Here is a 576,716-nt window from a genome sequence, read left to right as displayed (position 1 = left end):
CATGGAGACCCAGTCTTATGTAGTTACATCTGTTCAAAATCTGTCCCATTTAGCATGGCGGTAATGTCACATATTACAATGGAGGATATTTTCGCTGTGAAGATGGTCTTTGTCTCTGCAAGGATGGTGCCATAACCACCCCTATCAACACAGCCCTGAATGGATATATTTCCACACAACAGGTAGATTAGTAAAGATGAAGTCAAATTTGTTTTCCCTCTTATTGGTTCCCTCACCACCCGCCACAGACCCAATCTAGCAGCTATGTTCTCTAGGACCTGACCAGCTCGATCAGTAATGCTGCTGCTGAGCCACTCTTGGTGGTGGGCAGTAACATCCCCCACCCAGAGTACCGTTTGTGCCCTTGCCCCCCTCAGTGCTTCCTCCAGGTGTTTGACATGGACAAGTACTGATTCATTAGCAAAGGGAGGATGGTATGTGGTAATCAGGTGGAAGTTGCCTTGCTCATGTTTAACCTGATGTCATGAGACTTCAAGGGGGCCAGAGTCAATGTTGAAGACTCCCAGAGCAATTTCCTTCTGACTGTATCCTACTGTGCCATTACTTCTGCTGGGTCTTTCTGCCAGTGGGACAGGACATATCCAGCGATGTTGGTGGTGTCTGGGACATTGTCTGTAAGGTTTGTTCTGTGAGTATGTCTATGTCAGGCTGTTACTTGACTAGTCTCTAAGACAGCTTTCCTAAATTTTACTTCCCAGTTGTAAGGAGGACTTTACACCGTGAACAAGGCTGGGTCTGCTATTGTCATTTCCGGTGCTTAGGTCAGTGCCAGGCTGTTCGTGTTTTAAATTCCACCTTTCCATCCCGGCTGAACAAGAATCTACCCACCTTTCCCTCAAAAGTATTTAATGACCCTGTTTTAAATGCCAAGAAAGTTGATGGAGATCAGCCCTTACTCCAGTGAGTTCCCCGGGAGAAAGTGAAGACTGCATTTGCTGGAGATCAGAGTCAAGAGTGTGACGCTGGAAAAGCACAGCAGGTCAGGCAGCATCCGAGCAGTGATTGACATTTCGGGCATAAGCCCTTCATCAGGATTCCCAGCCACATGCCAAGCAGCACTCTAGGAATGTAACATTCTGCCCTCTGTGCCCTTTGAGATTCTGCCTGACATTTCTCTCACTTCTGGAAGAAACAGCAGCATTTCCATGTCATCCATATTGGCCTGATTCATCTTCTCTCCTTTAAAACAGAACTCCACTACCACCAGTACCTTCATTTTCAGATAGTGTTCCTTACAGCTCCAAGTTTTAACTCATTATTCTTTCATGAGACTTATGTGATGTTGAGATCTAGACATTTATCCAAGAATGTAAAAGGTTCATCTTGCTGACGTGGGACTGCTTTCTGGTGTCTCACGTCTGTTTCTAGTTGGTAATTGGCAAAAGATGGCACAATTATTTTTTAAAATGAACCACAATTTGAACTACACTTAAGTCATTGCAAGTCAGAAGTTTTCACACATTCTAGATTTCCAAATTATACTGTTTTTATTTTGTTAAATGGACAGCCTATCAACTGATTTCTTTGCTGGAGTAATTATTGCAGACCTGGTCCCTGGGGGTCACTTTCACTAAAGTACAGTCAACAACAGAAATATTGGCATTTGGCACAGGCACACTTTGCCTGTTCAGTCAAAAGAAGACAGAGGGTATGGCCTTATATCAGATAATCACAATCACAGCTGTTAAAAACATCAGCTAAATGACAGTAGTGTCATGGATCCATCACCTGTTAGTTCTATCTATTTGGAGAAAGTGAGGACTGCAGATGCTGGAGATCAGAGCTGAAAAATGTGTTGCTGGAAAAGTGCAGCAGGTCAGGCAGCATCCAAGGAACAGGAGAATCAACGTTTCGGGCTTGAGCCTGAGCATGAGCATGACCTGCTGCGCTTTTCCAGCAACACATTTTCAGTTCTATCTATTTGCTCAATGTATTACCTATGGTCAGACTATGGTGTTTATTCAACAGTATGCTGTCATTGTCACCTGAGGATGTATATATAGTTCTCCTGTCTGTAGCAGTCATGCTGATGTCAAAGGGATTAGTCCTCTCTCGGTGTTTGATGACAGACTGTTACTTGATCATTGACAGAGTATGAAAACAGGAAGTAGCCAAGCCTCTGAAGAAAGCAATCACTTTTGCCATTGCTTATGAGATTCTCTCCACTGGCCTGTGTTGATTATGCTTCTTTGGAACTAACCAACTCTCAGAATCAAGTGAAGCCTACATTTTGCAGGTAGGAGGCTGTGCAGAAACCTCAACAAACAATAAATCTCATGGAATAAAATCTAAACTCAGAAAACTCTATTTCAACAAATGACAACAAGAAGGTCAAAACTAATTGTCTTTTCCAAAGTAACCATCATAATTATTACGTTATTGGTGATCACCTCGTAACTAACTTCAGTGAAAATAATCAGCGATATGTCTTCATAATTTGTAGCTGCAGGTTCAGTGCTGCTGACTGTTTAGATAATCTTTGTACGTATGATACATAATCAATTTCTCAGATCAGAATAAAAGATCCTACGGTATCATGGCATCTTTTGTAGAACTAACCCCTGCTGAACCATGTCACCAGTCTGTAAAGGAGATTGGTCAAGTATATGTAACATGACCATCTGGAGAAGCAGATTCGTGCCCATCTACTTTTGTGGATACTTTGTGAATGATCTTCATTCTGAAGGCTTGGTGGAGTTCCAACACTTAGGAATGGATTAGCAAAGCAGAGGTGGCATGGCAGCATTGATGTGACAGGAGGACATGGACACAGAATAGAGCTGGTCAGGTCAGGAGCACACAGTGTAACTGCACACAATATCCCATTCTGGTCAATGATGTTGCTAACAGGAACAAAGGCAGGAATTACATTACCAAGTCCTGTTTGCCATTTTTAAACCACCAACTTTACTAAAATCAAACCCTTTGCTCTTGCTTACAACTTACTTTCCAACTAACCTTCACTCTGGAGGTTAATAGTGTGACTTTAAATAATTGAGACCCGAACACTAAGCCCTGTAGCACATCCTCGCATGAAAATACGCCAAAATAAAAATGTCCCATTTAACTCGGCTCTATGTTTCCTATTTGTCAGTCTGTCCTCTCTCCACATTAATGTTATCCCCAATGTCTTTATCCCTTACCTTATGCAATATCCTTTCTATGCATTAATTTCTATCTTAACATTTTATTATAAAATCTGAATACTCTGCATCTGCCGATTCCATTCTATTCCTCCTGCCTGCTACATCTTCAAAGACTCCAATAATCTATCAAATACAATGTTTTCTAAAACTATGTTAAGTCTGTTTGATTCTACTATGATCCAGAAGTCCTGCTATTAATTCCTAAATAATGGATTTAACATTTTACCAATGATGGGTGTTTAATTAACTGGCCTATTGTTTCCCACGTTTTTCAAATAGAAGTGTTATTTTTGTGGTTTTCCAATCTTTTGCACTGGTTCTGGAATTTGGGGAATTCTGGAAGATGATAGTTAATGAATCCACTATTTCTACAATCACTTTATTTCAGGCCCTAGATAAAGGCCATTAGCCCAGAGGATGTGAGATCCTTTGCTCCCAAGTGGTTTCCTGGTACATCAATGCCTGTGCCTGTTTTAGGTACATCCCTCACTTTTGACCTTTGTTTTTTTTAGCATTCTTGGGAAGATTCTTGTATCTTTTGCTATGGATACAGATATAAAATACTTGTGTTTGAAATTACCAGGTGATAGTGGATTGAGTCCCAGCTGTTTATACTCTCTGAACTTCCTCCTGTTCCTCATTGGGAATTAGCATTGAGCTCCTGTGTTTGAAGGAGACACCATTTGCTCTTTGAAATTTAGCTGATGTGTGGTTAAGTTAAGAACTTGCTGCTACAAATTTGACAGGAGCCTTTGACCATGGTACCTGATGTGAACTGATAGGATATGCCAAGCAGTTGGTATGAAGTCATCAGGATCTGAGTGGATTAACAAGAAATGGGACTTGATGTAGAACTTTGGGAATGGATTGGAAATAATGTTGTTGGACAGATGTGCAGGCTTGAGTTTCATTGCAGTTGTGTTGATCACCAACCAATTTCTGAGCAGTCCATCAGGTTGTGGCCTGCCATATCCCAATTTCTGTCCTGAACAATGGTTATACCTTACTGCTCTGCTCTTCCAGCACCACTAATCCAGTAAATGGTTATACCTTATGCAGAAGCAAGCCCACTATCGAGGATATCAGCAAACTATTAATTGAAAAATTACAGAGAAACAGGTTCAAGTGTCTGGCAGGATGCTGACATGGCTTTTCTGTGAAAAGGCTTGAAACAAATTGAGCTACAATGTGTATTGGGATGGCAATGGCAGAGAAAAATGAAAACGTGTATATTTTCTGGCTTTCTCCAGATAGCTAATTAAGAACATGCACAGACTGCACCGTCAAGCAAATGCCTTTTTCATTTTTCTCATAATTATTAAAATATTTTCATCGCTAGCTATCACATTTAAAAGGAGGCAATAAAAACATCTGTAACACTTGGCATGTCCTACTCACTCAGGATGGAGCAGTGCCAGACTGATGTTCCGCAGACTGAGCTCAACATTCCTCTTTGAGGAGATCAGTCTTTGAATACCTATAATATGGTCACCAAGTGTCAAAGATAGGAAGCCACTGCTGCAAAGTAGACCACAAAAGTTTATATCTGTCAGAGAGACACTAAACCAAAGCAATGTCAGAAAAGTGTAAGGAACCCATGACAAAACGTGGACAACATTTATCCCTCGACTGCCATGACTTGGATAAAATACCTATTCATTATCACTGGTCGTACCATCTTGTTTTTCTAAATTCACCAACTGATTTCCTACTTTCCAGAGGTGGTTGTATTTTTTAATAAAGGAGTCATTGTAATTTCAGTTTATAAAAAGTGTTATATGAATGCAAATTATTGTTTTTGGTGTTGCATGTGATTTTATTAGCAGAGCAAAAGAATGTGGAAATGAGTACCATCATCTCAACATTACAGAGAATCACAGAATCCCTACAGTGTGGAAGCAGGCCGTTCGGCCTATCACGTTCACACCCACCTCTCCCTTTACAGTACATTTATGGATGCCACAGTGGCTCAGTGGTTAGAACTGCTGCCTCACAGCGCGAGGAACCCGAATTCGATTCCAGCCTCAGACGACTGTCTGTGTGGAGTTTGCACCTTCTCCCTGTATCTGCGTGGGTTTCCTCTGGGTGCTCTGGTTTCCTCTCACAATCCAAAGGGTGTGCAGGTCAGGGGTAAATATAGGGTAGGGGAATGGGTCACCCTGGACTTGTTGAGCCAAAGACCCTATTTTCATACCGTAGGGAATCTAATCAAATCATTTCCCCTCGACTAGTCCATCAAGCCGAAACATCCCTGAATACTATAGTTAATATAGCAGGGCTAATCCAACCAACCTGCACATCCTTGTGGATAGAACCTGGAGCACACCCACACAGACGGGGGGGAGAAAGTGCAAACTCTACACAGACAGTCACCCGAGGCTGGAATTGAACCTGGGTTTGTGGTGCTGTGAGGCAACAGGGCTAATCACTGAGCCACTGTGCCTTGATATTGGAACATGACAGTGATATTTGAGCTGACCTCTGAAAGAGCTATGTCTCTGAAGGGAAGGTCAAGAGTAACTTTTTTATTAAAAAATTATGCTTAATCATAAAAAAAACATTCCTTCTGTGCATACCCAAGGTACTAAAACCGTTCTGTTCAGTGTTTGTAATGGGAAAAAAACAACCATTCCAATTTGACATTCTTCCGGACTTCCCTGCAGTTTTAAACAATCCCATTCTCTTCTCACACAGGACACTGTTTAGGTTCATTTTTGAGGGAATGGGTAGGTCTGAATGGGATTTCAATACACTTTGGCAGAAAGACCTTAGATGGTGGTCTTTGCCCACTGCTCCTTGGCACAGCTGCCCTAAGGATAAGTGTGTACTTCAGCATGTAGTCCTGCACCTTGGAATGTGCCAGTCAGCAAAACTCAATCAGTGTCAATTAGTTTCGGGCAGTCCAAAGCGCACCTTTCACCGAGTTGATGGTCCTCCAGGCACAGTCAATGTCTGCTGTGGTGTGAGTCTTGGGGAACAGCCCGTAGAGCACAGAATCCTGCATCACGGAGCTGCTTGGAATGAACCTTGCCAAAACCCATTGCATCTCTCGCTGACCTTCTTTGTAAAGACACATTCCCGAAGGAGATGTGTGACAGGTCTCTCCCACCACCCCCCCCCGCAGCCACTTTGAGGGCAGTGTACGATGGTGCACAGAGATCAGGTACACCTGAAGAATCTCACAGGTAGTGCCCATCTCACCACCAGCCAAGTGACATCTTGGTGCTTGTTGGAAAGTTCTGATGATGAGGCGTTCTGCCAAATGACTTTGACAGTCTGCTCAGGGAGCAACCTGTCAGGATCCACTTTCTCCTTTTCCTGCAGGGTCCTAAGGCCACAGCATGTTGATCACTTCCTAATGGACTTGTAGTCAAAGGTGCTTTTCTTTTCAAATTTCTACGTGAAGAACAGATGATATAGGATGATCCAACTACTTGGAGCCTTCTATAGCAATGAGGCCAGTCTACCCTTTGCAACACCAGAGATAGGAGGAACCTCAGTACGTAATGACACTTGGTGTTTGTGTACCGAGGGTCTACACACAGCTTGATGCAGCCATACATATTGGTGGTCTTCACAATGAATGCAACATTGGGCCCATTCTAATCCCCTTATCCAGAGCTTTGTACATGCTATCCCTGCAGACACTGTCCACCTTTGACCTGCAGATCAAGTGGAAGATAGCTCAGGTGACTGCAGCAGTGCAGGTTTGGGGAATGGACCAGGCCTGCACCACATGCAACAACCCTGACCCGTACCTCACACATGATGACTCAAGTTTATCATGATTAGCACTGCTGCCTAGCAACGTCAGGCCCCTGGGTTTGATTCCAGCCTCAGGTGACTGTCTGTGTGGAGTTTGCACATTCTCCCCGTGTCTGTGTGGGTTTCCTTTGGGTGCTCCAGTTTCCTCCAACAGTTCAAAGATGTGCAGGTTAGGCTGGATTGACCTTGCTAAGTTGCCCATAGTATCCAAGGATGTATAGGTTAGGTAGATTAGCTATGGTAAATACAGGGTTACAGGGATAGGATTGGGTGGGGGGAGTTGGGTGTGGGTGGAATGCTCTTCGAAGGTTTGGTGTAGACCCAATGGGCTGAATGGCCTTTTCCTTTCACTGTAGTGATTCTATGATTCCATGGTTTTTCCACAACAGAGAGAGTGCTTCCATCTGCACTGTTTCTGCTTCACTTTGGCGATGCCCTTCACCCAGGTTTTTGTGCATGCACTTGCCCCTCCGAAACATATCCCCAGCACCTTCAGGTAATCTGTCCTGATGGTGAAGGGGATAAAGGGAACAAATGGCCCAGTTTCCAAAGAAAGTAGCCTTGCTCTTGCCTCAATTTACCTTGGTTCCAGAGGCCAGTTGGAATTGGTCACAGATGCTTCTGAGTCTGTGCCCTAACCGTGGATCCCAGCAGAAACCAGTGATGTCATCCATGTACAGGAAGGCTTTGATTTGCAAGCCCCCACTGCCTGCAATTGTCACCCCTCTCAGGCTCACATCCTTCCTGATGGACTCAGCAAAAGCTTCAAACAAGAGAGGAGAGAGTGGGCAGTCCAGCCTGACTCCGGATCTGATTGGGAAGTATTCTGAAGTTTAAAGTAACTTCCTTTTCTTTGAGACATTGAGAAATGACAGACCTCAAGTTAAAACCCTGGGTTTGATTCAGTGACCACTGCTATGTCACACCACTCGGGTTGGGGAATGGAGAATCTGACCATGTTTGGACACCAGCACACAGGAGTAGAATGGGAAGTGTCAATGTATCAGGCTGAATGGAAAGTACATTGGGTTTATTAAAATGTCCATCACTGAGTACAATCAAAATAATAGGAGCATGAGCTTGCTTGAGGAATTTAAGTTGACAACATATGAAAAATGTGATTACAAATAATGTTTAGCATTTTTTAACAGGATACCACTTGTCTGTATTATTTTGAAGGATTAAACATCAGATAAGTTGACAAAATTCTCCTGTATCCATGAGGCCTTCAGTGCTATCTCCACCATTGGAATGTTTATTCTGTTTAAACACCAGACTTTAATCTCAGTGAATGTGACTATTATAATATGTCTCAGAGAAGCTGATTTTGATCAACACGTAAACCTATTTTTTAAAAACCATTTTGTTTGTTGTATCATTAAAGTAGGAATATTGTTGGAAGCTTCTAGAAACTTGTAACATGAGAAAACTAAACACAAAACTATTAACAGTTATTGTCAATAATCCCTGTAGAGGAAGCATCTGGTCTCAGTCTTTAACACGAACAGAAATTGCTGGAGAAACTCAACAGGTCTGGCAGTATGTATGGACAGAGAGAAAGAGTTAACATTTTTGAGTTAAGTATGACTCTTCTACAGAACTGTCTCAGTCCCTTATGATCTAATATCATCATATCTGACCTCCTTGCATACATGCTCATAACCTTTTGCACTATACTTAGATATGATCTTTAGATCAGACGTTTAGATTAATTGTTACATTTTTAACAAGTGCACTGATGCTGATCTAAAGTGCAGCTACATAGTCAATTCTGTTAGTTGTTTTAATCGATCAGATTATTTTGAGTTTCATTGAGACAAACGGATCCTAACGAGTGACAAGGGTGATGATAAAATTATAACTGTAATGACCTGACCTTACACTTGCTCACTCATGCTTTTGGGTCCAAGCAGTAAGAACCTAAAGAAGTTGCAAGAATATAGAAATAACCTTGAAACAGATCTAATTTTCAACAACTTAGAATCAATGTCAAGTTAAAATAATGGCTTAACCACAAAGATTGCAGAATTTAACATTTGGATTTTCTTAATAAATGTGAGAAGCAAGTGGATAAAGAGGGTTAATTATAAATATGCAATCCAATGCAAAATAATAGAATTAACAAAGACCAAACATGTGACTATTTTCAGCGATGCATCAGTGCATCAGCCACCAATCCTTGATCACTCATCCTGCGTTTCCATTTCCTTTACATCTCACAGACCAGATCTCCTTTGAGAACAAAATCCAACTTTATTTATGTGCAAACCACTTGCCAGCAATATTCTCAACCTGGTTTTGAGTGGAACATCCCAGTGGCGATGATATTGTGGTTACCACAATGCAGAGTCTGTCAATTTATGCAGAAAGCAACATCAATAATAAAATGAGGTAATTTTCTTTCAAAGTCGATAAGAGTTGTGTTATTGTCGGAAGAGATTTCAGGCTGCTGTGTTCTCAATGTAACCATTACAAAATTCAGATTCTGCAGAATTCTCAGCTTTAAGTTCTTTCTTGATGAAAGGTCAGGTATCTGAAATGTTCATTCACTTTGTGGGTCCACATATACCACAGTTCTAACATTATTTGTTTTAGGTGTAACTTTTGGCCCTTGAGTGAAGTGATTGGTGATGGTTACCTGATGAAGGAGCAGCACTCCGAAAGCTAGTGCTTCCAAATAAACCTGTTGGACTATAACGTGGTGTCGTGTGATTTTTAACTTTGTCCACCCCAGTTCAACACCGGCGCCTTCACATTGTGATTGGGGATGCACCTCTGCTGGAGTATCTATTAAATATTAGGATGGATCATCCTTCTCTTTCACTTTGTTACATTTTTATGTTCTTTCTCTTTGAAGAAAATTGTTTGTATCAGAAATAAAACAGAAAATGCTGGAAATACTCAGCAGGTATGACAAGAAATAATGTGAACATTTCAGGATTATGACTTTTCTTCAGATTGAGAAAAGGATGATGGATTTTGATGAAATAAAATGGGTGGGGACGGGACAGGGAGATCAATGGAAAGGTTTGTGAGAAGGTTTTGAACAGGAGAAATTAAATGCCAAATGTTTTATGAAGCAAAAGGGAATAGTTATGGTCGAGTAAAGAAACACACCCTGTGTCGATAAGAGGTGAGAATGACAGGATCCTGAATTCCTTCTGTCCAAAAGCAAATAGAAGGAAGTAAGAAAGAAATAAGCGAAAAAAGGAATGAAAAATACAGAGAAAATAAAGGAAAAAATGAGGGCAGAGATATCAATGTAAAGTTGTTGAAAGCCATGTTGAAACTGAATGGTTGTGATGTGTCTCATCGAAAGATGTGGGGCAGCTTCTTTAGCCTATTGTGAGTTTTGGTGAAACAGAGCAGCAGGCCATGGACAGGAATGTGAGAATGGAGGAAAGGTGGGGAGGGAAAACTCCAGATAGCTGTAAACTGAAAGGAGGTGTTCCACAAAACCATCACCCTGGCTGTGATTGGACTTGCATTATTTAATCTGTGCTGGTCATTCCATCAGACCATAAGAAATAGGAACAGTTGTGGGATATTTTACCCTTCAAGCTGGAGAGAAGTAGAACAGTCTTGTCAGCCAAAATGTGAATCCAAAACAACAACAAATGGCTCGTTCTATCTCCTTGATTTGAGGGTACAACATTGTTGATATTTTAGCTCCTTTATTTTCTATCCTCAGATTATCCAATGGTTAGAATTCCAAATGATAACAGAAGATAACAGGTGGAGTCGAGGAACCAAAAAGGCAATAAAAACCCACAATGGGAGTTATGTACAGACCTCCCAGCAGTAGTCAGGACCAGGGCTGCAAGATGTACCAGGAAATAGATAGGGCATATCAGAAAGGCAAGGTCACAGTGATCATGGGGTCTTCAATATGCAGGTGGACTGGGTGAATAATGTTGCTGATGGATCCAAAGAAAGGGAATTCATGGAATGCTTACAGGATGGCTTTTTGGAACAGCTTGTGATGGAGCCCACAAGGGAGCAGGGTATTCTGGACTTAGTCAGGCTTTATAAAAGATCTTAAAGTAAGGGAACACTTAGGAGGCAGTGATCATAATATGGTAGAATTCAGTCTGCAGTTTGAAAGAGAGAAGGCAAAATCAGATGTAATGGTGTTACAGTTAAATAAAGGTAATTGCAGGGGCATGAGAGAGGAATTGGCGAAAATTGACTGGAAGCAGAGCCTAGTGGGGAAGACAGTAGAGCAACAATGGCAGGAGTTTCTGGGTGTAATTAAGGACACAGTACAGAGCTTCATCCCAAAGAAAAGAAAGATTATCCGGGGGTGGGGGTGGGATTAGATAGCCATAGCTGACAAAGCAAGTCAGGAAATGTATCAAAGAAAAAGAGAGAGTCTATAAAGTGGCCAAGAGCAGTGGGAAATCAGAAGATTGGGAAGGCTACAAAAACAAACAGGATAACAAAGAGAGTAATAAGGAAGGAGAGGATCAAATATGAAGGTGAGCTAGCCAGTAATATTAGAAATATAGCAAAAGTTTCTTTCAATACATAAGAAACAAATGAGAGGCAAAAGTAATCATTGGGCCGCTCCAAACTGATGCAGGAAAATTAGTGATAGGAGATAAGGAAATAGCTGAAGAACTTAATAAGTACTTTGTCTTCACAGTGGAAGACATGAGTAATATCCAAACAATTAAGGAGAGTTGGGGGACAGAGTTGAGTATGGTAGCTATCACAAAAGAAAAAGTGCTGGAAAAGCCAAACAGCCAAAAATTGATAAATCTCCTGGCCCTGATGGACGACATCCTGGAGTTCGGAGGGAGGTGGCTGAGGAAATAGTGGAGGCATTGGTTGTGATCTTTCAAAAGTCACTGGAGTCAGGGAAAGTCCCAAATGATTGGAAAATCGCTGTTGTAACCCCATTGTTCAAGAAAGGATCAAGACAAAAGATGGAAAACTATAGGCTGATTAGCATAACCTCGGTTGTTAGTAAAATTCTAGAATCCATCGTTAAGGATGTGATTTCTAAATTCTTGGAACTGTGGGGTCAGATTAGAACAAGTCAGCATGGATTTAATAAGGGGAGGTTGTGCCTGATAAACCTGCTAGAATTCTTTGAAGAGGTTAGACCAGGGAAACCCAATGGATGTTATCTACCTGGACTTCCAAAAGGCCTTTGATAAGGTGCCTCATGGGAGGGCCAGTGGTGTTCGAGGTGAGCTACTGGCATGGATTGGAGATTGGCTGTCTGACAGAAGACAGAGAGTTGGGATAAAAAGGTTCTTTTTCAGAGTGGCAGCAAGTGACAAGTGGGGTCCCGTAAGGTTCAGTGTTGGGGCCGCAGCTGTTCACTTTATATATTAATGATCTAGATGAAGGGATTGGGGACATTCTGGTGAAGTTTGCTGATGATATGAAGTTAGGTGGACAGGCAGGTAGTACTGAGGAGGTGGGGAGACTGCAGAAAGATTTAGACAATTTAGGAGTGTGGTCGAATAAATGGTTGATGAAATTCAACGTGAGCAAATGTGAGATTTTGCACTTTGGAAAAAAGAATACAGGCATAGACTATTTTCTAAATGGTGAGAAAATTCATAAAGCCAAAGTACAAAGAGATCTGGGAGTGCTAGTCCAGGATTCTCTAAAGGTTAACGTGCAGGTTCGAGTCCGTGATTAAGAAAGCAAATGTAATGTTGTCATTTATCTCAAGAGGGTTGGAATATAAAAGCAGTGAGGTGCTACTGAGACTTTATAAAGCTCTGGTTAGGCCCCATTTCGAATACTGTGTCCAATCTTGGGCCCCACACCTCAGGAAGGACATACTGGCACTGGAGCGTGTCCAGCGGAGATTCACACGGATGATCCCTGGAATGGTAGGCCTAACATATGATGAACAGCCGAGGATCGTGGGATTGTATCCATTTGAGATTTGAAGGTTGAGGGGAAATCTACTAGAAACTTACAAAATAATGCATGGCTTAGAAAGGGTGGACACTGGGAAGTTGTTTCCATCAGGCAGGGAGACTAAGACCCGTGGGCACAGCCTTAGAATTAGAGGGGGTCAATTTAGAACAGAAATGAAGAGACATTTCTTCAGCCAGAGAATGGTGGGATTGTTAAGTTCATTGCCACGGAGCGCAATGGAGGCCGGGACGTTAAATGTCTTCAAGGCAGAGATTGATAAATTCTTAATCTCACAAGGAATTAAGGGCTACGGGAGAGTGCGGGTAAGTGGAGTTGAAGTGCCCATCAGCCATGATTAAATAGTAGAGTGGACTCGATGGGCCAAATGGCCTTACTTCCACTCCTATGTCTTATGGTCTTATGGTAACATTCAGGAAACAATGCTGAACAATTCCACCAAGAACACGTTAAACTCAAAAAATGTGAATTCAGTGAAGCGTCTTCCAGATGATCTGTGGTCTCAATGTTTAAAAAATTTGGATTTTCTTCTAATGGGAGCCACAGGAACAATAAATGCAAGATTTTTGGCAATTGTATTATTTGCTTCCTGTTCAGTTATCAGAGGAGAACGTACCCAGAAAGTTGAAAGCTGGCACTCTGTATCTGACACAGATGGAAACCTCCATTTCCAACATTACACTCTGTAATTTAGAAACAGACCCACATTTCAAACTCACGATGAGCTGCAAGTACAGGACTTATGCTTGAATTCAACCAAATTGGTTTTAAAAAAGCCTATACACTTCAGTTGTTTATCGCATGTAGTACACGTCTTCAATCCAACCCGTGCCCCAGTTGTTGGATATTTGCTAATGCTGCTTTGGTGTTTATCTTAGTTAAAAGAAACACGTTCCTGGCCAGCAAAAACTATGAGTGCTGAACCTGCACCATGTAACTAAAACATGAAAATATACAATTCTGCACAGATTGGGAAAACATATTTCTGTTCGCAACTGTAAAAAACTAAAAACACTTGTCTTACATTCCCAAACTATATTGATAAGTAAAAAGAGGAAATTTGAAACAATACCACAAAATGTTGCACAGTAAAAACATGGATAGTTTTCCCTTGAACATTGTGGACAAAGAAAACTGATGAACTGTAAACTGTTTTGGAAACTTAATGGTCATTTTTTTCAAAAAGAGTAGCAAGATGTAAAGTGTGTCCTGAAGAATCATTTCATATTTCCCATCTTCTCATAAAACACAACAAATCATTCACAGACAGTGACGTAATTAAAAAAGCAATGACTGTGGTCACCGATACTTTATTCAAAGATTTTAAGGACAACTGAGAAATAATAATAGCAATCCAGAGCTTCCACAGGAACAAGACAAGGAGAAACTCTGTCTGAATGTATCTTTTAGCAACTACAGCAGGTCTTGAGGGTCTGTGAATGTCTCTTACTGCAGTTCGATGAATCTATCAAGATGACTGACGCTACTCAGCTGATTTTGTGTATGATTTTTAAGGACATAACAATTAAATAGGATGTTCTTACTCATTTGCCTTTTATCCTTTGACCCTTTTGCCTCTGAAAGTGAGAACAAGCTGTGAAGTGTGGTTGGCACGGTGGCTCACTGGCTAGCACTGCCATCTCACAGCACCAGGGACCCACGTTCGATTCTAGTCTTGACTGACTGTGTGGTGTTTGCACATTCTCCCCGTGTCTATGTGGGTTTTCTCTGGGTGCTCTGGTTTCCTGATAAAGCCCAAAGATGTGCAGATTAGGTTGATTGACCATGGGAAATACAGGGTTACAGGGATAGGGATGGGGTTGGTATTTTCAGGATGCCTTGCCTGCATTGTAAGGACTCTATGATATGAATTTAAAGCTACGTGCTTGAGGAAAAAGCATTCCCATCAAGGAACTGATTTCCACAAGAACAGATGGTGTACCAATCATGCTTCATGTAAATGTGAACTTTGTTGCAGTTTGTAGAAATGATCCTGATTTCTCCTCCTTTGTCAATTACCACTGCTTAATCCACCAGCAAGCAGTTGTGAGTAAACTGATGGTATAAGAAGCTAATGAGCTGAGGCAGGACTGTAAGTAAGAACAAAGAACAAAGAAAATGTACAGCCCCGGAACAGGCCCTTCGGCCCTCCAAGCCTGAGCTGATCCAAATCCACTGTCTAAACCTGTCGCCCAATCCCTAAGCATCTGTATACCTCTGCTCCCCACCTCCTCATGCATCTGTCCAGACGCACCTTAAATGAATCCACTGTACCTGCCTCTACCACCTCTGCTGGCAATGCACTTCAAAAGCCCACCACCCTCTGTGTGAAGTACTTGCCGCATGTATCCCCCTTAAACTTTCCACCTCTCACCTTGAAAACGTGACCTCTCGTTATTGAATCCTTCACCCTGGGAATAAGCTTGCCTCTATCCACCCTGTCTATACCTTCATGATTTTGTAAACCTCAATCAGGTTCCCCCTCAATCTCCTTTTTTCTAGTGAAAATAAACCTAACCTACTCAACCTCTCTTCATAGCTAGCACCTTCCATACCAGGCAACATCCTCGTAAACCTTCTCTGCACCCTCTCCAAAGCGTCCACATCCTTTTGGTAATGTGGCGACCAGAAGTTGCAATATGTCTTTCTGTTGGCATGACAATGTGTTCAAGAGTTCACTTCTCTGAAGGATCAAAGGTCATGCCAAGATACAAATGGTTTTGTTAAACTTTGGACAATGTGAGTTGTTAGGGAAAAGTGTTTGTGGATAGAAAGAAAATGGCTTCAGTCTTTCCAATATTTAACTGATGATAATTTCTGCTCATTCGATACTGGTTAGAATATAGAACATAGACTAGAGAATATTACAGCACAGTACAGGCCCTTCAGCCCTCAATTACTGGATTAGTGGTGCTGGAAGAGCACAGCAGTTCAGGCAGCATCCAACGTTTTTTCGCTGCTCGTTGGATGCTGCCTGAACTGCTGTGCTCTTCAAGCACCACTAATCCAGTATTTGATTTTCAGCATCTGCAGTCATTGTTTTTACCTTCAGCCCTCAATGTTGCATCGACTGGGGAAACCAATCTGAAAGTCTTGTAGAGAGAGGAGGAAAACTTCTTCAAGGCAGGCATCCTTGCAAGGAAACCAATCTGAAGCCTATCTATCTTACACCACTCCGTTATCATCCATATGCTTATCCAATCACCACTTAAATGCCCTTAATATTGGTGAGTTTACTACTGAATGTAGAAAACTCTGAGGGGCTGCATTTTGGTAATGCAAAACAGGGCTTATACTCAACAACCACACCACCCTGTGGCCAACCACTTCAACTCCCCTACCACTCATACAGTTCCAGAGTCAAACAGACGTACAGCATGGAAACAGACCCTTCAGTCCAACCTGTCCATGCCGATCAGATATCCCAACCCAATCTAGTCTCACCTGCCAACACTTGGCCCATATCCCACCAAACCCTTCCTATTCATATACCCATCCAAATGCCTTTTAAATTTTGTAATTATACCAGCCTCCTCCACTTCCTCTCTCAGCTCATTCCATACCCGTACCACCCTCTGAGTGAAACAGTTGCCCCTTAGGTCTCTTTTATGTCTTTCCCCTCTCAACCTAAACCTATGCCCTCTAGTTCTGGACTCCCCCACCCCAGGGAAAAGACTTTGTCTGTTTACCCTATCCGTGCCCCTCATGATTTTATACACCTCTATAAGGTCACCCCTCAGCCTCTGGCCCTCCAGGAAAAACAGCCCCAGCCTGTTCAGCCTCTCCCCATGGATCAAATCCTCCAACCCTGGAAACATCCTTGTAAATCTTCTCTAAACCCTTTCAAGTTTCCCAACATTCTTCCAATAGGAAGGTGACCAGAATTGCACGCAATATTCTAAAAGTGACCTAACCAATGTCCTGTACAGCTGCAACATGACCTCCCAACTCCTGTACTCAATACTCTGACCAATAAAGGAAAGCATACCAAATGCCTTCTTCACTATCCTATCTACCTGCGATTCCACTTTCAAGGAGCTATGAACCTGCACTCCAAGTTCTCTTTGTTTTAGCAACACTCCCTAGGACCTTACCATTAAGTGTATAAGTCCTGCTAAGATTTGCTTTTCCAAGATGCAGCACCTCGCATTTATCTAAATTAAACTCCATCTGCCACTTCTCAGCCCATTGCCCCATCTGGTCCAGATCCTGTTGTAATCTGAAGTAATCTTCTTCGCTGTCCACTACACCTCCAATTTTGGTGTCATCTGCAAACTTACTAACTGTACCTCTTATGCTCGCATCCAAATCATTTATATAAATGACAAAAAGTAGAGGACCCAGCACCGATCCTTGTAGCACTCCACTAGTCATAGGCCTCCAGTCTGAAAAACAACCCTCCACCACCACCACCCTCTGTCTTCTACCTTTGAGCCAGTTCTATATCCAAGTGGCTAGTTCTCCCTGTATTCCATGAGATCTAACCTTGCTAACCAGCCTTGTTGAACATCTTACTGAAATCTATATAGATCACATCTACCGCTTTGCCCTCATCAATCCTCAAAATCTTTCAAAAAATTCAATCACATTTGTGAAACATGATTTTCCACGCACAAAGCCAGGTTGACTATCCATAATCAGTCCCTGTCTTTCCAAATACATACAAATCCTGTCCCTCAGGATTCCATTTAAAAACTTTACCACCATCGATGTCAGGCTCACCGGTCTATAGTTCCCTGGCTTTTCCTTACCACCTTTCTTAAACAGTGGCACCACGTTAGCCAACCTCCAGTTTTTCAGCACCTCACCTGTGACTATCAGAGCAAGGAGCCCAGCAATCAGTTCCCTTGCTCCCCCCAGAGCTATGGAGTACACCTGATGAGGTCCCAGAGATTTATCCACCTTTATGTGTTTCAAGACATCCAGCACTTCCTCCTCTGTAATATGGACATTTTTCAAGATGTCATCATCTATTTCCCTACATTCTATATCTTCCATGTCCTTTTCCATGGTAAATACAATGCCAAATACTCATTTAGTATCTCCCCTATCTCCTACAGCTCCTGCTAATCTTTGAGGGGCCCTATTCTCTCCTGAGTTACCCTTTTGTCCTTAATGTATTTGTAAAAACTCTTTGGATTCTTCTTAACCCTACTTGCCAAAACTATCTAATGCCCCCTTTTTGCCCTCCTGATTTCCCTCCTAAGTATACTTCTACTGCCTTTATGCTCTTCTAAGGATTCACTCGATCTCTCCTGCCTATACCTGACATATGCTTCCTTCTTTTTCTTAACCAAACCCTCATTTTCTCTATTCATCCAGCATTCCCTACACCTACCAGCGTTTCCTTTCACCCTAATCGGCATATACTGTCTCTGGACTCTCGTTATCTCACTTCTGAAGGCTTCCCGTTTTCCAGCCATCCCTTTACCTGTGAACATCTACGCTCAATCAGTTTTTGAAAGCTCTTGCCTAATACAGTCAAAATTAGCCTTCCTCCAACCTGACTGCTTAGATTCAAACATGGACTTCTGGGAAAAATGGGTACAGATTGAGGTGGTGACGCCATGTTCTGGTCGAGAGGGGAAAGGACATTTAGAGAGGGGAAGATAGTTTGGAAAGGTGTTAGTTCAGAGAAGGGTTTTTGAGGACATGGGAAATGAAGGGAGATTTAATAGGGAGGCACAGAATACTGGGGGTTAAATTTGATGTCTGAAAAAGCAATATTAATTGACTCATGGCTATGTATTTTCAAATCAACCTGTTCAGAGATGCTATTATAATTTTCTGGAGCAGGTAGAAGTTGAAACTGGGCTCCTGATCCAGAAGTAGGGACACTGCCACTGTATCACATGAGCCCCATTTTGATTCATGGATAAAACTAAGAAATGAATGAATTGCACCTGGTTGGATGAATGTTTCTAGGAATTGTTGGGATGTTTAATCACTGAAGAGTTGGAGAAATACGAATCTGAGTTGAAACATTGAACCAAACATTGAAAAAAATGATGAGCAAACAGAAACAGCAAAACGAATTGTGTGGACTAGTTCACAGCACACAGAAGGTTTTCATTATGAACATAATATATTTCTAATTGAATGAAGAAAGTAAATGTACTGTCAGGAAGTTTGCAGATGACTCAAAAGTAGGAAGAAAGCAAGTGGTAGGGCTTACACAGAGTCTGCAGAGGGGTATGGACAGGGGAAGTAAGTGTACAAAAACTTGGCAGATGGAACTTGGAATATGTGAAGTGATGAATTTTGGCAGGAGGAAAAGAGGAATGAAATGTTATTTAAATGGACAGATAGAGCAGAAAGCTGTAGCACAGCAGGGTTTGGGAATCCTTGTTCATAATCATGAAATAGTCTGTGTCCCATTTCAGTGGGTAATAGGGAAGGCAAATGGAATGTTGGGCTTTGTTTCACAGGGATTGGAGTATGAGGATGGGGCAATCTTGCTGAAACGGTGTCAGGCACAACACAGGCGTGACATCAACCATGATCTCATTGGATGGCAGAATAGGCTTGACTGGTCAAATAGCCTGCTGCTGCTCCTACATCTGACAGTCTCATTGTAGGAACCATGCAAAAGCTGGTGTACTTGTGCACGAGTTGGTCACGTGCACACTGAGAACAAATGTGTAACTCATAAAATGTAAAGTCAACATTGTAGGGTCTTTCTCTATTCCTCTGAGATATGGTCCTGAATTTTCATGCAGGCACTGAGACTTGCTAACTTTAGTGAAAAAGGAGGTTCAGACATAACCCAGCAGGTTTGCTCATGAACTCAGCTCCAACTATTTTTGCAGGAGATGGTGGGAGTGGAATGGGGTTGTGGGATGCTGAAGAATGGTGGAGAGTGTTAAATTTACAAACAGGTTGTTCACAGCTTAGGCCTGCCATGTTAAAACGCAACCACAAAGTCAGATTTGATTTTCACTGCTGAGCTGTGCAAATTACAACTTGTACTCTCTTGGTCTAGTTTCAGAACATTAGAATTCTGTGTGGGGGGTGGATCCTTTTCTGGGTATTAGTTTCAGAACATTAGAATTCTGTGCGGGGGGAGGATCCTTTTCTGGGTGTCCTTCAGGTTTGTTCAAAGCAGAGAACATTTGTGTATAAAGGGCATAAGCTCATTGACCTTACCAGGAGGGCTGTCAAAGCACCCATCAAGGTCAGAAGGTTTTAAATTGTATTTGAAGCATAGAAGTTCCCAGAGATGTGACTGCACTGGGCAGACATCTCAATGCAGCTCCCTGGGGCTAACCTGCCACCCCAGGCTCTGTTCAGTTCTGCTCTGTACCTTTACCAGCATCGCTGCGTTTCATGGGGGGGTGTTGAGAACATAACAGCCAGCATCTTGTTCACTGCCTGCAGTCTTCTGAAATCCCACCCAAAAGTGATGGGTTTGATTTAAGCCAGTTTTTTTGGCACGGAGCAATGTTTATAATAGCCAACAGGAACAATGTTGTCTCGATATGGAATGAAAGCTGACAGCTCATGTGTTCATGAGACAGTTTAACACATTGTTTCCATCACAAAATCCACACTGGTTTGAGTACTTCAGTTGATGGATTACATTTACTTTCTAATGTCTTACTAACGCAATGACAATGTGTCGAGTTTTATGAAAGAAATTTATTTTATTAAACTGTCTTAGCTTATAAGTTTGTTTTGAACTTTACGCAGAAAGTAAAGTACTGTCTGAAATATAGAAATTTCATTTGAAATATCTTTTTAATATTTTAACTAGGAAATGTGAAGCTTCAAATTTGAGGCCAGGATTTGCTGTTATTGATGCCTGTCATTGCTGGTGGAGAAAAGGCTCAGATATTGTGAAATGTGACCATCTGTGAATTGCTCAGCCAGTTGTTCTGTAACACTGTCACCCTGCTCCAAATAACCCTCTCTTGTCTGGTTCACTGCTGAAACACATGGACTGGTGTGGTAGCCCTGTATTGGCCTGTAGGAATGAAACTCATATTGGGAAGCAATATCTCATCATTGTAAGCCTCAGTAATATTTTGCAGTAACAGCCTACATTTCTATAGTATTTTGAACTGGGCAAAACATTCCCAAATGGCTCCATTACTTTATCAGACAAAATTTGACAGATAAACAGACTTTATGGGCTTTGGGGCAACTGCAGGAAAGTGGGTCTAGTGCAGGTAGTAGTGCATCTTTACCAGTACAGACTGATGGGTCTCTGTGCACTGCATGATTCTATGATTCGATGATTAGGTTAGATGTCAAAATACTTGGTTAATTAGGTCTATTTTATGAAGTAATTTCTGCGCTCCTTGCTGAGATATTTGTATCATTGATAGCCACTGGTGAGGTGCCAGAAGACTGGAGGTTGGCAAACATGGTGCCAATATTTAAGAAATATGGTAAGGAAAAACCAGGGAGTTGTAGACCAGTCAGCCTGACATCGATAGTGGGTAAATTGTTGGAGGAAATCCTGAGGGACAGGATTTACATGTATCTGGAAAGATAAGGGCTGATTAGGTATAGTCAACATGGCTTTGTGCACAAAATGTTGTGTCTCATGACCTTCGTTGAGTTTTTTGAAGAAGTACCGAAGAAGATTGATGAGGCAGAGTAGTGGATATGATCTATATGGACTTCAGTAAGGCGTTCGACAAGTTCCTCCTGGTAGACTGGTTAACGTGATTAGATCACATAGAATGCAGGGAAAACTAGCCATTTGGATACAGGACTGGCTTGAAGCTAGAAGACAGAGGATGGTGGTGGAGGGTTGTTTTTCAGACTGGAGGCCTGTGACCACTGGAGTGCCTCAAAAATCGATGCTGGGCCCACTGCCCTTTGTCACTTATATAAATGATTTGGATGTGAACATGGAGATATGGCTACTAAGTTTGAAGATGACGCCAAAATTGGAGGTGTAGTAGACAGCGACAGAGTACAACAGGATCTTGATCAGATGGGCCAATGGGCTGAGGAATGGCAGATGGAGTTTAATTTAGATAAATGTGAGGTGCTGCATTTTGGAAAGGCAAATCAGGGCAGGACTTGGGCACTTAATTGTTAGGCCCTGGGAAGTTTTGCTGAACAGAGACCTTGGAGTACAGGTTAATATTTCCTGGAAAGTGGAGTTGTAGATTGTGAAGAAGGTGTTTTGTATGCTTACGTTTATTGGTCAGTGTATAGGAGTTGGGAGGTCATGTTGTGGCTGTACAGGACATTGGTTAGGCCACTTTTGGAATACTGTGTGCAAGTCTGGTCTCCATCCTATCAGAAGGAGGTTGTAAAACATGAAAAGGTTCGGAACAGATTTACAAGGATGTTGCCAGAGCTGGAGGTTTTGAGTTACAGAGAGAGGCTGAACAGGTCGGGGCTATTTTCCTTAGAGCATCGGAGGCTGAGGGGTGACCTTATGAGCTTTCTAAAATTATGAGGGACATGGGAAGCAATATCTCATCATTGTAAGCCTCAGTAATATTTTGCAGTAACAACCTACATTTCTATAGCATTTTAAACTGGGCAAAACATTCTCAAATGGCTCCATTACTTTATCAGACAAAATTTGACAGACAAACAAACTTTACGGGCTTTGAGCCTACTACAAGAAAGTGAGTCTAGTGCAGGTAGTAGTGCATTTTTGCCTGTACAGACTCAATGGGCCGATGGGCCTCTGTGCACTGCATGATTCTATGATTTGATGATTAGGTTAAATGTCAAAATACTTGGTTAATTAGGTCTATTTTATGAAGTGATTTCTGGGCTCCTTGCTGAGATATTTGTATCATTGATCACCACTGGTGAGGTGCCAGAAGACTGGAGGTTGGCAAACATGGTGCCAATATTTAAGAAATATGGTAAGGAAAAGCCAGGGTAAATAGGCAAAGTCTTTTCCCTGGGGTGGGGGAGTCCAGAACTAGAGGGCATGGGTTTAAGATGAGAAGGGAAAGATATAAAAGGGATCTAAGGGGCAACCTTTTCATGCAAAGGGCTGCCAGAGGAAGGGGTGGAGGTTGGTATAAATACAACATTTAAAAGGGATTTGGATGGGTATATGAATATGAAGGGTTTAAGTGGACATGGGCCAAATGCTGGCAAATGAGACTAGATTAATTTAGGATATCTGGTTGGCATTGATGAGTTGGACTGAAGGGTCTTTTTCTGTGATGTACATCTGTATGGCTTGATGACAGAAGAATGCAGAGAGGTGGACAGGTTTAGGAAGGGAGTTCTGAGATCAGGCTCGAGGGAACATGACCATCAACAGTGGAGCAAGTAAAATTCCAGATTTACAAATCGACAGAGTTTGAAGAGCTCAGAAATCTTGGATAGTTGTTGAGCTGGCAGCTGTTACTGAAATAAAGAACAATAAAAGGATTAGGAAAGCAGGATGTAAATTTTAAAATGGATGCATTGCTGGAATGGAAGTCAGTATAAATCAGCAAGGACAGGGAAGGTGGTTGGATGGGATTTGACACAAACCAGGATATGAGTAACAGACTTCCTTATGAACATATGGATTAGAAACAGCAATGGACCATTCAGCTCATTGAACCTGCTCTAGTATTCAATAAGATCATGGTTAATCAGTTTTTAACCTCCAACCGACTTTCCTGCCTACACCTGATGTCGTGCCCTCCCTTAACCAGCATCTGCCCACCTGTCTAAATAAAATTTAAAGACTTTGCTTCCTTCATCACTCAGAGAGAGACTTCCAAAGATTTACAACCATCTGAGGGAGAAAGGATTTCATCTCATTCCATGGGCAAATCTCTGGTTCTTAAACAGTGGCTCCAACAAATGGCAGAATCTGGGAGAGGGGTGTATGGTATCAATCAGGTTTACAGGCAACAATAAGCAAGCATGAGTATTTCAGCAGCGAATGAGCTGAAACTGTAATGGAGTTGATAAATGCTGAGGTCATTAAGTACACTGTTAGATGTTTATCTCTGGGTCAAACAAGAGCCAAAGAGGTACATGGAATGACTGCTAATTATTCCCATTCACCCTCTCTGGCAGTGAAAACTAAAATGTGGAGGTGCTGGTGTTGGACTGGGATGGACAAAGTCAGAAGTCACACAACACCAGGTTAGCCGAACAAGTTTATTTGGTTTATTTCATGTCGGAGCAGAGCTTCAAAAGCTTGTGATTTCAAATAAACTTATTGCACTGTAACCTGGTGTGGTGTGACTTCTGACAGTGAAACCTAACTACAACAAGTATGGAGTCTAACTTCTGCAGATGTAAATTGTCTTGGAAATTTTATGTAAGTCAATTTTTTCTACTTTCTGTATTTTTCTTAGTCCAACTTTTCTTTTCATCTCATTATTTCACAGACTTCACATTAAATTTACTCACTTTCATTCACACTTCCTTCCCAGTACCTGCATATTAATTTCACAATTTTCCTGATTATTTGGGGAGACAGATAGTTGCTTGCCATGTACCATTATCTTTGTGCTCAGTGGGCTATCACAGGCAGCTTGCCACAAGAGAAAGACTACATTGGCAATGTCAGTACTGTCATGTTTTATGCTTTGGAGATACACAGGGATGACACAACTGGTAATGCAGGCAGGAGGCATTTTATTTAAAAAGATCTGTTGATGTGTCCTTTTAGCTACTAATCATACGCAGTGAACAGAGAACAGATACCCACCACAAATAACTCTCTCCCCGTACTTGAAGCAGGATAATAGACAATAAACAATAGGTGCAGGAGTAGGCCATTCTGCCCTTTGAGCCTGCACCACCATTCAATGTGATCATGGCTGATCATCCTTAATCAGTATCCTGTTCCTGCCTTATCTCCATAACCCTTGATTCCACTATCCTTGAGAGCTCTATCCAACTCTTTCTTAAACGAATCCAGAGACTGGGCCTCCACTGCCCTCTGGGGCAGACCATTCCACACAGCCACCACTCTCTGGGTGAAGAAGTTTCTCCTCATCTCTGTCCTAAATGGCCTACTCCTTATTTTTTAACTGTGTCCTCTGGTTCGGGACTCACCCATCAGCGGAAACATGTTTCCTGCCTCCAGAGTGTCCAATCCTTTAATAATCTTATATATCTCAATCAGGTCCCCTCTCAGTCTTCTAAACTCAAGCGTATACAAGCCCAGTTGCTCCAATCTTTCAACATAAGATAGTCCCGCCATTCTAGGAATTGACCTCGTGAACCTACGCTGCACTTCCTCAATAGCCAGAATGTCTTTCCTCAAATTTGGAGACCAGAACTGCACACAATATTCCAGGTGCGGTCTGACCAGGGCCCTGTACAGCTGCAGAAGAACCTCTTTGCTTCTATACTCAATCCCTCTTGTTATGAAGGCCAGCATGCTATTAGCCTTCTTCACTACCTGCTGTACCTGCATGCTTGCGTTCATTGACTGGTGAACAAGAACACTCAGATTTGTTTGTACTGCCCCTTTACCTAACTTGACTCCATTTAGGTAGTAATCTGCCTTCCTGTTCTTGCCACCAAAGTGGATAACCATACATTTATTCACATTAAACTGCATCTGCCATGCATCTGTCCACTCACCTAACCTGTCCAGGTCACCCTGTAATCTCCTAACACCCTCCTTACATTTCACCCTGCCACCCAGCTTTGTATCATCAGCAAATTTGCTAATGTTACTATTAATACCATCTTCTATATCATTAATATATATTGTAAAAAGCTGTGGTCCCAGCACTGATCCCTGCAGTACCCTACTAGTCACCGCCTGCCATTTCGAAAGGGAGCCATTTATCACTACTCTTTGTTTCCTGTCAGCCAACCAATTTTCAATCCAAGTCAGTACTTTGCCCCCAATACAATGCGCCCTAATTTTGCTCACGAACCTCCTATGTGGGATTTTATCAAAGGCTTTCTGAAAGTCCAGGTATACTACATCCACTGGATCTCCCTAGTCCATCTTCAGAGTTACATCCTCAAAAAATTCCTTAAGATTAGTCAAGCATGATTTCCCTTTCATAAAGCTGTGTCCTCTGTACTGGAGGCAATTCAGAGCAGATTCACAAGATTGATTCCAGAGATGAGGGGTTTCTCTTATTAAGATTGAACAGTTTAGATTAGAACATAGAACATAGAACAATACAGCACAGAACAGGCCCTTCGGCCCAAGATATTTGGCCGAATATTTGTTCTCGCTTAAGCACCCACCCATGTACCTATCCAATTGCCGCTTAAAGGTCACCAATGATTCTGACTCTGCCACTCCCACAGGCAGTGCATTCCATGCCCCCAAACACTCTCTGGGTAAAGAACCTACCCCTGAAATCCCCCCTGTACCTTCCACCCTTCACCTTAAATTTATGTCCCCTTGTAACACTCTGGTGTACCCAGGGAAAAAGTCTCTGACTGTCTACTTTATCTATTCCCCTGATCATCTTATAAACCTCTATCAAGTCACCCCTCATCCTTTGCCGTTCCAATGAGATAAGGCCTAGCACTCTCAACCTATCCTCATATGACCTATTCTCCATTCCAGGCAACATCCTGGTAAATCTCCTCTGCACCCTCTCCAAAGCTTCCACATCTTTCCTAAAATGAGGTGACCAGAACTGCACACATTACTCCAAATGTGGCCTTACCAAGGTCCTGTACAGCTGCAACATCACCTCACGACTCTTGAATTCAATCCCTTTGCGAATGAATGCTAATACACCATAGGCCTTCTTACAAGCTCTATCCACCTGAGTTGCAACTTTCAAAGATCTATGAACATAGACCCCAAGATTCCTCTGCTCCTCCACCTTACTAAGAACCCTACCGTTACCCTGTATTCCGCATTCTTATTTGTCCTTCCAAAATGGACAACCTCACACTTGACAGGGTTGAACTCCATCTGCCACTCCTCAGCCCAGCTCTGCATCATATCTAAGTCCCTTTGCAGCCGACAACAGCCCTCCTCACCACCCACAACTCCACCAATCTTCGTATCGTCTGCAAATTTACTGACCCACCCTTAGACTCCTTCTTCCAAGTCATTAATAAAAATTACAATCAGCAGATAACCCAGAACTGATCCCTGTGGAACTCCACTTGTAACTGGGCTCCAGGCTGAATATTTACCACCTACCACCACTCTCTGACTTCGACCAGTGAGCCAGTTCTCTATCCAACTGGCCAAACTTCCCACTATCCCATGACTCCTGACTTTCCGCATAAGCCTACCATGGGGAACTTTATCAAATGCGTTACTAAAATCCATGTACACTACATCCACTGCTCTACCCTCATCCACATGCTTGGTTACCTCCTCAAAGACTTCAATAAAATTTGTAAGGCAAGACCTACCCCTCACAAATCCGTGCTGGCTGTCCCTAATCAAGCAGTGTCTTTCCAGATGCTCATAAATCCTATCCCTCAGTACCCTTTCCATTACTTTGCCTACCACAGAAGTAAGACTAACTGGCCTGTAATTCCCGGGCTTATCCCTATTCCCTTTTTTTGAACAGGGGCACAACATTCGCCACTCTCCAGACCCCTGGCACCACCCCCATTGACAGTGAAGACGAAAAGATCATTGTCAACGGTTCTGCAATTTCCTCTCTTGCTTCCCACATAATCCTAGGATATATCCCATCAGACCCGGGGAACTTGTCTATCCTCAAGTTTTTCAAAATGCCCAACACATCTTCCTTCCTAACAAGTATCTGCTCTAGTTTATCAGTCCGTTTCATACTCTCATCTTCAAGAATACGGTCCCTCTCATTTGTAAATACTGAAGAAAAGTACTCATTCAAGACCTCTCCTATCTCTTCCGAATCAATACACAGTCTCCCACTACTGTCCTTGATCAGAACTACCCTCGTTCTCGTCATTCTCATGTTTCTCACATACGCATAAAAGGCCTTGGGGTTATCGTTGATCCTACCCGCCAAAGATTTTTCATGCCCTCTCTTAGCTCTCCTCATCCCTTTCTTCAGCTCCCTCCCGGCTATCCTGTATCCCTCCACTGCTCTGTCTGAACCTTGTTTCCTCAACCTTATGTATGCATCCTTCTTCCTCCTTACAAGACATTCAACCTCCCTCGCCAACCAAGGTTCCCTCACACGACCATCTCTTTCCTGCCTGACAGGTACATACATATCAAGGACACGTCGTATCTGTTCCTTGAAAAAGTTCCACATTTCCACGACATCCTTCCCTGACAGCCTATGCTCCCAATTTATGCTCCTCAGATCCTGTCTTGCAGCATCGTATTTACCCTTCCCCCAATTGTAAAACCTGCCCTGTTGCATGCACCTATCTCTCTCCATGACCAAGGTGAAAGTCACAGAATTGTGGTCACCATCACCAAAATGCTCACCCACTAACAAGCCCATCACTTGTCCCAGTTCGTTACTGAGTACCAAATCCAATATGGCCTCCCCTCTGGACGGACAATCTACATACTGAGTTAGAAAAGCTTCCTGGATATACTGCACAAACACCACCCCATTCAATCTACTTGATCTAAAGAGCTTCCAATCAATATTTGGGAAGTTGAAGTCGCCCATGACTACGACCCTGTGGCTTCTGCACCTTTCCAAAATCTGTTTCCCAATCTGTTTCTCCACATCTCTGCTGCTATTGGGGGGCCTATAGTAAACACCCAACAGGGTGACTGCTCCTTTCCTATTTCTGACTTCAGCCCATACTACCTCCAAAGGCACATCCCCCTCGAACTGCCTTTCTGCAGCCATTATAACATTTCTAATTAGCAACGCCACCCCCCCTCCTTTTTTACCACCCCCCCAATCTTACTAAGCAAGAGAGGAAATTGCAGTACCGTTGGCAATGATCTTCTCGTCTTCACTGTCAACGGGGGTGGTACCAGGGGACTGGAGAGTAGCGAATGTTGTGCCCCTGTTCAAAAAAGGGAATAGGGATAACCCCGGGAATTGCAGGCCAGTTAGTCTTACTTCTGTGGTAGGCAAAGTAATGGAAAGGGTACTGAGGGATAGGATTTATGAGTATCTGGAAAGACACTGCTTGATTAGGGACAGCCAGCACGGATTTGTGAAGGGTAGGTCTTGCCTTACAAGTCTTATTGAATTCTTCGAGGAGGTGACCAAGCATGTGGATGAGGGTAGAGCAGTGGATGTAGTGTACATGGATTTTAGTAACGCATTTGATAAGGTTCCCCATGGTAGGCTTATGCGGAAAGTCAGGAGGCATGGGATAGAGGGAAATTTGGCCAATTGGATAGAAAACTGGCTAACCGGTCGAATTCAGAGAGTGGTGGTAGATGGTAAATATTCAGCCTGGAGCCCAGTTACAAGTGGAGTTCCGCAGGGATCAGTTCTGGGTCCTCTGCTGATTGTAATTTTTATTAATGACTTGGATGAGGGAGTCGAAGGGTGGGTCAGTAAATTTGCAGATGATACGAAGATTGGTGGAGTTGTGGGTAGTGAGGAGGGCTGTTGTCGGCTGCAAAGGGACTTAGATATGATGCAGAGCTGGGCTGAGGAGTGGCAGATGGAGTTCAACCCTGCCAAGTGTGAGATTGTCCATTTTGGAAGAACAAATAAGAATGCGGAATACAGGGCTAATGGTAGGGTTCTTAGTCAGGTGGAGGAACAGAGGGATCTTGGGGTCTATGTACATAGATCTTTGAAAGTTGCCACTCAGGTGGATAGAGTTTGTAAGAAGGCCTATGGTGTATTATCGTTCATTAGCAGAGGGATTGAATTCAAGAGTCGTGAAGTGATGTTGCAGCTGTACAGGACTTTGGTTAGGCCACAGTTGGAGTACTGTGTGCAGTTCTGGTCGCCTCACTTTAGGAAAGATGTGGAAGCTTTGGAGATGGTGCAGAGAAGATTTACCAGGATGTTGCCTGGAATGGAGAATAGGTCGTACGAGGATAGGTTGAGAGTTCTCGGCCTTTTCTCGTTGGAACTGCGAAGGATGAGGGGTGACTTGATCGAGGTTTATAAGATGATCAGAGGAATAGATAGAGTAGACAGTCAGAAACTTTTTCCCCGGGTACAACAGAGTGTTACAAGGGGACATAAATTTAAGGTGAAGGGTGGAAGGTATAGGGGAGATGTCAGGGGTGGGTTCTTTACCCAGAGAGTGGTGGGGGCATGGAATGCGCTGCCCGTGGGAGCGGTAGAGTCAGAATCATTGGCGACCTTTAAGCGGCATTTGGATAGGTACATGGATGGGTGCTTAATCTAGGATCGAAGTTCGGCACAACATCGTGGGCCGACGGGCCTGTTCTGTGCTGTATTGTTCTATGTTCTATGTTCTATGTTCTATCTGTAACCAGGAACCTCCAACAACCATTCCTGTCCCTCTTCTATCCACGTTTCCGTGATGGCCATATCATCGTTGTCCCAAGTACCGATCCACGCCTTAAGTTCACCCACCTTATTTCTGACACTCCTTGCGTTGAAGTATACACACTTGAGCCCATCTCTGTGTTGCAAGTATTCCCTGTCAGTGCTACCTTCTCCACAGCCTCCCTACATTCTTGGACATCCTGAAAAACAGCTAACCTACTTGCTGGACTACGAGTCTGTATCCCATCCCCCTGCCAAATTAGTTTAAACACCCCCGAAGAGAGCTAGCAAACCTACCTCCCAGGATATTGGTGCCCTTCTGGTTCAGGTGCAACCCTTCCTGCTTGTACAGGTCCCACCTTCTCCAGAATGCAGTCCAATTGTCCAAATACCTGAAGCCCTCCCTCCTACACCATCCTTGCAGCCACGTGTTCAACTGCACTCTCTCCCTATTCCTTGCCTCACTGTCACGTGGCACCGGCAACAACCCAGAGATGAAGACTCTGTCCGTCCTAGCTTTTAGCTTCCAGTCTAACTCCCTGAGCTCCTGAATGACCTCCCCACCTCTCTTCCTACCTATGTTGTTGGTGCCAATGTGCATCACGACTTCTGGCTGCACACCCTCCCCCTTAAGGATTCTGAAGACACGGTCCAAGACGTCTCGGACCCTGGGCACCCGGGAGGCAACAAACCATCCGAGAGTCTTGTCCATGTCTACAGAACTGCCTGTCTGTCCCTCTAACTATAGAGTCTCCTATAACTAGCGCTCTCCTTCTCTCCCCCTTTCCCTTCTGGGCATCAGAGCCGGACCTTGTGCCAGAGACCCGGTCACTGCAGCTTACCCCTGCTAGGCCGTCCCCCTCAACAGTATCCAAAGCGGTATACTTATTGTTGAGGGGAATGACCACAGGGGATCCCTGCACTGCCTGCTTCCTCCCCTTCCCACCTCTAACTGTTACCCAGCTCCCTCTGTTCTCCGGCGTAACTATGTCCCTGTAGCTTCTATCTATCACCCTCTCAGCCTCTCGAATAATCCTCAGTTCATCCAACTCCAGCTCCAGTTCCCTAACGTGGTCTGTGAGGCTGCTCTTCCTGCAGGTGAAGTCGGCAGGAGCATCGGTGGTCACCCCTACCTCAAACATCCTGCAGGAGGAACATTCCACTGCCTGCGTTGCCATAACTCTACACTTAGTCTCCAAAACAAGAACACTAAGTAGCTTACCTTTTCAGCCGACTGAGTCCTTTTTTTTAGGTTAGACGAGGAGGGAGGGTGGGAGACACTACATGTGTCATGTCTCGGGTTCCTTCTCCACTCAAACTTCTTACCTTCCCAGAAGCCTCTGTTGACGACTTCTGGGTTCCCGCTCCTAGTTGAAAAAAAACAGACTGCGAAAAGAAAAACTGGTCTCCGCTTACCTTCCGGCTCCCCTCTCTGTGCGCCTGCTGTAGCACTGAGGTCGAAACCTCAGAGGTACGCAATTTTAAATCAAACTTCAGGCTCACTGCCTTTATTCCTGATGAAGGGCTTTTGCCCGAAACATCGATTTTCCTGCTCCTCGGATGCTGCCTGAACTGCTGTTTTCTTCCAGCACCACTAATCCAGAATCTGGTTTCCAGCATCTGCAGTCATTATTTTTACCCTGCCAAATTTCAAAGCAATATATAGTTTCCACTGCGTAAGGAAAGGGTACTGACTGGTTGGCAAATCAAGAGTGTGTTGCTGGAAAAGCACAGCCAGTCAGGCAGCATCCAAAGAGCAGGAATATCGACATTTCGGGCTAAAACCCTTCATCAGGAATGAAGCTTATGGGCCAAGGGGGCTGAGAGAGAAATGGGAGGAGGTGTGAGATTTGGGGAAGGTAACTGAGAGTGTGATAGTTAGGGGGAGGTGGGGGTGATGGTGATAGGTTGGAAAGGAGGGTGGAGTGGATAGGTGGGAGGGAAGATGGACAGGTAGGACAGGTCAAGAGGAGATGACCTTCGGGGGAGGCAGTAATCTCACTGTGAAGCCTCTTCCAAGAATGCCTACCTTGAAGAAGTTCTCCTCCTTTCTCTACAAGGATCTCAGTGAGCCCCTCTTTCACTGCAACCCCCCACCCCACCCCCCAGATCATCTCCTCTGCCCTGAAGCTCTTCAGCCACGTCCTGAAGCAGACCCGACCAGTTTCCTCATTTCCTCTCCCCTCACCTTTTCCCAGTTCTAACCCTCCAACTTGGCACTGCCCTCTTAAACAGTCTACCTGCCCATCTTCCTTCCTACCTATTCGGTCCACCCTCCTCTCCCACCTATCACCAATAACCCAACTTCATCTACCTACCACACTTTCAGCCCCATCCCTCTCCCATTTATCTCTCAGCCCCCTTGGCCCACAAGCCTCATTTCTGATGAAGGGTTTTTGTCCGAAACATGACTTTCCTGCTCCTCGGATGCTGCCTGACCTGCTGTGCGTTTTCAGCAACACACTCTTCAACTCTGATCCTCAGCATCTGCAGCCCTCACTTTCTACAGTTAACAAGTGAAGTCTGATTGAGTGGATGCCATGAGGAATGCACAAGAATATTACTATCCTCCATTATTTTATTTAGTTCAAAAATGATGAGGTGCCTTGATATGTTCCTTTTCCCTGCAGAGGACGGGTCCCAGTAGATGAATATATATACATTCCCAGTAAGATGGCAAGTGAGCTACCTTGAAAGTTTTATTGAGAATCCAAAATCATTGTTTGCGAAACTCTCAGTACACTTGGGATTGTTCAGCTGTGTGATCAAATCTAACATTAGGTTCTACATTTTGCAGGAATGGTCTGGTTAAGTGAGTTCAGTCTTCTGTTTGTTGCAGACAGTGACGTGCAGTTTGATATGAAGAGCCGGTCAATGGAATGTATACCTGTGAAAATGACAGCAATTTGAAATCCGTAAAGCCAGATCTCCCAACACAATCACAAACAGATTTTTACATGAAGGAAAAGCTCTGTACTTTGAGTAGGAATTTCCAGTCAAGGCTGTTTCAGAATTATGGAGCTTCACTTTAAATCCCTCATGCAGGATAGTCAGCAATGGTAAACCACATTTTCTTTTCAAAGATGTTAGTTGCTGCACTCTGTCATTTAAATGTAAAGCATCCCAGTCACTTTGGCAGACTCTGTGAAAAGATAAGTATATATGATAAGTGTGAGGTTACGATGCCTGGTGGGTATGCTGTTAGGTTGGTATAGTTTGGAGTGCTATGGGATAGGGTAGCAGGTAGGTATGGATAGGGTGCTGGGCATGTATTGTGCGAAGGAACATGGAGCTAAAGAGGTCAAGTCAGTGATGGAGTTTGTTGGGCAGGCTGGGATGGGTGTAAGATATTAGAGCTGGCAGGGGAGAAGGTGGGAAAGGGTCTAGTTGTGGGACTAATGGGGTGTCAGGTGGGTGAATGTTATCAGGTCTTAGGTCTGGGTCTAGAAGCTGTACAAGATGTGGGTGTATGAAATTAAGAGTGTATGTATTAAGCTGAGGGTCTGTTTAATTGTTACTCAGGAGTTAAACTAGGTATTTAACAGTCTAGCTTTCCTTAGTAACTATTAACTTGCTTGGAGCAGAATTCTCCAAATTTTCTGAATTAACTAGATACTTTCCGAGGATTCCAGGTGTAAAGGGAGTACCTGTTGGGATTTTCAATTTTCTGGGCAATTCCTGGGAATCTTCTCCTTTGGGAATTTCAAAGGGTCCCTGTGCACAACTCCCATCAATGCTGCAGACATGATTATCTGACTATCAGAAACTCTGGGCTATATTCCACTTGAGTTACTCCCTCAGAGTGAGGGGCAAAGCCAATGGCTAGAACCTATCCATTGAACTTTTTTCTGCATTGAGAGAGGCTACAGGTAACATATGGTTCTGATTGACCAAGACATCTTCCTGCTCCATCATCCCCCAACTCCCCATCTCCCCACCTCCCCTCACTGCCAGAGGCAGATCAGACAGAGTTACCACTGAGAACCAATCTGTTTGGTCATTAGGTCCTGGAGTAAGATTTGAACCTGGTGGTGCTTCTGGTTCAGTGTTGAGACACTACCCTCTGCTATACAAACTGCCTTTAAAATTCATAGACACTGTCTTCATTTGTGTAAGATGTACAGAATGCCTTTCTGGATTGACAGCATCATGCTTTAGATGAGAATACCTCTCGAATCGATGCTGCATTAGCAATGTGAAACAGCAAGCTTTGTTTATTGTTCATATGTTCGATACTCTTCCAGGGTAATCTCAGGTAGATTGGACACTTTCAGGTCTGAAAGTGATGGCCTGAGTCCCATTAGTAAGAATGTGCAGTTCACTGTGAGGAGTGACCAGATTAAAGGAAAATTAGCCAGAGGCAAGACTTTGATGCACCTTATTTTGACACCACACTTTCATGGTGAACAAATGGCTTGACCTTATTTATGAGGTTGCTAACAGTAGAGTGTTAGCTCCTGATTATCACATTCAAACAGCTTTTCACCTGCATAGGGCATCTTCCCAGGATGTGTTAGCCGAGTGCAGAGAACAGCATCGAGACTGGTTGCAAGGAGGACCCCTGGATATTTCTGGTGGGTGGCCTTGCTGCCTCCTCAGGGGCTAAAATTGTGAAATGTAGGGCAGGAGAAAGACCTCTGTGGAAAACTCAAATATCAATTTTATTCCTTCCTTGTTTCCGGATGCTTTTGATGTCCATTAGGTAACAAGGTAATAAGTCTTCCCTAAACCAGAAAAAAAATCGTTAAGTGATTAACACTGCTGCCTCACAGTGCCAGAATCCAGATTTGATATCAGTCTCGGGGTGACTGTCTGTCTGTGGAATTTGCACATTCCCCCCGTGTCTGTATGGGTTTCCTCTGGGTGCTCCGGTTTCCTCCCACAGGGAAAGATGTGCAGGTTTGGCTATGCTAAATTGCCGAACATTTCCAGGGATGTGCGGGCTGGGTGGGTTAGCCATGGGAAATGCAGGGTTACTGGGAAGGGTGTGTCTGGGTAGGATGCTCTTCAGAAAGTTAGTGTGGACATGATAGGCTGAATGGCCTGCTTCCACACTTCAGGGATTCTTTGAATCTAAAGACCATTTGAGAAAAAGATATTAAAACATGAGGTAAAGTGAATATACCAGAGGATTTTCTCGAAAGATGAATATATTTGGAAGAACATTTTAAGCTGTTGCCAGCTGTACAGGTCTTCATGTCCTTAATAATTCACATCAATATCTAACTCAACCCAAACCTGTCCTCCCAAGACTCACCCGTCTATAGTGGGAATACTACAATCAGAGTCAGCAGTGTATTGTAAAGGAAAGTTAATGTTTAACATTTTATTGAATATTTGCCTTTGCTTCCTACTGAGCCCATTGTGAGGGAAGAAATTTCATCCCTTACTGCTTGAATCACCCTCTTCTTTTCCACAGAGTTGTTGGTATTGTTGTCACAGCTGGCTGTCACATGGGGACTGTTGTAATTGATCTTTCTCCATCTCACTCTTGGGAGCAATAATGTTTTCACATTTTGGACATTCTTTTAGAAAGGAAATTTAATTGGCAGGTAGAGGGCGCATGCTGAGCAATGCCAGAGGCAACAAACCTCATCTTTTTAACTATTTAAGAATTTTAAGAAATGCATGACCTCAATTAATTCACATCATTTCTGTTTTAAAACATGAACATAACCGATAGCTTGGAAAATCCATCTGGGAAATGTCATGTGAACATTTAATATACATCAACAATATTCTTTCATGTTTTACATTTTATACAGACATGCTTTTGTTTATACTATACCTGCAACACAATTGATATAATGCATCCAATTTAAACCTGTTGGGATTTTCAATTTCCTGGGAAATTCCTGGGAATCTTCTCCTTTGGGGATTTCAAAGGTTTATATGAACTTTGGGATTAGAATGGTTAGCTGGTTGGTTTTGATTAGTGTGGATACAATGACCCGAAGGATCTTTTTACTGTATTTGGGAACTCTGACTCTGGCCTGAACTTTTATTTTAGTTGTTACACCCTCAGAATGTCCCAAAAATGCCTACTAGCAATTGCTTGTGAAGTAGAGTCACTGCTGTTACAAAGGCAAGTCACAAACATCAACATGTGCACAGGAAGATTCCACAAACATTCATTGCATTTTGTGGACTGTTGTTTGTGGGTTCAGTGTTACCCAGGAGATCAGGAGAACAGTTCTTTGTCTTGAGGTGCATCTGAAGTATCCTCTGAAAAGCTATCACTCAAAGAATGCATCACATTCCTGATACATTCTCGAGTTATGAAAGTGGCATTTCAACCACAAGCTCTAGTACAAGCTGACTCAACAGAATGTGTACCACCCAGAACTGTTCATCTATCAGTCTAACACAACAATAACTGTTCATCTAGCCGTCTAACATGACAATAACTGTTCAGTTAATAGTCTAACATGACAATAACTGTTCAGTTAACAGTCTAACATGACAATAAATGCAGTTTTATCAGAAGTGGACTTGTTCCCATGATGATGAGGTCTGCTGATGGGTGGATAGGTGGCAGATGAAGTTCAATGCGATGAAATGCGGGATTGTTCATTTTGGAAGAACGAACATCGAGAGGCAAAATAAAGGGTACAAGTGTAAAGACTGGAGCAGAGGGACCTGAATTTTTCTGTGCAGAAGTCAAGAAAGGTAGTCTTACTGGTTAACACCTCAGAGCATTGTGCCTTAGGGAGGATTTCAAGGCTTTGGAAACAATATATTCATAAGAATGGTTTCCGGGATGAGGAATTTCAGTTATGATTAGAGAAGTTAAAGCTTTTCCCTTTGGAGGTGAGATTGTTCCTGAGAGGAGATTGTATTGAGATATACAAACTTGTGAGTGGCCCGGGCAGAGTAGACAGAAGGAACTGCGCCCACTCATGAGAGCAAAAGGTTTAAAGTAATTAGCAAAATAAGCTAATGTGATATGAGAAAAAAAAATCCATGCAGCAATTAGCTAGTGTCAGGAATGCATTCCTGATGAAGGGCTTATGCCCGAAATGTCAATGCTCCTGCTCCTTGGATGCTGCCTGACCTGCTGGGCTTTTCCAGCAACACAATTTTCAACTCAGGAATGCATTGTTTGACAATGTGATGGAGGCAGATTCAATTGCGACATTTGAAAGGGAATGAGACAGTTATTTGAAAAGACAACATGTGCAGGACTGCAGGAGGAACGTGCGAGAATTCATCTCAGTCAGATGTTCATTCAGAGAGGCAAAAATGAGGTCTGCAGATGCTGGAGATCAGAGTCTAGATTAGAGTGATGCTGGAAAAGCACAGCAGTTCAGGCAGCACCTGAGGAGCAGGAAAATCGACGTTTCAAGCAAAAGCCCTTCTTCAGGAATGAAGGGCTTTTGAACCAAAATGTCAATTTTCCTGCTCCTCAGATGCTGCCTGACCTGCTGTGCTTTTCCAGCACCACTCTAATCTAGACACTGTTCATTCAGAGAGCCTGTTCAGATAATATGAGCTGAATGACCTCCTTCAGTGCAATTCCCCTCTTACCCAACAGTCCACAAATGTTTATGATCATTAAATTCTCAAAGGTCTGGTATAGACACCATCAATACTGGCCAATTGAATAGGGTCAATCAATCTGGACGACTAGCTCAACTGTGACTGTTAACCAATAAACAAAGGCCTGTCTCATAGGCAGCCCCTAGTGACTTGTATTTGTGATAATGCTGGTGAAATCATTTGCTTTAGAAGTTGTTGCTGCTGTCACTTCTGTCGACAATTGTTAAAATAACACAAAGAGCCCCAGTTGTAGCTTGCACAGAAAGTGGCTGGACATAGGCACGGGCCAACGAGAGATGGACAGCTTTGTAGTCCAATTTCCATCTCCACCGTAGACATCTGGTCAAAAAACACCCCAGGCTGACAGCAAAGTGTAACAATTCCAATGTCTTCCGATGTTTGTTTGCCTCTTGACTCCACTTATTCGATTCTTCTACTTTTAGAATTCCGATAGTGACACAAGACATAGTGACCCCAACCTACTTAACCACATGAGACTCAGGTTTTGGTCACTCTGGAAAAGGATAGACTCTGGGCATTCAGAACTGAATTTCCCAGGATAGATTTTACCTTGTAGTGCACTCGCCCATACCAGAACAAATTACAGTGTGACCAGAGAGTCTCAAAATTAACTGGTCAACATAAGTTTCTTTCTTATCTCAGCCTGGTGGTGTTAAATAGGCTAAAATCTCCTAGAGAATAATGGACAAAGGAGATATTGTACACAAACTCATTATAAAATATCATCGGTATCACTTTCTCATTATTGTTTTAAATCAGTAAATTCAGGCTTTATCCTCAAGGGCATTTCTCCACAGGAGTCAAATAAATAATTTCTGCAGCTCAATATAAAACCAAAATGGTCCAAACAATTCAAAGTGATCCTTCTTTTGACTGACTACATTTCTCTTAAAGACAGTAAAGACAGTACAAAAGTGTCCTTTGTTCTGATGTTGCACGTAGTGGTGCTAACTCATGGCCTGTGCATGTGGGTCAGTGCACCCTCAATATTTATCTCTCATAACTTTGGAAAACAGCATGTTAGCTGCAGTGCAACATTCTGCAGTCAAAGCTGAATTGCAACTTAAAGTGTCAAGTCAGGAATAAGTATTGTAATGTTGTATATACATGTTCCCAATAGCCAGGGTATTTTCTGGTGTTTCCTTGTCACATTATTTTGTTTAAACTAAACCTAGAAAACAAATTGTAACATTTTTTACCACTTCAAGCCACCTAGAATCTTGGCAGTATATTTGGATTCAGAAGACAATGATTATTGGACTGCCATTTTATACAGAGTTCACTGTGGTTCTGTAAATTGCACTCACAGAGATTTACCTGAAAATATTGTTGTATGTGGTGCAGTGGCAGCAATGTACCTCTGAGATAGGAGGCTCAGATTCAACTCCCACCTGCTCCAGAGGTGAGTAATAACATGTTTGAACAGATTGATTGGAAAATATCGACTCCAGAAAGTCAGTGTCTTTTTATTTCTTCCCTTGGATGCAGACATTGCTGACATGTCCAGTGTCTGTGGTCTAATTGTCCGAATTGCCATTGATGATAAACAGTCATGTTGAATTGCTGCAGTCCATCAGGTGTATGAGTTGCTGGAAAAGGGAATACAGTGACAGGGAAGGAGCAGTGATTTGGTTTAAAGGTAGAACGGTGTGTGGTTTGAAGGAGAATTCTCAGTTAGCATTTCAAGTCCAGTGACCAGTTTTGAAGAAGGGCCACTGAACCTGAAACATTAATCTCATTTTTCTCTCCACAGATGCTGCCAGACCTATGGAGTTTCTTCAGCAATTTATGTTTTTGTTTTCAATCCTTTTACAAACAGGAACAGTTCCTCTGTATCTACTCTGTCCAGAGTCCTCACGATTTTGATGACCTCCACCAGGTCTTCCCTCAGGCTCTCCTCTCTAAGGAGAGATTCTCAATCTTGTTTACTAATTTTCAATTGATTCTATCTGCCAAATGAGCTTGTATCTTTATGCTTCATTTTCATTGCAATGGAAGTAGGATGTGCCAACAGTTAGATGTCTGAAAAATCTGGTTCCTATTGTGCTTTCATCTAATGTCTTTCCTTTAGGTTTCAGCATCTCTCCATGAGGGAACTTTGGCAAGAATATCTTCAAAACATTGGCCTAGAGCTTCTGCTTAATTGTGATGTTTTTATAAGTATTTACTTTATCATGCTCTGATATTGGCATAACCGGCACTGAAATCCTGGAATTCAAACAAAAGTTGAGTTCACTGCAACTCAAATTTCTGAGTTTCTTTTGAATTGGAAGCAGGCCATGTCAGCGGATGATTCATTCATGTCGATATGCCCCCACCCCACACAGACACTCGCACACACATATACTCTTAGACACACTCACACACACACAAACTCATACACTCTCATACACACACACAAACACATACACTCTCACACACACACAAAGACATACACTCTCACACACACACAAACACATACACTCTCACACACACACAAACACATACACTCTCACACACACACACAAACACATACACTCTCATACACAAACACATACACTCTCATACACACACAACACACACACCCACATGCACAGATACACACACACCCGTACAGACATGCACATTCACTGTTACACACAAACTCACACGTGTGTATACGCACACACACATGCACACACACAGAGACACACGCACACACATGCATACACACACATGCACAGACATAACATGTACAACAAACACACATAAAACATGCAGACAACATGCACACACAACACAAACACAGTACACATGCAACATGCACACAGTGTATATCATAGAATGGAATACAGTATGAAACCAGCATCTTCTAGTGCAATATTATAAAGTTGCATTTATCCCCACAAATGTTTCTCCAGACTGAGGCAGAATATCCTAATGTAGCATTAATGAGAATCCAAGCAGCTGATATATGCTTCAAAACATATAAGACTGTGTAAAAGCAGCAATTCCAGACTTTTTAAAGCTATCCAATTCTACCTTCCAGAGCACCATATTGCCAGGGATGGGGAGGAGAGGGGGGCTGGTGTGTATTATCAAAGTTGGTTCGTTGGCTAGGATGTGGTTTAGGATAAAAAGATAGTCCCAGATTTGATTTCTGTTCTGGCTGAAATGAATGGGGAACCTGCATCATCCTGAGCTTGGAAAGTAATAGCAAACCACCACTGACAAAAACTGGCAAACAAACAGCTCAGGGTGAAGCCTCAACAGACAATGAGCCAAGGAGCTGCCTTTAGTCAAAGCACACACAAAATGAACAGCACATGATGGCATCCCAATGTCCTGGCCAGTATTTATCGCTGAACATCATCATGGCTCCGTTTGTTGGAGTTTGACACAAGCAAATTGCTTCTCATATTCCCTAGATGTTAGCAGTGATTACAGTTTATTAACTGTGAAGTAATTTGGGGCATGCTGAGGCCATGCAAGGAGCTACATAAAAGCAAATTTTATTTTTTGCATTTTGCAACAGTTAGAACTTTTGTGCTCTGACTTGGTAGCTCTGTTAGAGAATGGACTGACCTGACCAAGTACACAAATTGTTGCCTTTGATCTTTGAAGCAATCATTCTCAAAGTGTAATTTACACCAAGCTCACAATCAGGCCCCATGATGGGATAATCAATTCACTCCTCCAGATTATTGCTTCCGTTACATAATCATTACACTGATGCAACCAATAAGATCCCATCTTCACAGAAAACTAATCAGTTGCTTAGTTCATTGCATTGGGAGATCCACTTACAAATCCTAGAGAGAATGCTGTGGTTTGCAGAAGCCTCTCAACATGATTTCTGAGCTGCTTGTCATGGGGTGATATTCAAATGACAGATTCTACTCCAAGACAAAAGGGAAGCTTCTGGGAGGCCAAACAATAATGGAGAATGTCTTGCTATAAATGTTCCTCCTGTTGCTTGGCTGGGAAACTGAGAGTGAAATCCAAACACTGTACAATTCAGCAGGGGTTTTACGCATTTCCAGAGTTTCCCAGTTTTGCAGCCTCTGACAGTCACCTACACTCACCCAGGATCAGTCTCTCAGCTTTACACAGGATTACAGAGCGTATCTGGCTCAGAAACAGGCCAGCAGAAACAAAGTAATGTTGGAGATTCAAAATAACAGACCAGGAGGTGCTGGCAAAACTCAGCAGGTCTGGCAGCGCTTGTGGAGAGTTAAAGATTCCAGTCCAGAATGGCTCCTTTTTGGAATTCCATTCACAGAAACAAACCATGAAGTCCCTCCAGCCCGAGTTAGCATTTATTGTCCAATTGAGCTTCCCCTTACCTTTCCACTTTTAATGCTGTCATCATACCCTCTAACCCCTTCTCCCCCATGTATGTAATCAGCTTCCCCTTTCACTGCCTCTATACTATTCACATCCAGCTGGTTCAATGGTACTGAGCTCCACGTTCTGAATAAATCTTGGCGAACATGCTGCTTCTGAATTCCTCATTGAATTTCTTGACCATTTCATATGGATGGCCTCCAGTAAGGTTTATTCCTCACAAGAGGAATACTCTCTCTCTATCCCTTCCTTCAAAACCTTTCATCATTGTAATAAACCTCTATTAGATCACCCCCTCTTCAATCATTTTAAAAGGTATGAGAGGCCCAATTGGTCAGTCCTTTCCTGATGTGTAAACTCACACATTTCTGTGATTTTTCTAGAGCACTATCCACTTTGTACCTCTCCAGTGTTTGGTCCTTTTCTATAATATGATGATCTAACACAATCTAAATGTGCTTTAACCACAACTCGACACAGGATTAGTATAACTTCCTTACTTTTCAATTCTCTCCCTTTAAAAATAAAATGTAGTGTTTGATTTGTTTTTTGGGAGGATGTTCAAAATAAATGTTACATAGGCAAAAATAATGTGGAGGAAATGCAGGAGATTAGCACAAGATAGTGCTGTTTCCATGATTCTGTGGTTTGTGTTTGGTCCCCTCTCTGTGATACTTTTGGTAATAGGGGATATACCATTGTTTGGGAGGATGGTAATGGGGGATATACCATTGTTTGGGAGGGTGGTAATGGGGGATATTTCATTGTTTGGGAGGTGGTAATAGGGGATATACCATTATTTGGGAGGATGGTAATGGGGGATATACCATTGTTTGGGAGGCTGATAATGGGGGATATTTCATTGTTTGGGAGGTTGGTAATGGGGGATATACCATTGTTTGGGAGGGTGGTAATGGGGGATATTTCATTGTTTGGGAGGTGGTAATAGGGGATATACCATTATTTGGGAGGATGGTAATGGGGGATATACCATTGTTTGGGAGGCTGGTAATGGGGGATATTTCATTGTTTGGGAGGCTGGTAATGGGGGATATTTCATTGTTTGGGAGGTTGGTAATGGGGGATATTCCATTGTTTGAAAAGATGGTAATAGAGAATATTCCATTGTTTGGGATGGTGGTAATGGGGGATATTCCATTGTTTGAAAAGATGGTAACAGGGGATATTCCATTGTTTGGGATGGTGGTAATGGGAGATATACCATTGTTTGAGGCGGTGGTAATGGGAGATATACCATTGTTTGGCAGGGTGGTAATAGGGGATATTCCATTGTTTGGGAGGGTGGTAATGGGGGATATTCCATTGTTTGGGAGGGTGGTAATGGGGGATATTCCATTGTTTGGGAGGTGGTAATAGGGGATATTCCATTGTTTGGAAGGGTGGTAATGGGGGATATTCCATTGTTTGGAAGGGTGGTAATGGGGGATATAACATTGTTTGTGAGGGCGGTAATGGGGGATATACCATTGTTTGGAAGGGTGGTAATGGTGGATATTCAATTGTTTGTGAGAGTGGGATGTGGTGAAGTTGCTGTTTTCCCTCCACATGCTGATTAAATCAGAGTGAGAAAGCTTAAAGACAGCCTCCCATCCTCTGCCATTTAATTCCTGTAAGGGGGCATTAACTGGCTGGTTACCAGGGCCATATTCAGCCACCATTGGGACCCACGTGTAGTTTCTTCAGTGTTTTCACAATTTGGGAGGGTTGGGGTGGTGGGGGTTGGAGATGTCAGTTATTCAATAGCACCCAGTGTCTGGTTGAGGCACTGCAAAGGAGTGATCCACTCCCTGACACTTGTTTGAGGCACTGCGATGAAGTCATCCACTGTCTGACACTAAAGTCAGTGGAGTAGTGGACAGTGTGGAAGAATGTTGCAGGTTGCAGGAAAACTTGGATAAACTGCAGAGTTGGGCTGAGAGATGGCAAATGAACTTCAATGCAGCTAAATATGAGGTGATTCATTTTGGGAAGAATAACAGGAAGGCAGAGTACTGGGTCAATGGAAAGATTCTTGATAGTGTGCATGTGCAGAGGGATCTTGGAGTCCATATACATAGATCTCTAAAAGTTGACATTCAAATTGATAGTGCTGTTAAGAAGGCATACAGTGTGTTGGGTTTTACTGGTAGAGGGATTGAGTTCTGGAGCCGCAATATCATGCTGCATCTGTACAAAACACTGGTGCAACCACACTTGGAATATTGTGTACAGTTCTGGTTGCCTCATTACAAGAAGGATGTGGAAGCATTGGAAAAGGTGCAGAGGAGATTTACCAGGATGTTGCCTGGTCTGGAGGGAAGTTCTTATGAGGAAAGACTAAGAGACTTGGGTCTGTTCTCATTGGAAAAGGAGGCTAAGAGGGGATTTGTTAGAGACATACAAGATGATCAGATGATTGGATAGGATAGACAGTAAGAGTCTTTTTCGAAGGATGATGACGTCAGCTTGTACGAGGGGGCATAGCTGCAAACTGAGGGGTGTTAGATATAAGACAGATGTCAGAGGCTGCTTCTTCAGTCAGAGAGTGGTAAGGGTGTGGAATGCCCTGCCTGCCAATGTAGTTAACTCAGTCACATTAGGGAGATTTAAACAGTCCTTGGATAAGCACATGGATGATGATGGGATTGTGCAGGGGGATGGGCTTAGATTAGTTCACAGGTTGGCGCAACATCGAGGGCCAAAGGGTCTGTTCTGTGCTGTATTGTTCTACTTACTATGTTTGAGGCACCGCAAAGGAGTGATCCTCTCACTGACACCTGTTTGAGGCGTTGCGAAGGAGTGATCCACTGGGTGACACCTTTGTTATTGCAGGTAACCACTTGCCCTTCAGGCCTCAGACAAAACCCACTGCCATCCTGAGCCTTTCAGGAAAAGGTGATTCAGGCTCTCACAGGATCTCCACAAAGTCGCAAAGGCACCATTACATAACTTTAATCTGCGGAGCGACTCCTTTCCTACAGATTCCGATATTTTCTTCTTACAACCAATATCAAGCTGTCTGGTCAATAATCCTATGTTCTTCTCCCCCTTTCTTAAATACAGAAACTACACAGAGCTGTATAGGCTGCCTGTGGCTAACACAGCATAAAATAGCTGAAAGAGGGTCTCAGTTTGACATAAAATGACTGGGGAGGCTTTTCAGCTGAAACAGCAGCTTGTCCAGTTTGGAATTTCAATTTAAGTTGTAAGCTGGAACAATTGCAGAATTTAGAGAAGGGAGTACAGCATGGTAATCAGATGTAAAAAAAAATCACACCAAGGTATTTGTGAAATGCACACAATGGACTGTTAGAAACAGAGGCAAGAGCAGCTGCTTGCCCAAAGATAGCTTGATAAGGAATATCCATTTGATCTGTTCATAGAAGACTCTGTGTTGGGCTGGGCCAAAGGCTGAGACTGATCATGGGAATAAGGATAAGGTCTAACCCATATCAGGTATTTGTCGACACAGGTTTTTTTTTAGATATAACTAGGCAGAAATTACTGCGAAGAAAGATGGGTTAGTAAGTTTGCGGATGACGCTATCTCGGTGGAGTTGTAGATAGTGGTGAAGGATGTTGTAGATTACAGAGGGATATAGATAAGCTGCAGAGCTGGGTGGAGAGGAGGCAAATGGAGTTTAATGTGGAAAAGTGTGAGGTGATTCACTTTGGAAGGAGTAACAGGAATGCAGAGTACTGGGCTAATGGTAAGATTCTTGGTGGTGTAGATGAACAGAGGGATCTTGGTGTCCATGTACATAAATCCCTGAAGGTTGCCATCCAGGTTGATAGGGTTGTTAAGAAGGCTTATGGTGTGTTAGCTTTTATTGGTAGAGGGATTGAGTTTCAGAACCATGAGGTCATGTTGCAGCTGTATAAAACACTGAGTTTTGCGTACAGTTCTGGTCACTGCATTATAGAAAGGGTGTGGAAGTGTTGGAAAGGGTTCAGAGGAGATTTACTGGGATGTTGACTGGTATGGATGAAAGGTCTTATGAAGAAAGGCTGAGGGACTTGGGGCTATTTTCATTGGAGTGAGGAAGGTTAAGAGGTGACTTAATTGAGACATATAAAACAATCAGAAGGTTAGATCGGGTGGACAATGAGAGCCTTTTTCCTTGGATAGTGATGGCTAGCACAAGGGGACATAGCTTTATATAGCACAGATGTCAGAGGTGGTTTCTTTACTCAGAGAGTAGTAGGGGTATGGAATGCACTGCCTGCAACAGTAGTAGACTCCCCAACTTTAAGGGCATTTAATTGGTCATTGGATAGGCATATGGATGAGAATGAAATAGTGTAGGATAAATAGACTTCAGATTGGTTCCACAGGTTGGTGCAACATCGAGGGGCGAAGGGCCTGTATTGAGTTGCAATGTTCTATGTCTTATGTCAACTGCATTCCCTGTGTACTCAATCTAAAACAGATAGTTCCCCTGCTGCTATTGCCAGGGAGGTACTGAACATTGGTGCAAGAATTAAATATAAAATGTAATTGAATAAGATGTATTGTGAAAGCCCAAGGATAAATGATAAGGGGGTCTGGTAAACATCATCAGATCATGGGATAACCTAGTGTTGTTGTCACTGATCATGCAGCAACATGATTAACCTGATTTTTAAAAAGTTCACTCATAGGACATGGGTCTCACTGGCTGGTAGCATTTATTGCCCCTCCCTAGTTGCACCTTGAGAAGGTGGGGGAGTGGGCTGCCTTCTTGAACTGCTGCAGTCCATGTGCTGTAGGTAGACCCACAATGCCCTGAGGGAGGGAATTCCCGGATTTTAACATAGAGCATAGAACATAGAAAATACAGCGCAGTACAGGCCCTTCGGCCCTCGATGTTGCACCGACCAAAGCCTACCTAACCTACACTAGCCCAATAACCTCCATATGCTTATCCAATGCCCGCTTGAATGACCATAAAGAGGGAGAATCCACCACTGATACTGGCAGGGCATTCCATGAACTCACAACCCGCTGAGTAAAGAATCTACCCCTAACATCTGTCCTATACCAACCTCCCCTTAATTTAAAGCTGTGTCCACTAGTAACAGCTGACTCCATATGCGGAAAAAGGTTCTCATTGTCAACCCTATCTAATCCCCTAATCATCTTGTACACCTCTATCAAATCACCCGTAAACCTTCTTTTCTCCAATGAGAACAGCCCCAAGTGCCTCAGCCTTTCCTCATACGATCTTCCTGCCATGCCAGGCAACATCCTGGTAAACCTCCTCTGCACCCGTTCCAGTGCCTCCACATCCTTCCTATAGTATGGCGACCAAAACTGCACACAATACTCCAGATGCGGCCGCACCAGAGTCTGATACAACTGCAACATGACCTCAGGACTCCATAACTCAATTCCTCTACCAATAAAGCCCAATACGCCATACGCCTTCTTCACTGCACTATTTACCTGGGTGGCAACTTTCAGAGATCTGTGTACATGGACACCAAGATCCCTCTGCTCATCCACACTACCAAGTAGCCTACCATTAGCCCAGTAATCCATCTTCTTGTTACTCCTACCAAAGTGAATGACTTCACACTTAGCTACATTGAACTCCATTTGCCACCTTTCTGCCCAGCTCTGCAACTTATCTATATCCCGCTGTAACCTGCCACATCCTTCTTCACTGTCCACCACTCCACCGACTTTAGTATCATCTGCAAACTTGCTCACCCAGCCTTCAAGCCCCTCCTCCAGGTCATTTATAAAAATGACAAACAGCAATGGTCCCAAAACAGATCCTTGAGGAACACTGCTAGTAACTGCGCTCCAAGATGAACCTTTACCATCAACTACTACCCTCTGTCTCCTTCCAGCCAGCCAATTCCTAATCCAAACCTCTAATGCACCCTCAATGCCATACCTCCGTAATTTTTGTAGTAGCCTACCATGGGGTACCTTATCGAACACCTTGCTAAAATCCATATACACCACATCTACTGCTTTACCCTCATCCACTTCCTTGGTCACCTTCTCAAAGAACTCAATAAGGTTTGTGAGGCTCGATCTGCCCTTCATAAAACCATGCTGACTATTCTTGACCACATTATTCCTATCCAGATGTTCATAAATCCTATCCCTTACAATTCTCTCTAAGACTTTGCCCACAACAGAAGTGAGACTCACCGGCCTATAGTTACTAGGGCTGTCCCTACTCCCCTTCTTGAACAAGGGGACCACATTTGCTATCCTCCAGTCTTCTAGCACTATTCTTGTAGACAACGACGACATAAAAATCAAGGCCAATGGCTCCGCTATCTCCTCCCTAGCTTCCCAGAGGATCCTAGGATAAATGCCATCAGGCCCAGGGGACTTATCTATTTTCACCCTTTCCAGTATTCCCCGGACCTCTTCGCTACATACCTCAAAGCCATCCATTCTAATCACTTGTGACTCAATATTCACATCAGCAACAATGTCCTGTTCCTGAGTGAATACTGATGAAAAGTATTGAATTAATGTCTCTCCAATCTCCTCTGCCTCCACGCACAACCTCCCACTACTATCTTTGACCGGACCGATACCTACCCTATTCATCCTTTTATTCCTGACATACCTATAGAAAGCCTTAGGGTTTTCCCTAATAGTACCAACCAAGGACTTTTCATGTCCCCTTCTCACTGCTCTTAGCTCTCTCTTTAGATCATTCCTGGCTACCTTATAACTCTCAATTGCCCCAACTGAACCTTCACGCCTCATCTTTACATAGGCCGCCCTCTTCCCTTTTACAAGGGATTCCAATTCCTTATTAAACCATGGCTCCCTCACAAGACCTTTTCCTCCCTGCCTGACTGGTACATACTTATCAAGGACACCCAATAGCTGCTCCTTGAACAAGCTCCACATATCATTTGTGTCCTTCCCTTGAAGCCTATTTTTCCAATCCACACATCCTAAGTCATGCCTCACCACATCATAATTTCCCTGCCCCCAGCTATAACTCCTGTCCTGCAGTGCACACTTATCCCTCTCCATCATGAGAGTAAAAGTCATCGAGTTGTGGTCACTGTTCCCGAAGTGCTCACCTACCTCCAATTCTAACACCTGGCCTGGTTCATTACCTAGAACCAAATCCAGTATGGCCTCACCTCTTGTTGGCTTGTCTACATATTGTGTTAGGAAACCCTCCTGCACACATTGGACAAACACCATTTAACAAACTCGAGCTATAGCTTTCCCAGTCAATATCTGGGCAGTTAAAGTCCCCCATAACAACCACACTACTACTTTCACTCTTCTCCTGAATCATCCTCGCAATACTTTCCTCTACTTCTCTCGGACTATTAGGAGGCCTGTAGAAAACTCCTAACAGGGCGACCTCACCTTTCCTATTTCTAACCTCAGCCCAAACTACCTCAGATGGCAAGTCTTCATCCATCGTCCTTTCCACCGCTGTAATACTATCCTTGACAAGCAATGCCACACCTCCCCCTCTTTTACCCCCACCTCTGACCCTACAAAAACATTTAAACCCTGGAACCTGCAATAGCCATTCCTGTCCCTGTTCTACCCACGTCTCTGTAATGGCTACAACATCGAAGTCCCAGGTACCAACCCACTCTGCAAGTTCACCTACCTTATTTCTTATACTTCTGGCATTGAAGTATACACACTTCAAGCCACCTTCCTGTTTACCGGCACCCTCCTTCGAGATCGATGCCTTGTCCCTAACCTCCCTACACTCAAGGTCCTGTACCCTAAAGCTACAGTCCAGGTTCCCATGCCCCTGCAGAGTTAGTTTCAACCCTCCCAAAGAGCACTAGCAAACCTCCCCCCAAGGATGCTGATGCCCCTCAGATTCAGGTGTAGACCATCCTGTTTATAGAGGTCCCACCTTCCCCAGAAAGAACCCCAGTTGTCCAGAAACCGGAATCCCTCCCTCCTGCACTACCCCTGTAGCCACGCATTTAACTGTTCTCTCTCCCTATTCCTCCACTCTCTATCACGTGGCGCGGGTAACAAACCAGAGACAACAACTCTGTTCGTTCTAGCTCTGAGCTTCCAACCTAGCTCCCTGAAAGCCTGCCTAACATCCTCACCCCTCTTCCTACCTATGTCGTTGGTGCCAACGTGGACCACGATCTGGGGCTGCTCCCCCTCCCCCTTGAGGACCCGGAAAACACGATCAGAGACATCACGTACCCTTGCACCTGGGAGGCAACATACCAAACGTGAGTCTCTGTCGACCCCGCAAAACCGCCTATCTGTGCCCCTCACTATTGAGTCCCCAATAACAATCGCTCTACCTTTCACCACCCTTCCCTTCTGAGCAACGGGGACAGGCTCTGTGCCAGAGGCCTGAACCTCGTTGCTTACGCCTGGTAAGTCCCCCCCCCCCCACAAGTATCCAAAAAGGTATATTTGATATTGAGGGGAATGACTGCAGGGGGTCCCTGCACTGGCTGCTTCCTCCCACTCCCCCTCACTGTCACCCATCTCTCTATAACTTTCGGAGTAACTACTTCCCTTTAGCTCTGATCTATGACCACCTCTGCCTCCCGAATGATCCGTAGTTCATCCAACTCCAGCTCCAGTTGCCTAACACGGTCTTGGAGGAGCTGGAGATGGGTGCACTTCCCGCAAGTGTAATCAGGAGGGTCGCTAATGGCTTCCCTCACCTCAAACATCTTGCAAGAGGAACATTCCACTGCCTTCGCTGCCATCCCTCTAAAAGGTAAACTTTAAAAAGAAAACTGATCTAAAGAAACAAACAAGCAAAATGCAGCACTTACCTGCTTACCACAACGGGTCTTATTATTAGGTTAGAGGAGGAGGGCAGGTGGGAGGCTCTACCCCTGTAGTGCCTCGGGTTCCTCGCCTGAGCGCTTTTATAGAGAAAAAAAACCCTTCCCAGGTCAGCTAGCGCGACACCAGCTTCCGGGTCTGCTAGGCTCTTAAAAAAAACTTTAAATTTTAAACGTTAAAAAAAAAATAACTGGATTATACTGTGACTTAAAATCAACACCATCAGACAGCCGTTACCTGCTCCGCCGAGAGAGGAGACCCAGAGGAACACTCATCCTCAATGTCCTCATCTCCATCCTCAGGATGCTGCTCCTACACTCCCAGCTCTTCAGCATCTGTCATAATCTCTCCTTACCTACTCCAGTTCTACAAACTACAATACGTTAGTGTTATGTGGGATATTCTTTCATTCTGTCCAGGTTGAACTGCAAGGACTCCACAGAGAGAAAAAAAGCATCCAAACCTTATGTTCAGGAGGTCTACTATTTGCTCCAGCCTGGTTAAAGAATGAACAGCATTGTATCTGCTCTGGGCATTAGTCAGGAGGCTTTGTAATAAAGTCATCAGCCATGTTCACTGAATGTTGCCCTCGTCTCCCAGTAATTATCCTTGGTAGGCCTTGGATCGAAGCAAGGACGTGTGAATTCTCAAAGATGTAAGCATCATGACAGCTCCCAGCATACTGTGTGTGGACTTCCACATTGTGGTACTGATAATTCAAGATGCTGATGGCACCCTTTCCTGCTGCTGAGATTACCCGCATTATATTATACCGCTCTCAATATGACTGTGTCGATTCTATAGTGTCCTGCCCCCTGGGGGATGTCAGTTGTAATGGCAATGCCTAGTGCCTGGTCTTCAAAATTGACCTCACTATGGGAAAACAAGATAGAGTGGTGTGAGCTGGTGGAAATTGTATCACTAACAGCTGTGATACATTGGTAGGTCAACGATTCAGAGATTCCACATGGATCCCCAGTGGATCCTTGGCAGCAAATGGGTCTTTCAAAGTTTAACACAGCTGTAACTGTGACAGCCCTGCATTGGGATGGCCACCCGCTCTGGTATGTGGAAGCTCCAGCAGCCAGCATCATTCAATGTCCCGGGACATCCTCAATGACACAGTGCCTCACTCATCAGGAGGAAACAGTATCACAGACAATCGAGGCTGGATCTTTGGACCCTCCTGCACATCCCGAGGGGCCCTTCAGCTGTGACCTTTCTCGTGGAGCCAGTTTGACAGCTGTGGGAAACAGCAAATGCTGGGGATCACACCAGGCCAGGCAACATCCATGGAGAGAGAGCAAGCTAACATTCCAAATCTAGTTTGGCGGTGCAGGCTCGAAGGGCAGAATGGCCTACTCCTGCATCTATTGTCTATAGTTGACAGCTGTTAGCCCTGGGCTTGCTGGAGCACCTGTTCTGGATCCATTTCTCTGGGTCTTTGTTGCTACGAGGTCACATTGATGATAACCCCTGCCACGGCTACAACCATTGGTCATGGCTCCAACGAACCTTTTTGTGAATATCAGAAACAAAGCCGGTCCTGAGCAATATTCACTGCAATTTGTTTTTGCTGCTGCTCCATTCTCTGGGGGTGTGGAAGCCATTCATTGGCATGGTGATTAATGTGCACAGAATTTCCCAGGAGCTCTGAAACTTGGAGGTAGCGTGCAATGTGAGCAGACAGCATTCACATTGCTCGGAAGGAACAGTCTATCAAACTCGTCCATACAGTGAGACATTGAGGACTGTGACAAAGATGATGACAGATTTGTTACACATGAATCATTGGTATAGGAGGTTACTCCAACAGATACAGCACAAGCATGCTACCAAATACTGAGGAAAGTTGTAGTTGATGTCTGATAACTGAGAGCTTCTCCTCTCACCGTACACATCGCCAAGAAAGACAGAATTGCAAATAAGAAAACTTGGTGAAACCTTACAGCACACAGTGAGAGGAAATCAACTCTGTCTCCATGTGCAGCCTCTGAGATCTTGGGTTGTCTTCGAGAATGATAGTCTGGGGCATACATGTCATTAGTCGCTTACAGAGATGGCTCTGTCCTATCAGCAGTGAGATGATAATCGCTTGTGAACAGAACTGTATTCCCACATATTAAAACCTGAGAAGAACTGCAGCTGCTGAAAATCAGAAACAAAGACAGAAATTGTTGGAAAAACTCAGCAGGTCTGGCAGTATCTGTGGAGAGAAATCAGAGTTAATGTTTTGGGTCCGGTGATATATCCTCAGGACAATGTCTTTCCCAACCCTGCCATCCTCACAACCCTGACTGTCATGAATGGCAAACTAACCATGTGCATGCCCCTGGACTGAGATCAGACACTTTCCCATTGATTTAAACAAGATCTATTCCCTTTAGACTTTCAGACATGGCACTTTCGTCAGAGCACATGCAGTGTGCTTGCCACAGTAGCTGCAGGCACGTGAAGCAGGTGTGGGATTGACGTAGGACAATGTGGTATAGCAAGATGCCCACCCTCTCGACTGATCCATACGGACCAACATGACAAGATGCCTGGTTTTGGGTCTGTGTGAAATGGCAAGCCAACACTGTGCATCTGTTAAGGTTCTGAATGAGGAAGCTAAGTGCAAAAATGTGAGACAAAGTAGGAATGGTGTGAACATCCAAGTAGGCACAAAGTTGATTAGTGATAAGAGAACAAACAGGAGGTCCTGAGGTGCACCCTGGTCCAGTCCATGAGGTGAGTGCATGTCCTTGGGTGCGTAGTATCACAGAAGCAGCAATCTTGTGAAAAATGCCAGAGCACTCCAAAAGGCAGTGTGGAAACTCAGCACTGCATTGTGAGTGGGCGGCAGGTGTGCCCTGAGGGTGTGTTGAGGCTGGTACATGACCAACGCCAACCTCCATGGACAGGAGGAGGGGTGGGGTTGTGTTTGCGGGAGGACTCTGTGCCAGGGGGCATTGGTGACAGCTGTCTAACATGGACTCCTGAGGAGCAAGCAGTGAGTTCAGGTACCCACTCCAACTTTCATGTCAGGAATTGTCACCGTCTGGTTTCTCTCAGGATCATGGGAATAAGGAAATGTATGGCACAAGGCGAGGTTAGGTACTAACAGTGTTAATGCAGGAAATCAGGCTTCTCACTGCCTATTATCAGGACTCTCATCTCACCCTTCAACAGGTGACTGCAAAATTGGAGTGTTTTCCTGAGCAGTGGAGAATCTATGTTCTGCCGATCTGACCAAAACTTTCCCTAATGACACACCACTGTCCGTGTCGATCAGGCAATGGGAAGATTCCATCCATTACCTCTGTTCCTCTCACTCCACTAACGTTGCCAGATCTGCATTTTCTGGTTTTATCGCAGATTTTCAGCATCAACGCTGTTTGTCCTTGTACTAACTTTGATCATCCCACTTCTGACAACCACATCCAAATAACTGGAGTAGTCTTGGCTGGTTTGCTGCCTTTTATTAGTTGCCATATTCTAATGATCTCAGCACTGGAGTCAGGCAGTATTTGCAGTAAAACAGCAGCATTTGTGTAAAACACTGACAGCAGTTATACAACAAACATATCCTGGGACCTTCACACAGTGAAACTAAACAGGTTTCATTTGAAAAGAATTTTACAAAAATGCGGAATAAAAGTCAAATCTCATATCTTAATATCAGTTTGCTATCTGGAAATTAATGCTAATTATAACAGCTGAAAAATCCTTCACAAGTTTTTATGACTTTCATAAAGATTTTAATGGTTGAGTTTGCATTAAATGATATCTCCATCTAAATCGTGGGCAACAAAATGCAAGACAAATGATTTAGGTGTTTGTTGTTTGTTGGCACTAAGTCATTTACAGACTCATAACAGGTCAAATCAATTACTGAGGTCTTTGTGGTGACCTTTCTATGCACAGTCCAGATACCAGGCAGGTCCTCTGAGACTGCAATCATGCTGAGCATCGTTCATTAATGCAGCTTAAACATTGATGTAATGGCCACAAAGGAAAAGCAATGGAGGAAAGATTTTAAACAGAAAAGAAAGTGCTACTTCCACACTCCTGACCCCATCCCACGTAAAACTTTCCAATGCTTTACAAATCAGTAGCTGAACTTACTGCTACAGAAACTGCTGCAAATGCTACTGCCAAAACCAATGAGGCTTGGCTGTTGATGGCAAAGGGTTTGTCATCTGTTTTATATAAAACAAAACTAAGCCAAGTATGTTCTTAACCATAACAGCATACTCTTGCAAGCATCCACTTAAGAAAATGTAACCCAAGGCTATTGAAGCAAGTAAAAACGTTATTCTTCTCTGGAAACTGTTACATGGGGAGTGAACAATAACATTGACTATGTGTTGATTGGCAGAGACACGATAATACAACTCAGCCTTTAGAATTGGTAAGGAACAAATACGTTTTTGTGCACTGTTTTTGCTGTTATTGGAAACTAATCCTGTCACACTCGTGCCAAAAACCTCTCAGTATGTTAATGAGATGCAGAGTCACCTGGCATTGTGCTGATTTGTTCACTGCACCCAAACATCATCTAAGTAGTGTAACATGCTACAAGAATGAGTTCCTTTCTATAATTTGAATGTCAAACTGTCAAAACAGGTTTACAAATGTGATGCATTTTGACTTCTTCATCTGCAATTATGAATTATTATTTTATTGTTCAATAATTAAACATATGCGAACACACGGAAGGGAGCAGCATTACAGACGTTACAGGAAGTGTACTTGTACCACACTCTCGCAGAGAATCTAGGCCTGACATGACACAGATTAGACTCACTTCAACAAACACAGAACACTTTATCATGTAGAATAAAACTGACTTGAAATGAATTGCTGTATTTAGGGTCAAATCTTTGGAGATGTGGGTTATAGTGAGAAATTTGGGAGAGTTGTGTAAGAATTGGCTTTTGTGATGTTGGGAGCAACATGTTGCACCTTACAACTAAATTCCAGACATGGAGATAAGATTGTCACTTGTGAGTGGTGAGTGATCTATTCACAGGAACTCTCACCCTTACTACTATCAGTCTCATTTCTTTACATGCACATTTCTCATCTGCCTCCTTCCAGGTAGAAACTAAATGCCAAGAATTCTTGATATGAAAGTGAGAACACGTATGTTTGGATTGAAATGGAATCATAAGCAAATGTGTGTTCTAGGCTGCCACTGTCATGTGACCTCCACACTAATGTCCACTCTTTGGAGACTCCCTTTATGCTTCACTTCACTAAAGTCCCCATGCTGAACCCACTTCAAACATGGCCTCACAAGAGATGAAAATCTAGAGCTGAAATAAAAAGAACATTAGTTGGGCTGTGAGCTGAAAATGAAAAAGAAAGCATAGAGCAAAAATATACTTTCAGTGAAAATGGCTGCAGCTTTTCCCTCACTGTTTAGCTTCTGCTCAATAAGACCATAAGACCATAAGAAATAGGAGTGAAAGTAAGGCCACTGGGACCATTGAGTCCATTCCACCATTCATTCCTGGCTGATGGGCATTTCAACTCCACTTACCCTCACTCATCCCGCATTCCTTAATTCCTTGCAAGATTCAGCATTTATCCATCTCGGCCTTGAAGACATTTAACTTCCCAGCCTCCACTAAGCTCTGTGGCAATGAATTCCACAGGCCCACACTCTCTGGCTGAAGGAATGTCTCCTCATTTTCATTCTAAATTGACCCTCTCTAATTCTAAGGCTGTGCCCACAAGTCCTAGTCTCCCCGCCTAACGGAAACAACTGCCCAGCATCCACCCTTTCTAAGTCATGCATTATCTTGTAAGTTTCTATTAGATCTCCCCTCAACCTTCTAAACGCTAACGAACACAATCCCAGGATCCTCAGCTATTCATCATATGTTAGGCCTACCATTCCCGGGATCATCCGTGTGAATCTCCACTGGACACGCTCCAGTGCCAGTAAGTCCTTCCTGAGGTGTGGGACCCAAAACAAGACACAGTATTCTAAATGGGGCCTAACCAGAGTCTCAGTAGCACATCACTGCTTTTACATTCCAACCCTCGAGATAAATGACAACATTATATTCGCTTTCTTAACTACGGACTCAACCTGCAAGTCAACCTTTACAGAATCCTGGACTAGCACTCCCAGATTCCATTGCACTTTGGCTTTATGAATTTTCTCACCATTTATAGAATAGTCCATGCCTGTATTCTTTTTTCCAAAGTGCAAAACCTCACATTTACTCACATTGAATTCCATCAGCCATTACTTGGACCACTCTCCTAAACTGTCTAAATCTTTCTGTAGCCTCCCCACCTCCTCAGTACTACCTGCCTGTCCACCTACTTTTGTATCATCGGCGAACTTCACCAGAATGCCCCCAGTCTCTTCATCCAGATCATTAATATACAAAGTGAACAGCTGTGGCCCCAACACTGAACTCTGTGGGACCCCACTTGTCTAGAGCTGCCATTCTGAAAAAGAACCTTTTATCCCAACTCTCTGCCTTCTGTCAGACAACCAATCTTCAATCCATGGCAATGACTGGTGATGAACTGTTGTAGAATTATGTAATAATTTCAGAATAGTTGAGCTGGAATAAATATAAGCTGTGACACATCACTATTGGGAAGGGACTGTTACAAAATGTATTTCATTCTAACTGTCTCATAAGAGCAAGCAGAAACATATGGCAGAATTTTAAAAAGCTTTGAAGGCACACATTAAACCTCAAGTGAATGTTATATATGAGCAGTGCATGTTCCATACGGGGGGGTGGGGGGAATAATTAAATAAAGTCCATTGTTCCTGAGGTACTATAATTAACTCAGCTCACAGAAACCTGTGAGTTATATCAGGAATATAAGATCCAAAGGTGAAAACATGTTTACTGAGGTATGATAAACACTGAGATATGATAAACATACATTCAGGAGAACAAAGAGATTTGCAACACCTTGCAGCACACAGAAGCTTTCACCACAAAACATATCTTAGATTAGCACTAAGATGTGTCTCAGGTTAGAGTGTCTTCCAGGAGAATATCGCCTCACAGTAAATGAGAATGCAAGACTGATTTGGCATCGACTGAGTTAAGATCCAGCTGCCTCAAGACCAGCCTGAAAGACAAGGTAGAACAGCTGAGAAAGAAAGCTGGAATTGATAAAATGACAACTCCTAAAGAGTGGATTATTGACAGGGTCACAGTGAAACAACCAGAACCACTCTGATTATGCATTAACTCCAAGAATCTAAATATAGCCAGATGCTGGGCTGGTGAGAGCTGAACCAGTGATGCAGTAACCAGTGGATGTAAAAGTGATGGAATGCTTTATTGGATTCAACTATTTGGCAAAGTTCTTGCCTATTTTATAGTCAAAATGTGAACTATTATACTCAGTCACAGACAAGAACCTGCAGTGGTATTGGAGCACAGAGCAAGAAACAGTTTTCACCGAAATCCAGAAACTAGTGATGGCATTGCCAGAGCTGAAATGTTATGACATTAATGATGAAATCAGCCTGCTGTCTGACCCCCAGTGAGATGGGCCTTGGAGCAACTCCAATGCAGTGAGGATGAGAGGTTGCATTGATGTCCAGAGTGTCAAAATGAACACAAGGACATGACACCCAGATCCAGAAAAGGTGCTAGTCATTGTCTTTGCTTGTGAACCTTTTCACCAATACCTTCCTGAAAGAGACAAAGGGATAATGAAGAATGACCACAACTCACTTCACAGAATTCTCCTCAAGTTGCTGCTACCATTTGCTCAAAAACATCTGCAAAGAATATAAAACAGAAATTGCTGGATAAACTTGGCAGGTTTGGCAGAATCTGTGGAGAGAAGGCAGAGTTAACACTTCGACTCTGGTAATCCATCTTCAGAAGAAGTAGAACACACTTCTGAAGAAGGATCGCTGGGACTCGAAGAGTTAACTCTACTTTCTGTCCATAGCTGCTGCCAGACCTGCTGAGTTTCTCCAGCAATTTCTATTTTCTGTTTCAGATTTTCAGAATCTGACTTGTTTCTTCACATCTGCAAAGAACGTTATTCCAATTGTAGAGATATCATCTAGATGTGATATACAAGCAAGAGAAGCAGATGCATAGTGTAGCTGTGCTGGTGAGAGCAGCACTCCCTATGAAGACAGTGAAGAATGAAACAAGATAGTATGAAATCTCCAGAGTCAATGTGAAGAAGCAGTTCAGTATGTTTGAAATCTTCAACTCAACAGAGACACTGAATTTACCAGACAAACACCTTGCTCTAATTAAGTAAACTAACCTTACAACTATCCAATTGTTGAAGAAATAGTGATATGAGGATGGCTATAGACATCTCTGACATACTTGTTGCTACAAAAGCAGATTGGACATAAAGAGGTGTACTGACAGTCAGCATGGCAGATAGTTTCCAATCAATCCAGTATGTTATTACACACCACTGCACCAGATGGAACTTGAACCCAAGCAGCCTGGCTCAGAGGTAGGGACACTACCGCTGCGTTGCAAGAGCCCTTCCAAAATGGCATGTTGTGCAAAAGGAATAGTAATTATCCCAAAGGAGTTAAGATGAGACATACCAAAGCTTGTACAAATATTGTGCCAAAGAATTGATTCAAATTTGCAGAAAGCAGGAGATGCATTCACAAACTGGCAAAAACAGCAACAAATAAAGAGAGGGTCATTCAGCCAGTGCAGAGCTTGTAATGGGTGCCACACAAAGCAAACTAGAGAGCTGCTGATGATCACAATATGTGGGCGGCACAGTGGTGCTGTGAGGCAGCAGTGCTAACCACTGAGCCAGAGACCTGGGTTCAATTCCCGCCTCAGGCGACTGACTGTGTGGAGTTTGCACATTCTCCCCGTGTCTGTGTGGGTTTCCTCTGGGTGATCCGGTTTCCTCCCACAGTCCCAAGATGTGCAGGTCAGGTGAATTGGCCATGCTAAATTGCCTGTAGTGTTAGGTAAGGGGTAAATGTAGGGGTGTGGTGGGTTGCGTTTCGGCGGGTCAGTATGGACTTGTTGGCCCGAAGGGCCTGTTTCACACTGTAAGTAACCTAATCTAATCTAATCCCAGAAGAGACTGTGAATGAAACTGACAGCAGATCTTGTCATGCTCATGGAAACCAATTACCTCGTCAGAGTCACCTACTGTCCTGACTATTGGGAGGTAGACCAGCTGACTTGTCAAATAGTAAAATCACCTCTCAGCCATTAGAGTATTCCTGACATTGTCATAAACAATAATGGCCCTAAATTCATGAATGAAGCAAACAGTTTATTGGGAAATTGAACAGCAACTGGACCGTTGAAACCACACTATCCTGAGTGGTGACTTCGGACCAGGTTAGGCAGGGTCTGGTGTCATGGCTTCCCCTATTGGTCCTGTGGGAGAGGACATCCTATGGCTGTACCACCCCATCCAGCAGGACCTCCAGGACATGTATTTCCACATCTTTCATGTCTGACGCCACTGTCAGGAACTGTATGAGGCAGTCTGGTCTGTGCACTCTGACTGGGTACACAGCAGCCTTTGAAAGATGGCACTAACACCAAGGATCCCAGGATAATCCAGTTCTGAATATGTCTAGTTATGGTGAGTGGGCACGTCAGGCTGGTATCAGATGCCAGGGCTGCCACAGGGCTGTGATTGGTAGTTAATATAGGAGTTTGGGACAATGATGTGTGAAAACTCACTTGACCTTGGGGAGGGAGGACCTTGCGGAGGGTATACCTTGGGAATTGAGGATGATACTTTGCTGAAATATGTTAAGATTCTGTTCCTAACTTTTCAATTAAAAACAAAATGATGTCACCATGTAGAGAGTATATTTTGAATTCCTAATGTAAATCAAGTTAGTCTCAGATTTTCTCTTTGTAAGTAACAGCCTTGCCTGATATCTGGAATCGTATGCTCCAGTCTATGTTCAGGATGAAGAATCTTGTTTGGAATAGTGATGTTTGTATTACTGGAGCGGAACTGCCCACAGTGGGCTGTTTGGCGAAATGGCTTCTGTTTGATGAAGTACTGAACTATGCTTCACAATTTCCCCTGTGTTCAGTTCCTAATCTTCAATGACATTTTATCTTGAACTGGTCAAGCTTGTACTTTCTAGCTCAATTGGTGTAGTAACTTTGCAGATGAAAAGCATAAGCAGTCAGCATTGGTTCTCCATGTGATACAATGGGAGGGTAGTGTGACATAGCTCACTGCCTCAAAATGTAGCTTTGATTTTGTTGGTTTTTGGAGAAAAGGACAGATAAAGATTGAATAGGACGAGATAAGTTCAGTCAATCAATGTCTAAGCTTAGCAATGTTATTGAGAACATAGAATATTACAGCACAGTACAGGCCCTTCGGCCCTCGATGTTGCTCCGACCTGTGCAACTAATCTGAAGCCTATCTAATCTATACTGTTCCATTTTCATCTGTATGTTTATTCAATGACCACTACTACTGTTACAGATAATGCGTTCCATGCCTCTACTACTCTCTGAGTAAAGAACCTACCTCTGATATCTGTCCAATATCTATTACCCCTCAATTTAAAGCTTTGCACCCTTGTGCCAGCCATCAGCATCCGAGGAAAAAGGCTCTCCCTGTCCACCCTATCTAATCCTCTAATAATCTTATATGTCTCAGTTAAGTCACCTCTGAACCTTCTTCTTGCTAACGAAAACAGCCTCAAATCCCTCAGCTTTTCCTTATAAGACCTTCCCCCTATACCAGGCAACATCTTGGTAAATCTCCTCTGTACCCTTTCCAAAGCTCCCACATCCTTCCAATAATGTGGTGACCAGAACTGTACGCAATACTCCAAGTGCAGCCGCACCAGAGTTTTGTGCAGTCGCAGCATGACCTCGTGGCTCTGAAACTCAATCCCTCTACTACACCATATGCCTCCTTAACAGCCCTATCAACCTGGGTGGCAACTTTCAGGGATCTATGCACATGGACACCAAGATCTCTCTGCTCATCTACACTACCAAGAATCTTACCATTAGCCTAGTATTCTGTATTCCTGTTACTCCTTTCAAAGTGAAGCACCTCACACTTTTCTGCATTTAGCTCAATTTGCCACCTCTCAGCCTAACTCTGCAGCTTATGAATGTCCCTTTGTAACCTACAACATCCTTCCGCACTATCCACAACTCCAAACATCCTCGTGTCATCCACAAATTTACTAACCCATCCTTCTACACCCTCACCCAGGTCATTTATGAAATTGACAAACAACAATGCCCCCAAAACATCTTCAGAAATAGTAATCAGCGCTTTAAACAATGTTCTGGGTAGACTGGTAAGGCGAAATACCCAAAATAATTGAAGAAGGTAGTTCACAGGAGGTTCAATAGATTAGTTCCAAAGATGTGGGCTGTGTCTAATAAAAACAGATTGAGTAGTTTCAGCCAATACTCTCAAGTTTAAAAGAATTTGAAGAAAACTAATTGAGGGATATAAGATGCTAAAGGGGATTGACAAAGTAATTGTAGAAAGAATGTTTCTTCATGTAGGGCAATCGAGAACGAGAGGTCATAGGTTAAGGATAAGGGGTAACAGATTTAAATAACATCTTCAAAGGATCGTGAATCTGCGGAATTCACTGCTCAAGAGTCTAGTGGATACTGGGACATTGAGCAAATTTAAGAAGGAGATAGATATTTAATCAGTAAATGGCTGAAGGCTTACAGAGAGAGAGCAGGAAAGCAGAGTTCCGGCTGAGATTAGATCACTCATGATCAGATTAAGTGGCGGAGCAGGCTTGAGGGGCCGAATGACCTACACCCACTTCGTGTATCCTGATATAAACCTTTCATTGTTTTAATGCGCTTCTCTCCATAGATGAGCTAAGATGATCAATATCTTGTGGCCTTGTGAATGATATACTTACAGCAAGAATTTAAGAATATAGAACAGTACTGCACAGTACAGGTCCTTTTGTCTTCACTGTTGTGCTGACCTTTTATCCTACTCAAAGATCAAGTGAACCTATATATCCTTCATTTTATTATCATTCATGTGCCTATCCAAGAGTCGGTTAAATGTCCTGAATGTATCTGACTCTACTACCACTGCAGGCAGCGCGTTCCATGCACCCACCACTCTCTGAGTAAAGAACCAACCTCTGACATCTCCCCACAACATCGTGGGCCAAAGGGCCTGTTCTGTGCTGTATTTTTCTATGTTCTAAACCTTCCAACAATCACCTTGAAATTATGTCCCCCTGTCATAGCCATTTTCTCCCTAGGAAAAAAGTCTCAGGCTATCCACTGTATCTATGCTTCTCATCATCTTGTACACCTCTAACAAGTCACCTCTCATCCTTCGTTGCTCCAATGAGAAAAGCCTTAGCTCCCTCAATCTTCCTTCATAAGACACACCCTCCAGTCCAGGCAGCATCCTGGTAAATCTCCTCTGCACTCTCTCTAAAGCTTCTACATCCTTCCTATAATTTATCCTTAACTCCATTTTCCTGCCCGCTCCCCATAACCCTTTAGCCCATTACTGATTTTACCTTTACATTTTCTTCTAATTAGAACCAATTGTTAGTTTTTTTAATACTTAAATGACATAAGGATAATTGGATAAATCAAAGTAATTGCGTATTTATTTCAATATGTCATTATTTGTTTGAAAGACAACTGCAGCTTCCAAATTTACACTGACTTGGTGACATATTGAAATCACAATTCTCATCTTGTTTGGCACCACATCCACAAATATCCACTCCCTCCACTACCAACACTCAGTCGCAGCAGTGTGTACTAAAAGTCCTCAGAAAGCATCATTCAGACCCATGACCACCTCCATCTAGAAGGACAAAGGCAGTAGATACAGGGGAATTCCACCCCTGCAAGTTCCTCCAAGCCACTCGTTATCCTGACTTGGAAATATGTCACTGTTCATCACAGTCACTGGATCAAAATCCTGGAACTCCCTCCTTAGCAGCATTGTGGGTCTACTGACAGCATGTGAACTAGAGGGGTCAAGAAGACAGCTCACTTCCATCTTGTTAAGGACAGCTTGGGGTGACCACTGAGTGCTGGCCCAGCCAACAATGCCCACGTCCCACAAGTGAATAAAAATAATTGTCCAAGACTCCATGACCATCACTACTCAGAAAATTAAGCCAACAATGACTGTCCAAGGAGGCAGTAAATAATCTGATCCACTGTTACTGAAACAGTCTGGGGAGATGTGTTGCTGTTACCTTAGTGTTAAGTAATTGTTGAATTAGGAAGAATTGCACAAAGTTGTACAACTCCTACATTGCTCCTTGCTTTTATACTCTATAACCATTACTGAAAACATGCAAGTGTCCCATATGCCTTTTTAACTATTTTATTCATGTGCTCTGCCAACTTCAGAGATCTGTGAATAATTATCCCCAGATCGTCAAGATAATGATAATATTAAACTGTCAATCTGTAATACAGAGAATTTTCAATTCATTTTCTTCTAACTGTGACCTCTAAAATTGGGAGACTGTGGAAATCAGTCTCAGAATCAATCAATATATGAACTAGAAGCAGAAACAGACCTTATAATCTTCTGAACCTGCTTCATATAATCATGCCTAATCTTCACTGACCAGCTGTACCAATCCTGCCCCTATCTTTCCTAGTTCCCAGAGTGATCAGTATCTGTCTATACCAGTCTTACATAAAGTCAGAAATCTGGGGTGGAGAATTGAAAAGATTTACAGAAATTGCAAGACAAATTCAGCAAGTCTGGCAGCATCAGTGGAGAGGGAAACAGAGTTAATGTTCCCAGCCCAATTCTGAAGAAGGATCATTGAATTCAAAACATCGATGCACTTTCTTTCCACAGATGCTGCCAGACCTGCTGCGTTTCTCTGTCAATTTCTGTTTTTGTTTCAGACTTGCAGCATCCAGAGTTCTTTGTTTTATGAAAGGATTTCCAGACTTTCAATTGAAGACAATTCTGTCTATCTGAGACTGAAATGATCAACCCCCTATTATCCTCATCTTATTGTCCTGACACTGCAGCCTATGTTTTAGATTCCAGGCGGAGGAAACAATCCATCAGTGTGTGAGCTCTGTCATGTCCCTCAGAAAATGAATATTCTGTTGCTATGACCTGAGGCTCGGCTTAAGATCTGTTTCTGTAGCAGGCTGTGGGCTTTGAGACTGTGGTCTGTGGCATTGCAACATGACAGAGTAGGGAGAGGCCAGCAGTTCTTCAGTCAGTGCCAGCTCTTTGAAAGAACAAACCAATTAATCCCACTCCCCTTGCACTTTCCCCAGACTCCTGAAAACATTCATCTTCAAAGATATATTCAATTCCTTCTTACGAGTTACACCTCAACATTTTCCAACCAACCTTTCGGGTAAAACACTGCCAATTGTAAGAGCTCACTGCATGTCCTCATAATTCTTGTGAGAGGTGATAATTTTTTTACAAAGTATTCTAAATAGGTTTGGAACATATTGACTAGTATTACACTATTTTCACATTATAGACCAGTCTACCAACAAAACGTATTGCCCACTGTCAGAGAAAGGCAGCTATGAGCATCTGAACTGCCTTCTACATTTTAAGTGACTGTATCTGCAACAAAAAACAATCTTAGAGAAACCCAAAAGAACTGCAGAGGCTTCCAGTTCTCAGCCAGGGTCACTCTCCCTGAAACATTTAGTCTGATTTCTCTCCACAGATATTGCCATATTGCTGAGCTTTTCCAGCAATATTTTGTCAATCATAGAGAAAACCTTAACTTGGAAATGACACTAAATTTAGATTGTTTCTAGTATTGGACAATGAGAGTTAAATCCCCTAATAACAACATTTGAACTTCAACAAAACAGGAGGTAAGATAAAAAGCGAGAACAGAAACTGCTAGTGTTGCACAAAAGCTGAGACAGTGTCTGTGCTGGGAGCAAACACATTGATGGGTTCACACCCTGAATATAAATATATCCCTCCCTGTACAGGATGACTGACCTGCTGAGGGTCTCCTGTATGTTGTGTTTTGTTTCAGATTTCATAGAACCCCTAGTGTGGAGACAGGCCATTAGGCCCAACAAATCCACACTGACCATGTAAAGAATAACCCACCCAGACCCATTCCCTTACCCTATTACTCTACATTTCCCCTTACTGATGCAACTAACCTATATATCTTTGAACTGTGGGAGGAAACTGGAGTAGCTGGAAGAAATCCACACGACATGTAAACTCCACACAGTCACCCGAGGCAGGAATCAAACCCAGGTCTCTGGCGTTGTGAGTGGGCAGTGCTAACCACTGAGCCACCATGCCACCCAACATATGTCATTTTCTAACTGCTAACTTGCAGGCAAACCCATCAGATTTATCAGATTCAGAAATATTCCCTTTAAATAGTTTTAATAGTTGGTATTGGGCTTGTTTTCATGCAGGTTATGAAGTGAGCTCAGGAATACCAATTCCACACCTTGTGTAATGCCATCTGGTCCATGTTCAAACAAAAAAGGGGACATAAATTATTTGTGATGGATTTTTCTGGTGAAAGCCATTGAGTAGGATTTCAAAAATGCTTTTATTACAGTTGTTATATGTACAGATGTGCCAAGCTCATTAATAATTGTGTTATTGTTGGAATTTTGATACCGCTCATACTTACATAGTTTAGAAAGGGTCACTGACTTTCTGCTGGGGTTTGACAGGGTGGGGATTAGCAGCTGGATCCTGCAAGGATTTATGTAAAACAGCACACATCATTTCTGACTAGGATCAGCTGCAATCCCTTAACTATTTCAATCACTGTTATATTGTACCAGTCAAAGTTTTAACAAGCTATAAAGCAATAACAGCATTAATTCCAGTGCACTAAATATTTTGGAAATTCCACCTTGTGCAACTTGAGAGAATTCCTTTAGCAATACATTGTCAAAATGAATTGAAATCCTGTTCTCATAGCCAGAGTCTATAGTCTGCAAAGACTTAGCCTCCCTATGTTTCCATTCCTCAGGATGTTCTCTTCTCTTTATTTTGTAGAGAATCTGGAACATATTAGAGAATTCCAGAATCTGGGACATATTGGGGTGAATACAGATATCAACAGAGTATAAGCAGGATACAATAAAAATACTCCTGCATACCAACTGTCATGGTCACTTTAGGGAGAGTGATAACTTTAAAAAAGAGCTTTGAAATTATCTGTACATAGTAAGGTTTTGTGTATTAAGGCTTTTACTGCAACAAACAAACTAAAATCAAATTGACTAAACACACTCAGGAGACAATTAGTCCATTGAACTACAGAAAAAAAGAGCATTCCTCATTAATCTCCAAGACTACTGGAAACCCCACACAATGTTTATATGTCTGGGTAGTAGCTAAAAATTAAAGGGAGAAAGTGAGGACCGCAGATGCTGGAGATCAGAGTTGAAGAGTGTGGTGCTGGAAAAGCACAGCCAGTCTGGCTGTATCTGAGGAGCAGGAGAATTGACGCTTTGAGCATACGCATTCTTGGTGAAGAGCTTAGACAATAGAACATAGAAAAGTACAGCACAGAACAGGACCTTTGGCCCACGATGTTGTGCGGTGGTTTAACCCAAATGTAAAATATAATAACTTAACCTACCCACCCCTCAACTCACTGTTATCCATGTGCATGTCCAGCAGTCGCTTAAATGTCCCTAATAACTCTGTTTCCATCACCACAGCTGGCAACGCAGTCCATTCATTCACAACGCTCTGTGTAAAAAACCCACCTCTGATGTCTCCTTTATACCTTTCTCCTAATATCTTCAAACTATGACCCATTGTACCAGTAAATCCTGACCTGGGGAAAAGTCTCTGGCTATTGACTCTATCTATTCCTCTCATTGCCTTGTACACCTCGATCAGGTCTCCTCTCTTCCTCCTCTCCAGAGAGAAAAGTCTGAGCTTATTCAACCTTTCTTCATAAGGCATGCCCTCCAGTCCAGGCAGCATCCTGGTAAACCTTCTTTGCACCCTCTTCAAAGCCTCTGCATCTTTCCTATAGTAGAGTAACAAGACCTGCACACAATATTCCAAGTGTGGTCTCACCAGGGACTTGTAGAGCTGCAACAAAACCTTGCAACTCTTAAATTCGATCCCCCTGTTAATGAAAGCCAAAACACCATATGCTTTCTTAACAACCCTATCCACTTGGGTGGCAACTTTGAGGGAACTATGTACTTGCACACCCAGATCACTCTGTTCCTCCACACTGCCAAGAATCCTGTCTTTAAACCTATTCAGCATTTGAGTTTGACCTTCCAAAATGCATCACTTCACATTTATCCAGGTTGAACACTATCTTCCATTTCTCAGCCCAGCTCTGTATCCTGTCTATGTTGCACTGCAGCCTGCAGTAGCCCTCGATACTATTGATGACACCTCCAACCTTTGTGTCATCTGCAAATTTACTAACTCACCTCTCAATCTCCTCATCCAAGTCATTTATAAAAACTACAAAGAACAGAGCCCTGCAGGACACCACTCAACACTGACCTCCAGGCAGAATACTTTCCATCTACAACCACTCTCTGCCTTCTGTCAGCCAGCCAATTCTGAATCCAGATAGCCAAATCTCCCTATATCCCATACTTCCTGACTTTATGAATGAGCCTACCATGGGAACCTTATCAAATGCCTTGTTGAAGTCCATTTTCACCACATCCACTGCTTGACCTTCATTAACCTGTCTTGTCACCTCCTCAAAGAACTCAATAAGATTTGTGATGCATGACCTGCCCCTCACAAAGCCATGCTGACTGCCTTTAATCACACTATGCTTTGCCAAATAGTCATAAATCCTATCCGTCAGAATTCTTTCCAAAATTTTGCTGACCACAGATGTAAGACTGACTGATCTGTAATTGCCAGGGATTTCCCTATTACCCTTCTTGAAAAGTGGAACACCATTCGGCTCCTTCCAATCCTATGGTACGACTCCCTTATGTTTGAAACATTTACTCTCCTGCTTCTCGGATGCTGCCTGACTGGCTGTGCTTTTCCAGCACCACACTGTTTGACTCTGAGAATTATATGGACATGCAGCTTTTCAGAGAGGGGGTAAGAAAGAAGGAAGTCACTGTTTTCTTAAGGGGTGCTCTTGGTGAGAAAAGAACATTCCTCCAGAATTACTAATCTACTTCTTCCAGCCAACTTAAATCCTTAACAAACACAGACTGTACACTCCTGCCTGCTTGCCCTGCAGTGTTATGGTCAGTGTAATATTGTGATCAACTGAGATTTTGGCAAGTTCAATTTATCCTGAATTATTTATTTTTGTATTCTGAGTATTGTTATTAGGTTTGTGTCTTCAAGCAGTGAATCCATCAGCAGCAACACTCCTCTGGGATAGTCATCCAAAAACAGTCCTTCTCCTCTGTGTAACACAGCAGTATCTGTTGAGGGGTTTCTTTGTTACACTCCTTTTGAGGGTCTGAAAGTTTGAATGTGGCATGGCAGCTGCCTCTTCCTTTGTGTTAAGATATTCAAAGTTGCACCTTACTTTGAATAAGCTTTCACGAAGGTCCTTGTACCCACAGCAACCCAGTCATGTTGGCTTCCCCCTGGGGGGGTCACCTCACCTCTTCATTTTCATATTTGATTTTGATTTTGATTTTTATTGTCAGATGTACTCAAGTGCAAAACTACAGGAATGCAGTGAAAAGAGTATAATGTCAACACCCAAGATGCCATCTTCGGTACATAATCTTATGAAGAAGATAGAAAAAGCAAAGTTAAAAGTTAAGCATTGTAGTAATTACAGTGCAGTGACACTTTCTTAGTTATAGATAGAAAATAAAAAAGCTGAAAGTTCACGCATTACTTTACTTTACTTTGAATTAAAGGAGATGGTTTAAAACATAAACACTTTATAAAATCCAGCATTAGTAATACGATGTCATGTGATAACACATAATGACAGGTGACAGTGGCCTTATTGTTAGCGTGCTAGCACAGTAACTCAGAGAGTGAGAGTTTGAGAACCAACAATGATAGGTTTTGAAATATTTCAATAGGTCTGTGCATTGATAGGTTAGAGTGAGGAAAATAGCCACAAGGACATTCATTAGGTTGAAGGAGGAGACGAAAGTGGAGCATTGGAGCAGTTCAGGAGGGAAGGCTTCAGGTATTTGGACAACTGGACTGCATTCTGGGGAAGGTGGGACCTGTATAAACAGGATGGATTGCACCTGAACCAGAAGGGCACCAATATCCTGGGAGGTAGATTTGCTAGCAATCTTCGGAGGGGTTTAAACGAATTTGGCAGGGGGATGGGATCCGGATTGTAATCCAGCAAGTAGGTTAGCTGTTTTTCAGGATGTCCAAGAATGTAGGGAGGCTGTGGAGAAGGTAGCACTGACAGGGAATACTTGCGGACACAGAGATGGGCTCAAGTGTGTATACTTCAACGCAAGGAAAATCTGAAATAAGGTGGGTGAACTTAAGGCGTGGATCGGTACTTGGGACCACGATGTTGTGGCCATCACGGAAACGTGGATAGAAGAGGGACAGGAATGGTTGTTGGAGGTTCCTGGTTACAGATGTTTCAGTAAGATTAGGGGGGGTGGTAAAAAAAAGGAGGGGGGTGGCGTTGTTAATTAGAAATGGTATAATGGCTGCAGAAAGGCAGTTCGAGGGGGATCTGCCTTTGGAGGTACTATGGGCTGAAGTCAGAAATAGGAAAGGTGCAGTCACCTTGTTGGGTGTTTATTATAGGCCCCCCAATAGCAGCAGAGATGTGGAGAAACAGATTGGGAAACAGATTTTGGAAAGGTGCAGAAGCCACAGGGTAGTAGTCATGGGCAATTTCAACTTCCCAAATATTGATTGGAAGCTCTTTAAATCAAGTAGATTGAATGGGGCGGTGTTTGTGCAGTGTGTCCAGGAAGCTTTTCTAACTCAGTATGTAGATTGTCCGACCAGAGGGGAGGCCATATTGGATTTGGTATTTGGTAACGAACCGGGACAAGTGATGGGCTTGTTAGTGGGTGAGCATTTTGGTGATGGTGACCACAATTCTGTGACTTTCATCTTGATTATGGAGAGAGATAGGTGCGTGCAACAGGGTAGGTTTTATAATTGGGGGAAGAGTAAATACGATGCTGCAAGACCGGATCTGAAGAGCATAAATCAAGAGCATAGGCTGTCAGGGAAGGATGTCATTGAAATGTGGAATTTTTTCAAGGAACAGATATGACGTGTCCTTGATATGTATGTACCTGTCAGGCAGGAAAGAGATGGTCGTGTGCGGGAACCTTGGTTGGCGAGGGAGGCTGAATGTCTTGTAAGGAGGAAGAAGGAGGCTTACATAAGGTTGAGGAAACAAGGTTCAGACAGAGCATTGGAGGGATACAGGATAGCCGGGAGGGAGCTGAAGAAAGGGATTAGGAGAGCTAAGAGAGTGCATGAAAAATCTTTGGCGGGTAGGATCAAGGATAACCCCAAGACATTTTATGCATATGTGAGAAACATGAGAATGACGAGAACGAGGGTAGGTCCGATCAAGGACAGTAATGGAAGACTTGAGTTGGAAGAGATAGGAGAGGTCGAGAATGAGTACTTTTCTTCAGTATTTACAAATGAGAGGGACCATATTGTTGAAGAGGAGAGTATGAAACAGACTGGTGAGCTAGAAGAGATACTTGTTAGGAAGGAAGATGTGTTGGGCATTTTGAAAAACTTGAGGATAGACAAGTTCCCGGGCCTGACGGGATATATCCTAGGATTATGGGGGAAGTAAGAGAGGAAATTGCAGAACCGTTGGCAATGATCTTTTTGTCTTCACTGTCAATGGGGATGGTGCCAGAGGACTGGAGAGTGGCGAATGTTGTGCCCCTGTTCAAAAAAGGGAATAGGGATAACCCCGGGAATTACAGGCCAGTTAGTCTTACTTCGGTGGTAGGCAAAGTAATGGAAAGGTTACTGAGGTATGGGATTTATGAGTATCTGGAAAGACACTGCTTGACTAGGGACAGCCAGCACGGATTTGTGAAGGGTAGGTCTTGCCTTACAAGTCTTATTGAACTCTTTGAGGAGGTGACCAAGCATATGGATGAGGGTAGAGCAGTGGATGTAGTGTACATGGATTTTAGTAAGGCATTTGATAAGGTTCCCCATGGTAGGCTTATGCGGAAAGTCAGGAGGCATGGGATAGTGGGAAGTTTGGCCAGTTGGATAGAGAACTGGCTAACTGGTTGAAGTCAGAGAGTGGTGGTAGATTGTAAATATTCAACCTGGAGCCCAGTTACAAGTGGAGTTCCGCAGGGATCAGTTCTGGGTCCTCTGCTGTTTGTAATTTCTATTAATGACCTGGAAGAAGGAGTCGAAGGGTGGGTCAGTAAATTTGCAGATGATACGAAGATTGGTGGAGTTGTGGACAGTGAGGAGGGCTGTTGTCGGCTGCAAAGGGACTTAGATATGATGCAGAGCTGGGCTGAGGAGTGGCAGATGGAGTTCAACCCTATCAAGTGTGTCATTTCCGCCACCTCCAAACAGACCCCACCACCAGGGATATATTTCCCTCCCCTCCCCTATCAGCGTTCCGAAAAGACTACTCCCTCCGTGACTCCCTCGTCAGGTCCACACCCCCCACCAACCCAACCTCCACTCTCGGCACCTTCCCCTGCAACATGCAAGAAATGCAAAACTTGCGCCCCACTCCTTCCCCCTTTCTTCCCTCCAAGGCCCCAAGGGATCCTTCCATATCCGCCACAAATTCACCTGCACCTCCACACACATCATTTATTGCATCTGCTGCACCCGATGTGGCCTCCTCTATTTTGGGGAGACAGGCCGCCTACTTGCGGAACGTTTCAGAGAACACCTCTGGGACACCCGGACCAACCAACCCAACCACCCCATGGCTTAACACTTCAACTCCCCCTCCCACTCCACCAAGGACATGCAGGTCCTTGGACTCCTCCATCACCAGACCATAGCAACACGACGGCTGGAGGGAGAGCGCCTCATCTTCTGCCTAGGAACCCTCCAACCACAAGGGATGAACTCAGATTTCTCCTGTTTCCTCATTTCTCCTCCCCCCACCTTGTCTCAGTCAAATCCCTCGAACTCAGCACCGCCTTCCTAACCTGCAATCTTCTTCCTGACCTCTCCGCCCCCACCCCCTCTCCTGCCTATCACCCTCACCTTAACCTCCTTCCACCTATCTCATCCCCAACGCCCCTCCCCCAAGTCCCTCCTCCCTATCTTAGCCTGCTGGACACACTTTCCTCATTCCTGAAGAAGGGCTCATGCCCGAAAGTTTGATTCTCCTGTTCCTTGGATGCTGCCTGACCTGCTGCGCTTTTCCAGCAACACATTTTCAGCTCTAATCCAGGTAGTTACAGACCTGAAGTGGTAGGAAATCTACTGGGAAGATAAGGGTAAGGATATATATCTATTTAGAAGAAAATGGGCTTATCAGTGACAGGTAGCATGGCTTTGTGAGGGGAATAGAATTCTTTGAAGAGCTGACAAAGTTGATTGATGAGGGAAGGGATGTCGATGTCATATATATATGGGCTTTAGTGAGGTGTTTGAGAAGGTTTCCCATGGTAGGCTGATGAAGAAGGTGAGGTTACATGTGGGTAAAAACAATGACTGCAGATGCTGAAAACCAAATACTGGATTACTCGTGCTGGAAGAGCACAGCAGTTCAGGCAGCATCCAACGAGCAGCTGTGGTCCAGGGTGTACTGGCTAGATGGATAGAGAAATGGCTGGGCAGCAGGAGACAGGGAATGGTAGTGGAAGGGAGTTTCTCAAAATGGAGACCTGTGACCAGTGGTGTCCCACAGGGATCCGTGTTGGGACCACTGTTGTTTGTGATATACATAAATGATTTGGGGGAAGGTGTAGGTTACCCCATTAGCAAGTTTTCAGATGGCACTAAGATTGGTGGAGTAGCAAATAGTGAAGGGGACAGTCAGAGAATACAGCAGAATATAGATAGTTTGGAGAGTTGGGCAGAGAAATGGCAGATGAAGTTTAATCTGGACAAATGCAAGGTGATGCATGTTGGAAGATGCAATTCAAGAGTGAAGTATACAATAAATGGAAAAGTCCTGGGGAAAATTGATGTACAGAGAGATCTGGGTGTTCAGGTCCATTGTTCCCTGAAGGTGGCAATGCAGGTCAGTCGAGTGGTCAAGAAGGCATACAGTATGCTTTCCTTTATCTGATGGGGTGTTGAGCATAAGAGTTGTCAGGTCATGTTAGAGTTGTATAGGACTTTGGTTCGGCCACATTTGGAATACTGTGTACAGTTCTGGTCGCCACATTACCAAAAGGATGTGGATGCTTTGGAGAGGATGCAGAGGAGGTTCACCAGGATGTTGTCTGGTATGGGGGTGGGGGGGCAGGCTTGGCTATGAGGAGAGTTTGAGTAGATTAGGATTATTTTCATTAGAAAGATGGAGGTTGAGGGGGGACCTGATTGAGGCCTACAAAATCATGAGAGATATAGACAGAGTGGATAGCAAGGAGCTTTTTCCCAGAGCACAGGACTCAATTACTAGGGGTTATGAGTTCAAGGGGAGAGGGGAAAAGTTTAGGAGAGATGTGTATGAAAAGTTCTTTACACAGAGGGTGATGAGTGCCTTGAATGCATTACCAGCGGAGTTGGTAGGGGTGGGCATGATAACGTCATTTAAGATACATGAATGGGCAGGGAACAGAGGAGTACAGATACTCAGAAAATAGATGACAGATTTAGATAGAGGATCTTGATTGGCACAGGCTTGGAGGGCTGAAGGGCCTGTTCTTGTGCTGTAAGGTTCTTTGTTCTTTTTTGTTCTTTGATGGGAGTGGTTCATTCCCAGGGGTCTGGCAGTGATGGGAGCAGTTCATTCCCGAGGGATTGGCAGTGATGGAGCTGGTCATACCTGGGAGATTGGCAGCTGTGGATTCTTTTATTCATATGACAGTCAGTCTCAGGAGGCAGCAACGTAATCCTGAATGAGGCCCCAGCTGGTTTGGTGTGGTTGGCCCAGCATTAGGATTGAGTCCACTTTGGACCTGGCAGACGCATGAAGCAATGGTGTTGATGGAGGCAAGACAATGCCCAAAGAATGGCAAGAAGGTTCCGGGACATGGCTGGGCCCTAGGTACCTGACAGCAGAGATGGTGGCTGTCCAGCATTGTGTGGGGACTGAGGGATGGACTTTAGGGCTTTGTCTTTCTGGCGCCAAGGAGTCAAGGGAGAGTGATCTCGATGTTCCCTTTTCTTTGGCTGTTTCTTTCTGCTTCTGTTTTTAATCCTGTATTTTAGACTGCATTCAGCTCTCTCACCTTGTTATATGAAAGGTAGATTAAATTGGAGAGGATTCTGAAAAGATATACCAGAATGTTGTCAGGAATGGAGGGATTGAGTGTTAAAAACAGGCTGGATAAGCTTGGACACTTTTCATTGAAGCTTAGGAGTTTGAGGGGCAGCCTTAGTAAGGTTTACAAAATCATGAGAGGCATGAATAAAGTGAATGACAGAGTCTTTTCCCTCGGGTGGGAGAGTTCCAAAACAGGGGCTATATTTTTAAAATGAGAGGAGAAAGATTTATATAAAATCATGAGGGGCATGGATAGGATAAATAGACAAAGTATTTTCCCTGAGGTGGGGGAGTTCATAACTAGAGGGCATATGTTTAGGGTGAGAGGGGAAAGATATAAAAGAGACCTAAGGGGCAACTTTTTTATTCAGAGGTTGGTGCGTGTATGGAATGAGCTGCCAGAGGAAGTGGTGGAGGCTGGTACAATTACAACATTTAAAAGAGATCTGGATGGGTACATAAATAGGAAGGATTTGGAGGGATCTGAGCCGGGTGTTGGCAGGGGGGAACCAGACGAGGTTGGGATATCTGGTCATCATGGACGAGTTGGATCAAAGTGTTTGTTTCTGTGCTGTACATCTCTATGACTCTATGACATGAGGGAAACCTTTTGTACACAGCGTTTGTGTATGGAATGAATTTCTAGAGGAAGAGGTGGATGCAGGTACTGTTAGAACATTTAAAAGCCATTTGGAAAAGTACTTCAATAGGAAAAGTTTGGAGGTCTATGGGCCAAGACCAGGCATGTGGGACTGGTTTATTTTGGGGTCATATTTGGCAGGAGCTGGTTGGACCAAAGGGTCTGTTTTCGTGCTACGACTCTATAAGGCTCCTGACCTATTTATTTTGAATGGATAAAATGGTTAAAAGAACAAAAGTAAGAGGTTGGCATGGTGGCTCACAGTGCCAGTATGCTAGGTTCAATTCCAGCCTTGGGCTACTGTCTGTGTGGAGTTTGCACATTCTCCCTGTGTCTGCGTGGGTTTCCTCCCACAGTCCAAAGATGTGAAGGTCAGGTGAACTGGCCATGCTAAATTGCCCATAGTGTTAGGTGCATTAGTCAGAGGGAAATGGGTCTGGGTGGGTTACTCTTCGGATGGTCGGTGTGGACTGGTTGGGCTGAAGGACCTGTTTCAACACTGTAGGGAATCTAATCTAATCAAACAAACATAAAAATATTGTTCAACTGTTATAACATAGACTTTGACCAATAACACTTACCACAATTTCAGACTGCAACTCAGTTCAACATCAATAATATATTAAACAAAATTGTACTTTTCTTTCATTATATTTTTATCTTTATTCATATACAATCTCTGTTTGGACAGGTGTTAATTTGAAATTCTCTCATGGATCTCTCCCAGTTTATCATTAAGTTCTACTGAAGAGTGAGTTAATCTAAGAACTGACATTCACTGACTGTCTCTCACAATATCAGGCTGACTCAAAGTGCTTCAAGGCCAAAGAAGATCATTGAAGTTAATATTTACTCCCTTCACTCAGCAACAAAAACACTGTTATGCCTTCAGATGGGGTTAATACAGTCAAAGAGGAGCCCTAGTGTCTGGTAATAGACTCCATAGAATATTTAAGTCAAAGCTTGACTTTCCTGTTGCACTGATCAGAATGATGAGTTGTAGAGGAAATAGTGTCAAAGGATCCAAAATGATATTGCTAACCTAGTTTTAATCATGATTTGGAGATGCTGGTGTTGGATTGGGGTGTACAAAATTAAAAATCACACAACACCAGATTATAGTCCAACAGGTTTAATTGGAGGCACATTAGCTTTCGGAGCGACGCTCCTTCATCAGGAAATAGTCACCTGATGAGGGAGCGTCGCTCCGAAAGCTAGTGTGCTTCCAATTAAACCTGTTGGACTATAACCGGGTGTTGTGTGATTTCTAGTTTTAATCAGTACTTTATGAGCCAGCACTCTTAGAGTCATAGAGATGTACAGCATGGAAACTCACCCTTCGGTCCAACCCGTCCATGCCGACCAGATATCCCAACCCAATCTAGTCCCACCTGCCAGCACCCGGCCCATATCCCTCCAAACCCTTCCTATTCATATACCCATCCAAATGCCTCTTAAATGTTGCAATTGGACCAGCCTCCATCACTTCCACTGGCAGCTCATTCCATACACGTACAACCCTCTGTGTGAAAAAGTAGCCCCTTAGGTCTCTTTTATATCGTTTCCCTCTCACCCTAAACCTATGCCCTCTAGTTCTGGACTCCCCGACCCCAGGGAAAAAACTTTGCCTATTTATCCTATCCAAGCTGCTCATAATTTTGTAAACCTCTACAAGGTCACCCCTCAGCCTCTGACCCTCCAGGGAAAACAGCCCCAGCCTGTTCAGCCTCTCCCTGTAGCTCAGATCCTCCAACCCTGGCAACATCCTTGTAAATCTTTTCTGAATCCTTTCAAGTTTCACAACATCTTTCCAATAGGAAGGAGACCAGAACTGCATGCAATATTCCAACAGTGGCCTAACCAATGTCCTGTACAGCTACAATATGACCTCCAAACTCCTGTACTCAGTACTCTGACCAATAAAATAAAACATACCAAACACCTTCTTATCCTATCTACCTACAACTCCACTTTCAAGGAGCTATGAACCTGCACTCCAAGGTCTCTTTGTCCAGAAACACTCCCTAGGACCTTACCATTAAGTGTATAAGTCCTGCTAAGATTTGCTTTCCCAAAATACAGCACCTCGCATTTATCTAAATTAAACTCCATCTGCCACTTTTCAGCCCATTGGCCCATCTGGTCCAGATCCTGTTGTAATCTGAGGTAACCCTCTTCGCTGTCCACTACACCTCCAATTTTGGTGTCATCTGAAAACTTATTAATTGTACCTCTTATGCTTGCATCCAAATCATTTATGTAAATGACAAAAAGTAGAGGACCCAGCACCGATCCTTGTGGCACTCCACTGGTCACAGCCCTCCAGTCTGAAAAACAACCCTCCACCACCACCCTCTGTTTTCTACCTTTGATCCAGTTCTGTATCCAAATGGCTAGTTCTCCCTGTATTCCATGAGATCTAACCTTGCAAACCAGTCTCCCAGGGGAGAGTTGTTGAACACCTTACTGAAGTCCATATAGATCACATCTACTGCTCTGCCCTCATCCATCCTCTTTGTTACTTCTTCAAAAAACTCAATCAAGTTTGTGAGACATGATTTCCCACGCACAAAGCCATGTTGACTATCCCTAATCAGTCCTTGCCTTTCCAAATACATGTACATCCTGTCCCTCAGGATTCCCTCCAACAACTTGCCCACCACCGACGTCAGGCTCACCAGTCTAAAGTTCCCTGGCTTGTCCATACCACTCTTCTTAAACAGTGGCACCATGTTAGCCAACCTCCAGTCTTCCGGCACCTCACCTCTTACTATCGATAATACAAATATCTCAGGAAGATGCCCAGCAATCACTTCTCTAGCTTCCCACAGAGTTCTCGGGTACACCTGATCAGGTCCTGGGGATTTATCCACCTTTACCCATTTCAAGACATCCAGTACTTCCTCCTCTGTAATCTGGACATTTTGCAAGATGTCACCATCTATTTCCCTACAGTCTATATCTTCCATATCCTTTTCCACAGTAAATACTGATGCAAAATAGTCATTTAGTATCTCCCCCATTTTCTGCGGCTCCCCACAAAAGCCACCTTGCTGATCTTTGAGTGGCCTTATTATCTCCTTGGTTACCCTTTTGTCCTTAATGTATTTGTAAAAACCCTTTGGATTCTCCTTAATTCTGTTTGTCAAAGCTATCTCATGCCCCTTTTTGCCCTCCTGATTTCCCTCTTAAGTATACTCCTACTTCCTTTATACTCTTCTAAGGATTCACTCAATCTATCCTGTCTATACCTTACATATGCTTCCTTCGTTTTCTTAACCAAACCCTCAATTTCTTTAGTCACCCAGCATTCCCTACACCTACCAGCCTTTCCTTTCAACCTGACAGGAATATACTTTCTCTGGATTCTTGTTAACTCATTTCTGAAGGCTTCCCATTTTCCAGCCGTCCCTTTACTTGCAAACATCTGCCTCCAATCAGCTTTTGAAAATTCTTGCCTAATACCGTCAAAATTGGCCTTTCTCCAATTTAGAACTTCAACTTTTAGATCTGGTCTATCCTTTTCCATCACTATTTTAAATCTAATAGAATTATGGTCGCTGGACCCAAAGTGCTCCCCCACTGATACCTCAGTCACCTGCCCTGCCTTATTTCCCAAGACTAGGTCAAGTTTTGCACCTTCTCTAGTAGGTACATCCACAACCTGAATCAGAAAATTGTCTTGTACGCACTTAACAAATTCCTCTCCATCTAAACCTTTAACACTATGGCACTCTTGATAAACCAGCAAAAATTATACATCTCAAACATAATTTTACTGCATTATTCTGTTCAATTATTATAGTTTTTGTAAAAATGTATTTACTTCAATGTAAATATACTTGTTGTTCAATCAAATGGCTACATAAAATATTAACAGTTGATTCAATTTTGAATTGATATCTCCTCGAAGTCCATGATGTCCGAGTAGTCAGTTGAGGGTGCAACTGAGAAGGCTTTTTGCTGTGAAGTTTTATTTTCGGTAAAGTTGCACTATTGTTTAGGTGATTGATGCTGTAAATAACAGTGATTACATTGTGTTTCTATGACTTTGTGTGTGTTTTCACATCGAATATAGACCTCTTGACTATCTGGAATATTTGATCAATCAGCACATTCCTGGTCCAATCGTAGCATAAGGATCGTTTCGGATCTTTTTCGCACCACTGCAAAATCAAGCTTGTGTTCTCTTGGCTTCAGCCCTATTCCCTCCCTGCATCACCGCTCTTCTGGATCCATCTACAGTATCTCAGCAGCTGAAACTCCTGTGAGTTTCAGAAGGTGAGATACCTCAATATTGTGCTGTGAATGAGATGCCTTCTGGGCCAACTAACAACAACTTGCATCTATCTAACACCGTTAAGATAGCAAGAATATTCCAAGGTTCTGAAAAAGAGTCATACTGGACTTGAAAAGTTAACTCTATTTCTCTCTCCACAGATGCTGCCAGACCTGTTGAATTTCTCCAGCATTCTCTGTGTTTGTTTCAGATTTCCAGCATCTGTTGTATTTTGCTTAGATTCCAAGATTGTTCACTGGAATATACTCTGACAAAATTTAAATGAACCTTTGGCTTTAATTACATTGAGAGTTGAAACGTGTTGCGCTGGAAAAGCACAGCAAGTCAGGCAGCATCTGAGGAGCAGGAGAATCAATGTTTCAGGCATAAGTCCTACATCAGGAATGTTCAGAGGGAGGGGGCTGAAAGATAAATAGGAGGGTGGTGATGGGGCTGGGCGTAAGGTAGCTGGGAAAACGATAGATGGATGCAATTGGGGGGTGATGGTGATAGATCGGAAGGGGAGGGGGAGGGGATTGAGGGGGGAAGGAAGATGGACAGGTGCCATGAGGGTGGTGCCAAGTTGGAAAATTGGATCTGGGATGAGGTGGGTGGAATGGAGATATGGAAACTAGTGAAGTCGACGTTGATGTCGTGTTGTTGGAGGGTCCGTAGGTGGAAGATGAGACATTCTACCTCCAGTCATCGGATGCTCTATTTTCTACCTTTATTGGGGACTGACTTCACTGGCCTTCCCAGCTTTTTAACTCTGACTCTCCTGCATCTGCAGTCATCACTTTCTTTCAGTTGCTTTAAATACATTGAGTCAGGTGTGGGATCTTTACCAAGGGTACGGGGCAATGAAATAGGCGGATATACAGGTCAACAGCATCAAAGTGGAAGGTGATTTATTGTCCTCTCGGTCCATTGAGGACCCGGAGAACTAGACTTAGGGAGAGTAAGATACAATGAGTTTTTATTTTAGCCTCTTATAAACACATTTGATTTATATCTGTGTGACGGGATGCGTAACCAATTTTCTAATTATAGACATCCCACACTGCACAACCTTCATCCCCTTACAGAATCTAAAGTAAACAATGAAGATTTTAATAATCTGTAGAGAAATTGATACAGCGGCATTTTTCAGATACTGTGAAGAGCTGCAGAAAGATTACATTTAAGGAGTTGACTGAAGATAGTGGCATATTTATTGTTCCCAGTCCCAATGCTCTGGTTCATATTGTTTTCATGCTTTTATCACTTTCTAACCTTTCACTACCAAGTTATTGTTATTAAAACGCTTTCATTTCTTTTTGGTATGTATGTCATTATCTCATTTTGTATCTGTGAAAGCACTAAAACTCAAGGGACTGCTGACTGGAGGAAAAAAATATTTCACCGAGGTTTAATGCAGTTTCTAATAAACATTCTACTTCCAAATGTTTATGCAGTGAGTAGCTGAACTACTCAGGTCGGTGAGGTTAGCTCTCTGGCTTGTCTTAAATTAGTTAAATCTTGGCTCGGACTGAGACTAAGCTCTGGCCATCTCGGCTGGAAGCGCACGTGTGTTAACATGAATAGATGGCAGCCTTAGTAATGACATTTCAAAGTCAAGGCTCTGCCAACATTTCCTGATAAGTTTGTGACAAGGATTCCCATTAGATTAAATGTTAGCTTGTCTCACATACCTGAAGCTAGAAGATTGAACATTTAAACACTACTCTGGTCGTGAGCAAAGAGACTAGGCAGAATTTGTCATCAAAGAGTGGGCAAGATTTTAAACTATGCGAACATTTATCAACTCCAATGAAAATCAAAGATGCCATTCACTTTTTTGGGAAAGCTAGCTTTGTTTGCATAGATTCACAGTTTAACAGGTCTGATTATGTTGTGTGAAAACTAACTTTTCGTGAGAGAGAAGGTTGAGAGATGACTTAATTGAGACATATAAGATAATCAGAGAGTTGGGGGTGGACAGTGAGAGCCTTTTTCTCTGATGGTGATGGCTAGCACAAGGGGACATAACTTTAAATTGAAGGGTGATAGATATAGGACAGATGTCAGAGAGTGGTAGGGGCGTGGAACTGCACTGCCTGGAACAGTAGTAGACTCGCCAACTTTAAATGATCTTTGGATAAACATATGGATGAAAACGCAATAATGTAGGATAGATAGGCTTCAGATTGGTTCCACGCATCGGCACAATATCGAGAGCCAAAGGGTCTGTACTGTGCCATAATGTTCTACGTTCTAGTGCAAGAGCAGTAGCTGTTGTTCATACTGAAGGTTAGCACTTACTGTCCAACTCTGATGAAGCCAAAGGTTTGCATTGCCATTTTAAACAACATTTTGGATCAGCTACATTAAGAATCAGTACCAATTCGTACTTGGCCGATCAAGTCCAAACCAACACTCCAAAGAGCATCGCACCCAGATCCAGCCCCTTACCTCATCCCATAACCCTGCATTTCCCATGGCCAACCCCGAGATGAGACCATTCACCGCCGCCGATTAGCCACTGCCCTTTCACCACCGGGGACGCTTCACCACCGCCCATTGGCTGCTGAGGACGCTTCACCACCGCCCATTGGCTGCTGAGGACGATTCGCCACTGCCCATTGGCTGCTGAGGAGAATTCGCCACCACCCATTGGCTGGTGAGGACGATTTGCCACCGCACGTGTTTGTAACTCATTTTTATGTATAAACCAATAAAATGATATTTATTTCACCTCATTTTTAATCAATATGTACTATGTTGTTGTATAAATAAAGGGGACTGAGAAGTATGAAAGAACAGGAAAACAAGGGAGGGAAAACAATCAGTACATATATATATTTCCGGTGGCGAATGGTCTCCAGAGGTCAAACGACCCCAGTGGAGAGACGCTGGTGGAGAACTGGCAGTGACAAATCATCACCAACCCGGCCAACCCACACATCCTGCACGTCCCAGGATGCTATGGGTAATTTAGCATTGCCAATCCACCTAACCTGCACATCTTTGGACTGTGGGAGGAAACCGGAGCACCCGAAGGAAACCCACACAGACACGGGGAGAATGTGAAAACTTCACACAGATAGTTGCCTGAGGGTGGAATTGAATTTGGGTCCCTGGTGCTATGAGGCAGCAGCGCTAATCATTCTGCCACTGTGTCATCCTGTAGACGGTCTCACATGTAATGTATCTCCAGTCCAGGAGGAAAGAACATCAAGAGAAAATTCTGGCAGCGAGAGGTATCAACTTCCACAGCCAACTTCAAAACCACAACAACTACTGAAAGCTAAACTGAAACCCTGTATCTGTGGGGGAGCTTGACTCCACCCATTCATGCTACTTCTATTAGAGTTATAAAGTCAGAGAGATGTACAGCATGGAAACAGACCTTTCGGTCCAATTCTTCCATGCTGACCAGATATCAACACTGTTCCCATGACTTGTCCAGACTTGTCCTACCTGCCTATCCCCTTTTCCACCTATCCACTCCACCCTCTCCTCCCTGACCCCACTCACCCATTGTACTCTATGTTACTCTCTCCCCATCCCCACTCTCCTCTAGCTTATCTCTCCACGCTTCAGGCTCACTGCCTTTATTCCTGATGAAGGGCTTTTGCCTGAAACGTCAATTTCGAAGCTCCTTGGATGCTGCCTGAACTGCTGTGCTCTTCCAGCACCACTAATCCAGAATCTGGTTTCCAGCATCTGCAGTCATTGTTTTTACCTCCCAGATATCCCAAACCAATCTAGTCCCACCTTCCAGCGCCCGGCCCATATCTCTCCAAACCCATTCTATTCATATACCCATCCAAATGCCTTTTAAATGTTGCTATTGTACCAGCCTCCACCACTTCCTCTGGCAGCTCATTCCCATATACGTACCACCCTCTGAGTGACAAAATTGCCCCTTAGATCCCTTTTAAATCTTTCCCGTCTCATCCTAAACCTATGCCCTCTAGTTCTGGACTCCTCCACCCCAGGGAAAAAACTTTGCCTATTTTCCCTATCCATGCTCCTCATGATTTTATAAACCCCTATAATGTCACTCCTCAGCCTCCGACCCTCCAGGGAAAACAGCCCCAGCCTATTCAACCACTCCCTATAGCTCAAATCCTCCAACCCAGGCAACATCCTTGTAAATCTTCTCTGAACCCTTTCAAGTTTCACAACATCTTCCCGATAGGAAGGAGACCAGAATTGCATGCAATATTCCAACAGTGGCTAACCAATGACCTGTACAGCCGTAACATGACCTCCCAACTCCTGTACTCAATACTCTGACCAATAAAGGAAAGCATACCAAACATCTTCTTCACTATCCTATCAACCTGCGACTCTACTTTCAAGGAGCTATGCACCTGCACTCCAAGGTCTCTTTGTTCAGCAACACCCTCTCGGACCTTACCATTAAGTGTATAAGTCCTGCTAAGATTTACTTTCCCAAACTGCAGCACCTCACATTTATCTAAATTAAACTCTATCTGCTACTTCTCAGCCTATTGGCCCATCTGATCAAGATCCTGTTGTAATCTGAGGTAATCTTCTCGCTGTCCACTGCACCTCCAATTTTGGTGTCATCTGCAAACTTACTAACTGTACCTCTTATGCTCGCATCCAAATCATTTATGTAAATGGCAAAAAGTAGAGGGCCCAGCACCATTCCTTGTGGCACTCCACTGGTCACAGGCCTCCAGTCTGAAAAACAACTCTCCACCACCACCATCTTCTAAATTTCAACCAGTTCTATAACCAAATGCAATTCTATCCTGTCCCTCAGGATTCCCTCCAACAACTCGCCCACCACTGACGTCAGTCAGGCTCACTGATCTATAGTTCCCTGACTTGTCCTTACCACCTTTCTTAAACAGTGGCACCACATTAGCCAACCTCCAGTCACCTGTGACTATTGATGATAAAAATATCTCAGCAAAAGGCCCAGCAATCACTTCCCTCACTTCCCACAGAGTTCTAGGGTATACCTGATCAGGTAGGAGAAAGTGAGGACTGCAGATGCTGGGGATCAGAGCTTAAAAATGTGTTGCTGGAAAAGCGAAGCAGGTCAGGCAGCATCAAAGGAGAAGGAGAATCGACGTTTCGGGCATAAGCCCTTCTTCAGGAAATCCTGAAGAAGGGCTCATGCCCGAGACGTCGATTTTCCTGTTCCTTTGATGCTGTCTGACCTGCTTCGCTTTTCCAGCAATACATTTTTAAGCTCTATACCTGATCAGGTCCTGGGGATTTATCCACTTTTATGCATTTCAAGACCTCCAGTCCTTCCTCCTCTGTAACATGGACATTTTGCAAGATGTCACCATCTATTTTCCTGCATTCTATATCTTCCATGTCTTTTTCCACAGTAAGTACTGATGCAAAATACTTATTTAGTATGTCCCCCATCTCCTGCGGCTCCACACAAAAGCCGCCTTGCTGATCTTTGAGGGGCTCTCTCCCTAGTTATCCTTTTGTCCTTAATGTATTTGTAAAAATATTTTTGATTCTCCCTAACTCTATTTGCCAAAGCTATCTCATGTCCCCTTTTTGACCTCCTGATTTTTCCAACTTTAATAGGACTATGACTATGAGGTGATCGCTTAGTGGCATTACCACAAGAGTATTCAGCCAGAGACCTGGATAAAATTGTGCAGACCCACATTTGAATCCCACCATGGGAGAATGTGAAATCTGAATTAATTGTTTTTAAAAATCTGAAATTAAAAAATTAACGATGACATGCAACTGTTGCTGATTGCCAGGCAATACTCACTTGGTCCATTAGGGAAGGAAATCTGCCATCCATATCTAGTCTGGCCTACATGTGGCTTCAGACCCACAGCAATGTTATTGACACTTAACTACTCTCTGAGCAGATAGGGATGGGCAATAAATGCTGGCCTAGCCAGAGATGTTTACATCCTACAAATGAACAAAAAATGACAAGTTAACCACATCAGTGCTATTACAGGTAAAGACTGCATGGTCCTTTCCTGCCAGGATGTTGTTAAGGTCCCAGCTGATGATTATCCTGGAGAAGTCTGGTCTCTGAAATGTTTAATTTTTACAATTTACATCATTATAGCTTGTCACTGTAACATTTTCACACAAGACTGCAAATGCACTTTAAGAACAGGACAAAAGTTTATTGCAGAGATTAAAAAATAAAGGAACTTCAAGAAAGGAACAGTCAGAAAATAAAAATCCAATGATTTGAATTGTGTTTTGAAGGGAAAGACGACATTAAGATCAGTTTAAAATCAATGCACGGCATGTGGAAGTTGCAGTGAACAACTTTAACAAGGTCAAAGTGTCAGAGTTAATAAAGTTCAGAGGATTAAATGTCATATTTTATTCATGATAAATAATATTATTTGAATAACAGTATTGTTTTACGCGATGTTTCTAAGTAACTTACTGTATGGAGCGATTACAGTATCATGAAACTATTGAAATTTTGGAGAGCATGTAAAGGAACAATAGGAAAAGTGAGAAGACCTTCTACCGAATAAAAACAATCTTGCAATATAATTTAGAAGAAAAGATTTCTGTGGTTTCATGCCAGTCATATATTAAGTAATGTTATCCACTGTTTTGGTGGGTCTGATTTATTTTAAAATTCACTGATCATCAAAACTTGTTTATTATTCTACCCTGTTTCTTGCGTTTTCTTTTTTGTGGACATTTGGAGTTTTTTTGTTACCTGAAATATTTTAACTATTTACAATGTCTTTAACAAAAATAATTTGCCCCTGTTAGACTGGACCTTTTCTCTGCAGTCAGTTGAAAGAAGAGGGAGTGAGCTTTCGTGTTTCCAACGAAAATGTTTGTCTGAACGTAGACCGGTCTTCATGAAATAGTGACCACTGACAGGCCTTGTGTAGTCTGGAATCTGTGGCTAAGGTCAACATGTCAGAGATTTATCCAGCTGTTCGCACCACTGTCAAAATAATATCAGGGTTCTTCCCCGAAAGCTGATTATATTCTCAGCAGGAATGTGCTTGCTGAACAAATGCAGAGAATCTCTGTGATTTAACAAGGCGTGTGTTGTAAGGTTTCTGATGACAGGTCCTCAGTTTCCAACAGAATATGGTGTGTATGCAGTAACTAGAAAAAAAATGACTCTCTGATCTCTTACCATTCAATATCAATCCTTTTGCGCCTCATACTTCAACAAAGTCCCTTTTAATTATCCAAATACTTTGGATCTGTTGTGGGATATTAGCCAGAGAGTGATGACTCAATGGAAGTAGAAACATGTTTGGAAGGAAGACTGGGTACTGAAACAACTCCGCAGAGGCCACTAACAAGTCACCAAATCACCCTTAGTTTACAGGCAGAGAGTCTATGACACTGATCCAGTTCCCTCAGAGCCAGCTCTCAGAGTGAGTAGAACCCCTGACACTCCTGTTTTTATCTGTCAGCCAGGGATCCCTGATTGAAGCAGATAAATAGTCCCAATCAGGGAACTCATATTCTATGATGTCCACCTGGCTGACCTCATTTAAATCACTACAGGCATCAGTGAAAATAGAATAACAACAAGAAAAGGGGGAGCGTTGGCATGTAGCCAAGCTATAGTAATCAATGCATTGACATCACTCAGCATTTCTCATGATGTCTTTCAGACTTGAATATTCACCTTTTGTTTTTAAGACAGAAAGGTCAGCCTTTTACATGGACAAACAAGTATTGTTATCAAGACTCTCACCAGATAAAGAGATGGTAGAGCTTGTTCATGGTTTGTAAGCTTGTAGGTTCATTGACAATCTCTGATCTTGGCCTCAGCTGTCACAGCTATGTTAAGATTTTAAGTAAGGTTTATTGCTGCAAGGAAGGAAGTAAAAACTGATTGGGAGTCTTGCAGGGGTGCTGATATTTATTGAGTCCTTACATTGTCATTTCTCACAGAGTTGAGAGAGTCTCAACCAAAGTCAGAGCAACTGCCTGGGCTTTGGTTTTGATTTTTTTCTCATTCAGATCTCCAAGTGCTGAAGGATAGATGTGCTCAGATGGTGGCTGGTTCTTGATGCACTAAGAAATTTTCATTTACTGAGGAACACACCCCGTTCTATGCACTTTGGGTGAATAGCAGTTTCAGTCTGCTCTGATGTAAATGGATGCAGGGAGTTCCCAGTTAGTGCCTATATAATAAATATATATCAAATACTTGATCGTTTTATATATATATCAAATACTCTATTGTTATTGATATATCATATTTCAAATACTCGATCATCGTATATATATATATATATAATATATATATAATATATGAAATACTCAATTGTTCCTGACTTGAACATTCGCCTTCTTTTGCAGAAAGGTAACCTTCTGTCTGCCCTCTTGACGTTCCATCCTTCCCGACTGAAACATGGTCAATGCATTTTCATCAATAACCATCTGCTCCCAGAGGTCTGTCTTCCTCCCCTCTTCCTCATCAATTTACTTCTCTGATGGAAACAATACTCATGAGAGCGTTACGTGCTTCCGATCACATCTGTAAAGGAGGCACACATTTGGAATTTTGTTTTCAGTTTGTAGGGGAGTGTTTTGGGATTATTGAGATTATATTTGTACTGCTTGTTTAAAAATCTTTGAGTCTGTGCTTTAAATAGATAGTGGTAAATTCTGATAGAGGGTCAGCTTAGTTGGCTTCATAGCTGTTATGTGATGCTGGGTTAGTGTGGGTCCAACTCCCACACCAGTTGACATGATCAAGGAAGACTCTGCTTCTCAACCTTTCCCCTCGACTGGCCCTCAGGTTAAACCTGACGAGACAGCAGCCTCCTGATCTAGTAGGACTCGGTAACTTTACCTTTAGTTCTAATGAAGGGTCCCTTGGCTTGAAACATTAACCCTGGTTCTCTCTCCAGATCGACTGAGTTTCTCTAGCAATTTTTGTTTTTGTTTCAGATCTCTATTATCTGCAGTTATTTATTTACTTAAATAAACAACTAGTTTGGTTTATTTATTTTAGTTTTGTGGAAATGTTCCATTTTATTGTTAAAGTAACTTCTACAATATTACATGTTTATGTTTCAGTGTGAGATCACTTTGTTAAAACGAAAACAAAGCAAATCATCAAAACCAGGTTCCTGTCTGAGATCAGGCATGTTTATTAATAACATAATAAGAACAATAAAAAAAGTAATAACACTTAATATTAGAGTTAAATATTAAACTAAATTAAATAGATTTAATGTTACACTTAGGTACCCGAGGAATATAATGATTATGTTTAATAGTCAGTTGGAAGAAATGGCTATTGAATTCTTCTATACCAGGAGTTTCACATTGAGTTCCTTGTGCTATCGGAGGTTAAAGTAATCACTGAAATAACAGGTAAAGCACCCTGTTGGAGGCAAACTCACATCACATACAAATGATAGTGCATGAGCAGGCATCTGATTGGCAGCCAGTCAGTAGTGAAGGACAACAAGATGGCGTTCAAAGTTTTTTTAAATCTAGAAGTTACATAGACAAAGGGGGCAAGAGAGGAGGGGGAGTGATGTTTTAGATAAGGGATAGCATTACAGCTGTACTTAGGGAGGATATTCCCCGAAATACATCCAGGGACGTTATTTGGGTGGAACTATGAAATAAGAAAGAGATGATCACCTTATTGGGATTGTATTATAGATCCCCTAATTGTCAGGAACTGAGGAAAAAAATTGTAAGGAGATTTCAGTTATTTAACTTTCCAAACACAGAGTTAAGGGTTTAGATGGAGAGGAATTTGTTAAGTGTGTACAAGAAATTTTTCTGATTCAGTATGTGGATGGACCTACCAGAGAAGGTGCAAAACTTGACCTACTCTTGGGAAATAAGGCAGGGCAGGTGACTGAGGTGTCAGTGGGGGAGCACTTTGGGGCCAGCAACCATAATTCTATTAAATTTAAAATAGTGATGGAAAAAGATAGTCCAGATCTAAAATTTGAAGTTCTAAATTGGAGAAAGACTAATTTTGACGGTATTAGGCAAGAGCTTTCAAAATATGTTTGCAAGTAAAGGGACGGCTGGAAAATGTGAAGCCTTCATAAATAAGATAATGAGAGTCCAGAGACAGTATATTCCTGTCAGGGTGAAAGGAAAGGCTGGTAGGTGCAGGGAATGCTGGATGACGAGAGAACTTGAGGGTTTGGTTAAGAAAAACAAGGAAGCATATGTCAGGTATAGGTCGGCGAGATCGAGAGAATCTTTAAAAGAGTATAAATGCAGTAGAAGTATAGTTAAGAAGAAAATCAGGAGGGCAAAACCGGAACATGAGATAGCTTTGGCAAATAGGGTTAAGGAGAATCCAAAGGATTTTTATAAATACATTAAGGACAAAAGGGTAATGAGGGGGAGTATAGAGCCCCTCAATGATCAGCAAAGCGGCCTTTGTGTGGAGCTGGAGGAGATACTAAATGAGTATTTTTCATCCGTATTTATTGTGGAAAAGAACATGAAAGATGTAGAATATAGGGAAATAGATGTGACATCTTGCAAAATGTCCATATTACAGAGGAGGAAGTGCTGGATGTCTTGAAACACATAAAAGTAAATAAATCCTCAAGACCTGATCAGGTGTATTCTAGAACACTGTGGGAAGCTAGAGAAGTGATTGCTGGGCACCTTGCTGAGTTATTTGTATCACAGTCTCAAGTGAGGTTGACTCTAACGTGGTGCCACTATTTAAGAAAGGTGGTAAGGACAAGCCAGGGAACTATAGACCAGTGAGCCTGTCGGTGGTAGGCAAGTTGTTGGAGGGAATCCTGAGGGACAGGATTTACATGCATTTGGAAAAGCAAGGACTGATTAGGGATAATCAGCATGGCTTTGTGCATGGAAAATCATGTCTCACAAACTTGATAGAGATTTTTTAGAATCATAGAATCCTTACAGTGTGGAAACAGGCCCTTTCGCCCAACAAGCCCACATCAGCCCTCCAAAGAGTAACCCGCCCAGACCCATTCCCCTACCCTATTATCATCCCTGACTAATGGACCTAATCTACACATCCCTGAACATTATGGGCAATTTAGCATGGCCAATTCACCCTAGACTCCACATCTTTGGATTGTGGGAGGAATCCCACACAGACACAGGGAGAATGTGCAAAATCAGTTGCCTGAGGTTGGAATCGAACTCGGGCCCCTGGCACTGTGAGGCAGCAGTGCTAACCACTGAGCCACCATGTCATGAAGAAGTAACAAAGAGGATTGATGAAAGCAGAGTGGTGGACGTGATCTATATGGACTTCAGTAAGGTGTTCGACAAGGTTCCCCATGGGACACTGGTTATCAAGATTAGATCTCATGGAATACAGGGAGAACTTGCCATTTAGATACAAAGCTGGCTCAAAGGTAGAAGACAGAGGGTGGTGGTGGAGGGTTGCTTTTCAGACTGGAGGCCCGTGACCAGTGGAGTGCCATAAGGATCAGTGCTAGGTGCACTACGTTTTGTCATTTATATAATGATTTGGATGTGAACATAAGATGTATAATTAGTAAGTTTGCAGGTGACACCAAAATTGGAGGTGTAGAGAATAGCAAAGTAGGGTTACCTCAGATTACAATGGGATCTTGATCAGATAGACCAATGAACTGAGCAGTGGCAGATGGAGTTTAATTTAGATAAATGCGAGGTGGGAAAGCAAATCAGAGCAGGACTTATACCACTTAATGGTAAGGCCCTCGGGAGTGTTGCTGAACAAAGAGACCTTGGAGTGCAGGTTCATAGTTCCTCGAAAGTAGAGTCGCAGGTAGATAAGATAGTGAATGAGGTGTTTGGTTTCCTTTATTAGTCAGAACATTAAATATAGAAGTTGGGAGGTCATGTTGCGGTTGTACAGGATATGGGTTAGGCCACTTTTGGAATATTGCATGCAATTCCTATCAAAAGGATTTTGTGAAACATGAAAGAGTTCACAGAAGATTTACAAGGATGTTGCCAGGGTTGGAAGTTAAAAATCACACAACACCAGGTTATAGTCTAACAGGTTTAATTGGAAGCGCTAGTTTTCAGAGCGCTGCTCCTTCATCAGTTGGTTGTAAGCAGTGCTTTCAATTAAACCTATTGGACAATAACCTGGTGTGTTGTGATTTTTAACTTTGTGCACCCCAGTCCAACACCAGCATGTCCAAATCATGGCCAGTGTTGGAGGATTTGAGCTATTGGGAGAGGTTGAATAGGCTGGGGCTGTTTTCCCTGGAACATCAGAGGCTGAGGGATGACCTTATAGTGGTTTATAAAATCATGAGGGGCATGGATAGAGTACGTGGACCAAATATTTTCCCTGGGGGAAAGTCCAGAACTAGAGGGCATAGGATTAGGGTGAGAGGACAAAGATATAAAAGGGACATAAGGGGCAACTTTTTCACACAGAGGGTGGTGCGTGTATGGAATGAGCTGCCAGAGGATGTGGTGGAGACTGGTACAATTACAACATTTAACAATCACCTGGATGGGTATATGAATAAGAAGGGTTTAAAGAGATATGGACCAAGTGCTGGCAAATGGGAGGAGATTAATGTAGGATGTCTGATCGGCATGGAGTTCGACTGAAGGGTCTGTTTCCATGCTGTACATCTCTATGACTGTATGACAATGACATGGAAGAAATGATGTCCAAAATATTCCCATTTTAAGACAGAGAGAAATCAGAAGCAGCGGCAAATAATTAATCTCAGTGTTCACAAAATCAAAGGGACATCGACAGTGGCAGTTATAGTTGACAGAGGGATGTGAGGAGAGAGGTGGATGTCGATATTGTGTTCATCGGAAATGGAGTTGAGGCATCAAAATAGCACTGACTTACTCTACTCCATCAGTGATCAATATGTGTAGTAGATTGTCAGGCAAGAAAGAGAAGCAAGAAGCATTAATAGACTTCAAGAAAGGTCTCAAAAGGTTCTTTAAGATGAAATGGGATTCAGGACTATTGGAAATCCTGTGGAAGGTGGATCCAATGATCCTCTTCTGCCTGGATCTGTTACTATGTTGATAAACTAACCATAGAATCGCATTTATTCAAAATGTCATCGACCATAATGATCACCTTCGAAAGATGTGATTCAGCAAGATTTAGGATGCATAGGATAGGGAAGGAAACTGTAGGGAATGGGCACAATTGAAACATGGAGCTTGTTCAAGGAACAGCTACTGCGGGTCCTTGATAAGTATAGACCTATCAAGGGAGGTAGTTGTCGAGAGAGGGAGCCATGGTTTATTAAAGAAACTGAAGCTCTTGTCAAGAGGAAGAAGAACGCTTATGTGAGGATGAGGCATGAAGGCTCAGTTAGGGGGTTTGAGAGTTGTACGTTAGCCAGAAAAGATCTAAAGAGAGAGCTAAGAAGAGCCAGGAGGGGACATGAAAAGTTGTTGGCAGATATGATCAAGGAAAACCCTAAGGCCTTCTATAGGTATATCAGGAACAAAAGAATGAGTAAGATTAGGGCCAATCAAAAATAGTAATGGAAAGTTGTCTGTGGGATCTGAGGACATAGGGGAAGTGCAATGAATACTTTTCATCAATTTTCATATTGGAAAAGGGCAATGTTAGTGAGAATATAGAGATAGAGGCTACAAGATTAGATGGGATTGCAGTTGACAAAGAGGAAGTTTGAAAACTTTTGGAAGATCTGAAAATAGATAAGACCCCTCGGTGAGATGGTATTTATCCTTGAATTCTCTGGGAAGCCAGGGAGGAGATTATATAGCCTTTGGCCTTGATCTTTATGTCATCATTGTTGACAGGAGTAGTGCCAGAAGACTGGAGGATAGCAAATGTTGTTCCCTTGTTTAAGGAGGGGAGTTGAGACAACCCTAGTAATTATAGGCCAGTGAGCCTTACTTCGGTTGTGGGTAAGGTGTTGGAAAAGATTTTAAGTGATAGGATTTATAATCTCTGGAAAGGAATAATTTGATTAAGGATAGTCAACACAGTTTTGTGAAGGGTAGGTTGTGCTTAACTAACCTTCTCGTTTTCTTTGCGAAGGTGACAAAACAGGTGGATTAAGGTAAAGTGGTTGATGTGGTGTGTATGAACTTCAGTAAGGTGTTCGGTAAGGTTCCACACAGTAAACTATTGTGCAAAATATGGAATTTCGGGATTGAAGGTGATTTAGCAAATTGGATCAGAAATTGGCTAGCTGAAAGGAGATGGTGGTTGATGGGAAATGTTCATCCTGGAGCTCAGTTACCAGTGGTGTGCCACAAGGATCTGTTTTAGGGCCACTGCTGTTTTGTCATTTTTGTAAATGATCTGGATGTGGGCGTAGAAGGATGGGTTAGTAAATTTACAGATAACCCCGAGGTAGCAGAGTTGTGGATAATGCCAAAGGATGTTGTGGGTTACAGAAGGACCCGTGTGTCTGCATGGGTTTCCTCCGGGTGCTCCGGCTTCCTCCCACACTCCAGAGATGCGCAGGTCAGGTGAATTGGCCATACTAAATTGCCCATAGTGTTAGGTACATTAGTCAGAGGGAAATGGATCTGGGTGGGTTTCTCTTCGGAGGGTCGATGTTGGACTGAAGGGCCTGTTTCCACACTGTAGGGAATCTAGATTAGACGCAGAGCTGGGCGATGAAGTGGCAAATGGAGTTTAATGTGGAAAAGTGTGAGGTAGTTCACTTCAGAAGAAATAACAGGAATGCAGTGTACTAGGCTAATGGTAAAATTCTTGGCAGTGTAGATGAACAGAGAGATCTCGGTGTCCAGGTGTATAAATCCCTGAAAGTTGCCACCTAGGTTGATAGGGTTGCTCAGAAGGAATATCGTGTGTTGGCATTTATTGGTAGTGGGATTGAGTTTCAGAGCCATGAGGTCATGCTTCAGCTATACAAAACACTGGTAAGGCCACACCTGGAGTGTTGCATACAGTTCTGGTCACCGCATTATAGGAAGGATGTGGGAGCTTTGGAAAGGGTTCAGAGGAGATTTAGTAGGATGTTGTCTGGAATGGAAAGAAGGTGTTATGAGGAAAGGCTGAGGGAACTGAGGCTGTGTTCATTGGAGGGAAGAAAGTTGAGAGGTGACTTAATTAAGTCATATAAGATAATCAGAAGGTTAGATTGGGTGGACAGGGAGAGCCTTTTTCCTCGGATGGTGAAGGCAAACCACAAGGGGACATAGCTTTAGGAGGAGCTATCATCGAGGAGCGATAGATTTAGGACAGATGTCAGGGGTAGTTTCTTCACTCAGAGAGTAGTAGGGGTGTGGAACGGCTTGCCTCCAAAGTGGTAGACTCACCAACGTTAAGGGCATTTAAGTGGGCATTGGGCATACGTATGGATAATAATGGCATTGTGTAGGATAGATGAGCGTCAGATTAATTTCACAAGTCAGCGCAACATCGAGGACTGAAGGGCCTGTACTGCGCTGTAATGTTCTATGTTCTCTGTTCTGTAACAGCAAGGCTTATGTTTTCATGTTATCTGTCCCAGAAGCAGAATCAGACTTATCGATTTTTTTTGAGTACTCGACATTTTGAAAGAAAGTGAACATATTTGTGTAGCTCAATAATGAGAGGGTTATCACAATGTTTAGATTCCAGAAGAAATGTTCATTCATTTCTTTTTCATTCTGTTCAACTAATTGTAAAGGATTTCACTAAAGAATGTTCTGCAAGCCCTTTGGGGAACCTTTGAGTATGCAGAAGTTAATTGGACAAAGTTTAAAATAACAATTAAAATAGTAAATTAGATTTTTTTTCCAAGAGAACTTTCTGAGAAACTAATTTGTTTACATGTCAGTTGAATCAATTCAGATTGGCATTTCTGAATGGACGGAAAAGATAAATGAACATTTTTCTTACCGACAGAAACAAAATTGCTTACGTCAGCTGTGGCATTTGAAGAAGATTAAGTTATTTTTCTTTCCAGTTAGAAGAGGAGTAAACTCACTGTTTTCAGCAGGTTCCTCTTTACTCAATCTAAAAGTATGCTTTCTCTTATTTCTGCTGATTTCACCCATTTTCTTATGTTGGTGGATTTCTTACTGGCTTTGCTGTTGTGTTGGTCTCTTTATCTACAGTTTGCTTCATGGAGATCAAGTTCGTACCAACCAGAAATCCTGCACTTGGCTTTAAAATAAATTTAGCTTTCTTAAACTTCTTTAGTTATCATTTCCATTGAATAGAGTCACAATGCAGAGATGGATCACGGCTGGCTCTCAGTGGTTTATTTTAAATTCATTCACAAGATGTGGACATTGCTGACGAGGCCAGCATTTGTTGTCCATCCCTAATTGCCCAGAGGGCAGTTAAAAATCAACCACATTGCTGTGGGTCTGGAGTCACATGTCAACTAAGCACTGTAGGATTGAATTTCTCCTGAGAATTAACAACAGTTTCATAGATATCATTGGACATTCAATGCCACATTTTTCCAAAAAAGTCGAATTCAGTTCCACATTTGGCACGGCACGATTCAAACACAGATCCTCGAACATTTGCTGAGCCTCTGTATTAATAATCCAGTGATAATACCATTAGACAATTGCCTCCCCTTCATAATCTGATCAGCTTCTGTCAGCTCCACTTTCCCTTTTTATTACATTTTCAATTATTGACTCAGATTTCCAAAAATTCCTGATTTCTTATTTTGAAGCATTTTCACATTAGCTCAGTTTCGTCATTCATTGGGCAGGGTGTCACAGTGGGTTTGGGGGTGTCAGGGGCATGGAGAGTTGCTTCCCACACCTACCACCTCCGTGATTCACACCACCCATCGACCCTGCAGACAGACAGCAGCCACGGAGTTACACAAGGTCAGACAGATTCTTGGTCAGGCATCAGTCAAGGATGTCCCTCGAAGTGATTCCAGGAGGTGGGCCACAGTCAGTTCTGTGGGTCTTTTTACTGAAAGACAAGAGGGAGGGTGATATGACAGCCCACTGGGAGGAAGGTGGGGAAGTCAGTTGTGGGGATTGAGGCAGGATGCTGGGATACAGAGAGAATAACAACTGTGAATGGGGGAAACTCAACATATACCTGGGAGCGTAGGGACAGAGTACAATACAGGAGGGACGGGGTAATGAGGGAAAGGTGCAACCGGCATTGGCACCAACCTGATTTTGATGGGGGAGGTAATGGACCTCTGCTTCTAATTGATTATGGTTTATAACGGGGGCTCAGAGGGTAACCTGAGGGCAGGGCAACATACAAAATCAGACTGAGTGGGTACATGAGATCAAAGGTATTGGTGTGACAGAATTGGCAAAACACCATTTTGTTTTGAGATTTTCTCCATAATTCATGCTTTGAAAGTTTATTACCAAAGAGGTAGACTTTATTAAGTTGTTTTTTTCAACTTCATGCCAGTTAGACTAATGGCGGGTGGTGAATTCCCAATGCACAGCATCCTGTGGGAAGGGTTTAGCTGCTGTGTGTAGCATGATGTCCAGTCTGCTGATGATTAATATAACACTGGAAACCCCAGGTGAAAGGCCTCTCTATTTTAATGTGTAGGAGGATTAATGGAATGAGACTGTTTTTATTGGTCCCAAATGCAGTCATCTCCCCGCTGAGATATATTCCTATTGTGATTTTCCACAGATCTTACAGTTTATGTTTTCCAGAAACTTGGCTTTCTTAAACTTTCTCAGTTATTATTTCCATTGAACAGTGTTACAATGCGGAGATAGGCCACTGCTGGCTGTCAGTGTTTTTAATAGAACATAGAACATAGAAAAGTACAGCACAGAACAGGCCCTTTGGCCCACGATGTTGTGCCGAGGTTTAATCCTAATGTAAAATATAGTAACTTAATCTACACACCCCTCAACTCACTGCTAGACATGTGCATTCCCAGCAGTCGCTTAAATGTTCCCAATGACTCTGCTTCCACCACCACAGTTGGCAACATATTCCATGTATTCACAACTCTCTGCATAAAGAACCTACCTCTGACATCTCCTTTATACCTTCCTCCTAATATCTTCAAACTGTGACTTCTTGTACCAGTCAATCCTGCCCTGGGGAAAAGTCTCTGGCTATTGACTCTATCTATTCCTCTCATTATTTTGTACACCTCCAAAAATTTATTCACAGGTGAGGGCATTGATGACCAGCCACCATTAATTGCCCCACCCTTCTTGCTCAGAGCGCAGTTAAGACTCAACTACATTGCTGGGCCTGGAGTCACCTGTAGACTAGACCAGGTAAGGACAGCGATTTCTTTCTCTGTTGGAGTGTTTTACATGTGATGGTGAGATGAACAAAAGCGATACAATTACATGACAAGAACAAGAGGAAAGTTCATTTGAGCAATTTCCAAGAAGATAATCATTAAACTGTATCTTAAAAACAGTATTAAAATTTCACTGGACAGTGCACAGAGAAAATTGGTTCTGCCATTAAACTAAGTTAAATTTTAAACACCTTTCTGGTTCAGGTTACTTATCACATGAATTTTGCAGATGCTTTTGGAATGTGTACAGAAAGCTGAATGGTTATAAATGATAAAGCTCAAAAGGACAGAGCAGAAAAATGTCTTTGAGAGTCCACTACCAGAAGTGGTAACGAAGCTGAACCAATCAAGCATTACAGAGGGGATAGCAAATAAAATAACGATTGGAAAAATGACTGAGGCATGAAACAGGAACCAAAGGAACATCTTACAGTTGCAATACGAAGATTTCATCAGCTCTGGGGTTATAGGGGTGTTTTTCAATAGAACAATAGAACAATAGAACAATACAGCACAGAACAGGCCCTTCGGCCCACGATGTTGTGCCGAACTTCTATCCTAGATTAAGTACCCATCCATGTACCTATCCAAATGCCGCTTAAAGGTCGCCAATGAATCTGACTCTACCACTCCCACGGGCAGCGCATTCCATGCCCCCACCACTCTCTGGGTGAAGAACCCACCCCTGACATCTCCCCTATACCTTCCACCCTTCACCTTAAATTTATGTCCCCTTGTAACACTCTGTTGTACCCGGGGAAAAAGTTTCTGACTGTCTACTCTATCTATTCCTCTGATCATCTTATAAACCTCTATCAAGTCACCCCTCATCCTTCGCCGTTCCAACGAGAAAAGGCCGAGAACTCTCAACCTATCCTCGTACGACCTACTCTCCATTCCAGGCAACATCCTGGTAAATCTTCTCTGCACCCTCTCCAAAGCTTCCACATCTTTCCTAAAGTGAGGCGACCAGAACTGTACACAGTACTCCAAATGTGGCCTAACCAAAGTCCTGTACAGCTGCAACATCACCTCACGACTCTTGAATTCAATCCCTCTGCTAATGAACGATAATACTCCATAGGCCTTCTTACAAACTCTATCCACCTGAGTGGCAACCTTCAAAGATCTATGTACATAGACCCCAAGATCCCTCTGTTCCTCCACCTGACCAAGAACCCTACCATTAACCCTGTATTCCGCATTCTTATTTGTTCTTCCAAAATGGACAACTTCACACTTGGCAGGGTTGAACTCCATCTGCCACTCCTCAGCCCAGCTCTGCATCCTATCTAAGTCCCTCTGCAGCCGACAACAGCCCTCCTCACTGTCCACAACTCCACCTATCTTTGTATCATCTGCAAATTTACTGACCCACCCTTCGACTCCCTCATCTAAGTCATTAATAAAAATTACAAACAGCAGAGGACCCAGAACTGATCCCTGCGGAACTCCACTTGTAACTGGACTCCATGCTGAATATTTACCATCTACTACCACTCTCTGACTTCGACCGGTTAGCCAGTTTTCTATCCAATTGGCCAAATTTCCCTCTATCCCATGCCTCCTGACTTTCCGCATAAGCCTACCATGGGGAACCTTATCAAATGCGTTACTAAAATCCATGCACACTACATCCACTGCTCTACCCTCATCCACATGCTTGGTCACCTCCTCGAAGAATTCAATAAGACTTGTAAGGCAAGACCTACCCTTCACAAATCCGTGCTGGCTGTCCCTAATCAAGCAGTGCCGTTCCAGATACTCGTAAATCCTATCCCTCAGTACCCTTTCCATTACTTTGCCTACCACAGAAGTAAGACTAACTGGCCTGTAATTCCCGGGGTTATCCCTATTCCCTTTTTTGAACAGGGGCACAACATTCGCTACTCTCCAGTCCCCTGGTACCACCCCCGTTGCCAGTGAAGACGAGAAGATCATTGCCAACGGTACTGCAATTTCCTCTCTTGCTTCCCACATAATCCTAGGATATATCCCGTCAGGCCCGGGGGACTTGTCTATCCTCAAGTTGTTCAAAATGTCCAACACATCTTCCTTCCTAACAGATATCTCTTCTAGCTTATCAGTCCGTTTCACACTCTCCTCTACAACAATACAGTCCCTCTCGTTCGTAAATACTGAAGAGAAGTACTTGTTCAAGACCTCTCCTATCTCTTCCGACTCAATACACAGTCTCCCACCACTGTCCTTGATCGGACCTACCCTCGTTCTCGTCATTCTCAGGTTTCTCACATACACATAGAATGCCTTGGGGTTATCCTTGATCCTATCCGCCAGGGATTTTTCATGCCCTCTCTTAGCTCTCCTAATCCCTTTCTTCAGGTCCCTTCTGGCTATCCTGTATCCCTCCACTGCTCTGTCTGAACCTTGTTTCCTCAACCTTATGTAAGCCTCCTTCTTCCTCTTTACTAGACATTCAACCTCCCTCGTCAACCAAGGCTCCCTCACACGACCATTTCTTTCCTGCCTGATCGGTACATACATATCAAGGACACGTCGTATCTGCTCCTTGAAAAAGTCCCACATTTCCACCACATCCTTCCCTGACAGCCTATGCTCCCAACGTATGCTCCTCAAATCCTGTCTTACAGCATCGTAATTTCCCTTCCCCCAATTGTAGAAACTTCCTTGTTGTGCGCACCTATCTCTCTCCATAACCAAGGTGAAAGTCACAGAATTGTGGTCGCCATCACCAAAATGTTCACCCACTAACAAGCCTACCACTTGTCCCGGTTCGTTACCGAGTACCAAATCCAATATGGCCTCCCCTCTGGTTGGACAATCTACATACTGCATTAGAAAAGCTTCCTGGACACACTGCACAAACACCGCCCCATCCAATCTACTTGATCTAAAGAGCTTCCAATCAATATTTGGGAAGTTGAAGTCGCCCATGACTACGACCCTGTGGCTTCTGCACCTTTCCAAAATCTGTTTCCCAATCTGTTTCTCCACATCTCTGCTGCTATTGGGGGGCCTATAATAAACACCCAACAAGGTGACTGCACCTTTCCTATTTCTGACTTCAGCCCATACTACCTCCAGAGGCAGATCCCCCTCAAACTTCCTTTCTGCAGCCGTTATACCATTTCTAATTAGCAATGCCACCCCCCCTCCTTTTTTACCACCCTCCCTAATCTTACTGAAACATCTGTACCCAGGAACCTCCAACAGCCATTCCTGTCCCTCATCTATCCATGTTTCCGTGACGGCTACAACATCGTAGTCCCAGGTACCGATCCATGCCTTAAGTTCACCCACCTTATTTCTGATACTCCTTGCATTGAAGTATACGCACTTGAGCCCATCTCTGTGTCTGTAAGTAGTCCCTGTCAGTGCTACCTTCTCCACAGCCTCCCTACAGTCTTGGACATCCTGACACACAGCTAGCTTACTTGCTGGACTACAAGTCCGGATCCCATCCCCCTGCCAAATTAGTTTAAACCCCCCCGAAGAGTGCTAGCAAACCTACCCCCCAGGATATTGGTGCCCTTCTGGTTCAGGTGCAACCCGTCCTGTTTATACAGGTCCCACCTTCCCCAGAATGCAGTCCAATTGTCCAAATATCTGAAGCCCTCCCTCCTACACCATCCTTGCAGCCACACCCACTCAAATACTAATCACTTGCCTTCCCGCCCAGCTATGCGCTCCAACCTCACTTCCGCTGCCCGCTACAGGTAAGTAATTTTGAAACAAACTGTCTTACCTTAGCTGTAGTCTCCCGGGTTCGTTTTTCCTCGGCCGCTGCTCCCACTCAAATGACCGTTGGTGAATTAAAGGGGGAGTATTTATACTCACCGTTCTCCTTCCCGGCTGCCCCTCTGTTTACCGTCACTTCCTCTGCTGCTCCCGCTCTTTTTGTGAAGAGAGAAAAAAAAACCGCTGCCCGCTACAGGTAAGTAATTTTGAAACAAACTGTCTTACCTTAGCTGTAGTCTCCCGGGTTCGTTTTTCCTCGGCCGCTGCTCCCACTCAGCCACTGGGTTCCTGATTTACAAGTTGTTAAACCTGATAGGGGTCTGAGTGACGTGGGCTTTGGTGATATTGAGACAAAATCAGATGAGAAGTCACGTGAGATCGACCAGGATCATCTCATTGCATCTTTCATGCTTTTCACAAGGGGACAAGGCAAGTTTCTTGTTTAGCAGCAGTGGTTTGTTATTTAAGCAGGATTATTGGTTGTCAATGGACCCACTCACCTCATTATTATTATAATAAGAACTGTTCTGAAGAAGAGTCACTGGATCTAGAATATTAACTCCGCTTTTTCTCCCCATATGCTGCCAGACCTGCTGAATTTCTCCAGTAATTTCTGTTTCTGTTTGTCTGCATCCACAGATATTTAGTCATTTTCAGTAAATAAGATACATTTGGTAAGACAGGGCAAAAAAAACTCATTAGAGCTCATGATGGATATCCTTCCAACATATTCCACATAACTCGGAATTAGCCAAAGAAGTAGATGCCTCCCAATAGACACCCAAAGGCCAGTGACCCCATCGTTTCCAGATGACTGATGGACGCTATTTATTTTTTAACTGCATACCCCAATTTCAAGTATCTACTCAGCAGCCTCCCTGTCAAATCCCCTTAAGATCTGACTTGATTCCATAAGATCACTTCCCAATCTTTTAATTTCCAAAGGATCCTGGATCAGTCTGTCCATCTTTTCCTCATAAGATAAGTAACTTCCCACCTCCATCCCAGGTCTCAGGGTAACCGTCCCTGTTTCTAGTGCATTTATATTATTTCTTAGATAAGAAGATAAAGACTGTGCACAGTGCTCCAGATGTGGTCTCAGCAATTCCCTGTACAACTACAGATACATGGAGACACCACCATCAGCAAGTTCCCCTCTGAGTCACACATGAAATCCACCTGGAGTTTCCCATTGGCTGTTTGAGTGTGCTGGTGAATGAAGGTCATAGTGCGCAGTCCAACATGGGGTTTGGGAGGGTTTGATCATCCAACCTTCCACTTTTCACTCCCTTAATTATGCAACTGTGCATTTCTTTGGGACCCACTTAACCAGAGAGGTACAAATGCTCACCACTTGGCAGTATGAGATGACAGCAAGATTGTGATTCCTCCTGGCAATCAGGATCAGTGGCAGTAGTGACTGTAAATTTTCACTCTGGGCTGTCCCACCAACGTGACTAACCCAGTCTCAGCCACATTTGCTGCAGAGGAAGACAAAGGTTTGGGAAGATAAAAGATCTCTTCCTGATTCCTGTGTTCTCCCAGCCCTTTGCTGAGCTTTCTCAATTTAATGAAATCCACTTGGTTATTTAAATCAGTAATGACTGAATTATTTACCCTGACTCCCTATTGTTGAAACATTTCCTGGCCACACCCGGTGAAGCTCTTGAAGTTAATAATGTGCACAGTCCAACAGATGGAGGAGTTGGTCTTCACATGTTTATTTCAGAGGCTTCATATTTCCCAGGATTTCATTCTAGACCGGATCATGAGCTCTTCAAATCTTAATTCCATAATATTCTCTCATAAATCAAGGTCTGTAAACATTAAATTCTTTGATTAACTATTGTACAAACAATTTATCTGTTAGGTCTACTGAGTCTATTTTTAATGTTCCTTGTTGGGACAGTGTTTTCAGACTATATTCTTCTTGCTGATTGGTTGTTAACTATATTCATTCCTCATCCATTTTGTTACAAAATCTTTCTCCACAATCACCTGTCACAACACACTGGCTCAAACCTATTCCTTCAAATCAAAATCTTCAAGGTACACCAAATCACAGTCCCTTACATCTCACAATGAAACTTCTCACAAACCCCAAAAAAGAGCTAATATCACACAATGAACTAAACAGCTGTCCCTTTTTATCCAGAAGAGACATGATGTGTTCCTCTCAGTTTTGAACATTTAAGATTCTGAGTATACTCCCTCCTGGAAAGTAGGTGAAAAATCATTTTTTACCTTTGTTTTATTCATTTGTTAAGCGTGGGTGTTGCTAGTTAGGCAAAAACTTATTGCCTATCTCTAGTTGGAATCGATAAAGTGGAGAGCTGGAAAAAGCACAATAGATCAGGCAGCATCTGAAGAACAAGAGAATCAATGTTTCAGGCTTGACCCTTCATCAGGACAGAGGAGAGGGTGTGGGGCTGAGAAATAAATAGGTGGGGTGTGGGGCTGGGGAAAAGGTAGTTGGGATGGCAATAGGTGGGCAAAAGTGGGAGGTGATGGTGATAGGTCAGTGGGAAGTGTGAAGCCAATAGGTAGAAAGGAAGATGGTCAGGTCAAGAGGGCGGAACTGAGTGGGAGAGTTGGATCTGGGATAGGGTGGGGGGAGGGGAGATTTGAAAAACTGGTGAATTCAATGTTCATGTCATGTGATTGTAGACTCCTGAGGTGAAAGATGAGGCGTTCATCCACCATTTTGTGGATGGCCTTGTTTAGATGGCGGAGGAGGCCCAGGATGGACATGTCATGTGGAGTGGGAGGGGAGTTGAAATGGATGGCCATAGAAAGGTGGGGTTGGTCAGTACGGACTGACCAGAGATGTTCCTTGAACCATCCTTAGTTGCCCTTGAGAGATGGGGGTGAACTGCCTTCTTGAACTGCTGCAGTCCATGTATTGTAGTTATACCTGCTGTTAGAGAGGGACTTCCATGACTTTGACTCAGTGACAGTGAACGAACGGCAAGATATTTCCAAGTCAGGATGGTGAGTGGCTCAGAGAGGAATGTGCAGGTGGTGATGTTTCCATCTATCTGCTATCCTTCTCTTTCTCAAATGGCAGTGGGTTTAATTTTGGAAGGTGCTATCTGAGGATCTCCTGTGATAAATTTGTGTGATAATTTTTTTTAATGGCATCCCCCAGGTTACCAGCAATAACATATCAGTAGCTCCAAGGATTTGCTGTGTGACTATTTCCCCAGAGGAAACCTGTCCACAGCCGTTTGTCTGTCTGCTTGGTGGATAAACACAAATCAAAAGCTTCCACTCATGGCATTGTGCCACCACACTTCAACTTTCCTGAGTTAGCTCAACTTGCCAAATGGATTATGTCATGAATGCACCCATTAAGAATGAGTTCAGTAAGAACTGAGAAGATAGTAAAAGGGGGTGGTGTGGCATTGTTATTCAAGAACAGTATTACAGTGGCAGAAAGGTGGGCAAAGGTAGGAGGTGATAGTGATAGGTCAGTGGGAAGTATGAAGCCAATAGGTAGAAAGGAAGATGGACAGGTAGGTCAGGTCAAGAGGGCAGAACTGAGTTGGGTTGGATCTAGGATAGGGTGGGGGGAGGGGAGATTTAGAAACTGGTGAATTTAAAGTTCCTTTGAGGACCTGTCTACTGAGATGGTATGGGCTGAGATTAGCAACAGGAAAGGAGAGTTCACCCTGTTGGGAGTTTTCTATAGGCCTCCGAATAGTTGCAGAGATGTAGAGGAAAAGAAAGTATGGGCAGCAGGATGGCTCAGTGGTTAGCACTGCTGCCTCACAGCACCAGGGTCCCAGGTTCAATTCCAGCCTTGGGCGACTGTCTGTGTGGAGTTTGCACATTCTCCCCGTGTCTGCGTGGGTTTCCTCCAGGTGCTCTGGTTTCCTCCCACAGTCCAAAGACGTGCAGTTCAGGTGAATTGGCCATGTTAAATTACCCATAGTGTTTGGTACATTAGTCAGGGGGAAATGGGTCTAAGTGGCTTATTCTTCAGAGGGTTGGTGTGGACTGGTTGGGCTGAAGGGCCTGTTTCCACACTCTAGGGAATCTAATCTAATGATTCTGGATAGGACCGAGAGTGACAGGGTAGTTGTTATGGGGTCTTTAACTTTCCAAACATTGACTGGAAATAATATAGTTCGAGTACTTTAGATGGGTCAGGTTTTATCCAATATGTGCAGGAGGGTTTCCTGACACAGTGTGTAGACAAGCCAACATGAGGCGAGGCCACAATGGATTTGGTACTGGGTAATGAACCTGGCCAGGTGTTAGACTTGGAGGTAGGTGAGTACTTTGGTGATGGTGACCACAATTTGGTTATGTTTACTTCAGTGATTGAAAGGAATAGGCATATACCGCAGGGCAACTGTTCTTGCTGGGGGAAAGACAATTATGATGTGATTAGGCAAGAATTAGGATGTATAGGATGGGGAAGGAAATAGCAGGGGATGGGCACAATTGAAATGTGGAGCTTATTCAAGGAACAGCTACTGCATGTCCTTGATAAATATGTGCCTGTCAGGCAGGGAGGAAGTGGTTGAACAAGGCAGGAGTGGTTTACGAAAAAAGCTGAAATTCTTGTCGAGAGGAAGAAGAAGGCTTATGTTAGGATGAGATGTGATGGCTCAATTAGGGTGCTTGAGAGCTACAAGTTAGCCAGGAAGGACATAAAGAGAGAGCTAAGAAGAACTAGGAAGGGCCACGAGAAGTTGTTGGCAGATAGGATCAAGGAAAATTCTAAAGCTTTCTATCGGTATATCAGGAATAAAAGAATGGCTAGAGTAAGATTAGGCCCAGTCAAGAACACTAATGGGAGGTTATGTGCAGAGTCTGAGGAGCTAGGAGAAATGCTAAATGAATATTTTTTGTCAGTATTCACACTAGAAAAAGACAATTTTGTTGAGGAGAATATGGAGATACAGGCAACAAGACTAGGTGGGATTGAGGGTAGGTAGGAGGAGGTGTTAGCAATTCTGAAAAGTGTGAAAATAGATAAGTCCCCTGTGCTGGATGGGATTTATCCTAGGATTCTCTGGGAAGCCAGGGAGGACATTGCCGAACCTTTAGCTTTGATATTCATGTCGTCATTGTCTATAGGAATATTGCCAGAAGACTGGAGGATAGCAAATGTTGTCCCCTTGTTCAAGAAGGGGAGTAGAGACAACCCTGGTAATTATAGACCAGTGAGCCTTACTTTGGTTGTGAGTAAAGTTTTAGAAAAGTTTATAAGAGATAGGATTTATAATCATTTAGAAAGGAATAAGTTGATTAAGGATAGTCAACACAGTTTTGTGAAGGGTAAGTCATGCCTCACAAACCTTATTGAGTTCTTTGAGAAGATGACAAAACAGGTGGATGAGGGTAAAGTGGTTGATGTGGTCTATATGGATTTCAGTAAGGTGTTTGAAAAGGTTCCCCATGGTAGGCTGTTGCTCAAAATATGAAGATATAGGATTGAGGGTAATTTAATGGTTTGGATCAGAAATTGGCTAGCTGAAAGAAGACAGTGAGTGGTGGTTGATGGAAAATGTTCACCCTGGAGTTCAGTTATTAGTGGGGTACCACAAGGATCCGTTACTGGTGGTATACTGCAAGGATCTGTTTTGGGGCCATTGTTGTTTGCCATTTTTATAAATGATGTAGATGAGGGCGTAGAAGGATAGGTTAGTAAATTTGTGGATGACACTAAGGTCAGTGGAGTTGTGGATCATGCGGAAGGATGTTGTAGGTTACAGAGGGACATGGATAAGAGCCAGAGCTGAGCTGAGAGGTGGCAAATGCAGTTTAATGTGGAAAAGTGTGAGGTGATTCACTTTGGAAGGAGCAACAGGAATAAATAAAACTGGGCTAATGATAGGATCCTTGGGAGGGTAGCTGAGCAGAGAGATCTCGGAGTCCATATACTTAGATCCCTGAAAGTTGCCACCCAGATTGATGGGATTGTTAAGAAGGCATATGGTGTGTTGAATTTTATTGGTAGGGGGATTGAGTTTCGGAGCCACGAGGTCATGTTGCAGCTGTACAAACCTCTGGTATGGCCGCACTTGGAGTATTGTGTACAGTTCTGGTCATTGCATTATAGGAAGGATGTGGAAGTGTTGGAAAAGGTTCAGAGGAGATTTTCTCGGATGTTGCCTGGTAAGGAGGGAAGGTCTTATGAGGCAAGGCTGAGGGACTTGAGGCTGATTTTGTCAATGAGAATAAGGTAGAGAGGTGACTTAAATGAGACATATCAGATAATCAGAGGGTTAGATAGAGTGGACAGGGAGAGCCTTTTTCTGAATTAGTGGTGCTGGAAGAGCACAGCAGTTCAGGCAGCATCCAAGGAGCATCGAAATCAACGTTTCGGGCAAAAGCCCCTCATCAGGAATAAAGACAGTGAGCCTGAAGCGTGGAGAGATAAGCTAGAGGAGGGTGGGGGTGGGGAGAAAGTAGCATTGAGTATAATGGGTGAGTGGGGGAGGGGATGAAGGTGATGGGTCAGGGAGGAGAGGGTGGAGTGGATAGGTGGAAAAGGAGATAGGCAGGTAGGACAAGTCCGGAAAAGTCATGGGGACAGTGCTGAGCTGGAAGTTTGGAACTAGGGTGAGGTGGGGGAAGGGGAAATGAGGAAACTGTTGAAGTCCACATTGATGCCCTGGGGTTGAAGTGTTCTGAGGCGGAAGATGAGGCATTCTTCCTCCAGGCGTCTGGTGGTGAGGGAGCGGCGGTGAAGGAGGCCCAGGACCTCCATGTCCTCGGCAGAGTGGGAGGGGGAATTGAAATGTTGGGCCACAGGGCGGTGTGGTTGATTGGTGTGGGTGTCCCGGAGATGTTCCCTAAAGCCCTCTGCTAGGAGGTGCCCAGTCTCCCCAATGTAGAGGAGACCACATCGGGAGCAACTGATACAATAAATGATATTAGTGGACGTGCAGGTAAAACTTTGATGGATGTGGAAGGCTCCTTTAGGGCCTTGGATAGAGGTGAGGGAGGAGGTGTAGGTGCAGGTTTTACAGTTCCTGCAGTGGCAGGGGAATGTGCCAGGATGGGAGGGTGGGTTGTAGGGGGGCGTGGACCTGACCAGGTAGTCATGGAGGGAATGGTCTTTGTGTAAGGCGGAAAGGGGTGGGGAGGGAAATATATTTCTGGTGGTGGGGTCTGTTTGGAGGTGGCGGAAATGTCGGTGGATGACTTGGTTTATGCGAAGGTTGGTAGCGTGGAAGGTGAGCACCAGGGGCGTTCTGTCCTTGTTACGGTTGGAGGGGTGGGTTCTGAGGGCGGAGGTGCGGGTTGTGGACGAGATGCATTGGAGGGCATCTTTAACCACGTGGGAAGGGAAATTGCGGTCTCTAAAGAAGGAGGCCATCTGGCGTGTTCTGTGGTGGAACTGGTCCTCCTGGGAGCAGATCCGGCGGAGGCGGAGGAATTGGGAATACGGGATGGCATTTTTGCAGGAGGTGGGGTGGGAAGAGGTGTAATCCAGGTAGCTGTGGGAGTCAGTGGGTTTGTAAAAAATGTCAGTGTCAAGTCGGTCATCATTAATGGAGATGGAGAGGTCCAGGAAGGAGAGGGAGGTGTCAGAAATGGTCCAGGTAAATTTGAGATCAGGGTGGAATGTGTTGGTGAAGTTGATGAATTGCTCAACCTCCTCGCGGGAGCACGAGGTGGCGCCAATGCAGTCATCAATGTAGCGGAGGAAGAGGTGGGGAGTGGTGCTGGTGTAATTACGGAAGATCAACTGCTGTACGTAGCCAACAAAGAGACAGGCATAGCTGGGGCCCATACGTGTGCCCATGGCTACCCTTTTGGTCTGGTGGAAGTGGGAGGATTCAAAAGAGAAATTGTTAAGGGTGAGGACCAGTTCGGCCAAACGAATGAGAGTGTCAATGGAAGGGTACTGTTGGGGACGTCTGGAGAGGAAAAAATGGAGGGCTTGGAGGCCCTGGTCATGGCGGATGGAGGAGTAGAGGGATTGGATATCCATGGTGAAGATGAGGCATTGGGGGCCAGGGAAACGGAAGTCTTGGAGGAGCTGGAGGGCGTGGGTGGTGTCTCGAACGTATGTGGGGAGTTCCTGGACTAGCGAGGATAGGACAATGTCGAGGTAGATAGAGATGAGTTCAGTGGGGCAGGAGCATGCTGAGACAATGGGTGGCCAGGGTGGTCAGGCTTGTGGATCTTGGGAAGGAGGTAGAACCAGGCAGTGCGGGGTTCCCAGACTATGAGGTTGGAAGCTGTGGGTGGGAGATCTCCTGAGGTGATGAGGTTCTGTATGATCTGGGAGATGATGGTTTGGTGATGGGGGTGGGGTCATGGTTGAGGGGGCAGTAGGAAGAGGTGTCCTCGAGTTGGCGTTTGGCTTCAGCGGTGTAGAGGTCAGTGCGCCAGACTACCACTGCGCTCCCTTTATCCGCTGGCTTGATGGTGAGGTTGGGATTGGAGCAGAGGGATTGGAGGGCTGTGAGTTGTGAGGGTGAGAGGTTGGAGTGGGGGAGGGAGGTAGACAGGTTGAGGTCGACAGGGAGAGCCTTTTTTCTTGGACGGTGATGGCTAGCATGAGGGGACATAGCTTTAAACTGAGGGGTGATAGATGTAGGACAGATGTCAGAGATAGGTTCTTTCCTCAGAGAGTAGTAGGGGCGTGCAACACCCTGCCTGCAACAGTAGTCGACTCGTCAACTTTAAGGACATTTAAATGGTCATTGGGTAAACACATGGATGAAAGTGGAATAATGTAGGATAGATGGGCTTCAGATTGGTTCCGTCGGTCGGTGCAACATCAAGGGCCGAAGGGCCTGTACTGCGCTGGAATGTTCTATGTTCTATGTTCAGAACAAGATGAAGACTGAACAGACTGACCCAGCGAGGAAGTAAACAATTAGTAATGAGTCTATACTGGTGTCAATGTGACTGTGGTACATCAGAACCTTTCATGATAACAACAGAACACAGCAGCTCCTCATGGCCTTCTCTCACATACTCAGCTCACTCTGACTGCAGCTTGGAATATGGGGGCTGATGGTCCTTCCACAGCTGTTAGAACATTATTACTTCAAATTCACCTCAAAGACCTCAGGATAAATCATAGAAACATAGGAAAAGGAGTAGGCCATGCATTCAATTGAGTCTGCTCTGCCATTCAATAAATTCATGGCTGATCTGTTGCCTAACTCTGTATGCCTTTCCTGAGCCCATATCCCTTGATACCCTTGCTTAATAAAAAATCGTTACCTGAGATTTAAATTTAACAATTGAATTAACAGCCACTGTTATTTGAGGAAGAGCGTTCCAAACCTCCACTACTCTTTGTGTGTCGAGGTACTTTCTAACATCTCTCCTGAATGGGCTGGCCCTAACTCTCAGACTATTCCCTGGAATCTAGAATCTTCAACCAGTGGAAATAGTTTATTATTGTCGATCCTGTCCTTCCTTCTTAAGATCCTGAAAACCTTGAATGGATCATCCCTTAATCTTTTAAATTTAGAAAAATAATTTGTCCAGTCCTCATAACCTAACCCTTGAAGTCCCAGTCTCATTCTTGTAAACCTGTGTTGATCTCCCTCCAGGGCCAAAAATATCCTTCCTAAGGTGCGGTGCCCTGATCTGCTCAGAGTACTCTAAGTGGGGTCCAACCAGGGTTTTGTATAACTGCAACATAATGTCTGCCCCCCTCTTTTCCAGTCCTTTCATTTTGAAGGCCACTATTCCATTCGCCTTCTTGATTGTTTTCTGCATTGATTTGTGGCATTTTAAAAAGCTCAGTACCTGAAATCCCAAATCCTGTTGGGCATCCACTGTATTTGACTTGGTGCCTTCTAAAACATACCCTGCTAGTTCCTTTTTCAGTCTGAAATAGATAACCTTGCACTTACTTTTATTAAAATCCACCTGCCTCAGCTTTGCCCATTCAGCTGATCTACAATATCCTGTTGTAATCGTATGCTGTTATTAGCAATGTTTACAATACTGTCTAATTTTGTGTTGTCAGCAAATTTGGATATTATAGAGGTCATAGGATAGAATCCCTATAGCGTAGAAGCAGGCCATTCAGCATATTGAGCTCACACTGACCTTCTGAAGAGCCCCCCACCCAGACTCACCACGCCCCCCCCCCCCCCACCCTATCCCCATTGTCACAAAGCCAGTCATTTTTTTCTTAAAAGCTGTTCCTTTTCTCAAGGATTCTGTGTCCTTGATATTTTTCAGAGGGGTCAGAAACAGTTTACTGCTCTGAGGTGGCTAGTTTGGTACAGAAATGAACAGGATTTTGAGAGGCCTTTTTTTTATTGGTAAACAGATGAGACTTCAGGGCCAAAGTAGTCATGGTTTAGAAGTGACCTGTACAATGAAAGGGGAGTGGTCAGCTCTCTAGCTGAGCAATTCAGTCCAGAACTAGTTTTGAAGTTCAGCAGTGGACTGTGTGGACAGGCTGCAAAAAACTCTCTCTCTCTCTCTCTCTCTCTCCTTCTGCCCTTCTAACTTCAACCTGTAAGCATTTGTTCCATTTTTTAGTTGGTTTTGTGAAGGGGGTTTGCTTATTGAGACTTTTACGTATATTTGGAACAGCATAATTAAGTCTAGTTTGGATAGGAGCACATTATTCTGTTCTTTATGTTTCATTGTATAATTTTTGTGAATAAATTTCTGTCTGTTTTAAAACCTGGTAGTCAACTTAGCTAACTTACTCTGGGTAATTTTTTTTGTACACTTACCAAAACAAATTGCAAAGTTATGGTCTAGGCTGCCTGTTTAAGAATGTTTTGAGTGGTCTGGCCTGGTCCATAGCACTGGCCTGGTCCTATAATTGCCATGGCTAATTCACCCAGCCCCTACATCCCTGAACATTATGGGCAACTTAGCATGGTCATTCCACCTTAATCTACACATCTTTGGCCTGTGGGAGGAAACCCATGTAGCCATGGGGAGAATGTGCAAAATCCACACAGACAGTCACCTCAGGGTGAGACCAAATGCAGGTCCCTGGTGCTGTGAGGTAGCAGTGCTAACCACTGAGCCACTGGCCACCCCATTAATAATTGATATTTTATGTCATTATCCAAGTCATTAATGACTATTGTGAATAATTGAGGCTCCTAAACAGATCCCTGGGGATACTATCAGTCACATCCTGCCAATTTAAATACTTAACTATTATTCTGTCTCTCTGCTTTCTGCCATTCAACCAATTTCCTATCTATGTCAGTGATTTGTCCTCAATTCTCTGGGCTTCCATCTCAGCTCACAGCCTCTTGTGTGGTACTTTCTAAAAAAGCTTCTGGAAGTCCATATATATATCATCCATTGGCTTATGTCTATCCACTATCTTTGTTACCCTTCAAAACCCCTCTATGGGGTTTCATGGGCATGACCTATCCTTCATGAATCCATGCTAACCTACTCTGATTAACTGGAATTGTTTGAAGTGATCAGTTGCTCTATCCTTGATAATAGAGTCCAAAAATGTTCCTCATCAAAGATGTGAGGCTAGCTGGTCTGTAATTCTTTCGTTTCCCTCTGTCACCTTTCTTAAAGAGTGGAGTGACATGATCAACTTTCCAATTCACAGATACAATTCCTGATTTGGAAATATTATGTTTAGGGCATCAGCAATGTGCTCTCTTACCTCCGTGAATATCTGCAGACGGAAACCATCAGGTCCTGAGGATTCATCACACTTCAGTTCTGTTAATATCCTCATTACTAAGAATTTGCTTAAGCTAATTTTATTTCAACCCTGTTCCTGATCCTCTGTTAACTCCTTTGGGACTTTGAACAAGCTATCTTCCTTTTCTGCTGTGACTAATGAAGCAAAATAATCATTTGTCATGCCTACCATTTCCCCAGGGTCATTGACAATATCCCCACTCTCAGCCTTTCCCTTTGTATAGCTATAGAATATAGAGGAAAACACAAAGTTGGTGGATGACATTTAGGAAGCATGAAAGACATTTACAAAAAAAAATCCAAACAAAAGGAAGAGAAGAAAGTGGAAAAGGGAAGGGCACAGAGAGAATGTAATCATTTGACCTAACTATCTGTTGAAATATCCACATGATTGTTAATGGTACCAAGTAGGAAAGAATTAAACACAACCATCTAATTATTTACAATATATATGAATAAGTATGCAGGTTAGCCCACTGAACTGTAAGGCTTGTTTTCAGACGTTTCGTCACCGTGATTAGGTAACATCATCAGAGAGAGTCTCCGGTGAAGCACTGGTGGTATGTCCCACCTCTATTTATAGGTCTTGGTTTCTTAAGGTGGGTGATGTCACTTCCGGTTTTGTTTTCAAGGGAAGGTAGGTGGGATCTAAGTCAATATGTTTGTTGATGGAGTTCTGGTTAGAATGCTATGCCTCTAAGAATTCTCGTGCATGTCTTTGTTTCCCTTGTTGTGTGCATTGCCCCAGTAAAAGTGGTGTTCTTCTTTGTATGTATAGAAACTAGTGAGAGTGGGTGGTGTCTTTTGGTGGCCACTTGGTGTTCATGTGTCCTGGTGGCAGGTTTCCTGTTTGTGTGTCTGGTGTAGTTTTTTTTTACAGTTCTTGTGTGGTATTTTGTAAATGACCTTAGTTTTGCTGGTGGTATCTAATGGATCACTATTAGTCACTATTTAAGTGTGTTGCTAGGTTTGTGACCTATAAGCAGAGAGGCGGGACATACCAGCAGCCCTTTACTGGAGACTCTCACTAATGATGTTACCCAGTCATGGTGACAAAACATCTGAAAACAAACCTTCCAGCATCTGCAGTCCTCACTTTCTTCCAGCTCAGTGAGTTAACTTACATACTTTTCATCAACCTGAGCGCAAATTTTCTCAAAAATCACTAATGAGATTTTTGAGGGAAGTGAAATTACTATTACTGAGTTTGCAGAAGACACAGAAATAGGTGGAAAGGCAAGTAGAGATGACAGAGAGATTACAAAGTGATCCAGAAAGGTTAAGAGAAAGTAGGGCATTTCTCAGATTGGAGATGAATTGAAAATGGTGTTTCCCAGGGATCAGTGTAGGGACCCTTGCTTTTTCTGATTTTTGTAAATGATTTGGAGATCAATGTTGAGAGCCAACTCTCTAAACTTGCTGATGATACTGAGCTAGAGAGTAGGGAATTGTGAGGATGATGCTGAGTAACTTCAGAGGGACATTGACAAGTTGGCCAAATGAGTGGACACCTGGCAGATGGATTTACATGCAGAGAAAAGTGAGGTAATGCATTTTAGAACTGAAAACGAAGAACAGAAAAGCACAGAAGCAGGCCCTTCAGCCCACGATGTTGTACCGAACATGATACCAAATAAAACTAATCCCTTCTGCCTGCCCTTGTTCCATATCTCTCCAATCCTTGGATATTCGTGTGCTTGTTGAAAAGTCTCTTAAATGCTCTTATATCTGCCTCCACCACCCCCATGGCAGCATGTTCCAGCCTCCTACCACTCTCTGTGTAAAACATGTGCCCCTCATATCGCTTTTATACTTTCCCCCTAGTTTTAAACATTTCAACTATGGGAAAAAGATTCTGACCGCCAACACTGTTAATGCATCTCATAATTTTTATGGACATCTATCAAGTTTCTTGTCAGTCTCTGCCGCTCCAGAGAAAACAACCCAAGTTTTACCAGCCTCTCCTGAGCTCATGCCCTCTAAGGCAGGCAGCATCCTGGTAAACCTCTTCTACACCCTCTCCAAAGCCTCCACATCCTTCCTGTAATGTGGCAGCCAGAATTGAATGGAGTACCCTCAGTGTGGCCTAACTAAAGTCTCATAAAGCTGCAACATGGCATCCTAACTCTTGTCCTCAATTCCCCAGACAATAAAAGCAAGTATGCCGTATGCCTTCTTTACCACCCTATCTACTAGCATAGCCACTTTCAGGGAGCTATGGACTTGAACCCCAAGATCCCCCTGAACATCAATGTGTTCAAGGTCCTGCCATTAGCTGTATACTTTCCCAAAGTGCACTTCACATTTACCCAGTTTAAACTCTATCTGCCACTTCTCCACCCTATCTGCAATTGATCCATAACTTGCTGTAGCCTTTGTCAACCTTTTACACTATCCACAACCACAATGATCATTGTATCATCTGCAAACTTACTAACCCACCCATCTATATTTTCATCCATGTCATTTACATATATCACAAAGAGCACAGGTCCTGGTATGGATCCCTGTGGAACATCACCTAGTCATGGACCTCCCCCTAGAAATACAACCTTCCACCAATACTCCCCTGAATCCATGCAGCCAAGTCACCCCATACATCTTAATCTTCTGGATGAGCCTCCCATTAGGGATCTTGTCAAAAGCCTCACTAAAGCCCATGTAAACAATATCCACTGCTCTACCCTTGTCACCTCTTTGAAAAGTTAAATCAAGTTAGTAAGACATAACCTGCCCTGTCTCTAAAATTCCTTCAATCCTCGTATCATTCTAGTAAACTCCTTTGAACTCTCTCCAGGGCTTTAACATCCTTCCTTCAATGAAGTGCCCAGAGCTGAACACAATTCTCCAAATATGACGTGACCAATGATTTATTGAGATGTAACATCACTTCCTTGCTGTTACACTCTATGCCTTTATTTATAAACCCAAGGACCCTATAAGCCTTCTTAACCACTCTCTAACTTGCCTGGCCACCTTCAGAGAATGATGCACAGGAACACCAAGGTTCCTCTGCTCCTGTCCGCCTCTCAAAGTTGTGCTTTTCCAAATGTGTGTAAATCCTCTCCTTAAGAATTCTCTCCAATAGCTTCCAAACTACAATGAGAGTTTCATCAGTCTATAGTTTCCTGGATTAACTCTAGTTCCCTTCTTGAACAGAGGAGCAGCATTAGCTGCTCGCCAGTCCTCTGGGACCTCCCCAGTGGATAGCAAGGATACAAAGATCATGGTCAAGGCCCCAGCAATTCACTCTCTTGCCTCTCTCAATAAGCTGGGGTAGATACCACTGGACCCTGGGGACTTATCCACCTTAATGCTCTTCAAGAGACCCAACCCAACTTTGGTCTTGATCTTAAAATGCGCTCGCATGTTAGCATGCTCCACACAAATTTCACTATTCTCCATATCCTTCTTCTAGTTGAATACTGATGCAAAGATCTCATTTCGGATCTCACCCATATCCTCTGCCTCCAAGCACAAGTTCCCTACTATATCCTTGAGTGGTCCTACCCTTCTCCTTAGTTATCCTCTTATTTTGGTAGAAGAAGCACAGAGAGGCAATACACGCTCAATGGTACAAATTTGAGAGGCGGACAGGAGCAGAGGAACCTTGGTGTTCCTGTGCATCATTCTCTGAAGGTGACCAGGCAAGTTAGAGAGTGGTTAAGAAGGCTTATAGGGTCCTTGGATTTATAAATAAAGGCATAGAGTGTAACAGCAAGGTAGTGATGTTACATCTCAATAAATCATTGGTCACATCATATTTGGAGAATTGTGTTCAGCTCTGGGCACTTCATTGAAAGAAGGATGTTAAAGCCCTGGAGAGAGTTCAATGGAGTTTATTAGAATGATACGAGGATTGAAGGAATTTTAGAGACGGGGGAGATTAGAGATGTTAGGCCTTTTTCTCCTTTTAGCAAATATGATTAAGAGGTGACTTTATTGAGGTATTCAAAATTGTGAACACCTTTAGCAAGGATATTTTGTTTCCACCACTAACTAGGGATGACAGATCTTGGAGTGCAGGTTCATAGCTCCTCGAAAGTGAAGTGGCAGGTAGATAGGATAGTGAAGAAGGCATTTGGTATGTTTTCCTTTATTGGTCAGAGTATTGAGTACAGGAGTTGGGAGGTCATGTTGTGGCTGTACAGGACATCATTTAGGCCACTTTTGGAATATTGCATGCAATTCTAGTCTCCCTACTTGTGGAAAAATGTTGGGAAAGTTGAAATGGTTCAGAAAAGATTTACAAGGATGTTTCCAAGGCTAGAGGATTTGAGCTATAGGGAGAAGTTGAATAGGATGGGGCTGTTTTCCCTGGAGCGTAGGAGACTGAGGAGTGACTTTACAGAGGTTTACATGAGGGGTGTGCATAGGATAAATAGACAAAGTCTCTTCCCTGGGGTGAGGGCGTCCAGAACTAGAGAACATAGGTTTAGGGTGAGAGGGGAAAGATATAAAAGAGACCTAAGGGGCAACTTTTTCACACAGAGGGTGGTACGTGTATGGAATGAGCTGCCAGAGGAAGTGGTGGAGGCTGGTACAATTGCAACATTGAAAAGACATCTGGGTGGCTATATGAATAGGAAGGATTTGGAGGGATATGGGCCGGGTGCTGGCAGGTGGGACTAGATTGTGTTGGGATATCTGGTTGGCATGGATGAGTTGGACCGAAGGGTCTGTTTCCATGCTGTACATCTCTATGACTCGATGACTCTATGAGAATTTCAAGATTGTCAGCAAGAGAGCCAGGAGTGAGATGAGGAGAACCTTCTTTACTCAGAGGGTTGCTGGATTTGGAATGTGTTGCCTGGGAGAGTGGTGGTGGCAGATTCCATATGAGGCTTCAAAAGAGAGCAGGCCATATATTCGAAATGGATGAAATTAGAGGGCTGTAAAGATAGGGCTGGAGAAAGTGATGAGTTGGGTAGCTCTTTTGTGAGCTAGTAAAGACACGATGGATTGAATGGTCTCTTTCTGTAAAATTCCATAATACTATCAATACTTTTTAAATTGGTATTGTTAAAATAGCAAGGACTATTGGAGAACAAATTGTAGGAACCTGCATGGTTCCAGTGTCATTAACAATGAAAACACCTGTTCACAGTTGTTATACACAAGACGATAATTAATATGAGAAATTTTGAGTTCTATTTGTGAAACATTCTTGGCCTTGTGAATAACATCAATTCCAATATTAAGAGCTTGGGTAATTAAGTATATATATATATAATTTCTTTTTGCAATTTTATCAAATTTTATCATATTGAAACATCTCAAAGGATTTCAAACAATGAAGTATGTTGTTGAAGCTGATGCCAAGTCTCCAGGGCAAAAATGCTACTGTATCAACAGGAAAGTCTGATTAAATTGCTGAAACATTCCATGGATCAAAGATTGGGGAATCTTTGACTTTCATTGCATATCAGATTGTAACATGGTTACAAAACAATACTTCAACTGAACAAAGTTCTCTTGTCTGTGTAACTGCCTCCAACTACTCTTTCTGCTAATTGTGACCATAGGCTAACAGTTCCAGAGGTAACAAGGGTACATCTGATCCATCCCGCTGCAATTGGAGTACATTGCTAGTTGTGAATTAAATAAAAATTCAGACAAATTTCACTTGTAACATTTTGCACACGTTCACTTTGGGAAGAATTTTAATCAAGACGTGTGTATAGGTTTAGATGCAGGGGATAATTTAAATTTTACCTGGAATATTTTGTGCAGTTTTGTTCTCCTTACCCATGGAAAGATGTTCTGGTTACGGTAAGGTTTGCAATGGAGAAATGTCAGGCTGATTCCTTTTTGACAGGATGCATTTATGGAGAGAGATTGGATCAGTTAGGACTATATTCACTGGAATTCAAAAGAATGAAGGGGGGATTTCATAGAAATCTGTAAAATACTAACAGGACTAAGCTGGGTAAAGGAAGGAAGGGTGTTCCTGATGACTGGGGAGTCAAGAACCAGGAGTTCCAGTTGAAGAATACAAGGGACTGAGATAAGGAGAAATTTCTTCACCAAGAGAGTGGGGAGCCTGTGGAATTCTTTGCCACAGAAAGCAATTGAGACCAAAACATTGAATGTTTTCAAAAGGGAGTTCGATATAGTCCTTAGTGCTAAAAGGATCAAAAGGGTATAGGGAGAAAGAGGGAACAGGGGAGTGATTTAGATGATCAGCCATAATCAGGTTGAATAGCTGAGCAAGTTCAAAGGGCCAAACGGTCTAATCCTGCTCCTATTTTCTATCTTTCTATGTTTCGATATGGGTGACATGATTGGAAAGCTAAATAAGAAGTGCAGGCTTGTGTGATTCACTGGGGTGAATGAGCTAGATGTATGTATGGCATCTGGCTTTCTTCTTAAACAATGGGTGTGAATAAATTTAACAATGTTTCAACAAAGTTTTAACTTCAATGTCATGTCCCCAGGTTTCCTTGACACTCGCTATTGAAAACACGAAAACACACAGCAACAAACACTCAGCACACACAGCTTCTTAATCACGTGGCACTGGGAAAAACAAGAGGAACTGTATTGTTGAGAGTACACCCCACACTCTGGGCAGGGGTTCCTAAATCACTTCAGTCTTTGGCAACATTGTTGACTTGGACTGACTTCAGAAGTCCAATAAGATGACTTATTTGGGAATGTTAGTAACTTTACATTGAATGACTGTGGATGACTTACATATTCCAGTCCCCACAACTGATTGCAAGAATGTGCTTAGCCCCCGAATATTTTGATAATCATATTAGAACACTTTCCATTTTCTCTTCACTCCACTCACTAACTTTTTTGTTCACTTGTGGAACATGGGTGTCGCTGGCTGGGCCCATCATTTATTGCCTGTCCCTCATTGCCCCTTGAGAAGGTGGGGGTGAGCTGCCTTCTTGAATCATTGTGGTCCATGTGCTGTAGACACATAATGCCCTTATGGAGGGAATTCCAGGAGTTTAACCCAGCGACAGTGAAGGAACAGTGGTATATTTCCAAGTCAGGATGGTGAGTGGCTTGGAGGGAAATTGAGGGTGGTGATGTTCCCATAGATCTGCTGCCCTTGTCCTTCTAGATGGAAGTTGTCATGGGTTTGTAAGGTGTTGTCTAAGGATCTTTGATGAATTTCTGCAGTGCATCTTGGAGATAGGACACACTGCTGCTACTGAGCATCGGTAGTGGAGAGAATGGGTGTTTGTGGATGTGATGCTAATCAAGGGGCTGCTTTATCTGAGAAGGTGTCAAACTACCCGAGTGTTGTTGGAGCTGCATCCATCCAGGCAAGTGGGGTGTATTCCATCACACTCCTGACTTATGCCTTGTAGATGGTGGACAAGTTTTGGGGAGTCAGGAGGTGAGATACTCACTGAAAGATTCCTAGCCTCTGACTTATTCATGTAACCAATGTATTTATGTGGCGAATTCAGTTGGTCAATGGTAACCCCTAGGATGTTGATATGGAAACACCATTGAATACCAAGGGACAGTGATTAGATTAGATGAGAATAGATTAGATTCCCTACCGTGTGGAAACAGGCCCTTTGGCCCAACAAGTCCACACTGACCCTCCGAAGAGTAACCCACCCAGTCCCATTTCCCTCTAACTAATGCAGCTAACACTATGGACAATTTAACATGGCCAATTCACCTAACCTGCACATCTTTGGACTGTGGGAGGAAACCAGAGCACCCAGAGGAAACCCACCCAGAGGAATGTGCAAACTCCACACAGACAGACAGCTAAGGCTAGAATTGAACCAGGGTCCCTGGTGCTGTGAGGCTGCAGTGCTAACCACTGGGCCACCGTACCGATTAGATTGTCTCTTATTATGATGGCTATTGCATGGCAGTTCTGAAGAGTAACTATTACTTGCCACTTGTCAGCCCAAACCTAAATATTGTTCAGATCTTGTTGCATTTGAACATGGACTTAAGTATCTGAGGAATCGTGAATGCTGCTAAACATTATGCAATCATTGGTGAACATCCTTATGGAAGGAAGGGTCATTGATGAAGCAGCTGAAGATGGTTGGGCCCAGGACACTACTCTGAGGAACTCCTGTAGAGATGTCCTGGAGCTGAGATAACTGACCTCCAACAGGAAAAATTTGGTGGCATTGGAGGCAATTCAGAGGAGGTTCACCAGGTTGATTCAGCAGGGGGATGGGAACCCAAATTGTAGTTTGAGTATAGAAAAGGTTAAGAGTAGGGAGGTCCAAAATCAAGTTTCAGGGACGCAAGATGGCACTGCCAAGCAAGAGGTTAGTTTGAAGAGTGTCTACTTCAATGCCAGGAGCATCCGGAATAAGGTGGGTGAACTTGCAGCATGGGTTGGTACCTGGGACTTCGATGTTGTGGCCATTTCAGAGACATGGCTAGAGCAGGGACAGGAATGGTTGTTGCAGGTTCCAGGAGTTAGATGTTTATGTAATAACAGAGAAGATGGTAAAAGAGGGGGAGGTGTGGCATTGTTGGTCAAGGACAGTATTACAGTTGCAGAAAGGATGTTTGGGAACTCGTCAACTGAGGTAGTATGGGCTAAGGATAGAAACAGGAAAGGAGAGGTCACCCTGCTTGGTAGTTATCTATAGGCCTCCGAATAGTTCCAGAGATGTACAGGAAAGGATAGCAAAGATGATTCTCGACAGAACTGAGGGAGACAGGGTAGTTGTCATGGGGGACTTCAACTTTCCAAATATTGACTGGCAACACAATAGTACGAGTACTATAGATGGGTCAGTTTTTGTCCAGTGTGTGCAAGAGGGCTTCCTGACACAGTATGCAGATAGAGCTGAAAATGTGTTGCTGGAAAAGCGCAGCAGGTCAGGCAGCATCCAAAGAGCAGGAGAATCAACGTTTCAGGCATGAGCCCTAATTAGCATTTCGGGCATGAGCCCTTTTTCACGAAGGCTCATGCGAAAGGTCAATTCTCCTGCTCCTTGGATGCTGCCTGACCTGCTGCGCTTTTCCAGCAACACATTTTCAGCTCTGATCCCTAGCATCTGCAGTCCTCACTTTCTCCTAGACAGTATGTAGACAGGCCTACAAGGGGCAAAGTCACATTAGATTTGGTACTAGGTAATGAGCCCGGCCAGGTGTTAGACTTGGAGGTAGGTGAGTACTTTGGTGATAGCGATCACAATTCTGTTATGTTTACTTTAGTGATAGAAAGGGATAGGTGTATACCACTGGGCAAGAGTTACAGCTGGGGGAAAGGCAATTATGATGCGATTAGGCAAGATTTAGGAAGCATAGGATGGGGAAGGAAACTGCAGGGGATGGGCACATTAGAAATGTGGAGCTTATTCAAGGAAAAGCTACTGTGTGTCCTAGATAAGTATGTACCTGTCAGGCAGGGAGGAAGCTGTACAGCACGGGAGCTGTGGTTTATGAAGGAAGTAGAATCTCTGGTCAAGAGGAAGAATAAGGCTTATGTTAGGATGAGATGTGAAGGCTCAGTTAGGGCGCTTGAGGGTTACAAGGTAGCTAGGAAAGACCTAAAGAGAGAGCTCAGAAGAGCCAGTAGGAGACATGAGAAGTTGTTGGTGGATAGGATCAGGGTAAACCCTAAGGCTTTCTATAGGTATTTAAGGAATAAAAGGATGATGAGAGTAAGATTAGGGCCAATCAAGGATAGTAGTGGGAAGTTGAGTGTGGAGTCAGAGGAGATAGGGGAAGCACTAAATGAATATTTTTTGACAGTATTCACTCTAGAAAACGATAACGTTGTCGAGGAGAATACTGAGATGCAGGCTACTAGACTAGGTGGGATTGAGGTTCACAAGGAAGAGGTATTAGAAATCCTGCAGAGTGTGAAAATAGTTAAGTCACCTGGGCCGGATGGGATTTATCCTCGGATTCTCTGGGAGGCCAAGGAGGAGATTGTCGAGCCTTTGGCATTGATCTTTAAATCATCATTGTCTACAGGAATAGTGCCAGAAGACTGGAGGATAGCAAATGTGGTTCCCCTGTTCAAGAAGGGGAATAGAGACAATCCTGGTAATTATAGACCAGTGAGTCTTACTTCAGTTGTTGGTAAAGTGTTGGAAAAGGTTATAAGAGATGGGATTTATAATCATCTAGAAAGGAATAATTTGATTAGGGATAGTCAGCACAGTTTTGTGAAGGGTAGGTCGTGCCTCACAAACCTTATTGAGTTTTTTGAGAAGGTGACCAAACAGGTAGATGAGAGTAGTTGATGTGGTGTATATGGATTTCAGCAAGGGTTCGATAAGGTTCCCCACAGTAGGCTATAGAACAAAATGCGGAGGAATGGGATTGTGGGAGATATAGCAGTTTGGATCAGTAATTGGCTTGCTGAAAGAAGACAGAGGGTGATAGTTGATGGGAAATGTTCATGCTGGAGTCCAGTTACAAGTGGTGTACCATAAGGGTCGGTGTTGGGTCCACTGCTGTTCATCATTTTTATAAATGACCTGGATGAGGGCGTAGAAGGATGGGTTAGTAAATTTGCAGACAACACTAAGGTCGGTGGAGTTGTGGATAGTGACGAAGGATGTTGTAGGTTACAGAGAGACATAGATAAGCTGCAGAGCTGGGCTGAAAGGTGGCAAATGGAGTTTAATGCAGACAAGTGTGAGGTGATTCACTTTGGTCAGAGTAACCGGAATGCAAAGTACTGGGCTAATGGTAAGATTCTTGGGAGTGCAGATGAGCAGAGAGATCTCGGTGTCCAGGTACACAGATCCTTGAAAGTTGCCACCCAGGTTGACAGGGTTGTTAAGAAGACATACAGTGTTTTAGCTTTTACTAATAAAGGGGTCGAGTTCCGGAACCATGAGGTTATGCTACAGCTTTACAAAACTCTGGTGCGACTGCACTTGGAGTATTGTGTACAGTTCTGGTCACCGCATTATAAGAAGAATGTGGAAACTTTGGAAAGGGTGCAGAGGAGATTTACTAGGATGTTGCCAGGTATGGAGGGAAGGTCTTACGAGGAAAGGCTTAGGGACTTGAGGCTGTTTTTGTTAGAGAGAAGAAGGTTGAGAGGTGACTTATTAGAGAGATATAAGATAATCAGAGGGTTAGATAGGGTGGACAGGGAGAGCCTTTTTCCAAGTATGGTGATGGTGAGCACGAGGGGGCATAGCTTTAAATTGAGGGGTGATAGATATAGGACAGATGTCAGAGGTAGTTTCTTTACTCAGAGGGTAGTGAGGGTATGGAATGCTTTGTCTGCAATGGTAGTAGATTCACCAACTTTAAGTACATTTAAATTGTCATTGGACAAGCATATGGACGTAAATGGAATAGTGTAGGTTAGATGGGCTTCAGTTTGGTATGACAGATTGGCGCAACATCAAGGGCCAAAGGGCCTGTACTGCACTGTAATGTTCTATGTTCTATGTTCTATTCCAGGGATGCAAGGGCCAGTATATGAGAAGCGGTTGAATTGCTTGGATTTCTACTTGTTGGAGTTCAGATGAATGAGGGAGGATCTGATTGAGGCAAATAAAATGCTGTAGGGGATTGATAAGGTGGATATTCAACAGATGGTACCACTGTGGGACAGCCTCAAACAGGACGTCATAGATATAGAGTGAAAGGAAGTTGATTCAAAACTGAAATGACTCTGACTCTGACAGGGTTGTGAATCTGTGGATCTCACTGCCCTAGACTGCTGTAGAGGCAGAATAGATATGTTTCTGATGAAAAGCAGAATGAAAGACTGTGGGGAGCAGGTAAGAAACAGCAGGCAGAACGAACGGTCCCAGTCTAATTTCTCCAGTTCCTGCCTAATACTGTTGCAATTAGCCTTTCCTCAACTTAATACTTTCACCCAAGGCCCAGTCTTATCCTGATCCTTAACTATGTTAAAACCTGCAGAATTATGGTCACTGTTCCCAAAATGCTCCCCTACTAAAACTTTGATAACCTTGACAGTCTCCTTCCCCAATACAAGTTCAAATATGGCCCCTTCCCTAATTGGACACTCTGCATATTGATTCAGAAACCCTCCTAAATGCAGCTCATGAATTATTCCCCATTTAAGCCCCTGGCACTAAGGGAGTTCAAGCCCATTGTTATGACATGGCAGTGAACCCCTCTGGTAATTAAATTAAACACCCAGAAAAACTCACATCATCTCGTCATCAGTTAAAATATGAGTGACAAAGAACTCCCAACTTCCACTATTTAACGAAAATAATATATTTTTAACTCTAAACGTGAGCATTAAACAAAAATATTCCAACTCTAAGCCCCCCTTTCTCTTAACTGCTTATTACCTGCGTCCAACTTTATAACAATGTGCTGTCCCAATAAAACACTTATTAAAATTACGTCAACTTAATTTCAAAATTGCACAGCAGCTGTCATCTTCGGTATCTGTCTTCCTCCAGCTAAATATCTCTCTGGATTGTCTTCTTTCTTTTCATTGCGAATAGATTTCATATGAAAAGGTCCCCTTGATAGAGACGGTTTCTGAATCTCTTGGGTCTCTCTTAGTGGCAGTTGCCTTCTCTTCAATTTTCAGAATGCCTGCATTTTTATATCCCCAACATTAGATTATCACATTGTTTCAATGTTGGCAAAACAATAAATTCATACTTGATTGAGTTTTAATATCCTAGAGCATAGTTGAAACTGGTTGGTTAAATTTGAATTGTTGTCAAAACAGCAACCAACTCAAGTAGCCATTTCACAGCCAAATGTTACATATTTTCCAGCACTCTGAGACTGCCATCTCGTCACATCACACAGGTACTTGTAATCTCTCAGTTCAGAACAGCATTCACTCTCTCTTAAAGGTACAGTATGTGCCTTTACTTCATAACACAATATTGGGGGAAGTTAAAAACATCCACAATATCAACCCTGTTGTTTATACATCTTTCCATGATCTACCTACACATCTGTTTTTTGATTTCTCATAGTCTATTAGGAGGCCCAGACTATAACCCCATCATGTAGATTATACCTTTCTTATTCCTGAGCTCTACCCATGTGTCTTTGCTGGATGGGCCCTCCAAGACATCCTCTTTTGGTACAGCTGTGACATTCTCCTTAAATGTGACTCTCCCACCTCTTTTACATTCCTCCCTATCTGAAACATTTAAACCCTAGAATGCTGATCCTTCAATCCTGCCCTTCTCTCAACCAAGTTTCTGTAATGGCTACAACACTGTAGGTCCATCTACACATCCAGGCCCTAAGCTCATCTGCCTTATCTGTTATACTCAATGCATTAAAATCAATGCACTTCAGACCGCTAGTTACTGTATGTTCATTGACCTTGCCTGTTCATCCTATTCAAATTACTTGACTTAATTTCTATCTTCTCCTCAATCACTCCACTCGGTCTGGTTCCCACCCTCTTGGGAATAAGTTTTATCTGATGACAAATCCATCGGTAAGATATTTAGGTTATCTCCTTAGTAATTGGATAAAGTGGTTTTAGTTGATGTCTTATCCCATGAAGCAGTGAGACTAGAGGGATGGTACACTCCTCTGGTCTCGGTTCTAACAGTGTGTATTGGACAAGTTGATATGTTTATGATAGTTGCTGAAAACACATTTTCTATCAATTTATTCTGAGAGAAGTAGGAAGACCACCCACCAAACCAACACGTGAAAATCATTTACACAGCTGAAATCTATCAGAACCTATTTATACTTTGGGTGTTATGACCTATACAAAATTCCACGTTAAACTCAAATGACTCCTGCTGTAATGTGACAGTCATGGAAAAATCATAAAGCTTAGTTGAACAAATATATTTCTATTTTCTGTGTGGGCTTTTTTTATTGAAAAACTTTGACAAAACTATAAGAATTCCAAAGAATGAATTTCTGTATCACTGAGATGCAGGAAATAACACCAGCTTATAAAAACTTTGGTCTCATGTAAGAACGTGTACGGAATCTGTTGAGATAATGAAAGCATTAGTTTTATTTGAGAAACATCTTATTATGGCTTCATCTTGCCACAAGGCTACAAGTGACAGACCATAAAATTATAAGAAACAAGAACAGGAATAAGCTTTTGAGAAGAAGATCAATTGATATTGATCCAGTTCTTGTGAGTCTGTGCACTGTTTTATTAATACCCTAGTCAGATTTAACCCTGATTCTATATTTCACAAAATGATTTTCATGATTGATGTTTCCACTTCTGACTAAACTGAACTGGTGTTAAATGGCAGTTAACAGCATAGATTATAGGTTAACTGATGTCTGGAGAGAATTAATTCTGGTAACTGCACATTACGAACTTGTCTCCTTGAATTCTCTCCTTCAGGGCATTGTGGGTCTACCTACAGCACGTGAACTGCAGCTGTACAAAAAGGCAGCTCACCACCACCTTCTCAAGAGGCAACTAGGAATGGGCAATACCCGCTGGCCCAATCAGTGACTTCTATATCCCATGAATTAATTTTAAAAAGACCAAGTTAGGATTGAAATATTCTACTGAATTTTAACATTTTTTACAAATGAGCTTCAATCCTGAGTAAAATTGACTTTAAATGGATTATTTCCATTTTTATTTGTTAAATTAGCTGTGGTTAAAATCTGAAAAAAGGATAAAATGAAATTGACTGTTGAAATGGAATTAAATTATGAATTTCCTAAATGCTTACTAGATTGCTTTTATTCAGATTTTTAGTTCACCTGTTCGAAAGAAGCATGTTTAAATAAGTCACATGTTTAAATTAGGAATGTAAGACTTGGCTTAATCCATCTACAAGGCATAAATCAAAGGTATGATGGAATACTCCCATCTTGCTTGATCATTTTGGGAAAGCAAATGTTAGCAGGACTTATACACTTAATGGTAAGGTCCTAGGGAATGTTGCTGAACAAAGAGGCCTTGGAGAGCAGGTTCACAGCTCCTTGAAAGAAGAGTCGCAGGTAGATAGGATAGTGAAGGTGTTTGGTATAGAATATAGAACATAGAACATAGAAAAATACAGTGCAGTACAGGCCCTTTGGCCCTCAATGTTGCACCGATCCAAGCCCACCTAACCTACACTAGCCCACTATCCTCCATATGCCTATCCAATGCCCGTTTAAATGCCCATAACGAGGGAGAGTCCACCACTGCTATTGGCAGGGCATTCCATGAACTCACGACTCGCTGAGTAAAGAATCTACCCCTAACATCTGTCCTATACCTACCACCCCTTAATTTAAAGCTATGCCCCCTTGTAATAGCTGACTCCATACATGGAAAAAGGTTCTCATGGTCAACCCTATCTAAACCCCTAATCATCTTGTACACCTCTATCAAGTCACCCCTAAACCTTCTTTTCTCCAATGAAAACAGCCCCAAGTGCCTCAGCCTTTCCTCAATAGATCTTCCTACCATACCAGGCAACATCCTGGTAAACCTCCTCTGCACCTGTTCCAGTGCCTCCACATCCTTCCTATAGTATGGCGACCAATACTGCACACAATACTCCAGATGTGGCCGCACAGAGTCTTATACAACTGCAACATGACCTCAGGACTCCGGAACTCAATTCCTCTACCAATAAAAACCAGTAGGCCATATGCCTTCTTCACAGCACTATTTAGCTGGGTGGCAACTTTCAGAGATCTGTGTACATGGACACCAAGATCCCTCTGCTCATCCACGTTACCAAGTATCCGACCATTAGCCCAGTACCCCATCTTTTTGTTACTCTTACCAAAGTGAATCACCTCACACTTAGCTACATTGAACTCTATTTGCCACTTTTCTGCCCAGCTCTGCAGCTTATCTATATCCCGCTGTAACCTGACACATCCTTCCTCAGTGTAAACAACTCCACCAACTTTCGTATCATCCACAAACCTGTCCACCCAACCTTCTAGCCCCTCCTCCAGGTCATTTATAAAAATGACAAACAGCAATGGTCCCAAGACAGATCCTTGCAGAACACCGCTAGTAACTGCACTCCAAGATGAACCTTTACCATCAACAACTACCCTCTGTCTTCTTCCAGCCAGCCAATTCCTAATCTAAACCTCCAACTCACCCTCAATGCCATACCTCCGTATTTTTTGCAGTAGCCTACCATGGGGAACCTTATCAAACGCCTTACTAAAATCCATATACACCACACCTACCGCTTTCCCCTCGTCCACCTCCTGAGTCACCTTCTCGAAGAATTCAATAAGGTTTGTGAGGCACGACCTGCCCTTCACAAAACCATGCTGACTATCCCTGATCACATTATTCCTATTCAGATGTTCATAAATCCTATGATCCCAGGATTGTGACTCAGTATTCACATCGGCAACAATGTCCTGTTCCTGAGTGAATACTGATGAAAAGTATTCATTCAGTATCTCCCCAATCTCTTCAGCCTCCACACGCAACTTCCCATTACTATCCTTAGGGCTTTGCCCGAAACGTCGATTTCGAAGCTACTTGGATGCTGCCTGAACTGCTGTGCTCTTCCAGCACCACTAATCCTGGACCTATTCCTACCCTAGTCATTCTTTTATTCCTGACATACCTATAGAAAGCCTTAGGGTTTTCGCTAATCCTACCAACTAAGGACTTTTCATGTCCCCTACTTGCTGCTCTTAGCTCTCTCTTTAGATATAGTGAGCTATTGTGAAAGAGGTACCCTGATTCATAGAACATAGAACATAGCAAAGTACAGCACACACCAGGCCCTTTGGCTCATGATGTTGTGCCAAGAATTAACCCCAATATAAAATAAAATAACCTAACCTAAGCATCCCTCAATTCACTGCTGTCCATGTGCATGTCCAACAATTGTTTAAATGTCTCAAATGACTCTGCTTCCACCACCACTGCCGCTAGCAATGCATTCCATGCATTCACAATTCTCTGATGTCCTCCCTATACCTTTCACCTAATATCTTAAAACTATGACCCCTTGTGCCAGTCAGACCTGTCCTGGGAAAAGGTCTCTGGCTATTGACTCCATCCATGCCTCTCATTACCTTGTACACCTTGATCAGGTCACCTCTCTTCCTTCTTCCCTCCAGAGAGAAAGATTTGAGTTTAGTTAACCTCTCTTCACAAGGCAAGCTCTCCAATCCAGGCAGCATCCTGGTAAATATTCTTTGCATCCTCTCCAAAGCCTCTGTATATTTCTGATAGTCGGCCAACAAGAACTGGACACAACATTCCAAGTGTGGTCTCAGTAGGGTCTTGTAGAACTGTAGCAAAACCTCGCGGCTCTTAAACTCGATTCCACCTGTTAATGAAAGCCAAAACATCATATGCTTTCTTAACAACCCTATCCACCTGGGTGGCAACTTTGAGGGAGCTATGCACTTGAACACCAAGATCCCTCTGTTCCTCCACACTGCCAAGAATCATGTCTTTAATCCTATATTTAGCATTCGAGTTCGACCTTCCAAAATGCATCACTTCGCATTTATCCAGGTTGACCTCCATCTTCTATTTCTCAGCCCAGCTCTGTATCCTGTCTATGTCATGCAGCATCCTGCAATAACCCTTGATACTATCAACGGCACCTCCAACTTTTGTTAGTAAATCTGCAAATTTACTAACTTGCTCATCCAAGTCATGTATAAAAACTACAAAGAGCAGAGGCCCTGCGGGACCCCACTCAACACTGACCTCCAGGCAAAATACTTTCCATCTACAACCACTCTCTGCCTTCTGTCAGCCAACTAATTCTGAATCCAGATAGCCAAATCTCCCTGTATCCCAAATCTCCCTGTATCCCAAATCTCCCTGTATCCCATACTTCCTGACTTTATGAATGAGCCTACCATGGGGAACCTTGATGAAGTCCATATACACCACATCCACTGCTTGACCTTCGTCGACCTGTCTTGTCACCTCCTCAAAGAACTCAATAAGATTTGTGAGGCATGATCTGCCCCTCACAAAGCCTTGCTTACTTCCCTTAATCACACAATGCTGTTCCAAATAGTCATAAATCCTATCCCTTAGAATTCTTTCCAAAACCTTGCTGATCACAGATGTAAGACTAACTGTCTGTAATTGCCAGGGATTTCCCTATTAGCCTTCTTAAAAAGAGGGACAACATTCGCCTCCTTCCAATTCTCTGGTACGACTCCCGTGGAGAGTGAGGAAGCAAAGATTTTCATCAGCAGATTAGCAACCTCCTTTCTTGCTTCCCAGAACAACCCAGAAAAAATCTGGTCTGGCCCTGGGGACTTATCAATCTTAATGTTTGCCAAAATTTCAAGAATATCAACTTCATCAACCTTGGTCTGTTCAAGCCTGTATCCCAGCTCCTCAAAGTTCTCATTCACAACAAGTCCCCTTTCCTTGATGAAAACCAAAGCAAAAAACTCATTTAGGACTTCCCCTATCTTCTCAGGCTCCCCGCACAAGTTCCCTCCACTATCCCTGACCGGCCCTACCTTCTACCTGATCATTCTCTTATTCCTCACGTATGAGTAAAACACCTTTGGGTTCTCCCTAATCCTTCTTACCAAGCCTTTATCGTGCCCTCTCCTGGCTCTCCTTAGTCCATTTCTGAGCTCCTTTCTAGCAAGCCTATAATCCTCTAAAGCTGTGCTAGATCCTTGCTTCCTCCACCTTACGTATGCTGCCTTCTTCCTTTTGACGAGAAGCTCCTCTGTTCTTGTCATTCAAGGTTCCTTAATCTTACCCCTTCTTACCTGTCTCAGAGGAACAAATTTGTGCATCACTCGCAACAACTGCTCCTTAAATAGTCTCCACATGTCTGCTGTGCCCTTTCTGTGGAACAATTGCTCCCAGTCTGGACTTCCCAACTCCTGTCTGATAGTGTCATGATTTCTTTTTCCCCAACTAACTATCTTCCCTTGGTAACTGCTCCTTTCCCTTTCCAAGGCTATGGTAAATGTGAGGCAGTTGTGATCACTGTCACCAAAGTGTTGTCCAACCTCGAGATCTGACACCTGTCCTGGCTCATTGCCGAGCACCAAATCAAATTGGCCTCTCCCCTCGTCAGCCTGTCTACATACTGAGTAAGGAAACCCTCCTGAACACATCTGACAAAAACGGCTCCATCCAAACCATCTGCACTAAATAGATTCCAGTCGATATTGGGAAAGTTGAAGTCACCCATAACACCAACCCTGCTACATCTGCATTTTTCCAGAATCTGCCCCCCTATGAGTTCTTCAATCTCTCTACTGCTATTAGGGGGTCTATACAAAACCCCCAATACGGTGGCTGCTCCCCTGCTGTTCCTAACTCCCACCCATACTGACTCAGTAGACAAACCTTCCTTAACAACCTTTGTTTCTGTAGCTGTGATGCACTCTCTGATTAGCAATGCTACACCCCATCCTCTTTTTCCACCCTCCCTGTTCTTTTTAAATGTTCTAAACCCTGGAACATCAAGTAACCATTCCTGCCCCAGTGAAACCCACGTCTTCGTTATGGCTACTACGCCGTAGTCCGAAATACTGGTCCATGCTCTAAGTTTGTCACTCTTATTTCTGACACTCCTTGCGTTAAAGCAGACAGACTTTAATTGATCCCTTTGTTTCATCACGTGAGAAACCTTCCTGATACATTCCCTACATCCCGTCACTGTCCCATCTACAACTACCCTCGCCCCCTCTCAGATATGTAGTTCTGGCTCCCACCCCCTTGCCAAACTAGTTTAAAGGAGTTAGATATAGTTCTTAGGGCTTAAGGCAAACAGTAAGGGGAGTTAGCAGGAACAGGCACTGCCATGATCATATTGAATGGCAAAGCTGACCAAAGGGGCTAAATGGTCTACTCATGTTTCTATGAGAAGGCTAATATTCCTCTGGACAGTTTCCACTTCAGTAAATTGACTGCGCACTGATAAAGCAGTCTATCTGTTTGTCAAGTTAACCAGAAATATACTTGCCAACAGATTCAATGTCTAAATGTTGACACGTAGTTTTTATAAGATTTTTTTCTTTTTGAAATCTGATCATTTTGAAAATGAAGTCCTCAGACCATTTGGTGTGATTGGAATGCTTTGTTGCTGAACACTTGGTTAATCTACACTAATGTAATTAAAGTTCAAGCTACAGATTCTTTATTCGATAGGCAGGAGTGGGTTAATGACTTTGACTCTATGCTAAGGATACTAAAGATGTCGAGATTAACCTTTCAAGTCCAATTTCAAATCCACTGCCACTTATTCATTATACTTGGCTCCTTGGAATCACAAGCCTGTGATGGATACAGAGGGTGTTTGCCTCCTTATGCCTGTGCTTTCTAATGTGATCCATTCCCCATCTCGTTCTCTAGTGCCTGTCTTCCAGTATTTCTAAAGTTATCTTTTGTAAATTCTTATGGAATCTATCTCTACCACCCTATATTTCACCCTATATGTGAAATAACCTCTTCTCATTTTATTTCTTGACCTTTTGTCAATATTTTCAATCTCTGATCTTTGCAAAACACGTTCATCTCCTTACCCAATTAAACTCTCTGATAGTCTGAAGTACCTCTGTAAAATAGGTCTGTGCTAAAAAGAACAATTTCAACTCCTCCAGTTTCTCCACCTAGCCTCCCTCAGCCCTGTGACCATTCTGGGGTAATATCTGTACTACCTCAGCAACATTCACATTCTCCCTAAAGAGCACTGCCCAGACTTAGACACAACACTCCAGAGGACATCCAGTGGTAACTTGCACTTGTAGTCACTGTCATACAGCATGGAAACAGACCCTTGAATCCAACTTGTCCATGCTAACCAGGCTTCCCAAACTAAACCAATCCCACTTGTCTGTTTTTGGCCCATATTTTTCTCAATCTTTCTTATCTATGGACCTGTTCAAACATCTTTTAAATGTTGTAATTGTACCAGCCACCACCACTTCCTCTGGCAGCTCATTCCATACTTGCACACCCTCTACTTGAAAAGTTACCCATTCGGTCATTTTTAAATCTTTCCCGTCTCACCCTAAACCTATGCCCTCTAGTTTAAAACTCCCCTACCCTTGGGAAAGGAACTTTGTTACTCACCTTATTCATACTCCTCATGGTTTTATAAACATCTAGAAGGTTATCCCTCAACCTCCTCTGCTCCAGGGAAAGAAATCCCAGTCTATCAAGCCTCTCCCTATAACTCAAACCCTCTAGTCCTGGCAACAGTATTGCACATCTTTTCTGCACCTTTCCCAGTTTAATAACATCTTTCCTATAGAAGGGTGACTAGAACTGTCGCGATATTCCAAACGTGACCTCACTGATGTCCTGTGCAACTGCAACAAAACATTCCAACTTCTGTATTCAATACACTGTCCAATGAAGGCAAGCATTTCAAATGCCTTCTTCACCATCCTGTCTACTTGTGACACTACTTTCAAGGAACTATGTATCTGCACCCCAAGGTCTCTCTGGTTGATAACACTCCCCCAGGGCCCTACCATTAACTCTGTAAGTACAGCCCTGATTTGTTTTACCAAAGTGCAGCACCTCACATTTTTCTAAATTAAACTCCGTCTGCCAGTGTTTATCCTATTGGCCCAGCTGATCAAGATTCCATTGTACTTTTGGATAACCTTTTTCATTTTCCACTATCCCACCAATTTTGGTGTCATTCACAAACTTACGAACAATGCTCCCTATTCTCACCCAAATTGTTTATGTAAATGACAAACAACAGTGGATCTAGCACCAACCCCTGCAGCACCTCGCTGGTCACAGGTCTCTAGTCTAAATACAACTCTCTACCACTACCCTCTGTCTCCTCCCATCAAGTCAATTTTGCATCCAATTGGCTAGCCTGTCTTTTTTTTATTTTCTTTTCTCATTTTCCTTCACAGGTTGTGGGTTTAACTAACTTTGCCAGCATTCAATACCCATCCCTAATTGTCCTATTTACAAAGTGAAGTGCTCCATACACTCTATTCAGCATCTTTTTGAACTGTCAAAGGTTTTTGGATAACAATCGCCAGTTTCTATTTGTTCTGACAAATGCTCCTGCTGCCACCCTTAAATACCAGTTCAACTAAAATGTTAAAATGAGACACAACCAGAAATAGCTGTGAAAACTCAGCTGTTCTGGCAGCATCTGTGGAGAGAAAGCAATGTTAACCTTGGTGTTTGGTGACACGTTATAAAAGTTCAGAAGAAGTATCACTGGACCTTAAATGTTAACTCTGCTTTCTTTTAGCAGATGTTGCTAAACACGCTGAGTTTTCCCAGCAATTTCTGTTTTTGTTTCTGAGTTCCAGCATTCACAATTCTCTTCTTTTTGCTCAAAAGAGACGTGTATAAAGAAGGTTGTGCCACCCAAACAGCATCACTTCAAATTTATACACAGTAAACTGAATCCCTTTTTGAAAATTCATTCATGCGATGTAGGCATTGCTGGCTGCCAGCATTTATTGCACATTCCTCATTGCCCTCGAGAAGGTTATGGTGAGCTGCCTCCTTGAACCACTGCAGTAGGTAGAGGGAGTGAGGAAATTCCAGGATTTTCACCTGGTGACTACAAAGAAACGGCAATGTATTTGCAAGTCTGTAGTCCTCCTTGGTTACTGAAGCAGTACGTGCCCAAGACCTGAACAATATCTACGCAAAAATATCAATTAACATATACACCAATGACCAGATGCTGAGCCATATAAATGTAGTAGCTGGAGAGCAGATCAGAAGCTAGGAATACTGTAGTGAGTAACTCACCTCCTGACTCCCCAAAGCGTGTGCATCATCTGCAAGGCACAAGTCATGAGTGCAATGGAATACTCACCACTTGCCAGGATCGGTGCAGCTCCAACAACACTCAAGAAACTCAACACCATCCAGAACAAAGCAGCTGCTTCATTTGCATCAGGTCTACAAACATCCAGTCCATGTACTATCAATGATCAGTAGCAGCAGTGTGCATTAATCGTAAGATGCACGCCAGAAATTCAATGAAGATCCTGAAAAAGCACCTTCCAAACCCACTTCTATCTAGAAGGACAAAGGCAGAAAATACATGGGAACACCACCCCCTGCAAGTTCCTCTCCAAGCCACTCACCATCCTGACTTGGAAATATATTGCCATTCCTTCAGTGTCATTAGGTCAAAATCCTGGAATTCTACAACACATGGACTGCAACAGTTAAAGAAGGCAGCTCACCCCCACCTTCTCAAGGGCAACTAGGGCTGGGCAATAAATGCTCGTCCAGCCAGTGATGACCAAGTCACACTGGCAAATAAAATAAAAGCTTCAGGATTCAGTGAGTTGGGAGAAACGTCAGAAAATTCCCTGATTTTTCAGTAATTGTTCATTTTCCTGAGCTGGTGGTGGTGATATGAGGTAGGTCAGACCAGGTATTGTTGGTTCATGCTGTTCTAGGGCCATTTCTTCTATAAAGTCTTTCATCAGAAATTCATGTTTGAAATTTTCCAGAGAAATGTGAGGACATTGGAATTTTAGTTGTTTTTGGATGTGTGAATTTAGCCATGACTCCTATTATTTCTTATTTCAGCATCAATTTAATTAGAAATTGGAATTAATCACTTGAATACTCTTGTAAATATGACCTTTACAACTGTTAGAGAGATCTGAAGCAAATTATGGGTAGAATGTATAATGTGACGTTAGTGGAGAAAGTTTCAAATTCACATTCAGAATATACTGTATTATAGTAATCAATCAGAAGATTATTTTTAAGTTCATAGCAACCATCAGCTTACTGCTGAAATCTGATTTGTTTAAATCAATGAGAAATTCAAATTGAAATATTATAGGAACAATTAGTTAAAATTTTAAAAACATTTTTATTTTTATCGAGAAAACTCACTGCACATTTTAAGGAATGAAATCTGAATTTAGACTTTTTATATTATTTGCCATTTGAAGAGTGAATCTAAGTTTCTAACAATGTTTTAAGATACTTTAACAATATTGCTGTAATCTCAGACACACAAATGTCTGCATTGTTTCTTTTAATTAAAATAACAACAATTTTCAATCATGGTAATTGTGGTATAATTCCTTGTTGGAATTCATAACAATTGCTTTAGATATTTTAAACTTCAAAAAAATAACAGCAACATATTTATAGAATGCACTGAGATTTTGAAATGAGATATACAGGTTCAAAACATTTATTTGCATGGTTAGAGTTTATTCTGAGCTCTGAACCCATTGTGGATATAAATAAATGTTCTGAAAGTTTATTTCTTCATCAGTCACTATTTCTGACCCTGACTTGTTTAAAAATGATAAATGTACCTTGAGTCTTCTTTAGAGACAGAGCTGCAGGGTCAGGGCCCTCAGGTTATGAACCTGTCCAGGAATCTACAAAGCTAGCAGTGAAAATAATCTTCATGGAAACCTTACACCTTTTTGCAGTGGTCTATGTGCTATTTCTGAGATTACAATGCCTAGCAGCACAACCAGGCATTGAGAGAGCTCTTGTGGAAGGATCATTTTCTTAGGTACATGTGTGGTTAGGATGCCAAGTTGGTGAGGAGTGCATTAAGCCCATTGGTAAAGTGGGCAGAGTGCCAGGTTGGTCATGTACCAGCTGAGTAGAGTTCCAGCTGAGTAGGGTGCAAAGCGGATAGACCACCAGGTGAGATGAGTGCCAGGTGGTAAGTATGGCAAGTTATTAGCGTGCCAGATGGGTAGAGTGCCATGTGAGTAGAGATCCAGGTGAGTAGAGTTCCAGGTGAGTTGAGTGCTAGAGTGCCAGATGAGTGGGTAGGGTGCCAGGTAAATTACTGAGTGTTTAGAGCTTGTCGGAGACAGGGGAGGGCGCGAGTTCTAGTGGCCTGGAATAGGGGATATTGGGTTCAGCAAGAGCATTGAAGAGGGAATTGCTGGGTCAGTGTGGCTCCACGCAGGGGTAGCAGCAGTAGCAGGAGAGTGGGCCAACAGTGAGGAGAGTTAAAGAACATGAGGCCTGGGAAGATGTGTAGGGAGTCAAGGGACATGGGGTCAGGCCAAAGGGTTTGAGGTGAGGGGGATGGGTCAAGGTGGGAGTCAGGTCTGAGAGAGTTGGACTGGGGGTTGGTCGTCAGACATTTGAAAGGCTTGTCAGTGGAAAATTGGTACAATAGATTTCTTGATTTTTAGTTGTCCAATGTTTCCTGGATAACTAGTAAACTTTACTGAGTTAGAACCATCCAAAGTTTCTGACTATAAAGGGTTTTCCGGGAGTGTTACATACGCTAGGGTACTATCCATTGGAAACTCCAACATCCTGAGAAGATCCCTGGTGTCTGTTACATTTAGGATTCTACAGGGTTCCTGATTCAGGCCCTTGGCCCTCTGACTGAACACAGAGAGGTCCCTAAAGCCCTGTGAGCTGGTTATTAGACTGTGACAATCCCATGGCCACCATGGACAACTCCAGTCTGTGCTGCTTCGTGACTGTCTAGCCATCAGCATATTTGAGGCAAGTCTCACCAAATACTGGTCTCAGGAGGATCACCAACAAGAATTATTTTATGTTGTGTCTCCTTAATACTTCAAAATAAGAAACCAAGTAAACTGCATAGTTTAAAAGAAAAGTTTATTCAACAACTGAATACATGCCAAAAGAAATAATTTACAGCAGCATTTTCATAATATTCCTTTCCAGTTTTATGGTACCCCTTAGAAATGCAGTGACAAATAGAGAAATAAAAACTTATCAACTATCTACCAGATACACATGCTTTGAATAATTGTGAAGTTTACATTTCTTGCTTCAGGAATAGCCAAATAAATAGCCTTTTGCATTTCATCTGGGCTGGTTATATAGACACTATATAGCTGGTACATACATGTGAAAACTAACTATCACCATTGCAATAAAACATAATATTGTTCCTCTTGTCTAACAAAAATATATATACACCAGTCTAGGTAAGTGGATAAGCAAAATGGTGAACTATTTAACACAGATCATTGCTAATTGCTAAATAATATAAAGATCACTGTCTAATATAGTTTACTAGAGGAAACCAATATATAAAGCACGTTCACATGCATCATTTTTTACACAGTACCTTTTAATAGACCATAAAACTATGAATTCTTCCTGCAACCAAAGCACATCAAAATCGCACGAAGTAGCCTGATATCTGTCTCATTGTTTGTGGCCTATAAACCTTTCCTTTAAACAATAATTTATTATCATGAAACTATTGCTGCACTAGAATATCAGCCCATTGATTGTTGGCAGGTTGTTAACACGCTTTCTCTGATTTGCGTTGTTGCAGGATTGTTGGATTTATGTTTAGTCCCATCAGAAACATTTAATTCTCACTGCCCTTCCTTTCAGGGTTAATTCATTATTGTCACCCAAGTACAAAGCTGTGGTACATCAGGGAAGGGATTGTAAGAATGATAATATCTAGCCCATGGTATCTCTCCACAGTAATATATCATTTGTTGCAAAAGGACAAAATAAATCTAACACAAACATTGTTAAAATGAAGCAAACTAGTTAAAGATAAAGAAAGTATTTGAGCTGACATTGACATATTGGAACATTCCAGAACAATTTCAATTCTGCCAGTGAACCTGACAAATTTTTGCTCTGACTAATATCTATTAAAGGTAAAGAATACAGTGGTGATCTGAATACTTCAGAAGCTTATGCAGAGCATTAGCAACCTGGTGCTGGGAGGAAAGACGCTGGTTAACAGGCCTCAGTATTGCTTGTTCTTTTGAGGAGAAAGATGAATATCCAGCCCCTCCAGGTAGATTGTCCACCTTCTGAATGGGTAATTCTCAAATATAACTCAGATGGTGATGAAAGCTATTTTAAACAGCTTTGAGCTCTGGAAACCACTTTGTCTTCTTGAACAATGTTAAAGTGAACTACTTTTGCAGTGGCTTTCAGTGGCACCTCTTCTGTTTTTGAGATTGTGTTGAAATGCTTTCTTGTGGTTTCGTTTCCCCCTCCTCAGCCTCCATTTTCAGGAAATTATACATCTTCCAGGCAACGGGAGTTCTTTTTATTTTTTAATTGGAGGTATGTATCACTAGCTAGGCTTGCATTGTCACCCTTCCTTAACTGCCCCTGAGATGCAATCTATTCCTTTGATTTCCAAGAGTCTGCTGCTATGTTACTGCACTGACGTCTACCTTGAAACGAATGACACAAGCAACATCTTACTTTATTTTCATCCTTCCCTATTCCTTGGGAAAACAAAAGGGTGAGATGGAGAGAGGCTTGCTTTCATGTAATCTTCTAGTTAGATGACTGGCAAATGACCAGCAAATGACCAAAATCTCTTATACAACTGAGGTAGTAAGTGAATTAAGTGATGGATAATCCTGGGCCCTCAACCTTAATGTGGAACAGTCAAATACTTGAACTGTTATGCACTAGTTTTAAAAGGATACTAAATGTAACCTGTGCAGGTCAAAAAGAAAAGTCCTAAACAGTTAAGTTACAGCAACTTTTGTCATTTTTATTTCAAATAATATCTCTCAAATGTAATATGTATTGTTTACTGACAAGTATAGTTGACCAGTTTCACACCATCTCCTCTCCATTGCTTAAAGTATTTTTTTCAATGCAATGATTATTAATACATGGAGCTTGGGGCTTTGCAATCTCTCCTGTTTTTGAAGTACATTTGTCTTTCTGAAGTTTAGAAGACTTATGTTAGCAAAAAGAATATCACACGTCCCACAACCAGCTATGCAATTGTTATTTTAACCCATCACTGGGATCAACTTGAATTTTGATTTGGTCCATCGTTCTGTAAGCTTATCAAAGGGTTATTATTGAAGGCGCACAGTGTTCCCCATATTATTTCTGGAAGATTTAACAGGTGATTTTTTTTATTACTAACTGGACTCAAAGCAAGTGACAATCAAAGCTTCCTCTCCCAGAATGACATTGCTCACCAACATTAACTGATTTGACCATCACTGAAGCTAAATATTTTCTTTCATAGAAGAAAATACATTACCGGTTGGTTCCATTCCTAAACCCTTCTTTAAATCTACTTTCTATAAAATGTATCATCACCAGGACACATTGTAAATGTCTTTTGATATGCCTGAGTAAACATTTTGAAGTTCTTTTCAAATTCAAAAGGGCATTTGCCTTTTACTTCACAACTGAACAGCACCTTAATTCTCATGAATCATTAAGTAATAATTCAATGCATTGACACTTGGTAAAAGTTTGCTTGTGGGTTCTTGTCTTAGACTGAATTAGAGTGGCATCACTCCCGACTCCTCAGGCTGTGCTATCTGCAAACATTCCAGTCAACTTAGTCAGTTTAGTGAATCTAAAACCTGCCCACTCACATGACTTCGATTCCACTTCCGATCAGTAGACTTGTTTGTCTGAACTGCATGTCCATTGTCTTTTGTTCAAAGTGGGAACTATATACAGCCAGCTGAATAGACATGCGGCACTTCACAAGCTCTCTGGCCATCTCTGTCAGTTCACTTACACCAAGAGCATCACCAGTGTAACCTGCTTTCCTGAACCAACAGCAAGCAGGTAAAAGAATCACAAATCAATCTTAGATTTCCGCATCTGATCTGCAATTCAGTGATCGTCGCACATAAAACCTGATAGAAGTGGCAGTTTATAACACATTCTGGCATCAACAAACATTGAGTTCCTTGGGGAGGTGGGTGGGGGGGGAGGGGGAAGTTGAATTAGTGGATTTCAGTCAGTTGCATGTAATGTTGAAACAGCAAGTCCAGTCCAACTATAAAACACAATCCAGTCACCATGCTGCATTGACAAAAATAATGAAGAGGATGAAAAGACAATGGGTGGCAGTTGTGTATCTGGTGAGCAGCCCATATACTTGTAAACATCAACATAATGCAATGAAGTCGTTAATGTATGTATTGCATTTTGTTTGAATTAAGTTGTATATTGTTAAACACTTCTTGGTGGTCTCTCCGACTCATGGGTCCTCCTATTTCTACCTTTCTTGTTTTCCTGTAAGTGTTTCCATTTGTTGGTGTTTACGGGTGGATGCGCTGGTCTCTGTTTCCTCTGGCGACGCTCACGCCGCCATACCTGTTCACAAAATTCATCCATGGTGTTGAGGTTAGGATGGTTTATGAGCTGCATGAAGTCCCTGTACCAAAGCTTCTGGTTTGGAGCAATGATGCTGTGACTCTCCTTGGGCCTCAGATTATCATCAACCTCTTTGTGCAGAAGTTCCTCCAAATGCTCAGTGTCAATAATTTCTAGCGTCACCTTCAGTACTGTCTGCATGAAACCATGCTCCACAGTCTGGCAAATATAGATCCCAGCATCTTTTCTCTGGATGCTACGTAATAACAACCCTTGTTCTGTCTTGATGACTCGGTCATTTACTTTGATCTGTAGCAGAGGGAGAATATCACACTGAATATTAATATGGACCTGGGGAAGGAGCTCAAGCAGAACAGTAAAAAAGAAGTCAGCAGTCTGGAAAAGGTGGATAAACAGAAACTCTTCATAAAATCAATGAACTATTACCGTCAATAACAACATAGAAACATACAAACCAAAAGCAAGAGTACACTATCCTTCCTTAAATAGGAAGCCCAATACTGTACAAAATACTTCAGATGTGGTCTCACCAGTGTCTATACAAATGAAGCATAATCTCACTACGTTTGAATTCAACTTCTCTCATGAGAAATAATACCATTGTATTAATTTCCCTAGTTCTTTGCATGATAGCCTTTTGCAAATCATACAGTAAGACACCCAGATTCTTCTGCATTTCAGAGCTCTGCAATCTCTCACTCTTTACCGAGAACGTTTGTTTTTGTTTCCTACTGAAAGGGACATTTTCACATCTTTTCACACTATATTCCATTTTCTAGATCTTTGACCACTCACATAATCTATTTCTAGCTTTTTAAGCCTCCTAATTCTCTTCACAACTTACTTTCCTATCTACTTCTGTGCCATCAGCAAATGTGCAAAGTCACATGATGCCAGGTTACAGTCCAGCAGGTATATTTGGAATCAACTGGTGGACTATAACCTGGTGTCATATGACTTCTGACCTTGTCCATCCCATTCCCAGTCCATCATTGATGATCTCCACATCATCAGCAAATGTGACAGCCTAAGCCCTTTGTCCAAATCATTTATATCGATGGGGTGGCACAGTGGCTCAGTGATTAGCACTGCTGCCTCACAGCACCAGGTTCATAGGTTTGATTCCAGCCTCGGGCGACTGTCTGTGTGGAGTTTGCACATTCTCCCCGTGTCTGTGTGGGTTTTCTCCGGGTGCTCCGGTTTCGTCCCACAGGCCAAAGATGTGCAGGTCAGGTGAATTGGCCATGCTAAATTGCCCGTAGTGTTAGGCGCTTTAGTCAGAGGGAAATGGGTGTGGGTGGTTTACTCTTTGGAGGGTTGGTGAGGACTGGTTGGGCTGAAGGACCTGTTTCCACATTGTAGAGAATCTAATCATTAACAACTGCAGTTTGGCTGGTCCCTATAGCATAGCCCTGATTACATCTTGCCAACCTATAGAAGACCAATGTATACCTACTATCTGTCTCCTGTTAGCCAGTCAATCGTCTATATGTGCCAATGTGTTGTCCCCCACACACCATGAGCTCTTAGTTTCTGTAGTAACCTGAGCTGTGGCACCTTCTTGAATGCCTTCTGAAAACTCAAGTACAGTACAACCATTGGTTCTATTTATTTGTAGTCATGTTACTTCCTCAAAGATTTCCAATGAATTGGTCAAACAGGAGTTCTCTTTCACAGAAACAATGTTGACTCTGCCTGATTACCTTGAACTAATCCAAGTGCCCCACTGTGACATCTTTAATAGCAGCTTCTCACAATTTCCCCATGGCAATGTTAAACCATCTCAGCTGTAATATTCCACTTTCTGTCACACTCACATTTTGCATAAAGATGTTCCACTTGCTACATCCCAATCTAATGGGCTGTCCCCAAATCAAGGAGGTTTTAGAAAATAAAAGCCAAAGCATCAAATATCTTATGAACTACTTCTTTTAAATCCTAGAATGAAATCTATCAAAATCCAGACATTTGGCAGCTGATTGCTCCAATAATTTACTCACAGAAACATAGGAAACAGGAGCAGGAGTAGGCCAGTCAGCCCTCTGAGCCTGCTCTTCTACTCAATATGATCATGGCTGAGCATCAGAATCAAGAACCTGTTCCTGCTTTTCCCATATTGTCCTTTTTTTTCAAACTCCAGTGAATTTCATCCTAACTGACTCAGTACTTAGTACAACTTCTCAGTTAATTGTAATTTTTCTGAGATCCTCCCTCTTTTATATTTCTTGACTGTTTCTGGGATGTTCCTTGTATTCTCTGTAATGAAGACTGATGCAAATATCTGCCATCTCCTTATTTTCCAAGATTCATTGCATAGACTAACTTTCTAACTCTGACCAGATTATAGAACCAGTAGACACTATTATCACTTAGTTATTAAAAAAATTATAGGAACTCTCACAATTTAAAAAAAAATTCTGTCTAGTTTTCTATAATACTCTAATGGTTCAGAATTGTTAAATGCTTTATTCATTCTTTGCTGTTATTCATACTGGACTCAATCATCTGACTTGCCATCTATCTATTCACAATTATATGCTTTATTTTGTTTAGGTTTAATACTATCTTTAACATTCCTGGCTAACCATAAATACCAGCTTCAGCCTTGGAATTTTCCTTAGTCTTTGTAATGGGTCTATTCTGTGGATTCTGAAATCCCCTTCAATGTCTGCTGCTGCGTCGCAACCAATTTTTCCAATTCATTTTTCCCAGATCTGCTTTCAAGTCTTATACTTTACTTTGTTTTCTAGGATCCACACTCCTCAACCTGAGTATAAAATACAACCATATTCTGGGCACAGCCATGTGAGATCATTCACTGTACCATTGTTAACTAACAAATCCATCCTCCATCTTTTCTTAGTTTCTGTCCTTCTTTAATGCCTGGGAAATATTTCTATAAATTCCTGTCTGGACCATTCAGTTTTATTTTAAACCATCTGACACCTGTTTTAAAAGTATAGTGAACAAGAAATTGGAAAATAAACCAAAAAATAACACAATAAAGAAATTCAATCCAGTAGCCGTTAAATTCAAGCTTTAAGGGACAAGGAAATTCTAATTCTGCAAGTGAGGTTAAAATCCTCCCGATGAATCACAAAGTAAAATATTGAGGAAAGGTGAGCAGGAATGTGATCTCTGGATTATGCAGCCAATAGTATCAAATCATTGCCTAATCCAAATTAATGCCACATGTGCAAGCCCACTGTTAACTCAAACATCTTACATTTCTAAAGTCACTGTACCTCTTTACAACATCCTAAATTCCTGAACTAAATGCCGATTTTTTTCTAAATAGGCTTTGGAAAAGCCAAGTGGAGTCTGTACAGAAAGCAATGGGGCTGTGCTGGGCTAGGGGAAGAGGAGCCTGTAGGGTAACAGAATTAATGATGGTTCAACTACATCAATCTACTTTACTACCAGGCCGTCAGCTCATAAAACATTTTAATTAGAGATGATCAAAGGCAACCAAATGTTAAGCAATAATCTTTATTTTAATTGTGTATCTATCACAGAAACAACTCAAGTCAGTCAAATGAGAACTCTCTTCTACGTTTCCCAAATTGGAATTAGGATAGTTCTGACTTTCACTTTCCCATTGAACTGGAAATACGTGAAAGCTTCTGGGATTAATTTAACACTTGCTACATGCATTGATCATCCAGAATTATGGATTATGCAGACCCTTATTTGATGAAACCTTTCCCAGTTAATTGCTCCTGAAAAGAAATTAAAACAAGTGAACAGCAGATTGTCTCAGAGGAGAAGCTAAAATAACATCAAAATTAGAAAGAATAGGCAAGTACATGGAAGAAACCCTGTCTGTAATCAGGAACAGAAACTGTTTCAAACTCTGCAAATTGATGGCCTCAAGGACTGAACCAAATTCACTTTCCTTTAACATGTAAAGGCTCCTGACCAAAAATACAAAACTTTGCATTCCCTTACAATCTATTAATGGTTCAAAGTAGTATGTTTTTTAAAAGTCACGCATCTGTGCCACACCTTATAAACATCCCTGATTCATCCCTTTAGTTACAAAGGTTGGGATTATCTGGGATTGGGAGAAATCTCTAGGGAATCCAAAATACAATCTGGAATGTGACATACTAAAGGGAGGAAATAACACAATTTCATTCACTTTTCAGAAGATAATCAGGAAAAATAGATGGAAGGAAAAGGCTGTAAAATCCCACCCATGCTGTTTCTAGGATGTTCCATGAATTACACTGAAGCATTAAGTAACTTCACATAATGGTTTTGGGAGCAATGGAACAATAAGTTATAGCATTGGTAAACACCTCGATTATATACAACATCTAAATCACATTTGGAGATATTGACAGTGGAAGCATCAATTGCATTAATAAGAAAGTTGTTTTCATTTATATCAGAGAATGTCAACTCCACATCTTAGGAAGGACACATTGGTTTTGAAAGGAATACAACGTAGGTTTACTACAATAACACTTGGACTTCAGGAGTTGAGTTATGAGGAGAGATTATACAAATTAGGCCCAATTTCTCAAGACTTAAGATGATTAAGGGGTGATTTGATCAAAGTATTATCATGAAATGACAAGGTTAATAGCAATAAGCTATTTCTTGGGAATTCTAGATCCAGGGGATAAAGTTTGAGAATTAAGGTCATGCCATTCAGGAAGCTCCTACACACAAAGAGTGGTAAGTATTTGTAACTCTCTTCCACAAATGACAGTTGATGCTGAAGCAGTTGTTAATTTTAAATCTGAGAGAGAAAAATCTTTGTTAAGCAAATGTACTCAGGTATATGGGCCAAAGGCAGGTATATGGAGTTAGGCCATAGATCTGCCTTGATCTTATTGAATGGTGGAACAGGCTCGAGGGGCTGAATGCCCTCCTCCTGTTGGTGTGTCCCTACACTGAATGATGAATCTCTGTTAAAATATTTGTACTAACATCATATGATCAATCTGAATCTTCACAATCCTGATTCAGCAGCTGAATATCTTACCTCTTCTTTATGGTCCTCAGTCTGTCTGCGAAACTGCCAGTATGCCAGAGCTCGCTGTGATCTTGGAACACACTCTAGAAAGGTGGTGCTGTTCTCCACTCCATAGATAATCTTTTCCTCCATGTTCTCATGCTCATGCAAATTGTCTGAAGGAAGAGAAGGCATCAGCAAAACTGAAAATAGATCCACCCAGTCAGCATTATTTGCTGAATGTAAATATGCAATAGTATCATCAGGATTTCCAATGTTTCCTGACTCAATTACCTCAATCGTTGACCATTACTGATGTTTCACCACTTCTTACCATATTAGGTAGGACTTTATGAGATGCTGTGGTCCCATAGCAACAACTGAATCAGGAACAGCAGTAGGCCATTCAGCCCCCATGCCTGCTCTGCCATTCAATAAATCATGGCTTGAAAGTAGAAGACAGAGGGTGGTGGTGGAGGGTTGTTTTTCAGACTGGAGGCCTATGACCAGAGGTGTGTCACAAGGATCAGTGCTGGGTCCACTACCTTTTGTCATTTACATAAATGATTTGAATGTGAACATAGGAGGTACAGTTAGTAAATTTGCAGATGACACCAAAATGGAAGTGTGGTGGACAGCAAAGAAGGTTACATCAGAGTATAATGGGATCTTGATAAGATGGGTCAATGGGCTGAGGAGAGGCAGATGGAATTTAGTTTAGATAAATGCGAGGTGCTGCATTTTGGAAAAGCAAATCAGAGCAGGATTTATATAGTTAATGGTAAGGTTCTGGGGAGTGTTGCTGAACAAAGAAACTTTGGAGTGCAGGTTCATAGCTCCTTGAAAGTGGAGTCGCAGGTAGATAGGATAGTGAAGAAGGCCTTTGGTATGCTTTCCTTTATTGGTCAGAGTATTGAGTACAGGAGTTGGGAGGTCATGTTGCGGCTGTACAGAACATTTGTTAGGCCACTGTTGGAATATTGTGCGCAATTCTGGTCTCCTTCCTATCGGAAAGATGTTGTGAAACTTGAAAGGGATCAGAAAACATTTACATTTACATAGATGTTGGAGGATCTGAGCTACAGGGGCTGTAGCCCTGAACAGATTGGGGCTGTTTTCCCTGGAGTGTCAATGGCTGAGGAGTGACCTTATAGAGGTTTATAAAAACATGAGGGGCACGGATAGGATAAATAGTCATGGTTTTTTCCACATGATGGGGGAGTCCAAAACTAGAGGGATAGGTTTTAGATGAGTGGGGAAATATTTAAAAGGGACCTGAGGGGCAACTTTTTCATGCAGAGGGTGGTGCATATATGGAATGAGCTGCCAGAGGAAATGGTGGAGGCTGGTACAATTATAACATTTAAAAGGCATTTGTATGGGTTATATCTGGATGGGAAGGGTTAGAGGGATATGGGCCTAATGCTGGCAAATGGGATTAGATTAATTTAGGATATCTGGTTGGCATGGACGAATTGGACCGAAGGGTCTGGTTCCAAGCTGTACATCTCTATAACTCTGGCTGATCTGATTGCAACTCAACTCCATTTTCTTGCACACCCCCAGTTGTCTTTGGTATCCTTGTTAATTAAGAATCAACTCTGTCTAAAAAATACTCAATAACCCTGCCCATCTCCCACAACTACTCCCTGGGGAAGGGAAATCCAAAGATTTATGACTATTAAAAAAAAGAATGTTTTTACTTCTCTATCTGAAATGAAAGACTGCTTATTTTTAAATAGTCCCCCTCCCCCATGAATTTTGTCTATCCCAAATGGGAAAATACCTTTTGAATACCTTTTGTTGAAATATCTTTCCCCTCTCATCTTAAACCTATCTCCTCCACTTTTGGACTCCCCCACCCTGGGGAAAAGACCTTAATGATTCACCCTATCTCAGGATCTTTTATGTTTCAATAAGATCGCCTTTTATTTTTCGAAACCCCAATAGATACAGGCCCAATTTGTCCAAAGTTTGCTTATAAAATATCTCCCTCAACTGAGATATTAATGGAGTGATCATTTAATGAAATACTTCCAATGCAGTTCCATCCTTCCTCAGGTAAAGAATGCTACAGTTGTTTAAGAGTATCAAACCTTGGAGCAACTTGATGATGATGTTTTAGAGCTGCACATCACATTGTAAATAGCACAGCTTGATTGGTGTTCGGACAGAGACCACCAAGCTAGCCTCAACTACAAAGCAGACAAGACCAGTAAAAGAAGGTAGTTTACTCCTTGTCTCATGGAATTATTAGTCAGAGTTTGTTACGTTTATGAATTACCATATACAGCAGTACAGTCGGTTCAGCTATAACATGGTCGTTTGTATTCTCATGCAATCCCATGCTATAAGAAAATCGTGTAATAGCAGCACCATTTAAACTCATAAGGCTGGAATCGTGTTATAACCAATTCACACTTTAAACGTTCACTCAATGGAAAGAGTGTCCCCAGTTGGTCAATCGTGTTAGAGCGAATTTGCATAAATGAAACATGCCTTATAGCAGATTGACCTGCATTAATAAATATGTATGATAAGTAGTGTCACCTTGAAGTCTAAGGCTGAAGAAAGTTTTAAGATAAGTCAATCAACTAATTTATTTAATAATATATACATTCAATGAATTTCAAAACTATATCCCTAGCAACATAGAAATAAAGCACATCTGTCTCTCCTAGTTAAAGCGATAAATTCACTTCAGATTACTCAGCCCTAACCTTAGGAAGATATCTCATTTTCTTTCCTTCCACAATAACCTCTCCTCGTCTTCCAGCAAGACAGGAAGGTAACCACATGACCATCAGTCCTCTCCCAACCCTCCAAATCAGGGACTTAATCAAGTCAGTTTTCAACTAACTTACACCACATTTGACCTGTCTCTCTTTGAAACTGATTGGTTAAAAATCTCAAAATCCTTAACTTTGTTAGACCATGACAATAGCAGCTACAGGAACACATAGGATGGAGGATTCCTGCTATCACCTATCAGATTTGCCTAATGACCTCAGGTAAGCAGTGCTGCCCTGTTTAGGTTGGAACTGGTCTGTGATACAATATATTTGACACCACTCAGGTTGTGAAGACATTTTGCAAAACAATAAAATTAAATAATTGCCAGCAGGATCTAACATGATTCAAATGACTCACCAAGAGAGTAAAGTCACCATATTCTCAGAGGATCATTAGACTTTTGGTTAGTAGATAGAGAAATAAATGGCATTGGTTAGGGGGAAAGAGAGTTCCTCGTGGTAACCTCAGCTGGTGTGGGAATTGAACCCATGATATTGGTGAGACTTTGCATCACCAAAGAGCTATCCAGCCAACTAAGCTAACTGCACCCATCAACATTTACAGTTGCAGCAGAAACATGTTTACGAAGATTGGAAAGTGGTACCAGTGACCTTTATGAGAATGCACACCAGTTATGAACAGTGAATCAAAACAGCACACACATCTTTAACTGAAACAAAGAACTGCAGAAATCTGAAATAAAAACAGAAATCTGAAACTCAACAGGTCTGGCAACATCTTTTTTTGGGAGATAACAGAGTCCAGTGATGAAGAGTCATTGTACTCAAAACATTAATTCTGCTTTCCCTCTACCGGTGCTGCCAGACCTGCTGAGTTTTTCCAGCAATTTCTGCCTTTGTTAAGGAACTTTAATGGATGGTTTTAGTTGACACAGTAAAGGCTGAACTGTCCCCCTACTCCCTCTTGAGGTGTCATTCCAGAAATTACAATCTGTGGGATGTACAAAGTGGGCAGTTAAGATGCTTTAAAGAGAATAAAACGTCATTCTTTCCGAAAGGTAACTTTGAATTAATAAACATGTTGTTACAATTGGTAACATGTACAATTTCCACCCATTCGCTGACAACAGATAATTTTCAACATTTTTTTAAATACAATCCTTTGCAAGTTCAGCAAACGTTCCATCAAATTGAGAAAACTAGAAACTGAAATCTATTTCCTGAAGTACTGAACAGGCACAGTCAGCTGTGGACATTCACAAATTTTCAGTTTATGAGTTAAATTAAGAATGCTATTTTCTATTCATTAATAAAAGCTATCTTTAGATTGACATGAAAGATTTGATTTCTCTCACGTACACCCTCCTGTAGATTTGGTTTAGAAGTCCCTTCGATGAACTTCCAGAGGAAATGGGCGACACAAGTACAATTACAACATTTAAAAGACATTTGGATAGGTACATGAATAAGAAAGGGTTGGGAGGATATGGGCCAAATGCAGGCAAATGGGACTAATTTAGTTTGGGAAATTTGGTCAGCATGGATGAGTTGGATTGAAGGGTCTATTTCTTTATAAGTGTTGGTAAGTTGGAAAAACATGTCACAAAGGATGGGATCATCCTATCCCCATTGGTAGAGGGTGGGATTAGGGGCAGGTCTTGTGAATAAAGCACTGGTCATTGGTCATTGTCCTGAAGTGGGACAGCAGAGATCAGAATATTTCCCGAAAGTGATGGACTTGTACGTCCTGGAGGTTCCTGCAGGTGGGTCCCCTGTGGGTGATGGGAAGTCCCCTGTTCTAATCACTCCCACTTCCCCACACGTTGCCCCCTATGGGAATGCCTGGGTGACAGTTGCTGCTGGTCACCTGCCTGTGATGCTATTTCTCCTCCACAGGGTGGCCTCATAATCACAGACAAACATTTCAGAGGCTGCCTATCCCCTGCCCCCAAATCCCTCAACCTCTCCCTACTCCAACAGTGTCCTCGTTAATCCCTCCAAAGCTGAGGCCCTCTGATTCTCCCTGAAACATTAACTCAATGCTGCGTCAGAAGGTTGCTCCTCTGTGGCTGATACTAGGGTAGCCTTCCAGCTGCTGAACTGATGGGCACCGTGCCATTCAGATCCAGAAATGGTCTTAATCCATGACTGTCACCTCAGGGCAGAAGAGACCCCTGAGAAATTGTGTAAATGCCATCAAAACATCTTCTGTTCACTAAAAATATACACATTGCCACTTGCTGCCTTCCTGCCGAGATATTCTTCTAGGGTTAAATGTGGGGAATGGGTCTGAGTGGGTTACTCTTCAGACGGTCGGTGTGGACTTGCAGGGCTGAAGGGCCTGTTTCCATACTGTAGGGAATCTAATCTAACCTAATTATTAAGTTTTCAACAATGTAACCAGGTTTTTGCATGATCTTAATGAAAAGATTCACTAAACGATAGTTACTCAATTCCAATGAATTGGAAGATCATATGGATTCTCTCCACTCAGAGTCTGGGAGGAATAATGAGCAGTTCAATCCTGATCTCTTCTATATAACCAACAGAAACTGGGGCAACTGAAAACTTCACCCCATTGTCAATAGCTGTCCTCGTTGTGTCAGTTCAATTTGGCCAAGCTCGTGAGGGAACGGCCTCCTCTAATTACTGTCATACAGCAGAACAACAACAACATCCTGCAATTGTATAGAGCTTTTCATTCAGTTTTTGGACACGAGGTAATCACAGTGAAGTGTCAAGCATTCTGAGATGACTTGACAGACCAGGTACTGAGAGCTATTTTCCCTCTGGCTAGAGGTTTGCAGAGATAAAGGGTCAACCCATGAAGGTCGAGATAAGGATAAAAGTCTTCAGTCAGGCCATTGTGAATCTGGGGAATGCCTCACCCCAGAAGGCTGTGTTTGCCCTGGCACTGAGTGTATTCAAGGCTGAGCTCAATATATTGTTGGGCACTGAAGGGACTGAGTGATCATGTGGGAAGGAGGCCTTGCTGCAGACTGTAAGTCAGTATACCCTCGGCTGGAGTGTCCATGTGACCTACTCTTGGCTCTTGGGCTCCTGTGTTCACAAAGTGAAACATCAGTATGGCATTTCACAGGAGTACTCACAGACAAAGTTCAGCACCATGTGACCAATAAAGATGGTAGGACAGGTGAGAGAGATAAGTTTTAAGGAGAGACTTGATCAAGGAGAATGTAGGACAGAGAGTTTCATGCTTTTTTTCCCAGAGTTTGTGACCTATCAGTGTACATAAACTTTCAATGTTGACCAGAAAGTCTGCTAAGACTAAGTTTTCACTCCACAGCAAGTCCATAACAATGTGAACCGTCCTGATTCAAGATGATGGGAATAAAAAGAGAATGGTGCATAAACTCATCTTGGATAATATCACACCAGCTGCCATCGTGCACAGTCCTGAGATTCAGCTAAATTCACTTTTGTAGATGTAATGATCAGGTGAGAAAAGGGTGAATTGAGTCCTTTCTTATTAAACTCCTTGGTTGGCCACAACAATGACATTTCAACCAAATACACTTTGCTACTTCAAGATTGAGGAGAAAATAGCAATGTTTTCTTCAAGGAAAGAAGGAGGAATTTTGTTACTTCTTAAATTTGAGAGAAATAATTAACCACAGGATCAAACATTCACACAAACAGAGAACATGGCCATCAACTACAGGCAGCAATATGGAGTACCCTGTCTGTATCAATGGTGCCGAGGTGGAGGGGGTCAACAGCATCAAGTTCCTGGGAGTAACAATCACCAGCAATCTGTCCTGGTCCATCCACATTGACGCTACAGTCAAGAAACCACGCCAACACCTCTCCTTCCTCAGAAATTCACAATGCTCACAATCATTCTTAGCAATTTTTATAGATGCACAATTGAAATAATCTTGCCCAGGTGCATCAAAGCTTGGGATAGCAACTGCTCTATCCAAGGCCTCAGAAATTGCAAAGCCCTTCCTGAAGAAGGGCTCATGCCCGAAACGTCGATTCCCCTGCTCCTTGGATGCTGCCTGACCTGCTGCGCTTTTCCAGCAACACATTTTCAGCTCAAAAATTGCAGAGTTGTGAACACAGCCCAGTCCATCACACAAACCAGCCTTCCAACCAGTGACTCCAAATACACTTTCTGCTACCTCAAAACAGCAGCTAACATAATCAATGACCCCTCCTACCCCAGTTATACTTTCTTCCATCAGATAGAAGATACAAGAGTTTGGAAACATTCACCAACAGATTCAAGAACAGCTTTTTCCCCACTGTGATCAGACTTATGAATTACCTCTCCTATATTCATGTTGATTTTTCACTGCATGTGAAATAAAGTGCATTTATATATTCCTGTGTTTGGGTTCATTTTTTTCAAGTTGGATAATCTGGAGACAATCTTACATCTTAATATTTAAAACTTCCAGGAAGTTGCAAATCCAACAGAGGATGCAGATTTGAATGATTGATTTCAGCTATTTCATGATGTTAATTTTAGTTCAGACTGGGCCTTGTTTATTGATGGTTTTGTGAACTTGGTTCAACTTGGTTAGGTGATCTTTGACCATGCTGGGATGGAGACCATCAGATTTTTGGGATTTATCAACGTTCAGCCCATTGATATCTCCAGTACAATCCTCTCACTAATCTGAATTTGTTTTCGCTTCTCACTCTCTCTAGTCACTTTGATCTCCAATTCTGGGAGTTTTCTGCCAATTACCTCAATAAAGACAAACACAAAGTAATCATTTAGCTTTTTCTTTGCCCTTTCTTTATTCTCTATTAAATATCAGGTATGTGTCAAATAGACTATTGACTCAATAGCTCCTGGGATGAATTTCTAACTGAACTGCAACCAACACTGGAGGTAACCAGCACCCTGCCCCTAGCTGCATTTATAACTGGAAATGAATTATTCCTCACATCACAAACCCCTGATTATTTTTGAACTCTAAAATTTAATATACTCTTATTTGGCTTTGCTATGCAGAAGTTGAAAAGTTTAAGATAAAAATAATTATAAACTCATTGGAAACCATTAAATACCATTGTCTTAAGGCACTGTTCTCAACCTTCAATTGTAATAACGAAAGAAAAACAGAATAACGGTTGAAAGTAGGATAAAGGTATCTGCCATAGAGTATCATGTTACCCATTAGATGAAATACAGAGAGAAGGAAGGATTATGAAGCCAGTTCTGGCTCCATTATATGGTTCTGTAATAGGAATATGAAACCCATCTTATCGTGTACAGATTGAGAGAGGTTTAAGGACTTATTATTGGCTATTCATATTCATGAAGAATAGATTGTGATTCAAACGTTTACTACTTGCTATGATAAACTAGTTTCCAGCACTGTAATGTGAAGCTAGTACTGTACACAATAAGAGCTAGTGGGAAACGATTGAAATGGGATCTGAAAGCTTGACCTCACCAATCATTCCAATGAATATGAGGATATAATAGAAGTCAGTATTACTGAGGGAATGCTGCACTATTGACAATTTCTATACTATCAGCAAGTATGAAGCAATGATAAATTTCTTGATTTCCAGGAAAGTGTTGTTATTTGTCCCTCTAACTCCATGTTCAATGCCAACAAAATATGACAATAAATTATCTTTGGGAAAGTCTGTGGTTTAATTTATAGACATCCAACAAACCATCCATTAGCTAAAACCCTGACATTACTAACCTAATTATAAATGTCTGACGGCAGTAACATTGTCTGTGTGCTTGACCAAAGCTTCATTATAAGTGGTGAGAGCCCTCAGATTTCTACAAGATAAACCCAACGCAGAAGAAAAACCAGAAAATAGGGTTTACAATCACCACTCCAATATGTTAATTTCTAAACAGATTCAAACATAATCGCTTTATGCATTGTTTAACCTGTATCAGTATCCCACCTATCTTAAATGGGTTCAAACATGTGTGAAAATATTTAACTCTGTATGCAGATATTGTAAAGATGATCTCACCCTCTTGTGATATGTAAATAACTGTATGTAATGCTACAAAGGATTTAAAATCTTGAGTTTCTTTTTATAAGCATGTGGCTTTGTAAACATTTAATTTTCTATAACCACACTGTATTGAACAGGACTGATTCATTTAGCACCAAGGCTGAAAACGATTTGTGATTGGAGATGCAGTTGCAGGATTAGGCTCATCGGCCATGGAATTTCTTCGGTGGACAATCAGACTCATTAGTGAGTGATTTCCAAAATCGATGACTTTCAGTACAAGGGCAAAGTTTATAAATAGTGAAGTTCTCGTCGTAGAGGACTTAGCATGTGCAGCACAAAATAAAATCTCTGTTCAGAGTTTTCCACCAGAGGGCAGCAATGCCTAACATTTAGGGATAACCACTGTCCGGAGTTGAGTTGGGGAAGCACTGTTACCATTTCTTTCACAGTTTCTCCAGACTGAAGCAATCATGTATTTCATACTAGAACAAATAAATTACAGAATTTATCTTGACATATTTTGGGATTTTTTTGAAAATGTTTATAAAATGTTCAAAGTCTGAAGCAGAGTTAGCTGCAGTAAAAGTCACTCAATAACTAGCAGTAGTTACTGAAACCAGCAATTAATGGTCTGTCAGCCATCAACATGTTCAGGGATATGATTGAATGAAATGGAATAATTTTGCTGCACAAGGATGTATCTCTCATTTCTCCACTTCTGTTTCACTTCTCTCTGACTAATTCTGAACTTACCAGTTCTCAATTGCTATAATCTGAAGGGAAGCTGTTTCCCAGCTGCAGCATGTTAAACGTACATCCAGAATAAAACTGATCCACATCCTGTGCTACAGGTGAAATATTTCTGAAGTTGGGAGAGTGATGATTGGCTAGCATTGGGGACATTAAAGTCTGAACATGAAACTGGTTCTGCGGTGCTCAGTCACACCTTGGCAAGATTTGGAGATGCCGGTGTTGGACTGGGGTGTACAAAGTTAAAAAACCACACCTTGGCAACAACACAAGAAATACTCCTCAGCAAATGCCCAGTCAATTTGTTATAATGAGAGCACTGGCAATGTTCCCATGGAGAAGAAAGGAATGTATTTACTTCCTAATGCCAATATTTTCTGTATTCCAGCTGATAAATTACACTTTTTAAAACAAAAGCCTTAATTAGACATAAAGAAGTAGAACTGCAGATGTTGAAGATCTGAAACACAAACAGAAGTTGCTGGAAAAACGCTACAGGGAGAAAACAAAGTTAACATTTTTGGATTCAGTGAACCTTCTGAAGTGGTCACTGGGCTTGAAACACTAACTCTGTTTATCTCTCTACAGATGCTGCCAGACCTGCTGAACTTCTCCAGCTTTTTCTGATTTTGTCCTTGATATGACCACTTGAGTCATCAATTGAAGTACAACAGTAAGGCTTCAAGATAAGTAAGTCAGCTCCTAGTTTGATTTAGTAAAGAGGCAACATAAAAATCAAACAAGATAAGACATTCTGTCCGAGGTATCATATGCAGTTATGGCCACTCCATGTCGGGAACATATGAGGGGCCACAGAATGCAATAACTGGGATCACATATCAGAGTTAGAACATTGCTTTAAATAGGTCTTGTAGCCTTTGGAAAAGCAGGAAGAGTGGAGATGATCCAGTAAGTGTCAAAGATTAAGGGGTAACAACTGATTTAATTCAGGCACATTGCACACTTTTTCCATGAGAGAGAGAGTCAGGCAGAACTTTAAAATATTAAGCTTAGAAAGCAAGTCAGACAGGAGGGGAGGTAATGGTCTAGTGGTATTATCACTGGGCCTTTAACCCCGAGACCCAGATAATTTTCTGGTTCAAATCCTGTCATGGAGGAATATGAATTCACCAAAAACCCGCGATTAAGAATCTAATGACGACTGTGTCATGTTGTCGATTGTTCACGTATTTCCTTTAAGGAAGGAATCTGCCATCTCAATCTGGTCTGAACTTATGTGTGTGCTCAAGACCCATAACGACATATCTGACTCTTAGCAGCGCTCTGGCAATAAATGTTGGTGTAGCCAGTGGTGTGGAATGAATAAAAAAATCTTTTGAGACAGTAGATCCAGTTATTTGGGTGGAACTGTGAAATAAGAAAGGGATGATCACCTTATTGGGATTGTATTATAGACCCCCGAATAGTCAGAGGAAAATTGGGAAATAAATGTGTAAGGAGATTTTGGCTTTCTGTAAGGATAATAGGGGGGTTATGGGAGGGGATTTTAACTTTCCAAACATATTCGGGACTGTAATAGTGTTAAGGGTTTAGATGGAGAGGAATTTGTTAACAGTGTTCAAGAAAATTTTCTCATTCAGTATGTGGTTATACCTACTAGAGAAGGTGCAAAACTTGACCTACTCTTGGGAAATAAGGCAGGGCAGGTGACTGAGGTGTCAGTGGGGGAGCACTTTGGGGCCAGCAACCATAATTCTATTAGATTTAAAATAGTGATGGAAAAGGATAGATCAGATCTAAAAGTTGAAGTTCTAAATTGGAGGAAGGCCAATTTTGACAGTATTAGGCAAGACCTTTTGAAAGGTAAAAACAAGGATAAGAACTTTTGAAAACTGATTGGGGGCAGATATTCACAGGTAAAGGGACGGCTGGAAAATGGGATGCCTTCAGAAATGAGATAATGAGTTACAGAGAAAGTATATCCCTGTCAGGGTGAAAGGAAAGGTTGGTAGGTGTAGGGAATGCTGGTTGACTAGAGGAATTGAAATTGAGGGTTTGGTTAAGAAAAAGAAGGAAGTATTTGTCAGGTATCAACAGGATAGTTCGAGTGAATCCTTCGAAGAGTATAAAGTAGAAGTTCACTTAAGAAGGAAATCAGGACGGCAAAAAGGGAACATAAGGTAGCTTTGGCAAATAGGGTTAAGGAGAAGAAAAGGATTTTTATAAATATATTAAGGACAAAAGGGTAACGAGGGAGAGAATAGGGCCCCTCAAAGATCGGCAAGGCGGCGTTTGTGTGGAACTGCAGGAGATGGGGGAAGATACTAAACAAGTCTTTTTTGCATCAGTGTTTACTATGGGGAAGGACGTGGAAGAGAAAGAATGTAGGAAAATAGATGATGACATCTTGAAAAATGTTCATATTACAGAGGAGGGAGTGTTGGATGTCTTGAAATGCATAAAGGTTGATAATTCACCAGGACCTGATTCGGTGTACCCTAGAACTCTGTAGGAAACTAGAGAAGTGATTGCTGGGCCTCTTGCTGAGATATTTGTATCATCGATAGTCACAGGTGAGGTGCCAGAAGACTGGAGGTTGGCAAACGTGGTGCCACTGTTTAAGAAGGGCGGTAAAGACAAGCCAGGGAACTATAGATCGGTGAGCCTGATGTCGGTGGTGAGCAAGTTGTTGGAGGGAATCCTGAGGGACAGGATGTACATGTATTTGGAAAGGCAAGGACTGATTCGGGATAATCAACATGGCTTTGTGCGTGGGAAATCATGTCTCACAAACTTGATTGCGTTTTTTGACGAAGTAACAAAGATGATTGATGAGGGCAGAGCAGTAGGTGTGATCTATATGGACTTCAGTAAGGGGTTTGACAAGGTTCCTCATGGGAGACTGATTAGCAAGGTTAGATCTCGTGGAATACAGGGAGAACTAGCCATTTGGATACAGAACTGGCTCAAAGGTAGAAGAAAGAGGGTGGTGGTGGAGGGTTGCTTTTCAGACTGGATGCCTCTGACCAATGGAATGCCACAAGGATCGGTGCTGGATCCACTACTTTTCAACATTTATATAAATGATTTAGATGTGAACATAGGAGGTACAGTTAGTAAATTTGCAGATGACACCAAAATTGGAGGTTTAGTGGACAACGAAGAAGGTTTCCTCAGATTACAACAGGATCTTGATCAGATAAGTCAATGGGCTGAGGAGTGGCAGATGGGATTTAGATAAATGCGAGGTGTTGCATTTTGGGAAAGCACATCAGACCAGGATTTATACACTTAATGGTAAGGTCCTAGGGAGTGTTGCTGAACAAAGAGACCTTGGAGTGCAGGTACATTGCTCCTTGAAAGGAGAGTCATAGCTAGATAGGATAGTGAATAAGACGTTTGGTATGCTTTCCTTTATTGGTCAGAGTGTTGAGTACAGGAGTTGAGAGGTCATGTTGTGACCGTACAGGATGTTGGTTAGGCTACTTTTGGAATAGTGTGTGCAATTCTGGTCTCCTTCCTATCAGAACGATGGTGTGAAACTTGAAAGGGTTCAGAAAGGATTTACAAGGATGTTGGCCTGGGTTGGAGGATTTGAGCTATAGGGAGAGATTGAATAGGCTAGGGCTGTTTTCCCTGGAGCATCGGAGGCTGAGGGGTGTCCTTATGGAGTTTTATAAAATCATGAGGGGCATGGATAGAATAAATAGACAATTTTTTCCCTGGGATGCGGGAGTCCTGAACTAGAGGGCATAGGTTTAGGGTGACAGGGGAAAGATATAAAAGGGGCAATTTGTTTCACTCAGAGGGTTTTACGTATATGGAATGAGCTGCCAAAGGAAGTGGTGGTGGCTGGTATAATTGCAACATTTAAAAGGCATTTGGATGGGTATATGAATAGGAAAGGCTTGGAGGGATATGGGCCAGGTGCTGGCAGGTAGGACTAGATTGTGCTGGGATATCTGGTCGGCATGGACGGGTTGGACCGAAGGGTCTGTTTCCGTGCTGTACATCTCTATGACTCTATAACTCTAATAGAAGCAGCATGGATGGGTGCAGTCATGAAATCATGAGGGGTGGGTCGGGTGCTATCAAGTGGGATTAGATTGGGTTGGGATATCTGGTCGGCATGGACAGGTTGGACCGAAGGGTCTTTTTTCCATGCTGTGACTCAATGACTCTAGATGGAATTGATTAAGAAGCTACTGTTCAGGTATTTTTGAAACAGCTTCAGTGGGGAATCACAATGAGGTGAAGCTATTAGGGGAGAGAGATGGAGGATTTGGAGAGAGTTAGTGGAGAGTGGTTTTCTTTTAAGACAGGAGGAAGGCTTTCACTCCCTCTAATTCTCCAAGGAACATTATTTGATGAAGTTTGGAGTTTTTTGGAGGGGTTAAACATCACAAGCTCTCACAGTACAAAAGTGATTCTGGATCCCAGGTCTGTCATCACTGCAAGAACATCATTGCAATATCATAACTGAGAATTATATTTGGTATGGACAGTCATCAAGATCATTTATAAAAATAGTCTTGAACCGATTAGTAGTGACCTGAATAAATCGACCACTGCTCTTTAAACTGCTACACTATGTACAATGGTAACCAAAACATTTACAAAATAAGGAAATTCTAAAAAATTCATTTTGTAAGTAATATTTCCCCATGAAGTGAGTAGATCTCCCATGATAACCAAGTTGTAAAGCCAATAAGGTTATAAATCATATGCGGTATTTCACTAGGTGTGTCTGATCACAGATACTAGCATAGTGCTTGATTGCTTTAGAGTCTGAGAAAGCTGAAGAGGAGACTTACTACCCTAAAGGTCAGATGAAAAGAAACAGGAAAATTGGGAGAAGAGTTTTCAGGAATGGGATGCAGCTTTAACCTCTGATTTCCAATACAAATCTGATACTTAGGATTTTGCAATGTTGATGTTTCACCAATATTTCATCAAAAATGAAAACAAATTATTTACCCAAGCTTTATCTATCTGAAAAATTCCATGTACATATTGTAAATATAAAGCACATCATTTGATAGAAGAATTGATCAGAAATGTCAGAATGTTGATCAATTGAAATCAAAAAAGTCGTCATAAGCTTACCATTGTGATGTTGATCAGAACACTGGGTGAGAGGGTCACCGTTCCTGATGTCTTGCCTTCTGGTACGCCTGAAACAAGAATAATCAGTGAAGTGTGGCTGGCTCTGCCATTTGGATGAAGAAGATTTTGTGTTGACACCAAATACAGGCTTGGAGAATCCCAATCAGCTGGCCACAGCTGGGAATCTTTAAGAAATCATTACATCAAGTTAATCTTGTATTTAGAGCCAATTCCGAACTGAATGGATCAGCTAAAGCTTTGCATCGTGAGATAAATGCAAAATACTGCTGATGCTGGAAATCTGAAAATAAAACACAGAGAATGCTGGAGAAACTCAGCAGGTTATCGCTTCAAGTTCTGAAGAAAAGTTATTCCAGACTCAAAACATTAACTCTGCTTCTCTTTTCACAGATGGTGCCAGACTTACTGAGTTTCTTCAGTGTGCTCTGCTTTTGTTTTGAATCCTGAGATCGTGACCACTGATCTTCAAGCCATTTCTGTACAATATAGCCTGAGTGGATTAAACTTTATTTTATAAAATCCAGACAGTTCAATAATATCCATTAGGGATGAAAATCTGCCTTTCTTTACCTGGTCTGGCCTACATGTAACTCCAGACCTGCAGCAATATGGTTGACTTTTAACTGTCCTCTGGGAAATTAGGGGTGGATAATAAATGCTGGCCTGCCCACCGATGTCCACATCCCATCAATGAAAACAATTACACCTTCAATATCAGAACTCTCCCCAATTGTAGCATTTCAGATGCTTCTGAATTGCAATGAACAAAGTGATGTTGATACACAATCCATGAAAGTAGCTTCTGCATTGGTTCATTAACTTGGTGATATATTACCCATGATTCTGACTGTAAGTGTTAGGCACAGTGAAATTCAGAAGCTAATCAGCTGAAATGTGAATCAATATCTTGTCCTTGCTAAGTATTGCTACGTACAGACACATAAGCTCCACAGTCATTTGGTGATAAGAACATACGTGAGGTTAGAACGAGAAGAAGGCATTTGTGTAATTAAGTCTCTCTCCCCACAGCCTCTAAAACTATCATGGATCCTCCCAGCCCTGTTAATTCCTGATATAGCCTTTTGTAAAATGCTCCTTATTTAAACATGTTAAATGAAGTGAAGCTGTAGCATGCCAGCCTACTCTTCCCTCTGACATTCTTCACAGCAGATAGTTACCATTCAAAATATGTTATCCAACAGCCTGTGTTTCATGCAGTATTTTAAACACTTGTAACCTTCTCCACCTGTATTTGCCCTTGGAAATTCTCTATTTCCGAATTGATAGTCATCCATTTTTATCCTTTTAAAACAGGTAAAGTTAATTTTGTTAGTTTTAGTTGAATTTACAGTGAGTCCATAATGAGCATCAAAAATAATTCAACATATTTCGATTAGATTCCCAACAGTTTGGAAACAGGCCCTTTGGCCCAACAAGTCCACACCGACCTTCCAAAGAGTAACCCACCCAGACCTAATTTCAGTTCACCTTCTTTCAGTTCTACAATAGTGAGGCAGATCTGCAGCATTTTCAAAACATGAACCAATCTTCCTTCAAAACTTCTTTCCATGAATAAAAATCCAGATTGGTGGCACTGCCTTTATAATTCCTTTGATATTCTGTCTGTAGCCTTTTCATTATATTCTGAAAGTGACACACTCAAGCCCACACATAGCATTACAGAACTTATCTAAAAGGCTTAAATAATGATTCCTTTCAACTTGAAGTTGCAAGTGTGGGGTGAATGTAGTTAGTGTTCTAATCATAATCACATTTTTACTGATAATTTGTTAGCAAACGTTGATAGCCATGTTCTTAAAGCGACACTATTTCCTTGTCTTTGTTAGTGGCTGTCCCTGCCCTAGTATTGGTGTTTCTGCACTAATCTCCATATACAGTTACTAGATTTATTTAAATCTCTAAACCAGCTCCCTTTAAATGATGGTATGCTCAATCATGTTTGTACTTGATCACATTGTTCACCATCAGTAAAATCTATATTGTACATCCATATCCCTAAGTCATTGATGAAAATAAAGGAGTGACCTAGTGGATCAGTGGTTAACACTGTAGTGGGGTGGCACAGTGCCTCAGTAGCTAACACGTCTGCCTCAGAATGCCAATGACCTGTGTTTGATTCCACCCTCAAGTGACTGTCTGTGTGGAGTTTGCACGTTCTCCCCTGTCTGCATGGGTTTTGTCCCATAGTCCAAAAATGTTCAGGTTAGGTGGATTGACCAAGGGAGATACAAGATTATAGATGTGGGTCTAGGTGGGACGCTCCTTGGAGGGTTGATGTGGGCTGAATGGCCTACTTCCACACTGTCGGGATTCTATGAAAGTCGATAAGCCCCTTTGAAATCTTCCCAATTTCCTGTTCTTCATTTATTATTATCTTCTCATTTCTGTGGATATTCGATTTTCAATTCATATCACAAATATTCTTTAAAATGAGAGCTAAATAGTAAGAGTACGACAGTGGAATGAATTGGACAGTTCTCCCAAAGAGCCAACACAGTAACAATGGGTAGAATGGCCTCTTTCTGTTCCACAGGTTTCTCAGATTGAAGCGGCAGCATTCTGTAGCTATTTCACAAAGAGTTCCACTTGAAAGGATGATCAACAGTAATGGACAAGCAATCTCCCTGAGGTAACAGTGGCTGAAGGACCTGAACTTAAGGGAATTTATATTTGCCAGGAATTGGTGTTGGAGAGACTGTTAGGTCTGAAGGTTGATAAGTCCCCGGGGCCTGATGGTCTACATCCCAGGGTACTGAAGGAGGTGGCTCGAGAAATCGTGGATGCGTTGGTGATTATTTTCCAGAGTTCGATAGATTCGGGATCAGTTCCTGCGGATTGGAGGGTGGCTAATGTTGTACCACTTTTTAAGAAAGGTGGGAGAGAGAAAACAGGAAATTATAGACCAGTTAGTCTGACCTCAGTGGTGGGAAAGATGCTGGAGTCTATTATAAAGGATGAAATTACGACACATCTGGATAGTAGTAACAGGATAGGTCAGAGTCAGCATGGATTTATGAAGGGGAAATTATGCTTGACTAATCTTTGAGAATTTTTTGAGGATGTAACTCTGAAGATGGATGAGGGAGATCCAGTAGATGTAGTGTACCTGGACTTTCAGAAAGCTTTTGATAAAGTCCCACATAGGAGGTTAGTGAGCAAAATTAGGGCACATGGTATTGGGGGCAAAGTACTAACTTGGAATGAAAGTTGATTGGCTGATAGGAAACAAAGAGTAGTGATAAACGGCTCCATTTCGGAATGGTAGGCAGTGACCAGTGGGGTACCGCAGGGATAAGTGCTGGGACGGCAGCTTTTTACAATATATGTTAATGATATAGAAGATGGTATCAGCAATAACATTAGCAAATTTGCTGATGATACTAAGATGGGTGGCAGGGTGAAATGTGAGGAGGGTGTTAGAAGATTACAGGGTGACCTGGACAAGTTAGGTGAGTGGTCAGATGCATGGCAGATGCAGTTTAATCTGGATAAATGTATGGTTATCCACTTTGGTAGCAAGAACAGGAAGGCGGATTACTACCTAAATGGAATCAATTTAGGTAAAGGGGCAGTACAGAGAGATCTGGGTGTTCTTGTACACCAGTCAATGAAGGTAAGCATGCAGGTAGTGAAGAAGGCTAATAGCATGCTGGCCTTCATAACAAGAGGGATTGAGTATAGAAGCAAAGAGGTTCTTCTACAGCTGTACAGAGACCGAGTGAGAGCACATTTGGAGTACTGTGTGCAGTTCTGGTCTCCAAATTTGAGGAAAGACATTCTGGCTATTGAGGGAGTGCAGTGTAGGTTCACGAGGTCAATTCCTGGAATGGCGGGATTACCTTACACTGAAAGACTGAAGCGACTGGGCTTGTATACCCTTGAGTTTAGAAGACTGAGAGAGGATCTGATTGAGACATATAAGATTATTAAAGGATTGGACACTCTGGAGGGAGGAAACACGTTTCTGCTGATAGGTGAGTGCCGAACACAGCTTACAAATACAGGGTAGATCATTTAGGACAGAGATGAGGAGAAACTTCTTCACCCAGAGAGTGGTGGCTGTGTGGAATGCTCTGCCCCAGAGGGCAGTGGAGGCCCAGTCTCTGGATTCATTTAAGAAAGAGTTGGATAGAGCTCTCAAGGATTGTGGAATCAAGGGTTATGGAGATAAGGCAGGAACAGGATACTGACTAAGGATGATCAGCCATGATCATATTGAATGGTGGTGCAGGCTCGAAGGGCAGAATGGCCTACTCCTGCACCTATTGTCTATTGTCTACATTTCTACGTGAGGTTTCATTGCTAGTTCAGTGTTATTGCAAGATTCAGAGATCAGCAGTTTAGCAAACTTCCACCCACCTTGATATTTATATCACACCCTCTCTATCTGATTCTGAACTTGTAATGATGAGGTCAAACTGAATCTTTCCAATGCGAACATTCAACTAAAAAGGTAGAAACAGGGAAGAGAGACTGGGATTCTAATTAGGATATTGGCACTTATCAGATTGATTCAGAGGAATTTATTCTGATAGGTACAATAAGGTGACATTAATCCACTTGGCAGGATGCAGACAAAACAGAATGTAATCAAAGCAATATCTACTGAAACCCTGATTACACGAAAGGGATGACAGGGTATCTATTCTCAGGGATCCATCACAGCAATATAAACACCACCTTCAGCGCAGTGTGATATCATTTCTCCGGGAGGGAAGCTGTTTTGAGAACCAGGGTCCAAAATGATTCACATTACAGTTTGCTTGGGCATTTTATTTCCCATAACTAACTTCCCAAGCCACGTAGATTTATAGCTGGGCTACAAACAGGGTTTAGGCTGGGCTAATACATGAGGCTTAGCTTCCTGAACTTTCATCTTGCTATTTTTAAAGCGAACAAACATAAAAGTAAGAATTTCTGTAATCCCTGTTAAAAGAACCATTGTCAGGTGGAGAGAATTTCATAACCACCGTGATCAGTTAGTCTGAACACATCTGGAAAATGAGACTTTGCTGCTGTATTTAAGATTTGGATCCTGGCAGCCATGCTGCTGTTGAGACATATTTCAGGTGACATGTGTGTATGACTTTTAATCTTTGTTATGGGGTAAAGTGCTGAATACTAAACCTTATTCTATATATATATTTAAAAGCATATACTTGACACATAAGATTATTCTTCTTCAATCACAAAGATGGATGCAGTTCACACAATAGGAATTCAATTGCCCATCATTCGGACAATAGTTTCTTGATGCTTTTTTGAAGAGCCAGTACAGGCATGATAGGCCAAATGGCCTCTTTCTGTGATTCTGAGTTACTTGTGCTCCACTTTCCCCCTCAATAAACAGTATCTGATGTTAGCTCAGCATCTATTCAGATCATTGCTCATACTGACGTATCTATGTTTCTAAGATTTCAGCTCCTGGGCAATTTCCAGTACTTTGGAATCCAACTCAAGAAATAAAATGGAATGGCTGTGAGAACAGACACATGCTGGCATTGCTGGGCTACTGTCACAATGCAATACGCTTTTCAATGTAGGTTTTAGTTCAGATTGGGTCAGGTCGGAACTCCCCAAGCAAATGGAGATATAACCCCACAGGTTAATGCTCTTGGTGAGATAGGAAGAAATTCAGATGATCCTGTCAATCCATTTGCTGCTGTGCCATAAAACATTATTTCAAATCCTGTATGATTGAACAATGGAGCCTAAAGATTTGATAGGAGATGCTGAATGTACAGATTTTTGGTCTATTCCTGGATAACCACACCTCCCCAAACCACATGATTCTTTCTTCATCTCCATCCTAATGGAGAAGAACATCGCTCTGCTACCACCTCTAACTTTGTGAGGTGACAACACAGGTTTGGATCCTGATTTTAAATAATTTCCTTCATCCCCAATCCTGCAAGACTTGTAACAGAGTCAAGTTGAATCCAGATTGGTGATCAACATATTCTCTGGGCAGAGCTTGACTGTGTTTTAAATGCACTGAAACCCAAGTTGCATATTTAATGAATATGCACAGTACAGAGTTTTGATTGCATTTGACCGCAACATTAAGGTCTCACCCAAAACTCAAATCTTGACCCTTTATTTTCCCCAGAATATTGAAAATTCAGATGGAACCAAATGTATGGCACATTCAGGGAAATCTTTTTGTTTGTGCTTTTTCCCATTTCTCTGTTTAAACATGAGTCCCTATTGACCATTATGGCTCTGCACTAGTTGATCAGGCATTACACAAGGTTTCACAAGACATCAAAATTCGGTGCCTTTTATAACATTGTTAACCTGAAGGTTAGTCTAAATTAAGAACTAAATCCCATTAGGAATCTCTTCATGTCAGTTCATTGATAAATGTCAAGGTCCTCCATCACACAAAATAGCTATGGACAGAGAACTCAACATGCCACAGTAAATAACAATGCTCAGAATTATAATGAATTTGAATAGTCCAAATATCATAACATTCTGAGAAAACAAACAGCTGAGCTCTTCTGGATGCAAAATGATTCTCTAACAAAGTCATCTTTGAGGATGCAAATAATTCACAATTTTCACAATATTGAAGGGTATTGGTCTGGGCAAGTTGTTCACTCTTTCACAGAAGGAAATAATGATGGGATAACTGTTATAAATTAACACGAAGAGGATTGTTTTTGCACAAGGAGTATGAGACTTGTGAAACTTTTAAAGTGAGCACTAATGAAATTCATAATAAAAATGAATTAAAACAAAAAGTGCTGGAGAAATCATTAAATCTGGCAATCTGTTGCAAGAGGAACGAAGTTAACATTTTGAGTCTGATATGATGGCTATTCAGAGTTCTGAAGAAGAGTCACTTTAGACTCAAAATGTTACCTCTGCTTCATGCTGCCAAATCTGTTATGATTCTCCAGCAATTTCTGTTTTTATTTTAGATCTCCAGTATCCACTGTGTCTCACTTTTATAATTGTAAAAATGAGTTAATGAGGTAACTACCTCAGAGCAGTACAATATTCTTGCAACCCAGTCACTGACACGTGGAAAATTAATGTTGCTCATTTGGTCATCTTCAGAGCCACACAAATTGAGTTGTGTTAAAGATGTAGCAGTGGGTATGAGTGCAGACATCACTTGCTTGACCACAAACAGAGTTCTAAGAAATTCCACACTGTCCCTGAAGTTGACTGTGAAAGAGTCTCGAGAGACCATAGGGACCTTGAGGTGCATTGCCAAACATCATAACTACCTTTAGTACATATAAAACATTTTATTACTGTTTTGGGACTCTTTTCTCTGCTCTGACAGAAATAAAACTTTCACAAGCACCTGTAGGTTCCTGAGGTCAGTGATATGTCTGGAAGAGGTAAAAAGAGTTGGGTTTCCTCAAAATGGAATTTTAAATGATGAGCTGGCATTTCAGTAATTTCCATTTGCACAACATTTTGAAGTACAGACTATTTCTAATGAATTGGAGATGCCGGTATTGGACTAGGGTGTACAAATTTAAAAATCACACAACACCAGGTTATAGTCCAACAGGTTTAATTGGAAGCACTAGCTTTTGGAACACTGCTCCTTCATCAGGTGGTTGTCTAACCTTAACCCAACCACCTGATGAAGGAGCGACGCTCCGAAAGCTAGTGTGCTTCCAAGTAAACCTGTTGGACTATAACCTGGTATTGTGTGATTTTTAAGAATATTACTAGACATTGACATTTTTCTTCTGTTGATGTATTATTTAGCTTGAGTTCTTGAACAAAGTTATGATTCTGATTGATCAGATCTATGTTCATGATCAGTGTTGTTAGCGAATTCAAGATTCAAGCCTGGATGGGCATGCACAGATCAAGACTCTGAATTTCTTATTTCAATCTAGGGCCTTTGTGGCTATGTAGCAAGAATATCAGATAGGAAATATTCAGTAATAGAGCCGTCCCCTAGATTCACAAAAAACATAAAACTCAATCCCTACAGAGTTTTTCGAAAGAATTTGAGAATATCAGACTCTCCTTTGGTCACTGAATGGGAATCTGTCTTCGATGCTATGACGATGAGCAGCTGAAATACTGGATCATGAAACAAAATACTCTAGCCTGCAAACGCTTCTTTTAACATGGAAAGAGAACAATTGGTTTACTGAATTATAGCTGTCACAAAGGGACTAAGAGCAGGATTGTGACATATTGCCAAATGTAATTATGTTGACACCCTGGTGCTGTACTTCTGCTGTCAGCAGTGCCCATCTGCCTGGTATTTCCTCACTCACTGCTCATATAAATATTTACCATTGCTATGAAGGTTTCCAACTGAGGTTTTGTGCTACACACATCTTGCAAGCATCACTTTCCCAACCAGGAAAGGAGCAAATACCAAAGCAATCTGAAATTATTCCTACCTTTTGGCAGTGGGGAAATATCTGGAACATGAGAAGCCATCCCAGGCGCAGTAGGGGTCCCTAGCGAGGCAGCACTCTGCACATGCCTTTCCATAAACATCACATCGATGTAATGGGAGCTGGGAGACTCCAAGCGCAGAGCCAACGTACAGTTGTTGCTGAAAACAAAAGAGGAAATATTGGCGTGAGACATAGTTGCAGGGGGACAGGAGAAAGAAAAATGGGAGCTGAGTAGGAAATGTCACCTTCGCTCATCTGTGTTTGCTTTTGGATAAACAACAAGAAAGTCAAAAACCAAGATGGCCCTCTGATTCATCACTGTCAGAAGGGTTGCAGATGCTGATACAGAGAATTAAGTCACAAAAATGAGTTGCTGACACCTTCTATCACTTTACTGATGATCAACAGGAGACTGATGGGCCAGTAACTGGCTGGATTTGTCCTGCTTTTTGTGGATAGGACATACCTGGACAGGTAGGTGCAAGTGTTGTAAGTGTACTAAAACAGCTTGGCTAGGGGAAAGTGGTAGTCTTCAGTATCATTGTAGGAATGTTGTCAGGGCCCATAGTCCTTACAGCATCCAGTGCCTCCAACTGTTTATTGACACCACATGGAGTGAATATAATTGGTTGAAAACAGGTATCTGTTCTGCTGGGGGCCACTGGAAGAGGCCACGTTCGATCACCTGTCAGCACTTCTGGCTGAAGGTTGTTCCTCTCATATGTTGGGCTCTTCCATCATTGAGGATAGGATGTATTTGAGGAGCCTTCTCTTCCAGTGAGTTGTTTAATTGTCCACCATCATTTATGACTGGAAGTGGCAGGACTTCAGAGTTTAGAGTCATAGAGATGTACAGCACGGAAACAGACCCTTTGGTCCAACCCGTCCATGCCAACCAGATATCCCAACCCAATCAAGTCCCACTTGCCAGCACCCGGCCCATATCCCTCCAAATCCTTCCTATTCATATACCCATCCAGATGCCTTTTAAATGTTGTAATTGTACCAGCCTCCACCACTTCGTCTGGCAGCTCATTCCAAACACGTACCACCCTCTGTGTGAAAAAGTTGCCCCTTAGGTCTCTTTTATATCTTTCCCCTCTCACCCTAAACCCTCTTGTTCTGGACTCCACCACCGCAGGGGAAAGACTTTGTCTATTTATCCTATCCATGCCCCTCATGATTTTACAAACCTCTATAAAGGTCACTCCTCAGTCTCCGATGCTCCAGGGAAAACAGCCCAAGCCTATTTGACCTCCCCCTATAGCTCAAATCCTCCAACCCTGACAACATCCTTGTAAATCTTTTCTGAACCTTTTCAAGTTTCACAACATCTTTCCGTCAGGAAGAGTCTGATCTGTTGATTCTGGGTCATTTAGCTCTATCACTTGCTGCTTATATTGTTTAACATGAAAATTGTGCTGTTTGTGGCTTCACCAGGCTAACACCTCATCTTTAAGTATGTCTGGTGCTGCTTCCGGCATGTCCTCCTACACATTCCACTGAAACAGGGTTGATCTCCCAACTTGATTCTCTACACCTTTGCCCTGTTCCTTTCCTAATTACTAAAATATTTTACATGCAGTTCATTATCGCTAATGCCACCGCTTTGTCATGACCCTGACTGATCCTCTTGCAATCGGTCCCTGGTATACTTCAGTGGTAATTCCTTGTTCATCTTAAAATATGAAACTGCTACACATTCCATACAATCATTTGCTTTTTGTATCTCTTCCCATTTCCGCACATTTTCAAAACTCCTGAACACAGTTGATTGAAAGGATGTTCATTAATTGATTTATTTTTGTTTTCTAGCCTGAATGACATAAAACAATGGTCACCTGACCTCAAGTGTGCTTTTCGTTATACTTTATTAATCATTCACTTCTCATTCATTCAAAATAAATCCATTAAATACATCGCCCTCATGAGCACCTTAATGAATTGCTCGCAAATTGAGTGCCTCATGAATACAATTGCAGTGGACAGACGTTCACTGTACATTCCCAACAATGTAAAAGACATTCAAAATTCCTCAGCATTATTCAACACTCCTCAATTGCATTGATTCTCACAAAACATCATCAGACATCCTTCAGCTATTGTCAGGCTCCTAACACATTATTAGTCATGAGATTTTCTACTTTCTTGTCCTTTAATTTTATTCAAGGAGGCTCCAAGTACTATTTTGAGTTTCATAATCCATTCACATTTCGTAATCCTGCAGGTACTTTTAAAAACAAAATCATGTCACACACCAACAGAAAATCTCAAGAATTTGGAGCAGACGGCCATTCATCCATTTCCTCTGCTATTTAAGACAAGGACTGATCTCATTATTGTCCCAATTCCACTTTCCCAAAACTCTCAACCCCCGTGTAATTCACAAACCTGTCGAATTCAGCCATGAATACAGCAACCTGTACTGCTCTCTATGAAGAGGAGAAGAGATGGCTAAGGAGAGATTGATAGAAGTTTGCAGTATCTTGAGAGGTTGTGGGAGAGTGGATAGGGAAAGGCTGTTCCTGCTTGTGAAAGGATTCAGAAGGAGAGTGCTCAGTTTGAAAGTGTTAGACATATAAGTAAATGGGAGGTGAATGCACTGTCTGGAAATCTGATGGAGGCAGGTTTAATGGAGGCATTCAAGAGAGGCACTGGGTGGTTCTTCAAATAGAAACAATATTCAGCATTACAGGGAAAAGGCAGAAGGTAACAATCAGTCAAAAAGCACAATGGGCCCAATGTCCTCATGCCGTATCAGAGGAATTCTGTTGAAGAGAAATCCACAGACTAACTATTCTCAGAACAAAGAAAATCTCTTCTACATCTTCAATGGGAAAGGTTTTATTTTTAATCTGTCCCTTCATTCACATCTCTCTCAAAAAGGGGGTAACAAACTCTCAGAATCCACCCTATGAAAGCCCCCTCAGGATCTTATGTTTCAATAAGATATATTTTTCTGAACTCAAATGGATATAGACTCAAGCTTCTTCATACCAGAGATCCGTTGAGTGAATATTTTCTAATGATGGGACCAAAACTGCACCCAAAATCCTAGGTACTGTTTGACTAAGAATGTGTCCAATTGTAGCAAAACTTTCTTTCTTTTGTATTCCATTCCTGTTACAATAAACACCCACTTTCTTTTGTGATTACTTGCTGTACCTGTAGATAATACTAACCCTTCTTGTGTTGGGAAACCCAAAGCACTCTGTCTGATGGAGATCTGATGTGGAGGTGCTAATAGTGGACTGGGTGGACAAAGTGAGAAGTCACATGATACCAGGTTCTGATCCAACAGGTGAAGTCAGTTGAAGAATTCACCTGATGAAGGGGTAATGCTCTGAAAACTTGTGATTTCAAATAAATCTTTTGGACTATAATCTGGTGTTGTGTGACTTCTGACTTGGTGGAAATCTGCGATCTCTCCATTTAAATATTGTACAGCTTTCCTACTCTTTCTGTTATATTTTCCACATTATATTCCACTTTACAATTTTTACCCAGTCACTTAACCTGTTGGTGACTCCTTATAAATTTGTGACAGATTACTTTGCCTGCAATCTTTGAGTGATCAGTGAATTTAGCTCCAATATGTTTGACCCTTTCATCCACAAATAGATTTCATTAACAAGTCATTGAAACCCCAGCGCTGATCCCCATTGTGTGTTATTGTTTGTCAACCCACACTGAACTAATTGTGCAGAATCTATGAAAGGGGCCTGAGAGAGAAATATGGCAGGAGGATGGGAAATGTCTGCTGAAGGCCTCTCTCATTTTTGGGAGCAACTCGCCTCAGTTTTTAATTAAGTTCCAGGCTTTGAGAGGAGATTCTTACTTATTAAAGAGAATTATTGCTTGTTAATGACCCTATTAACTGTACACCTTGCCTTATTAATCTGAGAGTAAACCAAACGTTAAGAATCATTGATATGGCAGTCAGAGTGGCTCCCTCCCAACCTCAGCTCACTGCTGGCTGTGAGGACACTCTATTTTTGAAACTGGGCACCAACATCTCAGGGCATTAGCACTGGCCATATGCACCCAATTTCCACAGACAATGCCATCTGACATGCACCAGCCTCTAAAAGCCATCATACCACATCTCTGATCCACTACAGTTTTACCATGGCTAATTCATCCTAAACTGCACATATTTGGACTGTGGGCGGAAACCAGAGCACCCAGAGGAAACCCACGCAGACACAGGGAGAATGTGCAAACTCCACATAGTCAGTCACCCGAGGCGGGAATTAAACCTAGGGCCCTGATACTGTGAGGGAGCAGTGCTAACAGGGAGTGAGTTGGCAGCAATGAGGGTATGTAGGATTAGTGGTGTTGGGGATTTGAGGTGGGTGAGAGTGAGTGAAGGTGGATATTATAGGTGATAATAAGGGTAGAGCATGAGCCTTGTTGTGAGGTGGGTACAGGAGCAGAGAGAGAGTGAGGGTGAGATATCAGTGAGAAAATTATTACACGTGGGCTGCTGGAATGGAGAAGGTCATTGACCTTCATCCTACAAAGCTGGGCATTCCTCTAGGAGGCTGAGATTGCACTGACCCGGGGTCAACCTCAGATTAGATGGCATGGTGTGGTGCTGTGGCCTCCAGAGGCAGTGCAGTAGGTAATGGACATCTGATTTTGCACCACCCCATCCAGTAGGACCTCCATTGCAGAACGCTGACAATGTCTCCACCTCTAGGAAAAACGTTGGGAACTGTGTAGGTCAGCTCCAGACTGATGGTGATTGTCTAGGTGCACACTGAGATTTTCATAATTCACAGACAGAGGGAACGCTGGTCCATTCTGGGATATTCCAGCAGTGGAGAATTGTTCTGGGAATATAGAATGTTGGAATCTCGCAGAGGGGGGAGCTATCAGGGCAGGGTAGGTCATTAATGAGTTTACTAAGATACGGTGAGAGATCTCACTGGGCGTTGCAGAGAAATACCGTTCATGAAAAACACAACAAAACTGACACTTCAGCAAATAAATGTAAAATTCAAACCATTTACCCTAACTCTCTGCTTCCAGTTAATTAACCAATCATCTGTTCAAGTTAATATATAACTTCCTACCATGAGCTCCTATTTTGTGTTTTGATGCGGCATCTTATGAAACATCTTTTGAATATTTAAGAATATCATACCCACAAGTTCCCTTTCCCCACTTGTGCACTTCTTTCTCAAAATACCCTGACATGTTCTTTGCTTCAAGCAAAGCTTGAATTCCTGAGAACTCGCAGCATGAGGCCAGGCCAGTGCACTGGACTGTTTGAAGAGATTTCAATAGTGAATCCTATCACATTGATAATAAAACATCTAAATTATCTGAAATATGGAAACCTAAGTAAAAATGTGAATGTATTTCAGAAAATCTGCCATTACTGAGAACTGTCAACCAATCAAGGACAAATCGATTTTGAATTCCAAACTTGATTAATGACTCCAGTATTTTACTAATTAAGGTAAAATATAAATGTAGGTTATTGTTGCACATGCCAGGGATATGGGCTGGGTAACATTGCCTGTAATCAGAGCTGCTCTTTACCTGAATATCCATTGACTTCTTCCTTTCACTTGGAAAAACTCAGAAGTCACATGGCACCAGATTATAGTCTAACCGGTTTATTTGAAATCACAAGCTTTTGGAGCGCTACTCCTTTGTCATCCGATGATCCAACTCCGTTTATTCCATGACCCACCAACAACCTCGTGAAGGTGAGGAAGATTCCTGCCTCAGAATCAGGAAGACTTCCAGCTATCTTTTGGAGCATTCAGCCTGTTTACTGGACAGGTGGTTCTGCTAATACATGACATTGTGTTCCTGTGCAAGCCCACACTATACAAAAATTGCACAATATAAGTACACTTAACGTGTTGGCGATGTATTCATGTTATGACCAACACACACTTTAAAAGTTTTAAAATTTCTAGAAAAGCATTCCCTATTTTCTCAATTGCAACACAGCCAATTCACATTAATGAAAGATGCATAATAGTAGAGCTCCCTCTACAATATTGAACTAGATCTCACCTGTTTTGTAGAAATTTTCAGTGTTGTGATAGGTGTTGGCTCCTGTAAGATAAAAATGAAAATGTCACTGGTTTCTGTTTTTAGCTCATTATAAAGGTTTGAAATATCACAGTCATTGCTCATTGGAATATTTATTGACCTCATGGGGACAATTTAACAGTACAGATCCAAGATAAGAAATCAGAAAGCCCATCAGTTAAATGCTTGTCCAATCATGCAAGTAACAATTTTTTGGTGACATTTTGTTGACATTTAGATTAATAACACAGGAAATTCAATCTTCAGTCACTTAATGCTTCATGGTTATTTATAGCTTAATAGCCTAATGCTCATTTTAGCAACAGAAAAGTTTGTTCTTCCTTCAAATTCATTTTGAGAAGTTTAATGATGCAGTTACCCATGGAAGATATTTTCATTGAGTTTCTGCTTTGGGTGTAATTGGGAGATTGTGTGGGTGAAATCCGCTTTAAGCTCCCACGGAAATAATTTGCAATTTTACCAAGGTAAGAATATAAACCCATGGAATTACCCAATGTAGCAAAATGTTGGACCAAACAGCGTCTCTCCATTCTGTAAAAAGAAGTATAATCATTTCTTTCCTCTCATTAAAAGGGTACTGTTTATATTTAAGAGTGGTCACCGAAAGTTTTATTAATAGAGCTAAAAGCTAGACTTTTTGCAATGAAAATAAATATTTTCTATGAGTGAGCAGACCTCTGCCCATTCAAAGCTAAAAAGTCACAGAAAATTGTTTTTAAAAATATATCATATAGAACTGTTTAATAGTTTCATTGGTGTATTCTGTCAATTAAATATTTGATGATATTCCAATTAGTACTTCTCTATTGAGAAAAATAATTTGACTTTTCTCCAGTAGATCGGGAGAATGCAGCAATATTGATCTCAGGATACAGTCACCCATCCATGCGTGGCCTGTTTTATGCAAATTGAATCATGAACACGCAAGATAGATCACAGAAAATGCGATTATGAACAGTTGTGAGTTTCCCTCATCAATGCATTAAATTCCTTGAATTTGTGTGCTGCTTTGGCATATTCTGCCCAGGTTTCAGTGGACCCTCAGCATAAGACTATCAGCAGTGAACAGGAAGCTCCCCTTACACAGCACATTCATCAAAACAGCTTCTCCTTCCAGACCATTCTGTGTTGTAGAGTTTAAACAGGAGGCTCACGCCAGTCAAGTGTAGTTTTATCTTTTATTGGTGAAAAATCAAATTCTGCTTTAAACACCAAATATTCATCCAATTTCTTCAGCTCCCTGTCACAAATGTTTTTTGTCAATGTGAGGACTTGGTCATTAAATTTAAGCCAAAATGCAAACAGAGAGCAAATTCCCATGAGCAGTACATGTAAAGCTAAGGCATGTCCAGTAACCTCCTAACGTTCCTTACCTACTGCTTTATATCAGTTTCCCTTTTCACTTCTGTATATTAAAGAAATTACTTTTAAAGTCTAACTATATTGCCTGCATTTTTCCAATTACTTTTATAAAACAGAAATCTGTAATTTTCTATTTATCTAAAATCAAATTTCTTTATCTCAGAAAATGATTGTAATTTTTTTCATGAATGTCAGATTATGTAAATATTCTTAGATCCAGGGTTAACTGCAGATTTTGTTGAATCACATCTGTTGAAGGCAATGGGATGATCACTAATGGGAGACTCATTAAATTTTAAAGATGCGTGAGATAATCAGAAATCAGCCAGAGATCAGAAAAGTCAAGCTGTGAATAAGAATCAGATACTATCAGCCTCCGTGTTTGCAACAAATGCCAGTCATCCTGTCATGGCTGGTGTGACCTCCTTGAGGAATACACCAAAGGGCAGAGATAGGATGACAGGTGGATTGCTAGTGCCTTTTGCAAGAGAAAGCTTTTGCTTAATGAGAAAACTAAGAATGCTCACCCTCAGCACTGCTAATTCCTCAAGTAAAACCTCCTCAAGATCGTGCCAGGTCTCCCGGGGAATAGAAACCACCTTCAAAACTGTCCCCACATCTTAAGGGAATGAGATAGAAAACACAGTTTAGTTGATTATTCTGTTTGCATTTTACATTAAATGTTATTTTAATATCTGATAGAAATTGATGAAGAAGGTTCATTAGAATATACCACTTGCTTTCAGTACACTCAACATCCAGTTTTCCTCAAATATGTACTTCATTGTTTTATTTCCAGAGATGCTTTTCTCACCATTCTGCTAGTCACCGTGAGAAACAAACTGCTGCACAGTTCTTTAATTTAAATGTAAAAATTATGCAGCAGCATAAATAGATGTACATTCTCCTTTTCCTCTTTGGAAGGCTGAATTATCATTGTTCCAGTACTTCGAGTGAGGAGTGAAGCTCAAATCACTGCTGGCTGAAGAATGGGTTCAATATTGACACCTATTCTCCAATCCTCCCTCCATTTGATTATTCTAATAAGTTCTTGATCTCATGCCACTGATGGAATTATAGACAGCACATGACAATAAATGACAGAAATGTATAATAGTGCTACAGGTTACTGTCAATTCCAGCTCATGTTTGAAGTGAGGGTTGAACTCTCAATCTTCTGCCTTGGTAAGAATGGAATAAATGGAAACAAGTTGGGGGGAAAGGGAATTTTAAAGTATTAGGTGAGCCATGATCAGTTTTGTTTAAGATCCTACTGCTGTGGAGGATGCAATGTGTGATCAACTTGTGCTGTTCCTTCTGATGTAGATACCACACCAAAACAGCATTCAGAGTATTGAGAAGCTGAAAACGATCAAATTGAATTTGATAGTCCAGTGATTGAAGAGATTTTTAAATCTTTCTTCCTTTATTTCCATAAAGATAGCATTTAATTCAATCAGCATTATTCAATCTAGGCATTCCCCACACTTGAACCCCGAATGGTTGTCAGCAGACAATGTTATTGCAGGGAATATCCCAGTTAAGCCTGATAATTCCCTGACTCCATATTGATACATGTATGCGCTACAGCAGGAATGAATGCTAAATGACCAAGACCACTGAAATTCAGTTAACCTTCCTCTGCACTTACTAGGCTAGTCCCATCATAAAACTATCAACTTCCACTCTGAGCGAGAATCAAAACTGGGACCCAGTTGGTTTGTATGCCTTCACATTCCCCGGCTCTTGTCCGAGAAAGATATTGAGGACTGAAATTATTTGCATCTGAAAGGTTTCTAGGAGCTGACTGAAGTCCATCCTTGAATGTTATAGGTCTCTGTTTATAACTTATTTTAAAGAATAGCCATTTTATAAAACATTTAACAGAAACATGGTCTGAAGAGAATAGATTGTTATTTGCATTTGTTAAACCAAAAGTAGAAAGTGAATTTAACAAAGACAGAATCAATCTTTAACATATCATTGGCCTGGTAATTAACCCACATTTTCTTTGAAAGTATTTCAATTTGCCCAAAGTGAAAAGATGGGTCTTTTCAGAGTAATTCTATCTGATAATGTGTTTATTTTTATGAAATGAATTATCTCAAGGAAACATTATTTATAGTTAGAGTTTGACACCAGAAATATTGCACCTCTCCTGAGTTAAAAAAAATCATCGGGACAGTATTATTCAAATTTAGAAATCTTTTATCAGCAATATACTATGTATTTTCAAATGAAAATCTGGTCCTTTCTTTAATCTTCTGGAATAATCATTTGATTTGATTTATTGATAAAATTTTTCAATCATGTGAGATCAGGGAAAGAATATGGAGCCTCATCTTCAGGACAACTAATCAGGCTGTTGGCAGAAAGTCATGATCTGATACCAAAGCTGAATACGTTAAAGATTTTACATTGACAAGTTCTCTGTAGCAGTGCACACATTTTCGAACACAATGCCTAAGGTCATTTTCACACTGATCTCACCTCCAGGCTAGCTGTAAAATTGCATTCCTGATTACTTTCAAATGCAGTGACTTCACCTTCAACATTCAGCTCTCTGAATTGTCCCTGTTCATTGTTGCAAAGTTGTGCAGATAGTTTTGATGGAATTAACTATTTAATTGGTCTGTATGTGCAAACTGAGCTGGAACCTCGGTGTAGCATCACTTTGCTTTGATATGGAGAATGATGTAATTATTAAATAATCAAATAAAGACAAACAAACCAATTCAGACAGATCATAAACTGGGAGAATGGAGTTTGAACAGTTTATCACAGCAGCCTGAGCAGTTTGTGATATAATGGTAGCGTCCCTGTCTCTACACCAGAAAATCTGGGGTGATACGGTGGTTCAGTGGTTAGCACTGTTACCTCACAGTGCCAGGGACCGGGTTCAATTCCAGCCTTGGGTGACTATCTGTGTGGAGTTTCCACATTCTCCCCGTGTCTGTACATGTTTGCTCCAGGTTTCCTCCCACAGTCCAAAGATGTGCAGGTTAGGTGAATTGGCCATGTTAAATTTTCCACAGTATTCAGGGCTGTGTAGGTGAGGTTCATTAGTCGAGTAATAGGGAGAATGGGTCTGGGTGGATGACTCTTTGGAGGGTCAGTGTGGACATGATGGGCCTCTTTCCACACTGCAGGGATTCTATGATCTGGGTTCAAACCCCCTAATGCCAAAGAGGTTAATGTTAAAAGAAATTGTAACGATATCTGTTTCAAGTTATACCTGGATGCTTTATGTTATAACGCATCTCTTGCGATGTCAGTGAGAGTTTGATTCTGTTTTGAGGGACTGGATCTACCTGCTAGAGAACTCCATGTATTTTTAATGACATTCTATGCCCAAAGTCTGGACGAGCAACACTGGCATGGACAGGGCATTCCACTAGTTAGCTCATACTGTGGGTGTCCTGCCAATTGCAAGACAATTGCACCTGTGCTGCAACATTCTGTCCAGATTATGGAGGGGGTGAGTGCTCATATGGGACTTATTAATCAAATAATGCTTAATATTTTTTGATTGAACCAAAATGTATCTGTTTCAAACTCATGTTGCAGTGAAACTTCAATATCTAAGCAAATTTTATGAGTAAAAGGGAATGTAAGTGTACTTTTCCAAAGTGCTGAGCTAAATATGTTCAATGTTATTACCTGTTCCAATGAACATGACATCATACTGTCCATCTTCAGCTTCCACTCGATCAACAACTATCTGTGTGAATTGATAATCTACATCCGTCTTGATGACAATTGGGCGATTATTGATGGGCAACACTGGATTGTACATGGCTGGGTGACTTCTGGCAAATGTAATTACGTCATCAGGAAAGTCCTTTGTTGATTCAAGTCCTCCAAATGTTTTGCTAGGACACTTTAAAAGAACACATCAGTTGGGGAAAAATAACATAGAGCTAAAATTGACACTGTCAAAAGTATCAAACATTTGTTCGCAAATATAAACGTACAAACAAGGAACCAGAGGAGGCCACTCAGCCCTTTGAGCTTGCTTCCCCCTTCTATAAGATCACAGCTGACCTGATTTTAAGCTCAACTCTACATTCCTCATGTCCCACCTATAGTCTTTCATTCCCTCGATAATGTAGAATCTATCTACCTCTGTATAAAAATATTTGTAGATAGGGAAAGAGAGATTTGATCAAGAGAGAAGGAAAAAAATGAGGAAAAGAATTAAAATTCCAATGACTACTAAAATATATGTTATGGGATGCCAGACCAAATTAATTTTAATTGTAATGAATTAATAATAAAATTGTTACTATAATTAATAATAGTGAATTTTCAGTGCTGGAAAGGCTGACTGACAAGTAATTAAGATTAGATTACTTACAGTGTGGAAACAGGCCCTTTGGCCCAACAAGTCCACACCACCCTGCCGAAGCGCAACCCACCCATACCCCTACATTTACCCCTTACCTAACACTACGGGCAAATTAGCATGGCCAATTCACCTGACCTGCACGTGTTTGGACTGTGGGAGGAAACCTGAGCACCCGGAGGAAACTCACGCAGACACGGGGAGAACGTGCAAACTCCACACAGAGAGTTGCCTGAGGCGGGAATTGAACCCGGGTCTCTGGCGCTGTGAGGCAGCAGTGCTAACTGCTGTGCCACCGTGCCACCCACTTTTAACCCAACTAGGGTACTTGGACTTAAATTGACAATATTTCAGTATGGGGCAGAGGTCTGTAAGAGCACACTGTGTGGAATCGAAAGGGTTAGGGCAATAATTCATAGCTTCTTAAAACTGCACAAGACAGACCATTGTTTTTATTGCTGCAGGAGCCATATCTTGAGGTTGAGCTAATGGTGGAAGAGTGGATTAATGTGTCTATCTGTACATTGTCTGGTCATGCTGTAGCATTCGGTCATAATTATCAAGGAGCACTATGAACTTTAGTCCTTGGAATGCTTTTTGATGACTGCATTGCATGGCAGACATTGGCCAGGATTGTAAAACATCAGATGAAAATGAATTACTCGCTTCTAAAGTAACCTTGGCACTTTGCACTTCACGAGGCTGAAAATGTTTAATATCCACAGCAACATTTCCCAAAGCTGTCAGCCACAGTTTCTAGCACTGACATGTTCAGTTCTCATATGTTTGTACGCAACTGCTGAACATTTTAAATCACTTAATTGAACAACAAACCTGCCTTACAGGTCAGTAACCTATACAGTAGGCTGGAAATATAACATATTTTGTTAACAATTATGGACTAAAATCACACCTTGGAAAAATAATAAGGAACATTCTAGCATGTCTTTTCAAGGTTCATTCCTTACTGTTCTGAAAATGGTGGAAATCCATTTATTTTGAACAACAGGTTCGAGAATGTTGCATAAATTCATATCTTATACTAATTGTTGGGAATTTGGTGAATTTGGGAGCAAATTGATTTAACTCTTGGGATTTCTATGTCCACATGACATTCCTTCACTGTCACTGGATAAAAGTCATGGAACTTTCTTCCCAACGACACTGTGGCTGTCACATTCTCAAGGAACAATTAGGGGAAATCTATTTCCCTACTTCAATCTCACTACACCATATACACAATAACATCGTCAATCATGCATGCTTCACAAGGACAGACAAGACTTTTGCATCAACTATCCACATGCTCCAAACTAAACTTTACATCCACCAACAAGCTGCAATTTGATTAATACCTTCTATTGTCATTTAAGGCCTGGGGAAATGTTTGGAAGCAATGAACAGCTTGAAGTGATCAATAAACGAGGTAGACAGAAGGATATAAAACAGCACTGACATAGTGAGGGAGTTTTAAGTACTTGTAGTAACAGCTAGAAACAGGTGATGAGAAAGAGAGTTAACTGATTTTTTTTAGCTGGATATGGATGAGCTTTCTTGTATCTCATATACAATGATCCATTGGATACAATGATCCATTCAAAATTTTAATTTCCTGATGTAGCATTTGAAGAATTTTATTAGCACCTGTCAGAAATATGAAGATTCTGGATTAGTGGTGCTGGAAGAGCACAGCAGTTCAGGCAGCATCCAAGGAGCAGCAAAATCGACATTTCGGGCAAAAGCCCTTCATCAGGAATAAAAGCAGAGAGCCTGAAGCCTGCAGAGATAAGCTAGAGAAGGGTGGGGGTGGGGAGAATGTAGCATGGAGTACAATAGGTGAGTGGGGGAGGGGATGAAGGTGATAGGTCAGGGAGGAGAGGGTGGAGTGGATAGGTGGAAAAGAAGATAGGCAGGTAGGACAAGTCCGGACAAGTCATGGGGACAGTGCTGAGCTGGAAGTTTAGAACTAGGGTGAGGTGGGGGAAAGGGAAATGAAGAAACTATTGAAGTCCACATTGATGCCCTGGGGTTGAAGTGTTCCGAGGTGGAAGATGAGGCGTTGAAATGTTTGGCCACGGGGCAGTGTGGTTGATTGGTGCGGGTGTCCCGGAGATGTTCCCTAAAGCGCTCTGCTAGGAGGTGCCCAGTCTCCCCAATGTAGAGGAGACCACATCGGGCGCAACGGATACAATAAATGATATTAGTGGATGTGCAGGTAAAACTTTGATGGATGTGGAAGGCTCCTTTAGGGCCTTGAATAGAGGTGAGGGAGGAGGTGTGGGCACAGGTTTTACAGTTCCTGCGGTGGCAGGGGAAAGTGCCAGGATGGGATGGTGGGTTGTAGGAGGGCATGGACCTGACCAAGTAGTCACGGAGGGAACGGTCTTTGCGGAAGATATGAAGATACTGGTTTCACATAGGAATATTAAAACTGAATTACCTCACTAACTGCAAAAATCAGAAGGATTATTAAATATTTCCAACAGGCTAAGCTACTATTGAAATATTGCATGCAATTCAGGTCACGCTGTGATAGGAAGGATGTTGTGAAACTTGAAATGATTCAGAAAAGATTTACAAGGGTGTTACCAGGGTTGGAGAGGTTGAATAGGCTTGGGCTGTTTTCTCTGGACCGTCAGAGGATGGGGGGGTGACTTTATAGAGGTTTATAAAATCATGAGGGGCGTGGATAGGGTATCTTCTCAAAACTCGCTACGGATAGGGTAAATAGGCAAGGTCTTTTTCCCAGGGGTGGGGGTGTCCAGAACTAGAGGGCATAGGTTTAGGGTGAGAGGGGAAAGATTTAAGAGGGATTTAAGGGACAACGTTTTCACACAGAGGGTGGTGTGTGTGTGGACTGAACTACCAGAGAAAGTGGTGGAGACTGGTTCAATTACAACATTTAAAAGGTATCTGGATGGGTATATGAATAGGAAGGATTTAGAGGGATATGGGTCAAATGTTGGCAAATGGGACAAGATTAATTTAGGATATCTGGCCAGTATAGACAAGTTGGACCAAAGAGTTTGTTTCCAGGCTGTATACGTCTGTGATTCTGTGACTTTATAATATCAAGGTAACAGAAACAGAGTCTATACATAAAATTAACCACAGGCTGTCGTAAAAATTGTTAACTGAAGTTTCTTTGAAGTGTAATATTTATCCAGTTTTATATGGCAAGATCTAGACTCATCATCATATTATTTCTGGAATTCAAAAACGTTTGTTAATAAACACGTATGGATAAAGTTCCCATTTTTATTTATCTAAACACAGCCTTGCATAAAGGGAGTGTCAGGTGATGGATAAAGTTGAGTGGCCCAACAGCTCAGTGATCAGTTTTGATGACTGGAAGGTTGGGATAGCAGATGCAGAATGTTCCTGAATGTTCCATGTTCCCTCCCAAAGTGATCACAGAGGAACAATGCTGAAGGAAAGGAAAAGGAGCAGCAGAGCGAGGGTGTGAAAGCAGAGTAGGATAGTTTTCACATAGCTCTTTGTATTGTTTCATCAGATATTACCCTCTGATTCTCAGAAAAGAACAATCAGAGCAATTAGATGTAACTTTGTGTGACAGATTACAGTAAACTAGCCAACTTCTTAAAGACGGAAACAATTGTTTTGAAGTTGTTTATGGTGAGATATTGCTCACTGTGGTTGCTTTCTTAGTTGCTACGTAATAGAAACTGTCTCACTCCAAAGGGCTAGTTTTTTTTACTCAAGGATGTTAGAGAAGATACGAGATTGGGAATGACAAGCGCAACAGAAATAAGAAAGAGGGGACATGTTAACTGTACACATGGATAAAAGAGACCTGAGGGAATTTTACAGTCCAACAGATCTAGACAGAAGCAAAGTAACCCGAAACTGTATTGACACTATAAGCAATACATTAAAAAAAGTAGAATCCCTACAGTGTGGAATCAGGCCATTTGGCCCATCGAGTTCATACTGATCCTCTGAACAGCATCCCACACAGACCCCACCATGCCCATTTCCTATTCCCCATGGCCAATCCACTTAACCTTTGGACTGTAGGAAGAAATCAGAGCACCTAGAGGAAACCTACACAGACACAGGGAAAATGCATAAACACCAGTGTTCCTCAGCTCGGATCAAACCCAGTTCCCTGGCAGTGTGAGGCAGCAGTGCTAACCACTGAGCCACTGTACTGCCTATAGAGGAGTAAAAGGGGAGAAACAGTGGAAGCAAGGAAAGGAAGTGAAGAGGGATAAAATAAAAATACAAAAGCGGAGGGAGTAGGGAATTTTTAAAAATGTAAAATAAATGTTGAGCCTTAATACATGTTTGAAAAAAATAAACATTTTAAAATCTTCTTCAATCGTGGTATTTAAGATTTACACATACCTTTATGAGATTGAATATTACACAATGGCTTTGCTGCAGAATAATTCATGTTACTCCTTGTTTAAAGGTCTATTCAGACACGGGTTTATTTTTGCACTAATTTGATAAACACTTACTGTTCCTGGGCGTGGGTAAGGAACCCGTCCTTGGAAAGGCACCCACTGATAACTTGGGCCTTCTCTGTGGGCATATGGACCCAAGAAGACCCTCCTTACATCAGACATACTGTACATACACACAGCTGACCCTTTAAAGATGTTGCTATATAGAGAAAACAAAACACACAAGTAATTAGTAAATCACCCAATTATGAGAAAATATAATAAGATTCAATTCATTAAAAATATACTGACATTCAGAGAATGCTCATTTCCTTTCAGAATTCCCTAGCCATCGAGAGGAAAAGACACATGTACCAAAGGTCAGTTTGACCAAAGGACCAGAAGCTTACTTTAACACTCCATAAATTAACAACATCTTGAAACTGAGATTAACTGTTGTCTGTCTGAATGTAAGACAACTATGGATTTTATATTTACCCCCTTGGTCACAGCTCTGAGTATGAGGTCGACCAGCCATTGTAAAAATGCTGATTCGTTGAGGAAACTGCAAATGAAAGTTTTTGGGCCTTTGACATTGACAGAATTGATCTGGAATAGACAATTGAGGGTTGAACTGAACACACTCTTCCTTCGATTACCTCATGAAGAGAAAATCTCCCAAATTAATGATGAGTTCATCATCAGTGTCTAAAAGAAGTAACAGCAATAAGACTATTGGCGCCTATCTGATAACATCACAATGTGTTTTCATCCTTGAGATGCTGTCAGTTCTGACACATTGGAAGAAATGAGATGAGTGGTACCATCCAACAGTGACAGACTCATTGGTGCCACTCATTTGTTCCTGGGTCAGGTGCCCAAATCTGTCTGCAGAATTCCTGTCTGCAAACCCAACTTGGAAAAATCTCTGACTGTATTGACTATTTGCACTAGTTTGGCACTTCCTTACAGTTCTTAACTTGTTTGAGGTTCCTTTGAATGCTTTACAATTCTAAGGGTTTTCTGCACCTTTAACACAATGATCTTCACTGTTAACAATCCCAAAGAATGCCTCCCTCACCTGTCAAAGGTACATGATCCTTCCAAAGACATCCTAAACCCAAATCTATAGCAGGGTTTTACATCTCCAAAGGGGTATCCTGACTATCTAATTGTATCCATAAAGTCAGAACTATTCTTATTGCGTCTAATGTGCGCACTCTATGTTCCACAGTACAGGAGCCAAACGTCCTACTTCAGTGGAGGTGACTGATGATTTAAATGGCCAGCAGCCTCAATAAAACATATGGACACAATCCAAATAGACCCCACTCCCAGCCACAGAGAGCTTCCTCATTATACTGGAAACATGGGCCATGGGTACCTACAGACTTAGGGGAATGTTGTAACCCACAAAACAAGAGAAAAGACAAGGTTTGACTGGTTATGTTGCAGACATGTGGAGAATAATTTCATGGTTTGAGTGAGTTTTAGCTCCTATTTTAAATTTCTTCGGAGTTTCTGCTGCTGTAGAACATCTTCAGAAGTGCAGCATTACCCTTGATTACAAAGACAATGAGGTTGACACTGTACTGAGTTATAGCAGTACAGTGATACCATCAAATTGAGATAAATAGACAGGTCTTTCTTCTCTTCAGATTTTTCATGTTATCGTCCTTACCTGGAAGTTGTAAAGATGCCATAGATGAAAGGATTCTTGGGATCTTTAGATTTCATGATGTAAATATCCTCTGCAAAAGAATAGCTTACCATTTAGGTACATGGAGAATGTGTTGAAAGAAAGTGAACAATGATTTGTCGTGGTATCTGTTTTCCTACTTACGTAATTCATCAAAATGTGTGTCGATGCCATTTGGTCCTGGTACTGCACAGATCAGGCGGGCTTTAAGAAAAGTCACCCATTTATTGACAAGGCTTCGATGGCCTCCAAAGTCATTCTGATGGCAGAGGGAAGACGAGACAATTAGATGCACCAAGCACAATAATGTGACTGTGTTTTGTTAATAGAAGAAGAAAGTTTAATGCAACTGTTTTTGATAAACCATGTGAGCTGGAATACAAGGCCCCCAGCTCTGCTGATGTGAGTGAGCCTGAACTGGGTCTGCCAATGTGATTCTCAGACTGTGCTAACTCCATCATTGCACACAGCTGTCTCTGGGATCTCCAAACCTCTGTGGTTCTCTTAACAGTGGAGTGAAATTTCTGCTGCTGTCCTTCTTCACCAAAACCCTGACATTAATGAATTCTGACAGAAATTCCTGGCCCATTGCATATCCAGACATTTCTAACTTTTGGTCCCCCGTGATAATTTTAGATCATGGTTAGTTTCATTGCCACTTGAAGGAATAGAGTTTATACTCTGTCAGACCACTAAATTCATAATACAATGAGATCATCAGGTGTGGAGCAGAGTTAGGCTATTTGGCCCATTGAGTCTGCTCCACTATTCAATCATGTTTCTCAACCCTATTCTCCTGCCTTCTCCCTGTAAGCCATGAACCCCTTACCAATCAAGACTCTATTTATCTCTGTCTCGAATACACTCAATGACGTGTCTCCACAGTCCTCTGTGGCAATGAGTTCCACAGACACGACTGCGGACATATCCTCTGATATGAGAGGAAATCACATTAGACTATTTTGTAATTCCACTTCTATCTACAGGCATTTCAGTGATCAGTGTGTGAGGTTTATCTAATTGTAGATCCAAGGTTCCAATCAGATATGAGCGTTCAACTGGCAGGGGGCTGTTGCAGAGCTCTGCAAGAACTTATTCACAATAACTATCGAGTACAAATGCTGCCTATTGATCCCACTTTGTCGGCAGGGCAATTAGCATGCCCTTCAAGTTGTGGATGAAAGTTTCATTGTTTTGGTAAATGAACACAGTCACTTTGAGGAGCATTGAGCCACATTTATAGAACATAGAACATAGAACAATACAGCACAGAACAGGCCCTTCAGCCCATGATGTTGTGCTGACCACTGATCCTCATGTATGCACCCTCAAATTTCTGTGACCATATGCATGCCCAGCAGTTTCTTAAATATCCCCAATGACCTTGCTTCCACAACTGCTGCTGGCAACGCATTCCATTCTCTCACAACTCTCTGTGTAAAGAACCCGCCTCTGACATCCCCTCTATACTTTCCTCCAACCAGCTTAAAACTATGACCCCTCATGTTAGCCATTTCTGGCTATCGACTCTATCTATGCCTCTCATTATCTTGTATACCTCTATTAGGTTCCCTCTCCTCCTCCTTTTCTCCAATGAAAAAAGTCCTAGCTCAGTCAACCTCTCTTCATAAGATAAGCCCTCCAGTCCAGGCAGCATCCTGGTAAACCTCCTCTGAACCCCCTCCAAAGCATCCACATCTTTCCTATAATAGGGCGACCAGAACTGGACGCAGTATTCCAAGTGCGGTCTAACCAAAGTTTTATAGAGCTGCAACAAGATCTCACTACTCTTAAACTCAATCCCCCGTCATTAACAGCCAAAACACCATATGCTTTCAAAGTTTGTGAGAAGATTTGTAGCTCGGATGCTCATTGTTGTGGTTCTGTTCGCCGAGCTGGGAATTTGTGTTGCAGACGTTTCGTCCCCTGTCCAGGTGACATCCTCAGTGCTTGGGAGCCTCCTGTGAAGCGTTTCTGTGACCTTTCCTCCAGCATTTGTAGTGGTTTGAATCTGCTGCTTCCGGTTGTCAGTTCCAGCTGTCCGCTGCAGTGGGCGATATATTGGGTCTAGGTCGATGTGCTTATTGATTGAATCTGTGGATGAGTGCCATGCCTCTAGGAATTCCCTGGCTGTTCTCTGTTTGGCTTGTCCTATAATAGTTGTGTTGTCCCAGTCAATTTATGTTGCTTGTCATCTGCATGTGTGGCGACTAAGGATAGCTGGTCTATGCAAGGACTGCACAAAACACTACATAGGACAAACAGGAAGACAGCTAACGATCCGCATCCATGAACACCAACTAGCCACGAAACGACACTACCAGCTATCCTTAGTAGCCACACAGGCAGATGACAAGCAACATGAGTGCGACTGGGACAACACTACTATTATAGGACAAGCCAAACAGAGAACAGCCAGGGAATTCCTAGAGGCATGACACTCATCCACAGATTCAATCAATAAGTACATCGACCTGGACCCAATATACCGACCACTGCAACGGACAGCTGGAACTGACAACCGGAAGCGACAGATTCAAACCACTATAAATGCCGGAGGAAAGATCACAGAAGCGCTTCACAGGAGGCTCCCAAGCACTGAGGATGTCACCTAGACAGGGGACGAAACGTCTGCAACACAAATTCCCAGCTCGGCGAACAGAATCACAACACCATATGCTTTCTTAACAACCCTGTCCACTTGGGTGGCCATTTTAAGGGATCTATGTACCTGTACACCAAGATCCCTCTGTTCCTCCATACTGCCAAGAATCCTATCCTTAATCCTGTACTCAGCTTTCAAATTCGACCTTCCAAAATGCATCACCTCGCATTTATCCAGGTTGAACTCCATCTGCCACCTCTCAGCCCATCTCTGCATCCTGTCAATGTCCCGCTGCAGCCTACAACAGCCCTCTATACTGTCAATGACACCTCCAACCTTTGTGTTGTCTGTAAACTTGCTGATCCATCCTTCAATCCCCTCATCCAAGTCATTTATAAAAATTACAAACAGTAGAGGCCCAAGGACAGAGCCCTGTGGAACACCACTCACCACTGACTTCTAGGCAGAATATTTTCCTTCTACTACCACTCGCTGTCTTCTGTTGGCCAGCCAATTCTGTATCCAGACAGCTAAGTTCCCCTGTATCCCATTCCTCCTGACCTTCTGAATGAGCCTTAAACCATGACAGTAACTTTGGGGAAGCAGCCCACATCGGGAAAATCTGATCCATTAAACAGAAGTTACATTCTACAAGCTACAGCAATGTTTCTTACTTCCATGGTCAGATGGATATTAAAGAGTTTGGGTATTGTTCCTTCACCATTAACAGATGATTTTACTGTAATTTATAATTTGGAAAATGTCATATAGATTGTGAGGTGGCAGTAATGTGGCTAAGTAAGCAGTAGTAGCAGACATGATGTGATCCTATGTGGACAGAACCATGCAGCATTGAGGGACAAAACCTCACCAATACAAATCTACATGAATACTGTGGCTAACATCAATTCCAGACACATCATATAATTTATCCGGCACATCAGTCGGAGTGTTCAGTCAGGACAATGAGATAATCCTACAATCAAATGAGAGTATTTCTTCTCAAGCTTCTCTCATGTTGTCTGATATTGAGCTTATTTCACAATTAAAGCAGAATAAAGTCAAAACACATAACTCTTTCACATCTTGGATGTTTTCCCCTCTATACAAGTGGTCCCAGGTTGTAGTTGGACTGCTAATCTAGATTGCAAACTGACGGGTGCAGAAGGCCAGGACTCACTCTTCCAACTGCGGGTCAGCTGGTGATTCCACTTGGGTTTTAATGGAATAAGAGTTTCACAATCTGTCAGTGGGAACAACAAGTCCAAGATTGAGGGAAGATACCCATCAGTCCATTATGGACTGTTCCAACTTCTTGAAGGAGCTGTCCAATTTATTTCACCTTTCCCAAAGCATGTTGATTTTGTTTTTGTAAGCGTTGGTTCTAATTTCCTTTTGAAAATTATTATTTTTAAAAAATTCATCTCACTTTTCACTCTGGTTCTTTTGTAAATTTTCTTAAGTCGGTATTCTCTGCCTAGCAACCCATATGTCAATGTAAAGGGTTTCTCTCTGTCTGCTATCAAAACCTCTTAATGTTTAACATTGGTGTTAAATACTCCCTGCAACTTTCCTGATGTAAGGAGAACAAGGTTTCCGGTCTCTCCATTGAACGGAAGTCCTAATTCCTGATACCATTCCAGTACATCTCCAGTATATCATTCCAGTACATTACCATTCATATTAAATGTTGGTGACATCACTGACCATATACTCCAAAAATAGATGCACCATGACATGATTAGTGTTCCCATAAGGTCAGTAATAATGTTTTATTATTGTTTATTGGTACATTTTGAACTTTCATAATCAGTACACAGCCTAGGACAATCACTGTTTTCCAAGACCCGAGTCAATTTAACAACTCCCCAAATACCAGTAGCATTCCTTCACACAACTAATACTACTTTTTCAAAATATGACAAAAGACCAGTCCCTTGCCCTTGACAGTTCATTGTCATGAAACATGACAAGCTGCTTGGCCACTATCCGCCTGCACTAATAGGGGACACAGCAATGTTGTGAGCATTGATGTAAAGTCAAAGTGTTTGAGTGATGAGAAAACTAGCTAAGAGCCCTGGGATGTACTCTATTCTGATGCATGAGATAACAGCCAGTCACTGCGCACAAAGCACACTGTACTACAATACCATAACACAACGAGTTGGATTCAGTCCATCAAACCTACCTTGCTATTCAACAAGATCATAGCTGACCTGCCCCAGCCCTCAATTCTTCAGCTTCGCATAGTCCTCAACTTTTTGATATTTCAATGATTTACCTACCTCCTCTTCAGATACTTGTGGTGATGTAGCCTCTACAACTCTCTCAGCTGGAGAATTCAGACATCCATTACCCTCTGAGAAAAGAAATGAACACCCCTAGTTTGAGAATCTCCCACTCGACCCTGTGGATCCCTGTCAGAATCTTGTCTGCTTCAGGAAGACCATTTCTTATTGTTTTAAATTTGAATCAATCAAGGCATAACCCTGCTTAGCAGTTCTTGATTAGTCAACAAAATCAGCCAAATTAATCTCTTTTGAACAGTGTCCAATGCCAGTACATGCTCTGGGACCAAACTGTGGACACTGTTCCAGGTGTGACCTCACCAAAAAGCATGTCAGTGTGATATAGAAATGTTAAACAGCATTATAAATCAGACCCAGATATAGGATATGATTTGGTGAGGCTGATGCTTTTCTGATGCCAGTGTCCATGGACAGAGGGTGGAATGTGGAATGAGATGTTGAGGAATACCAGCCAAGTTGGAGATCCAGGGAAGGAGCAGGTCAGGTCCAGCCGCCAAGTACCTGCTCAGGAGCTCATGTCTGGAATTTTTACAATTCCGTTTTTCTCCATTGCCTGGACAGCAATGCCCTGCATGGAATTAGGCAATCATGAGATTTCAATATGTGCAAATAGGCCCCTCACCATTCACTAGTGAGATTGTTCTCTTGTTATTCAATGCTTGGGTAGAAAATTGGACATTTATTCCCTCACGTTCAGAACCTAATATTTTCTGATTTTGCCAACTCATTCACTGTTGCTCATGTTGTTCAGGGCCTTGGAAAATTCAGTTCTGAATCTTGTCATGGCGAGACATGTTGGATAAAGGTGAGTAATAAAAGGGATATATAAAACTCTGAATTATAAAGCTCTGATGCAGTGGTGGAGGGTTGCTGTGCATTGGGTTAGGTGCCCAGATCACAGAATGGGCACACCGTTGGCAGGGTTTGTGAAATCAAATGTTTGGATGGTCATCCCAACTCAGGAAGCAAGGTACCTGGGATCTATATCTCATGGAAGGTAGCTGTTTTCCCTTAAAAGAGCTTGCAAATTTGTTAGAGAGAAGGCTGTAATAGGCAGGTTCTCTACATAGATCATGGGTTGAAAGTCTAGCTGCAGACATTACAACTACAACAATGAGTTTTGGAAGAGAGAGCTGTTTAATATTAAACGACCTGCTGTAGCTCAGTCGGCAGCTTGGTCTCCCTTGATTAACAACGTTCTGGGTTCAATTTGCACTCCAGGGCTTGAGCATAACAATGAAGGCTGACACTGCAATGCTGATGGGGTGCTGCACTGAATCATTGCATTTTCCTCCCATAATTTGACTAAGCTTTTACAATGAACTACAGAAAATGTTCAGAAGAATCTTGCTTTGTTTAATGCACCAACCCACAATGTAATGCAAAGAGGCTGAGTTGACACTAAACAAACTGAGGCTAAGGGCAATTTCAAATGAAATAGTTACAAGATCTGATTTAAAAGGATCTTAATATATTCTTGATGTCAGATTTCCTGCTAATCAACAGCAGATTATTTTTAGGTAAACTGATATCATCTCACAGCCATGAGCTGAATTAATCATTTCATTAAAATTATGTTGAGAAGCAAAGTCGACAGAAATAACAACATGTTTGAGTTTGGTGAAACAGTCTGCATTTAGAATGAAGCAGAAGCAAGAGAGGGAATATTTAATTCAAAATAAAATATTCAATAATAAATATCTAGAAGTCAATAAATTTTTTTATGTGTTTTGTAGAATATGAAAAATTAGTTGATGGTGTTTATCATAAAGTTAAGAGAGGTGTTGTTGAAATGTGACACTGAGAGTAAAGATGTGAGATCTATCCAAAGTCTATATTGGGAATACACAGCAAGTGTCAGGCCAGATGAGAGACAATCAGATTCAACTGAAGAGAGAAATTCAACATAGTGTTGTCTGGTCACTTAAATTCAATCCGTACACAGTACAAATATTCAGGGAATTACTCCACTTCCAGGGATACAGCTGGAGGCAGGAACATTGCAAACCTGTAGTACACCGACACCACATTGCAACTTGCAAAATCAGCAAATGTCTGGTAGAATATTGTAGATTGTATAAAATCTCTAAGTTTAGAATGTGGATTCAGTATGAACACCAAAACAAGACAAATCAATGGCAGTTGGAAGGAATATATTGGAAAATTGAGAGTGAAAGTTGGAGTAGACAGTGTCACATTGGAACAAGTAGTAAATTTGACTATTTAGGATCAAATGGTAACAACTGATCGCAGATGAGATGCAAAAATTACAAGATAGATAGAGATCGCAGATTTGAATTTGTGAGGGTGAATGATGCACAAACAAGACAAAAAAAGGAACATGAAATAAAACTCCTAAGATGCTACATTCTTTTCCCTTTGGTGTCTACCTCAGAAATTGGAACAATAAGCAATGATCTAGTTAAGGAAACAAATTATTGAAATGAGAATGTCAAATGTCTGTTAACTATTGCAAAAATGGAGCATATGCAAATGAAAAGATGCTCAAAATTGCAAAAGAAAGAGTTAAACTCTTAAAATTAATTTGCAAAAGAGATAATATCATTTCCGCCACTTTACCAGAGCTAAAACATGGCAGTGATCTCTTCTTGAAGCAAGGTGGAGAGCACCAGGAAGTGGAGGGTTGGTCTGGGTGTAGTTACTGACAAACGCTATGGCATTGCTGCAGACCATTGACAGTGGATGTGCGAGGATGGCCTAAGACAAATGAGTGAACGCGGAGATATTTTTCATCAACTTGTTTAGAGAGCTGGGATACTTCTCTGGAGCAGGTGGCACTTGAACCCAGGCCTACTGGCCATGAGGTAGGGACATTACCCCAGCACCATAGCACAACAGGACATAGCTTTAAATTGAGGGATGATTGATATAGGACAGATAGCAGAGGTAGATTCTTTACTCAGAGAGTAGTAAGGGGATGGAATGCCTTGCCTTGCCTGCAACAGTAGTAGACTCGCCAACTTTAAGGGCATTTAAATGGTCATTGGATAGACGTATGGATAAGAGTGGAATAGTGTAGGATAGGTAGATTTCAGATTGGTTTCACAGGTCAGCGCAACATCCCGTGCAGAAAGGCCTGTTCTGCGCTGTAGTGTTCTATGTTCCAGACAAGTGTGGGATACTGTGTTAAGTGATAGAACATAGAACATAGAACATAGAACAATACAGCACAGAACAGGCCCTTCGGCCCACGATGTTGTGCCGAACTTCTATCCTAGATTAAGCACCCATCCATGTACCTATCCAAATGCCGCTTAAAGGTCGCCAATGAATCTGACTCTACCACTCCCACGGGCAGCGCATTCCATGCCCCCACCACTCTCTGGGTGAAGAACCCACCCCTGACATCTCCCCTATACCTTCCACCCTTCACCTTAAATTTATGTCCCCTTGTAACACTCTGTTGTACCCGGGGAAAAAGTTTCTGACTGTCTACTCTATCTATTCCTCTGATCATCTTATAAACCTCTATCAAGTCACCCCTCATCCTTCGCCGTTCCAACGAGAAAAGGCCGAGAACTCTCAACCTATCCTCGTACGACCTACTCTCCATTCCAGGCAACATCCTGGTAAATCTTCTCTGCACCCTCTCCAAAGCTTCCACATCTTTCCTAAAGTGAGGCGACCAGAACTGCACACAGTACTCCAAATGTGGCCTAACCAAAGTCCTGTACAGCTGCAACATCACCTCACGACTCTTGAATTCAATCCCTCTGCTAATGAACGATAATACTCCATAGGCCTTCTTACAAACTCTATCCACCTGAGTGGCAACCTTCAACGATCTATGTACATAGACCCCAAGATCCCTCTGTTCCTCCACCTGACCAAGAACCCTACCATTAACCCTGTATTCCGCATTCTTATTTGTTCTTCCAAAATGGACAACTTCACACTTGGCAGGGTTGAACTCCATCTGCCACTCCTCAGCCTAGCTCTGCATCATATCTAAGTCCCTCTGCAGCCGACAACAGCCCTCCTCACTGTCCACAACTCCACCTATCTTTGTATCATCTGCAAATTTACTGACCCACCCTTCGACTCCCTCATCTAAGTCATTAATAAAAATTACAAACAGCAGAGGACCCAGAACTGATCCCTGCGGAACTCCACTTGTAACTGGACTCCATGCTGAATATTTACCATCTACTACCACTCTCTGACTTCGACCGGTTAGCCAGTTTTCTATCCAATTGGCCAAATTTCCCTCTATCCCATGCCTCCTGACTTTCCGCATAAGCCTACCATGGGGAACCTTATCAAATGCCTTACTAAAATCCATGTACACTACATCCACTGCTCTACCCTCATCCACATGCTTGGTCACCTCCTCGAAGAATTCAATAAGACTTGTAAGGCAAGACCTACCCTTCACAAATCCGTGCTGGCTGTCCCTAATCAAGCAGTGTCTTTCCAGATACTCGTAAATCCTATCCCTCAGTACCCTTTCCATTACTTTGCCTACCACAGAAGTAAGACTAACTGGCCTGTAATTCCCGGGGTTATCCCTATTCCCTTTTTTGAACAGGGGCACAACATTCGCTACTCTCCAGTCCCCTGGTACCACCCCCGTTGCCAGTGAAGACGAGAAGATCATTGCCAACGGTACTGCAATTTCCTCTCTTGCTTCCCACATAATCCTAGGACATATCCCGTCAGGCCCGGGGGACTTGTCTATCCTCAAGTTGTTCAAAATGTCCAACACATCTTCCTTCCTAACAGATATCTCTTCTAGCTTATCAGTCCGTTTCACACTCTCCTCTTCAACAATACAGTCCCTCTCGTTCGTAAATACTGAAGAGAAGTACTTGTTCAAGACCTCTCCTATCTCTTCCGACTCAATACACAGTCTCCCACCACTGTCCTTGATCGGACCTACCCTCGTTCTCGTCATTCTCAGGTTTCTCACATACGCATAGAATGCCTTGGGGTTATCCTTGATCCTATCCGCCAGGGATTTTTCATGCCCTCTCTTAGCTCTCCTAATCCCTTTCTTCAGGTCCCTTCTGGCTATCCTGTATCCCTCCACTGCTCTGTCTGAACCTTGTTTCCTCAACCTTATGTAAGCCTCCTTCTTCCTCTTTACTAGACATTCAACCTCCCTCGTCAACCAAGGCTCCCTCACACGACCATTTCTTTCCTGCCTGATCGGTACATACATATCAAGGACACGTCGTATCTGCTCCTTGAAAAAGTCCCACATTTCCACCACATCCTTCCCTGACAGCCTATGCTCCCAACGTATGCTCCTCAAATCCTGTCTTACAGCATCGTAATTTCCCTTCCCCCAATTGTAGAAACTTCCTTGTTGTGCGCACCTATCTCTCTCCATAACCAAGGTGAAAGTCACAGAATTGTGGTCGCCATCACCAAAATGTTCACCCACTAACAAGCCCACCACTTGTCCCGGTTCGTTACCGAGTACCAAATCCAATATGGCCTCCCCTCTGGTTGGACAATCTACATACTGCATTAGAAAAGCTTCCTGGACACACTGCACAAACACCGCCCCATCCAATCTACTTGATCTAAAGAGCTTCCAATCAATATTTGGGAAGTTGAAGTCGCCCATGACTACGACCCTGTGGCTTCTGCACCTTTCCAAAATCTGTTTCCCAATCTGTTTCTCCACATCTCTGCTGCTATTGGGGGGCCTATAATAAACACCCAACAAGGTGACTGCACCTTTCCTATTTCTGACTTCAGCCCATACTACCTCCAGAGGCAGATCCCCCTCAAACTTCCTTTCTGCAGCTGTTATACCATTTCTAATTAGCAATGCCACCCCCCCCTCCTTTTTTACCACCCTCCCTAATCTTACTGAAACATCTGTACCCAGGAACCTCCAACAGCCATTCCTGTCCCTCATCTATCCATGTTTCCGTGATGGCTACAACATCGTAGTCCCAGGTACCGATCCATGCCTTAAGTTCACCCACCTTATTTCTGATACTCCTTGCATTGAAGTATACGCACTTGAGCCCATCTCTGTGTCTGTAAGTAGTCCCTGTCAGTGCTACCTTCTCCACAGCCTCCCTACAGTCTTGGACATCCTGACACACAGCTAGCTTACTTGCTGGACTACAAGTCCGGATCCCATCCCCCTGCCAAATTAGTTTAAACCCCCCCGAAGAGTGCTAGCAAACCTACCCCCCAGGATATTGGTGCCCTTCTGGTTCAGGTGCAACCCGTAACCTGATCTGGTTCAGGTGATCTCCCGTAGGTGTGGTTAATATTATAATAATGAGCAGTGATCTGTTTTAAGACCACTTGAACAGTCTATATTGATAGCAACCACAAAAGCTGCAAATGCAAATGGAGTACCCCCTACATAAACTGAAAATAGTCATTCTTAACATTTAGTCAGAACTGTTATATGTCACAAGGATGAACAACATAAAATGGATTGTACACTTCGAAAAGGGTGCAGGATTATTAAAGGTGGCAGAACAGATGGTGAGAGCAGTTAAAGAAGCAGACAGTGTTCTTGTACAAGACACTTGTTTGACCTCATTTGGAGTATTGTGTCCAGTTGTGGATGCTGCATTATAGGAAAGATGTGAATGCATTGTAGAGAGTGCAGAAATGACTCAATAATGGTTTGACTGATGAGAAACAAGAGTTATAAGGATAGATTGAAGAAGACCAAGAGGAAATCTGATGGAGATTTTCAAAATCATGAGCAAGCTGAATAGGGCAGATCAGGAGAAACTGTAGCTGCTTGTAAAATGAACAAGAATGAGAGGAGATAAATTTAAAATGATTAACAGTTGTGATGTGAGGAAAAGCCCGTGAATAGTCAGGGTCTGGATGCACTGGCTGGAAAGGTGATGGAGGTAAATTCAAACAAGACATTCAGAAAGGGATTAGGTGGATATCTGGATAGAAATGGTCCTCAGGGATATGGAAAAAGCAGGAGGTTGGCACTAGGTAATGATATTCATTAGAAAAGCCAGCACAGACACAATGGAGAGAATGGCTACCTGCAGCACAGTTAGAATTCTGTGGTTGTATGATATTTCACAGGACCATCATATGTTGATGATTGATGTAAACAAGTTTTGTTTCTGTGACTTACAATCACTTGAGGCCCTCACTTAGAATATGATCACTTGATCAGTCTCAATGCCATTGCTCCCTAAACAGTTTAAATCTATCATTTTCTGTCATTCTGATGTCACCGATGTCTTTCAGAGGGTTGCTCCCAGTTAGCAAGATGTCTTTTTGACTCGATAAATAAAGAGCAAAGAACATTACAGTACAGGAACAGGCCCTTTGGCCCATCAACACTGTGCCTGCACATGATGCCTTGTTAAACTAAAAATTGCCATTACGCAGTCTGTATCTTTCTATTCCCTGCCCATTCATGTATCTGTAAAGATACACTCAGGACAACATTTTCCTGTTTCTATTTTGATCCATCAAGTGGGACACAACAATTGACATTTGAGTGTAAAGTTCCATTGACGAATCTAAGTAGGAAACATCCATCCCCTTCAACATGTGAGTGGTTTGTGCAGGAATCACATGTACCAGCAGTTCACATGGAAAATGTCAGAGAGGCCTGGGGCCTTATTATGGTATAAGCAATTACTTTTCATTAAATCATCTGTAATAATCTGGTCAGATGTCTGTTTTTATGACCAAAGGATTGATTTTGCAGAATCCTTTGCAATAGGCGCTAACTTGTCATCACAATTCATGAAAGCAGAGTTGATTGATAGCTATCAAATAAAATAACCTCAGGAAGCTCCAATCTTCTGATAGACCTGTTTAACTTCCCTGAACATGAAGGAAATTTACTGTTAGGAGTTCTCTCTGGAATGCTGAGTTGATTTGAATTGTGATAAAATGAAGAGTGAAGATTACAGTGCAGGTATGATGTCATGGTCTTTTAATTGATGCAGAGTATTATGATAATGGAAATCCTCACAGCATAATCACTCTGTGTCCAATCTCAGCGCCTGCAACATCTGTGCATCAACACTGAGTGTGCCTGCTATGATTATCAGTCCTTCTAATAATTCTGCAAACTAAGCATCCTTACCTTGATTTTAATTCCTGGAAGGTCATTCTTGACCAATATTTGGGCTCCCCATTATTGCACATTCTGTTTGCAAAGCACTGACTCTGGATTAGGATGAGTTTTAAATTTTATTTTGTCTGTAACTTTTACTTTCCAGCATTCTTAATTAGTGTTCACTGCAGTGAAGAAATGTTTCAAAGGTAGTTTCAGTTTGCAGCACAATCACTGAGGTGCTGATAGAGGTCATTCAGACCATTGAGTTAGCACCAATTCACCAAAGAACATCCCACCCAGACCCATAACTCTACATTTAGCATGGCCAATCTACCTAACCCTACACACCTTTGGACTGTGGGAGGAAACCCACACAGACACGGGAAGAATATACAAACTCCACACAGACAGTTGCCCAAGGCTGGAATCAAACATGGGTCCATGGCATTGTGAGGCAGCAGTATTAACCACTGAGCCACCCAAACAATCAGCATTAGTCAAAATCCCTCACAGCCTTCATGAATTTTGCTGCTTATTTCCTTTTCTATCTATTTTAAACACTCTGTGCTCATAAGATGGGGCCCATGTATCATAAGCAGTCATGTTCTGTCTGAGTATTAGATATAAATAACTCAATGGCTTTGAAAGGAATCCCATGCAAAGGTGAAACAGATGGATATGAATCTGAAGCAGATTTCCAGGTCACTGCTGGTTCAGAACACAAGGCTATGACAATAGACATCTATAATCATCGATAAATAATGTCGGAGTAGTTTTTTCATTTCACAGTAACCACACTCCTCATGTCTATACTTGTCTCAGCTTTTTATTTGATGGGTATTTGGGAAACAAACCCCAAAACAGCTTGTGATAATTAGGTGTCGCTTGCTGCTCTCGTTACAAGGAAAATCTGTGAATCACAAACTTTCCTGGCATTTCTTAGGAGGAAAATATGGTCCGAGTATAGACTTTTGATGAGGTCCACATGGCATTACGAATATTGAATGTCAATGTGGTGATTTTATAGATAAACTCCATTGGGATGGTTTCAATTAACAGAAGTGTGGACTGGCACACTATCATGTCATCTGGCCCAATTCAGGTACATTTAATTTATATGTTTTAAGTTCTTCATTCATCCAGCAGCTGAAGAAACATTGCCCTTGAACCAACCACAGTTAATACAAATTTCCAGACTTCTCAGAAATTCTTGTTTACCCGCTTTGCTTTGATAAATGTCATGATCTGGCTCAGCGTTTTCCACTACACCCTTCCCATAAAATAATTGCACTGAACTTGAAGAACTTCACTAATCACAGCCAGAACTCAACCTGTTTTGTGAAGTGGATGTAAACATAAATGACAGAATTGATTCTGCCCTTGAGATCCTTAATAAACATAGGCTGATTTTCTACGAGCATTGAAGCAGATTAAATTCTTCTCCGGGAAATGTAGATTGATAACTTCACTGCTGCAGAAAATGGATGCTTTCACATTCTTCAGATTTGGATATTGATTACATGAAGTTTTGTAAATGCTGGCAGTTGTTCATTGGTGCATCATATAGTGGTTTGCACCCTTCCTTCTAAACCAGTTAATCTCAAACCAAATAACAGTTGGCAAATGGTGTTATAATGGAGCCAACTCTCCATGAGGTCATCTCTCTCAATGAATTCTCTGCCATATCCCATCCCCCACAGCAATCAGAAGCAGCTTTGCTTACTGTGCACACCAGCAAATCTGCCTACCTCTAGTCTACTGTGTGCTTACCATCCTTGTTCTCTGTATTGATGACGGAACCTTTAACAACCTTTCTTCACACACTTCAATTCAACAGTCAGTAGGCTCTGCCAACATACTTTATTTGGCCATCGCTCCTATTCTTGCTTGGTTAGATTTCCAAACTTGGAAACTCCTGAGACTTTTTGAGATAGAACATTGTGCTGGTTGCTCCATAAAGTAAGTGTTTAAACTCCACACCTCTATATTTAATTCCACTGACTCCAATTAAACTGATGTTTCAATCCAATCCATCAAGTAAAGTGTATATCACATGAATGGGCAGTATATTTCCCACTCATCATCCTGACTTGAAAATATATCGCTGTTGCTTCAGTATTGCTGGATAAAAATCCTAGAATTCCCTCCATCATGACAATATGGGTCTGTCTATAACATGTGGACCACAGCGGTTCAAGAAGGCAGCTCACCACCACCTTTTCAAAGGGCAACCAGGGGCAACTGCTCCCTCGACCATGACCCCACCCCCCATCACCAAACCATCATCTCCCAGACACCTCTTCCTACTGCTCCCTCGACCATGACCCCACCCCCCATCACCAAACCATCATCTCCCAGACCATACAGAACCTCATCACCTCAGGAGATCTCCCACCCACAGCTTCCAAACTCATAGTCCGGGAACCCCGCACTGCCCGGTTCTACCTCCTTCCCAAGATCCACAAGCCTGACCACCCTGGCCGACCCATTGTCTCAGCATGGTCCTGCCCCATTGAACTCATCTCTACCTACCTTGACACTGTCCTATCCCCCCTAGTCTAGGAACTCCCCACATACGTTCGAGACACCACCCACACTCTCCACCTCCTCCAAGACTTCCGTTTCCCCGGCCCCCATGCCTCATCTTCACCATGGATATCCAATCCCTCTACACCTCCATCCGCCATGACCAGGACCTCCAAGCCCTCCGTTTTTTCCTCTCCAGACGTCCCCAACAGTACCCTTTCACTGACACTCTCATTCATTTGGCCGAACTGGTCCTCACCCTTAACAATTTCTCCTTTGAATCCTCCCACTTCCTCCAGACCAAAGGCGTAGCCATGGGCACACGTACGGGCCCCAGCTATGCCTGTCTCTTTGTTGGCTATATAGAACAGTTGATCTTCCATAATTACACCGGTACCACTCCCCACCTCTTCCCCCGCTACATTGATGACTGCATTGGCGCCACCTCGTGCTCCCGTGAGGCGGTTGAGCAATTCATCAACTTCACCAACACATTCCACCCTGACCTTAAATTTACCTGGACCATCTCTGACACCTCGCTCCCCTTCCTGGACCTCTCCATCTCCATTAGTGACGACCGACTTGACACTGACATTTTTTACAAACCCACCGACTCCCATAGCTACCTGGATTATATCTCTTCCCACCCTATCTCTTGCAAAAATGCCATCCCTTATTCCCAATTTCTCCGCCTCCACCGTATCTGCTCCCAGGAGGACCAGTTCCACCATAGGACACACCAGATGGCCTCCTTCTTTAGAGACCGCAATTTCCCTTCCCACGTGGCTAAAGATGCCCTCCAACGCATCTCGTCCACATCCCGCACCTCCGCCCTCAGACCCCACCCCTCCAACCGTAACAAGGACAGAACGCCCCTGGTGCTCACCTTCCACCCTACAAACCTTCGCATAAACCAAATCATGCGCCGACATTTCCGCCACCTCCAAAAAGACCCCACCACCAGGGATATATTTCCCTCCCCACCCCTTTTCGCCTTCCGCAAAGACAGTTCCCTCCGTGACTACCTGGTCAGGTCCACACCCCCCTACGACCCACCCTCCCATTCTGGCACTTTCCCCTGACACCGCAGGAACTGTAAAACCTGTGCCCACACCTCCTCCCTGACCTCTATCCAAGGCCCTAAAGGAGCCTTCCACATCCATCAAAGTTTCACCTGCACATCCACTAATATCATTTATTGTATCCCGATGTGGTCTCCTCTACATTGGGGAGACTGGGCGCCTCCTAGCAGAGCGCTTTAGGGAACATCTCTGAGACATCCGCACCAATCAACCAAACCGCCCTGTGGCCCAACATTTCAACTCCCCCTCCCACTCTGCCGAGGACATGGAGGTCCTGGGCCTCCTTCACCGCCGCTCCCTCACCACCAGACGCCTGGAGGAAGAACACCTCATCTTCCGCCTCGGAACACTTCAACCCCAGGGCATCAATGTGGACTTCAAAAGCTTCCTCATTTCTCCTTCCCACACCTCATCCTAGTTTCAAACTTCCAGCTCAGTAACTGTCTCCTTGACTTGTCCGGACTTGTCCGACCTGCCTATCTTCTTTTCCACCTATCCGCTCCACCCTCTCCTCCTTGACCTATCACCTTCATCTCCTCCCCCACTCACCCATTGTACTCTATGCTACTCCCTCCCCGCCCCCACCCTCCTCTAGCTTATCTCTCCATGCTTCAGGCTCACTGCCTTTATTCCTGATGAAGGGCTTTTGCCCGAAACGTGGATTTCGCTGCTCGTTGGATGCTGCCTGAACTGCTGTGCTCTTCCAGCACCACTAATCCACAATCTGGTTTCCAGCATCTGCAGTCATTGTTTTTACCAGGGGCCTGTAATAAATGCTGAGCCCAGCCAGTGACATCCACATCCCATTAAATAAATTAAAGGATAAAAAACTTGTTCACTGTTATTGTTCAAGTTGAGTTCTACATCTCCGTTACAGATGTTTTAAAAATATTGGTAGCTGCAGTTCTAGCCTTTATTTCTGATTTGACTCCATCTGAAATCACCCTTCTCTTTAGAATTTCATAACAACAAGGTTGGATTGGTTAATGTGCAACAACACTCAGCAGATTCACAGTGAACTAACAGCTAACTTCTCACATCGGCAGATTTCATTTTCTGTTGACTTGGAAAATATTGGCAAGGTTTTTAATCAAACTAAAGTGACAACAAGAATATGAAAGAAGTTTTCAAAAACAGCGAGAACTATCTTTTTGTGAAGTTCAGTGAAGAGAAGATTCAGAGAAAGTCAACTGCCATTTCACTCCCATTTGGTTTTGCATGATTAACTTAGACCCCAACTTCATCCTCAGTGTCTTCAGTCCACTGATGAAAGTATTAAAACCAGAAAGATACTTTAATCATTGGAAAATTCCTTACATATCCAACTGACCTTGCACACTTGTCCTATCCGGGCATGAGTCGCTTTCCCTGAATACTCTCCATCCAAAGCATTTTCTCGAAAAAAGAAATATATTTTATCATCTTCTGGATTGTCACTCTCTGGTATCAAGTGGGCACCAATGAATTTTGGTTCTGGAGAGCAAAATTCAAAATAAATACTATTAAAACATTGTTAAACATTGTTAAATTTTAACAAACAATTTTTTTTTGCGATTTCATTGCTAACCCAATATCATTCCTAATAATTCCCTTACATTTCAGGTTATGTTATTTGTATTAAATGAGAGAAATGTAGTACCCAACCTCTGAACCGGGAGGCCTGCACTCAAGTCCCACTGCTCCCAGGCCTATCATTACATCTCTAACAGTTTGATTGGAAAAGATCATTCATGAGAAAAATGATGTTTTAATCCAATCCATAGCTCGCCCAATGGATTTGGTGTTGAGTAGGATTTAGACATAGTAAGAACCAGTACTGGAGAACTCCTGCCAGATCAGCTCTTGAAGAAAATAGTTCCCTACAGTGTGGAAACAGGCCCTTCGGCCCAACCAGTCCACTCCGACCCTCCAAAGAATAACCCACCCAGACCCATTTCCATCTGAGTAATGCACCTGACACTATGGGGAGAAAGTGAGGACTGCAGATGCTGGAGATCAGAGCTGAAAATGTGTTGCTGGAAAAGCAATACCTGACACTATGGGCAATTTAGCATGGCCAATTCACCTAACCTGCACATCTTTGGATTGTGGGAGGAAACCAGAGCATCCGGAGGAAACCCACGCAGACACAGGGAGAATGTACAAACTCCACACAGACAGTCACCCAAGACTGGAATTGAAGCTGGGACCCTGGCACTGTGAGGCAGCAGTGCTAACCACTGAGCCAACTTACCGACCTCAAAAAAACAACTTTGTGTGTTGGAATTTAAACAGCAGCTTCAACACATTGCTGTATAACAGGTAACCCGCACAAGTGGCAGCAGTGGGATTCAAAGCCACGCCTCCTTAGAGACTCAAGCCTTAATCCAGCACCTTAGACTGCTCAGCCATGATAGAGACACCAGAAGGCCAAGGGTTTTGATCACTTCAGAGGAGGATTTAATTTTTTTTTTAAATGCTGCCCACTCTGAAAGGGAGCCAAGTGGCATTTTTAAAAGGAATGAAAATTAGGTGATCAATTTCCCTCCCCCTGACTTTGCAACTCTGGAAGTGTTCATGTCAGGGGGTAATCCTATTAAAAGTAACAAGACCCCAGTTTAATAACTGGCTATTTATTTCAATGCTATTTGTGAGATCTGTTTGTTTGGGACTTGGCAGTGCCATTTGTTCCACAGAATAACTGTGAGTGCATTTCCAAAGAGGATCATTAAATGTGAAATGCTTTAGACCAGAGTTTCCTCAAGTGGGCCTCAGGTCTCAGGTCAGTTAAAAGCAGGGGATTATAAACTCTGAAGGAGGAATATGCACTTTGTCATGATATTTATGCAAAATATAACAGCTGAACAGCTCTTCTTCCACTCTCAGTTTGAAGTAAGAGGTCAAGGTTCAAAATCATATGACAGAATTTGGGAAGTACTGCTTTTTATGTTTCAGAGAAAGTGTTTCATGAAAGCAATATTTCCTGCTTGCTTTATAATTTGTGACACATCTGCATCTTTTAATGCACATTTGCATCATTGCTTTCAGATATTATTTTGCATGTTCTGTCAAAGGCTACTCTGGAACAAATCTCCAAACTTCCCATGCTCGATATGAGGGAAACCATAACCAGCTTTCTGTTCCCATTGGATAGAGAGAGGATTAAATGTCAAAAAGAATGAAATGGCAATAATTGAATAAGTTGTGTGGTCCACGTTTTGGTCAGGTGAATTGGCCATGCTAAATTGCCCGTAGTGTTAGGTAAGGGGTAAATGTAGGGGTATGGGTGGGTTGCGCTTCGGCAGGTCGGTGTGGACTTGTTGGGCCGAAGGGCCTGTTTCCACACTGTAATGTAATGTAATCTAATCTAATCTTACCTCCCTCTCCTTCTTTAAAATCCTCCTTGAGACCTACCCCTGACCATCCTTGTTGTCACCTGCCCCAATGTCTCTTCGTGAGTATTGGTGCCAAATGGAAATAGAAGTTCTTGTAGTTTTCATGCAGCATTTCCTGACTGGGAAGATGGAAACTAAAGCTCCACTACAATTTATTACTCAACGTTGAAATTAAGTGGCACAAATTGAAGAAAACTCTGATTATTACAACGCTTTAAAAATTCCACCAAGAAGTTACTATTCAACATAATGCTCAGAAGAAACATTCCCTAAACGCATCAATACTTTGAGCCTCAAACCGCTCTCCACCTCTGCCAGGTCATTTTCTGCTTTCACACCAGTGAGGAGTGGAAAGAATGTTTTAATTTGAGCAGACTGACTGCATTTCTTTTCAATTCTCATGCACCTGTTTACCAGACAAATGGGTTTTCATTATTTGACAGAGCAATTGCCCTTGATACTATACAAAGCAGCCCTCAGTCAGCATCTGCTTCTGCTCAAGTCTGCCATGATTTATATGAAGAGCAGCAGTCAGTAATGGAAAAAAAGAAGCCTTGATCTTATCCTGTGAAAGCAATTAAACTCTTTGAGGCTTCAGCTTCTAAAGAATGAAAGAGTAAGGTTAAAAACTTCAACGATAAAACAAAGAGCTGTGGATGTTGGAAATCTGAACCAAAATCAGAAATTGCTGCAGAAATCTAGCAGGTCTGGCAGCATCTGTGGAGAGAAATCAAAGTTAACATTTCAGGTCCAGTGACCATTCCAAAGGTGATCAGATCTGCTGAGCTTTCCCAGTAATTTCAGATTTTATTCTGTATTGCTTACTTTGCTCTAACATCTGAGCAAGATTCACATTTTTTATAAATGTGTTAGCAGGAGCACTGGGGATATGCATCACCTCACCAAGTGTTATTTCCATCATGAATTCTAATTTAACAAACATTGCATCCAATCCATCCTATAGGATTAAAGCCCAACTTCTGAGCAAATTAACTCTCATTGCTGTCTTTGTTTTATCAATGTCTATGTTCAAATTTCATTGGTCTCGTTTACAAATGCTATCATGACCCCTCCCTTTATTCTCACTCAGGCATACATGTTGATTCATTCTCCAAACTCTTCTCATTCTAGTCACCTTTCCAAACACCCTTCTCTGTGGTACCGTCACTAGCCCAGCTCTCAGCCACCTTGATCCAACATTCTGGGACTCTCTTCCCTTCCACTGAATTACATTTCACTAATCTGCAATACATGCTGAAAGCAAACCCTTCAATCAAGCCTTTGTCCTATAATCCTTCTCCTTGCAATCTGAGCTCTCCTCTGTGAATATTATACCATAAGATCCTCAAACAGGAACAGGAACAGACGGTTCAGCCCCTTGAGCCTGCTCTGGCATTCAACTGGATCAGAGTTGTTCTGACCTTCCTCACATCCACTTTCCTGACCTTTTCCTGGAACCTTTGATTCCCTAATTGATCAAGAATCTATCCATCTCAGCCTTAAATATACACCAGGACTCTGCCCCCACAGCTCTCTGTGGCAAGGTGTTCCAAAGACTCACAACCCTCTGCTAGAACAAATTCTTCCTCATTTCAGTCTTAACTTGATGCCTCTTTATTCTGAGACTGACCCCCTGGACCTGGACTCTCCTATGAGTGGAAACATTTTTCCAGCATGGATCCTGTCAAGCCCCTTAAGAACATAGAACATGACAGCGCAGTACAGGCCCATTGGCCTTCAATGTTGCGCCAATCTATCATACCAACCTGAAGCTCATCTAACCTACACTATTCCATTTACGTCCATATGTCTGTCCAATGACAACTTAAATGTACTTAAAGTTGGTGAATCTACGACTGTTGCAGGCAAAGCATTCCATACCCTCACTACCCTCTGAGTAAAGAAACTCCCTCTGACATCTGTCCTATATCTATCACCCCTCAATTTAAAGCTCTGTTCCCTCGTGCTCGCCATCACCATACGTTGGAAAAGGTTCTCCCTGTCCACCCTGTCTAACCCTATGATTATCTTATATGTCTCGATTAAGTCACCTCTCAACCTTCTTCTCTTTAATGAGAACAGCCTCAAGGCCCTCAGCCTTTCATCGTAAGACCTTCCCTCCATACCAGGCAACATCCTAGTAAATCTCCTCTGCACCCTTTCCAAAGTTTCCACATCCTTCTTATAATGTGGTGACCAGAATTGTACACAATACTCCAAGTGCGGCTGCACCAGAGTTTTGTACAGATGCAGTATAATGTCATGGTTCCGGAACTCAATCCCTCTATTAATAAAAGCTAAAACACTGTATGCCTTCTTATCAACTCTGTCAACCTGGGTGGCAACTTTCAAGGATCTGTGTACCTGGACACCGAGATCTCTCTGCTCATCTACACTACCAAGAATCTTACCATTAGCCCAGTACTTTGCATTCCGGTTACTCCGACCAAAGTGAATTACCTCACACTTTTCCGCATTAAACTCCATTTTCCACCTCTCAGCCCAGCTCTGCAGCTTATCTATGACTCTCTGTAACCTACAACATCCTTCATCACTATCCACAACTCCACCAACCTGAGTGTCATCTGCAAATTTACTAACCCACCCTCCTACGCCCTCATCCAGGTCATTTATAAAATGACGAACAGCAGTGGACCCAACACCGACCCTTGCGGTACACCACTGGTAACTGGACTCCAGGATGAACATTTCCCATCAACCACCACCCTCTGTCTTCTTTCAGCAAGCCAATTACTGATCCAAACTGCTATATCTCCCACAATCCCATTCCTCCGCATTTTGTACAATAGCCTACTGTGGGGAACCTTATCGAACACCTTGCTGAAATCCATATACACCACAACAACTAGTTTACTCTCATCTACCTGTTTGGTCACCTTCTCAAAGAACTCAATAAGGTTTGTGACGCACGACCTACCCTTCACAAAACCGTGCTGACCAACCCTAATCAAATTATTCTTTCCTAGCTGATTATAAATCCTATCAGTTATAACCTTTTGCAACACTTTACCAACAATTGAAGTAAGGCTCACTGGTCTGTAATTACCAGGGTTGTCTCTACTCCCCTTCTTCAACAGGGGAACCACATTTGCTTTCCTCCAGTCTTCTGGCACTATTCCTGTAGACAATGACGATTTAAAGATCAATATCAAAGGCTCGGCAATCACCTCCCTGGCTTCCCAGAGGATCCTAGGATAAATCCCATTCGGCCCAAGGGACTTATCTACTTTCACACTCTGCAGGATTTCGAATACCTCTTTCTTGTGAATCTGAATCCCTAGTCTAGTAGCCTGTGTCTCAGTATTGAAGGAGAAAGTGAGGACTGCAGATGCTGGAGATCAGAGCTGAAAATGTGTTGCTGGAAAAGTGCAGCAGGTCAGGCAGCATCCAAGGAACAGGAGAATCGACGTTTCGGGCATGAGCCCTTCTTCAGGAATGAGGAAAGTGTGCCAAGCAGGCTAAGATAAAAGGTAGGGAGGAGGCACTTGCGGGAGGGGTGTTGGAAATGCGATAGGTGGAAGGAGGTTAAGGTGAGGGTGATAGGCCGGAGAGGGGGTTGGGGCGGAGAGGTCGGGAAGAAGATCGCAGGTCAAGAAGGTGGTGCTGAGTCCGAGGGTTGGGACTGAGACAAGGTGGGGGGAGGGGAAATGAGGAAACTGGAAAAATCAGCATTCATCCCTTGTGGTTGGAAGGTTCCGAGGCAGAATATGAGGCGCTCTTCCTCCAGCCGTCATGTTGTTATGGTCTGGCGATGGAGGAGTCCAAGGACCTGCATGTCCTTGGTGGAGTGGCAGGGGGAGTTGAAGCATTGAGCCATGGGGTGGTTGGGTTGGTTGGTCCGGGTGTCCCAGAGGTGTTCACTGAAACATTCCGCAAATAGCTGGCCTGTCTCCCCAATATAGAGGAGGCCACATTGGGTGCAGCGGATGCAGTAAATGATGTGCGTGGAGGTGCAGGTGAATTTGTGACGGATATGGAAGGATCCCTTGGGGCCTTGGAGGGAAGTAAGGGGGGAGGTGTGGGCGCAAGTTTTGCATTTCTTGCGCTTGCAGGGGAAGGTGCCGGGAGTAGAGATTGGGTTGGTGGGGGGTGTGGATCTGACGAGGAAGTCATGGAGGGAGTGGTCTTTTCGGAACGCTGATAAGGGAGGGGAGGGAAATATATCCCTGGTGGTGGGGTCCGTTTGGAGATCTGTATTGAAGCCTGTATGCTTCAATGAGATTGTGAAAGATTTACCATGTGGCTGTGGTGGCCACTTCACTTTCCCTTCGCTGCATTACATTGTTTTTATGTTAACATTTTGAATGATTTAATTTTTAAAAAACTGCTTAACTCTTAATCAGTGACCTAGTTAAACTAAATGGTAGAAATGTTCTTGAAGAAACAAGTCTGTTTTTTAAAGAAGGTTTGCTGTTTAATAATGCCTCTAAAATAGAGAAAGGTGAAATCATTGTGTTTAACTTTGGCATTAATTCTCAGCAGAGCTATTTTTAACAAGAGACTGGAGCTTATCAAGTAATGCTCAGCTGTCCTTTTTATGGTCCTGATGGACATTTTGTTTATCAGAACAGCAACAAAGAATCATGTGCTTTAAAGATAAATTATATTCAAACTACCAAACAAAACTTGTAGGAAACCAACATAATCATTCTAAAAGATGAAAGACTTAAACTAAATTCGTTTAATGTTACATTCCATGATATTGCAATCATTTTGCTATAAATTCTGTGATTCTGCACCACAACCATCTGATGATGAGGCAGTGTTTTGAAAGCTAGTGCTTCCAAATAAACCTGTTGGACTATAACCCGATGTTGCGTGATTTTTAACTTTGTCCACCCCAGTCTAATACCGGCTCCTCCAGAGAATGAAAGTGGCAGCATTGTTTGGTGATTTTTTTTCAAAGCTCTCCATCGTCTCGCTTCTCTTTGTCTTTGTAATTTCCCTCATCTTACAACCTCCATAGAATCTGAACTCCTCAAATTTAGGTGTTTCATGGATCTCTATTTTAATTGCTCCAACACCGGCAGCCATATTTTCAGCTGTGGAGGCCCTAAGCTGTTTCAAACACTCTGTTTCTCTCTGCTCTTCCTTCTGTGACTTTGTCTTTAGATTAGACTACTTTTACAGTGTGGAAGCAGGCCCTTCAGTTCAACAAGTCCACACCAACCCTCTGGTGAGCAACCCACCTACACCCATTTCCCTACATCTAACACTACGGGCAATTGAGTATGGCCAATTCACCTAACTTGCACATTTTTGGACAGTGGGAGGAAACCGGAGCACCCGGAGGAAAAATTATGGTCCTGATGGACATTTTGTTTATCAGAACAGCAATTTTTAATTACAATTACAATTTTTACAACCACTCTTTAATACAGTTTTTGAGACTCAGCTTTGGTGCTAGCTGTAATGACACATGCAGTTGGCTTGAGTGTATACAATATGCAGAAATGTACCTGGCAGTATAACTCAAGTCTTCTAACTACACTATATAAATAACAACGTACTCAACATTTATCGTATAATTATGCACTATGATCAATGTGACCACTAAATTAATTCATTAAAGACAAATAACCAAATTTCATATGATTTGCTTTTAAATTTCATTAATTAATACACACATTATATTAATTTGCTAACCTTGGTATGTAATTAGTACACAGGAACCTAGACATTGCTGTGCAAATATTAGTCCAAAGAGTAATGTGATTCTGTGAATGCCCTTGCTTGCTAATTAGGGAGATATGCCCTCCTGTCTAATTGAGAAAAAAAAGTCACCCCCTTTAAGAAAGACTAACAAAGGAACTCTGGGTGAAAGCTTTGGGTTTTCATTTGCTAATAATCAGAGACTGTGATCTCAAGGACTCCATGCTGTTACACACAGTTAATCAGTTATTTTACTTTTTCACAATTTCTGTTATGCATCCCTCTTTGTCAGTGTTTTTTTCATTATTCAAGTCTCTATTTTCTCTGTGGATGAGTAAAGTTCAGTTCTGTTGACATTCATTAAATAACATTGCACAAGAGGAGTGTCGTTTTATAATCATTCTCAGATCTGAACACTTCAGTGCCCTCAAGTCTGCCCACATTGCACTTAACCTCTGTCTCTCTCTCTCTCTCTGCCTGATTTATAACTTTAAGATACTTGCTTTGTATAGTTTAGGTTTTGAGCACTTCAGTAAGCTGCACTCTGTTGGCTATTTATTGACCACACCAATCAAATTGTTTTCTAGTCTACAAGTTGCAGGTCAACATTGATGCTGCAGGAAAACATTAATCACTTTGTTCAGAAATCAGAAAATATGGGGGATGGAATAATGTATCATATATGTTAATTTTATTCATTTTGGTTCCCTGCAAATAAAGGATTTTCTGTAGGATGACCACATCCATGTTTTAAACTTTATAACGAGACAATATGCTCTAATTGGTTACGGCCAGTGTGATCCATTTAATTTAAACACAAGTTTGAACAGAATTTGACGTACACTAAGCGTTATCTTGCCCTTTGGTGAAACTGTAACTGGAATTGGTAAAGTCATCCGAGGCTTTTATTTTCATACCATCACCTGAATGTGGTATCAATGTTGACCTTAAGACTAACTCCCTTTCTGTCTTTGAACAGGAATCAGGGCATGACATGGGAGAATTGTTGGGAGCCATTCATAGAACATTTGATGGTTTATACTCAGAACACAAATCAAAGTGTTACTGCAGTGCAGATTAAAATTATCAATTAAAAAACAAGAATAAATGTGTGTATGTAGCACCTAATGCAGCTTCAATCTGCTTCATATTAGCACAGCCAAAATGGGAAGAAAGCAGAGTTAACATTTTGAGAGCAGGGCCTCTTCAACAGAACCCTAATTAACTCTACTTTCTTCCCACAGATGCTGCAAGACCTACTGAGTTCCTCTAACATTTTCTGTTTTTGTTTCAGTTCTACAGCATTCATAGTTCTTTGTTTTATCATATTAACCCCAGAACCTGGTACATTGTTGTGAGCAACTTGAGAAACGAGGTTATATGAATTTCTCCTCAAGTTTATTTTGAATTCATTCACAGTTGTGGATGTCACTGGTGAGGCCAATGGTTATGACCCATGTCCAATCACCCAGAGGGCAGTCAAGAGTCAACCACTGAGGAGTAACTCATGTTAACCAGACCAGGTAAAGTTTCCTTTCCCCAAGAATCATGGTGAACCAAATTGTTTTTTAACAATAGTTACAATTAGGTGAGCTTATCATTCCAGATTTTATAAAAAAAACTGAATATCAGGTTTATCATTTGCCATTTTAAGATTTGAACCCAAAACACTGGCCTCAGGCTTTGAGTTCCTCATGCAGTGACATTACTACTCTGCCACTGTTCCCCACCACCACCACCACCACCCCCCCCCCCCCACCCCCCCCCCCCCCCAGCCCCCACACAGGGCCTTGGGAGTGGAAAGGACTAAAGCCAGGGATTTTAACAGTGATCGCAATCGAATTATTATGCTGAAACCATGGATGATGGGAAAAGCTGTGATATATCAACAGTCAAATAGCCAGACAAAGAATTTCCTCTTGATCCATTGGTCTTAGGTATTAAATAGGATTTCCTCTGTACTAAGTTAAAAAATCACACAACCCCAGGTTATAGTCCAACAGGTTTATGTGGAAGCAGTAGCTTTCAAAGCATGTCTTATTCATTAAATGAAGAAGCAGCACGTCAAAAGCTAGTGCTTCCAAATAAACCTGTTGGACTGTAACCTGGTGTTGTGGGATTTTTAACTTTGTCCACCCCAGTCCAACACCAGCATCTCCAAATCATATTTTATATCAAACTGCTATAGGAATGCAATGGCTGATGTGGAGAATCCATGAGGTAAACTGAGACCATTCAGAAATAAAAAGGAATATACCCAGCGACTATGGCAAGGACTGAATTACATCACAGGTTCTAAAAAGAGACAGTGCAAGATAGCAGAGTGACACATCCCTCCCAGATCATCTCAACACCTTCTACGCTCGCTGTGAGCAAAACTTCGGCAGAGAGGTAACACCTATTCCGACAAGTCCTGACGAACCTATCCCAACAGTCACTGCATTAGAGGTCAGATCAGTTTTCCTTTGTATGAATCCAAGGAAAGCGATGGGACCAGACTGATACCAGGTCATACACTCAGATCATGTACAGATCAACTGGCAGAGATCTTCTCAGACATCTTCAACCTCTCCCTGCAGCAGGCCACTGTCCCTGCCTGTTTCAAGAGGCCAATATCATCCCTGTGCCTAAGAAGGCTCATGCAGCTTGTCCCAATGACTACACCCCAGTGACCCTAACTTCAGTGGTCATGAAGTGCTTTGAAAGGCTGGTCATGGTATTTATCAGCTCCAGCTTCCCCACTACTCTTGACCCACTCCAATTTGCCTATCAGACCAACAGATCCATGTCAGAAGCCATATCACTTGCCCTTCACTCCTCCCTCGAACATCTTGACACCAAGAACAGCTAGGTTAGAATCCAACTCATTGACTACAGTTCAGCCTTTAACACTATTATTCCTTCGAGACTGATTACTAAACTTAGTGATCTCAGACTAAGCCCCCACTCTCTGCAACTGGATCCTCAGTTTCCTGACACACAGGTCACAATCAGTGATTGATTAGGGACAATATTTCATCCTCACTGACACTCAACACTGGAGCCCCCCAGGAGTGCGTACTCAGCCCCCTACTGTACTCATTGTACACCCATGACTGCATCACCAAATACCAGACTAATGCCATTTACAGGACACCACCATAGTTGGTCGAATCTCAAATGGCAAAGAAACAGACTACAGACGGGAGATGGAAAACCTGAAAAAAGGTGCACTGGGAACAACCTAGTTCTCAGTGCCGGCAAAACCAAGGACCTCATTATTAACTTTCGGCGAATGTTACTCATGCCCCCCCCCCCCCCCCCCCCCCCACACACATTAACAGCACAGAGGGGGAATGAGTGGAGAGTGTCAAGCATCTGTGAGTGGTCATCCACAACAAGCTTTCTTGGACTCTTCATGTGGACGCACTGGTTACAAAGGCCCAACAATGTCTCTTCTTCCTCAGGCAGCTGAGGAACTTTGGCATGACGGTGAATACCCTTGCCACCTTTTATAGGTGCGTCATCGAGAGCATTCTGTATCACTACCTGGTATGGCAACTGTACCATTCAAGATCGGAGACTGTTACAGAGAGTGGTGAACTCAGCCCAGATAATCACAAAGGCCAACCTCCCATCTATAGAATCCATCTACCAGGCCCGCTGTCAAGAAAAGGCTGCCAGCATTCTCAAAGATCCATCCCACCCTGGCAATGTTTTTCTACAACGTCTACCATTGAGGAGAAGGTACAGAAGCCTGAACACACACACCAGCCGGTTTCGAAACGGTTTCTACCCTATTGTTGTTAGAATACTGAATGGATTCACAAACTCTTTACATTCGGCTGTTCCTGTGTTTTTGTTTTTGCCACTGTTTACCTATTATTTACTTATCTATGCTACTTAACTCTGTGATCTGCCTGAATTGCTCGCAAGACAAAGCTTTTCACTGTGCCTCGGTACATGTGACAATAAATTCAATTCAATTCAATTTGAATATCTATTGCGAGAACAATGAGGAAAGTTATCATCCAAAATGTTAAGTCCCTTTCATAGTTCAGGTCAATGTACTCATGAAGCAGTAATAACAATGAACTAGAAAGGTTCTTTCCTCTCTCAACGTTGCTCACTCCACTTACTATGGGCTTGCTGCAAGCCAGTCCCAAGTAACACCAATGGAGGACATGTTAAAATGTGTAAAGTGGCTACTTTATTTGGATAACTACACACCTCGGGAGAACAAAGAAGAAGTCTAAGTTGAGGTGTTCCCAGTAAACTGAATGTAAATTAAAATTATAATTCGCAGGTATCACATACTTTAACATTCTTGAAAGTTATGCCCAGAACCTTTGGGAGAAATTAGCCAATCGACTTACCGTTCAGCCACCGGGAATCATGTTGCTCTGTCCTTATCGGGTGATGATGTCCCAAAGTGCGGAAAATTGCAAAATCCCTGCCCATGAAATCTGCTGCAGTACCAGAATAAAGCTCTCCATCTGTGGGTGAGGGAGTAAAAATTTGTCACTGTTGCAATGGCTTCCCACAACACACTACAGATTGGATCACAAGTGTTGAAACTCTCCTTCCTTCCTAATTCTTTCAGTCTCGACAATTTGTTACACAAAGTGCTTTGGTCCTTTCACCCTGTCACTCGTATCCTTTTCACTGATCTTCTTGCTGATCTACACTGGTGTTCAATTCAGCAATGCTGTGAGTTTAAAAACTGCCCCAGGGTTTAGTATTTACCTATTTGGATTGGCCTAAGAATAGGAAGCAAATGGGGTTAGATTAATTTCAGATATCTGGTCAGTATGGGTGAGTTGGACCGAGGGATCTGACTCCATGCTGTTATCCCTATAACTCTATTATGGTAATCTCTTTTAACTGTACAGCTCTGAGATCTCAGCACTCATCCAATTCTGACCTGTTGCACATTTTTAACTTTACTGGAGGTGGTAACGTTACCCGTCTGAGCTCTAAATTCTGAAATTTTCTCCATAAACTTCCCCAACTTCTTCTCTTCTTAAAAGCTGCTCCTTAAAATCTTTGGGAAAATACATGGTCGAAGATATATATTGTGGATTAATGTGAACTTGAACACTTCAGAACCTTGAACATTTTATTGCATTAAAACTAACATAAACACAAAGTTAGAAATCACACAACACCAGGTTATAGTCCAACAGGTTTATTTGGAAGCACTAGCTTTCGGAGCACTGCTCCTTCATCAGGTGGTTGTTAATCTGATGAAGGAGCAGTTCTCTGAAAGCGAGTGCTTCCAAATACACCTATTGGACTATAACCTGGTGTTGTGTGATTTCTAACTTTGTACACCCCAGTCCAACCCCGGCATCTCCAAATCATAACATTAATACAAGTTATTATTGTTTCTCAATATTTTAAACAACCTATACATCAAATATTTCAAATTAGCTGGATGTCATACATCAGATTTCAAAATGATATCTACTCCGTGCAAATAATAAAACCCTGGTAGCATAATAAAACTGTTTCTCAGAAATTCCAACAACAGTGAAGAATCTGTATGAAGTAACAAAGGGGCTGATTATTTTTGGAAGGAATTGAGTCACCTTAGGGCTTGTGTGGTTCATGATGCCAACTAAACTCGGAAAAACTATCTCCAAATAAAAAGTGCTGTCTTTTCATTATATATAGAAGTGAAGTTACAATGTACAATACAGTAATTTTCAAAGTCAAGAGTGTGTTGCTGGGAAAGCACAGCAGGTCAGGCAGCATCTGAGGAGCAGGGGAGCAGGCATACACCCTCCATCAGGAATGAGGCTTGTGGGCTGGGGGTCTGAGAGATAAATGGGATGGGGTTGGGCTGGGTGACTAAGAAAGCGATAGGTGGATGAAAGTGAGGGAGAAGGTGATAGGTCAGAGGGGGGAGTGATGGACAGGTCTGGAGGGCGGGGCCGAGTTGGAGACTTGGGACTGGGATAATGTGGGGGAAGGGGAAAATAGAAAGGTGTTGAAATCCACATTTATCACATGGGGTTGCAGGGTCCCAAGGCAGAATATGAGGCGTTCTTCCTCCAGGCATTGGGTGGTAACAGTTTGGCGATGAAGGAGGCGTTCGGTAGGAGGTAGAATCGGGTGGTACGGGGTTCACAGACAATGAGATTGGGGGGCTGTGGGTGGGAGATCCCCAGAGGTGATGAGGTTGTGGATGGTCTGGGAGATGATGGTTTAGTGATGGTAGGTGAGGTCGTGATCAAGGGGCAGTAGGAGAAGGTGTCTGTGAGTTGGTGCCTGGCTTCAGTGGTGTAGAGGCCAGTGTGCCACATTACTACTGTGCTCCCTCCTTGCCTGCGGGTTTGATGGTGAGGTTGGGGTTGGAGCAGAGGGAGTGGAGGACTGTGCATTGTGAGGGTGGGAGGTTGGATTGGGTGAGGAGGGTGAACAGGTTGAGATGGTCAATGTCACAGCAGCAGTTTGAAAGGAAGAGTCAAGGGTGGGTAACACCTTCTCCCACCCAACCTCCTGTAAAAACGCCATCCCTTATTCCCAATTCCTCTGCCTCTGCCGCATTTGTTCTCAGGATGACCAATTCCACCTCAGAAAGTCCCAGATGGCCTCCTTCTTCCATGATCACAACTTCCCTTCCCATGTGGTTGATGATGCCCTCCAGCGCATCTCCTCCATTTCCCACTGCCCTTGAATCCCACCCCTCCCAACACAACAAGGACAAACCCCCACCCCCACCCCCTGTCCTCACATTTCACCCCACCAACCTCCACATACAACACATCATCCTCCACCATTTCTGCCACTTCCAAACGGACCCCACCATCAAAGATATAATTCCCTCCCCACCGCTATCAGCGTTCCAAAGAGACCATTCCCTCCACGACTCCCATATCAGGTCCACGCCCCCCACCAGCCCACACCCTATTCCTGGCACCTTCCCCTGCCACCACAGGAAATGCAAAACCTGCACCCACACCACTCCCCTCACCTCCGTCCAAAGCTCCAAGAGATCCTTCCACATCCGACAGATATTCCCCTGTACCTCTACCAATGTCATCTACTGTATCCGTTGCACCTGATGTGGTCTCCTCTACATCGGGGAGAGAGGATGCCTTCTTGCAGATCGTTTCAGAGAACATCTCTGGGACACCCACACCAACCCCACCACCCCGTGGCTGAACACTTCAACTCCCCCTCCCACTCCATCAAGGACATGCCGGTCCTAGGCCTCCTCCACCACCAAACTGTCACCACCTGACACCTGGTGATAAATGTGGATTTCAACAGCTTCCTAATTTCCTCTTCTCCCACATTATCCCAGTCCCAAGTCTCCAACTCAGCACCGCCCTCTGGACCTGTCCATCACTCCCCCCCAACCCATCACCTTCTCCCTCACCTTCATCCACCTATCGCTTTCTCAGCTACCCACCCCACCTCCTTCCCATTTATCTCTCAGCCCCGACCCACAAGCCTCATTCCTGATGAAGGGCTTCTGCCCGAAACATAGATTCTCCTGCTCCTTGGATGCTGCCTGACCTGCTGTGCTTTCCCAGCAACACACTCTCGACTCTAATCTCCAGCATCTGCAGTCCTCACCTTCTCCTAGTAATTTTCAAAGGTTGATATTTTAGCTTGAAAATATATCCTCCTTCTATGTAAACAGTATAACAGAAGGTTTTATATCAAGCTGCAATGTTTGCTTTTCTGGTCACTCTCTTTGGTAGCTGATAATCAGTGCCAACCTCTCTGATACATGTGACAAGATCTGTCTGTTATTTCTTGGCTCGAGTGTTGGAAGAATGTTGCACTCCAGGGACAAGCTGACACTGTTGTTTGTGTTAGTCTTATTAAAAGCATGTTTCCTGCTGACAATGCCTGAGAGGAGTGCTGTGCCCATGCTTCATTTACACTCTCCGACAGCAGGAGCATGTGTGGATGTAACTGACTGAGTAATGGAAGCAGAAGGAGGAAAATCTGAGGCATTGTGACAGCACACAGTTCATCCACCGCTTTGATTAAGCGTGTAAATCTGATAAAAAGGATATGCCCTCTTTAAACTTTCCAAGACAGCAGTAAATCTCATTTGTTTCGCTCAGAAACTCTCCAGGGCTCCTGCAGCACTGCCTTCCAAACCTGTGACCTTTACCACCTTGAAAGACAAGGCCAGCAGATACAGGGGGATGCCAACATCATCATGTTTGCCTCCTCTCTGGGGCAATTGGAGATCGCCTCCTCCCCAACCAATGAAGGAGCTCACTCTGCCCTCCCAGTCAGGAAACAATCCTGGTTGTGAGGAAGGCAGCTGTAGAGGGGTCCCTGATTTATGAATGTCTCATTTCTAAATGCTCATACTTACGAATGCGATCTCATGCAAGGGTGTCATTTTAAAGATCTGGCATCTGAATATTTCCAGTCCTTCCAAATGGCTCCATTATAACATCCTGCAGTGTGTTCCAATTTACATACAAATCGACTTGTGAACAGACTCCAGAACAGAACCTACTCAGACCCCAAGGACTGCCTGTAATCAGGTTGGGGGGTGGAATTTGTGGTTCTAAACTAGCAATTAATTGCCCACCACAGGGATATAATGGTTGGCAGGTTGGGAAATCTCCCCAGGGACCTTTTCACAGGGGTGGCATAGTGGCACAGTGGTTAGCCCAAGCGCCAGGAACCCTTGTTCGATCCCAACTCAGGTGGCTGCATGGAGTTTACACATTCTCTCTGTTTCTGAGTGGGTTTCCTCCAGGTGCTCCAGCTTCTTCCCACAGTCTAAAGGTATGCAGGTCAGATGGATTGGCCATGCTAAATTGTCCAGGGATGTGTAGACTAGGTGGATTAGCCATGGCAAAGGGTGGGGAGTGGGGGGTGGTGGTCAAGGTGGGAAGTATTTCAGAGGGTCAGTGTGGACTCGATGGGCCAAATGGTCTGCTTCCACATTGTAGGAATTCTATAATTGTGTAAACGTAATTGGTGAGGTGGTGGAAGAGGGTGAATATCTATCCGATTCCCATTATTTCCCCTTCTCACAAACTCCAAAATGCTAACATTCCATCCTAAGAGTTTTCTTCAAGAGACAGCTCAGAAAGAAGTGTTTTGAAGAATAAGTGGTGGGAGGTAATGAGGAATATAGAAGTGATGTAAATTATACTTTACATCTTCAGTCTATTTGCTCTTTTTGATATCTTTCTCATCTTTTTATAATTTGGTTTTGAGTTTCCTTTCTTTCATGAGATACCTCTCAACATTCACTATTATTGTTTTTTAATAAAACAAATTTCACTATCAATGACTTGTGAACAGAACTGTAAGACTTCAACGTTTTTAAATCTCCTGTTTCTCAGAATGTACCTTTATTTGTAGATTGTTAATTATTGAGAAAACTCAACTGATCTCTTATTTTTCATTACAGCAGAAACCTTCCCCCAATATGTTATCCCATTGTTTTGCTGGCAATCCCTTTCCTACCTCTCCCACTGTTCCTTTCACTTGCTCACTTTTCAGGACTGACTGGAATGAGTTGCTGCTGGCTCAGGGTTTATCGATTTCAATGGAATAATAAAAGCCCAAACTCTGGAGAATATCAACGTGACCAGGAAAATAATGCAACGTGTCAGAGTGCAAGGATTGTTTATTTTGCTTTCCAGATCCAGATTTATGATGGAGACTTTGTTAATATTCGATTTCTTGAATATCTGGGGACAATATAAAAGTGACTTAATGGCATTATGGAACTCGAAACCCGTCAAATAAAAAGCAACTTACGGTTTTGAAGGGAACATTTCAATTTAGCAGAGGTTTACCCGAACACAAAAAGCAGCAAGGTGTGTTGTCAGGAATGACAGTTGCAGATATCATTGGAATGACAAAAACCTTTTTTTAAAAACAAATCTCAGACTGTGGTGTCACTGGCAAGGCTAGAATCTGTTTCTTACTCCAAATTGTCTTGACTGTGAAAGGCCTACTCAGATATTATGGAGAGTGGTTTGGAGTCACATAGATTTGGAGATATACATAAATAGGTCCAGACAAGGACAGTAGCAGTAAAAGGGACTGAAGAGGCAACTTTTTCACACAAAGGGTGGTGCATGTATGGAATGAAATGCCAGGAGGTGATGGTGGAGGTTGGTACAATTGCAACATTTAAAAGACATCTGGATGGTTACATGAATAGGAAGGATTTAGAGAGATAGGGACCAAGTGCTGGCAAATGGGTTTAGATTAATTTAGGATATCTGGTCAGCTTGGACGAATTGGACAAAAGTGTCTGTTTCCGTGCTGTACATGTCTATGACTCTATGACTAAATATGAAGGGAATGGACTTAAAATAAAGATGACTAACAAACAAATTGAAGAGGAGTAATATTAATTGGACCAAAGCCAAATAGTTTAAAGACCTTCTGCTTACACCTGATAAATTCATATTTATATCAGTAACAGCACTTTCCTTTAATCATATACCTTATGTTGTGTTTTTACATGAGTTTTTAGGTCATGTGTGAAGAAGTAGGAATGAGGGCGAGAGCTTATTTATGAATCCCCAGTCATTGACAGTAACTATTAGATCTTTATCTGGTACTGAGAGCAGGTGCTGAACATGCACATTTATATTTAACAGACATTCAATGATGATAATAATGAAAATGTATTCTTAAACTGTCATTAAGATAAATGTTTTAATTATGGGGTTTTTATACAATCGCTATGTTTTGGGTTTGTGTCTTTAATCTAGGTTAAATAGGGTTATGACATGTGGCTTATTCTGACCTGAGTGGGTGAAGGGGGAGGTGATGACCTGTTAGTGTGGAGATCCTGATGTTCTGGAGACCAGAGTTCAAATCCTACCTGGCAGATGGTGGAATTTGAATTCAAGAAGACAAAATATGGAATTAAGACTCTAATGATGACTATTGATGATTGTTGGAAAAATCCACCTGGTTGACTAATATCCTTTAGGGAAGGGAATCTGCCATCTTAACCTGATCTGGCCCATATGTGAGTCCAGACCCACAGCAATGTGGTTAACACTTATTAGGAATGGGCAATAAATGTGGCCAGCGACACCCTCATCCCGCAAAAGAACAAAACAAAAGTTCAAATCCAAAAGGAGACCCAGGCTGCTTTGCTAGGAAGATGATATAAGCTACTTATGTTTGTAAAAAATGCTTACAGCCAATTAGTCTCCAAATTTCTAGGAAGATGTTAGGAACATTGGATTTTAAAGGCCAAACAGTTAGTGTTTTGTGAATAGTTTCTCAGAATTTCTACCTGATTACAAGGTTCTTGTGATTCATGAGCGGTGCTGGAAAAACACGGCAGGTCAGGCAGCATCTGAGGACCAAGAAAATCGATGTTTCAGGCAAAAGCTTTTCATCAGGAAGCCCTTCCTGATGAAGGGCTTTTGCCTGTAACGTCAATTTTCTTGCTCCTCAGATATTGCCTGACCTGTTGTGTTTTTCCAGTAACACTCTGATCTAAACTCTGGTTTCCAGCATCTACAGTCCTCACTTTTGCCTAACCGTCTTCTGATTCATATTGACCCAGATATCGAAACCTTTCCCTTCTTAAAGACTAACTATTCTGTGAAAACTAGAACTAAAGTCTGAAAGTCTTGGTCACACACTCTTCAGGAATGTGGTGGAAGCTTGTGTTCAGATTGTGAAGACAAAATTTGTAAGGATTTGAGATGAGGCAGGAAGATTCATTTAACTTGCACAAGAGAGAGAATTTCCAGGAAGACTTGCATCATGAGAGATAGTTCTAAGATTAATAGTTACCACTGTGCCACCATCCACTGTACCATCATGCTACTGTACCACCGTGCCACCATGCCATTGTGCTAGGATTAGGCTGAGACAAGAAGGTAATGGAAGTTGAGAGCCATTTCAGATTGGCTCTCAGAGATTTGGACGTCGATTTAAAGGACAGCATTAAATTAAAGGGAATATTTGGTTGTGCTAAAAACAAAAGGGGAAATTTATATTCTGTGATTTAAAGTGTAAGTTAACTTCAAAAAGGATATTTATTAAATTGTGCTTTTAGTCTGTTTGTTAAAGTAAAAGTTATAAGATGTGAAATCTTGTTTTTTTTTCAAACGATAAGTTTGCATTTTTTTTAATGTTATCAGTCTTATAGGACTTATAATGTAAGTACCTGCTGAATCAATTAGTGGGCATTGGATTGACATTATATTGACAATAAGACCATAAGACATAAGAGTGGAAGTAAGGCCATTCGGCCCATTGAGTCCAATCCCTAAGTCAATATCTGAGTAGTAGATTACTTGGGAATTATCACATTGGCTGCTATATATCCAACATTATAACAGCAGTGACTCTTCAGAAGTATTTCATTGTGTAAAGAATGTAGTGCCATCCTTTGAACATCAAAAGAATTATATAACTTATTAACAAAGTCTGTGTCAAAGTCCCTCTCTGCATCGCTATCACCAATCACTCTCCCACAGTTGGTATCAAGCATTCTGGCAATGGATAAGGCTGAAATAGGTAAAAACAATGACTGCAGATGCTGGAAACCAGATTCTGGATTAGAGTGGTGCTGGAAAAGCACAGCAGTTCAGGCAGCACCCGAGGAGAAGGAAGGCTGAAGTACGGCTGAAATATTTGCAACCATCTTCAGCCAGAAGTGCCAAGTAGATGATCCATCTCAGCCTCCTCCAGTGGTCCCTAATGTCACAGACACCAGTCTTTTGCAAATTCGATTCACTCCAGGTGATATCGAATAACAGCTGGAGGGACAGAAAACTGCAAAAGCTACGAGCCTTGACAACATTCCAGCAATAACATTAAAGACTTGTTCTCTAGAATTGCCATACCTCCAGCCCAGCTATTCCAGTACAGCTACAATGCAGGCATTTACCTGACAATGTGGAAAACTCCCCAGGTATGTTCTGTACATAAAAAGTATGGCAAATCCAACCTGGTCAGTTACTGTCCCATCAATTGGAAGAGACAGAATGATGGCTCAGTGGTTAGCACTGCTGCCTCACAGCGCCAGGGACCTGAGTACGATTCCAGCCTTGGGCTACAGTCTGTGTGGAGTTTGTGCATTCTCCCTGTGCCTGAGTGGGTTTCCTCCCACAGTCCAAAGATGTACAGGTCAGGTGAATTGGCCATGCTAAATTACCCATAGTGTTAGGTGCATTCGGCAGGGGTAAATGTAGGGTGGGGGAATGGGTCTGGGTTGGTCGCTTTTTGGAGGGTTGGTGTGGACTAGAATGGCCAAAGGGCTGTTTCCATACTGAAGGGAACCTAATCTTAAAAGTGATGGGGGAAGGTGATATTAACAGTGCTATCAAGCAGCAACTGTTCAGCAACAACTTGCTCAGTGATGCCCAGGGGCTACTCAACTCATGATAACTGTCTTAGATTAGATTACTTACAGTGTGGAAACAGGCCCTTCGGCCCAACAAGTCCACACTGCCCCGCCGAAGCGCAGCCCACCCATACCCCTACATTTACCCCTTATCTAACACTACGGGCAATTTAGCATGGCCAACTCACCTGACTTGCACTAATCTTTGGACTGTGGGAGGAAACCGGAGGAAACTCACGCAGACACGGGGAGAACGTGCAAACTCCACACAGTCAGTCACCTGAGGCGGGAATTGAACCCAGGTCTCTGGTGCTGTGAGGCAGCAGTGCTAGCCACTGTGCCACCGTGCCATTCTGGTGACAGCAATAAATATTAACCCTGTCAGCGATGCCCACATCTCACTAAAGTAGCAAATAAAAACTACCTCCCCTCCCACTCCCTCACTGAAGAAATTTGGTGATTTTCATTAACTACTTGGGTGTGAACATCAAAGGTAGAATTCGTAAGTTTGTAGATGACACAAAAATTGGTAATACTGTTGATAGTGAGGACGATTGTCTCAGGTTAGAGTTTGATATTGATCAGCTGGTAAATTGGACACAGCAATAGTAAATGAAATTTAATCCTGATAAGTGCAAGGTGATACATTTTGGGGGGTCAAATCAGAAAATGATATACATAATGAATGGTAAGTCCTTTGCAAATACTGGGGATCAAAAGGACCTTTGTGTTTGAGTCTTTAGACAGGCTGGTGATGGCGGTATGCAGAACGCTTGCCTTCATTAGCCAGACGCAGGATATAGGAGCAAGGAAGTCTTGTTACAACTTCATAAAACATTGGTTAGGCCACAGATAGAATATTGTGTGCAATTCTGGTTGGATGTGATTGTACTGGAGAGGGTGCAGAGGAGATTCACCGGGATGTTGCCTGGGATGAGAAGTGTCAGTTATGAAGAGAGACTGGATAGGCTGGGCTTGTTTTCCTTGGAGCAGGAGAGGCTGAGAGGGATCTGATTGAGGGAGACAGAACTATGAGAGACACAGACAAGGTAGATTGTGAGAATCTTTTCCCTACGGCAGACCTGTCTAAGATAAAAAGGGCATTGGTTTAAGGTGAGGAACAGCTGGTTTAGAGAAGATCTGAGAAGTAACTTTTTTTCACCCAGACGGTAGTAGAAATATAGATTAGGCTGCCTGAGAGGGTGGTGGCTGCAGATACTCTCGCAACATTTAATACGTATCTGAATGAACTCTCACAATGCCAGGGCACAGTAAGTTATGGACTGAGTGTAGATAAATGGGATTAGCATAGTTTGGTGTTTGTTGCCAGCATGGTGGCATGGTGGCTCAGTGGTTAACACTGCTACCTCACAGTGCCAGGGACCTGGGTCCAATTCCAGCCTCGGGTGACTGTCAGTGCGAGTTTCCTCCGGGCTCTCCGGTTTCCTCCCACAGTTCAAAGATGTGCAGGTTAGGTGAATTGGCCATGCTAAGTTGCCCGTAGTGTTCAGGGATGCCTAGGTTAGGTGCATTAGTCAGGGGTAAATAGAGGGGAATGGGTCTGGGTGGGTTACTCTTCGGAGGGTCGGTGTGGAATTGGGCTGAAGGACCTGTTTCCACACTGTAGGGAATCTATGAGCATAGCCATGGTAGGCCAAAAGGCCTGTTTCTATATGGTATGATTCCACAGCCAAGAAGGAACTTCTTAGAATTAGCCAAAGTTTGGTGCCAGGTGAGTAACCGCTATGGGAATATATATACTCCAGTACCAACCAAGGCATTTAGTCCTCCTGATTAATTGCATTCCTCTTTTGAAGACAGAATAATGATGTTAACATGAAATCATGAATGAACATTCAAGTGCAATATTACAAACAGGAATCAATAGTGCAATATTGACTCAACTTGCAATATTTTTTCTAAAAATATTCCTCCCATGCTTGTCCTTATGGAATATCTGGGTTAGGAAAAGAATCCCATTCCTAATGATAAGAAACTCTCTTTTTAAAGTAGATTTTCATAATGTCTTTATTAAATGTAGTTTGATCATTGATAAAACAGTTAATTAATTAATTAGCATATTGTAACATAAGTAAGTTGAACTCAGTAAAGCAGTGTTAATCTTTCAATTAAACCTGATGTTATCAACAAGAATAAATCTGATTTATCTGACTTCCATCTTTTAGTGACCATAGCATTTTAAAACCTGATTTTGTATCACAAATGAGTCTTTGTGAAGCTTTGATAAAGTATCTAAAATGAGACTAATTCTACCTGAATCTGCAACATAAGCAGAAATCCCATCTCTTCCTGCTTCCCTGATCCCTGGGATCTCAAGAAATGAAATCAGATAACATAAAACTTCAAAAGGAGTTTAGAATGAAAGAGTGTATTATTAAATTTGATATGTATCCTATTTTGTAGCCATTACAAGCTGCAACAATACTCAGAGCAGATAATCTCACACTAGCTGTTCTTGTTTAATGCTGGATATGAAATATGAAACATTTGTCTGGCACTCTGACTATGACACAAATTGTAATTAACTCAGTACAAGGTTCTGTGTGTTATTTGGGAGAACTGAAAGGCATGAGGTTAAATGTTGGGATGTTAGAATAGAATGGAACTCATGGTTTCAAAATTTTATTCACTCACAGGATGTGGGCGTTGTTGGCTGGGCCCAGCATTTATTGCCCGTCCCTACTTGCCCCTTGAGAAGGTGGGGGTGAGCTGCCTTCCGGAACCACTGCAGTTCATGTGCTGGAGGTTGACCACATTGCCCTTAGGGAGGGAATTCCAGGATTCTGACCCAGCAACACTGAAAGAGCGGTGATATATTTCCAAGTCAAGATGGTGAATGGGTTGGAGGGGAACTTGCAGGGGGTGGTGTTCCCATGTTTCTGCTGCCATTGTCCTTTTAGATGGAAGTGGTTGTGAGTTTGGAAGTTACTTTCTGAAGATCTTTGGTGAAGTTCTGCAGTGCATCTTGTAGACAGCACACACTACTGTTACTAAATGCCAATGGTGGAGGGAGTTTGTGGTAGTGGTGCCAATCCAGCAGGCTGCTTTTTCCTGGATGGTGTCAAGCATCTTGAGTGTTGTTGGAGCTGCACCCATCCAGGCAAGTGGGAAATATTCCATCATACTCCTGACTTGTGCCTTTTAGATGGGTGGACAGGCTTTGGGGAGTCCGGAGGTGAGCTACTCACTGCAGGATTCCTAGCCTCTGACCTGCTCTTCTGGGCTGTGACATTTTTATTTATTGCAATAGTTTGATTCCTTTGATTGCTGATTCAATGTGGTTACAACTACAATGACAATGAAAAAACTCAATGGAGCATTTAATGTAACCAGTGGATGGAGAGCACACCAGCACTGAATCAGTTAAAGCTTTACACTCTGATCAATGTCTGGGTTTTTACTCACCAATTAAAATGGAAGTAGTCAGCAGCCTCGGGTCATAGGGGCTTTTACCTCGTCCATTCTCAAAGTGTGATGTCACGAGCCTGAATACATTTTCCTAGTTGCATAAAGATACAATGATTATTACACTCTGAATCTTCACTGAGCCAATTAATTCAGAAGTATGATCATAATTGAAAAAGAGTGTTGAGAGAATTATCAATGTAATAATGATATTTCTAAATTACTTTATTAAACAATATTTTATTGCATTCACATATTTCCTCCCTCTAAATGCCGGGAAGTCAGGTTGCACATCAATATGACAGTCAAGGCTTTTAGTACAAGTATTATAAATTGTTGGCAATTTGTAAAGATGTATAACTCAAACAGTTGATATTGTGATGCATAGCCATTTCACAGAAACTGTCAGATAGAAATGAACTCTCTCTGATTTTATCCCAGGAATGGTTAACAGCATCACATCATATAAAATAAATGTGTTCAATTTAGCCCTTGAGCCTCTTCCATCATCCAGTGAGATCATGAACTGATATGCAATTAAATATCTTGCCTTTGCTCCACATCCTTTAAAACCATTGTCCAACAAAAATCTATCAATTTCACACGTAAATTAACAATTGATCCAGCATTAACTGCTATTTGCAGAAAGGAATTGCAAAATTCTGCCAGCATTTGTTTGTAGAATTGTTTCTTATTGTTAATCCTGAAAGACCCCAAATTACATTTTTTTAGATATTACCTCTTGCAGATTTCCAAAGAGGAAAAAGAAAAACACCATCTACACTGTCTGTGCCTTTTGATGGTTTGAAAACATTAATCAAATCACATCTTAGCCTCCTAAATTCCAAAATATTAAATTCTGGTTTGTGAATTAACCCTTGGAGTCCATTTATCAGTCTGGTGAATCTACGCTGTACTCTCTCCAGGGCATTGTGAGGTGTGACACCCAGAACTGCTCCCAATCATTCAGCTGTTATTTAACAAGGGTTTTCACTAGGTCAAAGGTTAACTTCACAGAACCACAGAATCACAGAAATGTTACAATGCAAACAAAGGCCACTTGGCCCATCATGCCCCCACCAGCTTGGTCAATGAACATCATCTGGTGTCAGTCTCCTGCTTTCTCCACATTATTTTATATCCAATACTCCTACAGTAACATCATGAATGCCTAGGTTGAACTTGTTTCCACCACATTTCCAGGCATTGACATTCCTTGCTTCACCTTTTTGCAAATCACTTTGCACCTGCGTCCTCTTGTTCTTGTTCCTTTTACAATCTGTTCCTCCCTCTCTACTCTTACCAGTCAACTCATGAATTTGCAAACCTCGATCCAATCTTCTCTTAGTCTTCTTCTCTCCAAAGAGAACAGTCCCAACTTCATCAATCTATCCTCATAGCTGAAGTTTTTCATTCCTAGAATGACTCTTGTAAATCATTTCTGCACTCTATCCAATATCCATCTTTTCTATAATGTGGTGTCCAAAACTGTGCACAATATTCCAGCTGAGGTCTAACAAGAGCCTTGTACTCAAAGTGCAAGCTCTTCACTCTTGCACTCTGCTAATAAAGCCAAGGACACTGCATGCGTCATTAACTGCTCTCTCGCACTGTCCTGCCACCTTTAATGAACTGTGCACATACGCACCCAGCTCCCCCTACTTGTTTTTATTCATGGCATGAAGGATTCACTGGCTAGGCCTGAGAGCAAGTAAGGGTCAGCCACATTATTGTGGGTCTGGAGTCACGTGTAGACCAGACCAGGTAAGGATTGCAGTTTCCTTCCCTAAAGGACATTAGTGAATCAGATGGATTTCTCCAACAATCGACAATGGATTCATGGTCATCATTAGACTCTTAATTCCAGATTTTTAAAAGTTAATTCAAATTTCACCATCTGCCGGGGTGGGATTCAAACCTGGGTCCTCAAACATTAGTTGGGTTCTGAGTAAGGATCACTGGTCTCAAAATGTTAACTCTGATTTCTCTCCACAGATGCTGCTAGACCCAGCAATTTCTTTTTTTATTAGCTGGGTCTCTGGATTAACAGTCCAGTGGTAATACCACGAAGTGATTACCTGCATTCCATTTTGAATCATAAACCCTATTCCACTTTGTCTTTCAATGTTCTTCTGACCAAAATGCATCAACTCACACCTCCATGTACAGAACCCCATTTGTCACTTGTCCACCCATTCCACCAACTTGTCAATGTCCTTTTGGAGGTCCACACTATCCTCCTCACAGTTTCCAATTCTTCCAAGTTTAGTGTCATCTGCAAACTCTGAAATTGTCCCCTGCACTGTAAGTTCCAGATCATTAATATGTATCAGGAAAAGCCAGAATTCCTGTAACAGTCTCCCCAACCCTGGGGAACTCCACTATAAACCTTCCTACCTCCCGAACAATATCCATTGTCCATTGTACTGTTTCCTATTACTCAGCCAAACCTGCATCCACATTGCAACTGTCCCTTTTATACTATGATCTGTAACTTCCCTCACAAGTCTGTTGTGTGGCACTGTATCAACTCTTTCTGGAAATTGATGTCAATAACAGCAATAGCATTACCTTCATTGAGTCTTTCTGATACTTCTTCAGAAAAACTTCAGAACGTTAGTTAAAATTATTTCCCCTTTAGAAATCCATGCTAACCCTTTCTATTCAATTTACCTTTTCTGTGTAACTACTAATTCTATTCTGAATAATTGTTTCTAGAGGCTTTCCCACCCCCGAAGCTAAACTGACTGGTCTGTAAATGCTGCTTACAACCTTTCTAGAACAGAACCATAAAGTTTTCAATTTTTCAGTCTTCTGGCACTTCCCCCAAGTCTGGTGAAGACTGAAAAATTGTGACCAGTGCCTCTTCAATTTCCATTGCCTCTTCCTTCAAAATCCTTGGATGCATCTCATCCAGTCACAGTATCTTGTCAACTTTAAGTACCAACTGTCTATCTAACGTTTCTGTCCTATCAATTTTGAGACCTTGCAGTGACTGCGTTCTCTCTGGTGTCCCTGTGGTCTGAGTTATGTGGCACTGTATGGTACAGACAAGTGCAAAGTGTTAGTTTAACATCTTAGCCATGCCCCTGCCTCCAGGTGACTCCAGTCTTATATCCCATTGTATTCTATACTTCTGGATTAAAGCATTTCAGTAGATATTTTATTTTCTGTTCCTCTCTATGGCATTATAATTACCTGTGTACTGGCAATTTTAAATCTCCATGGACCTCCACATCTTTTCATCATTTGCAATTCTAAATTTTAGTTCCAAATTGAATGACCTGACATTTGTCTACAATAAAATTCATTTGTCATTATTCTGTGAATTCATTTAATCCTTTAACATATTTTATGATTTTCTCCACTTTATTTCCAACACTACTTACCTTTGTGTCATCAGTAAAATTGAATGTGTGGCTATTGACTCCATCAAATAAGTCATTAATAAATATGTTGATTTGCTGATGTCTCAAAACATGTTGTTTTCTGTTTGCAGGACTGGGTTTATCCTGCCACTTAAGGTATCTACCACTCCCTAATTCCTGCAGTAATCAGTTTCCCAACTTGGTCAATAATTTTTCTTCAGTTTCATGAGCTTCAACTTTAGCTAACAGCATCTTCTTAGGACTTCATCAAATATTTTCTGAACATTCTTATAGATAATGTTCATATACAGTCCCTTGTGTAATACTTCAATCGCCTCTTCAATCAGCTCGATCAGACATGGTCTACTGTTGACAAATTCATGCTGGGTCTCTGTGCTCAAATGAAAATGTTCAAGGTTTTCAGTTTGTTTATCCCTTATAATAAACTTATTAAAATCTAAAGTTTGTATTGGCTGAACAGATATCTTCAATTGTAGGTGGACACATTCACAATTGAAAAATATAAAAACTCAGGTGAAAGATCAGGACCAGAATCCTCCTGTAGTTAAAGTCCAACTTCTATATTGTACATTGAACTTATCATCTTTGTACGTGTGATTACAATTGTGTTAATTATAGGAAACAGTAAGAATTAGGTCTTAAACTGATCGTGACAAAAACAGTCAAAACAAAATAACACCTAAAGTAAAGAGAAGGATGATTTTCCCTCTTCATTCTTTGTAGAGAAAGTGAGTGTTATTTGACAAATGATGGACAAAGGAACTTTTCAAAAATTTTTATTATTAACAATAAAAAAAATGTTTTGAATCAAGTCCCAAGAGCATAATCCTTTTGAAGGAATACCAATTGTAACCACAGGCTACCCTTTCTTCCACGATCCCATTAAAATCACTAAAGATGCTACCGGCATTTTCCCTTAGATGGCATCACTCTCTCCATTTTCCATCTCTTTAATCAATGCTCTTCTCACTGAGATTAGCTCAATTACCTTTTCCCTTCCTCATTTAACCACGCCAGTTCTACCTAAATATAATTGTCACAAGTTCCGTAGTATTAGAGACATCTGCATGTGTAACAGCTTTATTTCATGAATGGAAAATCAATTCCTCTTGTATCTGTGCCAGATGAGGCTGTGCTGTGTATTTTGGAAACAAATACATTTGAGAATGCCTCACCCTGAATTAAGTACTTGAATAGTGGTTATTGCAAATGATTCAGCCAGCGCTATGATAGAATGGGAAACATGAACTAATTATAACACAGATTTTTACCTTGAGTTTTAATTAGCTCTCTGTCCCTTATTCCAGCACTAAGCTGTTGTATCATTCACTGCAGACTAATTAGAGCTCCCAATATGTCATCCAATGTGACTGTGGAAAGATCTGTGGCTGAACTGAGCACAGTATTGTAAATGAACCAACAAAAGCTGCTCATTCAAAAAGGACTGCAAAGAAATGCCATTAAAGATATTGACATAAATTACTCTAATATTTAATAAAACCACAGTAAGGGGACTTTAGAATGTATCGATGGATGTTAGAATGCCTAAGACCTAACGATATTGCAGTCTCATAATAACAGAATACATAGAATACTTTAATGCTTTTGGAAACAAAAGATAGATTAGCCTGGATGGCAATCATCCCAACTCCATAGATTTCTGGAGATTGATCAGTTCAACAAGCTTTTTTCCTCTAGTAAGTAAAAACAATTCTCCAAGTGCACTGTCAATACAAATCTCTTTTCATTGCAATGTATTGTCAAGTTTAATTTATCACTTGGCATTTTAACATGGACAGTAACTTTTCATGAAGGTAAAATATGTGGAAATTCTTTGCCGTGGTGACGCTTTTACTTACAACATGCAACTAATGAAAGCCAAGGTTCTCATTACTTATTCTGCCAGAAATATGACAGATTTTCATTTTATCACAAATAGCATTTAAATCCTCACATGGTCCTTCTAAGAGATTATAAGAACAACGAGGGCAATTTCTTTGTTTAATTATTGGGCAATGTGTAGAATACAGTTACTTGACTGAAAATCTTAACAAAATTAAAAAATTCGCTCAGGAATATAAAAAGCCAACATCAGCTTTGAAACAAAGACACAAACTACTTAAGTTCATGAATTTCTGTCTTCATGTAATGAAACAGGCCAATTCTTGATGCAGGGATTGTTGATGGGACAGAATATCTCCTGATGAAATGGGCTCCAGACTCAAGGGTTTGCTCCCTTTCCTTCTCTGTTCCCAATAAAAGATGCAGCTTGATGGACAGGTTATCGTCATTTCTGAATAATTGGTAGAAAGCTCCTTTCAGTTCCTAATGTCAATGCTGCTGCACAGCAAGGAGAGCTATTAAGTTTCTTCGAAGTGTTCTTGTTGTCCTCCCCTTCAACACTCGACACTTTGAAAGTTGGGAAAACAAGACATATAAACAAACTTTTCACTGAGGAACATGAGTGGGTCATTTAACCTCTCAAATCTGCTTTGGTATTTGATAAGAACACCCCGGATCTGACTGTGGCCTAAACTACACCTTCCAGCCTATCCCACTACATGCTGAATCCATTGTTAGTCAAGAATCTATCTACCTCTGCATTAAACTACTGATGGCTCCACCTTCACCATTCTCTGGGGAAGATAGTTCAGCAGACACACAATCCTCTGAGAGGGAAGAAAAACTCTCCTAATCTCTATTTTGAATGGGAGAACTTTCATTTATGGACAGTGGTCCTCGTACTTGTCTTTCTAACAAGGGGAAGCATTGACATTCACTCTGTTAAATCACCTCAGGATCTTAAATGTTTCAATAAAAATCACTGCTCATTCTTCTAACTCCAACAAGTTGGTGAATGTTTCCTCATGAGGTAAACCCTTTCATCACAGGAATCAATGAGCAGAACCTTCCCTAAACTGCTGCTAATGCAATTCTGCCTTTACTTAAATAAAGACACCATAACTAATCACAATATTCCAGAAGGTGGCCTCACCAATGCTCTGTATAACTTGAACAAAGCATTCAAATTTTCATCTTTCATTTCCCTTTCAATAAACAACATCATCCATGTGCCTTCATATTTACTTGCAACATCTGTAGACTAACTCTGTGTAACTCATGCACCATGACACTTAGATCACTTTGTACCTCAGAATTCTGCAATCCTATTTCACTTAAATGATAGTTCATAATGTGGTTCAAGAAGTTCGCTACGATCTTTTCCAGGGTAATTCCAGGGCAATAAATGCTCCCCCCATCAGTGATGTCCATATCACACAAATGACTTTTAAAAACAAGCAGTTTTTCTATTTTTCTTTCCAAAATGGATGCGTTCACACATCATACTCCATCTGCTAAATTGTTGTCCACCTACTGAAGCTGTCTAAATCCCTTTAAAAACTAAAGTCCTCTTTATAAATCAATTTCCTGTCTATCTTGCTGTTGTCAGCACATTTAGCCATCATTTTTTCACTTCTTTCATCCATTGTTAATATTTGCAAATAGTTAAGGCCATTTGAACCATCAAGGTGTCTCTGCTGTCCAACAGGATCTCTATGGAGCTGATTGTGGCTCCAACTTCACATACCCACGGATGCCCAATAACCATCGACTCCCTCTATCAATCAGCAATTTGCCTTCAATCATCCTACTGAAAGGGGAAGTGGGTTCCATAGACTCTCAATCCTAGAGAAAACGTTTCTCTTCTTCTCAGTTTTATATAAGAGATCTCTTATTTTTAAACAGCTATCTCTAGTTTGGGTCTCTCCACTGAGGGTAAACATCCTTTCACTACCTACCTTGCTAAACCCCATTGGGATCTTATACATTTTAACAGGATAAACTTCACCTTTTCTAAACATTGATGGATACAGGCCCAGCCTCTCCAACATCTCCTCATAAGTCCTCCATTCCAGATATCAGTCAAGTGAATGATCTCACATCTGCTTTTAACACATTTACCTCCTTCTGTAAATAAGGATACCATGACACTGTGCAGTACTCCTGATGTGTTCTCATCAATACTCCATGAAACTTTAGCACAACATTCCTACTTTCATAAAAACCTGAAGGAACTGCTGATATTGTAAATCAGGAACGTAAGCAGAAGTTGCTGGAAAGGCTCAGGAGGTCTGGCAGCATCTGTGCAGAGTAATCAGAGTTAGTGTTTCAGATCTGATGACACTTCCTCAGAACATTTGTGCTCACACTCACCCTCTATTAGGCCTCTAATCTTTGATCCATACTACTAAGTTACTGCCTTCACCACCAGCTCTTAGTTTGCAATGTGATGTTTGATGTGGCACCTTCTAAAATCCTTCTAACATTCCAAGTACACCACATCAAAAGGTTTCACTTCATCTATATTGCTGATAATTCCTCAAGATAATCTATTAAATCAATCAAAAATAACCTCCTTTTCACAAAACCACGTTGATCCTGCTGGAGTGCGTTAAGATTTTTTTTAAAGGCCATGCTTTGGGTAACCTCCTGAGTAATAGATGTTAGCATTTTCCATATGACAGATGTTAATTTAATTGACACGGAGCTTCCTGATTCCCTCCTTTCCTGAATAGTTAAGTCACATTTGTTATTTTCCAATTTGATGGGATCTTTCCAGAATCTAGGAATATTGGAAAGTTAAAACTAGTGCATCTAATACTTCAATAGCCGCTTCAGTGCCTGAGGGTGGTGGGGAAGGGGGTAACTTTTTGTTATCTGCCAACAGGGTCCAGGCATTTTGCCTGGATGCTTATGGAAACTGGCTTCAAGGAGGACACTAGTGTTTGTTTGAAAATCACTCCATAGAATCTGGAGAATATGGCAGAAGCTTTGCTGATGAGCTTTCCCATGTGCTCTGATGTCTTACAGAGACACCGTATGGGTCTCACTGCAGTGCAGGAATGGGGTGAACACAGCTACTCTGTACTCTTGGACTTACTTTGATTTTTGGAGGTCGATGTTAATGATTATTCATAGCCATAGCTTGTGGAAATCTGGCTGGCATAGCTAACCAGCTAACTGCTGGATCACTCCCCCAATAGTGGCCTTTTGAGAGAGGAGGCTGCTGAGGTGCAGGAAGTGTTCAACACATTCCAGACAGTTTCCTTCAATATATATTGGAGTTGGAACAATAGCCAATAATGTTAATATTTGAAAAAACACAATAGCTTCAGTGAAAGATAAGGTCACATACGTTCTCTTACATTGATGCAAAAGATACTAAGGCACTTGCTGACGATGACCAGTGGGCTTTTCCACAAGCCCTGCCATTATTTATTCCTCAACCAACATCATGAAGCACTCATTATACAAGCAAGTATTTTATTGCAGTTGTGACATCTTGCTGTAATTGGTTCTCATGTTTCCCCCAGTACACCGGTGACTATATTCAAAAGTATTTCATTAGATATAAGGCATTTTGGAACATCCTGAAGTCACGAAAGGGATAATATAAAGAGGAAATTCTTCTGTATCATAGCAACATAAATTATTGAAAATAAATGAAAGTTACATACATAATAATCTTTGCCGACACTTAATTGTATAAGTGTGGGCTAGTCAGCAACACTCTGCATTTTTGCCTGAACAAATTACTCAGGGTAAATTACTAAAGTTAAAAAGAAGTAACTACAATGGATATAGATTTCGACTTTCAAATTTGGTTGGATGAAGTGATTACAGGCTGGGAAGGGGGGGTGACCTACTTTAGGTGCAGGAGTTGGCTATTAAAGCCCCTGCTCCACCATTCAATGTGATCTGTTTATGTTTCAGATTATACATTCCGAAACCCACAATAATTTTTGATTCTTCTGCTGAATGAAAATCTATCTACTTACGTCTTAAAGAAAACTTCAATGACCCATCCTCAAAGGGCAGAAACACAAACCACTGTAAAAAACCATTTCTCCTCATCTTTGTCTGAAATCGGTGGCTCTTTATTTTTAAACAGCAACCTCCAGGTCTGGCATCTTCCACAAGACAAAACTGTCATTCTGATGTGCATCTTGTCAAAACCTCTCAAGACCCTCTGGTGCAATCTATTTGTATCTTACCTTTCTAAACAATGCATATAAAACAAGCCTGTCCAACCTTTCTTCGTAAGACAACACACCCATTCCATGTATTCGCCAAGTAAACCTTCTCTGGAAACTTTGTTTCTCATTCATGGAATGTGGGTGTCTCTGGCCAGGTCAGAATTTAATGGCCATCCCTAATTGCCCAACAGGCAGTTCAGAGTCAACCCCATTGCTGTGGGTCTGGAGTCATGTGGAGGCCAGACCAGGAGAGGATGTCAGATTTCAATCCTAAAGGACATCAGTGAGCCATAATTGCTTTACAATAATCAACAGTTTTTGCATGGTCAACATTTTTATTCTGGATTTTCATTTAATTGAAATTTCACTATTTACCATTCTGGTATTTGAATCAGTGTCCCCAGAACCTGATCTCTGGATTACTAGTCCAGTGACATTATTATTATGCCAAGACTTCCCATCGACCGTTATCAATGCATTTATATCCTTCTCCCAAAGCTGCGCAGCACTCCAGATGTGGTCTCACCAGAGTCCTGTATAATTAAACTATAACCTTCACACTTTTCAATTCAATTCTCCATGCAGTAAATAATAACATTCTATTAGCTTTCCCATTTACCTGCTCTACCTGCTGTACTAAGCTTTTACCAGTCAGACATGAAAACGAGCAGATCCCTCTGCAATAACTCACCATTTAGGTGATGTACTTATTATTCCTATCATAATGGACAATTACATATTTTTCAAACTTATACTTCATTTGCCAAACCTTTGTCCAGTCAGTTAGCATGTCAATATCCAATTGAAGCTTCCTATGTCCTCTTCACCAACTTAAGTTCCGCCCTATCTTTGTGTCATTAGCAAATTTAGCTACTGTAGCTTTGGTTCCTTCATTCAAGTCATTGATACAAATTCTAAACAGTTAAGATGCTAACCAGAAAATGATCTGTCCATGTCTACTCTGTGATGGATCACCAATTTTCTGATTGGTCTCCTAAGTTTGTAAAGTTGGTGCTCTGATTGGCTTGGCAGCGCAAGGAGTCACTCACATCCCCACTCCTCCAGTTCTTGCATATGGATAGTAAAAAGCTCATACAGCTTAGGAGTAGGCCATTCAGCCCTTCTAACCTACTCTATCATTTAACAAGATTATGGCACAGCTGATTGTAACTCAACTCCATATTCCCACCAACCCCTAATTACCCAATCCCATCACGGACTCACTTGAACTGTCTGGGATGAGAGGTTAAAATTATCCTAAAAGTTTGAAAAACTAAGATTTTGTTCTTTGGAATTTAACAATTAAAGAATTGTTAAACTTTGAGAGTTTGAGAGACATGAAGCTATGAAAATTATTTTTGATCATTGATAGATCAGTAATGAAGCAACAAAAATGTAGGATTTGTACCAAACACATAAAGAAATCAGATTGTAGAAACCTAATTGTTTAAAAGTGATCTGAGCATGGGATACTTTAACTCTTGAAGTTTTTGAAGCTTAGAACAAACTGAAGATGGACAAATTGTAAGTGGGAATGGAAAAGCTCCAAATAATAAAACATGACCATTGGATGGTGGGGAGTTTGGAAATGTGTGAGCAGGATACAATAGTGATATTTTAGTGAAAACAAAACATGCTGGAGATCACAGCGGGACAGGCAGCTTCCATGGAGAAAGAAAGCTAATGTTTTGAGTCTAATGTTAATTATAATTCACAGAATAATTACCAACACTAATTCAAGCCTTTATCTGGCATTTTATTGCATTTATGGCTCTATTTTCTCATTTGGCTGGGAATCTAAACCTATTTTTCTGACCATTATTGAGCCAGGCTTGCTTCTCGCTCACATTGCTTTGTAATTTTTTAATCATTCTTCAAGATCACTTCAAAGTCTGTGCCCTCTGAACCAAATCAAAGTCTCAACAGAACATTAGAAACTGAAAACAGCAGCAGGTCGCCATCCCCTTCAGAACACAATCAGATCCAATCAGACTATCTTTGATAACCCTGTGACTCACCCAGTTTCATACATTCATGTATCTTTTTTAGATAGTGACCCTATCTCAATAATTTACAAACTTTAATATACCCCAAGTTCTGCTGAATGTATCCTCTTCTATATAAAATCCTGGTCTTTATCAATATCACATTTATCATTCCCCTCCTGTTGCGAATTTACACTGGCTTCCTGTCCTCTATACATTTCAAAATCCTGTAAATACTGACCCTGCCTTCCCTCATTACCCCAACACTGTAATCTTCCAGTTTTGTCCACTCCCCTCTGAAAATCTTCAATGTACTATTCCCTTCTCTTTACACCTGTTTCTTGTGAGTCTTTCTGAGTCCCTCTCCTAACCTCCATTTACCATTCAATCTTATACCTACACTGTAAATTCCTGGAAATGGCATTTGTAATTTTAAAAACTACACAAGTGGAAATGTTTTCTTCATAGTCTATTTGTATCAATCATCAATTGTTTTCCAACATCAAGTTCAACAATTTTGAATCATGATCTCTGTTGACATTTTGTTTCATTTTCTTTGCTAGCTTGGTTTTCCTCTCATTTTTCTCTGTTTTTTTCACTTTACATTCAGATTGCACATTTTATCTCATCCTAGCTCCTTGAAAACAAAATGAAGAACTGTAGATGCTGAAGATCTGAAGCAAACAAAAGCAGAAAGTGCTGGAAAAACTGAGCAGATCTTGCAGCATCTGTGGAGAGAAAACTGAGTTAATGTTTCAAGTTCAGTTTCCCATTCTTCAGAATGGCATTTTTGCTGAGAAATGGTTGGTATATATACTGAGGATGGGATGTGGAAGAGAGGAGATTTCCATCCTTTGTGATCTTCTGCACTCTGACGCTGGATGTTCTGCATCCCCCAGTGCGCCCACCTTAATGAATTTCCAGCATGACACATCATTGAACTTTTCTTTCATTCTCTTCACCTCTGTGCCTGTTTCTTTGGACAAGAGTCCTTTCCCTGTTCCACAGACCCCTTCACTCACCCTCCAACACTGTCCTTCCATCTGGACCTCTCCCTCTGTCCTTTTACCTGCACTTGATCTGTCCATTGAAAACTGTCAACATGACAATGGTCGCCATAATTTACAACCTATCCTCCTAGTTCCACTCTGTACTCTCAGATCCAACCCTGACTTTGTTATTAAACCATCCTGGAACAGCAGGCCATTGTGTCCCAAATCTCATTTCATCAGGAGATCTCCACTTCCCCCTCATCCCCCCACTGCCTCCAAGCTCATAGTCTCCCAACCCCACACAGTTTGCATCTATTTCCCTCCTAAAACCCACAAACAGGACTGCCTGGGCAGACCCATTGTTTTTGACCCCTCCTGCTTCATCGCTTCCATCTGCACCTATTGTTTACTCCTCCCCCTACCCATCTTCAGCATATATACCCATACTTTTCCAATTAACTTTAGTTCTGATGAAGGGTCACTGGACTGAAATGTTAACGCTGCTTTCTCTTCGTAGATGCTGCCAGACCTGCTGAGTTTCTCCAGCAATTTCTGCTTTGTCTCCTCTTCAGAATGGGTGCTGTGCTGTTGTTATCTGGCCTACTGACATTGTGGATTTTGTAGGCTGAGTGCCAGCTCTTAGATACCTCCTTCCATCTCCCCAATACCATGATACAACCACCCAAAATCAAGCTGTTGTGTCCACGATTGTCACTAACCTCAACTTATCTGGTGATCTCCCTCTCCACAGCCTCCAGTTCATGGTCCCCAACCCCACACAGTTCTGAAGGAGGATCACTGGAGTTGAAACATCACTCTGCTTTCTCTCTCTCCCCACAGATGTTTACAGATCTACTGAGTTCCTTCAACAATTTCTTGTTTTGTTTGGTCCTCTTGACATGTCTTTTGTTTCCTTACTTGCCCCTCTCCTTTTGACACCTTCTCTGTTTGAGGTTTTCTTGTCTTCCACATTATTATGGACCTTCCGTTTTGTTCCTCTCAGCCTCCTGCCTTCCATTTACTCACCACACCGATCAATCACAACTCAGACCTCCTGCCAGTTCCAATGAGAAGCCCCAGATATGACGCTGAGCATTTCTGGCACTTTGTACTGAAAGATTTTTTTCACTTGATGAACATCATGTCATTTAACCTGTTTTTGTGGTGGAGGCTGGTTTAATCAAGACTTCCAAAAAGAGCATTGGATGGTTTCTTATATGGTAATGGTGATCAGGGATATGGGGAAAAGGCAGGAGATCTACACTAGGTAATACAGCCGGTGCTGCATGATAGACCAAATGGCCCCCATCTGTGCCATAATCATTCCATGACTCTGTGCCTGATCACACATTTTGCTTCATCATTTGGACATGCTGCTGGGTTCAGTGTGAAGGTTACATTCACTCATACTGTTCACTCAGTACATTATAACCTGACCATAGTGAGTTTTCAGACAATTATCAAGCACATCAACATTTCAGCAACAGTGAGATAGCTCTCAGGAAACGTAGCTGTATCTGAAGAATACCAAAACAGTCACCATGTCATCTGATGCCATTTTAATGTAAGCACTAGCTGAAGTCTTATACACTTCAGTGTACGTTATATCCTCATTCATCAATTCAATATTTTTACAATAAACCTCAACCTATCCAATTACATTTACTTGACACCATGGTGCAACACAGAAAATGGAAATTATCTCATCAAAGTTTTTTATCCAGGCACCAACCACATAGGTAGGATAAGAGATGGGGATCTAAGGCAGAAATTCAGGGAGCTAGGATGGAAGCTTAGAGCTAGAACAAACAGAGTTGTTTTCTCTGGTTTATTGCCCATGCCACGTGATAGCAAGTTGAGGAATAAGGAGAGAGAGCAGTTGAACAAGTGACTACAGGAATGGTGTAGGAGGGAGGCCTTTGGATTCCTGGATAATTGGGGGCCATTCTGGGGAAGGTGGGACTTCTACAAACAGGATGGGCTACATCTTTTGTTTCTTTTGTTTCTTTTGAATCAATCAGACATTGTTTAGTGAGAGTCAGTTAGTGAAGGGCTGTTGGACAGTGGACTTATGGAACTTATTTCACTCTGAAGTTAAACTCACAATGAGTTCCATTTGCAGTTATTTTAAGGTGTCTTTGGAATATTTATCAGATGAAGGAGAAAGTGTCTAGTGACTTTTTCACTGAGAGCAAAGCAATTCTAGATGTAAGTTTGGGGATGACTTGTATCCTTTTCTGATGTCTGTAATGAATTTGTCCCAACTTTACATTTTGTCTGGAGTAATATGTAGGCTTTGTGACAAAAGTACACTGAGATCCCCTGGTGACTATGTTCAGTGACTGATATCCCCATTTTAACAATAGCAAAGCAGGACCTATCAAGTCAGAGATTGTAGGACGTGATTTGTCTGGTAGAGACATCAGCTAGGATCATAACAAGGCAAACACATGAATTAGGAGCAGAAGTAGGCCATTCGGCCTGTCAAGCCTACTCTATGACTCAATAAGATCATAGCAGAACTGATTGTGTTATCTAAGACTCTATCAATTTCTCCCTTAAAAGCATTCAATGACCCCATTCCATGGGGAATTCAGATTCTCTCTCATTCTCAGTTTTAAGTGAGATCCCTTATTTTTGAACAGTTTCATTTTTGCTGGTCTCCCTTCTGAAAGGAAACATCCTTTCAGCACCAACCTTGTCAATTCCTTTTATAATCTTGTACGTTCAATAAGATCACTATTATTCTTCTAAACTCCAAAGGATACAGGTCCAGACTGCCTAACCTGTCCTTATAAGATATGCCCCTAATACCAAGCATCTCAAAACTGCTTCTAATACTTTTACATCCTTTCTTAAATAAGGAGACCAAAACACTGGACAGTACTCCTGCAGCGACTGCTTTATATAACCTTGGCATAGCATTCCCCCTTTCATTGTCTAGTCCAGCTACAAAAGAATGATCCCACTGTTTACCTTCGTGATCAATCTATTTATCTTGAATCATATCACTCATCACATCCTACCAACCTGAAAATGAGCCATTTATATGCTCTTTCTGCTGCCTATTAGCCAATCAATCCACTATCTACACTAATGTGTTACCCCTACACTGGGAGCACATATTTAGTGTAATAATCTGATAGATTTTCAAAAGACATTTGACAAAGGCCATTCGGTGCAGCACATCCAAGAGAAGTCCTTCCACTAGGTTGCTTGTTATTCCCAAATAACTAATGAGTTAATCAAATGTCACCCTACTGACTCTACCTGACTGCATTATGATTTTTCTGATTGTCCAGCTATAGCTTCTTTAATAATAAACTTTGAAATACAAAGGTTTGGTAAAATAGCCTCTCATTTTCTCCTTTCTGCCTGTCATCTTGAATTAAGGAGATATTTTGCTAGTCTCCAGTTTGGTGCGCCCTTTCTGGATTCTATTAATTTTGGAAAATCAGCATCTACTTCTTTTAAATCCAAGCATGAAATCGATCAGGACCAGAGGACTTTTCTGACATTTGTTTTCATTCTTTTCTTCACATCGTTTCCCTGGTGATTGTAACTCATTAAATTTACTTCATTCCTTTTAAATCCTGATCCTCAACTATATCAGGGATGATATTTGTATTTTCTTCAGTAAGGACTGAGGCAAAATATCTGTTCGACTCATGTCATTTCCCTATCTCCTGTTATTAATTCCAAAAACTCCAGAAGACCAACACTCGGGGTCATAGAGCTGTGCAGCATGGAAACAGACCCTTCAGTCTAACACAGCCATGCCGACCAGATATCCTAAATTAATCTAGTCCCATTTGCCAGCATTTGACCCTTATCCTTCTAAATTATTCCTATTCATATATCCAACCAGATGTTTTTGAGATGTTGTAATTGTACCAGCCTCTATCACTTTCTCTGACAGCTCATTCTCTACACGCACCATCCTCTGTGTAAAAAGGTTGCCCCTTTAGGTCGTTTTTAATCTTTCCCCTCTCACTTTAAACCTGTGTGCTCCAGTTCTGGATTCCTCCACCCCAGGAAAAAGACCTTGTCTATTTACCCTAATCATGCCCCTCATGATTTTATAAACCTTACTTTTTAAAAAATTGTTAAATACCTGAAGAATCTTTTACTATCTGATTTTATAATTATCATTAGCTTTCTTTCATAATCTAATTTCTCCTTATTAATCTTTCAGCTATTCTTTGCTATTTCTTTATATCCTATCCAATCTTCTGACTTGCCACTCACCTGTGTGCAATTATATGCCTCTGCTTTCAGTTTGCTACTATCTTTAACTTGTTTATTAGTCTTGGATGGTGTGCACTCCCCTAAGAATCTTTGTTTCTCTCTGGAATCTACATTTTCTGAGTATTTGGAAATATCTTAAATATTTGTTGATCATACTGAGATAGTAAACAAGGGAAATTCATTCAGGAAAGGACATATATTAAAGGTAAACAAAATTGTAAATACTTCGCAAAATATTCTGAATTTGTAAAGCCTTATTTCTCTTCAGATTGCTATTGTTGAATAAGACAACGTACGCTTATAAAACCAGATTTCCCTCAAGAGATCAGAAACTGAACAGTAATAACATTGATTGTAAACTATTGCAAATGTTGAAAGGTATTTAATATGCATCAAAATGCTGCATTATTAGAAGAGAGTTAGCTGAGTGGAAAACTGTAGCACATACTTAGGAACGGTACACTTAACTGCACAACCCTTGATTATCGAAACCACTCAACTATCAGAATCAACCCGTGTCCGCTGAACATTTTAGGTTGTAATTAAAGGCTTCCAGTTTTCTGAACTCTTCATTTAGCAAACAAATCCTTTGTTTTTGAAGGAGTGCAATTGAAAGTGAACCAGAATAAATACTCCTTAAAGCTTGATAATTGAACTCTTTGAATTTTGAAGGGTCTTTCCAGATTCCTTTCACAATGAAGGTTTATATAAAGTGGAAAATAATTTTCAAAAAACATCTGGTAAGTAGTGCTACAAAATAAAACTGACATTGTTTATGTGATAGAGGATTGGGAATTATGCCATCTTAAAATATACAGAAGTATCTCATAGGAAAATAAGACGGAAAATAATTTTACTCAAAAGACAGACCATGCTCACTTTTTAAGTTATGCAGATTAGCAAAGTCCCATAATACTATTGGAATATTTGAGGTCAAGGTGGGTTCAACGCAATTTAATATTTGAACTGGCAGTGTTGTCAACATCCACATATTGAGGAGACCTGATTTATCATTGAATTTATACTCACTTATTAAAATCATATCAATGCACAGGAAGAGGTAAAGAATGAGATATAAAATGCAAGTTTTTAAAATATTTACATGAACTAAAATGCTTTTCATTGGAGACAAGTCTATATTTGATTAAAATATTAATCATAAAGCTAGAAGGCAGGAGAATAAAAATAACAAACTTCAAACATAATTGTAAATTGGAAGGATATTTTCAACCCACATAACAGTCATTCATTTAGAATAAACTTTCATCATACTCAAGTCATGCTTAATTGGCCAACTCATTTGGATAAAATACTGTCTGTAAGAACAGTATTGACATTTAGATTGTGGAGTGCGGTCTGCTGTGATGAAATAGTGTGTGCTGTTGGGAACAAAATCAGTTTATTGTACAACATAAATCTTCTCAGCCTTTTTTCTAATTAGGAAAACTCTGCTCAAGAAATCAATTTGTATCATTCTTCATCACATGAGTAAAATAGAATACTGAGAATGTTGGACTGAAATTTCTCAAAATTAGCTAAGCATCATTTTCATGGAGTTTCCATGCATGGTTTCTCTCTGAGTGTTCTGGTGAGTTTCTCTGCTGCTCATCTCATTGATAAGACAGAAGACCCATGATGCTCTAATTTCTGAATGAGATGGAACTATATAATCAGGCAAGGCAAAGATTGAGGATATAAAAAGTGATTTCAGGGAGTTAGTGTGGAAGCTGCAGAGCAGGACAAACAGAGTAGTGTTCTCGGGTTTACTACCGGTGCCAAGAGAAGCGAGGTGAGGAACAGGGAGCGGGCGCAGCTTAACACGTGGCTGCACAGCTGGTGTAGGAGGGAGGGCTTCAGATATGTAGATAATTGGGATGCCTTCTGGGGAAGGTGGGACCTGTACATGAAGGACGGGTTGTACCTGAACTGGAAGGGGACCAATGTCCTGGGTCGAAGGTTTGCTCGAGTGGTTCAGGAGGGTTTAAACTAGTATGGCGGGGGGGTGGGAACCTGAGCTATATACCAGTGTGAGAGTTGATGGAGGTGAGGCAATATCAAGAGGTAGCACAGCCAGTGGGAAGGAATTTCCGGGAAATAACCAAGGGATCGGTTAAAGTTTGTTTGCTTTAATGTAAGGAGTATCAAGAATAAAAGTGATGAGCTTAGAGCATGGATCAGTACCTGGTGCTATGATGTTGTGGCCATAACAGAGACATGGGTTTCTCAGGGGCAGGAATGGTTGCTGGATGTTCCAGGGTTTAGAGCATTTAAAAAGAATAGGGAGGAGGGAAAAAGAGGAGGGGGTGTAGCACTACTAATCAGAGAGAGTATCACAGCTACAGAAGTTACCATTGTCGAGGAAGATCTGCCTACCAAGTCAGTATGGGTGGAAATTAGGAACAGCAAGGGAGCAGTCACCTCATTAGGGGTTTACTACAGGCCCCCCCAATAGCAGCAGGGAGATTGAAGAAAGCATAGGTCGGCAGATTTTGGAAAAGTGTGAATGTAGTAGGGTTGTTGTAATGGGTGACTTTAACTTTCCCAATATTGATTGGAACCTCCTTCGAGCAGATGGTTTGGAAGGAGCTGTTTTTGTAAGGTATATTCAGGAGGGTTTCTTAACTCAGTACGTTGACAGGCCGACAAGGGGAGAGGCCATTTTGGATTTGGTGCTCGGCAATGAGCCAGGGCAGGTGTCAGATCTTGCGGTGGGAGAGCATTTTGGTGATAATGACCACAACTGCCTCACATTCTACATAGCTATGGAGAAGGAGAGAAGCAGGCACAATGGGAGGATATTTAATTGGGGAAAAGGAAACTATGATGCTATCAGACGTGAGTTGGGAAGCATGGACTGGGAGCAATTGTTCCATGGAAAGGGCACGATAGACATGTGGAGATTGTTTAAGGAACAATTGTTGCGAGTGATGCATAAATGTGTTCCTCTGAGACAGGCAAGAAGGGGTAAGATAAAGGAACCTTGGATGATGAGAGTGGAAGAGCTTCTCGTCAAAAGAAAGAAGGCAGCTTACGTAAGGTGGAGGAAGCAAAGGTCTTGCTCAGCTCTAGGGGATTACAGGCAGGTGAGGAAGGAGCTCAAAAATGGTCTGAGGAGAGCCAGGAGGGGGCACGAAAATGGCTTGGCAGGAAGGATTAGGGAGAATCCAAAGGCATTTTACACATATGCGAGGAATAAGAGAATGATCAAAGAAAGAGTAGGGACGATCAGGGATAGCAAAGGGAACTGCGGTGTTCCGCAAGGATCTGTTTTGGGACCATTGCTGTTTTTCATTTTTATAAATGACCTGGAGGAGGGGCTAGAAGGTTGAGTGAGCAAGTTTGCAGATGATACGAAAGACGATGGAGTTGTTGACAGTGAGGAAGGATATGGCAGGTTACAGCGGGATATAGATAAGCTGCAGAGCTGGGCAGAAAGGTGGCAAATGGAGTTCAATGTAAGTAAGTGTGAAGTGATTCACTTTGGTAAGAGTAACAAGAAGATGGGGTACTGGGCTAATGGTCGGATACTTGGTAGTGTGGATGAGCAGTGGGATCTTGGTGTCCATGTACACAGATCTCTGAAAGTTGCCACCCGGGTAAATAGTGCGGTGAAGAAGGCGTATGGCGTACTGGCTTATATTGGTAGAGGAATTGAGTTCCGGAGTCCTGAGGTCATGTTGCAGTTGTATAAGACTCTGGTGCGGCCGCATCTGGAGTATTGTGAGGAGTATTATAGGAAGGATGTGGAGGCACTGGAACGGGTCCAGAGGAGGTTTACCAGGATGTTGCCTGGCATGGTAGGAAGATCGTATGAGGAAAGGCTGAGGCACTTGGGGCTGTTTTCATTGGAGAAGGTTTAGGGGAGACTTGATAGAGGTGTACAAGATGATTAGGGGTTTAGATAGGGTTGACCATGAGAACCTTTTTCCACGTATGGAGTCAGCTATTACGAGGGGGCATAGCTTTAAATTAAGGGGTGGTAGGTATAGGACAGATGTTAGGGGTAGATTCTTTACTCAGCGAGTCGTGAGTTCATGGAATGCCCTGCCAGTAGCAGTGGTGGACTCTCCCTCTTTATGGGCATTTAAACAGGCATTGGATAGGTATATGGAAGATAGTGGGCTAGAGTAGGTTAGGTGGGCTTGGATCGGCGCAACATCGAGGGCCAAAGGGCCTGTACTTTGCTGTATTTTTCTATGTTCTAACTTGTGTATAGAGTCTGAGGAGGTAGGGAAAGCCCTAAATGAGTTTTTTGCTTCTGTCTTTACTAAAGAAAAGGACCTTGTAGGGATTGAGGAGCAGGTAAGCATGCTGGAACAGACAGAGATTGAGGAAGCTGATGTGTTGAAAATTTTGACAAACATTAAGATTGACAAGTTGCCAGGGCCAGACCAGATTTGTCCTCGGCTGCTTTGGGAAGTGAGAAATACAATTGCTTCGCCACTTGCGAAGATCTTTGTATCCTCACTCTCTACTGGAGTCGTACCTGAGGACTGGAGAGAGGCAAATGTAATTCCTCTCTTCAAGAAAGGAAATAGGGTAATCCACGACAATTACAGACCAGTCAGTCTCACGTCTGTCATCTGCAAGGGGTTAGAAAGGATTCTGAGGGATAGGATTATTGACCATCTGGAAGAGCATGACTTGATTAAATGCAGTCAGCATAGCTTTATGAGGGGCAGGTTATGCCTCACAAATCATATTAAGTTCTTTGAGGATGTTACTAGACAAGTTGAGGGTCAAGCTGTGGATGTGGTGTATATGGACTTCAGCAAGGCATTTGATAAGGTTCCCCATGGTAGACTCGTTCAGAAGGTCAGGAAGAATGGGATACAGGAAAATTTAGCTGTCTGGATACAGAATTGGCTGGTCGACAGAAGGCAGCGAGTGATAGTGGAAGGAAAGTATTCTGCCTGGAAGTCAGTGGTGAGTGGTGTTCCACAAGGCTTTGTTCTTGGGCCTCTACTCTTTGTAATTTTTATTAATGACTTGGATGAGGAGATTGAAGGATGGGTTAGCAAGTTTGCAGATGACACAAAGGTTGGAGGTGTCGTTGACAGTATAGAGGGCTGTTGTAGGCTGCAGCGGGACATTGACAGGATGCAGAGATGGGCTGAGAGGTGGCAGATGGAGTTCAACCTGGATAAATGCGAAGTGATGCATTTTGGAAGGTCGAACTTGATAGTTGGGTACAGGATTAAAGACAGGATTCTTGGCAGTGTGGAGGAACAGAGGGATCTTGGTATGCAGTTACATAGATCCTTTAAAATGGCCACCCAAGTGGACAGGGTTGTTAAGAAAGCATATGGTGTTTTGGCTTTCATTAACAGGGGGATTGAGTTAAGAGCTGTGAGATCTTGTTGCATCTCTGTAAAACTTTGGTTAGACCGCACTTGGAATACAGTGTCCAGTTCTCGTCCTATTATAGGAAAGTGTCCAGTCCTATTATAGGAAAGCTTTGGATGTTTTGGAGAGTGTTCAGAGGAGATTTACCAGGATGCTGCCTGGAAGGGAGGGCTTACCTTACGAAGAGAGGTTGACTGAGCTCGGACATTTTTCATTGGGAAAAAAGAAGGAAGAGAGGGGACCTAATTGAGGTATACAAGATAATGAGAGGCATAGGTAAAGTCGATAGCCACAGACTATTTCCCAGGGCAGAAATGGCTAAAACAAGGGGTCATAGTTTTAAGCTGGTTGGAGGAAAGTATAGAGGGGATGTCAGAGGCGGGTTCTTTACGCAGAGAGTTGTGAGAGCATGGAATGCGTTGCCAGCAGCAGTTGTGGAGGCAGGGTCACTGGGGATATTTAAGAGACTACTGGACATGCATATGGTCACAGAAATTTGAGGGTGCATACATGAGGATCAGTGGTCGGCACAACATCGTGGGCTGAAGGGCCTGTTCTGTGCTGCACTGTTCTATGTTCTATGTTCTATGTTCTATGTTCAAGTAGGTGCAAAATGATAAAGAACTTGGAAAGCAAGCTAAGAGCCCTGAGAGGAGTCTGCAGAGGGACACAGATGTTTAAGCATCTGGATAAACTGGACAACATTTTAATCAGTAAGACAACCGAAGATTTTAGGGAAAAGGCAGGAAACTGGAGTTGAGGATTATCAGATCAGCCATGATCTCATTGAATGGTGGGGCAGACCCGATGGGCTGAATGGCCTACTTCTATTCCGACATCTGATAGTCTTATTATGCATCTTGTTGTATTCTAATGTGTGAGATGGATTCCTGTCTCGGTGTACAAAGCAACAGAATTACAAAGTAAAGCTTTGTTGAGCTCCAAAGTATTGTTGTGGTGAACCAAGCTGTAACTAAGTCTGGAACTCGCCATGTTGACTTGGTGAGGCCACTGCTGGTTTGATTTGAACCTTTGTAGGCAGCAGTGGTGGAAGGGGCCTGGCAATCACTGCCCTTGGCTTGTTAGAGAATGTGGGCCAGAGAAACGGTCCAACACTGACTTTCATGTCAGGATTTGACCTTATCTAATATCGCTCCATTATCTGTGAAAACAGCAACTTAGACCATCAGACTCAGGAGCAGTATTAAGCTATTCAGCCCAACCAGTCTGCTCCACCATTTGCTAATTGCTGACATGTTTCTCAATCCCACTTTCCTGCCTTCTCCCCATAACCCTTGATCCCCTTACTTAGCAAGAACCTATCTATCTCTGTTTTAAATACACTCAATAATTTAGCATCTACAGCCTTCTGCGATAATGAGTTCCATTGATTAACCAGCCTCTGGCTGAAGAAATTCCTCAACATCTTAGTTTTAAAGGGGTTGTCCTTTCACTCTGAAGCTGTGCTCTGGTGTCCCAATCTCTCCTGTCTGTGGAAGTATTTTCTCCATGTCCACTCTATCCAGGCCACTCAACTATTTTCTAAGTTTCACTACTTGTATATCAATGAGGCAATATTAGTTAATAATGAGGTGTTAATTACAAGCAGGTCCCTTGCTACTCATGAGTGAGATTCTCATTGAATCGATCAAATTAAACACGCAAAATCAGAACTTTGATTTTCTCAATGTTGAAAATGAGATTTTACCATTTTCTCTCCATTTCACCAACTAACTCATTATTTCTCCCATCATTCAGGACCTGGTAACATACAGTTTATCTTCATAATTTAATACAAAATTATTGAAACTTTGCATGACGAAGATTGCAGCTATTGAACCAAAGCATGGAATTATGGTTTTAATGCAGAAAAGCTCAAGGTTTTAAATTCATCTTGGGAAATAGTATAAAAAGGCCGATGGCAAATAGCCATCGAGTTGGATTTTCTATTCTATTGACTTGTATTCATTTCAACTGCTTCATCATTCCTTTTTGTCTAAGGTTGAAATGAAGATATAAATGTAGATAAATATCCTTTTCAGAGATACAAATAAACATTTAAATGTGTCACATCACCACCATTGTCAAACTAAAGCCGAACTAAAGAAGAAGAGAAGGAATAAATAGAATCTGTATTTACTTGTTGCTTTATCAAGTCTCTCAGAAATATTCAGAATCACTTTACAAACAATACATTCCTTTGAAGTACAATGATTGTTATTAAGCGGGCCAACGCAACAAGGATTGCACAGAGCAAGATCCCAGAATTAGCTATGTGAATGACTAATTTATCAAACATTAAAAGTACTGGCTGAAAGAATATCGACCAAGAAAGGAGAAGAACTTGCTTCTACTCCTTCAACTTTTGTGCATTTGAACAAATCCCACACCTTCCTCTAATTATGCAGCATTCCTTTCATCACAATGTTGCAGCTTAACTTTGGGTTGGAAGTTTTTTTGAGATTTAAATTCATAACCTTCAGAAAAAGAAATGTATGTGCTCCTAAACAAGATGAATCTAATTGATAGTGATTATCAAATGTTTTGTTGAAACAGTTTAGAACATCAGAACTCAAGGTCTGTCAGTAGACATTGCCTTGCAGAAAGTTTTTATTTTGATTGTACATAACTTACTATCTAACTTCTAAAACAATATTTAATAGCCAAACTATCAAAGGGGAGGGAAGATGTCTGTACATGTTGACAGTTCATGTCTATGTTGATGGAAGTTATTAGTACACTTTAGAGCACCTCAAGGATAATTTTAGCAATCTGTTTTCATGAAGCATTGTTTTATATTATGCAAATAAAGAACATTTGTCTGCATGCCACAGTGATAGTAATTGAAGGGCAGACATTTTAAATTTACTTTAATAACCTTCTGACATGTTTGTAATTATAATTTATAAATTACCTCAAGATATCTACTTGAAGCTGTAGTGATCATTAAGAATATGTCATCACCTAATTTTGGTTAAGAGAGGGTTACTCTCAGTCAATTAATCTGGTTCTCCTGCCTTCTGAAGAGTAATTTTCTGTAATAGAAAAGACGTGGAATCTGCCTAAATTGACAATCATTGATGCAGAATGATCAAACACTTGGCACTGCTTAATAACAGTATCACTGATGACAGCCAGTGAACTCTGAAAGCACACTGCTGCTCACAATCCAGGAGCAAAACAACAACTGTCCTATTATTCATAACATTTTCTGCAAAGGAATTGATACAAACCTACACTGGGCAGATCAAACAAAACACCAGAAGGCTTGACTTTGGTCTGAACTTTAAAACTTTTTTTAACAATAGTCAGCAGTAGGGAAACTAACAAGCCTGGCCTGAAAACGATTTCTCCCTTGTATATATCATCAAGAAACTTACTCAGGGGGAGAACTGGTGAAAACACTGGAAAGAAAGTGCATCGTTGGAGATAGATTTTTTTTCAAGGTAGAAATAATAAATATAATTTTGGAAATATTTCAATTTGTTACACAAAGGAAACAGGTTTCAAATGTGGATGAATAATATTTTTTCAGAATCATGACCCCCACATATCACATGGACTCTATCCCATGACCATTGTTTTTAACAGAATGCCTGGTCTAAAGTGGAAGTTTGATGTTCTCTGGGCTATTGATCCTGATTAGTTTGGACACAGGAGTCACTCTCACACCTCAGTTGTTCAGAAGGATGCAGGTTCAAGTCCAACTCCATTGTAGTGAGCACTAGGATCAATTCCATTTTTCAGAGATGCTGCTTTCTGAGTGATGTTAAACCAAAAGCTTGACTAACTACCAAACCAGGAGAAAGTGAGGACTGCAGATGCTGGAGATCAGAGCTGAAAATGCGTTGCTAGAAAAGCGCAGCAGGTCAGGCAGCATCCAAGGAGCAGGAGAATCGATGTTGATTCTCCTGCTCCTTGGATGCTACCCGACCTGCTGCACTTTTCCAGCAACACATTTTCAGCTACCTACCAAACCAGGCATTCAAAAAAATCCCATTACAGTTTTTAGATAATGATCAGGGAAGGTCTCCCTGTCCTCTTGGCCCACTTTTGTTTATCCCTCAATCAACGTCACTGAAACAAATGATTGCGGATATTGGAAATCTGAAACAAAATTAGAAATTGCTGGAGGCTGCCAGATCTGCTGAGATTCCCCAGAAATTTCTGTATTTGTCACAGAAACACAATTGCTTGATTACTATCACATTGCTGATCCTCTCCAGTTTTCAATGTACTTGGTTAATGGGCAAATACTGAACGTTTCAAAATGAAAGAAGTTATTGGAACAAAGTTCTTATGAGTTTGTTAGCACTTTTCTTACATACAGAAACAAATTCTCTTTTTGTTCCATGTGTAACATTTCATCCTTACTGTATCTAATTGTTTGAAATCAATCCTCATCTCACCATATCCTGTCCTCAATGATTTATTTACATTGACTCCCAAAACTTATCTTGTCTCAATGTTTTTAGTTACTGCCTTTTCATTTCTCTTTACTGGACTTATGCACAACAATGAGAATATATTTCTTTTCTCAATAAAATGTAGAAAGGAACTAAATCACTACACCAATTAATCTCAGCAGATTACATTGTGCTTTAAGAATCTGTTGTGTGGGAGTGTGGTTCGACTATTAAGTGATTGTACTTTGTTTTATAGAAACTGCAAGCTTTTTCTATTTTTTTACAACATGATTTGTTTTCTCCTTTAATGTCACAGATCATGGCAAAGATTTACCATGCTGCTACAGGGACATTTTCAGCTCCCAAACCCACATACATAGCTCAGGCACTTTCATCTACATTTTTGAAGGGTCTAACCGAGCAATGGCAGAGAGTAGCTGAAGTTCTAGCAGAGGAGGTAAGCTCCTAAAGCTGAGGGCTGCCTAGTGAAGCCTCCAGCAATAACACATCAGCATCCTGACCAGCTGAGGAGGGAGCTTCTTGATGAAGGAGGAGAGGGAGCCTCAACATGAGGCACTCTCTGCATCAAAGGATTTTTTTTAAACATTTTGAGCACCCACGGCTGCCTGGTTATGATCACAGATGGACGACCTGTCAATGGGATACCCTGCTGTGCTGGGTGACCAGGATTGGTGTGGATGTTCTGAAGAAGGGTCAATGGACCTGAAACGTTAACTCTGATTATGTCCACATATGCTGCCAGATCTGTTGAGCTTTTCCAGTAATTTCTGTTTTGTTTCTGATGTGTGTGGGGTCCCACAGCCCTGCTCTACATGAGGCAGCCATGGAGTCCAGGCTCATGTCTCTGGCCTGGTTTCTCAATTGGAAATCCCAGGTAGTGCGGGAACTTTGTCAGTCCTATAATTGGCTCTAATTGCCTTCAAGTGTCTACAAGTGACTTCTATCTTCACCATGTCAGCATGCCAGTCATTGGTGCAGAATTTCAGCTTCATCTACCTTCATTTCCATCCCTGACCCAGTCAGCCCAATGTGATTGGAAAGATTGTTGAATCTGGAAAAATATTAATCTATAAAGTTTCAAAACTAAGGATCACAAAGAGATGGAAGAGAAGTTGAGATGGGTGGAAACGTTAGAAACTTTAGACAATAAAATGCAAAGTTATAGCTCATAAATTAAAAGGGGCAGGATACAAAATTAGTTGAGTGACAGGAAACAGAGAGTAGTGGTTAATGGATATTTTTGGACTGGCGGAAGATTTCCTATTCTATTCTAGTCTGGTATATGGGCATCGCTGGCAATGCCAGCATTTATCGCCCAACTCTAATTGACTTTGAACTGAGTGAAGTGCTCAGTCATTCTAGACAGCTGTAATGTCTACAGTACAACCTCGATTATCCAAAAATCAATTATCTGAATTTCGGATTATCCGAACAAGATCTCAAGGTCTCGATCTTTGGGTAAACTCTGTTATCCAAACATTCAATTATCCGAACAAAATACTCCCCACCCGTGTTGTTTGGATAATCAAACTTGCCCTGTAAATCATATCGCTATGGCTCTGGAGTCACAGGTAAGCCAGACCAGGAAGGATGGCAGTTTCTTTCCCTGAATAATTCCCTGGATAATTGAATCCCTACAGTGTGGAAACAAGCCATTCTGTCCTCCGACTCCACACTGACCCTCCAAAGAGTAACCCATCCAGACCAATTCCACCTACCCTATATTCACCCCTGACTAATGCATCTAACCTACATATCCCTGAACACTATGGGCAATTTTGCAAGGCAATTCACCCTAACCTGCACATCTTTGTATTGTGGGAGGAAACCAGAGCACCTGGAGGAAACCCACACAGACACAGGAAGAATGTGCACACAGACCAATATTTACTTAGTACAAATTTCACTATCTGCCATGATGGGTTTAAAACTCAAGTCTCTAGAACGTTCTGGAATCTGGGATCAGGGGCATTTGCACTATGTCACCTCCTCCCCAATTAATGAAGATTAACATAGAGAAGTGCTCGTGAAGCACATCTTTCTCTTTATTAAATTTTCTGAACAAAAATAATTGATGATTCATATCCTGTGAGAGATATTTGTATCTTTAATCGGCAGCACTGAGCAGAGACTGCACATCTCTGATTGGCAAATCTCACAGTTGGCATCCAAAACTGGTCCAGATGCTGATTACAGGGCTTCTTGTGGCACTGTACAGTGAAACTTTTGTTGCTACATCAGCAGAATAACTCCTGTGGAGGCAAAATGTACAAAAACAGTGTGTCTCCCTGGAGGATGCTGGAAAGCAGCATAGATCTCTGAGTATCTCCTGCCAGATAGAAGAGTTTATTTGTAGATTTTTCCTTTGGAATATTTTGTTAGGAACATTATATACTGAAACTACTACAGCAATGTTCCCTCAGGAGATAAATTGCTTCCTTTTGTTCAGACCTGACCCTGCTTTTTTCAAACCTTTCTTTCAGAGAGGTTCTTTTACAAAAGTATTCTGTACCAATCTTTAATTTGCAGCTCAAAGATTGAAATAAAATTTCTAAAAACCCTTTATATTAATCAATGCCTGAGATATTGATAATGATCCTTACATGGGTTTGTATTTTCAAAATATATAATTAACTAAAAGCAGGAAGACATCTGCATGGAAAATAACAGGTGAAAGTATCAGATGAACATTCTTTCTGACATTGAGTATAACCTTAGAATATGCTTGATGGAAAATTGCTCTGTCTGCAATTTTAATCACATGTAAATCACTTGGCTGTTTCTATACTAGGATTGATTTGGCAGACAATCAAAATGCATCCTCCTGCCCTTTCAATTTTTAAAATCATGCTTTTACAGGTGTTGAAAAAAGATCTTTCTCTGATAGCCACAATCTTGAATTTTGCTGCATTACTTTTTCAAATTAAATGAAATGTGGTATGCATATCTCTTTCCCATTGTCATTAATCTGGAATAATTTCACTGAAACACATAACCGCAGCAATGTTAAAAATAGGAACTGTGGTCTAAATATGCCAATGTATATTGTAGCCATATGTGCTGGACTGGCAATGTCTGGGCACCAGAAAAGGAAAAAGTATCCTGGGTCTTTGGCAGACCCTATGGTGACATTATGATTAAACTAAAGCGCTGGCAATTTTCTGCTTTTTCATTTGGCAGCCCAGGAAGTCCACCCATTAAATGAATAACAGGAAACGGTGGGCTGAAGGGTGTGAAGTGGAAACTCCAAGCCAAAGAGTTTAAACAAAACTGATTTAAAAAATATAAACATACCACAATACAACTTCATTAGACAAACATTTTCTAATCAAAGCACCAGGAATGATAATAGCTAATGCCTCCAGATGTGTCTTCTGGCGATTGACTAGAGTTCACTTTGTACACCAACACTGTTGGTGGTGTGTGGTTTATCAGTACAGAGTACTATTTTGAGAAGTTATTTATATCTATTTTCCTTTGCAACAGAAAAATGGGAACATTTGTTCAGCATCACTGCTTCCCTCACCCTCATTATCTTCCTCTGTATTGGTTTTAGCATCAGTTCATGGCCAAGCTCTTTCAATGAAACTTGCAAAAAGAAACAGAAACAGAGAAATAGAAACATAAACAGAAACTGCTGGAAAATCTCAGCAGGTCTGGCACCATCTGTGCAGAGAGATCAGAGTTAATGTTTCTGGTAGAGTAACCCTTCTTCAGAACTTGAATCACTTGACCCGAGACATTAACTCTGATCTCTCTCCGCAGATGCTGCCAGACCTGCTGAGATTTTCCAGCAATTTCTGTTTTGTTTGATTTCCAGCATTTGCAGTTCTTTTGGTTTTTATTGCATAAGAGAAAGCTGTTTATGCTAGCTGCAAGTCTTCACTAATTTCCAACAGTTTCTGACTGATCACAGTGTTTATATTGCACCTGGTGATAGGTAGTTACACTACTATCTCCATCATGATCACCCAAAATTTATCCTACAGTGCAGGACAAAGAAGTGAAAGTGATAGCAAGATAGCACATGGAGGCAAAAGGAATGGACAAGCTCTCCTCTCATCATCTGCTGGTGGCTGTATAAGATTGTAGCCTGCCCAATTGTTGGAGAATGGTTTATGGCCGTGGAGAAATCAAAACACCAATAATAGCACCCAATGAACCATGCAAACACAGAGAGAGAACCACTTCATTGCTCATCCTCACTGCAGCAGATGGTCCCTTACTGAAGGAACTGAAGGTGACAGGAGCTATAGTGCCTCCATAGAGGAGAGAAACAAAATGACAAGCAAAATGTTTACAGGAAATGAGTCACCTGGTAAGGCCCACATATCCCTGCAAAATATAACTTTAATGTGTGGCTTGACCTACAGAAAGAACAAATTGGATTGCAACACCAGATGGTCGATTGCATTAACCGACCTTTGGTTTTCCTTCACATATAAATTGATCTCTTATTTTGATCACTGTCTTCATGTCTGGACTTCACTGGATGTGGTTATCAGATAATATTGTGTTGAAGTCAACAGTTGATTAAATACAAAATGAAAATGAAGCACTTGACAACAATGAGTCCTGTTAAGCCACCATGATGACTGAAGTACAATAATATCTTTAATGTTTGCTCCACACCCAACCTTATTAAAACCATAAGGAGATATGCAAACTGTATAGTTTGCAGAAAGACAGGCTTCTTTTGTTAGAATTATAATACAAACAGATCATCACAGAAAATGCATTAGACAAATAGAAAACAGGTGTAAGAGGGATTTTATTTTACCTCAGGTCGATGACCAACTTCAATGTAGGCACAGACTGGGTGAAAGGCTCCAGTTCCACAGGCATACAGGTGGCTTTGGTTATAATGCTGCAGGACCCGGATGAAGTTAGCACATTCTTTCTGTGTGAGAGATAACATGGAAGGAATTCAGGGGTCAATGCAAGTTGCTCTGTGGAACTGTCTTCGGCTCAAATTATTTCTTGAATGGTACTGACTATTCCAGGAATACATTCTGGCACCGTTAAGTCTTTCAGTTTCAATAGTATATCAGGTTTACTCCTTACATAGAACATTGAACATTACAATACAGGAACAGGTCCTTTGGCCCATCATGTCTGAGACAACACATGATGCCAATCTAAACTAATCCCATCTACCTGTACATGGTCCTTATCCCTGTATTCCATAAGATCATAAGACCATAAGACATAGGAGCAAAATTAGGCCATTCAGCCCATTGAGTCTGTTCCACCATTTGATCATGGCTAATTTTCTCAACCCCATTCTCCTGCCTTCTCCGCATAGACCTTGATCCCCTTTACAATCAATAACCTATTCTTCATTAATAAAAGCAAATTACTGCGGATGCTGGAATCTGAAACCAAAAGAGGTAATGCTGGAAAATCTCAGCAGGTCTGGCAGCATCTGTAAGGAGAGAAAAGAGCTGACGTTTCGAGTCTAACTGACCCTTTGTTAAAGCAGTTAGACTCAAAATGTCAGCTCTTTTCTCTCCTTACAGATGCTGCCAGACCTACTGAGATTTTCCAGCATTTTCTCTTTTGGTTACCTATTCATCATTGTCTTAATTACACTCTGTACCTTAGTCTCCATAGCCCTTTGCAGCAATGAGTTCCAGGCACCTACCACCCTCTGTATAAACTAACTTGCCTTGGATGTCCCCCTTAAACATTTCCCCTCTCTTTAAAATTATGCCATCCTGTAAAAAAGACTCTATCCATTCCTCTCATCATTTTATATATTTCTATCAGGTCATCACTCAGCCTTCAACGCTCTAGAGAAAACAACCCAAGTTTGTCCAACCTTTCCTTGAATCTAATACACTTCAGTCCAGGAAACATCCTGGTAAACCATTTCTGTAAGCTCTCCAAAGCCTTCATATCCTTGTGACCAGAACTGCAAACAAAAGTGCAAAAGCCACCCAACTAATGTCTTTCTTGTCAACTTTTATACTCAATGCCTTAATCGATGAAAGCAAGCATGCCATATATCTATTTGACCACCTTATCCAATTGTATTGTCACTTTCAGGGAGCTATGGACTTGCATAGCTATGGACTAAGATCCCTCTGTATATCAGTGTTCCGAAAAGGCCTGCCATTTACTGTATAGTTTCCTATTACTTTATATTCCTATAGTTTCCCGAAGTGCATCACTGCACATGTCCACATTAAACTCCACCTGCCATTTCTTCACAAAAACACTTTCTAACTGCTCTATATCCTGCTTTATCCTTTAAGAAACCTCCTCACTCTCCACAACTTGTCTTGTAATAAATAATGCAAAGCTGGAAAATGGTGAGTCTGATGTCAGTGATGGTTACGTTGAGAGATAGTAGTTACATGCACTTGGAGAGGGTCTATTTCCATGCTGTATGACTCGATGACTCCATGTCCATTCTTATTGCCCATAATAGCTTCAAAATAAAACTACCTGATGAAGCTATGTCTAATAATAACTCCACAGTCTAACAGTGCACACAAAATAAACATCAGAACCACAAGGAGATAAGATCACTATTGTTTTCATAGAGATAAACATTGCACTGTCTTGGCTTGGCTGATACAGAAATTGACACAGATGAGCCTGCCACCTACACTAAAAACTTTGAATTGGAGAAATCAACTATTTTTAAGGGAAAATATTGCTGTCAATTATATTGCCATCTGGGATTTTATGCTTAAGACACAGCTGTTGGAATGTAGAAGAATTGCACAGATGGTGAATATATTTTCAACGTAGTCCATTTACCAGGCAGCTGATCGATTGCTTACACAGTAGTCCAGACCTACATGAGAACTTGTAGCTTGGTCCTAGTATGTTCACAGTGTAGCCTGTTATTATAGGGATGAGTTGCCGGGAAGTTGCAGCAAAACCATGCAATAGAACCCTCTCCTGGGCAGTGCAACTGAACCACATCCATAACCCACCACTTAATAAATAAATGGCAACTGCAAATGTGCTGTTTCATTGTGGCCTTGATCACTCCTGCCTCTTAAACTGAACCAAAACCTGCTGATGAGTAAAGGCTATTTAATTAAAGGGCAAGGATGAGAATATTTTATTGAAAGTGTCAGCATAGCAGTAGAATAACGAAAGTTAATCCAACATAACAGCACTGTATTTAGTCAAATAGACAAAATATGAGTGATAAGCTGCAGATTGTTTGATGGTATAAATATATTTGGAGAGACTTTTAAAAAATTTATAAATTTTTTGCTCAGATTATTATAAAATAATAAATAACTTGCTGGATGGCACATGTACTAGGATAATTGGTTGATCCAGGTGATGATAAGGAACTGTGGAAGCATTCAGCCAGTGACAGTGATACCAGCAGTGAATCTGCAAGGACAAACGCCAGCAAAGTCCTGTGCATTGCCCTGTGAGAACATTGGGTGCATAACAGAATAGTCTCACCTAAAATGTCAACTTTTTCTTGAAAGAAAAGACTTGTTGCAGATGTTAGAATTTTAAAATATGCATACATAACTGTCAGCTGAAAAAATTACAATGGTAACTTCTCTAAAGACCTTTATTGGTTGGTTATCTCTTGTTGAATATCTACCAGAACCAGGAACAAGGCTGCAGAGGTTAAAGTGATGGTTACAATTCCAACAGGATCATTTATTAGCTTAACAGAGTATGTCAACCCTGAATAAAACCATTTGGTTATGTTCGGTTAGTGTTCACTTCTCCAGTTGAATTCTGTTATATTAGAGCACAGAGGGCAAAAAGACATGTTGGACCTTCAAGCTTGTTCCTTCCAGAGATGATGTATGTTTAAACAAGAATAAATCCTGTCTTTCTACAGCACCTTTCGTGACTACAGAACACCCAAAGTTTGTTTTCACAGCCAATGAAGTGCTTTTTGTCAGACACACCATTGTAAAGTAGGAACCAGATAATTAGGCACTTAGCAGCGTAAACAGGTATCTTTGTTGGCTGATGATTCAGAAAATTTCACCCAGGTTGGGTTTGCTGATGAGTATCTGCCTCCAAGACCCACCATCATCAGCTGCCTGCCCAGCAGCAGTGGGTAGCTAATTAGCAGCAAATCGGTGGCAAACTTAGGGACAATTTTAAATGTTCATTTTAAGCTTTTGTTTTAATCTGCTTTAATCTTCAGAAACACAAACATCTTGAAACACCACCTATAGTGACCATGCCTATCCCTCCCAACAGCCCAAAGCATCAAGTGTCCCCTTCCTGACACACTCACACCCTTTATTAGATGGGCTCCAAGAGGAGGAACTGTAAAACCTGTGCCCACACCTCCTCCCTCACCTCTATCCAAGGCCCTAAAGGAGCCTTCCACATCCATCAAAGTTTTACCTGCACATCCACTAATATCATTTATTGTATCCGTTGCTCCCGATGTGGTCTCCTCTACATTGGGGAGACTGGGCGCCTCCTAGCAGAGCGCTTTAGGAAACATCTCCGAGACACCCGCACCAATCAACCAAACTGCCCCGTGGTCCAACATTTCAACTCCCCCTCCCACTCTGCCGAGGACATGGAGGTCCTGGGCCTCCTTCACCGCCGCTCCCTCACCACCAGACGCCTGGAGGAAGAATGCCTCATCTTCCACCTCAGAACACTTCAACCCCAGGGCATCAATGTGGACTTCAACAGCTTCCTCATTTCCCCTTCCCCCACCTCATCCTAGTTTCAAACTTCCAACTCAGCACTGTCTCCTTGACTTGTCTGGACTTGTCCGACCTGCCTATCTTCTTTTCCACCTATCCACTCCACCCTCTCCTCCTTGACCTATCATCTTCATCTCCTCCCCCACTCACCCATTGTACTCTATGCTACTCTCTCCCCACCCCCACCCTCCTCTAGCTTATCTCTCCATGCTTCAGGCTCACTGCCTTTATTCCTGATGAAGGGCTTTTGCCCAAAACGTCGATTTCGCTGCTCGTTGGATGCTGCCTGAACTGCTGTGCTCTTCCAGCACCATTAATCCAGTATTTGCTTTCCAGCATCTGCAGTCATTGTTTTTTACCTCCAAGAGGAAGCCTGTCCATTGGCTCCCTCCAGGTAGATTATGCAGATCGGTTAATCTCAGGAATCTATGGTCCTCATGCCTCTTCAAACATTAAAGCACAAGTTTCCAGCCATGACTCCATGCCATTCATGTACTGTCCAAGTGATAACATACAACTGTTCCAGATTTACAAGTTATCAAACAAAATAATAGTGTATTCATCCTCGTACCTTCACTTCTTGCTCAACAGAACTGAAATCACCCCCAACTATATATACCCAACGGCCCAAAGCCAACCTCAAAATGCTAACTTCACTTGCACATTTCCTATATTATGCAGATCATTGGAACTTCCAAATCTACTCTTGATCAGACAGAGATCAACATTCCATTTGAAATACACCAACAGCTGGTGTCTCTTGGATCCTGTTCTGTGTAAGCATTATTCTGTGGTCCACATACAGCTGGTTCTAATCTGATTTGCTCGGCTCTTCAAGTTCTGTGCTCAACAACAGATCAAATAGTTTCAGTTACTTCCACAGACGGTGGTTGTAGATGGAAAGTATTCAGCCTGGAGCTCGGTGACCAGTGATGTTCCACAGGGATCTGTTCTGGGACATCTGCTGTTTGTGATTTTTAGAAATGACTTGGGTGAGGAAGTGGGTTAGTAAGTTTGCCGATGACATGGAGGTTGGTGTAATTGTGAATAATGTGGAGAGCTGTTGTAGGTTCCAATGGAATATTGGCGGGATGCAGAGCCAGGCTGAGAAGTGGCAGATGGAGTTCAACCTGGAAAAGTGTGAAGTCATTCATGTTGGAAGGTCAAATTTGAAGGCACAATACACGGTTAAAGAGAAGATTCTTAGCAGTATGGAAAATGGGGGATCTTGGGGTCCATATTCATAGATCCCTAAAAAGTTGCCACCCAAGTTGAGAGGGTTGTTAAGAAGGCGTATGGTGTGTTGGCTTTCATAAGCAGGGGAATTGAGTTCAAGAACTGCAAGGTTGCACTGCAGCTCTATAGAACCCTGATTAGACCACACTTGGACTATTGTGTTTAGTTCTGGTCGCCTCATTATAGGAAGGATGTGAAAGCTTTAGAGAGGGTGCAGATGAATTTACCAGGATGCTGCCTGGACTGGAGGGCATGTCTTATGAAGAAAGGTTAAGGGAGCTAAGGCTTTTCTGACAGGAGCAAAGAAGGTTGAGGGGTGACTTGATAGAGGTGTACAAGAGGCATAGATAGAGTGGATAGCCAGAGACTTTTTCCCAAGGTGGAAATGGCTACCATGTGGGGGCATAATTCTAAGGTGATTGGAGGAAGGTTTAGGGGAGATGTTAGAGGTAGGTTGTTTATACAGAGAGTGGTGGGTGCATGGAATGCACTGCCAGCAGTGGTAGTAGAGTCAGTAACATTAGGGACATTAAGGCGACTCTTGGATAGGCACATGGATGATAGTAAAATGAAGGGTATGTCAGTTAGTTTGATCTTAGAGTAGGATACAATGTCGGCTAAACATTGAGGGCCGAAGGGCCTGTACTGTGCTGTACTGCTCTATGTTCCACATTCTTTATCATGAATTGAAACAAGTCCAGTTTGGGAAGTGTATTTGTGCTCAAAGTCCCAAAATCATTGCTATTGTTTTCTTCTGAAGCATCTTCAATAAATCCACACCCATTACATGAATAGGCAGAAAGCAGGAAAAGATTTAAGAATTACAACATTGCAAAATTTAAATTTTTGTTTCTTTCCTGCTTAATTGAAGAATGGACAATCATGTGGTTTAGAATGATCCATGATTTTAAGTTTCATTATAACTATTTTTGATTTGAGTAACTTCACAGGTGTTAGGAAAGGCTAAAGGTACAGTTCCCATACTCTTAGTGGACTTCTCTCTCATTGGAGAGAGATGACTGGTGGTGGTTTAACCTGAGAGTAACCACACCCCAAGTTAGGGGAGAGGTTGGGAAGGAGAGTCTTTCATGGTTACCTCAGCTGGTGTGGGAATTAAATCCATGCTGTATCCATTCTAAAGCAGAGCATTTAGCCCCTAATCGTTCCTATAGAAGGAAACATGACAACAGAGGGCAATTGAAGTGTAACAAATAAACTTGCAAATGCTAAGTAACTTGGGGATGTAGTGGGATAAATTTGTACTTAATATTAATGAAGTTATTCACTTGAGTTCTGAGGAAGGGTCACTCAACCAGAAACGTTAACTTTGGTTTCTCTCCACAGATGCTGCCAGACCTGCTGAGCTTTTCCTGCAATTTCTGTTTTTGTTTCTGATTTCCAGCATCTTCAGCTCTTTCAGTTTTTATTCACTTGAGGATGTACGAAAGTTGGCCAGGTCAATGAAATACCACACTTATTATATTTAATTGTATCTCACTGTAGTATTGAAACTTTGGTGAATTAATTACTTTGGTATTGTAACCATTACTTTATGGACAATATCACATATTCTCAACAAAATTCCTTCATTTTATAAAGTGGTATTAAGACTAAATGTATTTTAGTTAATAAAATTATACAGTAAGTTCAATCATATCTATGTGAATGAACAGAGGGACAGGGAACAGGGAAATAATTAATCGTAACATATTATCTCCAGTTATTATGTCTACATTATATTATGTAAGGCAAAATACAAAAATAGGAAAATTGATGTAAAAATGTGTGTTCCAACTAGCATTATATCAGCTACACTTGAAAGGACCTGTCATCTTCTCAATGAAGAGAGTAGATTGCAACTGAATCCTCTTGAATTCATCTGCACAAAGGAACTGCAGTTTTGATGCCCTGATCTTTTACAGAGCATAATAATGAACATTAACTCTGATTCCCTAGGCTTCTTTGATAGTTGGCTTGACAATCTTCAAGAATGCCATCTCTATATTGACCTGAACCATCTTTTCCTCTGATGCGCTTTGTACAATTAGGCAGGAACAAATTAATTTGTACTGAGAGAGCAGCTTTACTTTGTTGAAGATACCAGACATTTCCTTTAACACTTACCAAAACGTCAAGGAAGTTTTCTTAATGATAATTGGAATGCTTTGGCTAGAAAAGGATTTACATAAATCACGAAACCAGTGACAGCCTACACGAACATTTTTAGGAGGTAACACTCAAGCTAATCCCCAGACAAATGTTGAAGATCTGTAACACTGATTAGGGAGTGTCATACAAGCTTTCCTGCCCAGTTATAAAAACACGAACACATCTGTACAAACATGCTCCACACAGAAGCAAATTGGAAGAGAATAAAGCCATCTGGATGAGTACAAGAGCAGCTGGATTTAACGTTTGGTACAATGTTTAGGGAAAATGCATTTAAATTCGGTTTTGAATTCCTTGAATACGATGCTAGTTAATTTATTATAGCTTTGGCTTAATTAACCTAAAATAAATTTGACAAAAGCATCTTAAAACCTGTTTGCTACAAGCAACCTCAACATCAGACAGAGAGGCGCACACACAAGCTGATTAAGTGTTTTCCATTCATTTCCCTTTCCATTTAATTCTCTCGCTGACAAACACAGCTTGGCCATCTGGGACTGGGTTACAATACACTTTTCCTTTATTGCATTCTCTTCCATTGTGTGCCTCTGTTTGGACCCAGGCTTGGCTCTGTCAGTAATGCTGTTGTATCTGAGTTAAAGGATCATCACTTCTCCAAAGACTTGGGCACAAAATCCAGGCTGAAGTTTCACAGGGAATGCTGCACTGTCACGAGTGTCATTTTTAGACTGGAGAGGAAACAAAATTCTAACTTTCAGCCAACACTGGTCTCAATCTGTTTGTGGAAGTTTGCTGCATACAAATTGATCACTGTGTTCTCCATATTACAACAGTGAAAGATTTTATAAAAATGTGACTCTTTCTGTAGTTTTTTTCTACATTGTTCTGATGGCCTGATAGAAGTTGACAACCACACCCAAAAGGTGCACAACCCTCAGTCCATCCTCACAGAAATGAGTATTTGCATTTGGGATTTGGGGATGGAGATAAAGGAGTTGTAATATAGATGTGGTTATCTCTGTTGGCTGTATAGCTGGTGTGCAATACAAAGTGATGTCAACAGTATAAATTGAATTCCCACACCAGCTAGGGTTACCACAAAGTACTGTTCTTCTCAACCTCTCCCCTGACCCGAAGCATGACAACCCTGAAGTTTACTCACCACCAGTTGTCTATCTCTAATGAGAGAGGATGACAATGGCAGCTTCCCACCTTTTTTAGAGGGAGCTGTACAGGATGATCCAGAGCACAAGGCAGGAAGAGATGCAACTGACAATTCAAAAAACAGCTGCTTAACTGGGTGGTAATGAGGGGTGGGGGATACCTCTGTGCAGAGCACAGTTGGAGAAGATGGAATCTAAAAGTTTTGTTTACTGTCTCAGCTGAAAGATACCAGAAGTGGCAGTGCAGCAATCCATGTGAAATTTCAGCTTCTAAAGGAAAATTACTTTCTGCAGACTACTAACTTCTTAACAGGCAATGTTACACAGTGAGTGCTTGTGATATAAACTGCTCTGTAGTGGAGAGAGATATAATCATGGCTTTTAGAAGGGAATTGTATCAGGAGCTGAAGACAAAGACATTTACTATGTTAAATGGCTGGGGAGTGGGAACAATGAAGGTGTTCTTGTGTTGGATTAGAGTGGTGCTGGAAAAGCACAATAGTTCAGGCAGCATCTAAGGAGCAGGAAAATCGACGTTTTGGGCAAAAGTCCTTCATCCATTATTCCTGATGAAGGGCTTTTGCCTGAAACGTCGATTTTCCTGCTCCTTGGATGCTGCCTGAACTGTTGTGCTTTTCCAGCACCACTCTAATCCAGAATCTGGTTTCCAGCATCAGCAGTCATTGTTTTTACCTAGTGTTCTTGTGTTGTCACAGTCATTATCTCCACATGTACGATGACACATCTATGATACTAAAGTAGACCAGTACACAGCACTTGATTCCTGAAGAAGGGCTTATGCCCGAAAGGTCAATTCTCCTGCTCCTTGGATGCTGCCTGACCTGCTGCACTTTTCCAGCAACACATTTTTCAGCACAGCACTTTATCTCAAGATATATAGAATGGGCAGTCTGTGACTCCAACAACACTTAAAGGTTCTGGCCAATTAGCATCAAGCAGAAAGTAGGGATGTGACTGTCACTGGCTGGGCCCAGATTATTGCCTTGTCCCTAGTTGCCCCTTGAGAAGGTGGGGTGCCTCCTTGAACCGCTGCAGTCCATCTACTGTAGGTCAACCCACAATGCCCTTAGGGAGGGAAGTCCAGGGTTTTGACCCAGCGACACTGAAGGAATGGCAATATATTTCCAAGTCAGCATGGTGAGTGGCTTGGAGCGGAATTTGCAGAAAATCGTGTTCCCATAACCTTCTATCAGGCATCCCAGAGATGGAAATTCACAAAGTTAGGACAATATTACAATATTTCAAACTTAATTATGTTTGACAGACAAAGCATGGAGTATTCAACTGGTAGAAGGTAAGTTGATGTTAGGAAACATTTTTTTATGTTAAGTGATTTAATACCTGAACTAGTCTTAATGGGTGGGTTTGCAGAGATTTAAATGCATTGGGTTTTAGAGATTTCTGCCAAAGAATGAGTCAAAAGGATCGTTAGCTGTCTTCCTGTTTGTTCTATGTAGTGTTTTGTGCAGTCCTTGCATGGGATTTTGTATACTACATTGGTTTTGCTCATGTTGGGTATCGGGTCCTTCGTTCTGGTGAGTTGTTGTCTGAGAGTGGCTGTTGGTTTGTGTGCTGTTATGAGTCCTAGTGGTCGCAGTAGTCTGGCTGTCAGTTCGGAAATGCTCCTGATGTATGGTCAAACAGGAAGGCAGCTAACGATCCGTATCCATGAACACCAACTAGCCACGAAACGACACGACCAGCTATCCTTAGTAGCCACACACACAGATGACAAGCAACATGAATTCGACTGGGACAACACTACCATTATAGGGCAAGCCAAACAGAGAACAGCCAGGGAATTCCTAGAGGCATGGCACTCATCCACAGACTCTATCAACAAACACATCGACCTGGACCCAATATACCGGCCACTACAACGGACAGCTCGAACTGACAACCGGAAGCGGCAGAGACAGGCCACTATAAATGCCGGAGGAAACATCACAGAAGTGCTTCACAGGAGGCTCCCAAGCTCTGAGGATGTCACCTAGACAGGGGACGAAACGTTTGCAAGACAAATTCCCAGCTCAGCGAACAGAACCACAACAACGAGCACCCGAGCTACAAATCTTCTCCCAAACTTTGAATACTAATAATAGCTCAAAGAACCATTGCAACACAGCCCTGGTACAGAGCACACAGATTTGATAACTTACAGATGATCAGCTACAAACCTGGCTGCATTAGACTGCAGGCCATTTAACAGAAGCAAATGAACAGGGAGCAAGTTAAAGATCGAGCCCAAATGTTGACAGGGTTGAGTTGCGTGGGTGGGTGGAGTTCAGAATTTGGAAGAGGAAATTTGGTAGTTCTTGCAGATTTAATGCCACAGCATGCAATTCTTTACATTGCCAGGATCCTTGCTGTAACGTCAGCTGACTTGGCTTTGAATTAAGCATCAGCAAAAAGCACTTTTCCAGGACAAGGAAAACAGGCTACCGCCTGTGACTGGGAGCAGAGAGGGTGGTGGCAGGATCCTGAACCCTGAATCCAGGACTTTTGGGTAAAATACAGTGAGAGACCCACATGAAGGAGGATGGGAAACTGTTGGGTTAGGTAAAGCTCTCCTCCTTCTCTCAGCCAATAGCAGTGCTGGAAGGCCTTTCTTCCCTAAGCTGTCATCATCAACTCACCTGGAGCCGTCAGAATCTCAAAGGCCCAGCAAATGAGGCAGGCCATGTTTAAAGCTGGAAGACAGCTCCAATACAAGGTTTCCAGCCTGATGATAATATTTCATTGGGTAACTAGGCACCTAGAGCAGATTGGCTGCCTTCTTTGAACCCAGAAGTCAATGGAATGAAGATGAGCTGGTGTCACCTTTGAGATTTTGCTCAGTTTAACATCTAACTCAAATCATATTTTCTGGGAATTACAATTCACCCTGAATAGAATCAGAAATCTGAATAAAGAAACATAAAGTATGGAGGACACATGCAGGCCCCAGGTAGTACAGGGAAGGAAAGCTTCACAACACATACATTCAAAATAGTGCAAAATGTCACTGAAACAATATTCTTTTGTAGATACTAATTGACCTTCTGTGGTCTGTTGTAAAAGGAAATAGTTTCAAAAGGGTTAATGTTGAAGACTTCATTAAGTTCCACCTAATCTAATGTTGTCATACAGCCTGGTGTCAAAATGGACAGAAACATCTCCCAGCAGCCTTATTGTCATTAAGATGACAGAGGAGTTATCAACTCCCTGTCTCATTTGAAAGACTGTTTCTAACAGTGTAGTACCTCCTCTGTACTGATTCGAGCATAAAGGAGAACCCTAAAGCTTTCTGTAGGTATGTGAGGGATAAAAGGATGACTAGGGTGGGAATAGGGCCAGTCAATGACAGAAATGGGAAGTTGTGTGTGGACCCTGTGGAGATCAGAGAGGTGCAAAATGAATAGTTCTCCTGTGTTTTCACTTAGGAAAAGGAGAATATTTTGGAGGAAAAGACTGAGATACGGGCTATTAGATGACAAAGGATTGAGGTTAGTAAGGAGGAGGTGTTCTCAATTCTAGAAGGTGTGAAAGTAGACAAGTCCCCTGGCCGGATGGAATTTATCCAAGGATTCTCTGGGAACCTAGGGAGGAGATGGCAGAACCTTTGGCCTTGATCGTTGAGTCATCATTGTCTACAGAGGATTGGAGGATTGCAAATGTTGTGACCTTGTTCAAGAAGGGCAGTAGAGTTGACCTAGGTAATTATAGACCTTACATCTGTTGAAAAAAAGTTTTGGAAAGGATTATAAGAGATAGGATTTATAATCATATAGCAAGCAACAATTTGATTGGAGATAGTCAACATGGATTCGTCAAGGTTTCACAAACCTCATTGAGTTTTTGAGAAGGTGAGCAAACATGTAAGGTAGGGCAGTTGATGTTGTATACATGGACTTCATTAAAGCCTTTGATAAGATTCCACATGATAGGCTGTTGGAGAAAATGTGGAGGCATGGCACTGCGGGTGATTTAGCAGTTTGGGTTAGAAACTGGCTTTCTAAAAGAAGGCAGCGAGTGGTGGTTGATGGAAAATATTCAGCCTAGAGTCTGGTTACTTGTGGTGTGTCACAAGTATCTGTTTTAGGACCACTGCTGTTTGTCATTTTTATAAATGACTTTAACGCAGGCATAGGTGGATGGGTTAGTACTAAAGTCAGTTGAGTAGTGGACAGTGTGGAAGAATGTTACAGGTTGCAGGGGGACTTGGATAAACTGCAGAATTGGGCTGAGAGGTGGCAAATGGAGTTCAATGCAGCTAAATGTGATGTGACGCACTTTAGGAAGAATAACAGGAAGCAGAGTACTAGGTCAACAGAAAGATTCTTGGTAGTGTGAATGTGCAGAGAGATCTTGGTGTCCATGTACATAGATCCCTGAAAGTTGCCACCCAGGTCAATAGCACTGATAAGAAGGCATACAATGTGTTAGGTTTCATTGGTAGAGGAGGAGAAAGTGAGGACTGCAGATGCTGGAGATCAGAGCTGAAAATGTGTTGCTGGAAAAGTGCAGCAGGTCAGGCAGCATCCAAGGAGCAGGAGAATTGACGTTTCGGGCATGAGATGTCATGCTGCAACTGAACAAAACACTAGTGCGGCCACACTTGGAATATTGTGTACAATTCTGGTCGCCCCATTACGGGAAGGATGTGGAAGCATTGGGAAAGGTGCAGAGGAGATTTACCAGGATGTTGCTTGGTCTGGAGGGAAGGTCTTATGAGGAAAGGCTGAGAGACTTGAGTCCGTTCTCATTGGAGAGAAGAAGGCTAAGAGGGGATTTGATAGAGACATGCAAGATGATCAGAGGATTAGATAGGGTGGGCAGTGAGAGTCTTTTTCTCAGGATGATGATGTTGGCTTGTAAGAGGGGGCATAACTACAAATTGAGGGGTGATAGATTTAAGACAGATGTCAGAGGCAGGTTCTTTACCCAGAGAGTGGTAAGGGCCAATGTATTTAACTCAACCACATTAGGGACATTTAAATAGCCCTTGGATAAGCATATGGACGATTAGATTAGATTAGATTAGATTAATTTACTTACAATGTGGAAACAGGCCCTTCAGACCAACAAGTCCACACCGACCCGCCGAAGCGCAACCCACCCACACCCATTCCCCTACATTTACCCCTTTGCCTAACACTACGGACAATTTAACATGGCCAATTCACCTAACCTGCACATTTTTGGACTGTGGGAGGAAACCGGAGCACCCAGAGGAAACCCATGCAGACACGGGGAAATTGTGGGATAGTGTAGGGGGACAGGCTTAGATTAGTTCACAGGTCGGCGCAACATCGAAGGCTGAATGGCCTGTTCTGCGCTGTATTGATCTACATTCTATGTTCTCTGTTCTATGTATATTCCAGTTTCCCCAGTGACACGAGAACCCACAAACTTCTGATTCAGACACAAAGAGCAACTACTCCCAGCAGTCTTAGCAACAATAAGTAATGGGCGACTTTAACCTTTACTTAATTGTTATTATGTAATAAACGATATATTGTTCGAACAAGAACCTCTTCTTGTAAGACTCACTAGTGGTTGCTCCTCTGTTACTGTAATGTTAGACCCAGTCAGAAATACAAACAACAAAGAACTTTACAGCACAGGAACAGGCCCTTCAGCCCTCCAAGCCTGTACTGATCCAGATCCTCTATCTAAACCTATTTTCTAAGGATCTGTGTCCCTTTGCTCCCTGCCCATTCACGTATCTGTCTAGATACATCTTAAGTGACGCTATCATTCCTGCTCCTACCACCTCCGCTGGCAAAGCGCTCCGAACCCCCACCACCCTCTGCGTGAAGAACTTTCCATGCATATCTCCCCTAAACCTTTCCCTTCTCACTTTGAACTCATGACCCCTAGTAATTGAGTTCCCCACTCTGGGAAAAAGCTCCTTGCTATCCACCCTGTCAGTACCTCTCATGATTTTGTAGGCATCAATCAGGGCCCCCCCCTCAACCTCCTTCTTTCTAATGAAAACAATCCTAATTTACTCAAGCTTTGCTCATAGCTAGAACCCTCCATACCAGGCAACATCCTGGCAAACCTCTTCTGCACCCTCTCTAAAGTGTCCACATCCTACTTGTAATGTGGAACCCAGAACAGTACGGAGTATTCCAAATGTGGCCGAACCAAAGTCTTATACAACTGTAACATGACCTGCCAACTCTTGTAACTCAATACCCCATCCAATGAGGGAAAGCATGCCGTATGCCTTCTTGACCACTGTACTGACCTGCATTGCCACCTTAAGGGTACAATGGACCTGAACACCCAGATCGCTCTGTACATCAATTTTCTCCAGGTCATTTCCATTCCATGCTATTGAATTGCATCTCCGAAATGCACCACCTCACATTTGTCCGCATTTAACTCCATCTGCCATTTCTCTGCCCAATTCTCCAATCTATTTATATTCTGCTGTATTCTCTGACAGTCTTCATGATCTGCTACTCCACCAATCCTAGTGTCATCTGAAAACTTGCTAATGGGGTAGCCTATACCTTCCTCCAAATCATTTATGTATATCACAAATGATTGTGGTCCCAGCACGGATCCCTGTGGAACACCACTGGTCACAGATCTCCATTTTGAGAAACTCTCTTCCACTACCACTCTCTCTGTCTCCAGTTGTCTATCCATCGAGTTGGAACCACATGCAATCCCATGCAACTTCACCTTCTTCGTCAGCCTACCATGGAGAACCTTATCAAACACCTTACTGAAGTCCATGTATATGACATCTACATTCCTTCCCTCATTAATCAACTTTGTCACCGCTTCAAAGAATTCTATTAGGTTTGTAAGACATGACCTTCCCTGAACAAAACCATGCTGCCTATCACTGATAAGACCATTTTCTTCCAAATGGGTATATATCCTTTCCCTTTGTGTCTTCTCCAGCAGCTTCCCTACCACTGACCTCAGGCTCACCGGTCTGTAATTACCTGGATTGTCCCTGCTACCCTTCGTCAAGAAGGGGACAACATTAGTAATTCTCCAGTCCTCGGGGACCTCCACTGTGTTCAAAGAATAGAGGGTTAGGGTTAGAATGACCCCACAAATTCCACATGAACCTCTTTTATTGTTGAAAGATAGTTAAATACTTTGACAGAGCAAAATTACAAGAAGGTGATTTTAATGAAAAAGACAATTTCATTCCAATAGCTGAAACATTTATTTTGTTTCTAGATTTATTATAGTTGATAACCTTCTCCATCTGGTTAGTTTATCTGTGGAATGAATATTAATAACACATTTTTCTCAGTCTGGAAACCAGATGGAAAGTGAAACATGATTGTACAGTGAGATTGAATGGATGGCAGGGACAGTATAATGAATATTTCATGCCAATTGTTGTAATTCACCTGATCAACATGAAGCAATCCTGTGACCAAACAGATTCTTAATCACCTTTTAAACTGAGAATCATTTAGTAGTTTGATGTTGTTTTAACCAGATTGACATGATTTGACTCAATTTGTTTTATTCAAAATTAGATGGAAATAATTGAATTGTTGTGGACTATGTCTTCACTGGGCTCACATGCTAAAAGTAGGGGTATCTGGAACAGAAAGCACTATTAGATTGTAAACATACACAAAAACAGAAGTTGCTGGAAAAGCTCAGCAGGTCTACCACCATCTGTGAAGAGAAAGGAGAGTTAATGTTTCAGATCCAGTGACCCTTCCTCAGAACTGATGGTCACTCGGAAAGTGTTGGTTTATATGCAGAAAATAGGTTGGAAAGAGGGGGTAAAAGAGTAAATGATAGGTGGGGATAAAGCCCAAAGAGAGAGAAGAGCAGTTGGACAGACAAAGGAGTGGATAACATTCTGGCTGGGACGGTGAATAGCTCTGAATGAAGACTGTTAGTGACTAACAATAGGGAGTATGTAATGGCAGATTATGTGATTACAAGGCCTGTTGTTTGGGGATCGGGGCTAGAACGTGGGAGATTTCAGGCCTGAAAATTATTGAACTCAATATTGAGTCCAGAGCGCTGCAGGGTCCCCATGTGGAAAATGAGGTGCTGTTCTTCCAACTTGTGCTGAGATTCACTGGAGCGCTACAGCAAGCCTGAGACAGAGATGTTGGCCAGGAAACAGGGTGGGGTATTAAAGTGTTAGGCAACAGGAAGCTCAGTGTTATTTTTGCAGGCAGAATGTAGATATTCTATAAAGTGGTCACCCAGTCTAAGCTTTGTTTCCCCAATGTAGAGGAGACCACATTGGGAGCAGTGAAAGTATACATAGAAACAAACAAACATTACAGCGCAGTACAGGCCCTTCAGCCCTCAATGTTGTGCCGACCTGTGAAACCAATCTGAAGCCCAGCTAACCTACACTATTCTGATCTCATTCATATATTTATTAAATGACCATTTAAATGCCCTTAAAGTTGGTGAGTCTATTACTGCTGCAGGCAGTGCTTTCCACGCCCCGACTACTCTGAGAAAAGAAACTATCTCTGACATCTGTCCTATATCTATCATCCCTAATTTAAAGCTATATCCCCTCATGCTAGCCATCACTATCCGAGGAAAAAGGCTCTCACTGTCCTCCCTATCTAACCTTCTGATTTGTTTGTATATCTTTAAGTGTTGTAAGTCACCTCTCAACCTACTTCTCTAATGAAAACAGCCTCAAGTCCCTCAGCCTTTCCTCATAAGACTTTTCCTCCAGACCAGGCAGCACCCTGGTAAATCTCCTCTGAATGCTTTCCAAAGCTTCCACGTCCTTCCTATAATGTGGTGACCAAGACTCCACACCAGAGTTTTGTATAGCTGCAGCATGACCTTGTGGCTTCAAAACTCAATCTGTCTACCAATAAAAGCTAACACACCGTATGTTTTCTTAACAATCCTATCAACCTGGGTGGCAACTTCCAGGGATCTATGTACATGGACACCGAGATTTCTCTGCTCATCTACTTTACCAAGAATCTTACCATTAGCCCAGTACTCTGTATTCCTGTTGCTCCTACCAAAGTGAAATCACCTCACATGTTTATGCATTAAACTGCATTTGCCACCTCTCAGCCCGGCTCTGCAGCTTATCTATGTCCCTCTGGGTGACACAGTGTTCAGCACTACTGCCTCACAGTGCCAGAGACCTGAGTTCAATTCCCGCCTCAGGCAACTGTCTGTGTGGAGTTTACACATTCTTCCAGTGTCTGCGTGGATTTCCTCTGGGTGCTCCGGTTTCCTCCCACAGTCCAAAAATGTGCAGGTTAGGTGAATTGGCCATGCTAAATTGCCGATAGTGTTAGGTGAAGAGGTAAATGTAGGGAAATGGGTTTGGGGGGGTTGCTCTTCAGAGGGTTGGTGTGGACTTGTTGGGCCAAAGGGCCTGTTTCCATACTGTAAGTAATGTAATCTAATCTAATCTCTGTATTCTGCAACATCCTTTGGCACTATCCACAACTCCACAAACCTTTGGGTCATCCGCACATTTATTAACCCATCCTTCTATTCCCTCAGCCAGGTCATTTATAAAAATGACAAACAGCAGTGGACCCAAAACAGATCCTTGTAGTATTCCACTAGTAACTGAACCCCAGGATGAACATTTTCCATCAACCACCACCCTCTGTCTTCTTTCAGCTAGCCAATTTCTGATCTAATTCGCTAAATCGCCCTCAATCCCATGTCTCAGTATTTTGTGCAATAGCCTACCATTGGGAACCTTATTAAACACCTTATTGAAATCCATATCCACCACATCAACCGCTTTACCCTCATCCACCTGTTTGGCCACTGTTACAAATAAGGTTGTACATGTGGCTACAGGGGTGGTGCAGGAGGGAGGGATTTGGATATTTGGATAATTGGAGCTCATTCTGGAGTAGGTGGGACCTCTACAAACAGGATGGTCTTACCTGGACCAGAGGGGTACCAATATCCTGGAGGAGAAATTTGCTAATGCTTTTTGGGGGGGGAGGGGGTTAAACTAATTCAGCAGGGGGATGGGAACTTGAATTGTAGCTCCAGTGCACAGGAGGTTGAAAGGGGTGAGGTCAGATATAAGTTTGAAGGTCGCAAGAGGGCACCAGCAGGCAGGAAGGTGGGTTTGAAGTGTGCCTACTTCAACGCAGGAGCATCTGGAATAAGGTGGGTGAACTTGCAGCATGGATTGGTACCTGGGATTTTGATGTTTTGGTCATTTCAGAGACATGGCTGGAGCACGGACAGGAATGGTTGTTGCAGGTTCCAGAATTTAGATGTTTCAGTGAGAACAGGGAAGATGGTAAAAGAGGGGGAGGTGTGCCATTGTTAGTCAAGGACAGTATTAGGATAGCAGAAAGGACATTTGAAGACTTGTCCACTGAGGTAGTATGGGCTGAGGTTGGAAAGAGGAAAGGAGAGTTTACTCGGTTGGGAGTTTTCTTTAGGATTCCAAATAGTTCCAGAAATGTAGAGGCAAGGATAGCAAATATGATTCTGGACAAGAGCGAAAGTGACAAGATAATTGTTATGGGGGAGTTTAACTTTGTAATATTGACTGGAAATACTATAGTTCAAGTACTTTAGATGGATCAGTTTTTGTCCAATGTGTGCAGGAGGGTTTCCTGATATAGTATGTAGACAGGCCAATAAGGGACGAGGCCACATTAGATTTGGTACTGGGTAATGAACCCAGCCAGGTGTTAGATTTGGAGGTAGATGACCACTTGATAGTGATCACAATTCAGTTAGGTTTACTTTAGCAATGGAAAGGGATAAGTATATACTGTAGGACAAGAGTTATTGCTTGAGGAAAGGCAATTATGTTGCAATTAGGCAAAATTTAAGATGCATAGAATGAGGAAGAAAATTGCAGGGGATGGGCACAATTGAAATATGGAGCTTATTTAAGGAACAGCTACTGTGAGTCCTTGATAAGTATGTACTTGTCAGGCAGGGAGGAAGTGGTTGAGTGAGGGAGTCATAGCTTACTAAGGAAGTTGAATCTCTTGTCAAGAGGAAGAAGGTGGCTTATTTTAGGATGAGATGTGAAGGTTCAGTTTGGGCACTTAAGAGTTACAAGTTAGCCAGGAAAGACTTAAAGAGAGAGATAAGAAGAGCCAGGAAGGACATGAGAACTCATTGACAGATAGGATCAAGGAATGCAGTACGCTAGATTGTGAGAAGTGCAGATAAAGTGCTGCTTCACCTGGAAGGTATGTTTGAGCCCTTGGATTCTGAGGAGGGGGAGATAAATGGTCAGGTGTTGCACCTTCAGCAGTTGCAGCGGAAGATCCCTTGGGGGGAGTGAAAGGAGAGTGGACCAGGGTGTCCCGGAGGAAATGGTGCCTGTGGAAGGTGGACAAGAGAGGGGAGGGGAATGTGTCTAGTGGCAGCACCTCGTTGGAGGTGGTGGAAATGGCGGCTGATGATCTTCTCAATGTGGATGCTGATGGGATGGTAGGTAAGGACAAGGAGAACCCTAATGCTGTTGCAGGAAGGAACAGAGGGGGTCAGGGCAGCAGTGAGAGAAATGGGTTAGACCTGTTTGAGCCCCTGTCAACAATGGTGCTGGGGAATCCTCGGTTGAGGAAGAAGGTGGACATTTTGAAGGCTCCCTTGTCAAATTTGGCCTCATTGGAACATATACGTCAGAGATAGAGGAACTAGGAGAATGGAATGGAGTCTTTACAGGAAACAGGGTGTGAGGTGTACAGCCCAGGTAGCTACAGGAGTCAGTGGGTTTATCATTGATATGAGTGGCCAATCTATCCCAGTAATGGAAATAGAGATGTCGAGGAAAGGAAGGGATGAGTTAGAGATAGACCAGGTGAAAGTGAGGGCAGGGTGGAAATTGAAAGTGAAATCAATGAACTTTTCCACTTCTGGATGAGAGAGGGATGTATTGGCAAAAGAGTTGTGGGTGGTGGGCCAGAATAGGACAGGAATAAGGAATGATCCACATACACCACAGAGACAGAACTGCTATTATTAAAGGGATGGACAATGAATACTTTCCTTGACAGAAATTCTCACATCCTGAGAATAAATCAAAAGGAACATAATAAACTTAGTCAACAACTTGTAGTGTTAACAGGCACCAAGAATCTTACATGCCAGCTATTTAAAATGTTCATCCATTACATGAAAGTTGGTTACTGTCTGCCTTTGTAAATTCTGGGTTTTACAGACTATTTTCTGCTTTCTACTATAGATTTGCTCTTCCCCAGAAGGCTGTGGAGGCCAAGTCACTGGATACTTTCAAGAAAGAGTTGGATAGAGCTCTTAAGGAAAGTGGAATCAAGGGTTATGGAGATAAGGCAGGAACAGGATACTGATTGAGGATGATCAGCCATGATCATAATGAATTGTGGTGCTGGCTCATAGGGCAGAATGGCCTACTCCTGCACCTATTTTCTATTGATTTCTGATTGCTCATTAGAAATTAGATTAGATTACTTACAGTGGGGAAACAGGCCCTTCGGCCCAACAAGTCCACACCGACCCACCAAAGCGTATACCACCCAGACCCATACTCCTACATTTACCCCTTCACCTAACACTACGAACAATTTAGCATGGTCAATTCACCTAACCTGCACATTTTTGGATTGTGGGAGGAAACCGGAGCGCCCAGAGGAAACCCGCATGGACACGAGGAGAATGTGCAAACTCCACACAGAGAGTTGCCTGAGGCAGGAATTGAACCCAGGTCTCTGGCGCTGTGAGGCAGCAGTGCTAACCACTGTGCCACCATTTGCTTGTGCTTGGCTTGGCTATGGAACAATTTCACTGCAGTGATGGCAGTCTGGTAGGTGCACGGATGGGGCTGCAATGCAAGGGAAGGCAATGAGGCAGGAGGGAGTTAGAGCTTTTGGATAAAGGAGAAGGGTGAGAGCTTCCTGCAGGAGGTAGGACTTCAGGAGAACTTCCTGGGGGAGCTCGGCAGATTACATTCCTGTGTAACCATAGTTACACTCAGCCAGCCCTTCTGAGGCTCTATGTCCAAACTAAGGGTAGGAGCGATATGACAACTAACCAATCAGCCAAGATGGCAGCTCTCTGAGCTTCCAAGGCAGCAGTGGGCAGTTGAGGTGCTGTCACTAAAACCTCAGCAAAATGATTCTGTAAATATATTTTAACTGTAGCCCTATCGCTTATTTTAGGACAATTGTTTGGTTCATTAAGCTGCAGGTGAACAAGCATTCACATTTCTGATGATGAAACATACCAGGCTTGAAATGTAACAGAAATATTACAGTTTTGAAGGAGGCCATTCAGCCCCATAGCCTGCACTGGTTCTATTATCTGATATCAATCTCCCGCCTTTTAGCATTTTCCTGCATAAAACTACTATCCAATAAAAAGTGATATCCTCTTGAATGCCTCAGTTGAACCTGCTTCCATTATATTTGACACCCTAACTACCCACATTACCCTAGCCTCAATTGATATAACTTTAAATCATAGAATCCCTACAGTGGGAAACAGGCTATTTGGCTCAACAAATCTACACACACGCACCACAGAGTTACAGCATCATCATTTGCTCACTCTCTCAGCGGAGCAGGTAAGGGCTATTTGGCAGTGGCTGCTTGAAGGCTCGGTGACATTTGTTTAATGGTTTAAATTTTTTTTTTAAAAAAAGCGCAGAGCGGACCCGGAAGCTGGTGTAGCGCAAGCTTACCTGGGCAGGTTTCTTCCTATAAAGGCGCGCAGGATTTCGATGTTGTGGCTATTACGGAGACATGGGTAGAACAGGGACAGGATTGGCTGTTGCAGGTTCCAGAGTTTAAATGTTTTAGTAGGGTCAGAAGTGGGGGTAAAAGACGGGGAGGTGTGGCATTGCTTGTCAAAGATAGTATTACAGCAGTGAAAAGGACGATGGATGAAGACTCACCATCTGAGGTAGTTTGGGCTGAGGTTAGAAATAGGAAAGGTGAGGTCACCCTGTTAGGAGTTTTCTACAGGCCTCCTAATAGTCCGAGAGACGTAGAGGAAAGGATTGCGAGGATGATTCAGGAGAAGAGTGAAAGTAATAGGGTGGTTGATATGGGGGATTTTAACTTTCCTGATATTGACTGGGAAAGCTATAGCTCGAGTTCATTAGATGGGTTGGTGTTTGTCCAATGTGTGCAGGAGGGTTTCCTGACACAATATGTAGACAGGCCAACAAGAGGTGAGGCCATACTGGATTTGGTTCTGGGTAACGAACCAGGCCAGGTGTTAGAATTGGAGGTAGGTGAGCACTTTGGGGACAGTGACCACAATTCGGTGACTTTTACTCTAGTGATGGAGATGGATAAGTGGGCACTGCAGGGCAAGAGTTATAGCTGGGGGCAGGGAAATTATGATGCGGTGAGGCATGACTTAGGATGTGTGGCTTAGAAAAGTAGGCTTCAAGGGAAGGGCGCAATCGATATGTGAAGCTTGTTCAAGGAGCAACTATTGAGTGTTCTTGATAAGTATGTACCTGTCAGGCAGGGAGGAAAGGGTCATGTGAGGGAGCCGTGACTTAATAAGGAATTGGAATCCCTTGTTAAAGGGAAGAGGGCAGCCTATGTAAAGATGAGGCGTGAAGGTTCAATTGGGGTGATTGAGAGTTATAAGGTAGCCAGGAAGGAAATAGAGAGAGAGCTAAGAGCAGCAAAGAGGGGACATGAAAAGTCCTTGGTTGGTAGGATTAGGGAAAACCCAAAGACTTTCTATAGGTATGTCAGGAATAAAAGAATGACTAGGGTAGGAATAGGTCCAGTCAAGGATAGTAGTGGGAAGTTGCGTGTGGAGGCTGAAGAGATTGGGGACACACCGAATGAATACTTTTCATCAGTATTCACTCAGGAACAGAACATTGTTACCGATGTGAATATTGAGTCACAATTAATTAGAATGGATGGCTTTGAGGTATGTAGGGAAGAGGTGTTGGAAATTCTGGAAAGGGTGAAAATAGATATGTCCCCTGGGCCTGATGGCATTTATGCTAGGATTCTCTGGGAAGCAAGGGAGGAGATTGCAGAGCCATTGGCCTTGATTTTTATGTCCTCGTTGTCTACAGGAATAGTGCCAGAAGACTGGAGGATAGCAAATGTGGTTCCCTTGTTCAAGAAGGGGAGTAGGGATAACCCTAGTAACTATAGGCCGGTGAGTCTCACTTTTGTTGCAGGCAAAATCTTAGAGAGAATTGTAAGAGATAGGATTTATGAACATCTAGATAGGAATAATGTGATCAAGGATAGTCAGCATGGTTTTGTGAAGGGCAGGTCGTGCCTCACAAACCTTATTGAATTATTTAAGAAGGTGACTAAGGAGGTGGATGAGGGTAAAGCGGTAGATGTGGTGTATACAGACTTTAGTAAGGCGTTTGATAAGGTTCCCCATGGTAGGCTACTGCAAAAAATACGGAGGTATGGCATTAAGGGTGAGTTGGAGGTTTGGATTAGGAATTGGCTGGCTGGAAGAAGACAGAGGGTAGTAGTTGATGGTAAAGGTTCATCTTGGTGTGCAGTTACTAGCGGTGTTCTGCAAGGATCTGTTTTGGGACCATTGCTGTTTGTCATTTTTATAAATGACCTGGAAGAGGGGCTAGACGGTTGAGTGAGCAAGTTTGCGGATGATACAAAAGTCGGTGGAGTTGTTGACAGTGAGGAAGAATGTGGCAGGTTACAGCAGGATATAGATAAGCTGCAGAGCTGGGCAGAAAGATGGCAAATGGAGTTCGATGTAGCTAAGTGTGAGGTGATTCACTTTGGTAAGAGTAACAAGAAGATGGGGTACTGGGCTAATGGTCGGAAACTTGGTAGTGTGGATGAGCAGAGGGATCTTGGTGTCCATGTACACAGATCTCTGAAAGTTGCCACCCAGGTAAATAGTGCTGTGAAGAAGGCATATGGTGTACTGGCTTTTATTGGTAGAGGAATTGAGTTCCGGAGTCCTGAGGTCATGTTGCAGTTGTATAAGACTCTGGTGCGGCCACATCTGGAGTATTATGAGCAGTTTTGGTCACCATACTATAGGAAGGATGTGGAGGCACTGGAACGGGTCCAGAGGAGGTTTACCAGGATGTTGCCTGGTATGGTAGGAAGATCGTATGAGGAAAGGCTGAGGCACTTGGGGCTGTTTTCATTGGAGAAAAGAAGGTTTAGGGGTGACTTGATGGAGGTGTACAAGATGATTAGGGGTTTAGATAGGGTTGACCATGAGAACCTTTTTCCACGTATGGAGTCAGCTATTACAAGGGGACATAGCTTTAAATTAAGGGGTGGTGGGTATAGGACAGATGTTAGGGGTAGATTCTTTACTCAGTAAGCTGTGAGTTCATGGAATGCCCTGCCAGTAGCAGTGGTGGACTCTCCCTCTTTATGGGCATTTAAACAGGCATTGGATAGGCATATGGAGGATAGTGGGCTAGTGTAGGTTAGGTGGGCTTGGATCAATGCAACATCGAGGGCCAAAGGGCCCGTACTGGGCTGTATTTTTCGATGTTCTCTGTTCTATTTCACTTTCAAAGTCCAGTCTGGCTTGAGTCTGTGCTGTCATGGTGAAAGCATTCATCTTACTGCCAGATCATTGAAGAGGTGAACTTTAATAATGTCAGAACTTGGTTTTGAGGAAAACTTTGAAGTGGTTTTTATTGGATACCTTTATCCCATGCCAGAAGAAATTCTGACAATTGAAAAGTAACATGAACACACACCTTTTACTTTTCTGTCAAGCCATCATGATTTTGGCTATTGATGAACTTAATATATTTATAAAAATTCTCATAATAAATATCCTATAATTAATGTTTGTTTAACATCCTTCAAATATTTATTGTTTTATAAAATAAGCATTTACATTCATCAATCTTACTTCAAAGACATTTAGAGCTGTCAATCAAATTGTCAACTGACAGACAATACACTTGGATATCTATAGTTTGTGAATTCAACCATGCAACACAAATCCTGTAATGGCTTATGTCAACAGGCAGAGTGAAATAGCATGCACCTTTTAACAACGCTAACAGTTTATTTTCTCCCATCTTGAAAAGATGGGAGATTTAAATAAATTGGCAGCTTGACAGACCTCTTGACATATTGCTTTGACATTTCCAATAAACCTGACAGTTCCAGTGACTTTATCCACTTTGCACTCACCTTTATGTCTCCTTTCGTAATTCCAAATGCACTTTTGCTCTGCTAAAAGACACCTCACTTCCCCCAAAAGACTTTCTGGGACTTTAGTCAAGAAGGCTGCCCAATCTCCCAAAGAACTCTGGTAGGTTTAGACTATCTCCTGAAAGTTCTAAAGTGCACCAGTCAGTTTTTGGCCATCAGCCAGTGAAATGACATCTAATGAAAGGCAGCTGCAATTTACCATAGCTCCGTGGTTTTACGTTACCCACACATACAGCTTTGGAAATTGAAGAAAATACATGTGGATGCTGGGAGTGTGCAATGAAACACAAAGCACTGGTGATGCACAAGCTGGTCAGTTAACAATTGAATGAGACTAAGACAGGCTTCTGTCCCAAACATAGCTTCTTCAAAAACCCTGTGTCAAACCAGAGTCTGAGCCAAATCGTAAATATTGTTAAAATTTGAAGCTATTTATGCCTTTTTGAATCCTGCTACATTTTTAGTACAGTAACACTTTGTCTATCATGGTCTCACCACTGCTTTCTCAAGACAATCCACAGTTAGAACGTTGCTTTCCAACAGGTTCCCAGTTCTACAGTAAACTACATTTAACATCAATCTCAAATCAAATCAGTAACATGGCTTGGAGGGAAGAAAGGAAACAATGCAATTTTGACAAATTATGTTTTATTCCCCCAAATGTCAATGATTTATGTTCTTTAAATTAAACATCACTGGTCCTGAAAGTGAGTGAGATATTAGATACTCTGAGGAGAGGCATTCATAATAAAATTTCCACTAAATCCCATTTTTCTCCATTAGTCCTGAACTCCGTACCTCTAGCCAGGAATTCTGATCACAGCTCTATGAGAAGTGCAGAGCATTGCTGAAATGAAACCAGATCTCCCAAAGTCAAGTCAAACCATATCCCCTTCTGCAGCAGACCCTGTGTCATGTTCAAGAATTTAAATATCTAGAAACACAGACTGACAGTGGGACAGCTTCTGTCAAGGAATAAGTATGTAAACAAAGTATAGGGTCAGGGTGCCTGTTAGGTATGAGTTAGGGTGTCATCTGGGGAAGGTGTCAGCTAGGTATGGTGCTGGCTGGATAGAGTGCCATATACGTACGGTGCCAGGTAGGAAGATACCAGTTGGGTAGAGTATGAGTTAAGTTGGGTGCCAGGTAAAGGCAGTGTCAGATAAAGAGTGCACTAGTTATGTTTTGGGCAGGTCAGGGGTGATGGGTTGCAGAAGCCAGTAGACAAGGTGGATGTCGAAGCTGGTGGATGAACAAGGAGTCAGGACCAGGGGAATAAGTTGTTGTTGGATCCCAAGAAAACAGGCTGGTAGCATGGCATATCTGGGGAGGAGAGGTGTGTAGGTCTCTGGTCAGGTGAGAGATGGCTGTCTGAGGTCAGTGTGGTGTAAGAGGTTTGGGAATGGTGTACTTGAGGGCTGATGGGTTATTATGAGGCATAGATAAGGTGAATAGCAAAGGTTTTTTCTCTGGTGTTGGTAAAAGGACAGATTTTAAGGTGAAAGGACGAAGATTTAATAGGGACCTTGGGTGTGCAACCTTTTCATGCAGAGGATGCTTCGCATATGGAATGAACTGCCAGAGAAAGTGGGAGGTGCAGGTGTAGTTACAACATTTAAAAGACATGAGTAGGAAAGGATTTGAGAGATATGGGCCAAATGCATGCAAATGGGACTAGATTAGTTTGGGAAACCTGGTGGGCATGGACAAGTTGGACCGAAGGGTCTGCTCCTTGCTATATGACACTATGACTCTATTTGGGGTCAGCTGATTAATTGCCATAAGTCAGAGTTGCTCATCGGAATCTTCAATCTCCTAGGTGGCTCCCATGGAGTCTGCTGTGTCTGGGATTCTGTGGTTCTACAATAACTATCTAGTTGTTGGGTAGTGGGCCATGGTTTCTGTGCCAGCTCATCCTTCAGTGAACATGACAAAAACTGCTGGAAGAATTGGAGCATAAATGGCATGGTGACACAGTGGTTAGCACTGCTGCCTCACAGCGCCAGAGACCTGGGTTCAATTCCTGCCTCAGGCAACTGACTGTGTGGAGTTTGCACATTCACCCCGTGGCTGCGTGGGTTTCCTCCCACAGTCCAAAAATGTGCAGGTTAGGTGAATTGGCCATGCTAAATTGCCCCCAGTGTTAGGTGAAGGGATAAATGTAGGGGAATGGGTCTGGGTGGGTTGTGCTTCGGTGGGTCGGTATGGACTTGTTGGGCTGAAGGGCCTGTTTCCACACTGTAAGTAATCTAATCTAACAAGCAGACATACTGATCTATTGTAACTACAGCAGGAGCAGTATTGTTTTTAGATTGTAAATACTGACTGCATATTAATCACTGACTCCTGTCCAGAATACAAAAAAAAATCACTCCGACAACTAAAACAGGCACCTGCCATGAGATTGACACACAAGTGATTTACTCTCACGCACTACAAAATGTCTTAATATCCAACCTGATTCATCACTGATTAGGAAATACTCAAAATCTCATCAGGTCTTCCAAGCTTTCGGTAATTATAGTCTATTCCTGCTGGCCCCAATCTCAATGAATCAAATGGCTGATGTTGGTGCTGATTCCCTGCCCTCAAATCTCCTTTTCCTGTCTCCTAACATTGGACATGTCAGTGACCGCTTCTCTAATTGCCTGGTTGAGTTCCTCAAAATGCCTAAGACAAAATAGTTGAACCTGCTCATTAAAGGTATAAAAATAAGTCCAACTCCTAATGTTATCGACGACACTTGACATCCACAAAGTGACACTGAGACAGTCAGCTATGACACGTGTTTAGTGTGACCGATAGCGAGAGATGTATCATGTGGCACACACACATGCTGACTGAGAGACGGAATGTCTGCTCGTGTCCTCCTCTTGAACACAGAGACACTGAACAATCTGAGCTGTTAGCTTCACTGCTGCTGTCATCAACAGCATGAGTTGACAGGTGCATTTTTGAGGGGCAGTATTGGATCAGGCACATTTCCCTTCACAAAAGACTTGACTACATCACCCAGCTTCCTCCAGTTATCCAGAACAGATCAATGTATATCTGCTTCGTGTAAGTGGGCAGCTGAGACTCTGTTACAAATATTTTTAGAAATACCAAGGCTCTTTTACTGTACCTCCCTGAACATTTCATTCTCAGAGCCTGGTTTATAAAATATTTTACAAATAACTTGTTTTCAAGTTTATATCTGTTTACTAATATACGTTTTAACATATTAGGTTTTAACAAACCGATTTTAAGATATTTCTCGGGGGGGGGGGGGGGGGGGGGGTCATTGCTTGAATTTATACAAATGAGAATTACTGATTACTGTTTCTTTCAAAATATTTCCAACAAACTATCTCAGCACTTCAGCTGAACCACTTGGTTGTAATGCATGTCAGAACTCAGTTAATTAAAAGATGTTGAAACAAGATATTGAAATAATTTACTTGCAAGCAGAAACTTGTATTTTATTTTCCCAAAGGCATTAAGAAAATCTGTTTATTTTTGGTTAAAATTTTCAGGTTGAAATCTAAAACCATCTCCACTGCCAATTAGGCAAGTTGTAGCAACTAGGTCAAGAGGTGAGTAATTCCTCATCTTCAAATATATTTATAGTGATGAGTGGGAGGAACAGGTTGGTAAGGAATCAGTGCTGTCTTTCTGGGAAAGACCTTGTCCCTGTGCTTCATGAAGCAAAATTGTAAATGGATCCTTCACCAATAAAAACCTGGTTAACAGTTACTGATACTTCAAAAATAGGACTATGCTGTCACTGTGTGAGATCTTCATTGCCATGTTATTAACATTAAAATTTAATCCTTCACCTAATTTTACAGCTGGAAGTGAAGATAATTTCAACTTTCAAACTGAGGAGAGTTTGCTGTTCAGTGTCAACCATTTTTACCTTCCAGAAAAAGAAGGCTATCTACCTTTTAACCAGTAGAAATTCACAATGGACTTGTAAGAAACTTTACAGGGAGTGAAGGAGTTCCTGGCAATTTAGGTTAATGCTGACACCTGATGCCAATGCAAGGAATATGTGTATGAATGGGAAACTAAGTTATCAACATCTTCCTCTTGCTACTTGTAAAACATTCCTTCGAAGGTATATTATGATTGCAAAATCTCAACCTGTCATTCTCCATCATCCAGTTTGGCCATGTATTCTGAATAAAATAATTCATGATCCAACTCTTCAACATCAAAGTGAACAGTTTATCCAAACGTTCTGTTTCACTGACAGTGAGCTTGTCCTGTTGCTAAACTACAATATCAGTGTAACAGAATTAACAAAATAATAGACAAACTAGAATATCAGCAGTGTTATTCTTACCACAAGATCCTTTCCTGCCCATTTGCATTCATCTCTTCTGGTGGGTGTTGGAGGCCACACAATCTGAAACATCAGCCAAGAAATAAAACTGTTTTTAAGGATAATTACGACACTTTTCAATTTAGTTCAAATGTCATTCAGTTTTTTATAGTCCAGCAATTCCACTGTTCCTCTGAATCCTAAACAGTTTTCTGAACATTCAGGTAACTATCAAAGTGAAACTTGAAAATGCAAAATATCCATTTACTCAGATGTGCAACTCAAATTTAACTGTAATACAGGATCAAAATGAACTGTTAATGCTGGTTGGGTAGATTTGATTCTAAAGAACAGCATAAGAGTAAGGTGCTGGGCTTAAAGATTTTTGAACGTTATTAACTTCTTCCAACAGAATAGAGATGGAAATAAGGTTGTCTCTCTAGTGGTGCTTTGGGGATTGGCAAAATGGTGTTAGGAGAGTATACACAAGGATTTATAACATAGCGAAATTTACATTGTATTTTGTAATTACAAATACTTAACTTGTTTGGATCAAACTCCTTCTTCATTAAATAAACATGTGCTAAGCAGATTATAATAGAGTCAAGCTTGTTGTCCAAAAATGACAGCAAGTTATTCTTGCAGTTAAGCAAAGGGAAACTGAAGGTGGGAAGTCCATGATGAGGACTAAAATTGGTTGATATTTCTGTTATGTTTTATTTTACACTTAATGAAAGGAAAGAATCTGTAATTTTCTGAAAATTTCCTTTAGAGGGAACTTTGGTCATTTACTTTTGCCTTTTCTTCATCTTATAAACATTTAATGAACAGCATATTGAGGCTAATAAACCATGAGGGGCTCTTACACTGTCTGAAATACTGCAATTCAAAACTGCAACGAATAAATCTTACAACAAATTGATTGTACTTTTTAAATTGTTAATGTGTTACACCTTATATTGTGACATCTGTAATCTATGATAAGTGCATATTAATATTACTTTAATTATTGCAGAACTTGATTTTGAAGCATTAGTTTTGCAGTTTCCTCTTTCAACAGCACAAATATGAAGTTTGTGTTTTTCATATTAAACTCATATACTTCATCTTTTTCATAAATGTGCAAATAGCTCAGATGTACAACATCCCATGACAAATTGTTAAAGTCTTTAATTTATGACCACTTTCTATAATTTTCTACATAATGCTTCGAAAGATGAATTATGAATTATTGATAATAATTCCTCAGATGTTTTCAGTGCACTGAATATGTCAACTTGGTCAAACAACTAATTATACTGACACTAGAAGAAATATTTATAACATATTAAACAACAAGGCAGGGAAATAATTGAGTTCATTAGCATTTGCTGAGGGAAAGAGAATAAATACTTGAAGGGAAGGATATTGAGCCCAATACACACTTAGAGTCATAGAGATATAACACGGAAACACACTCTTTCGTCCAACTCGTCCATGCTGACCTTACATTGCTCAATTTAAATCCACTTTTCACAATCATTATAAAACAAATAAATGTTTTTGTTAAGATGCCAGATGGAGAAATTTGTTATATGTTTGTAACACAAATATCTCTATGATAAAACCCACAGCTCTATTATCTTAATCTTTAAATTGAAAATCCAAGTACCAGAACTTCAGAGTTGTTGAATTTATTTTACACAGAATGAAACATGTAGATTTTTTTTCAAATCAGCAACTCCCTTTATATAAATTACAAGACTGTTTGACAGACAAATTCAATATGTGACCACAGAGACAATTCTTTGATGTTTATTTTGAATTGCTTGGTGTGCCAGGAATGTAAAGTCATCTACGCCAATGGGTGGCCGATTGGGATCAGCTAAGTACCTTAAAAACATAGTTAAGTACAATTTTTTTCTCCTTTTCCTGTTACTGAGTCTGGAATTTTCTGATACATGTGTGGGCTGATTGACACTCAGAGCAAAGACCCATTTCAGCCACTTGTAAGAAGTTTGACTTCATCAAGACATGTAAGTGAGCAATGGAACTTGTTTTCTTTTTCATTTTCCTCACAGACTTAAATGCAGCTTTGATAATACACAGGATAGAGTTCATTCCAGTGTTGCAGCAAAATGTTCCAAATCCACTCTCACATGACAGTATTCTATTGCATCAAAGGAAAACTTCCACTCCTTAAGCAAACTATCTGTGCATCCATCCAATCTTTTATCACAATTTCTTTCACTCAATAAGATGCAGATTAACCAACTAATCTAGTTCAGGCCCATACAAAGGGGGATCTTTCCAACAGAGGTTGTTTAAAGTTAAACTGAACTCCAAAGGTTAAGAATGTTAAAATTCTACACTCTTAGAACTTGTTTCATTCAGTAGTGCAGGAGTTTAAGAATGATTCAATATTATGTTCCATTACTTTAACAGGCATCTTTTGATTGAGAATACGGCATTGGAAATAATAAACTGGTTCGATTTGCATTATAAAATTATTAAATGCTCTCAAACTCTGGAATGTTTATTTGACCATGAACAGGAATAAACTATTTTAAGTTTACAAATGTGTGCGCTTTCTCTCTCTCTTCAATTCAGTATTCATACATAATTATCGAGTGTATTTTACTATCCTCACAGGTATCTCTCAGTTAATAGAAAGGATGTGCAAATTCATAGCCCATCAGTTTCTATTGAGTGGAAGTGGTGAAAGAGAACTGTTCTTTTCTGTGAAGTCTGGTAGGACTGACTTCACTCAAAGATCAGAAGCTAACAGGAATGTTTTGACAAGTGTGTATGTTTTTTATGATTAATAAATAATAACTTGCACAATGCCAAAGTAATTTATGTTCTGAATGGACAAGGACAATGACAATTACTGCTTTGGCAATTGCAGAATTACTGCAACTGCAGATGGAAAGCTCAAAAGCCTGTGTGAAATTGGAAGAATTTCTGGATCTAAGTCACTCCTGCAGTCTGCTGAGAAGGAGTGGTGGCACAGTCAGGGTCAAGCAAGGCAGAGGAGCTGTCAGTGGAAATTGTTCAGATTTCAAGTTCGTGCAAACAGGTAGCTCAGCAATCTCTGCTGTGTGTGCTCTAGGTGTGACTGGTCACACATGACTGACTGTGTTTCACTGGCTGTCTTTCAGAAGGGAATAAGGATCGCTGCAAAGAACTGACGGACAGCAACAAGTACAGACGAACTCGTTGGTGATGAGAAATTTAAATGAAAAGGCTTTGGGATCCTGAAAGAGAGAGAAGAATGTTCAGCACGTGCCCTGTTGAAAATTATTTCAACAAAAGTCAGCTAAAGCTAACATTTTTCACAAATTTCTTTCTACTGCCATTTGATTCCTCAAAACCTCAGAGCAAAATATTCAAATGCTTTTTCAAAAATGTAGCCACCTTAACTTTAGCATCAGTTATCAATTAAAGTCACTGAAAATTAAGGCTTGTACTCTACTTTGAAGTATGAGACGTCTCTTCTGACTAAATGAAATGCTGGGTGTTTTCTAAGTCAACCACTCACTTCTTAACCACAAAGATGTGGATTACTCTCTTATCATTGTATCTCTCTCAAATCCACCTGCCCAGCTGAAATGTGTTTTCTCAGTTTACACTGGAGCCAGTCTGGGCTGAACTGTCTCCCAGAAGCAGTAAGTGTTTCATTTCAGGATCTTTAACAACCTGCTGCGGCTTGTTTCTGTTAAAGAATTTCCTGAAATCAAAATGTTCCACTTCAATAAAAGTCTGTTGGATGCTTGTAAAAACGTACTTTTTGGAACATTGTTATTAACAGCAAATACAGAAAGCTCTACCAGACCCAATGAAAGAAATATATCACACTGGAACAGTCATGAACTCTTTGGCCTTTTGAGGCTGTTATAGAGTCATAGAGATGTACAGCATGGAGACAGACCCTTTGGTCCAACCCGTCCATACCGACCAGATATCCCATCCCAATCTCGTCCCACCTGCCAGCACCCGGCTCATATCCCTCCAAACCCTTCCTATTCATATACACATCCAAATGCCTCTTAAATGTTACAATTGGACCAGCCTCCACCACATCCTCTGGCATCTCATTCCATATAAGCACCTTCCTTTGCTTGAAAAAGTTGCCCCTTAGGTCTCTTTTGCATCTTTCCCATCTCACCCTAAACCTATGCCATCTAGTTCTGGACTCCCCCACCCCAGGGAAAAGACTTTGCCTATTTATCCTATCCATGCCCCTCATAATTTTGTAAACCTCTATAAGGTCACCTCTCAGCCTCCAATGCTCCAGGGAAAACAGCCCCAGACTGTTCAGCCTATCCCCGTAGCTCAGATCCTCCAACCCTGGCAACATCCTTGTAAACGTTTTCTGAACCCTTTCAAGTTTCACAACATCTTTCCGATATGAAGGAGACCAGAATTGCACGCAATATTCCAACAGTGGCCTAACTAATGTCCTGTACAACCGCAACATGACCTCCCAACTCCTGTACTCAATACTCTGGCCAATAAAGGAAAGCATACCAAATGCCTTCTTCACTATCCTATCTACCTGCGACTCCACTTTCAAGGAGCTATGAACCTGCACTCCAAGGTCTCTTTGTTCAGCAACACTCCCTAGGACCTTACCATTAAGTGTATAAGTCCTGCTAAGATTTGCTTTCCCAAAATGCAGCACCTCGCATTTATCTGAATTAAACTCCATCTGCCACTTCTCAGCCCATTGGCCCATCTGGTCCAGATCCTGTTGTAATCTGAGGTAACCCTCTTTGCTGTCCACTACACCTCCAATTTTGGTGTCATCTGCAAACTTACTAAACTGTACCTCTTATGCTCGCATCCAAATCATTTATGTAAATGACAAAAAGTAGAGGACCCAGCACCGATCCTTGTGGCACTCCACTGGTCACAGGCCTCCAGTCTGAAAAACAACCCTCTACCACCACCCTCTGTCTTCTATCTTTGAGCCAGTTCTGTATCCAAATGGCTAGTTCTCCCTGTATTCCATGAGATCTAACCTTGCTAATCAGTCTTCCATGGGGAACCTTGTTGAACGCCTTCCTGAAATCCATATAGATCATTAATCTTCTTTGTTACTTCTTCAAAATACTCAATTAAGTTTGTGAGACATGATTTCCCATGCACAAAGCCATGTTGACTAACCATATTTCTATTATTCAACAAGATTACATCTGACCTTTTACTTCTTACTCACTCCCTTTTGCAGAATCATGGAGCCATAATGTTGTACAGTATGGAAACAGACCATTCAATCCAACTCATCCATGCCAGCCAGATATCCTAAATTAATCTAGGTCTAGATTAGAGTGGTGCTGGAAAAGCACAGCATGTCAGGCAGCATCCAAGGAGCAGGAAAATCGATGTTTCAGGCAAAACCCTTCATCAGGACTTAATCCAGTCCCAGTTGCCAGCATTTGGTCCAAATCCCTCTAAACACTTGCCAATCAGGTACCCAACCAGATGCCATTTAAATATGCAGTTGCATCAGCCTCCACCACTTCCTCTGGCAGCTTATTTCATATATCTTGATTGTGACAATATCCAAAAATGTATTGATCTCTGTCTTGAATATACTCCATGGTTGAACAATTGTATCCCTCTAAGGCAGAGAATTTGGACATTATACTGAACTATAGTGAAGAAATGTATTCTCTTCTCAGTCCTAAATGATTAGCTCGTTATGTGAAAATTATAACAGTCATTTGTAGACTCCCCAGCCAAAAAGAAACATCCTCCCAACATTTACTGTATCAAACCCCTTAAGAAACTTTGATATTTTAAATGTCTCATTTTTCCCAACTCGAAGGAACATGAGTCCATTTCTACTCCATCCCTCTTCAAAGGACAATCCTTACCCTAGAATTTGTTCTCACAAACTTACATTGGACTTTCTGTCAGGAAACTATTTTATTCTTTTGCAAAGGAAACCAACACTGTAACACAGTCCCCCAGTCCTCCAGGTGGGATCTCACCTGACACAATTGTCATCCTATTTATTTTTAACTCTAACACTCCAAACCCTTTGTAATAAAAGTCAAAATGCCATTTGCCTCTCAAACTCTTGCTGTACCTTCAGGAATTAAAAATTAGTTTGCTTTTCCCTATTCCTGCTACCAAAGTAGGTAACTTTATATTTCCCAACATTATAATCCATTTTCAATCAAGGATAATAGTGGGAAGTTGTGTGTGGAGGCAGAGGAGATCGGGGAAGCACTAAATAAGTATTTTTCGACAGTGTTCACTATAGAAAATGAAAATGTTGGCGAGGAAGATACAGAGATACTTGCATCTAGACTAGAAGAGGTTAAAGTTCACAAGGAAGAGGTATTAGAAATACTGCAGAGTGTGAAAATAGACAAGTCCCCTGGGCCGGATGGGATCTATCCTAGGATCCTCTGGGAAGCAAGGGAAGAGATTGCTGAGCCTTTGGCATTGATCTTCAAATCATCATTGTCGACAGGAATAGTGCCTGAGGACTGGAGGATAGCAAATGTGGTTCCCTTGTTCAAAAAGGGTAGTAGAGACAACCCTGGTAATTACAGACCAGTGAGCCTTACTTCAGTTGTTGGTAAAGTGTTGGAAAAGGTTATAAGAGATAGGATTTATAACCATCTAGAAAATTATAATCTGATCAGGGACAGTCAGCACGATTTTGTGAAGGGTGTCGTGCCTAACGAATCTTATTGACTTTTTTGACAAAGTGACCAAAAAGGTAGATGAGAGTAAACTGGTTGACGTGGTATATATGGATTTCAGCAAGGTGTTCAATAAGGTTCCCCACAGAAGGCTATTATACAAAATGCGGAGGAATGGGATTGTGGGAGACATAGCAGTTTGGATCAGTAATTGGCTTGCTGAAAGAAAATAGAGGGTTGTAGTTGATGGAACATGTTCATCTTGGTGTCTAGTTACTAGCGGCGTACCACAAGGGTCAGTGTTGGGCCCACTGCTGTTCGTCATTTTTATAAACGACCTGGATGAGGGCTTAGAAGGGTGGCTTAGTAAATTTGCGGATGACACTCAGGTCGTTGGAGTTGTGGATAGTGACAAAGGATGCAGTAGGTTTCAGAGAGACATAGATAGGATGCAGAGCTGGGCTGAGAGGTGGCAAATGGAGTTTAATGTGAACAAGTGTGAGGTGATTCACTCTGGACGGAGTAATCAGAATGAAAAGTAATGGGCTAATGGTAAGATTCTTGGGAGTGCAGATGAGCAGAGAGATCTCGGTGTCCATGTACACAGATCCCTGAAAGTTGCCACCCAGATTGACAGGGTTGTTAAGAAGGCATACAGTGTTTTGGCCATTATTAGTAGAGGGATTAAGTTCCAGAACTAGGAGGTTATGCTGCAGCTGTACAAAGCTCTGGTACGGCCACACTTGGAGTATTGTGTACAGTTCTGGTCACTGCATTATAAGAAGGATGTGGAGGCTTTGGAAAGGGTGCAGAGGAGATTTACTAGGATGTTGTCTGGTATGGAGGGAAGGTCCTATGAGGAAAGGCTGAGGGCCTTGAGGCTGTTCTCGTTAGAGAGAAGAGGGTTGAGAGGTGACTTAATAGAGACATTCAAGATAATCAGAGAGTTCGATAAGGTGGACAGGGAGAGCCTTTTTCCAAGCATGAGAACGGCAAACATGAGGGGACACAACTTTAAAGTGAGGGGAGATAGATATAAGACAGATGTCAGAGGTAGTTTCTTTACTCAGAGAGTATTAAGGGTATGGAATGTTTTGCCTGCAACGGTAGTATATTCGCCAACTTTAAGTGCATTTAAGTTGTCATTGGACAGGCATATGTACGTACATGGAATAGTGTAGGTTAGATGGGCTTCAGATTAGTATGACAGGGCGGTGCAACATCGAGGGCCGAAGGGCCTGTACTGCATTGGAAAGTTCTATGTTCTATATTCTTGCTCACTCATTTCAACTTCTAAACCCTTGATACTGTATCCTCCCAGTTCTGAGGAAGGGTCACTCAATGTAAAATGTTAACTCTGAATTCTCTCCACAGATGCCGCCAGACCTGCTGAAGTTTTCCAGCCATTTCTGTTTTTGTTACTGTATGCTCCCATTTCACTTTGCATCATCTTTGGTACAAACCTGGATACACTGCCCTCAATCCCCTCACATAATCCACTGGAATAGTCTGGAAATAGTTGAGGCCCAAGTTTTGGTCCTTGCGGTATCCCACTAGTTACAGCTGACCAACCTGACCTTGTTCCATTTATTGCTGCTCTCCATTAGTGTTCAGGCAGCTGCTGCTATTTACTGGGTCCAACCACAATGTGGTTCCATGGTCACCACAGGAAGTGGCAGTGCTCCACCAGGTCCTACATCATTACCATCTGACCATGACAGAGGCAGATCCTGGCAGGCAGAAAATAAGCAACTCCAGTTGATGTTAGGTCTCATTGACTAATTTTCCTCTTGTTCTGCTGTCATGTTATCGAAGCTACAGCAGGAACCCCAGGGGTCTATTGTATACAGCAGTGAAAAAATAATAGGTCATTTAAATTTACAGCACACCAACATGTGACTGTTTTTATTTGATTGTGTCCTTATCAAGATGAATATTTTGATGCCACAGAATGAAATTTTGCTTTTGTTTCTTGCAAACAATGTCAGTATAAAGCTCAAAGTTTGTGAGAAGATTTGTAGCTCGGGTGCTCATTGTTGTGGTTCTGTTCGCCGAGCTGGGATCTTGTGTTTCGGACGTTTCGTCCCCTGTCTAGGTGACATCCTCAGTGCTTGGGAGCCTCCTGTGAAGCGCTTCTGTGATCTTTCCTCCGGCATTTATAGTGGTTTGTCTCTGCCGCTTCCGGTTGTCAGTTCCAGCTGTCCGCTGCAGTGGTTGGTATATTGTGTCTAGATCGATGTGCTTATTGATTGAATCTATGGATGAGTCCCATGCCTCTAGGAAATCCTGGCTATTCTCTGTTTGGCTTGTCCTATGATAGTAGTGTTGTCCCAGTCGAACTCATGTTGCTTGTCATGTGCGTGTGCGGCTACTAAGGATAGCTGGTCGTGTCGTTTTATGGCTAGTTGGTGTTCATGGATGCGGATCGTTAGCTGTCTTCCTGTTTGTCCTATGTAGTGTTTTGTGCAGTCCTTGTATAGGAGTTTGTACACTACATTGGTTTTGCTCATGCTGGGTATCGGGTCCTTCAACAGCCACTCTCAGACAACAAACCAACAGCCACTCTCAGACAACAACTCACCAGAACGAAGGACCTGATACCCAGCATGAGCAAAACCAATGTAGTGTACAAAATCCCATGCAAGGACTGCACAAAACACTACATAGGACAAACAGGAAGACAGCTAACGATCCGCATCCATGAACACCAACTAGCCATAAAACGACACGACCAGCTATCCTTAGTAGCCGCACATGCACATGACAAGCAACATGAGTTCGACTGGGACAACACTACTATTATAGGACAAGCCAAACAGAGAACAGCCAGGGAATTCCTAGAGGCATGGCACTCATCCACAGATTCAATCAATAAGCACATCGATCTGGACCCAATATACCGACCACTGCAACGGACAGCTGGAACTGACAACCGGAAGCGGCAGATTCAAACCATTATAAATGCCAGAGGAAAGATCACAGAAGCGCTTCACAGGAGGCTCCCAAGCACTGAGGATGTCACCTAGACAGGGGACGAAATGTCTGCAACACAAATTCCCAGCTCGGCAAACAGAGTCAGTATAAAGCATTTCCAGATCGGGTAAAGCACAGCTAGACATGAATTGAAGCATTTTCTAATCAATTCTCGCAACATGCCTAAGACTCACCTTTACTTGGGGAGGCTTACATGGGCTGCATTTGCCAAATCAGAATTGGATGAAAGATCACTCTGCACAGGAGCCTCAAAACATCAGTCTCCACTCAACATTGACCCAACAAGCCTGAGTTAAAAAGCCACTCACCAAATCTGGTCCACCACTCTAACCCCCAATACCACATACATAAGCCCATGACCATAAATACAAAACTGAGGTAGGCCATTCAATCCCTTGAGCTTGCTCTGCCATTCAATAAGTTCATGGCTAATTTGTTTATGTACCAAATTCCACATATTTGCCTGCCTCTATAACTTTTGAATCCCTTGTCTAACCGGAATCTACCTGTGCTTTCAAAATATTTAATGACTGCCTTCTGAGGTGGACAGTTCCAAAAGATACACAACTCTCAGGAAAGAAAAATCACATCTCTGTCCTGAAAGGCTGACCTCTGCCTTGAAAGCAATATCCTGTAGTGTGGACTCACCCAAAAGAGGAAACATCCTTTCCATGTTCAATTTGTCAAGACTGCTCAGGACCTTAAAGACTTCAATCAGGTCACCCTTACTCTTCTAAACTCCAGTGGACACAAGCCCAGCCTGCCCAATCTTTCCTCATAGGACAGCCCACTTATTCCAGGTATCTCTCAAACAAACCTCCCCTGAACAGCATCTGAGATACTCTCATCTTTCCTTCAAGAAGGAGACCGAAGCTGCACACAGTGTTCAGGATGTGTTCTCACAATACCCTGTATAACTGCAACATTACATCTTTTCTTTTATGTTCCATTCCTCACATAACAAATAATAGCATCTCATTAATTTTCTTGAATATGTACTGTACCTGCAAACAAACATTTTCTGACTCATGTACTTGAACAACTAGAATCATTTGCAACTGAGAATTCTGCAGTTATTCTGCATTTAAGTAATACATTCCTTTGCATTCTTCCTGCCAATGATACATTTTCCCACATTATACTTCACTTGCCAGATTTTTGTTCACGTACTCATCTATCTGTATCCATACGCAAACTCCTCGTGTCTTCTACATTTATGCATTTTTCTGCTTATCCTAGTGTTGTCTATGAATTTAATCATCTTGACGTCACTCCCCTCAATTAAGTCACTGACACAAATTGTTAAAAGTGAGGCCTCGACATAAACCCTTCTGGAACTCCACCCTTCACTCCTGCTGAAGATATAGAACCATTTTTACACACACTCTCTGTTTTGGTGGGTCAGCTAAATGTCTATCCATGGTAATACCCCCTATCCCATGAGCTTATTTCCTCCAATAATCGTTGATATGGCACCTTATCAAATGCCTTCAAGGAATCAAAGTACCGAATATCTACAGGCTCCCCTTCACCCACTTCATGTTACTCATCCAAAGAATTTCAATAAATTGGTGAACAATGATTTATCTTCAATAAAACCACACTGACTACCTAATCACCTTGAGTTCTTTCAAATTTCATAGCTATAATCTCATTAATGATCAATTCCAATGCCTTCCCCATGGTACACATGAAGATAACTGGCCAATGGTTCCCTGTTTTCTATCTCGCTCCCCTCTGGAACAGAAGACTTTATTTGCTACTTTCAAATCTTTCCTCAATCAAGGAATTCAATTCACAGTCCATCTATCAGAGGGTTTCCTAACTGAATTGTTTAAAATATTTTTCTCTGTTTTCTTGAGCAGACTTTTAAAGTAAATCAATGAAAACATCCAATCAAAAGAAGACAAAGACTTTTCAGGTAAATGCTTTTCCACAATTGCACATTGTTTCCACAAACTGTTTAGTTTAAAAAAAAAAGATTTACCACGGAAGCTTGTATTAAATACAGCTCAAGGAAAAAATGTTTGGAAGTCCCTGCACATATCTTATGGCTAATGCCTCAATAATTAGAAGGAACAGAAATATGGAAACAAGCTGTCAATAAATCCTCCAGCAAATAGCATTGGAATACCAAATATCTAAACTGCTGCCCAAATGGAAAAAAGAACACATAAGTGGAAACTGGTTATGGGAGGGAGGGATTTAGATTAGGAAAGGTATCGTAGGTTTTGATTTGGCTTTTAAAGGAGGTGTTTAGGGATTACATTCCAAAGAGTTGAGCCAAAGCATCTGTCTGCTCCTCCAGCAATGACATGTCAAAGGAGAGCAGAGAAACAGGCAAAGACAAAAATCAGAGAACTGCCAGATGAGGCTAAAAGGCCGGAAGAGACTGGAGAGATAGGGCGACTATGAAGGGAAAGGCGAGGAGCTTAGTTGATAGAGGGCCAATTCCATCAGCGAGGGTGATGAAGGAAGTGGTACTTACTGTGGAATTAGCTGAGCAGCTACATATTGAATAAAATGGAATTCAGACACATGGATAAGGGAGGGCCAGCCAGGTCAAGGGTCAGTCAGAGCAATTAGATTTGGGTAACTAATGCTGGGGTTGCCATAAATGCCCATAAACAATTCAAAATAAAAATGGTCGAAGTAATCTGTAGCTTTAGGGTTAAAAAGCAGCTTAGAGCTGAACAGAATGCCAAGGTTTCATACAGTCAAAAACAAAGAGAATTTACAGGGAGTAGAACGGAATCAGCAAAATTTGCAGCAGTAGCAGAAAGAATTGTTCCATATTTGCACTGGCTAAATCACTAGGAGCTGAGAGTCCTCCATGATTTAACAGGCAGTCTGATCAAACATCACTTCATGATAGAATGAGAGAATTAAAGAAACTACATCATCAAAAGATCTGTGAAATTTGACCCTGGGTCATCAGATGACACTGCCAAAGGACAACATGTAAGATAGGGGAGGACTTCAAGGACCAAACCTCAACAAGTCTGGAGATATCTGTGTGGGAGTAGCAAGGAAACACTTGGTGAAGATGTACAAACTGCCTTCAAACAATGACAAGGGACATACAAGGGCAGTCTAATGAAACTGGACAGTGGCTGAAAGACAGCATTGAGATGATGCTGATTGATGAAAGATGCTGGAATAAGATTGTTACGTGAACGAGTGTGCACCATTTTTCCTTTCTATCAATTTTGGCAGTTAAAAAAAACCTCTAGAATTACTGACCGGCAGCAGAATAAAATAAATCATTCTAGTCTCTTATTAATAAAGTACCACGAGCCCTAGAGACAGTTGCATGGGTATCCTTTCCTATCTGCAAGTTAAAAGTCACTCTATATTTGAGGAACAAATTACTCAAGGGTTATTGTAAAGGTACTTATGAGACACTACACAGAAGCAGTTGATAAAATGTTATTTAATTAATTGGATTGTGCCACACATAACAATTCACAGAATTCAGTCGCCTTTATGTTAGGTAGACCTCTGAAGTAACAATATTCCAGATCATCAAATGTTTAAACACATTTTACAAACTAGAAATTATTAATTTTCTTCAAAGTTTGTGAGAAGATATGTAGCTCGGGTGCTCGTTGTTGTGGTTCATGAGTTCGACTGGGACAACACTACTATTATAGGACAAGCCAAACAGAGAATAGCCAGGGAATTCTTAGAGGCATGGCACTCATCCACAGATTCTATCAACAAACACATCAACCCGGACCCAATATACCGGCCACTGCAGCGGACAGCTGGAACTGACAACCGGAAGCGGCAGAGACAAACCACTATAAATGTCGGTGGAAAGATCACAGAAGCGCTTCACAGGAGGCTCCCAAGTACTGAGTATGTCACCTGGACAGGGGATGAAACATCTGCAATATTAATTTTCTGTTTAAACTGTTTATTTTCACTTGGCTTCAAAGGAACTTTATTCCAACTTGTTAAGTGCTTGAATATTATTAATGAGTAGTTGTAATTAAACACATTTAACACCAGTTAAAATGTTACAAAACTCAATTTTGTAGCCAATGAGTACTATAAATAGTAATCACTGAAAAGTGATTACCATGAAACATGCAATCTCTGTATCAATATATATACTGTGTGTACATTCTGCTTATCCTGTGTACACATTGCAGGAACACTTTGTATGTACACATGATGATACAAAGCTGAATAGATGATCTCATACATCTAAGCCATAAGAAACAGCAAACCCATGATCACCGTCAGTTAGAAGGACAAGGGCAGCAGATACATGGGTTCCCCTCCAAGTCACTCACCATCCTGACTTGGAAATATATCGCCGTTCCTTCACTGTCACTGAGTCAAAATTCTGGGATTTCCTCCCTAATGGAATTGTGGGTCAACCCACAGCACATAGGCTGTAGCAGTTCAAGAGGCAGCTCTCCACCACATTCTCAAGGGGCAACCAGAGCTGGGCAATCAAATGCTGGCCCAGCCAGTGCCACCATTGAAAAATTAAAATAAAATGATGAGTGAATGTATAAATGTATTCCAAGGCAATGGATTGGATATAAACCAAAAACATGCTGAAGAAACTCAGCAGGTCAAGCAACATCTATGGAGAGGGAAACAAAGTTAATGCTTCAAATGCAAAATGACAAATTCTGAAGAAAATATACTGAACTCACAATGTTAGCTTAACTTTCCTCTCCATAGAGTCAGTCAGTTTGGCTGTGTTTCTCCATAATTTTCTGTTTTTATTTTAACTGTCGGTATCAACTTCGCTTTAATTTTAGCAATCAGTATAGTTACTGTTACATAAGGTAATGGTTCTGAAGGAGTTATCGTTCATGTTTCATTCACTCCAACCTTTCTATTGATGTAAAATAGTCAGTTGTTGGAGACAGGGATCGCTGTTTGAGCAGCAGATGTATCTCTATCTTGAAGGTCCTCGTGATTCTGTCTGATCAATGGAATTGTGTCTATTGCTATCATGCAATGAACCTTCTTTATATCTAAGAGCAGTGCATCCTCTGTATATACCTTATGGTGGTAACTCATCTATCAGTAATCACTAGATAGTCCTTAGACAAAACAAAGACAAGGAGGATTGGTGGCAGTGAACAATAACTCTAATGTAGTACCAGACACTGGCAGGAATGGCAAAGTTGCAAGAACCACCACCATAGAACGTTACAGCGCAGTACAGTCCCTTCGGCCTTTGTTGTTGCACCGAACATGAGGAGAGGAAATCCAGAAAACCCAGGAGAAATTTTCTAAAACCCCATCAAGGTTTTTCAGTTTAAGAGTAAGAACTGCTTTAAGAAAATGTCGGCAGATCAGGCAATATCTAAACATGATCACTGATAAAGAAAGGTGATAACCCTGGGGAAACAGCAAAATGACAAGCTCCAAAGGGAAAACCTCATTCAGAAAATGGCAAGAGGATCTGGGGCAAGAGTATGAGCTTAGAAAATAGAGAAAAGTCAGCCACACATATGATACCGTATATACTCATGTATAGATCGAGTTTTGAAAACCTTTTATTAAGCTGAAAATAGAGGGTTGACTTATACATGAGGTACTGTTATCCAGGGGATGAAATTCATGTTGGCATGAGTCAAATAAATGGACAAACCAGAGCCGAATCTCTATATAAAACAATAAAAACAAAAGGAAAAAAAATTATGGTCATTTTTTAACTTGGGGGCATTTACAACAAGTTCAGAGCACAACTGTATGCGACAGCTACTTCTAAGAAACTGAGGCGAACAACTGGAATACAAGGTTGAGAGCTGCCATATGGTACCCTAGATATTTGTATGCACAGATCAAATATATGCATGTAAATATTACATAAATAAATATGTACTCTGTATATATAGTTATCAAGATGCAATTTAACGATTTGAAAATCACATTGCGCAAATATATACTGGTGCACAAAACATGCGATGATGCAGGTATTGCATTTGAATCAAAAATGTACAAATCATGCCCTTTAAGGCTGTATATATGGTCAGGAGGAGACCCCTGAAAAAACAGCATTGACTTATACACAAGGTATATGAAAAATACCAGATTTCTTTGACCAAAATTAGTGGTCTACTTATACAGGAGACTTACCTATACATGGGTACATATGGTAGGTGCATATATTAATGAAAACATTCTCTCTATTAGCAACTAAAAAACTCTGTGTAGTAACATTAGAAAAGAGAAATGGACAAGACAGAGGCCCACACAGAAAACTCACCACAACTAGAAAAGAGACCCACATTTAGCAAAATACTTCAATTGGGGAAGATACCTGAGACATTCATTAGGAACTACCTTATCCATAAGAGACAGAACATTGAGAGAGTCAAAGATATCCTAGTGATTTTGTATTTGATACAGAAGTAACTGTTAGTATCTTATCAGATCATTTCCCAGGTATAGAGAAGCAAATGTTACAGATTACAGAGATAGAATGACGTTGCGCTGGTGGAATAATTATCAGCAGCACAGGAATGCTACTCAGGGAGTAGTTCTTTACGCAGAGAGTAGTAAGGGTATGGAATGCTTTGCCTGCAACGGTAGTAGATTTGCCAACTTTAAGTACATTTAAGTCGTCATTGGACAAGCATATGGACATACATGGAATAGTGTAGGTTAGATGGGCTTCAGATTGGTATGATAGGTCGGCGCAACATCGAGGGCCGAAGGGCATGTACTGCGCTGTAATGTTCTATGTTCTATGTTCTAAGTTACCTTTGTTTTGGAGGACAATTAAAAGCCAACCACATTACTGTGGGTCTGAAGACATGTGTAGGTCAGACCAGTTAAGGAAGTCAGATTTCCTTCCTAAAGGTCATTCATGAACCAGATGGGTCTTTACAGGAATTGATGATAGTTTCATGGTCTCCCTTACTGAAACTAGCTTTTAATTACAATTTTTTTTCTGGATGTAGGTTTGCTCGCTGAGCTGAAAGGTTAGTTTTCAGACATTTCATCACCATACTAGGTAACATCTTCAATGAGCCTCTGAATGAAGCACTGGTGGTGTAGTCCACTTTCTAGTTATATGTTTCAGTTCCCTAGGTTGGTGATGTCATTTCATGTGGAAATAACAGGAAATGGCATCACCATAGGAAATGATGTCACCACAGGAAATGGCATCACCAACCCTAGGAAATTCAAACATATAAATAGAAAGCAGGCTATACCACAAGTGCTTCATTCGGAGGCTCACTGAAGATGTTACCTAGTACAGTGATGAAATGTCTGAAAATGAACCTTCCAGCTCAGTGAGCAAACCTACAGCCAGAACCTCAACCTAAGTGATAAATCTTCTCAAAATGCGCTAACATATTATTCTTATTAATGGATTTCAAATTTTACATCTGCAATGCTGAGATATGAAGCCATGTTCTCAAAAATTCAGTTTCTGAATTATTTGTCTAGTTGTACTACTATGATAAAACCATCTCCCATTTATTGTTATCAAAAAGCAATGTCACTTCTGGAGATGCTCTACAGCTGTCTATCCTCTACCTCCAAGCATTAGATCGGCTCAAAACAATGCAAGGGCAAAAGATGGTAATGAACTACCTTGAATGACCCTTTACAAGTGGCCCCTACTGGTAAAAGGTGACAAATATCATGAGGTACCAGGAGTGGTCACCTTGTAAAATATTGCAATTGCTAATGTCAAGATGATTTAAAATATAAAGTATTAATATTTAAACTTATCCCAGAACCTGAGGTAGTATGGGCTGAAGTTAGAAACAGGAAAGTAGAGGTCACCCTGTTAGGAGTTTTCTATAGGCCTCCGAATAGTTCCAGAGATCTAGAGGAAAGGATAGCAAAGATGATTCTTGATAGGAGTGAGAGAGACAGGGTAGTTGTCATGGTGGACTTCAACTTTCCAAATATTGACTGGGAACACTATAGCACGAGTACTATAGATGGGTCAGATTTTGTCCAGTATGTGCAGGAGGGCTTCCTGACACAGTATGTAGACAGGCCAACAAGAGGCGAAGCCACATTAGATTTGGTACTGGGTAATGAGCCCGGCCAGGTGTTAGACTTGGAAGTAGGTGAGCACTTTGGTGATAGCGATCACAATTCTGTTATGTTTACTTTAGTTATAGAAAGGGATAGGTGTATACCACTGGGCAAGAGTTACAGGTGGGGGAAAGACAATTACGATGCGATTAGGCAAGATTTAGGAAGCATAGGATGGGGAAGGAAACTGCAGGGGATGGGCACATTAGAAATGTGGAGCTTATTCAAGGAAAAGCTACTGTGTGTCCTAGATAAGTATGTACCTGTCAGGCAGGGAGGAAGCTGTACAGCACGGGAGCTGTGGTTTATGAAGGAAGTGGAATCTCTGGTCAAGAGGAAGAAGAAGGCATATGTTAGGATGAGATGTGAAGGCTCAGTTAGGGCACTTGAGGGTTACAAGGTAGCCAGGAAAGACCTAAAGAGAGAGCGCAGAAGAGCCAGTAGGAGACATGAGAAGTTGTTGGTGGATAGGATCAGGGTAAACCCTAAGGCTTTCTATAGGTATTTAAGGAATAAAAGAACGATGAGAGTAAGATTAGGGCCAATCCAGGATAGGAGTGGGAAGTTGTTTATGGAGTCAGAGGAGATAGGGGAAGCACTAAATGAATATTTTTTGACAGTATTCACTCTAGAAAACGAGGAGAATACTGAGATACAGGCTACTAGACTAGGTGGGATTGAGGTTCACAAGGAGGAGGTATTGGAAATCCTACAGAGTGTGAAAATAGTTAAGTACCCTGGGACGGATGGGATTTATCCTAGGATCCTCTGGAAAGCCAGGGAGGAGATTGCCGAGCCTTTGGCATTGATCTTTAAATCGTCATTGTCTACAGGAATTGGCCATGGTGAATTGGTCAGGTGAATTGGCCATGCTAAATTGCCCGTAGTGTTCGGTAAGGGGTAATGTAGGGGTATGGGTGGGTTGTGCTTCGGCGGGGCAGTGTGGACTTGTTGGGCCGAAGGGCATGTTTCCACTCTGTAAGTAATCTAATCTAATCTAATCTAAAGGAATACTGCCAGAAGACTGGAGGATAGCTAAATGTGGTTCCCCTGTTCAAGAAGGGGAGTAGAGACAATCCTGGTAATTATAGACCAGTCAGCCTCACTTCAGTTGTTGGTAAAGTGTTGGAAAAGGTTATAAGAGATAGGATTTATAATCATCTAGAAAAGAATAATTTGATTAGGGATAGTCAGCACGGTTTTGTGAAGGGTAGGTCGTGCCTCACAAACCTTATTGAGTTCTTTTTGAAGGTGACCAAATAGGTAGATGAGAGTAAACCAGTTGATGTGGTGTATATGGATTTCAGCAAGGCGTTCGATAAGGTTCCCCACAGTGGGCTATTGTACAAAATGCAGAGGAATGGGATTGTGGGAGATATAGCAGTTTGGATCAGTAATTGGCTTGCTGAAAGAAGACAGACGGTGGTGGTTGATGGGAAATGTTCATCCTGGAGTCCAGTTACAAGTGGTGTACCGCAAGGGTCGGTGTTAGGTCCACTGCTGTTCATCATTTTTATAAACGACCTGGAGGAGGGCGTAGAAGGGTGGGTTAGTAAATTTGCAGACAACACTAATGTCAGTAGAGTTGTGGATAGTGACGAAGGATGTAGTAGGTTACAGAGAGACATAGATAAGCTGCAGAGCTGGGCTGAGAGCTGGCAAATGGAGTTAATGCCGACAAGTGTGAGGTGATTCACTTTGGTCGGAGTAACCGGAATGCAAAGTACTGGGCTAATGGTAAGATTCTTGGTAGTGTAGATGAGCAGAGAGATCTCGGTGTCCAGGTACACAGATCCTTGAAAGTTGCCACCCAGGTTGACAGGGTTGTTAAGAAGGCATATAGTGTTTTAGCTTTTACTAATAAAGGGGTCGAGTTCCGGAACCATGAGGTTATGCTGCAGCTGTACAAAACTCTGGTGCAGCCGCACTTGGAGTATTGTGTACAATTCTGGTCACCACATTATAAGAAGGATGTGGAAGCTTTGGAAAGGATGCAGAGGAGATTTACTAGGATGTTGCCTGGTATGGAGGGAAGGTCTTACGAGGAAAGGCTGAGGGACTTGAGGCTGTTTTCGTTAGAGAGAAGAAGGTTGAGAGGTGACTTAATAGAGACATATAAGATAATCAGAGGGTTAGATAGGGTGGACAGGGAGAGCCTTTTTCCAAGTATGGTGACGGCGAGCACGAGGGGGCATAGCTTTAAATTGAGGGATGATAGATATAGGACAGATGTCAGAGGTAGTTTCTTTACTCAGAGTAGTAAGGGTATGGAATGCTTTGCCTGCAACGGTAGTAGATTCGCCAACTTTAAGTACATTTAAGACGTCATTGGACAAGCATATGGACGTACATGGAATAGAGTAGGTTAGATGGGCTTCAGATTGGTATGACAGGGCGGCGCAACATTGAGGGCCAAAGGGCCTGTACTGCGCTGTAATTTTCTATGTTCTATATGTTCTAAAAGCTTTGTTCTGTTTGAGAAATAAATAATTATAAAATGAACTGGAGCATTACAAAGTAGCCACTAAACTCACCTGGTCTGAAAGCAGTCAAACTCAGCAAGGGATAGGTCAAGACCAACAGTAACTAATAATATCTAACATGGTCAAAACTATCCTAAACAACCTGAAAAAAAGCTTTCTAAATTATCTAGACATGAAAAGTATTTACCTGAAATGCATAGTTTTCAAATTGATCTTCAAAATGACTCTTGGGGATGAGATTTCTCAATGATAAATCTTTGCTCTGGCAAAATCTAAGTCCAAAATCCATATGGAGACAAAAGAGTTGAGTGTCCCCTCCCTCTCTCTAAAACAAAGGAATACAGGGGTCCTCCAACAATGGGCCATCAAAACCTACTTAAAACCGGATTGCCTTCTTTGTGTAAGAAAGTGAGGACTGCAGCTGCTGGAGATCAGAGCTGAAAATGTGTTGCTGGAAAAGCGCAGCAGGTCAGGCAGCATCCAAGGAACAGGAGAATCGACGTTTCGGGCATGAGCTCTTCTTCAGCCCTTCTGAAAATGCCCTAGTTTGCCTTACTGGAACCTCCTGGTGAACATTCAACTGCATAATTCCTTCACCAAAGAAACGGAAATGTCTTTGCTTCAGTTCCACCTCCCCATACCCTGTATCATGTATATTTGCTGAATGGAGTCAAAGATTCGCACTTCATGGAAACAGATCCTTCAGTCTACATCATCGATGCGGACCACATATCCTAAAATTAACTAGTCTTTTTTGTCTGAATTTGGCCCATATTGCTCTAAGTCTTTTCTCTTCATATACTTGTCCAAATGTCTTTTAAATGTTGTAATTGTACTAGTCTCTACCACTTGCTCTGGCAGCTCATTCCAGACTTGTACCCCCTCTGTGTGAAAACGTTAACCCCAGTTCCTTTTAATTCTTTCCTCTCTCACCATAAACCTATGCCCTCTAGTTGTGAACTCCCCCACCATTGGAAAAAGACCTTTGCTATTCACCTTATCTATGCATCTCTACCTCCTATGCTCCAGGTAAAAAAGTCCCAGCCTATCCAACCTCTCCTTGTAATTCCAGTACTGGCACCATCCTTGTAAACATTTTCCCCACCTTTTCCAGTTTAATAACATCCTTCCTATAGCAAAGAAACTAGAATTGCATGCAGTATCCCAAAAGTGGCCCAACCAATGTCTTGTACAGTACCAACATGACCTCCTAATTCATATTCTTAATGCACTGACCAATGAAGGCAAGCATGTCAAATGCCTTCTTCACTACCCTGTGTTGCTGTTTTCAAGGAACTATGAACCTGCACCTCTCTGTCCCTCTGTTCGACAACACTTGCCAGGCTCTACCATTAACTGTGTAAAGATTAGAGTGGTGTTGGAAATGCTCAGCAGGTCAGGCAGCATCCGAGGAGCAGGAAAACCGACATTTCGGGCAGGAGCCCTTCATCAGGAATGGAGGCAGGGAGCCTTGGGGGTGGAGAGATAAATGGGAGGGGGTGTGACTGGGGAGGAGGTAGCTGGGAGTGCAATTGGTGGATGGAAGAAGGGGTAAAAGTGATAGGTTGGAGAGGAGGTTGGAGTGGATAGCTGGGAAGGAAGATTGACAGGTGGGACAGGTCATGAGGATGGTGCTGAGCTGGAAGATTGGAGCTGGGGTGAGGTGGGAAGAGGGGAAATGAGGAAACTGATGAAATCCACATTGATGCCATAGGGTTGAAGGGCTCTGAGGCGGAGGATGAGGCGTTCTTCCTCCAGGCGTCGGGTGGTGAGGGAGCGGCGGTGGAGGAGGCCCAGGACCTGCATGTCCTCAGCAGAGTGGGAGGGGGCATTGAAATGTTGGGCCATGGGGCGGTGTGGTTGATTGGTGCGGGAAAAGTCCTGCCCTAGTTTGCCTTACCAAAATGAAACACCTTCATTTATCAAAATTAAACTCCATCTGTTGACTCGTGTGTGTGCGGGCACATATGTATGTCACAGAATTCAGAACATGTTTATCTTTTGAAGAAGGTTTGTACTCTTTGTTATTGAGTGAATTTACAATGAAGCTTACTCATCAATGTTGATTATCTCAAGAGTCTGTCAGACTTATGTCTTCATAGCTTTAATACATGATCGGGTACATGTTGAATTCTGTTAACTCTGTTACCAGAATGTTATAGTAATGATTAATATTCTAGGATTTTAGCACTGAATGATGTGACTAGAAATGTTAGTGCTGAAAATCCTTTAAAATATTGTAATAACATTTATAAGGCCCAAGTCAGGAGTGTGATGGAATACTCCCCACTTGCCTGGATGGGTGCAACTTCAACAACCTTTCACGTATGCTTTTTTTTAAGATTAGATTAGATTACCTACAGTGTGGAAACAGGTCCACACCGACCCTCTGAAGAGCAACTCACCCAGACCCATTCCCCTACATTTACCCCTTCACGGGCAATTTAGCACGTCCAATTCACCTAACCTGCACATTTTTTGGATTGTGGGAGGAAACCAGACCACTCAGAGGAAACCCACGCAGATACAAGGAGAATGTGCAAACTCCACACAGACAATTGCCTGAGGCAGGAATTGAACCTGGGTCTCTGGCGCTGTGAGGCAGCAGTGCTAACCACTGTGCCACCATGCCAGTCCTTCTCATCCATGCCAACCAAGTTTCCCAAACTAAACCAGTCCCATTTACCTGCATTTGGCCCAAATCCCTCTAAACTTTTCCTATTCATGGCTTTTAAAGATTGTACCTGTATCTGCATTGATCACTTCCTCTGGCAGTTCACTCTATGCACAGTGGTGGTATGCTGCCTTCTTGAACCGGTGCGTTCCATGTGCTGGGGGTAGACCCACAATGCCCCAAGAGAGGAAATTCTAGGATTGTGACCCAATGACAGTGAAGGAACAGTTATATATCTCCAAGTCAGGTTGGTGAGTGGCTTGGAGAGGAACTTGCAGGTAGTGGACTCCCCATTGGTGAGTCAGGAGGTGAGTTACTTGCCACAGTATTCCTCGCCTCTGACCTGCTCTTGCAACTATTGCATTTAGGTTGCAAGAGGAGTTGAGGTTCTGGTCAATGGTAACCCCCAGGATCTTGATAGTGGGGGAATGAGTGATGGTAACACCATACAGCAGCAGTAATTTGATTGTCTCTTATTGGAGATGGTCATTGCCTGTCATTTGTGTGGCATGAACGTTACTTGTTACTTGTCAGCCCAGAATATTTTCCAGAACTTGTCGCATTTGAACACGGACTGCTTTAGTACCTGAGGAGTTACGAATGGTGCAGAGCATTGTGCAAACATTGGCAAACATCCCTCCTTCTGACTTTATGATGGAGGGATGAAAATGTTTTGGCGTACTGCACTGCCCTGAGGAACACCTGCAGACATATCCTGGAGCTGAGATGACTGATCTCCAACAGCCACAGCCATCTTCCGATTAGTTTAATCAGCAGAAAGTTTGTCTCTGATACCCACTGATTCCAGTTTTGCTTGGGCTGCTTGATGCCACACTTGGTCGAATGCAGCATCACTCTTGGAGCTGAGCTCTTTTGTCCATGTTTGAACCAAGGCTGAAAACTGAAAATTGAGAACTGAGTGGCCCTGGCAGAACCTGGTGGGCGGCACGGTGGCACAGTGGTTAGCACTGCTGCCTCACAGCGCCAGAGACCCGGGTTCAATTCCCGCCTCAGGCGACTGACTGTGTGGAGTTTGCACGTTCTCCCCATGTCTGCGTGGGTTTCCTCCGGGTGCTCCGGTTTCCTCCCACAGTCCAAAAATGTGCAGGTCAGGTGAATTGGCCATGCTAAATTGCCCGTAGTGTTAGGTAAGGGGTAGATGTAGATGTAGGGGTATGGGTGGGTTACGCTTCGGCAGGGCGGTGTGGACTTGTTAGGCTGAAGGGCTGTTTCCACACTGTAAGTAACCTAATCTAATCTAACCCAAACTGGGTGTCACTGAGCAGGTTATTGCTGAACAGGTGCTGCTTGATAGCACTGTTGATGACACCTTCCAACACTTTACTGATGATCAAGAGCAGACTGATGGGGCTGTAATTGGTTGGGTTGGATTTGTCCTATGTTTTGTGAATAGCTTTTTGTGCACTTCTCATTATGCCAGTTCAAGAAGAATATATAGAAAATGTTTGAGGGATAATAACAATCAAAACTATGGCTATAAAGAAAGATGTGAGATCAAAAGACTTTCGAGCTGGAGCAGAGAGGTTTAAATGGAGATATAGTAGAGGTTTGATAGTTAAAATTTTAAGGCGGTAAACAGAGCAAAATTATTTCCATTGCTTGTTGAGTTGCTAACAAGAAAATCTGTGTGTTTATTAGGAGAGCAAGAACCCGAGGTTAGAATATTTGAACAGACATTGTTGTATTTGATCAAATCAGAAATTTGAGGAAGATAACACAAGAATCTCTGCAGAGACAGGATAGGCAGATGTGACTGAAGTAAACCACTGAAACTGAAACAGGCTCAAGTAGAATTACATCCTTCAGTGATGGTTATAATCCAATGGCATCTTTCACATCAGATGTCAAACCTTCCTAATATCTATTTTCAAATTAGATTACTTCTATTCTCACTGCTCTTGCTGGTATTTACCATGTCCAGTACTCCATTCCCCTCATCTCTGTAACCCTATGGCCTGCTGCTCATTTCTGTGACCAATACCTGGCAGAACCCAGGGGTGGCATGGTGGCTCAGTGGTTAGCACTGCTGCCTCACAGCACCAGGGACCTGGATTCGATTCCAGCCTCAGGTGACTGTCTGTGTAGAGTATGCACATTAGCCCTTTGTCTGCGTGGATTACTTCCCACAATCCAAAGATGAGCAGGTTAGGTGAATTGGCTATGCTAAATTGCCCATTGTGCTCAGGGACATGTAGGTGAGGTGTACATATAAGGTAGGGGGAATTGATCTGGGTGGGTTACTTTTTGGAGGGTTGATTTGGACCTTATGGGCTGTAGGACCTGTTTCCACACTATAGGGATTCTAGGATTCAAATACCCTTTTTCAATGCTAGTTATAATCAGCTGTGATGCTGCTATTGTAGAATAGTTCACTCAAAGTGGCTTTCAGAGCTTGTTGGGAGAACTGGTGCCCAGCATGTGGAAGTATATCCAGAGTGGGTCTTCATGAGAAACAAATATTGGCAAGGTCAGTAGCAGATTGCAAAGAATAGGTGGGGGGGGTGGGGTTGCTTCCCCATATCTTAGGTTCAGAATCCAATGTTTACAGACTCAAGGTGAAGCAACATTATTAGGAAGAACTTCACATTTGTTTGTTGACCATATTTTTCTATGAAACGGGCACATACCTTCAAAACATCCTTGTTTATGTTGATCAGATTGAATGAAAATATATGATCTTTGGCCCCAACAAAAAGTCTGCCTTTCTCCTCATCCAACAAGAACGTCTGGTAACCAGAGCTGTTTGCAATTCCAACAAAAGTGACAACGTTGTTTAATTCCATCATTTCTGTGGAAAAGAGAGAACAATCTTGAGTGAAAGATTAAGTGACTTCAGCTATTCTGATTGACATTGCCATGACACAACAGATTTGAAACAAGAATTAAAGGCTTCGGAGATGTCATAAATTCTCAACATGCAAAAACTTGAAGAGGGTACATGCTTTAGGGAGGAATGCTGTCAAATTGTTTTGCTTAATGCTGCCTCAGGTGAGGATTTGGGATGGTAAGGCATCCTTTCGGTTATTGTGGTGAGCAAACACTAAGGGGAACAGAAGCAAAGTCAAAGTCCAACAGGGAAACTCAGCTGGACTGCCTTTGCTGAGGTTGTTTCTAACTGATGCCAGTACAATAACACAGATATAAAATGGCTTCTTAAACCAAACCAACTGCTCACTTTAACTGCTGTCAGCTGATAAACATGAAGCTCAACCTCCCTCTCGATATTGTAACTGTTTCTAACCTTTCAGTGACTGATCCATGATTGTCTAAGTTCACAGAAACAATTCCCTAGAAACATCTCTTCAAAGTGAAAAAGGCAGGCTATGTGGTTTCAGTAGCCAACTCTACAGACTATAGGAACTCTTGTGGCACAGTGGTAGTATCCCTAACCTTGAGCCAGGAGACCCAGGTTCAAGAGCTGAAAAATGTGTTGCTGGAAAAGCGCAGCAGGTCAGGAAGCATCCAAGGAGCAGGAGAATTGACGTTTCAGGCATAGGTCCTTCTTCAGGAATGAGGAAGGTGTGCCAAGCAGGCTAAGATAAAAGGTAGGGAGGAGGGACTTGGGGATGGGGCATTGGGAATGCAATAGGTGGAAGGAGGTTAAGGTGAGGGTGATAGGCTGGAGAGGGGGTGGGGACGGAGAGGTCGGGAAGAAGATTGCAGGTCAAGAAGGCGGTGCGGAGTCCAAGGGTCGGGACTGAGATAAGGTGGGGGGGGTGAGGTGGGAAATGAGGAAGCTGGAGAAATCTGCATACATCCCTTGTGGTTGGAGGGTTCCTAGGCAGAAGATGAGGCGCTCTTCCTCCAGGCGTCATGTTGCCATGGTCTGGCGATGGAGGAGGCCAAGGACCTGCATGTTCTTGGCGGAGTGGGAGGGGGAGTTGAAGTGTTGAGCCACGGGGCGGTTGGGTTGGTTGGTCCAGGTGTCCCAGAGGTGTTCTCTGAAACGTTCCGCAAGTAGGTGGCCTGTCTCCCCAATGTAGAGGAGGCCACATCTTGTGCAGCGGATGCAGTAAATGATGTGTGTAGTTGTGCAGGTGAATTTGTGACGGATATGGAAGGATCCCTTGGGGCCTTGGAGGGAAGTGAGGGGAGAGTGTGGGTGCAAGTTTTGCATTTCTTGTGGTTGCAGGGGAAGGAGGTTGGGTTGGTGGGGGCATTGGACCTGACGAGGGAGTCGCGGAGGGAGTGGTCTTTCCGGAATGCTGATAGGGGAGGGGAGCGAAATATATCCTCGGTGGTGGGGTCTGTTTGGAGATGGCGGAAATGACGAAGGATGATACGATGTATATGGAGGTTGGTGGGATGGTAGGTGAGGACCAGTGGGGTTCTGTCCTGGTGGCGATTGGAGGGGCGGGGCTCAAGGGCGGAGGAGCGGGAAGTGGAGGAGATGCGGTGGAGAGCATCGTCGATCACGTCTGGGGGGAAATTGCGGTCTTTGAAGAAGGAGGCCATCTGGGTTGTTCGGTATTAGAATTGGTCCTCCTGGGAGCAGATGCGGAGGAGGTGAAGGAATTGGGAATATGGGATGGTGTTTTTACAGGGGGTAGGGTGAGAGGAGGTGTAATCTAGGTAGCTGTGGGAGTCAGTCGGTTTATATCCGTGTTGATTCGGTCGCCCAAGATAGAAATGGAGAGGTCTAGGAAGGGGAGGGAGGAGTCTGAGACAGTCCAGGTAAATTTGAGGTCGGGGTGGAAGATGTTAGTAAAGTGGATGAACTGTTCAACCTCCTCGTGGGAGCACGAGGCAGCACCGATACAGTCATCGATGTAGTGGAGGAAAAGGTGGGGGGTGGTGCCAGTGTAGCTGCGGAAGATGGACTGTTCCACATATCCGACGAAGAGGCAGGCATAGCTGGGGCCCATACGGGTTCCCATGGCTACTCCTTTGGTTTGGAGGAAGTGGGAGGATTGGAAAGAGAAGTTGTTCAGGGTGAGGATCAGTTCAGTCAGTCGAAGGAGGGTGTCAGTGGAAGGGTACTGGTTGGTACGGCGGGAAAGGAAGAAGCGGAGGGCTTTGAGGGGATGGGGGATGGAGGTGTACAGGGACTGGATGTCCATGGTGAAGATAAGGCGTTGGGGACCGGGGAAGCGAAAATCATGGAGGAGGTTGAGGGCGTGGGTAATGTCCTGAACATTGGTGGGGAGTTCTTGGACTAAGGGGGACAGGACCGTGTCGAGGTACGCAGAGATGAGTTCGGTGGGGCAGGAGCAGGCTGAGACAATGGGTCGGCTGGGGCAGTTAGGTTTGTTGATTTTGGGCAGGTGATAGAAACGGGCGGTGCGGGGTTGTGGGAATTTGAGGTTGGAGGCGGTGGATGGGAGATCCCTTGAGGTGATGAGGCTATGGATGGTCTGGGAGATGATGGTTTGGTGGTGGGAGGTGGGGTCATGGTCAAGGGGGCAGTAGGAGGAGGTGTCCACAAGCTGGCGTTTAGCCTCAGCAATGTGAAGACCCAGGTTCAAGTCCCACCTGCTCCAGAGGTGTGGGATAATATCTCTGAACAGATTAATATAGAAAACATCTACTCTCAGTCAAGACCCACATATCTTCATCATGCTGTATCGTGTTCTGAATGGTTATGTGTGAACAGACTAGAATGTTAGTAAAAACAGAGTGAGGGAGTAGCCTTCTTCAGTGCATAATCCTATCCAAAATCATTTGAACACCAGGACAATGTGAGGTACTACTTAAATACCTAATTTCCTCCACAACTGCTGATGTTCTTCAATCCTTTCATGATATTGAGTGGGATCATTACCTGCATTCCCAATATTCCAACAGTGAATCCCATTGCAGAATCTCACTATTGTTCCAGCATAGGAGGAGGCCATTCAGCCCACTGTAGCCGTATGGATTCTCCAGATGAACATCTTATTTAGTGCTATCCCCATATCCCTGAATAGGAGATGGACTTGGCCCAGGGGCATTATTGTTAGACTATTTATCCAAAGACCTAGATAATGTTCGGGATACTGCTATGATTTGAATACTGCTATGGCAGATGGTGGAATTGAATTCTCAAAAAATCTGGAATCAAGAGTCTAATGATGATTATGAATCCATTGTTGATGGTCAGGGGAAAAATATCTGATTCACTAATGTCCTTCAAGGAAGGAAACTGCCATCCTTACCTGGTCTGGCACATGTGACTCCAGACCCACAGCAATGTGGGTGACTCTTAACTGCTCTCTGAGTAATTAGGCATGGACAATAAATGTTGGCCCAGCTAGGGACACCCACATACTGTGAAGGAATAAAAAAGATTGCTCTTTTTCAACTAATCATCCATGTCTTTTGGAATGTGTCTCCACCACACATTCAGATGGTTCACTCTAGGCTGCAGTTACTCCCTGTGTGAAAAGGTTTCTCAGGTCACTTTTTGTTCGTCTGCTAATTAACAGTAATCTCTGGCTTTTCATTCATGATTCTTTTCCAAGTGAGATTATTTTCTCCCTATCAACTTTATTTAACCCTCCCATGATTCTGAATACTTCAACTAGGACTCCTGTCAGCCTTCTCCTCTCCAGCCTCTTCTTCATGCACCTCCCCCCCCCCCACCCCCCACCCCCACAACACGTCTCTCCACTTTGTACCACCCAGTCCTTATTTAAAATTCCATCTCTTTCATCAAGTCGCTTGTCTCTCCTTCTAACATTGCCTCCCTTGTCTTAAGTGTACTTTTACATCATTGTGTTTTATGCAGTGCCTTTGAAATATTTTTCAGCGCTGAAGGCACTACATAAATGCAAGTTGATGTTGATGTAGGTGCCATTTATAGATATTTAACAGTTCTGAAGGTGTAATCGCTAAATTCCAGATGTTCTGATGAAAGGTCAACTTCGATACTATTTAGTGTTATTCTTCTCTTTTCAAAACTAATAAACATGCTGGGTATTTTAGTGTGTTTCTTTTATTTTAATCAGATTTTTAGTTATGTTCACCTCACTGCTTCCCTGGTTTATATTTCACAATATGATCATTTCTTTTGCCCAGTCGAAAGAGTTTCCATGTTTGCAACCTTCCGCCATTTGTGGTTTTAAATACTGTGCTACAAGATGGACAGTGGGTTTCTTTTTTGCAAAGGCTAATTAAAGATGGACAGTGGGTTTCTTTTTTGCAAAGGCTAATTAAAGATGGACAGTGGGTTTCTTTTTTGCAAAGGCTAATTAAAGTGCCTTTGGACTGTTAGAGAAATGAGACTGAACCGCGTTACTGAACCTTGTCACACTGGCACAATGTCAGGTTTTGAAGTGGTACTGGAAGTCAGCACTCCAGGGCTATGTCAATAAATATTGTGCTGCAGTGGAGCTTGTACACAGATATGAAAGCGATGAATAGAAACAGGGACGGAGGCAAGCCCCATTTGGACCATTGCCAGTTTTTCAAGTGCCCTATATCTACACACAGCTCGTCTACTCTGTTTTTTTTGAAAGGGAGTGAAAAGTCTTTGTTCCAATATCTTTTCCATAAATTTTATGTTCTTTCTTCTTGTGTTAATTCCTTTTATCCTCCTTCCTAATCTCACATTTTCTTTATTTTTGTAACCTTAATTTTAATAGAATTTAATACCTAGTCAAATCTTCAGTTTTCTTTATTTTCTCCTAATTATTTTTCACTCCTGACTGTATTCCTCCTTTAGGATCTGTCCTGACTGTATCCCTCCTTTAGGATCTGTCCTGACTGTATTCCTCCTTTAGGATCTGTCCTGACTGTACTCCTCCTTTAGGATCTGTCCTGACTGTATCCCTCCTTTAGGATCTGTCCTGACTGTACTCCTCCTTTAGGATCTGTCCTGACTGTACTCCTCCTTTAGGATCTGTCCTGACTGTATCCCTCCTTTAGGATCTGTCCTGACTGTATCCCTCCTTTAGGATCTGTCCTGACTGTACTCCTCCTTTAGGATCTGTCCTGACTGTATTCCTCCTTTAGGATCTGTCCTGACTGTATCCCTCCTTTAGGATCTGTCCTGACTGTATCCCTCCTTTAGGATCTGTCCTGACTGTATTCCTCCTTTAGGATCACTCCTGACTGTATCCCTCCTTTAGGATCTGTCCTGACTGTATTCCTCCTTTAGGATCTGTCCTGACTGTATCCCTCCTTTAGGATCTGTCCTGACTGTATTCCTCCTTTAGGATCTGTCCTGACTGTATCCCTCCTTTAGGATCTGTCCACACACATGCCCGCTTCTTGTTGGTTCTCTTTCTAATATTAGAAACTGTGGGGCTGGGGCTGGGGCTGAGTTTCCACACAGGGGGCTCAAACAACTCTCTCACCAAGACAGACCTCAAGTTGGAGCAGAATCAAAATACGAAAGAACAGAGGCTCTTCTCGCTGTAACTCCCCCAGTAACCTGCAATTAGCTACAGACTAATTCTATAGATTCAGTCTTGCATGTTTGATGCTCCAACATCTTTCGGTTTTAAATTGGTTTGCTGTCACTAAAGTCATTGTCAATGTTGTACCCTAATATACAGCTCATTCATTCCATCACAAAGAGGAGCATCATGGATTGAATTTCCCACTCAGTTTCCAGCATGTTTTACTGAAGGCTTATGAGTTGCCAACAAAGCCAAATGTTTGGTTAATGATAGAGAATTGTTAACAGTGAATGTGAAGTTCAGAAGACCTCCACACAATTATTGCAGTGTGACTGATTTTCACTTTCTTTCTGCCAGGCTGTGTAGCTGGGATTTTTAAAAAGCTTTATTATTTGGCAAACCTCAAATTATGGCTTTCGAAGCCAGCTCCAGTTTTCTGTTTCACTTGGATTTTCACGAAGAGATTCAGCGCAGAAGGAAGCCAAAGGATCAGGGAACGATGGTCACTCAGGGGGAGACTGTTTGACGTCTCAAGTTTATGTTGGCTGTCTGCAGGAGCAATGCAGCCAGTGTCACACTCCAGGCTTTGTCCCAGAGCCTTGTAAACTTTCTCCTTTCTGGTACTTATCCAATGTCCTTTTAAAAACCACAATTAAATCTGCCTCCACCACACTCTCAGGCAGTATATTTCATATCCTAACAACTTGCAGTGCAACAAGAAAAGACTTTACTTCCTCTAAAACCAAAATACTGTGACAGTTGCAGAAATGACAATGCTAGAAGTACTCAGCAGGTTTGGCAGCAAGTGTGGGGGAAGAGAATAAAAGTTAATGTTCCGGGTTAGACATGGCTCCTTCAGAATTGAAGGGGGAGAGAAATATGATGGGTATTATACAGAGTAGAGGGCAAGTTGTGGGGCTGGATGGGGAACAGGGAAACTGAAGGACAGGGGAAAGGGTGGGAATGGTTAAGTGACAATATGTCATGAAACAAAAGGCAAAGGGATTGTTTATAGCAAAGTGAAAAGAAATACTAGTACAAAGTGTGAAGAGAAGAAGAGTGAACAACTCTGTCTGAAGATAAAAACATGAAAAACAACATGCATATTATTAGGTAGAAAACAAAAATAGGGACAGAATTCATATTGTCTGTACCTCAAGATTACATTGGACTTCACTGAATTTGTTTTGCAGAATAATTCTGATGATGTGACTAAGGTAGTGAGTTAAAACAACAAATGTGAGTGAGGGCAGGGTCCCAAAGGCAGATTTACTTAGCAACTACACTGCAGATGGAAGGTGTTGGGATGGTTGGAAGAGGGCTACGTAGTTTCATCTGAGGAGAAAGTAAGGCACATCAGGAATTCCTGAGGAATGCTGGATTTTCCAAACTGAACTGGAGGTGGGAAACTGGAAGAATGGAATGGAGTGCGAGGAAGCGTTGAGATGGTTGTAGGATGCAGTGGGTTTAAAACAAATACTAGTCTAAAGACTAACCCCAGAATAGAGCCAGACAGGTCAAAGAGTGGAAGGGGGAAGTTGGAGGTGTACCAGGTGAAGATGAGATAAAGGCAAAAATTGGAAGCAAAGATCAGAAAGCTGCAGAAATATAGTGATTAATATACCATAAAAAATAAAATCTGCTGGAAAACTCAACAGATCTGGCAGCATTCCAGACCAGTGATCTTTCAACAGATTGGTTCTGATGACACATCATGAACATAAAACTTTGAACTCTACATTTCTCTCTCTCTGAAAAGGTGCTGCCAAATCCATTGACTTTCTCCAAAATGTTTTGTTTTTATTTCAGGTTTCCAACATCTGCAGTACTTTGCTTTCGTACCAGGAGAAAAGTTTTGGTCATGGGGAGCTGAGCAGGACCAGAACAAGAAATGTTCCACATGACCCATCGAAAGATAAGCATCACTGGAAACCCATGCAGGTACCAAGGAACAATATCTTTTATCTGAAAGAAATGAGACATATCATTTGTTCAATGAGAGAATGTGCTCAGCCTGATGGTTGTGGTTGTGGACGGAAACTGTTGAGACCTGTGTCCAAGTTGGTAGAGAGTTGTCAGACCCTCCTGCTGGGGGCCCCTTACCAATTGTTGATAAATTATTCTACCTGCTAACATTAGATGAATGACTAATTTTGATGCTTCCCACCTTTGATAGCTTACAAAGTGCTGGCTTTGGGCAAAGTACAAGTTGCGATATTGTGTTACAGTCTGTCTGCATTTCAGGGTCCTATTTGAGTACAGATTAGCCAGGTTTTGTTTTCCACAGAGTGATATGATCTGAAGCAGCTTGACATTGCAGTCTCTTCACACTGTCATGAAGATCAGGCTTTCAGGTGCTCGATTACTTGTAAAATTATTTCCGTTCACAGAAACAAATTGAAGAGTTCAGTTAAAAAATGCACTCATGCAGAATGACATTTCAAACATTCCTCATACTTGTTGATGTCTTTTGAACTTTGACATGCATGCAGAATAAATCCCAATGGGGACATTAATATGTTGAAATCAATATCCGAAAATGTCAAGTTCACACCAACACAGCACTGGAGTGAACCTCCCAGATACTTTCCAATCAACTTGTTCAGAGATATAATGACACACCTCTGGAACAGGTGAATCTGGAACATGGGCCTCTTGGTTCAGAGGTAGAGACACTACCACTGTGTCACAAAACTCATTTCTGAACATTTCACACTGTCCAAGACACAACATTTTTACTTAGCTTTGAAACCAACACCTGGTGTTCTGGGTGATTGAAATTCAAAGTTTAAGCTTCATTTGAGCTGGTACAGCACTAATTGTTTTGATTGATTTCTTAATAGGGAGTATTACTAATTTTCACATCTTTTATGTAGAAATTCAGTGTTAACCTGCTGATATCTCCTCAGCACATCAAAGAGAATGAGATACTTAGCGGGAAATGTATCTCAGGGCAGGTTTCATCTTCACCGTGAGATTTTCTGATTGGTCTGACTGCCAGAATTGATGCACAGGTTGCTAGAAGTATTTTAATTTCTCTAGTATCTTTCAAGGTCAAAGAAATCCAGCTATTTGTACTAACTAGTTGTGTGAAACACTGAATTTGGATCATGCTGATCCCTCTGGAAGGGAATGCAGACAGCAATACGACATTAATCAGGTCCATCACTGAAGTTCCATTGAGGCATACCTGCAGATGAGTTTTAAGACTGGATTTTCACTCTAAGAAAGTGGAAACAAGCTGCTGCAGGTAGCAAGTCTACTGCAGGGTGCATTTTCCATTGTTTTGGTGAGTAGTAGGTTAGATTATAGAAGTGACTGCCAGATGCTCAGTGCAAAAATACATCCCTTGCTGATGATAAACACTAGACATGTTGTCTGGCTTAGAGACAGGTGTGGAGAAAGTTATAGCTATTTAGGAATTGTTAATATGCTTTATCTTCATTTGTCCATAAATGTCATCTTTTTTATGCTTCATTCCAAGGTCACAAATTTAATCTGAACATTATAATTCTCAATGTTTTTTTAAGATAAAATATAATGCACTAAAAGGTTTCAGATCCAACATCAGGATTCCTGATGAAGGACTTTTGCCCGAAACATTGATTCTCCTGCTCCTCGGATGCTGCCTGACCTGCTGTGCTTTTCCAGCACCATTCTAATATTGAGCACTGCACATGTACCTGCACTTCCCAGCCTGCCTTAGTACAAGAAGGCAGCTCACTACCCCCCATTCTCTTAAGGGCAGTTAGGGGTAAGCCATATATGTTGGCACATATCCAATTAAAGAACGAACAAATTTCTGCAAACTATATTCTTAACATTAAATAACCACCTTTCCCAGTGGAGTAGTAAATGTTCATGATGTACCATTGCAGTCCTTCTGTTGCTAAAGAAGGAATTACAGGATTCCGACCCAGGAATACTGAAGCAACAGCAATATATTTCCAAGTCAGAACGGTGAGTAGCTTGTAGGGAAATTTGCAGGTGGTGGTGTTCCCAAGAATCTGCTGCCCTTGTCCTTTTAGATGAAGTGTTTGTATAGGTGGAGCCTGGACAAGTTGCTCCAGTGCATCTTGTTGATGGTATACACTGCTGGTACTATGTGAATGTTGAAGATGGTGGACGGGGTGCATTTTGTCTTGGCTGATGTTGAACTTGAGTTTTGTTGGAGCTGCCCCATCCAGGTAAGTGCAGAGAATTCCATCAGACTCCTGACTTGTGCCTTGAAGGTAGTGGACAGGTTTTGCATATTCAGGAAGTGAGTTACCCACCACAGAATTTCCAGCCTCTAACCTGCTCTTTTCAGCCACAGGATTTATGCGGCTATTCAAGTTCAGTTTCTTCAGAGTCAGGGAAGAAACAGACCCTTTGGCCCAACAGAGCAGTATAGTAGCTCAGTGGGTAGCACTGCTGCCTCGCAGTGCCGGGGAGCTGGGTTCAATTCCGCCCTCAGGCAGCTGTCGATGTGGAGTTTGCATGTTCTATCTGTGTCTGCATGTGTTTATACCACTTCCCTCCCACTGTCCAAAGGTGTGCAGGTTAAGTAAATTGCCCATAGTGTCCAGGGATGTGTGGACCAGGTGGGTTAATCAATGGGAAGTACAGGGTTACACAGATTGGGTGAGAAATAGAGGGTTACAGGAATTAGACCTTTGAAGGGTTGGTGTGGTTTTGATAGGCCGAATGGCCACACTGTAGGGGTTCTATTATTTTAACTCATCCATGTTGACTGGATACCCTAAATTAATCTATTCCCATTTGGCCCATAAACCCTTCCTGTTAATATACCCATCCAGATGCCTTTAAATGCTGTAATTGTACCAGCCTCCAGCACTTCCTCTGGCAGCTCATTGTATATACTCCATCATCTGTGTGAAAAAGTTGTCCCTTTTAAATCTTCTCCCTCTCACTTTAAACCTGATCCCTCTAGTTTTGGATTCCGCTGCCTGGGGGAAAGATCACGTCTATTCAAACTGTCCATGCCCCTTATCATTATATCAACCTATATAAGTCACCCCTCAGCCTCCCTCCCTAGGGATAATAGTCCCAGCCTATTCAGCCTCTCCCTCTCACTCAAACCCTAAAACCCAGCAAAATTCTTGTAAATCTTCTCTGAACCCTTTCAAGTTTCACAACATCGAAAACAACATGCTCCATTGTGAAGAGTTTCAGAATGATTACGTGATTAAATCTCAAGGAGCAATGGTAACGTACAATCTGTCAGTCCAAACCTGCTGCATTTGCATATCTATTGATTTAGTATCTGAGGAGTTGCGAATGGTGCTGAACATTATGCAATCACGAGCGAACATTCCCACTTCTGACTTTATGATGGGGGGAAGGTCATTGATGAAGCAGCTGAAGGTGTTTGGCCTGGGATACTACCCTGAGGAACTCCTGCAGAGATGTCCTGGGGATATGTTGATTGACTGTTTGACCCAGATTTTTCATCAGCGTTCACCATAATAAGTAAACAGCTGGATTACAGTTAAGTGAGTTAATTCCAAATGAAACATCCTTATAGCAGTTTGGAATATTGAGGAAAATGGGGGAGTAATTTGTCGAGCTGAAAATGTGTTGTTGGAAAAGCGCAGCAGGTCAGGCAGCATCCAAGGAACAGGAGAATCGACGTTTCAGGCATCAGCCCTTCTTCACCGAAATGTCAATTCTCCTGCTCCTTGGATGCTGCCTGATCTGCTGCGCTTTTCCAGCAACACATTTTCAGCTCTGATACTCCAGCATCTGCAGTCCTCACTTTCTCCCCGAGTAATTTGTCGAACAAAGAATAAAGAACTAAGAAAATTTACAACCCAGGAATGGGCCCTTCAGTCCTCCAAGTCTGAGCCAATCCAAATCCACTGTCTAAACCGGTCGCCCAATCCCTAACCATCTGTATCCCTCTGCTCCCCAACTACTCATGCATCTGTCCAGACGCATCTTAAATGAATCTACCGAGCCTGCCTCTACCACCTCTGCAACACCTTCCAAACGCCCCCCACCCTCTGTGTGAAGTACTTGCCACATGTATCCCCCTTAAACTTTCCATCTCTCACCTTGAAAGCATGATGTCTCATTACTGATTCCTTCACCCTGGGAAAAAAGCTTGTCTCTATCCACCTGTCTATACCCTTCATGATTTTGTAAACCTCAATCAGGTCCCCCCTCAATCTCCTTTTTCTATTGAAAAAAGACCTAACCTACTCAACCTCTCTTCATAGCTAGCACCTTCCATACCAGGCAACATCCTTGTAAACCTTCTCTGCACCCTCTCCAAAGCGTCCACATCCTTCTGGTGATGTGGCAACCAGAAGTGTGCACAGTATTCTAAATGTGGCCGAACCAATGTCGTGTACAATTTTAACATGACCTGCCAGCTCTTATACTCAATACCCAGTCTGATGAAGGCAAGCATCCCATATGCCTTCTTGACCACTCTATCCACCTGTGCAGCCACCTTCAGGGTACAATGGACCTGAACTCCCAGCTCTCTCTGCTCATTAACTTTTCCCAAGGATCTTCCTTTTATAGTATATTCGCTCTCAAATTAGACTTCTCAAAATGAACCACCTCACATTGGTCTGGATTGAACTCCATCTGCCACTTCTCCACCTAACTCTCCAGTCTATCTGTATTCTCCTATATTCTTCGACAGTCCCTTATGCTTTCTGCTACTCCACCAATCGACTTCTAGCTGCTCAGAATACATGAATTTGTGGTGGCGTCATGGTATACAAGAGTTCAAAACAGCAGTACACAAACATATAAACATAAAGATGAAGATGCATACAGAGCTGTAAGTGGCAGTACACAAACACATTTTCCCCTTGTAATTGAGTGAACCTATCGATCCTGTCCTGATGGTCTTTCTAAGCAATATTCTGTCAGCTGCAAACCAAAAACCTTCACATAACTGCTGCATTGCCTCTTTTATACAAATTCTGAAGAGTGATTATACCATCAGATTGCTTCATGCCAGTTCAGATTCACAAGGCAAGCAACAGCATGCAACATTTCAAACCAAGTCAACATCCATAATATAATAAATCCATAAAAAGGTAGAAAAATGAAAAGTTCCAAGTGTGGCTTGGCTAAATGGTCATGTTCCAAACTGTGTTTTAGAGTAACATTAGATAATGTCAAAACACTATTGACCCAATCATGTCTGAATTTATGGAAACTTCACAAGGTTATACTGGGGTTGGTGTGTATCCTAATGGTAAAAACAAGGACTGCAGATGCTGGAAACCAGAGTCTAGATTAGAGTAGTGCTGGAAAAGCACAGCAGGTCAGGCAGCTTCCGAGGAGCAGGAAAATCGACGTTTTGGGCAAAAGCCCTTCATCAGGAATAGAGCTCTATTCCTGATGAAGGGCTTTTGCTCGAAACATTGATTTTCCTGCTCCTCAGATGCTGCCTGACCTGTTGTGCTTTTCCAGCACCACTCTAATCTAGCCACCCGTGTATTCTAATGGTGTCACCCTAACCCTAGTGTTCCATCAATGTGGAATGGAGGTGATTATCAGATCACAGTAGCTCAGTGAGTAGCACTGCTGCCTCACAGCACTAGAGACCTGGGTTTGATTCCACTCTCAGGTGACTTTCTGTGTGGAGTATGCACATTCTCCCTATGCCAGCGAGCGTTTCCTTCAGATGTTCCAGTTTCCTCCCACAATCCAAAGATATGCAGGTGAGGTGGATTAACCATGGGAAATGGAGGGTTACAGGGACCGGGGGGATGGGTCTGAGTGGGCTGTTCCCTCTAAGGTGTGGACATGATGAGCTGAATGGCCTGCTTCCATTCCGTGGGAATTCTATGATTCTCCTCAGTTGTCACTGTGAAGAATGCCCCCATCAATGCAGATTGACAGTTAACTGCCAGTGTCTATTGAAATAATAATCCAGGCAGGGTTACTCTGGTCAAATTCATTGGTTCATTTTTCCAGGGCAATGCTATGACCAATACATGTTTGTTTTCCCCTTGTACAGATGTTCTTAATGATGTTGTAAATTGCTCTGTGAGAGCAAGGTGGAATACTTTAACAAAATATGTATTTTTTTCCAGCAGTTCTCAAATTTGGTCCAAAGAAACAATTATATGACAGAAACAAAAATAGAAGTTGCTGGAAAAGCTCAGCATGTCTGGTAGCATCTAAGAAGAAAAATCAGGACCAGAAATGTTAACTCTGATTTCTCTCCACAGATGCTGCCAGACCTGCTGAGCTTTTCCAGCAACTTCTGTTTTTGTTTCTGATTTACAGCATCCACAATTTTCCAGTTTTTTATATGACAGAAACATTCTGCAAACATAACTTATAAAACTGTTTCTAACTTTACTGGTTTATGCAACACTGGTAAACACAATTTTTGTATCAAGCTGTAAACCGTTAACTGGTCTAATGCTCCTAACAAGGTGTTCTCCCAGCAGGTTGAAGATATCTGATGGTCAAATGAGTGTTATTGAGAGACCTGAGATACTTTCAGCCTGAGTGAATATTACCCACAGCAACATTACCATCCAGCTGTGCTAGCTTTAGGGGATTAAGATTGAGACATTGTTCAGCTACAGATGTGCTGTCAACGTGGGAGACAAGGAATTGTTATCCTTCCGATATCATTGAACTGTCAATTCAGTCTTTTACAGGCAGTGCTGATGTTAGACACTTTATAGCAATAGACAAAGGTAAAAGTGTGATTTTCCTTTCCCTTCTCCCAATCTACTTCTCTCCCACCATTGCTTTAGAATCTCTACAGTGTTGAAACAGGTCCTTTGGCTCAACAAGACCCTCTGAAGAGTGACCCATCTGACCCATTCCCCTATATTTACCCCTGATTAATGCATCTAAACTACACATCCCTGAACACTATGGGTGATTCACCTAACCTGCACATCTTTGGATTGTGGGAGGAAACTGGAGCATCCTGAGGAAACCCACTCAGACACAGGGAGAATGTGCAAACTCCACACAGTCACTCAAGACTGGAATCGTACCCAGGTCCCTGGCACTGCTGCCTCACAGTGCTAACCACTGAGTCACTGTGCCACTTTGCCAAGTGAAAGACCTGAGGATCCCCATTGACAGTTTCCCCAGTTGGTGCTCCCAATTCTGATGTCGTTCTTTGACTAATAAGTCTTTGCAGTTTGTGTTATAACAGAGGGTTCCCAACCACCAAAGTTTGAAAGAGTTCAGCTGATTGGAGTTTTTATTTCATGAGTCTTGTGCTGCTTGTCTTCAGATCCCATAAAGTGACAGAACAAGTTAAGATGGCAACACATGCTCCAGTCTCCTCCCACAATCCAAAGATGTTCAGGTTTAGTGAATGGAGGACACTTGCCTTTATCAGCCAGAGCATAAATTAAAGAGCAGAATGGTCTTTGGTCAGGCAACAGTTGGAGCACTGTATGTAGTGCGGGTCACTGCACTCTTGCAAGGACATGATTACCCTGGAGAGGATGCAGAGGAGATTCACCAAGATGCTTCCTATGATGCCTCAGTAGAGCAATGAAGAGAGACTGGATAATCTTGGGTTGGTTTCTTTGGAGTAGAGAAGGCTGAAGTGGGTAGCAGATAGAGTTGAATAAAATCATAAGTTGCATGGATAGGGTGAATAGAAAGTAACTGCTTCTCTTAGTTGAAGGGTCAGTAACAAGTTGGGGGATCCTTGTAGAGAGACATCTTCAAGGTAGTCATCCTTGTAAGAGGATTCGCAGTAAGGTTAAAACCAACTAGGCGAAAATGAGGACTGCACATGCTGGAGATCAAAGTCAAGATTAGAGTGGTGCTGGAACAGCACAGCAGGTCAGGCAGCATCTGAGGAGCAGGAAAATCGATGTTCTGGGCAAAACTTCAGATATCTAGAGTCAATGGACTGAAGGGTCTCTTCTGTGCCATATGACTCTCTGACTCTGAGTACGGATTAGCATCTAGGGCTAGATTCTTGCAGACCTAAGCCAACTCTGACAGTTTTTTAAAATGTTTGGTAGGAGCTGGATGCTGACGTCTTGTCTCATTTCAGGTACAGCCTATATTTTTCAGCATGGGGAGCGAACAGTGCATGGGAAAGTTAGTTCAGATACTGGAAGCCCATATGGTCTTTTGAAGTTAGTGCTGAGTTCAAATAGACCACAAAGTCTTTCCCCATGGGGTGTGAATGAGCCACAAGGGTGGTAAGGTCCTGATCCTGGTCCTTTGTCAAAACCGAGGTTATTATGAATGCTTGACTGAGTATCACATCTCCAAAGCCACTTTGTCCAGGTGTGTGTGTGTGTGTGTGTGTGTGTGTGTGTGTGTATGTGTGTGTGTGTGTGTAATGCAATTTTGACTGGTAGTTTTAAGAGACTATGATAGTTGGCTCCTTTGTTATCGTTTGTGAGGAAGTTTGAGTTTTTGACAGATTGATCTTGTGTTGGATAATTACACTTTTAAATTGGTTTCTTGAAAAAGCAATTTTCTTTTTCTTATATTCACTATGAATGGGAATGATATATATTTTAATTATATATTTCTGTTTCATTTCATATGGGTCTGGTAGTCTGCCAAGAGGCCGTGAGTGCCAATGAGGCCAGAATGGGGGAACATGGAAGCAAGAGGGACACAAAGGCACAAGGGGTAGCATGGTGGCTCAGTGGTTAGCACTGCTGCTTCCCAACACCAGGGATCCGGGTTCGATTCCAGCCTTGGGTGACTGTGTGGAGTTTGTACGTGGGTTTTCTTTGGATGCTCCAGTTTCCTCTCGCAGATCAAAAAAATGCAGGTTAGTGTGAATTGGTTGTGCTAAATTGCCCTGTAGTATTGAGGGATGTGTAGGTTAGATGCATTTGTCTGGGGTAAATATATGATAGCAGGGTAGGGGAATGTGTCTGGGTGGGTTACTCTTCAGAGGGTCGGTGTGGACTTGTTGGCTGAAGGGCCTGTTTCCACACTGTAGGGATTCGATGGTTCTATGGACAGGGGTATGGAGATATTTATTTATTCATGGGATGTGGGCATCACTGGCTAGCCTGCATTTATTGCCCATCCTTAGTTGGCATTGAAAAATCTTTAGTGAGTTGCTTTTTTTGAACTTAGTGGAGGTAGTTACACAGTGCCATTGGGGAGTTTTAACCCGTAATAGTGAAGAAAAGGTGATCTATTACTACATCAGGATAGTGAATGGGTTGGAGGGGAATGTGCAGAGGGTGATGTTCCAATATATCTGCTGTCCTTTCCCCATGAGACAATAGTGGTCTTTGGTTTTGAAGGTGCTATCCAAGGATCTTTGGTGAATTTCTAGAGTGCAGCTTGGAAATAGTACACACAGCTGCTACTAAGCGTTAATGAATGGTTCTGAATGTGTTGGCCTGAGAGGGGCCTTGTGCTATCGTGATAGTAACCATAACTCTGGGCTGTGGAGGCCTGGGGAGAAATCCCATCTACTCCAGAGGTGTTTAAAACATCTCTGTACATGTTAATTTGAAAATATGTAACCTGAGGAACTCCTGCAGAGATGTCGTGGAGCTTTGATAACAGACTTCCAACAACCACAACCATCTTCCTATGACTCTGACAGCAGAGAGTTGGTCCCCTGATACTCATTGATTCCAAGTTTGGCAGAGATCCTCAGTTGTGGCCTTGATGTCAGGTCGATCACTCTCCCCCTCCCCCTGGAATTCAGCTCTTGTCCATGTTTGACCCAAGGCTGTAATAAGGTCAGGAGCTGAGTGGCCCTGGTAGAACCCAAACTGGGCATCACTGAGCAGGTTATTGCTGAGTAGGTGCTGTTTGATAGCTCTGTTGGCAACACCTTCCATCACTTTACTGATGATGGAGAGTAGACTGAGGGGGTAGAAATTGGCCGGGTTGGATTTGTCCTGTTTTCATATATAAGACATACCTGAGAAACTTTCCACATTGTCAGTTAGATACCTGTGTTGTAGATGTTTGTATGAAAGCATGAGTGACATGGGGGAAGTGTGGGCTAATGGCCTTTTAGACCATTGGGCTGAAGTCAGAGTGAAATCAATCAGGCCTTCTCTTCATCCTGCCTCCTGCTTCATTCCCACAGCTTTGATCCATGCCCCTTCCCTCTCAGAGTGAATATCCCACGCACAGAGGCTATTTCCCATTTGGGTGGGTCTGTCGCTGTGGGAAACATCCCACTGAAATTTTCAGCATCAGTGGCTGAACTTCCCCACTGCAGATATGAAAGGACAGAGTGAAAAATAATCTCCCTCAATATTTCTTACTCCTGTGGTTTTAAATATAGAAAACTATTGCTTTCTTAAACATATACCAAACAGCAAATCAACAGACTTTTCAACAGCTCAGGTATCACTTTGAGCTTATCAAGTCACTTAATTTCCTCATATAAGCAATTTCAATATTGCTGCATTCTTGTCATTTCATTGAAAATATAGCCTTCTCCATTTGTATCAGAACTTTCATATTAAAGTAAGCCTTTCTAATTTTATTTCTCTTGTATAATTTACCCCTCATGACAATTTTAGCGCAAAGACAAACTTCACAACTCCTCATTTTCCTCTGGAATCTCGAGCTATTGCCATATGGTTAGTGATCTTCAAGAAATAAGACAAAATCCGAAGCTGAATGACAACAGATAAACTAACACGAGACACGACGGGTCTGTGCAGGAATTTATAACACGATAGTATTGCCTCCTCAATCTGCATTTCATTGCTGATATATCTGTCTGGTCCAACAGGATCAAACAGTTCTCCTTCTTGATTCTTTTATTGGGGGAGTTGGTTGAAATAAGATATTTTTAGAAAGCTAGATGCAGACCAGTTTAGTGAATTTAATCTTCCTTATAGCATTTGAATTTCAGTATTTAATAATATCTTCTGTCCATGTGGTCTCCATTTATTTATGGAATACATCCTCAGGAAAGGCTCAGTGTTTACAATGAATGAATGATCACAATATGGAGCATTCTTATTGGTGTTCGAGGGAGTATTTCTGAGGAAGTACAAAGTACCCATGTTTCTCAACTTAGCCATGTGCTTTTTTCCTGTTTCTTTTCTCTACCCATTTATTTTTTGCTGCTGTAGAATATCAGATCCACACTGCCTTCACCAGTTTAAAGGCAGGGACCTTTGTACAGACATTCTCAATATTTCTCTTAAATCAAAGCTACTTCAGAAACTTTCTGTGATTAATCTTTCCATTTCGGGAAGGAAACACATGGAATGAAATCCTTTTTAATTAAAAAAAAGTGTTAGCCTTTCTCTGTAATTAAAGACTTGATAATGAAATTGCATTCTCCAAAATCACACCTTTCATGCAGTGCCTTCTGTCATTTCATTAGGTTTTTGTTAATTACCAAGAAAACCCATATCTTGCCTTTGCAGCCACAGCCTATCTGACCAAGTGACAGTTTGGTTCAGTTACAAACTCTAAAGGATTTTTTAAAAATTCAACTTCAGGACAAGCATTTAAACCAAGAGCACAGGACTGCTGAGGGAGGGCCCAGTCTCACGCTGAGGAAGGGCTCGGTCTCACGCTGAGGAAGGGCTCGGTCTCGTGCTGAGGGAGGGCTCGGTCTCACGCTGAGGAGGGCCCAGTCTCACGCTGAGGGAGGGCTCGGTCTCACGCTGAGGGAGGGCCCAGTCTCACGCTGAGGGAGGGCCCAGTCTCACGCTGAGGGAGGGCCCAGTCTCGTGCTGAGGGAGGGCTCGGTCTCACGCTGAGGAGGGCCCAGTCTCACGCTGAGGGAGGGCTCGGTCTCACGCTGAGGGAGGGCCCAGTCTCACGCTGAGGGAGGGCCCAGTCTCACGCTGAGGGAGGGCCCAGTCTCGTGCTGAGGGAGGGCTCGGTCTCACGCTGAGGAGGGCCCAGTCTCACGCTGAGGGAGGGCTCGGTCTCACACTGAGGGAGGGCCCAGTCTCGTGCTGAGGGAGGGCTCGGTCTCATGCTGAGGAAGGGCTCGGTCTCACGCTGAGGGAGGGCCCAGTCTCACGCTGAGGGAGGGCCCGGTCTCGTGCTGAGGGAGGGCCCAGTTGCACACTGAGGGAAGGCCCGGTCTCGTGCTGAGGGAGGGCTCGGTCTCACGCTAAGGGAGGGCTCGGTCTCACGCTGAGGAAGGGCTTGGTCTCACGCTGAGGAAGGGCTCGGTCTCACGCTGAGGGAGGGCTCGGTCTCACGCTGAGGGAGGGCCCGGTCTCGTGCTGAGGGAGGGCTCGGTCTCATGCTGAGGAAGGGCTCGGTCTCACGCTGAGGGAGGGCCCAGTCTCACGCTGAGGGAGGGCCCGGTCTCGTGCTGAGGGAGGGCCCAGTTGCACACTGAGGGAAGGCCCGGTCTCACGCTGAGGGAGGGCTCAGTCTCACGCTGAGGGAGGGCTCGGTCTCACGCTGAGGGAGGGCCCAGTCTCACGCTGAGGGAGGGCCCAGTCTCACGCTGAGGGAGGGCTCGGTCTCATGCTGAGGGAGGGCCCAGTTGCACACTGAGGGAAGGCCCGGTCTCGTGCTGAGGGAGGGCTCGGTCTCACGCTAAGGGAGGGCTCGGTCTCACGCTGAGGAAGGGCTTGGTCTCACGCTGAGGAAGGGCTCGGTCTCACGCTGAGGGAGGGCTCGGTCTCACGCTGAGGGAGGGCCCGGTCTCGTGCTGAGGGAGGGCTCGGTCACACACTGAGGGAGGGCTCGGTCTCACGCTGAGGGAGGGCTCGGTCTCGTGCTGAGGGAGGGCCCGGTCGCACACTGAGGGAGGGCCCGGTCTCACGCTGAAGGAGGGCTCGGTCTCACGCTGAGGGAGGGTTCGGTCTCACGTTGAGGGAGGGCCTGGCCTCATGCTGAGGGAGGGCCCGGTCTCGTGCTGAGGGAGGGTTCGGTCTCACACTGAGGGAGGGCCTGGCCTCGTGCTGAGGGAGGGCCCGGTCTCACGCTGAGGAAGAGCCTGGTCCCACACTGAGGGATGGCCCAGTCCTGCACTGAGGGAGGGCCCAGTCCTGCACTGAGGGAGGGCCCAGTCTCGTGCTGAGGGAGGGCCGGTCTTGTGCTGAGGGAGATCTCGGTCTCACGCTGAGGGAGGGCCTGTTCTTGTGCCGAGGTACAGCTGAGTCACGTGCTGAGGGAGGGCTGGTCTTGTGCTGAGGGAGAACCTGGTCTTGCAGGACCTGAGGGCCTGGTCTGGTGCTGAGGGAGGGCCCAGTCTTGCGCTGAGGGAAGGCCTGTTCTGGTGCTAAGGGAGAGCCTGATCTCACAATTGAATAACTTGTTGCTTCTACCTACATTTCTGAAAGCTGTTTCAAAGTTGCTCACAGTTTTTCCTCTTCTGACCTGGTGGGCTGAGATTGAAGCCTTTTTGCTTACTTCAGCAGAAACAAAGAACAAACCTGAAACTCTTTGAATACAACTAAAAGCATTAGATTGAACCTGATTAAACCAAATTGAACCAAATAAACCCAATTTTAAAATGGTTCCAACCCTTTAACGGAGCACTGTAACAAAAATAAATATTGAACATCTAAATGAACACAATGAAATGGTTAATGTAATTTTGGTGATAGCCACTGGCCATTGATAGGCCTGAGCACTCTGGGGGACATTGCGTGTTCTACTCCCAAGAAAGCCTGAGAATGCGTATAACCAGAAAAGTTGAGCAGACCTCACTGAACAAACTCCAATTTATATCACGTCTCTCATAGATTGGGATCTCTAACAGCAGGCACGGATATGTATAGGACTTGCTGAACTGATGACAAACCAGCTAATGGTGTTTTTTATTCACTCCCGGGATGAGGCTGCACTGGGTAGACCAACAGTTATTCCCCATCTCTCATGGCCCAAAGAGCAGTTAAAAGTCAACCATCTTGCTTTGGGCCTGGAGTCACATGTAGACCAGATCAGGTAAGGATGTCAGATTTCCTTCCTTCCAGGCCCTTAGTAATAAGCCAGATGGGTTTTTACAACAATCAATGAGTGTGTCATGCTTACCCTTACTGAAACAAGATTCGACAATTCGAGATTATTTTTATTAATTTAAATTCTGCCATATACAATGCTGGAATTTGAACTCATATCCCCAGAACATTAATCTGGATGACCAGTCCAGCAATGTTACAATCACACCACCGGCTCCCTTGTTCTTATTAACGATGAAAAATGTCTTTCCTGTCATTATATGACAGAAACAAAAATAGAAGTTGCTGGAAAAGCTCAGCATGTCTGGTAGCATCTAAGAAGAAAAATCAGGACCAGAAATGTTAACTCTGATTTCTCTCCACAGATGCTGCCAGACCTGCTGAGCTTTTCCAGCAACTTCTGTTTTTGTTTCTGATTTACAGCATCCACAGTTTTCCAGTTTTTTATATGACAGAAACATTCTACAAACATAACTTATAAAACTGTTTCTAACTTTACTGGTTTATGCAACACTGGTAAACACAATTTTTGTATCAAGCTGTAAACCGTTAACTGGTCTAATGCTCCTACAAGGTGTTCTCCCAGCAGGTTGAAGATATCTGATGGTCAAATGAGTGTTATTGAGAGACCTGAGATACTTTCAGCCTGAGTGAATATTACCCACAGCAACATTACCATCCAGCAGATTTCCTTCACTCAAGGACACCCGTGAAACAGACAGTTACCTGATTACTGTTTGACCAGTTCATTTTGAAGCTCAGGATTTTCTTGCTGGGATTTGATCCTGTTTCCAGTCTGGGTCCCTGGGTTACTACCCCACTGAGTTTACCAGTAAACCTCAACTGAACAGGAGTTAGCAATGATGATCTCCCTAACTGATCCAAAAGTCTTTCAGACCCTGCCGTGTCCTGAAGAGAATCATTGTGTACTGATCAGACATTTACAAACTCGAGAAGAAAGGATTTCTCCTGCAAATGAAGAAATTTCACAGATTTTGGGTTTGGAGAATGTAGTCGGCTTTGGTTAAAACCGTGTAATGGAACTGGATATCTGTCTCACAGCAACATCCTCAATTAGATTGAAACAAGTCTCCAGAAGGTTTTGGAGAGCTAGCCTGAAGCCAATCAATTACAGAATGGTACAAGCTACAGATTGAGTTTCAGTGAGAAGCTTATTGGGCAAAGAGCACTGGGCTCACCTTTACATTTACTCACCTCTGAGCAGTGACCAATCAATTTGTGACAACAATAACATGCAGTTCCAAGTTTAAAGTGAAATACCTGTGCTGCTGTCTTCTGTGGAACTTACATTCTCTTATAAAAATAATTTCCACTTTTGTGTTAACTGCACCAATTAGTTATTCTTTTAAGCAAAGCTTGTGACCAGCAAGCCTAGCTTTTGCTCGTTAAAGGTGGATCACACAAAGCAGTTTGAGACCAGTAATGTGAGTCTGTGAAGGGATTATGTAGGTTTCTCCCCTAGTTCTGGAACTTACTCCACACAAGTATCATTTTGAGGTGACTACACACACGCTTCACAACAAGTGGGGATCACTGACAAGACCAGTGTTTATTGTCCATCCCATTTATTGTTCATTGTCCATAAATGGGGTGGGTTACTCAGCAATGTAACTCTGAAGATGGATGAGGGAGATCCAGTAGATGTAGTGTACCTGGACTTTCAAAAAGCTTTTGATGAAGTCCCACATAGGAGGTTAATGAGCAAAATTAGGGCGCATGGTACTGGGGTCAAAGTACTAACTTGGATTGAAAGTTGATTGGCTGACAGGAAACAAAGAGTAGTGATAAACTGCTCCATTTTGGAATGGCAGTGGGGTACCGCAGAGATCAGTGCTGGGACCGCAGCTTTTTACAATATACATTAATGATATAGAAGATGGTATTAGTAATAACATTAGCAAATTTGCTGATGATACAAAGCTGGGTGGCAGGGTGAAATGTAAGGAGGGTGTTAGGAGATTACAGGGTGACCTGGACAGGTTAGGTGAGTGGACAGATGCATGGCAGATGCAGTTTAATGTGGATAAATGTATGGTTATCCACTTTGGTGGCAAGAACAGGAAGGCAGATTACTACCTAAATGAAATCAATTTAGGTAAAGAGGCAGTACTAAGAGATCTGGGTGTTCTTGTACACCAGTCAATGCAGGTACAGCAGGTAGTGAAGAAGGCTAATAGCATGCTGGCCTTCATAACAAGAGGGATTGAGTATAGAAGCAAAGAGGTTCTTCTGCAGCTGTACAGGGCCCTGGTGAGACCACACCTGGAGTATTGTGTGCAGTTCTGGTCCCCAAATTTGAGGAAAGACATTCTGGCTATTGAGCGAGTACAACGTTGGTTCACAATGTCAATTTCTGGAATGGTGGGACTACCTTACACTGAAAGACTGGAGGGACTGGGTTTGTTTACCCTTGAGTTTAGAAGACTAAGAGGGGATCTGATTGAGACATATAAGATTATTAAAGGATTGGACACTCTGCAGACGGGAAACATGTTTCTGCTGATGGGTGAGTGCCAAACCAGAGGACACAGCTTAAAAATACGGGGTAGACTATTTAGGACAGAGATGAGGAGAAACTTCTTCACCCAGAGAGTGGTGACTGTGTGGAATGCTCTGCCCCAGAGGGCAGTGGAGGCCCAATCTCTGGATTCATTTAAGAAAGAGTTGAATAGAGCTCTCAAGGATAGTGGAATCAAGGGTTATGGAGATAAGGCAGGAACAGGATACTGATTAAGATGATCAGCCATGATCATATTGAATGGTGGTGCAGGCTCGAAGGGCAGAATGGCCTACTTCTGCACCTATTGTTTATTGTCTATTGTCAATAGCAGAGAGCAAGTATGTAAGTTAGCTCGCTGAGCTGGAAGATTTGTTTTCAGACGTTTCGTCACCATGACTGGGTAACATCATCGGTGAGAGTCTCCAATGAAGGGCTCGTGGTATGTCCCACCTCTCTGTTTATAGGTCTTGGTTTCTTAAGGTGGGTGATGTCATTTCCAGTTCTTTTTTTTCAAGGTAAGGTAGATGGGATCTAAGTCAAGGTGTTTATTGATGGAGTTCTGGTTAGAATGCCATGCTTCTAAGCATTCTCGTGCTTGTCTTTGTTTCACTTGCCCTAGGATGTGTGTGTTGCCCCAGTCAAACCGGCATCCTTCTTTGTCTGTATATATGGAAACAAGTGAGAATGGGTGGTGTCTTTTGTTGGCCAGTTGATGTTCATATATCCTGGTGGCAAGTTTCCTGCTCGTGTGTTCGATATAGTATTTTTTTACAGTTCTTGCGTGGTAACTATGTAAATGATGTTAGTTTTGCTGGATCCTTTAGGTTAATTAGTTGGGCAGAGCGGGAACCCCTGGCTGCAGTAGGTCCAAAGTGGGGACTCCTGGCTGCGGTAGGCCTGGGGCGGGGACCCTTTGTTGCGGTAGGTCTGGGGCGGGGACCCTTGGTTGCAGTAGGTCCAGACCAGGGAACCTTGGCTGTGGTTGGCCAGAGGCAGGGACCCCTGGCTGCGGTAGGTCCGGGGTGGGGAGCCCTGGCTGTGGTAGGCCCGGGGCGGGGACAAATCGCTGCAGTAGTCCCAGAGCAGGGACCCCTGGCTGCTGTAGGCCCAGAGCAGGGACCCCTAGCTGCAGTACATCCAGATCAGGGACTACTGGCGGTGGTAGGCCCAGGGCGGGGACCCCTGGCTGCGGTAGGTCCGGGACAGGGTCCCCTGTCTGCGGTAGGCCCAGGGTGGTGACCCTTGGCTGCAGTAGGCCCAGGGCGGTGACCCCTGGCTGCGGTAGGCCCAGAGCGGGAAATCCTGGCTGCAGTTGGGGTGGAGCAGGGGCCTTGCAGAAATCTTGGAGCTATGTTTGGGACTACTGCCAATAAGGATAAACTCTATTTAATTAGATTTTTCATTCTTTTGTATCTCAAAATGGTTCTGAATTGAAGCAACAGAGCACTTCTTGCTGTGTCTCCCTAAAACCATTCGTTCATTCATTCCTTCATTGTCACTTGTTCCAAATCTTGGAACTCTCTCCCAAATTGCATTATGAGTCAACCTACAGCACACGGACTGCAGCCGTTCAAGAAAGCATCTTCTCAGGGGGTAGTTCAGGTTGAGCAACACGTGTTTTCCTAGCCAGGAACACCCAAGGCCAAAGCACATATCAAAATAAATCTTAATTGAAAAGCAGAATGCTGAGGATGCCAGAAACTGAAACTTGTTGGTAAAGCTCAGCAGGTAGACAGCATCTGTGGGCAGAGAAATAAATCCAATGTTTCAGCTCAGCAACCAATCACTAGAACTAGGAACAGTTAGAAAGATAATTGGTTTTGAGTAAGAGGTCAGTGGGGCAAAGAGAAAAGGTCAATATCTGTGACAGGGTGAAAAATAGAGAGATTGACTGACAGACGAGTGAGTCTTCCAGGACTAGCAGTAATGGAGATGGGAATGAGAAAAAAAACAAAGAAACAAAATGTAAGCCTTGAACAGGTAAGGCTGCTATTTAACAGGTGAGAGATTTAAAACAAACAAAAAAATGGAAATGAAATAGAATAAAAATTTTGATCTGAATTTATTCAAAACAAAACCTCTTGTTCACATCTTTTTACCATAATGGGACAATTATTCCATATTTCAAAACAAATTCAAACATGTAACTTGCTTACCTGTCTAGACTTACTAATTAATCTCTAACTGATGTCAGTAAACCAATAATAAGTCCAGTCACTGTCGATACTGACTGAAATTTCAAGCAGCATCAAGTACTGTTCTAATTCCTGAGCCAATAATGTTACAGCCGTCAATACCGTGCTGTGTGCCAGGAACTCTGATTACCAGGACATTTACACAGCCATAAGCTGAATAATGTTGGATATTTTCCATATTATTCTCTCGAATATCATCATAATTGCTTTATTGTAAATTCTCTTATGGGGTACTTGATTTTGTAAATAACCTTTATTTTTAATTGGTATTACAGAAGTAATGTATTATCCTACATAAGACGCATTTTGTCAAAATTCATCTTTTCAAGCACTCATCAGGACAAATTCTGAATGGTCAACTCAAGTCTAACATTGGAAGCTGTCATGAGATTCACAATAATGAGCTAATTGGGTGCAGTCAATTAGCTGCTTGTTGCAGTCAGAGTGAGATGCTGTGTTCACTTTGGGACATGGACCCAGAAAGGTGATGGCAGGCAGTAGTAGCGAACATCCTGGTGATTTCCCAACTAGGACATCAATGGCAGTGAGCTAATTTGACTGCCCATTCAAAAAGGTGAAGTTGAGCACAGGCTTCAATTCCATTAGGTCCTTGGAGGAAAACCCTACAGGCAGCTGCAGATTCGAGTATAACAAATATATCATCTATACTTCAGAACAATGTAAGGGGTCAGCGGTCACTCAATTGAAGGCCTGTTTCCATGATTAGACAACATTTGCTAAATAACCTTGAATGCAAGAAGAATTGTGCTGGCAACAAATTTAGGATCGTCAGTGAGACTTTCAGAGTGGTGTGTTTGCCTGTAACGGAACTTACATAGAAGAGATTCATGTTCTTTGCAGACAAGAAGACAATGTACACATACTGTGTCAGTTACAACTTAACAATATCGGTGACAGCAATTCACTCAGGGCAATGCCTTGGCCAATCAGAGTTGACCTGCCAGAGTTAAAATTTATCAGAGCCTGTCAGTTAACTGTCAATCAGTATTTACGGGTGCATTCTCCATGGCAACACTACTACCAATCAGAGAACACTTATCAACCAATTAGTCTTCTCCTCTCATACATATAAACATTGATTTTTCAAATTATTGGTATTCTTGTGAATTGTGAATCTGACAAATGTGAGACAAAAAGCTTTGACAAAATGTGTCTTTTCTTTCTGGAAAACCTCTTTTCCTTTCTTACTCATCAACTTGTGAAAATGTGCAGGATGGTTTCCTGACACAGTATGTAGACAGGCCAACAAGATTCCCTACAGTATGGAAACAGGCCATTTGGCCCAACAAGTCCACACCGACCCTTTGAAGAGTAACCCACTCAGACCCTTTCCCCTACCCTACATTTACCCCTGACTAATGCACCTAACACTATGGGCAATTTAACATAGCCAATTCAGTTGACCTGCACACTTTTGAACTGTGGGAGGAAACCAGAGCACCCGGAGGAAACCCACACAGACACAGAGAGAATGTGCAAACTCCACACAGACAGTCACTCGAGGCGGGAATTGAATCCATGTAGCTGGCACTGTGAGGCAGCAGTGCTAACCACTGAACCACCGTGATGCAAGTGATGAGGAAAATGTGCGGGTGGGTGGGGGTGGGGGGAGGGTTTCCTGACACAATATACAGACAGCCAACAAGGGGTAAGGCCACACTGGATTTGGTACTGGGTAATGAATCAGGTCAGGTGTTAGATTTGGAGGTAGGTGAGCACTTTGGTGATAGCGACCACAATTCGGTTATGTTTACTATAGCAATGGAAAGGGATGGGCATATAATGCAGGGCAGGAGTTATAGCTGGGGGAATGGCAATTATGATACGATTAGGCAAGATTTAGGATGCATAGGATAGGGAAGGAAACTGCAAGGAATGGGCACAATTGAAATGTGGAGCTTATTCAAGGACCAGCTACTGGAGGTAGTGGTTGAGTGAGGGTACCATTGGTTTACTAAAGAAGTTGAATTTCTTGTCAAGAGGAAGAAGGCTTATGTTAGGATGAGACGTGAAGGCTTAGTTAGGTCACTTGAGAGTTACAAGTTAGCCAGGAAAGACCCTAAGACAGAACTAAGAAGAACCAGAAGGAGACATGAGAAGTTGTTGGCAGGTAGGATCAGGGAAAACCCTATAGCTTTTTATAGGTGTATCAGGATAAAAGAATGACCAGAGAAAGATTAGGGCCAATCAAGGATAATAATGGGAAGTTGTGCATGAAGTCAGAGGAGATACGGTAGGCTATTGCACAAAATACGGAGGCATGGGATTGAGGGTAATTTAGTGGTTTGGATCAGAAATTGGCTAGCTGAGAAAAGACAGAGAGTGGTGGTTGATGGGAAATGTTCATCCTGGAGTTCCATTACTAGTGGGGTACCACAAGGATCTGTTTTGGGGCCACTGCTGTTTGTAGACTTGCCAGCGTTAAGGGTTTTTAAATGGTCATGGACGAAAATGGAATAGTGTAGGTTAGATGGGCTTCAGATTGGTTTCATAGATCAGTGGAACATCGAGGGTCAAAGGGCCTGTACTGCGCTGTCATGTTCTATGTTCTATGTTCTGTGTAAATATATCACAAATACTTCCCACAGACAATTCCAAATCTTGCTATTCATTTTGCTAATCAATTGGTGGAGTAGGTGTTTAGTTTTACACAGAGATTCTACTTCAAGAGACTATGTCATTTTCCCCATGACCCGAACATTAAGTGCTTGTTTGTGAAATGATTCTCCCTCTTACCCTGGTGTGCTCTTCAAACTGACCATTAGTACTTAATGTTTACATTCAGATTAAGAGAAGATTCTTTAAACACATGCTTTAGTAAGAAATGCAGACCTAGAAGTATCAATTCTTCTACAAACTGACTTAGAGTCACAGAGATGTACAGCATGGAAACAAACTGTGAGGTCCAACTCACCGATGCCAACCAGATATCCTACATTAATCTAGTCCCATTTGCCAGCACTTTGCCCATATCCCTCCAAACTCTTCCTATTCATATACCCATCCAGATGCCTTTTAAATGTTGCAATTGTACCAGCTTCCACCACTTCTTCTGGCAGCTCATTCCATACACATACCACCATCTGCGTGAAGAAGTTGCCCCTTAGGTCTCATTTATATCTTTCCCCTCTCACCCTAAACCTATGCCCTCTAGACTCCCCACCCAAAGAAAACGCCTTGTGTATTTCTCCTATCCATGCCCCTCATGGTTTTGTAAACCTCTATAAGGTCACTCCTCAGCCTCCGCTCCAGGGAAAATAGCCCCAGGCGAAGTGAATAATGCTCAGCCAGATCTTTTATTACAATATTAACCGCTTAGAATAACAATAAGCAGTCTCATTGCCTGTGAGCCATTGCTTCAGTTATCATTTTATTTTGCAGTACCAACCCTCATTCAATGTGGTTGAGATTTCTATCTCAAGTCATCTCTCCGAAAGTCTATTGGACATTGCAAAGTTACTACTTGAAGCCACAAGAGCAAGTTTGCAATAAATAAATAAATTGAAAATAAGGTTAGGTTCTCTCAGACACCTGCTTTCATCATAACTCAAACAATGGGACAAACACTCAGCATTGTAACATCTCTTCCATAATTCTGTTACATCGGTTTAAGGTGATATATCCTGAAAACCAGCCTGTGTAATTAAAGTCAAGGTCATCTGATTTTGTAAAATATAATTATTAAACTCGGACAAACATAGCCCATGGTATCTGCATTAACTCTCTAATAGATCTATCCACTATTCCTTTAACCTTTCCCGGAATCTTGGGTTCAATTCCCGCATCAGCTGAGGTTACTATGAAAGACTTAGATCCTCAAACCTTGCCTGAGATTTGATAATGCTCGGATTAAACCACAACCATTGTTTCTCTTTAGTGAGAGCAGCCCTATGATCTGATAGGATTGTGGCAATACTTTTACCCTGTATCTAGCAATTTTAAAAAAATGTTAATATGTAATCGCCTGAAATAACACTTAGTTATCACACAATTGTTTCACTTATTAATGTAAATGCTACCTGTACACCTTTCAACAGAAACACTAACCAGTTGGGTAGATTTTAATGGTGCAGAGATTAGTTATGGGGGAAAGTATTTAATTGGACAGGAGGAGGTTAGTTTGATCCTTCCTGACTCTTGCCTAATTAAGTTTGGGAATGGGAAATTTCACAGATGACAGGGATTTAGGAAATGTGAGAAAGCAAACCACTTTCAAAGGTGCTTGAGGGATAGATCTTCTGTCTCCCTGATCCTGAAGAAGGCCCAATGCTCTCCAGATAAGCTCCAGGTTGCCTACCTTTGGAGAGCCTGGCAAATAAGTTCCAATATTTAGTTCTCATTAGCTCTGTAACTGAAGGGTGAAACCCACACTGCCTGAATTAGATTCCACCTGTTATCAATAAGGCTCTTCCCACTGCATCACATGCAGAATGTAACCAACACTGAGGCTTCATCAAATTCAGACGGTTGGCATATACCATCTTTGTGATATAATGTGTGGAATTTATATACGCTTTATCTTGGTTTGTTAAATTTGAACAAGTGGCATATGGCTTTTCTGTGTGTCTGAAGGGATTTAATGATTAACTTTGATGTCTGTTTGTAGCCATGGTGATTTTCTAAGAGACAGTAGCAGTCCTGGAAAGTAATGGGGAAGTTACTGTGAATGAATTTACAAGTGAACAAACTAAACAGTGTATTGCATTTAGCTTTAATCTGGAAGATTCTGGAATTTTTTGAATCATGTAGTGTTTGGAAGAAAGCTTTTGAGTTTTCTGAATATAGAAGCTGGATGTGTAAAACAGTTGCTCCTGAGAAAAAGAGGTAACCTTGAAATATTAAGGAAGGTGTTACCCCAGTGTAAGGAGAATAAGTTCCAGGTGAGATGTACTTGGCTAAAACCCCAAGGGGCTTAATTGCAGCTAAGAGAGACTGAGCTCAGTTATATGAAAACTCCAAGAAGAGCTAACCAGATTCTCAAGATGAGGAATTGAAGTCACAGTTAAATTTAACCCTACTGGTGTGATTGAGAAGGAATTCTCGCTGGTATGAGTACTGTAGGATGTTGCTGTTTGGATTAATGGAGTCTTTTATGTGTATTTCAAAATCTTTAAATTGGTCCGATATCAAAATAGTTTGATTTCTTATATTTTATCATAATTCCATGTGAGTAATCAATTTCTGATTTATTGTTAAACCCAAATCTGTAACATCGCCTTTTTTGCGTTTTGTTGAAAGAATACCTTGTTACACCCAAACCTAATCTCCCAATCTCAATTTCAGCCTGTGACCTGCATTTTCCAGTGTTACAATCAAATAGGCTCAGAACTTCTTAGGTTGAACTAATTCAAAATATTTGTAAATGTGAAACACACCACTCTGTTAATGACATCTATCAAGTTCAACATTAAAGATTCTGTGCAATGTTTCTGCCCTTGTGGCTTATACTTAATTGAAAATGATTCACCCCATCTTCCTTGGGGACAAAAATTGAGGTTTTACCACAATTTCATAATTTAATTCTTTATTTATTTCCAAAGATACTTACAAAAGTACTCATCCCACACACACCATCCCAGAAAATATTAATATTTTTATCAGTGGATTAACACAACTGGACTTTTCAGCATCCATTATTTTAATTCAGACTTTTATTCATTTTCTTTGAAAGTAACGTGAAAAAATGGCATGCTATAGTGGTTAAGCTTCTATCAGAATTCATTTGTGACTGCCTCCCACAGTCGACTGAGAATTCTTCAAGTGCATTAACATTTAATCTGGAGAGGCATCAACCTTTCATCATATCGAGCTAAGAGAGTTATAAGAGACCAGAGTTTTGATTTGAAACATGTTTTATAAAATTAATCTTGATTTATAAGCTCAAAACTAAATAGCCCACACCATGTGGCATCAGATTGATAGGAGAGAAAAGGGTGAGGAAATCCTTCAGCTTTAACACCAGCACATTGGTGCACAGAGAAGGTGATGATAAGAATACATAGTTATTCAGTCACTTTGCAATCCTGGTGAACATTTGTTAGGTTCAGAACAACAAACCAGTTACTTATAAGCAAACTTGCGGATAACAGTCCGACAGCAACAGCAACACTAGAAATAAATAACAACCCGCAAATGATTTCAAAATTTTGTCAGGAGTTTTATTTCAGGCATTCATTTGTAAATTATTACTGGGGTTATAACAATGACCTCAAGCGTGAATAATACCCTTGGCTTCTGGCTTGAGGCTTTGTAACATATGCTGTTTAACTTCTGAAATCTTTGTAATATTTACACAATCATAAGCTAACCCCAAGCTGCAGTCAATATCAGTGCAATCCTATATGACTAAAATGTTTTCATATGTGCATAGTATCACCAAGGTCCTTGATATTCATTTGAAATACAAATATGAATACAGCGTATCCTGTGGCGATGAAGGTAATTTGTAAATCCCTGGTCTGCGTTGAGTTAGCTGAGCTCAGTCGAGGTGCTGATAGGTGTTCGGCAATTGGCGTCAGCTTTATAAACTGAGACAGGCAAAGTGCCAAAGGTTCCTGCTTGGAATTATTATCCAGTGATTCTGGTTGGACACTGACTGAATACAGGATCTGACCTGATTTTGACATCCTCCCTTAATTGAGTGGCTGCCAATACTCACTGAATGGACACATATGTCAGGAGGCTGAATGAGTGAAGTAACAGAGGGTGGAGGTCTTCGAAAGGATCTGAGCCCATCAGTTCAGGAGAAGAAATTTTCATCAAATTGCGGGAATATGTTGGTCTGGTACAAAATGGGGAAGAATCATCCTGAATGCTGATTTTCTTTTTTACAGCTTTAGTGCCTGGAAAGGGGCACAGTGTGAGGTGTTTTCAGTGGGGCTGCGCTATAGATTGGTTGAATACAAAACTGGAAGCAGGTTCTTTTATTGCTGATTTCATTTGGAATACCATCACATTGCTGGGCAAGAGACAAGTTGCTTCCTCATTGAATTGGAAAGAGAGTCAGTGGAAGGTTTAGAGGGGACCCTGCTCTGGTTTAATAACAGCTTTTTGCAGAGGAGTGTTACACAGAGCAGGTTTTCAACTTGCATTGCTAGAGGAAACAGAATAGGAATAATCTGCAATGGTGCAGAATATGGAGAGAGACAGCCCTGCACAAAAGACACTTCCCAGTGGATAAGGAGTTAAAGCTCAGATGTGACAGCACCACTTAAACATTGGAAGTTTCAATTAAAAGCTGCACTGAGCTGAACAGGTTTAAACTGTTGCTGTCATAACCTGAATGGATTTACTGGGAGCAGGATGTTTATAGAGAGGATATAATCAGTTTGGTGTTCATTTCAGGAGAAGATATCTCCACTTTTATTCCTCGGCTTTTAGAGTGAATGTTTTGAACGAAGCAGGTGGCCATTTTCTAATCTGACAAAGGATTAAAAGACCATTAGTTACAAACTAGAGAAAATAAATCAGTTTCAGTCCAGTTTCTGCTTTCCTTGCATGTAAAATGGATCTTTGTTTTTGGCAATCTGGACATAATCCTTGGACAAGTCCATTTTAAAACATGTTAATTCCATTGAAAGCTCATCATTGCACAATCATCGCACAAATGACCTGCTGTCTAATTACCATCCAGAACACTTTCTAGCTCGCATTGTAATCCTCAAAGACCTGTTCCTGAGATTCAGGTCAGGTAAAAGTACCTGTCTCTCCTGCTTGCATCATATGCCACTATCTCAGATTGACTCAGTAAGTGCAGATCTTGCATTTGATCTTTGGTACACAAGCCATAGAAATGCAGGTAGAGAGAAACTGCTCAGTTTATCAAACTGCTGTTGTTATTCCAGTCTATCTCAGACCTAACAGAAATAGAGGCTGTGAAGTAGATGATTTTTTGTTCTTTTGACCCCTTGCGAAGAGACACTAACAGAGGCGAGGAAAGTTCAATGCCTAACCTATCTCAGCCTTCCCCTATCAAGAAGACTGGCAGTGAGTGCCTGCTATGGGAAAATAGAAGCAGGAGGTTATTATGAAGTGGACTTAGGATGACCTGTTAATGAAACACTAATATTAACAAAGTAAAACAGAAATTGCTGGAAAAACTCAGAAAGTGTAGCAGCATCTGTGGAGAGAACACAGAATTAACACTTCAAGTCCAAAATGACTGTTATTTACAACTGATGAAGGGTCACTGGAGGTAAAACATCAATGCTGTTTTCTCTCCTCAGACGCTGCCAGACTTGCTGAGTTTTTCAATCAATTTCTCTTTTTGTTTGTTTTCAGCATCTGTAGTTCTTTGTTTGACACTAAGGTTAACAGTTGAGGTTCAAGCTATACTGACTTGGTCCATGAGTTTTTGACCTGGCTATTCAAGACTTACTTTGGGAAAACACCCTGGTTATTATCATTTATAAAGTTTACATGCACTGTACAATCAGAAACACAGGAAGTATTCATCTAGATGATTATTCATGTTAGTAAAGTTGCTATAATCCCAGACTGCTTTTCCATTAGAAAGAGAGAAAACTGGTGGTGACTTTGACCTGCAGGTCACCATGCCTCAGTTGAGGGAACAGGTTGAAAAGGAGAATCCTCTGTGGTAACTTCAGCTGCTCCAGGAATTGAACTTGCACTGTTGGCCTCAATCTGCGTCACAAAACAGTCAGCCAGCCAACTAAGCTAATCAACCCCCTATTGGTTATATAAAAGCTCAGTTAGTAACAATATCATAAATTCATAAAGGGACAATTTTATGCGAACCCACCTTTGGGAAACTGCCTTTCGAAGTCAATGGAAGACAACGCTGAGGAAGGAATAGAACTAATGTTCCACCCAATCTTGTGGGATTCTTGTTTGCCAATTAAGTTAGTTACCCGTCAATGTCTGGCTCTGTATTGTTTTACTCACATATGTTAGTGGAAAAATGTTTGTTCCTTATACATTATCTATTGGACAGCTCATAAACACTCTGGAATTTTGATTCAGTGGTCATGCTAGGCTCCTTACACATTTCCTTTGCAGTACATTTGAAGAACTGCACTTTCAATGAACATAGGGTCACAAAATGAAATCCATAATCCTCATAGTTCCAATTTTTCTTTGTAATGTACTCATATCTCATGGAATTTATACTGAGACAGCATTTATTCTATATCCCAGAGAATTATGATGGGTAGCAAATACTTACTCATTTTCTTATGTCACTTAAAGCATAAATCGTATAACTGAGAGATAAATACTCAAAAAAAAAAGCCAGACATTTGCCTTTCTTGACAATGAAATGTCAGCATGTATCACCAATATTTTCCTGAAATTGGAACATGTTAAGGATTAAGTGTAAGTGCAGTTTAATGTGGAAATCCTGAAAAATTATGGTTTGAGATTCACTGCTGAAAAAAATCTGATATATATGTGCTGAATTAAACAGCAAAGGCTTTTAAAGATTTACAAGGATTTTATTGCAAATGTATAGGTTAGCACAAGCATCAATTTCCATCTTTCCCTCCCAGATCATTCAAACAGTCTGAAAAATCAGTGAAGTCACTTTGCACTTTGTGAAAGTCTCCCTTTTCACTCTCACATTGCAGTTAGAGAACTGATAATAAGTCATAAATATAAGCTTTGACAAAGGGTCAGTTAGACTCGAAACATCAGGTCTTTTCTCTCCTTACAGATGCTGCCAGACCTGCTGAGATTTTCCAGCATTTTCTCTTTTGGTGGATAATAAGTCATATCTTATTCACTTTTGGTGAAAGGTTACTTTGAATGTCTTGATACCTAGGACAACTGGTGAGTCCCAGGACCAGCTGCAGTCACAACCCACATCTGAGACTCTTTTGGTCATCAGTTTATTGACTCTTTCTAATGTCTTCAGCTTTGCCAGTGACTTCTGTGATCTTGAGACTTTTAAAGATATTTCCTGATTTGTCTCTGAATGTGAACTTTACGGGTTTTGTTTCCATACCTTCACATTTCACCTAAAGGTGAATTTCCTCTCCTGGTAAAAATGAGCCTGCTCAGATGTTTGACTTTGTCTGCAGCTGTGTTTATGGCTAATGAACTGACCGGTGAAATCAGAGTGTTTGTAAATATGACCATGAAGGTAAAGTGACCAATAATTCTAACCTTTTCACACATACTACCAGCTGAGAAATATCTTTGTGATATCTGTAAGCTCACTACAATTATTGAAATTCCACCCAACCTCAGTATGTGTAAATTATCCACAGCAGAAAACGTGATTGTATCTACATTTCATCATCCACTTCGACAATTGTTATGATGCAGAACAAAAACATTATCAAAGATCTCTTCCATATCTTCAACCTTGTTTCTTGCAGCAGAGTACAGTTGCTTTGAGGTTGAATATTCTAATACTCACTGTCACAGTCAATAGGCTCCCCTTCAACAAAATTCAATAAAAGTGGGGGAGAGGAGCCATGTTTGAATTGACAATGTCAGACTCCATTTGAATGATCCATTCATAGAGATTCCCTAACAATGCCTTTGCCAGGGTAATATTCCACACACTGAGGTCACAGAAAGGTCACTGTAACAACAGGGTTGGCAGGGAATGGAGATAAATAAGGGGAAAATATGAAAACACGATTGGCATTCAGTTGTTCATCCTCATCACATTTAATAACTATGAAGAGTGACACAGGCACTCCAATTGATGTGAAAGGTTTCCTGTTTGCTACATCACAGATAGACACTGCTTTGTGTAATATATTGAATGAAGTATCTGTCACCCAAATAATAACCATGATTAATGGCTTTTACAATATTGGGTCACTCTTTGTGATAAATGTTGTTAGACCATGGTTTAATGAAGTGTTTGGCTCTGAGAATAATAGAGGATCTGAGGACAGTGGGGAATATGTGCAAATCAGTGAACTGTAAGATAACAAGAACAATAAGATTATAAAGGTTACAGCACCTAGTGCTCGAGGAAGAGTGAAGTATGGTGCTAAAAAATTGAAACTTTGTTTTTAAAAAAAACTGCTTAGCTCATGAAAGACCAACAATTTAACTTAGTCAAAAGGAAGAGTATGACAAATGGTAAGATGGTTGACAATGTGCTGTGGGCTGGTGTAACATGTGAAAGTGATTTCAGAGGAACTTCAGCTTTTAAAAATGTTCACTCTTCAGTCCGGGCTTCAGTAGGAGGTTGAGAAATCAGCCAGTTTCCAAAGAGTGTCAAATCCGAGGGAGAAGCAGGATAGCACAGACAATAAGAAATGATGTTGTTCCCATAAGCTGGGAGAGATTCTTGCTGGATTCCTGGTTTGGAAACTCATGGTTACGTGCTAATGTGGTGAGGCTTGTCCACACCCTGTGGCCTCCTGTTTGGCATATGAAGTCTCCAGCTCTCCTTCCCCTTACCTCCTGCCCAATGCGGTGCAGAAACACCTTCATAGAACTGCGTCTCCCATCCCAGGAAATTCCCAGCAGCCTCAAAAGGATTCAATCCCCCCGACTCCCATCCCTGTCTCCTCTGTCAATAGGGAGCTTGATTTGTTTTTTTTGTAGGATGTTGATTATGCAAGCAAGGTGATGCCTATCTCTAATTGTCTGTGAGAAAGTGATGATGAGCAAACAGAGGAACATTCTGGCTTCTAGCCTGCCACAGGGAGATTTCCCTCACACTCTGGAATGGATCTGGAGGACAATCCCCCTCCTCTCATCCCCCACTGTTTTACTGTTCCCTCACTTTCAAACTCTCCACCCCAACATGGAAACATTCTGCCCATCAACTGGGTTTCTCTTTTCTGAAAGACTGCCCAACCTGCTGAACATTTCAGATTTTGATTTTTGCAATATTTTGATTTTGATGACCAGATACTCAAGCATCAGCTAAACATGATCACTGCAGTATGACGTCTAACTCTTTTAGCGTAAGTCCTCGAGATATTAAGGCTGATACAATATTAGCCATTTTGAACATTTTTTCATGATATTGGTAATATTTTTATGATCCATGTACAATGGATTCTTGGCTCTCCATACCTTTTTGATTTGGTCCATTAGAAACTTTTTGGATCTATCTTTCCAGGTCAAAGTGGAAGACCTCACTATTTGTCAACATCAAAATCAATTAAGCACAGGATTTTCTTCCCCATTCAACCTTTTAAACTTATGCTCCCATCGACACTATTGCTCTATTCTCAGCAAACAGGGGTATAATGAATGATTGATGTCTCAACACAGGCCCTTAGGAGACACCCACCACTTGTCACTTTCTATGGAGAAAGTGTGGACTGAAGATTCTGGAGATTAGAGTCAAAGTGCATGGTGCTGGAAAAACACCGCCGGTCAGGCAGCATCTGAGGAGCAGGAGAGGTGATGTTTCAGGCATAAGCTCCTCAACATTTCTGATGAAGGGCTTATGCCCAAAACGTCAACTCTCCTGCTCCACGGATGCTGCCTGACCTGCTGTGCTTTTCCAGTATCACACTCCTCAACTTGTCACTTTCTGCCCAGTAACTGACCAACATCCTTGCTCTGTCTCCTGTCTCTCAGCTAATCTCCAAACAAATTCAAACATTTCTCTTCAAATTCATGAGCTAACAGTCTTTTATGACTTAATCAAAAGAAGAGCATTTTAGTTTTGAAAATTTAGTGCAATCAAATTTTGCCATATCACAAATAACATAGGTGCCTCTATTTAAATTATTCTTAGGCAGTTTAGAAATGTTAATTGATTTTGCTTTTCAATCTTAATGACTAATGCAGTATACAATTGGACAGTTGCTTGGAAATTAGCTCAGTGTGCGCATTGTTATTTAGTTAATTTTACTTTTTAAAATATCAGCAGAAAAATTCAAAAGATGAATTGTTGCGATGTATCACGTTGAATCTACTGTGAGTCTCAAGATAATTTTATCTTGCACAATCTATTCTTTTGTTGTAAATTAGATAAATATTTTTTCAAATTGATTGAACAGAACAATATAGTATTCAGCTTGTCTGGAAATAATGAGAAAAGGCTGTGCTGACATTCAGTTTCAAGTGCTTACTTGAGTTGCAATCTTGAATAACTAAAGCACTGTCAATACTAGAAGGTCTATGCAGAACAATGTAGGCTTATTGATAATCTATTGGAGACTTGGAACATGTCAACATCTCACATGTTACACTGCCGTAATTTATTTTCAAATCAATAGAGAGGGCTTTAGTGGGCAAAACAGTTTACTTTCATGTTAACGTTTTTTTTTGGTCTTTTTATTGAGAGAGGATTACCATTGGACTGAGTAAAAACTTCTCGGAGAGCTGGCTAATGTGTCACATATTCAGAATTGTCTACAAAATGATTGTGGATCAGAAACAATCAAAAACAGAAGTTGCTAGAGAAATTCGGTAGGACTGGCAGCATCTGCTGAGCTTCACCAGCAATTTTTTGTCTTTTTCTGTTTGTTTCAGATCGCCATCATCCACAGTTCTTTATGTCGTTTATGGCCGTGGATCAAGATCTTTTGCTGATATAAATCAGGATCAAACTATTTAGCTCAAACTTGGGCTTGGCATTGTCAGAATAACTGAAAATCGATTTTCTGTCAAATAGCTCCCATAGGTCATGTCATCATCATCAGAAGAAAAGGTGAAAACAAAATAAGGAGGAAGATTCAAAATTAGTTGGATGATGAGAACAAGGACTCATTTAAGGCAAAATTTAGACAGATAGAAAGTGCACTTGTTCCAGCTACAGAGAGAGCTGGAAATCCTATTAAAGTTTATGGTGATGACAAATATCTATCTGCTTGAACATGAGGACTTCCTTCAGCCCTTTAAGTCTGTTCCACCATTCAATGACATCATGGCTGAACACAAAACGGAATCCACTTTTCTGTCTCTGCCCCTCTTTCACTTAATACTTCTACTGAGCAATCATCTCTGGTTTAAAACTTGCAAGTAATCTAGCATCAATTGCCATTTCTAAAAGCAAGTTTCAAATCTCTATCAACACTTCTGTGAAGCAAGGTTTCCTCATTTCATATCTGAAGTATATAAATGAAACTTTTAGACTTTAACCCCGAGGAGGAGTGTGCAGAGAGTCAGTATCACTGTGTAACAGACTGGGAGGAGTGTGCAGAGGGTCAGTGTCACTGTGTAACAGACTGGGAGGAGTGTGCAGAGGGTCAGTGTCACTGTGTAACAGACTGGGAGGAGAGTGCAGAGGGTCAGTGTCACTGTGTAACAGACTGGGAGGAGTGTGCAGAGAGTCAGTATCACTGTGTAACAGACTGGGAGGAGTGTGCAGTGAGTGAGTATCACAGTGTAGCAGACCGGGAGGAGGGTGCAGAGAGTCAGTATCACTGTGGAACAGACTGGGAGGGTTGTGCAGTGAGTGAGTATCACAGTGTAACAGACTGGGAGGGGTGTGCAGTGAGTCAGTATCACTGTGTAACAGACTGGGAGGAGTGTGCAGTGAGTCAGTATCACTGTGTAACAGACTGGGAGGAGTGTGCAGTGAGTCAGTATCACTGTGTAACAGACTGGGAGGAGTGTGCAGTCAGTCAGTATCACTGTGTAACAGACTGGAAAGAGTGGGCAGTGAGTCAGTATCACTGTGTAACAGACTGGGAGGAGTGTGCAGAGGGTCAGTATCACTGTGTAAGAGACTGGGAAGAGTGCGCAGAGGGTCAGTATCACTGTGTAACAGACCGGGAGGTGTGTGCAGTGAGTCAGTATCACTGTGTAACAGACTGGGAGGTGGGTGCAGTGAGTCAGTATCACTGTGTAACAGACAGGGAGGTGTGTGCAGTGAGTCAGTATCACTGTGTAACAGACTGGGAGGAGTGTGCGGTGAGTCAGTATCACTGTGTAACAGACTAGGAGGAGTGCGCAGAGGGTCAGTATCTCTGTGTAACAGACTGGGAGGAGTGTGCAGAGGGTCAGTATCACTGTGTAACAGACTGGGAGGAGTGTGCAGAGGGTCAGTATCACTGTGTAACAGACTGGGAGGAGTGTGCGGTGAGTCAGTATCACTGTGTAACAGACTGGGAGTGGTGTGCGGTGAGTCAGTATCACTGTGTAACAGACTGGGAGGAGTGCGCAGAGGGTCAGTATCACTGTGTAACAGACTGGGAGGAGTGTGAAAAGGGTCAGTATCACTGTGTAACAGACTGGGAGGGGTGTGCGGTGAGTCAGTGTCACTGTGTAACAGACCGGGAGGAGTGCGCAGAGGGTCAGTATCACTGTGTAACAGACTGGGAGGAGTGTGCAAAGGGTCAGTATCACTGTGTAACAGACTGGGAGGAGTGCACAGTGAGTCAGTATCACTGTGTAACAGACTGGGAGGAGTGTGCAGTGAGTCAGTATCACTGTATAACAGACTGGGAGGAGTGTGCAGCGAGTCAGTATCACTGTGTAACAGACCGGGAGGTGTGTGCAGTGAGTCAGTATCACTGTGTAACAGACTGGGAGGAGTGTGCAGTGAGTCAGTATCACTGTGTAAGAGACTGGGAGGAGTGTGCAGTGAGTCAGTATCACTGTGTAACAGACCGGGAGGTGTGTGCAGTGAGTCAGTATCACTGTGTAACAGACTGGGAGGAGTGTGCAGCGAGTCAGTATCACTGTGTAACAGACTGGGAGGAGTGTGCAGTGAGTCAGTATTACTGTGTAATAGACTGGCAGGGGAGTGCGGTGAGTCAGTATCACTGTGTAACAGACTGGGAGGAGTGTGCAGTGAGTCAGTATCACTGTGTAACAGACTGGGAGGGGTGTGCGGTGAGTCAGTATCACTGTGTAACAGACTGGGAGGGGTGTGCAAAGGTTCAGTATCACTGTGTAACAGACTGGGAGGAGTGTGCAGAGGGTCAGTATCACTGTGTAACTGACTGGGAGGGGTGTGCGGTGAGTCAGTATCACTGTGTAACAGACTGGGAGGAGTGTGCAGTGAGTCAGTATCACTGTGTAACAGACTGGGAGGGGTGTGCGGTGAGTCAGTATCACTGTGTAACAGACTGGGAGGGGTGTGCAAAGGGTCAGTATCACTGTGTAACAGACTGGGAGGAGTGTGCAGAGGGTCAGTATCACTGTGTAACTGACTGGGAGGGGTGTGCGGTGAGTCAGTATCACTGTGTAACAGACCGGGAGGAGTGTGCAGTGAGTCAGTATCACTGTGTAACAGACCGGGAGGAGTGTGCAGTGGGTCAGTATCACTGTGTAAGAGACTGGGAGGAGTGTGCAGAGGGTCAGTATCACTGTGTAACAGACTGGGAGGAGTGTGCGGTGAGTCAGTATCACTGTGTAACAGACCGGGAGGAGTGTGCAGTGGGTCAGTATCACTGTGTAAGAGACTGGGAGGAGTGTGCAGAGGGTCAGTATCACTGTGTAACAGACTGGGAGGAGTGTGCAGAGGGTCAGTATCACTGTGTAACAGACTGGGAGGAGTGTGCTGTGAGTCAGTATCACTGTGCAACAGACTGGGAGGAGTGTGCGGTGAGTCAGTATCACTGTGTAACAGACTGGGAGGGGTGTGCAGAGGGTCAGTATCACTGTGTAACAGACTGGGAGGAGTGTGCAGAGGGTCAGTATCACTGTGTAAGAGACTGGGAGGAGTGTGCAGAGGGTCAGTATCACTGTGTAACAGACTGGGAGGAGTGTGCAGAGGGTCAGTATCACTGTCTAAGAGACTGGGAGGAGTGTGCAGTGAGTCAGTATCACTGTGTACCAGACTGGGAGGGGTGTGCAGAGGGTCAGTATCACTGTGTAAGAGACTGGGAGGAGTGTGCAGAGGGTCAGTATCACTGTGTAAGAGACTGGGAGGAGTGTGCAGAGGGTCAGTATCACTGTGTAACAGACTGGGAGGAGTGTGCAGAGGGTCAGTATCACTGTGTAAGAGACTGGGAGGAGTGTGCAGAGGGTCAGTATCACTGTGTAACAGACTGGGAGGAGTGTGCGGTGAGTCAGTATCACTGTGTAACAGACTGGGAGGAGTGTGCGGTGAGTCAGTATCACTGTGTAACAGACTGGGAGGGGTGTGCAGAGGGTCAGTATCACTGTGTAAGAGACTGGGAGGAGTGTGCAGAGGGTCAGTATCACTGTGTAAGCGACTGGGAGGAGTGTGCAGAGGGTCAGTATCACTGTGTAACAGACTGGGAGGAGTGTGCGGTGAGTCAGTATCACTGTGTAACAGACTGGGAGGAGTGTGCGGTGAGTCAGTATCACTGTGTAACAGACTGGGAGGGGTGTGCAGAGGGTCAGTATCACTGTGTAACAGACTGGGAGGAGTGCACAGTGAGTCAGTATCACTGTGTAACAGACTGGGAGGGGTGTGCAGAGGCTCAGTATCATTTTGTAACCGACTGGGAGGAGTGTGAAGAGGGTCAGTGTCACGGTGTAACAGACTGGGAGGAGTGTGCAGTGAGTCAGTGTCACTGTGTAACAGACTGGGAGGGGTGTGCAGTGAGTCAGTATCACTGTGTAACAGACCAGGAGGTGTGTGCAGTGAGTCAGTATCACTGTGTAACAGAATGGGAGGAGTGTGCTGTGAGTCAGTATCACTGTGTAACAGACTGGGAGGAGTGTGCAGTGAGTCAGTATCACTGTGCAACAGACTGGGAGGAGTGCACAGTGAGTCAGTATCACTGTGTAACAGACTGGGAGGGGTGTGCAGAGGGTCAGTATCACTGTGTAACAGACTGGGAGGAGTGTGCAGTGAGTCAGTATCACTGTGTAACAGACCGGGAGGAGTGTGCTGTGAGTCAGTATCACTGCGTAACAGACTGGGAGGAGTGTGCAGTGCGTCAGTATCACTGTGTAACAGACCAGGAGGAGTGTACAGTGAGTCAGTATCACTGTGTAACAGACTGGGAGGAGTGTGCAGTGAGTCAGTATCACTGTGTAACAGACTGGGAGGAGTGTGCAGTGAGTCAGTATCACTGTGCAACAGACTTGGAGGAGTGTGCAGTGAGTCAGTTTCACTGTGTAACAGACTGGGAGGGGTGTGCAGAGGGTCAGTATCACTGTGTAACAGACTGGGAGGAGTGCACAGTGAGTCAGTGACAATGTGTAACAGACTGGGAGGGATGTGCAGAGGCTCAGTATCATTGTGTAACCAACTGGGAGGAGTGTGTAGAGGGTCAGTGTCACGGTGTAACAGACTGGGAAGAGTGTGCAGTGAGTCAGTGTCACTGTGTAACAGACTGGGAGGGGTGTGCAGTGAGTCAGTATCACTGTGTAACAGACCAGGAGGAGTGTGCAGTGAGTCAGTATCACTGTGTAAAAGACTGGGAGGGGTGTGCAGTGAGTCAGTATCACTGTGTAACAGACGGGGAGGAGTGTGCAGTGAGTCAGTGTCACTGTGTAACAGACTGGGAGGAGTGTGCAGAGGGTCAGTATCACTGTGCAACAGACTGGGAGGAGTGCACAGTGAGTCAGTATCACTGTGTAACAGACTGGGAGGAGTTTGCAGTGAGTCAGTATCACTGTGTAACAGACCGGGAGGAGTGTGCAGTGAGTCAGTATCACTGTGTAACAGACCGGGAGGAGTGTACAGTGAGTCAGTATCACTGTGTAACAGACCGGGAGGAGTGTACAGTGAGTCAGTATCACTGTGTAACAGACCGGGAGGAGTGTGCAGTGAGTCAGTATCACTGTGTAACAGACTGGGAGGAGTGTGCAGTGAGTCAGTATCACTGTGTAACAGACTGGGAGGAGTGTGCAGTGAGTCAGTATCACTGTGTAACAGACTGGGAGGGGTGTGCTGTGAGTCAGTATCACTGTGTAACAGACTGGGAGGGGTGTGCAGTGAGTCAGTATCACTGTGTAACAGACTGGGAGGAGTGTGCGGTGAGTCAGTATCACAGTGTAACAGACTGGGAGGAGTGTGCAGTGAGTCAGTATCACTGTGTAAGAGACTGGGAGGAGTGTGCAGTGAGTCAGTATCACTGTGTAACAGACTGGGAGGAGTGTGCAGTGAGTCAGTATCACTTGTGTAACAGACTGGGAGGGGTGTGCTGTGAGTCAGTATCACTGTGTAACAGACTGGGAGGGGTGTGCGGTGAGTCAGTATCACTGTGTAACAGACTGGGAGGGGTGTGCGGTGAGTCAGTATCACTGTGTAACAGACTGGGAGGAGTGTGCAGTGAGTCAGTATCACTGTGTAACAGACTGGGAGGGGTGTGCTGTGAGTCAGTATCACTGTGTAACAGACTGGGAGAGGTGTGCAGTGAGTCAGTATCACTGTGTAACAGACTGGGAGGAGTGTGCAGTGAGTCAGTATCGCTGTGTAACAGACTGAGAGGGGTGTGCAGTGAGTCAGTATCGCTGTGTAACAGACCAGGAGGAGTGTACAGTGAGTCAGTATCACTGTGTAACAGACCGGGAGGAGTGTGCAGTCAGTCAGTATCACTGTGTAACAGACTGGGAGGGGTGTGCGGTGAGTCAGTATCACTGTGTAACAGACCGGGAGGAGTGTGCAGTGAGTCAGTATCACTGTGTAACAGACCGGGAGGAGTGTGCAGTGAGTCAGTGTCACTGTGTAACAGACTGGGAGGAGTGTGCAGTGAGTCAGTATCACTGTGTAACAGACTGGGAGGGGTGTGCGGTGAGTCAGTATCACTGTGCAACAGACTGGGAGGAGTGCACAGTGAGTCAGTGTCACTGTGTAACAGACTGGGAGGGGTTTGCAGAGGCTCAGTATCATTGTGTAACCAACTGGGAGGAGTGCACAGTGAGTCAGTATCGCTGTGTAACAGACTGGGAGGAGTGTGCAGAGGGTCAGTATCACTGTGCAACAGACTGGGAGGAGTGTGCAGTGAGTCAGTATCACTGTGTAACAGACTGGGAGGGGTGTGCAGAGGGTCAGTATCACTGTGTAACAGACTGGGAGGAGTGCACAGTGAGTCAGTGTCACTGTGTAACAGACTGGGAGGGGTGTGCAGAGGCTCAGTATCATTGTGTAACCAACTGGGAGGAGTGTGCAGAGGGTCAGTGTCACGGTGTAACAGACTGGGAGGAGTGTGCAGTGAGTCAGTGTCACTGTGTAACAGACTGGGAGGGGTGTGCAGTGAGTCAGTATCACTGTGTAACAGACCAGGAGGAGTGTGCAGTGAGTCAGTATCACTGTGTAACATACTGGGAGGGGTGTGCAGTGAGTCAGTATCACTGTGTAACAGACGGGGAGGAGTGTGCAGTGAGTCAGTGTCACTGTGTAACAGACTGGGAGGAGTGTGCAGAGGGTCAGTATCACTGTGCAACAGACTGGGAGGAGTGCACAGTGAGTCAGTATCACTGTGTAACAGACTGGGAGGAGTTTGCAGTGAGTCAGTATCACAGTGTAACAGACTGGGAGAAGTGTGCAGTGAGTCAGTATCACTGTGTAACAGACCGGGAGGAGTGTACAGTGAGTCAGTATCACTGTGTAACAGACCGGGAGGAGTGTACAGTGAGTCAGTATCACTGTGTAACAGACCGGGAGGAGTGTGCAGTGAGTCAGTATCACTGTGTAACAGACTGGGAGGAGTGTGCAGTGAGTCAGTATCACTGTGTAACAGACTGGGAGGAGTGTGCAGTGAGTCAGTATCACTGTGTAACAGACTGGGAGGGGTGTGCTGTGAGTCAGTATCACTGTGTAACAGACTGGGAGGGGTGTGCGGTGAGTCAGTATCACTGTGTAACAGACTGGGAGGAGTGTGCAGTGAGTCAGTATCACAGTGTAACAGACTGGGAGGAGTGTGCAGTGAGTCAGTATCACTGTGTAAGAGACTGGGAGGAGTGTGCAGTGAGTCAGTATCACTGTGTAACAGACTGGGAGGAGTGTGCAGTGAGTCAGTATGACTGTGTAACAGACCGGGAGGAGTGTGCAGTGAGTCAGTATGACTGTGTAACAGACCGGGAGGAGTGTGCAGTGAGTCAGTATCACTGTGTAACAGACTGGGAGGAGTGTGCAGTGAGTCAGTATCGCTGTGTAACAGACCAGGAGGAGTGTACAGTGAGTCAGTATCACTGTGTAACAGACCGGGAGGAGTGTGCAGTGAGTCAGTATCACTGTGTAACAGACTGGGAGGGGTGTGCAGTGAGTCAGTATCGCTGTGTAACAGACTGGGAGGGGTGTGCAGTGAGTCAGTATCGCTGTGTAACAGACCAGGAGGAGTGTACAGTGAGTCATTATCACTGTGTAACAGACCGGGAGGAGTGTGCAGTCAGTCAGTATCACTGTGTAACAGACTGGGAGGGGTGTGCGGTGAGTCAGTATCACTGTGTAACAGACCGGGAGGAGTGTGCAGTGAGTCAGTATCACTGTGTAACAGACCGGGAGGAGTGTGCAGTGAGTCAGTGTCACTGTGTAACAGAATGGGAGGAGTGTGCTGTGAGTCAGTATCACTGTGTAACAGACTGGGAGGCGTGTGCAGTGAGTCAGTATCACTGTGTAACAGACTGGGAGGGGTGTGCGGTGAGTCAGTATCACTGTGTAACAGACTGGGAGGGGTGTGCACAGGGTCAGTATCACTGTGCAACAGACTGGGAGGAGTGTGCAGTGAGTCAGTATCACTGTGTAACAGACTGGGAGGAGTGCGCAGTGAGTCAGTATCACTGTGTGACAGACTGGGAGGAGTGTGCAGTGAGTCAGTATCACTGTGTAACAGACTGGGAGGAGTTTGCAGTGAGTCAGTATCACTGTGTAACAGACCGGGAGGAGTGTGCAGTGAGTCAGTATCACTGTGTAACAGACCGGGAGGGGTGTGCGGTGAGTCAGTATCGCTGTGTAACAGACCAGGAGGAGTGTACAGTGAGTCAGTATCACTGTGTAACAGACCGGGAGGAGTGTGCAGTGAGTCAGTATTACTGTGTAACAGACTGGGAGGAGTGTGCAGTGAGTCAGTATCACAGTGTAACAGACTGGGAGAAATGTGCAGTGAGTCAGTATCACTGTGTAACAGACTGGGAGGAGTGTGCAGTGAGTCAGTATCACTGTGTAACAGACTGGGAGGGGTGTGCAGTGAGTCAGTATCACTGTGTAACAGACTGGGAGGGGTGTGCTGTGAGTCAGTATCACTGTGTAACAGACTGGGAGAGGTGTGCAGTGAGTCAGTATCACTGTGTAACAGACTGGGAGGAGTGTGCAGTGAGTCAGTATCGCTGTGTAACAGACTGGGAGGGGTGTGCAGTGAGTCAGTATCGCTGTGTAACAGACCAGGAGGAGTGTACAGTGAGTCAGTATCACTGTGTAACAGACCGGGAGGAGTGTGCAGTGAGTCAGTATCACTGTGTAACAGACTGGGAGGGGTGTGCGGTGAGTCAGTATCACTGTGTAACAGACCGGGAGGAGTGTGCAGTGAGTCAGTATCACTGTGCAACAGACTTGGAGGAGTGTGCAGTGAGTCAGTATGACTGTGTAACAGACCGGGAGGAGTGTGCAGTGAGTCAGTATCACTGTGTAACAGACTGGGAGGAGTGTGCAGTGAGTCAGTATCGCTGTGTAACAGACCAGGAGGAGTGTACAGTGAGTCAGTATCACTGTGTAACAGACCGGGAGGAGTGTGCAGTGAGTCAGTATCACTGTGTAACAGACTGGGAGGGGTGTGCAGTGAGTCAGTATCGCTGTGTAACAGACTGGGAGGGGTGTGCAGTGAGTCAGTATCGCTGTGTAACAGACCAGGAGGAGTGTACAGTGAGTCATTATCACTGTGTAACAGACCGGGAGGAGTGTGCAGTCAGTCAGTATCACTGTGTAACAGACTGGGAGGGGTGTGCGGTGAGTCAGTATCACTGTGTAACAGACCGGGAGGAGTGTGCAGTGAGTCAGTATCACTGTGTAACAGACCGGGAGGAGTGTGCAGTGAGTCAGTGTCACTGTGTAACAGAATGGGAGGAGTGTGCTGTGAGTCAGTATCACTGTGTAACAGACTGGGAGGCGTGTGCAGTGAGTCAGTATCACTGTGTAACAGACTGGGAGGGGTGTGCGGTGAGTCAGTATCACTGTGTAACAGACTGGGAGGGGTGTGCACAGGGTCAGTATCACTGTGCAACAGACTGGGAGGAGTGTGCAGTGAGTCAGTATCACTGTGTAACAGACTGGGAGGAGTGCGCAGTGAGTCAGTATCACTGTGTGACAGACTGGGAGGAGTGTGCAGTGAGTCAGTATCACTGTGTAACAGACTGGGAGGAGTTTGCAGTGAGTCAGTATCACTGTGTAACAGACCGGGAGGAGTGTGCAGTGAGTCAGTATCACTGTGTAACAGACCGGGAGGGGTGTGCGGTGAGTCAGTATCGCTGTGTAACAGACCAGGAGGAGTGTACAGTGAGTCAGTATCACTGTGTAACAGACCGGGAGGAGTGTGCAGTGAGTCAGTATTACTGTGTAACAGACTGGGAGGAGTGTGCAGTGAGTCAGTATCACAGTGTAACAGACTGGGAGAAATGTGCAGTGAGTCAGTATCACTGTGTAACAGACTGGGAGGAGTGTGCAGTGAGTCAGTATCACTGTGTAACAGACTGGGAGGGGTGTGCAGTGAGTCAGTATCACTGTGTAACAGACTGGGAGGAGTGTGCAGTGAGTCAGTATCACTGTGTAACAGACTGGGAGGGGTGTGCTGTGAGTCAGTATCACTGTGTAACAGACTGGGAGAGGTGTGCAGTGAGTCAGTATCACTGTGTAACAGACTGGGAGGAGTGTGCAGTGAGTCAGTATCGCTGTGTAACAGACTGGGAGGGGTGTGCAGTGAGTCAGTATCGCTGTGTAACAGACCAGGAGGAGTGTACAGTGAGTCAGTATCACTGTGTAACAGACCGGGAGGAGTGTGCAGTGAGTCAGTATCACTGTGTAACAGACTGGGAGGGGTGTGCGGTGAGTCAGTATCACTGTGTAACAGACCGGGAGGAGTGTGCAGTGAGTCAGTATCACTGTGCAACAGACTTGGAGGAGTGTGCAGTGAGTCAGTTTCACTGTGTAACAGACTGGGAGGGGTGTGCAGAGGGTCAGTATCACTGTGTAACAGACTGGGAGGAGTGCACAGTGAGTCAGTGACAATGTGTAACAGACTGGGAGGGATGTGCAGAGGCTCAGTATCATTGTGTAACAGAATGGGAGGAGTGTGCTGTGAGTCAGTATCACTGTGTAACAGACCGGGAGGAGTGTGCGGTGAGTCAGTATCACAGTGTAACAGACTGGGAGGGGTGTGCGGTGAGTCAGTATCACTGTGTAACAGACCGGGAGGAGTGTGCAGTGAGTCAGTATCACTGTGCAACAGACTTGGAGGAGTGCACAGTGAGTCAGTATCGCTGTGTAACAGACTGGGAGGAGTGTGCAGAGGGTCAGTATCACTGTGCAACAGACTGGGAGGAGTGTGCAGTGAGTCAGTATCACTGTGTAACAGACTGGGAGGGGTGTGCAGAGGGTCAGTATCACTGTGTAACAGAATGGGAGGAGTGTGCTGTGAGTCAGTATCACTGTGTAACAGACCGGGAGGAGTGTGCGGTGAGTCAGTATCACAGTGTAACAGACTGGGAGGAGTGTGCAGTGAGTCCGTATCAATGTGTAACAGACTGTGAGTTGTGTGCGGTGAGTCAGTATCACTGTGTAACAGACTGGGACGGTGTGCGGTGAGTCAGTATCACTGTGTAACAGAATGGGAGGAGTGTGCAGTGAGTCAGTGTCACTGTGTAACAGACTGGGAGGAGTGTGCAGTGAGTCAGTATCACTGTGTAACAGACTGGGAGGGGTGTGCGGTGAGTCAGTATCACTGTGTAACAGACTGGGAGGAGTGTGCAGTGAGTCAGTATCACTCTGTAACAGACTGGGAGGGGTGTGCAGAGGGTCAGTATCACTGTGCAACAGACTGGGAGGAGTGCACAGTGAGTCAGTGTCACTGTGTAACAGACTGGGAGGGGTGTGCAGAGGCTCAGTATCATTGTGTAACCAACTGGGAGGAGTGCACAGTGAGTCAGTATCGCTGTGTAACAGACTGGGAGGAGTGTGCAGAGGGTCAGTATCACTGTGCAACAGACTGGGAGGAGTGTGCAGTGAGTCAGTATCACTGTGTAACAGACTGGGAGGGGTGTGCAGAGGGTCAGTATCACTGTGTAACAGACTGGGAGGAGTGCACAGTGAGTCAGTGTCACTGTGTAACAGACTGGGAGGGGTGTGCAGAGGCTCAGTATCATTGTGTAACCAACTGGGAGGAGTGTGAAGAGGGTCAGTGTCACGGTGTAACAGACTGGGAGGAGTGTGCAGTGAGTCAGTGTCACTGTGTAACAGACTGGGAGGGGTGTGCAGTGAGTCAGTATCACTGTGTAACAGACCAGGAGGAGTGTGCAGTGAGTCAGTATCACTGTGTAACAGACTGGGAGGGGTGTGCAGTGAGTCAGTATCACTGTGTAACAGACGGGGAGGAGTGTGCAGTGAGTCAGTGTCACTGTGTAACAGACTGGGAGGAGTGTGCAGAGGGTCAGTATCACTGTGCAACAGACTGGGAGGAGTGCACAGTGAGGCAGTATCACTGTGTAACAGACTGGGAGGAGTTTGCAGTGAGTCAGTATCACAGTGTAACAGACTGGGAGGAGTGTGCAGTGAGTCAGTATCACTGTGTAACAGACCGGGAGGAGTGTACAGTGAGTCAGTATCACTGTGTAACAGACCGGGAGGAGTGTACAGTGAGTCAGTATCACTGTGTAACAGACTGGGAGGGGTGTGCGGTGAGTCAGTATCACTGTGTAACAGACTGGGAGGAGTGTGCAGTGAGTCAGTATCACAGTGTAACAGACTGGGAGGAGTGTGCAGTGAGTCAGTATCACTGTGTAACAGACTGGGAGGGGTGTGCAGTGAGTCAGTATCACTGTGTAACAGACTGGGAGGGGTGTGCAGTGAGTCAGTATCGCTGTGTAACAGACCAGGAGGAGTGTACAGTGAGTCATTATCACTGTGTAACAGACCGGGAGGAGTGTGCAGTCAGTCAGTATCACTGTGTAACAGACTGGGAGGGGTGTGCGGTGAGTCAGTATCACTGTGTAACAGACCGGGAGGAGTGTGCAGTGAGTCAGTATCACTGTGTAACAGACCGGGAGGAGTGTGCAGTGAGTCAGTGTCACTGTGTAACAGAATGGGAGGAGTGTGCTGTGAGTCAGTATCACAGTGTAACAGACTGGGAGGAGTGTGCAGTGAGTCAGTATCACTGTGTAACAGACTGGGAGGGGTGTGCGGTGAGTCAGTATCACTGTGTAACAGACTGGGAGGGGTGTGCAGAGGGTCAGTATCACTGTGCAACAGACTGGGAGGAGTGTGCAGTGAGTCAGTATCACTGTGTAACAGACCGGGAGGGGTGTGCGGTGAGTCAGTATCGCTGTGTAACAGACCAGGAGGAGTGTACAGTGAGTCAGTATCACTGTGTAACAGACCGGGAGGAGTGTGCAGTGAGTCAGTATTACTGTGTAACAGACTGGGAGGAGTGTGCAGTGAGTCAGTATCACAGTGTAACAGACTGGGAGAAATGTGCAGTGAGTCAGTATCACTGTGTAACAGACTGGGAGAAGTGTGCAGTGAGTCAGTATCACTGTGTAACAGACTGGGAGGAGTGTGCAGTGAGTCAGTATCACTGTGTAACAGAATGGGAGGAGTGTGCTGTGAGTCAGTATCACTGTGTAACAGACCGGGAGGAGTGTGCGGTGAGTCAGTATCACAGTGTAACAGACTGGGAGGAGTGTGCAGTGAGTCCGTATCAATGTGTAACAGACTGTGAGTTGTGTGCGGTGAGTCAGTATCACTGTGTAACAGACTGGGACGGTGTGCGGTGAGTCAGTATCACTGTGTAACAGACCGGGAGGAGTGTGCAGTGAGTCAGTATCACAGTGTAACAGACTGGGAGGAGTGTGCAGTGAGTCAGTATCACAGTGTAACAGACTGGGAGGAGTGTGCAGTGAGTCAGTATCACTGTGTAACAGACTGGGAGGAGTGTGTAGGATCAGAAGAAAGTAGGTGGGTGCTTGATGGGTATTTCATCAGTTGCTCTTTTGATTGGCCAAATGGTTTAGAACATAGAACAATACAGACCCTTAGGTCCTCAATGTCGTGCTTTTATCCTCCTATAAGATCAAACTGTCTTACATACCCTTCATTGTACTATCTTCCACGTACCAATCCAAGAGGTCGCTTAAATTTCTCTCACCCATCTGAATCTATTGTGACTGCCAGCAGTACATTCCATGCACCCACCACTCTCTGTGTAAAGAACCTCCCACTGACATCTCCCCTTTAACTTCCTCCAATTATCATAAAATTATGCCCCCTTATGATAGACAATTCCCCCCTGGGAAAAGACTCTACCTATCGATGCCTGTCATCATCTTCTACACATCTATCAAGTCACCTCTCATACTTCTTTGCTCCAGTGAGGATTTGGTGGCTTAATGCTCATGTCATTAGACTTGTAATCCAGCGACCTAGGTATAATGCTCTAGGGTCATAGGTTCAAATCTCACCACGGTAGTTGGTGAATTTAATGAAACATGAATTCAATTCACAAATCTGGAATGTAAAGCTAGTCTCAGTAATCATAACCTTGTCAAATATTATGGATCTTTTTTAGGGCGGCACGGTGGCTCAGTGGTTAGCACTGTTGCCTCATAGCACCAGGGTCCCAGATTCAATTCCAGCCTCTGGCAACTGTCTATGTGGAGTTTGCACATTCTCTCAGTGTCTGCGTGGTTTTCCTCCCACACTCCAGAGATGTGCAGGTCAGGTGAATTGGCCGTGCTAAATTGCCCATAGTGTTAGGTGCATTAGTCAGAGGGAAATGGATCTGGGTGGGTTACTCCGGAGGGTCGGCGTGGACCAGTTAGGCCGAAGGGCCTATTTCCACACTGTAGGGAATCTAATCTAATCTAATCAAAAGTCTGAGCTTCCTTAACCTCTCTTCATAAGACCTGCCGTCCAGTCCAGGCAGCATCCTGGTAAATCTCCTCTGCACCCTCTCTAAATCTTCCACACCCTTCCGATACTGAGGCATCCAGAACTGAACACAAGATTCCAAATGTGGTCTAACCAGAGCTCCACAGAGCATAACCTCATGGCTCTTAAACTCAATCCCCCTGCTAATGAAAGCCAACACACTGTATGCCTTCATAACAACCCCAAAAACTTTTGTGGCAACTTTGAGGGATTTATGAACTCGAAACCCAAGATCCCTCTGTTCCTCCACACTGTCAAGAGTCTTGCCTTTAACCCTGTCTTCTGCCTTCAAATTTGACCTTCCAAAATAAATGACTTCACACTTGACCAGCTTGAACTCCATCTACCACTTTTCCATCCAGCTCTGCACCCCATTAAATGTCTCATTACAACCTACAACAGCCCTCTAGGTTTCAATCAGGACACGTTATTACAGCTGAAGTGTATAATTTAAAAATCCCTTTATTGAAATATTAGGGATGAGGTGGAAGTGAGGTGTGAAGAAAGAGCTGTCAAAAGCAGAGGGAGAGGAAAGGGAGAGGAAAGGACAGGGAATGATAGGCTGGTTTGTCGAGCAGCTAACATTGAGAGTGCATTGTTAAGGAAGAAATAGGCAGGCATTTAGAAAAATCCTCACACCATCAAACGGAGACAGCTTAGCTTTGCGAAAGGGGAATCATCTTTGACAATTTGCAAGAGTATTTTAAGAATATAAAAAAGCTGAGTTGATAAAGAAGATCCAGTCAATGTAGTGTATTTGAATTTCCAAAAGGTATTTGATGAGGTGCCAAATGAAAAATGCTTGCACAATCCAGGAGCTCACATTTTTGAGGGTTACACTCAAAAGACAGACAGTGAGGATGAATGGGTCTTTTTCAGGTTGGAAAGGTGCAACTGTGGAGTGTCACAAGGATCAATCCTTGGGCCTCAACTTTTTACCATTTCTATTAATGACTTGGGAAAGAGGTTAGACTATAATGTAATTGAATTTGCTGACAAGACAAAAATGGGTGGATGGGCATATTATGATGAGGACTATAGGAACCCACTAAGGGATATCGATAAATTGAGTCAGTGGTCAAGAACCAAGCAGATGGAGATTAAAGTCTGAGGCCATTCACTTTGACCACAAGATATCAGAGCAAAATTACACCATTAGACTCACTGAATCAATAAATGGAAGAAGTGTAGACTGTGGTAGTGACAGAATAAGGGGACACTCATTTAAAACTGAAATGTAAGGAATGTCTTCTCCCAGAGGTTAATGAAGGTTTAGAATTCTCTATCCTAGAGTTTTAAGGTGACTTGACTAGAAATTGAAGGTGAGGTGGATAAACTTTTGAAATATCAGGGAGTTTAAGGCTATGAGGAGCTGACGCAAAAGAGGAGTTGAGGTTTGGGGCATATCAGCCATGATCATTGAGAATAACAGGGTGGGCCTGAGGGGCTGAATGGCCTCCTCCTGCTTCTTATGTTTTGATATTCCATGGCATTGACTCCTCAACCAGTGAAAATATGACTATATCACAAAACATCACCTATTTACATAACCTCTCCCTGGAAGTTAACCTTTGGAGTCCAGGAATTATTCTGGCAAAACTAAACTGCATTCCCTCCAAGGCCAATCCCTTAAGTGTACTGTCCAGAACTGTTATAGGCATAGTCTAACCAAGAATTTATATAACTTAATCTAACCTTTCTCTGCTTGTATTCTATCCCTCTATATATGAAGGCCAGCAATCCATTCACTCTTTTGATTTGTTTTTGCATCTCCTGCAAAATTTTCTTCATCATCAAGGGTGATGTGAGAACAAATATTTTCACAAAGCAATTAGTTAGAACTGGAATGCACTGACTGGAAACGTGCTAGAGGCAGGTTCATTTCAGGCATTCAAGAGTGTATTGGATGGTTATTTGAATAGAAAAGGTGTGTGAAAGATTGGTATTTGACAATGTTGCTTATTTAAATATCGCATTGGGCTGAAAAGCCTCCTTCTGTGTTTTAACAGTTTTGTGATCCTGTAATTCTTTACGACACTGTGTTGATTGTTGTAGCTGTAACTCTCTACATGTGTACCAGCCGTCTTTACAGATCGCCACTGTTTCTAGCTTTTCATCATTTAGAAAATACTTTGTTCTATCGTTTGTATCTCCAGAATGAATGACCTCACATCCACCGAAATGATATCCCTTTGGCAGTGTTTTGCCCTTTAATTTAATATGTTCAAAGGACAGATGTGTTGCCAAAGCTTTTCAAATTGCACTTATCAGGACAAATGCAAAAATTTCAAATTTCAAATGCTCACAATAATATGTACTGCAGACGAGAAAGGTACAGATTCAAAGCTCCCTGGTACTTCAAAAAAGATGCAAGATTTCAACATAATTATTTTGTTTGCAGAGATACACATAACCATTTAATATCAGCTTCTATTTTTGCTTCTTGCGATATCAACTTCCAATGCCACCTATCTCTGTATTACTAAAATCCTTTTTACAGTTTTGCCTATTCACTGAATTTATCAATATATTTTTGTACTTTTCTCCTCCCACCTACACTGCTCATAAACTCTGTTTTCTGTCAGCAAATTTAGATTTGTGGCTTTCAATCTCCCAATCTAAGGGTTAAATGAATATGATGATTAAGTATGCTAAATTGAGAAACTTCACTGAAGAAAGTCAAATATTAGCTGAATATTCTTTCAATATAATAAAACAAAGAACTGAGAATGCTGGAAAACTGATTCTGAAGGAGGGTCACTGGACTCAAAAATGTTAATTCCTTCCACATATCTTTTCATGGAGTAACACAAATGCTGCTTCTGCATATATTTTGTAAGTGTTATGAATCTTTACTCCGATGACTCTTATAAGGTTTGTTTGCACCATTAAGCTAATAGGCACACATTTCTAAGTTTGTCAGAATAATCTCTTCATTTCTTCACATCAATATGTATGGTTTTGCAGTGAAGAGAATCAACATTGACCTCACAGTTCTGAGGATGTTGGTTCAATTCCCAGTAGAGGCTAGGACCAAACTTTTATCACATGTGATGTGTTTGTTGGTTCCAAAGAACCACTTAATAGGCTAAATTTTGTCATAAATGTAAAATTATGAGATCCCAGAGGATGTAAATCCCCCCTCCTCACATCATTTATTTGGTTCTCAGTAGATGAACTGTTGAACCATTGAGAATATTGAACCATTATCCAATTGTTAAATTACATTGACATGACTAATTTGCTCTCAAAAATATTTGATTGTGAGATATTCATGTAAGACTGTGATGTTTTTCATTGACGTAATGGAAAATAAATGATGACTATATTGTTAAACTATTGCTGAAAACATGACATGACTCCATGAAGATGCCCAGTTACTAGCTTCACATAAAGCATACAACATACCAAAATAGCTTAACTACATACTCTTGTTATAAACTTCAATATTTTCCCCAGTCCATTAACATGAAACAGACTACAAACAAAAGATATCTCTCTCATGAGAACATCATGAAGATCATTTCACCTCCAAAACCTCATTAAAGATCAGTTTTCCTGGATAGACTGTGTTCAGAAGGAAAAACAGGCTTTTATTAAAAATTCTCACATTTTAATTATGTTATTCATGCTCATGACAATCAAGTACAAAGGAACAGATGGATCAGAAAACATGAATAGATATCTGCAGTTGTCCAAATCTGAAATCATGTTTCAGAATGATAGCTGAGTGGTTGGATTATTTTTGTGAACAATGATTAATGGGATCAAACAGCCTGCAAAATAACTAATACTTTAAAAAGAGTAATTGAAGTCTTGGTAAGAGAATCCAATTTTTTTTTGGTTTTGGGTGTCACGGCCCAGATCAGCATTTGTTGCCAGCTCTAATTGTGAATGAGAAGGTGGTAGTGAGCTGCTTTCTCAATTGTTGTAGTTCTTACTCTGGAGGGACGTCCACAGTGCTGTGAGGGACAGAGTTCCAGGATTCTGACCCAGTGACAATGAAGGACAGTGACTTTTTTCCAAGCCAGAATGGTGAGTATCTTGGAGGGAAACCTACAAGTGTGGGTGTTCCCATGTATCTGCTGCCCTCTAGATGGTAGGGCTTATGAGTTTGAAACTGTTATTGAAGCAACTTTGGTTAGTTACTACAGTGCATCTTAAAGATAGCACACACTGCTGTCACTGTGCATTGGTCTGGCAGGAGTAAATAAAGAAGGTAGGGGTGGGGTGATAGTCAAAGAGGCTGCTCTCTACAGACAGTGATGATCTTTTTAAATATTGATGGAACTATATGTATCTGGACAGGTGGAGAATATTCCATCATAGTCCTGCCTCATTTCTGGAAGATGATGGACAGGATTGGAAGATTCAGCTGAGTTACTTGCCAGTGAATTCTTAGGCTCTGACCTGCTCTTGTGGCCATTGTATTTATCTGGATCAGTTCAGTTTTGGGTCAATGGCAAATGCAGCATGTTGGTATTCGGGGGATTTAGCAAAGGAAATGTTATTCAACATCTAGAGATAATGTTAGATTGTCTCATATTGGAGGTAGGTACTTAAATGGCATGATGTTACTTTCCATATGAGGCCAAGCCTGAATATTGTCCAGGTCTTGTTCCAGAACTGCTTCAATATCGAGGAGCAAATGGTGCTGAACATTGTGCAATCATTGGCGAAAATCACCACCTTTGACTTTATGATTAGATTAAATTACTTACAGTGAAGAAACAGGCCCTTCGGCCCAACAAATCCACACCGACCCTCCGAAGAGCAACCCACCCAGACCCATTGGCCTACATTTACCCCTTCACCTAACACTACGGGCAATTTGCCGTGGCCAATTCACCTAACTTGTACATTTTTTGACTGTGGGAGGAAACCCACACAGACATGGGGAGAATGTGCAAACTCCACACAGACAGTTGCCTGAGGCTGGAATTGAACCTGGGTGTCTTATGATGGAGGGAAGGTCATTGATGAAACAGCTCAAAATGGATGGGCCTAGGACACTACCCTGAGGAACTCCTGTAGATATGTCCTGGAGCTGAGATAATTCAACAACATCAACCATCCTTCAATGTTTGAATCCAACCAGCACAGAGATTCCCCCCTATTCCTATTGACTCCAGTTTTGCCAGGCTGTTTGAATGCTGTCTGAATGTTAAGGGCTGCCATACTCATCTTAGCTTTCAAATTCAGCTCCTTTCAATTCTGTTTGAACCAAGGCTGTAACAAGGTCAAGAGCTGAGTGACTCTGATGGAACCCAAACTGGGTGTCACTGAGCAGGTTATTGCTGAGCAGATGCTGCTTGATTGCACTGTTGATGTTGTGGACTGACAGGGCAGTAATTGGCTGGATTGGGTTTATCCTGCTTTTTTTTGTGTACAGGACATACCTGGATAAGTTTCCACATTGTCGGGTAGATGCCAACATTGTAACTGTACTGGGAGAGCTTGGCTAGGGAAGCGGCAAGTTCTGGAGCACAGGTCTTCAGTAGTATTATTGCCGAAATGTTTCAGGGCCCATAGCCTTTGCCATATCCATGCCTTCAGCCATTTTTTGATATCATGTGGAGTGAATCGATTGTTTGAAAATTGACATTTGTGATGCTGGAAATGACAGAAGGAGACCAAAATGGATCATCCACTCTACACTTGTGGCTGAAGGTGGAGGCAAACACAACGTAAGATATTGGGAAATGATCACAATATAAAGGTGGCTTTGGGAATAACTCAACAGTTGTTTTTTCTGACTCCTTTGTCATCCCCTGGAGGAGACAACTCCTCAACAGTTGTCATTGTATCACTTGAGGCATATTTTAATATCTCAATTAACTGGCTTTTCTTCAACAAGTGAACTGTGTAATCCACACTTGATTTTTCAATTGCAATGCACACTTCCACCCAGGGTCACTGAAAGGCATCAAGGAACATGTTCTTCACTAACATTGTCCTTCCTTTGGTCCTGGATCTTGAAGTGAGTTATTTAATGCCAATATCATGGCCTTGTGTAGACAATGATTTGAAGCCTGGACTCACCCATTCATGCGATAAATGCTGAATCATCAAGGCCACTATAAACAACCAGAGTCAAAGAGTTATACAGCACAGACACAGACCCTTCAGTCCAACTTATCCATGCCAATCAGGCTTCCCCAAACTGAACCAGTCACTTTGCCTATGTTTCGAGAGTGTAGTGCTGGAAAAACACAGCAGTTCAGGCACCATCCGAAGAGCAGGAGGACCTTGGATCAAGGTGAGGGAGGAGGTGGTGGGTGCAGGTTTTGTAATTCCTGTGATGGCAGGGGAAGGTACCAGAAGGGGAGGGTGGGTCGTAGGGGGGTGTGGACCTGACCAGGTAGTCATGGGGGGAACGGTCTTTGTGGAAAGCAGAAAGTGGTGGAGAGGGAAATATATCCCTGGTGGTGGAGTCTGTTTGGAGGTGGCAGAAATGTCGGCGGATGATGTGGTTTATGTGAAGGTCGGTAGGGTGGAAGGTGAGGACCAGGGGCATTCTGTCCTTATTACGGTTGGAGGTGCGGGGTTTAAGGGCGGAGATGCAAGATGTGGATGAGATGCATTGGAGGGCATCTTCAACCAAATTACGCCTACACCTCCTCCCTCACCTCCATCCAAGGCCCCAAAGAAGCTTTTGCACATCCATCAAAGTTTTACCTGCACATCCACCAATGTCATTTATTGTATCCGTTGCTCCTGATGCGATCTCCTCTACACTGGGGAGACTGGGCGCCTCCTAGCAGAGCACTTTAGGGAACATCTCTGGGACACCCGCATCAATCAACCACACCACCCTGTGGTCCAACATTTCAACTCCCCCTCCCACTTAGCCGAGGATATGCAGGTCCTGGGCCTCCTCCACCGCCGCTCCCTCACCACCTGATGCCTAGAAGAAGAACGCCTCATCTTCCGCCTCGGAACACTTCAACCCCAGGGCATCAAAGTGGACTTCACCAGTTTCCTCATTTCTCCTCCTGCCACGTTACCCCAGTTCCAAACTTCCAGCTCAGCACCGTCCCCATGACCTGTCCTACTTGCCTATCTTGCTTCCCACATATCCGCTCCACCCTCCTCTCTGACCTATCACCTCCATCCCCACCCCCATTCACCCATTGTACTCTTTGCTACCTTCTCCCCACGCCACCCCCATCCTTTTTCTCTATCCACTCTGGAGGCTTCCTGCCTCCATTCCTGATGAAGGGCTTTTGCCCGAAATGTCGATATTCCTGCTCCTCGGATGCTGACGGACCTGCTGTGCTTTTCCAGCACCACTCTAATCCAGACCCCAATAACTCAATGTCTCATTCATTCATGTGTTTAAATCCTTTTACGGTTTGATTTCCTCATATATCTGTGACCTCCTTCAGTGATTAATTCTTCCCACCTTAACGTTGCCATCCCTGTCGGTTTTTCAGACTGTCTATGCACTTAACCATCTAACACACCCTATCTCTGGAATTTCGTCCCCACTTTCCTGTCACCTGTTTTTCCAAGTAACACTGTGCTTCTCCCAAACACTCACACTCCCCACACAAACCACTCAAATCTAAACCCCTCAATATCTCTTCTGGTTTACTTTCTTTTTAGCAATATTTCTGTGAGACATTTTAGTAACTTTTCTGCATGAACTTTGCCAAACAAATGCAAGTCATTGTTCATGTTGTCAAGGAAATGTTCTGCATTTTAAATGGGTTTGCAGTAATTTTGTGTTAGCTTAAATATTAAGCAAAGTTGCTGTAGACTTTGCTCGGTATTTACAATATTAATGTAATGACTATACTTTGACTGATGTTTCTGCAGCCTTTCTGGATCATCATACAAGGTAACTACTGGGTTTGCACAGCAGGTCAGGCAGCATCCGAGGAGTAAGAGAATCAATGTCTCAGGCATAAGCCCTTCATCAGGAATGTTGGGGAGTGGGTGGGGAGGGGTGTTGTAGGGGGCTGAGATATAAATAGGAGGGAGAGATCAGGGCTGGGGAAGGTTACTGGGAAGGCCATAGGTAGATGCAGGTGAGGGGTGGATGTTGATAGGATGTTAGAGGGGAGGGTGGGGCAGAAGGGGGGGGGGGAAGGAAGATGGACAGGTAGGACAGTTCAAGAGGGCGGTGCCAAGTTGGAGGGTTTGGCCGATCCTATCTGTCCATTTTCCTCCCTCTTATCTGCTCCACTCTCCCCTCTGACCTATCAACATCACCGTCCACCTGCATCCACCTATTACCTTCCCAGCTACCTTCCCCATGCCCCCTCCACCCTCTCATTTATCTTTCTGCCCCCATCCCACCACCTCCACATTCCTGATGAAGGGTTTATGCCCGAAACGTCGATTCTCCTACTCCTCGGATGCAGCCTGACCTACTGGGTGCTTTTCCAGCACCCCACTCTCAACTCTGATCTCCAGAATCTGCAGTCCTCACTTTCTCTTAGACTTCTGGGTTTGTGTGGTACAGTGGTAGTTCCCCTACCTCAGAGAAAGGGGACTTGAGTTCAAGTCTCACCTGCTCCAGAGCTGAATCATAACATTTGCAGACATGTTGATTAAGATGATCTATAATGTAATTGTGGATCTACAAATCACCAGCATGTCCCATTCCATTAAAAAAGGTGTGAAGCTCCACTTGTACAACTGATGGATTGGCTGCCCACTTTCAAAACCATAAGACCATAAGACATAGGAGTGGAAGTAAGGCGATTTGGCCCATCGAGTCCACTCCGCCATTCAATCATGGCTGATGCGCATTTCAGCTCCACTTACCAGCGTTCTCCCCGTAGCCCTTAATTCCTCTAGACAACAAGAACCTATCAATCTCGGCCTTGAAGACATTTAGCGTCCCGGCTTCCACTGCACTCCGTGGCAATGAATTCCACAGGCCCACCACTCTCTGGCTGAAGAAGTGTCTCCGCATTTCTGTTCTGAAATGACCCCCTCTAATTCTAAGGCTGTGTCCACGGGTCCTAGTCTCCTCGTTTAACGGAAACAATTTCCTAGCATCCACCTTTTCCAAGCCATGTATTATTTTGTACGTCTCTATTAAGTCTCCCCTTAATCTTCTAAACTCCAACGAATACAATCCCAGTATCCTCAGCCATTCCTCATATGCTAGACCTGTCATTCCAGGGATCATCCGTGTGAATCTCCGCTGGACACGTTCCAGTGCCAGTATGTCCTTCCTGAGGTGTGGGGACCAAAACTGGACACAGTACTCCAAATGGGGCCTAACCAGAGCTTAATAAAGTCTTAGTAGTACATCTCTGCTTTTATATTCCAACCCTCTTGAGATATGAGACAACATTGCATTTGCTTTCTTAATCACGGACTCAACCTGCATGTTTACCTTTAGAGAATCCTCGACTAGCACTCCCAGATCCCTTTGTGCTTTGGCTTTATTAATTTTCTCACCATTTAGAAAGTATTCCATGCTTTTATTCTTTTTGCCAAAGTGCAAGACCTTGCACTTGCTCACATTAAATTCCATCAGCCATTTCCTGGACCACTCTCCCAACCTGTCTAGATCCTTCTGTAGCCTCCCCACTTCCTCAGTACTACCTGCCTGTCTACCTAACTTCGTATCATCGGCAAACTTCGCTAGAATGCCCCCGGTTCCCTCATCTAAATCATTAACATATAATGCGAACAGCTGTGGCCCCAGCACTGAACCCTGCGGGACACCGCTCGTCACCGGCTGCCATTCTGAAAAAGAACCTTTTATCCCAACTCTCTGCCTTCTGTTAGACAGCCAATCCTCAATCCATCCCAGCAGCTCACCTCGAACACCATGGGCCCTCACCTTGCTCAGCAGCCTCCCGTGTGGCACCTTATCAAAGGCCTTTTGAAAGTCTAAATAGACCACATCTACTGGGTTTCCCTGGTCTAACCTACCTGTTACCTCTTCAAAACATTCCAACAGGTTTGTCAGGCATGACCTCCCTTTACTAAATCCATGTTGACTTGTTCTAATCAGACTCTGCTCTTCCAAGAATTTAGAAACCTCATCCTTAATGATGGATTCTAGAATTTTACCAACAACCGAGGTTAAGCTGATTGGCCTATAATTTTCCATCTTTTGCCTTGATCCTTTCTTGAACAAGGGGGTTACAACAGCCATCTTCCAATCATCCGGGACCTTTCCTGACTCCAGTGACTCTTGAAAGATCTCAACCAATGCCTCTGCTATTTCTTCAGCCACCTCTCTCAGAACTCTAGGGTGTATCCCATCGGGGCCAGGAGATTTATCAATTTTAAGACTTTTTAACTTTTCTAGCACTATCTCTTTCGTAATGGCAACCATTCTCAACTCAGCCCCGTGACACCCTTAAATTTTTGGGATATTACTCATGTCTTCCACTGTGAAAACTGACGCAAAGTACTTGTTAAGTTCTCCTGCTATTTCCTTATCTCCCATCACTAGGCTTCCTGCATCAGTTTGAAGTGGCCCAATGTCTACTTTTGCCTGTCGTTTGTTTCTTATGTACTGAAAGAAACTTTTACTGTTATTTCTAATATTACTGGCTAGCCTACCTTCATATTTGATCCTCTCATTTCTTATTACACTCTTTGTTATCCTCTGTTTGCTTTTGTATCCTTCCCAATCTTCTGATTTCCCACTGTTCTTGGCCACTTTATAGGATCTCTCTTTTTCTTTAATACATTTCCTGACTTCCTTTGTCAGCCAAGGTTGTCTAATCCCTCCCCGGTTAATCTTTCTTTTCTTGGGGATGAACCTCTGTACAGTGTCCTCAATTATACCTACAAACTCCTGTCATTTTTGCTCTACTGTCTTCCCGGTTAGCCTCTGCTTCCAGTCTATTTTCGTCAGTTCCTCTCTCATGCCCTCATAATTACCTTTATTTAACTGTAACACCATTACATCCGATTTTGCCTTCTCCCTTTCAAACTCCAGACTGAACTCTACCATATTATGGTCGCTACTTCCTAAGGGTTCCCTTACTTTAAGATCTTTTATAGAGTCTGGTTCATTGCAAAGCACATCTCACACTCAGAGGAATTCAAACTAAAAGTGTTATAAAAGTATGAGAACCAATGAAATGTTGAATTTCAAAAGTCAGGGCCGTGATAGTTTCTGGATAAAGTAGTGGTAACAACTTACTTCTGTTCATAGCCCTGCAGTGAAAGTACAAACCAGGAATCTCTAAAAGGTCAATCTTTGAGTAGCTTCAAGACTTAGTGAAGTTCTGTTATTCATTTTCCATGGGTTGGTATTCAAATGATTGATTACAACTGGGCATTGTTTAATACATGAAAATAGTAATTTATATGATAAAATAAATCTGAGCATAGTCACAGGTGAAATTCTAATCAATAAATCTGATTCTTTTTTTGAAAAGAAAAGCCAATTAGTACCTTTACAGTTTTCTGGAAGGGAGCCATAGTCCGTCTCCAGTCTGGTTTGGACAGACTTCCAGTTGTTGGTTCAACGTTTGCAGAAGGACTTGGGGTCAGCAATAAATACTGTTTTACTCTCACTCAAGAACAAATCATAAACAATAGACTTTTAAACAAATTTTCATCACTTTGTCTTGCATCTAATTTCTCCCTTGAGTTATTTCTGACCTAATTGTTTATAGTTCTCCTCTTGGGAAACATACCCAAAGCCTCACAGGAAGAATTTATGTGCACAGAAAGTGTCAATGGAATTTAGTCAGGCATGCAGAGGGTAAAGACAATATTTAGCAGAATTTTGGTTAACCATTAGAATTAAAGAGAGGTCCCAGCTACCATTATGATAACAGAAGTTGACTGATAATGGAGAGGTTTAAACATTACATTGCAGTGGGATAAAGGAATTCCCAGCAGGTACAGTGTGGTGCTGGTATGTGTGGATTAATTCTGAAACACCATTGTTCATGGTCTCAGGCTTCAGCAGTTTGCATCCTGTAAAAGGGGTCTCCAATTCACAAACGTCCAACTTACAAACACCTGCACTCCTTAAGGGTTTGTAAATATAAATTGTAAAGATTCAACAGAGGAATGCTCCTTCGTATTTACAAGCAGCTATTTTACATTGTTTGGACTGTGTTCCCACTTCAGGCCAGATCTCAAAACCAGAATCTGTTCTCTCCCCCACCTGGGAGCTGCCTGCACCAGGAGTCGACGGGGGTCTCTCCTGTTCTCCAAGCCTCATGTGGGGATGGTCTATCAGTAGAAATCTCAGGGAAAAAGTGTAAATACTCTGATCATGTGTCACACATCAATTCTTCCTCACAAACTATCTCTATACTCTGGTGCCTATGAAAACCTGAGAACTGTATGGAAGTGGTTTATACTTAGTTTCAACACAAAGTGCACATTTAGTAACTGTCAATGTGGTGAATAGCAGCAATTTACACATTCCCCAGAAAGCTGCATAGGAGTGAGGCTGAGTCAGTACAGCCAGTCAGAGAACAGAATACACCAGGCATCAGGAGATATTGTCCACAGAAACACTCAATAGCTGAATGGTGTTCGGAGGTTCTGCATGATTTTAATATTCTGGTTTACAGATTTTCTGCTTATACACCAGTATGAAAGGCATCTGGATGGGTATGTGAACAGGAAGGGTTTGGAGGGATATGGGCTGGGTGCTGGCAGGTGGGACTAGATTGGGTTGGGATATCTGGTCGGCATGGACGGGTTGGACTGAAGGGTCTGTTTCCGTGCTGTACATCTCTATGACTCGATGAATAGTCATCTGGACTCTAAACGTTAACTTGCTCTCGCTGCACGGATATTGCCTGATCTGCTGTGATTTCCAGCATTTTTTGTTTTCTATACAGCAGTTATGTCTTTCCAATACCATCAGGTGTCAATGTCTCTTTCTGTTAGGGCTGTTTGTGTGAACATATTGGACACAGAAAGACTTAATTCTGACTTTTCCCTATAAGATAGCTACCATAACATCAGACAAAAATAATTTTTCTGGTTTTATAATAGACTACAAGTGATCACCCTACATTTCTACAGCATTAGGGCCGAATGAGAAAGAGAAGTTTTAAAATAAACTTCCTCTTTTCCCTTTCTCAGAACATTACAGGCTGAATATGGCTCAGTAAACACTAGTCACTCTCATTCCATGTCCAAATCTTCATTCTTCATGTGGGAAACTGACTGTAGGATTGCACACAGCTAGACTCAAGATAGTTCTTGATTGAAGTTTCGGAAGTTTTTAAAAATTCATTTACTGGATAAGGGTGTCACTAGCTAAGTAGCATTTATTGCCCAGAGGGCAGTTGAGTCAACCACATTGCTGTGGGTCTGGAGTCACATGTAGGCCAGACCAGATAAGGATGGCAATTTCCTTCCCTAAAGGACATTAGTAACCCAGATGGGTTTTTCCAACAATCAACAATGGTTTCATGATCATCAATAGAGTCTCAATTTCAGATTTTATAAAAAATATTCAGATTCCAGCATGTGCCTTGGCATGATTTAAACCCAGGTCCCCAGAACATTATCCGAGTCTCTGGATTAACAATTTTAGGAATAATACCATGAGGCTATTGCCACCTTCCCCACCCCCAGGCACTCAGAGTCACAGACATTCCTTGCTCAGGTTTCCCTTCTCTTTGAGGTCAGAGATAATGGCGTTCTCACAGAGTTCACCACTGATGACCTCGCTCAGTGCCAACAAGGGAGGCAACCAGGGTTGCTCCTAACAATTATGTCATCAAATATTGATTAGTTCAGACTGTGTGGGAATAATTATGATGATGCAATTGTTGTTTTTGAAGGCTTCAGGAAAAAGAAGCTGCTGATTCCTTCATTCTCCAACATGGTCAGAACATTCTTTTCAGCCCACACAACATTCTCTTCATTTTTCATGTGATGTGGGTGTCTCTGGTAAGGCCATTTATTGCCCATCCCTAATTACCCAGAGGACAATTAAGAAGCAACCTCATCCTGTAGGTCCAAACCAGATAAAGACATTAAATTTCTTTCCCTCATTGACATGAGTTAACTTGATGAGTTTTTCATGACAATTGACAATGGTTGCAACTGACTAGCTTTTTATAAAGGTCAAGGTTCATCTACCATGGATTCAAATCCATGTTCCCTGAATATTAACCTGTAGTTCTGACTTTCTTGTCCTGGGGCACTACCATTAACTCCACCACCATCACTTTTGCCTTCCCATAACAAGATATGCTGTGTTAGAATTTAGAAGAACATCAAAGTGTGACTTTTACCTTACTACCATAGTGTGTTAACCATGGAACAGAGATTGTGTCCTATAGTAGAAAGGCTTTGGTTTTGCCTTTAACATGAAGCTAATGATATCTATAACACCTGACTCTCACCTTAGTCAATGTTCATGCTCCAGCAGCTGAATTGGAAATGCCCCGCCCACCTGTAACTCACAACAAAATGTGAGTAAAAAATAAGAGACTTTCATTGAAGCACCACAAAGCATTACACATTCAAGGCTTTATACAGAAGCAGGTGTGCCAAGGTCTATTAAACTACAAAACAAAATCCTAACCTATATTTTAATTGTCTCGATTGAGGGAAGACTATTGGCTGGGACTCAAGGTGAATGTTGGCTGGGAAACCAAGGGAATGCGCTGCTCTGTATTGAATGTTTCCGTGGGAATTCCAGCTGATCCAATATAAACACAAGATCACAGTTTAATAATTCATCCAAAAGAGTAGTTCCTTTGACAATGCAGTGTTTCCTCATACTATACAAGACTGTCAGTCTACATTATTTCTTCAAGTTCTGGAGGGGACATGTAACATTCCAAGTTAGTTCCTGCATGACTCAACCACATGTCTTATCCATTTAGAGTCAAGAGTTACTAAATAAGCCAAACTGATCTCCTGTTTGTTCCACAGATAAGACTAGTTGTATTAATCTTTGACTTAAGTATAATCCTGAATTATTACCCATAGTGAGTTCAAGATTTTTGAGCTTTAATTATACCTTTTAAATGTATTATGTCTTCGATGTCTATAAGTCTGAAAAGAATAGCTTCATAATTTTATTGCGACAGTTTACAGTATACATGTGTTGTGGAGACAGTGGTGTTGTGTCTCTTAATAGCTCCCAGGATAAGAACAGCTTCTCAACGCCCTGCTATCTTTATCACATTGTAGTCTTATTGTCATGACAAATATCACACTCCAGTAACCAATTCGGGGGCTTGAAATCTAGGAGCTTTCATTCGCAGTTACTGTGTACTTGTTTGATAATCCAAAGCATCAATATTATTTTAGTCAAATAAGGTCAGATCCAAAACTAAATTTGACTGTGTATTAAAATCCTGAGATTATTAAACTGCATAAAGTATAAATGCACAAATTCAGCTCTCGATATCTGCAAAGCTGCTGGCTTGTCTAGTTACTGAGAAAGTACTCAATGGTGGCCTGACGCCATGCAGGAATGAGGAAAAGGTTAGCATTCCATCTGTTGCCCCCAGGTTAGCTGCAGTATTTAGGGGGATTCTGCGATGTAGGGAGAGGGGTTGGACAGCTGTTGGGATAGATCGTGACATCAGGTAGAATGTCAAGTTTCCTTTTACTCCTCTTAACTCCCTATATATAGGAGACTGAAAAGATCAAAATAATTGCCCAATTTTGGAATTGGGAGTGGACAGGCTCCATGTTGGGACTTCAGGTTGGAGTGTTGCTATGGTGGTTCCTGATTGGTTAAGTGGGCAGAGAGATGGCAGATGAAGTTCAAAGTGATGGATTTTGATGGCAAGAACATAGACAATATAAAATAAGGGGATACAAGATTTAAAGGGGTGTATGAGCAGAGGGATCTCAGTGTACATGTGAACAGCTCCCTAAAAATGGAGAGGGCAATTACTCAAGCATACAGTAACCTGGGCTTTATTAATAGAGAAATAAAAGTATAGATGGAAGGAAGTAATGGGGTAAGACACTTGCATCAAACCAAGGAAGGGTGAAAATTTATTGAGTGTGCAGATGAGATTTACAATATTCATTTCAGGGAAAAGACTCTTCAGTTATGGGGATAAATTGGAAAGTTTATGACTGTTCTCCTTAGAGAGAAGACGTCTATATGGAGATCTGATAGAGGTTTTCAAATTCATGAGTGGGCTGACAGACTAGACAGGGAGGAACTTTTCCTGTTCCTAAAAGGATCAGAAATGAGAGAGTACACAGAGTTAAAGTGATTTGCAAAAGGAGCAAATATGCTACAAAAAAGAGCCCTTCTTCACTCAGTAACTCATTAGGCTCTGGCACTCACTGTCTTGAAGTATAGTGAGACATTCAAAAGGGCACTGTTTCTGTTTAAATAATCACACAAAGTGCAGGTAAGGGGAAATGGCAGGGCTTTGACATGAAGTCAAAATATTCAGAGAGCCAGTGTAGACATAATGGACTGAACGGCTTCCATCTGCATTGAAACAATTCTGAGATATTGCTGATACTCATTGGATGCACCCTCACTTAGAGAAAACAGAACACAGACAAGAAACTTTCCATCTCAGCAATGCTCTCTTCCCAGACAACATCCTCTAAGGTTTAGATAGAGAGACCAGTGGAAGCAGCTCATATCCCAGTCTCAGAACAGGATGTCACCCAACTCACTGTTTCCTCCATAGTTTGCTTGACAAAACTGGCATCAGAAATACAGAAATCAGAACTTTGGAATTTGGGTTTAGAAGAAAATTTAAAATGAAGGCATGAAAGATCAATTTGACCTGGATTAGTGGCTAGGAATTGATGATGTACACAATTTAACTGGATAGCTCAGGGCTGGCTTGATTGAGGAACTATGTCTTGGGCCTGATTTAAATTATCTGGTCAAATATCAGGTCAAATGAAACAACTTGAAATTGATATTTTTGTGTGGTGATTGCTCTTGAAGCTGTAAAACTGGTTCAAAACTCTCAAACTGAACTAGTTTGACTTATTTCAGCCTCATTTAACAGCCTGAGCTGAAAACATGAATTTTGTCTTTGAATCGGGTTTGCAAGCCTGAAAGATTACTCAGCCCATTATCGGGTGATATGGCTTTTGGGTTCACCTGAGGCACACGAGTCCTCTTGGTTTAAATTCTAGGCAATCCCTGCTTGTAAAGGGCTTGGACTGTTTTCTTACGAGCTGTAATTTTCAGCAGACTTTCACATCTTGCATTCTGTCCCTTGTGATATTAAACGTGTAATATTTAGACAAGCTTCCTTTTGACCTGCCAAAAATATCATGAAGGGAATTCAACACCAACTCCAAAATCCCCAAAACCAAAACTAGCTTGAAATTTGGCAAAGAATTGTTTGAGGAAGGGATCATGAATCATAATTAAAATTATAAACTTATGCAGAATTCAGAACCTTTTGATTCATTGGCAGTGAGTGTCCTTCCAGTAGTGTGTAGGACAGAGAAATACTGTCCCAATAGACTACTGTCCCAACATCCCCTGTAGTACCAGGGTAGTGTCCTAGGCCCAACAACCTTCAGCTGCTTCAACAATGACCTTCCCTCCAAAAGGTCAAAAGTGTTTGCAGATGATTATAAATTGTTCAGCACCATTCATGATGCCTCACATACTAAAACAGTCCACGTTCAAATACAACAAGATCTGGATAATATCCAGGATGGGGCTGGGCTTGGCTGAGAAGTGCAAGTAACATTCGTGCCACACAAATGCCAGGCAATGACAATCTTCAATAAGAGATGATGTTTTCACCCTCCCCTTGACCATTCAATGGTGTTACCATCACTGAATCCCCCACTAACAACATCTTGGGGGTTACTATTGACCAGAAACTCAACTGAACTCACCACATCAATAGAGGGTGCAAGATCAGGTCAGAGACTGGGAATACTGTGGCTAACAAACTCACCCCCTGACTCCCCAAAGCCCATCCACCATCTACAAGGCACAAGTTAGGAGTGTGACGGAATACTGCCCACTTGCCTGGATGAGCGCATCTCCAGCAACACACAAGAAGCTTGACACCATCCAGGACACATCAGTTCATTTAAATGGCACCACATCCACAAGCATCCACTCCTCCACCACCGACACTCAGCAACAGCAGCGGGGACCATCTACAAGATGCACTGCAAAAATTCACCTAAGATCCACAGACAGCACCTTCCAAACCCATGACCACTTCCATCTAGAAGGATAATGGCAGCAGATACATGGGCACATCACCACCTTCAAGTTTCCTTTCAAGCCAGCCACCATCCTGACTTGGAAATATATCACTATTCCTTCACGGTCTCTGGAATTAACTCCTGGAATTTCCCTCCCTAAAGGCATTGTGGGAGGAGCTACAGCACATAGACTGCAATGGTTCTAAAAGGCAGCACACCATCACCTTCTCAAGGGCAACTAGGGACGGGTATGAAATGCTGGCCCAGCCAGTGACACTATGTCCCAACAGTGAACAGAGAAAACTTGAAAACTTGACAATGCAGACAAAGGACTCTTGTGGTACAGGGGCCGTGTCCCTGTCTCTGAGCCACAAGGTTTGGGTCTAAGTGGAAGTCTCACCTGCACTGGAAATGTCTCATAACATTTCCAAATAGATTGCCTGCTTTCTAAGGATTTTGAATCAACCAATTCTTCTGCCTCATCTACTTCTCCAAGCAAGAGAATAAACACAATCTCTAAACACTTCTTTATGAAGTTTTGCTTGCAAACCTCCAAGTGAACAGAAAGCCAATAGCACTCAGATTAACAGCAATATTCAAATGATTCCTGATAAAGAGCATATACTCAAAACATTGATTCTCCTGCTCCTCGGAAGCTGCCTGACCTGCTATGCCTTTCCAGTGCCACACTTTCGACTCTGATCTCCAGCATCTGCAGTCCTCACTTTCTCCCAGCAATATTCAAATACAAACTGCCCAGGGAAGTTTGGAGTTCAGATCTGCTGGACACGTGAATTGAGTCTGATGATTAACAGAGCTTTTGTAAGGAGTTGGAACGTTCCTCTTTGGTAACATTGCCTGATATTGCCCATTATGACCACAATCAGCCGAGTTTCTGCTAACAAAGCACTGTATGGAGTCAGTGACTGATGTTTTTCAATATCCTGTTCACATCATCCTCTTCAGCAGAGAGGAAACTATGACATGCCAAGGGGATTAAGTCCTGGAAAGAGAGAAAAACTGCAGATTTTCTTCATTATTTTCTGCACTTTTCCTTCCCCTTGGATATCTCGCTGTACTATTTCTAATGTTATAGAAACAAACTATATTCATTTCAAATAACTGCTTGTTTCGATGAACAAGAGTAGCATAACTGATCTGTTCAGTGGTTTCCACATACCCCTTCTTGGCAGATACTTGACACATTGTCAACATCTCTTTGTGGTTCCTAGCTTCATTCTGAACCAGCACAACCTCAATTTTAACTCAAATGATTTTGGTGGAACAAGGCAAGCTTCACTTTGCTGTTAGCTTCACAACCTGTTTGATTGGAGTTAAACCAGAATAAAGTTCAAAGTGGGATGTGAAACCAGTTCTTGACTCAAACCAACTCCATTGTCAGAGGGAGGTTTGAGTAAAATGAGGGTTTGTGTGGAGGAGCTACAGAGATAAGCCCTTGTTTAAACAATGTGCTGCCCTTCAAGGGAGGCACTTTTAAATCGGAAACATTTTAGTGGTTTGAAGTAAATGGTTTAATTTGTAGATGGAATGAGCTCACATGCATCAAGGACTTGAAGTATTTTAATCAATACAAGCCTTTCTTGCAGAGTTATGCTGTCAGACTGTGAGGGATTTTATTTCATTGAATTTTCTTTATCAATGGCTGAGATTCTGGTATGTTGATGCTCATTCCTTTATTGGTACCATTTATGATTTAAATTAGAAAATCTGATTCGCATGAAATCTTGAATTGTTAAAACTATGAACAGCAGCTGCCAGGGTGTAACAGTATCAGTATAACAGCTGCTTTTGTTCCAAGTTACATTTTCCAACCTCCAGTACCCAATCTAAAGGCTAACCCAAATATTTTTTCCATCAAAGTTGTCAATCAAATCCAAATGCTGGATCTCAGAATGGAAACTATGACTAAGAGCAGAAGCAACAGGGTGTGTCAACTATGGCTCTGTTGGTCACACTCTTGCCTCTGAGTCAGATTATTGTGGGTCCAGGACCCAGTTCAGACACGAGCCCAAACTTTCAGCTGAGGCTGTTGCTCCAGTGTCATTCTGAGGGAGTGCTACTTTGTTGTTGATTGTGTAATCTTGCAGATAAATGTTCCGCTCAGAGGCAGGCTGCTTTCTCAGGTGAATGTAAGAGACCTCATGGCATATTTTCAAAGATTCTCCCCTGTGTACTGGGGACAATATTTACTCCGCCATCAACATTACGTACAGTTTTTGTCCCCTGATTTGAGGTAGGACGCAGATGTACTGGAGGCAGTTCAGAGGAGCTTCAGTGGATTGATTCCAGAGAAGAGGAGCTTGTCTTGTAGAACCATAGAAATGATACAGCACAGAAAGAGGCCATTTGGCCCATCTTGTCCATGCTGACAAAAAGACACCCAGATGCCCTTTCTAATCCCATCTTCCTGCACATGAAACCATAGCCCTGCAGCTTACAGCACTTGAGCCACAGATCCAAGTACATTTTGACAGAGTTTAGGGTGTCTGTCTACTCCACCAAATAGGGCGGTGAGTTCCAGACACACACTACCCTCTGTGTAACAATGTTTTTCTCATGTCCGCTCTAATAATTCTGCCACTTCACTTACAAATATGACCTCTAGTTTTTCAACTCTCTGCCAAGGGAAACAGGTTCCTCCTGTCTTCTCTCTCTCTCTCTCCCTCCCTCCCTCCCTCCTTCTCTCTACCCCCACTCCTCCACTCTCCCCGCCCTCATCCTGTCTCTGCAGCCTCCTCCTCTCTCCTCCCCCCTTCTCTCTCCCCTTCTCTCTCTCCCCCATTCCTCCTCTCTCCCCATCCTCCTCTCTCTCTCCTCCTCCTCTTTCCTCTCTCCCCCTCCTCCCCTCCCCGCCCTTCTCTCACCCCCTCCGACTCCTCTCTCTCTACCCCATCCTCCTCCTCTCCCTCCTCCCCCTCCACCTCCTCTCTCTCCCCCACTCCTCCTGTCTCTCCCCCACTCCTCCTGTCTCTCCCCCCACTCCTCCTCTCTCTCCCCCACTCCTCCTGTCTCTCCCCCCACTCCTCCTCTCTCTCCCCCCTGCTGCTCCTACTCTCTCTCACCCCTACTCCTCTCTCTCTCCCCCCTCCTCTTCCTCTCTCTCTCTCCCCCTCCTCCTCTTTCTCCCCCTCCTCCTCCTCCTCCTCTCCCCACTCCTCCTCTCTCTTCCCACTTTCCTCATCCTCTTTCTCCCCCTCCTCCTCATCCCTCCTCCTCTCTCTCCCTCCTCCTCCTCCTCTCTCTCCCCTCATCCTCTCTCTCTCCCCCTCCTCCTCTCTCTCCTCCTTCTCCTCTGTCTCTCTCCCCCCTCCTCATCCTCACTCCACTCTTCTCCTCCTCTCTCCCTTTCCTCCTCCTCCTCCTCTTCCTCTCTCTCTCCCCTCATCCTCTCTCTCTCCCCCCTCCTCCTCTCTCCTCTCTCCCCCTCCCCCCCCCCCCCCCCCCCCCCCACCCCCCCCCCCCCCTCCTTTCTCCCCCCTCCTCCTCCTCTCTCTCCCCCCTCCTCCTCTCTCCCCCCCTCCTCCTCTCTCCCCCCTCCTCCTCTCTCTCCCCCTCCTCCTCTCTCTCTCTCTCCCCCCTCCTCCTCTCTCTCTCTCCCCCCTCCTCCTCTCTCTCTCTCCCCCCTCCTCCTCTCTCTCTCTCCCCCCTCCTCCTCTCTCTCTCTCCCCCCTCCTCCTCTCTCTCTCCCCCCCCTCCTCCCCTCTCTCCCCCCCCTCTCTCTCTCTCTCTCTCCCCCTCCTCCTCTCTCTCTCCCCCTCCTCCTCTCTCCCCGCCCTCCTCCTCTCTCCCCGCCCTCCTCCTCTCTCCCCGCCCTCCTCGCCCCATCCTCCTCTCTCTGCCCCACTTCCTCCTCCCCTCTCCCCAACCTCCTCCTCTCTCCCCACTCCTCCTCCTTCTCTCCCCACCTCCTCCTCCTCTCCCACCTCCTCCTCCTCTCTCTCTCCCCCTCCTCCTCCCTCTCTTCCCCTCCTCCTCCTCCCTCTCTCCCCACTCCTCCTCCTTCTCTCCCCACCTCCTCCTCCTCTCTCCCCCTCCTCCTCCCTCTCTTCCCCTCCTCCTCCTCCCTCTCTCCCCCTCCTCTTCTCCCCGCCCTTCTCTCACACCCCTCCAACTCCTCTCTCTCTACCCCATCCTCCTCCTCTCCCTCCTCCCCTCCACCTCCTTTCTCTAATCCCCCTCCACCTCCTCTCTCTCCCCCGCCTGCTCCTACTCTCTCTCCCCCCCACTCCTCCTCTCTCTCCCCCCCTCCTCCTCTCTCTCCCCCCTCCTCCTCTCTCTCCCCCCTCCTCCTCTCTCTCCCCCCACTCCTCCTCTCTCTCCCCCCTACTCCTCTCTCTCCCCCTCCTCCTCCTCCTCCTCCTCTCTCTCCCCCCTCCTCCTCTCTCTCCCCCCTCCTCCTCTCTCTCCCCCCTCCTCCTCTCTCTCCCCCCACTCCTCCTCTCTCTCCTCCCTACTCCTCTCTCTCCCCCTCCTCCTCCTCCTCTCTCTCCCCCCTCCTCCTCTCTCTCCCCCTCCTCCTCTCTCTCCCCCTCCTCCTCCTCTCCCCACACCTCCTCTCTCTCCCCCGCCTGCTCCTACTCTCTCTCCCCCCCACTCCTCCTCTCTCTCCCCCCTCCTCCTCTCTCTCCCCACTTTCCTCATCCTCTTTCTCCCCCTCCTCCTCACCACTCCTCCTCTCTCTCCCCTCCTCCTCACCACTCCTCCTCTCTCTCCCCTCCTCCTCCACTCTTTCTCTCCTCCTCCTCCTCTCTCCCCACACTCCTCCTCCTCCTCCTCTCCCCCTCCTCTCTCCCCCCTCCTCCTCCTCTCTCTGTCCCCCTCCTCCTCCTCTCTCCCCACCCTCCTCTTCCTCCTCTCTCTCCCCCTCCTCCACTCCCCTCCTCCTCTCTCTCCCCACCCTCCTCCTCCTTTCGCTCTCCCCACTCCTCCTCTCTCTCCCCCTCCTCCTCCTCTCTCTCCCCCTCCTCCTCCTCTCTCTCCCCCTCCTCCTCCTCCTCCTGTCTCTCTCTATCCCCCTCCTCCCCCTCTCTCTCCTCCCCTCCTGCTCTCTCTTCCCCCTCCTCCACCTCTGTCTCTCTCGCCACTCTTCCTCTCTCTCCCCACCGTCCTCCTCTCCCCCCTGCTCCTCTCCCCCTCATCTCCTCCTCCTCTCACTCTCACCTTCCTCCTCCTCCTCCTCCTCCTCCTCTCTCTCCCCTACTCCTCCCTCTCCCCGCCTCCTCTCTCTCCCCCCTCCTTCTCTCTCCCCCCCTCCTTCTCTCTCCCCCCCTCCTTCTCTCTCCCCCCCTCCTTCTCTCTCTCTCCCCCCTCCTTCTCTCTCTCTCCCCCCTCCTTCTCTCTCTCCCCCCTCCTTCTCTCTCTCTCCCCTCCTCCTCTCTCTCCCCCCTCCTTCTCTCTCCCCCCCTCCTTCTCTCTCCCCCCCTCCTTCTCTCTCCCCCCCTCCTTCTCTCTCTCTCCCCCCTCCTTCTCTCTCTCTTCCCCCTCCTTCTCTCTCTCTTCCCCCTCCTTCTCTCTCTCTCTCCCCCCTCCTTCTCTCTCTCTCTCCCCCCTCCTTCTCTCTCTCTCTCCCCCCTCCTTCTCTCTCCCCCCTCCTTCTCTCTCTCCCCCTCCTTCTCTCTCTCCCCCCTCCTTCTCTCTCCCCCCTTCCTTCTCTCTCTCCCCCCTCCCTTCTCTCTCTCCCCCCTCCTTCTCTCTCTCTCTCCCCCCTCCTTCTCTCTCTCTCCCCCCTCCTTCTCTCTCTCCCCCCTCCTTCTCTCTCTCCCCCTCCTTCTCTCTCTCCCCCTCCTTCTCTCTCTCCCCCCTCTCTCTCTCTCTCTCTCTCCCCCTCCTCCTCTCTCCCTCCTTCTCTCTCTTCCCCCCTCTCTCTCTCTCTTCCCCCCCTCTCTGTCTCTTCCCCCCTCTCTCTCTCTCTTCCCCCTTCTCTCTCTCTCTCCCCCTCCTTCTCATCCTCTCTCTCCCCCCTCTCCTCTCTCTCTCCCCTCCTCCTTCTCTGTCTCACCCCCTCCTTTTCTCTCTCTCCCCTCCTTCTCTCTCTCTCCCCTCCTCCTCTCTCTCTCTCTCTCTCTCCCCTCCCTCTCTCTCTCTCTCCACCCCCCCTTCTCTCTCTTCCCCCTTCTCTCTCTCTCCCCCCTCCTTCTCTCTCCCCCCTTCCTTCTCTCTCTCCCCCCTCCCTTCTCTCTCTCCCCCCTCCTTCTCTCTCTCTCTCCCCCCTCCTTCTCTCTCTCTCCCCCCCCTCCTTCTCTCTCTCTCCCCCCCCTCCTTCTCTCTCTCTCCCCCCTCCTTCTCTCTCTCCCCCTCCTTCTCTCTCTCCCCCTCCTTCTCTCTCTCCCCCCTCTCTCTCTCTCTCTCTCTCCCCCTCCTCCTCTCTCCCTCCTTCTCTCTCTTCCCCCCTCTCTCTCTCTCTTCCCCCCCTCTCTGTCTCTTCCCCCCTCTCTCTCTCTCTTCCCCCCCTCTCTGTCTCTTCCCCCCTCTCTCTCTCTCTTCCCCCTTCTCTCTCTCTCTCCCCCTCCTTCTCATCCTCTCTCTCCCCCCTCTCCTCTCTCTCCCCCCTCTCCTCTCTCTCTCCCCTCCTCCTTCTCTGTCTCACCCCCTCCTTTTCTCTCTCTCCCCTCCTTCTCTCTCTCTCCCCTCCTCCTCTCTCTCTCTCTCTCTCTCCCCTCCCTCTCTCTCTCTCTCCACCCCCCCTTCTCTCTCTTCCCCCTTCTCTCTCTCTCCCCCCTCCTTCTCTCTCTCTCTCTATCTCCCCCCTTCTTCTCTCTCTCTCCCCCCTCCTCCTCTCTCCCCCCTTCTCTCTCTTCCCCTCCTTCTCTCTCTTCCCCTCCTTCTCTCTCTTCCCCTCCTTCTCTCTCTCTTCCCCCCCCTCTCTCTCTCCCCCACTCCTCCTCTCTCTACCCCCCCCACCCCCATCTCCTAAAGCAAAGATATTAATTAAAATATAATTACTCATGAAAGACACATGTCACGAGACATAAGAAGGTGGATGTCACTATATCAGATTCAGGCCATGAATCAGATTAGATGTCCAATTTCAACCCTACATTGTCAGGATACTAAAAGGCCAAGCTGTGAGGATTGAAGCATCATCTTCCAACCCAACAAGCCTTCAATATTTTCAATAACATCAAGGCAGAAAATGCTGGAAATACTTTAACAGTTTTGGCAGCGTGTGGAGGCAAAAACATAGTTAACGTTTCAGTCGATGAACTTGCATCAGATTTTGATGATTCTTTGGAAAGGGCTTACTGATCTTACATGAGACATCCAGCAAATGACACCTTCAAACCACAAAAAATAACTTGTTTTCTAATAATGTCTAACACAGTTACCCATTCTGGAGACTTGCAATTGCAACCAACTATTTGATCAAATTGGAAACTGCCTGCTTTAGCTGCTGGGGATTGTGTAACAGCCACTCTCAGTAGCTCTGCCTGGAGAGAGTGGATTGCTGTCAAAGGGCACAGCATTCAGCACTGTTACACCTTCACACCGACAGTTACTGCTCTGAAGTCTACACCTGGGAAGGAAGGACATACTTTACTGGACTCTGGAAAAAAATGTTTCAAACGTGTGTGGATCACTTTAAAGCGCACATCTAGCCAGTAAAAAAGGGTTTGTTCCATAAGAAAGCTCATGGGGTGTATTTTCTCTGTTTATAGGTGTAAAGTTTCAGGGAGAGTGCAGAAGAGATTAACTGGTTTCACTGTCAGCTGTCAAGCAGAGTTTATGGAGATCAGCACAAGGCTAACGGAAGAAATGTTTTCGACATGTTTTGCATTAGCTTTTCTTTTATCACAAGATTGGAGGTGTGAAAAGGAAAGAAAAGAACAGGAAATTAAGAACAAGCACCCTCATTAAAACAGATGTTGAAGACAAGTATACTTAGGGCAAAATTGCAACTAAAGCTGGACCCAAGCTTTTCCAGCTCCCATTGTCAGGGTGGTGAATGGAGCTGAAGGACACAAAGAGGAATGATCTTGGTTTGTCTGACAGAAATACACATTTTTAATAGATCCCAATTTGGGAGATCATATCTACACCAAAATATAAGGTAGTTTCTGTTGCAATCTTGCCGAGTGGAATTTAGGCCAAAGTTTTCTGTGAGGCTTATTTGCAAACATTGAACATAGAAAGCAACCATGCATGAGCAGCTCTGATGAAGAGTCATTGAGTCTCGAAATGTTAGCTCGTTCTGTCTCCACAGATGTTGCCTGAAATGTTAGCTCGTTCTGTCTCCACAGATGTTGCCTGACCTGCTGTCATTTCCAGCATTTTGTGTTTCCTTGTATAAGCTCAACTCCCCTGAAGCTGAATATCTGCCCAGACACCTCCTTCCCTGAGGAGAAAGTGAGGACTGCAGATGCTGGAGGATCAGAGCTGAAACTGTGTTGCTGGAAAAGCACAGCAGGTCAGGCAGCATCCAAGGAACAGGAGAATCGACGTTTCAGGGCTGAAAAAGGGCTCATGCCCGAAACGTCGATTCTCCTGCTCCTTGGATGCTGCCTGACCTGCTGCGCTTTTCCAGCAACACAGTTTCACCTCCTTCCCTGAGCCTCCTCTTCCCGTTATTGTTATATAGAGGATAAGACATCATCTAATCGATAAGATAGGACATCATCTTGCAGAATAAACAAGGCAGTGGGATTTTCATAGAAATTTCAAAGTGTCAGCAGATTCAGTTAGCTATTGTGTAGATCTTTGTTCAAATGGTGTTAAAAAATTGTGAAAGAAAAATGCCCAGCAACTCCATAAATCTCACATGCAATGCTATCAGGTGACTTTGACCATGTTGTACCTGCATTTGTCAGGACAGTTATGTCTGTTCTTTAATTGCCAGAACACTGGAACCACATCTGAAGTGGCATTTTGCATGTGGCTTCAGCTGTAACTGAGTAGCAGAGGGTCTCCATGGAGATTTATCTGAACTGGTCCAAAGTATGAAGGAAATTCAGTAAGCAGAACAGTTTCGAGGCGTGAATCTGACATAAAACCAGAAACGCAAAAAATGTTTTTGGAGGTCAAAGGCACAGCTCTCTTGTTACATTGTAGTTGAATCAGAGATTTCCTTGAAATTGCAGACCTGTGCTTCCCAGAGTCAGAATCAGAATGGAAAGTGGACAGTCAAGCTGAATGTTTCAGGTATTGAGGTCCAAAGCTGCAGTGACTGACCGTCATCCCCTGTTCTCACATATCTTCACCCCACTCATCCACCCCCAAACCACACAGACAGACAGACAGAGCCCTCCAGTTTTCATGGGGGCCTCAGCAGTTTTCAAACCTCAACATGGGGTCACAGTGATGAAAGGTTTAAGAAGCAGTGTCCAGATTGTAGACATAATAATAATCAGGGAGTCTAGCAATGAGCATTTGACACAATCTGGAGCTACCATTCAGCGATAACTATAAAACTATAATTTCTTGATATCCACTAAGAATGTCAGACAGGGACACAAAATGACAGAATCATTTAATAATTTGGATTGCAGTTACCGTTCTGCATGGGCACAAGACAACGAGACAGACTTTAGATTAGATTAGATTCCCTACAGTGTGGAAACAGGCCATTCGGCCCAACAAGTCCACACTGACCCACTGAGGAGTAACCCACCCAGACCCATTTCCCTTTGACTAAGGCACCTAACACTATGGGCAATTTAGCATGTCCAATTCACCTGATTCACATATTACTTTGCAGAAATCTCGCAGAACATACAATGACATTAGGCAGAATTAGATTAAATCTACAGAAATAACCCATTTGACTCAACTGCAACAGCCTGGTGTTCCAGTCCACACAAACCTTCTGCTTCTCTAACCCCCTTCAATTCTTCTGGTCATTCCCCATCATAAACTCTGATAGCTTTTCCTGGAACCTGCTCCAATCACTCTACATCTGACTGAGTTTCACACTGTAAATCAGAGGATCCAAAGTTCTTTAATTAATCTGTTAGTGACGTTGGGATATTGAGGACCCCTCACACTGAGGCCTCTTTAAAAATGGGAGCAGCTTCCTCAGATCCAGCCTCTCATAAATATCTCAAACAAAATTAACTCTCCTTTAACCCCAACCATCTCCTTAAAAAAACATTTGTTAATCTTTACCGTGGCATGGTGTGAAAGATGATCCTGTCAGGAATTAATGACATTTGACAGTAAGAAGTCAAAAGAAAATATATCCAATCCTAACTGGAGCTGTGATACCCTGAACTGGGTTTTCTGGCTTCGATGAGTTTGGGAACAGAAGCGGTCAGCGGAATGCCCACTTCCAGCATTGCCCATTTCTGCCCAGACAAGGTCAGGGTGAGTACAGTTATGTTCTCCAGTTAGTTAGTCTGAAAAAAGCTCATTACAAACTCAAAAGAAAACCGACTGGCAGTTTCTAAGTTATCCAATAGTTTGTCAACAAGAGAATATCCAGAGACTGCCTGGAACCAAATGTTTCAGACAGTTTCCAAGGTCCTCCCCTCCTCACTGTCCGAGTACCTCTCAGAAAAGGGCGTGGCTACTTGTTCTGATTTTCTGAAGTTAAAAATGTTCATCGAAAGTTGCTGAGATGTTGAAACACACTCTCAGTTTTTTTTAGCCTTTCCTGCAGACTGCTGGTCCTTCCAAGGTGAAGGCTCTCTGGGCTCCTATGGTGCAATGGTAGTGTCCTTTGCTCAGGTCTCACTTGGCCCCGAGGTGTGCAATACCATCTCCAAACAGGTTAATTAGAATATACCTCAAAGGCCTGCCTCCCTCGATCCTTAGGAGAAAGTGAAGTCTGCAGATGCTGGAGATCAGAGTCGAGAGTGTGTTGCTGGAAAAGCGCAGCAGGTCAGGCAGCATCCAAGGAGCAGGAAAATCGATGTTTCAGGCCATCAGGAATGAGGCTAGAAGCCTCGGGGGTGGAGAGATAAATGGGAGGGGGTGACGCTCGGGAGAAGGTAGCTAAGAGTGCAATAGGTGGATGGAGGTGGGGGTAAAGGTGATAAGTTGGAGAGGAGGGCGAAGCACATAAGTGGGAAAGAGGATTGACAGGTGGGACAGGTCATGAGGAAGGTTGGAATTGGGGCAAGGTGGTGGGGAGGGGAAATGAGGAAACTGCTGAAATCCACATGGATACCCTAGGGTTGAAGGGTCCTGAGGCAGAAGATGAGGCGTTCTTCCTCCAGGCATCTGGTGGTGAGGGAGCAGCGGTGGAGGAGGCCCAGAACATGCATGTCCTCAGCAGAGTGGGAGGAGGAGTTGAAATGTTGGGCCACAGGGCGGAGTGGTTGATTGGTGCGGGTGTCCTGGAGATGTTCTCTAAAGCACTTTGCGAGGAGGTGTCCAGTCTCTCCAATGTAGAGGAGACCGCATCGGGAGCAACGGATACAATAAATGTTCGCCCCATGGCCCAATATTTCAACTCCCTCTCCCACTCTGCTGAGGACATGCAGGTCCTGGGCCTCCTCCATCGCCACTCCCTCACCCCCAAATGCTGGTGGAAGAAAGCCTCATCTTCTGCCTTGGGACCCTTCAACCCCAGGGCATCAACATGACCTTCACCAGTTTCCTCATTTCCCCTCCCCCCCAACTTTATCCCAGTTCCAACCTTTCAGCTCAGCACCGCCTCATGATCTGTCCCACCTGTCAATTGTCCTTCCCACCTATCTGCTTCACCCTCCTCTCCAACCGATCACCTTTACCCCCAACTCCATCCACCTATTGCACTCTTAGCTACCCTCTCCCCAGCCCCACCCTTCTCCCATTTATCCCTCCACCCCAGAGGCTTCTAGCCTCATTCCTGATGAAGGGCTTCGGCCTGAAACATAGTTTCTCTTGCTCCTCGAACGCTGCCTGACTGGCCATGCTTTTCCAGCAATACTCTCTTGACTCCCTCTATCCTTAATCAGACAAGGAACCTGCCTCCATATCAATGAAGGAAACTCCCTGGGCAAGTTCTAAACAGTGACCTGTTTTTCTAAAGGGTGAGATGCTTGGAACCCAGAAACAATCCTGACTCCAGATTCGCAGGCCCTAAGGTGAATATTCAGCCCATGACCCTAACTGCTAAAACAGAGTAGCACAATTGTGGTGTTATTCATATATTCTTTCAAGTGGCTGGGTGTCAGTAAATCCTAGAACCTGCTTCATTTAGCTTCCAGCTGTTGTTCTATAATTTAATGGCACTTCATGATATAATCTGTTTGAATAGAATCTTGCAGCAGTATAGATCATAGTAATTGCAAACCTGGCAAATATATCAATGACAGTACTGCTAAGGTTATTCTTTAAGGATTTAATTTGCCTGCATTATTTGTGAATTTTAATTTTGATTAACAGTTTGGTTTAACAGGTCATTAATTTACAAGGTTTGTTATTTGCAATTATTTGATTATGTTCAAAGATGTAGCAAATTATTTATAGAGCAAAATACTTTCAGGATGCCCAATTTTGCATCCGCTAATATAGAGCGTTTTTATTGCTATCCTAATCTTTCGATAGAAATTTGACATCAGACAATCTGTGTAACATGACAATTCAGAATACAGAATCCTGCCAGGGAATGATTGGAAGATATCAAAGTGGAATAGTTTTCAGAGATATATAACAGAACGCTTTCCAGGGTTAGCAAATCCATAATTATAGAGTCTGCATCATCAATTAACAGGATTAGCAGAAGTTAGAAGAAATTGATGGCAGACAAAAGGTTATTTAGGAAGTCAGGTTATTAGCTTTACCATAAATGAGATGCTGAGTTCAAGGTTAGAACATCGCTTCGTGGAACTTTGGATTCGTATCTGAAAAGGTAGAACATCAGCAGAAATAGAGAACAGATCGGATGTGGATTTTAAGCAGTGTCCCACTAGAAAAGTTAACATTGCTTGAGAGACTAAATCTCCTCCTTCATTGTCTGCACATCTCTGACTAACACGCTGGGGAGGAATTGTTGTGCAGCAACAATTCACCGGTATGTCCATTTTGACAGTTTTTATGGTGTTCTTTTATACAGCAGCAAAGTGGCTCTACCCCTACTGCATTATAAACGGGTACATCAGATGATTGCTTGGCTTATTCCTGTAGTGTCAGCATTTACCACAAGCTTTATATTTTCCCCTCTAAGAAGAGCTTCACATGACATTAAAGAGAAACTATTATGTCATTATATTTTATATTTTTGAATGAGAGTATTTTTGATGTGAGCTTTACAGTTTTAATGTACAGATGGAATCTCTTTTGTCACTTCCAACGATAAATATTGGATAAAAGCTAATAATTTGTAGACATCTGGTACAACTTAGATACAGTGCATACTTTGTCTAGTTCAGCACATCTGGTCCTATTTGGTTAGTGTATCAGCTTTTGTACATGTTATATGGTTAGCTGGGGATGTCGGATACTCACATGAACAGAGGAACTGATGCTGGAGATTGAGGCAAGCTGCACTGATGATGGAAGAGCAGGAATTTATTTTCGAGTATCCCATTTGGCAATAACTGTTATATAAATGGCATGTATCTTCTCTGAATGACCCAGTCATTATATGAAACATGTGTGAACAGAGATATACAAGAGACCACATTAAATATAACAGCCCTCAGAATAAGCTTTTTTCACCAACATGAACCATTCATTTCAACCATCTTTTCTCAGATGGAGACCTTAGATAAAAGGCTGAAGTAGCCTCTTTTTGTTCCTTTGAGATGCAGCAGTAACTGTGCAACATCTTTTGGAGCTAGTCCTTCCATTGGCATTTTCAGATCTATCTTATCTGACATTCTAGTTCGGAAGTTCCTAGCTCTCCAGTTTTCACCTCAGGGGGATGCGATGGCCTCATGGTATTATCACTAGACTATTACTTCAGAGACCCAGGGGATGTTCTGGAGCTGGGAGTACAATAAATGCTGGCCTAGCCAGTGACACCTTCATCCTGAAAGGACTTTGTAAAAATTCAATCTCTGACTTGATAATGGTCAGTTTTCTGAGCTACTCATTTGAGCTGGTGTAAAAAACAGGAAAATGGGTGACACCTGAGAAATGAATGCCTGATCCCACCACAGCACAGTCTGTCTGTGGCACTCCACTGATAGAACTTCACCACAAGGTCAGCAGACTCTTAATGTTAGGACACTCCACACTTGGTTCTCAAAACTTCTACAGTTCCTACTCCCCCTGGAGTCTGATTTGATTTATTATTGTCACATGTATCGATACACTAAAAAATATTATTTTGTGTGCTAACCAGACAAATCATACCTTACGTATGTACACCAGGGTAAATTCAGTGGGTGAGTTATTTATGTGTTGCCACACTATTGCTACACTGCATGAGCTTCATTTGTGCAGGAATCAGATGATCAATGATGAAGGGTATGTTCCAGATGTTGAATCCCATCACCACAATGCTCAGCGTGAAAGATGGCACATTTCCATCCAATTAAATGGGCTTGTCACAAAGCAGGGTTTCCAACAATTATTTTAGGTGGGTTTAAGATAGGCAGGAAAATGTGATTTAAAACTGGCTGTAACCTCCTGCACATTGCTTTTGTCGCAATGGGAAACAATTCCCATGATTGTCTGCATTGTCAGACAACAGCAGAATGAAGTGAGGTATCTGTCTTGCTTTTCTGCTGAAGCATTTCTCAAAGTTCAGAATTGCCAAAAGGTGTTGAATGTTTAGGACTGGCTCTTTGCAATGAAGTATGTGGAATAGACAAATTCAATCACTCTGATTGTTCACTTTTTAAAGTGACATGTTTTCAGGATAATACCATGACATCATCCAACCTCAAAGTGGAACCTGAATTAAAAATGCTATATAAAGGATTCCCATAACAGACATCATAGCTCCTGTTCTGTCTGGAAATCAGAACTCTAATGGTTTGGAAATTCATATTCTCCACATGGTACATTCCATTATCTATAAAAGACTGATAGAATGTTTCATCCAAGAATGCTTTCTTGTCAGTTTTTTAAACACAAAACAAAGAGGCCATGCTATCCCTCGAGCATGTTCTGCTATTCGGTGAGATCAGAGTTGTTCTGAGGCTCAACTCTGCATCCTGAACTTTGTTCCATATTCCTTGACATGTTAGTTTCACAAAAACCAATCAATCAATCTCAGATTTAAAATTAAAATTAATCATTGACAAGAAGTATTGAATTTGGTTTGTGGATGAACATTTCAAACTTCAACCGCATTTTGTCTAATTTCAATCCTGAAAGTTTTGGATTGGACCCATTAGTCCTAAACCCCCAACTAATGGAATGGACTTTTTTTTACCCAACCTGTTCCCTCAATATCTTAACTTTGCTCAACTTCCCTATTACCCTTTAACTTCCAGAGAGTATAATTGTAAACTGTCCCATAATTTACCCCGAGAGACCAATCATCACTGGATGTGCCTTGATTTGAGAATGATGTCTCCTCAAGATTGAGAATTTCTGCTGTGATTTTTCATGGAACTGAACAGGCTGAATCACCACCCGTCAGTCTTTGGGCACATTCAGGAGCCCCCCGAGCTTATTGATCAGGGGAATGGAATTTCATTCCTTTGCTTTTGTTCTCATCTGCTAGTCTGCCTCACCATTAAGACGTGTCTCAAAATTTGATATTTTGTGACGGACAGGTTGTCACCAGGTTAGTACTAAGATGTTCCCAACCATTAATGTTAAAGCCACTGCACTTCAAGGAGAGCTTCAGAGGGGCTTGAAGTTTTTTTTTGTTCTCCCCGAAGCACGAGTCTTTCGGAGTTGAGAAAATGGAACCTGATTGGAAAGTTGATTTTGCCAGAATTTTACGTGAAAGCTTGTGGTATCAACTTCAAGGATGCAGGCATCTGATCGATGGCTGTTGCATTGAATCTGAAGGTGAAGTGGGTACTTGGAGTCCAGTCATCGTCCAGCTAAATGGACACTGCACTCCTTCCAAGGCCAAATTAATAGAAATAGTATTTGAGACCATAAGATGTAGCAGTTGAAGTAGGCCATTTAGAGTCTGCTTAATTCAGCTGCTGTTGTCTTGCTTAATGTATGGAGTACTCACAAGACTGTTAATTGCAAAATAGAGTATACAGCCACATGCTCAGTTTCCAAACTCATTAATGTAACCCTCTTGCCATTTCATTTCACCCAACAGCCATACAGTGATCTCTCACTAAAGTTGTTACATTAATTTATGTCAACTTAAAAAGAGTTGGGTGTCTGAAACAACATCCATTACATCTGGTTTGAGATTGTCCAACTATCAAAAATCTCATTCTAGAAAGTTACTTTCAGTTTACATTTCAATTTCAAATTTTAAAAAATTCACTGCAGAAATATTTTAATCAGCCATAATCTATACCTGCTACTGAACACCTACAGATCTGATACAGTTCACCCACAGTAGTCAAAGCAGCAAATGTAACATAGCTGTAGCCCATCCCTTAAGCATTTTTGATAATACAGCATCTGTGTGTAGATGGTAACAATAAATGCTGGGCTGACATTTAATCTCCCACACAAGTAGTGTGAATCTTTTATATAAACACTGAAACTCCTTTTGTTTAAGACACAGTGGCTCAGTGGTTAGCACTGCTGCCTCACAGTGCCAGCTTCAATATCTGCCTTAAGCAACTGTCTGTGTGGAGTTTGCACATTCTCCCTGTGTCTGCGTGGGTTTCCTCCAGGTGCTCCGGTTTCTCCCCACAGTCCAAAGATGTGCAGGTTAGGCAGATTGGCCATGCTAAATTGCCCATAGTGTTCAGGGATATATGGGTTAACCATGGGAAATGCAGGGTTCAAGGTCTAGGGTAAGGGATCAGCCTGGATGTGATGGTCTTCAGAGAGTTAGTGTTGACTTGTTGGGCTGAATGGTTTGCTTCCACATGGTAGGAGATTCTATATTCTATCCATGAATATCAACTGTTTTTGAATAATGGATGTCAAATTAAAGGTATGAACTTGCAGTGACCAGCCAAGATTTAATCCCTGAACTATGGTGAAAAAAAAACAATCACATCTGGTACAATCCAATTATTGTAACAATTGGTATAGATTTATTTTGGTTATGAAAAGGACAATGTAAGGAGATATTTGAGTAAGTGTGCATGCTGCAAGTGGCTGGGAGGTTAGGAATTGGTTAGGGTGCGATATCTCTAAATCAGCAGTGAGTTAGGTACTAAAGTACAACTTGAGTTAAAAACTTCAGGGGAAATTAAAAGAAAACTTAATTAGAAAATTATTGTGAAGAAATCAAACAGAGAGTAATTCACTCTTAGAGATAGACAGAACATGATGGCTTGGAGCAGGTGGATATTTGGTGAATGGAGGAAGTCCTGTTTGGGGAGTTTCCTCAATTGTTGCAGAGTGTGATTACACTATGGCCTTTTGTTGATAGCAGCTACCCTTAGGCATGAGGGCAGAGAGGGTCTAAGGTGTAAGGACTCTGGGTGAAGTTGAAGTTGGGCTGGCCCTGTAAATGGTGCTGGTTCATAGGTGGACAGCTTCCAACCTGAACATACTTGTTGCTTCTAAAATGACAAATTTAGCAAATTGAGATATTTAATGGGGGAGATGGTGATATAGTCAAAATGTCACTGAACTATTAATCCAGAGGAGCAGGAGAATCACTGTTTCCTGATGAAGGGCTCTGACCCGAAACATCGATTCTCCTGCTCCTCGGATGCTGCCTGACCTGCTATGCTTTTCCAGCAACACTCACTCGATTCTGATCTCCAGACCTCACTTTCTCCTAATATTCCAGAAGCTCAGTTTAATATTCTGAGGAAATGGGCTCAATTCCCATCATGGTAATTGAAAAGCAGCTTCTACATTTGGAATCAAAGGCTTCAAAATCTCAATAATGATGATCATTAAAACTGTTATCATTTGCCATAAAAACCCATACAGTGCACCATCAGGGAGAGTGGAATCTGCTAATGTATGACTCCAGACTATACAATATGCTCAACTCCTAACTGCCCTCTGAAACAGCCCAATAAGCTCCGTATTTCAAGGGAATTTAGGAAAGGCATCAAAAGCGGACCTTACCAGCGACTCCCAAAAAGATCAGAGAAGTAAAGTTCCAGGTAACTCTCAGCGTCTTACATAATGATGGCTGGGTCAGGGGGAGCAGCAGAACATTGACATGTGCTTTCCTGCAAACATCTACAAGCCTGACCCAAACCTCCTTTTGAAAATGGCTTTCAAACATATTCTGGGAAACATGAAAAGACATCCAAAATGTACAGCTGTCTTTGTTTCACAGAAAACACCTATTAATTTTACTTCAACATAATGAAAATAATCATTTTGAAATAAACAGGGCTTTGTGAACAACACCCCTTTCATTTTAGCAAATTCGGATTATAAATCCCTCTTATTTAACAAGAATATTTTAATTCTCTAAACCCATTCATTCATACACATGAACATATAATGCAAACATTCAAACTGTAAGGAGGGTTAATGCCATTTTGCTTCATGAGCTTAATCTGCCACTTGATAAAGTCATTGCTGATTGGATTGTGGCTTCACCACCACCCTTGGCCCACGCTATTACCTACACTCCCTTTCACAGTTAAGAATCTATCTTTTTGCAGTAAAACCTTCAATAACCCCACCTCCACCATTCTCTGGAGGGTGGGACTAGCTGGGTAGCTCTTTCAGGTGCTGCTACAAACATGTTGGGTCAAATAGTCTCCTTCTGTATTGTAAAATTCTATTATTCTATTTCCCCTCAGCTCTGTCTTACGTAGCTGAGACCTTATTTTTTAAACCATGTCCCCTAGTTCTGATATCTCTCAAGAGGAAACATCCTTTCACCATTCACCAGGAACCCTTTCAAGTCCCCTCAGCACTTCATATATCCCAGTAAGATTATTTGTTGTTCTTCTCAGTTCTAATGAAGACAGGACCAATCCATCCAATGTTTCCTCAGAAGGTAGCCTCCATATCCCAGGAATCAGTTGTGCAAACGTTTTCTGAACAGCTTTTATTGCAATTATATTAGTTCTTAAATAAGACAACCAAACATGCGCACAGCACTCCAGGTATTGTCTCACCAATACCCTATACAACGATGGTAACACTTTTATATTTCATCCGTGCTGTAATAAATGACAGCATCCCATCACCTTCCAAACTATTTGCTGCAGCTACAGACCAACCTTATGAAATTCATTTCCCACATCCCTCTGTACTCAGAGTTCTGCAATCTTGCTCCATTGAAAAATGCTGCTTTTCAGTATCTATTGTTAGATTGAATCCATTTGTCATTTACAATCATTTCAATTTTAACTGTCACATTTCATAAAACACAGAAATTCCAATTTTGCTGAATTCAAATAAATAGGAACTTAGGAACCTATTAAATCAAGTTGTTGCTTTCATTCTGTGTGGTTTGGGATTTGTTCTATCGGTGCTTGTCAGTCTCACTTTGTGTTTCTGTCCAATAATGGTAAACCCATGAACTGACAGCTGGGACTTCTCCACCATTTGAGAATCAGCTCCAATAATTCCTTTAATCTTCTTGTAAGAAAGTTTGAATCAGTCAGAATTAAGCATTTCATGATGATTATGAAGCTGTTGTTGATTGTTAGCAAAAACCCATATCGGGATCAGAAAAGTCCTTTAGACCAGGTAAGGATGGCAGTTTCCTTCTCTAAAGGACATGTGACTCCAGACTCATAGCATTGCTAATCAGAGAGTGCATCACAGCTACAGAAACAAAGGTTATTGAGGAAGGTTTGTCTACTGAGTCAGTATGGGTGGAAGTTAGGAACAGCAAGGGAGCAGTTTGGCAAGAGGGTTTGAACCAGAGCTACATATCTGAGAGGGAGGTAGTTGTAGATGGGGCAGTGACAGGATGAAGTGAATCTATCAGGAAGGTTTTTCACGTGATAAAACAAAGGAATCAGTTAAAGTGTGTCTGCTTTAACGCATGGAGTGTCAGAAATAAGATTGATGAACTTAGAGCATGGATCAGTACTTGGGACTACGGCGTAGTAGCCATAACGAAGACGTGGGTTTCACTGGGGCAGGAATGATTGCTTATGTCCCAGGGTTCAGAATGTTTAAAAAGAACAGGAAGGGTGGAAAAAGAGGAGGGGGTGTAGCATTGTTAATCAGAGAGTGCATCACAGCTACAGAAACGAAGGTTGTTGAGGAAGGTTTGTCTACTGAGTCAGTATGGGTGGAAGATAGGAACAGCAGGGGAACAGCCACCACACTGGGGGTTTTCTACAGACCACCTAATAGCAGTAGAGAGATTGAAGAACTCATAGGCAGGCAGATTCTGGAAAAATGCAGATGTAGCAGGGTTGTTGTTATGGGTGATTTCAACTTTCCCAATATCGACTGGAACCTCCTTTGTGCAGATGGTTTGAATGGAGCTGTTTTTGTCAGATGTGTTCAGGAGGGTTTCCTTACTCAGTATGTAGACAGGCTGACGAGGGGAGAGGCCAATTTGGATTTGGTGCTCGGCAATGAGCCAGGACAGGTGTCAGATCTCAGAACACTTTGATGACAGTGATCTTGACTGCTTCACATGGAGAGGGAAAGGAGCAGTTACCGAGGGAAGATATTCAATTGGGGAAAAGGAAATTATGATGCTATCAGGCAGGAGTTGGAAAGTACAGATTGGGAGCATTTGTTCCACAGGAAGGGCACAGCAGACTATTTAAGGAGCAGTTGTTGCGAGTGATGCACAACTTTGTTCCTCTGAAACAGGCAAGGGGTATGATTAAGGAACCTTGGATGACGAGAACAGAGGAGCTTCTCTTCAAAAGGAAGAAGGCAGCCCACGTAAGGTGGAGGAAGCGAGGATCTAGCACAGTTTTAGAGGATTACAGGCTCGCTAGAAAGGAGCTCAGAAATGGACTGAGGAGAGCCAGGAGGGGGCACAAGAAAGGCTTGGCAAGAAGGATTAGGGAGAACCCAAAGGTATTTTACTCATACTTGAGGAATAAGAGAATGACCAAGGAGAAGGTAAGGCCATTCAGGGATAGTGGAGGGAACTTGTGGGTGGAGTCTGAGCAGATAGGGGAAGCCCTAAATGAGCTTTTGCTTAGGTTTTCACGAAGGAAATGCATCTTGTTGTGAATGAGAACTTTGAGGAGCTGGGAAACAGGCTTGAACAGATCAAGGTTGATGAAGTTGATGTGCAGGAAATTTGGTGAACATTAAAATTGAAAAGTCCCCAGGGCCAGACCAGATTTATCCTAGGCTGCTCCAGGAAGTGAGAAAGGACGTTGCTAAGGCGCTGGCGAAGATCTTTGCTTCCTTTCTCTCCACGGGAGATGTACCAGAGGATTGGAGGGAGGAGAATGCTTTTGCTCTTTTTAAGAAGGGTAACAGGGAAATCCCAGGCAATTACAGACCAGTCAGTCTCACATCTGTGGTCAGCAAGGTTTTGGAAAAATTCTGAGGCGTAGGATTTATGACTAGTTAGAAAAGCATAGTGTGATTAAATGCAGTCATCATGGCTTTGTGGGGGGCAGGTCATGCCTCACAAATCTTATCAAGTTCTTTGAGGAGGTGTCAAGATAGGTTGATGAAAGTAGAGCAGTGGATGTGGTGTATATGGACTTCAGCAAGGCATTTGAGAAGGTTCCCCATGGTAGGCTCATCTATAAAGTCAGGATGTATGGGATACAGGGAGATTTGGCTATCTGGATTCAGAATTGCTTGGCTGACAGAAGGCAGAGAATGGTTGTAGATGGAAAGTATTCTGCCTGGAGGTCAGTGATGATTGGGGTCCCACAGGGCTCTCTGTTCTTGGGCCTCTGCTCTTTGTAGTTTTTATAAATGACTTGGATGAGGAGGTTGAGGGATGGGTTAGTAAATTTGCCGATGACACAAAAGTTGCCATTGATAGTATTGAGGGCTATTGCAGGCTGTAGCAAAGACAGGATGCAGAGCTGGGCTGAGAAATGGCAGATGGAGTTCAACCTGGATAAATGTGAAGTGATGCATTTTGGAAGGTTGAACCTGAATGCTGAATCTAGGATTAAAGACAGGATTCTTGGCTGTGTGGAGGAACAGAGGGGTTTTGGTGTTCAAGTGCATAGATCCCTCAAAATTGCAACCCAAGCAGATAGGGATGTTCAGAAACCACTACAAATGCTGGAGGAAAGATCACAGAAGCGCTTCACAGGAGGGTCCCAAGCACTGAGGATGTCACCTAGACTGGGGACGAAACGTCTGCAACACAAATTCCCAGCTCGGCGAGCAGAACCACAATAATGAGCACCCGAGCTACAAATCTTCTCACAAACTTTGAATGTGCAGAAAACATACAGTCTTTTGGTTTTCATTAGCAGGGGGAACGAGTTTAAGAGCTGTGTGGTTTTGCTGCAGCTCTACAAGACCCGGGTGAGACCACACTTGGAATATTGTGTCCAGTTCTGGTCAACCCCTATTAAAGGAAAGATTCAGAGGTTTTGGAGAGGGTGCAAAGAAGATTTACCAGGATGCTGCCTGGACTGGAAGGCTTGTCTTACGAGAGAGATTGACTAAGCTTGGACTTTTCTCTCTGCAGAGAAGGAGGAAGAGAGGAGACCTGATCGAGGTATACAAGGCAATGAGAGGCATGGATAGAGTCAATAGCCAGAGACATTTCCCGAGGACAGGATTGACTGGTACGTGAAGTCATAGTTTGAAGATATTAGGAGGAAAGTATAATGGAGACATCAGAGGTAGGTTCTTTACACAGAGAGTTGTGAATGCATGGAATGCTTTGCCAGCGGTGGTGGTGGAAGCAGAGTCATTGGGGACATTTAAGTGACTGCTGGACATGCACATGGATAGCAGTGAGTTGAGGGGTGAGTAGGTTAAGTTATTTAATTTTGGATTAGGAATAATCCTCGGCTCAACATTGTGGGTCAAAGGGCCTGTTCTATGCTGTACCTTTCTATGTTCTATGACCCTTAACTGCCCTCTGCGCAATAAATGCTGCCTACCCAGAAACATCCATATCCCATGAATGATTAAAAGAATGAATAAATCTGAAACAGATACAAGTTACACCACAGTGAAGTTACAATTTGGCCTTAAGCTTTGTGTGACATGGGTGCCTTTGAGGAACGTAAATGCTGCAGTCAGTCGCACACCTTACATGCAAACTGTCCAATGTTCCAAATACAGAAATCAGGAACAGGAGAAGGTCATTCGGCCCTTTGGGTGTACTCTGCTATTCATTATGATAATAACTGATCATCCAACCTAATAGTCTATTCCTGCTTTTCTCCAATACTCTTTGATCCTGTTAGCCCCAACTGCAATATCCAACTCCTTGAAACCAGACATGGTTTTGGCATTGACTATTTTTGTGGGTGAAGAAATTTCTCCTTGTCTCAGTTCTAAATGGCCTACCTCACACTCTGAGGTAGTGATCCCTCTTTCTGGACTCCCAGTCATTGGGAACATCCTGCCCCACATCTGTCCTGTTTATGCCTGTTCCGATGTCAAGCCATGTACACGGAGTTGGGTGCACGGCTCTGTTAATCGGATCCTTCTTTGCCCCGCAAGATGACCAGGAATGCTGAATCCTAAAACATATGTTAAACCAGCCACTTGTCTGAAAACAAATTTCTTTATATCCTTGTGCTATCAGTATGTAAGCGTGCACGCTCAATCTCAGGGTATGTTTTGCATTTCTGGATTTTGATTTGCTGCTCACTGAGGCATCACATCCATTGGGCTAAATTTTCGCCTGAATTCAGTGTCACAAACCCCTGGCAAGGCAAACTGTTTTCCACCTCCAGACCTGGGATTTAGACATATTTATGACCAGGGGCTGCACAAGATATTGTGTGCCTCAATCTTTTCTCTGTCATTGCTACCTTGTTCATGCTGGGCTGAATGGCACATTCTGAGCTGGATTTTCATTGTAGAACATTAGGAACAATATTGAACTCAAACAAAATTGCAAGTCAAATTTGGATTTATGCTAAATGAAATGTGTTGAAAGAAGAATACATGCTTGAATTAAAGAACTTGAATCTTTTTTAAAAAATGCACGACCAATATCAGTCTGAAATTAGATATGATGATGAAGAAGGAACACTAAACTGATCAATGTCAATTCCGCTTTTGTGTAATATTTCAAACTAACATCAAAGCAAAGACTGTTTTCACATTGTGCGTGGTGGTGTTCCCAATTACCCTCAAAGACACTCTCACCATCCTGACTTGGAAATGCATGACCGTTCCTTTACTGTCACCAGGTCAAAATCCTGGAAATCCCTCCCTAACAACTTTGAGACTTCCTACAGCACATGGAGTTCACTACCGAGCAACGTCACGCTAAGATGAGTGGAAACTAGGGTTTGACAAAAAGAGTGGGAATATTTAAAAACAAAGGTTCTTCTGGTGGAGGTGTTAAGGTTCAAAATAAAAACTAGCAAAGGAGCACTTCCCCTCAATGCTCGCAGCATTCAAACAAGATAAAGGAGTTGACGGCACAAATCATCACAAATGGATATGATTTAGTGGACATCACAGAGACATGGTTGCAGGGTGGTTACGATGGGGAGTTAAATATCTGAGGGGTATCAGACTATTTGGAAGGATAGACAGGAAGGAAAGGGAGGTGGTGTAGCTCTGATACTGAAGGATGACATCAGTACGGTAATGGGAGACGATGTAGGTTCTATACAGAGAAGGTTGAAACAATATGGGTGGAAATTAGAAATAGTAAGGGGAAAAAGGTGTAAGTTCTAGGAAGGGTCATTGGACCTGAAAACATTAACTCCATTACCTGTGTATTGTTCATGCTGACTGAACAAGTCAAAATTTCTCTCTTAATACTTGAAACTCTAGATATTTTAAGGGTTTCTACAGCTTGTTTTAGTGAATTAATTCCAAAATCCCACCCATTTCTCAATGTAAACAATGAATCAATGATCTTGCTAATCACAGTTTGTCAGAATTTTAAAAACTGCAGCAAACTTTAAATAAATAATGGTAATCATTAGGTTAAACCTACAGCTTGACTTAAGATGAACTCACATTACGACAATATATTTAGGATTAAGAAATTTGAGATAATTTTACAAACATAAACTGTAATGTGGTTCCTGTTTCTGTGAACCATACAGATAGCACAGCTCCAGAAAAAAAATGTTAGTCCCAGAATCAAGACATTTTCTGCTGAAATAATCAATATTTATTTTAACATTGTGCCCACTCACTTTAATAAAGCGAATGCATTTGTCTTCAATAGATGTTTTAAAATTTGTACTTGCTTGTGTGATTGCAATTATGTAGAAATTAAGTGTTTCATTCTATATGATTCCAAAGTTTATTTCCATGCACAGTTTAACATGTTAAGGAAATAAAGCGTATTCCTATAAAACTTGAGATTAAATATACAAATTACACTTTAAAAAATGCCACAAAGAATTCATTGCTGATAGAAAATATGCAATCCAAAGTGAAGAGTTACACAAATGCAAAAGAATCACTTTACATCAATGAATGGGAAATTAATATAAACAGAGTAAAGGAAAGCACAGAATGAGAATTGGTTACCTTTGTGGGAGAGCTTCAATCTTGGAACATTGTTCTTTCCTCTTTGACAGTTCACTGCAGCTAAAATCAGCAAGCTGGAGCAGAGCGCTAGATTCCCGGTGAACCAGCCCATGGTTTGCAGTTTCTTCCAGTGAAGCTTGAGTACAACGTCTCTGGATTATAAACCTCACACAGTCAGAGGAAGCCTAGAACCTGCAGGTGACAGGTGAACAGTGTCAGCGTGGTACAAATGACTGAGCCAGCCTCTACCACAAGATCTTTCTTCCAACAACTGCTCATTCCACCAGTCAAGTGGAATAATGTTTTACACACCCAGGTTGATGACCACATTCAGCTTGATGCGAGATTATGAGGTACAACTGAAGCCTTTTCTGTGGGAACATGAAGCTTTTGAAAACGGCAGCACTGTTCTTGTAGGGTGCCCTTTTATTTACTGTGCTCCTTTTTTTAGCTGCTAGCTTCGACTAATCCTCTCCTTGGCTTCACTGTATTGAAAGCAGGCAGGCAGAAAGAGCTCCCACTTTATTTCACTGAAGGCAATAGACGATGAGCTCTGTTAGTGCAGACTCTTCTGCTCTCTGTTCTAAAGGTTAAATGACAACAGAGGAGCAAGCCAGTGGTGTACATCTCACTCCTCCCTTGGTGCTGCACCACTGCCTAAAACAGCCGGAGCTGTGGAGTGTGTGACACACAGAGAGAGAGAGAGAGAGAGAACGGTCTCGTTCCTGCAGCTTTCAAATGGACACCCCCGTCAGGACGTGAGTTCAATTTAACCAGCTGGGACTCTCTCCAAAAGATACGATAAAGGAAGCCAGTCATTTGTGATGCACATCATTAAGGGGGAAGAAATCATAACTTCCTCATATCTCTATGGATTAAATGAAAATATTGTTTTGCACTTTAACAAGAGCTACTATAGATGATTCATGTTTCTCGCACGTACTAGTCCCTGTTGGTTGGATTTTAGTCATTTAACCTCTGTCTATACTACACAGTGGAATCAGCATTTCTTTTCAGTTGATCCATTGTGGCGTTTCAATATTCAAATTAAACAAATCATCAATTTTGGTCGTTCCCACACTTTTTCCTAATCCCTAGAACTCTATTGCCTAGGGCTGCAGGCTCAAATTAAATCCTTTAATATGACACAGGGACAACAGTGTGTGTATATGTGCACTTGCTCTCTCTGTCTCTTTCTTTTTGTCATATACACACACAGACAAACACACACACAGTCTCTATCAGTTTCTCTGGCAAATAAATTTGAAACATTTTTCATTTTCACAGTTCAAACTCTGCATTAGGGAACTGGACAACAAAGAACACAAAATAAAACTTCATTTTTTTATGAGACAAATATTTTGTTGAAGGAGTTTGTTTGAGTCCATCCTGCCACCCTGTGGCACTCTGGACTTCATTTCTCACATATGGGAATAAGGCATTAACTGAAAGACAAAAATGTCATTGTTTATTCTAAATCAATCCAATGCAGGCAATCCAGTGAAGAGCAGAGATGTTCAGTGAATGCAAATAAAGGCAGGTTAGTTTGAGAGTGGGGAAAAGTGGTTGGAGACTGTGAGAGCTTTAGCCTTCAGCAACTAGGAATTCCACCCAAAAAGAACAAAAACACGAAAAGCTTCTGTAAGGTTAGATTAGGTCACCTTCCACTAAGGAACAACCATTTTCAGCAAAGCTATTGTTTAAAGGAATGTTGAGCATCACCAGAACCCTCTTTCACAATCATAATATTGTTTTAAGAAACCTTTTAACAATTGTTAAAGTGTTTGTAGCTAATCATATTGCACAGCTAAATACCAGGATCTGAGAACACAGATCCAGAATTAAAAGATGTTTAAAGGTGTTCATTAAGAATAATGAACAACAGCTAAAAATACCCATGTCTAAAGAGAAAGCCTGCATTTCTACAAACATACAAGCAACCAATAATCCACTGGTAAATCTTACTGTGGATGAAAAGACATCAAAGAGAAAATAGTTTCTATTTCAAAGAAGCTAAACATCAGTAAATGGTTTAAACATAACTTTGGTTCCTACTAAACTTGCTGGCTAAGTAAGAGGCAATGTTATGATGCACCTCATGCCCTGTAAATAATACAAACAAACAAGGTAGAAATTAAAAGTTGTAGCTTTGGCCTAATCTATAACAACATCTCAAAGTTCTCCTCTTTTGATTCCAACATGTAACTCAGACCAGTAGCATTTATCAGAGACATGCCTATAGCCACCAATCTAAGGTTCAGAAACGAAGGACAATGTGAAGCTGGCACACTGGAGTTATACTATTGGCTGTGCATCTGATCAGGTCACCATAAGGCCACAATGGAGGATCTCTATACTGGAGTAACTTGTGAGAATCCAATCAATTGCATCACTAGATCCAACCACTATTCAATTCACCACACACTCATTCAGATTCCAACAATCTCTATCCAGAAGCTTACCCACTAATATTCATAGTTTCAGTTCACCCTCTCATACTTAGCACTGCCACAAGCCTCATGCCTATATACACAGTGGCTCAGTGGTTATCACTGCTGCCTCACAGTGCTAGGGACCCAGGTTCAATTCCAGCTTTGGATGACTGCTTGTGTAAAGTTTGCACATTCTCCCTATGTGTCGGGGGGGGGGGGGGATTCTCTGGGTGCTCCAGTTTCCTCCTGCAGTGAAAAGATGTATGAGTTAGGTAAATTGGCCATGCTAAATTGCCTGTAATGTAGGGTATAGATTGGAGAGGTGCTGGAAAAGCACGGCAGGTCAGGCAGCATCCGAGGAGCAGGAAAATAGACATTTCAGGCAAAGGTCCTTCATCAGGAATAGGGGCAGGTTGGAGAGATAAATGAGAGGGGGGGAGGTGGTGTGAGTGAGGAGAAAGTAGCATAGAGTACAATAGGTGAGTGGGGGAGGGGATGGAGGTGATAGGTCAGAGAGGAGGGTGGAGTGGATAGGTAGAAAGGAAGATAGGCAGATAGGACAGGTCATGATGGTGGTGCTGAGTTGGAAGGTTGGAGCTGAGGTGAGGTGGGGGAAGGGGAAATGAGGAAACTGTTGAAGTCCACATTGATGCCCTGGGGTTGAAGTGTTCCGAGGCAGAAGATGAGGCGTTCTTCTTCCAGGCGTCTGGTGGTGAGGGAGCGGCGGTGAAGGAGGCCCAGGACCTCCATGTCCTCGGCAGAGTGGGAGGGGGAGTTGAAATGTTGGGCCATGGGGCGATGGGGTTGATTGGTGCGGGTGTCCTGGAGAAGTCCCGGAGACTGGAAGACTTCTAGCAGAGCGCTTTAGGGAACATCTCCAGGACACCCGCATCAATCAACCCCACTGCCCCGTGGCCCAAAATTTAAACTCCCTCTGGGCGGCACGGTGGCACAGTGGTTAGCATTGCTGCCTCACAGCGCCAGAGACTCGGGTTCAATTCCTGCCTCAGACGACTGACTATGTGGAGTTTGCACATTCTCCCTGTATCTGCGTGGGTTTCCTCCGGGTGCTCTGGTTTCCTCCCACTGTCCAAACATGTGCAGGTCAGGTGAATTGGCCATGCTAAATTGCCCGTAATGTTAGGTGCAGGAGTAAGTGAAGGAGAATGGATCTGGGTGTGTGCGCTTCGGCGGATCAGTGTGGACTTGTTGGGCTGAAGGGCCTGTTTCCACACTAAGTAATCTAATCTAATCTTTCGCCTTGGTACACTCCAACCCCAGGGCATCAATGTGGACTTCACTAGTTTCCTCATTTCCCCTTCCCCAGCCTTCCAGCTCAGCACCATCCCCATGACTTGTCCTACCTGCATATCTTCCTTCCCACCTATCCACTCCACCCTCCTCTCTAACTTATCATCTTCATCCCCACCCCCTTTCACCTATTGTATCCTTTTGCTACTTTCTCCCCATCCCTACCTCTGCTCCCATTTATCTCTCCACCCTGGAGGCTCCCTGCCTCTATTCCTGATGAAGGGCTTTTGCCCAAAACGTCGATTTTCCTGCTCCTCGCATGCTGTCTGACCTGCCGTGCTTTTCCAGCACCACTCTAATCTATACTCTGGTTTCCTTCTTCTGCAGTCCTTGTTTTTACCCTGTAATGTAGGGTAGGTGCATTAATCAGAGGAAATATACAGTAAATAAGGCAAGGGAATGGGTCTGGGTGGGAATCTCTTTGAAGGGTTGGTGTGGACTTGTTGGCCAATGGCCTGTTTCCACACTGTAGGGATTCTATCTCACAGTTTGTGACTGCTCACACTCTGACACACTGTCTTCCTTATTCCAGAAGGCAGCCCATAACAAGAGCCAGCAGGAGTTAATGGCGTGATAGGGTGACAGGTGCGACTGCATTTATCTATCCCTTTGGATTGTTGGGGAGGGGCATTGCTGAGTGTTTGTCACCCATTTCTCCTCATTCCTCTTTAAGCAGCTGTGCATGACCTCTGTTCATTATTTTCATCATGGTCAATGCCAAAAGGAAACTCTCACGGGCCACTGCTTTGTCAGGAAACTATTGGTTTGTAAACAGACATTAATTCACCCAAAGTAGTGTCTCTGTAATAAACTGCAGAAACTTCGATCAGGTATGGAAATGTAGAGGCTGGAAGAAATAATACAACAACCAAATAACTAACCTGTCAGCGTAACCTTTAACCAGAGATGTTTGGGAATAATGGGTTGGAAGTTTGGGGTCCTTTATAGTATCAAATGCATGTTCAGCTGTGTATGGTGAAGAGAGAATAGTGGAACCAGAGTGATCATCTGTCAGGAAATCAATTTATAGGACATTTTGGTGTTAGTGTGGAAATTTGGGGGAAATCACATGGGTTCTTATTTACTAATGGCACGCGCTGAACGGTTGGGATAAGGGACAAATTACATCCCAGTTGTTATCATCCTGCCAGGGGATAATTGCTTCAAATACAGGACTGTCTGTGAAATCCAAGATGATGGTTCAGTATGCATGGAGTAGCCTCAAACAAGTTGAATGTTACTGTTTCAGCAGCTCCAATATGGCAATGCTGGTGTTAAATCAGCACATGATATCACACCCAGTCTGTTCCTGGTAATGGTTAAGGCACCTGCACTAACTCTAACTCTTTCACAAATAAGGTCCTGTCTGAGTGGTGTCCATGAGACATATTAATTCGTCAGACTTTGCAGAGGATTCTGACGTCGGCTGGACTATAGTCACTGAGGGTCTCAAATCATAGTTATTTGTAAATAGGATGCACACTATCTTTAAACAGCTTTGTGACAGTTAACAGGCAGCAAACAGTACAGACCTCAGTGTTCGTTTTGAGGAAGTGTCACTGGAGCAGAAACATTTAACTCTGATTTCTGTTCACATGCTGCCGGACCTACTGAGCATTTCCCACAACTTCTGTTTTTGGTTCAGTCTTTGCCTAGTTTTTTCTTGCTACTATGATATTTACAGACACACACAGAAATATAATTAGTACACTGATTGTAAAGTGTTAAAGTCTATAATGAGATTCAATTTAGTCCGAGTCAATGTGAAAAACAAAGGATTCTAATTGAAATGTCTTTGGCCTATCTGTGCTCACATCTGCTTTGTTTCCAAGCTGGGCCCCAAAGTGTAGCTTGTGTATTAGTAAGGTGTTAAATTGCAGAGCAAATCAATAATAGTCTTTATCACTGATATCATTCTGAGTCAAAGTCCTGATTGCCTCAGGATCTGCTGGTTGTGTTTGTGAAATGGTAAAGTTCTACTTCAGAAAGAATGGAAAATCTGCTGCTGCTTGCAAAGGAAAAGAACTTGGTAATGGTACAACTGAGAACAATGCCCACAGCCAGGAATTATCAAAATACACGACGTTAACTTATTCAGTTATTAATAAATTAACAGTGAACATTTTTCCTAACTTTACTGTTCCCAGCTTTTGTGCGGAACGAAGTTAAAAATCACACAACATCAGGTTATAGTCCAACAGGTTTATTTGGAAGCACTAGCTTTCAGAGCGCTGCTCCTTCATCAGGTGGTTGTGGAGTATTGTGGGTTGTGGAGGAACAGTCAGGAAATAATGTCCTCCACAACCACCTGATGAAGGAGCGTCACTCCAAAAGCTAGTGCTTCTGATTAAACCTGTTGGACTATAACCTGGTGTTGTGTGATTTTTAACTTTATCCACCCCAGGCCAACACCAGCATCTCCAAATCAGGAAATTGAGATCTTTTACTTCCTGCACTCCCTAATAAGCAAAAAGAAAAACACAGGCCAAGCATCTATAACTTCAACATCTTATTGTGATTATGTTGCAGTCACAACAGATTTATAACTGCACAATGATCCTCAAGTTATTGATTGTGATAGGCATCAGGCAGGCGAGAGAATATAGGGACAGACTGAAGAAATAGTCAAATGTTTTTTGAAACAGAGAGTGAAGATGGGGAAGGGCAGTTGATGGATGTAATGAAAATAGGAAACTGATGCTATTTGTGATTGGAATTAGAGAGAGGAAATGCCAGCAGTGATCGTGGGGTTGGAAGTAAGAAAATATGTTGCATTGTAAAGTGGAAAAATGGAAATGAAGGCATGGATCTATAGACAGTTCTGATATAACGAGTAGTTCAGTTCTTGTGGAATCTTGCATTATAAGAAAATAGTGCCATCGTCGTGCCAGAATCGCATTATCGCCAATACAGGTAAGGAAAGTTCACGTACAACAATAACAGTCTCAATTCTTCAATCATGTTAAGGCCAATTTGTGTTGAAGAAACATGTGTATTAGCAAAACTGACTGTATTAAGCTTTTCTCTCATTCAGTTAAATCTAAGCTAGCGTTAAGATATAAAGCTTGTCATCAGAAATTGGTTTGTTATTTTCATGGAAAAGCAAATGAATAGGGAAGTTATGGGTACAAGTGATCTTTTACAAAATAAGCATGAGACAAAGGATCATCAGACAGAAAATCAGTGGAAATAATCCTTGAAGGTGTTGAGCAGCATCAGAAACGGATTTGGGTCAGAGGCAGAGGCAGAGGCAGTCTGGAGAAGGTTCATTAGGTTGACCCTGGGAATGGAAGGATTTTATTCTGAGCAGAGGGTGAGTAGGTTGAGCATGTACTCAGAAGAATGAGACACAACCGTATTGCAACAGGCAAGATTCTTCAGGGACTGGACTGCGAGACAGGTTGGTTCCCCTTGTGGGAGAGTCTAGGGACAGAGAGCAAATTCTTTGAATAAGGAGTCATCCAGTTAGGAGAGAAATGAAGCAGGTATTTTTCTCTAGTGAATGGTGAAGATATGGAATTCTTGATCACAAAAGGTTGTTGATGTTGAATCAATAAGCATAATCAAGGCTGAGATAGACAGAATTTTATTTTATTTAGTCAGGGAATCAAGGATTATGGGAAAAAGACAGGCAACAGGAGTTGAGGATTATCAGATCAGCCATTTTTAAGTACGAGCAGCAGCGGAGGTAGTTCGAACTCGGAAGACTGCAGATAAGGTAAGTTAGTTTTTATTAAAATTACTTACCGGTAGCGGGCAGCGGTGTTTTTCTCTTTCACAGAAGGAGTGAGAGCAGTGGAGGAAGTGACAGGGACTAGAGGGGTAGCCGGGAAGGTCAGCAGTGAGTATAAATACTGACCCTTCGACACTAATGGCCATTTTAAGTGCAAGCAGCAGCGGAGAAGGAGTGAGAGCAGCGGGGGAAGTGACAGGGACCAGAGGGGCAGCCGGGAAGGAAAGCAGTGACCATATATATCAGCAAGGCGGCTAAATCTACTCTACAACTGTAGTGTCTCCCACCCGCCCTCCTCCTCTAACCTAGTTACTAAGTAGGAAGAGCGGGAGCGACGACCAGGGGACTGCCGGGAATATATCTGGGCAGTGGCTGAACCCGAGACACTACACGTGTTGTGTCTCCCACTTCCCCCCGCCCCGAACCAAAAATAGGACTCTGCTTTGTTAAGGTAAGGATTTTCTATTTCTTTATTGGTGAATGGTTAAAAATGTACTTTTTATGGTTTATTTATTAATTGGTTTTTAGAAAAAGACTATAGCAGAGAGGTACCAGAAAGTATTTTAACTCAAACCTATATAAAGTAATAAAGTAATTAACTAAGGAGAGATGGCTGGGCAGGTGATGTGCTGTAGCTGTATGATGTGGGAGCTGGCTGATCCCACTGTGAATGGCAGTGACCACATCTGCAGCAAGTGTTGGTTGCTGGAAGAACTCCGGATCAGAGTTGATGATCTGGAATCTGAGCTTCAAACACTGCGGCACATCCGGGAGGGGGAGAGTTACCTGGACGCTTTGTTTCAGGAGGCAGTCACACCTGAGAGATTAAGTCATTCACATTCAGTGAGTGATCAGGGACATCAGAATGTGACTGTAAGTGAGGCAGGTAGGGGGAACCTGAGTTCAGGAGTGGAGGACCCTCAGCCCTTGACCTTGTCCAACAGCTATAAGATTCTTGCTCCCTGTACAGATGAGGAAAAGGGCTCTGGACAGGATGAGCCAGCTGACCATGGCACCATGGTGCAGAAGGCCATTCAAGAGGGGGGAGCAAAATTCAAGTAGTTGTTATAGGGGATTCTATAATTAGGGGGACAGATAGTATCCTACGTGAGCCGGATCGGGAGTCCCGCAGGGTGTGTTGCCTGCCCAGTGCCAGGGTGCGAGACATCTCCGACCGGTTTGAAAGGATATTGGAGCGGGAGGGGAAGGATCCAGTTGTTGTGGTCCACGTTGGGACTAACAACATAGGCAAAGCTAGGGTGGAGGACCTGTTTGGGGATTATCAAGCACTAGGAAGGAAATTGAAGTACATGTCCTCAAGGGTCATAACCTCCGGATTACTGCCCGAGCCATGTGCCAATTGGCATATGGATAAGAAAATTAGGGAAGTAGGGAAAATTAGGGAAAATTAGGGAAAATAAGAAAACACGTGGCTAAGGGATTAGTGTGGGAAAGAGGGATTCCACTTCATGGGGCATTGGCATCAGTTTTGGAACAGGGGGGATCTGTACCGTTGGGACGGTCTCCACCTGAACCGATCAGGTACCAATGTTCTAGCGAAGAGGATAAATAGGGTGGTCAGTAGGACTTTAAACTTCTGAGTTGGGGGGAAGGGAAAGTAAAAGCGACAGGGAGTATGGAGTTAAATGGAAAGATAAGCAGCAGGATAGCATGTATGCAGGTGGATTTAACCTTGAGGCAGACTAGGAATGCAACAAAAAGGAAGGATAACTTAGGACATCTAATGACTTCCAATATCTATAATGATAAGAATGTTAGCATTAAGGCACTTTACCTGAATGCTCGTAGCATTCGTACCAAAGTAGGTGAACAAAGGCACAGATCATCGTGAATGATTATGATGTGGTAGGCATCACAGAGACTTGGTTACAGGGGGGTCCGGACTGGCAGTTAAACATCCAAGGATTTACAACTTATCGAAAAGACAGGGAGGTGGGCAGAGGGGGCGGGGTGACCTTGTTAGTTAAGAACAAAATTAAATCTATGGCACTGAACGACATAGGGTCAGATGATGTGGAGTCTGTGTGGGTGGAATTGAGGAACCACAAAGGCAAAAAAACCATAGTGGGAGTTATGTACAGACCTCCTAACAGTGGTCAGGACCAGGGGCGCAACATGTACCGGGAAATAGAAAAGGCATGTCAGAAAGGCAAGGTCACAGTGATCATGGGAGACTTCAATATGCAGGTGGACTGGGTAAATAATGTTGCCAGTGGATCCAAAGAAAGGGAATTCATGGAATGCTTACAGGATGGCTTTTTGGAACAGCTTGTCATGGAGCCCACAAGGGAGCAGGCTATTCTGGACCTAGTGCTATGTAATGAAACAGACTTTATAAAAGACTTTAAAGTAAGGGAACACTTAGGAAGCAGCGATCATAATATGGTAGAGTTCAGTCTGCAGTTTGAAAGAGAGAAGGCAAAATCGGATATAATGATGTTATAGTAAAACAAAGGTAATTACAGGGGCATGAGAGAGGAACTGACTAAAATCGACTGGAAGCAGAGCCTAGCGGGGAAGACAGTAGAACAAAAATGGCAGGAGTTTGTGGGTATAATTGAGGACACAGTACAGAGGTTCATCCCCAAGAAAAGAAAGATTATCCGGGGAGGGATTAGACAGCCATGGCTGACAAAGGAAGTTAGGAAACGTATTAAAGAAAAAGAGAGATCCTATAAAGTGGCCAAGAGCAGTGGGAAATCAGAAGATTGGGAAGGCTACAAAAACAAACAGAGGATAACAAAGAGAGAAATAAGGAAGGACAGGATCAAATATGAAGGTAGGCTAGCCAGTAATATTAGAAATGATAGTCAAAGTTTCTTTCAATACATAAGAAACAAATGACAGGCAAAAGTAGACATTGGGCCACTTCAAACTGATGCTGAAAGGCTAGTGATGGGAGATAAGGAAATGGCTGGAGAACTTAATAAGTACTTTGCGTCAGTCTTCACAGTGACTGGGGTGAATGAGTAATATCCCAACAATTAAAGGGAGTCAGAGGGCTGAGTTGAGTATGGTTGCCACTACAAAAGAGATAGTGCTAGAAAAGCTAAAAACGTCTTAAAATTGACAAATCTCCTGGCCCTAATGGGCTACGTCCTAGAGTTCTGAGGGAGGTGGCTGAGGAAATAGCGGAGGCATTGGTTGAGATCTTTCAAAAGTCACTGGAGTCAGGGAAAGTCCAGATGATTGGAAGATCACTGTTGTAACCCCATTGTTCAAGAAAGGATCAAGACAAAAGATGGAAAATTATAGGCCAATTAGCCTAACCTCGGTTGTTGGTAAAATTCTAGAATCCATCGTAAAGGATGAGGTTTCTAAATTCTTGGAAGAGCAGGGTCAGATTAGAACAAGTCAACATGGATTTAGTAAGGGGAGATCATGCCTGACAAACCTGTTGGTATTCTTTGAAGAGGTGACAAGTAGGTTAGACCAGGGAAACCCAGTGGATGTTGTCTATCTAGACTTCCAAAAGGCCTTTGATAAGGTGCCACACGGGAGGCTGCTGAGCAAGATGAGGGCCCATGGTATTCGAGGTGAGCTACTGGCATGGATTGGGGATTGGCTGTCTGACAGAAGGCAGAGAGTTGGGATAAAAGGTTCTTTTTCGGAATGGCAGCCAGTGACAAGCGGTGTCCCACAGGATTCAGTGTTGGGGCCACAGCTGTTCACTTTATATATTAATGATCTGGATGAAGGGACTGGGGGCATTCTAGCGAAGTTTGCCGATGATACGAAGATAGTGGACAGGTAGATAGTACTGAGGAGGTGGGGAGGCTGCAGAAGGATCTAGACAGTTTGGGAGAGTGATCCAGGAAGTGGCTGATGGAATTCAATGTGAGCAAATGCGAGGTCTTGCACTTTGAAAAAAAGAATACAAGCATGGACTACTTTCTAAACGGTGAGAAAATTCGTAAAGCCAAAGTACAAAGGGATCTGGGAGTGCTCGTCGAGGATTCCCTAAAGGTAAACATGCAGTTGAATCCGTGATTAAGAAAGCAAATGTAATGTTGTCATTTATCTCAAGAGGGTTGGAATATAAAGGCACCATTGTGCTACTAAGACTTTATAAAGCTCTGGTTAGGCCCCATTTGGAGTACTGTGTCCAGTTTTGGTCCCCACATCTCAGGAAGGACATACTGGCACTGGAACGTGTCCAGCGGAGATTCACACGGATGATCCCTGGAATGGTAGGTCTAACATATGAGGAACGGTTGAGGATCCTGGGATTGTACTCATTGGAGTTTAGAAGGTTAAGGGGTGATCTTATAGAAACTTACAAGATAATACATGGCTTGGAACGGGTGGACGCTAAGAAATTGTTTCCGTTAGGCGAGGAGACTTGGACCCGTGGGCACAGCCTTAGAATTAGAGAGAGTAACGTCAGAACAGAAACATGGAGACATTTCTTCAGCCAGACAGTGGTGGGCCTGTGGAATTCCTTGCCGTGGAGTTCAGTGGAGGCCAGGACGCTAAATGTCTTCAAGGCAGAGATTGATAGATTCTTGATGTCACAAGGAATTAAGGGCTACGGGGAGAATGCGGGTAAGTGGAGTTGAAATGCCCATCAGCCATGATTAAATGGTGGAGTGGACTCGATGGGCCGAATGGCCTTACTTCCAGTCCTATGTCTTATGGTTTTATGGTCTTATGGTCCTATGATCCCAGTGATTGCAAAGTGATTTGATTGGCCAAATGGGCTACTTCAGCTCCTATAACTTATGGTCTTATGCTCAGAGGCAACAATTGTTGGACATGAGGTTAAAAGTTCAACCCAAGTTCATTCATTAGGTTAGATTAAATGTAAGAGGACAGTGATGAGAGCTAGAGAAACACACAAGTGCTGGTCAGCGACTATCTTCTGGTCTGCTCAATAGTGAATAAAGTAAATATTGAATCTTTAAGAACTTGACACAGATATTATTAAGATTCCACAAATATGCTTTAAATGAATGACCGACAGTCCACATTTCAGCAAAGAAATTGTTTCGGAAGGGTCTTGGACAACACACTGGAAAATCTTGCAAATAGTTCTCAAATAGAGGAACTTGACCATCCACCTAAAGCACCAGAACAGGATATCTGTTTAACATCACATCCAAAAGATGCTTCCTCAGGTCAAGGATGAATCAGTCAAACGAGAAGATTAATTCCAACCTGCGCCCATCAGATGGGGTGGAGAAAATAATAGCTTCCTATCTAAGTGACATAGTCAGTCACACAGGGCAAAACGTAACAGGAAAATCCTTACTAACTGGTGACATGAATGGACTCAAGGGAGAACAGATATTTTTACGTGAAATGTTGAGAATAAAATGAGAAGGTGGTCAGATTGGACATACATGATTCGAGAATGGTTCTAATAAATCTGTCTCTTTCTATTGCTGTTGAAACCTTTCTTACAATAGTGTTTTTTTAAACAAAATATGAACTCACAGGGCATTTGGAGCTGAATTAATACAGGGAATTAGATAGAGTCGAGAGTGTGGTGCTGGAAAAGCACAGCCAGTCAGGCGGCATCTGAGGACCAGGAGAGTCGATGTTTCGAACATAAGCTCTTCATCAGGAATGAGGGTCGTGGGCCAGGGGGCTGAGAAATAAATGGGAGGGGGATGGGGGGATGGGGCTGGGCAGAAGGTAGCTGAGACTGTGATAGATAAATGAAGTTGGGGGAAGAAGGAGATCGGTCGGAGACAAAGGTGGAGTGAATAGACGGGAAGGAAGATGACATGCAGGTCCTGGGCCTCCTCCATTGACAAACCCTTACCACTCAATGCCTGGAGGAAGAACACCTCATCTTCTGCCTTGGGACCATCCAATCACATGGGATCAATGTGGATTTCACCAGTTTCCTTAATTAGTTTCCCCCCATCTTATCCCAGATCCAACCCTTCGAACTTGGCACCGCTCTCTTGACCTGTCCATCTTCCTTCCCATCAATCCACTCCACCCTATCACCTTCTCCCCCACCTTCATATACTTATCCCATTCCCAGATGCCTTTGCACCCAGTCCTATGCCTGTCCCATTTATCTCTCAGCCCTCTGACCCACAGGACTAACTTCTGATGAAGGGGTTATGCTACAAATGTCAATTCTCCTGCTCCTCAGATGCTGCCTGGCCTGAGGTGCTTTTCGAGCACCGCACTCCTAGGTAATTAAGTAGAGACTGTTGCACCGCACTCCTAGGTAATTAAGTAGAGACTGGAGCACCGCACTCCTAGGTAATTAAGTAGAGACTGGAGCACCGCACTCCTAGGTAATTAAGTAGAGACTGTTGCACCGCACTCCTAGGTAATTAAGTAGAGACTGGAGCACCGCACTCCTAGGTAATGAAGTAGAGACTGGAGCACCGCACTCCTAGGTAATTAAGTAGAGACTGGAGCACCGCACTCCTAGGTAATTACGTAGAGACTGGAGCACCGCACTCCTAGGTAATGAAGTAGAGACTGGAGCACCGCACTCCTAGGTAATGAAGTCGAGACTGGAGCACCGCACTCCTAGGTAATGAAGTCGAGACTGGAGCACCGCACTCCTAGGTAATGAAGTCGAGACTGGAGCACCGCACTCCTAGGTAATGAAGTAGAGACTGTTGCAAAAGGGTGTAGGGGTCTGAAATGGTTAATAGTGAGGAGTTCATGGACTCGGTGAGAAGGACAGTGTAAAATCATCTAAGACTTAAACCTGTCTATTGGTTCTTCCTCGTAATCTTGGTGACAATCATTGTCATATTAGTATACCTTGCACCTAGTTGCTAAGTTTTGTTTAAGACAAGAGCCTTTTCATCCTTCTACTATACAAACCCAATCAGTTCCTGTAAATCCCTCCTAAGATCGAGAATGACGGCAGCAAATCTCTGAAATCTACCCTCATAACATGGTCCCTACTGGCACACCTGTCAATTACTCTCACTCTGTTCAATAGGATCTGGAGCAACTTGTGTTATAATCTCTGTTTTTTTGGTCAATATTTGCTCCTGGTCAGGCAGTATCTGAGGAGCAGGAGAATCAACGTTTTGAGAATAAGCCCTTCATCAGGAAACGCCCAAAACATTGATTCTCCTGCTCCTCGGATGCTGCCTGACTTGCTGTGCTTTTCCAGCACCACACTCTCGACTCTGACTCTCCAGCATCTGCAGTCGTCACCTTCTGCCCTGAATGGAACTTTGACTTTGCTTTTTGTAATGAATGTGTAAGTAAACAAGGATTGGGAAAGGGCCATTCAAATGATCAAGTCTTCTCTTTCCAAAATGCATGTGTAATGAATTTTATAATGTACTCCAACCTTTTTCCACCACTCCCTTCCGATTTAATTCCCTTAGGGAATGTTCTTTTTATTGTGGTCTTCTATTTGGAGTGTTCAAGTGTTTAATGCGTGTTGTTGAATCCAGATGGCCTTGCCAACAATTAATGCTTACTGACGAGCCAATCAAAAATGTGGTATTTTACAGAACCACCCAGCAGTATTGGGATTCTGGCTCCTTAGCTGTAATATGATATTACCCAGGGTACAGGAGCCTGCTGACTTTCAGTCAAACACTTTGTGAACCAGAAATGACTGGTGGAAAAATAAGATTTAAACTGCCAAGATGGCAACCACTGGGCATGCTCCTTCCAACACAATGTGTCTTCTGTGTCATTGGAAGAGTTAAACAAAATGTTCTGAAACTAATTTAAATTTTAAATAGACAAAAACACCTTTAAGATAATCCATGCTTCTTTCCACTGGCTCTCCAAATATAGCAGGCACACTCCGATTGTTCATGTTACTTATCTTTGCAGGAACTCCCTTTTCACTTAAAGGTTGATGATTCCAGAGGCACCAATACTCAGTGTAAAGATTGACGGGATAATTGAAGATAATAGCTTTTCAGACTGGTGACCCATCATTGCAGGTGTGCCACAAGGTTCGGTGCTGGATCCACTGCTTTTCATCATTTATAAAAATGATTTGAGTGTGAATATAGAAGGTATAGTTAGTAAGTTTGCAGATAACACCAGAATTGGAGATGTAGAGGGACAGTAAAGAAGGTTACCTCAGATTACAACAAGACCTTGATCAGATGGGCTGACTGATGAGTTTAATTTAGATAAACATGAGGTGCTGCATTTTGGTAAGGCAAATCAGGCAGGACTTATACCCTTAATGGTAAGGTCCTGGGGAGTGTTGCTGAACAAAGAGACCTTGGAGTTCAGGTTCACAGCACTTTGAAAGTGGAGTCACAGGTAGATAGGATAGTGAAGAAGGCATTTGGTATGCTTTCCTTTATTGGTCAGTGCATTGAGTAGAGGAGTTGGGAGGTCATGTTGCAGCTGTACAGGACATTAGTTTGGTCACTTTTGGCAAGTCTGGTCTTTCTCTTATCAGAACGATGTTATGAAACTTGAAAGGGTTCAGAAAAGATTTACAAGGTGGGGGTGGGGGGGCGGCGGAGGTGGGGGAGTCCTCAACTGGAGGGCAAAAGTTTAAGGTGAGAGGGCAAATATTTAAAAAAGGACCTAAGGGGCAACTTTTTCACACAGATGGAATGAGCTGACAGAGGAAGTGATGGAGAGGAATACAATTACAACATTTAAAACGCATCTGGATTGGTATATGAATACAAAGGGTTCAGACATACATTTATATCGAATATCTGGTTGGTATGGATGAGTTGGACCAAATGGTCTGTTTCTGTGCTGTATCTCTCTGACTAAGTCAAACCAATACCAAAGATAAAATTTTACTGCTCTGTAAAAAAAAAAGCACTGTACCTAAACTGCTCATTTGAGTAATTGTCATGTAAGTTAGTTGGAAATATGAAGTGAAAATTATTCAATTAGCACCTGCTCCTGCCTGAATTGACAACCCGACACACTGAAAGCAGCTAGCTCGTGATTAACAGTAATCAGACAGAATGGTTTCAGGTTGCTGGCCTGAATATATGGAAGTTAAATGGTTCGTACTGGACCACATCTCTTACAAAAACCACTATAGATAAAAATGAATCACAGCTTTCTGCAGAAACATGGTGCATTTTTCCTGTAATTTTCCATAAATTCTTAGCTGCACAATACAAATATCAAACAAACATTCTGTCACCTTCAGCCAATCTTCCATAACCCGCCATTCCCTGGGATGGATGAAACCAAAACAAAATGGATTCCGGGCTGAATCATATAATTTTTGGTTACGCCTGAGTTGCGTTCAATTTTTGGGACCTTGTGATTTCTCTCACGGCATGTTACATCATTACTTACCCACCTTGTCTTATGGTGTCTCTCACACCCAGTGGGAAAGGCAATAGGAACAAGATAAAGAAGATAAAGGATACTCATGAGTCTAGCAGGCAGAAAATGCAATTGAGAAGCAGGATGTATACAGGAGGTTCAGAAGGAAGAGAAAATGCAACCAAACGAGTAAAAATTGATTAAAGGAAAGGACAATGAACTATCATAAAGAGACTCTCAAAGTCTTTTTAAAAATTAATTCATAAGGAGGCTGTCGCTGGTTGGGCCAGCATTTATTGCCCATCCCTAATTGCCCCAAGAGGACAATTAACATAAATCACATTGCAATGTGTCTGGAGTTACATGTGGACCAGACCAAGGTAAAGATGGTTGTTTCTTTCCCTTCAGAGCATTAGTTAATCTGATGGGTTTTTGCCCAACAAGCAATAATGGATTCACGGTCATCATTAGATGAACAATCTAATGCCACTATCTGCTGTGGTGGGAGTTAAACTCTGGTCCCCAGAACATTTCCTGGGTCACTGGATTAATAATCCAGTGAAAATGCCATTAGGCTGTCGCCTCCCTAACAATTAATGCCCTCAGATAATGAAATAGGATCTGCTTTGTCTTGGACTGTCACAATTGGCTCTGGCCAATTACCCACATTCCCCTGGATTCGGAAGTTATTCAGCAGCACATTTCCAGCTTTTCACCGACACCTAGCTTCATGAAGCTGGATCATCACTTGTGTTTTGACTTGAACTCCCAGCTTGCTCAACTGTATCACTGCTTGCGCTTTTCAAATGTTCACCTTCAGCTGCTCTGACCAGTGACTGCCAGCTTTTTGTGAGCCCCCAAAACCTCCAGGACTGTTGCGATGCCCTGGCTCCAACATCAAGCTCTCTAATCACTCTGAGAACACAGCCTGATTCTAACAGCACAGAGAGATTCGGCTGTTCTTGGGAACTGTTCTTCTGTTCTGAAGAAGTCAAACTGGATTTCAAACAGTAACACTACTCTTCTTTCCACAGATTCTGTTACACTTGCTAAGATTTTCCAAGATGGCCTGTGCTTATTTCAGATTGCTTTCCCTGAAGGGCTTTTGGAAATCAGTTCCGCTAACCTGGAGACAACTCTCACAGCTCACTATTCTTTACTTTCTATCGGCATACCTTTGAACTGCTCCTTACTGACCCTTGAACTGTCCTGTGTGACCAACTGAAAACATTGTTATAAGCTCCTCCGAGATCAGTGGTCATTATTGAATGATGCCATCCAGTAACCGAATGTACTCGGAATTTTATATTCTCAGTGAATGCTGTTTCCTTAATACATCCGGTGTGTATCCAATTGTACTTCAAAAAAAACTTGCTGAGCCTGTGACAATGATTGGGGACTCTCATTCAAATCTTTGCCAAAATTTCCTCTGAACCACTTTGTATAATATTTGAGCCAGGATGTGCTGCCATAGAGTCAGTGACTTTTGAAAATTGGCCAATAAACCATTGATAGTGTTTTAGGGGGGGGGTTTGGGAGGGGGGTGGGGGGGGGTGGTGTTGGACAATGCCAGGAGAGCGGCCACAACATGAATCCTCTCCATTATGTTTCTTGACATGGCCAAAGCCTTTGATGCAATGAGCTGTGAGGGCTTTTGGGATTTGCCTTGAGTAACACATCAATGTGGTTTCCCACTTCAATGGATGACATACTGGTGGACATTATGGATTACTGACAGGCTGAGTCACTGACAGAGTCAAACAGGCCTGTGTGCTAGCATCAACTCTTAACTCCATGCTTATCTTTGCAGTGTTCTCCAGTCCCTTCCAGAAAGCTGCTCTTGACATTGTATTTAGATTCAGCATGGACAGGAAGCTGCTGAGTCTGAGACAACTCCAACTCCAAAGGCAGAGCCTCCAAGCAGATAGAATCATAGAAAAAAATGTTGGTCCATAAGGGTCCACTCAGCTAAACTGTGTTTGTACCAGTGTGATTAATGAACATCATTACCTCGCACTAATTGCCTGCTTTATCCCCACGCCCTTGCACATTGGATGGCTATTTGGGTAAAAGCAATGCCCTCTAGAAAGCCTGAAGATGCAGGGTAATCCCCTAACGACTGTGTTGGATGATATACCAGTTCTGAGCTGCTCACTCAATAGAACGTGGACATTTTCTCCAATGCAACACCTTCAGCCTCCTGTCCAACATTCCTGATGGAGAGTTCTTGCCTGAAACATCAACTCTCCTGCTCCTCAGATGCTGCCTGACCTGCTGTGCTTTTCCAGCCCCACACTTTTTGACTCTGATCTCCAGCTTCTGCAGTCCTTACTTTCTCCTGTCCAACAGGTCGGCAATCTGGTAGTCCTGCCCACTCTGCTGTACACATGTGTAACAGGATCATACCAAGAAGATCAAACCTATTCACAAGAGCTGTCCTCAGCTGCTTCTGAAGATCAGATGCCAGGAATAAAAAACAGGCATTGAAGTGATCACTGGAGGTGGCACCTCTGTGTCTTGCAATGGTGATGAAGGAGCGGCACTCTGACAGCTAGTGCTTCCAATTAAACCTGTTCGACTATAACCTGGTGTTGTGTGATTTTTAACTTTGTACACGCTAGTTCAATCCCAGCATATCCAAATCATGACTAGGGTCAACAAATATTGTATTAAGTGCAACCCATCCATCTTTGCACAGGTCCCATCTGCCCCAAAACCAGTCCCAATGCCTCAGAAATGTGATGTACTCCCTCTTACGTTATTTTCCAGCTACGTGCTGAAACATTCAATCATCCTAATCACAAAGCACAATAAACATGGTTGTGCTCACCTCAAAGAATGAGCAAGAGTAGGTTAGCACATTTATATAAATGCTCTCACCACAATACTGTAATGTATTTTTTTAGTTAGTGTTAAATGAGAAAGTAACAAATTTGTTCAAGCAATGGGAAAAGGTGCATAATTACTAAGGCACGAAACACAGAAGAAGTGAAAGTGCTCAGGGTGTTTTGTCTGGATCTCAATTTCCCAGTATTACATCTTCATGTTAAAATTGGACAAGGGAAGTAAATAGATCTTGAAAGGCATTGGTTTTTGAATTGGCTGATATTGTTTGTTCCCTTTCAGAAGTTTTGAGAATGCTGGCAAGACAGATTCAAAGATGTTACCATTAAAATCATGTCTCACAAACTTGATTGAGTTTTGTGAAGAAGTAACAAAGAAGACTGATGAAGGCAGAACGGTAGATGTGATCTATATGGACTTCAGTAAGGTGTTCGACAAGGTTCCCCATGGGAGACTGATTAGCAAGGTTAGGTCTCACAGAATACAGGGAGAACTAACCATTTGGATACAGAACTGGCTCAAAGGTGGTGGTGGAGGGTTGTTTTTCAGACTGGAGGCCTGTGACCAGTGGAGTGCCACAAGGATCAGTAGTGGGCCCTCTACATTTTGTCATTTACATAAATGATTTGGATGCGAGCATAAGAGGTACAGTTAGTAAGTTTGCAGATGACACCAAAATTGGAGGTGTAGTGGACAACGAAGAGGGTTACCTCAGATTACAACAGGATCTGGACCAGATGGGCCAATGGGCTGAGAAGTGGCAGATGGAGTTTGATTCAGATAAATGCGAGGTGCTGCATTTTGGGAAAGCAAATCTTAGCAGGACTTATACATTTAATGGTAAGGTCCTGGGGAGTGTTGCTGAACAAAGAGATCTTGGAGTGCAGGTTCATAGCTCCTTGAAAGTGGAGTTGCAGGTAGATAGGATAGTGAAGAAGGTGTTTGGTATGCTTTCCTTTATTGGTCAGAGTATTGAGTATAGGAGTTGGGAGGTCATGTTGTGGCTGTACAGGACATTGGTTAGGCCACTGTTGGAATATTGCGTGCAATTCTGATCTCCTTCCTATCAGAAAGATGCTGTGAAACTTGAAAGGGTTCAGAAAAGATTTACAAGGATGTTGCCAGGGTTGGAGGATCTGAGCTACAGGGAGAGGCTGAACAGGCTGGGGCTGTTTTCCCTGGAGCGTCGGAAATGCCACTCCGGCCTATCACCCTCACCTTAAACTCCTTCCACCTATTGCATTTCCAACCCCCCTCCCCCAAGTCCCTCCTCCCTACCTTTTATCTTAGCCTGCTGGGCACACTTTCCTCATTCCTGAAGAAGGGCTCATGCCCAAAACGTCGATTCTCCTGCTCCTTGGATGCTGCCTGACCTGCTGCATTTTTCCAGCAACACATTTTCAGCTCACAGTGCCAGGGAACTGGGTTCGATTCTACCCTCAGGCAACTGTCTGTGTGAAGTTTGCACATTCTCCCTATATCTGCATGGGTTTCATCCAGGTGCTCTGGTTTCTTTCAACAGTCCAAAAGATGTGCAGGATAGCTGGATTAGCCATGAGAAATACAGGCATACAGGGCAGGGGGGATGCTTTTTAGGGGGTTGATGTGGACTGAACAGGCTGAATGGCCTGCTTCCACATTGTAGGGGTTCTATGATCTCCCAAGCCACTTTTTGGGACAATTTATTATATTCCTGCTTTGATTTCCTTTCTATTCTACTCCCAGGGCTGGGGAAATCGAGGACTAGAGGGCATCAGTTTAAGAATACAAAGGAAAGAATAAAACGGACCCTGAGGGACAATGTTTACACACAGACAGTGATAGGCATGTTGGAATGAGCTGCCAGCAGAAGTGGTTGAGGCGGGTACATTAACAACATTTAAAAGGCATTTGGACAAAAACATGGATGGGAAAGGTTTAGAAGGATATGGGGCATGTGCAGGGAAACGGGGTTAGCATGGATGGACTTTTTTTTAAGATAATAGGGCAGAATGGCCTACTCCTGTACCTTCGAGCCTGCACCACCATTCAATATGATCATGGCTAATCATCCTTAATCAGTATCCTGTTCCTGCCTTATCTCCATAACCCTTGATTCCACAATCCTTGAGAGCTCTATCCAACTCTTTCTTAAATGAATCCAGAGACTGGGCCTCCACTGCCCTCTGGGGCAGAGCATTCCACACAGCCACCACTCTCTGGGTGAAGAAGTTTCTCCTCATCTCTGTCCCAAATGGTCTATTCCATATTTTTAAGCTGTGTTCTCTGATTCAGCACTGACCCATCAGTGGAAACATGTTTCCTGCCTCCAGAGTGTCCAATCCTTTAATAATCTTATACGTCTCAAATCAGATCCCCTCTCAGTCTTCTAAACTCAAGGGTATACAAGCCTAGTCGCTCCAGTCTATCAGTGTAAGGTAGTCCCGCCATTCCAGGAATTGACCTTGTGAACCTACGCTGCACTCCCTCAATAGCCAGAATTTTGGTCAGCATGGACCAGTTTGGGCCAAAGAGCCTGTCTCCGTGCTGTAGGACTCGGTGATTCTCAAACACACTGGGGTACGTGTAACCTTAGTGAGATCACAGAGAGCTGTTTGTGGATTGGCCAGTCATCCCAGTTATCAAGTCACTGTCAACCAACTAATGGCAGTTCTAGACCACAAGAAATCTCCTTGCCTCACCTAGTTCTATAGATTACTGCAATCCATGTCTTGTCAAACTTTAACTTTGTCTTCAGAGATTGTTGGGCAAGAATGAAATTAATCAGGAGCAAAATTGCCTTTTGAGTTGCTGTTTCTAGTGTTTCTGATGGCAGGAATATTTTGTTTCAAAGTTATTTTTAATCCACTTCTCTTAGCATGAAGAAAATCTTCTTACTCAAAAGCTCCGTAAGTAATTTAGGGTTACGATCCTTTTCATGTTGCTGTTTAAATACCTATTTCATTTTTGTTAGGCAAGGCTTCACAAAGATATGGTAAATAACACCCATAACTAACATTATCACAAGGTACTCCTCTGGTGCAGATGGGATGTGAACCCTGATTTCCTAGAGCAGAGATCGAGACACCAGCATTATACAATCAGTGGCTTCACATTTCATTTCATGGTTGGCAATGTATTACTTTATTTCAACTCATTTCCAATTCCATACAGTTCCTTAACATTCAATTAATACATTTAAATAGTCACCAGAGATGTGATTAAGTGGAAGACGTTACACTTAAAAAATCCACTTGTAGGATTCTGTACCATATCAAAGTTAAAATTAAATCAAAATTAAAGCTCTGGCATATTACTGATAATGTACTGTGGCAAGATAATCAGTGTAAACTTTGCAACCATTAAAATTGTGGCAAATCAATAGTTATACATGTCCCAATATTACCCAGTTTATATCTTAATTCTATAATTAGCAGAGATATTCTAGCAGAGTTACTCAAACTAACAAGGGATCCTACAAAGGTGACACTATTTCTATTTGGTGTGTGTTCAGTCAAACCTGGAAAATTCAGATGGGCCAACTAAACACTTCAAGGTTTTAGGATTTAAGTTCATATCCTTCATGCTCCTGTTTCTCATCTGTCACCAAACCACTTGTTTCACATGAAACACAAACCCTCACAACGAGCTGCATTCAAAGCGTATCAAGGGAAAGCTCGCTTGCAATCGAGGGAGGTGGGAGAACAGAGGAAACGGCAGGCTATACCACAGATCACTGACACGACCACTACAGCAGGACCTGTCTTTGATCTAGTTTTCACTCCATGCAGGAGAAACCTGCACAAAGAGGCAGTGCTTCAGCTCGAGGTTGTTGTAACTGTATACTCACATGTGTTGATGATTACCTTTGAGAGAAAGGAAAGAGCCTGCAAAGCTTTACAGAGGCAAGGTCTGCATTATTTGATGATACTTTTGTTTTCTATGAATGAAAAAAATTGAGGAAAGCTGTCAATGTGGACTAACCTGTTTAATATGACAAGCTGAGAGTCTGTGAATAATCCACGTAATTGCTACGCGTGCATTCCGGAAGACACAACACATTTGTGATTTCTGATGAATTTCTTGTGGTATATTAATCATGGATATCAATTATATTTAGGTGAAGCCATATCTACCAAAAATGAAACACTGCAAAAACAATCCCACTCAAAAATGGATTCTAGCCCCAAATTACATACATCAAGTTTTTGAGGTAAAATTTGTTGTTTTGGTTTCTGAAAAAAAAATGGACTACAAACCAGAGAAGGCTTAGAATACAATCCAGTATCTTCAAAACAAGTTAGGATCTTTTCTTCAGAATTAGGCAGATGCACACACAGTCTAAGAAGAGGCTTAGTAAAGAGATGACACATTCTGATCAGAAAAAAAAAACAAAGCATAGGGTATAATTTTAGGATGGTGTATAGGAGCAGAGGCATGTGGGTTTGTTTGTGTAAAGATCATTGAAGGTGGCAGGACAGGTGGAGAGAGCAGTTAATAAAGCACACAGTGTCCTCAGCGTTATTAATAGGGTTATGGTGGTGATGTTGAACTTTTGTAAGACGCTTAGAACATAGAACATAGAAAAGTACAGCACAGAACAGGCCCTTTGACCCATTATGTTGTGCCAAGGTTTAATCCTAATGTAAAATATAGTAACTTAACCTACACACCCCTCAACTCCCTGCTATCCATGTGCATGTCCAGCAGTCGCTTAAATGTCCCCAATGACTCTGCTTCCACCACCACCGCTGGCAACTCATTCCATGCATTCACAACTCTCTGCGTAAAGAACCTTACTCTGATGTCTCCTTTATACCTTCCTCCTAATATCTTCAAACTATGAATCCTCATACCAGTCAATCCTGCCCTGGGGAAAAGTCTCTGGTTATTGACTCTATCTATTCCTCTCATTATTTTGTACACCTCGATCAGGCCTCCTCTCTTCCTCCTTCTCTCCAGAGAGAAAAGTCCGAGCTTATTCAACCTTTCTTCATAAGACAAGCCCTCCAGTCCAGGCAGCATCCTGGTAAACCTTTATTGCACCCTCTCCAAAGCCTGTGTATCTTTCCTATAGTAGGGCGACCAGACACTTGTCAGACCTCAGCTGGAGTATTGTGTACAGTTGCAGGTATCACATTATAGAAATGCTGTAAATTCAGAGACAGTGCAAAGTGATTTACAAGACTAGTTCCAGGAATGAAGGCCTTTGGTAATGAGGATAAATTGAAGGAATTGCAACTGTCCTCTTTGGAGAAGAATGTTGGGATGAGATCTGAAAGCATGAGTGAGGTGGATAGAGTAGAAAAAGAGTAGCCGTTCCTGCTGATAAAAAGGAACAAGAACAAAAAATACGAATTTCAAGTGATATGGAGACAAAGGGAGATATGGGAAAAGCTCTTTCACACAGGAAGTAGTTAGGGTGTGGAAAGCATTGCCTGGAATTGTAAAGGAGACAATTTTGATTGCTGCATTCAAGAGGAATATTGGACGATTATTTGGATAAATATAATGTGTAAGAGTATGGTTGAAAAGCAGGTGATTGACTCTCAGCTATGATGTTCATTTAATGAGTTGGTACAAACATGATGGTAACAATTCTGTGATTCTGTGATTCATTTAGGAAGGCTTCATGTGCAACGATTGCTTCTGATATTGTGAAAGAGCAGGGATTTATTCGATAATCCGTGTAGTTGCAACTGTTCTATAGATCGAGTTGTTCATTGCAATTTCAGGCAGACTGGAAGCTGCTTATAATACCTGCTGTTTTAGCAGCTGTTCTTGTTAAGAAAGACAGAATTTTAAACCCTCTGCATGAGCTTCTAAAATGTACTTAAGAGAAATGCCATTCTGTTTGGGATGTCTTCAAAGGAATTTTCAGCAACACTTTGGGTGATATTGGATAAATTTCAGTTTTAGGCTGACAGGTGGCTTGGGAGAAATGTCTGTTTTTTTTTGACATTCAGGAATGTTAACAATGTTTGTAGGAACTGTAAAGATACCACATGATATTAAAGAAGTTGTAAAGATACAAAATGCTGAATGCTCAGAGCAGGTCCAAACATGGGCCAGAATCTCCTGGGAGCAGCAGTTACCATCAGACTGCCCTCTTGCATCTACCTTCTTACCCATTGTCTGCACTCCATGTTTCTGGGCCTGGGGCCGATGCCGGAGCTTTCAGAAATGTACAGTGTATCTTCAATCCAGCCAAATGCTCACAATGTAGGATCAGAGGAGGAAGATAAACTGTGTTCCCTTTAACAGCACTCTGGGAGAAAAATAGAAACCAACCATGTCTTCTTTTTCACTTCTTTCCTTCCTTTTCTCATTTTTCTCTCTAAGTATTTGTAGTTAAGAATCCGTACCTAGATACCATTGTACCTAAGATGGCAACTTGTATGCTTTTCACTGTACTCATTTGAGTATGTGTGACAATAAAAGCTAATTCTAATTTCACATATGCATAGTTTCTACAACAACAATTTATGTTTATATAGTGCCTTTAGCATAAAGGTGCATTATAAAAACAATATATGACTTGAGCTAAAAGGGAATATTAGACAAAGCTACAAAGGGCTTGGTCAATGCAAAAGTTTTCAAAGAGTGTTTTAAACCAGGAAGGTGAGGTCCAGAGGTGGGGAGATTTGGGAAGGAGTTGAATGAATTAGAGGCTTGGCCATCATTAGTGAATGACTCAATTCAGGGATGGTTAGGAGGCCACAATTAATGGATTGCAGAGGTCTCGGAGGGTTGTGGCATTGGAGGAGAAGGCAGAGGTAGAGAGAGGGGAGATAATGATGGGAGTCGAAAACAAGAATGAGAACTTTTATTCACTATTTGACTGGGAGCGTGTTAATATAGGTCAGGGTGTCTATGGGTGATGGGAGAAAATATGGATACATAGAAAACAGGGGGAAGGACTAATGAACCTTTTGAACTTGCCCAGGCATTCAATATGATCATAAAAGATAGTCTAATACAGACTCCGTTCTTGCTTTCTCCCCATACACTTTGGAAAAAAAGAGACCAGTCAATTTAAAAAGTATAAACATATTACCATAATTTGCCCAAATTAAACTGAGCATCTCATTTTAAAATAGATACACTGGCACTGGAGGCTGTTCAAATGTTATCCACTTGGCCGATTGCTGGGATGAAGGAATTAACCTGATTCCTGATGAAGGGCTTTTGCCCGAAACATCGATTTTGAAGCTCCTTGGATGCTGCCTGAACTGCTGTGCTGTTCCAGCACCACTAATCCAGAATCTGGTTTCCAGCATCTGCAGTCACTGTCTTTACCTGAGGGAGTTAACCTGTCAACAATGGTTGAACAGGATAGGACTTTATTCGTTCTAATTTAGAAGGTGATCTCATTGAAACACGCAAGATTCTGAGGGGGGTTGACAGGGTAGATGTTGAGAAGATGTTTTCACTGGTGAGGGAATCTCAAACTAGAGGAGATAGTTACAGAATAAAAAGAAATTCATTTAAAATAGCGATGTGAAGGAGTTTCTTCTCCCAGACAGTAGGGGATTCCAGACATTCACTATCTCAGAGACTTATAGCTTTAGATCATTGAAAATATCTGAAAAGGAGGTAGATAGATTGTTTAAATATCAGGGAGTTGAGGGTTATGAGGAACTGGCAAGAAACGTGAGTTAAAGGTCTGGGTCGAATCAGCCACAGCTGCATACAATAGCAGGGCAGGCCTGAGGACCTGAATAGCCTACTCCCACACCCAGTCCTTATGTTCTTATGAACCAACCAGTAAGAGGTTCCATAAAACCACACGAGGTCACCTCCTACATAGACACCTACTAGCTGTTTCTCCCAATGGATTAAATGGGAGAGGTTTTGTTTTGGGCAGTTGCAAGAATGAACATATCATTTTGCTTTGCAACACAATGTGTTTACAACAGTGCAGTGTAAGATGAATCCACTTCAAAAGATCCCTTCCTTCAGTCCACAATTTCTGTGTTACTTACTGAACATCTGTTTGCCTTTTAGAGAATACAGTCTCAGTATAAAGCACTCCGATAACCAACACCTGGTGAAACCAATAAAAGCAGAATTCACTACAAGTTTTATTTGAGCTCAATAGTAAAAGCTTCATCATTTACCTTCATCACTGGCCCAGTCATTTCTGCACCATTCAAGTAATTGCTTATTGGACACAAGCTGTCAGAAAACCTTCTGCATTTTGCAATGAAGCAGGGTAATTGTGCTGCTGTGTAAATGTTAGATATGGACATACTAACCCTGTTCACAAAGCCCTAACAATTGAATATTAACATCCAAATTAACATTAAAATAAAAAAAGAGCAGAATAGAGAGACAAACCCCACACAATTCCTGCAAAGCAATGGATTATGTTAAAAAAGACCATTGAAGAAGTTTATTTTATATGTAGACTTGGTAAACTGTCCAATCATAATCCTGTCCCATTTGATAAATCTGCTAGGGGAACACTTCGTAAAATTTATTTTAGTGTTAATCAAATAAAACCCCAAAATAACCATTAGCACAGTAGTGAACACTACTGCCTCCCAGCACCAGGGACTTGGGTTCAATTATAGCCTTGGGTGACTGTCTGTGTGGAGATTACACATTCTCCCTGTGTCTGCATGGGTTTCCTCTCACAATTCAAAGATGTGCAGGTTAGGTGGATTGGCCATGCTAAGTTGCCCATAGTGTCCAGGCTGGTTGGATTAGCCAGATAAATGTGGGTTACAGGATGGGTGGGTCTGAGAGGGATGCTCTTTGGATGGTCAGGACGGGCCAAATGGCTTGTGTCCACACAGTAGGAATTCTACTCTACGAACTGCTGACTTTTCATTAATTAATCCAAGTCACTTAAGATTTCTGTAAATCTAATTATTAGATGCCATTTCATTCCCAATGATTACCATATAGACTTGTGAAAACAAACATAAATTTTTCCAACAAACATTTAGAAAAAAGTAGAGGTTGACTTATACATAAGATTTCTGCAGGATACAATAAGTACAGGGACTGGGTATGAAATAGTATCAGGATAACTTCAATATCGATTCACACTGGAGCCAATGGAGCCTCTGTCACCTGATCCATTCCATTTTTAGGGCAGTTTTGCCCATTCCAAGAATCACTAACTTCACTCCCTGATTCTCCAGCTCCCCAAGACTCAGTAACATTCAGCACACACCTTTACAGACTCTCCGATATCTCTCTTTGACTCGAGCTTCCAATGGATATGATGTATTTGGATTTTCAGAGAAGGCTCTTGCCATAAGGGGTATGTATACAAAATCAAAGCACATGGGACTGGTGCTCATATACTGGGCATGGGCTGAGAACTTGTTGGCAGACAGGAAACAAATTAGTCTTCTTCAGAGTGGGAGGTTGTGGCTGGTGGTGTAGAGAGATCAGTGCTTTAGGCCCAAGCCATTCACAGTACATGTGATTTAGATGAGACAATCCATTTTTTTTTAAATTTTAAGTGTTCTGAGAATGAGGAGAGACTGTGAATGGTGAAGATGTAAAAGCTTCAAAAAGGATTTGGACAAGTTATATAACTGAGCAAAAGCAAGGTAGATGCTGCAAACTATGGGTATGAAAGAAAACTAGAATGGCAGAGTGCCCCTGGGAAAATTGCACAGGGGAGGTCCGGTGGCTCAGTGGTTAGCTCTGCTGCCTCACACTCCACCTGCTGTGTTGACTTGGCCTTAACAGGCTCCACCCAGTGTCGCTCAAAGTGGGTGGGGCCTTCTCCAGTTTGCGTATATTCGAGCAAACAAAACCCATATGGTGGCGGGAATGTTGCATTTGTTTAGGGAAGCTTTCAGGATGTCCTTCTAGTGTTTCCTCTGTCCTTGTAATAAAGCCAATATTCTAAAATTTGTCACTTATCAAGGTTTGACGATGGGGACATCGACTGATGTAGCCAATTCACATGCAAGAGGTGGAATTAGCAATTAGTGGAATAGAGCCTAAAACAGCAGCTGGGCCTGATAGTATAAATTTTAATGACCTAAAGGCAGTGCATAAGGAGTGTGTAACTAGACTTCCAGGCTCTTTTCCCTTTGGACAAATATCGGGATGATACCTGATAGTTTTAAAGCCAGTAGAACTACACTAATTCTGAAAATGAATAACGTAGAGGGCCTCAAGAATGTAGATAATTGAAGACATAGAACATAGGACATTACAGAGAAGTACAGGCCCTTTGGCCCTTGATGTTGCATCGACCTGTGGAACCAATCTGAAGCCCATCTAACCTACACTATTCCATTCTCATCCATATGTTTATCGAATGACCAGTTAAATGCCCTTAAATGTTGGTGAGTGAACTACTGTTGTAGGCAGTGTGTTCCACGCCCCTACTACTCTGAGTAAAGGATCTACCTCTGACATCTGTCCCCTCATGCTAGCCATCACCATTGGACACCTTTTAGGGCATCTACTAAAATTTTAGCAAAAAGACTTAATCGGCATCAGAAAAGTTTTTTTTAAACATCAGAGTACCAGAACATGATGAAAATGTTAGATAATATTATCAAAGGATTGAAGAGAGGGAGACAGGAACTGGCAGTTGTCTTCATTGACTTAGCCAAGGCCTTTGACTCTATAGGTTATAGATTACTAATGAAAGCATTGCACAGGGAATCTCTCCTGCCAGAATTTATTATATTAAATTACAAATTTATACTCAAATAATACAACACGTATAGAAGGTTATAATTATAAAACACCAGATATAAAGATAGCACAGTGAGTTAAACAGGTGATAATGAATCACCCATATTGTTTAATATCGCAATGGATCCCCTAATTTGTATGCTATAGGAAAATAATTGGGTGTAAAACTGGAATTGGGGAGATAAATTATCATTGTGCATCACTGGCTTTCACCAACCATGTCGCACTCTTAAGTGTCTCATATGAGGGAATGATAGACAATTTAAAGGTTGTGCAAAGATACTGTGACAATATGGGTCTAATGGTTAATATAAAGAAAATGAAATAATTTCACTTTATATATAAACATAAGACATTCATTTATAATGACAAAAACGAATGGAAATTAAGAAAAATATATGTTTAATATATTACTCCAGGAAAGACAAAAATACCTGGGAGCTAAACTCAATCCAAGGGTGGGACTAGGAATGGTGAATTGGGAATCAAAGCTACAAGAATAGATTGGAAATCTGAGAAATGCTGCCTTAGGTCCCATGCAAAAAGTAGAATTATTTAAAACCTATTTTATTACTAGACTATATTATCACTTAACTATTATAGAGGCTTCCCAAAATTTGTTATGCAGACTGGATATTATTATTAAGGGTTTTATAAATGATTACCACCATATATTGCAGATGGTATCCCTTAAGGGAGGAATAGGGATTCCAAAATTAGCAATTTAGATTCCAATAGCGATAATGGTGAGGCATGGTGCTTTTAGACACTCGTGAGGTAATATAATGCATACCTCCTTCCCTTTTAATGATAAACTTGTGGAGTTAGGTCCATTGTAGAATCTTCGCAAAATTTGGAATTCAGCAGTAAGCAGCCAGATATGGGAGAGATGATGGACAAAGAGGAGAAAGAGCAGCTTATTAATGGTACAAATATGCTCGAATTACAGTTGTTGGAGAGAAACTGAGATGATTAAATGGATGACTCTCCCATGTCAAGGTTTGGGATTATACTATTTTAAGAACGAAAGTGTGGATAAAAAAAGCATGCTGTATATTAAAACATCTAAATTAATCAACATTATGTTGTTACAGACAAATCTATATCCCACAAGGACAACATTTATACATGGCAGGTCACAGGTTAATAAGAACTGCCAAAGATGTGAAATCTCTATGGAGACTCTTACCCATATCTCTGGCTAGTGTCAGTTTATAAAACGGGCACAAATTAAAAGGCGTAATTGGATAGTGGAAAAATTCTCGAAATTTGTAGGTAATAATGGGAAAAGTTTATTTAGAACCCAGGCTGCCAGACAAGAATGGAAAATTATGGATTCCAGATTTAATTTTTCAGAAGGACCAGGAAGTGGTACCGATAGATGTCATAGTACGCTTCGGAAATGAAAGTGATTCTCTCAAGGTGGCTTGGGTCAAAAAAGCAAACAAATACAGACATCTTTAGGATGAAATTAAGGAATTATAGAGTTCAGAGTAGAGTGCTTTTTCAGGAAGTCTTGTGTCAGACATGTAGACAATGTGGCCGCCCATCGTAGCTGGTCGAGTATGGCCAATGCTTTGATACCAGCAGGATTAGCCTGGGAGGGGGCACTCATGTTGCTGTATCTGTCCAGCCAGAAGATTTGCAGAAGGCAATGTTGGTGATAACTGGGGCATTTTTCATGGTGTGTCAGAGGCTGAGGGGTGATCTTATAGCGATTTCTAAAAACATTAGGAGCATGGAAAGAGTGAATAGTCACAATCTTTTGAGGATGATGGGAGTCCAAGACTAGAGGGCACAGGTTTAAGGTGAGAGAGGAAAGATTAAAAAAAGGACCTAAGGGGTAACTTTTTCACACAGAGAGTGGTACATGAATGGAATGAGCTGCCAGAGGAAGTGGTGGAGGCTGGTACAATTTTACCATTTAAAAGGCATCTGGATGGGTATAGGAATAGGAAGGGTTTAGAGGGATACGGGCCAAGTGCTGGCAAATTGGATGAGATTGGGTTGAGATATCTGGTCAGCATGGACGAGTTGGACCAAAGGGTCTGTTTCTGAGCTGTACATCTCTATGACTATATAACTGTGCAAAGATTTGAGGTGTCTGCTGTACATAGTCCATGTTTCTGATGCATATAGGAGGGTAGGGATCTTGACTGGTCTGTAGACTAAGCTTGGTGCTGGGTTTGAGGGCTCGGATTTTAAACACTCTGTTCCTCAGGTGTCTGAGGATTGAACTGGCACATTGGAGTCGATGCTGGATTTCATTGTTATGGTCTACTTACACCAAGAGGAATGGGAAATGGCCAGCACTGTCCTGGTCACCCCATGGATTTTGGTGGTCAGGGGATTTGAGTGTTGTGTGGCAGCATCAGGATAGTCGTTGTTTTCTGGATGTTGAGAGTGATATCACAGAATGACATCACAAGATACTGCAGGATCAGCTTAGACACAAATCGGTGTGAGGCAGGTTTCCAGCAACATGTCTCTGATCACCACCATAACAGCTTCCTCCAGCTCACACTACACCATCTTGACTTGACTCTTAGCTTGTTGTTAAGTAAAGGTACACTATACTGATTCCTGGGAAGGCAGGTATGTCCAATGAGGTCACAGGGGTCCTGAAGAATGACAGGGATCTCACTAAAGCTGACAGCGCTGGATAAGGTTCCTCCCTGGTGGGACAGTCCACAACAGGGGGTCCCATTTCAGGATACACAGTGGGCCATTTCAGACTGAGATAAGAAGACATTTCTTCACTCAGACAGTGGTGAACATGTGGAAGTATCTACCACAGAAGGCTATGGAGACTAAAGTTTCTGAATGTATTTAGGAAAAAATAAACAGATTTTCAGAGTCTAAAGGCATCTAGAGATACGGGGAGATATTAGGAGTATGACATGGAGGATCAGCTATGATTATATTGAATGGCTAAGTGGTTTCAATGGGCTGAATGCTCTTCTTCTGCTCCTATTTTCCATGAGTTGATACCCCTCACTCAATTGCGATGCCCCTATCACTGGTAAGTAAGGATAGCAGTTTTCTTCCTAAAGGACAGGAGTAAACCAGATGAGTTTTTACTGACAAATATCAATGGATTCATGGTCATCACTGGACTCTTAGTACCAGATTTTTAAAATAATTAAATACAAATTCTACCATCTGCCATGGCAACATTTGAACCTGGGTAGCTAGAACATTAACTGAGTCCCTGGATTAACAAGCTAATGATTAAACCAGTAGGTCATTGTTTGCACATTGGGAGGCAGTCTATTCTAATGTAACTGAGGGACAATAAAGAACCAATACATTGCATAGAAATCCTCTGCTCTCATTTGAAATAGCTCTCTTACATTTCATCTGATAGATGGCTTTTCCAATACCACAGCACACCCTCAGTACTGCAAAAGGGATATGAACATTGTGGTCAAGTCTCTAAAGTGGGACTTTAACCAGAATGTCCCAATTCAAAAGTGTGACAATTGCCCACTGAGCCACAGTTAACTGAGCTGTTCACATCTTGTACCAGCACCTGTTCCATCTGACTTTAGTTTGAAAATGGATGTTATCCTCTCAATATTTGATACACCTCTTTGTTTCATGCCTGATTTCTTCACAAAACAAGGTCAGGAGCTGAGTGGCCCTGATAGAATCAAAACTGCACATCATTATGAGTAGGTTATTGCTAAGCAAGTGTAGCACTGTTGATGATACCTTCCATCACTTTACTAATGAGGGAGAGCAGACTGACGGGGCAGTAATGGTCTGCTTTTTTGCATGAAGGACATACATAGGCAATTTTTCACATTGTCAGTTGATGCCAGTATTGTAGCTGTAATGGAAGAGCTTGGCGAGGGGAGTAGCACGTTCTAGAGCACAAGTATTGTTGCTGGGATGTTATTAAGGCCATAGTCTTTACAGTATCCAATGCCTCTAACCATTTCATGATATTGTGTGGAGTGACTTGAATTGGTCCCCATCTGTGATGATGGGGACCACAAGAGTAGGCAGAGAGGGATCATCCACTTGATACTTCTTGCTGAAGAATACTGTAAATGCTTCTGTCTTAATTTTTGTACTGATTTGTTGGGAATTTCCATCATTGACAACAAGAATATTTGTAGAGTCTCCTTCTCTTCCAATAAATTGTTTCATCGTCCAGTATCATTTGTGCCTGGATATTATAGGACTGCAGAGCTTAGGTCTGATCAGTTGATTGTGGAATCACTTAGCTCTGTCTACCACTTGCTGTTATGTTATTTACAGTAGTATTGTTTGGTAGCTTCAGTTTTAGGAGGAGCAGCACCAAGCACACCAAGCACCAAGCACACTCTACTGAACCAGGGTGATCCCTTGGCTTGATGATAATGCAAAACCATGAGGTTGGAAACTGTGGCTAAATATAATTCTGCTGCAGCCAATGGACCACTTTGCTTCTTGGAGGCACACTAATGAACTTGACCGAACTTTACTACAATTGATGATTGCTTCAGGGCCACCAGCAGATTTTACTTCTAGATTTAATTGAAATCCAATTCAACCATCTACAATTGTGAGATTTCAACCTGTTCCATAGCTGTTTGTTTTCCAGAGCCCTATCACTGGAGAGTTGTGTCCCTTTGCTTAGTTTGGCTTAGGTGAGGGAGGCAACGGGAATACCACTGAGCTTGTAATCTAGTACTTCATGTTTGGGGAAGTTGCTAACGATTGTTAATTGAACCCATCTGGTTCACCAATTCCAATTAGGAAAACCTTCTGTTCTTCATGAGACTGACGTGTGACTCCAAATGACTAGCAATGTGATTGGGCGATTAGGAAATGAGCAATAAATGCTGGTCCAGCCGGCAAAGTCTGCATCACCAATATAAAACAAACTTACTATCAATTGTAGCTCCTCGTTAAGAGAGCAGGCTAGTTCTCTCTCAGTTCTATAACCGAAAGGGTACACTGACGCTGGAAGGCTGCTCAGATGTTCCAATTATAAACTAAGTTTGTTAACTTAGGTAACTTGTAGTATTTTAATGAGCCTCATGGACAGTATCCTAATGCTCTGTCTACATTGAGATCAACTGAGATTAGCAGCTGCAGAAAAGGCCACTCGTCTCTGTATTTAAGACAGGGATTCCGTGTTGTACTGATAGTGTAATAGGTGTTAGCCAATTCACTTTCATCACTCTTTACAGTATCCATGCTCAGCATTCTCCACAAATCAAGAAACCTCTGGGGTGAAATTCCCAGCAATATGAAAACATGTTCCTTTCTGGCAGGATTTTGATTCAATTAAAACCTATGATTAGAGTTTTATTATTTATTCTTAACATAACCTTTCAATCCTTTGGTCAGGATTAGAGTGTAACAGTCTCTAATGTGATAGTCCTTTCACATTTGCAGAGGGAATTGTATTTTAACATTCTTCAGTGCAAAATTCACCAAACCAATGGCAATCTGATATCCAGTAACATGCTTCTGAATTATTTTGCAAATGACAAATGACTGTTTATAAATGGATGAACAGTGAACACGTGTCTTGGCATAGTCCCAGTTGCACCCCTGTGCTGCACAGTGGATGCTCAAATTATCATTTTGCCCCAGGAAGGCTTTCTCAAGAAGGATTAGCAAAATCTATCAAAGCCCTTGTATCTCAAACACAAAGGAATGAATGCAGCCACAAAGCATTCCATTGTTAATCACATTACAGCTGAAAAATGAAACACTAGTAATTTGAATAAGTATTTTTAAACATGAAAGTTAATATACAAAAGTAGATATTAATTAGCATGGGGGTGGTCAGCTTACTTCTGCTATGATTTGAAGAGTCAGTGAAACAATAATTCATATCGAGCCAAGCTTTCCATATTCTTGTCTGAGATTTTAATGTATTTATGGACCAGATGTGTTGTGATTCATATGCATTACAACACATGGCTAAGTGAACATGCACTCGTTGTTAGTGTATCATATTTAAAAAGTTGAATGTAATGCTGTCTAATTCAGGGCATGGTTTAGAAATACTCATTTATCTGTTTGAACTCAAGACTGAAAATTGCTGTTTCTGATTACACTGAATTATAATCAGACCTTCATTCTTCTGAAACTGACAAACAACAGGAAATCTTCACTAAGGCTTGACTACAAACCATCTTTGCATTATGTTCTACTGTTTACTAAAATTTATTTATTTCCCCCAGTTTTGATCCCTCAAGGACTTTACTCTTGCCAGTTTAGAGGCACTTGTCAAACAGCTGCTTTCTGCTTGTGTCAGCCTCAGTCAATGAGTAGTTTAACCTGATGGAATACCACTGAAAATGATTAAATGGCAGCTCATAGGTAGGACACCAGTTGACCATGCCAGGTATAGGGAGGCTGCGGCACTAGGGGTAGTGTACTGGGCAGGCACTCCAGAATGCCAAGCTAATATTCTGGCCAGGGGTATAAATTCAAATCCCACCCATGAAATGAGTAAAACGTTTGAATTAAAAAGTTAATCTAATGGAATCCATATGACCACTGGGTCCCATCAGGCTCACTAATACCTTTTTGAGAAGGGGATCTGCCAAACTTACTACTTGTGGTTGACTCTTAACTGACCTCTGAAATGGCAAGCCACTCAGTTCAAGAGCAATTAGAGATGAGCAATAAACAACAGCCCTATTAGTGTTACTCATCCGAAAATGTTGTCTGTGCATGTCACTGATGTCATCATGTTTGATATGCAGTCCCCTGCGAAGACTAAGAGTAGGAGGAGAGGCTGGGTCTGGGGGCTGGGTGAGGGCACAGGCAAGGCTGTAGTGAACTGAAGATTCCCCTCACCAGTGGCAGTGGGTCTTCACCACCTCCCTGTCCCACCATCACTCACTGAGGTAGAGAGTAGGAATATGTGCAATCCTAGTGCTGGCAATAGATGCTCACTACAAAGGTTTTGGTCAGGCGAAGGGAGCAGCTGGACCTGACTACTCCAAAACATGTGGTGTAGACCACAAACCCCCGGAAGGCCAATTTAGAAAGAAAACACAAGCAAGCTTCCTACAACTTGCTTTTTTTTTTGTGTGGTAGTCATATGGCACTGCCAAACTGTGTTCTGGCACATGCCATCTACTGCTGGTGTTCATAATAATTACAGCCTTCTCCAGGGGCTACTGTAGTGGAAACTAATCAAATTCTTAGAACATAGAACATAGAACAATACAGCACAAAACAAGCCCTTCGGCCCACGATGTTGTGCCGAACATTTGTTCTAGCTTAAGCACCTATCCATGTACCTATCCAATTGCCGCTTAATGGTCACCAATGATTCTGACTCTGTCACTCCCACAGACAGCGCATTCCATGCCCCCAACACTCTCTGGGTAAAGAACCTAATGAATGAAACCTAGTTTGAGCAGGACTCCCTGGATGACCATTAAGAACGGGAAGACTAACTGACTCATTTGTTCTGAGGAAGTGTCACTGAACCCAAAATATTAACCCAGATTTCCCTCCACTGATGCTGCCAGATCTGCTGAGCTTTTTCAGCAATTTGTTTTTGTTCCTGATTTCCAACACCGCAGATTTTTTCAATTTTTATTTTGACTGACTGATTTCCCTGGCATTAACCTGACTTTTTTTTAAATCAGCCAGTTCAGGTACATTTCAGACAGGTGGGACTTGAGCTCGAGTCCCCAAGCCCAGAGTTAGGGACACTGCCAGTGTGCCAAAAAAGCCCTTCTCCAAATCCAAAGTTACTGGCAACATCTGAAGCATCTCAGCTGAGACTATTTACTCAACTTTGTTCTTGTTAAAGTGACATAAGTAGCTACAGCTGTAAGGAGAGTGTTGAAGAATTTGACCCCAGTGGTTGACTTACAAAAACCATGTTGGGGTACTGATAGGTTACTAAATTAGCATATTTATTTTAGTAGGATTTCAATTCAGTCGAAGAATATCATGTTAATGGGGCAGAAAGGATGTACTCAGACTCCAACTCCTACTAAAATAAACTAGAAAGCAGCTGATATTTGTATTATGAACAAAAGAATCCCTCACAGGCAAGAGTCAAACTATTTGAGCAGTGACTAATGGTAATGTGAGATGTCCAATTAATTTATCATTGTACAAGCATCTGAAACTGAAGGGAATTGCTGTCCACTGAGGGAGAGCTGGTCATTTGATCGGTAATCTCTCTCACCTCTGACTAACAGGACCTTTTTAACTTCTCTGCATGTAATCTATCAATTTTCTCCCCCTAAAATTTTTTCAAGCAACAATTGCAAATTGTTCTTTTTCCCTTGCTTCTACAAAGAAAAAGAATCTGTAAAACTACCACCACAAGTGTTCATCTGTCTCTGCATAATCTCATTGTGCATTGAAGGATTCCTGCAGGCACCCTGAAATCACAGGTAGGTTTAACAACAGCTACTGAGACTCAAGTTCTGAAATTCCCTTCTTCAATCTTACCCCAACCTCCTTTTCAGACCCACACCCACCATTTGTATGATACAGAAGAAGCTTTTTGGCCCATTGAGTCTGTACCAGTCAAAAAGCCGCCGTAGGCCCATACCTTGACTGACAGGGAGTGAATTTGAGGTTGCTGTGACATTAAGACTTTTGCATGTATTTGTATCCTGGAGCTATGGATATTAATGGGAGAACTTCCATTTTAATTCCTTCACACGGCTGATCAGGAATTTTTTCCACTCTTACAGCCTGCCATTGGGATGTGCTGCAAGATGCACTCTCGCACCTTGCAGCTGCTTGTTTTATGAATAGACCTTCCTTGGGCTTTGCACCCTGAGTGGGTCTTTTTAGCACAGATTCTGGTTGAATAGCTATCCACTGTGCCACAAGGCCACCAATGGGAATTCCTCAGTCACCCAGCACAGAAACTGACCCTTCGGTCCAACCAGCCCATGCTGACCATGTTTCCAAACTAAACTAATCCCACCTGCCTGTGTTTACCCCATATTCCTCCAAGCCTTTCCAATGTTCATACTTATCCAAATGTCTTTAAATGTTGTAGCTGTAACAGCATCATTCACTTCCCCAGGAGGTTCATTCCAAACATAAACCAATCCTTTTGTTTTTTTTTCAAAAGAAAGTTGCCCCTCGTCCTTTCTTAAATCTTTATCATCTCTAAGGAGTTGGGAGGTCATGTTGTGGCTGTACAGGACATTGGTTAGGCCACATTTGGAATACTGTGTGCAATACTGGTCTCCTCCTACCAATCAGAAGGATGTTGTGAAACTTGAAAGGGTTCAGAAAGATTTACAAAGAAGTTGCCAGGTTTGGAGGATTTGAGCTACAGGGAAAGGTTGAATAGGCTGGGGCTGTTTTCCCTGGAGTGTCGGAGGCTGAGGGATGACCTTATAGAGGTTTATAAAATCATGAGGGGCATAGATAGGATAAATAGACAAGGTCTCTTCCCTGGGGTAGGGGAGTCCAGAACTAGAGGGCATAGGTTTAGGGTGAGAGGGGAAAGATATAAAAGGAATGTAAGGGGCAACATTTTCATGCAGTGGGTGGTACATGTATGGAATAGGTTGCCAGAGGAAGTGGTGGAGGCTGGTACAATCACAATATTTCAAAAGACATCTGGATAGGTATATGAATAGCAAGTACTGGATTAGTGGTGCTGGAAGAGCACAGCAGTTCAGGCAGCATCCAAGGAGCAGCGAAATCGACGTTTCGGGCAAAAGCCCTTCATCAGGAATAAAAGCGCGAAATCGACGTTTCAGGCAAAAGCCCTTAAATTCCTGATGAAGGGCTTTTGCCCCAAACGTCGATTTCGCTGCTCGTTGGATGCTGCCTGAACTGCTGTGCTCTTCCAGCACCACTAATCCAGTATTTGGTTTTCAGCATCTGCAGTCATTGTTTTTACCCATATGAATAGCAAGGGCTTGGAGGGATATGGGCCGGGTGCTGGCAGTTGGGACTAGATTGGGTTGGAATATCTGGTCAGCATGGATGAGTTGGACTGAAGGGTCTGTTTCCATGCTGTACATCTCAATGACTCTATGACCTTTAAAATTTGTCCCCTAGCTTTGAACTGACCCACCCTAAGGATACATTGTACTTTGCTCAAAAACTGCATGCATTCATGTAAAACTCCGTTATCTCACTTTTTAGATTAGAATCATCTAATCATCATGGCATAGACAGAGAACACAGGAGGCCAACACCTTCGACATATTAGAGGTAAAAACAATGACTGCAGATGCTGGAAACCAGATTCTGGATTAGTGGTGCTGGAAGAGCACAGCAGTTCAGGCAGCATCCAAGTAGCTTCGAAATCGACGTTTCGGGCAAAAGCCCTTCATCAGGAATAAAGGCAGTGAGCCTGAAGCCTCTCAACGTTTCAGGCTCACTGCCTTTATTCCTGATGAAGGGCTTTTGCCCGAAACGTTGATTTCGAAGCTACTTGGATGCTGCCTGAACTGTTGTGCTCTTCCAGCACCACTAATTCAGAACCTTCAACATATTGTCTAGCTACCCATTGTTAACAGCTAACCCGAGAATGCAACCTTTTAAAAAAAAGGTTTTGTGATTTACACATGAAAGAAGTGAAACCATCATGGTAATCTAACAGATGAAAGGCTTAACAGACAATCAATTTTTCAATGTATAATTTCAGTTACATCACGCTGTAAATTTTTGCTATAAATTCTGTGTTAGGATTGAGCCCTCCACTACCACCTGATGAAGGAGCGACGCTCTGAAAGCAAGTGTTGCTTTCAATTAAACCTGTTGGATTATAACCTGGTGGTGTGTGATTTTTTTTAACTTTGTACACCCCAGTCCAACACTGGCATCTCCAAATCATGACCCTAAGGAACAGATCTTGACTGTTCACCTTATTTAAGGCCCTCATGATTTTATTATCTTCTGTAAGGTCACCTTTTAACCTCCTGTGCTCCAGTGAAAAACCCCCAAGCCATCAATGTTTTTATGTTTCAAGCCCTCCATTTCCCAACACATACTAGTAAATCTTTTCTGAACTCTCTCCACTTTAATAACATCTTTCCTGCAACAGGGCAACTAGAACTGCACACTACTCCAATAGAGACCTCACTAATCTCCTGTACAACCTGAACATGATGTCCTATCTCCAGTAATCAACAGTCTGAGCATTGAAGGTAAGTATGCTAAATGCCTTTTTAACCAGCCTGTGCACCTGTGAGTCAAGACTGTAGTGCTAGGAAATCGCAGCAGACCAGGCAGCATCTGAGGAGCAGGAGAATAGACGTTTTGGGCATAAACCCTTCAGGAAAGAAGGGCTTCTCTTTCCTGATGAAGGGCTTTTGCCCGAAACATCAAATCTTCTGCTCTTTGGATGCTGCCTGACCTGCTGTGCTTTTCCAGCACCACACTTCCGACTCTGATCTCCAGAATCTGCAGTCCTCACTTTCTCCTCCCTCCATACCTATGACACAAATTTCAAAGAATTATGTACCTGAACCCTGAGGTCTCTGTTCTACAACACGACCCAGGACCCTACCATTAGTTGTATAAGTCCTGCCCTTGTTTGTTTTACCAAAATGCAATACCTTTCATTTATCCACCTGAAACTCTCCCTCACTTTTCTTCAGTCATGCTTGAGTCTTTCAAAATACAAATATAACCACCCAACTGCAATCTGATTTAACTTGTCTCTTTTGCCTCTCAACATTCCCAATGTGAATAGAACAATGTGCAATTTTCCAGATTTGTGAATGTTAATATTTAACTATTGTAAAAGCTCCAGTATTTCAGTCAGATTTATGCATTGCAACTCCTACAAACACACAAATAATCCAGATTGTTACCCCTGTGAATACCCTGCTGAGAAAGTGCTACATTCTCAGAATGGCTTTCTATCATTTAGCTGAATATTGAAAAATAAAGCATACAGTCCGAAGATGAATCTGTATTGGCTAATACACCTTTTGCAATTAATACCCACTGCCCTTTCATCATCTTGTATTTTTCTCCCTTGATAACTTTCAATTTTAATCCACTTCACATTATCAAAACAGGCAATGCATGAGGAACAGGAACTATCTAACAGAACTGTTTAATTATTCTGGGCTATAGATCTTGCTGCACATTCTTCAGAACTCTTGCTAAACTTTGAGTGATTTTTAGAGTTCAGCTTCAACTTTCCCCATTGTACTTCTGAGATGGAACTTGGCTTGCAGCACTTTGATAGACGGAGTTATCAGTAGCTGAGCATTGAATGTTGTCATGTTACTGTTGATGATTTGATGCACCTGTCCAGATAATCAAGCCACTAATTTAAAATTGATTTTATTCAAAAGATTCATCTAGCAGATAACTTTACTCTAATAACAACTGGACCAGATTATAAAGGAACAGATTCTTGCTGGAAGTAATTGTAATGTAATTTAGTTTAATTTAATTTAATTGAACCAAACCCCAAGTGCTTTCTTCTTCCCTTTGTGAAATGTCCCCTTCTCCGGTTTGGATCTTCGGCAAACTGGATCTGATCTCCTATCAGCAGGTAGGAAGTTCATTAAAGGAGATGGTTATAAATTTCACTGATTTGTTTTTATCTGATATAAGCTCAGCAAACAGCCTGGCAAAGACCAGCAGTGATCCATGTGGAATCCATTTCAAATTAGTTTATTTGAAGAATAGTCAGCAACTGGCAACTAGGAAGTTTCATTCTTTTAAATTTGAGACTGAGTTAAACAGCTGAGATATTCAACAGCATAATGTCAAAGTTAAAATAGAATAAAACGAGTAGAGAAATTGAGCTGTAATAATGAAATGAGTCTTCAGTTTAACAGTACACAACATGTCCAAAGGATGAAATATTTACAACTCCAGGAGGGTCATAAGCAAATACAGAGAAGCCCAAGCTACTTGATAAGATATAAAATGTGTGAAGTATGGCTAGTATCCAGTAAAGTAAGAATGGTTTTTTATGAATTTTTGAATGGATTAAACAGTATCAATAAACTACACACTTTGAATATTCCTTCAGTATCTTGCACAGCAAGACTTTCAAGTTTTAACGAAACAAAAGACAGTTTAATTTGTTGCATCATTGTCCTGTTCTCGGAGATTTACTGTCACATGAATTGAAGGGAATGTTTTTAAATATAACTGATTGATTAGATTTTAGAATGGTTTAAATATGAGCACAAGACAGAAGATTCAAGTCATAGTTGATGTTCAAAAGTGTAAACTCACACAAATAACAAGGTTAATTTAAGAAAAATACGACTGCTGATTTATATTCCAAAAGTGCAGCTGCATTAACATGGAATGGACAGAAGGAAACAATTAGAGCTTTTTCAACAATATCAGGCAGCAGGATCAAACAGGGTGAACGTCTGCATGTTGCCTGGACTGGGGAGCTGGCTAACAGGCTTATTAATCAGAGTATACAATTCTGTCTTTTATACTTTAATCAGCACAACTTTAATTATATATCATTTAACTATCTGCAAACAATCATTCTAAAAACAATCTATCTAAGAATACATTGCTATTAAGAAGGTCTTATGTTATGGAGGTAGTTTCCCATCCTTTGAGATAGGAAGAAGCCTGGGCTCGAGTCCCACCTGCTCATGGGGATGCCATAACATATCCAGGCAGGTTGATTAAGAGAACCGTGCTCCTGTTGAAGGATACAAGAGGTCTCAAAGACTCATTGCTGAAATCTCCCCAACATTCCGATTCTCCTCCATGAGCAACACTGTGTCCCTCAGAGACCTGCACTAATGAGGGCTCAATAGAAAATCATGGGATTTGCTTGTCCAATCAGTGCACTACATGAAGCACTGTCCTTTGAAAGCACTAAAATCATGCTCCATGTTGCACTCTCTGTCAACTCTCACTCATTGTTTGTACTGAACAAGTTCCATTTCCTGAAGCCAAGTCTGCCTGTGTGTGCAGTCTCTCACACTGCTGCCCACATTTGAGCCCACCAGCCATTGTGCCCACATTGGTTTCCATCCCACTCGCTACTCTTACCATGTGTCTGTCTGCCAGAGGTCACCCCAGAAGTTCCTTGATAGTATGCACTGACTCTCTCCCTTTGCCAGTCCAAGTCACCTCTGGCCTTTGCTGGAGCCATCTCCTGGCAGTGGTGACTGCACAAGTGGCATTTTTAAACCTAGAAAAATTGGAGCAGGAGTAGGCCATTCAGCCCTTCGAGCCTGCTTCATTATTCAATATCATCATGGCTGATCAACAAACCCAGTCCCCTGTTCCCACTTATTCCCCACACCATTTGATCCTTTAGCCCCAAGAACTATACCTAACTCTTTCTTGAAAACATTTAATGTTTTGGCCTCAGCCAATTTCTTTGGCAGAGACTTCCACAGGCTTCCCACTCTCTGGGTGAAGACATTTCTCCTCATCTCAGTCCTAAGTGGCCTACCCTATATCCTAAGACTGTGTCCCCTCATTCTGCACTTTTCAGTGATCAGGGACATCTTCCGGCATTTACCTTGTCTTGTCCTGTTGGAATATTACAGGGTTCTATGAGATTCCCCTCATTCTTCTAAGCTCCAGTAAATATAGTGCTAACAAATCCAGAATCTCTTCGGTTCTCAGTCCTGCTATCCCAGGTATCAGTCTGGTAAATCTTTGCCCCCTCCAAAGCCAGAACATCCCTTCTCAGATAAGGAGACCTAAATTGTGTTCTTAATATCCTTCACACCGCAAATAGCTTCTACACTGTTTTAATACAGAAACTGAAGTGTAGGCATATGTGAATATATTTGTTATCTAAAACATTACAGCGCAGTACAGGCCCTCGATATTACGCCAACCTGTGAAACCAATCTAAAGCCCATCTATCCTACACTATTCTATTATCATCCATATGTTTATCCAATGACCATTTAAATGCCCTTAAAGTTGGTGAATCTGCTACTTTTGCAGGCAGTGCATTCCACGCCCTGACTACTCTGAGTAAAAAAACTACCTCTGACATCTGTCCTATATCCATCACCCTTCAATTTAAAGCTATGTCCCTCATGCTAACCTTCATCATCCGAGCCCAAAGGCTCTCATTGTCCACCCTATCTAACCCTCTGATTATCTTGTATGTCTCTATTAAGTCACCTCTCAACCTTCTTCTCCATAACAAAAACAGCCTCAAATCCCTCAGCCTTTCCTCATAAGACCTTCCCTCCACACCAGGCAACATCCCAGCAACACCCTTTTCCAATGCTTCCACATCCTTCCTATAATGCGGTGACCAGAACTGTGTGCAATACTCCAAGTGTGGCAGCACCAGAGTTTTGTAGAGTTGCAATATGACTTCATGGCTCTGAAACTCAATCCCTCTACCAATAAACCTAACACATTGAATGTCTACTTAACAACCTGGGTGGCAACTTTTTGGGATCTATGTACATGGACACAGATGTCTCTGCTCATCCACACTACCAAGAATCTTACCATTAGCCCAGTACTCTGTATTCCTATTACTCCTTCTAAAGTGAATCATCTCACACTTTTCTGCATTAAACTGCATTTCCCACCTCTGAGCCCAGCTCTGCAGCTTATCTATGTCCCTCTGTAATCTGCAACATCCTTCCACACTATCCACAACTCTACCGACCTTAGTATCATCCACAAATTTACTAACCCATCCTTCTATGCCTTTCAAGTCATTTATAAAAATGTCAAATAGCAGTTGCCCCAAAACAGATCCTTGTGGTACACTAGTAGTAACTGTTGAGTATTTCCCATCAACCACCATCCTCTGTCTTTCAGCTAGCCAATATTTGATCCAAACCGCTAAATCACCCTCAATCCCATGTTTCTGTATTTTGTGCAATAGCCTACCGGGGGAACCTTATCAAACACCTTACTGAAATCCATATACACCACATCAACCGCTTTACCCTCATCCATCTGTTTGGTCACCTTCTCAAAGAACTCAATGAGGTTTGTGAGACATGACCTATCATTCATAAAAATCGTGTTGACTGTCCTTAATGAACTTATTCCTTTCTAGATGATAAATTTTATCTCTTATAAACCTTGCCAAGACATTACCCACAACTGAAGGGAACTAATGTGTACTGGAGTAAAATCTTGTAAACATTGTTTACTAACTTGATTGTTTGTTTGTTTCCACCAAGGCACACATGGCATTCTTATCCTGAGAGAATTCTGTCACTTTGTTTCTGTTTTCTACAGATCGAAATACATTAATAATCACAGCTCAGGATTCACTGACATTGACATTCCAGGCAGGTCAGGGAGGCTGGAGGGAACTGTGTCCTCTGCAGTGGACACACAGCCTTCTGGAAATCTGAGGAAAGTATTGCTTTCTTTAACATCAGCTAAAATCAGGACTGTCCAATTTTACACATAGCACATGGGAAAATAAAGTAGCAGAAACATATCAAACAGCAAGTATACACGAGACAATCTCAGGCCACTCAAACAACAAGTGAGCTACTTCAACCACAATCAATCTGGAAATGGTCAGCATCCCAGTCATAGAATTTGTTGATTTGGACTAATTGTTGGAATAAATACCTGAATAACAGGGAAACAAGAAATGCTACTTTAATGGCTGACAAGGACAAGATGGAGTGATGCTGGTCTATTTTCGGAAGGTGGGAAAACATTGCATCTGTTTCATAAACTGCACATTGAGATCTGAAGAATTGTAATATAAAACTGAGTCTGACAGGCCCAGATGGAAGGGAGAGCACAAAATGTATGTTTTCCAGTAACGTTTGGGTACAAATGATCTGTAATCAAGAGAAGCTGGAGTGCAAGTGGCATTGACAATAAACACAAGACATCAGAGAAAACACATGACATGAAGAAATTTCTAATGGTTAGATGACAGTGTTATAACCCCAATACTGGTGTTTGATCAGAATTGTCTGAGCTTTGGGATGGTGCACCAGGGGTCAGTGACCACTGGATAGTGCATTGGAATAATAAGAGGAAGTCCTGGAGAAACTCTGAAGAGTCAGTGGACTTGAAAACAAATTTACTGCTTCCTCTCCATAGTTGCTGCCAGACTTACTGAGCTTCTCCAACATCTCCTCCTATTTTTTTAAATTTCAGATTTCCAATGCCCAAAGTATTTTGCTTGTAAAGGACAGTACATTGGAGCCAGTTTGATATCTTCACTGACCAGAGGACCAGTTCAATATCACCATGTCTCTGGGATTCTGGGACTTTTACATAAGAATTGGACCTTGTGCCTGCTATGTACTCAGCAGTCCCATACCCTCCTTCCCTTCTCAATATCCAGTTTGAGATACTAACAGGTATAGACAACTAAACTCTTATGCATTCAGTTCATATTCCTTTTTCTTGACAATACTTTCTTAATGGGATGCGGTCATCATTGACAAGGGTAGCCTTTGTTACCCATTCCTAATTGCCCCTTGGACTGAGTCACTTACTCGGCCATTTTCAAGACCAGTCAAAACTCAACCACATTACTGTGGGTCTGGAGTCACATGTTGGGCAGACCAGTAAGGATGGCAGTTTCCTTCTCTAAAGGACATTATTGACCTATATTGGTCTTTACACCAATCGGTGGTGACTTCATGGTCACCCTCATAGGCTGGCTTTCAGTTTCACATTTATGTCATCGACTTTAAATCCAACCAATTGTGGTGGCGTGGTTTGAACCCATGACATCAAAAATATTAGGCTACGTGCCATCACCACCACAGCATCATCTCCCCAGCCTCCTGATCTCAGTCCTTTGCCACTAGATCATGGGGATGTGTCCATAATTTAAAAATACAACTTGAATCATAATTATGATCTCATCAAAATTTTTTTTTAAAACTCTTCGATCTGATTAAGCAAGTGCATATACTCATCATTAATATTCCTTTTAATAATATCTCAGACTATCTTAACTGGATCTTTTCTATCTTTCCACTAGCCTTTCCATTTTCCAAGCCAAGAAACATTCAGAATTTTAACTGGGCTAAATCACTTTCACTGCCCACACTCTCCATGTCTATGCTTGACTTTGATTATCTAACACAGCAGTGTAGGCTCCCTCGATACTGGTGTGAATTTCTGAAGGTTTTCCTTTCTGTCACCCTTGTTCCCTTTATGTCAGAAGTGCAACAATCTTGCTCCATAGTGAAGGAGTTCTGCATCAAAGCTCAGTGTCAATAACTGGGTAATCTACTCCTCCCCAGAGGCTTTCTGTTTTCTTTAGGCTCTGTTGGATTTTCTGGGGAAGTCAAGGGTAACCCTCAGTGGGTGATGTTTCCCTTCCTAAGCTGCTCATTTACGCCTCCTGGTGGTATCACAGAAGCTTTGAGATCTCCAGAGTCAGATTGTCCCACTTCTCTTGAAACACCACGGCTGAGAAGAGCACACTCAGCCAACAGCAAATAGGGAAAGAAATCAGCAAAAAACAAAGGTGATGGATTAACTAATGTAGGTAAGTTTTACAGATGCGATAGAATTCAATAAAATAATTCTGCTGTAAGTTTTCTGATTTGCAGAAAATAATTAAACAGAAGAGAAGCAGCACATTGAATCAAGAAAAATGAACACTTGTTGTAGGCTCATTAACAAACACACCAGTTTTCACATTTAAAACTGAAGAGACAAACTCAATTTAATTTTCCAATAATTTCACTTCCTTGATGTTGAGAAATGAACTAGCTGTTATTTTGGCCATTTCAGTCTTGGATTGTACTCCTGGTCATCAGACTTGAACTGCACCAATATTTAAGCAGTGCAGAATTAACTCTTTGAAGAATACATTAAACCTCTCCATTAAACACAGATGAGTTTAGAAGACTTTGTACTACGTGTCTACTCAGTTTGTTGATGTACTGTTAAACCTGCCCACAGGCTATTCCCTCTCCTCTAAATATCATTTGACCAAGTATTACAATTGCAAGCAAAAGCAACTTCAGCAAGTAAAGGGTGAATTGACTTTCTCTCTTTATAAACACACAGACTGTTGAATGGATTCAAATCGTGCCTTCAGGACATGACCTTAAGGAATTAGAAAAAAGGCATTTAGAAAATAGTAGCTAGCTTACTGAGAATTGCTCAAAGGGAAAAAAAATTGTACCTGAGTGCAAGCATTAATCCCACAGGAGCTGACTTTCAGACCTTTTATAGAGGATTTAGACCATGAATGCTTTGATTTGAACTAATCAAATATGTCAACTGAGCGCTCATTGCTTCCCTCCGACCAGTGAAAAGACTCTGCTGGATAAAGCCCGTAATCCAAGACTGCCTGTATCGATGTGTTGCTCTCTGATCAACTCCTTCGAGTGCGGAAAAGCAGCAAAGGGTACTCTCGCAAAGTGAGGGAAAGACTGATGGGCGGGGATAGGAAAGCTAAGAGAGGAGAATAGCAGCCATATGCCTGAAGCAAAACTTAAAGCAGACATAACAAATACACTTACAAAGCCTACTTCAGAAGATTTATTTGCCTTTAACAGGCTTGTGCTGTAGCTATTGTGTGCCAGCTCTGCCAATCAGGGAAAGGAAGCACTTTTAATTCAGTTTTAACAAGTTCAGCCATTTAACTTCTTATTCTGAAGAAAACCACTTTATTTGATGCTAATGACTATTGCTGACTTTGGAAATAATGTAGCCAATTCACTTTATGGCTCACTGCTTTAAATCAGTAAATACTAATTGGACTACCTTTTTTTAAAAGAAAAATCTAATTTCCTCCCTGAGCCACAGAGTAAACTAAGTTTCTACCACCTGAGACAGCATTGGTAAGTGTCATAAATGTGTAATCTGGTCAACAGTAGACTGTTGTCAATGAGATCTATAAAACCTAACAAATTGTAAATGGATGTCACTCCCAACAACATTCTCTGTTAACCTGAATGAAGAGTTAGGCAGGCAGGTGTGAAGCCACAATTGCCCTTGATGTAATTAATTTCTTGATTGGTGGCTTCACTGAAATTATGATAAACATAGGAAATAGGAGCAGGAGTAAGCCATTCAGCCCTTCAACATGATCAAAGCTAATCCTCTATCTCAATGAAATATTCCCTCCCCATACCCCTTGAGGTCTTTAGCATCTCTGTTTTCACATCTACCTTTTGAAGAAAGATCAAGAAATTCTTTATAAATGGCATTAAGTATGTCACATTTTGCCAAATTGCCCAGTTGTACCATTCTCCTTTCTGTTGAAGTCAATTCCTCCCCACTTGTTGAGAGGACTCTGAGTCCTTGGCTCTTTAATGTTAATGGCTGTCTCAACGCATTGGTGATAAAATGTGAAGCATAGCATTTATTGTCTATCTCTGGCTCCTGAAGTGGTTCACAGCATGGTGGACTTGTTAAACCATTCCATGCTGGTATGTTATAACAATGCAAGTAAGGATTGCAGGTCACAACCAAAGGCCATTTATTGACTAAATTGAGTGTGAGAATTTTGCAATTATGACCATTTACAGATGCCACGTATTTTGCTTTCTTTGTCTTTTTTCATATCTGAGGAAGGATTTTCTGGCTATAGAGTGACTACCAGGCTGGATAGCAGGACTGGAGTATGAGGAGAGGATGGATTGGTTATGACTTTATTCAGTGGAGTTTCTAAGATTAAAGAGGAATCTCTTACAAACTATACATTCTGACAGGATTAAACAGACTAAATTCAGAAAAGGTGGTCCCAATAACTGGACAGTCCAGAACCAGGGGTCACAGTTTAAGGATATTAGGCAGGCCATTGAGGATCAAGATGAGGAGAAATATCTTCACCCAGAGAGTGGTGAGTCTGTGGAATTCTCTACCACAGACAATTCTGAGGCCAAAACACTGAATGCTTAAGAAGGAGTTAGATATAGTTCTTAGGGATAAAGGGATCAGAGTATGGAGTGAAAGCAGGAACCGAGTACAGAGTAGGATGATTAGCCATTATCATTTGAATATCATAGTAGGGCTGAATAGCCTGGTCTTGCTCTTATGTCTGTTTTTTAAGTTTCTAAATAAAGCTGAGGTAAATTCTTCTGAAGGCCATGGTGGAATTTGAACTCTCAGTCCTTTAATTCATTTCCTAGAACAGCTACACAATCATATCTTCAAATCTTGTTTTACTTCTCTTTCCTTCTTGAAGACACTCTCAAAATGTATCTCTTCACCTATCATAATATCACGTTTATGTGGCTTACTATTGAAATTTGTTTGACAACTCTCCTGTGAAACAATTTGGGATGTTGTCCTGTGAATCTAGCAAGCAATTGGATTAATGGTACATATGCCTTTATTGAAGAGGATGTGTAACTAAGTCATGGAGCAAAAAATATAGAGCTCAGCTTAGACCACAATTGGAAGGATGTGTCTAGCTTTAGTCTTCTCCCTCAGTGTAGAATAAACTTGTTGAGAATTGGACTGATAAATGTTCACTAGGTAAATAAAATTCAACATCTGAAATATAATTGTTACACTCAACGGAGGCTTACTAAGTGTTTTCAGATTTTCAGCATCTGCAATTGTTTTTTATTCTGATGTTTAATTGACAGTCACTTCTTTTCCAGGTACGTTTGCATTGAAGAATTCCTCTTTTCTCACTGTTGGAATTTCCACTTGTCTCTATGACTCGATAGGCAGGTGGGACTGGTTTAGTTGGAGATTATGTTCAGCATTGACTGGTTGGACTGAAAGGTCTGTATCCATGCTGTAAAACTGTATGACACTTTTTAACTAATTCACCTTGGATTCTAATGAAAGGTTATCAATTTGAAACATTTATCTCTGTTTCCTCCTTCATGGATGCTGCTGAATCGGAGTATTATCAGAATTGTTTCTTTATTTTCCATAGTTAAATTTCATTCAATTGATTCCTGAATTGAGAGAAGTTATTGAGGAGAATGAGTCTTTCTACTCTAGAATGTAGGTGAATGAGAAATGATCTGATTAAAACGTCGGAAATTCAGGGAGGGTTTGACAACGTAGTAATTGCTTCACCAGCAGAGAGTCTGGAACCTGCAACATCATCTCTAGATAAGACACCAACCATTTCAGACTCAGTGAAAGAGGAATGTCTTTATTCAGAGGTTTCAAACCCATGACCCCAAGACATTAACCCTGGGGTTCTAGATCACCAATCTAACATGATGCTGCTCTCTCCCCAACTGTGTGGTCTATCCGTGGTTTATTTTATCTTTACCATATTGTTCATTTTCTGGCACAATGTTCAGGATCCAGCATCTCAGTCCTCCTCCTCCTCCTTCCCTGTGCTTGTAATCTTCTCCATTGTTTGCTGAGATCGTTCTCAGTGAGTCTCCACTTCTGCATGCCCTCTGTTAAGCTGTTTGCTTATTCCATCCCTCCCCAAGAACCCTCTTCTTTTTTTTTCTGACCTTGTGCATTCGCTGCTACCTTCTATTCAGTAACCATTCTTCAACCCTGATCTTTTCAACGATATCTTTAAAGAGTTTCTTCTAAAAAAAATTCTTTTTTTTTTGTTATAGATTACTGTCTTTCACTCAATATTCCTCTGTAGAAGAGGTAGTATATAACTTTTTTTTTAAATTCATTCCATCTGAAATGGGCCTGGCTGGGCTGGCATTTATTGTCAGTCCCTAGTTACCCTTGAAGATGGTGGTGAGCTGCCTTCTTGAACCATTGCAGTCGATGTAAATTATTGTACTTATTAAATTTGATGGATAGAAATTTCTTTGAAATTTTCCCAAACAAGTCCCTCGACAACCTGAAGGTTCCTAATGCTTTCCCCGACAAACATCCATTTTTATTATTGTATTTGTGAGATATAAGATGTGATATATTTCATTTGTCTTCATGCAAATAATTCCTTTTTTTAAGCCTTAAACCTCACCTGTTTCTGCTTCAAAGTTTGCATGTGATGTTATCATGTGGCTAAAAAGATTTTCGATTCTTTGGATTTTGGATTTTAGCAGACTTTGCAAACTGCTAAATCTGAATAACATGTCTCTAAATATAGACTTGACCATTTGTGTAATCCTATTTTGATTTGCATCATGTGTCTTGAACAGGTCTCCATTGGTAAAATTTAACTCTATGGTTATTCGTTAAGTAATGAACAATGAAATCTGGAGCAAGAACATCTGCAAGTAACATGTAGAACCAGAACCCTGAGGTGAGCAAGAGGAATGTTCAGCACAGGTACACAGAGGTTGGTGTGGTCAATCCTTTTGTACTGAGCCTGAATGCTGCCTGAAGGACTTCAGTTTTGACCAAGATGAACCTCTTCAAGCTTCCATACCCATCTCAAGTCAAACATGGCCTGGCAAATAACATGGCTTCTAAAGTGTTTCATTGGTCATAGGCAAAGTTGGCAGCAGTCATAAATTTTCAGCTTCCTCTTTGTAGCCTTCTTGGCCACTCACTATCATTTATGCAAACAAATTGGCATGTTTTAATGTTAATGTCATGTAAACACCATTCACAAATTGCAAAACTGCTGACAATAATTAAAATCGCAAGGAGGCACAAAGGTTGCCTTTAGACATTCCAATTAGGAGAGAGTTAAAATACATGTGATTCATTACACAGGAAATTACTGCTTAACAGAGGCTGAAGCAGAGCATCATTGTTTATTGGATACCTCATCTCAGCAAACAGTTCATAAATGCAGTACGGTTAAAGAAGGATTGTGGTTTGTTGCAAGGCACCAGTATTACTAGGCAATAACGTAGAGCCTTACTCAAGGAAAAATAAGATAATAAAATGAGTTATCCTATCCAGATGTGTATGTGTGAGAACAGAATTTGGGAAAGTTAGGTCTGAGTCTTACATGCTGCTCTGATTGATGAGCTAGGAAAATCTAACATCCCACAAACCTAAGGAAATGGAACATCTACTTGACTGTCAGTATAATCTCCAACTATAAAGTCAGGAAATTTCTCCATTAAGTTGCTGAAGCCTAACTTCTCCTTCCACCTTTCCCTTTCCATTAACTTTCATCCTCATCATCTTGGTTATATAATCATGTCTTACTGTTCCTCCTCATTTTTGTTGCATTTTCCTCCTCAATCTGTGTTTCCCATAACCGTGATAGAGCTGCAAGAGCTCAAATTAATAATATATCATCCCTTAGGATTAAACAGAGACTAGACTGCTGTGGTTGAGTGGTATTTCAATGATGCGTCATTGTAGATTCTCAAACATTAACCTGGCATCAATAATAAGAGGTCCCCTGTCCTCTCTCACACCAAGCCCAGACTGCCTTCTCAAAAGCTCTATGATCTGTTCCTCATAGCATTTTAAATGTTCCAGGTGGAGAATTCTTGCTCTGATGGTTTGACTCTCATGGTTATTTTTCCATCAGGAAGGTCAAGCAATTGAGAAAAGTGTGCTAACAGCTCAAGTAACAATTGTTGTGCCATCAATGTAGAGCAGGAATCATTTTGGAGTAAATCAACAGACATGGTGGCACAGTGGTTAGCACTGCTGCGTCACAGCGCCAGAGACCCGGGTTCAATTCCCGGCTCAGGTGACTGACTGTGTGGAGTTTGCATGTTCTCCCCGTGTCTGCGTGGGTTTCCTCCAGGTGCTCCGGTTTCCTCCAACAGTTCAAAGATGTGCAGGTCAGGTGAATTGGCCATGCTAAATTGCCCGTAGTGTTAGGTAAGGGGTATGGGTGGGTTACGCTTCGGCGGGGGGCCCATGGACTTGTTGGGCTGAAGGGTCTGTTTCCACACTGTAAGTAATCTAATCTAATGAAGTAAGATATAGAAGTTAGTAATTTCCATAAGCAGATGTACAGGCTATACCTGGGTAATTTTCCACATAGCTAGGTAAATGCCAGTGTTGTAACTATCCTGGAACAGCTTGATTAGGGGAGTGGCAAGTTTCTGGAGCACAAGTGTTCGGTACTACTGCCAGAATATTATCAGGGCCCATAGCCTTTACAGTATCCGGTGTCTCCAACTGTTTCTTGATATTATGTGGAGTGAATCGAATTGGCTGAAGATTAAAGACATTTGTGATGTTGGAGGAGGCCAAGATCGATTATACACTTAGCACTTCTGGTTAAAGATTGCTGTGAAGACTTCAGCCTTATCTTTTGCAATGATGTGCATCATTGCTGGTGGTATTTGTGAAGTCACCTTCAGTGAAAATCAAGAAATAAAAGGGAAAGAAAAACACTCTCCATCACTCAATTTAATGTTCTTCAAAGCACCTAGCTCTCAAAGTCTGACAAGTTCTTAGGATCACTGACCTTCCTAGGCAATTAAAGGTAGTAGTTGGAGAGATATTAGAGAAATGGAATATAATCCTTCAAAATGCCTTCGATTCTGAAAGGGTCCCATTTAATGGGAAAATGTTGAATGGATTTAGGAAATCCAGAAACCCTTCTGGACAACATTTTTTTAAAAAAGCACCTAATTCAAAGGATGTGGGTGTTGCTGGCTGGGCCAGCATTTATTGCTTGTCCCTGTCTGCCTTTGGGGGTGAACTGCCTTTTTGACCCGTTGCAGTCCATGTGCTGTAGGTTGACCGACAATGTCCTTAGGGAGGGAATTCCAGGATTTTGTGAAGGAATATATTTCTAAGTTAGAATGGAGGGTAACTTGCAGGTGGTGGTGTTGCCATATATCTGCTGCCCTTGTCCTTTGAGATGGTAGTGGTTGTGGGTTTGGAAGGTGTTGGCTAAGTAATCTTGGTGAATTTCTGCAGTGCATCTTGTAGATAGTAAGGCTGCTGCTGAGTGTTGGTGGTGGAGAGAGTGATGTGTTTTTGTGGATGTGGTGACAAACAAGTGGTCTGTTTTGTCTGGATGATGTCAGACATCAAGTGTCACTGGAGCTGCTCACCCACCTCAGCTGAGTTTCACAACATGTCCATTTAAATGCCCTGCCATTTCAGATTTGGCAGAGAGCTGGCAAGTACAAAGACAGCAAGGGCTGGTCAGTAAAACTGCAGCCCCTGAGTGAGTGACTTACGCCACTGTAGCTGTGGAGTTAAAATTCTCCCTAAAGTATTTTTCCTGATGGAGTGAAATACATTTTTTTTTGAAAATTTAACATATACTTCCTCGCTGTCGTTCATTCAAAAACCAGCAACTAATTTCATAGCATCATTTGTCCCAATAGCATATGGAGGCATTCGCAACCTTCACCTACGAGAATCCAAAGTAAAGGTATATCCTATTAAATATCACTTTGTTTATAAAGTGATGAATCTAGTATTTGTTATATTATTGTGCACGATGAATGTAACATAAATACTCTGGTGGTTCATTAATGAGAGCTTGACCTGAATGCAGCAAAGAGCTACCAGAGCACTTCCATCAATATTAATGACCTATCAGCAGGAGAGATTGTAGAGACATTTCTGTGTGATTTATGTGTTTGTATTGTGTATCTGGATGGTGTAAGAACAGAGTTCTTTTGAGACAAAGACAGGGAAGCTGTTTCTAATATTTTAAATGTACTGGCTTATATAAATGGGTTCATTTCATCTTAACGCTGTAAATATGGATGCAATAAACAGCAAATGGCTATTTCTATTTTTCGCAGAAAGGTCAGCTCATATTACACAAGTTAAGTGAATACCTCTTTCAAATATTTATCCTTTGCTTTGAAATCAGGAAGGAAATGATTCTTTGTGTATGCTAATAAACAAGTAACAGGAAATACTATTGCTTCAGTGTAAAGGGGAGGACTTCTCTGAGGCTATTGACTGTACAGCAAACTTTCTAATGAAACTATTGGAATTGTTAGTCATAAATTAAAAATAAATAACTGTCTGCTTAAGTCCTGTTACAACTTTATGAAACATTTGGTTCGGCCACAGATGGAATACTCAGTGTATTTCTGATTACCACACCATCGGAGGGATGTGATTTCACTGGAAAGGATACAGGGGAGATTCACCAGGATGTTGCCCAGGATGGAAAGCCTCAGTCACAAGAAGAGACTGGATAGGCTGGGCTTGCCCTCCTTGGAGTGGAGCAGTCTGATGGGGATCTGATTGAGGTATATAAAATTGTGAAAGGCATAGACTGAGTAAATTGTGAGAATACCTTCCCTGTGGCAGATGTGTCTAAAATCAGACAACATAAATTTAAGATGAGGAGCAAATGGTTTTGAGGAGATCTGAGGGTTTTTTAAAACCAGGAGGTAATACCAATATGGAACACACTATCTGAGAGAGTGTTGGAAACATATACGCTCTCAATGTTAAAGAAACATTTGGATGAGCTCTTAAAATGCCAGGGTATAGTTGCTGTGGACCAAGCGCAGGTAAACAGGATTAGCATAGTTTGGTGTTTGTTGGTCAACATAGAACCAGACCTGACCATGTCTATGTCCAACATTTGCAAGCTTCACTATTCTGGGAGTACTTCTTGTCAACTGATGTGGTGGCAATATCCATTGTAAAGAGAAATTATGAAAAAATTTGCTCAATATAAAAATGGACAGCAAAAGCTTCTATCAGTATGTAAAAGGGAAGAAAGTAGCTAAAGTGAATGTTGGTCCTTTGGAGGATGAGACTGGAGAGTTGGTGAACGCACAAATGACAAAGACTTTAAATGAAGTGTTCTTCACGATGAAAACTGAGGAAAAACAAAGTGCCATCCCAATTATAACAGGTAATGCAGAGGTTATGGAAAGGAAGGAATTTAGAACAACCATCAAGAGGGAAGATGTACTGCACAAACTATTGGAATTGAAGATAAACAAGTTCCCCAGGGTCTGATGGCTTACAACCTGGATCTTAAAGGGCATGGTAGCAGTGATAGTGAATCCATTGGTTATAATCTTCCAAAATATCCCTGGTGGAGAACAATGGAAAATGTTAATATAGCATTCTTTTCCATAGAGGGATGGAGGCAGAAATTAGGAAACTGTAGACCAGTTAATTTGACATCGGTCATTAGGAGATTATTAGAATTCATTATTAAGGAAGAAATAACAGGACATTTGAATAAAACACAATCCCAGGTCTGAAGACCTCCTCGTGGGTCTGCTCCTGGGCCTGGCCAAACTGCCATCAACAGGTCCAGGCAGCGGGCCGTGGAGGGAGTCATAGGTCCGACTGCCTGCCCCTCTTCTGCGGTTACGTTAGAGCCTGGGTGTCCTTGGAGAAGGAGCACGCAGTCTCCATCAACACCCTGGAGTTGTTCAGGGAGAGGTGGGTGCCTCAGGGAGTGGAGTACATTATTTCCCCCTCCAACTCTATTTTGATTTAACCCCCGCCCTCCCCTTCACTATTTGATCACACAGCATTGCCTTTTGTGAAGGGCACTGCTTGTCACTGGCCACTTGGGTGTTTCCTATCTTCCTGGTGGTGGAAATTGAATAAAGATTCATGCACCTTGTGTCTCTCACTGTGTCTCACACCTGCGCACACACACTGGTGCTGGGGAAAAAATAAGCACTAGAAAAAGAAAAAAGAAAATAGAAAAAAAAGAAGAAAAAAAACACAATCCATCGGAGTTTTGAGGGTCAATAGTGTTTGACTACTTTACTAGAGTTCTTCGAACATAAAAACAATCAATATGGATAATGGGGATCCTGGAGACATCGTATTTCTGGAATGCATTTGATAAGGTGCCACACAAAGGTTAATATACAATGTAAGATTATATTGGGGTCGAGCTAATATATTAGCTTGGATACAGGATTGACTAAACAACAGAAAGAAGAGAGCTGGGATAAATGGGTCTTTTTCTGCTCGGCAAGATGTAATTGTGGGGAGCTGCAGGGTTTATTTCCTGGGACCCATCTACTGACAATCTATAAAAATGACTAGTGGATAAGGGGATAGAAAATGCCATAACCAAGGTAACAGATGACACTCAAATAGGTGGAAAAGCAAGTTGGAACAAAGAAATTAAAAAATTTATAAATGGATATACAAGGCTTAGGATGAATAAGCCTTAATTATTAGGTCTATACTCTCTGGGGTTGAGAAGAATGAGAAGAGATCTTACTGAGGAATATAAAATGTTCAAATGGATTGACAGAATGGATATAGAAAGGATGGAACTTCTTTTGGCCAATCTAGAATGAGAGGTCATAGTTTTAGAATAAGGGGCAACAGATTTAGACCAGTGATGAGGAGGAATGACTTCTCAGTGGGTTATGACTCTGTGGGATTCACTTACCCAGAGTGTGATGGATGCTGGGACATCGAGTAAATTTGAGGAGGAAACAGATTTTCAATTAGTAACAGATTGAAGGATTTGAGACCTGGCAAGAAAGTGGAGCTGAGGCTGAGATAAGATCAACCATAGAGCATCAGGCCCATCAGCCCTCAATGTTGCGCTGACCTGTGAAATTGCTCTGAAGTCAATCTATCCTACACTATGTCATTATCTTCCATATAAGTGCCCTTAAGTTGGTGAGTCTACTGCTGTTGCAGGCAGGGAATTCACACCCCTACTACTGAGTAAAGAACCTACCACTGAACCTGTCATTAATCTATCACCTCTCATATTAAAGCTACGTCCCCTCATGCTAGCCATCACCATCCAAGGAAAAAGGCTCTCAATGTGCACTCTATCGAATTCTCTGATCATCTTGTATGTTTCTATTAAGTCACCTCTTAACCCTCTGCTCTCTAATGCAAACAGCCTCAAGTCCCTTAATCTTTCCTCATAAGATCTTCCCTCCATGCCAGGCAACATCCAAGTAAACCTCCTCTGCAGCCTTCCCAATGTTTCCACATCCTTCCTATAATGCGGTGACCAGAACTGTACGCAATACTCCAAGTGCAGTCACACCAGTGTTTTATAAAGCTGCAACGGGACCTCATGGCTCTGAAACCGAGCTCAATTCCTTGACCAATGAAACCTAACACACAGTACGCTGCCTTAACAACTCTATCAACCTGGGTGGGAATTTTCAGGGATCTATGTATATGGACACAGAAATCTCTCTGCTCATCTACACTACCAAGAATCTTACTATTAACCCACTCTGTATTCCTATTACTCTTTCCAAAGTGAATCACCTCACTTTTCCACATTAAACTCCCATTTACCACCTCTCAGCCCATCTATGCAGCTTATCTATGTTCCTCTGTAACCTGCAACATCCTTCCACACTGTCCACAATTCCACCTATTTTAGTGTCAACCAGATTGTATTAAGTGGCCAAGCAGAATTGAGGTGCTAAATTGTTTGCTGCTCCCATTTCTTATGTTCTTGTTGTATATTGTGTGAGAAATTGGCAAGAGTTGACATTCAGAACAAAAAGGTAAACTGTACAGCAGGTCATGCTGTAAGCACATTTTGTAAGTGTGTAACTTGACTCAACAATAACAAACGTAGAATTCAGTTGAGGAGATTAAACTATAAATGAACATTTATGGTCGATTCAGCATTTGAATTAACTTCAGAGCTCACTTCTACTGCTTTTCATGATTATGCATAAAATGACCATCTTGCCTTTCACAACCCCTTTTTTGTGGTTCTGTTCGCCGAGCTGGGATTTGTGTTGCAGACATTTCATCCCCTGTCTAGGTGACATCCTCAGTGCTTGGGAGCCTCCTGTGAAGCGCTTCTGTGATCTTTCCTCCGGCATTTGTAGTGGTTTGAATCTGCCGTTTCCGGTTGTCAGTTCCAGCTGTCCGTTGCAGTGGTCGGTATATTGGGTCCAGATCGATGTGCTTATTGATTGAATCTGTGGATGAGTACCATGCCTCTAGGAATTCCCTGGCTGTTCTCTGTTTGGCTTGTCCTATAACAGTAGTGTTGTCCCAGTCGAATTCATGTTGCTTGTCATCTGTGTGTGTGGCTACTAAGGATAGCTGGTCATGTCGTTTCGTGGCTAGTTGGTGTTCATGGATGCGGATCGTTAGCTGAATTCCTGTTTGTCCTATGTAGTGTTTTGTACAGTCCTTGCATGGGATTTTGTACACTACATTGGTTTTGCTCATGCTGGGTATCGGGTCCTTCGTTCTGGTGAGTTGTTGTCTGAGAGTGGCTGTTGGTTTGTGTGCTGTCATGAGTCCTTGTGGTCGCAGTAGTCTGGCTGTCAGTTCGGAAATGCTCTTGATGTATGGTAGTGTGGCTAGTCCTTTGGGTTGTGGCATGTCCTCGTTCCGTTGTCTTTCCCTTAGGCATCTGTTGATGAAATTGCGGGGGTATCCGTTTTTGGCAAATACATTGTATAGGTGTTCTTCTTCCTCTTTTTGCAGTTCTGGTGTACTGCAGTGTGTTGTGGCCCTTTTGAATAGTGTCTTGATGCAACTTCTTTTGTGTGTGTTGGGGTGGTTGCTTTCGTAGTTCAGGACGTGGTCTGTGTGTGTGGCTTTCCTGTAAACCTTTGTGGTGAATTCTCCGTTCGGTGTTCTCTGTACCATCACGTCTAGGAATGGGAGTTGGTTGTCCTTTTCTTCCTCTCTAGTGAATCGGATTCCTGCGAGTGTGGCTTTGATGATCCGGTGCGTGTTTTCTATTTCTGTGTTTTTAATGATTACAAAGGTGTCGTCCACATATCTGACCCAGAGTTTGGGTTGAATTTGCGGTAAGACTGTTTGTTCTAATCTTTGCATTACTGCTTCTGCTATGAGTCCAGAGATGGGTGAGCCCATGGCCCCTTTATGGCCAATAAAATGTTTTGACATCTACTCATTGGTGTAGAAAATGCAGCAATCAATTTCTGCACAGCAAGCTCTCTTAAACAACATGATATTGACCAGATAATCTTTTCATTCTACAGATGGCTGTCTCACTCCAATGATCTTGACCCTGATCACACAGTTATTATTTGCTTACAGCCTATACTCCTGTCTTTCTTTTCTTCAGGTAGCAATGCTAATTGATTATTCTCCTGTTGTCATTTGTCCAGAAACATTGAACCAATTGAATGCATCAGCCTGAAGGCAGTAGAATTCTGTTGATTTCACGGATCGGCTGTTTGCAGAAGCTCAGGTTTTATTTCACTTAATATTCTACCAGCAGCAGCTGTTGTGTGAGGCTGTTCTTGTCCATGTTATTGCAATATTCTACTGTGTTGTATCATAGCCTTGCAATTCCATAGCATATGAACTGGTAACTTCAAAGGTGCAAATATTGTTTCTTTTAAATCACAGGAAACAAATCAACACAAATTCAGTTAAAATAACCCATTTATACATAATTCTAAATAATGGACAGATACCTATTGCTTGATCTCACTCACTTTGCACAGATATCCAGATTTATTCCCTGCATTTAAATAAGTGTTGACTGAATATATTATTCGATTGACTCTGTTGAGATGTTACTGCTGAATGTAATGAAATGTTCAATGAAAAGTTTAAAAAAAATTGGCAAAGGCAGCCCCCACATCTCAAAAATGAATCATTTTTGTTCAAAACTTCTTATTTTGATTTGGATTACTAAATTATCAAATGATTCAATTCTTGGTGATACATTGCAGAATTATTGCTTTTCACTGAGATTTGTAAGTGGGTAACAAAACTGACAACTATCTATTGGGGTAAATTCTATCCGGGAAGTTATCAGATACCTGGTGCTGAACTGAAGGGCACTGCTCTGGAGGAAGCTGTCTGACATACCATTGTTTGCAGAGGGAGAAGAGTCTGAGATGAGTTGACATATTTTGTCTTGATAACATCTTGTGTAAGTCACATAATGTTGCATTTTCCCACAAGTTAACTTTCTACATGTCTTTGGAAAAAGTGATAAAAGGGCGTACACTCTTCATAATGATGAGGTGGAGTCATTTCTCCTTTACTGTGTGTGTGTGTCTCTCTCTGTCTCTCTCACTCTCACATACTCACACTCTCTCTCTCCCTCACATGCACGCACGCACACACACACATGCACGCACGCACGCATGCAAGTCTATGAGGTAAATTTGCATTTGCAGATTTGTATTTGCAGATATGTTCTATTTTGTTCAAAAAGCACACAACCTGTCGGCGGTCAGTCCATGTGACGTTATAAATTCCTACTTTGAAATAGAACCTGCCTGACTCAAGGTTGGGATACAGACAGACTACCCTCACCCCTTTAATGTATTGTCTGAGCTTGAGACTTCACTTTTTAAAAATTAAAACCTTAAGTTATCTCGGAAATGTGATTTGAAGGAAGTTCTGGGATTTGCATATTAATGAATGGAAACCTGTATCCCCATTCTAAGTGATTAAAGACTTAACAGTAATCTAGGTTTGTTCAATACATCGCATCAATTGTTTGACATTATGATATTTTGCTATAAATTCTGTGTCCTATGATTCTGCTCCACTATCTACCTGACAAAGGAGCAGAGCTCCGAAAACTTGTGCTTCCAAATAAACCAGTTGGACTATAACCCGGTATTGTGTGATTTTTAACTTTGTTCACCACAGTCCAACACTGGCACCTCCACATCACAATTAATTATTAGCTAGTCTGTTTCTCAAATTTTGAGTTGATGCAGGCATTTTTAAAAAACATGAAATGCCTCTAAACTCAACAAAAGAACCTCAGGAATAAGAGTATGTGGGCCAGAGAGTAAGTGAGACATTGAGACCCAATTGGGACTGCCTTGTGTCCTCAAGCTTGAAGGACCTTTGAGATCCAATGCGCCAATGTTTTGTTTTCCACAAATTGCTTCATCTCTTTTTTTCTGCACTAAAAGTAACAACATGACAACTAAACTATTTTTGTCTGAAATATTTAGTTTAAATTTATTATCGCCAGTAAAAGCTGTGAAAGAGTACATGAATATCTAAAAGCAGGTTGTCAGGTGCAACAATTGTGTGACGTTCCTGGCTTAACTTAGTCACCAGGTTAGATCTGGGGAAAAAAACGATAATTGGAGACTGAAGTGGAAATACAGCCAAAGATAGAATCACACTAAAGATCTGTGTGACAAGGCAACTGGGGAAAAAAGTCATGCAGTCACTGAAAGCTCCAAAATGGAGACAGAGCTTAAGTGATGAGGCTTTAGAACCAAAGGATGCCTCCATGTATATTACTGATACTCGGGATTTGGTAAAAGATCTAGCACAAATTTCAGAATTAGATATCCCCCTTACCCTCAGCTGGATTTTCTGAACAGTTTACCAATATTCACCCGACCGCATGCTCATGAAATCACTCTCAAAGGGAGGAAAACTGTGTATGAAAGATGGATAAAAACCATGTTTGGTTTTACAGCAACACAGAATGGTGAAAGTTAATCTACACTCAATAGGAATTGAGTTCCGGAGTCCTGAGGTCATGTTGCAGTTGTATAAGACTCTGGTGCGGCCGCATCTGGAGTATTATGTGCAGTTTTGGTCACCATACTATAGGAAGGATGTGGAGGCACTGGAACGGGTGCAGAGGAGGTTTACCAGGATGTTGCCTGGTATGGTAGGAAGATCGTATGAGGAAAGGCTGAGGCACTTGGGGTTGTTTTCATTGGAGAAAAGAAGGTTTGGGGTGACTTGATAGAGGTGTACAAGATGATTAGGGGTTTAGATAGGGTTGACCATGAGAACCTTTTTCCACGTATGGAGTCAGCTATTACGAGGGGGCATAGCTTTAAATTAAGGAGTGGTAGGTATAGGACAGATGTTAGGGGTAGATTCTTTACTCAGCGAATCGTGAGTTCATGGAATTCCCTGCCAGTAGCAGTGGTGGACTCTCCCTCTTTATGGGCATTTAAACGGGCATTGGATAGGCATATGGAGGATAGTGGGCTAGTGTAGGTTAGGTGGGCTTGGAACGGCGCAACATTGAGGGCCAAAGGGCCTGTATTGCGCTGTATGTTTTCTATGTTCTATGTTCTTTCTAAGTTGGACCAGTCGGGAAACTGTCAGGTTTTAAGGTGCTTGGCTGAATGGCCTACATCTGTTCCTCCATCTTATGGACTGAGCTAGATCATTAAGTGTATTCAAGGCTGAGATAGATTTTTGCCCAACAAGGAAAACAAGGGTATTAGGGATAAGGCAGGAAAATGGAATTGAGGATTATCACAATCAACCATGATCTCATTGAATAGCAGAGATGACTCAATGGGCTGAATGGCCTATTTCTCCTCCTAGATCTTATGGTCTTGTTGGGCGGGTGAGACAGCAGTAGGAACACTAGCATGGCCAAATAACCTCTAATCAGATGAGAGGAAAAACTGTGCAGAGTTGGTCACAGCACCATTAGTTTTACCAGAACTGTGTATCAATGGCTGAGGGCATAACTGGGTGTAACAATTACGTAGTGACAAGCCACCAATATTCAACACTCACATGGAGAAAAGCCAGTTCATTAGGGTGTCAAGTATCACTCATCATCTATGAAACCACAGAAAAGCAAATTATATCTTCACAGGAATGCAAGACTGTGGAAACTAGGGGGAAATATTTAAATTCTAGCTCTATCGTATCTCTGGACTAAATTACAAAAGGAAACTGTTGCATTTTTAACAACATGGACAGGAAAGCTTGCATATTCTGAGAGTAAGGCTTACTCTGTATTGGGATATCACTGTCCAAGTCAATGATTTTGTTATGAATTGTGAATCCATTATTTTCCATTCAAGTGCACTAGATGCATGCGCAAATGGCTCATTCCATAGATTTGCAACAGAGGTTGTCTTATCAGTTGCTGTCTTTGATGTGATTATTTTAGAATATCCACTAGTGCCAGCAATCATAATCACCAGAAGAAATAAATACTGTGCTCTTACATTTTACAGTGAAAGTTAGATGTATTTATTTTACCTCCACATGAACCTAGAACCTAGAATTCCTTAACTCAAATACTGCCAAACAGAAAAACCATTGTAATTCCTTGTTGTTCATTCTCAATAACTTGAAAATGAAAATGTTAAGACTATGTATCTATTATCATTACCTTATGGAGTGTAAACCAATATAATGACAATCTGGAACTAGTGAAAATGAAAGCAATGACTTTCTTTGCAATCTATCAATCAAATCTCAAATAATCTTGTGCTGCATTTTACCAGGTGCAGTAAAAAGTTCCAACACAAGATCATGTTCTGAGATTTGATTTCTATCCACTGTGAATTAGCTCAAAATGAAGGCAGTAGATGGTATAAGACATCAGCCTCACTGATTGCAAGGTATGGAGAACAAATATCACCCAGCAGCTTAGGAGGAGCATCTGTGTAGACGATAGAACCAAAGAATATTTACAGAACTAAGGGAGGCCATTCAACCTTTCACATCTGTAGTCATCCTCTGCAACAGCAATTCCCTGACGGCTACACCTCCATCTTTTCACCATCGTCGCTCAAAAGTTTCATCGTCAGCTAATGATCCAATGTCCTTCAAAAGTCACGATTCTATTTTCCTCCACCACACTTCCAGGCAGTGGTTTCCTGAGCCAAACAACTTGCCTTCCTAGATTGTTTTTGATCCTCACGTTTCCCTTTCCTCTTTTGCTAACCAATTTGGGTCAGTGTCCTCTGGCCCCTGATGTGGGGTACAGGCAGCACCAGCTCCAATCTAAATGTCTTCCAGGAAGCAAGGAAATTCGAATTTCATTTAAGGTGGGAAATGTTCAGGAAAGGTCAAATACCTACAAGTGGTACAGATGTCCATATAAATTCCCCAATGTTTTGTGATATGCAGCATTGACAAAGTGTGGGTTAACATCCATGGCTCAGCTATTGCTCCTCAGAGATCCCCATAAACTATTTGGCTTGCCGTGTCCCTCCTCTAACTGAAATTCTTCTTAAAAGACTGGCCACTTTTTCTGAAGTACTTCTCGAACTCTCCCCTCTAAATTGACATCCTAGATCCCACCAAGTTACTTCTTCACAAAAATGGATACAGGTTGTTGTTAGAAAAAGGCAATGACAAAGTCAGTGAAATAATGAAGACCTATATCTAATATACAATTTACCTCCCAACAGAAAATGTACAAAGACCTTTCCTGGACATTTCCCACCTTAATGAAACACAGCTCACCTTTTGAATTTCCCTGTTTCCTTCCACACAATAGGATGTTTCTTTGACTATACCTTTTAAATTTTTTACCATGTTTGAGACAAACTGAGTGCCTTTATAATCAGTGTTGAGCTTGATTAAATACCAGAAATTGCTGACAGCCCCTTCCTGTTATAACGGGAAAATCTTCCAGAGCTGGAATTAAAAGGGTTGAAAAGATTCTCTGCAAATACATTTATTGTCCGCTCCTTGCTAAATTCAAGTGGACGATGTTACCTCATCCTCCGTGAGTCAGATTTTGAAAGCAGATTGATGTATTTAATCTGTTAAACAAACTCTTTGGAACAAGGCAGACATTCATTCACATGTGAAACTGCAGAACAAAGTGGCATTTTAAACCAGCCGGAAACTCGAGAATCTGACAGACGTCAGCTAACAGGAGCCGCATGCAATGTATGATTCCTGTGTCTATCAGCTGTCTGATGTTTATACTCGTATTGCTGCACATTATCAACAACAGAAATAGAAGGCAGTATCAATTTCCTTTTGGATTATGTCAAGGATATAGTTAAAGGTACAGGATTCCAGCATTGATCTGTCTGTAATTAAGATTTAAATTATGAAATTCCTGAAGGAACATTTGTTTTTGCTGGCCTGATTCGGAGATGCCGGTGTTGGACTGGGGTGTACAAAGTTAAAAATCACCTGATGAAGGAGCAGCGCTCTAAAAGCCAGTGCTTCCAATTAAACCTGTTGGACTATAACCTGGTGTTGTGTGATTTTTAACTTTGTTTTTGCTGGGTAAGTGATTCAGAGAAAAACCCTGAAATACAAAACCAAACTGCTCCGGATTTTGGATATCTGAAATAAAAACAAAATGCTGGAAGTTCTCTTGCAAAGATGCATCTGTCCATTATGGGTGGCACGGTGGCACAGTGGTTAGCACAGCTGCCTCACAGTGCCAGGGTCCTGGGTTCGATTTCTGCCTCAGGCGACTCTCTGTGTAGAGTTTGCACATTCTCCCCATGTCTGCGTGGGTTTCCTCTGGGTGCTCTGGTTTCCTCCCACAGTCCAAACATGTGCAGGTCAGGTGAATTGGCCGTGCTAAATTGCACATTGTGTTAGGTGTAGGGGAATGTGTCTGGGTGGGTTGCGTTTCAGCGGGTTGGTGTGGACTTGTTGGGCCGAAGGGCCTTTTTCCACACTAAAAGTGATCTAAAAAAATGCAGTGAACATTTCAGGATGTTGAGCTTTCACTGGAGCCCCAAGGAACCACATTCCAGCCCTGTTCCTGACTCAACTCATGTTGGAATTGGACTCCTCAGCAATACTCGGGGGGAGAGAGAGATACCTTTCTCTCGGGGGGAGATGTCCCTTTCAAAGGTAATATCCCGTCAAGAGGCTGATTGATGTTTTCTATTCTGCTGAAATCTTTTACTCCAGGCCTTTAATTGAAGCAAATTTAGGAGAGCTCAGACTAACTTAGTGCCTCTTGACAAAAGTCTCAGTGTTTCACACAATGTAACAACAAAGCAGTTTTTCCAGAGTGAGTCAGTTTATGAAGCAAACAAGGGGATTAGGTTGTTCTCATTGTTAACCTTTGAACACAGAATGCAGTGGTCACAATTGATCTACACATTCATCAAACACATCAGATTTAAAAGATAAAATATTGCCATTACTAATGAAATGATAGGAGAGAGTCACTGAGCCAGTTGGTTGGTTCAATGTTTCTAGTATTTTGTTCAATGCCTGCCTTAAAATTGAATGGTGGAGCAGAATGACCTAATTTCTGCTCCTATGGAGGAGAAATTATTCTTTTTTTCTACTTTTCCCTGAAATAAAATCTCATTTATAGAAAATAACCCTTTGAGGTTTCAATACAATTCTTCAGCCTTTTATCTTATAAGTTTCTCGTAAAAATGAAGATATCAAGTTGCATGGTTTGGTTGAACTGAAGTATTTGGAAAAGAATGCAGTGGTGTTTTCTTTAAGTTGAAGAGTATGGTGCTGAAAAAACACAGCTGGCCAGGCAGCATCCGAGGAGTAGGAGGATCGATGTTTCGGGCATAAGCCCCTCATCAGGAGATGTCAATCTTCCTGCTCCTCGGATGCTGCCTGACCTGCTCTGTTTTTCCAGCACGACATTCTTCGACTCTAATCACCATCATCTGCAGTCCTCACTTTCTCCTAGTGATTTTTTTTAAGCATAAATTCAAGGATAATATGGGAATACAGCTTGATCCTTTGACCATCTGCAAAAACTGGGATACATTCCTTGCAAATAGCTGGCATGGGCTTGATAGGCTGAATGTTTTCTCTCTGTGCTACAGTCATGTTACCTTTTTGCCTTACATCCTGTATTATCAATTCAAAATTCCATTTAAAATATATTTGCAAATGTTTGAATAATTAGAACTGTTGGTTTCAGTGTACTTTCTAACATTATGCTGTTGAATGTTGTGCCTATATCTAGATTCAGCAGTTACCCCAACAATTCACTGCAGCAGTCAATAGCTGACAGATCCTTCAAGGCTACACATTATTTCAGATGATGTATTCCTTTGCAGTTTAAAATACCAATGAGGATATGCTCGTGAAATTCTCCTTTTGTAAATGCTTGCTCTTATCCACTGTACGAGAGACCAGCTTTCATAACTAAATCTCTTATTCTCTTTCAGAATTCAGCGCCAGTATTGGCCATCCTTGGGGGTGGTTCAACAGAAAGCAGATGCTGAGATAAGCTCCACTTTTAACAAAATTGAGTAGAAATTACAATTACCAATGTTCTCACCCTTTTATCTTTTATCTTCCAGGGAGTACAGACCTAGATTGTGCTATTTCTCCTCATATTTTAAAAATGTATCTTTTAGGATCTTTACCAACTTCCAAATGGTTTGATCAATAAAAAAACCCAAATCAGCCAGACTGGGTACAGGACAGCATGGGTCAGGAGACAATCAGGTCCTGTGCTGAGCTTTCTCATCTCAGCCAGCTTGAAATTACTCATTGAAGTTCTGGAAACATCTGTATCGATGTGAGATCTAAGCCTTTGTGAATGAACAGAAGCAATTCCATTGAACATAACCATCAGCAGAAGATGAAAAGGGAGGAGATCTGATTTGGAAGCCAAGCTGACCCAAGTTCCATATGATCTAACATCAGTGAGACCTGCCTCTTTCACACATTATGTATCTGTACTTCAGAGTCAAAACACAATTTCCTTTTGTTCTACTATAGGAACCAGGATTCTGCTGCTGATGGTTGTCCAGTTGCCCCTTTTGTGAATTGTATGTATGTTTTGTGGTAAGCGTAAACTATACAAGAGAGATGGTTTGCACCTTAATAGGTTTGGGACCAGCATTCTGGCAGGCAGGTTTGCTACTGCAACACAGCTACGTTTAAACTAAGTAGCAGGGGGGGAGAGGACAAATTGGATGTTTAAGAAGGAAATTGAAGGGGAAGTTAGAACAAGGGAAGTCAAGAAAGACAACTGTATCAATGAGGCAGAAAACTCAAAGGGATCATGCTGTAAGGTTGAGTGAAATAGGAGTTGATGAGAAGGGTGAGGGCAGTAACAAATTAAAAATACTATATATGAATGCACGAAGCATGAGAAATAAGATGGATGAGCTTGAGGCTTTTTTGGAAATTAGCAGATATGATATTGTGGGGATAACTGAGACGTGGCTTCAAGTGGACAGGGCCTGGGAAATGAATATTCAAGGCTACACGTGCTATCGTAAGGACAGACTGACGGGCAGAGGGGGTGGGGTGGCCTTGTTGGTAAGGGATGATATTCAGTCCCTTGTTGGGGGGACCTAGAATCGGGTGATGTAGAGTCAGTATGGATAGAGCTGAGAAATTCTAAGGGTAAAAAGACCCTCCTGGGAGTTATCTACAGGCCCTCAAACAGTAGTCTGGATGTCGGATGTAAGTTCAATCAGGAGCTGAAATTGGTCGCAAATATGTTACCATAGTTGTTATGGGGGAATTCAACATGCAGATAGACTGGGAGAATCTGGATGGTATTGGACCTCAAGAAAGAGACTTTGTGGAGTGCCTCCGAGATAGATTCTTAGAACAGCTGGTGCTGGAGCCTACCAGGGAGAAGGCAATTCTGGATCTGGTATTGTGCAATGAACCAGAATTGATCAGGGACCTCGAAGTGAAGGAGCCATTGGGAAGTAGTGACCATAATACAATAAGCTTCAATCTGCAATTTGAGAGGGAGAGGGTACAATTGGAAGTGACAATATTTCAGTTGAATAAAGGGAACAATGGAGCTATGAGGGAGGAGCTGGCCAAAGTTCAATGGTGCAATACCTTAGCAGAGATGACAGTGGAGGAACAATGACAGATATTTCTGTGCATACTGCAGAAGATGCAGGAGATCAGTTCATTCCAAAAAGGAAGAAAGGTCCTAGGAGGAGGCACGGGTGGCCGTGGCTGACAAGGGAAGTTAAGAAACATATAAAGTTAAAAGAGAAAAAGTATAACATAGCAAAGATAAGTAGGAAAACTGAGGACTGGGAAGCTTTGAAAGAACAACAGAAGATTACTAAGAAGGAAATACGCAGAGAAAAAATGAGGTATGAAGGTAAACTAGCCGAAAATATAAAGGAGGATAGTCAAAGTTTTTTTAGGTATGTGAAAGGCAAAAAAAAAAGTTAAAACTAAAATTGTGCCCTTGAAGACATAAACAGGGGAATATATTACAGGGAACAAAGAAATGGCAGAAGAATTGAATTGGTACTTCAGATCTGTGTTCACTGGGGAAGACACAAGCAATCTCCCTGAGGTAACAGTGGCTGAAGGACCTGAACTTAAGGGAATTTATATTTGCCAGGAATTGGTGTTGGAGAGACTGTTAGGTCTGAAGGTTGATAAGTCCCTGGGGCCTGATGGTCTATATCCCATGGTCCTGAAGGAGGTGGCTCGAGAAATCATGGATGCGTTGGTGATTATTTTCCAGAGTTCAATAGATTCGGGATCAGTTCCTGCGGATTGGAGGGTGGCTAATGTTGTACCACTTTTTAAGAAAGGTGGGAGAGAGAAAGCAGGAAATTTTAGACCAGTTAGTCTGACCTCAGTGGTGGGAAAGATGCTGGAGTCTATTATAAAGGATGAAATTATGACACATCGGGATAGTAGTAACAGGATAGGTCAGAGTCAGCGTGGATTTATGAAGGGTAAACCATGCTTGACTAACTTTCTGGAATTTTTGGAGGATGTAACTCTGAAGATGGACGAGGGAGATCCAGTAGATGTAGTGTACCTGGACTTTCAGAAAGCTTTTGATAAAGTCCCACATAGGAGGTTAGTGAGCAAAATTAGGGCACATGGTATTGGGGGCAAAGTACTAACTTGGATTGAAAGTTGGTTGGCTGACAGGAAACAAAGAGTAGTGATAAACAGCTCCATTTCGGAATGGCAGGCAGTGACCAGTGGGGTACCACAGGGATCAATGCTGGGACTGCAGCTTTTTACAATATATAATGATATAGAAGATGGTATTAGTAATAACATTAGCAAATTTGCTGATGATACTAAGCTGGGTGGCAGGGTGAAATGTGAGGAGGGTGTTAGAAGATTACAGGGTGACCTGAACAGGTTAGGTGAGTGGTCAGATGCATGGCAGATGCAGTTTAATGTGGATAAATATATGGTTATCCACTTTGGTGGCAAGAACAGGAAGGCAGATTACTACCTAAATGGAATCAATTTAGGTAAAGGAGCAATACAAAGAGATCTGGGTGTTCTTGTACACCAGTCAATGAAGGTAAGCATGCAGGTACAGCAGGTAGTGAAGAAGGCTATTAGCATGCTGGCCTTCATAACAAGAGGGATTGAGCAAAGAGGTTTTTCTGCAGCTGTACAGGGCCCTGGTGAGACCACATCTGGAGTATTGTGTGCAGTTCTGGTCTCCAAATTTGAGGAAAGACATTCTGGATATTGAGGGAGTGCAGATTAGGTTCACGAGGTCAATTCCTGGAATGGCGGGACTACCTTACGCTGAAAGACTGGAGTGACTGGGCTTGTATACCCTTGAGTTTAGAAGACTGAGAGGGGATCTGATTGAGACATAAGATTATTAAAGGATTGGACACTCTGGAGGCAGGAAACATGTTTCCGCTGATTGGTGAGTGCCGAACCAGAGGACACAGCTTAAAAATACGGGGTAGACCATTTAGGACAGAGATGAGGAGAAACTTCTTCACCAAGAGAGTGGTGGCTGTGTGGAATGCTCTGCCCCAGAGGGCAGTGGAGGCCCAGTCTCTGGATTCATTTAAGAAAAAGTTGGATAGAGGTCTCAAGGATATTGGAATCAAGGGTTATGGAGATAAGGCAGGAACAGGATACTGATTAAGGATGATCATTCATGATCATATTGAATAGTGATGCAGGGTCGAAGGGCAGAATGGCCTACTCCTGCACCTATTGTCTATTGTCTATTGTATCAATTTGGGAATGAAAAGCACAAAGTTCAATTTTGCTCCCTTCCACGAATAACCAGCCAATATCTGCAGGAGTGGCATGGTGGCTCAGTGGTTAGCACTGCTGCCTCACAGTGCCAGGGACCCAGCTTCACTTCCACCCTTGGGTGACTGTGCCAAACTCTACACAGACATTCTCCCCATGTGTGCGTAGGTTTCCTCCGGATGCTCGGGTTTCCTCCCAGGTGCAGGTAAGGTGAATTGGCCATGGGAAGTGCAGGGTTATAGGGATAGGATAGGGGGCTTAGTCTGGGTGGGATGCTCTTCGGAGGGTTGGTGTGAACCAGTTGAACTGAATGGCCTGTTTCCACACTTTGGGGAATCTATTCTATTCAATGTCACATTACACACAACCACAAAGCTAAGTTAGTAGAGCCCTCTCACAATACATTCCAACATTCTCAGCAGAAAGAGGGAGGGTATTGGAAAAAACTCTGTTGCAGAAATATTCAGTTCAAGTCAGATCAAATGATAAGTTCACAATGTCTGTCCCAGAGTCAAAATTCAATGATGAGTATGCACTAATAAAATGTTAGTATCAAACAATTGGAATTCCTTAGAGATAAAGTAATATTGTATGATATTAGCCTGAATCCTTGTTTCAGATAATTCTTGATTCAGGTAATCCATCTTAACAAAAGCCACCCAAGTTGTTACATATTTGCAATTGGCTCCACTTCTTGTTCTTAGCTTGCTGAGAATTATCTTGTCACCATGTTCATAATGTGCAGGAAATCACAGGAAATTTTATTGAGAGTGATAGCATTCTGTTTCCTATTCTAACACGGTATAAAAATAGATAAATATATTATAATTCCCTTTTTGTTGTGTAAAAGTCATTTGTATTTGAATAAAACAATTGTTGGAGATCCGAAACAAAAACAAAATTTGTTGAAGGAACTCAGCAGGTCTGGCAGCATTTATGGGCAGAAAGCAACGTTACTGTTTCTTTCTAGTGACTCTTCATTAGAAGAGATTCTGAAGAAGGGTCACTGGATTTGAAATGGTAACTTTGCTCTCTCCCCACAGACGCTGCTAGACCTGCTGAGTTTCTCCAGCAATTTGTTTTTGTTTCACTTATGTTAATCAGGACATTTGACATCTTCTTTAACAAAAATGATGTCTATTATATTTCATGCTGATATATTCCATGAGTCCCAAGAACAGCAAAACAAGTTACTGATAATACTTTTCAAGTTCAGAATGACTGAAGCTACATAGTCTTCTTTACGCAAGGGAACGTCAAGGCTGAGTTGTTAAGTATATCCAAGGCTGAAATAGACTGGCATTTAATCAGTAAAGGAATCAAGAGTTATGGGGAAAAAAAGCAGGAATGTGGAATTCAGGACCATAATTTTCATTGAATGGAGGAGCAGATTTAATGGGTCAAATCGCCTTTGTTTGCCCCTACATCGTATGGTCTGCTGTTTCTAATTCTAAGTATCTTCTTCCTTTTTGGTTCTCCTAAACTCCAAAATACACTGCAATGTGTCTGAGCTGAAAAAAAAACCTTATTTCATCACCTTGTACACTAACTGATTAATTCTCTGCCTTCCAAACCAACTCATTTTCCTAATTCTTGCTTCTTCACTTTAAACCTGTACTCTGAAACATGGCTGTTTATCTAGTTTTTCTCTCTCAAAAGAGCTTATCAATTTGAACATTATTGTGGCACCCAACAAGCATAAAATGCCTTATTACTGATATGGATACAGATTTCTGTTCAGTCAGTTGGAAAGGACTGTAAGCAGATATAAATTCTAATTCTGATTCAATCCTGCAAATGCTCCTCTGATAATACCAGATGCAGATTGTTTGACGCTACTTGAGTCTGATGAATTTTAAGAAAATAAAAGAAGATATTCAAATAATTCCAACAGATGAAGATTGCTGGGAACTTTATTGGAAATAAAGGAACCAATAAGAAAAAGAGAGATGTAGAATCTTGAAAACAAACCCAGAAAGTTCTGGCCAAGTGAAGCAGGGTAATCAGGGTTTGGCAGGAAAAGCTAAATCTTTTGGGTAGAAACCCTCCGAGGATGTTATGGATTGTGTTCTGATAAAGATACAAGCCAAGAACATAAACCCCACTTTCTGTCAGAGATTCTGAAAAACCCACTCAGCATTTGAGTTTTCTGTTTCAGAATTTATCTCTAGCTGCAAAGCATTTTATTCCCTAAAATAACATTTAAAAACTTTGCGAACACTCATGGATAAAAACATGTAGTCGTATCAAAATCCACACACTACAATTACATTTCCATTAGCTACGTGTGAAAATAAGTATTTTTGATCATTGTACACTTCAAAATGTTTACTTGGAGTTGTCCATCAAACTGTGACCTGACCGACATCACACTGTGAAATCAGTCATGCAGCACAAATCCTAGATTACTTAATTTCCAATGGCATTGTGCATTCGTGTATTTTATTTTACAGTCAGAAAGACACTTGATCTAGCAAAGTTTGCCGATGATACAAAGTTAGGTGGACAGGCAGGTAGTACTGAGGAAGTGGGGAGGCTACAGAAGGATCTAGACAGGTTGGGAGAGTGGTCCAGGAAATGGCTGATGGAATTTAACGTGAGCAAGTGCGAGGTCTTGCACTTTGGCAAAAAGAATAAAAGCATGGACTACTTTCTAAATGGTGAGAAACTTAATAAAGCCAAAGCACAAAGGGATCTGGGAGTGCTAGTCGAGGATTCTCTAAAGGTAAACATGCAGGTTGAGTCTGTGATTAAGAAAGCGAATGCAATGTTGTCTCTTATCTCAAGAGGGTTGGAATATAAAAGCAGAGATGTACTACTAAGACTTTATAAAGCTCTGGTTAGGCCCCATTTGGAGTACTGTGTCCAGTTTTGGTCCCCACACCTCGGGAAGGACATACTGGCACTGGAACGTGTCCAGCGGAGATTCACACGGATGATCCCTGGAATGACAGGTCTAGCATATGAGGAACGGCTGAGGATACTGGGATTGTATTCGTTGGAGTTTAGAAGATTAAGGGGAGATCTAATAGAGACGTACAAAATAATACATGGCTTTGAAAAGGTGGATGCTAGGAAATTGTTTCTGTTAGGCGAGGAGACTAGGACCCGTGGACACAGCCTTAGAATTAGAGGGGGTCATTTCAGAACGGAAATGCGGAGACATTTCTTCAGCCAGAGAGTGGTGGGCCTGTGGAATTCATTGCCACGGAGTGCAGTGGAAGCCGGGACGCTAAATGTCTTCAAGGCCAAGATTGATAGGTTCTTGTTGTCTAGAGGAATTAAGGGCTACGGGGAGAATGCTGGTAAGTGGAGCTGAAATGCGCATCAGCCATGATTGAATGGCGGAGTGGACTCGATGGGCCGAATGGCCTTACTTCCACTCCTATGTCTTATGGTCTTATGGTCTTATGATCTCTCCTAAAGTGTCTCCTAAAGGTTTCCCACAAACTTATCCAAATGGTATCCTCCTTCAAAATATGCCAGCTTCATATATTCTCCTGAGTCCTCTAAAGATCAAAAGTCATGTTACTGGGCATCCCACCATGGGAGTTGGATTTTTTTTATTTACTCAAAGCATGTGTGCAACACTAACCAGGTCAGCATTCATTGTCCATTCTTAATTGCTGAGGAGCAAGCACATTGCTGTGGCTCTGCAGTCGCATGAAGGTCAGACCAGGTAAGGACAGCAGATTTTTCTTTTCCTCCCGTAAAGGACATTCATGAGCTAGATGAGGTTTTAACAAGAATCACTTCAGGCCAAATTTTTTTTAATTGAAATTTGCCTTGAAGGGATTCACACCCATTTCCTTAGAATGTGATCCTGGGGTTCTGCATTACTAGCCTGGAGACATTACCACTGCTTCTCTCAGCCAGATTGAAGGCAGCTGCAGAGGTCCATATTCCGTTTTATTCTTGAACTATGGATGTGCAAAGTACAACCAGTCCCTATTCGCTGGCAGGTGCTAGGTTCAACAACAACTTTTCTGAAATCAGAGCCCCAGTGACTCAGCTGAACATCCTTTTGATTTTAATAACCCTCAGGCATTCTGTTCCAATTACAGCTGAATGCGGCCAAGGCATGAGGATGAAAAGACTTGGAAAAATAACTTATTTGACTGAGTCATGCTTAGAGTTGAGGTGCATCACCAGGAGTGCAGTTTTGTAGAACAAAGAACCGTGCAACACAATAACAGGCCCTTCGGCCCATCAAGATTGCGCTGATGCATGCTGCCTTTCTAAACTAAAACCATTTTGCCTCTACGTGGTCTGCATCCCTCTATTCCCTGCCTGTAGGTAACTGACAAGATGCCTCTTAAATGTTGCTTAAGTATCCACCACCTAGTGAAATTTAATTCAATTAATAAAATGCAATCATAATCTGAAATTACCATCAACTGTTGGTTAAAAACCCATCTGCTTCACTAATGCCCTTTAAGGAAGGAAATCTGCCACCCTTACCTGGTGTGGGTGTACATGTGACTCCAGACCCACAGCAATGTGGTTGACTCTTAACCGCCCTCTGAAATGACCACACATGTCACTAAGTTCAACAGCATTTAGAAATAGTCCCCAAGTGCTTGCTGTGCTAACATCCCATGAAAGGACATATTAAATTAGGAGACATAATCCACTGTGTAGAAATGATCTGCAGATTAAGAAGAGACATGTCAATTGTTCCCAAGGGTGAAGTCATCCGTTTTAACTCTGAAAACAATAATATTGTTTATTATTTTCTGTCTGGTAAAAAGCTGGTAATGTAATGGTTGTTCATTTTATACAGAGCACTGAAAGGTAGCTCAGAGGATGTGAAATGCAAATTTAGAGTCAGAAGCATTGAGATATACAGCACTAAAACAGACGCTTCGGTCCAACCTATCCATGCTGACCAGATATTCCAACTCAGTCTAGTCCCACCTCCCAACACCCGGCTCATATCCCTCCAAACCCTTCCTATTCATGTACCCACCCAGATGCCTTTTAAATGTTATAATTGTACTAGCCTCCACCAATTCCTCTGATAACTCATTCAATACACACGCCACCTCTGCGTGAACAAGTTGCCCTTAGGTCTCCTTTATATCTTTCCCCACTCACCATAAACTTATGCCCTCTAATTCTGGACTTCCCCACCCCAAGGAAAAGACCCTGTCTATTTAACCAATCCATGCCTCTCATGATTTTATAAACCTCTAAGATCACGCCTCAGCCTCTGGTGAAATTGAAAGACTCTCTTGGGTAGTTAACCCTTATCATTGAGGGTGGTTTCAGTACACAACATAACAGTGTATTCAATATGAGGACTTTATTACCACAAGCTTAAGATGTCTGCCTTGTGGTAAAAATATCATTTTATGGTTTGTGGCTCCCACTGGCTATCGTGCATTTATTGTTCATTGCTAATTGTCCAGAGGGCAGTTCAGAGTTAACTGCACTGTTGTGACCTGGAGTCACATATGTGATCATCCAGAGATCAGCAGAGGGAGAAAAAGAGAGACTTGTAGGGATAGAATTGAAAACAGATGAGGGAGAAAATGATTGTGGGGGAGTTGGCAGGGTGTGCTGGCAGATTCCAGTGGGTTAGCTTTGGAGGAGGGGTGCTGAGGGGCCTTCCTCATGTTTCTCTTGATCCACAAGCAGTACTGGAAAAACATGGATCAGAGCCATGAAAAATCAGTTGTAGAGGTTTTAAATCCCAAGAGCTGACAAATTCTGGGATGAGGAGTCACTCTTCACTCTTAGAAATATTGGTTCCCACCCCATTCCAGTTGCAGTGTGTTGGGGTTGAGTTTTTCTTTTTTTTCCAATTTAACACCCACCGCACAAACCCTCCCAACCCCAAATATGATAAGACCCATCCTGGAAATTCATCATACTTAGATTCTACTGCAATTAATTTATGATTCATCCTTTTCATTGGTGCAATAAAGTTTGTTAAGTTACTCCCATATAATTCTCTGCTGCTGTGAGTTCAGTCTACCAAGAAGTGGCGGTGTCATATATTGTGATTTCACTGCAGGAATGTCGTCTGCCTGTTTCTCTGCCAAGAGTTGTTATATATCTTGGGTTCAAGTCCAACTGTTGATAGTTTTATAAGTAGAAATTTGTATCAATAAAAACCATTTGCTCTGAGCATGACATGTCATGGTAAAATGTGCACAGAATGTTCACTGGGAGTTTGGGCCAGGCAGAAGGTGACCTCAGAGGACAAGACATATTGTACCGAATATACTCCCGACTGTACTACTGTAGGACAATCAAAAGCTGGGAGTCAGTGATTTAATGCAGTCTTAAAACAATATTAAGGATAGTTTTTCACTGTCTTCCAAAACCAGAGATTAAATAAAGTTTGCCTTCACGATTAACCATCTAAAATCTTTAATTAAATCTGATTTGACTACATGTTTCAATGGTGCATAGAGTTGAATCAGAAAACAAGACCAACTTCTGTCAGCACTGAACTATCATGTGGTCATACATCCTAGAAGATGCTTTAAAGATACACAACCAAAATGAGACATTGACTGGCAATGAAGCAGAAACAGATGGCCAATGGGCTTCATACAAGTTGGAGGTTAACCTTCTAAGTTAAATACTGATAGCACATCATGGTCTATTCAGTTCTGGAAAGTACAATGGCATTGTTTTAGGTGACTATATTTAATATTATGACAGCTCAGTAATATTGGAAATATTAAGATGGGCTTATGGAATTCATAGGAGATCTAGTGGATTATCAAGATTCTTGTTTAAATTTGAGTTTCAGAATGGATTGGACTAACATTGTTCCCAGCATGAACTGCACCTCCACCACGTCATCTGAAGCTCTGCTGCCCATGTCCTAACTTATTCCAAGTCCTATTCCCCTACCACCACTGCTTCCTGAACCGAATTGATTCCTGCTTAAACAATGTATCAATTTCAAAATTCATGCCCTTGTTTTCCAATGCATCATGATCATCAGCTGCTGACACGGGTTGTGTCTACACCACTGAAAACAACGAGTCAGGCAGCATCCATGCAGAGACAGCAAGCTAACAGTTCAAGCTAAAGTCTGGCTGACATTTCATCAGAGCTGTGTCCACACCACTTGCTTTAATGTAGCCAGGGCTCTCACCCGTGAGCATGTTGCATCCATATGGATCCGACAAAATTTCACTTTGACGCAGAAATACCTTCCACAATTCACTGAATGTAGTTATGATTGATTGTGGGAGAATTACTATAGAATGCTATAATGAAACAACAGGATACAAGTCTCAAATTATTTCTTGGGTCTGGCATAGGACCATGAGTACAATCTATTTTTAATTAAACCTTGGCATGTGAGCATCTCTGGCAATGCCACCATTTATTGCCAGCCTTGTTTTTGAGTAGATGGCACTGTAACAGTTTCTTGAACTGCTGCAGTCCTTGGGCTGGAGGGATACCCATTGTGCTGTACTTGAGGGAGATCCTGGACTTCGAGCCAGCACCAGTAAAGGAATGGTGATATTGTTCAAAGTTAGGATGGTGTGTGGCTTGGAGGGAAACTTGGGGGTTGTTGTGTACTATTTTAGTATTAGTTAAGATGATGAAAAAAGTTACTTGCTATAAGTTTTATTTAGCTTATTCAACATTGAGGTCGGTAATAAAATTGTGTAACTATGCAAGTAAAATATTAAAGATGAAGAAAGTGCACTGAGCTTTGCTCAGTTCTGTAGCAAAACAAATTAAATATTTTTCCCTTTCTTTCATACAACAAGCTATAGCTATTTTGTTGGTTTTATTTCATGAATTGATCGAGTTTCAATATCTATGATTTTTTAAAGTTCTCAGGTCAAAGTATTTGAAGGAATATTGCACTAGATATCATTGGATAAAGAACAGAATTGCTGTGGATGTCTCTGTGGGAATGAATGATATTTTGAGTTGTGAATCTCTAAAATATACTGGTGTACTTGTGCGATTCTGTCTTTTGCTTGAGAAATGGCTGCTCATTTTCACCTTCGCTGTTAGTTCAAACATTCACTGGATTACAAACTAATTACCCATTAAAAGGAAACCTGACATGAAGAGAGCAAGCATCTTTTAAAAAGAGTCATGCTGATTAATCTCTCTGACTACAAAGTAAGCAATTTAAGGAGTCTCATTCCTTCAGGTATTGAAGTCCTTTTAGAGATTTTACAAATGCTAAAATTTGAATGTAAGGTGTTTTTATTTTTCACCATCTGACACTTTTATCTTCCTCTTAAATAAATCTTTCTTTCTTTGCCCTGGTATTTCCTCTGGTACCACATTTGACATTTAAGCACCTCTTGGATAGGCACATGGAAGATAGAACAATGAAGGGTACGTAGGTTAGTCTGATTTTAGATAAGGGTAAAAGACCGGCACAACATGAAGGGCCAAAAGGCCTGTGCTGTACTAATCTATTTTCTACGTTGACCTGCGTGTTCCAGCCATTGCTCAGTTGGTACCATGTTCAACTGTCAGAAATCAAGAACTCCAGTTTTACTTTGGGGCTTGAACACAAAAGTAAAGACCAGCTCAAGTGAAGCAGTTTCGCATTTCTGGAGATGCCAACTTTGAATGAAATGTTAATCAAGGCTCCATCAACTGTCTGAGATGGTTTTAAGGAGCACATGTAGGAGTTTGTTGTGTGCACATTAAGTGACATACTATTTTACATTACAATGACCAATTTTAGAAGTATCTTCAAGTCAGAATGGTGAGTAGCCTAGAGGGGATGGTGTTCCTATATATCTGCTGCTTTCTTCCTTCCAGATGGTGGAAGCCATGGGTTTAAAAGGTGCTGTCAAAGAAGCCTTGATGAGATGTTATTGTACATCTTGCTAATAATACACACTGTTCTGCTGTGCATCAAATATGCAAGATGCTGCAATCATTTGATAGATGGGCATGATGTACAGCTTTTTCTCACATTGAACAACAAAATGTTTCTTTCCATAGACAAGGTTCAGCAAAACATCATTTGCCAAAGGCAAGGATAATGCCTAATAAGGGAAACCATTCCCAAGATTATGTTCAGCTGAACTTTATAATGAAAAACAAAGCACAATTATAGTGATGGACTTTCAAACAACCCATAATGCCTTAATTTTCCACTGTTCAGAGCCAATCTTCAGCACAAATTTGACATAGTTGCATTAAACTTGACGTTCCCAATACTGTTTGAACAAACGTGATCATCCATATTGTGTATTGCTGGGGTTGTTTTCATTCATTGGACTTCAATTTGCAGTTTTGAGATCAAGCACAAATGTTAATAAAGTGATGGATCGAGTGATGGTCTGCTTGTCATCTGGTTTTCCAAATAATTAAACTTCCCATTCCATCGTCAGAACATTTTGGAGGCTCTTGTGAGTCATCTATGATCTGAAGTGAAGTCTGAATGAGGGCCAAGTATTGTGTACAATGCAAAGATTTAACTTGTAAAAAGCTCATTTATCACAATATATCTCATGTAATTGCAAAATTGATGAATCAGCTTCAGAACAATGAATACAAGCTGAAAGGACGTGAAAATTCTGTTTCCAATTTTCAGTTTAACTGTTGTGTGTACTGAGCTGTAACTGGTTGACTGATTTTTAAAGATGGAAGATTCTGGAAGGCTGGGCTTAAAAGTGACAATGAGTGGGACACTATTGGTGTACGATTTAACACGAGGCACATGTGTGAAATAATACCACAGCTCCATGGATGCAAACTTCAAAAGAGCACCTTTTGCTACATTGATGAGCCATTTCTTAACACTTTTACATAAAGTGTCTTTCTGCTTGAAATCACATCCAAAACTGACTTTTGTCCAGTCAATCCTCATAGATAGTATTCACATCATCAATTAGATATCCTTGGATCTCCACTAATTGTCCTCCATACCACTTTATGTTTGAGTTTGGGACTAAAACCTTGTTGGTTTGTCCTTGTAACTTTATTTCTGTGTAAGGTACTGCAGAGCTGTCAGTTTCCAGGTTGTGAAACCCATTGGCAAATTGACTATTACTGCATTCACCTTTTGGTAACATTTCACTCGTCAAGTGATCCAATCCTCTTTATCTGGGGCTCACTTGCCTGAAAATGCTGACATTTTCTGAAATTGCTCTAATTATTGTCTCCTGGTCCTCAGTGTTACCAGCCACAGGTTGTAATGTTTATTATCATTATGACAACAGGCTTTAGCCAGATGCGTATAAATCTTATATTCAGTTTTTAATCTGCTTTTAAGACAGCCCAACTCAATATTCATGCCACTGTATAAATGTCATTTAAGTCAGGAATCAATAGTGATATTACCAAATCAAGTATTTGCTGTAAACCGGACCTTAAGCACAAAATTGAACTGCTGCATTAATATTAAGATCTCATTTAAATAATATTTTCTATGACAAAATCAAATATTGAAACAATGTTTTTAATTAATAAAAGTCAATGGTGAATAATTTTGAGCAGAATTCTGCAGCGAATTATTTCACCAAATCTTGTTCATACTTCAGAACCTTTCTACATTAAACATCAACGGGTCAAACACAGGAACATTCAATAGCATGCAGGTATTTGCTTATAACCTTAATACCACTTAGAGTTACATCATATTTAATCTGTTAATAGTTGGTGATAAGTACAGTGTGACAGACCAACACCACCAAACAACAAGCAATCTCAGGTCACCAGCAATGAACTAAATGCTTACAGATTGAAAGCATGTTGAGTCATAGCAGTAACATGATAGCACATTCAAATAAAATTCACCTGTTTGTCATTTTAACAAACATGTTAGTCACTTTGAAATAAAATAACTCTGCTGGGCCATCTCTATACAATGGGTATCTCCATTATGATACATAAACTTAATCTTTATAGATAGATTCCTGAATAGTGCACAAAGGCATATGAATGGTTGAGTGCCTTTGTTAAAATAGCAGATGGAGGAATTTTAGATGAATGCATTATCCCTTTACACATCATTACTAATATCACACTCAGTTTTTTAAATCCTTTGGGATTAGCACCAGTTTGTTGAGAAGGCGGGGGAGAGATGATTACATATTGAAGTTTTTTTTAGTTTGGTAATGTGAGTGTCTCAGGCTGGATCAGCATGTATTGCCCATCCATAACTGCAAAAGGGCAGTTGAGTGTCAACCACATTGCTGTGGATGTTTGCTTTTGTAACTGGAATTCTGTGACCAGTCCTGGGGCCCTTGCTGTTTATGTACATTAATGACTTGGATGTGAATGTAAACATTATAATTCATAAGTTGCCGATTACTTGAAAATTGATGTTTATGGAGGATGGTCTCAGAGCAATGGAAGATGGAATTTAATCCTGGTAAGTGCAAGGTGGTGCATTTTGGGAGGTCTAATAAGGGAAGGATACCCACGATGAATGATAGGTCCTCATGGAGTACTGAGGAACAAAGGGATCTTGGTGTTTGAGACCGTAGATTCCTGAAGGTGTCAGCACAGGCAAACAGGGTGGTGAAGGAGGGATATAGGGCATTTGTCTTCATTACCTGGGACAGAGAGTATAGGAGCAAGGAAGTCATGTGGAAATTTTATAAAACGTTGGTTAGGTTCCAGATGGAATGCTGCATGCAGTTCTGGTTACCATGCTATCGGATTGCACTGGAGAGGGTGCAGAGGAGATTCATCAGGATATTGTCTTGGATGAAAGTCTCAGTGATGAGGAGATACTGGATAGGCCAGGTTTGTTTACTTTGGAGCAATGGACGCTAACACTAATGATTGAAATACACAAAATTCTGAGTGGGGCAGACAGAATTGATCATGAGAATCTCTTTCCTCATGGCTGATGTGTCTAAAACTAGAGGGCTTAACTTTAAGGTGAGGAGCAAATAGTTCAGAGCAGATCTGAGGAAACATAATTTCACCCAGAGGGTGCTAGAGATATGGAATGTGCTGTCTGAGAGGATGGGGGAGGCAAGTATTCTTGTAACATTTAAGAAACATCTGGATGAATACTTACAATGCTAGGGAATAGTAGGTGACGGACCAAGTGGAAATAAATGAGATTAGTGCAATGGGATTGAAAGGCCTATTCAATGTTGTGTGACATTCAGTGATTCTAAGAACAGAGGACATCTTTTCACAATGACACCACAAATATTGTGCTAGACATCAATAGCACTGAGGGCTTTGAGTGATGGCAATCAACATTATTTTTGCTGAGGCCCCCTGTGCACCTACCATAGAGAATGTGTCAAAATAGAAGCACACTCACTGTTATAACCTTTAGAATGTCAGCACATTTCTCCCTCTGGCATTCTGGGCTTCTGGGGTCAGGCAGATATACTACTTTCTTCTCATTACCTCCCTTCGCTCTCTTTAAGAGTTATACATTATTCTTCAGTAGGACTCTCGGAAGTAGCAAGAATCAGAGGGATCTTGGTGTTAATATCCACCCATTGCTTAAACTATCAGGACAGGTGGATTAAGTGGCTAAGGAGGCATATGGAATACTTGCCTTTATTAGTTGAGGCATAGAGTTTAAGAACAGGGAGGTGATGCGGGAACTGTAAACAACATTGGTTAGGCCACAGTGAGAGCATTATGTGCCGTTCTGGAATCCACATCACAGGAAAGATGTGATAGCACTGGGAGAGGGGAGGAGGAGATTTATCTGGATGTTGCCTGGGCTAGAGAGTTTCAGTGTTGAAGAGAAATTGCACAGATTGGGTTGTTTTCCTCAGAACAAAGGAGATTGAGAAGGAACATGATTGAGATCTATAAAATGATGAGGGGCATAGATTGGGTTGACAGAAATAAACTTTTCTCTTTGGTAGGGTAATCTGTGACTGGGGAAATAGATTGAAGGGAGGGGGAATCTGTGACTGGGGGCGTAGGTTGAAGGGAGGGGGGAATCTGTGACTGAGGGCATAGATTGAAGGGAGGGGGGAATCTGTGACTGGGGAAATAGATTGAAGGGAGGAGGAATCTGTGACCGGGGGCGTAGGTTGAAGGGAGGGGGGAATCTGTGACTGAGGGCATAGATTGAAGGGAGGGGGGAATCTGTGACCGGGGGTGTAGATTGAAGGGAAGGGGTAGGAGGATTATTGGGGATTTGAGGAAAATGCTTTCATCTATAGGATGGTAGAAATCTGAAACTCGTTGTTTGTAACCATGGTAGAGGCAGAAAGCCTTCTTGCACTGGTAATATTGAGATGTACACTCACAAGGCAAGTGAACAAATGGGCCAAGGCCTGGAACATGGGGATTAAAATAGTCAGGTGGCTGTTTTTGTCTAGTACAGACTCAATGGGCTGAAGAGCCTTTTTCTGTGATTTTTCATCTTTATAACTGCAAGACCTCCAAAACTACACCATAGTCTGGTTCAGTGTCAATTATTCTCAGCTCTTTGTGGAGTGACCGTGAACTGGACCAACATCCCCCATTAAAGCTGCAGAAACCAGCAATTGCATGTTATTCAATGTGAGATACATAAACCAGTTCAGTTCACGAACCTCACTTCAAACAAATAATAGAAACAGAAAGCTGTTTATTTCATCAGAAATTCAACAATTCCCTTTGACACAGTTTTGAGGTTTATTCAAAGTAAAGTTGAACAATATCTCATTGTGTTTGAGTTGTTCATTTTGACCTCAAGGAGAATAACGTTGCACTGAACTAGTTGAATTATTACGTGAAGTAGCTCTGCATTAAAATTATTCATACTTGGTCAAGACTAAAAATGCCTTTCAATTCACAAGCCACAGTTTGTTATCAGAGTCACAATATTCCCTAATTGCTGAAACAATTTTGAAAAAAGTTAAAAAGTAATGGAAGTGAATTTGTTCATAATGATGTAATTCTGACATCAACTGTCAATTGCTGTTCAGACTCTGAGAAAAGAGGAATGGAAGAGCTTTTTTGAAGACATAGGATTGATGTTCTGTTCCTTTAAATGTAAATAAAAAGTTTAATTGATGCCTGTGGGTCAGACAGCAGTCACTCTGAGATAAGGTAGTGACAGAAATGAAGCAGATTCAGAGTAGGGGCAGTCTCATTGCGTAGAGCAGCCTCAAATGTGGCTAGACACCCAACTCCCACACAACCCGCACCCACACGCTAACATACCTAACTCCTAAACACCCAACTCCTACACACCAACATACCCAACTCCTAAACACCCAACTCCCACACACCAACATACCAAACTCCTAAACAGCCAACTCCCACACACCAACATACCAAACTCCTAAACAGCCAACTCCCACACGACCCACACCACACGCCAACATACCCCACTCCTAAACACCCAACTCCCACACACCAACATACCCAACTCCTAAACAGCCAACTCCCACACGACCCACACCCATACGCCAACATACCCAACTCCTAAACACCCAATTCCCACACACCAACATACCCAACTCCTAAACACCCAACTCCCACACACCAACATACCCAACTCCCACATGACCCACACCCACACGCCAACATACCCAACTCCTAAACACCCAACTTCCATCACAACCAACACCCAACTCCCACCACACCGGTTTCATGGTGGTCAGAATTCACAGATTTCAAATCCCAGAAGCAGCACAAATCTACCTGGGCCATAATGACTGATCAAACCAGATCCAGTGATTCTCAACCATTTTTTTAGCCACTGTCTCCCTCTGAGCTCTTCTCAGATTCCAGGGCACCCCTTCTCAAACAGGGATACAACAAACAGACAGAAAATGATTTCAGTTTTCAATCTGTGGCCCCCTTCAAATATACCAGGGCCACTAACTTTGTATTTATATGTCCATTCATTGAAAGATCCATAACTATCTCTCTGGACAAAATGTCCTCAGTGGATGAAAGCTATTTTATTTGTTCTTCAATTTTGCTGAAAATTTCAGAGTTGCAATCAGTAGAAAAACTGTAATAGGAAGATTTTTAAAGAGGTGAATAGCTCAGTTTGAACAAAGTGTACCATGAGCATTTGCCTGTTCCTTTCAATAGGTTAGCCTGATACTTTCAAATCATCCTATTATTATTGGTTAATGATTGTTAACATTTTCACACATTCTCTTGGTCACTATACGGCAGGTGTTTAGGCTGTTGACCTAATGAGACCAATGCAACCAGTTCAAAAACATTTCACTCAACCCCTGTGGCTCATTCCTGATGCCTTCCAGTGGCATTACCTGTCCAAGGAACCAATCTGAGGTTAGCTTTTTACACAACTTTGGGCTAAAGGCCAGGAAGAACAGGTCCCTGAATAGGAACATCAAGCAGAACCCTCAAACGTGCTTCACCACATTTTCCCATGCTGTCCCCATAACCCTTGATGTCATTAATAACCAGAATTCTACTCATCGCTGTATTGATTACTCAATGACTGAGCTTCCACAGACTTCTGCATTAGAGAATTCTAAAATTTCACCATCGTCTGAGTGAAGACATCCTTCCACACCTCGGTCATAAATGATAGGTTTTTATTCAAAGCCTAAGTCCTTTAGGTCTAGATCCTCTCACTGGGGGAAACATCCTCTCTGTCCTTTTCCAAATGGTGGATTCTGTATAAATAGAGAATGATGCCTTATAGACCAATAAGGGATTGTTAACCATATCACGATTATAGTGCAGTTTGTTTTGTAGGCTCAAAGATGAGTAGGGGTAGGGGAGTTAGAATAGAAGATAAAGAGGAGCTTGAAGATAATGGGAGGGGGGAAAGTAGGGTTAAACTATCCTGTGTATGATTTTGCAGTGTAGGATTGATACCCACAGTGTGTTGGTCAATAATTTATCCCTAATCCAAGAACACAAACATATTATTTGTGCATTAGCATTTGGCTGTTTGTGGATCTTTGTGTACACAACTTGCCTGTCTATTACCAAGTTTCCAACATTAGCTACATTTTGAAAGAATTATATTGTCTATAAAGTAGCTCTGAATGGTCTGAGATTGAGAAAGTCCCTGAGTAAATGTGAGAATTTCTTTCTTTTTTGATGTTCAGATTTATTTTTCCAAGTGATTTGCATTTTAATACCAATATTGATATTTTTTTCACAGTTAGCTGGTTGTGAAACATTTGTTGATTCTAACTACAGTAGATAAATCCTTGACCAAATTATTTCTTTGGTAGAAGTATACATCATAAATGCAAAAAGTAACTGAAGTACCAAATGTGAGGGCAGGTGAATATAAATGCTTATATTTTCCCAATTATCCTTAACTTTGATACCATGCCCTTTGACACATTAATGAGATGCCTTTTCCTATGACTAAGGTAAAGTACAGCACTTTATCATTCACCAACACAGGTTCCAATTGTTCTCTTTCACCTGTGGTTCAAGCAGGTGGTCACTGAATGCAGATGGAGATTAATTCCTGTAATGTACACAATTCCTGAGTGCCAACGTGAATGAAAGGTAAATTACAGAGAATGTCTCCTGTCATGTTGACATTCCATTTGTGTGATTGTTCCATAGACCATGGCATTGTGACATGTAATAGCTACAGCATGTAGAGAATCTAAGAAGTAATCAGTGGGACTGAAACAATAACATTTGTGGCATCTGGACCAATATGTTTTTGCAAATGATTGACTTTTAATTAAATTTTCAGTGCACATCTCAAACTGTACATGATTTATGAAAATTAACTGAATGCATGTCAGCATGACTTCAAGTCATGACATTTTCAATTTATACAACAAATCTGAAGAGGGTTATTGAAAACTTCACAATACCCTACCAATACATTACAGAAGGATCTCCTTACAGTGTTTAGTTATATTCTTGAAATGATTACTGACATTGTGAGAGCTGGCCCAAAGACTCCAGCTCTTAGAAAAATAATGTTAGTTGTGGATTCTTAGCCATTTCCATTAGTTGTGAACTAACAGAAATGGCTAAGAAACTTGACCCTGAAGAAGAACTGGAAGACTGGTTAGATAGCATGATATGTGCTTCCAAATAAACCTGTTGGACTATAACCTAGTGTTGTGTGTAATTTTTAACTTTGTGCACCCCAGTCCAACAGCAGCATCTCCAAATCATAGTATATTGATGGTAGGGAATTCTGTGATAGAACATAGAGCATTACAGCGCAATACAGGCCCTTGAAGTTACGCTGACCTGTGGAACCAATCAGAAGCCCATCTAACCTACACTATTCCGTGGTAATGACATTGGATGACACAGCAAGCCAATTACATTCCATCTTGTTGAAGAGTTGATGCAGAGATTTGGTTTGATTGTTTGCTTGTGGAATCATTCAGTTCTGTCTACTGCATGCAGTTTCTGCTGATGAGCATGCAACTTCTCCTGTGTTGTGTTAATGGTGTTGTATAAATAAAGATTTTGAAGAAGGGTCAGAGTGGACTTGAAATATTATTTCAATTTCTCTCCACAAATGTTGCCAGCCTTATTGAGTTTCTCAATAAACAAAGGCACTAGTTTGTCTATCTAAGGCCAGTTGGCATGAGTGCCAAGAAATATGGACCATGACAACTTAATATTGGCACCGGACTGGTGTTATCCCAAGTTAGAGAGTGTACTTCAATATCACATAACATGGAGAGTGGAGGAGGCTGTATTGCATCTGATGCATCTCTCACCTTCTCAAACAACAGTTGAGATTTTAATGTTTGTGTTATAAAATCATAAATGGCAGCATCATTATTTAAGATGAAATATCCTGGATACTTAGCATGCAGAATGGTTCAATTTTTTTCTTGTGGTTATATGCTCTCTGGGTTGAATAGCATTTCGAGCTAAAACTTTTGTGATTTATGTCCAAGAGGATTTCCAATCCTTTGCAATGCTTGATTTACAATGTTTTCCACCCAATTAGTCCTGTAACCAATGGGTAATTTTTCAAATAAAGTATGTTTCAAATGTTTTGAAGCCATGTTTTTAGTGTAGTTTTGCCTTCAACAGGGCAATGGCAACTTTGGCTCGAGATCATGTGTCAAACTTACTAAAAGCATGTTCACAACTCCATAAGATATTGGAGCAGAATTAGGTCATTCAGCTCACCAAGTCTGCTTGCCAGTTGATCATGGTTAATATGTTTCTCAATCTCTTTCTCCTGCCTTCTCCCGGTAACCCTTAATATCCTTTCTTCTCAAGAACGTATTATCTGTGCCTTAAATGCACTCAATGACTTGATCTCTACAGCCTTCTGTAGTAATGAGATCCACAGATTCACCATGCTCTGGCTGAAGAAATTCCTCCCCAGCTCAGTTCCAAAGGGTCATCCCTTCACTCTGAGGATATGCTCTCAGGTCATTGTCTCTCCTACAATTGGAAACATCATCTCATCATCCAGGCCTCTCACTATTTCAGGTTTCCCCTCATCCTTCTAAACTCCATCAAGTAGAGACACAGAGGTCCTCAACTGCTTCTCATATGACAAGCTCTTCATCCCTGGGATCATTCTTGTGAATCTCCTCTGGACCCAATCCTCCCAATGCCAGTACATCCATCCTTCGATAGAGGGCTCAAAACTTCTCAAAATATTCTAAATGTGGTCTGACTGGAGCCTTGTACAGCCTCAGCTGTACATCTCTGCTCTTGTATTCTAGTCCTCTTAAAAGAAAATTGCTAACATTGCATTTGCCTTCCTAACTACCAACTGAACCTGCATGTTAACTTCCAGAGAATCCTGAACAAGGACTCCCAGATTCCTTTGTCCTTCAGATTTCCAAAGCATTTCCCTCTTTAGAAATAGTCTACATTTCTATTCTTCCTACCAAAACACGCAACCTCATCTTCCTACACTGTATTCCATCTGCCATTTTTTCGCTCACTGTCCTAGCCCATCCAAGTCCTTCTGCAGACGCCCAGCTTCATCAACACTACCTGTCCCTCCATCTATTTTTGTGTCATCTGCAAACTTAGTAAGAATGCCCTCAGTTTCTTCATCCAGATCATAATTGTATAAAGTGAATAGTTGTGGTCCCAAATGGACCCCTGAAGAATTCTGCTAGTCACTAGCTGCCATCCTGAAAAAAGATCCCTTTATCCTCTTCTGTCAGGCAACAAATCCTCTCTCCATGCCGGTACTTTGTCTCAAACACCATGAGCTCTTGTCTTATTTTGCAGCCTCCTGTGTGGCACTTCAACAAAGGCTCTCCTTTGGCTAATGTGCTCGTTACCTCCTCAAACAATTTTAACAGATTTGTCAGGCATGATCTACCCTTGACAAAGCTGTGCTGACTCCGCCCTAATTTATCATGTACTTCAAGTATTTGCCACTATCTCATCCTTAATAATGGATCCAAACTCTTAACAATGATCTAATGTTTCCGGTCATCTGCTTCCCTCCCTTCTTTAACTGGACTGTTATATTAGCCATTTTCCAGTTTTCTGCCACCCTACCTGACTCCGGTGATTCCTGAAAGATCACCACCAATGCCTCCACTATCTCCTCAGCTATCTTCTTCAGAGCTCTGGGGTGTAGTCCATCTGACTTGGTGGTGAGCATTTCTGTCTCATAGCGCCAGGGGCCTGAGTTTGATTCCATCCTCAGGTGACTGTGCAAACTCCTCACAGACACATTCTCCCCCTGTCTGCGTGGATTGCTTTTGGGTGCTCCAGTTTCCTCCTACAGTCTAAAGATGTGGAGGTCAGTGTAGATTAGCCATGCTAAATTGCCCCACCATGCCCAAGGATGTGCAGGCTAGGTGGATTGACCATGCAAAATGCGGGGTTATAGGGATAGAGTAGGATGGGTCTGGGTGGGATTCACTTCAGAGGGTCTGTGTGGATTTGATGGTCTAGGTAAAAACAATGACTGCAGATGCTGGAAACCAGATTCTGGATTAGTGGTGCTGGAAGAGCACAGCAGTACTGCTCCTCGGATGCTGCCTGAACTGCTGTGCTTTTCCAGCACCACTAATCCTGGATTTGATGGTCTGAATGGACTAGTCTGACACTGGAGAGCTTCTATGATCCGGATGATTAATCCACCTTCAGATCCTTCAGCTTCCCCAGCATCTACTCCTTATAGATGACCACTACACTCACCTCTGCCCCCGGTTCACAAAGTTCTGGTATGCTGCTGGTATCTTCCCCTGTGAAGATTGATGCAAAGTACCTATTCAGTTCCTCTGCATCTCTTTGTTCCCCTTGCTATTTCTCCAGCCTCATTTTCTAATGGTCCAGTGTCAATCCTTGTCTCTCTCTTACTTTCATCTATGTAAAAAAAAAACTTTTGCAATCCTCACTAGATTACCAGCTATTTTACTCTCATATTTCATCTACTGCTGCCTTATTGTATTTTAGTTATCCTCCTCTGGTTTATAAAGGCTATCCCGAAACTTCACCACATTGTGTTTTTTTCTCTTTTGATTTATTTTTCGCTGTCCCTAACATCCCTGGTCAGCCTTGTCCTCCCCTTGATATGTTTCTGCTTCCACTGAATGAATTTCTGCCATGCCTCCTGAATTACCCCCATTGCTGCTCCTTCCTATCAACTCTGGCCAGCTCCTCCCTCATGTCTTTATAGTTACTTTTACTCAATTGAAATGCCATTACATCTGATTTTAGCTTCTCCCTCCCAGACTGCGGGTGATTTCTATCATATTATGATCACTGATCCCACGGGGTTCCTTCACCTTAAGCTCTCTAATCAAGTCTGTCTTATTAGAAAGCACCAGATCCAGAATTGCCTGTTTCCAGGTGGACTCTGCCACAAGCAACTACAAAAGGACATCTCATATATATTCCACAAATTCCTTTTCTTGGGATCTGCCACCAACCTTCGCTTTCCAGTTCATCTGCATATTTATGTCCCAAATTTTTATTGTAATAGTGCCTTTCTTTCCTGCCTTTTCTATCTCCTATTAATATTTGGGTTTCACATCCTGACTACTGCTAGGAGATTTGAACATAACTCCTAACAAGGTCTTTTTCCTTTATTGTTCTTCAATTCTACAGGTTCAATACCTTCCAATGCTGTATTGGTTCTGTCATGGACATAATTTGCTGATACATTGCATAGTAATTACTTAACTAGAGATGCCTGTACAAAAAGACATGAATTCAAATCCCATCACAATGACTGGGGAATTGAGATTACTGATTAAATAAATCTGGAACAAAAAGCTAATCTCAGTAATGGTGACCATGACAACTATTGGTGATTGCTGGAAAAGTCCTATCTGATTCGCTAATATCCTTTGTGAAAGAAATCTGTCATCTTTACCACATCTGGCTTATGAGTGACTTGAAACCCACAACAAATTTTAATTCTTCACCTTTTATCTGTCCTCAGAAAAGGCCAAGCAAGCCACTCAGATGAATCAAAAACCATTCACAGCAGTTTATGAACAGTTTCTCTTCACTTCCTGAGGGACAATTTCACGTGAGAGAATCCCTGTGATTTTTAACACTCGAACCAAACTTGTAGCATTTTGTTTAAATGTTTATTGGTTTACAACATATCCCATTATTTCAAAATGGTGGTGTTTCATTTTAAGGAAACATAGTTTCATTGGTATAAACACCTTCATCCTTATGTGACGGAACATCCAGTAATATCTTCTGGTTAATAACCTATATTTGCGAGCTTGGAGTGAAGGTGTGGTTTCAGAGGCTGGGAGTTGGGAGGCTGTGGGCAGGTTACATGGTCTGGTTTTTGGACACTCTGCTCACTTCTTACACATGGCCACTCCTTGGGCATGTCAGAGACCTTCAAGATGATTGGAACCTTCACAGCTGCGTCTTTTCCAATCCTTCTGGTCCAGGGTATGAAATTCCTATGAGTTGGTGAGGATGCTGCATTTTTGAGCGAAGTTTTGAGATCATTTTTGAAATATTTCCTCTGCCCCTCCAGGTAATCCAATTTGCCATAATAACATTTGAAGTATTGAACTTGGTATGGAAGTCTCGTGTAGTGAATATGGATAGTGTAGCCTGCCGACCCCAGCTGTTGACCACAGCCAGTGTCTCTATACTGGGGATGTTGATGTGGCAGAGGCCTCTGATAATGAAAATCCTGCCGATGTCATAGATTCATAGTGTCATATAGCATTGAAACAGACCCTTCAGGCCACCATGTTTAAGCCAACCAATCAAACGCCAAACTACACTAAACTCATTTACCCACACTTGGCCCATAGTCTACAACGGAGATAGTGAGGACTGCAGCTGTGGGAGATCAGAGTTGAGAGTGTCTTGCTGGAAAAGCACAGCAGGTCAGGCAGCATCCGAGGAGCAGGAAAATCGATGTTTCAGGCGGGGGCCCTTCATCAGAAAGGGCTACAATGCTCTGACAAGTTGCTGCCCATCAATACTGGTAATGTTTCGCTGGAGAAACAATGCTTTAAAATATTTAACACAACTCTCTTATGAAGTTGAGCACAGATTATACCCAATTGTGGGGTTACACAACTAAATAAGTTCAAACATCTCAAATTAACAGTACGTTCCACTGTCCTTTCAGAAGTCAAAGCCGTTCCCTTGTTCCATGCTAAAAATATTTCTTGTATATTAAAATAAAATAAAAATATAAAAATAAATTGTCGACCAAACCCCATGTCGTGAGCTGATAGCTGGATCTCCTTTGATTTTTCACACTTTCCACCGTTTGCTGAGCAAATTTGGATCTTGTGGTAGGGGAGAATTGTGCCACAAATATTTGCTGGACAGACGTTCAGACACATTTATAGCACAGGCTTTCAGTCTCTGAGCCATGCAGCCATTGAATATAACATCAAACCACATAATATTACCCACAAGGTTTAAAAAAAATGGTAACAACTGATCAGTAACAGATGGAAGCTTCAGATAATTCTTCCTGCTTTATTCAGTTTAATTGATTCTACAGTCAATTAACCTTCTAAAAAAAGTCATAACATTTATGATCAAGCTCAAAAAGCGAATTTGTTATTGATGATGTTGAATAAGCATCGAAAAAGATTATGTTTGTCTTGGGAGGGAGGAGGACCTTTTAGCTCAAAAACCGGTTACAAAATTGTTTACCACAGAAATCCTGGATCATGTTGTCATGCACTTCATTCTTTATCCCATTGCCACTTCACGTTTTCCCTCTGGATCATGGAGTCAGTCAAATATAGATGTTTGAGACAATTGTTGTCTCACCACAACAGGAGTCAATTCATCAAGACCAGGTCAGTAACACTAATTACTGAATAGGGAGATGGTTGAGAAAATTAATGATACTCACTGGCCGTGAGAGTGGTAGAGGCTGAACCATCAATAATTCCACAAAATAAATTTGCTGGACTTGGGGGAATGGGTTGAGCAATGGGCCTGACTGAGTTGCTTCATGGAGAGCTTTCTGTGTGGTTAATGACCCCATAATTCTGTTATTAATAAAAAGCTATTATCTAATTTGAACATTTTCTCTCATCTGACCTCTATTGGCCAAACGAAATCCAGATACTACTTTGTATTTTTTATCATTAATATTAATTAAAAATTCTGTGGCTCAATGGGTAACACATTGAGTCAGGAGACTATGGGCTTACATTTTCAATCTGGTCTCAAGTACACTTCAGGACAAAGCTGAGAGAGTTGAATTGTCATCAAACGCAATGCTAAATTAAGATTTTTTCAGGTAGATGTATTTAATCACATGGTGCAGTTGTATGGGCAGAGATAGCCAGTGTACCTCTGCAATGAAGGAGCTGAAGTTTGCTATCACCATCCTCTTTAAATGTAGCAAACTGACAGGGTCCTGCTTAGTCCAGGATGGGAGAGGAAGACAACGTCCTTGTCAATATAGACTATCTTTTGTAGATGGCAATATATCACTTATTACAAATTAGCAACGAGTTCCAGTTTACAGTGGTATGATAGTCATTGTTATAGTGACTTCAAGGGAAGGTGCAGAAGGAGAGTCTCCAGCTTGGAGCCTGGCGGCCTGGGTTTAAACCCCACCTTTTTTGAGAGGTGTGTCAAACATCTCGGAACAGGTTGATTGGAAAATACATTGACACTTGGAGGAGGAGGAGGGGAGGGGAGGGGAGGGGAGGGGAGGGGAGGGGATGCTCGGTCTCCCTCCTAATCTGCTCTGTCCACAAGTCTATGACATCATCATTGTGGGTGTTGATTATAAGACTTAGCAATATTGACACTTGCAGACCCAAATCTGATAGCTGATCATTCAAAACAGAGCATGGGAGTCCTCTACCGCCCCCCACCCCCAACTATCCACACCCTAACCACCCATTACACTGGTTGATATTTATCACCCAACCCTACATCAACATTAACTGATCCCTAAAAGTGCTTTGTAAGAGCTAGTCATGTCCTTGCTCCCTACACGTAATTTCATTATGCAATTACTTTTGTAATTAATAGCAGCAAAACATTTTGTGTGGTCCTGAAAGGCACTATATAAATTCAGAATATTTAATTTCAGAAGCTGAAGCTAACACCTGACCAATAGCTGGACTCCATTTGACTGTATTTTAGTTCACAGGGTCAGGTCAGTCCCTGATCTTATTTATCTTGAATGTATGTTGTACCTTCTGCAAATGTTGCAACAATAACCAATCCTTAGGTCACTACATAAATGCAATCCTGTGATGTTCACCACTAACCAGATACTGCTGTCAAACCAAAAGACACTCTACCAATCACGAATCAGAGATGTGATATATGAATTTCAATGCTGGTGTGATGCCAAGTACGTAGGCTGCATGTCCTAAAGACTGGCAGCTGATTTCAAACAGTGTGTCCATTTTACTGTTCTTAACAAGCAAGTCATGATCATACCCAGTCAGCACACTTGCAAAGTTTTTGAATAGTGTTTGCTGTATAATCTGAGCATATGATGAATTAAGTTGACATCCAATTTAGGATTGTCAGTTGGGTTCACAGTGTGGTACATGTGCATGCACTGGAACCTACATATATTAATACACAGGGCTCTGTTGTTTACAGACAGACAAAACATGTACACATACTGCACTTGTTTCATATCAACAGAATAGGTGATTTTCACTCACTGGTTCATTTCTCAGGTCAATGCTCTAACCCGTCAAAGTTGATCTGCCTAATTTAAAATTTAAACAAAGCCTGGTAACTAACTGTCAGTCATTAGCTGGTGAATTCTCCACAGTAACATGTTTAACAATCAGAGTCCACTTACCAACCAACTAATGTTTCCTCCCGTATTTTGGATTTCCCCTTAACTTGGTGTTCCTCTGAATTGTCCTGAGGGCAATGCAAAAAGTTTCAGCCAGATGTGTATTTTGTCATTAGCACATATAACAGTATGACATGAAAAAGGCTCTATCTACAGAGGAAACCTTCCCTATGGTTTCACAGATAGAGGGTATCAATTCTAGCGCAATGTGGGTTTTGGTTCCTGCTGTGATTACTCAGCCTGAGTCAGTGACTGCCCTTCATCAATATACAGGTCCGACTCTGACACTGTCATTCGGTCGGGCTGTTGATTTTCAGCTGAGGCTCGACAGAGGAGATCCAGTAAGTTTATTTTTATAATAACATATTTGGGTACTATTCTCCTGTTCTAAGAGATTGTTATCACACATCCTTCACAGAAATTTAGCCAAAAAACAGATTTGAATTCCATCAATTTATTTATTTCAAAGTACTGAGGGGTAAATAATCTTCAAATAAATAAATTAAGTAATTAATAGTAGGCTGACACCTTCTTCACAAATGTTTGCTTTCTCTTTCTTTAGACTAAAAGAATCATAGAATCATAAAGTATAGCTGAGAGCCTTTGGCCCATTGAGTTTGCACTTAATCTACACTAATTTCACCTCCCAGAACTTGGTCAGTTGATGATGTTATGACATTTCACGTGCTCATTGAAGAACGTTTTTAAAGGTCTTGAGGTTTTCAGTCTCAACTCCCCTCCCAGACAGTGCATTCCAGATTCCCTCCACCCTCTGAGTGAAAAACGTTTCCTCAAATCTTCTCTAAAACTCATGTGGTTTATAAAAAAGCACATTCTTTACAATACACCCTATAATCATACATATTTGTCATTATATGGTGACATACTTCAGTAACTCATATCTGACTTGTCTGTTGTGAAAACAAATGAGAAAGGTATTGTGGTCCAGTAATGAGTAGACCAGATTAACTTGGACAGTAGTTTAAACTTCATCAACCCAGTACATGCACCAATTTGGAACAGCAAAACATTGGTGAGATTCAGTAAGAGTTGTTGGAAATTATAATTGTCACTACAATACCTCCATTATGACTCAGTACTCTGGTATATTCATGTTCAGAAACCAGGGCAACTTTCTTTTCATGTGAAATTATTAGAACATGTCATTATTGCCCTGAAACTGAATATGCAACAGACTTTCATTAGGCAACTCCTGGATTCCTACAACCTCAAATTGCAAAAATAAAGGGTGCTCTGGCTTTGTTTTTTCAAAATTAGTTAATAGTTTGTAATCATTAATTAGTTTGTTAATAGGAGTAAATTGGATTAACTCTTCAAACAGATTGAAATGCTGGTTTGTGTCTCTTGGTTAGAGACAAAATTACTGCAGATGCTGGAATCCAAAATAGACAGGCAGGAGGCTGGAAGAACATGACAAAACCAGGCAGCATCATGAGGTGGAGAAGTCGATGCTTCAGGTGTAACCCTTCCTCAGGACTGAGTCCTGATGCCTGGTTTGCTGTGTTCTTCCTCTTTGACACTGGAATCTAAAGCTTTGAGAGAGAGAAAAGGATTCCAGTGCCAGAAATAGCAGAAAGATGGCAAATTATTTAGTCTCCCTCAAATGTTCTGAGAACACTGTTTTATGGGTGCGCCGTATTATTAAATTCTGCTGATTGTTTGGAGGTGCTGAAATATAAATGTTTTTAGACTATACTTGAATGTTTTCATGGAAATGTTGATATCAGAGAATGCCATTCAATATTTGGTGAAAGCATCCTGATAAAGAGCCTGAAGCCACACAGTTATCATGAGTCTGAGAAGTACACACAAAGCAGGTTTGGAGCTTTCCTAATACAGTCTGGCAACGTTCGACCCAGACCCAGTTCAAGTAGGAAATGAAAAAGAGCTATATCAGAAATCAAAGAGCAAAGAGCAGTACAGGACAGAAACAGGCCCTTGTGCTCACAAGCCTGTGATTATTTGATGGGCAACTTCAAGTCTTTATGGTTATCTCAAGAGACATCGATGCTGGTAAGCAACGTCACTTGATTTATTTCCTCATGTATTCATTTGCAGCAAGATGAGAGATATCTGCCTAGGGAGCAGGTTTTGCTAATATTTATGATAGAGTTAGGATTACATATTTTCAAGGTGAGATTATAATAAGGTGAGGAAGGTGTAATGCTCTTGGTAATCAAATGATATGACCTAATCCTGTCAAATACTCTTCTGAATGCTCATTAGCTGCAAACTGCTTTGAGATCTCCAGGAGGTGTCTGGTGCTTTATAAATTCCAATCTTTCTTTCACAGCTCATTTAAGATCCTCATTTGAACTACACTGGTATGAAATTAATTAGAAGGCAGTGACCTCCTCTCAGCTAGGGAGAGATTGACTTATTCAGGCTAAGATATTTATAGAGTCATAGAGATGTACAGCATGGAAACAGACCCTTTGATCCAACTCATTCATGCCGACCAAATATCCTAAAAGTAATCTAGTCCCATTTGCCAGTACTTGGCCCATATCCCTCTAAACCCTTCCTGTTCATATACCCATCTAAATGCCTTTTAAATGCTGTACTTGTACCAGTCTCCACCATTTCCTCTGGCAGCTCATTCCATACACGTACCACCCTCAACAGGAAAAAGTTGCCACTTAGGTCCCTTTTATATCTTTTTCCTCTAACACCTTAAACCTATGACCTCTAGTTTTGGACTCCCCCACCATAGGGAAAAGACCTTGTCTATTTATCCTATTCATGTTCTTCAGGATTTTATAAACCGTTATAAGGTCACCCCTCAGCCTCCGAAACTCCAGGGAAAATAGCCCGAGCCTATTCAGCCTCTCCTTATAGCTCAAATCCTCCAACCCTGGCAACATCCTTGTAAATCTTTTCTGAACTATTTCAAGTTTCACACCATCCTTCCTGTGGGAGGGAGACAAGGATTGCACATGGTGGCACAGTGGTTAGCACTGCTGCCTCACAGCGCCAGAGACCTGGGTTCATTTCCCACCTCAGGCGACTGACTGTGTGGAGTTTGCACGTTTTCTCAGTGTCTGCATGGGTTTCCTCCGGGTGCTCCAGGTTCCTCCCACAGTCCAAAAATGTGCAGGTTAGGTGAATTGGCCATGCTAAATTGCCCGTAATGTTAGGTGAAGGGGTAAATGTAGGGGATTGGGTCTGGGTGGGTTGCGCTTTGGCGGGTCGGTGTCGACTTGTTGGGTCGAAGGGCCTGTTTCCACACTAAGTAATCTAATCTAATCTAAGTATTCCAATAGTGGCCTAACCAAAGTCCTATAGAGCCGCAAAACTGCTCCCAACTGCTGTACTCAATGCACTGACCAGTAAAGACAAGCATACCAAATATCCTCACTATCCCATCTACATTCGACTCCACTTTCAAGGAACTATGAACCTGCGCTCCAACATTGTATCGAGACTTATTCAGATTCAATAACAATGCAGCCTCTGCTGACAAAGGAAATACACAGACCAGTTTGCACACTGCACATTCCTATGCATAAGTTATGTGTTCGAATTGTATTGTCTGAGGGTTCAATCTTGCAAAATCTTCAAAAATTCCTGATGAAGGGCTTATGCCCGAAATGTCGATTCTCCTGCTTCTCAGATGCTTCCTGACCTGCTGTGCTTTTCCAGCAACACACTCTTGACTGAGGGTTCAATCTTGTCCAGGACACCACCTTCCCTTCTTCCAATACTGGTTGTGCAATCTCTTACACACAGTTGTCTGAGCTCTAATATTGCAGCACTCCCTCTTATTACTGACAATGTTAATCTGGACCAAATCTCTGGAGTGGAATTTGCTCTGTCTTTGCAATAATCTGAGTTCATTTTACCAATAACCTTTGACTTGTAGATACAGTTACGTGATCTACACAAGCTCAGGGGGTCCTCTATATTTAAATCTCGCTGCAACTTTGCTTTGGGTCATGTGAACTTACAACACCATTACATAATGAACATTACTTGACAGAATTTGAACGTCAAGTCATAGAATCCCTCCAGTGTGGAAACAGGCCTTCCAGCCCAACAAATCCACACCGACTCTCCAAAGAGCACCCCATTACTCCACACTTACCCCTGACAAACGCACCCAACCTGCACATCCCTGAAGACTATGGGCAATTTAGCATGGTCAATTCACCTAACCTGCATGTGTTTGGACTGTGGAAGGAAACCAGAGCACCCGGAGCAAACCCATGCAGACACAGAGAGAATGTGCAAACTTCGCACAGACTGTCGCCCGAGGCTGGAATTGAACTCAGCTCCCTTCTGCCGTGAGGCAGCAGTGCTAACCACTGAGCCACCATGTTGCCCCAGATGTCCTCTCATCCAAATGTGAAATTCCTAAATAGAACTACAGCTGGAAATTTATGCTTGTTCACACCACTGAACCCCACCCCCTTCCCATTTATCTCTCCGCTCCAGCTGCTCCCTGCCTTCATTCCTGATGAAGGGCTTTTGCCCGAAACGTCAATTTTCCTGCTCCTTGGATACTGCTTGACCTGTGCTTTTTCAGCACCACTTTAACCTGACTTTAAAAGAGCCCAGTAAAAATAGTCTTCTCTTTTCATTTAGTGAAATAAATAGTCTACCAAAAGGGAAATTGAACCCTGCTTTAAACACAAATATACCTGACAAATCTTGGCTCTAGCTCTTTATTTGGATCCTGGCAGAGTCATAACAACATTACTTTACAGGAAATGCATTTTAAAAGAATATTACAATTGCATTATTATGGATTATAACTCGAGCATCACCAGTTTATAAATTTTAACCTGCCCTGAAATGATTCTGCAACTAAACCATAATTAATAAATAATATGTTGGCAAATCTGTGCTAAAATACAGATTTTAAAAGTTGATGCGTGAAATACGAGACTCTTTAAAATGATGTCAGTTTCCTAATATACTGCTAGATCTGAATTCAATTCAGGCAAATACCGAAAATGTAAAGAGCTGGGAAAGCGAATATAATATAGTTGTGCGAGCTCTCTTCTAATCATCTGGCTAGTTTAAATAAAAAGACAGGAAATGTTGCAAACAGACGTTGAGTGTGAAAGCATATGCAGGCAATGGACAAAATACAAAACTCAAAATCCCATTTTGAAGAAGGAGCTGTAACATTCACCTATCTGCTTCTTCTCTAAATACAGGTTCTGTCTGATTTGTTATTCTTATGATGATGATAATATTGGACAAGTCAGAATACAGAGTGAAACTTGGTTTGATAGGCCCTAACTTTGATTTGTTTTAGATATGGATGTCAGTTATTAAACATGTTCACATGTGTCTGCCAGTGTATTTCTGAAACAAAGCACAAATGCTTATTAAATGAGAAAAACTTGAGCTATATTGCAATTAGCAAAATGATTAGAAAGATTTCATTATAAACATCAGAAAATTATTCAAACTTACAATATGCCTTTTATCCCAGCAATACCCTTATAAACACCCATTACCGCCGTACCAAGATCTATTGCTCTGCCTGGCATAGGTACAATCGGGCTCTTACCAGTGAATTTCTGTGTGTTTGCTGGATATGATTTTCCTTCAGGTGGTATCTCTCCCGCAGACACCGAAAACAAACTGCAAACTAGACTCATTCCAACTTTAACTTTTGAGCAAATACAGGAGTTCTAGTTTACAGAAATCTTGTAACACTTCTTCTTTGAGAGTTAAACATGCGTACCTCTACACTCTGGTGCATACCCGCACTGACTGACTGACTGACTTCCTTCTGGATTTTCTGTCTCTGTGTGGCCTTGGAATTGTCGCTGGGCAACAGTACAATTTTTCTCCTACATATCTTTAATATGCTAAACCTCTAAACACAAACCCTTCACTTTAAGATCTACAAAACCACATTAAAAATGCATGCAAACAAATAGGCTTCCAGACCCCCTCTTAACCAAGCTCATAAGAAAAACTCTTAAAATGAACTAAAATCAAATTTTCCCGAGTCTAGCGTACAAAAAAACCCTCAGTTTATACATTGTTCTGAATATTATACTTTGTTTTGTAATGCTACTGTGTAATACCTAGGTTAGTTTAACATAGAGTCATAGAGATGTACAGCACAGAAACAGACCCTTCGGTCCAACTCGTCCATGTCAACCAGATATCCCAACCCAATCTAGCCCCACCTGCCAGCGCCCGGCCCGTATCCCTCCAAACCCTTCCTATTCATATACTCATCCAGATGCCTTTTAAATGCTGTAATTGTACCAGCCTCCACCACTTCCTCTGGCAGCTCATTCCATACATGTACCACCCTCTGTGTGAAAAAGTTGTCCCATAGGTTTCTTTTATTTCTTTCCCCTCTCACCCTAAATCTATGCCTTCTAATTCTGGACTCCCCACCCCAGGGAAGCAACTTTGTCTATTTATTCTATCCATGCCCCTCATGATTTTATGAGCGTCTATAAGGTCATCCCTCAGCCTCCAACACTCCAGGGAAACAGCCCTAGCTTATTCAACCTCTCCCTATAGCTCAAATCTTCCAACTCTGGCAACATCCTTGTGAATCTTTTCTGAACCCTTTCAAGTTTCACAACATCTTTCCGATAGGAAGAAGAACAGAATTGCGCGCAGTATTCCAAAAGTGGCCTAATCAATGTCTTTTTGTTGTTGCTAAATCCTAGTGGTTTTTATACATTTCTATTTCAGGATTCCAGGATCTGCATCCTTTGCTTTTAAGAAATTACTTGGGATCAGATATTCAGAAGTAAATGGAACACGAAGATTTGAATTATTCTCGTGGTTCTGGAGTTAACGGAGAAATCAAAACATAATCAACATCAGGGGAATAGTCTTCAACAAAAATAGACAAGGGTTGATTTTTATTCATTTTGTGGGATGTGGATGTCACTGGCTGGACCAGCATTTGTTGCCCAATGCTTGTTGCCCTTGAGAAGGTGGTGGTGAGCTGCCTTCTTGAACCACTGCAGTCCAACTGCTGCACATAGACCCATAATGCTGCAAAGGAGGGAGACCCAGTGACACTGAAGAAATGGTGATATATTTCCAAGTCAGGGTGGTGAGTGGCTTGCAGGAGAGCATGCAGGTGGTGGTGTTCCCATGTATCTGCTGCCCTTGTCCTTCTAGATGGAAATGATCAAGAGGTTTGGAAGGTGCTGTCTGAGGATCTTTGATGAATTTCTGCAGTGCATCTTGTACATGGTACACACTGCTGCTACTGAGCATTGGTGGTGGAGGGAGTGGATGCTTGTGGATGTGATGTTAGTCAAATGGGCTGCTTTGTCCTGAATGGTTGTTGGAGCTGCACCCATTCAGGTAAGTGGGGAGTATTCCATCACACACAAAAAAGAACTGAGGATCTGGAAATTAGAGACAGAATCCAAAATTGCTGGAAAACTCAGCAGGTCTGGCATCTGTGGAGTGAAATCAGAGTTAACATTTGAGGTCCAGTGACCTTTCTTCAGGACTGTTGATAGCTAGGAAAAGTTTGATATTTACACAGGAGATGGAATGGGGGAGGGAGAGAAAGTAAACAATATTTGGATGTAGCACCCAAATTGAGAGAAACACAGTGGACAGGCAAAGGATTGGGTAAAGGTTATCCTGGGGGAATGAATAGCAGCTAATGGGTACCATTAGTGGCTGACAATGGGTTGTTAGTGGAGCAGACCATGTGATAACAAGACCTGTTGTGTAAGGGTTGGGATAAGGACATGGACAAAGTTTCTCAGGCCCCAAAATTGTTGAACTCAGAACTGAGTCCTGAAGGCTGTAGAGTTCTCGAGCAGAAAATGAGATGCCGTTCTTCCAGCTTGCACTGAGCTTCGCCGGGGCACTGCAGTGAGCCTGAGATAGATGTTGGCCAGGGGACAGGGTGGGCTGTTCAAGTGGCAGGCAACTGGAAGCTCAGGATCATTTCAGCGGACAGAACATAGGTGTCCTGCAAAGTGTTCACCCAGCCTTGTTTTGTCATTCCTTCGTAGCGGAGACCACATTGTGAGCAGTGAATGCAGTCAACTGGATTGTGGGGAGTGCAGGTAAAGTGCTGCTTCACCTGGAAGGTGTGTTTGGGCCCTTGAATACTGAGGAGGGAGGGAACACCTTCAGCAGTTGCAGAAGTAGTTGTTGTCGGGTTGTGAGTGGGAGTTGGGAGTGAAGGAGGAGTGGACCAAGGTGTCCCAGAGGGAACCGGTCCTTGGTCTGGCAAAATTGGTCCTCCTATATTTACTAATTGGGGGTAAAACCTAGAGCGCTTCGATTTTCCACAGACATAAGTGTCTATATAAAACTAGTTCATCTGCATTTGAAACAAAATCCTGCAGAACTGTCTAGATATTCTTGGGAAATAGACAAAATGTATTCAGCTATTGCTCTGCTGTAAGTCTGGTTGATGAAGGGCTGGTGTTATTCATCAGAATATAAAAGCAGGGATGTATTTCTGATACTCTATAAAGGTTCTGGTCAGACCACATTTGGAGTATTGTGTGCAGTTTTGGACCCCATATCTCAGCAAGGATGTATGGGCCCTGGCGTGTGTTCAGAAGAGATTCACGAGAATGGTCCCAGGAATAAAAAGTTTAACATATTAGGAACGTTTGAGAACTCTGAGTTTACACTTGATGGAGTTTAGAAGTATGAGGGGGGATGTTATTGAATCTTACAGAATACTGAATGACCTGGACACAGTGGATGTTGGGAAAATGTTTCCATTGGTAGGAGAGACTAGGACCTGAGTTCATAGCCTTAGAGTAAAGGGAAAGCCTTTTATAACGGATGTAAAGAGAAACTTCTTCAGCCAGAGAGTAGTGAATCCATGAAATTAATTGCCACAGAAGGCTGTGGAGACCAGGTCGTTGAGTAACTTTAGATTCTTGAGTATCAAGGGGATCAAGGGTTATGGGGAGAGAGTAGGCGAATGGGGTTGAGAAACTTATCAGCCACGATTGAATAGCAGAGCAGACTCAATGGGCTGAATGGCCTAATTTCTGCTCCTACGTGTTATGGTCTTTTGGGATTACCTTTATTTTAAGAGGTTGTATGCACTGCTGCATGAACATCACCTTTACAGCAAACCTGGCAGCTCAGACCTTCAGGCAATAAAACAACAGTTTGGATAAGCAACATTTTCATTTTATATCATGTCAGTTCTGGAGTCAGATTATTTTCAGAAAGCATTTTATTTAAATGTCTCATCAAGCTCTGTGTTGATGTTGCTATTGATGTGGCTTTTAAATGAAGAAAAATCAAGATGGTTTCAGTAAAATGAAGCACATTTAACATATGCAATATATGAGTATATTTATTAAATTAAGCTATACTTCTCTTGAGAAACGCACACTGCTTGTGTAAAACTCCACCATCTTTCCATATGGTATTAATAGAACAAAGAATGCAGGACACAGACACCCAGAGACAGATTGAACATTACCTTCAGACATTCAAATAATAAAGTGCTCTTGGCTCTAATGTGACAACAATGTCTCAGCAATGACTACATCCCAGCAGCTGGATTAGGGACAAGTATTAGATGTGTCAATAATGTGAGTACGATTTGTTCAGTGCACAACCAGAAAGAAACAATTCCTTGTAAAAGAACATTATACATGCTCAAAGAGAGGAAGGAATAAATCAGACCAGAATTAAACACTCTTGCCTCATTCCCAGTCTGGAAGTTAAATCATTTGCTGGAGGTTCCATAATCAAATGTCTCTGCTGAGGAGTACAATTTACTTCATGTGTGTGCACATTTGACGAAGGTCCGACTAACAGAAATGAACTTACCTCAGAATTCTGGAGTCAGATCAACTTTGTTTGAAGGCATTAAATTACAAACTGAGCACAGTGATTAGGATTAAACATGCAGACAACTATGGACAGGACATTAACTAGAGTGCAATGACCCCGAACACAGGTTCGTCTGAGGTCTGTCATTCGTTGAGTCGTTTTTAGTACCACCACATCCTAAGAACCACATGAAATCCTTCACAGAGATTTGGGAGAAATTGATGATGTAATATGCCATAGACTATTTTCTAAATATAGAGAGATTATGGAGCACATACAATTCTCAAATGGAGTTTAGACTTCAAATTTCAGCTTTTCTTCTTTACTCCAACCCTAATATGACAATGAGATTATTTGTAAAGGATTATTGTTTAATTCTTAACCAACTTCATGCAAGATTTGACTGAGAATTGAAAATAAACAATTACAATGTCTGGTGAATCCATAAGCGATTTTAATTAGAGTTTGAATCTGGAATAATAAACAGTGCATACCACACAATATACAAACACAGCTCTGGGTTTCTGAAAATTGGCATTATTTTAAATTGATACAATTCTGAGCTTTATTCTCCCAGTGAAGTGTTTAACTCAATGTACTGTTGATCCTGCAGAGTCAGGATTCCAAACCACATAACAGTTTACTAAATTGTCATTTCCTTTTCCTCCTCATCAAATTATACCCTTGCTCAGTCACTAACTGAGATTCAAGGTCTTTTCCCCAAATAGTCTCCAAACATCTCCATCAGAGGGACTGAAAGCTGAGCTTTCAAGGAAACAATGTGCAGGTTGCGAGCAACATAAAAAACAAGATACCCTGAATAACTGTGTGTAGCCCATTCCCTGTGCTCAGTTTGGAAATGAATTCTTCAAACACTGTGTTTGTACTGAGTTTTGCAGTGTCTCTGAGATCAGGAGTGTTTTGACTTTGTAAGTTGAATCAAGTTCTTTGGAGAGTTTCACTGTGTGAGGCTCAAGTAGGTTTCTCTCCCTATCTTAAAACTTGCCTCATTAACTATCTATCTCACTTTCCTGGCACCTGCATGTCAATTTTATCCCTAACATACCACACACTGCTCCTGGAACAATTCACCATTCACTGAATATCTCCCCAAAACTGACATCCCTGGTGCCTGCACCATCTTTAAAAGCCCACGGTACACCCGGCCATTTGCTGTCAGTACAGAACTGCCTCCATATGCCACAGACATGGCAGAAGGAGGGAAATTGTCCCTTTAACTTTGCAGCCAGGTTCCTGGTGTCCTGCTGGATGGGGTAGTGTAGACAACGGATGTCGTCCTCCCCCAGGACCAGGGGAAGAGTGTGACACCAGACACTGCCCAGTCTGGCCTGAGCTGAAAAATATGTTGCTGGAAAAGTGCAGCAGGTCAGGCAGCATCCAAGGAGCAGGAGAATTGACGTTTCGGGCATAAGCCCTTCTTCAGGAATGAGGAGGGTGTGCCAAGCAGGCTAAGATACAAGGTAGGGAGGAGAGACTTGGGGGAAGGGCATTGGGAATGCAATAGGTGGAAGGAGGTTAAGGTGAGGGTGATAGGCCGGAGAGGGGGTGGGGGCAGAGAGGTCGGGAAGAAGATTGCAGGTCAAGAAGGTGGTGCTGAGTCCGAGGGTTGGGACTGAGATAAGGTAGAGGGAGGGGAAATGAGAAAGCTGGAAAAATCTGCATTCATCCCTTGTGGTTGGAGGGTTCCTAGGTGGAAGATGAGGCGCTCTTCCTCCAGGCATCGTGTTGCCATGGTCTGGCGATGGAGGAGGCCAAGGACCTGCATGTCCTTGGTGGAGTGGGAGGGGGAATTAAAGTGTTCAGCCACAGGGCGCACCAACCAACCCAACCGCTGTGTGTGTGTGTGTGTGTGTGTGTGTGTGTGTGCGTGTGTGTGTGTGTGCGCGCGCGCACGTGCACATGTGCCCAGTGCCAATGGCCAGTGCCCTGAGATGTTGGTGCCCAATGTCCAACATGGATGCTCCTCAGAGTCAGCACAGAGCTGCAAGGAGTCACTCTGACTGTCGTGTCGAGTATTATCAATGTGAATTTGTTTGGTGTATTCATTAAGATAGGAAGCTGAATATTAATAAATTGTTCACAAGGTCATTAACAAGTGATAATCTCCCTTACTTAGCAACATGCTGCTGCCCAGTGAGAAACATGCCTGGCCTCCCAATAAAAGCATAAATGATTGAACAAGATGCTGCCAATGTTGAGACAGCCTTGTTGGAATTCTCACACAACGCTACCATAAAGCTCACCATTCTCCTTGTCATTCAGACCCATCTCCAATTCCATCCTGAGGGCCTGTCATAAATTGCATGAATTTTGACTCAGCTCAAATGTGATTGGATGTGCCCAGCATTAAGTGATACAGCACCTCAATATAGAGGGTAGCTTTTTGACAATGTCTTAATTTGTAGGTTAGCATTGTGCAAATATATACTGTTGGATGGTATGACTCTCACTCATTTCATTAATAACTGAGAGAAGTTTCACATCTGAAAGAACTAGAGTAATATTTCCCATCAGACTCCTGTTGATGGCTCTTGCTGTAATCCCTCTTTCCAAACAGAGACTGGATAGGGAAGACCAGTTCCCTGAAATGTCAAATGTGTGGGGAAGAAGGGACAGGGACTTTTCACAGGAACTGAGCCTCTCCCTCAATGAACTGAACATCAGAATGTCATCCAGCATCAAAGGTAAACAGCACAATCTCAGTTCGGCAGGGACATGACCAGTTTCAGGGCACTCATGCTGGGAGCAAGGTAAAGGTCATACAGCCGGATTCGATGGTTTGTACAGAAACAAACCAGCAAAGTGATATTTAGCTCAACTGCAGAGGCGGTCAGCTCCAACATCCTGCCATACATCCTGTGCACATCCCTAGCTCATCTGTCTCTCAAATCTATTTATTTTGGAAGATCAGAAAAGCATAAACATTATTCTCTGAGAACCTCAAACTGTGGGACATGACTGTACACACTGCAACGCAGACACTTATTGTCATGTCGGGCTCTATGGCATTTACTTTGAAGTAAGGTTGTTTTTCAAATTTCGCATGAATTTGGCTCAGTAGTAAAAATAAACTCGGTGAATGAAGACTCTTACATCTTTTCAAGTACACTTGCTGAAATTTAGTTCCACAATCAAAGAAGATTCATATCGAAGCAAAACAGAAGCTGCTGGAGAAACCCAGCAAATCTGATAGCATTAGTGGAAAGAAAGCAGAGTTAATGTTTGAGTTCTGAAGAAGGGTCACTGGATGAACAATATTAATAATGTTTCTCTCCACCGATGCTGTCAATTTTGCTGAGTTTCTCCTGCATTTGTTTTTTTCACATTTCGCTAGTTTTCCATCATAGTTCTTTATTCAGGGTTGTTACCTAGAAGCCAAAGTGAGGTCCAGAGGTTTGGTTCTCTGCTTGGCATCCTGAAGTGTGAGAAATCTAAAGGGTTTTATATGAGTAACCCAGTGATAAAGAGCCTGAGCACAGTGGGCTGTAGGTATCAGCACTGTTGGAAAATTCACAATGATTAATCCCCATTCATCAAAACTACAGACAGTTAGCCCTTAGTCAATGAAACAGAAAATGCCACTTCCCACAAAGGTAGCCCTACATGAAGAGGTGGAGGTATAGAAGAAGGAACCAATAAATTGGAAGCTGTCCTTGATCCTTCATTGTTCCAGTTCTCAAATACAGCACTGGGACTCTAATCTATGTCTGCTCATCACTCTGAGCTGGCTGAAGTACATGGAGTCATCTGTAAGTGTTGTCATTTCTGCCCTGCTTGTGCAGCAAGCCTGAACATCAAGAACATCGTTTTTGTTTTCTTTTGAGAAATAGCTGTTGTGTTTTTGTTGTGAATCCTTAGCAACTTTCTATTTTCTAACTATCGTGCTGCATACATTGCTCCAAGGAAATAAAAGGAATTAGAATAATATTGAGCTCAGGAGATTCACTTGTATGAGGGAACTCCAATCTGCAACATAATCAGATTGTAGAGGCATTCAGGAATACACAGCACAAACCCTTTCAGTAGCTAAATTTCCCTGTCATGACTAATGTCAGCATGATGGCTCAGCATGCTGCCTCCCTCAGTGTCAGGGACCTATATTCAATTCCACCCTTGGGCGTCTGTGTCTGTGTACAGTTTGCACATTCTCCCCGTGTCTGCATGAGTTTCCTCTGGGTGCTCCAGTTTCCTCCCACAGTCCAAAGATGTGCAGGCTAGGTGGATTGGTATTGGTGAATTACTCATATTGTCCAGGGATGTGTAGGTGAGAGGGATTAGCCATGGGAAATGCAGGTTTATGGGTATAGGATGGGTCTGGGTGTGGCACTGTTTGTAATGTCAGTGTGGACTCGATGGGCTAAATGGTCTGCTTCCACACTGTAAGGGTTTTATGTCCAGCTTTTCCTACTTTGGACCAAGTATCGATCCTTACTGTACAACTTGAGTGAGTTTCTTACTTCCATTTCCAACTTTCATTCATAAGAAGGTTTATCCTTTAACAGTTTAAAATATGCAGCAAATTGAATAAAAAGGTAAATCTATCACATGGTTTCATTTTACTTATCAATAATATGCTGAAGATAAAAGAGGAAATTACATAATCAGTTAAATTTTGAACATCTATCGTAATCACCGTTACATTCAACCACGTAAAATAAACAAGATTTTACTGCTGAAGGCTTGTAAAGGAATCACAAGGAAAATACTTTGTTGCACATGTTGTGGTTTATGATAGCAGTTCAGCCAATTAATGTTCCTTAATTTTATCCACAGAGTCATAGAGATGTGCAGAATGGAAACAGACCCTTTGGTTCAACTTATACATGCAGGCCAGATATCTTAAATTCATCTAGTCCCATTTACCAGCATTTGGCCCATATCCCCCTCAACCCTTTCCTATTCATATACCCATCCAGATGCCTTTTAAATGTTCGAATTGTACTAGCCTCCACTACTTTCTCTGGCAGCTCATTCCATACACTTACCGCCCTTTAAGTCCCTTTTATATCTTTCTGCTCTTGCCCTAAACCTATACCCTCTAGTTCTGGACTCCCCCACCCCAGGGAAAAGATCTTGTCTATTTATCATATCCATTCCCTTTTAATGATTTTATAAACCTCTAGCAGGCCACCTTTAACCTTTTAAGAATAGAATGCTGCTTAAACATGTCCTAGATGGATGTAGGTTTGCTCGCTGAGCTGGAAGATTCATTTTCAGATGTTTCATCACGATACTAGGCAACATCGTCAGTGAGCTTCCAAATGAAGGCTTTGTCTGGAGACTCACTGATGATGCTACCTAGTATCATGATGAAATGTCTGAAAATGAACCTTCCAGCTCAGTGAGCAAACCTACATCCAGAACCACAACCTGAGCTACAAATCTTCTCAAAACTCTCATGTCCTAGATGTTTAAATAATTCTAAATAAAAAGGAACTCATTCATCACAAATAAATCATGTTCCCAAACACTATTGCAAACCAATACTCCAACACTATCCCTCGATAAATATATATATATATATCCACAGGTCTTGTATTGCCAATCCTATTCACAGTGCATGTGGAACTGATGAATCCTTTGCTGGTTATATTAGATCTGATCCTTGCACCTCCATCTCAGCAGTGTCATTACCTACAAGACAATGTGAAGAAGTAGAAACGGGCTGTTGAAGATTTAACTGGGGGGCAGAAAATGGGAATGTGTATGCAGCCTCAGCATTGGAAATGAAAGGCAGTGGCTTGGCCTGTTGGATGAACTGAATTTAAAATCCCTGGAGATGAAATCAATGCAAATGTTCAGAGCTCTCTGGATCTCAGCCTTGATGTTTCACGCAGTTACCATGAATTAATCCCAGGCCAGGCTGTTAACAATATTCAAGACGTCACATCCACTCAACACAAGCAAAATAATAATGTACAATTAAATAGTCTTCTTAAAATATGAACAAACCCCAAAGTACTTAACAGATTCAAAAAGCTATTATTGGAGGGTAGTTCTTATATTCATAGAGGGAGTGCGCAGTTATTACATTTTGAAAATTAAAGGTGAATGTTGTTTAAAACATATATTCTTGGGTCTTTAATGTTTTGTTGAGGGCTAGATAATATTTGCATAGAACTTTCCCTTGGATTGTAAATTGGTAGAGTAGGGCCCGATGTTCCCTTTTCCATCCCTCTGTTATTTGTAACCAGTGGTTTCATTGCACAGTCCCGTTAAGAATGCCTTAACCACATATCTTCAAAGCACAGCCTGTTAATTTCCAGCACAGCAAGTCCTACACTGTAGTATAAGTGTGCCCTTAGACAAGAACATTGGGACAGCTTTCACTGAGTAGATGGGACATGGAAGGTGTGACCAGAATGAGCACAATAGACAGGAGTCATTACCATTTTTCAGTCTTTTCACTATGTGAAACTAAACTGAGTTCCTGTTGACCTGTGCAAGCAGAGTAATGGTTTTATGCTACAATTTATAGAATTGCTCTCAGCTAGTCCCAAACCCTAAACCCCATTACCTGGTTATTTATCACGCTTGTCACTTGTATCATACAGTTTCCCTATAACAACAATAATTATAATTCAAAAGTTTTACATTGTGAACACAACCCAAGATGATCACAGGAGCCAACATCCTGTCCATGGACTCCACCTAAACTTCTCATTGCTGCAAAAAGGCTGCCAACATCAAAGATCCATCCTACTCCAGTAATAATCTCTTCTAACCTCTTTCATCAGGCAGAAGGTACAGAAGCTTGAACACACGCACCAGCCGGGACGGCTTCTTCCAGCTGATTATTCGACTGATGAATGGATCTCTTGAATGTCAAATCTGATGTTGATCTTGCTTTGTGCACCTCCTATACAGCAGTAACCCTGTGTTCCTTACTCTGTCTAAGCACCCTACAATCTGTATGTCTTTGTTTGCTATGATCTGCCTGTACTATTCAAAACAAAACTTTTCACTGTATTTAGGTACATGTGACAACAATAAAAGAAATTAAGATACCTTATGGTAAAAAAAATCACAATTTCATCTTTCAAATCAATTTCGGCAGAGAGATCAAATGCAAATCAAAACTATCCCTTGTATTTTACATATTATTACATGTCATCTATCATTGTTTTTCAGGTACGTGTGCTGCTTGTTCCTAGGTCACTCAGAAATGATTCGAGAGAATGAGAGAGCTGGCAGCAAGCAACACCTACTCAAGTCCTCAAGTTAACTCAACTTTCAGACCTTCATCTATAATTCACCAGAATATTTTTAAAGGATATTTCATCTACTATACGTGTAAAAGTATCATAGGTTTCAGATCAATTATTTTACAATTTTTACAGCTCATTTTTCCAGGTTTCACATTGAGTTCTTTCCATAGCTCAGACTGATCTTGAAACAAACATGAACTCCCTGCTGTTTCGCCAGTTGACAGTGAGTGTTTGAGTTCCAAACTTCCTGGAGGGATATGAAGCATCTGCTGGTTCTCTCCCACAGGCTGTGCTATTATTGAGAGTTTATCAAGTGGAAAATCACAGGTGTAAATTTGCTGCTTTCCATTCTGGGGGACAGCCTGTCATATCGCTGATGCACTGCCATTTCACAGTCTGACTGAGGGGATAGTGTGATAGGGATCACACATCTCCGATAAATGTAGTAAATATCAAATGGGCAATTTTCTTTCTGGGTAGGATAATTCCATTCAATACTAAACAGCTCTTCAGAATGACTTCTTTCTTTGGGTGAGTGTCACTGGCAAGGTCTAACTAGCTACCCATCACTACTTGCCTTTGATCGGAGTGGCTTATGAGGAAGTTTCAGATGAGTTTTTAAGACAAGAACAGATAGCTGCATTGTCAATTACTTCTCCAGATGGTGGGTTGATGTCAGAAGGAGTGTGCAATGCAATTCGCCAGATTTGAATCTGCACTGAGAGAGTAAAAGCAGCTTTGTAACTTGCAGTTTTAGCCATGGGGCCATGACTGTAGGACCAATAGTCTCATCACCATTACTGAGGTAAAAACAAGGAGTGCAGATGCTAGAAACCAGAGTCTAGATTAGAGTGGTGCTGGAAAAACACAGCAGGTCAGGCAGCATCCAAGGAGGAGGAAAATTGATGTTTCAGTCAGAAGCCCTTCATCAGGAATCATTACTGAGATCAGCTTCCATTGATATCACCACATCACCATCATCTCCTCAAAGTATCTTATTCAGGACATAGAGTACAAAAAAAATGGCAAGTTATGTTACAGCTTTATAGAACACATTTGTACACATCTGATTGCCAAACTACTAGAAGGATGTGGAGGCTTTGGATAGGGTACAGAAACAGTTAACTGGGTTGTTGCCTGGTTTAGAGGGTATTAGCTCTGAGGAGAGATTGGACAAGCTGGGTTTGTTTTCATTTAGATGTCGGAGGCTAAGGGGCAACCTGACAGAAGTTTACAAAGTTGTGGGAGACATGGATAGAGTAGATAGTCAGTCTTTTTCCTAGTGTGGAAATGTCAATTACAAGGGGACATATGTTTAAGGTAAAAAGGAGTAAGTTTAAAGGAGATGAGAGAGGCAGGTTTTTTTACACAGTGGGTGGTAAGTGCCTGGAATGTGCTGCCAAAGGAAATGGTGGGAGCAGATACAATCACAGCGTTTAAGAGGCATCTTTACAGATACACGAATACGTAGTGAATAGAGGGAGATGGACCACATAGAGGCAGAGAAGGTTTTTAATTTTGAAAAGGTGTAATTCGTGGGCCAATGGGCCTGTTCCTGTGCTGAACTGTTCTTTGTCAAAATGGAACCCATTTCTCCCACACAGGATTTGAGTCACAAAGACATAAAGCTTTTGGTGACACATCTATTTTTTAGCATTACCAAACAACCATATCCTTTTTACTAACGGAAATGAGAAACAACACTGTAGGGGATAGTTCTCTTGGACAACAGTGTAAACAGGTGAGTGTGAATCAGCTGCCTATTAAGCTTCTCCCTCAAATTCCATTCCCACTGAGAAATGTTTTTAGCAGCCAAACTGTAAATTTGAAACACTGTACCCTGCACCCTGTATGCAGGATCCAACCTTCTGGCTATTGAAAAGAACCTGTAATTAATTCCTGTCAGCAAGTTTTATTTAACAATATTTTCTTTCATTTCTTGCCAATTTCCATTAGTTTCACACATCTTATGACAGAAATTGAATGTTCCGCATTGACACTGGCCAAGATGAGTATTGAGTACAGTATTGAGTGACCGTGATTGCATTAAAAATATTCAATGTTCCAACTCTTTTTGTTTCTTTCCTTGTTGAAACACTTTTCTGCCATTTGTCACTCCATCTGGAGTGAGGCCAGAAACATCTGTATTTAATCCAAGAGAGTCTGCCTGATCAGACGACCTGGGACTAACATTTGAAATTTGACAATGGGAGTTAAGTAATTACTAAATTATTAGGCCGCCTTCTTTCTTTCATCTACTCAAATCTCAATTTCATGAAAATTGTTCTTTAAAATCAAAAGGAAGTTTAAAGGTTGTTGATGTGGTTTTGATAACCTGGGTCAATTGAACTAAAAGTGTTTTAATTATGCTAAAAGCCTCGTGTTGAAAGAATTGGCAAAGTAAGTCACACCTCCTGCACACACGGTAAATGGATCACGGAGGGTCTTGGCAAAGGTCATATTTTTAAGAGGATGAGATCAAGAAGAATCAGATCTGCTACAGATGACCAGCGACTGCATTCATGGGTACTCATCCTTATCACAATCTGTAATTATAGGATTGACACAGAAACCAAGATCCTGCTATTAGAAACAGTTCTGTTCACAGGTGAAAGCCTACAAAAGGAAAAGAAAACCATCTGTTCCCACAGTTTGCAAACAGTTTAGTTTAAGAAGGTCGTGTTTCAATATCATTACAACCAATTTCCATGTGAGATTTGTTTATAACCTACAGAATCTAAAATGCATTGTTTAGTGGATTGTTAAACTGCATCCTTTAGAATAACTATATTTTTTTGTTTTAAGATCCTTTAGAATTCCCTATAAGATTAAGAATCCTCAGATGCTTAAACTATCATTGCAAAGGGTTTAATGTTGGTTCCTACTTTTCCATTATTAACAAGTTCATTGCAATTTATTACAAAACATAACATCTTGAGTGGTTTTGACAAGTTGGATGTGGAGATGATGTTTCCTCTTATGGAAGAATCCAGAACTAGGGGTCACTGTTTAAAAAACAGGGGTGACCCATTTAAACCAGGTGTTAAGGGGAAATATTTGCCTAGAATATTATGAGTCTTTGGAACTCTTTTCCTGAAAAATGATGGAAACAAAGTTCTTTTTAAGTCCTTGTTAAAGCAAGGAGTTGATTGGTATAATGTCTTAGCATTAATGTGGATTTGAATTTATAATCATAAGTCATTATGGTTTTGAATAGCAGAGCACGCAAGATAGACCGAATAACCTACTCTTACTAAAACAAACCTGAAAGAACTGCTGATGCTGGAAATCAAACAAAAACAGAAGTTTCTGGAAAAGCCCAACAGGTCTGGCAGCATCTGTGGAGAGAAATCAAAGTTAACATTTCGGGTCGAGTGACCCTTCCTCAGAACTGGACAATTCTGAGCTTTACCTGCAATTTCTATTTTTAGGTCTACTCTTGCCCCTTGATTGTATTTTTGTGGCCCAATATTCCCTTTGTCTATGCAGACAAATCCATTAAAATTCTTAGGAAAGCTGATTCTAATTAATGTGAAAGCAATGGGTGTTGATCGTGTTATAAAAATACGCTTGCTATCTCGAGGCAAAAGCAAACTAGGAAATGTGTCCAAATCCTTAATGGATAACAATAGCATGTTGAGTCCAATTTTGGATGATGCACTTAAGGAAGCATCTTTGACTCATGGATAGGGTGCAAAGGAGATAAAACCAGGAACGGTGAACTTTAGCTGTGTGGAAAAACAAGACGCATTACAACTTTTTCATTAAAGCAGAGTAAGTTGAAGAAATCATTTGAAGCTCTTTGTGACTGAGAGGCATTTTGATGAAATCAATGTTTGAGATCATCTCGGTTGGTCAGTGAACTGTAGCTCAAGGACATTAACTAAATATCATCACCAGAAGGAGGAGGAGAGAGACTTGTAGAGATGTGAAGGCATCTATTACTCAGTCAGAAGTAGAATTTGTGATTGATTTTAAAAGGTAAGTTGATAAATATTGTGAGAAGAAAATTTTAAAAATCAACACAGGAGTAAAACATCAAAATGGGATCGAATGGTTAGTTCTTTCCAAAAGTTAAAGCAAATATATTCTTTCTCGACTGTAAATTTGCATAATTGCTTTATTTGTATTCTCATGCTTTTGTGGGTGATGTGTGGTACAATGATATATTTCTTCATAGATATTTGATTAATAAATTTGTATTAGATTTTTTGCAACAAGAATTCATTTATTCCATGTTGAAAGCTGGTTCAAAAGGACAAGCACAAATAAAGCCAATGATTTTAACCTACAAAAGAAAGCAGACTTCAGCTACAGCTACATCCAAAATGACTGTCTGACTGAAGTATGGCACACTGAACAGTGCTGAAGGAAAGTGATTGTCTAAAGGCAATCAAAGATAAATGGCAAAGACTGCCCTTTAAAGCACATATTATGTTAGATTTTCTTTGCAAATATGTAATCATTTGGTGTTGAATGATAATGATTAAATGGTCATTTTATTGCTCAATATTAGCAAAGAGATTTTTTTGGAATGTTATAATTTATAGATTTCATTAAACACAGCCAACCTTCTCCCACTCCTATGAATCAAACCTAGCACAATAAGTCCAGTATTATTTTCCCATTTATATTTAATCCTATACCCTGTGACTAATACAGGTAGAAACATAGAAAATTGCAACACTCAATGCTTTCAGTATGATTTCTCCAAAACTCTAGAGATTGTTTTTCCTAACACTCCCAGCCTTTTGTATAACATAAAGCCCCATCTGTAATGAAATCTACACACTATGTCCAGATTTATTTGATTGCTTAAACTTATTGTGTGACAAATATTCTTTAAGAGCACATTGTTTTCAGTACAGATTCCAGCATCTGCAGCAAAAAAATGCTGGAGATCACAGTGTGTCAGCCAGTATCCATGGAGAGAGAGAGAGAGAGAGAGAGAGAGAGAGAGAAAGCTAATGTTTCAAGTCTTGATGACTTTTCATCAGAGCAGATGTGAACTGCAGAGGGGACAGCATTCATGCAATAGTGGGCGGGATATAGAGTGCTGGCGGAGAGAGAATGATAATAGTTAAGTTTAGGTGATCAGAATGTCAGAATAGCAGAACAGTGGTGTATCTAACTGCCAGACTGGAAAGAGTGGACAATCCCACTGGGGTTGGGGAGGGAAGAGAGGAATTGGTGACAGAGAGTGTAACAAGTAAACTGAAAATAAAGGAGAAAGTGAGGACTGCTGATGCTGACGATCAGAGTCAAAAAGTGACACTGGAAAAAGCACAACGGGTTAGGCAGCATCCAAGGAGCAGGAGTGTCAAAGTTTTGGGCATACGTTCTTCATCAGGACTATGGGAAAGCACAGCAGGTCAGGCAGGCAGAATGTCATCACATTCCTGATGAAGGGCTTGTGCCTGAAACATCAACTCTCCTGCTCCTTGAATGCTGCCTGACCTGCTGTGCTTTTTCAGCACTGCACTTTATGACCCTTAAAAGAAAGGAAAGGAATGGGAGCTAGTTCACAATTTGAAAATGTTGAACTCTTACATCTGTAGTCAGCAAGGTTTTGGAAAGAATTCTGAGGCAAAGGATTTATGACTGTTTGGAAAAGCATAGCATGATTAAAGGCAGTCAGCATGGCTTTGTGAGGGACAGGTCATGCCTCACAAATCTTACTGAGTACATTGAGGAGATGACGAAACAGGTTGATAAAGGTCGAGCAATGGATGTGGTGTATATGGACTTCAGCAAGGCATTTGATAAGGTTCCCCATGGTAGGCTCAGTCATAAAGTCAGGAATTATGGGATACAGGGAGAGTTGGCTATCTAGATTCAGAAATGGTAGGCTGACAGAAGGCAGAGGGTGGTTGTAGATGGAAAGTATTCTGCCTGGAGGTCAGTGATGAGTGGGGTCCTGCAGGGCTCTGTTCTTGGGCCTCTGCTCTTTGTAGTTTTTATAAATGATTGGATGAGGAGGTTGAGGGGTGTGTTAGTAAATTTGCTGATGACACAAAGGTTGGAGGTGCCGTTGATAGTATCGAGGGCTATTGCAGGCTGCAGCACGACATAGACAGGATACAGAGCTGGGCTGAGAAATGGGGCAGATGGAGTTCAACCTGGATAAATGTGAAGTGATGCATTTTGGAAGGTTGAACTTGAATGCTGAAAATAGGATTACAGGCAGGATTCTTGGCAGTGTGGAGGAACAGCAGGATCTTGGTGTTCAAGTGCATAGATCCCTCAAGCATAGATCCCTCAAAGTTGCCACCCAAGTGGATAGGGTTGTTCAGAAAGCATATGGTGTTTTGGCTTTCATTAACGGGGGGAATCGATTTTAAGAGTCACGAGGTTTTGCTGCAGCTCTACAAGTCTCTGGTGAAACCACACTTGGAATATTGTGTCCAGTTCTGATCGCTCTACTATAGGAAAGACACAGAGGCTTTGGAGAGGGGGCAAAGAAGGTTTACCAGGATGCTGCCTGGACTGGAGGGTTTGTCTTACGAGAGTGGTTGACTAAGCTCCAACTTTTTTTTCTGGAGAGAAGGAGGAAGAGATGTGACCTGATCAAGGTATACAAGGTAATTGAAGGCATGGATAGTTAATAGCCAGAGACTTGTCCAGGACAGGATTGACTGGTGTGAGGGTTTATAGTTTGAAGATATTAGGGGGAAGGTATAGAGGAGACATCAGAGGGAAGTTCTTTTACGCAGAGAGTCGTGAATGCATGGAATGTGTTGCCAGTGGTGGTAGTGGAAGCAGAGTCATTAGGGACATTTAAGCAATTGCTGGACATGCACATGGACATCAGTGATTTGAGGGGTTCATAGGTTAGATGTTTTTATTTTAGATTAGGAATAATCCTCGGCACAACATTGGGATGCAAAGGGCCTGTTCTGTGCCATACTTTTCTATGTTCTTTGACCTATATTAAATTCAGAAGGCTATAAAGTGTCTAGTCTGAAGAGAAGATGTTGTTCTTCCAGTTTGTGCTGTGATTCATTTTATATTGACTTTATATTCTTTCCTGGTTGTCTCTTTCAACAGCAGAAACCTAAGAACACCTAATACGTAAAGGAAGTGGAGCTACAGTAGCAATGGCAGAAACAGAGCCACAACTTTCATGCGTATGAGCCCATGGACTAAACAAAATAAACCACGTTTTAGTTTGCACTCCATGCCCCTTCCTTCTAAATATGAACAGCCATGCGGCAAATCAGTGATTTGCTTTCTTGTTTGTATTTAGCCTGACTGAGCTCAGTTATTTAATCTGAAAAACATGGATTGCTACAATGTTGTTCTTTTCCCTCAATGTGTATATTGAGGTGATCAGTATTCCACACAATACAACTCATGTATTCTTCAGTGGTTTCTTCCTGAGCCACATGTTGCTATTAATAATTTAGGTGTTATATTGCAGTGCGGAAGGCCAGAAATACACAGTGTTGTCAATTTCTCCTGCTCAGGATTCAGCTTACGATAAATATAACTTTTAAGTTGTGTTCGTTTTTCTTCCCTCTCCTCAGCACAGTGTGTATCATCTGTATCTGAAAGGTTTTGCACTCGATAAACTGCTTGCTAAGCTTCTGTTAATGCCAATCCTCTCAAACTGCCAGAAGGTTCAGTGAAGGAACTGCGGTCTAATTCATTTCTTTTCTGTGGAAAGATCCAACTCTGAACTGCTATCTTTCCTGATGGCACTTGAATCTGAACAGTAGTAATAGGAAAGGACATTTCATGATAACATTATGTTGTGTAACAGTGCATTAGAAACATAATCTGTCAACATGAAATACTCTGTATAATCAAAATATATCTTATTGAACTTTTCATGTGGTTCTATTAGGATACGTAGTTTCCTAAAATGGTTTTTCTTTGAGAATGTCAATTATTGATTTCAGTGTGTGTATCTCACTAGATATATAGACACACGTCTTCCCTGGTGACAAGAACAAATACTTTCATGTTTAGTGTTCATGTAGTAACAGTACATGTGGGTTATTTCAAAGGATAAATATTTCCTACTGGAATATTGCTGTACTGCTTCAGTTTTTTTCTATTTAAACCCACTGCTGCTTCTTCACTAACCTCTCTAACATTAAACTTTTTAGAGTGAAAGTGTATTAATTTGTGTTGCGATGTACAGACCAGAAGCAGATGTTTCCAGAATTGACACTGTACCAATCAAGGGGGCCAAAACAAATCCTGCAAATTCGGAGGTGTACATATTTGCGGTCCCCAGCTGCAGCCCTCTGAGAGGGTCAGGTGGGAAGAGAGGTACTGGCTGAAGGAAATGTAGGGTGGAGGAGATGGCCATAAATGTGCGGATGGGAATGGCATGCCTACTGTTTTGAATTTATACTTAGCTGGAACAAGCAACCAATGCGCTTTTTGTTGATTCCGGTACCTTTATCCTCCTGTATACCTCAAACAAATTCTATGGAGAAGTCATTTAAAAGATATTAGTTTCTTTTTGAATGAACAGAGGAGTTAACTTTGTTTTAGGCATTTACCCAAGATACTGCAGAAATAATGCATCTTGAAACTTTAGCAATTGGGTGATTGGACACAGATAGGCACTCGATGACAGAGTTGTTCAAAACATTATTTATTTCCCAACTGTGAGATAAGAGAACTGCCTTGGATTGAGCTTCTTCTAGAGTCTTGTCTGCTGTTTGTGAATTGATGGATCTTATATTTTCTGGGTTCTCCCAGGTGTTTGTGTCTACACTGAAGATCTTAGAGGCTGTGCTTTGTGCTGGATTACTACTGTTTTGAGTAGCTAGCATTCCAATTTTGTCCTTATCCTTGAGTAACTATCACTTCAGTAGCACAGGCTCTTTATTCACACTCGGACATACATTTCATTGAAATCAATTCTTAGACTTTCCTTCTGTTCATCTTCAAGATATGCGTATGTTATTCTTTGCTCTGCCCTACCCTCCCATTGTAAGAACAGCAGCAACATTTACATCATCAGTGTATTCATATCACAGAAGATGCAGATTTAGTGTAATTGGGAAAAGATCCAAAACATAAATCAGAAATCAGTTGTTCAGGCAGCATGCATTGTATCGAGAATAGACAACCTGAGAGCAGGCAGAGGGAAATTCAATCCTGGGGATTTAAAATTTGCAAACTTGTGGAAAGGGAGGGGAACTGGGACCAAAAATATAAAGGGTTGGCATAGACTTGGGTTGAATGCCTCCTTCTGTAGTTTAATATTTCCATGATTCTATGTTTTGTTCATCGACTGATTTACTACATAGGGGAATAGTCAATGATGATGACAACTGTGAGAAAAGCATATATTTATACTGCACTTCTAATGTAATGAAATATTCAGGGTATTTCAAAATGAATATATTTCAACAAAATTTGTTTGTCTTGAATAACAGGAATTGAAGAGCTTTTTATCAAGAATCCTGAATGTGTGGCGCACATATCCATAAATGTGACTCAAACTTTGAACTTTCTTTCTAGATCATTTTACCAATATCTAATATTCATATTCTTCCCAATCCCAGCTGATTGTAAAAAAACTCCCAACGTTTCTCATCAGTTTAGTTTACAGCCAAATCTCAGTCTGTTTCATCCATGGGCTATCAATAATTGGAAGGTTGCACCAGACTCTCACTAAAACTCAAAGTGCCACAGGGCAGTGAGACAGTATTCTGACCACAATGAGATTTCCTCTGTGCAGGAGCACTCCCAACATTTTAATGATATGAAAGTCAGAACATTGGAAGTACAATATCTTCAGAAGGAAACTGCAGCAAAGAAACAAGAATACGGAATGAATTGACAAAGGTGATGTTTAGAGGGTGATTCAGTTGCTAATGGGAGGGTGAATAAAAAACTCAAGGCGTCAAATTACAAAGATCTTGAAGACTGTAGTGACAAGTGGCTGAGGAGGATTCTGGGAGGAGTCAGCTCCCTCACCATGACTTCGAGGATTGCTGAAGACCCAGTGTCAAAGAACAATGAACAAGCCTCTGGAAAGGGAGGGTGAACATGCAATGGTTGTGGTTCATGTAGGAACAAACAATATAATGAAGGACAGCTTGGAGGTCTTATTGGATCAGTTTCAGGAATGAGGGGATAGGCTGGAACACAGTACTTCCAGGGTAATTATCTCAGAAATACTACCTGGGCAACAAGCTTCATCATTTAGGCAGAGGTGGATTGGGAAGGTAATTGCATGGCTCAAGGGGCAGTGCATAAAGGATGGGTTCAGAGTTTTTTGGGCATTGGGATCACCTTTGGGAAAGGAGAAAGCTGTTCAGAAGTAAGGGGCTTCATGAGCAGAAATGCAACTAATCTACTGGCTGAGAAAATAAAAAGAGTGTAGTGGCAGTAGGAGGAGGGGAGGTGGGTTGACTCATGGGCCAAATTTTGGTAAGATCAGAGAGACAAAGTAAAGAAGGTAGGAAAAGATGAAATGGAAGAGAGGGAATGCTTGTATTTTAACATTGAGCAAGGAAATTGTAGCCTTCCAACAGGCAAGCAAGAGATAAGGGCAGGGTTAAATTGTATGTATGTAAATGTGCAATACAGTGAATAAAATTGGGGAACTGGAGGCTGAAATTGCTCCATGGTGATATGATATAATAACATGGACAGAAACATAACTCAAGGCAGAACAGAACTGTATACTATCCTGGATTACAAGGTGTTTAGTAGAAACAGGATGGGTGAAAAGGGAGGAGGTGGAGCAGTCTTGATCAAAGATAGCATCATTGCCCCTAAATGAGATGCAGTTCCTGAACTACAATCTGTATAGTTGCAGGTGACAAATATGAAGGGAGCGGTGACAGCACATAAAACATTCCAGCGCAGTACAGGCTCTTCAACCCTTGATGTTGTGCCAACCTGTGAAACCAATCTGAAGCCCATCTAAACAACACCATTCCATTTTCATCCATATGTCTATCCAATGATCATTTAAATGCCCTTAAAGTTGGCAAGTCTACTACTGCTGCAGACAGGGCATTCCATGCCCTTACTACTCTCTGAGTAAAGAAACTACCTCTAACTTCTGTCCAAAATCAATCACCCCTCAATCTAAAGCTATGTTCCCTTGTGCTAGCCATCACCATCTGAGGAAAAAGGCTCTCCCTGTCCACCCTATCTTATATGTCTCAATTAAGTCACCTCTCAACCTTCTTGTCTCTAACGAAAACAGCTTCAAGTCCCTCAGTCCTTCCTCAAGATTCCTTCCATGCCAGGCAACATCCCAATAAATCTCCTCTGCACCCTTTCTAAAGCTTCCATATCCTTCCTGTAATGTGGTGACCAGAACTGTATGCAATACCCCAGGTGTGGCTGCACCAGAGTTTTGTACACCTGCAGCATGACCTCATAGCTCCAAAACTCAGTCCCCCTACAAATTAAAATTAACACACCGTATCCCTTCTTAACAACCCTATCAACCTGGGTGGCAACTTTCAGGGATCTATGTACATGGACACCGCGATCTATCTACTCATCTACACTACCAAGACCCTTTCCATTGGCCCAGTACTCTGCATTCCTGTTACTCCTTCCAAAGTAAATCACCTCAAGCTTTTCCACATTAAACTCCATTTTCCACCTCTCAGCCCAGCTCTGCAGCTTATCTATGTCCCTCTCAAACCTATAACATCTGTCAGCACTATCCAAAACTCCACCGACCTTAGTGTCATCTGCAAATTTACTAACCCATCCTCTTACCCCCTCATCCAGGTCATTTATAAAAATGACAAACAGCAGTGGACCCAAAACAGATCCTTGCAATACACCACTAGTAACTGAACTCCACGACGAACATCTCCCATCAACCAACACCCTCTGTCTTCTTTCAGCTAGCCAACTCCTAAACCACTAAATTACCCTCAATCCAATGTCTCTTTATTTTGTGCAATAGCTTACTGTGGGAACCTTATCAAATGCCTTACTGAGATCCATATACACCATATCAACTGCTTTACCCTCATCCAATTGTTTGGTTGCCTTCTCAAAGAACTCAAGAAGGTTTGTGAGGTACGACCTTCCCGTTACTAAACCATGTTGACTATCCCGAATCAACTTATTTCTTTCAAGATAATTATAAATCCAATCTCTTATAACCTTTTCAAACACCTTACCCACAACTGAAGTAAGGGTCACTGGTCTATAATTACCAGGGTTGTCTCTACCCCCCTTCTTGAACAAGGGGACAACATTTGCTATCCTCCAGTTTTCTGGTACTATTCCTGTAGACAATAACGACATAAAGATCAAAGCCAAAGGCTCGGCAATCTTCTCCCTGGCTTCCCAGAGAATCCTAGGATAAATCTCATCTGGCCCAGGGGACTTACCTATTTTTACACTTTCCAGAATTACTAACACATCCTCCTTATGAACCTCAATCCTGTCTAGTCTAGTAGCCAGTATCTCAGTATCCTCCTCGACAACATTGTCTTTTTCTACTATGAATACTGACAAAAAATATTAAGTTAGTGCTTCCCCACCTCCTGACTCTACGCACAACCTCCCACTATTATCCTTGATTGGTGTCGAGAGTGTGGTGCTGATCTCCAGCAGCTGTAGTCCTCACTTTCTCCAATCCTTGATTGGCCCTAATCTAATTCTAGTCATGCTTTTATTTCTGACATACTTATAGAAAGCCTTGGGGATTTCCTTGATACTATCCCAATGACTTCTCATGTACCCTCCTGGCTCTTCTTAGCTCTCTTTTTAGATCTTTCCTGGCTAACTTTAACTCTCAAGTTCCCTAACTGTGCCTTCACACCTCATCCTCATTCCTCTTGACAAGTGATCCAACTTTTTTAATAAATCACGGCTCCCTCACTCAACCACTACCTCCCTGCCTGACAGATGCATACTTATCAAGGATACACAGTAACTGTGTCTTGAATAAGCTCCACATTTCAGTTGTGCCCATCCGCGGCAGTTTCCTGCCCCATCCTGTAGTGTGTGCAGAAGAACTTTGTAGAACAGTACATTTCCAGTCCTACCAGTGAGTGACCTGCACTGGATCCTGGGAAATGATCCAGGTCTTGAACAAGTACTTCTCTTCAGTATTTACGAACGAGAGGGACTGTATTGTTGAAGAGGAGAGTGTGAAACGGACTGATAAGCTAGAAGAGATATCTGTTAGGAAGGAAGATGTGTTGGACATTTTGAACAACTTGAGGATAGACAAGTCCCCCGGGCCTGACGGGATATATCCTAGGATTATGTGGGAAGCAAGAGAGGAAATTGCAGTACCGTTGGCAATGATCTTCTCGTCTTCACTGGCAACGGGGGTGGTACCAGGGGACTGGAGAGTAGCGAATGTTGTGCCCCTGTTCAAAAAAGGGAATAGGGATAACCCCGGGAATTACAGGCCAGTTAGTCTTACTTCTGTGGTAGGCAAAGTAATGGAAAGGGTACTGAGGGATAGGATTTACGAGTATCTGGAACGGCACTGCTTGATTAGGGACAGCCAGCACGGATTTGTGAAGGGTAGGTCTTGCCTTACAAGTCTTATTGAATTCTTCGAGGAGGTGACCAAGCATGTGGATGAGGGTAGAGCAGTGGATGTAGTGTACATGGATTTTAGTAAGGCATTTGATAAGGTTCCCCATGGTAGGCTTATGCGGAAAGTCAGGAGGCATGGGATAGAGGGAAATTTGGCCAATTGGATAGAAAACTGGCTAACCGGTCGAAGTCAGAGAGTGGTGGTAGATGGTAAATATTCAGCATGGAGTCCAGTTACAAGTGGAGTTCCGCAGGGATCAGTTCTGGGCCCTCTGCTGTTTGTAATTTTTATTAATGACTTAGATGAGGGAGTCGAAGGGTGGGTCAGTAAATTTGCAGATGATACAAAGATAGGTGGAGTTGTGGACAGTGAGGAGGGCTGTTGTCGGCTGCAGAGGGACTTAGATATGATGCAGAGCTGGGCTGAGGAGTGGCAGATGGAGTTCAACCCTGCCAAGTGTGAAGTTGTCCATTTTGGAAGAACAAATAAGAATGCGGAATACAGGGTTAATGGTAGGGTTCTTGGTCAGGTGGACGAACAGAGGGATCTTGGGGTCTATGTACATAGATCTTTGAAGGTTGCCACTCAGGTGGATAGAGTTTGTAAGAAGGCCTATGGAGTATTATCGTTCATTAGCAGAGGGATTGAATTCAAGAGTCGTGAGGTGATGTTGCAGCTGTACAGGACTTTGGTTAGGCCACATTTGGAGTACTGTGTGCAGTTCTGGTCGCCTCACTTTAGGAAAGATGTGGAAGCTTTGGAGAGGGTGCAGAGAAGATTTACCAGGATGTTGCCTGGAATGGAGAGTAGGTCATACGAGGATAGGTTGAGAGTTCTCGGCCTTTTCTCGTTGGAACGGCGAAGGATGAGGGGTGACTTGATAGAGGTTTATAAGATGATCAGAGGAATAGATAGAGTAGACAGTCAGAAACTTTTTCCACGGGTACAACAGAGTGTTACAAGGGGACATAAATTTAAGGTGAAGGGTGGAAGGTATAGGGGAGATGTCAGGGGTGGGTTCTTCACCCAGAGAGTGGTGGGGGCATGGAATGCGCTGCCCGTGGGAGTGGTAGAGTCAGATTCATTGGTGACCTTTAAGCGGCATTTGGATAGGTACATGGATGGGTGCTTAATCTAGGATAGAAGTTCGGCACAACATCGTGGGCCGAAGGGCCTGTTCTGTGCTGTATTGTTCTATGTTCTATGTTCTATGTAGTGGAGAATATCAGAGCAGGGGAGTATTTGGATAACAGCAATCATAATATAATAAAGGTTCAATACTAAGTTGGAAAATGATTTTTTTAAAAATCAAAGATAAAATTGTAAACTGGAAAAGGGCAGATTTTAGGGGTCTTAAAGTTAAACTGGGGTAGGTTGATTGTAAATGCATTTTGGTGGATTAAATGGGAGACTTTCAAAACAGATTGATAGAGTGCAAGCTAGGTACGTACCCATGAGAAACAAAAATAGGGTATCCAAATCAACAGTACGCTAGATGACAAAGGATATTGATGAGAAATTAAGAAAAAAAAGGAGGCAAAAGATGCATATCACAACAATTGTAGCATTAGTAATCAGGAAAAGTATCTCAAATACAGGAGAGAAACTAAGGCTGGAATATGAAAGGCTGAGAGGAAGCACGAGGTAAGGATGGCAGGCTATGCTAAAACAAATAACAACATGTTCTTCAAACAAATTCATAATAAAAGATTAGTGAAGGATAGAATGGGGCCCATAAGGAACAGAGCTGAAAATGTGTTGCTGGAAAAGCACAGCAGGTCAGGCAGCATCCAAGGAGCAGGAGAATTGATATTTCGGGCATGATCCCTTCTTCAGGAAACGGATTGTCCTGCTCCTTGGATGCTGCCTGACCTTAGCGCTTTTCTAGCAACACATTTTCAGCTCTGATCCCCAGCATCTGCAGTCCTCACTTTCTCCCATAAGGAACAAGCAGGGAAAGCTGCTCACTGAAACAAAGGATATACAGAGGCACTAAATAAGAACTTTACTTCTGCCTTTACCAAATTGTAACTATTTTGTAATGGTTCTGTTGAAAATGTGGGTGTTGAGAAACTGAATACCATAGTGAGAGATAAAAAGCAGTTAAAAAGGCTGGCAGCAATCCAGGTGGGGAATACACCAAGTCCAGCTGGGAGGCATCCTAAATTGCTCAGAGGTAGGGGAGCAAATCACAGAACCAATAACAGGAATATTCCAGTCCTCTCGAAACACCGACTTAGTCCAGGGGGACTGGAGGATTGCATATGTGATGCAGTTGTTTACAAAAGGGGCAGAGGATAACCCAGGAAAGAACAAACCTGTCAGCTTACATCGAGAATGGAAAATGGATATAAGTATAATATTGGAGAAGATAAACATACACTGGAAGGAAGATACGTTAATGAGACAGTCAATATTGTTTTGCCAAGGGCAGATCTAGCCTGACAAGTTTCATTGAGTTCTTTGTTGATGTGGCACAGGTAGTGGATGAGGGGAGTGCTGTGGATGTTATTCAGTGATCCAGTTGCCTTAGTCATAGAATCCCACAATGCAGATGGAGGTCATTTGGCCTATTGAATCGGCATCAACCTTCTGAAGACCATCCCACCCAAACCCACCTCATCCTCATAACCCCACATTAACCATAGCTAATCTATCTAGCCTGCACATCCTTGCACACTATGGGACAATTTCCCATAAGCAATTCACCTAACCTGCACATCTTTGGATTGTGGGAGGAAACCAGAGCACCTGGAGGAAACCCACACCGACACGGGGAGAATGTGCAAACTCCACACAGACTGTCGCCAGTGAGTGGAATTAAACTCGGGTCTATGTTGCTGTGAGGTAGCAGTGCTACATATTTGGACTTTCAGAAAGCATTTGGTACAGTGCCATATGACAAGTTGGTTAGCAAATTAGAAATGTTTGGGATTAATGAGTCCTTAGCAGCATGGATTAGAAGTTGTCCAAAAGATATATTTGCAGGTGATACTAAGCTGGGAGAATAGTAAATTGTGAGGATGATGCTGAGCAACTTCAGAGGGATATTGACAAGTTGCTCAACGGGCACATCTGTCAGATAAATTTCAATGCAGAGAAATGTGAGGCAATGCATTTGGGAGCAGAAACAGAGACAATACAGGCTCAATGGTACAACTCTGAATGGAGTACAGGAGCAGAGGGACCTTGTGTTCACCTGCAGGATTCCCTGAAGGTGGCCAGGCAAATTGAACAGTTGTTCAGAAGACTTATGAGTTCCTTGGGTTTATTATTAGAGGCATAGAGTATCAAAGCAAAGAAATGATCCCTCACCCCAACAAGTCAACGTTCAGACCACATTTGGAGTATTGTCGTCAGTTCTGGGCACCTTTTTTAAGGAAGGAAAATCAAGCCCTGGAGTGAGTTTATAGGAGATTTACTAGAATGGTATCGGAAATGAGGGCTCTTAGATACAAAGAAAGATAAGAGAAGTTGAGCAAAGAATACTGAGAGGTGACCTTACTGAGAGAGATGCAGGTGTTTGACCCAGCAACCGTGAGGGAACAATGATATATTTCCAAGTCAGGATGGTGAATGGCTTAGAGGGCAACTTGATGTTCCCATGTATATGCTGCCCTGTCCTTCTAGACAGAAGTGGTCATGGCTTTGGAAGAAGCTGTCTATGGATCTTTGGAGAGTTGTTGTAATGTATCGTGCAAATGATACACTCTGATGCTACTGAGCATCAATGGTGAAGGGAATAAATACTTCTGCTGAAGGATGGGGTGCAGATAAAGTGTATTACATCACTCTGGATGCTGTTGAGCTTCCAGAGTGTTTTTGGAACTGCAACTATCCAGGCAAGTAAGCAGTATTCCATCACATGCCTGATGTGCGTCTTATTGCTGGTGGACATACTTTGGGAAGTCAGGAGGTGAGTTATTCATGATTGGAATTTCTTGCCTCTGACCTGCTCTTTTAGCCACTGCACCGATCTGGCTTGTCCTGTTCAGTTTCTGCTCAATGGTAATCCCCAAGATGTTGATAGCAGGGGATTCAGTGCTGGTAATGTCACTGAATGTTGATGGGGAAACTTGACAATGATGAGTCCAAGCCTGGATATTGTCTAGGTCCTAGGACATAGACTGCTTCAGCATCTGAGGAGTCATAACTGGGACTAAAATTGTTCTATCATCAGCGTATATTCTCACTTTGGATTTTATGACAGGGGGGGGAGGGAAGGTCACTGATGAAGCAGCTGAAGATGTTTAAGCCTAAGATATTTCCCTGAGGAACCTCTGCAGAAATGTCCTGGAGCTGAGATGACTGACCTCCAACACCCCACCATCTCCCATGACTCCAACCAGCAGAGTGATTTCCCTTGATACCCATTAACTCCTGTGTTTCAAGGGCTCCTTGATTTCACACCTGGTCAAATGTAGCCTTAACGTCAAGGGCGGTCACAGAATGAGGAAAAAGTAAAGAGACTTGGTGAGCACTTCTGAAGAAGAGATGGGCAAGTACAGGGAAGTCATGAAGGGAAGATCTCAGTGAACTAAAATAAGAAAATTACACTGATAGGTGGCTTGAAAATAGCAGGAATTTCTTGGAAAATGAAAGGACTGGTTCAGGATAGAATCATGGAAAAGGCAATGAGCTCACATGATGATGAGGAAAGCCACTGACCATACCCTGAACAACTGAATAAACAAGCATTAGGTTGTTCGAACTATTCAGCTGAAGTTTATAAAAGTATATTAATCATACCGATAAATTCCCCAACACAAGTTGGCAATCTGATTCTAATTCTTTCCTACAGAGTAGATTGTTTGTGAATATTTGCATTGTACAATAGAAGAAAGAAAAGCAAAACTGAACAGGCTGGGGCTGTTTTCCCTGCAGCGTCTGAGGCTGAGGGGTGACCTTATAGAGGTTCAGAAAATCATGAGGGGCATGGATAGGGTAAATACACAAGATATATTCCTGGGGTGGGAGAGTCCAGAGCTAGAGGCCATAGGTTTATGGTGAGAGGGTAAAGATTTAAAGGGGACCTAAGGGGCAACATTTTCACGCACAGGGTGGTACGTGTATGGAATGAGCTGTCAGAGAAAGTGATGGAGATTGGTACAAGTACAGCATTTAAAAGGCATCTGGATGGGTATATGGTTAGGAAGGGTTTAGAGGTATAGGGGCCGGGTGCTGGCAAATGGGACTAGTTTGGTAAGGATGGACTGGTTGGCATGGACAAGTTGGACCAAAGGGTCTGTTTCTGTGCTGTACGTCTCTATGACTCTATGATGTGCATTTTTATAGCTCCTTTTTCAAAAACTTAGAACAAAGCACTTTACAGCCAACAACAGATTTTTTTGCAGTCAATACTATAATGTAGGAACATTAAATAAGGAATCCTATTTAACTTTTTAGTGTAGTTAGTTATAATGTGCTTCTAAAGCAATTGTAACATTTTATTGCCACAAGGGAGAAGGAAAACTGGGTATCAATAACAATGCAGAATCCTTCTACATTGATTTAGGACAGATGTATATAAACTTCATTTACACTCTCAACAGACCAAAACGACAACATCATGGCTTTTGGTGAAGGTGGGGAGTTTTTCTAAAGTGATTGATGAAAGCTCTGGTCAATACGAGTGACATTCATTAGTTTTGTTATGCTACAGAGCTCTGCAGAAGAACAGGCTCAGGGAACACATAGGTGCTAAGTAAACAGAAACAGAACATCAGTGACCTATAAAGGTTAAACTTATACACTGGAGTGTGTTGTAAAACATTTGAGAAGTTGTGAATTACCGCATCTGCTTTAAAATAGCCAATTTCAATCTGAATCAGGACTCCACAGGAACAATTTATCTTTAGGCCATGTAATACAAGCTCAGCGATTCAAGTTTGTTTCCAAATTCAAAGACTCTCTCATTCATCTCACTTACACACATTGTCCTCAGGTGACTATAGATGGAACTGTGGAGATTTGATTTATGTGGTCATTGATAAAATCAGTGATAAAGAACAAAGTCTCCAAATGGTGGTGAATCTTTATGAATTGATCTCAAAATTGTCTGTATTCATTTCAGAGAGGCATTACTCAGAACATCACCCAAGGTATTAATTTCATTGAAAACAATTTTAAGTGCATTTGTACTGGACCATGGTAAGGATTTGGGACCAAATACATTAATCTTTGTGCAAGGAGCATTGACATTGGTCTCATACTTAGAGCTCATGAAAAATTGAAGACAAAATTCGACAGCAACATATTACTGTATACAGATGGCACACTAACACTGGAAGATGTCACACTCAACTCTGACGATTAAGAGTTAAGGTGCTTGTTTCTTGCTGTAAGATTATGTTGACTAATGGATCAGTTATAACGCAGCATGGTTTGAAGATTAACCAAATAGCTGAGGTGCCTTGAGATATCTTTTTAAAGGAAAGCCTTCTCAATTGGTTGTATATTTTTAATATAATGCTGGCCAACCTTTTCATGAAAGGACTCAAGAGAGGAGAGCAGGTGGAGCCCATTGAGATAACTCTGCATCTCAATAAAATCATGATCCCTGCTTAATCCCTCAGTTCCCTTCAAGTTTATAAATCTATTGATGCCAGCTTTAATATACCCAATGACTGAGGATTGGCAACTCTCTATCATAGAGAATTCTGAAGAATTGCAACCCCCAAGAGTAAAGAAATATTCTCCTTTCAGCCTGAAAGAGTTGTTCCCTTATCATGAGGCTATGAGCCCTTATTTGAGACTCTGTAGGAGTGTTTCAACATTGATGAGATCAGGCTGTCTCAGAATCTTAAGCTTTGCAACACAAGTACATTGGAAGAAATGTGACCAAGCAAGGAATGAAGCTAATCAGGTGCAGGTAGAAACATATCCAACAGCAAGGGTTGATGACAATAGAATTGATGAGAATTAGAAACATTTGGCAATAGCTGTAATGATTAACATTTGCAAACTGCGATGGTTAGGCTTTATTTTTCAGGCCCAGAGTGCAGACCTGTCCCAATCCTCCAACTATCTATTTAGAAGTTCTGAAGGTGATCCTGAGTGGGTCCATTTCATTTGGTTTCTGTGCTCAGCTTCTCGTTGACATTTTACAATTCAGTCTCCCAGCATGAAATTATAATGCGTTCTACCAAATGATGTAATTAAAATCATATAATTACATGGATTCAAAATTATTGACACATTTGAGTATGAGAAACAATGCTTACTTGGAATTGTGGAGTCCAAACCAAATACATATTATATGGAGAAAATATTTCTCTCAAAATGTCTTGAGAGATCATACTCCATAAGCTAAATGTTTTTATTTGAAGGAAAGTCATGACATGAAAGGGTTAGTTGGCTGGGTCATTAATTGTGTTTTGTTTTGATCTCTTACCCATAATTCCTTTGCCTGAATATTTATTGCTTCTTGCTAAAATTAGACTTAAAATGTTTCACACATATTCTTCAGTTAGCCTTAATTGATGAAATGACATAACCTGCTTTAATTGGAATCTGAGGATCTGTGCAGTGATGACCTTGTGCTTCTTTATAACTAAGTTAGTAATTTGTTTATAGCCTTTTTTTAGTGTGTGAGAAAAATCACAGCATAACCAAACGTCAGCTCCAGAAAAAACACCTCCAAGTGAATTGCAGTAACAACATCTTTGCAGGTTAATTACATGAGGAAAACTTCCCTTTTTACATTTAGTAAATTACATTTGATTATAATTTCTGGAAAACATTGGAAGGGTTTGTACCTTCAAAGGTTCAGAACCCATAGACTGGATGGAAAAGTGCTGAACTAACACATTGTCTCAGGTTGAAATGAGTTGCAGCATTTGACATCTAACTCTTATTGGACCCTACTGTCTCAAGAAATATTCAGTCTGGAGAAATCTCAACTTGCCCATCTGTGTTAATGATGGACTGAAATGTACCGACCAAGCTGTTCAAGAAGCCTGCAACCTCCTGAAATGAAGATGGAGAAAAACGGCAATATCACTTTGGGGGTGGGGTCGTTAATGTTGGTGGAATGATATCAGGCAAAAGAGAAATTAAAGGGACATTAGTTTTATTATTTGGAAATGCACACCCCAATAATTTGGTGCTGCTAAACTAAACAATACCTTGTGGTGAATTTGTTCAAAGGAATCCCTTTCCTTCACATTTCCTGCAAATCACTTGTAGCAATTTCTGGGAAGTAAATGGATTCATCAATGTAAACAATATCATAAATAGTTCCCGAGACACAATCATTTTCTTTAGTTAACTGAAGGATGGTAAGAGAGGCTATTGACCTCCTTTTTCCTCCACTACATTGATGACTGTATTGGCGCTGTCTCGTGCTCCCACGAGGGGATTGAACAGTTCATCCACTTTACCAACACCTTCCACCCCGACCTCAAATTCACCTGGACCATCTCAGACTCCTCCCTCCCCTTTTCCATTTCTATCTCGGACGACCGAATCAACACGGACATTTACTATAAACTGACTGACTCCCACACCTACCTAGACTACACCTCCTCCCACCCTCCCCCCTGTAAAAACGGCATCTCATATTCCCAATTCCTTCGTCTCCACCACATCTGCTCCCAGGAGGACCAGTTCCAATACCGTACAACCCAGATGGCCTCCTTCTTCAAAGACCTCAATTTCCCCCCAGACGTGATCGATGATGCCCTCCACCGCATCTCGTCCACTTCCCACTCCTCCGTCCTTGAGACCCGCCCCTCCAATCGCCACCAGGACAGAACCCCACTGGTCCTCACCTACCACCCCACCAACCTCCATATACATTGTATCATCTGTCGTCATTTCCGTCACCTCCAAACAGACCCCACCACCAAGGATATATTTCCGTCCCCTCCCCTATCAGCGTTCCGAAAAGACCACTCCCTCCGTGACTCCCTCGTCAGGTCCACACACCCCCCAACAACCCAACCTCCACTCCCGACACCTTCTCCTGCAACCGCAAGAAATGCAAAACTTGTGCCCACACCTCCCCCTTTCTTCCCACCAAGGCCTCAAGGGATCCTTCCATATCCACCACAAATTCACCTGCACCTCCACACACATCATTTATTGCATCCGTTGCACCCGATGTGGCCTCCTCTATATTGGGGAGACAGGCCGCCTACTTGAGGAACGTTTCAGAGAACACCTCTGGGATACCCGGACCAACCAACCCAACCGCCCCATGGCTGAACACTTCAACTCCCCCTCCCACTCCACCAAGGACATGCAGGTCCTTGGCCTCCTCCATTGCCAGACCATAGCAACACGACGGCTGGAGAAGAGCGCCTCATCTTCCGCCTGGGAACCCTCCAACCACAAGGGATGAACTCAGATTTCTCCAGTTTCCTCATTTCCCCTCCCCCCACCTTGTCTCAGTCAAATCCCTCGAACTCAGCACCACCTTCCTAACCTGCAATCTTCCTCCTGACCTCTCCGCCCCCACCCCCACTCCAGCCTATCACCCTCACCTTGACCTCCTTCCACCTATCACATTTCCAACGCCCCTCCCCCAAGCTGGTCTTTAAGCTGCAGACCAGGCAATGTACAGACTAATACAAAAAAAAGTCATAAATGTTTAAAGGGAATCAATCCACTGCCAGACCATCAGTGTCAGTGGTAGCATGGTGCCTCAGTGGTTAGCACTGCTGCTTCACAACACCAGGGACCAGAGTTTGATTCCAGATTCAGGCGACTGTGTGGAGTTTGAACATTCTCCCTGTGTCTGCGTGGGTTTCCTCTGGTGCTCTGGTTTCCTCCTGCAGTCCAAGGATGTGCAGGTTAGGTGAATTGGCCATGCTAAATTGTTTACAATGCTCAGTGATATGTAGGTTAGGTGCATATGTCAGGGGTAAATTTAGAATAATAGGTAGGGGAATTCTTCGGAGGGTCAGTGTGGACTTGTTGGGCTGAAGGGCCTGTTTCCACACTGTAGGGATTTTATGATTCTAAGATATTGTTGTGATGAGCATACACCTTTAAAGAACAGTATCTTAAACCACTGCCAATCACAACCTCCCTGTGTATTAGTCTCATAATTGGTTGGAGCAGTCAGCAGTAGGAAAAGGCTGTATTACACTTAACCTCCCTGTAAATCATCTTCTCCTCAACTAAAGGAGTCACATTACTGTTTCATCAGGCTCTGTATGCTTGGTGCATTTCTGGCTGAGAAGGAGAACATAACAAGAAGCCATGACAAGAAAATTGCTGAGGATCCTGCAAATCTATAATGATAACTGACATTAGTTCAGGTCAATGTTATATGAATGATCACCCAACTGCTTTTAGAGAGAGAGCCAATGGTATAATCCATGGATGATGGGCTAAGTTAGTAAATCTTGCATTTCTTCCTTCAGTTGCAGTTGAAGGGCCCCCAACAATATTAGAGCTGAAAATGTGTTGCTGGAAAAGAAGTCTTACTTCTGTGGTAGGCAAAGTAATAGAAAGGGTACTGAGGGATAGGATTTATGAGTATCTGGAAAGACACTGCTTGATTAGGGACAGCCAGCACAGATTTGTGAAGGGTAGGTCTTGCCTTACAAGTCTTATTGAATTCTTCGAGGAGGTGACCAAGCATGTGGATGAGGGTAGAGCAGTGGATGTAGTGTACATGGACTTTAGTAAGGCATTTGATAAGGTTCCCCATGGTAGGCTTATGCGGAAAGTCAGGAGGCATGGGATAGAGGGAAATTTGGCCAATTGGATAGAAAACTGGCTAACCGGTCGAAGTCAGAGAGTGGTGGTAGATGGTAAATATTCAGCCTGGAGCCCAGTTACAAGTGGAGTTCCGCAGCGATCAGTTCTGGATCCTCTGCTGTTTGTAATTTTTATTAATGACTTGGATGAGGGAGTCGAAGGGTGGGTTAGTAAATTTGCAGACGATACCAAGATTGGTGGAATTGTGGACAGTGAGGAGGGCATTTGTCGTTTGCAAAAGGACTTAGATATGATGCAGAGCTGGGCTGAGGAGTGGCAGATGGAGTTCAACCCTGCCAAGTGTGAGGTTGTCCATTTTGGAAGAACAAATAAGAATGCGGAATCCAGGGTTAATGGTAGGGTTTTTAGTCAGGTGGAGGAACAGAGGGATCTTGGGGTCTATGTACATAGATCTTTGAAAGTTGCCTCTCAGGTGGATAGAGTTTGTAAGAAGGCCTATGGTGTATTATCGTTCATTAGCAGAGGGATTGAATTCAAGAGTCGTGAAGTGATGTTGCAGCTGTACAGGACTTTGGTTAGGCCACATTTGGAGTACTGTGTGCAGTTCTGGTCGCCTCACTTTAGGAAAGATGTGGAAGCTTTGGAGAGGGTGCAGAGAAGATTTACCAGGATGTTGCCTGGAATGGAGAATAGGTCGTACGGGGATAGGTTGAGAGTTCTCGGCCTTTTCTCATTGGAACGGCAAAGGATGAGGGGTGACTTGATAGAGGTTTATAAGATGATCAGGGGAATAGATAGAGTAGACAGTCAGAAACCTTTTCCCCGGGTACAACAGTGTGTTACAAGGGGACATAAATTTAAGGTGAAGGGTGGAAGGTATAGGGGAGATGTCAGGGGTGGGTTCTTTACCCAGAGAGTGGTGGGGGCATGGAATGCGCTGCCCGTGGGAGTGGTAGAGTCAGAATCATTGGCGACCTTTAAGTGGCATTTGGATAGGTACATAGATGGGTGCTTAATCTAGGATGGAAGTTCGGCACAACATCGTGGGCCGAAGGGCCTGTTCTGTGCTGTATTGTTCTATGTTCTATGTTCTAATATGTGCCCTCTGTCCGAATCCCCAGGAAAGTCAGGGCCATTAAGCTGAAGAAGCTCAAAATTGTTATCAGGTACAATGTCACAAAGGGGCAATGCTGTTGAGGTGGGGTTCCCACAGGCTGTTGGCAAGACAGATGGAAGGTGCAAACTACAGAAGGCAGAATGTTTCATAGCCCAAGGCCACTTCTGCTGATTTGGCTACTTCTGCGAGTGAACGTTTCTGAGAGGGATATAAGACTAATAGGACAGTAATAAGCCCCAGTGAAGCGATCTTCTATCATGGATGTGGACTTCAGGGGCCTTATTAAAACTGTTTGTGGATCTATTTGTGGAAATATGTTAACAGACTTAACTTCAACATCTGAATGTCATGCGGACTGTGATTCAGTGCAGTCGACTGGGGGGTGATTTACTAGGTTGTTACTGTCTCAGCCTGTGGCCACTGCACTGGTTTGATGAATACAGAGCCTTACTGTCAGCATACATCATTTATCTTCAGTTTCAACAGTAAATCCTGCCTGGTCAAACTCCCTCAGTCACCACTCCAAAATGGTTTGCAAGAGTTAAACAGAAAAATAGAGTTTCGGAAGTAAATCTTCAAGGTCTGTCACTTTATATCCTACAGCAGGGTGTATACTCTCTCTGCAGAGCATCAACGTTGTCATACACCAAAACAAAACAAACATTCCAGACGCCTTTTTATAATAATGTGCTGTTATAATGCTGCCAAAGTGGAATCTTACAAATATACGGAATGTTATGATAGTGTACTTTGCAAAGTGAGTGAGAGTAGCTGTTGGAGACATCACAATTCAGACACAAATACAAAACATTCTAAAAAATATCATGAAAAAGAAAATTGAAACAAGTCCTTCTGAATAAGTAAACATTTATTCACATCTTCATTCCAATAATTTTGCAGGAAGATTTGTTGATTTTCATTAATTAGAATCTGCAAATTATAGTTTAGGATATCAAACCCTTAATGTTAACTCTCCTTAATATGCAAGATCAATGACACATACTCCAAATAACAAGTTAACATTCCTGTGGAACTGTAGTTTAGAAAGTTCAGAAAATAGTATCCATCTGGTTCCTGGCTCTCTCTGATGCTTACAATGGACAATTGTATGATTCTATATTTCAGACCTTCAGCTTCAACTCTCAAGTGAGCTTTTGTGCTTTGGCTGCTTCCACTCTAATAGCACTATTGGAGTAAAAATAGTGCGTCCCTTGAGATTTTCACCTCAGCTTTTATGTTTTCACACTAAGGTGTAAAGACATTAAACCTCAGATGGAAGTGGTGTAAAGCAGTGCTATTTTACTGAGATATTTATTATGTAGTCTCACTAATTATAATGCTATTAGAAAGTTGAGCAAAGAATGTTAACAACCACTTGGCCATTATTTATACTGTTGCTCTTATATGTACATATTATTCTTCATTCAGTTATGAGACATGTTGGATTACTCCACTGCTACTTGTCACCTGTCACTTGATTTGAGGATGTCACCCTGTCGGGATCCGAAGTTTCTGCCCCAGGCTTCTTGTGACAGACCAGACCAATTCTCAACATACAGACCTTGGGACAGATACATCAGGCAGCCTGTGCCATGACACAGTGGGACCTGAAGTACAAGATCTGCTTCCCTTCCTTCGCTGCCTCTGTCCTGCCTCATCGTGAAGATATTGTGGTTTGTGAAGGTCAGGGAACTTTCCAAATAAAACTGCCTGGGGGTCCTCTTGCATTTTTTTGAGGCTTGGATCAGGAAAATGGACAAAACATATCAACAGAAGAAAAGGAAGATATCCACCATAGACATAGAAACACCAAAAAGAGGAGCGGGAAGAGGCCATTCAGCCCTTCAAGCCTGCTTCACCATTCAAGCTGATCAGGAGTGATCAAAGAACTCAGTCCCTGTTCCTGCTTTCTCCACAGACCTGTGATCCCTTTAGCCTTAAGAACTATATTTAACTCCTTCTTGAAAACATTCAATGATTTGGTGTCAACTACTTTCTGTGGCAGGGACTTCCACAGGCTCCTCACTCTCCAGGTGAAGACATTTCTCCTCATCTCAGTCCAAAATGGCCAACCCGTTATCCTTCAACTGTAACCCCTGTTTCTGGACTCGCCATCATCAGGAACATCCTACCTGCAGTTACTCTTCCTTTTACTGATAGAATTTTATTGGTTTTAATGTGATCATCCTAATTCTTCTAAACTCCAATGAATGCATGCTAACTGATCCAGTCTCTCCTCATACACCAGTCCTGCAATCTCAGGATGATAGATATTGCCTCTGACATTTCTGGCCTCAACAGCATCATGCAGATTCTCTACCCTCCCAGCAGCACAGCCAACCTCCAGCCAATGCTCAGGGAGCAATTCAGGGCCAACTACTAACTGCAGCTGATCTCTCAGGATCATTGAGGCCATTGATAAGAAGCAGGAGAACAACACAACTATTCTTGAGGGGTTTCATCATGGTTGATTGGGATGCAAGGCATAATAAACAACTGCTTCCACTACGCTGGGTTCAAATGGCCAAGGACCGCATAAGATACCGAGAATGGGGAGGGCCAGGGTGAGGCTTATTGCTCTTGCCTGCAAGAGGAAATTCCAGCAGAGTGCGCCAGGGAATCCTACATCAAGAGAGACACCATAAACTGTACAATGAAGTGACAGATGAGGCAATCATCAATGTGGCACGTTCTTCTATCAAGAAGGATGAGTCTCTGATGAGTCTGATAAATGAATGTCCATCTGCTGCACTGTGTGTTTGCCCTTAGCTGAAGCTGCAAAGGCAGGAGTGATGCAGCAAGGAGTAATTCCCCAGAGTTTTACACTTCACTGACGTTTGACTGCATTGATAATCCAGTGGAATGTATCAGGGCAAGGAAGCAGAAAAAGGTGACTCCAATTTTCCCGAATCAAACTCCCAAATCTTCCAATGCCTTTTACAGTAAAAGGTCACGCTTCACAAATAAATTAAAACAAAAGACATTTTTGGCATATTTATCACACTACTCTGTTTACTTTTGTTTATTTTTCACATAGGCCATGTTTGTTGGTGAATCAGCTCACATAGGTGTTTCCTGGTCTCTGTCAAAATTCCATTTGATGCAAATTTTGGGCAGATCCTCCAAAATTTGATAATTGTGATTTTGCCGTAACCTGGAAGTAATCCTAAATCATTCATTTACTGCTTGTGTGTAAGGAAATGGGAACACCAAATAGAAAAGTGTTTGCATTGAATGTCAAAAAGGCAAAATAAATTACCTTCTGTAAAATGTCCTTCATAAAAGGCACACTGAGTTTGCCTGCCAAAGATCACAGCATGAAAGCACATATTTTAGTTTGACTCTATTTGAAGGTAGCTGCAACAACATCAACACATCTAACTCACTGTGAAATGTTAATAAGTTGACCTTTACTTGATGTAAATGTATGTATTGCTTTCCACCATCACCCACCGATTACAAACTCAAGGCAGCAAGTTAGTTTCTTGACTCAATGTATTTGTTCTCACTTAAACGTGCCTATAGTATTGCATCAACAAGTCTTTCACCCTTGGCCTGGCATCGCTGCAAGCTCCAGGACAAGACTTGCACAACAGCTTTGTGCTCATGTGCTGACACACATCTATTTGAGGGTTCAAAAGGTTCTCCGAAAACAAATGATAAATATCTCAAGTACTGAAATGCAAGGCCATAAAACACCACAGAAAGAACTATGTTCAACAACTTTTCAACGCTCTTCAGAAAAGTTCACTCAAACTATTAACAATAACAATTATGACTTTCCCTCCACTTGTCTCCTAAATGTGTTCACACGGGATGTGGAACCTCAGGCTACTTTCTGCAGTGGCCATGGTAAGTTATGAGCCTGAACATTGAGAGGCTGATTACTTTAACCTTTAATCACAGCTCATGATTGGCATCTACACACATCAGGCTTTCAGCAAGAATCTCTTTGTATCAACCGGCAGTGGGAATACTCTTTCTGCCCCAAAGGTGCTGAGCAAAGGTCAATAGGTCACACACTGGTAAATCATTGAGGAACCTCCAACAAACTGCAGTCAGTGATGTCCTTGTGTACATCGTTTTATAAACTGGCAAGGAGACTTTTATTGCCCATCCTCAGATGTCCAAAGAAGGCAGTTGTGAGACATTCTTCCAGAACTCACTATTCTGTACAGTATTCTTTGCAACATTCTAATGCAGCACATTTTTAGGATGAAAGAACTGTTTTACGTTCTTTGACAGGAAACACAAGGAACTGGAGCAAGAACTGATGACCTCTTGAATCTTTTCTAGTATTTATTGTGATTATGGCACCCCCTTTAATACAAACTCCAATTCCTGACCACTCCCATATCTCTCAAACATCTGTCTATTGCAGCCTTGAATATATTCAACAATGGAGTATCAGAACAATCTCAGAGAGAATTCCAAAGGTTATAACTCACTGATAGAAATTTTTTTTTCTCATCCACATACCATCCTAAATACTGATTCCCCAAACAGAAGATCTGCTCAATCACCCAATCCAGCCCATTTAGAATCTGCTTTGTTTTAACAAAATCACATTTTAATCTGAGAAACTCCAAATAATAATGACTCAAATTTATTCAGCCCCTCATCATGAGACACCCATTTCATCCCAGGAACCAATCAAGTGAACATTCACTGTGCAGCCAACAATATATGTATATCCTTCCTTACACATTCACTTAGTGGATATTGGGAAGATGTTTCCATTGGTAGGAGAGACTAGGACCCCAAGGGTACAGCCTTCAGGTGATGGGAAGACCCTTTAGAATGGAGATAAGGAGAAACTTCTTCAGCCAGAGAGTGGGAAATCTGTGGAACTCATTGTCATAGAGGGCTGTAGAGGCCAGGTCATTGAAGATATTTAAAATACAAATAGGTTCTTGATTGCCAAGAGGATCAAAGGTTACAGGCAGGAAGTAGGAAAATAGGGTTGCAAGACCTATCAGCCATGATCGAATGGCAGAGCAGACTCAATAGGCCGATTGGCCTAATTTTTGCTCCTGTGTCTAATGGTCTTATGTGGAGAGTAGAGCTGTGTGCAATACTGCAAACATAGTCTAAACAAAGCATTGTATAATTCTACCAGGAATTTGTTATTTTGTTTCCCAATCTGCTTGCAACGATGATCAACAATGGAACTATTCAAGCATCAATGACAATGAGCAAGTGGCTTCCTGTCTGGGAAGGCAGTTATGTGAACAATCTCAGGTTTTCTGGAAATTGCCAAGAGATACTTTGGGACAGATCCAGGGACTTGGAATTAGGAAGCGGGAGACTGTAGGAAGCCACCTCTCCCCCTACCATTCTTGCTTCTAACCTCTTTCACCCCTTGCCAATGACTATGTCTTTACCCTGGCCACTTACACTCACAAGGCACAGGATTCTCATCGTGATCTCTGGTGTCCAAGCTGGGCAGTCGTGTTGACCGTGGTCTCCCCCTGGTGACTGGTCCTGTAGAGGTGCAGGTCTCTGGGGGAACGGAGAGGAGGGTGAGATTTCTGCCCACTGTAAGCTCAATCAGTCAAGAGGCCTAATGCTTCCCAATTGGAATAAAGGAACATCAGGCAGCATTTGTTCTTCAAGCAGTGGGTGAGACCCACTTGTCACATTACAGCCCAACCGCTAACTCTGTTTCTAAATCAGATCTTGTCCCATCTGTTGTTTTTTCAGCATTTTCTGTTCTCATATTAGATTTTCAGCACCCAAAGTACTTTGCTTTAATATTATAAGACATCTGTCTAAGTGAAAATTAATTAGACTGCATTTTATCTTGTTTTGGCTCAGTGTGAGTTGCATCAATTATTGTGGATGGATTCTCACTGTGAGGCCTGTCAGAATTTCTTGCTGACTCCTCCCAAACTCCACCACAGTAATGACATACCCACTCTGCAATTCTCACTCCATCTTACCATGCTCGATTCCTGAATTAACTTGCCACTCACTGGAATATCCACCAAAGGAGCAGCATCACCAGAGTTAACCCCATCCTTAAAAGGCAGCTGTGACCAGGAGAGGACTGTTGTCACAAGTTGCATATAGGGGCGACACAGTGGCTCAGTGGTTAGCACTGCTGCCTCAAAGCACCAGGGCCCCAGGTTAGATTCTAGCCTCGGGTGACTGTCTGTGTGGAGTTTGCACATTCTCCCCGTGTCTGTGAGAGTTTCCTCCGGATGCTCCGGTTTCCTCCCACAGTCCAACGAAGTGCAGGTCAGATGAATTGGCCATGCTAAATTGCCCACAATGTTAGGTGCATCATTTAGAGGGAATGGGTCTGGGTGGTTTACTCTCCGAAGAGTCGGTGTGGACTCGTTGGGCTGAAGGGCCTGTTTCCAACTGTAGGGAATCTAATCATATCATGTGAAAATGCCAGAGAAAGGGAGGTTTCTCCAACAGCAGCCTGGAGGTCCTACCTGAGGGAGTGGTGCAGATGATGCAGATAATCTTTCATCAGGACTGGTAGAGACGATCATGCCACAAGACTTGCTCCAAAGTTGCTACCCCAAGTCAGTGCCATCTCAGTAGTCCAGAGAAATGGCCTTCATACTATAATGTAAAGGTGCTGGTATTGTACTGGGGTGAACAAAGTGAGAAGTTACATGGCACCAGGTTATAGTCCAAAAGGCTTATTTGAAATCAAAGTTTCAGAGCACTGAAGTGCTTCACCTGATGAAGGAGCAGTGCTCCAAAAACTTGTAATTTCAAAGTGGGTCTCACCCACTGCTTGGAGAACAAATGCTGCCTGATGTTCCTTTATTCCAACTGGGAAGCATTAGACCTTCTGGCTGATTGAGCTCACACTAGGCAGAAATCTCAAGCTTGTTGGACTATAACCTGGTGTCATGTGACTTCTGACATTGTCATGCCATAAGGAGAGTTGATGTAGCAAGCTGCTGGACAACAAGATGTCCAGGACCTTGACTGGCTAACTAGCAAAGCAAGCTGCCTAGTTATGTGACTGCGCTAATGGCATGGCAAGAGATGGATGATGTGAGCATGCAGTTTCTCATTGCTCACTTAATGTTAAAAGAGCCCTGAGATACAGCCTGGTTCTGTCCCTGAGCTGGGTACCTGTCCCTATACATGAAGTGTCTTTGCTGCTGCTTTTTATGCAACATGGCTGATTCAAGATGGCGCCAGATATGGTTGACTCCTTGCGAGCTCCTGCATTCAGATCTAAGTTTCCGATTTCCTACAATTGTTCTATACTCTTTAAACTTAATAGCATACTTTTAAAGATGACTAATAACTGTTTTATCAAAACTCAGAGGTTTGAAGCTACCCTACTGTTGTTAGAAGACTGAATGGACTCACAAACTCTTAACATTCGCCTGTACCTGGGTTTTTGTTTTTGCCGCAGTTTACCTATTATTTACTATCAATGCTACTTAGCTCTGTGATCTGCCTGTATTGCTCACAAGACAAAGCTTTTCACTGTTCGGTACATGTGACAGTAAATTCAATTCAATTTAATGCTAACTGCTAGTGTGCCCAGTAATGCAAGAATTGTCCTGTCTAGGTAGCTCAGTACCTTTGGTAAGATAGGAAGCTTAATATTAATTAAGCCGGTTGTGGCGTTCAATAGGCATTTAATTAGTGATATTCCCCTTAATTGACAGCTTACTGCTGCCCTGTGAGAAAATCGTATTGCAGCTCAGTAAAAGCATAAAAGACTTAGAGAAATGTTCCTGACATTGAGATAGCCCTTCACTGGGCTCCTCGTCTGATTCTGCTGCAAATCTCAACATTGGCCACGTCACTCAGACCCCAGTAAGATTCCAGTACCATTTTACTAAAACAAAAACAAATAATATCATAAATGTTATAGCTTAGCAATAACAGTTGTTTTAAACATATGTCTTCTTTGCACATTTATATTAAGCTAGTTAAATGAATAATTTAATGGAAGTCTTTATTCATTAAAATAAACAACTACATGTCAACCTTTAAGCAGCAAAATAAATTCATGCTGATGTATTAAACATTTCTGAATCAGGTTGACACAGTTGGATTTTTGTCTTTCTTTTAAAACACTCTAACTTGCAGCCACAAATTCACAGCTTATAGAATTTCACTTACTAAAGAGTTCCCTTATTCATATACCTTCAGACGACCTATATGTCATCAGACACAGTTGCTAACATATGTCTATATCAGCTCAAGACAATCCACCTCAAATAACCCACCACATCACCCTTTCATTTGCCTTTGAAGTTAAACCATCGAGGTAAAGGCAGGTCCAACCCTGGATCTGTCTGGGCTTGTAATTCTGCACTGGAAATACCTCCCTCAGAAATAAAGAGTGAAGTTACTTCAAACCCAGAATAAGAATAATTTACTGTCAAACAAAATGCATTCAAAAATTAAAATGTATGAAAATCAAGAATATAAAGGTTCTTGATGATACCACAATAAATCTTTCTTTGAACAGATATTAATGACGTATGATTAGACGCCTCTAAGGACAGACAGGCTGGATTGAAAATCAATGTTAATTAACAACGTTAGTAAATCTCACAGTTTCCTCACTATCACTCAAACAATCCTTGCTTTAAAAGACTGTGCTTCATCAGAATAAAAGGGTTCAAGTGCCCAAAGAACGATTTTCTTTTCAAGAGTGGTGGCTACTGTCACGTAGATAAATGCAACAGCGAGCCCCATGAACAAGATCATACAATAATGATGAAATAAATAAATGATCATTGCTTTTTGTAATGCTGCTGGAGGGGAGCATAGTGGAGTAGATATCCCTGTGGTCAAATATGGACTGATCAGGTTAATAACAGGATAATAACCTAACACCAAACAGTAGCACAGTCACCTTCACCAGCTAACATACTCCTTATTTCACAGAAATTCATTGCTTGTTCTGATATATTCAATTCCCTTAATGATCATTCAAACCCGCAAGAATATTGCCAGTACTTTCACAAAATAGCCTTTTTTTAAAATGAGATGTCAGCCAGAATTAAAAGAAGAGAAGATTTTAATAATTCACAGACACAAATGTCTGCTAAGTGTTCAGAACCATATGTCACCCTTTGATGGTGAAATCCAACTTGTAAGATTACACCTCCGGAGTAAGTGTTTCTGCCTTCTTCACTACCTTCTGTGTAATTCTCCACACTTATGTCTGTAATTGTGTAACACAACTTCCAACCACACGTTGTGCTTCATCAAAAACGCTTCTGTTTATGAGCAGCCTGAAACATTAGAACAGGAGAAATTCTACATGCATGACAGGTGTATTCCGTTTTGTTACAGGTAAAGCTTTATTTTCTTAATTTATGTTTCTTTCACTCATTGATAGGATTGGTTTATTACCCATCTCTAGTTGTTCTGGAGAAGGTGGTGGTGGTGGTGAACTCCCTTTGAACCAGTGCTATCCATGTGCTATGGGTAGACCACACATTGCCGTAAGGCAGGGAATTCCAGGATTTTGGCCTACAGCCCTGAAAAAATTGTGATATATTTCCAAGTCAGAATAGTGAGTAACTCAGAGAAGAACTTGCAGGTGCAATTGTTGCCTTTCATCTTGGAGATGGTATACTGCTGTTACTGAGCCTTAGTTGTGGATGGAGTGAATGCTAAAGATGATGGATAGAATGTCAGTAAAGAAGGCTGATTTCGATGGATAATATTAAATGTCTCGAATGGTGTAGGAACTGCACACATCCAGACAAGTAGGGAGTAGTCCATGGCACTCTTGACTTGTGTCTTTAGATGGTAGATAGAAGGCATTTGTAAGATAGAAGGCAAGTTATTCACTGCATAGTTTCTCGTTCTTGATCTCCTCTTGTTGTCAGTATTTATATGGTGAGTCCAGTTCAGTTTCCTGTCAATGGTAATCCTCAGGATGTTGACAATTGGGGATTCAGTGATGGTAACACTGAATGACTTTTCTGTTTTTCTGTATGGTAAGAATGTTACTTGTCACTTATTAGCCCAAGTGTGGCTGTTGTCTTGGGGACACAGACTGCTTCTGTATCTTAGGGGGCATGAATGTACAATATTCAGAACTAGTCTATTGGTGAACATTCCCACTTCTGACTTCATGATGAAGGGAAGGTCATTGATGAAGCAGAACATGTTTGAGCTGAGGACATTATTCTGAGGATTTCCTCCAGTGAGATTCAGATGGAAGGACAACAAGAACTTAACTCCTTGTTGGGCTTCTGCCAGAGGTTTTGATGGGGAGCAAACAATCAGAATTTCCAGCAGTGGAACTCCTGGTGATCTAGACAATGGAAGGAGACCAGCTCCAGTATGATAGCAATGTAAGAACGAGGAGTCTGAGAGACTTGTATTCACAAGATTGGTTGAAATAGGTGATGTGTCTTGTTCAGAAACCCATTATTTTCAAAGAAAAGAAAATGATCTTCAGTTGTAAACTAGACCAAAAGTTTGGGTGTTGCCAAATTTAGGAAACAAGTTTGCCAGGCCAGAAACAGAGTATAGATTGGTTAGGGATGGAAATTGTGAGATACGGCTGTTCCTTCAGCATGTCAAAGAACATGGGAGACGTCTGGTCTACTCCAACGAGGGGTTCTACAATGCCATCAAGATACAAACCAAGAGGTGATTGTAAATATTAACTTAAGATATACAGTGAGAGATTGTGTTTTGACCAGGACTGGATGGAGTTCTGTGGAGTGGAGTGCCACAAGGATCGGTGCTGGGCCCTCTACTTTTTGTCATTTACATAAATGATTTGGATGCGAGCATAAGAGGTACAGTTAGTAAGTTTGCAGATGACACCAAAATTGGAGGTGTAGTGGATAGCGAAGAGGGTTACCTCAGATTACAGATCCTATCTGGATCAGGTGGGCCAATGGGCTGAGAAGTGGCAGATGGAGTTTAATTCAGATAAATGCGAGGTGCTGCATTTTGGGAAAGCAAATCTTAGCAGGACTTATACACTTAATGGTAAGGTCCTGGGGAGTGTTGCTGAACAAAGAGACCTTGAAGTGCAGGTTCATAGTTCCTTGAAAGTGGAGTCGCAGGTGGATAGGATAGTGAAGAAGGCGTTTGGTATGCTTTCCTTTATTGGTCAGAGTATTGAGTACAGGAGTTGGGAGGTCATGTTGAGGCTGTACAGGACATTGGTTAGGCCACTGTTGGAATATTGTGTGCAATTCTGGTTTCCTTCCTATCGGAAAGATATTGTAAAACTTGAAAGGGTTCAGAAAAGATTTACAAGGATGTTTCCATGGTTGGAGGATCTGAGCTACAGGGAGAGACTGAACAGGCTGGGGCTGTTTTCCTTGGAGCATCAGAGGCTGAGGGGTGACCTTATAGAGGTTTACAAAATTATGAGGGGCATGGATAGGATAAATAGACAAAGTCTTTTCCCTGGTGTCGGAGACTCCAGAACTAGAGGGCGTAGGTTTAGGGTGAGAGGGGAAAGATATAAAAGAGACCTAAAGGCAAACTTTTCATGCAGAGGGTAGTACGTGTATGGAATGAGCTGTCAGAGGATGTGGTGGAGGTTGGTATAATTGCAACATTTAAGATGCATTTGGATGGGTATATGAATAGGAAGGGTTTGGAATACTGTGGGCCGGGTACTGGCAGGTGGGATGAGATTGGGTTGGGATATTTGGTCGGCATGGACGGATTGGATCGAAGAGTTTGTTTCCATGCTGTACATCTCTATGATACTATGACTCTATGACCGCAATTATAATTGTAAATCCACTTTGAGATTGCTCCCACTCAACCTTCAGAAAATTGTGTGTAATTCAATAAAGTGAGGGTGAATTATAAGAAGCAACACTTCTTGCTGGTCATATGCCCCAGTCATACTTTCATAAATCTGAGTGTGGAGAGGATCCCTGAAGGATAAAAGGTATTTTCCCCACAAAATGATTCACCTCCAACAACCAAGACCACCTTCCTGTGTGCCATGCATGAGTATAGCCAGCAGAAAGTTTTCCCTCTAATACCCATTAATTCCAGTTTTGCCAAGGCTCCATGATGCCACACTCTGTTGAATGCAGCTTTGATGTCAAGTGCTGTTACTCTCCCCTCCTCTCTGGAATTCAGCTCTTTTGTCCATGTTTGAACCAAGGCTGTAATGAGGTCAGGAGCTGGGTGAACCTGGCAGAACCCAAACTGGGCATCACTGAGCAGGTTATTGCTGAGCAGGTGCTGCTTGATAACACTGTTGATGACACCTTCCATCATTTTACTGATGATTGACAGTAGGTTGATGGGACAGTAATTGGCTGGGTTTGATTTGTCCTGCTTTTTAGGTACAGGACATAGCTGGACAATTTTCCACATTGCTGAGTAGATGTGAGTTGTAACTGTACTGAAACAGCTTGGCTAGGGGAGGCAGCAATTTCTGGAGCACAAGTCTTCAGTATTATTGCCAGAATGTTGACCAGGGTTCAAAGCCTTTGCAGGATCCAGTACCTCCAACCATCTCCTGATATCACACAGAATCGAATTGGCTGAAGACTGGCATCTGAAATGCTGGGGACCTCCACAGGAGGTTGGGATGGATCATTCTATGACCACTTCCTGCTGAAGATTGCTGCGAATTCTTCAGCCATATCTTTTGCATTGAAGATGAGAATGTTGTGGAGCTGTCTCCAATGAACTGTATAATTGTCCACCACCATTGATGACTGGATGTGGCAGAACTGCAGAAATTAGATCAGATCCATTTGGTTATGGGATCACTTAGCTCTGTCTATCACTTGCTGCATCTGCTGCTTGGCTTGCAAGTAGTCCTGTTTGGTAGCTTCACCAGATTGGCACCTCATTACTGGATATACCTGTTGCTGCACCTGGTTTGCCCCTCCTGAACTCTCCATTGAATGGGGTTGATATTCCACCTGAGGGCAGATGCAAACCATTAGGTTACAGATTGTTTTGAATGCTGCTGCTCACCAAGTTCATGCATGCCCAGTTTGTTACTTTGGTTTGGTCTGTCCTGTTTACTATGAAGGTCAGGTCACACAATCCAGTGGAGGGTATTCTCAAGCAGGCAATAAGCAGTTGGTATCCAGTGCAGCCGAGAGAGAATGACACAGGAGTACCACATCACTGCGGAGAGTTAGAAAGACCTTTTGGTCACATGATGTTGTGTAAAGCTGGGTTTACCTTTTGAATCAATTGTAAGGACCAATAAGGTCATCGAGTCATAGAGGAGTAGAGCATGTTTCAAGAAGTAATGGTATTGCCTGATTTTCACAGACAGGAGTACTGTTTGTCAGTTACAAACTGGGGCAGGAACATTCTGGAGGGTGTTCATGAATGTGCCATGCTGTAATGTGGGGAGTTGGTCAGTTGTGATGACTATGATTACTGAATTAATCCTTCTGAAGAAGGGTCACTGGACCCAAAATGTTAACTCCGCTTTCTCTCCACAAAATGCTGCCAGATCTTTTCCCAGCAATTTCTGATTTTTTTCTAATTTCTGACAGGTGTAGTTCTTTTGTTTTTTTTTAAACTTAATGAGGAAACGGCTTCCTGAAGAGGTTAGAGGGAAAAAAAGGAAATGGATTGTTGGACAATCTTGATTTCAGACTTCCTGTGATCCTGAACATCCAGTTCCTCTCAGGTCCGGCTCTCATGTGTCTGTCAGGATTGACTCTCCTCAACATCCCTATCAGGCCCTGCTCTATCTATCTTCAGAGGAATACAAGTTCTACCCTGGCTCTTCCTCCACTTAGGCAGCCCTTTCTGAATGCACGATTGGAGAGAATGTAGCTCAACCCACCAACATGAATCCTATGGATGTGTGGGCTGGAGAACTCCTCTTGATCTGTCTGAACAGAGAAGCTGGAGGATACTCGATGGTGAGCCGAGGTGTGCTGCAGCCCGTATTTTACAGGCAGTCAGCATCACCCTTGGAGCGCTCTCCGGTGTGAGGGGACTTTCTGTAATGGGCAGCCTCTGTTCCCCAGCAGCATCTAAACAGACATATTGGGTCCTGAGACCAGGACTGGCACCAATGGGTGCTTTATGAGTCTTTTGGCAGCTCCCTGGGCCCCTGCAGTAAACCAGACACAAAATAATTCAAGGTAAGGCTGATGTTCATGGCCATCAGGATTGGGTGACTGTCCTCGTGCAGTTTGAAGTAATCTCCTGGGTCTGTACCTCACAGACAGTCCTGACGAAGAGCTTATGCTTGAAACGTTGACTCTCCCGCTCCTCTGTTGCTGCCTGACCATCTGTGCTTTTCCAGCATCACACATTTTGACACTGAGAGGTGGGTCACAGTTGATCTGTGAAGCTGGTGTCTCCTGAGACATGACAGTTACACATGGTCCATCTTTAATATGCAGGCCAGTACAGAAGATCTCCCCGTGGGTCTCGGTGGCTGCTGTAATCTGCCCGCCTACCAGCATTACACCATCATTATGTCACGTGCTACAGTCAGAGTGGGAATTCTGCCTCTCTGTAAGGTATATCCCATCCTCCAGAGCCGCTGACCTTTCTGACTGGCTGAAAGTCACCAGCAGTCCTAGCAGCGCCTGAGCTGAGTAGTGGCCACTGCCAGAACTGCAGCCAGTTCCAAAATGAAGAGCCCATTGGAATTCCAGGCTCAGGTAAATTGGGGGCATTGAGTGGGGAGGGACTTTCCACCTTTGGCCGGGGCAAAGGGAGTTGGTGTGGGTTTTAAAGTCTATGCAGACAATAAGGAGAGAGTGCTACCTTCTAGGAGTGAGGCACTGTGCATGAGGCAGCCTCCGATGATGGTACCCATTTACCTCCTGTACTTTTAAGAATTTGCAAATAATAGGCAGCCCACTCTGACCTCTTGCCCACACCGTGTTATTATGGTGTGGGCAGGACAATATGGGGGGGGGGGGGGGGGAGGGGGTCACTTCTGTTTTTAATTGACTCTCAATGATTTCTCTACATACAGTGGGTGGTTTGCCAATCTTAGTCCCAAAACACCCACCTGCATTCTGGGGGTGAGTTGATGTTGGTTGGTGAAGGTGGTGAGCGTAAACACTGCCCCATGTCAGTTGTGCCATTCCCACCAAAACCACACCTGGCATTGGGAGGGGGTGGGGAGCGGGGGTGCATGAAATATCCAGCCCAAAGTCACAAAAGTATGCACCAAAAATATATCAGTGGAAAATACACAGTGTGCATACAGTTATATTTGGACCCCTCCCAGAGCCAAGCTGTCACTGAAGCTGCCTGTGAGGAAGCTGTTCCTATTCACCAGTTTTTAGAGACGCTGATTTTCCCTTTAAAGGAATTCCGACAATGTAACATTATAAACCATCAGGAATATATCAACACTGGTTAATTTCTGTAGGGAACATGTGTTGCATCTGACACTGCGGACACAATCTGGTCACTATTCCTAGTCCACTGACACACCAATCACGTGTAAGGCTAGATATTATTTTAGTACCAGCTGATGTTTTGAAAACTTTTTTTTGTTTCAATGATCCTGCATATCTGTACCACATTTGGCTCAACATTGCTAAAATATTTATGTTAATATTCATGGCAAAGAATTGGAAAAGTTACACTAAGACAGCTAACAACAAATGAAAAGAAATCAGTGAAAAAGTATGTAATGAATTTCAAATTGTATGAAATCAGTCTCATACAAATTGAGCCAGAACCACACCAACATTCTTAACTTGCCTCATTTGGAGAATAATTTAAATATTGTCCTTTAATTGCATCATTGTGGTGCCAACAAGCTGATGTGAACTTTCTCTCAAAGGACATAATAATCTTGCACTGAAATTTCAGAGCTGAGAATTTGAGTCAAGCACGTTAGCGTTCTTTGTGATAGTGTGGCATGGTATACATTCAGGCTTCAGGCTTTGTATTTCATGCTGAAACATTCCATTGGCACTCAAAGCATTGAACAATAAATGTTTCACTTCTGTAAGTATTATTTAATGTCACTAAGATATATGCAATAAATGGATCACAGTCTCAGCTATTTTATTATCTTTCATATCTTGATTACCCACAGAAACATTAGCAATTTGCATAATATAATCTTCAGAAGAATGAAATGGTTGAAGGTAGTTTTAATTGCTAAGTTTTCATTAGCCAGTACTAACATTGTATGTGTTGATTCTGAAAGATAATGTTTCACTTTGATATAAATATGTCTTTGGAACCTTGACTAGAATACGGCTTTTGATACATTTGCTATTTCAGTGCACATGTTGAGGAAACAAAAGCATTTTTACAGCCAAACCTTCCTTTCTTCAACTCCTGATGTTAAAGTGATCTGCAGTATTCCTGAGGGGTCGATGTGACTGCCCACATCTGCCTCCACTCTGGTGGAAATGTCCATTTGCACTGGAATCTTTATGGAGGATTGTGTGTATTTTTATCTGGTGCAAACTTTACTTTCTTGAAGTAAATGTACTGCTATTTAAATATTGATCAGAACAGTGTTACTTCTTACCATGGCTGGGGAATAAGGGGGAGGGAGCTGGAAAATGTGTTGCTGGAAAAGCACAGCAGGTCAGGCAGCATCAAAGAAGCAGGAGAATCGACGTTTCGGGCATAAGCCCTTTTTCAGGAGGGAGGGAGCTCCTTGATTCCCAACTATAAAAGGTGAAGTCACCATTGTCCTACCAGACCATGGGGCTGCTCTCTCGTTAGAGAGAGGTGATTGGTGAGGATTTAATCTGAAGATCAACTCATCCATACTTGGGGTTTCAAAAACAATGGAACCAAAATGGTGATTTCTCCACCTTATGATTCCATAATGTTAGTAAGTGGTTGCTTTACGGTGGGAATGATAGTGACAGTGAACATCAACAGGTCAATGATCACAGAGGACACCACATGGTTGTTCTTCCAATCCTACACTGCAACTGTAATGTGACATTTGGTTATTGTTTTTTCAAAGCTCTTGGACATTGTGTTAGACAGGCTTTCAAACTTGTGATTGTGATGGAGAACGCAGACCTGTGAACCATCATTAATCTTGGTTCACTTATTAACGCATTATATTTATTACAGTTTCCTCTTCTCTATTCATTTGGCATTCTTAATTGATCCAATTAGACTCTCTTAGAGTCTGTAGCTTATCACAAATACATGAGATTATGGTATATTTTACTTTTGAATTGTCACAAAACAGTCAAAAGACATTGCTCCCATATATTACAAGGTGCATAGAGAATGAGAGCAATTTACAGGAGCATAGAAACATCACAAGTAGGAACAGAACTACGCCATTGAGCCCCTTGAACCTGCTGCCCCATTCCGCAAGGTTATGATTGATCTGATTGCGAACTCAAATCCATTTTCCTGCCTTGTCAAAGAACAAATACATCCAACTCAACTTGAATATACTGTGGGCCAAGTGCTGGAAACTGGGATTAGAGTTGTTAGATGCTTATTGTTGTCTGGCACAGACTCAATAGGCTGAAGGGCCTTGTCAGTGCTGACGACCACTAAGACTCTGCCTCCACCGCTCATTTAGAAGAAAATTCCAAAGACTTTACGCACATGGAAAGGGAAAAAAAAAATCCAACTTACCTCCCCCTTTGTTCATTCTGTGCACTTTATCAGGTGCTTTGTTAAGCATTTAACTTAATGCTCTGAATGCATTGTTGGTTCTCAGTTGAATGACACAGTATCTGAAATACTGTATCTGGGAATAATACAGGTTTGTGGTTAATTCACACTTCCCCTACCCCCATCCCATATGTAACCACCCTGCTGCGGCTGGCTCATTGCCAACGTTGATGAACTGCATTATAAGAATTTAATTAATCACCGACTTTACTGTTGGAACCTTTTCACTTTGGTTTGCACAATAACTGAAGCTCCAAGGAATACGTAGGTTCTCAGGATAAAAATTACCTGCTTAAAAATCTACGGGCTAAAATTGGAAGAGATAAGTTGTCCAGTTTATTAGCTTATTTCAAAGTGCTGCAATTGCATTTCTTCTCTTTTCCCAATAGAATGCCATTGAAGAATTGGGCAAGAATCAGTCCTCAGATCAATATCTTCTATTTTCAACGTGTTCTGGTAACCTGACACTTCCTTAATTAAATTCTCAAAGTTGCCTTTTCTCTCTCCAGCAGCCTGTCTTGCTCAAAACATAAGCCCGTCTTTCCCAATTAAATCATTGATTCAACACTAACCTGGTTACAGTTCTTTGATATCTCTTTGGAACTCTTCCAAGATTACTGGTTGCAACATCCTTAGTTCAAACGGCACTAGAAGCACTTTGGAGAAGCTTCACCAGATATGGTTAACACAGGGATATTGAAAAAAGTATAACACCACAAAAAAAGTCCCTAATAATTTCTGTAAACCCTACATTCCCATCACTGTTGAATCAATGTTTCATTAATAACTCAATTTAGGCAGTGTATTTTATAATGTTCCCTGATTAGTAATGTATCCTGAAATAGGGTCAGGGTTAGTACTTTATTTCATTTCAAATGTGTTGTTATTACATTTGGGAATAATTCTAGCATATTTCAGTCATAGAGCCATAGGGTCATAGAGATGTACAGCACAAAGAATCTATACTTTACTCAAACATATTCTTCAGTGACGATCTAACCAGAAGCATTCCTGTAAGCATTGAAATTCTATTACTCCAAGTTGATTGTGAGGAAGCGGAGTACAACTGTACACCTCACTGATTTTCACCATGGTTTATAATAAACAGTTATATGATTATTGTCCAAATGCTTTATGTTCCTACTATATATTACAATCTACCCTAACTTAGGCAACAATGGGAGTCTTTTTGAAATATGACTATCTGACAATATGAATTGGTAACACTGAATACTGGAAAATAAATCAGGACCATGTTCAAAAGCACACTGCGTTTCTCCAAATAGTGTCTCGAGGAAGATTAATATCATTCCATTCACCTGGTGGACATTCCAGTGTAGCATTCAAAGCATAACTGCAGTGTCTGTAATACCAAGTCGAATATGTGAAAAAAATTCCTCTGACATTGCAAGTATTCCACTCTCAGAAGAACACTTAAATTCTTTCTGCTGATTGTACAGGCAATTCATATTTTCATTTGCTTTCTCATCTGTTTAATAAAATGAAGAGCCTAAATTTTGTAATGTACTCTCTGTGTTTAATACAAAGGGAAAGCAGATGACTTATCCTTTGGAATACAGGCACAACTCATTTTAGACATCTATCCTGCAGTGCAAGCATTTCGTAGACATGGACAGTAAGCTCTCCTTTTTTAAAAATGATTATTATAGATTACAATGAGACAAACTGCAGAGACAGAGCTACATAAGACAGTCACTTATGCAGTATAATTCTCAGGCAAATGATTTTCATGGTGCAAACAGTTACAATTAATTCCATATTACTTAAAAAGATATTTCTACTCACAGATCCTGCTTCAAGTCTGTCAGTCTGTCAGTCTGTTCTCCTGTGACTGCAGTGTATTTTAATCAGAGTACAGTACCTCCACTGAGTTCCAAGTGGCTCACAGATAGATGGGTCTGATATTGCTGAGACACCCCAGCCGCTTGGCTGACTCCTGAATGCAGTTTGTATTGTTAGTTTGACGAGCCATCACTCAAAGTGCTGCGCTCCAGCCCAAGTACAGCACGAGTTAGTTTGCCCAGCCTTGGGGCTGTACCATTTCACCTACACCTGGGTGAATCTATCACGCTTTCCTCCTGTTAGAGACTTTCTGCCCTGCGACCCAATGAGCCGGCCGCTGTCACACTTGGTTCCTATTAAAAAGCCTCATGGTGGATTGAATGAGTAATTGTGTGCGAAGGTAGTCTGGCTGGCAGATGTGAATAAGCTTCAGTGGAGCAGAGCATGCAGTGCAGATGGGCTGTGCAGACTACAAACAATGCTTAGCAAAGGCGTGATTAAACCAACAGCCCCAACCTCCTTCTGTGGGGAAAAGGGGGATCAGCCAATGAAACACAGAGAGTACACTGGGGAAGACATGGGGCTGCAACAATGCAGGCAAAATTAAGGAAGTAAACTCCAAATGGGAAACAGAGAGTGAGGAAGGAAGCTGCAGGCAACAGAACAGAAATTCTTAATTTAAATGCTCATTATTCTGGTAAATCGCTCCCAACAAGGTGAGACGATTAATTTCCTGTATGTGTCATCCACAGAAAATAAAGCAATCCCTTTCATCAGTTTCTGACTAAAACATTTACAAATTGGAATAAAGGTAGTATCCTATCCTTTCTCTCAACCACTTCTAGTAACTTTTATGCAACAATGCGTCAGACAGTAAAAGGCCTGGTGGGGGTGGGGGTGGGGGTGGGGGTGGGGGTGGGGGTGGGGGTGGGGGTGGGGGTTATTGTTGGAAAGCATTGGTTCAGTTACTAATGACAGGAATTGATTAGAATTGAACAGACTCCTGATGAGCTCACAGGTACTATGTAACGGTGCCAGTGCTGAAATCATTCCCCAACTCATACTTAGGGCAGGTTGACCCTTCTTTAAAAATTAAAAATGACAGCAGAATCGCTGACACATGATGTGCATAGCCCAGCCCAGAGTATAATTTATACCACACAGGGTGATATGCTTTCCCTCTGTTACATTATTCTCTTTTTAGAGAGATGGCATTGTAATTGAGAGCAGGCAATGTGGTGGAAAAAAAACTCCTTTGCAGGAGCCTCACTTGAACCAGTCTGGATTTTGATAAGTCCCATTTTAGTTTTTAAAAAACGTCCAGTTCTAATGCTGATTTAATGAACGTGGTACAGCATGGAATCAGGCAATTCAGTCCAGCTAACTTGTACTAGTGCTCAAAAAAAGCAACTCAATTAGTGCTACTCCCAATGACAGGACAATTCCTGAGGAAGGGCTTTTGCCCGAAACGTCGATTTTCCTGCTCCGAGGATGCTGTCTGACCTGCTGTGCTTTTCCAGCACCATACTCTTGACTACAGCCCTCATGTCCCAACCATCCCATTCACCACCACTACAACCCAACAACCTAGTCCCAGTCCCAGTCCCCATCAGCTCTTTCTCCACAGATCTGAAAGTCTTTTCTGTTTAAGTATTTCTTAACATCCCTTTAGAAAATTACCATTGAATTTACTTCCATTGTCCTTTAAGAGAGCGTTTTTCAGATCA

At 42.3% G+C, this 576,716-nt stretch overlaps 1 protein-coding gene across 7 annotated transcripts; it reads right to left on the bottom strand.

Annotated features, from left to right (window-relative positions):
• Positions 1-138,848: 138,848 nt before the first annotated feature.
• On the bottom strand, positions 138,849-575,437 carry LOC140467039 (semaphorin-3A-like). Of its 7 annotated transcripts, none has more exons than XM_072563099.1 (20): positions 574,993-575,437; positions 561,025-561,129; positions 513,318-513,382; positions 414,803-414,994; positions 317,045-317,205; positions 291,592-291,654; positions 261,727-261,846; positions 230,522-230,615; positions 218,145-218,264; positions 206,073-206,215; positions 188,324-188,438; positions 188,162-188,231; positions 186,556-186,700; positions 181,387-181,606; positions 178,254-178,345; positions 176,326-176,367; positions 170,290-170,447; positions 161,861-161,928; positions 147,354-147,499; positions 138,849-142,648 (listed from the first exon to the last, which is right to left on the bottom strand). In XM_072563099.1, the coding sequence occupies exons 4-20, from the start codon at positions 414,912-414,914 to the stop codon at positions 142,196-142,198; spliced, it is 2,322 nt and encodes a 773-aa protein (XP_072419200.1). In that variant the 5' UTR covers positions 414,915-414,994; positions 513,318-513,382; positions 561,025-561,129; positions 574,993-575,437; the 3' UTR covers positions 138,849-142,195. The 7 variants fall into 7 exon arrangements, with proteins under 7 accessions (XP_072419200.1, XP_072419199.1, XP_072419202.1 ...); XM_072563098.1 differs by lacking the exon at positions 561,025-561,129 and adding an exon at positions 440,458-440,597; XM_072563101.1 differs by lacking the exon at positions 513,318-513,382.
• Between the last annotated feature and the right edge of the window lie 1,279 nt (positions 575,438-576,716).

This window comes from Chiloscyllium punctatum, chromosome 44 (genome assembly GCF_047496795.1).
Source record: "Chiloscyllium punctatum isolate Juve2018m chromosome 44, sChiPun1.3, whole genome shotgun sequence".
NCBI classification, from domain to species: Eukaryota; Metazoa; Chordata; class Chondrichthyes; order Orectolobiformes; family Hemiscylliidae; genus Chiloscyllium; species Chiloscyllium punctatum.
The sequence above is the reverse complement of the archived record's forward strand: the minus strand, read 5'-3'. Positions and strand labels throughout refer to the sequence as shown.

What these genes read in the sequence shown, in the direction of transcription:
- LOC140467039 (XM_072563099.1), bottom strand. Translation starts at nt 414,914, where the DNA reads ATGGGCTGGTTCACCGGGAATCTAGCGCTCTGCTCCAGCTTGCTGATT. An exon ending in TGTCATGTTCATTGGAACAG is followed by an intron (nt 178,346 to 181,386) that starts GTAATAACATTG and finishes CATTCCCTTAAG; the next exon opens with ATGTGGGGACAGTTTTGAAG. An exon ending in TTCTGATCAACATCACAATG is followed by an intron (nt 147,500 to 161,860) that starts GTAAGCTTATGA and finishes CTCTTCCTTCAG; the next exon opens with ACAATTTGCATGAGCATGAG.